Consider the following 576,716-nt stretch of genomic DNA (forward strand, 5'->3'; position numbering starts at 1 on the left):
GCCCCGACACACACAGGCACCTCATTAACTGAAAACTTTTAACACTAATTACACAACAACTACAAGACGGATTTCTTCACCCCAGGAACAACACCAACCTGACAATGCCTGTAGTTTACTTAGGAAAATCCTGCTGACAGGTTCGCTTTAAACTCATCATGTCTTCAATCCACACTAAAACCATTGATTGCCATAATGAAGACCAATTTTTTGGATTGTAGTTCCCACTTTTTCACTTTCTCCTATGATACATTAAAAGTAATACATTTTCCATCTAAGCCCCACAAATCTACAGTGAGGGCTTTTAAAGGAGTCAAAATGCGTAAATGGGTACTTTTATACACAATTAGGCCAACCCCTCTTGAGTAATTAGAATGAAATGGATGTAAGGTTTACCCCATCCAGGACCTGTGTATCTGATTGTTAGATGGGTCTCCTGTAGCCCTGTTACTGCTGGGTTTGCATCTACTAATATAGTCAAGGATTGTGAATCTTTTGGAATTGATGCTCAACCAACAAATATTCCAAGAAATAAAATCAATCATAATCATCTTTAAGAACACTCACAAAAGAAGATAAACTCACAAGGACTATCGTTCTCCAGGCTGTGATAATACCAATTTTTGCAAAGGCATTCCACCCCCCCCCCACCAACTGTGAATGTATAACCCTACCCCCCTTTATGTTGTAAACCTGCCCATACCAGCAAGGGATGGGGCTCAAGCAAAACTTTCACCTTTAGGTGCATGGATCTGAGAATGAACACACAATACACCATTCTGTTAGTGTCTTGGCGGAGGACACGTCGCACTAATGTAGAAGTTAATGTCGCATAGTAGCATTAAGTGAGGCCTCAGTCCTGCAATAGCAAGACCTGCTGGAGATAAGAGGTAGTGAGAAGAACGATCTATCAGCGTCAGGACTGTCTCGGGCCCTTCTGGCTCCACCTGCACTTGTTGCTCACGACTGCCCAGCCATCTAAGTGCAGCGTCTTTTGAGGACTCAAAATGTGTTAGTGCCAAGGGCAACCACCCTGAGCTTGGCTGGGTAAGTATTGCAGATGCAGCACCCTCATCCTTTTTATGTCCACAAACTGAGACCTTTTGCACTGGACCTCCACTGAGAAGTTTGGGAAAAAGGAGATTTTCTGTCCTCCGAGCTGAATGTCCTGCTTCTCTCTTGCTTTAATTAATATGACTTCTCGATCCTTGTAGTGCAGGATTTTGATCCAAATAGCTGCTTAACCACATCTCTCTGCTTCCACCTGCCGGAAGTGCGGGCGCCATCTTGGATTTTGGCTGGCTCCGCATTTTCGTCTCTCCCCTGCTTCTTTGCGAGTGTCATGACACGCCACAGCCTGGAGATCAGCTCCCCATCATCCAGGGACTTTAAGAAAGTGGATGAGTCTGTTGACTCAAAACAATCTGTTCAGGATGAGTGCCGCGGGAGCTCAGGGCAGGCACGTCTCACCGCTCGGCCACACCCCAGTAAAGAGAAAATATGTAAAACAAAACGACACAACCAAGAACAATAAAGTTGTCTTAATTTATTGACATGCTCCAACAATATTTCAAAAAGTTATTCCAACATAAAGGGGAACATTGAGAAACAGTTGTATACAAAATCTGCATTTTATGGTCTATGTAGTGTATTGCTGGCTCAATTATCATTTTCAGGGGTTCCATTGTTTGGGGGCTATTTTTGTGTAAATATCGGTTAAAAAAGACATAAATTGTATGTTAACATTCAGGCCAATTACATGATGTGCAGCTCTACGGTGGAAGACTACTGATTATTTCCATATAGATCATCCATGCTGCAGGATTGGGAGTTTGTCTAGTGTCATGGACCAGCGCTGAGGGGGTGCATGTAAGAAATGCATTGTTCAGCAATGACCCCTGATATTAGGGGTCTGAGATGTATTAGCCAATACCAGGGCTGTAACTTGGCATTTACAAAAAGAGGCCCCAAAGTACAGAACCTCTATAAACCAAGACCAAAAGCGATAGACATGTCGTTAATATGTGTATTATACAGAGAGATGGTGGTTTTCCAGTATCTATGGCCTACAGCTGAGATTCATTACTTTGCGTTTTTTATATAATCTCAGCATTGCATAATACACTTCATTTGAATGAGTATTTCATTAGGCAAGTGGATGACAAAGAAAATATAGAGAATATATACAAATGCTGGTGCTAGAACACTCCTAGTAATAAAGCAAATATTACGAGGCGGGACGATCAAGACTACTATGTTAGCCTTAACAATAAATTAAGATCCCTACTTTATAAAATGAGTCAATGTTCAGTTCATTTCTTCTGATGAGTGTAAATCCCAGCTGTCCCAGACATGGTCATCAATACTACTGCAGACACAATACAGATTGGGTTCACACACAGACAGCGCTCTATACAGAGAACTACATCGGGCTTCCTCCACAATCCCCGAGAAGCTGTATTCCAACGAGGACACCGCAGCGCTAATCACTTGAGGAGTTGCTGTAGACACTGTTTTTTTAAGGCATGTGCACAAAAATGTGATTCCGATGGAAAGAAAACCCCCAAAATATGCGTAAAACACTGTATAACCGTGGACCTGGATTTTCAGACTTTGGCCACTCTAATAGCCACACAATTTTATAGGTAATATTTTTGATTACCTGCAAAATCATACTGTGATCGTCCACGACAGGCGCCTTGTGCAGTGCCTATGGTCTGTGCCGCCGTCATCTACATTCCCACCATTGCCTAAGAGGAAGTTCTCATTGTCTGTCATGTTACAGATCGTGCATCTGCAGCCCAGTCACGGTCACCCCGTCTACAACCCTGCTTGCCCACATCACATTTACCACTTTCTTTCATTAGTACACCCCTCCTCTAATTATAAGGAGCAATTTTTAACACTGCATTGTGCTTTAAAACTATTGGAGGAAGCCATTACTTTGGATGGATCAGACCACTGACCAAAAACTAAATTCATCCAGAATACAGACCTAAAAGCAAAAAAACAAACAAATAAAACATCGATTATATCTTATTTTACACTTTTCTTAACTATTGAAGAATTATTTCAGCAGCATCCTTAATGGCGATTACAATCCTAAAACTTGTGAGCACATTTCTGCCCAGTGACCCGTAAAGGGTTTGTAGACCTGTTGCTGTTCACACTTATTTATCCAAAGACCTTAAATAACATAAAACTTTACAAAAAGTCTTGTAAAAATAAATTCTACTATTTTGTGAATGTGTCTCTCTCTCTAATTAGATACTACAAACTTATGTGTGTTAATCTCTGGCCTCCTCTCGCTAACATGCAAGGCTAGTGGCAGGGAGAAATGACAGGGGACAGGTCCATAACACAAGATTACTCCCCATAGAGCAGATCCACTATACAGTCTGTTGGCACGCTGTTAAAGGCTTGTTCACACGGGCCAATGCATTTCGCCCCCATTGCGGGATGTGCTGCTGACAATAAGTATTCTTTATAGGGACAGAACGATCATACACGGGTCAGTGATCAGGACCGAGTGTTTACGCTCTTTTGCTGGTACACGGAAACATTATGTTTATTCAGAAAACTATTTTGCAATGTTGCTTTATTTTTCCCATTTTAGAAACTATGAAATGGCAGCATTTGTGAACATACCCTTTAATTTTTTTTTAAATTGGACATTTTAACACATTTTATTTATTTAAAAGTATATGGAAATCTACAAGACAGTGCAAATGTAGGTCTAGATATCTAAGAAAAGGCACTTCAGTGATTTGTGTATGTACATTGTATGTTAACAGGCGTTTGGAGAGCCCGATGTGCCTAAGCAGTGGAACCCCCCCAATTCTAACTCCAACCCTAACCCCAACACACCCCTAACCCTAATCCCAACCATATCCACACCCCTAACCCTTTACCCAACCCTAACCACAAACCTATCCCTAACCCCAACCCTAACTCCAATCTTAACCCTAACTTTAGCCCCTACTCTAACCCTAATTTTAGCCCCAACCCTAACCCCAGCCGTAATGGGAAAATGGAAATAAATACATTTTTTTATTTTATAATTTTTCCCTAACTAATGGGGTGATAAAGGGGGGTTAGATTTACTATTTATAGCGGATTTTTATGATTGGCAGCTGTCTTTTATTGCTAAAAATAGTTTTTGCATTACCACATTTTGAGAGCTATAATTTTTCCATATTTTGGCCCACAGAGTGATGTGAGTTCTTGTTTTTTGCGGGACGAGTTGACGTTTTTATTGGTACCATTTTCGTGCACATGACATTTTTTGATTGCTTTTTATTCCGATTATTGAAAAGCGGAATGAACAAAAACCAGCAATTCATTAATTTCTTTGTTTTTTTTTTTAGACCTTTCCGCGTGTGGTAAGACTGATAAAGCAGTTTGATTCTTCGGGTCAGTACGATTACAGCGATACCTCATTTATATCATTTTTTATATACAATAAAAACTATTTTATATAAAAAATAATTATTTTTGCAGCCCTTTATGCTAAGAGCTATAACTCTTATTTTTCTGGTGATGGAGCTGTATGGCAGCTTTTTTTTTGCGGGACAAGATGATGTTTTCAGCGGTACCACGTTTATTTATATCCATCTTTTTGATCACATGTTATTCCACTTTTTGTTTGGTGGTATGATGATAAAGCACTAAAGGGGTTAACTAGTGGGACAGTTTTATAGGTCGGGTGGTTACGGACGCGGCAATACCAAATATGTGTACTTTTCTTGTTTAGATTTTTTTTTCAAATATTTATTGATGGAATAAATAATGATTTTTTCATTCTTATTTTTTAATATATTTTTACAATTATTTAATTTTTATTTTTACACTTTGTCCCACTATGTTGTGCAGGCTGATCACTTCTATAGTTTGCAGATCTGTATGCTATAGAAGCTGTCAGCGCTGCACTCTGTGCACACTTACCTCAGAGACTTCCTGACATGCACTGCGCATGACAGGAAGTCTCTCAGCTCTGGAGACCCGGAGGTCATCATGACGACATCGGGTCTCCATGACATTGATTGGGACCCTGCGGCGTGTCCGATCCACGCAGTGCTCCGGGGTTTACAGTGCGGGGAGCGGTCCGTGACCGCTCCTGGCACTTAGTGCCGGGTGTCAGCTGATTCTCACATCATCCCCCGTGAGCGCGGCTGATCGCCTGTGACGTACTATCCCGTCCATGGGCATACGGGCCTAGGGCATATGGACGGGATAGTACGTCTGATGTCAGAAAGGGGTTAAGGTATCTAAGGTTTAACATATACTCTTATTGCTTCACATGTGTTATTCTCACTCATTGCTTCCAAGTATGTCCCTTCGTGGTTTTGCTGCTTTCAGTCTAAATCTACAATGTGAACAACAAAGAAATTAAACCACACTTATGTATAAAAGTAGAAAAAATATAAAAAAATAAAATAAATAAATAGAATAATATAATAATAATTTTTATAGAGTGTGGCTTACAAGACAGTGGAGACCACTAAAAAAGCACATAAGAGCACCAACCCAGAGAACGGAAATCAAGGAGAAAGAGAACCAAAGCCAAGGACTTCATGCAAATATATCTTTATTAAGACAATAACAGAACATTATATCAAAGAAAAAAATTTTTTATTTAACAAAAATATTAAAAAATATATATTTCATTACATCAATTCATAAAAGAATGTGCAACGTGAGATAAAAAGGTGCAGGTAATCAATAGGGAAAAATTGATAATAAATAATATCTATATCTCATGACCGGAATAAAAATAAATAACAAACTGATCTCAGGTCATAAAAAATGAAAAAAATATTTTATGTATAGAATTATGTATATATATATATAAAATAAATGAAGAGGCACAGTATATATATATATAAAAAAGAAGGAATGAAAAACAGAGTGAAACACTAAAAGCAGAAAAATATCAGCTGCAAGGGATAAAGTGCATAAGTGCCATGGCAACAATTAAAAGGTGGGGAATTTATGTAAATACACAAATGTCCCAAAAGTGCATCAAATACGCAAACGCACTGTGAATATTATCACACAATAAGCAACACGTGACACAATGAACAATATAATAAAAAAAGAGAAAAAGATTTGTGCCAAAGAAGGGGAAGCCTTTATGATATAACGTGATTAAAAAACTGCAGAAATGCAGCTGAACCGGAGATCAAGCAATGGAAAAATAAGTTATATAGATCCGGACATAGTAAGTACCTTGTACCTTAACTCTCAACGTGCACACGCGCCCCGACGCGCGTTTCGGTATTATTTCCTTCGTCAGGAAGGAAATAATACCGAAACGCGCGTCGGGGCGCGTGTGCACGTTGAGAGTTAAGGTACAAGGTACTTACTATGTCCGGATCTATATAACTTATTTTTCCATTGCTTGATCTCCGGTTCAGCTGCATTTCTGCAGTTTTTTAATCACGTTATATCATAAAGGCTTCCCCTTCTTTGGCACAAATCTTTTTCTCTTTTTTTATTATATTGTTCATTGTGTCACGTGTTGCTTATTGTGTGATAATATTCACAGTGCGTTTGCGTATTTGATGCACTTTTGGGACATTTGTGTATTTACATAAATTCCCCACCTTTTAATTGTTGCCATGGCACTTATGCACTTTATCCCTTGCAGCTGATATTTTTCTGCTTTTAGTGTTTCACTCTGTTTTTCATTCCTTCTTTTTTATATATATATATACTGTGCCTCTTCATTTATTTTATATATATATATATATATACATAATTCTATATATAAAATATTTTTTTCATTTTTTATGACCTGAGATCAGTTTGTTATTTATTTTTATTCCGGTCATGAGATATAGATATTATTTATTATCAATTTTTCCCTATTGATTACCTGCACCTTTTTATCTCACGTTGCACATTCTTTTATGAATTGATGTAATGAAATATATATTTTTTAATATTTTTGTTAAATAAAAATTTTTTTTCTTTGATATAATGTTCTGTTATTGTCTTAATAAAGATATATTTGCATGAAGTCCTTGGCTTTGGTTCTCTTTCTCCTTGATTTCCGTTCTCTGGGTTGGTGCTCTTATAAATCTACAATGTGCACATCCTAATATGAATAAGGGAAACCATTGTATGAACAGCAGTGGCCAAACTTTTCACTGGTACTTTACATTACAATAAATTGGCCTGAACTTGCCGATATCTAATGTTTATGGAGACATCCTGTAGTTGGGTAATCGGGGGGAAAATAAACTGTTGCCAATGATTCTGGTAACAACACTTTCATAGAGAACACAGGAGCGCCCAGCCAAGTCGGAAGAGCTATCGGTCAGCTGAACGATCATTTAGCCCACAGCTATTCTAATGTGTTTGGGCTTTAATACCATTGGGTGTTCTGTTTTGCGCCAATGCAGATGTGAACAGAGCCTAAATAAAAAAAAGTGGAAATCTGAACAGAGCTGATTAGCTTCTACATCTAACATCTATACGATACACAATGCCAACTGTTCTTAGGGCAGTAATGTTACCAGTGAAATAACTAAAATATTTACTATTTAGGCCATGTTCACACTTTGCGGGTTTTACCGCGGGTCCGCAGCAGTTTCCATTGCGTTTACATTTACATGTAAACCCTATGGAAACCGCAATCCGCTGTGCACATGCTGCGGGAAAAACCGCGCAGAAACACAGCGGTTTACATTCCGCAGCATGTCACTTCTGTGTGCAGAATCGCTGCGATTCTGCACACATAGGAATGCATTGATCCGCTAACTTCCCGCATGGGGCTGTGCCCACGATGCGGGAAGTAAGCGGATCATGTGCAGATGGTACCCGGGGCGGAGGAGAGGAGACTCTCCTCCAGGCACTTGGAACCATATTTGTGTAAAAAAAAAGAAATAAAATAAAAAAATAATGATATACTCACCTCTCAGCGCTGCACGCGGCCGTCCGGTCGCAGGGTTGCTGTGCGAGCAGGACCTGCGGTGACGTCGCGGTCACATGACCGTGACGTCGTGGTCACATGACCGTGACGTCACGAAGGTCCTTCTCACACAGCATCTTTGGAACCAGACCGCCGCGTGCAGCGCTGAGGAGATCGGGACGTCAGAGGGTGAGTATAAACCATTTTTTTAAAATTATTTTTAACATTACTATTGACGCTGCATATTGCTGCATATGCAGCATCAATAGTATAGGAGTAATCCCGCAGCGGAAACCGCAAAATAAACCGCGATAAATCTGCAGGGATAACCGCAGCGGTTTTGCCCTGCAGATTTATCAAATCCGCTGCGGGAGAACCCGCAGAGGACCCCGCAAAGTGTGCACATAGCCTTACTATTATTATTCACAAGACAGGATAACTTACTATTTATAGGATAGGGGAATAGTTACTGATCACTGGGGGTCCGACAGCCGGGACACCAGTGATCCCGAGAACAAGGCTCCAGAATTCAGGAACCGGTCTCTGCAGAGTCCAGTCTTGTAGGGGGCACAGGTACACATGTTCCATCTCTGCTCCATTCATGGTCTATGGGACTACCAGGAATAGCCAAACGCTGTACTTGGCTTTCTCTGGCAGTCCCACAGAAAATGAATGGAGCGGAGAAGGAACATGCGTACCTGTGCTCCATACAAGACTGGACTCCGCAGAATCAGGTGTCTGACTTCCGGTGCTTGATTCTCAACATTTCCGGGGTCTCAGTGGTTGGGCCCCAACTAATTATCTAGAGAATAACCTTTTATGAAAAAGTGCATTCAGTGTTACCCACAACCTTGTGTACTCGTTAGCCCCCCACGTGGGCAATGTATTCTGCCTCATGTGGTTGTCAAACCATTGGACCCTACACTCCAAAAAAAAAAGCAATAAACTTAAGTGCCACCATAGTAACATCACACAGAGTAATGAAGAATGTTTTGGCTTCTCCAAGTTTGTCTATTCCAAATGGTGAAAAATGATTAAAAGAAAAGAGCTCACATCACATCAAGGTTATTATAGAAGAAATTCTGTAGTCTCCAACCATAACATACAAACCCTGTTGCAGATGCTGGTGTAGGATCAATATGTTTTTTCCCTGCATTGCACAGCTAGAGGCTGCCATTATAGATATAGGGGGGACACACAACAATCAGACCCCTGCTGGTTAGACATTGGTGGGGATTCCTAGCAATTTGTCATCAATTTCTTAAATTAAACAACATGGTTAAATGAATGCAAAGTCAGCTACACAAACAGTAAATTATCATTAAGGTAAAGTGCTTTAAAAACTAGTAAGAATAGAATTCTTCTGAAGAAAGTGAAGAACAAATACCAACATATCAGATCTTTTCTAGGTAAGAAAGATATTCCACAAGAACAAGCCCTTCTTCTTCTAAGGTTAAATCCAGGTAATCTTCTTCATGTTCAGGAATGTCTTCCAAAATTTCTTTAACAGGATCAACATCGGGCTCTTTATAAGATGTCTTACTTGTCCCTAAAAAAAAAAAAACAGGAATAAGAGGAACATTAAGAGAAAAACATTCAAAGTGATTGTACTATTCATCGTGGATGAGACAGAATAACTTGTGGCTGCATTTTCTAAATGGAAGACGACTAAAGCAAAAGATGAACTATTAAAAGAAAGTTACTACCATATACCCACAGTGGCCCAGACTGTATACACTGGGGTGATGCAGAATTAGTAGTACATTTATATTGCTAAATCAAAATGTGTGATTGTTAGGGTGGTCACAAAATCCTCAATACTTTATCTACCTTTTCCATTACGTTTGGGAAAATATATAGAAAAATATGGAGATATTGTAAGTCAGTTCAATCCCCTAAGATGCAAAAGTCTGGGGAAAGGAAGATGTGTTTTTGCTTTATTCCAGGTGCGCAAAGTTATGACACGTTTCGGATCTGGTGTACAGTCGTGGCCAAAAGTTGTGAAGCTGATACAAATTTTGTTTTTCACATTTTCTTTCATATTTTGCATGCAATTGTCTGTTAGTCAGATGTTTCTACTGTTACTAAAGTCAATTATCAGCATTTAATAAGTTTAAACTTTTATTGACAAATATATCAAGTTCATACAAAAACTCAATATTTACAGGGTTGACCCTTATTTTTCATCTGAGTGGCTTGGTGAACAAAACATTGAAATTTTGGGTCCTTAGACAGGAAACTCCCCAGATGTCAATCCCACTGAGAACCTGGAATCATTCCTCAAAAAGAAGGTGGACAAACAGAAACACAGAAACAGTCATATACTCCAAGCACTGATTAGAAAATAATGGGTTGTCTTCCGTCAGGATGTGGCCCAGAGGATGACATCCAGCTGCCAGGGTGAAGGCCAGAAAGCTTGAAAATTAAGCGTCATGCCTGTAAGGATATGTGCACACGTTCAGGTTTTTTTGCGATAAAAACGCTATAAAAACGCATTAAAAACGCATACATATGCATCCTATCATTTAGAATGCATTCTGCAATTTTTGTGCACATGATTTTTCCGCAGCGGATTTGATAAATCTGCAAGGCAAAAACGCTGCGTTTTTGCTGCAGATTTATTGCGGATTTACCGCGGTTTTTCTGCAGATTTCACTGCGGTTTTACAACTGCGGTTTTCTATTGGAGCAGCTGTAAAACCGCTGCGGAATCCGTAGAAAGAAGTGACATACTGCAGAATGTAAACCGCTGCGTTTCCGCGCATTTTTTCCCGCAGCATGTGCACAGCGTTTTTTGTTTCCCATAGGTTTACATTGTAATGTAAACTCATGGGAAACTGCTGCGGACCCGCAGCGTTTTCCGCATCGTGTGCACATACCCCAAAGCTAGAGTCTTTGCAGAAAATTGATGTATTTGTCAATAAACGTGAAAAACTTATGAAATTCTTATACATAATTGTACTTCAATGACCAGAGAAAAATCTGACTAAAATATCTAAAAACACTGAAGCAGCAAACTTTGTGAAAGTTTGTGTAAGACTTAAAACTACAATGACTATACAGCTCTGACAAACATTAAGAGACCACTGCAAAATGTTCAGTTTGTCTGATTTTTCTCTTTATTGGTATATTTTTGAGTAAAATGTAAATTGTTCTTTTATTCTATAAACTTCTGACATGTCTCTGAATTTCCAAGCAATACATTTTGTATTTTTTTTCTGACAAAGAAAAAAGGTCAAAATAAAAAAAAACAGAGCTTTCAGACCTCAAATAATGCAAAGAAAACAAGTTCATAATCATTTAGAAACAACAATACCAATGTTTTAACTCAGAAACGGTTCAGAAATCAATATTTTGTGGAATAACCATGATTTTTAATCACAGCTTTCATGCGTCTTGGCATGCTTTCCACCAGTCTTTCACACTGCTTATGGCACAAAAATGTAAGCAGTTCTTCTTTGTTTGATGGCTTGTGACTCTCCATCATCCTCTTGATTACATTCCAGAGGATTTCAATGGGGTTCAGGTCTGGAGATTGGGCTGCCCATGACAGGGGTTTGATGTGGTGGTCTCTTAATTTTTGCCAGAGCTGTATGTTATTTAGTGATGGAGAAGGTCCAACTCCAAAACATGGAACTCTGAGCCCCTGGAATACAGCAAGAAAATGCTGAGGCCGGGTGCCCACGATCCAGGACTAGCAGCGCTTTGGATACAGTGCATGCTTGGTGCACCCAAAGTGCTGCAGTCTATTGAACAAGGGTGAATCCGCATGTGTTCCCTGAACCGTGAGGATTCACGGCATCCAATACATTCTAAGGGCGATACTTCTCTTGCAGAGACTAGTGTCTCTGCAAGAGAACTTGACATGCTGCGGTCTGGAAAGACGCGACGCATGTCCGTCTCCGCAGGTGAAATAATGGTAATCAGTGAAGACAATTCAGTGTGAAAACCAATTGAATTTACGTGGGAATGTAGGAACACACGAGGCTGGTATCCAGGTCACGAGGACTAGGCTCCAGCATCAATGAAAAAATATGTTAAAACATAAAACTTTTACGGTGCAATTAAAAATATAGGTAGAGAAAACAAAAACGATTTAAGTATCTATTAGCCTATGCGTTTCGGGTTAGCAACCCTTATTCATAGCTGTGAATTGCACATTTTCCATTGGTGCTGGAGCCCAGTCCTCATGCTCTATGAAGCACCTTTTCCCCTTACATCTACATTACTATGTATTCTAGACTGTAAAAATTTCCCTCTATTAAATCTGGGAATCTGCCAGACCAGATAGATTTCTGCACCTCTGGATGCCGAGCTAAGAGATTATTATTTCATAACTTAATTATTGTTAATATATATCATAGCTAGCCTCGGGAAGAGTGTTGTACGTTTTGTGTGCAATTACCCTTCCATTATTCCCTCACTTCTAGGTCAGTGGGCCACAATCCCAAGTTCTCTACCAGACTTCCTTCTCCCTAATATGTGGTGTATTTTCTAGGGATTTTTTGCAATTATCTAAAACAACCCAATCCAGATAAATGGAAGCAATTTCCAGTAGCAGAAATTTCTGCAATATAAAGAGAAGAATAGAAATTTCCCTTAATTATCACAAGGCAATAACCTCACAATTTCATTTCTATTGGGGGTAAATATAGAAAGCAGCAGGACACGAATCACAGGTCACTCCACGCATCTTCTGTACGATCGATGTCTCCATAAAGCCTTATTTACAATTACCTGCAGATTCTGAGGACGATGCATGGGACTCCTTTGACTTTTCCAGGTCTTGGAGGACGTGTGGAGGGAGGATTCCTTGGTGGTGAGCCAGAATCTGAGACGCTAACTCAACATTACCCATGAAAAGCTGGAGAGCTGCCTTCGCGGCCTCAGGAGTAAACCCAATATACACCAGCTAGGAAACAAGGAGATTTAGAATTTTACTATGGTTTTTTTTTATAACTGTACAGAAAAAGCAAACATTTCTTCCATCAGATAAAGGTAGAAATGATCAGGTTTAAAGAGAATTTCTTAAAGTGTAACATAAATGTACGCAGATAAAACTGTATATTGAAATAAGGATCCTGGGACATTATTTTCTTCTATTAAAAGGGAAGGTTGAACATGAAGACATGTCAGAAAATGTCGTCGGAATGGTCTTTGGCCCCCCACTGATCGCTGGATTTCTGATGCTGGCACATGTCATGCCTCTACATCCTACTCCAGTGGATCAAGACTGGCATGCAAAATACCAGTGTTGATGAATTGGCTCCATTGTATGTTGATAGCATTCCCCTTAAATGAATAAGGGATGTACTGGTGATAGTAATGTAAACTGTAAGAGAAAGGGGGAAAAAAGGAGATTTTTGTGTACTCACCGTAAAATCTCTTTCTCTTAGCCTCTAATTGGGGGACACAGGACCATGGGTGTTATGCTGCTGTCCACTAGGAGGCGACACTATGCATAATCTGAAAAAGATTAACTGTGGCTCCTCCTGTGCAGTATACACCCCTGGACGGCATCAGCCTTCTCCAGTTTTGTGCAAAAGCAGTAGGAGGAACGTAACATGAATAACATAATTATGCCTGTAAGAAGGCAAGTATGTACGAGCTCAAGAAACAATATGAGAACTCAACAGTTACAACAGCCCGGAAAGGGCAACAGGGTGGGAGCTGTGTCCCCCAATTAGAGGCTAAGAGAAAGAGATTTTACGGTGAGTACACAAAAATCTCCTTTACTCTGTCGCCTCATTGGGGGACACAGGACCATGGGACGTCCTAAAGCAGTCCCTGGGTGGGAAGCAATGGACGAATATTGTGCAGACAGGCCCGTACACTTAGGGCACCGCCGCCTGCAGGACACGTCTACCCAGGCTCGCGTCCGCTGAGGACTGGGTATGAACCCTGTAGTGTTTAGTAAACGTGTGTAAGCTAGTCCAAGTGGCCGCCTTACACACTTGTTGTGCCGAAGCCTGGTGCCGAATGGCCCAGGAGGCCCCTACCGCCCATGTAGAGTGTGCCGTAATACCGGCTGGAAGAGGAGAATTCTTAAGGCAGTACGCCTCTTGTATGGTGGATTTGATCCACCTGGCAAGAGTAGCTTTGGAAGCTGGCATACCCTTGTGGCCGCCTTCCGGAAGGAGGAAAAGGGAATCAGACCTCCAGAAGGACGCAGTCCTAGACACGTATATACGCAAAGCCCTGACAAGGTCAAGCGTATGCAGAGCCTTCTCCACTCTATGAACCGGAACCGGACAAAGAGATGGTAGTGAAATTTCCTCATTGAGGTGGAAGTCGGACACAACCTTCGGGAGGAAGGATGGGACCGTACGAAGAACTACCTTGTCCTGGTGAAATGCCAGGAAAGGCCGTCTGCAGGAGAGTGCTGTCAGTTCAGACACCCTGCATAGCGAGGTGATTGCCACCAGGAAAACCACCTTCTGGGAAAGAAGGCGGAGCAGGACCTCCTTAAGGGGTTCGAAGGGTGGTTCCTGCAATGCTGTCAGGACCAGGTTGAGGTCCCACGTTTCTAGTGGTCGTCTGTAGGGGGGAACCAATCGGGAAACCCCCTGAAGGAAAGTCCTTACTTGCGGCTTGGTAGCAATGCGCTTTTGGAAAAGCACTGAGAGGGCTGACACCTGGCTCTTAAGCGAGCCCAATGACAGCCTGGCCTCCAGACCCGATTGGAGAAAACCAAGTACTTTGGGTATGGAATAAGGGAGTGGGATCTGGCCACGAGATTCGCACCAGGTAAAGAAAGCTTTCCAGGTACGGTAATAAATCTTGGCAGAGGCTGGTTTCCGTGCTCTGATCATGGTTCCAATGACATCTGCCGAGAGCCCTGCCTGGGTCAGAACCCAGGTCTCAAGGGCCACGCCGTCAAATTGAGAGCCCCTGAGTTCTGGTGGTAGAACGGCCCTTGTGATAGAAGATCGTGGCGGTCGGGGAGACGCCAGGGGGCGTCTGCTGTGAGTTGTACGATGTCGGCGTACCATGTGCGTCTGGGCCAGTCCGGTGCAATGAGGATGGTTGGAACTCCCTCTTGTTTGATCTTCCTCACCACTCTGGATATCAGGGGGAGAGGTGGAAAAATATACAGAAGCTGGACCTGGGTCCAGTCCTGAACCAGAGCGTCTGCTCCGAGCGACCGCGGATCGTGTGTTCTGGCAATGAAGTTGGAGACCTTGGCATTGAAATGGGATGCCATTAGGTCCACATCCGGGGTCCACCAGCGGAGACAGATCTGTTGAAAAATTTCGGGATGTAGAGACCACTCTCCCGAGTCTATTCCTTGTCGGCTGAGGAAGTCTGCTTCCCAGTTGTCCACACCCGGAATGTGGACCGCCGAAAGGACCGACCCCGTGTCCTCCGCCCAGCGGAGGATATGTGACACTTCCCGCATCGCCTGGGTACTGCGGGTCCCCCCTTGATGATTCACATATGCCACAGCCGTGGCATTGTCCGACTGTATCCTGATGTGAGAGGCTGCCAGTAAGTGATGGAAGGCCCTCAATGCCAGAAGGATGGCACGAATTTCCAGGATGTTGATGGGCATGGTCGCTTCCGCTGGGGACCACCTGCCCTGTGCCCTGTGGTGTAGGTGCACCGCACCCCAACCCGTCAGACTCGCGTCGGTGGTCAGAACCTTCCATTGACCTGAGAGAAAGGATTTCCCCTTTGCTAGCGAGGTTGGCTTGAGCCACCAGTGCAGGGACCTCCTGGTTGACGACGTTAGCTGGAACTCCCTGTCGAGAGAGAAGGGATTCCGGTCCCAGGACTTGAGAATGGCTAGTTGGAGAGGTCTGAGGTGAAACTGGGCAAATGGGACGGCTTCTATTGCTGCTGCCATCTTGCCGAGGACTCTCATGGCAAACCGGAGAGATCGAGGGGGTTTGCGGAGGAGAGTGCAAACTGCTAGTCGGAGGGCCAGTGCCTTGTCCTTGGGAAGGAGCACTAGACCCCTGGAGGTGTTGAATAACATTCCCAGGAAGGTCAGGGACTGACTCGGGGTTGGTGATGACTTTTGTAGGTTGATTAACCAGCCCATGCGACTGAGAGTATCGGTTGTGATTGAGACGCTGAGCTCGCAGTCCTTGAAGGTGGGAGCCTTGATGAGTAGATCGTCCAGGTATGGAACGACTACTATGCCTCTGGAATGCAGGACGTCCATGGTTGCTGCCATGACCTTGGTGAACACTCTTGGAGCCGTGGCGAGTCCAAAGGGGAGAGCCACGAATTGGTAGTGGTCCTGGCCTATTGCGAACCTGAGAAACCTCTGATGGGCAGGTGCAATGGGTATATGCAGGTATGCGTCTTGTATGTCTATGGAGGCGAGTTATTCTCCCTTCTCCATGGACGCAATGATGGACCGAAGGGACTCCATGCGGAAGTGACGGACCCGTACATATTTGTTGAGCTGTTTTAGGTCTAGTATGGGCCGTACGCTGCCTCCTTTCTTGGGAACTACGAACAGATTGGAGTAGAACCCTCGGAAGCGGTCGGTCGTGGGTACCGGTACTATGACTCCTGATTGATAAAGCGAGGAGACCGCTTGGTGGTAGGCTCGAGCCTTGGCTGGCGGTTTTGGGGGGACAGAGAGGAAGAACCGGTCCGGTGGGTTGGAGGTGAAGTCTATTTTGTATCCGGAAGACACTAGTTCCATGACCCACCTGTCTTCTGTAATAGGCAGCCAGACTTGATGAAAGAGCAAAAGTCGGCCGCCTACTGGTGTGGTGTCTTCCGGAGTCCGTGAGTCAAGAGGAAGAGAAAGTCTGAGATTTTCCTCCTCTGGGCTTAGACTGGCCTGCTTTTGACTGCCAGGTCTTGTCCGACCTTTGCGTCGATCGTGAGTTGTCCCTGCGTGGGGAACGGTTACGATTTTGTACTGGTCGTGAGACAGACCAGCCGGAGGAATTCCGAAAGGATCGGAACCGAGTTTGGATACGCTTCTTGTAAGTGCGTTTAGGTTTCAGTTGGGGAAGAGAAGTACTCTTACCCCCTGTGGCGTTGGATATCATAGTGTCCAACTGTTCACCGAAAAGTCTCCCACTGAGGTAGGAGAGGTGCGTGAGGGACTTCTTTGAGGCTGCGTCCGCTTTCCATTCCCGCAGCCAGAGGATACGCCGAATCGTGATGGCGTTTGATGCTATCCCCGCGACTCCCCTTGCTGAATCCAGAGCTGTATGGAGCATGTAGTCTGCTACAACAGCAATTTGAACCGCTTGGTCCGACAGTTCAGGAGCGGATGCTTGGAAGGCTTGTAAATTCTTTGCCCAGGCCAGGATGGCCTTGGCAGCCCAAACTGAGGCGAACGCGGGAGCCAGGGATGCCCCTGCTGCCTCAAAAATTGAACGAGCCATGCGTTCTACCTGCCGGTCTGCTGCGTCCCTTAGGGTTGAGCTATCTGGCAGTGAAAGAAGGGTCTGTGCTGCTAGCCTGGAGACTGGGGGATCCACTTCAGGTGGATCTGTCCATTCCTTGGTGTCCTTCTGTGGGAAGGGGTACCTCGCCTCCAGATATTTGCGATTAGCAAATTTTTTCTCAGGCTGTGAGAGCTGTTTTTTAAGGATCGCCTTAAACTCTGGGTGGTTAGAGAAAACCTTAGGCGGCTTCAGAGGTCCTTCAAAGGAAATCTGATGTTCTGGGGCCTCTGGTGGCGGATCAGAAATGTCCAACACCCGATGGATGGACGATATTATGTCCTCAACTAGCGCTGTATTGCTAGGAGGGATTGGGATCAGGGACCCCTCCGTTTCCCTGTCTGAGTCAGAGTCGCAGATGCCTTCCGAATCCTGTGTATCACTGAGGCGTCCCCTGCTGGGTGAGCTGGGGAGGAGGCCTTCTCTGGTTGGGGATTGCGGAGATCTGCAGTGTCTGTCCCTGGAATGGGACGGTCTAGATGACCTGGAGCAACGGTGTCTCTCCCTAGAGGGGGATGACCGTGTGCTATGGGATGACGCAGATGGACTTGATCTATGGATCCGCTTGCGTCCTGACCTAGACGTGGATGTGCCAGGGTCATCTTGTTCCTGAGTCAAGCTCTCCCTTTGCTGGGTAACGGTCATAGCCGGGGCATGACCCTGCAGAGCCTGAAGCAATGTGGAAGTTAGGTTATCTATAGACTGCGTCATAGATTGCGATATCTGAGTAGCCCATTCCGGCGTGGCATTAGACACCGAGGCATTGGCAGGGGCTTCTTGAGGCTGTGACAGTAGTTTGTATACAGTTCTGACAATGCGGGTACGTGCTACTACTGGGGAGAGCGGTCCCGCAGGCTGTGCAGAATGCATAATAGCAGTTCTGCCTGGTTCTCTTAGACCTTGAGCCCGGCATAGTGCACAGAGTGCAGAAGTGCTGCCAGCAGATGGACCTTACAGGGGTAGAGAACCTACAGGGGAGCCTTATAGGTAATATGGATTCACAGCTGAGTAAAAATAACCCAGCTGTGATCTTACCCCACCAGTGTACCCCTAGGTCCAGCGCCGAAAATCCACAGTCCTGTGCCCCCCGGAGACTGGCTGCCTGGTCCTGGTCCAGCAGACCGGGAGATGCAGGGTTAATCTGCAGCCGAAAATGGCTGCAGAGACAAAGAAGAGAGGAGGAGAAGGGGGCGGAGAGCTGTAAAAAGGCGGCAAGGCTGTGTAAAAACGCGCCCTTTCTGTCTCGATCCGCCCCTTGTATGACACGGTAGAGTGACATATTTGTCATCCGGGGGGCGGGCCGGGGGGTGGAGAGGAGGCTGTGGCTTCAGCTAGGCCGAAGCCGGGGCCTAAAGTAGATGCCTGAGGCCCAGAAGGGCTCCAGGCCGGCGCGAAAGTCCGGGAGGGGGTCGGATCTGAACCGGACCCCTCCGGATTTAAAGGCAGGATGGCGGTGGGGCTATAAGCGGAAGGGGGAACCCGGCTGGGGTCCCCCTGAGGCAGAATAGAGCTGGTGCTGCCGCAGAGACAGGGACGCAGGGAGCCCTGTGTCTGTATGTGCCATGCCTGCCTGCACTCCCCCCGGCCCCAACAGGAGCCCGCAGCTGGGCTGGGGTCCCTGGATGCAGGCGCAGTGTGCTGGCCCATTGCTGGGAGCTGTAGGATGCTGCCTGTACAGGCCCTACCTGAGGTGTCTCAACCTAATACCCCCAGAGGGGGATAGGGAGGGTGCTGTTGTCACACCTTCAGGGGCCTTTATCCTCGCCTCGACCTCAACCCAGAAACCAAAAGGAATTGGGGAAGGAGGGGGGTCTCGACTTCGAACCAACACCCGAGGGGCTGGGGAAGGAGCAGCATGGGGAATAGCCATCTCAACTTCAACTGGGCACCCCATAATAGGGGGCCGAGGAAGGAGCCATGCCGGGAGTCTCACAGGAGACCCTCTTTTCTTCATCTGTAATCCCGTCGGAAAACGGAGTAAAAATCTTTAGGTGTGCCTCCTTTGCGACACTAAGCAAAAACTGGAGAAGGCTGATGCCGTCCAGGGGTGTATACTGCACAGGAGGAGCCACAGTTAATCTTTTTCAGATTATGCATAGTGTCGCCTCGTAGTGGACAGCAGCATAACACCCATGGTCCTGTGTCCCCCAATGAGGCGACAGAGTAAAAAGACTATCATCCAAACAATCGTATGGAAAACCTTGCAAATTCTGCGTATAAGTAAGAGCTGATCAACGCTCATTATGGGATTTAAACGAGCTTGTAGAAGATAATCACTCTGTAAAGTAAACTAGGAAACAAATCAACAAGAACAAGAAAAAGAATAAAAAACGATGGGGCCCTGGCACAGAGAAAAGATGGACCAAGGATAATAAATCCTTGGCTAATCTGCTTTGATTTTTCCTTATTCTGCAAGTAATAGCCGAACAGTCTTTATTCCCTCCATATGTGTATTTACCACGCCATATTTATCAGCACTTTCTCTAGCACTCTGCTGCATCAGCATTTCTGCAGACGAGACCCACTGTCCTGATGTGCTGAGACGTACGGCTCAGGAAGAATGATGGTCTGGATTGTAACATCCAGGTGTTGTGTGCAACCTAAAACCGCGTTACATGATAGCTTGGAAGCGGAGAGAATACACGAGCTCGCTGCCAAATACTATGGGAGACCATTGTACTGGAAATGTGTGCCTAGATAAGGCTTTCTTTAATGGTGCTTTGGAAAAAGAAATACACCAATCTTTTTTTACTCAATATAAAGGAGATCTAATGAATATGTTTTGGCTTAGTGGGCAGTCATAGATGAGGATGTAAAATGCTTGGTTTGGAAAGAAGTAGAAAGACAGTGAAAAATCTACTGGCAAGGAACTTGTGCACGCGGCAGTATTAGGGTATGTACACCCGTCTTTTAAACTTGGGTGTATCCATCTAGTTTTTCAAGCGCAAGACACTTTAGGAAAAGACCAGCGATGTTTTCCGTGAAGCATCTTTTTGGGCATCTTTTGTGTCTTCTTTTTATTCTCATACATAATGTATACACTAGTGAGTGGCTTGCAAGCAGAAGCTGCCTAAAAAATGGTAGGGTCACTTTTTTTTTAGCCACCTTCTTTTGAAGCTTGGAGCCTGAACATGTGCACTGTAATGCCAAAACTACTTTCTATGCTTACTTATGTTCAGTATTTTCAATAATTTTTAGGCTGGTTTCAGAGCAGACCCACATGAAAAAGACACTGTGTGCAACAGAAAAAGTCTGGAGAGTTCTTCTTTGGGGGGTTTAGACACCGTAGGGTATATTCACAAGAGTTAGATATGCGGCGGATTTTCTGGCAATTCCAGATCAAAGATGATTTTATGCTACAAACTTACACTATATTTCACCTTTATAAAGCTGTAAACGTAATCTGTCAGTAGGATCATCCCTCTAGAGATGTCTATATGGGCCTGCAGGTCATAGGAAGCTGAATACAAGGACACCTTGATGTGTGTGATCCAATGTTTTATTTCAGAGAAATCCACATTTTTCTTAATATGTAAGTGAGGTGTTAAGATCTATGAGCCGGACATAGATCTCCCCGAGAATCTGCCTCCAGAGCTTATTGTAAAATGAAAGATGTCGATACCATTGTGACATGTAATGACTGACGGTCTGCTCTCGTGATCTACAGGTCTCAAACTGGTAATGCCACCTTTCATATAAAATATGCCCTCAAGGTAGATTCTCAGGGAGATCTATGACTGGCCCATAGATCTTAACAGCTCATTTACATATTAAGAAAAACACTGATTTTTCTGGAATAAAACATTGGATCACAGATATCGGTATCATTTTATTCAGCTTCCTATGACCTGCGTGCCCATATAGATGGCTTAGAAGCGTTAATCCTACTGGCAGATTCTTTTTAACTCCACAGCAAAAAATAAATAAAAACGCAGCATAAATTGACAAATCTGTACAACCAGTCAATTTCTACAATAGGTTTACGCTTCAAGGTGATGATGAGATTTTGTAAAATGCTGGTGTTATAATTCCAATGTATATCTGACCCGTGTGGACGCCATCCATAGTGTCTTCTAGTTATTTAGCAAGAATATGGAATTTGATAGAAGCAAATAAATAAAAATTACATTCTCACCTGATCAATACTCTCTTGGGACACATTGTATGAGCTAACGTCAGCTGGATTATCACAGGGGATCAGCAGCTCCGGGTTATCAAGGAGAATCTATCATGGTAACAAGAAAAACTTTTAATTTCCAAGAAATGTTTATTTTATATAAAAAAAAGTTTATGAAAAAAAACCTTCACAACTTCCTCTAATCAGAACTTAGAGAAATGCTCTCATTTCACTTCTTTCCATTTTATTAGTTTATTACACTTGCACTTACAATTGTTGGAGACTTTGGAACAGAACAGAATAGATGACAGGAAAAACGACCACTTGCCGCACTGTATGGGAAGTCACACAACGGCCTCCATTATTCAGAGAACAAGCCACTGCAGGCACGAATGCCCGGAAATGAAGTGAAGAAGAAGACATGGAGCTCAGGCCAAATACCGTATATACTCGAGTAAAAGCAGAGTTTTTCAGCACATTTTTTTGTGTGCAGGAAACAACCCCCTCATCTTATACACGAGTCACTGTACAGAAAGCCAGCGGGGGGGTTTGGGGGGTGCAGCAGGGCAGCGGGTGCCAGGAGCCGGCGCACACATCATACTCCCCTACCTGTGCACCCTGGGTGCTGGCACTGTATCTTGTTCCTGCCACCGACGCCTGCCTGCAGCTCTTCCTGTGCTCAGCGGTCACGTGATACCGCTCATTAAGGTGATGAACATGGACGCGTCTCCACTCCCACAGGGGTGGAGCACATATTCATCACCTTAATGAGTGGTACCACCTGACCGCTGAGCACAGGAAGAGCTGCAGGCAGGCGCCGGCGGCAGGAACGAGATACTCCCCTACCTGGGTGCTGGCACTGTATGATGTGTTTTTTTTTTCAATAGGAAACATGCACACAGGGATAGGGAATAAGGAGGCATGCACATGGACGGAACGGGGGAGGCATGCACATGGACGGAACGGGGGAGGAATGCATACCAGGACAGGGAAGGGGGAGGCATGCATACAGGGACAGAACGGGGGAGGCATTCATACCAGGATAGGGAAGGGGAAGCATGCATACAATGACAGGGACAGGGGAGGCATGCAGACAGGGATGGGGAGGTATTCATACCAGGACAGGAAAGGGGGAGGCATGCATACAGGGACGGAATGGAGGAGGCATTCATACCAAGACAGGGAAGGGGAAGCATGCATACAATGACAGGGGAGGCATGTAGACAGGGATGGGGAGGCATTCATACCAGGACAGGGAAGGGGGAGGCATGCATAAAGGGACGGAACAGGGGAGGCATGCATACAGGGACTGAAAGGGGGAGGCATACACAGGGACGGAACGGGAAAGGCATGCATACAGGGACGGAACAGGGGAGGCATGCATACCAGGACAGGGAAGGGGAGGCATGCATAAAGGGACGGAATGGGGGAGGCATGCATACAGGGAGTGAATGGGGGACGGAATGGGGGAGGCATGCATACAGGGAGTGAATGGGGGAGGCATGCATACAGGGACTGAACGGGGGAGGCATTCATACCAGGACAGGGAAGGGGGAGACATGCATAAAGGGACGGAATGGGGGAGGCATGCATACAGGGACTGAACGGGGGAGGCATGCATACAGGGACGGGACGGAACGGGGGAGGCATTCATACCAGGACAGGGAAAGGGGAGACATGCATAAAGGGACGGAATGGGGGAGGCATTCATACCAGGGCAGGGACAGGGAAGGCATGCAGACAGGGGCAGGGAGGATTTCATACCAGGACAGGGAAGGGGGAGCCGTGCATAGCAGGACAGGAATGAGGGGACAACGCATACCCGGCTTATACTCGAGTCAATAAGCTTACTCGGTTTTCCGTGGCAAAAGTAGGTGCCCGGCTTATACTCGAGTATATACGGTAGGTTTTACTAGAAAGCAAAAACTGGGGTATGTATGTCAGAATAAAAAGTAACTTTCAGAAGGGCAGGGAGGGCAGGAGTTTCTCTTCAGTATCCTAGCTCCCAAACACCAAATTTACACAGTGTTTGGAGTGTATATTTGGTATTTGGTCTGGAATTTTTTCCTGATGTATATCCCAAGACTAAGACTAAAGGCCAGAAATGCGTCAGTCTGCCAAGTAATTTTTCAGTGTGTTTTTATATAGATTATTTAAAGTATTTGTAATTTTTTAACTCCAGATATGCCGTGTATTTTTGGATTACACATATACCATTGGTATCACTAGGGTATATGTGATGTATAGCACAAGTATGTGGGAGAGTAGCGAATAGATAGAAGACTCTTAGGTTATCTGCGATTTATATAGGGTCTGTCGCAAAGTCACAAGTGGTCAGTTTTTGCATTTATTTTATTCCTGCTGCTCACGAGTATTCTGTTTGTTTTTTTTAAATCCACCATAAAATTGATTCCAGGGATATGAACCTTTTTATTTGTTGCTACTTTTTACGGTCGCTACTAAGGGGATGGTGATGGTGAAAACCTACTAAAAGTATTAGAAGGGTTCTTTTTATGCCCTTTGTGCTGGACTCTTTTCGGAAACCCATCCCACTTTGGATGTAAGCATACATACTGATGAGGCGATAGCGCATCAGTGATGACATAGTGGCAGGCGCTGTGCCCACGCCATCTGTAATGTATACCTATGCTGCATGTGCTGGGACTGCAGCTGGCTCCGATCCCAGCACTTAAACACTCACATGCTGCCTTCAATAGTGACAGCAGCATGTGAGGAGTATGACAGAGGGAGGGAGCTCCCTCTGTCAGCCCATGGGTATCCCCACAAGGCGATTGTGGGGTGCTGATGGATTGCCATGACCTAACAATGGCCTCCATATTTATCATGTAATATAGCCTATGAGATTGGAAACCGGGTCTAAACACTTGCATGATAATGTAAGACATATTACTTATGCAATCAAAGGATTGCACGCTCAAGTGCACTCAGGAGACAAAAAAATGTTAAGAAAAAAGAAAAATGGTTTGACGTGTTTAAATAAAATCCAACCATTAAAAAGCACCAAAATCTCAGTTTTCTCATTAAAAAAGTGCTTTAGTTCAGAAAAAACCCCCGCTACAAAAGGCACATATTTATTATTGCCTCGCTGGTAACAACTGAGATTATAAAGGATATCATTATTTTATGTTACAAGATGAATGTCACACATAAAAAAAAAAAACATTGTAAGGCTGTGTTCACACGTCTTTTTTTTTGCTGCGTTTCTGATGCAAATTTTAAGCTGCGTATTACAGTACCAGCAAAAGCTATGAGATTTCAGAAATCTCATGCACACAGTTATTTTTGCCCAAGTGAAATGGAAAACTGCAGCATGTCACTTCTTTCAGCATTTTTGCAGTGTTTTTCACCCACAGAAAGCAATGAGTAAGTGCAAAAATGCAGCAAAAACATGTACCAGATTTTGCTGCATTTTTAGTTAAAAAAAGCAGGTACAGCAGTATGTGAAACACATTTATTTTTGTGATTTTCCAAAGTTTAAACCAAAATGTCTTAGTCTCCTCACATTAGCATGGAAGCTAGGATTAGTACAGTTTAGTTAAATTAGTGATGTGCGTAAAATAAACATTGGCTGACCAAGATGTGAAATTGAACAATATCTGACCAACTCAAGGGCTGATCAAGGTGTGAAAGTAAACAGTGTCCTACAACCTCAATGTTCTGCCAATGTTTAGGCCTCCTTCACAGGTCTTAGTGATTCCTGTACAGGAAAAAACAGTAGTGGTGAGATCCATCTGTGTGCCCTCCATATGTACGCAGGTGATATCTGTGTGTCCGTGAGTCTGTGTTTCACATCCGTGTGCCGTCCGTATTCATATGTACTGGCGCCTGGGAAAAGCAGCACAGTTTGTGCTGATCTCAGGCATCAGCTGATGAAGGCAGCTCTCATCATTGTCTCCTTGTCGTGCTGAGATCACAGCGACCATAGACAATGATGGGAGTTGTACTCAGCAGCAGCTATGTAACTACTGTGTAAAATAAAGAATTAAAAAAAGTGGAATGGGCTCCCAAACAATTTTCATAACCAGCAGAGGGAAAGCCCACAGCTGAGGGGTGATGTTAAACCTCATAAGGATCCCAGGCTATTAAGAGCTCACAGCTGTTTTCTTAGCCTTTCCCGGTGAACTTACGGGGGACCCCAGAAAAAAAAAATGAACAGGGGATATGGGCATCGGAGGATTATAGCCACGTTGGGGGCAGGTGAGGGATTTGGTTATTACTTTTGATTATTATTATTTTTATTTTTTTTTACAGGTGACAAGGGCTTCATTTTGAAATTAAAAAAATAAAATAAAATTGTAAAACAGGGTGTTTTGTATTATTTTATATAAAGGATTTTATTCTTGCTGTGTGTTTATTTACAAGCTTACTATGAAGTTAATACTGGGGGCGTCTTCTAGACGCCTTTCCATTAACTAACCCCTGGGCTAGATGTCACCTGTCAATACAAAGGTGACATCAATTCCAACCCTATTACCCCACTTGCCTTGTGTCATGAAGACAAGCCTTTCCATCAGCTCTATTTGGTCTCCCTGACATAACAGCAAGTGGAAATCCCTCTCTTTAGTAGGCAAGAACTGATGGAGGTTTTGTACGAGTGGCAGCCAGTTTGGCACACCAGATCCATCCTAGTATTACATGGGTGCCCATTCATCAGAATGACTGCCAGGTAATAAGACTCTTTCTCTGCCTGGCTGGCTGCGACTTCCCCCATCCAATTGAGGTAGGTGCAAGTATTGCTGGAAGCAGAACCCCGGATCTTGCTTTAGAAAGGGCTGCAGGTATAGATATGAGCTCTATAACTGTTTATCCTTTACACCTCTGTTCATGTGATTTCATAGTGGAATAGTGGTGACCGTGTTCTAGGTAACTTAAAGTGCGGCGTTTCTTAATTTGGTACGACAGCTCCACTTAAGGGATGTTTCTGCTCCATCAGCATTCCGATATCATGACTAAAAGCAAACTCTTGTATTTTTTTTTATCATTACATCATATGCAGGCCTGGATCGCTATGAAAATCTATAGCGCACATATTCCAGTTGGAATTGACAGATATCAAGTACCATGATTTCTATTCCAGACTGAAATGCAATGATGGTAGAAGGTTACAGGTCAGTCCAGCACTTGCAGGCATCGCCATCTTCTGACTTTTCCATTGAATAATTTATGTTTTCACAAGATATTATCCTGAAAGTAAAGTGATGGGGAGCAGAGGCAAAGTACTTAAGATTTTATCTATAGTTTTTCTAATCACTTGATACTCATAATACGGATGCATTCAGTAACCCAAGTACTTCATATTTACACCCACAAGGTGGTTACACGAAGGTCATCTCTATGGCGGCATATACTGTGAAAATGCAGCTGCAGATATATTAACCCCTTCATGACCCAGCCTATTTTGGCCTTAATGACCTTGCCGTTTTTTGCAATTCTGACCAGTGTCCCTTTATGAGGTAATAACTCCGGAACGCTTCAACGGATCCTAGCGATTCTGAGATTGTTTTTTCGTTACATATTGGGCTTCATGTTAGTGGTAAATTTAGGTAGATAATTTCTGCGTTTATTTGTGAAAAAAAAAAACGGAAATTTGGTGAAAATTTGGAAAATTTCGCAATGTTCACATTTTGAATTTTTATTCTGTTAAACCAGAGAGTTATGTGACACAAAATAGTTAATAAATAACATTTCCCACATGTCTACTTTACATCAGCACAATTTTGGAAACAAATTTTTTTTTTTGCTAGGAAGTTATAAGGGTTAAAATTTGACCAGTGATTTCTCATTTTTACAACAAAATTTACAAAACCATTTTTTTTAGGGAGCACCTCACATTTGAAGTCAGTTTGAGGGTTCTAAATACCCCCAAAGTGACACCATTCTAAAAACTGCACCCCTCAAGGTGCTCAATACCACATTCAAGAAGTTTATTAACCCTTCAGGTGTTTCACAGCAGCAGAAGCAACATGGAAGGAAAAAATGAACATTTAACTTTTTAGTCACAAAAATGATCTTTTAGCAACAATTTTTTTATTTTCCCAAGGGTAAAAGGAGAAACTGGACCACGAAAGTTGTTGTCCAATTTGTCCCGAGTACGCTGATACCTCATATGTGGGGGTAAACCACTGTTTGGGCGCACGGCAGGGCTCGGAAGGGAAGGCACGCCATTTGGCTTTTTGAATGGAAAATTAGCTCCAATCATTAGCTGACACCATGTCGCGTTTGGAGAGCCCCTGTGTGCCTAAACATTGGAGCTCCCTCACAAGTGACCCCATTTTGGAAACTAGACCCCCCAAGGAACTTATCTAGAAGCATAGTGAGCACTTTAAACCCTCAGGTGCTTCACAGAAGTTTATAACGGAGAGCCATGAAAATAAAAAATAATTTTTCTTTTCTCAAAAATGATTTTTTAGCCCGCAATTTTTTATTTTCCCAAGGGTAACAGGAGAAATTTGACCCCAAAAGTTGTTGTCCAGTTTCTCCTGAGTACGCTGATACCCCATATGTGGGGGTAAACCACTGTTTGGGCACATGCCGGGGCTCGGAAGTGAAGTAGTGACGTTTTGAAATGCAGACTTTGATGGAATGCTCTGCGGGCGTCACATTGCGTTTGCAGAGCCCCTGATGTGCCTAAACAGTAGAAACCCCCCACAAGTGACCCCATTTTGGAAACTAGACCCTCAAAGGAACTTATCTAGATGTGTGGTGAGCACTTTGAACCCCCAAGTGCTTCACAGAAGTTTATAACGCAGAGCCGTGAAAATAATAAATACGTTTTCTTTCCTCCAAAATAATTTTTTAGCCCAGAATTTTTTATTTTCCCAAGGGTAACAGGAGAAATTTGACCCCAAGAGTTGTTGTCCAGTTTCTCAAGAGTACGCTGATACCCCATATGTGGGGGGTAAACCACTGTTTGGGCACACGTCGGGGCTCGGAAGGGAGAGAGCACCATTTGACTTTTTCAACGCAAGATTGGCTGGAATCAATCGTGGCGCCATGTCGCGTTTGGAGACCCCCTGATGTGCCTAAACAGTGGAAACCCCTCAATTCTAACTCCAACACTAACCCCAACACGCCCCTAACCCTAATCCCAACCCTAACCACAACCCTAACCCCAACACACCCCTAACCCTAGTCTTAACCCTAATTCCAACCCTAAGGCTATGTGCCCACGTTGTGGATTTGTGTGCGGATTTTTCAGCACCGTTTTTTAAAAATCTGCAGGTAAAACGCACTGCGCTTTACCTGCGGATTTACCGCGGATTTCCAGTGTTTTTTGTGTGGATTTCACCTGCGGATTCCTATTATGGAGCAGGTGTAAAACGCTGCGGAATCCGCACAAAGAATTGACATGCTGCGGAAATACAACGCAGCGTTTCCGCGCTGTATTTTCCGCACCATGGGCACAGCGGATTTGGTTTTCCATAGGTTTACGTGGTACTGTAAACGTGATGGAAAACTGCTACGAATCCGCAGCGACCAATCCGCTGCGGATCCGCAGCCAAATCCGCACCGTGTGCACATAGCCTAATTCTAACCCTAATTCCAACCATAGCCCTAATTCTAACCCTAATTGTAACCCTAACCCTAATTGCAACCCTAATTCTAACCCTAACCCTAGCCCTAAGTGCAACCCTAGCCCTAAGTGCAACCCTAGCCCTAAGTACAACCCTAACCCTAAGTGAAACCCTAACCCTAAGTGCAACCCTAGCCCTAAGTGCAACCCTAAGTGCAACCCTAGCCCTAAGTGCAACCCTATCCCTAAGTGCAACCCTATCCCTAAGTGCAACCCTAAGTGCAACCCTATCCCTAAGTGCAACCCTTAGTGCAACCCTATCCCTAAGTGCAACCCTAACCCTAAGTGAAACCCTAACCCTAAGTGAAACCCTAACCCTAAGTGCAACCCTAACCCTACCCCTAACCCTACCCCTAATGGAAAAACAAAAATAAATATATTTTCTGTATTTTATTATTGTCCCTACCTATGGGGGTGATAAAGGGGGGGGGGGGTTATTTACTATTTTTTTTTATTTTGATCGCTGTGATAGAACCTATCACAGCGATCAAAATGTACAGGGAACGAATCTGCCGGCGGCAGAGGGGAGGAGCGAAGGGGAGAGGAAGGCGCTTAGGACAGGACGGAGGGGTACGGAACACTGACGGCGGCTGCAGATCGCCGCTATCAGTCGGTGGGGGGGCCAGATTGGGGTCTCCAGCCATGGCCGATGCTATTGCAGCATCGGCCATGGCTGGATTGTAATATTTCACCAATTTTCATAGGTGAAATATTACAGATTGCTCTGATTGGCTGTTTCACTTTCAACAGCCAATCAGAGCGATAGTAGCCACGGAGGGGCGAAGCCACCCCCCCTGGGCTGTAGTACCACTCCCCCTGTCCCTGCATGTCGGGTGAAATTGGAGTTAACCCTTTCACCCGGCCTGCAGGGATGCTATCCGACCATGACGCATACGCTGCGTCAAAGGTCGGGAAGGGGTTAAATGGAAGTTTATACCTATAGTGGGTACTGACAACAGGATTTATTATTTTCACTTTAAAAAGACCTACTAATTAGGTGCATCACGTATTCATTATGTACAAGACACATTGCAATATGAATGCTCATCATGGCTCAAGGGCACTTTGGCAGGAAACGCAGTAAAGAGCATGTCAGACGAGCTCGGTGGCTCAGTGGTTAGCACTGCAGCCTTGCAGAGCTGGGGTCCTGGGTCATATCCCAGCAAGGACAGTTTGTATGTTCTCCCCGTGTTTATGTGGGTTTCCCCCTGGTTCTCCAGTTTCCTCCCGCACTCCAAAGACATAGTGATAGGGATTCTAGATTGTGAGCCCCAATGGGGACAGCAATGATGAAATATGTAAAGTTCTGCAAAATATAATGGCGCTATATAAGCAAAGCATAATAATAATAATAATAAGCTCTTCTGACATGATACCATTGAACTGGAGGAGTTTTTTTTTTTCTTACAAGTGAGAAGATCCCAATCAGTTTGCTTATCAGTATATAAAGCCATTCACAGATACAGTAGTTTACATTACACCGAGCAAAACAGGTAAAGGCAAACAGGTAGCAAAGAGAAACATGGGAGCCAGGATCTTCTCCATTAGCTGTATCAGATTCTAAAAAAGGGTTGTCCACCTGAGACAGCAGCTCTGTTTTAGGTAGATGAGAAATAACTAGTGATGAGCAATTATACTCATTACTCAAGATTTCTCGAGCACGCTCGGGGTCCTCCGAGTATTTTTTAGTGCTCGGAGATTTAGTTTTTCTTGCCGCAGCTGAATGATTTACATCTGTTAGCCAGCATAAGTACATGTGGGGGTTGCCTGGTTGCTAGGGAATCCACATATGTAATCAAGCTGGCTAATTTCAGCTTGAAGTAACTAAGCCGAGTCACAACTGTTGGAAAAATTCAGTTTTTTTACTCTATTAATGGCTCATACACACACCTGTGATTTTCCCCACATGAGAAAATAAATCCGAATTTGATCAGTGTTTTTGATCAGCGCTTCATCAGTTTTTATCTTAGGAAAAAAAATACAAAGTTTCTGCTCCTTCTCCAATATACTAGTTTGTGAAAAAGCGCATGGCATCCAAGCGCTGTCTGATTTTTTCACGGACCCATAGACTTTCATTCCTGAGTTTGCATGCAGCGATTCTGCATGAATTGCTCAGTTGGCAAAAAATCAGAGATGTGAACAATTCCATCGACTATCACAGGTATGAGTGAAAACCACGGATAGCACTGATACGTGAAAAACTGACGTGTTAACGATCCATAACTCCCAGACACCGGCCCGGATCACAAGGATACATGAAAGGCTGCGATCTGGCATCTAGACCAGCACTTCTGCCGGTCCAGTACAACAACTGATGGGCCAGACAGGTGGGAAAGATCCCACTGCAAACAATAGGAACAGTTCCTCCAGGAAATGTCCGATGGAAACAACACACTAACAGCAAACACATAAACCCAGTCTTAACTGTATCCTTCATTTCTATATTTTACCCTATGGCTAATGGCAATATTCCGACCTCAGCATACATACACATTACACAGAAAATAGGAGCTCATTCTCCCCTCGCCCTCTGTAGCTCACCCTCAAAATCAGCAGCATGGAGTACATGGGATGAGATGAAACACTTACTAGTAAGGGCCTGGTCTGTGTGACTAAGCTCCTCTACCTCCCCAGCTGCTCCCGTCTTCCCATCTCCCTGTGTAACACTGTGGGTGAGTTGGAGGGTTGGTCGCTCACCTGAACAGGCGCGTGGCACTACTATGTGAAGAATGATGTATAATTGAACTGTAGCTGCTGCTACGGCCGCTGTAGAGGACATACCAAGGAGTGCGATGGATCCCGTACCTGAGGAAGGAGGGGGTTCTACTCCGGAACGCGTTGCAATAATTTGGAGGTTTTTCATACTTACCACCTGGATTAACCTTTGTCAGCGGCAGTGCCCGGGATCCACCGCACTCCTTTATGAAGACTTTATTGGGCAGAAACTGTAACTTAACTGATCAGTGAAGCTAATATAATTCTTCTCAACACTTTATCTCTCAAGACAAACATTGCTAGTAAGTTTGAGAGTGAGCGAGGCACAGGCGAGGAGAGTCTGATAAGCGGGAAAAAAAGGCATTTATATTAATTTACAGCATCTCCGTTAAAACTTCAGAGGTTTCAAAATCTTTAATTTATTCATTCATCCGGCCCTGCTGACAACACTGTAATTCTCCACAGTACCGTAAAAATAAAAATAAGCAAATCTCTGTGGTTGACTTATAAGACATGGCGGCCCTTACAATAATGTGTCACATTAAAAGCAGATGGAGGCTTGTCTGTACACGATCAATAAATACAACCCAGGCGGGAAGCAGATCACCATTCTGAATGATATCACCCCATAGAAGAAAGGAGAGCTGTATTCTGAGGCCTTGGGAATAAATGCGTGTGCTCCTCTGCATCAGATCTCAGAAGAAGGTCAGATTGTCATTTAATGTCATCTATTCAGCAAGTGCATAATGCTATAAATCCTATGTACAGCTCTGGAGAAGGGAACGTACGGCCCGATGGGGTCTGAGGGGAGGAGAACGCCCCGACACTGCCCTGTCCCATCCCAGCAGAGGGCTGCGTACAGATTGTGCACCGGGGCTCAGAGGCTACTGGCCTGCACTACACAGGCTCCACAATGTACTTTGCTCTCTTTAGTTCTCACAATCAGTGTATATTCTGTATTATACACAGTTGGTCAGTGTTTCTTGGAAATAGCGATTTTACAGCAAAGGCTTAAATAACATGAATAATAAACACTACCCCTGTGGCGGAATCTCCTATAGCATCCCACTAAACCCATCCTTTTATCTGTAAACCATCAGTCTAGGGCAGTGTTCCCCAAGAGCCACCAACAGGTCATGTTTTCAGGATTTCCTTAGTATCGCACAGGTGATAATTGCATCACCTGCACAGGCAATAATTCCATCACCTGGGCAATACTAAAGGTACCTTCACACTAAACGACTTTGCAGCGATATCGCTAGCGATCCGTGACGTTGCAGCGTCCTGGATAGCGATATCGTTGTGTTTGACACGCAGCAGCGATCAGGATCCTGCTGTGATATCGCTGGCCGTTGCTGAAAGTTCAGAACTTTATTTGGTCGTCAGATCGCCGTGTATCGTCGTGTTTGACAGCAAAAGGAACGATGCCAGCGATGTTTTACAATGGTAACCAGGGTAAATATCGGGTTACTAAGCGCAGGGCCGCACTTAGTAACCCGATATTTACCCTGGTTACCATTGTAAAAGTAAAAAAAAAAACAGTACATGCTCACCCTCTGATGTCTGTCACGTCCCCCGGCGTCCGCGCTGCTGCTCAGAGCTTCCTGCACTGACTGTGTCAGTGCCGGCCGGAAAGCAAAGCACAGCGGTGACGTCAAAGCTGTGCCGTGCTACTGCCGGCGCTTACACAGTGCAGGGAAGCGGACGCCGGGGGACGCGAATGTAAGTATGTAGTGTTTGTTTTTTTACATTTAACACTGGTAACCAGGGTAAACATCGGGTTACTAAGCGCGGCCCTGCGCTTAGTAACCCGATGTTTACCCTGGTTACCCGGGGACTTCGGCATCGTTGGTCGCTGGAGAGCGGTCTGTGTGACAGCTCTCCAGCGACCAAACAGCGACGCTGCAGCGATCGGCATCGTTGTCGATATCGCTGCAGCGTCGCTTAGTGTGAAGGTACCTTAAGGAAATCCTGAAAACATGACCTGTTGGTGGCTCTTCAGGACCGGAGTTGGGGAACACTGGTCTATGGCATCAAACTTTTATTAAGTACAGGTCACATATACTACAGTTTATCCTAGAAATAGCTCAGCATTTGCAAATTTAATTTCCCTTAAAATACTGTGCCATCAGTATATGGAGCGGGCTCAGGAGATGAGCCCACTGCCATTTAACTATGTAAGTGCTCCTGTCAATTGCACGGTGCTGACAGGCGGCCAAAGCAGCCAGTGGCCATCTGAAGACCCACCTTGCTGCCATAGTTATACACCTATGAAGCCGAGCCATTGTTCATTTCACTATATACTGCAATACTGAAGTGCTGCAGTGTATAGTAAAGCCAATCAAGTAATCGCAGGTTCAAGTTCCCAAGGGAAAGTTTATATAATTTTAATTTTTGTTTTTTAAATATATATATATATATATATATATATATATATATATATATATATATACATACATACATACACAGTTATATGAAAAAGTTTGGGCACCCCTATTAATCTTAAGCTTAATGTTTTATAAAAATTGTTTTTTTTGCAACAGCTATTTCAGTTTCATATATCTAATAACTGTTGGACACAGTAATTTTCTGCCTTGAAATGAGGTTTATTGTACTAACAGAAAATGTGCAATCTGCATTCAAACAAAATTTGACAGGTGCATAAGTATGGGCACCCTTATCATTTTCTTGTTTTAAATACTCCTACCTACTTTTTACTGACTTACTAAAGCACTTTTTTTGGTTTTGTAACCTCATTGAGCTTTGAACTTCATAGCCAGGTGTATGCAATCATGAGAAAAAGCTACTTAGGCTATGTGCACACGTAGGAAATGTGGTGCAGAATTTTCTGCACTAAATCTGCATCTGCAGATTTGATGCAGTTTCTGTGCAGTTTCTATGCAGTTTTTATGCAGTTTCTATGCAGTTTCTGTGCAGATTCTATGCAGATTCTATGCAGATTCTATGCAGTTTCTGCGCAGATTCTATGCAGATTCTATGCAGTTTCTGTGCAGTTTCTGTGCAGTACAATGTAAGGCTACGTTCACATTTGCGTTGTGCGCCGCAGCGTCGGCGCCGCAGCGCACAACGCAAACAAAAACGCAGCAAAACGCATGCACAACGCTGCGTTTTGCGCCGCATGCGTCGTTTTTTTCATTGAATTTGGACGCAGCAAAAATGCAACTTGCTGCGTCCTCTGCGACCCGACGCGGGCGCCGCAGCGACGCATGCGGCGCAAAACGCAAGTGCGCCGCATGTCCATGCGCCCCCATGTTAAATATAGGGGCGCATGACGCATGCGGCGCCGCTGCGGCGCCCGACGCTGCGGCGCTGGCCGCAAATGTGAACGTAGCCTAAATCAATGGGAAAAAAAAAAGCTGTGCACATGGTGCAGAAAAATCTGCAGCAGAAACGCTGCAGAACTGCACAAAAGAAGCGATGTGCACTTCTTTGAAATCTGCAGCGTTTCTGAGCAGATTTTTCTGCACCATGTGCACAGCTTTTTTTTTTTCCCATTGATTTACATTGTACTGTAAATCACAGTGCAGTTCTGCAGCGTTTCTGCAGCAGAAAAATCTGCTGCAGTTCTGCACCAATTCTGCACTAAATCTGCATCGTGTGCACATACCCTTAAAGTGGCCACTTGCAAGTTGTTCTCTTGTTTGAATCTCCTCTGAAGAGTGGCATCATGGGCTCCTCAAAACAACTGTCAAATGATCTGAAAACAAAGATTATTCAACATAGTTGTTCAGGGGAAGGATACAAAAAGCTGTCTCAGAGATTTAACCTGTCAATTTCCACTGTGAGGAACATAGTAAGGAAATGGAAGAACACAGGTACAGTTCTTGTTAAGGCCAGAAGTGGCAGGCCAAGAAAAAGAATGGTGAGATCAGTCAAGGACAATCCTCAGACCACCTCCAGAGAGAAGCATCAACTTGCTGCAGATGGTGTCACTGTGCATCGGTCAACTATACAACGCACTTTGCACAAGGAGAAGCTGTATGGGAGAGTGATGCGAAAGAAGCCATTTCTGCAAGCACGCCACAAACAGAGTCGGCTGAGGTATGCAAAAGAAGCCAATTTCTTTTTGGAAGAAGGTCCTGTGGACTGATGAAACCAAGATTGAGTTGTTTGGTCATACAAAAAGGCGTTATGCATGGCGGCAAAAAAACATTCCAAGAAAAACACTTGCTACCCACAGTAAAATTTGGTGGAGGTTCCATCATGCTTTGGGGCTGTGTGGCCAATGCCGGCACCGGGAATCTTGTTAAAGTTGAGGGACGCATGGATTCCTCTCAGTATCAGCAGATTCTTGACAATAATGTTCATGAATCAGTGACAAAGTTGAAGTTACGCAGGGGATGGATCTTTCAGCAAAACAATGATCCAAAACACCGCTCCAAATCTACTCAGGCATTCATGCAGAGGAACAATTACACTGTTCTGGAATGGCCATCCCAGTCCCCAGACCTGAATATCATTGAACACCTGTGGGATAATTTGAAGAGGGCTGTCCATGCTCGGTGACCATCAAACTTAACTGAACTAGAATTGTTTTGTAAAGAGGAATGGTCAAAAATACCTTCATCCAGGATCCAGGAACTCATTAAAAGCTACAGGAAGCGACTAGAGGCTGTTATTTTAGCAAAAGGAGGATCTACTAAATATTAATGTCACTTTTCTGGTGAGGTGCCCATACTTATGCATCTGTCAAATTTTGTTTAAATGCAGATTGCACATTTTCTGTTAGTACAATAAACCTCATTTCAAGGCAGAAACATTACTGTGTCCAACAGTTATTAGCTATATGAAACTGAAATAGCTGTTAAAAAAAAAAACAATTTTTATAAAACATTAAGCTTAAGATTAATAGGGGTGCCCAAACTTTTTCATATAACTGTATATATATATATATATATATATATATATATATATATATATATATATATATATATATATATATATATATTAAACAAAAACAATTGAACCAAGCCCCCCTTTTTTTTCTTCAATACAAAAAGTACATTTTTGTCCACATCTAAAAATGTCCAATCTATGAAAATATAGAATTACTAAACTCATAAAGCCCTGGTAAATGCCGTAAAACAAGAAAATAAAAAAACCAAAACCTCCTCCCAAAATGCAGTAAAAAGCTTTCAAAACATTTTATGTATCCCAAAATGGTTTCAATAAAACCTGTAACTCGCAGTGCAAAAAACAAGTCCTGGCACAGCTCCACTGATGAAAAAAAATAAAGTACACAGAACGCTGTAAAAACAAAATCCTGAAAATAAAAAGAATCACATTGCGGTTTTCGTACCATACTTGTAATTGTTCTGCACATTATATGGTAAAAAAAACATCAACTTAATAAACAAAAAAAATTAGCAGATGCAGAAAGCAGTTATTGTATGGAAGCATGGAGATCCATAGCATAGTCTGCTGCCACCTGGAGGCCGACACTATTTTTTTTATGGTACATTGTAAATGAAAATTGGCTCCTCTTCATCAGACCGTACCTCGCCTGCCAGCCTGGGGCTCCCTCAGTTTAGTGAGAAAGCAGTAGAAGCAAAACAACCCAATAATGCATTTTAAAAAATAATTCAATTACACCCCAAAGGAGGAAAACAACACAAATGCACTCCTAACCAGGCAACCTAGGGTGGGTGCTGTGTCCCCCAATGAAGACTACCACGAAAAACAGATCTTAAGGTGAGCACCAAAAATCTTAAAATTTCGAAATTGCTTCATTGGGGGACACAGAACCATGGAACGTCCTAAAGCTATCCCTGGGATGGGAAAATAAATAATATACTGTTAGCACCAAATTCTCCACTATTGCTCAGTCCGAAGTCTGAGCAACTACCGCGTGCAAAATCTTCCTGCCAAGATTGCATCCGAAGAAATAAAGGTGTAACCCTGTAAAACTTGGAGACGGTATGCACCGATGATGAAGTAGCTGCTTTACAGAGTTGCAGGACCGATGTCTGGTGGCGACCTGCCCAGGAAGCTCCCACCGCCCACATATAGCGCGCCTTAACTCTAAAAGGATTTTTGGAAAAAATATGTATGTGGTCAATTTAAGGAGCGCTATGGCTATAGAGCACACTGCAATAGATTAGTGGTAAACAAACCTCTTATTAAACCACTACGTGTTTCGGCAGCGGACTGCTACCTTCCTCAGGTGGATTTACTTCCTCCAGGCAACAGGACCTGAAGTAAAGTCACATCCTGTGAAGTGGCATCACGTGACTGGATCTTGGGCCCACATGGCCAGACCAGGAAGCACAGCACAGGAGTGGTCCCGGAGCAACAGAGCAGGGGTGCACGGAGACGTCCGCTACCGGAGTTGTGCAGGGGTGCACAACCCTTCCAGGTGAGAGGCTAATCCCCCCACCTTTCACTGAAACATCATAATTAAACCACCTGGAGCTTCTCATGCTGCGCTCTTCCATGTTTATTGTCTTAACTCTAAAAGGAGGCGCACTGGCCTGCGCCTTACAGGCCTAAATGATGGCCGTTCTAATCCAACAATCAATTGTTGCCTTGGAGGCGGCCAGGCCCCTGCAAGGGCCATTTGGTATGACAACCAAGGAATCAAACCTTCTAAATGGGGTGATGGCTGATAAATAACACCGTACAGCGCTGACAACATCGAATCTATGCAGAGCCTTCTCGATCGGATGAGAAAGTGCAGGGCAAAAGCAAGGTAAGACAATGTCTTCGTTAAGGTGAAAAGCCAAAATCTCCTTGGGGAGGAAGGACGGAACAGGTCTCAATACCACCTTATCCTATCACATTTACAATGTAATAATGGTGACAGACTCCAGGTGGTGCAGACAGCTTCTCTGTGTCCCCAATAAGGCGTCCGAAAACTATATTCTACATAACTCATGGATGGCTATTCTAGCTTCTAGCTCCTGAGACCCCTCCGCATATGTGCACCTGTCATGTGACGTACACACAAGTGGTGAAAAGGGTAAAAACTGTTAATAAAGGTTTTTTTTTTCCTTCCTAGTAATCTTATAATGAGTGTGTTTTAAAATATTTGTTTTCACTGTAATGAAAACATTATAGCAAATAATTGCAAAGAAACTAAAGTGATGCACATTTCTGGCTTATCTAAACTCTTGGCTCACTTAGTTCTGCCAAAATCCATTCTGGAAACCACTTAATGTACTTGGCTCCTTGGAGTTGATTTAATCACATATGAACACAGGGTATTTAGTAGATTTGGAAAGGGTAACACATCAGTGTTAGGTAAGGTTTATGTTCTCAAAGGGTTATTCCAACAATGGCTATATATATATATATATATATATATATATATATATATATATATATAATTTTTTTTAAAGCACTGTATCTGAATGACTACTAATAATTTACACTACTAGCCCAAGATAAGATTTCATGCTTGCACCCTTGTGTCTTTTTTTTCATGTCATTCTGTCCCTTTGTGCATCCAGCTTCACACAGATATAAATGGGCGGTCATTATCTGGGAAAACTACATTTCCCAGCAGCTCATTGCTTCCCCTCAGTGCTTCAGGCCCCTCTCCTCTCCTGTGTGCTTCCTGATACATGGAGCTCAACATTGGCCATTTTTATTTACATTGGTGGTTTGTGGGGTTCCTGAGAGCATCCCTAAAGTTTGCAATTAAATTCAAAGCCCCATAACAAAAGAAAAATACCAAAGTACCCAATAACCCCTTTAACCAGTGGATGATTTACCTGAACTGCTCGGTCAATATTTCCTTGAGCTCGACTTAGTGCTTCTGCTGCGGCTGCCTCAGAGTACCCCATCCCCCTGAGAGTATTAATCTTATCCAGCCTCTTCTTCCTCTTGTCCCGCTCTTCTTTTCGTATCTTTGCTTTCTCCTAGAAGACGTTACAGTATGATAAAAATTCTCATAGAATGATATTCAGTACATGTTTATTGTACAGACTCATTAGCTTGTTAGTCTAGAGTTATACAAAAGAGAAGAGCAATGCAAGACATTTAAAATTATTATGCAAGTCTTTATGAATACATGTAGACAAAACAGTCTAAAAGACATGTAAAAGAATGAAAAAACGGGGGACACCAGCCAGAGAGATTAAACCATAATAGGTACCCTTGCTGAATAATAAGTAATAAATAAAAGAGGAAATATATTTAAATATGGTTAACCATGACAGCAAGCTTATAATAGTGTGCCTAAGTAGGCCTCCTATTTAACATACCAATCATTTATTAAGTACAGTAAGAAGAGTAAAGTAATCAGTAGTACTATGCCTAAGTAGGCCTACTATATAACATATCAGACACTTATTAAAGACAAATAGCAGGTAACATAATAGATATCCAAAAGATTCGAATGTGGTGGAAATGCTGTAGCAAGGTAGTGGCAGAGTCCCACAGCACCCGACGCGCGTTTCCCAAGATGAAGCATTTCCTGCGAAACGCGCGTCAGGTGCGGTGGGACTCTGCCATCACATTCTGACCGTACCTCTTGTTTATATGCAATATGATTTGCGGCATGTTCCACATTCCCATCACAGGCTCTCAGTGCCAGGCGAGCCTCCTGTGCCGAGCATCCAAGCTGTACAAGAGTCTCCACTTTTGTTGGGTCTATGGAAAGTTCATTATACAGTCTATTTGCCTGGAAGCATAAAATCAGAATAATTTATGCATTTCAGTATAACGCTCATCCTACTCATTAATGTAGTTAAAAGGGGATATTCCCATCTCCAAGATCCTATCCCAATATGTAGTAGGTGCAATAATATTAGCAAATACCTAAAATTAGAAATGTAGTATAGTTCTTCTGATTCACTATTGTCAGTTACCCCTTGTGCGATGCATTGAATCTGTTTATGTATCGATGGTTATGACCACTAACAACTAACTGTCACTATGAGTGGTCATAACCATGGATACCTAATCTACTGCAAAGCCCTGCACATGGGGTAAGTGACATAGTGAATCAGAAAAACTATACTACATTTCTAAGTGGAGGTATTTGCTAATATTATTACAGCTACTACACATTCTGATAGGATCTTGGATACGGGAATACCCATTTAAATTCCATATTTGAACCACAGATCTACATCACCAAACTCGCTAAGCCACATGCATTGAGCATCAATTGCAACTAGTTTGTTCATCAAGGAGAATGGAGTTTAGATAGTCAAAGTGAAACTACCCAGCAAAATGTGGCGGTTCTGTTCACATGACATTATAAACTTAGTCTTTGTATATATGTCAAAAAAGATCCTGCCCAAACTTACCTATAGCTCCATTCACCCCACTGAGGCCACAACTCTGTACTGTTAGCCTTCATCAAGATTGTAGTGGCATAACCTTTCTGTTGTGTTATGGACTAGCACCGTACACTATTACTTACAGAGCTACTCAGTATTTCATCCATATATATATATTTTTAAGGGTTAATTTTTCATTTATTAACAAAACAGAAAAGTAACAATAGAATCCATTAGATTCTTACCGATGATGTATTAAGCATCATTAATGACCACAGAAGCCCTTCAATACCATGCTGCTCTCAGATGAAGTACCAAAAACCTGCTGACAGATTCCCTTTAACCTCTTCCTGATATTGCCAATTTCCGTCCACATAGATATACAAGGGCTATTTTTCAGCGGGACTAGTTGTACTTTTGAATAACACCATTAATTTTTACCAAATAATGCACTGGAAAACGGGAGAATAATTCCAAGTGTGGTATTTTATCTTAGAATAGGTCATCTATATTAGCTTAGTGGGTTGCAGCAGCTGCTGGATGAGGTCAGTTGAGGAGCAGAAGAGCACAGCTCAGTACACTGTAACAGTGGCTGTAGCCTGTACATCCGCCCCTGTTTGAATGAATAGGAGAGGATCCCAGTACCACGCTGTGGCCAGGAAAAGTGTGTTTTTTTAATATTTCAAATAAAAGACTTTATACTTGCTGTGTGTTTATGTACAATATAACTCTAGGTTTAGTAATGGATAGTCATCTTATAGACGCCTCTCCATTACTAAGCCGTAGGCTTGATGTCACCGGACAATGCAAAGGTGACATCAACCCCACAAATATGAACCTCACTTGCCACCGCCACAGGGTAAGTGGGAAGAGCCGGGCAAATCACCAAAATGCATCTGATAAATGCGCCTTTTCTGGGCGGCAATATAAAATTATTTATTTAAATAATAATTAAAAAAAAAAACAGAGTGGCTACCCCTCTATTCTTGATAACCAGCCTTGCTAACGCTGACAGCTGAAGGTTTGCAGCCCACAGCAGTCAGTTTTGCCTGGCTGGTTATCACAAATATAGAGGAACCCACGCAGTTTTTTTTTTTTAAACTATGTAATTAGAGCGCAGGCGAATGAATACTTTTTTCAGCCACCGCCTGCACCCGCTGTTATTAGCTGCAGCAGGCGTAGGCAGATGAGAGCAGTAGTCCTATCAGCCGACGCCAGTAGATGCGGGCTCACGCTGTGACTGTATGACTGGCGGTAATGATTTTACCTCCGATCAGAGGCAGCGATTGCCGTGCTGTAATGCACATGACAGCGTGAGAAACACACGGTGTTCAAACAGTAACACTTCTTGGTGAAATCAGTGTTCAAGGTCCGTGCCCAAACAGTAGGTGTTCGGTACAGACGCTGAACTTTACTGTTCGGGTTCGCCATCTCTACTCATAATAATAACAGAAGAAAGTTTATACTTATTAGACAATACACAGATGAACACAAGTGATCATCACCCACCAGAACTGTGGTTATATAATTGTTCATGTATGAAGCACGATATCGCATGCTGCACATGATCCGCAGTATCTCACCTCCGACAGCTTCTCCATCGCCTCTCTGGCCTTACCGTTGTGGTAACCGACTATCCCCTGCAGCAGGTAAAGCCTCAGGAACAGCACCTTCTCTCTCCCGTAACTCCCCTGCACCAACATGACAAAAAGTCAATGCCAGAAATGAATAAGTTATCAAGAACGTAATAAACTCAAGGTGTAACATTTCACCTTTATATTTGTGGTTTTTATTTGCTAAAAGTTATCCGCTATCACAAGCCATCTGCAGAAACAAGAAGTGTCCGGCCTCGTCCCACCAATGTTTATGTGGACCCATGTCCTCAGATATCATAATAGACCATTTACTAATAAAAGTCTGGCCCGGCAGTGTAGGAACCCCAAAATAAGTGAGTGAGACTTGCATTAATGTCACATCTATACTAGAGCACATTAGAAACAGCCCCCTGAATTATTTTTTTGATTTGCCAAACTTTTCTTAAAATGCATATTGTTATACGCTCCAAACTAAACACTTAGAAGAATCCTTTCCTTCCCAGAAAACCACTCCTACTGCAGATTAAGTCACTTCTGATAAATAAGAATGGGAAATAGTATTGTGGACATTATAATACACTGTAGATGTAAAGCTTAGCTGATTTAAAGAGTCACATAGCTTTGTCAAGAGACAATAATTCCAGGACACCCAAGGGTGCTATCACATTGCGCTTAGTAATGCTCGGTGGCCCCGTCGTGGCATATGTCCGAACTCCACTGCAAAACAAGATTTGGATGCATGCGCTGATGGGGCGATAGACTATAATGGAGTAGGCAGAGCGCACGTCGTGCATCATCTTCGCACGTGTCCGCCTACTACGTCTTAGTGTCCGCCTCCAGTAGGTGTATACAATCGAACATGATGCATGGCAGAGCGCACCGGCACCATTACAGTCTATGGCTCCCTCGGCACATACAACCAAATCTGGTTTTGCAGTGGGGTTCGGACATATGCCTTGACAGAGCCACCGAGCGTGTACTAAATGCAATGTGAACGTACCCTAACACACAATGTCCCAGCGCACTCAACAGCATATACAAGAGGAGGATACGAAAAAGAGACAATTATCTGATCTCTAAAATATGATTATGGCTAAAAAGGAGCTTCCCTGATTAGGCTACTACAGTGAATTCAGGAGATGCCAGAAATGTCTAGAGTGACGCACGTCACTCACCTTATTATATATAATCTGTAAAATGGTGTGCAAAAGGCAGACATATACTTTAAATGGAATCTCTCAGTAGGATCCTCCTTCCTAAGCAGATGACATGGGCAAGCAGGTCATAGAAAAGTTGGATAAAATGATACATTGATATCTGCAATTTGATGTTTTATTCTTGAGAAATTCCCATTTTTCCTATACATAAATGAGCTGTTAAAATCTATGGGCCGGACAGTGATCTCCCTGAAAAATTGCCTCCTGAGCTTATTGTAAATAAACGGGGGTGTTACCAGTGTGAGACATGTATTTACTGACAGTCTGTTCCCCGAATCACATACAGGTGAGATCAGAAACAACACAGTACAGCAGAAGTGAACTTTGCTCACATTTGCAACAGCACGTGTCCTATCATAGTGCGGTCAGCTCTGCTGCAGAGCTGTGCCAGATTAGAACTAACACAGCACAGCAGAGTTGAACATTGTCTCATTACAAGAACAGCTAGCACATTTGCAATAGTCTCGCTCCAGAGTTGTGTGTGATTATGACAGCTCTTATGATCCTTAGTGGCTGAGGATCACGAATAGACCAGCAAGTGAATAAACTAAGGACAAGCTCTAGGGAGATGGTAACTGGACTGATCGCAAATCTGAACCTATCCAACACAACTAGAGGTAGCCAGCGAACGTGCCTAAAAAATTCCTAGACGTCTCGAGCCAGCCTGAGGAACTAGCTACCCCTAAAGAGAATGAAAGACCTCGCTTGCCTCCAGAGAAATAATCCCCAAAGATATAGAAGCCCCCAACAAATATTAACGGTGAAGTAAGAAGAAGGCACATACGTAGGGATGAAATCAGATTCAGCAAAAGAGGCCCACTAGTACTAGAAAGCAGAAAATAGAGCAGGGGTCTATGCGATCAATAAAAAACCCTTACAAAATATCCATCCTGAGATTTCAAGAACCCACGCACCAACTAATGGTGTGTGGGGAGAAACTCAGTCCACTAGAGCATCCAGCAAGCGAGGGAATCACATTTTAGCAAGCTGGACAAGAAAACATGATAACCACTGCTGATCAAAAAATGAGCAAACAAAACTTAGCTTGTCCTGGATGGACTGGGAGCGAGGTAGTCAGAAGGAATCTGAGTAGCACTGATTACATCGACAGCCGGCAACAAGTGGTAGTAAAACAGAGCTATATAGGAACCTCCCAGAGGATAACGAACCAGCTGATAGCCAGAGACCAGCAGGATAACAAACAAAGCCACCAGGGGGAGCCCAAAGCAAAAGTCACACCATACCACCAGTGACCACAAGAGGGAGCCTGAAAACAGAGTTCACAACAGTACCCCCCTTAAGGAGGGGTCACCGAACCCTCATGAAAACCCCCAGGGCGATCAGGATGAGCCACATGGAAGGCACGAACCAAATCGGCCGCATGAACATCAGAGGCGACAACCCAAGAATTATCCTCCTGACCATAGCCCTTCCACTTGACCAAATACTGGAGCCTCCGTCTAGAAACACGAGAATCCAAGATCTTCTCCACCACGTACTCCAATTCTCCCTCAACCAGCACCGGGGCAGGAGGCTCAACCGGAGGAACCACAGGTACCACATACCTCCGCAACAACGAGCGATGGAACACGTTATGAATAGCAAATGATGCCGGGAGGTCCAGACGGAATGACACAGGGCCAAGGACTTCCAGAATCTTATAAGGACCGATAAACCGAGGCTTGAACTTAGGAGAGGAGACCTTCATAGGAACGAAGCGAGAAGACAACCACACCAAGTCCCCAACGCAAAGTCGGGGACCCACACAGCGACGGCGGTTGGCAAAGAGCTGAGCCTTCTCTTGTGACAACTTCAAATTGTCCACCACATGATTCCAAATCTGATGCAACCTATCCACCACAACATCCACTCCAGGACAGTCAGAAGGCTCCACCTGACCCGAGGAAAAACGAGGATGAAACCCCGAATTACAAAAAAAAGGAGAAACCAAAGTAGCAGAACTAGCCCGATTATTAAGGGCAAACTCGGCCAACGGCAAAAAAGTAACCCAGTCATCCTGGTCAGCAGAAACAAAACATCTTAAATAAGTCTCCAAGGTCTGATTAGTTCGCTCGGTTTGGCCATTCGTCTGAGGATGGAAGGCCGACGAAAAAGACAATTCAATGCCCAACTTAGCACAAAAGGTCCGCCAAAATCTAGACACAAACTGGGATCCTCTGTCAGAAACAATGTTCTCAGGAATCCCGTGCAAACGAACCACATTTTGAAAAAACAGTGGAACCAACTCGGAGGAGGAAGGCAACTTAGGCAAGGGCACCAAATGGACCATCTTAGAAAAACGATCACACACCACCCAGATGACAGACATTCTCTGAGAGACAGGGAGATCTGAAATAAAATCCATGGAAATGTGCGTCCAAGGCCTCTTCGGGACAGGCAAAGGTAACAGCAAACCACTGGCACGAGAACAGCAAGGCTTAGCCCGAGCACAAATTCCACAAGACTGCACAAAGGAACGCACATCCCGCGACAAGGAAGGCCACCAAAAAGACCTGGCCACCAAGTCTCTGGTACCAAATATTCCAGGATGGCCCGCCAACACCGAAGAATGAACCTCGGAGATGACTCTGTTGGTCCATCTATCCGGGACAAACAGTCTCTCCGGTGGACAGCGGTCAGGTCTATCCGCCTGAAACTCTTGCAGCACACGTCGCAAATCTGGGGAGATGGCAGACAAAATCACCCCTTCTCTAAGGATACCAGCCGGCTCTGAATTTCCAGAAGAGTCAGGCACAAAACTCCTAGAAAGAGCATCAGCCTTCACATTCTTCGAACCCGGCAGGTACGAGACCATGAAATCAAAACGAGAGAAAAACAACGACCAACGAGCCTGTCTGGGATTCAGCCGCTTGGCCGACTCGAGATAAATCAAATTCTTGTGATCAGTCAAGACCACCACACGATGTTTAGCTCCCTCGAGCCAATGTCGCCACTCCTCAAATGCCCACTTCATAGCCAACAGCTCCCGATTACCGACATCATAATTCCGCTCGGCAGGCGAAAACTTTCTTGAAAAGAAAGCACATGGCTTCATCACAGCGCCATCGGGGCTTCTCTGCGACAAAACAGCCCCCGCTCCAATCTCGGAAGCATCAACCTCCACCTGGAAGGGAAGTGAGACATCTGGCTGACATAAGACCGGAGCCGAAGAAAACCGACGCTTCAGCTCCCGAAAGGCCTCCACAGCCGCAGAAGACCAATTAGTCACATCAGAACCCTTCTTGGTCAAATCCGTCAAAGGCTTAACAACGCCAGAAAAATTAGCTATGAAGCGACGGTAAAAATTAGCAAAACCCAAGAACTTCTGAAGACTCTTAACAGATGTAGGCTGCGTCCAGTCATGAATAGCCTGAACCTTGACTGGGTCCATCTCAATAGTAGAAGGAGAAAAAATGAAACCCAAAAAAGAAATCTTCTGGACTCCAAAAAGACATTTTGAGCCCTTCACAAATAAAGCATTGTCACCCAGGACCTGAAAGACCATCCTGACCTGCTTAACATGAGACTCCCAATCATCCGAAAAAAACAGAATATCATCCAGATACACAATCATAAACTTATCCAGATATTCACGGAAGATGTCATGCATAAAGGACTGAAAGACTGAAGGAGCATTAGAAAGTCCAAAAGGCATCACCAAGTACTCAAAATGGCCTTCAGGCGTATTAAATGCAGTTTTCCATTCATCACCCTGTTTTATACGCACAAGGTTATACGCACCACGAAGATCTATCTTGGTGAACCAACTAGACCCCCTAATGCGAGCAAACAAATCAGTAAACAATGGCAAAGGATACTGAAATTTGACCGTGATTTTATTCAAAAGGCGATAATCAATACAGGGTCTCAGTGAACCATCCTTTTTAGCCACAAAAAAGAATCCTGCACCAAGACGGGATGAGGACGGGCGAATATGTCCCTTCTCTAAAGACTCCTTTATATAACTCCGCATGGCAGCATGCTCCGGCACAGATAAATTGAAAAGTCGTCCCTTAGGAAACTTACTACCAGGAATCAAATCTATAGCACAATCACAGTCCCTATGAGGAGGTAGAGAATTGAGTTTGGGCTCCTCAAATACATCCTGGTAGTCTGACAAAAACGTAGGGACTTCAGAAGGAGTGGACGAAGCAATTGACACCACAGGAGCGTCACCATGAATTCCCTGACAACCCCAACTTGACACCGACATAGATTTCCAATCCAAGACTGGATTATGAGTCTGCAACCATGGTAGACCCAACACGACGACATCATGCAAATTATGCATTACAAGAAAGCGAATCACCTCATGATGAACAGGAGTCATGCACATGGTCACTTGTGTCCAGTACTGAGGTCTATTCGTAGCCAATGGTGTAGAATCAATTCCCCTTAGTGGAATAGGGAATTTTAAAGGCTCCAAATCAAAACCACAGCGCCTGGCAAATGATCAATCCATCAGACTCAGGGCGGCACCTGAATCTACAAAAGCATTAACCGGGTAAGATGACAGGGAACAAATCAGGGTAACAGACAAAATGAACTTAGGCTGTAAAGTACCGATGGTGACAGATTTATCAATCTTTTTTGTGCGCTTAGAGCATGCTGAGATAACATGAGCTGAGTCACCACAGTAAAAGCACAACCCATTTTGCCGTCTATAATTTTGCCGTTCACTTCTGGTCAGAATTCTGTCACATTGCATAGATTCAGGTGTCTGTTCAGAAGACACCGCCAAATGGTGCACAGGTTTGCGCTCCCGCAAACGCCGATCAATCTGAATGGCCAGAGTCATTGACTCATTCAGACCTGCAGGCGTAGGGAACCCCACCATGACATTCTTAATGGCTTCAGAAAGACCTTCTCTGAAATTTGTAGCCAGGGCACACTCATTCCACTGAGTAAGCACCGACCATTTCCGAAATTTCTGGCAGTACACCTCTGCTTCATCTTGCCCCTGCGAGAGGGCCAATAACGTTTTTTCAGCCTGGTTCTCAAGATTAGGTTCCTCATAGAGCAATCCAAGGGCTAGAAAAAACGCATCTACACTAAGCAATGCAGGATCCCCTGGCGCCAATGCGAAGGCCCAATCTTGAGGGTCACCACGCAAAAAGGAAATTATAATCTTAACTTGCTGAAAGGCATCACCAGAGGAACGAGGTTTCAAAGAAAGAAACAACTTACAATTGTTCCTAAAATTCAGGAACCTAGATCTATCTCCAGAAAACAACTCCGGAATAGGTATTCTAGGCTCTGACATAGGACTGTGAACAACAAAATCCTGAATACTTTGAACCCTAGCAGCAAGATGATCCAGACTGGAAGCCAAGCTCTGGACATCCATGTCAGCAGCTGAACTCAGAGCCACACCAAGATTAAGAGGAGGAGAGAAGCTAGCCACAGCAGCTAGACACACGGCAACAACAACAAAAAAAAAAAAAAAATTCTCAAGGCTTCTTTTCTCCTGCTTCTGCCATGCAATTAACACTTTACTGGCCGGCTGTACTGTTATGATCCTTAGTGGCTGAGGATCATGAATAGACCAGCAAGTGAATAAACTAAGGACAAGCTCTAGGGAGATGGTAACTGGACTGATCGCAAATCTGAACCTATCCAACACAACTAGAGGTAGCCAGCGAACGTGCCTAAAAAATTCCTAGACGTCTCGAGCCAGCCTGAGGAACTAGCTACCCCTAAAGAGAACGAAAGACCTCGCTTGCCTCCAGAGAAATAATCCCCAAAGATATAGAAGCCCCCAACAAATATTAACGGTGAAGTAAGAAGAAGGCACATACGTAGGGATGAAATCAGATTCAGCAAAAGAGGCCCACTAGTACTAGAAAGCAGAAAATAGAGCAGGGGTCTATGCGATCAATAAAAAACCCTTACAAAATATCCATCCTGAGATTTCAAGAACCCACGCACCAACTAATGGTGTGTGGGGAGAAACTCAGTCCACTAGAGCATCCAGCAAGCGAGGGAATCACATTTTAGCAAGCTGGACAAGAAAACATGATAAACACTGCTGATCAAAAAATGAGCAAACAAAACTTAGCTTGTCCTGGATGGACTGGGAGCGAGGTAGTCAGAAGGAATCTGAGTAGCACTGATTACATCGACAGCCGGCAACAAGTGAAAGTAAAACAGAGCTATATAGGAACCTCCCAGAGGATAACGAACCAGCTGATAGCCAGAGACCAGCAGGATAACAAACAAAGCCACCACGGGGAGCCCAAAGCAAAAGTTACACCATACCACCAGTGACCACAAGAGGGAGCCTGAAAACAGAGTTCACAACAGAGAGCAAAGTGTCAGCCTATATATATCACACTGATAACTTCCCCCTTCACTTAAAATAACCTCTGAAGGCACATTCTCAGGGAGATCTATGGCCGGCCCATAGCCCTGAACAGATCATTTGCATATAAGAAACATGTGGATTTCTCAGGAACAAGACCACGGATCAGATATCAAAGTATTATTTTTTTCAGCTTCCTATGACCTGCATTTGTCACAATACAAGCTGTATTACGCATTATTAAAAAGATCTCTCAGACATAAGGCTGGTATATTTACTTGAAAAGTTGGAACAAAATGGTTTCTACAATCTTGAAATAAAAATGAGCTGAATTAAAAAAAAACCCTGACTCTTTGAAGAAGGATTTTACAGCCCTTCTGATATGAATGTTCAAACTAAGTACACCAGCCTCATCAGGAGTAGTAGACACATTTAATAATGTGTGGAATTGGTGAAGCAGATCTGTCACCTGATTTCACAATACTAATTGGAGTATCCAACATACTTTAATGTTGACCAGTCTTTCGTGATTTTCTCCATAGCATTTGTTGAAGCACCTCTGGGAGATATTGAGCTTTGAATCGGCATCATCCAGGCAGTCTAATTGCTCCAAGCGGAAGTAGCACCACACAATATCAAGTTGCAGGACAGCATAATTATCCACTGAACTTAGTAGATCTGTTCCGCAATCACTGGAAGACACAAAATAAGAGAGATAGCATTTCAGCAAGAGGAAGCAAGAAAGCAGCTTATTAGAGAGTAAGGGTTAGTGCACACGGTGCGTTTCCACAGCGTTTTTCTGAGCGGAAATGGGTTAAAAACACTATGGAATCCTTATGCCAGCTAACTAAATCACAATCCTGAAGTGTTGTGCACATTATCAGTAAATTTCCATCAGTATCCGCAGTGCGTTTTTTTCTGCAGCTCGTCAATTCTTTGTCCATTTCTGCAGCGTTTTTCACCCATTGACTTCAACTGAGTCAGTCAAAACCGCAGCAAAAACGCAGGTATAAAAAGTTTGCGGATTTGCTGAGTTTTTGTTTGTATTTTTACCGTCTTCCTATGGTGTTTCCCACGATGTCATCTGTGTGACAGGGTAGGAAACACCGGCGCGGCGGTTCTTATCAGCGGTAACGCTACCATCGTTAAAGACCATTGGTCAGAGCACTGCGGGGTAATGCTGTCAGATGTAAGTGTGACCCCGCAGCTGTAACTGCGACCCACAGTAACGCTACCGCCGATAGTTGCGGGTTCATGCTGACGTCTGACAGCGTTATGACCCGCAGCAACACTACCGCTGGTAAGACCGTCGGTCAGAGTGCTGTGGGGTAATGCAGTCAGATGTCAGGATGACTCCACAGCTGTGACTGTGACCCGCAGCAACACTACCGCTGGTAAGACCGTCGGTCAGAGTGCTGTGGGGTAATGCAGTCAGATGTCAGGATGACTCCACAGCTGTGACCGTGACCCGCAGTAACACTACCGCTGGTAAGACCGTCGGTCAGAGTGCTGTGGGGTAATGCAGTCAGATGTCAGGATGACTCCACAGCTGTGACTGTGACCCGCAGTAACACTACCGCTGGTAAGACCGTCGGTCAGAGTGCTGTGGGGTAATGCAGTCAGATGTCAGGATGACTCCACAGCTGTGACTGTGACCCGCAGTAACACTACCGCTGGTAAGACCGTCGGTCAGAGTGCTGTGGAGTAATGCAGTCAGATGTCAGGGTGACCCCACAGCTGTGACTGTGACCCGCAGTAACGCTACCGCCAGTAAGACCTTCGGTCAGAGCAGTGCGGGTAATGCAGTCAGATGTCAGGGTGACCCCACAGCTGTGACCGCAGTGGTATTTTAATGTTTCTTGTACTAGTCCTAAAGAACAAAGTTGAACCTCATATTGGTTTTCTATTTAGATAATAGGGTAGGTGTCTAGAATAGTAAGACTTTTTATTGGATAAAAAGCCCACCTTAGTCCTGAAGAGCTACTATCCAGAAGTAGACCCTTACATAGGACCTGTTTTTGCTGTTTTCATCTCGCTACACCAGAGTATTACAATGTTTTTCTAATTTTAAATTGGCTCCAGAGCTACGGCCCTTTGACTTATTGGGCCCAATAAGCTAATTTTTATGGCCATCACAAAGGGGGTGTTGCACACAGGATGATCTGGGTGATATGCTCAGCATCATTACACCATTAACAACATGGGCTGACAGAGGGAGCGATCTCCCTCTGTCAAAATTCTCACATGCAGCTGTCACTATTGACAGCAGCATACAAGTGGTTAAAATGATAGATCTAGCGAGCTGCAGTCTGTGCCCCTGCCATCCCTGAGAGGTAAGTTTATCTACTAACGCGGTAACTTACATATCAGGAGGACACCCAATAGCGGGACAGGATTCTAAAGAAGAGCCCCTCTAATACATTATTAGATTTTCACCATCATAATTAGTTTATGAACTAATGCCTATCACTTTGTTTCAGAGTTCCTTCATCTCAGAGGGAATTAAAATCTTACAGAAAAAAATAGCAGAAAGCTTGTAACATTGTAAACAGATAAGAATGAATCAGCTTTTACCAGAAATGTTTGTCTGCGTCCAGTAAGAAAGGCAGCGCTGAGGCATACTCTGTTCTCTTCAGGAATGCTCGTCCCCTTTCATGATATCCCATAGCCAGCATCAGAGCCTGGGGAGAAGTTTTGCAACAGAGCGGTCAGAAATATTCATTTTTACACTGGTGATAAATGGCAAAAAATAAATAAAAAAAAAATTGTGAAAAATAAAAGAAAATACAAGGACAAACAGAATGGACCCTGGAAGGGAAATTCTAACTATTACTCAAAGTTTAAAAGGTAAAAGTTTGCCAACTCCGAGTACTGATATATTGTAATTATATGGTCACTCTTTCCAGGCTCGGAAAGTCTGCCAGGTGCTTCATTGTATCACATTTCCATAAGTGCTATAACAAATGAACAGTGCAGAAATGGTAAAATATTAGATCCTGCATAAATGTGGCGAGCAGGGGATGGTTTACACATAGTAGCGTCATACACACATCGGCTCTGTGCGATCGGCTTGTGAATGGGCTCAGACTACGGATGTGCCAGCCCTCCTCACTATTCCTGCATAGACCTGTGTACAGAGGCTGGAATCAAGGTATGACGAGATCTCGGGGATGGACAGAATGCAGTGACAATAAATCTGAAATATTACGCTACGGTTGCTAATATTAGAAGACAATAAAGTTATTTGAACTATAGCACAATTATTCCCCAGGATGGAATTATATTATTGTTCCAGTGTATTTAGTTTGCTGCAGGGAGAGCTGTGTCTACAGCTGCATACACAGGACTGGGGCGAGATCTGCTGAATGGAGCCATGACAATAACTGTCAATATCCAGAGCCAGGAACTCAGGGAGATTTTGAGGTGACATTACAGGAAGTCAGGGGATTCTCAACCAGAGATCATGTGAGGAGGAGAGCAGGCAGATCACAGAAGGATTTTGGAAAGCACAGAATTTAGTGAAGTGCTTATCTACAGCACTTATGAAGTACTGGCCGACCCCTTTAAATTCACCTGCTCCGTCCGGTGCCCTTTTACTTTAGGAGGTTGACCCTACCTTTTTTGCAGCTATAGGCATATTGATGGAATGACCAGTTTGGTTTGCAATTTCCAGGTACGGCATAGTATCGGGATCGGCGCTTTCCCCTGTTGAAGAACATCATATGATTAACCTTGTAAATACCTCCATTAACAACTCCAGCTATTGGTAATGTGACAAACACACTGTCTCACACACTGGACACCAAGCTCCGTGATGGACGTTACCATCTCCTACATGGCTAAACACTCCCTGGTGTAAAAGCTATGGTCGAGAATGAGTATCAGTAGAAAGGGACCATTGAGTTTGTATGGCTGTGAATGCAGCTCTGGGCTATATATCTGGGCTGGGTTCACATTTCTGCAATTCATTCCACTGGAGGTACACACTTGGACTGCAAAAAAACAAAACAAAAAAAAACACACCTCAAGACGTACATGGCAGAGTACCATAGACTAAAATGGGAACAACTTGGTAAATATATATATTTATATTATACATACACACAGTACAGATCAAAAGTTTGGACACACCTTCTCATTTAAAGATTTTTCTGTATTTTCATGACTATGAAAATTGTACATTCACACTGAAGGCATCAAAACTATGAATTAACACATGTGGAATTATATGCTTAACAAAAAAGTGTGAAACAACTGAAAATATGTCTTATGTTCTAGGTTCTTCAAAGTAGCCACCTTTTGCTTTGATGACTGCTTTGCACTCTCTTGGCATTCTCTTGATGAGTTTCATGAGGTAGTCACCGGGAATGGTTTTCACTTCACAGGTGTGCCCTGTCAAGTTTAATAAGTGGGATTTCTTGCTTTATAAATGGGGTTGAGACCATCAGTTGTGTTGTGCAGAAGTCTGGTGGATACACAGCTGATAGTCCTACTGAATAGACTGTTAGAATTTGTATTATGGCAAGAAAAAAGCAGCTAAGTAAAGAAAAATGAGTGGCCATCATTATTTTAAGAAATGAAGGTCAGTCAGTCCGAAAAATTGGGAAAACTTTGAAAGTGTCCCCAAGTGCAGTGGCAAAAACCATCAAGCGCTACAAAAAAACTGTCTCAGAGGACCGCCCCAGGAAAGGAAGACCAAGAGTCACCTCTGCTTCTGAGGATAAGTTTATCCGAGTCACCAGCCTCAGAAATCGCAGGTTAACAGCAGCTTAGATTAGAGACCAGGTTAATGCCACACAGAGTTCTAGCAGCAGACACATCTCTACAACAACTGTTAAGTGGAGACTTTGTGCAGCAGGCCTTCATGGTAAAATAGCTGCTAGGAAACCACTGCTAAGGACAGGTAACAAGCAGAAGAGACTTGTTTGGGATAAAGAACACAAGGAATGGACATTAGACCAGTGGAAATCTGTGCTTTGGTCTGATGAGTCTAAATTTTAGATCTTTGGTTCCAACCACCGTGTCTTTGTGCGACGCAAAAAAGGTGAACGGATGGACTCTACATGCCTGGTTCCCACCGTGAAGCATGAGCAGGAGGTGTGATGGTGTGGGGGTGCTTTGCTGGCTGGCTACCACAGCATCTTGCAGCGGCATGCTATTCCATCCGGTTTGCATTTAGTTGGACTATAATTTATTTTTCAACAGGACAATGACCCCAAACACACCTCCAGGCTGTGTAAGGGCTATTTGACCAAGAAGGAGCGTGATGGGATGCTATGCCAGATGACCTGGCCTCCACAGTCACCAGACCTGAACCCAATCGAGATGGTTTGGGGTGAGCTGGACCGCAGAGTGAAGGCAAAAGGGCCAACAAGTGCTAAGCATCTCTGGGAACTGCTTCAAGATTGTTGGAAGACCATTTCCTGTGACTACCTCTTGAAGCTCATCAAGAGAATGCCAAGAGTGTGCAAAGCAGTCATCAAAGCAAAAGGTGGCTACTTTGAAGAACCTAGAATATAAGACATAATTTCAGTTGTTTCACACTTTTGTGTTAAAGGGAAGGTGCCACCAGTTTTCTTGTAGTTTTTTTTTTTTTTAAATTAAGCTTAAAATAGTAAATAAAATGTATTAATGCAATGTTTGCACTGTTTGCAAACATTTCTATATGAAAAATATTATATATTTTCTTTCAAATATATATATTGACCACTAGGGGGAGCATTTTCCGTTTTAGACCTCAAGCAGCTATAGTAAGACTTACCAGCTTTACTGTTAGCTGGAAAATCTGGGCAGTAACTGCTGACATCAGCATTTCCCTCCCCTTTTGGGTGGTCTAATATCCCTGGGGCAGAATGAAGAGCAGCATCACAGGGCAGAGCCATTTTGTGTGTGACTGCTCTGTGATCTGCCATCACCAGCAGTTACTGCATCAGAAGCACAGTTAGTTTATGTGGTATTTATGTATGGAGCAGCATTGTCTGTGCAGAGCTGTCTGTGACTCATCCCTCAGTAATAAGAAGGAGCTCCAGGTCTGCAGTGAATGGCCAGGCATTGTGGAGGGAGGGGAGAGATACATTGTATGGCAGACAGGTGTCAGGTGTCACCTCTCTCTGCAGGCTGGGAATGCAGCTTAATGGAGTGAATGGAGCTCCTGTGATAGAGAGTAAGTGGAGCTGGGCAGAGAGCACTGGGCTATAATAAAATGGCTGCTAGTCACACCTACAGCAGTGAGTTGTGCAGCCCACAGAGGCGTGCCCAGCTCACTGCTAACACCTCTCCAATGCTATAGATAGGGTCCTCGCCGGTCTATTAGCTCCTATGTCCATGGGGTGCTGTAAAATGACACGGTTAGTGCCCTGCTACTGCTGCAAAACCAAGATGTCAGCCCCCAGTTCCTTCTTTAAACACATATAACACACGAAATCTGTTTCACATGCATTTAAAACTTGGTTATAGCAGCATGTTATGCTACATTACAGTGATTTATTAATGATCTACAAACGCGGTACCTTACCTTTAAGTATATAATTCCACATGTATATATATATACACTAGATGGTGGCCCGATTCTAACGCATCGGGTATTCTAGAATATGTATGCGTAGTGTATAGCACAGCCCATGTAGTATATTGCGCAGCCCACGTAGTATATCGCGCAGCCCGCGCAGTACATTGCGCAGCCCACGCAGTACATTGCGCAGCCCACGCAGTACCTTGCGCAGCCCACGCAGTACCTTGCGCAGCCCACGTAGTACATTGCGCAGCCCACTTAGTACATTGCGCAGCCCACATAGTACATTGCGCAGCCCACGTTGCATATTGCGCAGCCCACGTTGCATATTGCGCAGCCCACGTAGTATATTGCGCAGCCCACGTAGTATATTGCGCAGCCCACGTAGTATATTGCGCAGCCCACGTTGTACATTGCGCAGCCCACGTTGTATATTGCGCAGCCCACGTAGTATATTGCGCAGCCCACGTTGTACATTGCGCAGCCCACGTTGTATATTGCGCAGCCCACGTTGTATATTGCGCAGCCCACGTTGTATATTGCGCAGCCACGTAGTATATAGCACAGCCCATGTAGTATATTGCCCAGCCACGTAGTATACAGCACAGCCCATGTAGTATATTGCCCAGCCACGTAGTATATAGCAATGTGGGCATCATATCCCTGTTAAAAAAAAGAAATAAAATAAAAAATAGTTATATAATCACCTTCCGGAGCCCCCGGATCCAAGCGTACTGGTTCGCTCCGGTCTCAAGAGTGCATTGCGGTCTCGCGAGATGATGACGTAGCGGTCTCGTGAGACCGCTACGTCATCATCTCGCGAGATCGCAGCATGGACCGGTTACTGGAGCGTCGCGAGCGGGAAAGGCCTGTTGTTGATCCGGGGGGCCGACGGACGGTGAGTATATAACGATTTTTTATTTTTTTTATTATTTTTAACATTAGATCGTTTTACTATTCATGTTGCATAGGCAGCATTAATAGTAAAAAGTTGGTCACACAGGGTTAATAGCGGTAACGGAGTGCATTACACCGCGGCATAACGCGGTCCGTTACCGCTGCCATTAACCCTGTGTGAGGGCAGACTGGAGGGGAGTACGGAGCGGGCACTGACTGCGGGGAGGAAGGAGCGGCCATTTTTCCGCCAGACTGTGGCCGTCGCTGATTGGTCGTGGCAAAACAGCCACGACCAATCAGCGACTTGGGTTCCATGACAGACAGAGGCCGCGCCCAATGAATATCCGTGACAGAAAGAAAGACAGACAGAAGGACAGACGGAAGTGACCCTTAGACAATTATATAGTAGATATATATATTGTGGTGCAGTGACCAATGTTATAGCCAGGGGGCGCTGTGTGTGCACTTCAAGATGCACTTGGAGGCATAGTTGTGATGAAACAGTGACTGGCAGTGTTGTGAATGGCCGATATGTGTCGCAGAGGGAGTCTGCGTGGTAAGTCTGATGTAACGTGGTTGTTCTGGGACCTGTAGTCCCTCAAGAGTTTGTGTAGTGTTGTATAATAGTCAAGGGAGACTTACTAGGCTAGTTGTGTGAGATGGGCGGGACAAACTAGCCACACATCTACACTCCCATCCAAGGGAGTGGTTAAGGGTATATAATGTGACCAGGGTGTGGGTCACATGGTTCCTGTGTTTGGATCTGAATGGTCCAAGTGCAAGGCCCTGGAAGCCTGTGTTGGAATTCCTGAATAGCACATGGTTGGGCTTTGGCACTGAGTGGCCTGTGTGCTGTAGGTCCTGGAAGCACCTAGAGACCGTAGACTGGACGGTCTGTGTTGAGGACCTGGGACTGACGTGAAGTCAGCGTGAGGAGTGGAACTCCTGAAAGGTAACCCCGGACAAGGGGATTATAATATACGGCAGAGAAGCCTATATGCTACATGAACTGACTGATGTCCTATAATGTTTCGTGGCTGTAATGAAACGGACTGTACCCTACCTGGTTTATGCGGAGTTTAAATAAACCATATGGGCTGATTTGTGCGAGGTACCGTGCCTGAGTGCTTGAATCCTATGCCAAGCCAGTGTCCCCCAAGACACGTAGTGGGTGAAACGCTACAATATATATATATATATATATATATATATATATATATATATATATATATATATATATATATATATATATATCTCTTTGCCTATGCTTTGTCGAGTTCATGTTGCTTTTTTTGGGGGGGATGTGAAAAAATAGCATAGTTGACAATGTTTTTTGGGTTCCCAAAGAAAGTATGAATGATGTACTGTATAGGTTTTCTTATCCTTTATTCTTAATGGAAGATGTGTTGAACAGTATATCAATACGTTTCAATATGGCAAAAACGTATGTTTTCCTGTCTGTACCATTTAACGCAGGTTGGGAAAGCAGTAATAAAACATGGATGTCTTTTATAAAAAACAAAAAAACAAACGTGTATAGAGATATACAAAACAAGAGACTACAGCAGCCCCTGTAAGCGCTAAGATGTGTGCAGACATTGAGTATATGAGATTTGACGTGCATTACTGCTATATGGATATGCTTATAAAAATGAAGGTACTTGGCCAATTCATGAAAGCCCATCAACCATGACAAGGTGGTCTTTTTAGATGGGACCCTAACAGTGATGAGCGAACGTGCTCAGATAAGGTCTCATCTGAGCATGCTCATGTGCTTACTGAGGGTCTTTGGCGTGCTCATAAAATATGTTCGAGTCCCCGCACCTGTAATGTCTTGTAGCTGTTCGAGAGCCGTAACACATGCATGGATTTCCTGTTTGTTAGGCGATCCCTGCATGTATTGCGGCTTTTGAACTATTGCGAGGCATGCAGACTCGGGGACTCACACATATTTTACGAGCACACTGAAGACACTCGGCACATGAGCATGCTCAGATGAGACCTTATCTGAGCACGTTCGCTTATCACTAGACCCTAAATCTAGTATTTATCAGATATGCCTCTCTCGGGCTATAAGCCTACAAATTTAAAGGGCAGGTAGCATCAGCCATTAATTACTCAGGATTACTCAGTCAGAAAGGAGATGGTCACAACCTACAATAGTAAACTACAAAAAGAAAAAAAAAAATGACCAGCAGAATAAAGCGAGTGTGCAAGCTGACATGACTGCATGATTTACAAACAGGAGAATTTCTTGGTTTTCATATGGACGAAGAGGACGTAGAAGGTGAAATTCAGACAGACGTAGTTTGATGTAGGGCAGACACTTTCTATGCACATGTCTTGTCTGCAGGCGTACAAATGTGAATGAAGCCTAAAAAAACGCCAACTAGAAGTTATGCAGGCAGTGCTGGTTTCTATGTTTTATGAGGAATTGTGGGCGTTTTCCGGTTTCAAAAAGACACTGGTGACAAATGGAGAGCCACATGGGTGCAAAGTTGGGTCTACCCCATGGTGGCACGTCATATTTCTATGAAGACTGCCTCAGACCACCACAGTGCACACATTGTGTGATAAAGGCAGGAAATAGGCTGAGACTTTGACAATTTCTGCAAAATAAAATGCTAAGCTTAGCAATATTTTCTTTACTGTGCCGGATAATTTTTCATATTCAATTACCGTAATACATTTCAGAGAAAATGGATGTAAACCTTGCTTTGCTTATCACCATGGGAAAGACCAAAACCAACTTAAAGAATACTGTAGTTTTTACATTCAGACGGAGAAGGTCACAGCAGAAATTTAATAGTCACATTACACACAAATGAGCCACATTAGCAACAGATCATCAAATATGACCATTTTTTTTACATTTGGTCATTTGTTAAATGTATGTTTTGGAAATGTTTTATTTAACATAAGGAGTGGTATGAAGAAAAAAAGTTTTGCAGATTTTAGCCAAGCCACAAAGTCTAATATTAGACTCCTACTCCCTGTGCCTAACATGGACAGGAGCAACAACAGACTGACTCAAACCCTATTTATTTTAGTTGCAGCATTCTCTGAGCATGCTGTAGTCTAGTCATTGTGCAGGGAGGGGATAGAGGCGAGTTGTGACATTCACCCATTAACTAGTGTATATGAAGAGATTACATGTTATTGTAATTCTGTTTGTGATAACAATGGAACTGCTGAAAAATCATTTGTTCAGAACGAGTTTAGCATTAGCACTAGTAGCCAGTCTCAAAATGTCAAGACTTCTTATTAAAATAAAAATTTAATAATAATAATAATAATAATGTGACACTTTTTTCCTACATGCATTTTAAAGAGATGTAAAATGTTTTTTAGTTCAGATATTCAAATAATTTTTTCATCAGGCTGTATAGTAGAGCGGACTGTGTTTTCTATGACCCAGCAGCACCTGCCGCATCCCCACACCCAGGATCTCATGACCGGAGAGGCAGTGCCGATAGCGCATTTGCTTTCTGAGAACACAGCGCTTGTTCAGCACTGTGTATACAGCGGTAGGGAAGGCAGAAACGGTAATAAACCATCTCTGCCTTCACTATGGGAAGTCAGGCTGAGCCCGACAGCTGGCTCCCTGCTTCTGCACGATCACATGCAGCTGCTCTGCTATGCAGTGACGTTTTAGAAAATCACTGCAGAGTAGAACGTGGAATGCCTGGACAGGGAATTGAATGCCCCATCACACTACTGTGCTAAGCCAGAATATGACAAGAATCACTCAAATGAGCGAATAGAAATGACAGTCCATCATTACTTTAAGACATTAAGGTCAGTCAATCTGGAAATATTCTAGAACCTTGAAGTTACGAAAGCTTTCAATTGCTACATTAAAACTGACTCTCATGAGAACAATCAGTAAAGAAAAACTTAGCAATACCTAGATTTACCTCTGCGGCAGAGGATAAGTTCATCAGAGTTATCATCCTCAGAAAACACAAACTGACAGCACGACCTCAAAAAGGATGCACAGACAACAAGTAGCAGATACATCTCAACATCAACTGTGTGGTCGAACTGCTGCAAAGAAGCCACTACTGAGGACTGCAAACAGTAAGAGATTTGTATGAGGCTAGCAACACAAAGTCTGGGCATTAGATCAGTGGAAATCTGTACTGTCTTAGGAGTCAAAATGTCAGATTTTTTTCTACCAATCGCTAGATATTTGTGATATGCAGAAAAAGTGAGAGGATGATTTCTATATGTGTGGTGACCACCATGAAGCGGGGAGGTGTGATGGTGTGTGGGTGCTTTGCTGATGACACTGTTGATCCAAATTCAAGGCACATTTACCCAGCATGGCTACCACAGTATTTGCTATCAGGTTTACACACTTATTAATAACATCATATTTGTTGTAACAAGGCAATAACCCAGATCACACCTCCAGACATGTAAAGGCTATGTGACCAAGGAGAGGGCTGTGTCAGATGACATGGCCACCACAATCACCGGACTTCTACCCAATTGAAATGGATTGCGAAAAGTTGGACACCAGGGTGAAGTTAAAGCAGCCAACAAGTACCCAGGATCTTAGGGAAAGCCTTCAAAGCTACTGAAAAGCATTCCAGGTGAGAGAAGGTTGTGTAAAATAAAAGGAGATACTTTGAGGAATCTAAGCATTAACACATATTATGGTTTGCCTAACATGTTTTCCTGCACATATGCCATTGTGGTTTCGCTGCCATCAGTCTCAATTCACAATGTGCACATTTCAATAAGAACAAACAATTGCACTGCATGAACAGGTGTGTCTAAACTTTTGACAGGCCCTACTCCATTGTATGGAATACATGTTACAAGCTGAGAAATCTCTGCAACAAATCTGCTACATGCAAAAGTACAGCAACAGTCATAGAAAGAAAGAAAGAAAGAAAGAAAGAAAGAAAGAAAGAAAGAAAGAAAGAAAGAAACCGTCGCGACGGGATCCAGCACCGTAGGGTTCCATTATAGCAAACGACGGATGGCGATAAATCCGTTGCGGTCAGTTTTTTCGACGGACACAAAAAACTTACTATGTCCATTTTCTCTGGCCACCAGAAAAACAATTTTTGACGGATCCGGCGAAAAATAGATGAAACGTGAGGTCATCCGTCGCAATCTGTCACTAATACAAGTCTATGAGAAAAAAACGGATCAGGCGGCAACTTTTGCCGGATCCGTTTTTTTTTCAAAATTTGCCGGATTGTGCCTGACGGCAAAAAGCTGATGTGTGAAAGTAGCTTAATAAAGGTATCTGCAGCCCTGCCACTTCAGAAACTGGATGGGACAATTTTCAATAAGTCAGGGGTATGGGTGTCCGTTTTTGTCCCCATTTGGTAATACTCTCACCCACGAGGACAAGTAACCAATCCCCAGAGTATTCATGGTAAATCGCTCTATTTATAAATAAATGAAGACTCTACCTCTCTCTGCGAGGATCTCCAATCCTCTCTTTGTGCGCATCATCTTTTTCTTCACACTCTCATCCTTTTGTGCCACCTCTTCTCTCTGCTTTTCTTCATTGTGCACACGTTTCCTGGCTTCTTCCTCAGTGTAGCTGAGTTCTAGGACTAAAATCTTGAAATTGTGGCAAACACCTTGTTCTTGAAGAGTTTTATCTGAATGATTAAAAAAGTTGAATATAATTAATTCAATTGTCTAAATAAAAATTAAACTCATCTTTGCAAATATTAACCATATTACTTGGTTAAATTACACTGAACATCACTAAGTTTTTACAATTCTTAATGTGGTGTGCATTAAAAAAAAAGAAAGAATATACGGTACGTTTTCCTAGGATTCACTGGTATAGTAGAGTCTAAATTTGAAAGAAAAACAAAAAAGACCTGTAAGAAAAACAAATACCATGAACTGGTGATAGACTGACGCACATAGGGTACACCGACAGTTTGCTGTTTTCATTACATAGAAGAAACCAAGACTGCTGTATAAACATCACACAGGAGACACTGAGACTGCTGCTTATACATCACATAGGTGACACAGACAGCTGTATACAACACACCGGAAACACGGAGACTGAAGTATGTCACATCGTAGACTGAAGTATGTCACAACGGAGACACTGAGACTGCTGTATACAACACACAGGATACACAGAGACTGAAGTATATGTCACATCAGAGACACTGAGACCACTTTATATACATCACATAGGAGTACTGAGACTGCTGTAAATATATCACATAGGAAACAGGAGACAGAGTGCAGTACATAATTCACATAGGTGATATTGAGACCGCTGTGTATACATCACAGAGGAGTGACACACTGCTATATACATTACACACGATACAGAGATCGCTGTATATACATCACATAGAAGACATTGAGACTGTTGCATATACATCACATAGAAGACACTGATAGTCTGCTGAATACATCACATATAATACACCCAGACTACTGTATATATCACACAGGATACACTGAGGCTGCTGTATACTTCACACAGGATACACAGATGTCGACAGATCTTAGTCCAACTGTGGTAGCCATATTCCTGTTATGCTTTCAATAGCTGCCAGCAGCTATAACCAACCACAGTATTCCAGGCTATGGAAATCTAATCAACTTTCTCCATAACTTTGTGGCCATCCACAACTTGCCAGAGGACAACTGGTTCCTAGTAGTTCCCCTGCTGGACATGTACCAATTAGCAGATCTTGGCAGTTCTTCATTGGCTTATTTAAAATCATGCCTCCAATCAGCCGATGAAACAGGAAAACATTTGTTTGTTGGCTGATTGGGTAGTTCACGTGTTCTCTAAAATCATCATTGCTACATGCAAACTATAGAGACTGAACGTTCGCTCCCGACAAAGCTTGCAGAAGACCATGTAAAAAAAAAAGGTCTTTACATGAGAATAATTGTGCCAAGCCCACATTGTGTGAAAAAAAAGCAAATAAAGTCAACGGAAAAAAAGGCGCAAATTATAAAGTGAATTAGACACAGACATAGAAGACACCATTACAAGCATTTACTTTCAGAAAAAAAGCCTAAAAGACTGACGAGTCGCGGCCTCCATCATCTTTAGCCATTACCACAACCTCGGCTGCCAATGGCTTCTACTTCCCAGAACAAAATTCAACCGATTCCCACCAATAAAATAGAAATGAATTATACAGACTTCATACCACGTGCATTTAAGCCGTACTGACCATGATTATGGAAAATACTATTTATCTTCCTGAAAATTAGTAACAGATCTTGTTTGCCCAACCAGTGACCTACACGTCTGTTTTTAATAGTAAACATTTAAAGAATGCTAAGTGCTTAATGATCTGCTTGTCTCCGTCACTACATCAGCCTCCCCTGGCCCTAAACGCTAATTAGAGAACATGCCAGAGAAGCTTACACTTATCAGATGACAACTTTCGATTACTTTGCTAAGTAAATTAATAGACACATTAGCTAAATATTTATTTACACAAATTGTTTGAATCCAGCAGATGTACAAACCACACATTAAAGGAATTATCTAGTTCCCACCCAACCCCCAAAAATAAACACTGCCAAAAAAAAGCTGTCAATGCTATAAAGCAGGAAAATAAATAACCCCACAGTACGCATATTGTTGCTTTGCTGTTAATGTCCAAAAGCTCAGGAGGTCCTTGTGATCTTTGTGTAGAAGAAGTGAGCACGTGACGGCTTCCATCGCTGAATGGTGATGCCAATAAAACACGACACGTGACTGCAACGGCGGCTTACAGGAAGCAGATGACACCTTATTCATGTTAACAAAGACCTGGAGGACCAATAGAGCATGTGTGCTGCACCAGAGGGGAAAAGAAGAGGACTAAACGTCAAAAAGAACCCTCAGCGATTACATCTCTACTGCAGTAAGTGTGTAATTACCAATAATTCCATACTAAATACACACAGCCCTTCCTACATTAATGGGCAACAACAATTGCTTCTCCAACATCATTAATGTCTTTGACTCCAAGGAAGACCAGGACAATGCAAAAATGTCTGTTTTTATAGCGGTAGTCAGACTTGCTGATGTATATAATTACTGTACTTCCTTGGATGTTTCATTTGAAGAGTCTCAAATGTGACACCACATGAAGCTGGTGCTGCACTCACTTTCGTGCCGCGTCCATTACGCTTCCTGAAACAGGACATTATAGGAGGCAAAGATGCAGTTATCTTGCAATGCCGCCCTCTGAAGATGTCCTGGATCCTTGGCCAAATGAATCATCATCAGGAGGTGGCGCTGGTGTCACTCACTGCTTCTATTTCCGACCCCTGGCAACATCTTGTTTCACAGAAGCATCAGCGGAGATGTGGGGGCGCTGCACTCGCATCTCCCATAGCTTCTATCACCATGGATCTAGTACACTGTCAGAAAGCGATGAGGCAAAAAGCTTTAGCAAGTAACTGCAGCGCTGCACCCTGATGAAGTCCTGTTCCAGGAGGAGCGATGGACGCTGTAAAGAAGTGAGTGCAGCACCAGCCTCCTGTGACATCCTGTTTGCTATTCCTCTCAAACGAAATGTCACATCAAGGGCAGTATAAAAAAAACCCACACACAATAGAAAAAAAAAGGGGTAAGGGTGTAAAGATATTTAGAAAGGACATTTTAGGTAGTGGACCAACTCTTTAATTTCTATAGAAGCAGTAAAGGTGTACTTAATTTTTCACACACTGCTTCTGCATTCTTGCCAAGTTTTTGTTAAATACATAATGACACAATGTTGTTTGGTAATTGTGATGTGTTCGTCTGAGGTTGTACTGACTTCTTCATTTTAAGACCTTCTAAAACTCAGTTGTTGTTTTTTTTCCATTATGGTCTAATAAGCAAAACCATAGAATTCAAGGAGAAAAAAAAGGGACGGAAAGAGAAAGGGAAAGAAAGGGAGGGAAAGAGAAAGAAGGGAGGGAAGGAGAAAGGAAAAAAAAGGTAGGGAAATTGAAAGGTAAATAAAGGCAGGGAAAGTGAAAGAGAATGAAAGGGAGGGAAAGAGAAAGGAAAGTGAAAGGGAGAGAATGAAAGAGAAAAAGCTTGTACATGAAACCCCCTCCCCCATGTAAGAAGTTTCCATACTCTTTAAATTTGGAATTTGTAAACCATAAAACTCATTAGAGTTCATAAAAATGGATAAAAAAAAAATATTCAAACAGGAAGCAAAACACCACAAAAATGGCTCTACATGTACTGTGTCCAGTAGTATCTGTCCAGGCAGCATGAATGTGTAATGCCATGCTCAAACTGTTTTCTTGATTGGTTGGTACCTAAAAGCAGCAGAATAACAAGCCATTGTCATTTGCACTCCTATGTTGATAAAATGTGACGTGATCTGTTCCTGGAGCTGCTGTAGGATTTTTACTATTTGATAATACATTTGTAATACATAGATGGACCATGTCTCTGCTTAAAGGGAAGGTACAGCGTTTGTAGATCATTAATAAATCAATGTAACGTAGCATAACATGCTGTTATAACCAAGATTTGACTGCATTTGAAACATTTTTTGTGTTATTGGAGCTTAAAGAAGACACTGGGGGCTGACATCTTGCTTTCACAGTAGCAGCAGGACACTATCAGTGTCATAATATGGCACCCCATGGTCATAGGCGATAACAGACTGCTGCTGACCCCATCTATTGTAATGGAGCAGTCACTGCTGTGAACTGGGCATGCCACTGTGGGCTGCACAATTCACAGTAGTGGGAGTGTTCTGCTGCCATTTTCATGGAGCCCTGGGCTGTCGATTTGTCTCCTGTCATTAGGATATGCTAACAGAAGCATTACTGCTTCAGAACAGATCCTAGATTGAGAGGAGTAAAATGTGGGCAGAGTATCAGAGACTGCAAAGACATCAAGGAGGAACAGTGTAAGATCAGCAATATCCCAGCAGGAGCTGTAGAGAGAGAGACAGTAACTGCTGGTGATAGCAGATCACAGGGTAGTCACCCACAAAATGGCGCTGCCCTGTGATGCTACTCTTAATTCTGCCCCAGGGATACTAGACCACCCAAAGGGGGAGGGAAATGGTGATGTTAGCAGTTACTGCCCCAATTTCCAGCTAACAGTAAAGCTGGTAAGTCTCACTATAGCTGCTTGAGGTCTAAAACGGAAAATGCTCCCCCTAGTGGTAATTATATGTATATTTGTAAGAAAATATATGCAAATTGTCTCTTCAGAGAGGAAGAGGACTAGAACTCTAGTGCCACCTATAGGTAGTAGCAATCCTAACAGTCAATGTCGACCCTTTAACGAGCCATGTCACATGACTTAGGATAATAGCCAAACCAGAATCTCAATTTGCAGACATTGTGTTTCGGGGTACTGCCCCTCGTCAGTGCAAAGTGGAGATCTGGTTTATCCTAAGTCATGTGACAAGGCTCGTTAAAGGGTCGACATTGACTGTTAGGATTGCTACCTTCCAATAGGTGGCACTAGAGTTCTAGTCCTCTTCCTCTCTGAAGAGACAATTTGCATATTTCCCAGAGGAGCATTGCGGCTTTAAGTCTCCTCACCTCGACATGCTTATCATGTCACTCTCTGCAAGGAGAAACGATACTTCTTGGATCCTAAGAAAATATATAACATTTTTCATATAGAAATGTTTGCAAACATTGCATTAATACATTTTAATTACTATTTTAAGCTTAATTTCACAAAAAAGCAAATTACAAGAAAACTGGCGGCACCTTCCCTTTAATAGAGAGGCCCAAGAGGTTCACCTCCCTTGATTACAAGAACAAGTAAAACCTAAAGGTGCTGAGAGGAACACCCCTTTCACTCAAGTATCATGGCTCAGACATCAGCGCTGGCAATGGGAATGTCACCCATTTGACAAAACTAATGTAAATGCGAGTATGAGATTCATCATGAGATGCGAAGCAGGAACACATTGTAAAGTGTTACAGGCTGATGGCAATATGCCACGGAGAACAATGCCGAATTAAGTCACGTGCAATACACAGCGGGGGCCTGGAAGGCTCTTATTAAGAACAAGAATGAATATATTATTCTGAACACTGCTGTCAAGTAACAAAACACAGACACAAGATGGGAAAAATGGGCACAAAAAAGTAATTACTGTTCAATGCAAGTGTTTTTCTGCTAGCAACAATGCCAGAAAGACCACCTATCCGAGGATAGAAAGATACAAAGGTTCATGCCCCTCCAAACCTCAGTGATATGCAGGAAACAGACCAAATAGAGTAAAAAAAAAAGTTAAGAAAGAGACAAGACATCACGGTCCACGAAGACGGGCTGATCCCGGCCCAGTAATGTCAAGCCCCCATCAGCTATATACAAGCTGGTTACTGACCTGCTTACACAGCGCAACGAAACCCAATGGGACCAGACGGATCCTTATTACAATGGTTCTGTCCTCGTACAGCAACATATTGTCCGCAGCACATCTCATTTACACCGGGCAATGCGCTGATGAGGATGATTTTTATGATGGCATTAACAATTTGATTGCCAGCATGTTTACTTGCAGGACCGGCATCATACCGTGTATAGGAAGCTGTGAGGCCATCGTGCAGTATACAGGGAGCAGTGGGGGACATCATTCAGAGTATAGGGAGCTGTGGAGACATCATACAGTATATATAGGAGGCTGTGGGGGCGTTATACTGTGCATGTGGGGCCACCATGCTATGTATGGGGAGCTGTGGTGGCCATCATATTGTGTAACGGTGGCTTTGGGAATATCATACTAAATACAACGTGGTGTGCGGGCACCATAATGAATATAGGGATCTATGGAGTCCATCATACTATGTGTGAGAGACTGTGGGAGACAAAATACTGTATATAGTAAGCATCCTACTGTGAACAGGTGGCTATGTGGCCATCGATCTATGTATAAGGGACTGTGAGTGCCATCATACTGTGTATGTGGGGCTGTGGTGGCATCATAATGTATATAAAAAGGAGGGGAATGGGCTGTGGTGACAGTATGATGTACAGTATATATAATGGAGTGCGTGCATCATGCTATGTAAAGGGAGCTATGGTAGACATCATACTTTATATGAGGGGCTGTGGAGACACCATACTGCTATTCCTAAGGGGTAAAATGTGAGCACTAATTCTTTCTAGGATACTTGGCATTAATAATTTCTAGGGGGCAATGTTACCATCTAGATGGCATTTTACAATGGGTACAGTACTGGGCATTATCAGGCACTAAGAGGAGCAGCTCAGCATTGGGGTGACAGTAGGATGAGGAGTTTGTGCAGGCTAGAATTAGATGGGGACTGTGCTGGAAATGTGAAAAATCAAATATGTCTGTCTTAAAAACTTTACAGATGCGTTTGTAGGCAATAAAAAAAATTGCCAGAGTGATACTGAAAAGGGGTCTAGATCAGCATCACTGCTGTATCCAGAGATTGTCAGCAGCGGTAATGTGACATATCAACAAAGGACAGAGGCAGCAGCAGGTTCGCAAAGTTAGAGCGGCAGTGAGTAACAGTTGTATTTGTTATTTTATGGACAAGAAGCTAAAATAATAATAAAAAAATTTAAACTGGATGATAATACTAATGTTTTAACAAAATGTAAAAACAAAAGGTGAATTTCTGATGCCATCTTGTGGCCAAACAAGAGATAGCAGCAGTGCATAATTAGGGTATGTGCACATGTCAGGATTTCTTGCAGAAATTTCCTGAAGAAAACCAGAAATTTTCTGCAAGAAATCCGTATTTTTTTTTTTTGCGTTTTTCCCCCGTTTTTTTCGCGTTTTTTTTTTTTTTTTTTAGCATTTTGCAAGCGTAATTAGTTTGCAGAATGCTAAAGTTTTCCAAGCGATCTGCTTGTAACATCGCTTGGAAAACTGATTGACAGGTTGGTCACACTTGTCAAACATAGTGTTTGACAAGTGTGACCAACTTTTTACTATAGATGCGGTCTATGCAGCATCAATAGTAAAAGATAGAATGTTTAAAAATAATAAAGATATATAAAAAAAAATGGTTATACTCACCTGCAGACAGCCGATCTCCTCAGCGGCTTCCGTTCCTATAGATGGTGTGTGTGTGCAGGACCTTCGATGACGTCGCGGTCACGTGACCGCGACGTCATGGCGGTCATGTGACCGCGATGTCATCGCAGGTCCTTCACACACACCATCTATAGGAACGGAAGCCTGCGGGGGCCATCGAAGGTGAGTATATGACTATTTTTTATTTTAATTCTTTTTTTTTTTTTTTACCAATTATAAGAGTCTCCTCTCCTCCACCCTGGGTACCAACCGCACATGATCTGCTTACTTCCCGCATGGTGGGCATAGCCACATGCGGAAAGTAAGCAGATCAATGCATTCCTAGGTTTGCGGAATCCCCGCAATTCTGCAAATTTAATGAACATGTTGCTTTTTTTTCGCGGAAAAAAATGCAACATTTGCACAAGAAATGCAGAAAACACTGAAAATGGGAGGCATATGTAAGCGGTTTTTTTGAATTTTTTTTGCGTTTTTATAGCGAAAAAACGCGAAAAAAATGCGAAAAATACTGAACGTATGCACATGGCCTCAGTGTCACTGCTCCAGAAGTGCAAAGGGACTCCGTCACCTCTGAAATCTGTAGTAGGCCGGGATCACACATAGCGAGATATGGCCGAGTCTCGCAGGTGAAAACCCTCCTCCGGCGCCGGCACTTGGGAGCGGAGCGTGCAGCTCCATGTATTGCTATGCGGCTGCACGCTCCGCTCCGGAGTGCCGGCGCTAGAAGAGGGTTTTCACCTGCGAGACTCGGCCGTATCTCGCGTATGTGTGATCCCGGCCGTAAAGTGAGCACAGCTTCTTTTCTTGTGGGTAACCTTGTAATAACAGATTTTTCACCAGTAAAACTAGGAGGAATGGTGTATGATTTGGGCAGAGCTATCCAGTCCTATGAGCATCATTTGCATATTACAGTAAAAAATAATTTTCTCAAAAACAGTTCAGTGGATTTTTAAAAGGCAGAAATGGGATTAAACTGGTTCTCATTGGTTCTAGCGTTCTGATCTGGTTCCTTGCTATCTGGATTCCCATGTCATTAAGATGTGAATATAATAGAAGATATCTGTGTGCCACAGGGTAGGAGGGTACTCAGCTCCTGGCCCTGACGTGCAGTAGTGTTAAGTCACGTGAGCCCTGGGACACCCGATGCCGGCACTGGAGACGCGTACAACCCGTTTTAGTTTTACATGTGGAATATAGTAATTGAGCAGGGGTTGTCTGAGCAGTGGACAATCCCTTTAATGAGCTCCAAGTATCTACTAAAACTAGAGATTAGCACAGTCCCATGTGAATGGAGTCAATGGGCAAAGCTGGTGGCATTAGCATCTGGGCGCAGCCAGCCGGATCCATTCTGAGGCAGTGTTATCTCAGGAGGACACCCATAATGTGCAGCCAGCAGATTACACAGGTGCTATAATAATATATAATAGAGTGGTGAAGACACATTTATAGAAATTAATCCAGTACAGAAAAAATAAAAGCTGAAACTTACCAGTCTCAAGCTGCTTCCGGTTAGCAATTATCTTTAGGTGACTTTCTTCTAGTCCGAATTGTTCTGCAATTCTAAAGCAAAGTCAAAATAAGGAGAGTTGGGTGAAATCCTCAGTAAATGCCTGTGCCGACAATACAGCTGAACGTTAGCACTGGAGGATGCATCTCACTTAGTTCAGTACTGCAGCAAGTATGGAAAGTGAATCCCCAGCTTTCTCAACCTGAGGTATATTAATAAGAGGGTTTAAATAGGTTGTCCACTACTTTTACACTTATGACCCATCCATATGACCAGGATATAGGATTGTTGGGGGTCCGACTCGCCCATAACGCGGCTGGATGTAAGCAGTATACAGAGCGGCACAGATCCATTCACTGTATAGTGGCTGCTCTCAGCTTAATGCTGCCCAGCGACAGCCACGAAACCACAAAGATCTGTATGGAGGAAGGGGCCAAAATCCCTGCTGCAGTGTCTGCAAACTGCAAGACATAGTCCATGAGCCGGGCCAGATATCGGTACCACCCGGAGTGACTAATTTTCTTTGGTATTTTTAGGTAGATGCATGTCTGTAGTTTATTTTTTGATATGATAGCCCTTACATATACGTAGCTTATTAACCCCTTCAGCCCTAGGCCTATTTGTACCCAAGTGCCTAAGCCAATCTGACCTGTGCCACTTCATGGGCTAATAACTTTGGAACGCTTTCACCTATCCAAGCCATTCTGAGATTGTTTTCTCGTGACATATTGTACTTCACGTCAGTGCTAAATGGGAGTCAATATATTTTACCTTTCTATATAAAAAAATGCTAAATATTCGGAAATTTTGGAAAAATCGGCAATTTTTTAACTTTGAAATTCTCTGCTTTTTACAAAAATACTGATACCCCCCATAATAGTTATTAATTTACACTCCCCACATGTTTACTTCATATTGGCATCATTTTGAAAATGAAACCTTATTGTTTTACGACGTAATAGGGCTTATAGTTTTATGCGCAATTTTTCACATTTACAGCAAAACCCACTTTTCAAAGGACCAAGTCACTTCTGAAGTCACTTTAAGGGGCTTACATAACAGAAACCACCCATAAATTACCCCATTTTGCAAACTACACCCCTCAAGCTGTTCAAAACTCATTTTTAAAAACTGTTAACCCTTTAGGTGTTCCACAGGAATTTTAGCAGAATGAAGGCGAAATTTCAAAATTTCATTTTTTTTCCAGATATTACATTGTAATCCAATTTTACCTGCAACCTAGCAAGGGTTAACGGCAAACCCAAACTTGGTTACCCTAATTCTGCAGTTTATAGAAACACCCCACATGTACTCGTAAACTAAAGTATGGGCACACAGCACAGCTCAACACGGAAGGAGCGCTATGTGGTTTTTGGGTGGCGGATTCACTGGAAGAAATCTAGGGGGCCATGTCACATTTGAAGGCTGCCTGAGGTACCCCCACAGTGGAAACCCCAAAAAGTGACCCTATTTTGGAAACTACACCCCCAAGGAATCTTTTAGGGGGTATAGTGACCACTTTGACCCAACCAGTGTTTCACAGTAGTTGGAAACACTTGGTTGAGAAAATGGAAAAAGTGCATTTTTTACATGAAGGTGTCATTTTAGGCTCATTTTTTTATTTTTAAGAGGTGTACCAGCAAAAAATGCACCCCACTATTTGTTCACCAATCTCTCCCGAACACAACAACACCCGATATGTTGTCGTACACTGCAGTATTGGGGAACGGCAGGCCTCGGAAGGGAAGGAGCGCCAAATGACTTTTGGAGTGCAAATTTTACTGGAAGAAATCTAGGGGGCTATGTCACATTTGAAGACACCCTGAGGTGCCCCAACACACGCACACACACTGACACATACACGTTCTGTGCTGAACAGGACTCTCCGGTCTTCTCTGCAGAGCTCCTATCTCCCTCTGTAGAGGCTGACACCTATTTCAGGATGCAGGCCTTAGAGATCTGTGTGTTGAATCCGGTGTAATCGCTGAAGGATCAGTGTCTGGAGTGATGGACGGCCGGAGGTACAACAGAGCAGTGAGACTACACAAGCTGGTCTATGAAGCACTTATGAGGCTTGCATGGAAAAACTTCCTTCCATGGCTAGAAGAAAACCATGCAAGGGACCTTCACCATCTGGATGAAACACTGAAGAACATCACAAACTTTCGCATCAGTGTGTCGCAGGGATCCTTCGAAAAGCTCTTGGATAATGAATCTTGCACACTTACCCTGAAGCTCTTTCAAGTTTATCTTGAGACTCTCAGAAATGAACAACTCTCAGCATTCTGGATGTCATACTTGGACATGGTCGAGACCATGCTGGCCCTGGTTCGAGCTTCAAGAGAAGGCAACTGGATGCTTCACCTAGGAGCAATCCGACAGATGATACCATGGTGTTTTGCCTATGACAAGGTCAACTATGCCCGATACCTAACCTATTACTATGCCACAATGTCTCGGCTGCCCATAGAACACCCAGAGGTCCATGAATACTTCATGCAAGGTGGCTTTTCGGTCCAGATCGGTAGCAAGAATCCTTTTGGACGAATTCCTGTGGACCAGACCATTGAAGAGACAATCAACAAAGACACCCAGACACCAGGGGGCACAAAAGGCTTCAGCCTCAAAGTTGGAGCTGTTTCCAGGTTCTACCTGACATCAGAGTACCGCAGTATGTACTTGAGGCAGCTGAGGGCCCTGGTAGGCCAACAATATACTGACTTCAGCCATTCAGACCTACAGGTGTCTAGGATTAGAAGAGATGAAGCCGATGTCCAATCTTTCGTTCAACTGCTGGAGACAGGTTGGGTGAACCCCTTCAACAAAGAGCATAATGGTGAACTTATCAGTTTGTCAACAGCGACTGTAGCACCACCAGATGTAGCCAAAGACCTTCAAGGGGCATACAGTATAGGAGAGGATGCATATCAAACATTCAAGGATGAGCGTTTGGGTACCGATAAGCCAACTACATTGTTTCATGACAAGATGACGAAGAACAAACTTAAAACGTTCTCTAACATCCAAATGAAGACACGCAGACAAGGTCTTGGCAAGGAGGTAATTTTGAAGGCTGACAGAAACCTATTTGGCCAGATGATACTTGTAGCTGAGAACAGAAAGCTACAAATGAGTGATGTCTTGACTCATCCCCTGGGTCCATTGCCATGGGCACTTGCCAATGGTGATGGGTCTATCCGCAAGACCAACAAGGCTGCCCTCGCAAGGGAGTTGGAGAGGAATGCTCGTCCTGCAGAAGTGATCCCCGAGCCCTCTGCAACCATCATTGATGGGATGAGCCTGGTTCAGAAACTGAAGGGAAACAATGCAACATTTGGCCAGCTAGCAGGCACAGCAATGAGTCGCGCTATCCATGAGGGTGCTAAGAGCAAGCGCATTGATATTGTCTTTGACGTCTACAAGGAGACATCCATCAAAGATACAGAAAGAGTCAACAGATATGAAGGCACAGGGATCCATTTCAAGAACATTCAACATGGGCACAACATCCAGCAGTGGAAAAAGCTTCTAAGTAGTTCCTCCAACAAGGCAAGTCTCATAAAGTTTCTGGTAGAAGAATGGAAGGCGAAACACCACAGGGAGAAGCTTGAGGAGAAGGAGCTGTATGTCACATGTGAGCAGCTCTGCTTTAAGATCACCAAAGAACAGTGGGAAGAGGCTGCTGACCTTAAGTCAAATCAAGAAGAAGCAGACACACGCCTCCTTCTCCATGCTCTTCATGCAGCAGAATCTGGTTACAAGTCGGTCATCATCACTTCGGAGGATACTGATGTCATGGTCCTGTGTCTGGGCATGTGCCACAAAATCCCATCCCACCTGTTCCAGAAATGCGGTACACAGAACCGGACAAGATTCCTGGATATCACCACTCTGAGCCGAACATTGGGAGGCAGCGTATGTGATTCATTGATTGGTATGCATGCATTTACAGGCTGTGACACCGTCAGTGCATTCGCTGGCCGTGGGAAGATGACGACACTCAAGCAGTTGAAGATGAACAAGACATACCAGGATGCCTTTCAGGAAGTTGGTCGTTCATGGGAAGTGTCTACCGAACTTTTTGAGAAGTTACAGGAAATCACCTGCCACATGTACCTGCCAACTACCCAAACAACTGAGGTAAACAGGCTCCGTTATCAGCTGTTCTGTGCCAGACGTGGAGTGGTAGAGTCAAGTCAACTCCCTCCTTGCCAGGACTGCCTTTTCATGCATGCACTGCGTGCAAACTACCAGGCTGCGATCTGGAGGAGAAGTCTGCAGAGCCAGCCATGGGTTGCAAACCCAACAGACTGCGGTTGGATGATAGATAACGACGGAAAGCTTGTTGTCAAGTGGATGCAAGGGGCACCAGCACCAGAAGCTATTATACAGCTACTGTCCTGCAAGTGTGTGCGGTCATGTGAACTTCCTCAGTGTACTTGCCTCAGCAATGGCCTGAAGTGCACAGACATGTGCAGATTACAGACATGCCAGAACAAGGGTACTGAAGACGAGCCAGTAGAACAACAGTCAGATTCAGAGTCCGATGTTGAAGATATTATGGAGTAACATATATATATATATATATATATATATATATATATATATATATATATATATATATATATATATATATATATATATATATATATGCACATGACATGTTCAGTGTGTATTTACATAACTTGGATTAAATTTTGTTACAAATACTACATCTAGTCACTCCGGGTGGTACCGATATCGTCATATTTGGTTCTTGGCTCATGCTAAAATTCCTGTGGAACACCTAAAGGGTTAACAGTTTTTAAAAATGAGTTTTGAACAGCTTGAGGGGTGTAGTTTGCAAAATGGGGTAATTTATGGGTGGTTTCTGTTATGTAAGCCCCTTAAAGTGACTTCAGAAGTGACTTGGTCCTTTGAAAAGTGGGTTTTGCTGTAAATGTGAAAAATTGCGCATAAAACTATAAGCCCTATTACGTCGTAAAACAATAAGGTTTCATTTTCAAAATGATGCCAATATGAAGTAAACATGTGGGGAGTGTAAATTAATAACTATTATGGGGGGTATCAGTATTTTTGTAAAAAGCAGAGAATTTCAAAGTTAAAAAATTGCCGATTTTTCCAAAATTTCCGAATATTTAGCATTTTTTTATATAGAAAGGTAAAATATATTGACTCCCATTTAGCACTGACGTGAAGTACAATATGTCACGAGAAAACAATCTCAGAATGGCTTGGATAGGTGAAAGCGTTCCAAAGTTATTAGCCCATGAAGTGGCACAGGTCAGATTGGCTTAGGCACTTGGGTACAAATAGGCCTAGGGCTGAAGGGGTTAATAAGCTACGTATATGTAAGGGCTATCATATCAAAAAATAAACTACAGACATGCATCTACCTAAAAATACCAAAGAGAATTAGTCACTCCGCTTGGTACCGATATCGTCAAATTTGGTTCTTGGCTCATGGACTAACAAGACCTACAGGAAACATCTGACCACTGTAATTGCAAACAAAGGTTTCTGTACCAAATATGAACTTCTGTTTTTCTATTGTATCAAATACTTATTTCATGCAATAAAATGCAAATTATATAAAAATCATACAATGCGATTTTATGGATTTTTGTTTTAGATTGTGTCTCTCACAGTTGAAGTGCACCTACTGTATGATAACAATTACAGACCTCTCCATTGTTTGTAGGTGGGAAAACGTGCAAAATCAGCAGTGTATGAAATACTTATATTCCCCACTGTACAAGTCAATTATGCTCGAATAAAATGCACCCACATAAATATCCACGTGTGACAAGGCCTGCCGTGCCGGAGAGGAGCCTCGGCATCTTCAGGCAGGAGACCCCTGAATTCCATAATCTCCAGAGTTGCAGTCAGAATATCTCTGTGTATATGGACATTTTGTGTCTGAGGTGTAAGGTTACTGAAGTGCTATATAATTATGATAAAAGCTGCACTTACTGGTATCTCAACTCCTTCCCTGTGATATTAAGGGACGTTTCCATGAAGTTTCTGGATCCCTTAAAAACACAACACAGAGCAGTTTAGGGGATTTTCCTACCTCAAATGATAAAGAATAGTGGAAGAGAAGCGAAACACAGAAGAGAAAGCGTTTAGCTGGGGAACTTTCCTCTAGTCTACATTATTGGAAGAAAACGTGATGAGGATAGGATTAGTATGGTTAGCTAGAAAGCATGAAAATAAGAAAGTTTGCAATTGAGTTGCTTTTGCTAACAGCGGTTGTTCTCCTGCAATGAGAGCTTTTATCTTATATAGTGTACAGCTTGTCGTCAAGGAGCCCAATCACTAGAGCCTGGCTCTGTGTGTACAGTAGTAACATTCAAGGAGGGTGTCCCAAGAGAGGAGTTAACTCCTCAGATACCAGCCTCCTCTCTGCAGACTATTGATTTCTACATAGCAGTTAGCAGCTCACCTCCCTCCCAATTCCTTATGCAGAGTTGCTGTTATCAATTCTGCAAAATCAAAAAGGTCTAGGTCCCACCAACAGCAATTCTCCTATTCACTGCTCATTTGAGCCCACCTGTTCATAGGTCCTATTATCTCTATATGGAATGCTGTAGATAAGCCCCCCGATGTAACCTGAAAGATGAGAAAAAGAGGTTAGATTATACTCACCTGGGCGGGCGGTCCGATCCGATGGGTGTCTTGGTCCGGTCCGGGGCCTCCCATCTTCTTACGATGACGTCCTCTTCTTGTCTTCACGCTGCGGCTCCGCCGCAGGCGTACTTTGTCTGCCCTGTGGAGGGCAGAGCAAAGTACTGCAGTGCACAGGCGCTGGGCCTCTGACCTTTCCCGGAGCCTGCGTACTGCAGTACTTTGCTCTGCCCTTAACAGGGACGATATAGTATGCCTGCGCCGGAGCGTGAAGACAAGAAGAGGACGCCATCGTAAGAAGATGGGAGGCCCCGGACCGCAGCGCGATACCCATCGGACCGGACCGCAGCGGGACCGCCCCTGGGTGAGTATAATCTAACCTCTTTTTCTCATCTTTCAGGATACATCGGGGGCTTATCTACAGCATTACAGAATGCTGTAGATAAACCCCTGATGACGCTGGGCTTACAGTAGCTCACCTTCGATTTTGGGGGTGACAGGTTCCCTTTAAAAGGGATTGACCACTACTGGAGAAGCCGAGCTCAAGCAATTCAGGATCCTAAACAAAATAAAGACAATAACTACTGACCTCCTGCAGTGGAACAGACATTGCTGCAAAGGCACCACTGCAGGGAGTGAACATTCATTTTTCCGGAGGTGAAGTGACATTGCTGTGTGACGTTGAGGCTGCAGCTAATGAGCATCTGATCATCAAATGCAGCCTTGACTATTTGATCACAGCAGACATTCACCCTGACAGAATACTGACGAGATGAAGCCAAAAAGTGGCCACTCATTAGCTGAAACTGGCACGTGACTCTCCAGGGACAACAGTGCTGGAACGACACTGCGGGAGGGGAGTATCCACTGATTTTACTTTAATTAGGATCCTGAATTCCATAAGCTGGGGATGTCCAGTAATGGACAATCCCTTTAATATGTCACAGTATCAGGACGAAGCTCAATGTGGTAGGACAAAGCTACTGAACCAGAACTGACACTGAAGGAGGACAGCCCGACCCAGCAACGAGAAAGTGGAAGACTGTGCAGCAGTGGAATGATCAACACTCATGGCGAGAATAACCCTGTAACTTAATTCAATTTGTTAATTAATCTAATTACTTTCTGTGCGATTTCTGCAGAATCCATTTAGTGAGAAGCCTGATGTCATAACGTACATATAGGTCCCACACTTTAGCCCTGCTGTTGGCCACCATGTCATCTAATACCGAGCAGGGAACGAGGTATATTACTTCTGCTGGATAATACTTTCCTACTCCATTATGCAGTTAACAGACAACCAACTGATTTGTGTAATACTTTTTATCACCTGTGGTGGCGCTAGTTTTTATTTGTGAGGATGTGCTTTAGGCCGTGGTCATCTGAGAGAATCGATCAGAGTATCAGCATAATCGGAGCACACTATGAGGAGAAGACATAGGAAAAAATGTCTCCATCTTTTGCGCTGTGTGAGTATCAGACAGCATTCAGAGGTCATCCTTGTGCAGTCCAATGTTTTCCATGCACCCATAGACATGAATGGGCAAGTGTCATCCGATTTTGGAGTGAAATTGCGGCATGTTGCAAATTTTTTCCAATGATCGATTCTGTCAGTGTAAAGAAAACAGTCATCAGCACTGCCCCATTGAACAATACTGGTCTGAGTGCAATCCGATAAAAAAAAATGGTATTGCACTCGTGCAATGAATATGGCGGTGTGAGCGAGCCCTTATCCAAATTATTTATTTGTTCATTTCTTATTTATAGAAAACTTAATTTACTTTAGTTTGACTTTTTTGGAGCTTTGCAACCAATTACTATTTTATGACAGTCACATTAAAGGGTTATTTCTTGGCTAGTTAGCACCTATTTGCTGGATGGTTGATACCCTGCTGACCGCTCAAGGTTCAGGTGAAGGAACCAAGAACACAGCCCTAACACATCCCCAGAAAATGGAGTGAGGTTTGGCATGCAAGCTCAGTACTCGGCCATCTCCGGCAGTCCCACAGACAATGAATGAAGTCCTGTTCTCCTGAATGTCACAGTCCCAGCAGATACACAAGTTATCATCTACCTTGAGAATAGGTGATAATCTGCTAATGTAAGAGAAATCCAACATCTGCATGTGAATATAATACTTCATGCAGCACAATCTCCATTTTCTTACATTATTTGACGTCTTACATATATCTCTATTTTGACCATTTGATTTGTCTTTATTCTCACTACTGCTATTAAATATCAGAGCCTTTGCTCTAATTCACCTGAAACGATTTATCACAGCATCACGCAAGTAGAAATGTCGCTGAGGAATGAAAACCTACTGACCATATCCAAAAATACATAAAATACCGTATATACTCGAGTATAAGCAGAGATTTTCAGCCCATTTTTTTGGGTTGAAAGTCCCCCTCTCGGCTTATACTCGAGTCATACCCAGGGGTCGGCAGGGGAGGGGGAGCGGGGGCTGTGTAATTATACTCACCTACTCCTGGCGCGGTCCCTGCTTCCCCGGCGCCGCAGCTTCTTCATGTACTGAGTGGTCACATGGTATCGCTCATTACAGTAATGAATATGCGGCTCCACCTCCCATAGGGGTGGAGCCGCATATTCATTACTGTAATGAGCGGTAACGGTGACCGCTCAGTACAGGAAGAAGCTGCGGCGCCGGGGAACCAAGGACTGCACCACGCCAGGAGCAGGTGAGTATAACGGGGAGGGGAGCGCTGCGTGATATTCACCTGCTCCTCGTTCCGGCGCCGCTCCATCTTCAGCGTCTTCTGCAGTGACGCTCAGGTCAGAGGGCGCAATGACGTGGTTAGTGCGTGCCCTCTGCCTGAACGTCAGTGCAGAAGACGCTGAAGATGGAGCGGTGTCGGAACGAAGTCAGGTGAATATTGAAAGTGCCGGGGGCCTGAGAGGTGAGTATGTGATTTTTTTTTATCGCAGCAACAGCAAATGGGGCAACTGTCTGTATGGAGCATCTTATGGGGCCAAAATCAACGTTTGTGCAGTACTATATGGCGCAAATATCTTTATGGAGCATCTTATGGGGCCATAATCAACATTTGTGCAGCATTATATTGGGCAAATGTGTCTATGGAGCATCTTATGGGGCCATTATTAACCTTTATGCAGGATTATATGGGGCATATTTTAATATGGAGCATCTTATGGGGCCATCATAAACTGTATGGAGCATTATATGGGGCTCCTGATTCAATATGGATATTCAAAAACCTACTGATGTCTCAATTAATTTTACTTTTATTGGTATCTATTTTTACTTTTGACATTTACCGGTAGCTGCTGCATTTTCCACCCTAGGCTTATACTCGAGTCATTAAGTTTTCCCAGTTTTTTTGTGGCAAAATTAGGGGGGGGGGGGTCGGCTTATACTCGAGTATATACGGTACATAATAAGGAAGGTTCTCAGTACTAACGAGAAATCACGTTTTTTGGAGAAAAATTATATAGTTAATCATTAAACAAGTGTATAATGTAGAATGTGCACTCTGATTGGTTCATATTGTATGCACTATGATTGGCTTATATAAGATGTCTTGTTAAAATCTTTTTGGTTACTTCCTAATACCTACCCTACTGGTACTATAATAAAGGGGTCCCCAGAGAGAGACTAACATACACCCTGCGTATCTATTTTGGCTGGTTACTGCCTAACACCAGTGGGAGGTAACTTCACAATGTGACACAATGCTCGGACTGGCCATCGACAGTTTGTATTTCTGTACAGCCCTCTCGGTTGTGTCAGGAGACCCGCTGGCCAGTCCAGGATTTGTGTCATGATCCTCGCCTGAGTTATACGGCCGTCTGACTGCGCCCTTATAGTTCGGAATCCACAGACCACAGGCTGTAGGGGGCTTCATAAAAATACAATTTCTGGAGCCCACTGTATGTCTGCAGTAACCACATGGGCATTATAATACTGAGACTTGAGGGAGCACTGCACTTAGGGATTTCTCTATAATCCCTTACTGTATGCGCACACATTAGTAACACATCTACAGATATAATTCTGACTGAGCCCAAAAATTACCCTGAAATATGGTCGATCCCTCTCAGTAATTAAATGATTTCTTACTTTGTTAAGTTTGCGAGGTAAGAAAACCTGTAATGACGCCAGCCCCTTTGTTTTAAATGCTTCATTTCCAATGCCGCGTTGTATGGCGGAGCAGCGGATTTCTTCCAATGCACTGGATATATCTTCCACGCTATAGTTCAGTTTTTCACAATATTTCCGAGATAGTTCCTGAAATTAACATAGAACGTCAAGCTGTAAGGATAGGTGATAAATATTAGATGCTCAGACAACCCCTTTAAATGCTTTGGTGCACCGTCCTATACAGTGCAGCCTCAATGACCGGACATGGAGCCCAGCAACAATTTCATCCAGCGGGTTTGGCTTAGGCTACTTTCACACTTCCGTCTTATGGCGTACGTCGCAATGCGTCGTTTTAGAGAAAAAATGCATCCTGCAAAGTTGCCCGCAGGATACGTTTTTTTCTCCAAAGACTTGCATTAGCGACGTATGGCCACACGTCGCATCCGTCGTGCGACGGATGCATCATGTTTTGCCGGCCGCGACGCACAAAATAAGTTCAATGTAACGTTTTTTTTGTCCGTCGGTTCCGCTTTTTCCGACCGCGCATGCGCGGCCGGAACTCCGCCCCCTCCTCCACGCTCATCACACTGGGCAGCGGATGCGTTGTAAAACTGCATCCGCTGCCCACGTCGGTACGTAGGGCCGACGGTTTGCGACGGCCCTATACCGACGGATGTGTGAAAGAAGTCTTACACGCCATGCCGTTACTCCAGTCACTTCTAGCAATGACAGAGTCCAGCAGCCGTAAGATCGGACATTTTAATCAATAGATTTACAAAATTATCGGTCGGCCATAGACAATCTTACTGTATAAAACTTATTGGTACAAATAAAGCTCCTGCAGGAAGAAGAGATGACGGTACATAAAATGTTAACACAAAATAGACATGATTGATGGCTGGATTTTATTATGATCACTGCGCGCCCTATTTAAAGGGATCCTGTCACCAGTTTTTGAGCCAATGAATAAATGGCACCACCATTGTTGATGGGATGATGTGGGATATTAGGGGTAGTAGTCCAGTGGCTCTGACGGGATGATGTGGGACATTAGGGGTAGTAGTCCGGTGGCTCTGGCTGATGGGATGATTGGGATATTAGGGGTAGTAGTCCGGTGGCTCTGGCTGACGGGATGAAGTGGGATATTAGGGGTAGTAGTCCGGTGGCTCTGGCTGACGCGATGATGTGGAATATTACGGGTAGTAGTCAGGTGGCTGTGGCTGATGTGGGATATTAGGGGTAGTAGTCCGGTGGCTCTGGCTGACGGGATGATGCGGGATATTAGGGATAGTAGTCTGGTGGCTCTGGCTGATTGGGATATTAGGGGTAGTAGTCCGGTGGCTCTGGCTGACGGGATGATGTGAGACATTAGGGGTAGTAGTCCGGTGGCTCTGGCTGATGGGATGATGTGGGATATTAGGGGTAGTAGTCCAGTGGCTCTGGCTGACGCGATGATGTGCAATATTACGGGTAGTAGTCAGGTGGCTGTGGCTGATGTGGGATATTAGGGGTAGTAGTCCGGTGGCTCTGGCTGACGGGATGATGCGGGATATTAGGGATAGTAGTCTGGTGGCTCTGGCTGATTGGGATATTAGGGGTAGTAGTCCGGTGGCTCTGGCTGACGGGATGATGTGGGACATTAGGGGTAGTAGTCCGGTAGCTCTGGCTGATGGGATGATTGAGATATTAGGGGTAGTAGTCCAGTGGCTCTGGCTGACGGGATGATGTGGGAAACCTGTTCATCTTTGCACTGGAAGGAACAAACAAAAATGTTGTTTACCAAAAGGCTCTTGAATTAGTTGATAATACTGTCAATATTTGGGTAATCATTTAGTTAATTTGTGTTGCAAATCTGTAGTGTTAAATATATGATGTGAAATGTTTTTATGTGCAATATAATCATTATAATTTGTTATAACTAACCACAGTTTGTTACTATGCCTGGGAAACACCGGGCTCTTCAGCTAGTTCTTTGATTATTTCCATTAGTCAAAATAATTCCACTGACAGCTCAGTATTAACCTATATGTCTAAAATAACAAACTTAATACCGTAAAGTAATAAAAAAAAATGCAACAAAATCAAATGAACTAGTTAACTTGCAAATAAGCCAAGTAATATTTTTTGGATGGCGACCAGTCTGGTGCCCGCCTGCATTAAGTCAAGGCTGCAGCTGCAGGGCGGACTGTGCATGGTATCACCAGGTTACAATGCTCGGAGCAACGCTCTCATAGGACGCAGATATTACTGGGTTTTGTGTTATGCCTGACTTCTTATATGCAAAATGCGTATAACTGGCACAGTTACACCAGTATCTACAACACTCAGCACCCACTTTAAGCTCAGGTCCAGCTTCTTGCTTCTCTGTTGTATACGGGGATTTCCAGAGTTGAACACGATCCTCCCTTAGGAAATTTGTCAGCTGGGAAACCAGGAATTTTTTTTCCGCCATCCTAAAAGAATAAAATAGGAAATAATGCATCAATGCTGTTCTTAAAACTGAGGTTTCCTAAAACCCCATTAAAGGAATACACCTGATAAATCGCCCTATAAAACGAACATAATGCACAGCAATGTCAAAACGATATTGCGGTGTCCTGTCTTATGTCACTTCTTTTAACCGCTTCAAAGGTAGTAAACACTGAAGAGGTTAAATAAAGCGACATGTTCATTCTTCTATAATAAGAGTATAGAATGAAGCAGCCGCCACAAGAACGACGGCGAAGCAGCTGCGGGAAAACTAGATGGCTGCGCAAGCATCTAAATGACGCCATGTACACATACACAGCATTACCAGTCACACACACATCATGGGTTTTCTTCTCTAGACTTGCAGATTGCAGATTCATCCCTGTACAATTGGAGTTAGCTGTGAATTCTGACTCCAGGCTGCAGTCAGTGAGAACATTTGCAACTGATCTGCAGAAAGAACTGACGCGCTGCAGATTTAAGATTCCACCATGAATGTCAATTTATCATTTAGCTCCATGTGGCGGTGTCATTCACCAAATCAGGCGCTGTACACTTTTGTAAATTTTAAAAGATTTCTATCAATTTGCACCATAATAAATTTGTAATCGATCAATAACACTTTCTATTGTCCAAAGCTTGATACTGCCACATCAGTGAAAAATTAAAAAAAGTCAAGGCTGCTGAAATGCAGAAAGGCAAAAACAAACAGAGGCGCTGATCAGAGATGCACCTCCCTTCCCTCGTACTGTATATACAGGAACTCGCCTTCCCCCGTACTGTATATACAGGAGCTCGCCTCCCCCAATACTGTATATATCAGTGCTCGGCCCATGCACTGTATAGAAAGGAGCTCGCCTTCCTCCCTGTACTGTATATACTGGGGCTCTCCACCTCCGTACTGTGAATACGTCTATATACCGGAGCTCCTCACCTCCGTACTGTATATACCGTCTATATACCAGAGCTCCCCACCTCCGTACGGTATATACCGTCTATATACCGGAGCTCCCCACCTCTGTACTGTATATACCGTCTATACACCGGAGCTCCCCACCTCCGTACTGTATATACCGTCTATATACCGGAGCTCCCCACCTCCGTACTGTATATACCGGAGCTCCCCACCTCCGTATGGTGTATACCGTCTATATACCGGAGCTCTCCACCTCCGTACTGTATATACCGGAGCTCCCCACCTCCGTACTGTATATACCGGAGCTCCTCACCTCCGTACGGTGTATACTGTCTATATACCGGAGCTCCCCACCTCCGTACTGTATATACCGTCTATATACCGGAGCTCTCCACCTCCATACTGTATATACCGTGTATATACCGGAGCTCTCCACCTCCGTACTGTATATACCGTCTATATACCGGAGCTCCTCACCTCCGTACCGTATATACCATCTATATACCGGAGCTCTCCACCTCCGTACTGTATATACCGGAGCTCCCCACCTCCGTACTGTATATACCGGAGCTCCTCACCTCCGTACGGTGTATACCGTCTATATACCGGAGCTCCCCACCTCCGTACTGTATATACCGTCTATATACCGGAGCTCTCCACCTCCATACTGTATATACCGTCTATATACCGGAGCTCCTCACCTCCGTACTGTATATACAGTCTATATACCGGAGCTCTCCACCTCCGTACTGTATATACCGTCTATATACCGGAGCTCCTCACCTCCGTACCGTATATACCGTCTATATACCGGAGCTCTCCACCTCCGTACTGTATATACCGGAGCTCCTCACCTCCATACCGTATATACCGTCTATATACCGAAGCTCTCCACCTCCGTACTGTATATACCGGAGCTCCCCACCTCCGTACTGTATATACCGGAGCTCCTCACCTCCGTACGGTGTATACCGTCTATATAACGGAGCTCTCCACCTCCATACTGTATATACCTTCTATATACCGGAGCTCCTCACCTCCGTACTGTATATACAGGCTATATACCGGAGCTCCTCACCTCCGTACCGTATATACCGTCTATATACCGGAGCTCTCCACCTCCGTACTGTATATACCATCTATATACCGGAGCTCTCCACCTCCGTACTGTATATACAGGCTATATACCGGAGCTCCTCACCTCCGTACTATATATACCGTCTATATACCGGAGCTCTCCACCTCCGTACTGTATATACCGTCTATATACCGGAGCTCCCCACCTCCATACTGTATATACCGTCTATATACCGGAGCTCTCCACCTCCATACTGTATATACCTTCTATATACCGGAGCTCCTCACCTCCGTACTGTATATACAGGCTATATACCGGAGCTCCTCACCTCCGTACCGTATATACCGTCTATATACCGGAGCTCTCCACCTCCGTACTGTATATACCATCTATATACCGGAGCTCTCCACCTCCATACTGTATATACCTTCTATATACCGGAGCTCCTCACCTCCGTACTGTATATACAGGCTATATACCGGAGCTCCTCACCTCCGTACCGTATATACCGTCTATATACCGGAGCTCTCCACCTCCGTACTGTATATACCATCTATATACCGGAGCTCTCCACCTCCGTACTGTATATACAGGCTATATACCGGAGCTCCTCACCTCCGTACTATATATACCGTCTATATACCGGAGCTCTCCACCTCCGTACTGTATATACCGTCTATATACCGGAGCTCCCCACCTCCATACTGTATATACCGTCTATATACCGGAGCTCTCCACCTCCATACTGTATATACCGTCTATATACCGGAGCTCCCCACCTCCGTACTGTATATACCATCTATATACCAGAGCTCCCCACCTCCGTACCGTATATACCGTCTATATACCGGAGCTCCCCACCTCCATACTGTATATACCGTCTATATACCGGAGCTCTCCACCTCCATACTGTATATACCGTCTATATACCGGAGCTCCCCACCTCCATACTGTATATACCATCTATATACCGGAGCTCTCCACCTCAATACTGTATATACCGTCTATATACCGGAGCTCCTCACCTCCGTACTGTATATACAGGCTATATACCGGAGCTCCTCACCTCCGTACCGTATATACCGTCTATATACCGGAGCTCTCCACCTCCGTACTGTATATACCATCTATATACCGGAGCTCTCCACCTCCGTACTGTATATACAGGCTATATACCGGAGCTCCTCACCTCCGTACTATATATACCGTCTATATACCGGAGCTCTCCACCTCCGTACTGTATATACCGTCTATATACCGGAGCTCCCCACCTCCATACTGTATATACCGTCTATATACCGGAGCTCTCCACCTCCATACTGTATATACCGGAGCTCCCCACCTCCATACTGTATATACCATCCATATACCGGAGCTCTCCACCTCCGTACTGTAAATACCGTCTATATACCGGAGCTCCCCACCTCCATACTGTATATACAGTCTATATACCGGAGCTCCTCACCTCCGTACCGTATATACCGTCTATATACCGGAGCTCTCCACCTCCGTACTGTATATACCATCTATATACCGGAGCTCTCCACCTCCGTACTGTATATACAGGCTATATACCGGAGCTCCTCACCTCCGTACTATATATACCGTCTATATACCGGAGCTCTCCACCTCCGTACTGTATATACCGTCTATATACCGGAGCTCCCCACCTCCATACTGTATATACCGTCTATATACCGGAGCTCTCCACCTCCATACTGTATATACCGTCTATATACCGGAGCTCCCCACCTCCATACTGTATATACCATCAATATACCGGAGCTCTCCACCTCCATACTGTATATACCGGAGCTCCTCACCTCCGTACTGTATATACAGGCTATATACCGGAGCTCCTCACCTCCGTACCGTATATACCGTCTATATACCGGAGCTCTCCACCTCCGTACTGTATATACCATCTATATACCGGAGCTCTCCACCTCCGTACTGTATATACAGGCTATATACCGGAGCTCCTCACCTCCGTACTATATATACCGTTTATATACCGGAGCTCTCCACCTCCGTACTGTATATACCGTCTATATACCGGAGCTCCCCACCTCCATACTGTATATACCGTCTATATACCGGAGCTCTCCACCTCCATACTGTATATACCGTCTATATACCGGAGCTCCCCACCTCCATACTGTATATACCATCTATATACCGGAGCTCTCCACCTCCATACTGTATATACCGTCTATATACCGGAGCTCCCCACCTCCGTACTGTAAATACCGTCTATATACCGGAGCTCCCCACCTCCATACTGTATATACCGTCTATATACCGGAGCTCTCCACCTCCATACTGTATATACCGTCTATATACCGGAGCTCCCCACCTCCATACCGTATATACAGTCTATATACCGGAGCTCTCCATCTCCATACCGTATATACCGTCTATATACCGGAGCTCCCCACCTCCGTACTGTATATACCGTCTATATACCGGAGCTCTCCACCTCCATACCGTATATACCGTCTATATACCGGAGCTCCCCACCTCCATACTGTATATACCATCTATATACCGGAGCTCTCCACCTCCATACTGTATATACCGTCTATATACCGGAGCTCCCCACCTCCGTACTGTAAATACCGTCTATATACCGGAGGTCCCCACCTCAATACTGTATATACCGTCTATATACCGGAGCTCCCCACCTCCATACTGTATATACCGTCTATATACCGGAGCTCCCCACCTCCATACTGTATATACAGTCTATATACCGGAGCTCTCCACCTCCATACTGTATATACCGTCTAAATACCGGAGCTCCCCACTGTATATACCGTCTATATACCGGAGCTCCCCACCTCCGTACTGTATATACCGTCTATATACCGGAGCTCTCCACCTCCATACCGTATATATACCGGAGCTCCCCACCTCCGTACTGTATATACCGTCTATATACCGGAGCTCCCCACCTCCATACCGTATATACCGTCTATATACCGGAGCTCCCCACCTCCGTACTGTATATACCGTCTATATACCGGAGCTCTCCACCTCCGTACCGTATATACCGTCTATATACCGGAGCTCCTCACCTCCGTACCGTATATACCGTCTATATACCGGAGCTCCTCACCTCCGTACTGTATATACCGTCTATATACCGGAGCTCTCCACCTCCATACTGTATATACAGGCTATATACCGGAGCTCCTCACCTCCGTACTGTATATACCGTCTATATACCGGAGCTCCCCACCTCCGTACCGTATATACCGTCTATATACCGGAGCTCCCCACCTCCGTACTGTATATACCGTCTATATACCGGAGCTCCCCACCTCCGTACTGTATATACCGTCTATATACCGGAGCTCCCCACCTCCGTACCGTATATACCGTCTATATACCGGAGCTCCCCACCTCCGTACTGTATATACCGTCTATATACCGGAGCTCCCCACCTCCGTACTGTATATACCGTCTATATACCGGAGCTCCCCACCTCCGTACTGTATATACCGTCTATATACCGGAGCTCCTCACCTCCGTACCGTATATACCGTCTATATACCGGAGCTCCCCACCTCCGTACCGTATATACCGTCTATATACCGGAGCTCCCCACCTCCGTACTGTATATACCGTCTATATACCGGAGCTCCTCACCACCGTACTGTATATACCGTCTATATACCGGAGCTCCCCACCACCGTACTGTATATACCGGAGCTCCTCACCTCCGTACCGTATATACCGTCTATATACCGGAGCTCCCCACCACCGTACTGTATATACCGTCTATATACCGGAGCTCCCCACCTCCGTACTGTATATACCGTCTATATACCGGAGCTCCCCACCACCGTACTGTATATACCGGAGCTCCTCACCTCCGTAACGTATATACCGGCGCTCACCTTCTAGCGTTCTCTCCGTTGCAGTCTGTCTGTGTCTGTGATAGTTTTGTACTGTATATATCGAAAGAAAACACAGTCACGCTTCCATGTCCACCCACCTTCTCCAGGCCAGCCAATCACTGAACAGCTCTGGTGAGCTGCAGATAATACAAGGGTAATGATTGGTTATAATGGAGACTTAGTGACGCTAGGGTAGGTTGTGGTCAGTTCCCTTCATACATACAGTGTGTGGATGAGGAAGTTTGCCTGCACATCACCGCTAAAAAAGAAAGCGGAAGCGGCTAAGGACAGGCAGCGGCCTAATGTGCCCGCAGGGGGCGCCACAGTCAGTGAAGCTATGGAGCTCGCACCCTTCCAGACCTCAGCGAGCTTGGACTAGAAGCGGCAGTGCTCTGAGGTACGCTGCGTGATGACTTACAAGCATATGTCAGGCTGGGTTCACATCCTGCGATTTTGTGACTGGTTTTCCTGACAATTTTCCTCCTTTTTTTTCTTCTTCATAAAGGATTGCAGCTGTTGGCCTGAGTCAGGAGTGCATGCAGCTACACTGTGGACTTGTCTGTTTGCTCAGTGTGCTTGTGTTACATGTTGTGGAGGATTTATAATAATTTATCACTTTTGGAACAAGTTTTACTATCATGTGAACATACCTATAAAGGGGTTTAAGGAAGCCTTGTTCCCTGGCTGCAATTTGTATTTTACTCTTCTTCCCCAGTGTTGAGCCTCTGCTGCTGCTCCTGGCGTCTGTGATTTTCGACAGCGCTGCAGCCGATCAGTGAGCTTAGCAGCTATGTCTACAGAGTGACATCAGCGCTGCAGCCGGTCAGTGAGCTTAGCAGCTCTGTCTGAGGTGTGACATCAGCGCTGCAGACGATCAGTGAGCTTAGCAGCTATGTCTACAGAGTGACATCAGCGCTGCAGCCGGTCAGTGAGCTTAGCAGCTCTGTCTGAGGTGTGACATCAGCGCTGCAGCCGGTCAGTGAGCTTAGCAGCTTTGTCTGAGGTGTGACATCAGCGCTGCAGCCGGTCAGTGAGCTTAGCAGCTATGTCTACAGAGTGACATCAGCGCTGCAGCCGGTCAGTGAACTTAGCAGCTCTGTCTGAGGTGTGACATCAGCGCTGCAGCCGGTCAGTGAGCTTAGCAGCTTTGTCTGAGGTGTGACATCAGCGCTGCAGACGATCAGTGAGCTTATCAGCTGTGTCTACAGAGTGACATCAGCGCTGCAGCCGATCAGTGAGCTTAGCAGCTTTGTCTGAGGTGTGACATCAGCACTGCAGACGATCAGTGAGCTTAGCAGCTATGTCTACAGAGTGACATCAGCGCTGCAGCCGGTCAGTGAGCTTAGCAGCTTTGTCTGAGGTGTGACATCAGCGCTGCAGACGATCAGTGAGCTTAGCAGCTATGTCTACAGAGTGACATCAGCGTGCAGCCGATCATTGAGCTCACCGGAATGTGAGTATGTACTGTTTGTTTTTTTTACTTTTACGATGGTAACCAGGGTAAACATCGGGTTACTAAGCGCGGCCCTGCGCTTAGTAACCCGATGTTTACCCTGGTTACAAGCGAACGCATCGTTGGATCGGTGTCACACACACCGATCCAACGATGACAGCGGGAGATCCAGCGACGAAAGAAAGTTCCAAACGATCTGCTACGACGTACGATTCTCAGCAGGGTCCCTGATCGCTGCTGCGTGTCAGACTCAGCGATATCGTATGGATATCGCTGGAACATCACGGATCGTACCGTCGTAGCGACAAAAATGCCACTGTGAGACAGTACCCTTAGTCTTCACCTTGGTGATGTCTCCAAAAAGCCTTTCTGCTCTATGTAGAAACAGGAAGTCTCTATTCCCTGCATTTATCATTCCCCTTCTCAACCTCTGACCCAGCTGCTCCCTCCTCCCCCTGCCGGGGACTTTTTCAGTGATGACTGGTGACTCATACAGGGAAAATTGACCTCCTGTTTCTACACAGAGCTTAGAAGGATTCAGCTACTCTGTTTTTAACCCCTTTACCACCTATGACATAGGATGTAAGTCCGCAAGGACAGGGTCTCTCCCCTCTGTACCAGTCTGTCATTGTAAATTTGTTTACTGTAAACGATATCTATAACTCTGTACGTAACCCCTTTCTCATGTGCAGCACCATGGAATTAATGGTGCTATATAAATTAATAATAATAATAATAATAGGTCTTTTCCCCTTGTTTGATACTGGCTGCTAGGAGTCCGCAATTTTTCCGGCACGAGTTTAACAGCTGCGGGTGGAATCGTGACACACCTGCAGCTGTTAACATGTTAAATGCCGCTGTCAATCTCTGAAGTCCTGCTATGTGTAGCACAAGGGATCGGATGATCACAGCTTCTAGTCTCCCATGGAGATTATTGAAACAAGTGAAAAGTAAAAAAAAAATAAAAGTTTAAATTACGCCTCCTGTTGCGCCATTAAAAAAAAAAAAACATATTTGGTATTGCCGAGATTAGAATCGCCCGACCGATCTATCAATATATATAAAATAATTATCAACCACCAAAACATGGAGCATAACCACCACCTAAAAAAATCAAAGGAAATTTTCTTGATTAAAATAAAATTGTATAATTTTATTGCAAAAATTGAGTAAAAACAGAAGTCATTAAGTTATAAATATGTATAAACAGAGCTATTCGAATATGGCCACAGATGCCAAGATGTTCAATTGCTACAGACAAGACATACTCATGGGCAGAAGTAATACATAATCATCAGCAATATCCCCAATCAAAATATCAATCCAAGCTAAAGTGCCAGTGTACATATTCCAGAGATGTAGAGATGGCCAAGTCCCAAGTGTCCTGGAGGTAAGTATATAGTAGTAACATAGAGATTTCTCATTGTTCTTCGGTCAGTGACCTGACATAGAAAACTCACGACCTAAAACACTAAAGGGCCATACATATTGTAAGTGGTCTCACCCATATCGATGTCCATCTGCAGCCACGAGCCCCAACGCGCGTTTCGCAATGGCTTCCTTTGGGGGGGGGGAGGGGCAGGATGGTGCATACAGTCTCCACTGTCATCCTCAAATAGTTCATGGTCTCTTGTTATTGGTGGCTCATGTGGCAGGTCAAACGGGAGCCGCATGTAACATCAAGCGCGGCGTCAAAATGGCGATGCGGCTCACAGGGAAGTCCCTGATGACGACACTGAGCCACATGCGTCATGTAAAGACGCCGGAAGTGATATCACTGCCAAACCCGTGCCAGAGACATGTGCACCAGCCACAAGAGCGGATCACTAAATACCTGACACCATGTTTTTAATGGGCAACCAGGTTCCCAATAGGAATATCAATACAAAGTTACCCCCTCCTTTAAGGTAAATATATACGACACTATATAAGTGAAAAACGCTAATAAAGTGCAAGTGCATTGTCACAGATCCCTTACTCCGTGGTGTAACTAATTTGCCACGTGCCTGCTCTCAGCACGTGACTTGGGTTGTGCCTGCAAGGGTTAATCTATCTCCCCACTCTCAGTCCAGCATTCACCCTCTGTCCTATGCTGTAATGGGAGCATCACACACCGACCCAGGCCACACACCCGTTCATACACGCTGCCACTACTCACCGAATACACGGGCGATGAGTCCTGGAAATATTAGTACTAATAATGTCTACCACTCATAAGGCTCACACACCTTAAGCTATGGATTCTTTTAGAACATTCAAGGTTCAACTTGTTAAAGTTTTATACTTTAATACAAAAAGGTTCAGTGCTTAGAGTAAGAAAAGGTATAAAAATGATAATAAAAAGACATACAACTTATGCAAAACAGTATAAAATAACAGGAGAAAACTTACAGAAATCATCTAACTTGGTAGTCTACTTTCTGCTCCCTGAGGGTAGGATGAATGTAGATTTGCACATAGACTCGCCTCGGCACCTAGCATCCACATGGTATGTTCATTCATCCAGCTCTCCTGCTGTCTGTCTATGAAGTGCACATAGTACAGCACCCAGCTTTGCACATGGACTCGCCTCTGCACCTAGCATCCACATGGTATGCCTTTCAGCTAACCCCAGCTTTACCCCATCCGTGTTATTTATGACATTGTTTACTCTGGCTTGATTTTATGCATCTGGTCCACTCTTAATTCTCTGACCAAGATGAGCAGAGACCACTCCTCTCTGCTTCTCACCTGACTGCACTGAGTTGTACTTATATTGCATAGCTCAAGTCTGCATAGACTTCAGTCTGCAGTGTGATTCCTATAAGCGGAAAAAAAATGGCCGATAGGCTCTCCGTACTGCATGTGACGTCACTAATAGGAGGTGTCTATCGGCCTTTTTTTTTCCGCTTCACGTGGTATCCAGGGAAAGCTACCTGCCGGAGCTTCCCTGGCTTCGCACCGCATCCTACTACCTGATACATACAGCACTGCAGCCTCGGCCCCCTATACCAGGCAGGTGAACAGCCATTCAGCACTGCTCCGTATACAGCAGCGCCCAAGATACAATAGAGGTAAGCCGATAGTTACAGCTATATTGGCATGATTATAATCACAACATGTGGGCATTATAGGTGCTTTGGTTGTTTGCAGCTGGTTATGGAAACATTGTAACCATTTGGAACATAATAGGGGCTGGCTTCAGGCTATCTGTTCTTGTGGTATCTCATAGTTCTTCTTTCGTTCATCCTCAAGCACGGTATCGATTTGTTTTAAATGCACATAAAGATGTTTCAGTGGGGAACTATCTCCAGAACATGATTCCACCATGGACCATAAAGACTCCTTTCCAATGAAGAGTATAGATGGTTGATTTTCAATGTTTATATAACTAGACAAAAGAGACAAAATAATTAAAAACAAATAATAAAAACCAGTGATCAGCAGTCAAGAGACGAGGCCCTGAACTACAGGAAGGACGAAAAACTGAGCTGCTCATTAAAGGGAACCTGTCACCCCGTTTTTTCAAGATGAGATAAAAATAGCGTTAAATAGGGGCAGAGCTGTGCTTTACATTAGTGTATTTTTTGTGCCTTTATTCCCCACCTATGCTGCCGAAATACCTTTGTAAAGTCGCCGTTTTGGGCTGTCACTCACGCTGGTCTGGTCATATGGGCGTGGTGACTTCGCTGTTTCTCCCCCAGATCCTGCTCATCTTTCCGTTGGTGGCGTAGTGGTGTGCGCATGCCCAACAGGCGAATCCACTGCGCAGTTGAAGGAAAAGAGCGCGATCTGCGCTATTCAGCGGTTTATCGGTGGGCGTGGCCATCTTCCTGAGGCCGCGCGTGCGCAGATGGTAGTGCTCGGCTTCCCGGGGCTTCAAGAAAATGGCCACGGGATGCCGCGCGTGCGCAGATGGAGATCGCGGCGGCCATTTTCCTGAAGCAGAGATGCAAACTCGGCTTCAGGAAAATGAAGCCCCGGGAAGCCGAGCACTACCATCTGCGCACACGCGGCCTCAGGAAGATGGCCGCGCCTACCGATAAACCGCTGAATAGCGCAGATCGCGCTCTTTTCCTTCAGCTGCGCAGTGGATTCACCTGTTGGGCATGCGCACACCACTACGCCACCAACGGAAAGATGAGCAAGATCTGGGGGAGAAACAGCGATGTCACCACGCCCATATGACCAGACCAGCGTGAGTGACAGAGTAAAACGGCGACTTTACAAAGGTATTTCGGCAGCATAGGTGGGGAATAAAGGCACAAAAAATACACTAATGTAGAGCACAGCTCTGCCCCTATTTAACGCTATTTTTATCTCATCTTGAAAAAATGGGGTGACAGGTTCCCTTTAAGTCCTGCTGGGACTAATGTATCCAAAATTGTGATCCAGCGGCTTTCTTTTTGTGTGAGCATGTGTGCACTATCACCACTTCTTATCCACATATGGACACAATCAATACCCTTAATTTTTAAGTCTCCAGGGTTACATTTATGTTTAAGCTTAAAGTGCCTTGGAATTGTCTTTAAAGACTCCACGTCATCCACATCACGGGCAGCCTCTATGTCCCTAATGTGTTCACGGGTTCTAACCCGTAATTCTCGGTTTGTCAATCCAACGTAGATTAGATTCCTGCTGCACATATCATAGTACACTACATGTGTAGTGATGCAGGTAATATATTCCCTAATCTCGAATGTTTTGAGGCCGTCCGATGATGTGAAGGACGTGGATCTAATATGGTTTTTACATCCAAGGCATCTACCACATGGGTAAAATCCCTTCCTTTTCCCCTTGCTATTAAACAAGAATTGAGGTTTTGAGACATAATGGCTTGAAACCAGCATGTCCTTAAGATTTCTCCCCCTTCGTGCCATCATCAATGGTGAGCAGGACAGATGCTTACAAAGAGTAGGGTCCATCATCAAAATCCGCCAGTGTCTTTTGAGAATCATTCTTATTGTCTCCCATTGTTGACTGTATGTGGATATAAAACGTGTTCCCACGTTTTTATTCAAGTTTTCACTTTGAGGCCAACAGATCAGTTCTTTTCGTATTTTTTGCTCTCAGGTATCCTCTTTTAATGCACCTGTTACTGTAACCCCATCCTTAGGGTACCATTACACAAAACAATTTACCAACGATCACGACCAGCGATACGACCTGGCCGTGATCGTTGGAAAGTCGTTGTGTGGTCGCTGGGGAGCTGTCACACAGACAGCTCTCCAGCGACCAACGATGCCGAAGTCCCCGGGTAACCAGGGTAAACATCGGGTTACTAAGCGCAGGGCCGCGCTTAGTAACCCGATGTTTACCCTGGTTACCATCGTAAATGTAAAAAAAAAAAAAACGTACATACTCACATTCCGGTGTCCGTCAGGTCCCCTGCCGTCCGCTACCCGCACTGACTGAGTGCCGGCCGTAAAGTGAAAGCAGAGCACAGCGGTGACGTCACCGCTGTGCTCTGCTTTTACTTTCCGGCCGGCAGTCAGTCAGTGCGGGAAGCAGATGGCTAGGGACCTGACTGACACCGGAATGTGAGTATGTACGTTTTTTTTTTTTTTTTTACATTTACGATGGTAACCAGGGTAAACATCGGGTTACTAAGTGCGGCCCTGCGCTTAGTAACCCGATGTTTACCCTGGTTACAAGCGAACGCATCGCTGTGTCACACACACCGATCCAGCGATGACAGCGGGAGATCCAGCGACGAAATAAAGTTCCAAACGATCTGCTACGACGTACGATTCTCAGCAGGGTCCCTGATCGCTGCTGCGTGTCAGACACAGCGATATCGTATGGATATCGCTGGAACGTCACGAATCGTACCGTCGTAGCGACAAAAGTGCCACTGTGAGACGGTACCCTTAAATCTCTGCCCAAGGTCTCTGGCCTGTAGGGATGACACTGATAGTGGAGCCCAGATGTACAGATGAAACATGAAGAAGTGAGTTAACAGATGTTTTTTTGCGATACATATCCGTATATATCATACCATCATCTTGCACCCTGAGCTCCACATCAAGAAAAGAGATCAGCTTACGGTCATAGGTATATGTCAGTTTGATATTGCACCCGTTGCGGTTCAGACTCACCATGAAGTTGTCGAGATCAGTGGCAGATCCCTGCCAAATGAATAAAATATCGTCAATAAAGCGATACCATCCAAGGATCTGTGGAGCGGCAAGTGCGCCACCCATCAGCAAACCCCTCTCCCAGTAACCAAGAAAAAGGTTAGCATAGGAAGGCGCACAAGGCGCTCCCATTGCGGTCCCGCGCCTTTGTAGAAAAAAAATTGATCCCTGAATGTGAAAAAAATTGTGTGTGAGAATGAAGCACAACAGGTCCAGTACCAATTCCGTGATGTCAGCATCCAAATTGCTAGTTTCCAAATAAAACCCTACCGCCTCAAGACCATCCTTATGATAAATACTTGTATATAAGGACTCATCGTCCGCTACTACCAGGAATGTGTCAGAGTCAAGGGACAGGCCATCTAGTCGACGTAAGACGGCCATAGTGTCCCTGACATAAGAGGGCAACGTCTCTACCTGTGGTCGCAGATAATGATAGATTAATGTACAAATAGGATCACAGAGCCTGCCTATGCCAGAGATAATCGGACGCCCAGGTGGACAGGTGGAATCTTATGGACCTTGGGCAGAAGATAAAACGTTGGAATAACAGGGCACTTTACAACCAAACCATCAAGGACTTTCTTGGAAATAATACTCCTCTCATATGCTATCTCTAAAAGAGATACCAACTAATTCTTGAAGGGGGTCAAGGGATTACCAGTTAATTGAGTATATGTTTCCTTATCTTTCAACTGTCTAAATGCTTCCCTCTCGTACATCTCCACCGGCCAGGTAACCACATTCCCTCCTTATCAGCGGGCTTGATGACAATGTCATCAATCTGTTTAAAGGGAACCTATCACCCCGTTTTTTAAAGATTAGATAAAAATAGTGTGAAATAGGGGCAGAGCTGGGCTTTACATTAGTGCCTTTTTGGTGCCTTTACACCCCCGTTAGGCTGCCGAAATACCTTTGTGAAGTGGCCGTTTTGTCCTGTCACTCAAGTTGGTCAGGTCGGATGGGCGTGGTCACAGCGCTGTTTCTCCCCCAGAATCCTGCTCATCACTACGTTGGTGGCGTAGTGGTGTGCGCATGTCCAAAGAGAAGATCCACTGCCCAGGAGATTCAAAACAGCGCGGTCTTCGCTATTCGCCGTTTACCGGTGGGCGCGGCCATCTTTCCTGTGGCTGCGCGTGCGCAGATGGAGCGCTCTGCTGCCCGGGGCTTCAGGAAAATGGCCACCGCGATCTCCATCTGCGCACGCGCGGAATCCCGCAGCCATTTTCCTGAAGCCCCGGGCAGCAGAGCGCTCCATCTGCGCACGCACAGCCACAGGAAAGATGGCCGCGCCCACCGGTAAACGGCGAATAGCGAAGACCGCGCTGTTTTGAATCTCCTGGGCAGTGGATCTTCTCTTTGGACATGCGCACACCACTACGCCACCAACGTAATGATGAGCAGGATTCTGGGGGAGAAACAGCGCTGTGACCACGCCCATCCGACCTGACCAACTTGAGTGACAGGACAAAACGGCCACTTCACAAAGGTATTTCGGCAGCCTAACGGGGGTGTAAAGGCACCAAAAAGGCACTAATGTAAAGCCCAGCTCTGCCCCTATTTCACACTATTTTTATCTAATCTTTAAAAAACGGGGTGATAGGTTCCCTTTAAAGGCCCCGTCTCACTTAGCGACGCTAAAGCGATCCCGACAACGATACGACCTGTCAGGGATCGTTGCTGCGTCGCTATGTGGTCGCTAGTGAGATGTCAAACAGTGAGATCTTCCCAGCGATCACTGCTGTGATCTCACTGTTTGACATCTCACCAGCGACCTGTAGCGACCTGTACAACGATGTCACATGGGAGCTATTATGACGATTCAGTGTCTGAGTCGTCAACGAGGTCGTTGGTAAGGTGTCAAACACAGCGATGTGTGCTACCCAGCGGGAGCTCAACGATCAAAAAAAGGTCCAGGCCATTCCGACACGACCAGCGATCTCACAGCAGGGGCCGGGTCGCTGGTACGTGTCACACATAGCGAGATCGCTACTGAGGTCGCTGTTGCGTCGCAAAACTTGTGACTCAGCAGCGATCTCGCCTAGTGAGACGGGGGCTTTAGTTCTTTTAATGCCATATGCTGTGATGTCGTAAGATTATCCCTATGTCTTCTATTCTTAACGGTCTTAAGATCTTCTGTCACCAGTCTAGTAAAAATATCTACCTGTGAACATAATGATAGGAGGGGAAAGTGGTTGATCTAGAAAAAATGGGCGGTGCAGTCGTACCTTGAATTTTCAGGTTAGATTCTTGTACCAATTCCTCCAATGCCTCTATTGCTTCCTGTTCTGTAACACCACCAGGGTCCTGTGCAGAAGAATATTTTGAATGAAGTTTATGCAGGACCAATTTCTGAGAAAATAGGTGAAGGTCCTTTAGCGCTACAAAGTAATTAAAGTTATTAGAAGGGGTGAATGATAATCCTAAACTCAATAGTTCTTTCTGAGAATCAGCTAGAGAGTGAGAAGATAAATGAATCACCCCTAAGGTATTAGTTTTAGCCCTTTTATCAGCGGGTGAAGAAGTAGGTATCTTGCATTTTTGATATTTCTTCCCCCCTTTCGATTTATTCATTCCCAGATGTTCCCTTCTCTCCCATAGTGTTTTATAATTCACAGATCCCTGATTTCTTTCTTCTACTGATGACATAGATGAGACAGAGGTGGAGCATGCCCGTGCAAATGATCTATGGCCTATTTTATTCCTCTTCCATCTATAGACCTGATCATTCTAGAGGTCCAGTTGGTCCCGTTGTTTTTTTTTTTGTCTTTTTTTTCATCTATTTCTTTTTAATTTTTTAATTGTTCCATATCAATATCATTTTTGAGCTTATTCACTTTTTCAGCGGTATGCTGTCTATTGACATTCTCTTCAATAAATTTGAGCTCATTATTAATTTCGCTTAAAGAACTCGCATTAGATCTAATTAACAGCTCCAAGAAGATCAATGAGTTTATAAGCTCTGTCTGAGGTGTGACATCAGCGCTGCAGCCGATCAGTGAGTTTAGCAGCTCTGTCTGTGGAGTGACTTGAGCGGTGCAGACAATAACAGACGCTGGGAGATCAAACTGGACCTGGGAGGGTGAGTAAGGCGCAGTTTGGTTGGTTGTATGTGTTTTAAAACAAACTGCAGCTGGGGTAAAGGTTTTTCTGACATTGGAAAACCCCTTCCTTCACCTTGGTGATGTCTCCAAAAAGCCTTTCTGCTCTATGTAGAAACAGGAAGTCTCTATTCCCTGCATTTATCATTCCCCTTCTCAACCTCTGACCCAGCTGCTCCCTCCTCCCCCTGCCAGGGACTTTTGCAGTGATGACTGATGACTCATACAGGGAAGATTGACCTCCTGTTTCTACACAGAGCTTAGAAGGATTCAGCTACTCAGTTTTTAACCCCTTTACCACCTATGACATATAGGTACGTCATAGGTCTTTTCCCCTTGTTTGATGCGGACTGCTAGGAGCCCACAATTTTTCCGGCACGAGTTTAACAGCTGTGGCTGGAATCGCGAAACACCCTCGGCTGTTAACATGTTAAATGCCGCTGTCAATCTCTGAAGTCCTGCTATGTGTAGCACAAGGGATCGGATGATCACATTTTCTAGTCTCCCATGGAGATTATTGAAACAAGTGAAAAGTAAAAAAAATATAAAAGTTTAAATCACCCCTCCTGTTGCGCCATTAAAAAAAACCCCAAAACCACATATTTGGTATTGCCGAGTTTAGAATACCCCGACTGATCTATCAATATATAAAAAATAATTAATCTGATCAATAAACAGCGTAACGAGAGGAAAAAAATCAAAACGTCAGATTTACATTTTTTTGGGTCTCCGCAATATTGCATCAAAATGTAATAGCACGCGATTAAAACATCATATCTACCCAAAAATGGTATCAATAAAAACCTCAGCTCACCAGATAAACAATAAGCCCTCACCCGGCCCCAGATCCTTAACCCCTTAATCCCGTATGACGTACTATACCGTCGAGGTGGGGTGGGCCTTAATTCCCGGTGACGGTATAGTACGTCATACGCGATCGGCCGCGCTCACGGGGGGAGCGCGGCCGATCGCGGCCGGGTGTCGGCTGCATATCGCAGCTGACATCCGGCACTATGTGCCAGGAGCGGTCACGGACCGCCCCCGGCACATTAACCCCCGGCACACCGCGATCAAACATGATCGCGGTGTACCGGCGGTACAGGGAAGCATCGCGCAGGGAGGGGGCTCCCTGCGGGCTTCCCTGAGACGATCGGTACAAGGTGATGTACTCACCTCGTACCGAACGTCTTCTCCCTGCAGGCCCCGGATCCAAAATGGCCGAGGGGCTGTATCCGGGTCCTGCAGGGAGCACTTCCGGGTCGGAGCAGGCTGCAGATGAAAGCTGCAGCCTGCACGGCTGTAAGTGAGATCGGAGATCTCACAGAGTGCTGTGCACACTGTGAGATCAGCGATCTGTAATGTCCCCCCCTGGGACAAAGTAAAAAAGTAAAAAAAAAAATTTCCACATGTGTAAAAAAAAAAAAAAAAAATTCCTAAATAAATAATAATAAAAAAAAAAAATATTATTCCCATAAATACATTTCTTTATCTAAAAAAAACAAACAAAAACAATAAAAGTACACATATTTAGTATCGCCGCGTCCGTAACGACCCAACCTATAAAACTGGCCCACTAGTTAACCCCTTCAGTAAACACCGTAAGAAAAAAAAAAAAAAACGAGGCAAAAAACAACGCTTTATTACCATACCGCCGAACAAAAAGTGGAATAACACGCGATCAAAAAGACGGATATAAATAACCATGTTACCGCTGAAAACGTCATCTTGTCCCGCAAAAAACGAGCCGCCATACAGCATCATCAGCAAAAAAATAAAAAAGTTATAGTCCTGAGAATAAAGCGATACCAAAATAATTATTTTTTCTATAAAATAGTTTTTATCGTATAAAAGCGTCAAAACATAAAAAAATGATATAAATGAGGTATCGCTGTAATCGTACTGACCCGACGAATAAAACTGCTTTATCAATTTTACCAAGCGCAGAACGGTATAAACGCCTCTCCCAAAAGAAATTCATGAATAGCTGGTTTTTGGTTATTCTGCCTCACAAAAATCGGAATAAAAAGTGATAAAAAATGGTCACGTGTCCGAAAATGTTACCAATAAAAACGTCAACTCGTCCCGCAAAAAACAAGACCTCACATGACTCTGTGGACCAAAATGTGGAAAAATTATAGGTCTCAAAATGTGGAGACGCAAAAACTTTTTTGCTATAAAAAGCGTCTTTTAGTCTGGTTTCACACTTGCGTTTTTATCTGCATGCGTTTTTTAAAAAAACCGCATGTGTGAAAAAATGCATGTAAACGCGGTAAAACGCATGCGTTTTTATAGAAAAACACAAGAAAACAAGAAAAAAACAAAAAACCCTAACCCTACCCCTAACCTGAAATACGTGGCACTGAAATATACGTTTATATACGTATATACGTATATAAGTGCCACGATATTTCAGTGGCCACGTATATAAGTGCCACGTATATAAGTGCCACGTATATAAGTGCCACGTATTTAAGTGCCACGTATTTAAGTGCCACGTATTTAAGTGCCACGTATTTAAGTGCCACGTATTTAAGTGCCACGTATTTAAGTGCCACGTATTTAAGTGCCACGTATTTAAGTGCCACGTATTTAAGTGCCACGTATTTAAGTGCCACGTATTTAAGTGCCACGTATTTACGTGCCACGTATTTACGTGCCACGTATTTTTCAGTGCCTGAAATACGTGGCACTGAAATACGTGGCACTGAAATACGTGGCACTGAAATATCGTGGCACTTAAATACGTGGCACTTAAATACGTGGCACTTAAATACGTGGCACTTAAATACGTGGCACTTAAATACGTGGCACTTAAATACGTGGCACTTAAATACGTGGCACTTAAATACGTGGCACTTAAATACGTGGCACTTAAATACGTGGCACTTAAATACGTGGCACTTATATACGTGGCACTTATATACGTGGCACTTATATACGTGGCACTTATATACGTGGCACTTATATACGTGGCACTCACATACGTGGCACTTACATACGTGGCACTTACATACGTGGCACTTATATACGTGGCACTTATATACGTGGCACTTATGACTGTCAGAAAATGTTCAGTAAACGGTTAGGGGTGAGGTTAGGGGTAGGGTTTCAGGCAGAATTGGGGAGTTTCCACTGTTCAGGCACATCAGGGGCTCTCCAAACGCGACATGGCATCCAATCTCAATTCCAGCCAATTCTGCGTTGAAAAAGTAAAACAGTGCTCCTTCCCTTCCGAGCTCTCCCGTGCGTCCAAAAAGGGGTTTACCCCAACATATGGGGTATCAGCGTACTAGGGACAAATTGAACAACAACTTCTGGGGTCCAAGTTCTCTTGTTATCCTTGGGAAAATAAAAATTTGGGGGGCTAAAAATCATTTTTGTGGGAAAAAAAATATGTTTTATTTTCACGGCTCTGCGTTGTAAACTGTAGTGAAACACTTGGGGGTTCAAAGTTCTCACAACACATCTAGATAAGTTCCTTGGGAGGTCTAGTTTCCAATATGGGGTCACTTGTGGGGGGTTTGTACTATTTGGGTACATCAGGGGCTCTGCAAATGCAACGTGACGCCTGCAGACCAATCCATTTAAGTCTGCATGCCAAATGGCGCTCCTTCCCTTCCGAGCTCTGTCATGCGCCCAAACAGTGGTTCCCCCCCACATAGGGGGTATCAGCGTACTCAGGACAAATTGGACAACAACTTTTAGGGTCCAATTTATCCTGATACCCTTGTGAAAATACAAAACTGGGGGCTAAAAAATCATTTTTGTGAAAAAAAAAATAATTTTTATTTTCACGGCTCTGCGTTATAAACTGTAATGAAACACTTGGGGGTTCAAAGTTCTCACAACACATCTAGATAAGTTCCTTGGGGGGTCTAGTTTCCAATATGGGGTCACTTGTGGGGGGTTTGTACTGTTTGGGTACATCAGGGGCTCTGCAAATGCAACGTGACGCCTGCAGACCAATCCATTTAAGTCTGCATTCCAAATGGCGCTCCTTCCCTTCTGAGCTCTGTCATGCGCCCAAACAGTGGTTCCCCCCCACATAGGGGGTATCAGCGTACTCAGGACAAATTGGACAACAACTTTTAGGGTCCAATTTATCCTGATACCCTTGTGAAAATACAAAACTGGGGGCTAAATTTCATTTTTGTGAAAAAAAAAAAAAAAAATTATTTTCACGGCTCTGCGTTATAAACTGTAGTGAAACACTTGGGGGTTCAAAGCTCTCAAAACACATCTAGATAAGTTCCTTAGGGGGTCTACTTTCCAAAATGGTGTCACTTGTGGGGGGGTTTAATGTTTAGGCACATCAGGGGCTCTCCAAACGCAACATGGCATCCCATCTTAATTCCAGTCAATTTTGCATTGAAAAGTAAAATAGCGCTTCTTCCCTTCTGAGCTCTGCTATGCGCCCAAACAATGGTTTACACCCACATATGGGGTATCGTCGTACTCAGGACAAATTGCACAACAACTTTTGTGGTCTAATTTCTTCTCTTACCCTTGGGGAAATAAAAAAATGGGGGTGAAAAGATCATTTTTGTGAAAAAATATGATTTTTTATTTTTACGGCTCTGCATTATAAACTTCTGTGAAGCACTTGTTGGGTCAAAGTGCTCACCACACATCTAGATAAGTTCCTTAGGGGGTCTACTTTCCAAAATGGTGTCACTTGTTAGGGGTTTCAATGTTTAGGCACATCAAGGGCTCTCTAAATGCAACATGGCGTCCCATCTCAATTCCAGTCAATTTTGCATTGAAAAGTCAAATGGCGCTCCTTCCCTTCCGAGCTCTGCCCTGCGCCCAAACAATGGTTTACACCCACATATGGGGTATCAGCGTACTCAGGACAAATTGCACAACAATTTTTGGGGTCCAATTTCTTCTCTCACCCTTGGGAAAATAAAAAATTGGGGGTGAAAAGATCATTTTTGTGAAAAAATATGATTTTTTATTTTTACGGCTCTGCATTATAAACTTCTGTAAAGCACTTGTTGGGTCAAAGTGCTCACCACACATCTAGATAAGTTCCTTAGGGGGTCTACTTTCCAAAATGGTGTCACTTGTTAGGGGTTTCAATGTTTAGGCACATCAGGGGCTCTCCAAATGCAACATGGCGTCCCATCTCAATTCCAGTCAATTTTGCATTGAAAAGTCAAATGGCGCTCCTTTGCTTCCAAGCTCTGCCATGCGCCCAAACTGTGGTTTACCCCCACATATGGGGTATCAGCGTACTCAGGACAAATTGTACAACAACTTTTGGGGTCTATTTTCTCCTGTTACCCTTGGTAAAATAAAACAAATTGGAGCTGAAATAAATTTTGTGTGAAAAAAAGTTAAATGTTCATTTTTATTTAAACATTCCAAAAATTCCTGTGAAACACCTGAAGGGTTAATAAACTTCTTGAAAGTGGTTTTGAGTACCTTGAGGGGTGCAGTTTTTAGAATGGTGTCACACTTGGGTATTTTCTATCATATAGACCCGTCAAAATGACTTCAAATGAGATGTGGTCCCTAAAAAAAAATGGTGTTGTAAAAATGAGAAATTGCTGGTCAACTTTTAACCCTTATAACTCCGTCACAAAAAAAAATTTTGGTTCCAAAATTGTGCTGATGTAAAGTAGACATGTGGGAAATGTTATTTATTAAGTATTTTGTGTGACATATGTCTGTGATTTAAGGGCATAAAAATTCAAAGTTGGAAAATTGCGAAATTTTCAAAATTTTCGCCAAATATTCGTTTTTTTCACAAATAAACGCAAGTTATATCGAAGAAATTTTACCACTAACATGAAGTACAATATGTCACGAGAAAACAATGTCAGAATCGCCAAGATCCGTTGAAGCGTTCCAGAGTTATAACCTCATAAAGGGACAGTGGTCAGAATTGTAAAAATTGGCCTGGTCATTAACGTGCAAACCACCCTCGGGGCTTAAGGGGTTAAAAATGTAGCTGTTACAGGTCTTGGAAAATTATGCCTTTTTTTTTTCTATTTATTTATTTACAAACTTGGGATTTTTTATTCACCACTTAACCCCTTAGTGACAGAGCCAATTTGGTACTTAATGACCGAGCCAATTTTTACAATTCTGACCACTGTCACTTTAAGGGTATGTGTCCACGGTCAGTAAACGCTGCTTGTTTGACGCTGCGCAGAGCTGCAGCGTCAAGCACGCAGCGTCCAGATGTTCCAGCATAGTGGAGGGGATTTTATGAAATCCCGTGTCCACTATGTGTGGAAACACGCATCCGACTTCCCTGCGACTCCGGACATGCTGTGTGTCTTTTCAGATCGCAGCATGTCCGTGCTACCTGCGGCGACGCTGTGTCGCCGCAAGTAATATCACAGGGCGCTATGTGAGGGTGCGATGATCCCGGATGTGTACAGTTAACACATCCGGCATCATCGCGTCCCAGAAAGGGGGCGGGGCTTAGCTCCGAGCTGCTTCGCCGCTCTGGCGATACCGCCGGCCATCCTGACCGTGGACACGTACCCTAAGAGGTTATAACTCTGGAACGCTTTATCGGATCCCGCTGATTCTGAGATTGTTTTTTCGTGACATATTGTACTTCAAGTTAGTGGTAACATTTCTTCGATATTACTTGCGATTATTTATGAAAAAAACGGAAATATGGCGAAAATTTTTAAAATTTAGCAATTTTCAAACCTTGTATTTTTATGCCCTTAAATCAGAGAGATATGTCACGAAAAATAGTTAATAAATAACATTTCCCACATGTCTACTTTACATCAGCACAATTTTGGAAACAAATTTTTTTTTTGTTAGGCCTCTTTCACACTTCAGTTTTTTGGCGTCAGTCTAAAACCGCCAGTTTTCTCAAATAACGGATCCGTAATTTTTTTTTGGCGGATCCGTTATTTTCCCATAGACTTGCATTGGCAACGGATTGTGACGGATGGTCGTCAGTTCCATCCGTCATGCGATGGATCCGTCGAAATTTGGCGGACGTTGTCTAGATATAGACGGACATTGAAACGTTTTTTGTCAACGCCGAAATGACGGTTCGCAGCGGATCCGTCGCGTCCGTCATTCCATAGAATGGCCGCCTATGGGCGACGGATCTGTCGCGACCGTCATTTCGGCGGATCCGTCGCCCCAATCCGTTTTTTTCAATTGCGCATGCTCCAAAAAGTAGATACTTTTCCCAGACAACCCCCAAGTAACGGATCCGTCAAAAAACCGGATCCGTTGGAACCGTTTTCTCAACAATTGTGACGGATCCGTCGATCCGTCACTATGTCGGAAGTGACTGACGCCAAACAACTGAAGTGTGAAAGAAGCCTTAGGGAGTTATAAGGGTTAAAAGTTGACCAGCAATTTCTCATTTTTACAACACCATGTTTTTTTTAGGGACCACATCACCTTTGAAGTCATTTTGAGGGGTCTATATGATAGAAAATAACCAAGTGTGACACCATTCTAAAAACTGCACCCCTCAAGCTGCTCAAAACCACATTCAAGAAGTTTATTAACCCTTTACGTGCTTCACAGGAACTGAAACAATGTGGAAGAAAAAAATGAACATTTAACTTTTTTTTGCAAACATTTTACTTCAGAACCATTTTTTTTAATTTTCACAAGTGTAAAAACAGAAATTTAACCACAAATTTTGTTGTGCAATTTCTCCTGAGTACGCCGATACCCCATATGTGGAGGTAAACCACTGTTTGGGTGCACCGCAGAGCTTGGAAGTGAAGGAGCACCGTTTGGCTATTTCAATGCAGAATTGGCTGGAATTGAGATCGGACGCCATGTCGCGTTTGGAGAGCCCCTGATGTGCCTAAACAGTGGAAACCCCCCACAAGTGACACCATTTTGGAAACTAGACCCCTTAAGGAACTTATCTAGATGTGTGGTGAGCACTTTGAACCCCCAAGTGCTTCACAGAAGTTTATAACGTAGAGCCGTGAAAATAAAAAAATCGCATTTGTTTTCACAAAAATGATTTTTTCGCCCACAAATTCTTATTTTCACAAGGGTAACAGGAGAAATTAGACCACAAAACTTGTTGTGCAATTTCTCCTGAGTACGTTGATACCCCATATGTGGGGGTAAACCAATGTTTGGGCGCACCGCAGAGCTTGGAAGAGAAGGAGTGTCGTTTTACTTTTTCAATGTAGAATTGGCTGGAATTGAGATCAGACGCCATGTCACGTTTGGAGAGCCCCTGATGTGCCTAAACAGTGGAAACCCCCCACAAGTGACACCATTTTGGAAACTAGACCCCTTAAGAAACTTATCTAGATGTGTGGTGAGCACTTTAAGCCCCCAGGTGCTTCACAGAAGTTTATAACGTAGAGCCAGGAAAATAAAAAAATCGCATTTTTTCTACAAAAATGATCTGCCTCCACATTTTTATTTTACCAAGGGTAACAGGAGAAAATGGACCCCAGAAGTTGTTGTACAATTTGTCCTGAGTACGCCGACACCCCATATGTGGGGGTAAACCACTGTTTGGGCGCATGGCTGAGCTCAGAAGCAGAGGAGCGCCATTTGACTTTTCAATGCAAAATTGACTGGAATTGAGATCGGACGCCATGTCACGTTTGGAGAGCCCCTGATGTGCCTAAACAGTAGAAACCCCCCACAAGTGACCAAATTTTGGAAACTAGACCCCCCTAAGGAACTTATCTAGATATGTGGTGAGAACTTTGAATGCTCAAGTGCTTCACAGAAGTTTATAATGCAGAGTAGTGAAAATAAAAAATATTTTTTCTTCCACAAAAAAGATTTTTAGCCCCCAAGTTTTTATTTTCACAAGGGTAACAGGAGAAATTGGACCCCAAAAGTTGTTGTCCAATTTACCCTGAGTACGCTGATGCCCCATATGTGGGGGTAAACCACTGTTTGGGCGCACGGCAGAGCTCAGAAGGGAGGGAGCACCATTTGACATTTTTAGCCCAAAATTGGCTGTCGTGTTTGGAGACCCCCTGATGTACCTAAACAGTGGAAACCCCCCCAATTCTAACTCCAACCCTAACCCCAACACACCCCTAACCCTAATCTCAACCAGATCCATAATCCTAATCACAACCCTAACGATAATCACAACCCTAACCCCAAAACAGCCCTAATCTCAACCCTAACCATAACCCTAATCAAAACCCTAAATCCAACACACCCCTAATCCTAATCTCAACCCTAACCTCAAACCTAACCCTAATCCCAATACACCCCTAACCCTAATCCCAACCCTAACCTTAACCCTAATCCCAACCCTAATCCCAAACGTAACCCTAATCCCAACCCTAATCCCAAAGGTAACCCTAATACCAACCCTAATCCCAACTCTAACCCTAACTTTAGCCCCAACCCTAACCCTAACTTTAGCCCCAACCCTAACCCTAATTTTAGCCCCAACCCTAGCCCTAACCCTAACTTTAGCCCTAACCCTAACCCTAAATTTAGCCCCAACCCTAAATTTAACCCTAACCCTAGCCCTAACTTTAGCCCCAACCCTAACCCTAAGGCTACTTTCACACTTGCGTCGTGTGGCATCCGTTGCAATCCGTCGTTTTGGACAAAAAACGGATCCTGCAAATGTGCCCACAGGATGCCTTTTTTGCCCATAGATTTGTTTTGCCGACGGATGGCCACACGTCGCGTCCATCGTGCACTGGATCCGTTGTGTTTTGGCGGACCGTCGTCACAAAAAAAGTTCAATGTAACCTTTTTTTTGTACGTCGCGTCCGCCATTTCCGCGCATGCGTGGCCGTAACTCTGCCCCCTCCTCCCCAGGACATAGACTGGGCAGCGGATGCGTTGAAAAACTGCATCCGTTGCCCACGTTGTGCACAATTTTCACAACGTGCGTCGGTACGTCGGGCCGACGCATTGCGACCGCCCCGTACCGACGCAATTGTGAAAGAAGCCTAAGGCTACTTTCACACTAGCGTCGTACTCGGCCCGTCGCAGTGTGTCGGGCCGACGTACCGACGCTAGCGTTGTAAGAGCCGCACAACGGGTGCAGCGGATGCTGTTTTTCAACGCATCCGCTGCCCCATTGTGAGGTGCGGGGAGGCGGAGGCGGAGTTCCGGCCGCGCATGCGCGGTCGGAAATGGCGGACACGTCGCACAAAAAAAGTTACATGTAGCGTTTTTTTTGTGCCGACGGTCCGCCAAAGCACGACGCATCCGTCGCACAACGGATGCGACGTGTGGCAATCCATCGCAATGCATTGCTAATGCAAGTCAATGGAGAAAAAACGCATCCTGCAAGCACTTTTGCAGGATGCGTTTTTTCTCCAAAACGACGCATTGCGACGGAAGCCAAAAAATGCTAGTGTGAAAGTAGCCTAACCCTAACCCTAGCCCTAACCCTAAATTTAGCCCCAACCCTAACCCTAGCCCTAACCCTAACCCTAATTTTAGCCCCAACTCGTCTCTCCTGCCGGCCGGCAGATGGCAGCAGATGGCGGGCGCACTGCGCATGCGCTCGCCATTTTCTTTCCCGAGGAAGAAGCCGGCCGGCAGGAGGAGACGCAGGAGGACCCAGGGACACCGGTAAGTATGATAGGGTCCCCGAATCCCCCTATTTCTCTGTCCCCTGATGTGCGATCACATTAGAGGACAGAGAATTACAGATCGCTTTTTTTTTTTTTTTTTTTTTTGCGGTCGCCGGTAATCAGTTAATTACCGGCGATCGCAAAACAGGGGTCGGTAAAAACCGACCCCGATCATGTTCTTTGGGGTCTCGGCTACCCCCGGCAGCCGAGACCTCAAAGTTCTTCCGGGTGCCGAGCGGCGGGCGCACTGTGCATGCGCCCGCCTTTTTTTCCCCGGAAAAAGATGGCGGCGCCCATCGGGAGCCACGAGGAGCACCGGGGGAGATAGGTGAGTATTGGGGGGCTATCGGGGGCGATCGGGGACCCTATTTCTCTGTCCTCCGATGTGCGATCACATCGGAGGACAGAGAAATTAAATGACAAATCGCGTTTTTTTTTTTTTTTTTGCGACCGCCGGTAAACGGTTAATTACCGGCGATCGCAACTCGGGGGTCGGTAAAAACCCCCCGAATCATGTTCTCTGGGGTCTCGGCTACCCTCGGCAACCGAGACCCCAGAGAAAATCCGACTCTGGGGGGCGCTATTCACTTTTTCTACAGCGCCGTTAATTAACGGCGCTGTGGTTTAAGTACCCTTAGCGGCCGCCGTTAAAAGGCGCATCGGCGGTCGTTAAGGGGTTAAATAAAAAAAGGACCTAGACAATACATCACGTGAGCCCGTGGTTTCACCTGCAGACTGACTGAGCTTAGAAGTGATGCCATTTTACTAGGATATAGAGTACCTTTCTGGGAATCCCAGCAGTTAGATCTGTATCATGTAGTGAAGACTTAGGGCCTGGGGCGAGCCCCACTGCAACCATGTCATGGGGATTGGTGCGGGGCAGGTACGGACTGGGGCCCGGTATTTGAAATCACACAGGCCCATGCTGTCCCTGTCCCCATGGGATATATTACTAATATTACCCTGGATGGAGGAAAGCAAGATTTGCCACCACAAGACCAATATTTCTAATGATACCTGTGGCCTGCTGGGGTAAGTGACGGAGTCAGCAACTTTGTGCTCCATCACAGCTCTTAACAGTATGGGTGTCCTGAGAACACGGATTCTGTTAACAATGTATCAGACAAGGCAGCCCACGACCAGACAGGCCCTTCTGGCATTTGCCAGTATTGCCAGATGGCCAGCCCGGCCCTGGTGCGGGGAGTAGTCTCATCGGACTAGTGAGCGGAGACACATGGTCCCATAAGACTACGTTCCCACAATGAACTTTTGGTGTATTTTTTAATTCAACAAAAGCTCATCATGGGAACGTAGCCTTAAAGGGAGGGTGCCGTGATTTTAGTTTTTGTATTAATAATTATTGATTATATAATCAATTATTTTTAATACAAAAGTAAATGTACCTCTTTCATACTTTTTTATTTATTCGCTTTTACTTCTACCACTGGAGGCCGCCATTTTCATTAGTGTGGGTGTAAGTGTCTGGGCACGACACTTGCACACCTCACTTACGGCAGCCATGTACATAGGAGCCAACGGTCGGGCTCCGACCGCATCTCCTGCCTCTCAGCTGTGACTTGGCCACGCCCACTGAGCTGCCACGTCACAGCTGTGAGAGGAGATCGCGGCCATTTTGTTTATTTCCCTCTGCCATCGCACACACAGCTCAGTGCGTGCGATGGCAGAAGCTGCCAGGGAGAAGCTGCTGCCGAGGGTCCGAGGTAAGTATCTGCAGCGAGGAGCTGTGATTGCAGCCTGTACTTAGTATTACATTACAGGCTGCAATCACTGCCGACCTGTTCAGAGCAGAGCAGGGAGATCGTCACACTGCTCTGCCCTGAACATGACTCAGCACTTCCTGGGAGAGGAAAGAAGGTAAGTACAGCGTTTTTATTTTCTTATGCATCTACCACTGCTGCCTGCCCCTATATACCACCTACCACTTCTACCAGCCCCTATATACCACTGCTACCTGCCCCTATATACCACTGCTACCTGCCTCTATATACCACCTACCACTGCTACCAGCCCCTATATACCACCTACCACTGCTACCAGCCCCTATATACCACCTACCACTGCTACCTGCCCCTATATACCACTGCTAGCTGCCTCTATATACCACTGCTACCTGCCTCTATATACCACCTACCACTGCTACCAGTCCCTATATACCACCTACCACTGCTACCTGCCCCTATATACCACTGCTAGCTGCCTCTATATACCACTGCTAGCTGCCCCTATATACCACTGCTAGCTGCCTCTATATACCACTGCTAGCTGCCTCTATATACCACTGCTAGCTGCCTCTATATACCACTGCTAGCTGCCTCTATATACCACTGCTAGCTGCCTCTATATACCCCTGCTACATGCCTCTATATACCCCTGCTACATGCCTCTATATACCCCTGCTACATGCCTCTATATACCACTGCTAGCTGCCTCTATATACCACTGCTAGCTGTCTCTATATACCACTGCTAGCTGCCTCTATATACCACTGCTAGCTGCCTCTGTATACCCCTGCCTGCCTGCCTCTGTATACCACTGCTGCCTGCCTCTGTATACCACTGCTGCCTGCCTCTGTATACCACTGCTGCCTGCCTCTGTATACCACTGCTGCCTGCCTCTGTATACCACTGCTGCCTGCCTCTGTATACCACTGCTGCCTGCCTCTGTATACCACTGCTGCCTGCCTCTGTATACCACTATCTGCCTGCCTCTGTATACCACTATCTGCCTCTATATACACCTACCACTGCTACCTCTGTCCTGTGTAGCTAATCTAGTCCTGGGTAGCTAATCCTGTCCCGTGTACTGTGTCCTCAGCAGTCAGTATCACACAGGACAGGATTAGATACACGGCTCAGCAGTCGGTATCACACAGGATAGGATTAGATACACGGCTCAGCAGTCAGTATCACACAGGACAGGATTAGATACATGGCTCAGCAGTTGGTATCACACGACATGATTAGATACACGGCTCAGCAGTTGGTATCACACAGGACAGGATTAGATACACGGCTCAGCAGTCGGTATCACACAGGACAGGATTAGATACACGGCTCAGCAGTCGGTAACACACAGGACAGGATTAGATACACGGCTCAGCAGTTGGTATCACACGACAGGATTAGATACACGGCTCAGCAGTTGGTATCACACAGGACAGGATTAGATACACGGCTCAGCAGTCGGTATCACACAGGACAGGATTAGATACACAGCTCAGCAGTCGGTATCACACAGGACAGGATTAGATACACGGCTCAGCAGTTGGTATCACACAGGACAGGATTAGATACACGGATCAGCTGTCAGTATCACACAGGCCAGGATTAGATACACGGCTCAGCAGTCAGTATTTAATCCTCTCCTATGCACTCCTCTCCCCCTGCGTGTCTTTCCCCAATGTGGTTTATTATTTTTGTTGAGGGAGTTGAGGATTATGCGTTCGGTATGGTAAAAGATCAATAAAGGACTTTATTCTGGCCGAGTCTTTATTTACAATACAACTATAGGATTAGTAATGGATGGGTGCCTTATAGACGCCTCTCCATTACTAAGCCGTGGGCTTGATGTCACCGGACAATATGAAGGTGACATGAACCCCACTTGCTACCGCTACAGGGCAAGTGGAAATTGCCAGGCAAAGCGCCAGAAGAGGCGCATGTAAAAGGCGGCTGAGAGCTGATGTTTTTAGCCTGGGGGGGACAATATCCATGGCCCCTTCCTAGGCTATTAATATCAGCCCGCAGCTGTCTGCATAGTATTTGATGGTTATTAATTATAGGGGGCCCCACGTCTTTTTTTGGGGGGTGTCCCGCATTTTAATAGCCAGTAAAGGCTAAGTATACAGTTGCGAGCGTGTGAGTGTGAGCACACCCTCCCACCCATAGACCAGTACACTGCTCTCCTGAAATACTCTGTGCTCCTGTCACCCTGCTCCTTCCACCATACGTCTCTGTGACCTCCCTAGAGCAGCACAATACCATATGGATCACGTATAATGCCGATATATATATATATCACATAATACTCCTGTAAAGACCACACATTATGCCGAGATATTATAATATATATAATATCACACATTATGCCGCCAAGTATTGTGTGATCTATGTGACAGTATTATATGTGATCTATATGGCGGTATTATGTTTGATCAGTGTTGTGGAATGATGTAAAAACTATATGACGGTGGTATATGAGAACTATATTGTGGGATTGTGTGATCTATGTGGCAGTACTAGGTGAGAATTATATGGCGGTATTATGTGTGATCTATATGGTGGTATGTGAGAACTGTATGACAGTATTGTGTGATCTATTTGATAGTATTGTGATCTATATGACAGTATTGTGTGATCTATTTGATAGTATTGTGTGTGATGTATATGGCGGTATTATGTGTGATCTATATAGCGGTATTATGTGAGAACACTATGGCAGTATTATCTTCAGAAAGCGGACCCATTCTATGGTGGTTCTGGCTGAGCACCTGTACGTGGGTCTGGGGTAATAGAGGGGGCAGCATGACCTTCAGTTAGGTGCAGTCAGGGCTAGTGAGGCAGCTGAAGAGAGGGGTCTCATTTTTATCATTACTATATGGCTACGTTTCCTTCCCAGCGTCACCCCGTACTTCGCCTGACGTCTCACTTTCACACATCGCCAGGACAGGATGGAGAAGACAGGGTCTGAGGAGGGGAATGGGGTCTTTGCATGCAATGTCTGGATCAGAACAGGTCATCAATCCGCAGAAATGTTTCCTGGATTTCTGTGGAGCAGATGGTCCATCCATGTGTATAAAAGACAGCGCTCTATGTACAATCCCTGGCTGCTCCGCGCACTGAACAGGGTGCCCCCCATAGACCAGCACACTGCTCTCCTGAAATACTCTGTGCTGCTGTCACCCTGCTCCCTCCACCACATATCTCCCAGAATCCTTGCTGCCTGCCATCCTCGGTGACTGTCTACTTGTCAGTATAAGGCTGCCGTCACACATTCAGGATTTGGTCAGTATTTTACCTCAGTATTTGTAAGCCAAAACCAGGAGTGGGTGATAACTGCAGAAGTGGTGCATATGTTTCTATTATACTTTTCCTCTGATTGTTCCACTCCTGGTTTTGGCTTACAAATACTGAGGTAAAATACTGACCAAATACTGATAGTGTGACGGCAGCCTTAAGGTACCTTCACACGAAGCGACGCTGCAGCGATAGCGACAACGATGCCGATCGCTGCAGCGTCGCTGTTTGATCGCTGGGGAGCTGTCACACAGACCGCTCTCCAGCGACCAACGATGCCGAGGTCCCCGGGTAACCAGGGTAAACATCGGGTTGCTAAGCGCAGGGCCGCGCTTAGTAACCCGATGTTTACCCTGGTTACCAGCGTAAAAGTAAAAAAAAAAAAAGCACATACTTACATGCGTCACCCAGCGTCTGCTTCCTGACACTGAGCTCCGGCCCTAACAGCACAGCGGTGACGTCACCGCTGTGCTTTCACTTTCACTTTAGGGCCGGCGCTCAGTAAGTGTCAGGAAGCGGACGCTGGGGGACGCGCATGTAAGTATGTACTGTTTGTTTTTTTTACTTTTACGCTGGTAACCAGGGTAAACATCGGGTTACTAAGCGCGGCCCTGCGCTTGGTAACCCGATGTTTACCCTGGTTACCAGTGTAAAACATCGCTGGTATCGTTGCTTTTGCTTTCAAACACAACGATACACAGCGATCGGACGACCAAATAAAGTTCTGGACTTTATTCAGCGACCAGCGACATCACAGCAGGATCCTGATCGCTGCTGCGTGTCAAACGAAACGATATCACTAGCCAGGACGCTGCAACGTCACGGATCGCTAGCGATGTCGTTTCGTGTGAAGGTACCTTAACTCTGCAGTCACCAACAAAATGGCTGCTCACTGGGTTCCTGAATCTCATCCTCTCTTATCCCTTAGCAAACACATAGAAGGGGAGGAGAGGAGACATCACACACGTCAGCAGACTCCGCCCATAATTACTGCAGTGCAGTAATGTGAGCTAGTTGTACACTAGGTTTTTCTGAAATTTCAGCAGCTGCTCCCCCTAGTGTTTAAAAGTGGAAATTCCCAAACTTTTCAAATTATTTTTCATATTTTACTAAATTATAAACAAATGATAATATTTTTTAAGAAAATTTAAACATTAATTCTTTACATTTTTACAATTGCTGTAAAAAAAATTTTTTTGATGGCACCTTCCCTTTAAGGTACCGTCACACTAAACGATATCGCTAGCGATCCGTGACGTTGCAGCGTCCTGGATAGCGATATCGTTGTGTTTGACATGCAGCAGCGATCAGGATCCTGCTGTGATATCGCTGGTCGTTGATTAAAGTTCAGAACTTTATTTGGTCGTCAGATCGCCGTGTATCGTTGTGTTTGACAGCAAAAGCAACGATACCAGCGATGTTTTACAATGGTAACCAGGGTAAATATCGGGTTACTAAGCGCAGGGCCGCGCTTAGTAACCCGATGTTTGCCCTGGTTACCAGTGTAAAATGTAAAAAAACAAACAGTACATACTCACCTTCGCGTCCCCCGGCGTCCGCTTCCTGCACTGACTGAGCGCTGGCCGTAAAGTGAAAGCACAGCACAGCGGTGACGTCACCGCTCTGCTGTTAGGGCCGGCGCTCAGTCAGTGCAGGAAGCGGACGCCGGGGGACGCGAAGGTGAGTATGTACTGTTTGTTTTTTAACATTTTACACTGGTAACCAGGGTAAACATCGGGTTACTAAGCGCGGCCCTGCGCTTAGCAACCTGATGTTTACCCTGGTTACCCAGGGACCTCGGCATCGTTGGTCACTGGAGAGCGGTCTGTGTGACAGCTCTCCAGCGACGCTGCAGCGATCGGCATCGTTGTCTGTATCGCTGCAGCGTCGCTTAGTGTGACGGCACCTTAGGCAGTGGGAGCTGGCTGTCAATCAGCATGACGCCCACAGACACATCCTGTGTAAAGAGCAGCCCGGAAGAGAAGCAGCTGCTCTGTGACAGGACGTCAGTGGAAGACTTGGAGTCGCTGGCAGGGGCGGTCTGTGACCCCTCTGAGCCAGTATAAACCGACGGCGGCGGGCAGAACAGGCAGGTAGTCAGCAATTACCTGCTTGTTAATTTTTAGACCCATAGTAAATAAAATAAAATAGTTACGGATAATTTTCTATAAATATGGTGTATGCCTAGACTGGACTCATCAATATGCCGACCACACTGACATGTCCCGCATTGGAGATATCCAGGCTCAGCCCAAAGAGCAGAACCACGAGGTTGAAAATAAAATGTCACATTCCTGCTTCACCGATCCAAATCCTTTAATGCAATCCATAGAGACCGAGCTTCCTGGCAGCCTCTGACCTCGGATGATTTTGCTTCTGAGGAAGTAGATGCTTGTTCAGATTCTTTGTAGAAGTTGACTTAGAAGAACTTGGGCTTTTTTCTAAATTTTTCCTGTTGGAATTGTAATCAGAGTTGTAATCATTCGTTTTCTATTACAATGCTCTCAGGACTCCTGCAAACTTCTGGCTTATATTACTGTTATTTATTTATTTTTAGGCATGTCTTGTTTTAAAATAATAAATAAAATGGCATACTGGCTTCCCATCACCCTCCACTGATGCAGTGCAGGGCACTCGGAGAGTTGACTATGTTGTCCGTCTTAGGACCTCGGAGGCCTCTGATTGTCTGTCTGCAGTGGTCAGGTAACCAGAACATCATATTGTTATGTTTCCTTGATGATGCGCTGTTTCAGTCACCTGACCGCTGCAGCCAAACACGTCAGCGCTCCTAAGACAACTGGCAGCACAGTCTTTCCTTCCGGAATTGGTCGCCTGCGCTGGATCCATAGGGATGACAGGAGGTGAGTGTGCTTTTATGGTGCACCGGATTTCTACCACTGAATCTGAGAGAAGCATAATGTAAGGATGGAGACCCTTGATTACTGGGTTGCTTGCTGCAGTTTTGATAAAATCACTGTTTCATAAAATCATAGAATGGTAGAGTTGGAAGGGACCCCTGCTCAAAGCAGGATTCACTAAATCATCCCAGACAGATGTCTGTCCAGCCTCTGTTTGAAGACTTCCATTGAAGGAGAACTCACCACCTCTCATGGCAGCCTGTTCCACTCATTGATCACCCCCACTGTCAAAAAGTTTTTTCTAATATCTAATCTGTGTCTCCTCCCATTCAGTTTCATCCCATTGCTTCTAGTCTTTCCTTGTGCAAATGAGAATAAAGATGATCCTTCTACAATGTGACATCCATGGAGATATTTGTAGACAGCTAAGTCTCCTCTCAGTCTTCTTTTTTGCAAGCTAAACATTCCCAAACCCTGTAAACATTCCTCATAGGACAGGGTTTGCAGCCCGGTCACCATTCTGGTTGCTCTTCTCTGAACTTGCTCCAGTTTGTTGATGTCTTATTTAAAATGTGCCCTGGATTCACCAGGAGGAGATTACGACTAGAGGACTAGTAAACCTGCAGCCATGCAATCCTACATATTCATGCATGAGCTTAGTATAACCCCACCCCCACCACTGATTGGCAGCTTTCTATGTATACTGTGCATAGCCAGAAAGCTGCCAATCCGTAGTGTAGGCGGAGTTATACAAAACTCCACATTCAGAGGACTAGTAGACCTGCAGCAGATAAAGTAGGGATTTTATCAGAACTGTAGCAATCAGCTAAAGTAAGTGACACATCACTGGAATCAGAGTCTCTGCCCCTACATTATGCTGCTTTCAAATGGTGCAGCAAAGAACTGGTGACAGGTTCCATTTAAAAGAGAAAGAAGTGTGTACAATGCTGTAATGAAATAAGATAACAATATGCAGTTAGCTCAACCTAGTGGAGGCTGCAAACAGTCCATGGGTTTATCTGTTACAAATCCCCTGCAATAGTGATTACATGTCTGTATCAGAAAACCAAATCTCCGACCACTAGAACGGTAACGTAAGATATTACTCGGCACAGAATTTGAACCTGAAAATGATTCACTAAAAGGGCAATGCCATTCGCCCAGATTTATCAGTTTCACAGATCTATAGTGACCCATAAAGGCCCCTAATGTGATTGAGCATATTGTAAAATCTTTTTTTGCCTGCAGGGGTACTTATTTGTTCATTATGCTTTGCTTATATAGCGCCGTCATACACCACATCTCTTTACAGACATAATCATCGCTGTACCCATTGGGGCTCACAATCTACGTTCCCTATCAGTATGTCTTTGGAGTGTGGAAGGAAACCAGAGAACCCAGAGGAAACCCACGCAAGCACGGGGAGAACATACAAACTCCTTACAATAAATATGGGCAGTGTGAGCTCATATTGGGCGGTGGGCGCCATACTACAGATCCAGACCACAGTAGGGCCGTGTACATGAGGGCTGCATTATATCTAATTGCCTGGCTGTGATGGCTCTTGGTGGTCAAATTCACTTGTCATTTTCTTTTCTGGAACTATTGTAGTATGATTGCCGGCTCTGGACTAAAGGTACCTTCACACGAAACGACATCGCTAGCGATCCGTGACGTTGCAGCGTCCTCGCTAGCGATATCGTTTCGTTTGACACGCAGCAGCGATCAGGATCCTGCTGTGATGTCGCTGGTCGCTGAATAAAGTCCAGAACTTTATTTGGTCGTCCGATCGCTGTGTATCGTTGTGTTTGACAGCAAAAGCAACGATACCAGCGATGTTTTACACTGGTAACCAGGGTAAACATCGGGTTACCAAGCGCAGGGCCGCGCTTAGTAACCCGATGTTTACCCTGCTTACCAGCGTAAAAGTAAAAAAAACAAACAGTACATGCTCACCTGCGCGTCCCCTGCCGTCTGCTTCCTGACATTACTGAGCACCGGCCCTAAAGTGAAAGTGAAAGCACAGCGGTGACGTCACCGCTCTGCTGTTAGGGCCGGAGCTCAGTCAGTGTCAGGAAGCAGACGCTGGGGGACGCGCAGGTGAGTATGTACTGTTTGTTTTTTTTACTTTTACGCTGGTAACCAGGGTAAACATCGGGTTACTAAGCGCGGCCCTGCGCTTAGCAACCCGATGTTTACCCTGGTTACCTGGGGACCTCGGCATCGTTGGTCGCTGGAGAGCGGTCTGTGTGACAGCTCTCCAGCGATCAAACAGCGACGCTGCAGCGATCGGCATCGTTGTCGCTATCGCTGCAGCGTTGCTTAAAGGGAACCTATCACCCCGTTTTTTTCGGTATGAGATAAAAATACTGTTAAATATGGCCTGAGCTGTGCATTACAATAGTGTAGTTTGTGGACCCCGATTCCCCACCTATGCTGCCGAAATACGTTACCAAAGTAGTCATTTTCGCCTGTCAATCAGGCTGGTCAGGTCGGATGGGCGTGGCTTCTTCCCCCAGATATTGCGTAGTTTTCCGTTGGTGGCGTAGTGGTGTGCGCATGTCCAACGTCCCCAATCCTGCACGGGGGGGTGAAAATAGCAGCGATGTCCGTTATTCCATTGGTGGTCGGTGGGCGCGGCCATCTTCCTTTGGCCGCGCGTGCGCAGAAGCGGCGCTCTGCTGGCCGCGGCTTCAGGAAAATGGCCGCCGCGATCTCCATCTGCGCACGCGCGGCATCCCGCGGCCATTTTCCTGAAGCCGCGGCCAGCAGAGCGCCGCTTCTGCGCACGCGCGGCCAAAGCAAGATGGCCGCGCCCACCGACCACCAATGGAATAACGGACATCGCTGCTATTTTCACCCCCCCGTGCAGGATTGGGGACGTTGGACATGCGCACACCACTACGCCACCAACGGAAAACTACGCAATATCTGGGGGAAGAAGCCACGCCCATCCGACCTGACCAGCCTGATTGACAGGCGAAAATGACTACTTTGGTAACGTATTTCGGCAGCATAGGTGGGGAATCGGGGTCCACAAACTACACTATTGTAATGCACAGCTCAGGCCCTATTTAACAGTATTTTTATCTCATACCGAAAAAAACGGGGTGATAGGTTCCCTTTAATGTGAAGGTACCTTTAGGTGGGCTCTTGGTCAAGAAAAGTTGGCCCCCTGTAATCCCACCATTGGCTTTGCTAGTGTTGGGCGTGTTAACCCAAATCTTCATATGTTCCTGGAGCCCAATGCTGACATTAACGCTATATACTGATATATTGGGACATGTTATATTGTTAGATACTATTATATTATTAGTGTCATATTTTATGTTGTTATAAAATTATTATATTATGTATACATTTTACATTGTTCTTTACAGACATGAGACAAAATGGTTTGTACCCTTCTGTTAAAGTAAGAAAAACCCACAATTGTCACAGACATAACTTGCAACTGAGGAAAGTAATTTTCAATGTAAATTTACTGAATATTAACTAATAAAAATCAGACATTGCTTTTGAATTGTGACGCAACAGAAAAAATATAATAATTTAAATGGCCTGGATAAAAATGATGATACCCGTGAAAATAATTTTACCATATTGACATGATCAACAAACCTACCAAGAAATGTGAATAAAAGCCAAAATATTTTTCAATAAAAGCATTTTTTAATCATACCATGAGAATAAAACTGACAAGATAAAAAACTTATAGAGGGGATAGAATCCTGTATAGGGGATTCACACAGAAAGAGTATATTAAGTTAGTAAGTGGATATAATAAACAGATGGTATTCTCCTGCCATCATATGACAAATTCGGTATTATAGGTGAAGTCCATATACAAGTGTGGGTTCAATAGTAAGTCCAAGTGGATAGATAAATAGCTAATCATATATAGACATCACCATAGAAATATCACTATATGCGTGTACATCTATATCAAAGGAAGTATGTTACCAGATATGAAAACCCAGGGACTCCAACCTACGTTTCGCCGGGTAGCTTTCTCAAGGAGCGTGAGAGGAAAGAGTAAGAGAGGGTGTTATATACATCACCCCAGCCAATAGAAAACATCCATGGAAAAAAGTAGATTTAGGATTTAAATAAGCATCTCATAGGCCGACAGGAATGTACCTAAGGGACAAATATACTACTCCAGCTGATGTTTAAATAAGTAAAATATGTGTAAAATGTTTTTTTTATCCTGTCTGTCACAGACAGTTTTTATTCTCATGGTAATATAAAAATATGCTTTTATTGAAAAACCTTTTGGTGTTTATTCACATTTCTTGGTAGGTTTATTTAGCTTGTTCGTTAAATATTCACACACTATATGTGTAATAAATAAGTTATTTTTCGGTCGTTGTTGACATGTTAAGCTAAGGTGTGTCCTGCAGTCAGCATCACGGGTGTTTACAAACTTGTAATCAGTCAGTCTGGGTATTTGAAGGGAGAAAAGTAGTCACTGTGCTGTTTGGTATCATGGTATGGACCAAAGAAAGCTAAGGAGAAAGTTGTCTCAGGTGAATAGAAAGAAAATTATAGACAAACATGTTAAAGAAAAAGGGTATAATACAATTTCAAAGAGCTTGATGTTCCTGGTTTTGGCTTAAAAATGCTGCCCAAATACTGAACGTCTGAACTTGGCCTTACAGTGACTCTTGTGGGATTTTCTTACTTTATTAAATGGGCACCAACAATTTTGACCACGTCTGTACTATATTATTATTTCAATATTTTATACTCTTTTATTCTATCATAATTTTTGCCATATCTTATACTGTTATATATTATTAATGAATACTTGTGTTCTGTGGTCCCTGCTTTAGAAGTGCAGTGATGATCCAGCAGCATCATACGGTGAATGTCCAGGTGAGCATGCCACACGCCATCCCGGCTCAGAAGATAGTCCTTATGCTGCCAGTCCAGGGCTACTTCCTTTATGTGGGTCTGATTGCTGAATGCTGCCTGTCTGATAACTCCCTTAGAGACTTGGACAGTGTTAACATTTGGTGAAGTATATAGACAGTATTTTTCTCCTGTAAATTAAAGAAAATTACATAGAATTATGAACTTAGGAGCCGAGTCATCAAACAGTTTGAAAAATGTGAGAATTTTATCATTTTCACACAATCTCTGACAATTTTTTTGAAAAACAGCAGTGGACATGACAGTCTGGTAGTTTTGTCAAAATTTACGCCACAATTGTTGCCTCTTGATGAATTTGGCGCATCTTACTACGACTCACTGTAGATCAAGAATGGCGCAGAAAAAGTCAGTCTTGATGAATTTCACTTTATGCCTCTATTTTTGTACAGCCGATATTTCATTGCTGCAAGTAGCTAAGATGAAGACAGATACTGATATAACTCATGTAAGGCATTTTTTTGCATGATGAGTTGTAAATTTGAGTGACAGTCTCCCATTTTACCATACCATATGCTGAAAACAAGAAAAAAATCTAAGGCTGGTTTCACATTTGCGATTGTGTCCACAGTGATTCTGACGCATACAGCCGAATGTGTCTTGATTTCCTATCGTTAAGGCCGGCCTCACACTCAGCGTATGTAAATACGGTCCGTTTTTTACGGCCGTAATACGCAGAAAAGTCCCCAAAATAGTGATGTATGTCATCCGTAGGCAGGGTGTGTCAGCGTATTTTGCGCATGGCATCCTCCGTATGTAATCCGTATGGCATCCGTACTGCGAGATTTTCTCGCAGGCTTGCAAAACCGACATCTAATGGATTTATGTGCTCAAATGTTCGGTAAAACATATATATATATATATATATACGGTATATATATGTATGTCATTGAGACACATATATACAGTGGGGCAAAAAAGTATTTAGTCAGTCAGCAATAGTGCAAGTTCCACCACTTAAAAAGATTAGAGGCGTCTGTAATTTACATCACAGGTAGACCTCAACTATGGGAGACAAACTGAGAAAAAAAAATCCAGAAAATCACATTGTCTGTTTTTTTAGCATAGTAGTTTAGTAGAGTCCAGAAAGGACTTAGAAATATTGATTGTCCCGGCTGTAGAAGATTTGGGCAGAAAGCCGGCATTGGGGTCTTCATCGTTTATGGGTAAAATATGCAGTTCTTGTAATTCTTCAATAGTAAATTCTATAATGCTCTTAAACACTTTTACAATTACCAATATGCAGTGTTCACCTACTTAGAGCGCCACATACCTGGTTCGAAAATTATAGTCTGCATTTTCAGTCCCTTTATTAAGGAATAATATTGTCTTTCCAGACAGCGGATATTCTTTTTGATGTTATTGGGGTCCTTTTCTGTACGGGTGACAGAGAAGAACTGCTTCAAATTGATGTTCACAGACATACCTGTTATAATAAAACAAACTATAGATAAAATAACTCGCAATTACTGTTCTAGTGATGACTCTAAAATAATAAAAACTAAGCAAACTTTGCAGAGAGAGGAATACTATGTCTCCATGTCGGTAGACTACAAACACACCCTGAGTGCAGTCTGATCTCTTGCTTATTTTATTCTTCCTAAAATATTTTTATTAGATCATCAAAATGATCCTGCCGAATCACCAGAAAGAAGGGACCAACTTATGACCGCAGGATCACTTTCCATAAGTTTTGTATGCAGTCCTTCTTAACAGAGTAGGTTAATCGAAGCTGCTCTATACTCAAAACTTTCAATGAATATTTGCAAACTTGCTTCGTTTTTGGTATAAATGCTTTGTAGAAATAAAACTTGTCCTGGACATACATACCCACACCGAATGTTATACTTCTGTATTATTTTTTTATGATTTTCAAAACGGAATCACCTGTTTCCCACAATATTAGGGTGGAATTTGGTCAGGCAACAAAGACTATGATGTCATAATCCACCTATGTGCAAACTTTCAAAACATTCTAGCTCACCGAAGACAAAAACATTGAAAACTGAAAAAGTGTCAAATGAAAAAACAAAACAAAGCAAAACCGTTTTTATGATACTTTTTGGATTATGAAGTTTTAATATTACAATAATTTTGAATGTTTTTGCCTTCCTTGGGCTGGAATATATTGAAATTTTGCCCTTTTCTGGACACCTTGTTAGGGTGGATTCTATGCACAGCGTTGCTTTATTGGATGTGCTCTGGTTGTCCCATATTCTAAATCAACCTTTCAAAAGCTGTAAAACTTTTAGAATAAAAAAAAAAAAAATCTATGAACTCCTATTAATGTGTTTTTTCTTTTCTCTGTAATTGCTTACCGTACTTCCCTATATATTAATTGTTGCAGTAGGGTCTCCAATCTCCTATTGAATGACGCATCCTGTCCAGACTACAGTTATTACAGGTGATCTGTATCTGGTAGAGAGATGATTGCGGAATAGAATCATGTTATAGAGATATTTATTTGGTTTATTTTAATATCCGACAACATTATAATCCCAAATCATAGGACATGTGATTATTTTTTTGTTTAGCCATAACTAGAGTTGAGCGACTTTCATTTTTTTAAGATCGAGTCGGGTTTTGTGAAACCCGATTTTGTCCAGAGTCGAGTCGAGTGCAGTCGGCCGATTATCGCTAAAAGTCGGGGATCGACCGAAACACGAAACCCAATGCAAGTCAATGGGGAAGCATAGTCGGCAGTGAGTGGAGGCCAGGAAAACACCTACAGTGCCCATTTTAATGCCAAAAACATCCATTCTTGTTTCTGAAGCTTGTCAATCTTAATTAACTTTATAATAATAGTTGGGCATAGGGAATTGGGGGTCATTTGGCAAAAGTTGTGGGGGGAGTAGGGCTGGCTCAAGTTTTTTGTGGGCCCAGGAAATGCGGACTACGTCACGGCGGTGTTGCAGGGAAAGGTAAGTATTTCAACGTTGCAAGTGCTGTGATCCTGAGCAAGCAGGGGGGGCCCACTCGTTCGCATTGGCACTGGCACAGGGCCCCTCAAAGTACGGCGGTGTGTTTGCATGGCGGGGGCGCCTCCCACCAGTAGCGACACTTTTGCGTACTCTGAGGGGCCCTGTGCCAGTGACGTCGCCAACGAGTATGCCCCCCCACCTGATGAAGGAACCTGCACTTTCATCTGCACCTTCCTCTCTGTCCCTGTGTAAGGTGGTATAACATGCGGGAAGGGGAACCTTTCAGCAGGGTCAGATTCTGGCTGTGTAGAGTATAAGGGGAATGTAGTGGTCTAGGTCAATGTACCAGCAGACTCATCTAGCAGTGGCTGGGCAATGGGCAGGATGAGGAGGAAACAGATATAGGGCCAAAGAATAAAGTAGGCTAAATGCAGTTCAAAATTGGTAACAGGACTAAACAGGCGGCATTGCTTTGTTCAGTGGAGTAGCAAACCCAAGAGCAGCAGACACTGTTTCAAGGGCCTAACCACACTAGTAGGCCAAATGCAGTTTAATATCTGATAGTATAGGGCGAAAGCCAGAATGTGGAAGCTCAGCTTTGTTCAGTTGAGGACAACACCAGGCAGGGGCAGACCCCTTTAGTAGGCCGGAACAGCCAATTGCATTTTTAAAAATGGTAATTTGGAACAGAAGGTTGAAGCACAGCTTTATTCAGTTGCAGCTTCTTGGCAATAATATAAAGAAGACGAGACAGGACAACACTCGTTGGATGCCATATCTGTGTTTTCACTGGAAAAAAAACTGTCAGTTAACTACTTGTAGGAGAAAGTTTTTGTAGCTGGAGGCCACTTTTTGTATTGTACCAGTTTTTTGTTGTATGTTTGGAACTGAAGGTTGAAGCACAGCTTTATTCAGTTGAGGACAACACCAGGCAGGGGCAGACAGACACCTTTAGTAGGCCGGAACAGCCAATTGCATTTTTAAAAATGGTAATTTGGAACAGAAGGTTGAAGCACAGCTTTATTCAGTTGCAGCTTCTTGGCAATAATATAAAGAAGACGAGACAGGACAACACTCGTTGGATGCCATATCTGTGTTTTCACTGGAAAAAAAACTGTCAGTTAACTACTTGTAGGAGAAAGTTTTTGTAGCTGGAGGCCACTTTTTGTATTGTACCAGTTTTTTGTTGTATGTTTGGAACTGAAGGTTGAAGCTCAGCTTTATTCAGTTGAGGACAACACCAGGCAGGGGCAGACCCCTTTAGTAGGCCGGAACAGCCAATTGCATTTTTAAAAATGGTAATTTGGAACTGAAGGTTGAAGCTCAGCTTTATTCAGTTGAGAACAACACCAGGCAGGGGCAGACAGACACCTTTAGTAGGCCGGAACAGCCAATTGCATTTTTAAAAATGGTAATTTGGAACTGAAGGTTGAAGCTCAGCTTTATTCAGTTGAGGACAACACCAGGCAGGGGCAGACAGACACCTTTAGTAGGCCGGAACAGCCAATTGCATTTTTAAAAATGGTAATTTGGAACAGAAGGTTGAAGCACAGCTTTATTCAGTTGCAGCTTCTTGGCAATAATATAAAGAAGACGAGACAGGACAACACTCGTTGGATGCCATATCTGTGTTTTCACTGGAAAAAAAACTGTCAGTTAACTACTTGTAGGAGAAAGTTTTTGTAGCTGGAGGCCACTTTTTGTATTGTACCAGTTTTTTGTTGTATGTTTGGAACTGAAGGTTGAAGCTCAGCTTTATTCAGTTGAGGACAACACCAGGCAGGGGCAGACCCCTTTAGTAGGCCGGAACAGCCAATTGCATTTTTTTTTTTTTCCAAACTGTTTTTATTAAACATTTTCAATTAAACATTTTCAACATTAGCATATCAACATGCAAACATAGGTACACGGAATTACCTCCCTCTTTCCGGTATTACAGAAGCCCATTATTAAAGACGGTAACTGTTTTAGCGTTCCAGTTTGCAAATTAAAGGCAAAGTACCTCTCAGTCAAGGTAAACATAAGGCTAAAAACATAGAATTCAACATGGAAATACAATACGAGTGGACTACCACTCTGTAACTAGATAACCCCAAATGGTGAGAGAGGAGAAGTTATAGCTAAAGAAAAAAAAAAAAGAACAAAAAAGAGGGGGGAGGGGTCAACAAACAGACTAGGGAAAGTCGAGGGAAGGGGGGGGGACACACGACCTCGCCAATTGCATTTTTAAAAATGGTAATTTGGAACTGAAGGTTGAAGCTCAGCTTTATTCAGTTGAGGACAACACCAGGCAGGGGCAGACAGACACCTTTAGTAGGCCGGAACAGCCAATTGCATTTTTAAAAATGGTAATTTGGAACTGAAGGTTGAAGCTCAGCTTTATTCAGTTGAGGACAACACCAGGCAGGGGCAGACAGACACCTTTAGTAGGCCGGAACAGCCAATTGCATTTTTAAAAATGGTAATTTGGAACTGAAGGTTGAAGCTCAGCTTTATTCAGTTGAGGACAACACCAGGCAGGGGCAGACAGACACCTTTAGTAGGCCGGAACAGCCAATTGCATTTTTAAAAATGGTAATTTGGAACAGAAGGTTGAAGCACAGCTTTATTCAGTTGCAGCTTCTTGGCAATAATTGTTGTGAATTTGCGTTTTGCTCCCTCTAGTGGTCATTAGTGAATTGACTCTGGAGCTTCTGTCTTCTCCTATATGCTCACCTGGGCCGTTAGTTCAGGGGCGTTGCTATATAAGCTCCCTGGACCTTCAGTTCAATGCCTGGCATCGTTGAAATCAGAGCTAATCTGTTGTGCTCTAGACTACTGATCCTGGTTCCTGCTTGTTAAAGCTAAGTCCGCTTCCTTGCTTTTTGCTTTTGTTTTGTTTTGTATTTTTGTCCAGCTTGTTCCAATCTGTATCCTGACCTTTGCTGGAAGCTCTAGGGGGCTGGTGTTCTCCCCCCGGACCGTTAGACGGTTCGGGGGTTCTTGAATCTCCAGCGTGGATTTTTATAGGGTTTTTGTTGACCAGATAAGTTATCTTGCTATATTCTGCTATTAGTAAGCTGGCCTCTCTTTGCTGAACCTGGTTCATTTCTGTGTTTGTCATTTCCTCTTACCTCACCGTTATTATTTGTGGGGGGCTTGTATCTTGCTTTGGGGTCCCTTTCTCTGGAGGCAAGAGAGGTCTTTGTTTTCTTCTCCTAGGGGTAGTTAGATTCTCCGGCTGGCGCGAGTCATCTAGCGATCACCGTAGGCATGATCCCCGGCTACTTCTAGTGTTGGCGTTAGGAGTAGCTATTTGGTCAACCCAGTTACCACAGCCCTATGAGCTGGATTTTTGTATCTCGCAGACTTACACGTTCCTCTGAGACCCTGTCCACTGGGGTCATAACAGTATGCCAGGCCAGTATTAAATGTTTAATGCATTGCAGAAGTGGGATTATAAGAAAGAAAATTTTGAGTTTTTTTTTCCCTCTCTCATTTTTTTTTTTTTTTTTTTCTTTTCCCCTTTACCTCAGAGTGGCTTAAGCTTGCTGCAGACATGAATGTCCAGACCTTGATTACAAGTGTGGACCAGCTTGCTGCTCGTGTGCAGGGTATACAAGATTATGTTATCAGAAATCCTAGGTCTGAACCCAAGATACCGATTCCTGAACCGTTTTCAGGAGACCGATTTAAGTTTAGGAATTTCAGGAATAATTGTAAATTGTTTTTGTCCCTGAGACCCTGTTCGTCTGGAGACTCTGCTCAACAAGTAAAAATTGTTATTTCATTCTTACGGGGTGACCCTCAAGATTGGGCTTTTTCGTTGGCGCCAGGAGATCCGGCATTGGCTGATATTGATGCGTTTTTTCTGGCGCTCGGTTTACTTTATGAGGAACCCAATCTTGAGATTCAGGCAGAAAAAGCCTTGCTGGCTATGTCTCAGGGCCAGGACGAGGCTGAAGTGTATTGCCAAAAATTTCGGAAATGGTCCGTGCTGACACATTGGAACGAGTGTGCACTGGCTGCTAATTTTAGAAATGGCCTTTCTGAAGCCATTAAGAATGTTATGGTGGGTTTTCCCATTCCCACAGGTCTGAATGATACCATGTCCCTGGCTATTCAAATTGATCGGCGGTTGCGGGAGCGCAAAACCGCAAATTCCCTCATGGTGTTGTCTGAACGGACACCTGATTTGATGCAATGTGATAGAATCCTGACTAGAAATGAGAGGAAAATTCATAGACGCCAGAATGGCTTGTGCTACTACTGTGGTGATTCTACACATGTTATCTCAGCATGCTCTAAGCGTCTTTCTAAGGTTGTTAGTCCTGTCACCGTTGGTAATTTGCATCCTAAGTTTATTCTGTCTGTAACTTTGATTTGCTCACTGTCATCTTATCCTGTCATGGCGTTTGTAGATTCAGGTGCTGCCCTGAGTCTTATGGATCTCTCATTTGCTAAGCGCTGTGGTTTCATTCTTGAACCATTAGAAAATCCTATACCTCTTAGGGGTATTGATGCTACGCCATTAGCAGAAAATAAACCGCAGTATTGGACACAGGTTACCATGTGCATGACTCCTGAACACCGCGAGGTGATACGTTTTCTTGTTTTGCATAAAATGCATGATGTGGTTGTTTTAGGGCTGCCATGGTTACAGACCCATAATCCAGTCCTGGACTGGAAGGCTATGTCAGTGTCTAGTTGGGGCTGTCGTGGTATTCATGAGGATTCCCTGCCTGTGTCTATTGCTTCTTCTACGCCTTCGGAAGTTCCGGAGTATTTGTCTGATTATCAGGATGTCTTTAGCGAGTCCAGGTCCAGTGCATTGCCTCCTCATAGGGAATGTGACTGTGCAATAGATTTGATTCCTGGCAGTAAGTTTCCTAAGGGAAGACTGTTTAATCTGTCGGTACCTGAACATACCGCTATGCGTTCATATATCAAGGAGTCTCTGGAGAAGGACACATCCGTCCGTCTTCTTCCCCTCTTGGTGCGGGATTCTTTTTTGTGGCTAAAAAGGACGGATCTTTGAGGCCTTGTATTGACTATCGGCTTTTAAATAAGATCACTGTCAAATTTCAGTATCCTTTGCCGCTGTTGTCTGACTTGTTTGCCCGGATTAAAGGTGCCAAGTGGTTCACCAAGATAGACCTTCGTGGTGCGTACAACCTTGTGCGCATTAAGCAAGGTGATGAATGGAAAACCGCATTCAATACGCCCGAAGGTCATTTTGAGTACTTGGTGATGCCTTTTGGGCTCTCTAATGCCCCTTCAGTTTTTCAGTCCTTTATGCATGACATTTTCCGGAACTATCTGGATAAATTTTTGATCGTTTATCTGGATGATATTCTGGTTTTTTCTGATAATTGGGACTCGCATGTGGAGCAGGTCAGGATGGTCTTTAAAATTTTGCGTGAAAATTCTTTGTTTGTCAAGGGCTCAAAGTGTCTTTTTGGTGTACAGAAGGTTCCCTTTTTGGGGTTCATTTTTTCCCCTTCTGCTGTGGAGATGGACCCAGTCAAGGTCCGAGCTATTCTTGATTGGACTCAGCCCTCGTCAGTTAAGAGTCTTCAGAAGTTCTTAGGTTTCGCTAACTTCTACCGTCGTTTTATCGCTAATTTTTCTAGCATTGTGAAACCTTTGACGGATATGACCAAGAAGGGCTCCGATGTGGCTAATTGGGCTCCTGCTGCCGTGGAGGCTTTCCAGGAGTTGAAACGTCGGTTTACTTCGGCGCCTGTTTTGTGCCAGCCTGATGTCTCGCTTCCTTTTCAGGTTGAGGTGGATGCTTCAGAGATTGGAGCAGGGGCCGTTTTGTCGCAGAGAGGCCCTGGTTGCTCTGTTATGAGACCTTGCGCCTTTTTCTCTAGGAAGTTTTCGCCTGCTGAGCGAAATTATGATGTGGGCAATCGGGAGTTGTTGGCCATGAAATGGGCATTTGAGGAGTGGCGTCATTGGCTCGAGGGTGCTAAGCATCGTGTGGTGGTCTTGACTGATCACAAAAATCTGATGTATCTCGAGTCTGCTAAACGCCTGAATCCTAGACAGGCCCGCTGGTCATTGTTTTTCTCCCGTTTTGACTTCGTTGTCTCGTATTTACCAGGTTCAAAGAATGTGAAGGCCGATGCTCTTTCCAGGAGCTTTGTGCCTGATGCTCCTGGAGTCGCTGAGCCTGTTGGTATTCTTAAGGATGGAGTTATCTTGTCAGCTATTTCTCCAGATCTGTGACGTGTGTTGCAGAGATTTCAGGCTGATAGGCCTGATTCTTGTCCACCTGACCGACTGTTTGTGCCTGATAAGTGGACCAGCAGAGTCATTTCCGAGGTTCATTCCTCGGTGTTGGCAGGTCACCCAGGAATTTTTGGCACCAGAGATCTGGTGGCCAGATCCTTTTGGTGGCCTTCCTTGTCTAGGGATGTGCGGTCATTTGTACAGTCCTGTGGGACTTGTGCTCGAGCTAAGCCTTGCTGTTCTCGTGCCAGCGGGTTGCTCTTGCCCTTGCCTGTCCCTAAGAGACCTTGGACACATATCTCCATGGATTTCATTTCTGATCTTCCGGTGTCTCAAGGCATGTCTGTTATCTGGGTGATATGTGATCGCTTCTCTAAGATGGTCCATTTGGTTCCTTTGCCTAAGCTGCCTTCCTCTTCCGATCTGGTTCCTGTGTTTTTCCAGAACGTGGTTCGTTTGCACGGCATCCCTGAGAATATTGTGTCAGACAGAGGATCCCAGTTCGTTTCCAGATTCTGGCGATCCTTTTGTAGTAGGATGGGCATTGATTTGTCGTTTTCGTCTGCTTTCCATCCTCAGACTAATGGACAGACGGAGCGAACTAATCAGACTTTGGAGGCTTATTTGAGGTGTTTTGTCTCTGCTGATCAGGACGATTGGGTGACCTTCTTGCCGTTGGCTGAGTTTGCCCTTAATAATCGGGCTAGTTCCGCCACTTTGGTTTCGCCGTTTTTCTGCAACTCTGGTTTCCACCCTCGTTTTTCTTCGGGTCATGTGGAACCTTCTGACTGTCCTGGGGTGGATTCTGTGGTGGATAGGTTGCAGCGGATCTGGAATCTTGTGGTGGACAACTTGAAGTTGTCACAGGAGAGGGCTCAGCGCTTTGCCAACCGCCGCCGCGGTGTGGGTCCCCGACTACGTGTTGGGGATTTGGTGTGGCTTTCTTCCCGCTTTGTTCCTATGAAGGTTTCCTCTCCCAAATTTAAACCTCGTTTTATTGGTCCTTACAAGATATTGGAAATCCTTAATCCTGTATCCTTTCGTCTGGATCTTCCTGTGTCGTTTGCTATCCACAACGTGTTTCATAGGTCCTTGTTGCGGCGGTACGTTGTGCCTGTAGTTCCTTCTGCTGAGCCTCCTGCTCCGGTGTTGGTTGAGGGCGAGTTGGAGTACGTGGTGGAGAAGATCTTGGATTCTCGTCTCTCCAGGCGGAGGCTTCAGTACCTGGTCAAGTGGAAGGGCTATGGTCAGGAAGATAATTCCTGGGTGGTCGCCTCTGATGTTCATGCGGCCGATTTAGTTCGTGCCTTTCACGCCGCTCATCCTGATCGCCCTGGTGGTCGTGGTGAGGGTTCGGTGACCCCTCACTAAGGGGGGGGTACTGTTGTGAATTTGCGTTTTGCTCCCTCTAGTGGTCATTAGTGAATTGACTCTGGAGCTTCTGTCTTCTCCTATATGCTCACCTGGGCCGTTAGTTCAGGGGCGTTGCTATATAAGCTCCCTGGACCTTCAGTTCAATGCCTGGCATCGTTGAAATCAGAGCTAATCTGTTGTGCTCTAGACTACTGATCCTGTTTCCTGCTTGTTAAAGCTAAGTCCGCTTCCTTGCTTTTTGCTTTTGTTTTGTTTTGTATTTTTGTCCAGCTTGTTCCAATCTGTATCCTGACCTTTGCTGGAAGCTCTAGGGGGCTGGTGTTCTCCCCCCGGACCGTTAGACGGTTCGGGGGTTCTTGAATCTCCAGCGTGGATTTTTATAGGGTTTTTGTTGACCAGATAAGTTATCTTGCTATATTCTGCTATTAGTAAGCTGGCCTCTCTTTGCTGAACCTGGTTCATTTCTGTGTTTATCATTTCCTCTTACCTCACCGTTATTATTTGTGGGGGGCTTGTATCTTGCTTTGGGGTCCCTTTCTCTGGAGGCAAGAGAGGTCTTTGTTTTCTTCTCCTAGGGGTAGTTAGATTCTCCGGCTGGCGCGAGTCATCTAGCGATCACCGTAGGCATGATCCCCGGCTACTTCTAGTGTTGGCGTTAGGAGTAGCTATTTGGTCAACCCAGTTACCACAGCCCTATGAGCTGGATTTTTGTATCTCGCAGACTTACACGTTCCTCTGAGACCCTGTCCACTGGGGTCATAACAAATAATATAAAGAAGACGAGACAGGACAACACTCGTTAGATGCCATATCTGTGTTTTCACTGGAAAAAAAACTGTCAGTTAACTACTTGTAGGAGAAAGTTTTTGTAGCTGGAGGCCACTTTTTGTATTGTACCAGTTTTTTGTTGTATGTTTGGAACTGAAGGTTGAAGCTCAGCTTTATTCAGTTGAGGACAACACCAGGCAGGGGCAGACCCCTTTAGTAGGCCGGAACAGCCAATTGCATTTTTAAAAATGGTAATTTGGAACAGAAGGTTGAAGCACAGCTTTATTCAGTTGAGGACAACACCAGGCAGGGGCAGACAGACACCTTTAGTAGGCCGGAACAGCCAATTGCATTTTTAAAAATGGTAATTTGGAACAGAAGGTTGAAGCACAGCTTTATTCAGTTGCAGCTTCTTGGCAATAATATAAAGAAGACGAGACAGGACAACACTCGTTGGATGCCATATCTGTGTTTTCACTGGAAAAAAAACTGTCAGTTAACTACTTGTAGGAGAAAGTTTTTGTAGCTGGAGGCCACTTTTTGTATTGTACCAGTTTTTTGTTGTATGTTTGGAACTGAAGGTTGAAGCACAGCTTTATTCAGTTGAGGACAACACCAGGCAGGGGCAGACAGACACCTTTAGTAGGCCGGAACAGCCAATTGCATTTTTAAAAATGGTAATTTGGAACTGAAGGTTGAAGCTCAGCTTTATTCAGTTGAGGACAACACCAGGCAGGGGCAGACAGACACCTTTAGTAGGCCGGAACAGCCAATTGCATTTTTAAAAATGGTAATTTGGAACAGAAGGTTGAAGCACAGCTTTATTCAGTTGCAGCTTCTTGGCAATAATATAAAGAAGACGAGACAGGACAACACTCGTTGGATGCCATATCTGTGTTTTCACTGGAAAAAAAACTGTCAGTTAACTACTTGTAGGAGAAAGTTTTTGTAGCTGGAGGCCACTTTTTGTATTGTACCAGTTTTTTGTTGTATGTTTGGAACTGAAGGTTGAAGCACAGCTTTATTCAGTTGAGGACAACACCAGGCAGGGGCAGACAGACACCTGTAGTAGGCCGGAACAGCCAATTGCATTTTTAAAAATGGTAATTTGGAACTGAAGGTTGAAGCTCAGCTTTATTCAGTTGAGGACAACACCAGGCAGGGGCAGACAGACACCTTTAGTAGGCCGGAACAGCCAATTGCATTTTTAAAAATGGTAATTTGGAACAGAAGGTTGAAGCACAGCTTTATTCAGTTGCAGCTTCTTGGCAATAATATAAAGAAGACGAGACAGGACAACACTCGTTGGATGCCATATCTGTGTTTTCACTGGAAAAAAAACTGTCAGTTAACTACTTGTAGGAGAAAGTTTTTGTAGCTGGAGGCCACTTTTTGTATTGTACCAGTTTTTTGTTGTATGTTTGGAACTGAAGGTTGAAGCTCAGCTTTATTCAGTTGAGGACAACACCAGGCAGGGGCAGACAGACATCTTTAGTAGGCCGGAACAGCCAATTGCATTTTTAAAAATGGTAATTTGGAACTGAAGGTTGAAGCTCAGCTTTATTCAGTTGAGGACAACACCAGGTAGGGGCAGACAGACACCTTTAGTAGGCCGGAACAGCCAATTGCATTTTTAAAAATGGTAATTTGGAACAGAAGGTTGAAGCACAGCTTTATTCAGTTGCAGCTTCTTGGCAATAATATAAAGAAGACGAGACAGGACAACACTCGTTGGATGCCATATCTGTGTTTTCACTGGAAAAAAAACTGTCAGTTAACTACTTGTAGGAGAAAGTTTTTGTAGCTGGAGGCCACTTTTTGTATTGTACCAGTTTTTTGTTGTATGTTTGGAACTGAAGGTTGAAGCACAGCTTTATTCAGTTGAGGACAACACCAGGCAGGGGCAGACAGACACCTTTAGTAGGCCGGAACAGCCAATTGCATTTTTAAAAATGGTAATTTGGAACTGAAGGTTGAAGCTCAGCTTTATTCAGTTGAGGACAACACCAGGCAGGGGCAGACAGACACATTTAGTAGGCCGGAACAGCCAATTGCATTTTTAAAAATGGTAATTTGGAACAGAAGGTTGAAGCACAGCTTTATTCAGTTGCAGCTTCTTGGCAATAATATAAAGAAGACGAGACAGGACAACACTCGTTGGATGCCATATCTGTGTTTTCACTGGAAAAAAAACTGTCAGTTAACTACTTGTAGGAGAAAGTTTTTGTAGCTGGAGGCCACTTTTTGTATTGTACCAGTTTTTTGTTGTATGTTTGGAACTGAAGGTTGAAGCACAGCTTTATTCAGTTGAGGACAACACCAGGCAGGGGCAGACAGACACCTTTAGTAGGCCGGAACAGCCAATTGCATTTTTAAAAATGGTAATTTGGAACTGAAGGTTGAAGCTCAGCTTTATTCAGTTGAGGACAACACCAGGCAGGGGCAGACAGACACCTTTAGTAGGCCGGAACAGCCAATTGCATTTTTAAAAATGGTAATTTGGAACAGAAGGTTGAAGCACAGCTTTATTCAGTTGCAGCTTCTTGGCAATAATATAAAGAAGACGAGACAGGACAACACTCGTTGGATGCCATATCTGTGTTTTCACTGGAAAAAAAACTGTCAGTTAACTACTTGTAGGAGAAAGTTTTTGTAGCTGGAGGCCACTTTTTGTATTGTACCAGTTTTTTGTTGTATGTTTGGAACTGAAGGTTGAAGCTCAGCTTTATTCAGTTGAGGACAACACCAGGCAGGGGCAGACAGACATCTTTAGTAGGCCGGAACAGCCAATTGCATTTTTAAAAATGGTAATTTGGAACTGAAGGTTGAAGCTCAGCTTTATTCAGTTGAGGACAACACCAGGCAGGGGCAGACCCCTTTAGTAGGCCGGAACAGCCAATTGCATTTTTAAAAATGGTAATTTGGAACAGAAGGTTGAAGCACAGCTTTATTCAGTTGAGGACAACACCAGGCAGGGGCAGACATACACCTTTAGTAGGCCGGAACAGCCAATTGCATTTTTAAAAATGGTAATTTGGAACAGAAGGTTGAAGCACAGCTTTATTCAGTTGCAGCTTCTTGGCAATAATATAAAGAAGACGAGACAGGACAACACTCGTTGGATGCCATATCTGTGTTTTCACTGGAAAAAAAACTGTCAGTTAACTACTTGTAGGAGAAAGTTTTTGTAGCTGGAGGCCACTTTTTGTATTGTACCAGTTTTTTGTTGTATGTTTGGAACTGAAGGTTGAAGCTCAGCTTTATTCAGTTGAGGACAACACCAGGCAGGGGCAGACACCTTTAGAAGGACGGAAAAGCCAATTTTTTTAAAAACAGCAGTTAATCAGAGCCAGAAGGTAGAAGCTCAGCTTTATTCAGTTGAGGCCAACTTGAATTAGGGACTGCAGACAGACTTTGCAGGCTGTCCCCTGTGTGGACCATGCATCCAATACATTAACCCATTGAGCCACAAAGGACACGTAACCTTCCGTGGCCAGGCCTACAGGTCCATGTGTCTGTTGTCAGGTATACCTTTGGACTGACAAATTGACAGAATGCAAGGACAATGCGGTCTTTAACATGTAGGTGGAGGGGTGGGATGGCTTTTCTCGCAAAAGAATTGTCAACTGGGTAGCTCATAGCGTGGTATATCGTAGTTCATCCTGGCTTTATTAATATTAAATTAAATTAAAAAATAGGCTCTATGCACTTTATAATTGGTTCCAGGGGTACACGGGCAGCAGTGGTCTGGTCAGTGGAGGCCTAGTGGAAGGAGGGAGCGCAGAAAGGCTTCGAAGGCCTAACATAATTAAATTGGGCTGGCTGTAGGCACTTTATTATTAGTTACAGGGGTACACGGGCAGCAGTGGTCTGGTCAGTGGAGGCCTAGTGGAAGGAGGGAGCGCAGAAAGGCTTCGAAGGCCTAACATAATTAAATTGGGCTGGCTGTAGGCACTTTATTATTAGTTACAGGGGTACACGGGCAGCAGTGGTCTGGTCAGTGGAGGCCTAGTGGAAGGAGGGACCGCAGACAGGCTTCAAAGGCCTAACATAATTAAATTGGGCTGGCTGTAGGCACTTTATTATTAGTTACAGGGGTACACGGGCAGCAGTGGTCTGGTCAGTGGAGGCCTAGTGGAAGGAGGGACCGCAGACAGGCTTCGAAGGCCTAATATAATTAAATTGGGCTGGCTGTAGGCACTTTATTATTAGTTACAGGGGTACACGGGCAGCAGTGGTCTGGTCAGTGGAGGCCTAGTGGAAGGAGGGACCGCAGACAGGCTTCGAAGGCCTAACATAATTAAATTGGGCTGGCTGTAGGAACTTTATTATTAGTTACAGGGGTACATGGGCAGCAGTGGTCTGGTCAGTGGAGGCCTAGTGGAAGGAGGGACCGCAGACAGGCTTCGAAGGCCTAACATAATTAAATTGGGCTGGCTGTAGGCACTTTATTATTAGTTACAGGGGTACACGGGCAGCAGTGGTCTGGTCAGTGGAGGCCTAGTGGAAGGAGGGAGCGCAGAAAGGCTTCGAAGGCCTAACATAATTAAATTGGGCTGGCTGTAGGCACTTTATTATTAGTTACAGGGGTACACGGGCAGCAGTGGTCTGGTCAGTGGAGGCCTAGTGGAAGGAGGGACCGCAGACAGGCTTCAAAGGCCTAACATAATTAAATTGGGCTGGCTGTAGGCACTTTATTATTAGTTACAGGGGTACACGGGCAGCAGTGGTCTGGTCAACGGAGGCCGATTGTAATGAGTGTCTGCCAGTTAGTAGTCCAAAACAACAACTAAATGTGAATGTCTCGCATTAAAACAAAACAAAAACACTAAAGGGTGCAATCATTAGGTTCAGGGGTGGGATCCTCTGCGTTGTTTCAGACCTACTAATTTTGCGCAAAGTATTTACTGTGGTAAATAGAGGACACTGCCCCTGACTATGTTAAGTACCATCATACATGTCAACACAATGGTATTGTCAGTGGCAGGTATGGAAGGATGTCAGCGCATAGACTTAACATTGGTGGAAGTGTGAGAGATAACTGTGGAAGTGGTAGAGCAATGTTTGACCTGGGGGTGGGTGAAGTCTCTTGTGGCCGGCGTTACAGGCCCAAGGCCCCTCATGTTACAACAGTGTGTCTGACGTTGGGTGCGCACCACCACCGCCAGAGACACTTTATTGTACTATGAGGAACCCAGTAGCAATGCCGTCGACCAAAAGCGAGTACACCCACCTCTTCAGACAAACAGCAGTCTCACGGGTGCTTGCGCCAAGTCGCGATACCACGGCCCCGTGTGGGGAGTTTTGCCATTTAGGGAGGTGTAAACATGTCGTATGCTGTACAATCAGCTGCAGCAAATTAGACATTAGAAAAGTAATTCACAGGCAAGAGCTTTTCATAGGAAAGCTAGGTGTCGGCCGGGCAAGGTGGGGCAAAAGATTTCGAAATCCAGTTGTGGTTCATTTTAATGAATGTTAGATCGTCAACATTTTGGGTAGCCAGACGAGTCCTTTTTTCGGTTAATATTGAACCTGCAGCACTGAATACTCTTTCTGATAGGACACTTGCTGCCGGGCAAGCAAGCTCCTGCAATGCATATTCTGCCAGTTCTGGCCAGGTGTCTAATTTTGATGCCCAGTAATCAAATGGGAATGACGGTTGAGGGAGAACATCGATAAGGGATGAAAAATAGTTAGTAACCATACTGGACACATGTTGTCTCCTGTCACTTTCAATTGATGCAGCAGTACCTGTCCTGTCTGCGGTCATAGCAAAATCACTCCACAACCTGGTCAGAAAACCCCTCTGTCCAACGCCACTTCTGATGTGTGCACCCCTAACACTCCTAGTCTGTTGCCCCCTTGAGCTCGTGTGAGAACGATCACGTGCGCTGTGTGCTGGGAATGCCTGAAGCAAACGGTCAACAAGAGTTGATTGTTTGGTTGCTAATATTAGTTCCAAGTTCTCATGTGGCATAATATTTTGCAATTTGCCTTTATAGCGTGGATCAAGGAGGCAGGCCAACCAGTAATCGTCATCGTTCATCATTTTCGTAATGCGTGTGTCCCTTTTTAGGATACGTAAGGCATAATCCGCCATGTGGGCCAAAGTTCCAGTTGTCAAATCTCCGGTTGTGATTGGGTGAGGGGCAGTTGCAGGCAAATCTACGTCACTTGTGTCCCTCAAAAAACCAGAACCCGGCCTTGACACGCAACCAATTTCCAGTGCCCCCGGGAAAGGTTCCGCATTAAAAATATACTCATCCCCATCATCCTCCTCGTCCTCCACCTCCTCTTCGCCCGCTACCTCGTCCTGTACACTGCCCTGACCAGACAATGGCTGACTGTCATCAAGGCTTTCCTCTTCCTCTGGTGCAGACGCCTGCTCCTTTATGTGCGTCAAACTTTGCATCAGCAGACGCATTAGGGGGATGCTCATGCTTATTACGGCGTTGTCTGCACTAACCAGCCGTGTGCATTCCTCAAAACACTGAAGGACTTGACACATGTCTTGTATCTTGGACCACTGCACACCTGACAACTCCATGTCTGCCATCCTACTGCCTGCCCGTGTATGTGTATCCTCCCACAAAAACATAACAGCCCGCCTCTGTTGGCACAGTCTCTGAAGCATGTGCAGTGTTGAGTTCCACCTTGTTGCAACGTCTATGATTAGGCGATGCTGGGGAAGGTTCAAAGACCGCTGATAGGTCTGCATACGGCTGGCGTGTACAGGCGAACGTCGGATATGTGAGCAAAGTCCACGCACTTTGAGGAGCAGGTCGGAGAACCCAGGATAAGTTTTCAATAAGCACTGCACCACCAGGTTTAAGGTGTGAGCCAGGCAAGGAATGTGTTTCAGTTGGGAAAGGGAGATGGCAGCCATGAAATTCCTTCCGTTATCACTAACTACCTTGCCTGCCTCAAGATCTACTGTGCCCAGCCACGACTGCGTTTCTTGTTGCAAGAACTCGGACAGAACTTCCGCGGTGTGTCTGTTGTCGCCCAAACACTTCATAGCCAATACAGCCTGCTGACGCTTGCCAGTAGCTGGCCCATAATGGGACAACTGGTGTGCAACAGTGTCATCTGCCGATGGAGTGGTTGGCCGACTGCGGTCTGTGGAAGAGCTGTAGCTTCTGCAGGAGGACGAGGAGGAGGAGGTGCGAACGCCTACAGCCAACTGTTTCCTAGACCGTGGGCTAGGCACAACTGTCCCTAAATTGATGTCCCCTGTGGACCCTGCATCCACCACATTCACCCAGTGTGCCGTGATGGACACATAACGTCCCTGGCCATGCCTACTGGTCCATGCATCTGTAGTCAGGTGCACCTTTGTACTCACAGATTGCCTGAGTGCATGGACGATGCGCTGTTTAACATGCTGGTGCAGGGCTGGGATGGCTTTTCTGGAAAAAAAGTGTCGACTGGGTAGCTCGTATCGTGGTTCAGCGTACTCCATCAGGGCTTTGAAAGCTTCGCTTTCAACTAACCGGTAGGGCATCATCTCTAACGAGATTAGTCTAGCTATGTGGGCGTTAAAACCCTGTGTACGCGGATGCGAGGATAAGTACTTCCTTTTTCTAACCAGAGTCTCATGTAGTGTGAGCTGAACTGGAGAGATGGAGATCGTGGAACTTGCGGGTGTGCCGGTGGACATGGCAGACTGAGAGACGGTTGGAGATGGTATTGTTTCCGCCGGTGCCCTAGATGCAATATTTTGCCTACAAAACTGGTGATTCCCTGACCCTGACTGCTTTTGGCTGGCAAAGAAACCTGCACAGATACTGCCGGTGGTGCGGAAAATGGTGGCCTTACAGTGACGGAAGGGATGTTGCGTTGATGACTAGCTTCATTGGCCGAGGGTGCTACAACCTTAAGGGACGTTTGGTAGTTAGTCCAGGCTTGAAAATGCATGGTGGTTAAGTGTCTATGCATGCAACTAGTATTGAGACTTTTCAGATTCTGACCTCTGCTTAAGCTAGTAGAACATTTTTGACAGATGACTTTGCGCTGATCAATTGGATGTTGTTTAAAAAAATGCCAGACTGCACTCTTCCTAGCATCGGATCCCTTTTCAGGGATTGCAGACTGAGCTTTAACCGGATGGCAACGCTGTGCTCCAACAGGTTTTGGCTTTGACACGCGTTTTGGTCCAGATAGGGGCCCGGCAGATGGAACCTGTTGCGATGTTGATGCCTGCTGCGGCCCCTCCTCCACCTCCGCTTCTGAACTACTGCTGCCTGCACCCTGTTCCCCCAATGGCTGCCAATCGGGGTCAACAACCGGGTCATCTATTACCTCCTCTTCGAGCTCGTGTGCAACTTCGTCTGTGTCACTGTGTCGGTCTGTGGTATAGCGTTCGTGGCGGGGCAACATAGTCTCATCAGGGTCTGATTGTGGATCTGTACCCTGAGAGGGCAATGTGGTGGTCTGAGTCAAAGGAGCAGCATAGTGCTGTGGCTGTGCATCAGTGCACTCCATGTCAGAATCTACTTGTAATGGGCATGGCCTGTTAAGTGTTTCACTTTCTAAGCCAGGGACGGTATGTGTAAAGAGCTCCATGGAGTGACCCGTTGTGTCGCCTGCTGCATCCTTCTCTCTTGTTGTAGTTTTTGCTGAGGAGGACAAGGAAGCGACTTGTCCCTGACCGTGAACATCCACAAGCGACGCGCTGCTTTTACATTTACCAGTTTCAGAAGAGGAGGCAAAAGAGCTAGAGGCTGAGTCTGCAATGTAAGCCAAAACTTGCTGTTGCTGCTCCGGCTTTAAAAGCGTTTTTCCTACTCTCAGAAAAGAGAGCGTTCGAGGCCTTGTGTAGCCAGACGACGAAACTGGCTCCACAGCTCCAGACTTAGGTGGAATATTTTTATCCCCACGACCACCTGATGCTCCACTACCACTACCATCATTACCAGCTGACAATGAACGCCCACGACGACCTCTTGCACCAGACTTCCTCATTGTTTTAAAAAATTAACCAAAGTAACTTTATTTGTTGCTGTCAAACAACTTACACGGTGAGCTATAACTTCAGTATGATTTCTATATCCCTTAACAGGTTGGTGAGACCACAAGGAAAATCAGGCACAATGTTACACACTCTGTTTTCTGTGGCACAAAATCACAGAGATGACACACACGCAGGACTGTCACTCAAGCACTAATGTCAATATTATTCTCCCACCTAATTTATTTATTTATTTATTTTTTCTCAGGGAGACTTTAGAAACCAAATAAGATAAAATGTTTTTTTCAGGGACAATTTAGAAACCAAATACTAATAAAAAAAAAAATAAAAAAAAATAGCCTTTCTATGGCCCACAATTAGAGAGAGAGAGGTGGCACACCCAGGAGTCAAGACTGGCACACAAGCTGAAAGGGCAATATTACTCTCCCACTGTTTTTTTTATGTATTTTTTTTTTTTTTCACGGAGACTTTAGAAACCCAATAATATTAAAAAAAACAAAAAAATAAATAGGCTTTCTATGGCCCACAATTAGAGAGAGAGGTGGCACACCCAGGAGTCAAGACTGGCACACAAGCTGAAAGGGCAATATTACTCTCCCACTGTTTTTTTATGTATTTTTTTTTTTCAGGGAGACTTTAGAAACCCAATAATATTAAAAAAAGCAAAAAAATAAATAGGCTTTCTATGGCCCACAATTAGAGAGAGAGAGGTGGCACACCCAGGAGTCAAGACTGGCACACAAGCTGAAAGGGCAATATTACTCTCCCACTGTTTTTTTATGTATTTTTTTTTTTTCAGGGAGACTGTAGAAACCCAATAATATAAAAAAAAACAAAAAAATAAATAGGCTTTGTATGGCCCACTGAATGAGAGATGGCACACACAGGAGTGGCACACAAGCCCTGACTGAGGCCAATATTTTTCTCCCACTAATTGATGTAGTGTTTTTGTGTTGAGGTAGATTTTAGAACACAAATCTAGGAAAAAAATAAATAGGCTTTCTATGGCCCACAATTAGAGAGAGAGAGGTGGCACACCCAGGAGTCAAGACTGGCACACAAGCTGAAAGGGCAATATTACTCTCCCACTGTTTTTTATGTATTTTTTTTTTTCAGGGAGACTTTAGAAACCAAATAATATTAAAAAAAGCAAAAAAATAAATAGGCTTTCTATGGCCCACAATTAGAGAGAGAGAGGTGGCACACCCAGGAGTCAAGACTGGCACACAAGCTGAAAGGGCAATATTACTCTCCCACTGTTTTTTTATGTATTTTTTTTTTTCAGGGAGACTGTAGAAACCCAATAATATTAAAAAAAACAAAAAAATAAATAGGCTTTGTATGGCCCACTGAATGAGAGATGGCACACACAGGAGTGGCACACAAGCCCTGACTGAGGCCAATATTTTTCTCCCACTGATTGATGTAGTGTTTTTGTGTTGAGGTAGATTTTAGAACACAAATCAAGGAAAAAAATAAATAGGCTTTCTATGGCCCACTCAGTGAGAGATGGCACACACAGGGATGGCACTGTAGCAGAAATGCCAATCTTAATCTTCCACAAAAAAAAAACAAAAAAAAAAAACAGGGACTGTCCTACAATTACTATCTCCCTGCAGTAATGTAAGCCAGGTATGGCAGGCAGCAATAGGAGTGGACTGATGCACAAATTAAATAAAAAGTGTGGACAAACAAAAAAGATAGCTGTGCAGAAAGGAAGGAACAAGAGGATATGTGCTTTGAAAAAAGCAGTTGGTTTCCACAGTGGCGTACACACAGCAATACAGCTATCACGGAGCCTTCTAGGGCAGCCCAATGAGCTACAGCGCTGAGGGGAAAAAAAAAAAAAATAGCTTCCACAGTCCCTGCACACCGAAGGTGGTGTTGGACAGTGGAAATCGCTGCAGCACAAGCGGTTTGGTGGTTAGTGGACCCTGCCTAACGCTCTCCCTGCTTCTGACGAAGCGGCAGCAACCTCTCCCTAAGCTCAGATCAGCAGCAGTAAGATGGCGGTCGGCGGGAACGCCCCTTTATAGCCCCTGTGACGCCGCAGACAGCAAGCCAATCACTGCAATGCCCTTCTCTAAGATGGTGGGGACCAGGACCTATGTCATCACGCTGCCCACACTCTGCGTTCACCTTCATTGGCTGAGAAATGGCGCTTTTCGCGTCATTGAAACGCGACTTTGGCGCGAAAGTCGCGTACCGCATGGCCGACAAGCACAGGGGTCGGATCGGGTTTCATGAGACGCCGACTTAGCCAAAAGTCGGCGACTTTTGAAAATGAACGACCCGTTTCGCTCAACCCTAGCCATAACACCATATCTGATTATTATGTAACTTATTCCGTGCATTTCTCAGCTGTTTTGCCCTTGTGCAGCCATCATATGTAAAGGCCACATATACATTGGACTGACAATCTTATGTGTACGGGGCCCCGACTCTTCCCCGATATAATATCAGGGGAGATAATGATCCAGTATGTCTGATTTTGGACCTCCAGTTCTTTTGTTCTCCAAGAGATAAGCCGCCAGAGGAGTCTGCTAGCAGATCACTCACGGGAGTGAGAAGTAGGGCGACAAAGATGACTGTCGAATAGTGATGAGCGAACGTGATCTGGTAAGATGTTATCTGCTTGGGTGCTAACCGAGTGACTTGGGCATGCTTCGAGTTTCTGCGCCTGCCCGTTTGTTAGGCAATCCCCGCAGCTACGAGACATGCAGGCGCGGGGACTCAACATAGTACTCGAGTTCACATTATCTGAGCACATTCACTCATCACTACTGTCAAACCATTGTCCACCTGTCAGCCAACTAAAGTGTGTGATGGGGGCTTTATTATCAGTTTTCTCAGAGATGGTGGAGACTTCCATCATGTGTGCGGAGCTCCAGAGTTAAGTTGTGACCTCTTGATAGTATTCTCCTGAGGTAGAGGAGGCCTTGTCAGTAGTATACAGCAACACGTCCCCCGGGTTGAATGTTCCAGATGCCATGTCTCCATCGAGCAGAAAGTTCTACACCACCTTTTAAAGGGAAGGTTTTGCATGCTTTTCATAGTAACTTGTATTAAATGGATTTTCTGGGACAATTCAGCTGGATTGGTAGGAGGCTGATATCTGTAGTTTATGCACTGTCAAAATAGACAATTTGGTTATATTCGTTTGATTAGGTCTTTTACTAGTGGGAATACTGTTAATATAGTAATATTTATCGTCACTTGTCACATTTAAGTGCAAATAGTTTTTGTATATATATTGTTGTTGGTCGGCTCACTCGGCTGCGCACTGAGGTAGACGCGGGTACACCGTCTCTTTGAATCGTCCGTTGGTTTCTATATATATAATTGTCTAAGGGGTACTTCCGTCTTTCTGTCCTCAACTTCCGTCACGGAAATCCCGCGTTGCTGATTGGTCTCGGCAGCTGCCTGTCATGGCTGCCGCGACCAATCAGCAACGGGCACAGTCCGATTAGTCCCTCCCTACTCCCCTGCAGTCAGTGCCCGGCGCCCGCTCCATAATCCCCACCAGTCACCGCTCACACACGGATAATGGCAGCGGTAACGGGCCGCGGTGTAACGCACTCCGTTACCGCTGCTATTAACCCTGTGTGTCCCCAACTATTTACTATTGATGCTGCCTATGCAGCATCAATAGTAAAAATATGTCATGTTAAAAATAATAAAAAATACCCAAAAAACCTGCTATACTCACCATCCGCCGCATTTCCTGCTCCTTGCGACGCTCCGGTGACTGCTCCATGCAAGCGGCAGGTTCCGGTGGCAAGGATGGTATGCGAGAAGGACCTGCCATGATGTCACGGTCATGTGACCGCAATGCCATCACAGGTCCTGCGCTCATACCAACCCTTGGACCGGAAGCTGCCGCGTGCACCACACACAGGGCCAGGACTTCAAGGGGCCTTTGGAAGGTGAGTATATGTTTATTTTTTATTTTAAGTCTGTATACTTCGTGGCTCTGTGCTGTATACTCCGTCGCTGTGCAATATACTACGTGGCTGGGCAATATACTACTTGGCTGGGCAATATACTACCTGGCTGGGCAATATACTATCTGGCTGGGCAATATACTACGTGACTAGGCAATATACTACGTGACTAGGCAATATACTACGTGACTGGACAATATACTACCTGGCTGGGCAATCTACTGTGTGACTGGGAAATATACTACGTGACTAGGCAATATACTACATGACTGGACAATATACTACGTGGCTGGGCAATATACTACGTGACTAGGCAATATACTACGTGACTGGGCAATATACTATGTGGCTGTGCAATATACTACGTGGCTGGGCAATATACTACGTGGCTGGGCTATATACTACGTGACTGGGCAATATACTACGTGGCTGGGCAATATACTACGTGGCTGGGCAATATACTACGTGGCGGGGCAATATACTACGTGGCGGGGCAATATACTACGTGGCTGGGCTATATACTACGTGGCTGGGCAATATACTACGTGGCTGGGCAATATACTACGTGGCTGGGCAATATACTACGTGGCTGGGCAATATACTACGTGGCTGGGCTATATACTATGTGGCTGGGCAATATACTATGTGGCAGTGCTATATACTACGTGGCTGGGCAATATACTACGTGGCTGGGCAATATACTACGTGGCTGGGCAATATACTACGTGGCTGGGCAATATACTACGTGGCTGGGCTATATACTACGTGGCTGGGCAATATACTATGTGGCTGTGCTATATACTACGTGACTGGGCAATATACTACGTGGCTGTGCTATATACTACGTGGACATGCATATTCTAGAATACCCGATACGTTAGAATCGGGTCACCATCTAGTATTGTATATGCAGCATAAACCATCATGAACCAAAAATAAACACAGCCCTTCTGGCAAAACCTCCTGGTTCACTTTAGCTCTCAGATAAGGGCTTTGCTGGAGATCTTCTCTCCTCACATGCTGAACAATGACTGCCTCTGGGGGCCAGCTACTTAAGCCCCAGACCACACCCTGGGGTGGAGAAAAGGTGGACAACCTCCCACCACCCATTAAACAAATTAGCTGTTAACCCCTAGCAGCACTTAGTGTGCTGGAGGAAAATCTCAGGAAGATCTCTGGATTTTACATCACTGACGCCATTAAGTGCAGTGAAACACATCTCCCCTCCAGCGCTTTACCAGTGACTTTTTGTCACAATATATGTATGTATGTGTGTGTGTGTGTGTGTGTGTGTGTGTGTGTGTGTGTGTGTGTGTGTGTGTGTGTGTGTGTGTGTGTGTGTCCTATTCAGTTTAATGGATGGTGGTATTCCTGATGATCCCTCCCCTTGATCCTCAGACTACACTATCATTATCTGAGCATTAGAGACATTTAAAGGTAAAGGCAACATGATCTGTTTTTTTGTCAACATGATAATACAAACAAATTAATTTCATGAAGTTTTGGCACATTTTTATATTGCACTTATTTTATATTTCACTTTCTAAGTCATTATTTTGAAACCGTGATCACCTTCCACAAGCGCTGGGATCCCAGTTTTCACAGGTGGTTTTCAATGCTGTGACTTTCTTTATTGTAAAAAAAACAGCAAAACTGCTGAACATCTGGGATAAAATTGAATACACTACACTAACAAAAAGAAATCAGAACACATATTTTTCATCTTCCTAATGTGAATGGACAAAACTGCACACATACTATTAATGCACATACACTTAGGCTGTGTTCACACATTGTGTTTTTGCTGCTTTGTTTCAGTGCAGATCTGTCACAAAACCTGAATTTCGCTGATGCCAGCAAAGAGAATGAGAACCCTGAAGTCTCAGGCACACGTTGCTTATTTATGACTTGCAGATTTGGTGCAGAGTTAAATCTGCCGCATGTTAATTCTTTCACCTTTTTTGCTGCAGATTTCACTCATACTAATGAGTGGGAGAAAAATCTGGTGCAAAAATACACATTTTTTGCTGCTGCGTTTTTCCTGCCAGGAGATGCAGACATTTCTGCGCCAAATACTTCATGTGTTCACATACCTAAAGTTACAGGTTTTCAGCACTACAAGATCAAAACAAATCCTGAGTTTGCATATTTTAGTGCTGCCATCTAGAGGCAAATGTAAACACTACATAGATATTTTACGATGCGTCTGATCGCTATTGAGTAAATATAAGAAATAAGTTCAGCTAACTATAAGCCTACTTATAGGAAATAATCATTGGTACAGCTTGGAGAGTGAGCTAAAGAGGCAACACGCTTAAGGCCCAATTCATTATTGCATTTGTGCCTTTTTTTGCCTACATTTTGATGTTTTTTGTCAATTTCTCATTTATGCCTTATTCGTGCTTTCTGTAGAGAATATTTTATGTGTTTTCTCGCATAAAGAGCATTTTTGATTGTGTGTAAATTTCATGTACTGTGTGCACTATGTTGAAGAACTTGGTGCAAAAAAACTCATTAATGAATATTATAAGACCGAAAAACAAAAGTGACTTAAAAAACTGCAAATGATGAATTGGCTCCTAGGTCTTCTTCTGTGATGGTGGTGGTGGTGGTGGTAGTGTGAGAGATACCGGCAATATAAATGACCTGGGTACAGGTTGTGTACGGAGACCACACTCTGGGGCATGGAGTTATATAAAATCACAGATGTAAGTGTCATGAAATTGCAGACTACAGTATTCACTTGCACCCACTTGTATTATTTCTCAGTTTTGTGCTGTAATAGGCCCCCAGTAGGTGCAGGCATCTCTATCTGCTTCCATCCTCATGTTGTATTCTGTGGTTGGTATATAAAGCCACAAGAGGGGAAAGAAGAATGGGCAAACAAGAATTTAAAGGAAATCTGGCAGTAAGATCAATTGCCCCCCACCCCACCAAAAAAGTGTATATGGACATGCAGGTTTTTGACATTTAAATCCATTAACACCTTTACATCTTCTATCTGCTGCTGCATTCCTGACAAATAAGCATTTTTTATTTAAATGCAAATCAATCAGACAGACAGTAAGCTATTAAAATGCATAAAAATGAAGATGCTAATTTCCCCAGAATGCAGCAACAAAGAAAACATCTAAAAGTATGAATGGATTTACATTTCAAGGACTTACATGCCCATATAGGCGGTTTGGGGGGTGGGTGTTGATTTTACTGACAGATTGCCTTTACATTTTCTATAGAATGTGTCTTTAAAACTTGGTGATGAGTCAATAGGAGCAGAGGATTTGGAGCTATGTATCAGAAAATAAAGTTGTTGCCTCTATAAAAATTATCAAATTAATCAGCACATAACATTGGACCAGCTACAAAACTCCAGTGTTATTTACTCTGTCCTGCACCAGTTCCCTTTTAAACATCCCAATCTTGAAGAGAGTTTTTTATTTTCAGAAACCCCCCATCTCCAGATGCAGATGGCTTAAAAAAACAAACAAACTGTCCTTTACTCACTCTTCCCGGGTCCAGCACTGTGTCTCTGCTGCTACTTCTGGTGTCTGTGTCTGCAGTGAAAACAATTTTGACAGCGCTGCAGCCAATCGGTGCACTCAGTGGCTTGTGCCGTCAGTATGTGTTGTCCATGTGATGTCAGCGAGGCAGAGCGCAACAGACACTGAGCGCTGGACCCAAGGAAGGTGAGTAAATTACTGTTTTGTTTTTGTTTGTTTTTTCTCTCAAAACAAACTGTACCTTTTGATAGGCAGGGGTTTTCTGAAAAGGGAAAAGGTTTTCCAGGAAAAAGGGTTTCCAGATATGTCTTTTCTTAATCTAAAAGGTGCTGAATCTCTCCTGATTGCCCCATGCAGAGGTCACACTTTGTATCTTACAGTAGAGTAGCAATACTCCTCATCCCTTTTTTGAGAAGTAGTTTTAGTCAAGGAGGAGTCCACGATTTGTCATTTGTAATACACTGACCTACAAAATGTTAAGAGCTTGGTAAGGTGTTATCCCAGCGTGCTCGTGTGCTAACTGAGTGTCTTCGGCGTGCCCAAAACTAGGTTCAAGTCCCCACGGCTGCATACTGCGACACATGCAAGGATTGCCTGTTTATTAGGTAATCCCTGCATGTGTTGTGACTGTTGATCAGCCTCGAGACATGCAGCCACGGGGACTCGAACATAGTTTTCTAGCACGCGGAAGACACTGGGTTAGCACCCGAGCATGCTCAGATAACACCTTATCCGAGCACGTTCGCTCATCACTAATTACTATATAATGGTGGTAAAGCAATCACTTGCGTATTCTGCCCTATGAAAACTGAACTTTTCCCTTAAGTCCCTTATGACGAGTGTCCTGAATAATACAATACAGTTCATTGCTAATGTCAAAATTCAATTGGCTACCACACCTAGGTCAGCCTAGCTAAGGCCACATTTGCCAGCCACATGGCACCCGCTAGGGCTACCCCACACCACAATAACACCAGACCGGCCAATCCAACCCCTGGAGGACCGTGGCCTTACCAGCGCCACATTAACCATAGCCAGGACTACAGCACCGACCCTACCGACACCAGTCAGGGCAATAAAACCTACCTGTACACCAGCACCCACCAAGGCCACCAAACCAACCCACTGATCACAAATAAATAGTGCGACCAATGAATGTGTAGTTTCCATGCACCTAAATGGATGAACCACACAGCAATGCGATTGGTCATAGTTAACTGTGTACACGGCCATACAACAGCTTGGAATCCATGAGGGTTAGGCCGGCGTCACACTAGCGAGTTTTACGGACGTATGAGAGGTGCAGAAAATACGGATTGCATACGGTACAATGATTCTCTATGGCCCAGCTCCTATCTGCCGTATTTTACGGATGCGTATTATACGGTCTTGTACGGCCGTAGAAAATCGCAGCATGCTGCGTTTGTCACCGTATTGCGCAAAAAAATTGTCAATGTACGTCTATGGGGGCGAGAAAAATACGGATTACACACGGACCAGCAGTGTGACGTGCGAGAAATACGCAGCGGTGTTAGTGAAAAGCCGGTAATTCAATTCCTGGCTTTTCCTATCTCCTTCACAAACCTGACATGATATGAGACATGGTTTACATACAGTAAACCATCTCATATCCCTTTTTTTTTTTTTTTGCATATTCCTCACTACTAATGTTAGTAGTGTGTATGTGTAAAATATGGGCGCTCTAGCTTGTAAAATAAAGGGTTAAATCTCGGAAAAAATTGGCGTGGGCTCCCGTGCAATTTTCTCCGCCAGAGTGGTAAAGCCAGTGACTGAGGGCAGATATTAACCCCTTCACAACCCCCGGAGCTTTTTCTGTTTTTCCGTTTTCGTTTTTCGCTCCCCTTTTTCCCAGAGCCATAACTTTTTTATTTTTCCATCAATATGGCCATGTCAGGGCTTATTTTTTGCGGGATGAGATGTACTTTTGAACGATACCATTGGTTTTACCATGCCGTGTAACAGAAAACAGGAAAAAAATTCCAAGTGTGATGAAATTGCAAAAAAAGTGCAATCTCACACTTGTTTTTTGTTTGTCTTTTTTGCTAGGTTCACCAAATGCTAAAACTAACCTGCTATTATGATTCTCCAGGTCATTACGAGTTCATAGACACCTAACATGCCTAGGTTATTTTTTATCTAAGTGGTGAAAAAAATTTCCAAAATTTGCTAAAAAAAAATAAATAAAAAAAAAATTGCGCCATTTTCCGATAACTGTAGCGTCTCCAATTTTCATGATCTGTTGTCAGGTATCGGCTTATTTTTTGCGTGACAAGCTGGCATTTTTAATTATACCATTTTGGTGTAGATACGTTCTTTTGATTGCCCGTTATTGCATTTTAATGCAATGTCGCGGCGACCAAAAAAACGTAATTTTGTCGTTTTGATTTTTTTTCCCTACGCCATTTAGCGGTCAGGTTAATCCTTTGTTTTTATTGATAGATCGGGCGATTCTGAACGCGGCGATACCAAATATGTGTATGTTTGATTTCTTTTTATTTTATTTTGATTGGGGCGAAAGGGGGGTGATTTGAACTTTTATATATTTTTTATTTTTTTTATATTTTTAAACACTTTTTTTTAAAAATTTTGGCATGCTTCAATAGCCTCCATAGGAGGCTAGAAGCATGCACTGCACGATCGGCTCTGCTACATAGAGGTAAAGTACAGATCACCTCTATGTAGCAGAAATGCAGGTGTACTTTGAACGCCGACCACAGGGTGGCGCTCAAAGCAATCGGCCATCAACAACCATAGAGGTCTCAAGGAGACCTCTGGTTGTTATGGCAATGCACCGATGACCCCCGATCATGTGACGGGGGTCAGCGGTGCGAGCACTTCCGGCAGCGCGGCCGGGAGCGCTAGTTAAATGCCGCTGCCAGCGCTTGACAGCGGCATTTAACTAGATAATGGGCGCGGGCGGATCTCGATTCCGCTCGCGCTCATTGCGCGCACATGTCAGTTGTACAAAACAGCTGACATGTCGCGGCTTTGAGGTGGGCTCACCGCCGGAGCCCACCTCAAAGCAGGGGATCTGCCAGCTGACGCACTATTCCGCACTATTCCTTTGCTATTTGCAAAGGTAATAAACGCATAACAAACACACTAATGTAATGCCCACCTCTGCCCCTATTTAACGCTATTTTTATCCCATCTTCCAAAAACGTGGTGACAGGTTCCCTTTAATAATGGATAGGTGTCTTATTGACACCTCTCCATTATTAACCTGGCTTAAAGGGAACCTGTCACCTGAATTTTGCGGGACCGGTTTTGGGTCATATGGGCGGGGTGTTCGGGTGTTTGATTCACCCTTTCCTTACCCGCTGGCTGCATGCTGGCCGCAATATTGGATTGAAGTTCATTCTCTGTCCTCCGGAGTACACGCCAGCGCAAGGCAATATTGGGTACTGGCAAACAGTGCTGCACCACTCTGCAGAATATGTTGGCCCTGTGTAAAAACAAATGTATTATTTATCACTGTTGTTATCACCTCTACTATTACCAAATGATAGCTGATAATACACTTACAATTTCAGGTTGTTATATTTTCTCTAATAATGACTTTTTAACCCTTTTTACCATGTACATCTAGGTCTCTGAGATTTGTGAGACACTAACAAAATATAATAGACGCTATATATGCTGTGATGTTAATCATTATTATTTCTGTCGTGAGGAATATGAAAGTGAGCGCCCGTGTCTATCACATAACTCACAGCACCGTACACATACATACGTGTGAGGGACGTTATGATCTCAGATGTGCACCATGGTGCACTTTTGGCACATACACCAGGGCAATCTCCCAGTAAATATGCTGAATGTATTTACAGTTACACCCTTTTGGCACCCGTCCGGCCATTTGGTGTGAACATAGCCTCACAGCCTTCTTTGTTTATGAAACTTCCTCTGCTGCAGCATGTGAACATAACCTTAGGCACTTGGCTGTATCATGGCTCTGCTAAACTCCGCTGTTGCGGCTCTATTCACTGAAGTTTCCTTCTCTTCTTCACTTTCTATTATATAGAGGTATACGGGTCTTATTTATGCCTGTTTAGTGAAGAACATATCCAAAATATAAGCTCATAGAGAGGAACTGCACTTTGCGTGCCTACAGTTACTTATCACAGAGCCATAGGGACTCCATGTCCCGCCGTACAACATCTTCACTCTTCGACGTGCATAAGGACTTTGGTTACAGTAACTTTTAATTTTCTTCCATCATGCAGAAATGTTATTTCTCATAATTTGTCAATTTAGAAATAATTAACCTTCACTTATGGATTCGCACCTTGTGTCTTTCCGTTGGGCATAGTGCTGTAGTCAGCTCTCACTAGCTAATATGGGCAGGTTTAGATTTGCTGAAGTGCAATTTCATAACCTTTATAATAATCGAGCAATACATTATAATTAATTACTTCTCCTTGCAACGTATAAGTATCCGGGACAGGATTTGGCTCAATTATCCTAATTATTATTCCACTATGTAATGCGTTTCATTGCGTCAGTGCACCATATAATTGCTAGATTTAAAGAAAACTCGAATGTTTAAGGACATAGAATGTTATGGAGCTTGGAAATACCTTATTTTACCCATCGAGTACTAAATTCAGTTGCAGCCTCTTGATGCAGGGCACTATGGGGGCTCAGATGGTAGTTATACAGTAAGGGCAGGGGTAGAAGACCGTAGTTTTGGTCCGAGTGCAATCCTACAAAACATCGGATCGCAGTGTTATTTTATGGGTCCGTGCACATGTTCCATTTCTTTTTTTCTTCTGCTAAAGACAGTAAAAAAACGCTGCATGCTCGATTTGCATCTGATATTCGGATTGCAGTCAGCCATGCAAGTCTATGAGTCCGTGGAAAAATGCTGAATGCACTCCGAAGACGGACTGACAGAATGGAGAACATGGAGAATTTTTTTTTGCCATCTTCTCCTCATCCGAGAAAATGTAATCAAACTCTGATCACAGTGTGATTTGCATTATGGTCCTGATTCTCTCGGTTTAGCGAATATATGGTTGTCTTTACCTACCCTTAGGCACGGTTCAATCGGAGGACTTAAACTTGTTTTTCAAGTCAAAACCTGGAGGATCCTAAAAAGTAGAAGTGAATCGAGCAGAATCACATATTTTTGTGACCAGTGATTGTCTTACCGCTGTCTCTAACATCATGTCCTCCCTCTATCTGAAACTGAACCTGTCAAAAACTGAACTCCTCGTGTTCTCTCCCTCTACAAACCTACCTTTGCCCGACATTGCCATCTCTGTGTGCGGTTCCACCATTACTCCAAAGCAACATGCCCGCTGCCTTGGAGTCATCCTTGATTCCGAGCTTTCATTCACCCCCCACATCCGATCACTGGCTCGCTCTTCTTATCTGCATCTCAAAAACATTTCCAGAATTCGCCCTTTTCTTACTTTCGACTCTGCAAAAACTCTTACTGTCTCACTTATTCATTCTCGTCTGGACTATTGTAACTCTCTACTAATTGGCCTACCTTTTACCAGACTCTCCCCGCTCCAATCTGTCCTGAATGCTGCTGCCAGGATCATATTCCTCGCCAACCGTTACACCGATGCCTCTACCTTGTGCCAGTCATTACACTGGCTACCCATCCAATCCAGAATCCAGTACAAAACTACTACCCTCATCCACAAAGCACTCCATGGCTCAGCACCACCCTACATCTCCTCTCTGGTCTCAGTCTACCAACCTACCCGTGCCCTCCGCTCTGCTAATGACCTCAGGTTAGCATCCTCAATAATCAGAACCTCCCACTCCCGTCTCCAAGACTTTACACGTGCGGCGCCGATTCTTTGGAATGCACTACCTAGGTTAATACAATTAATCCCCAATCCCCACAGTTTTAAGCGTGCCCTAAAAACTCATTTGTTCAGATTGGCCTACCGCCTCAACGCATTAACCTAATTATCCCTGTGTGGCCTATTAATAAAAAAACAACAACATAATCACGTTCCTCCATCATGTTCTCATACACTTTATGCAGTTAATAGCCTCTGTGTCTGTACTGTTACATACTTAGGCAGTTAACTGGTTCATGCAGCTTTACATGAACACCCGAGCCTTACACTATGGCTGGTCCAAATAACTAAAGCAATTGTTACCATCCACCTCTCGTGTCTCCCCTTTTCCTCATAGATTGTAAGCTTGCGAGCAGGGCCCTCATTCCTACTGGTATCTGTTTTGAACTGTGATTTCTGTTATGCTGTAATGTCTATTGTCTGTATAAGTCCCCTCTATAAGTTTTAAAGCGCTGCGGAATATGTTGGCGCTATATAAATAAAATTATTATTATTATTATTATTATTAGATCTTTGTTTCAAAATCGACCCTCTAAAATCTGTAACAAAATACAGTATGCTAGACGCCTCATTGACATACAGAGTAAAAAACTGCACCAGATTGTAGGCATGATGCAGATTTGAAATTTTTCGCAGAGTTTTGCTACAGATTTCACCCATCCTCATACAACAGACTGATTTTGTTGCAGATTTCCAGGCTGTTTCCTTTGTCCAGCTGGGACTCAGCATGAAGTCCAGTATTCTGAAAGCCTCAAGGAGAAAGCTGGCGCCTAGCTCAGCAGGGGGTCAATCCTCCAAAGGTTGTGAGTGAGGCTAGTTTCACATTTGCGTCTCTGTGCGCAGCGTATCATCCGCAACAGCAAATGCATGATGGCTAAAAACCCGCTGCGTGTGTATGCGTTTTTTGCCTGCGTTTGCGTTTTTTCTGAGCATGCGTTTGATATTTCCAGGAGGGCGTGTCTCAATCAGTTCCTGGACATGCGCAGTCCAAAGTACGCAAGCGCATAGAATGCATGCGTGCGCAAGGACATGCGTATGCATGCGTTCCCATAGACAGTAATGCAGTTTTTTAACGCACTCATCCGCATGTGCATGCCTGCGCATATTTGATGGATTTTTGACGCCTTAAAAAATGCAACATGTTGCGTTCGCCGCGCCCAGCCGCACATCGCGAAAAATCGCATGCGTACGCAAAAGCATGCGAACGCGTGTCCATGCGTACATCATGTTAAATATATGTACGCATGACGCATGCGGATGTATGCGGATCAAACGCTGCGCACACAGATGCAAATGTGAAAGCAGCCTGACAGATCTCACACCTTGAGTCAGCCAGCTCAGAGCAGGACAAAGGCTTCCTTGCAATATAGAGTCATGCTGAAGCTGCCAAAGAACATTCTAGAAACCTAATTCCATAAGGAGTTATGGAGATACTATATGTCCTAGCCATACATCATGTCCATTTTTGAGATCTCCAGAACGGACTGAACACCTCCCAGCGACTCAATGCATCTAACACCCCAGGGAGGGGACATATGTAGAATGGCCAGCAGGAGCCAGATAGCAAAGATATGTTTAGTCTCAACGTGTAGCAGGGGCCAGGCTGGATCTGATGGCACCAAATCCAACTCCCTAGGACCATCCATTAAAGAGTTATAACTGAACTTGGCTTTTGGAGTTTTTAGCTGCTAGAGGCAAGAGGAGGGGTTTTGGGTTCAGCCCAGAGGGCAGGAGGGTAGTGACCCAAAGGGGATAATGGCTAGTGTAAGGCCATGTGGTTTCCCTCTCTCTGTTAGGCTACGTTCACACATCTGTTTTTTTCCGTAATGCAGCATCTGGTGAATTTTTGAAAAAACGGATCCGTTGCAAATTGTGAAAAACTGATGCGACGGATCGGACTAGCATATCCAGATAATTGGATTAAAAAAAATTTGGAGCATGTTCAGTTTAATATAACGGAATCCGGCGCCGGAATCCGTCATTTTCCGGATCCAGCACCTTCTGGCTCTCATAGGCTTCCATTCTAGCAAAAAAACGGATCCAGCGCTTCCGGCTTTTTCGCCAGAGACAAAAACCGTTACTGTGTATGTTTTTTCCAGACGCCGGAAACGAAATTTTTGCTGGATCCGGCGAAAACCGGACGAAACGTAAGGTCATCCGACGCTAATACAAGTCTATGGGAAAAAAACGGTTCCGGCGGCATCTTTCGCCGGATCCAGTTTTTTCAAAATTTGCTGGATTGAGCCTGACGGCGAAAGACCGATGTGTGAAAGTAGCCTTATGCATGTAGTCCACTTCAAAAGGGTTGTCACGTCAAGTAATGTGCTGTGAAGGACCTAGGAGCCAGTGGGAAGCCCATTCCCCCTGTGGCCCAGCGCACACATGGTCGGACATCAACCTGGTAATTGACATGATCCATCTGCTTATATCTTTTGTCCTACTACTATTGTATTTGCATATCTGACCATTGTATATGTATAACCATTGTGTGTATATATAGTGTATTCTCTAGTGTGCCCTTAAGGCGATTTAAATATATAATTTAACCTTGGGCTGCTCTTTTATCTCAATCCACGAATCCACATGTTTGTTTCTATTTTTAACTTTCCATGCTACCAGGGTTAGTTTCTGACCCGATATAATTCTGTTAACGGACTGGGTGGCAATCTAACGAGAAACTGGTGGCAGTCCTTCTGGGCTGGCAATGCTCTGTTTCACTGGTGCTAGTGAAAGGGGCCTGTCAGGGTTGTGAGCAAGTGTGGTGCCACGTCAGTGATTGTGTGAGCCACATCCTCTCACTCCCCAGGCCTCCCTGAACCCGTGTGGACAGGGGGCGTTTGAGTAAAACATTCCCATGTAATAGCACAAAGTACATTATATTCCCATTTAGTACTCCATTGTACATGGCCTTATCATCTCCCATCTAATAACAGCTCACCAATTAACCTCCAGCCCCCAGCAGTTGTCATTGTACCCACATGCTACTAATATGACCCTCACCCCATCTTCTCTTCTGCTCCTCTAGTTTCCTCTCATTATGGTCCTGGTTGAAGTGGATGTAGTAGTCCATGGGGACTCTGCTATTCTCTGGCCGGCTGGGTGGATCCAGTGTGGGCCGAGGGGTGTTCATTGCTGACTTCTGGCTCCTTCCTCTGAATGTTTCATTTGTGAGAGGTAGAGCTGAATCTTTCTGCACCAGGACAGTATGTGGCACAACGAAGCAGCAGGACTGTCATGGCGACACCTTTGCTAGTTACAAGGAAATAACGTTTAAACTAATGCCTCATTCAGACATCCATTTTTTTTTTCTCATGAAAATTGATGGCCTCATTCCCTGCAGTGTGCTGTATCAGACTTTCATCTTTTTGGTCAGGGTGTCAGTTTTTACCATCACCATTTCATCAGTTTTTCTCATGTAAAGAGAACTGATGGAGTTTCTCAAGCTTTTCTCTTAGGGAACAGTCAGTGAAAAACAGATGCGGCTTGGATGCCATCAGCGTGCGGGCCGAGATGTTCATGGACTGTAAGGCTGTGTGCACACTTAGCAGATTTTTCGCAGTTTTTCGCTATAAACACGCTATAAAACCGCGAAAAAAACGCTCACACTAAGCATCCTATTTAGTAGAATGCAATCCGCATTTTTTGTGCACATGATGCGTTGTTTTCCTGAGCAGAATCGCATTCCAGAAAAAAACGCAGCATGTTCATTAAATTTGCGGAATCGCGGGGATTCCGCACACCTAGGAATGCATTGATCTGCTTAATTCCCGCATGGGGCTATGCCCACCATGCGGGAAGTAAGCAGATCATGTGCGGTTGGTACCCAGGGTGGAGGAGAGGAGACTCTCCTCCACGGACTGGGCACCATATAATTATTAAAAAAAAGAATTAAAATAAAAAATAGTGATATACTCACCTTCTTATGGCCCCGGAATCTTCCCGCCTATGTGGTGACTTCTGTTCCCATGGATGCTTTGTGTGAAGGACCTGCGATAACGTCGCGGTCACGTGACCGCGACGTCATTGCAGGTCCTGCAGACAAAGCATCTATAGGAACGGAAGCCGCTGAGGAGATCGGCTGCCTTTGGAAGGTGAGGATAACCATTTTTTTTATTTTTTTTATTATTTTAACATTATATCTTTTACTACAGTATTGATGCTGCATAGACTGCATCAATACTAAAAAGTTGGTCACCCTTGTCAAACACTATGTTTGACAAGTGTGACCAACCTGTCAATCAGTTTTCCAAGCGATGCTACAGATCGCTTTGAAAGCGCTAGCTTTCTGCAAGCTAATTATGCTTGCAAAAGGCTAGTTTTTAGCAGGAATATGCATGCCAATTCCGCATGCGATATACCCGCTGCAGGAGTTGCAGAAATTTCCGCGGCAATTCTGCGACGTGTGCACTTAGCCTTAGACTTGCATGGGCGAGCTCCAACTGTAAATCGATCTGCAAGAAACATGTACATGTGAACAGACTCATATTCTATAATGGGCACGTGTTCTGTCAATGGAAAACCTGGGCATTATATGAACGTGACAAATGGACGTCTGAATGAGGCCTTGGATTACACTCAACAAATGTGTTTTCAGTTTATGCTCTTGTCTGTGTAGACCATGGACAACACACGGACCAATGCTACTCAGTGTGTTAGTTCATATCAACGTATTTCCACAAGGGCCAACGTTCTGTGTGGGAAAATAAAATCGCAATATGTATTGATCTCAAACATTTTTTAGGTCAGACTTGCTTACACATTTAAATAGGTGCACAAAAAAAGACATGCAATATGTCCGTATTTGCATCCACTTCTAATGGATCCATGGCAAAGATTTAATAGAAAAATTAATTGTGCCTATAATAAAATTTTTTTGTTATAATGTAAAAAAAATAGATGACATACAGACCACCATAGAGCTTAAAAAAGGAAATTTTTTTCATGATGAAAAATGGACGACTTTTCATAAACCTGTGTGAACTTCACTGCGCTGGGCAGTAAGCGGGATGGGACTGGGACTGAGGTGAGTCCGTTGAAAAGCTTTGCATCATTCTACGTAGGATGTAATATCAGATTATATTATGAGCTTTAGCATCTCACTGAAAGAGGATAGCAAGCTTGGAAATAAAATTATTATTCCCGGGGATCAGGTTATAAAGAGTTGTAATATAAAAGCATAGCCATGATTAGAGAGGCTCTATCACCAGGCCAAAAGTGGTCCGTTTTTGCTCTTGTGTTATTTCCACTGTTACACTGGGTTTTATTTTTGTTTGGTTTAATAATTAATCTGCCATACAGTGTCAGAGATATGGACTTTTTAGCTAGTACTGATTTTCCTGGTCTTTACAAGGGGACTTGTCTTAATTTTTACTGTATTATTACCCTGCCCTCCTTTGTAAAAAAAAAAAAAAAAAAAAAAAAAATTAGCAGTATAATAAAAGTCTCATATCACTAAGTGGCAGATTTGTAAAAAAAAAAAAAAAAAAACACCAAAAACAGGTCGCGTTTGACCTGGTAAAAGGTCCTCCTTAGTCAATGGATATGCTCAGATTTCTAAGACCATCTTCAATATTCTTCTTAGATTTAGAAATATACATAGAGAAGTGTCCACTAAACATACCAGAGAACAGTAAATAAAATAATTACTTCATATGAAAAAGGATGACTCTCACCGTTGTAATGATGGAAATTTGGTACGTTTTGACTAATTATTTAGGCATTTAGATATACATCTGTATATTTTATTGAAGTAAAACATCAGTACATACTGTATTATAACTTGATTTTTTTTCTAGACTTTCAATTACCATAATTGACTTATTATACAATTAAAGGGATGTCCGATGAGCAAAGTACATTTTAATCCATAGATCTTGGAATAAAATTAATTTCTACAATTCAATCTTTTTAAAAATAATGTTCCTGTGCTGAGATAATCTTATACATGTGCCCCTGCTGTGTACTGTGTAATGGCTGTGTCTGACTCTGCAGAGCTGCTTTAGTTCACAGCTTATGATAAATGAGTATACTGATAAAACAGGGGTTCACAACTGCTGGTTTCTGAGGTAACATGATTCCCTGCCTGTTTTATCATAGGAGTGGGTGTCTCTGCTGCGTCACCGATCCTGTGAGCTTATCATAAATCATGTCAGTGACATAAAAGCTCAGCGGGCCACTCAAGCTCTTACATCACTGACTTGATTTATGATGAGTTCAAAGGGTTGGAGACACAGCAGAAAACATTCACGCCTGTGATAAAACAAGCAGGGAAATGTGTCACCTCAGAAAGTAGCAACTGTGAGCCCTGCTGTTGTCTGTATACTTTCTTATCGTAAGTGGCTTATGTTTCCCCTCTCGCCAGAAGGTGTGTTGTGTGCCGACCCATGAACTGGAGCGGCTGCACATGGTTGCAAATAAAAGTACATAGCAGGGGCACCATTATAAGATCATCTCCGCGCAGGAACTTTTTTTTGTAAACATTCACTTATGGAACTTATTATTCTAAGATCTATTCATTAAAATGTACTTTGTTCGTGGGACATCCCATTTAACACTCTAAACTATCAAATTGTAAAACGACTTCATTTCTATTAATACTTACACTACACACAAACGGCTATTCGTTAGAGTCAAATGAACGGAGGCCCCCCAGAAGCAAAGACATTTCAACATTGTCTCTTGATTAATTCTGATATCTTTTAGATTGCACAAATCAACAATTCACGAGTCAAATTCTTCAAAAGTGTCAGCATTTTTTACACCAGAAATGTTACTCTAGTCTCAGACTGGAGTAACATTTCTGTCGAAGCGCATGAAGGCGCACACCACTGATAAGATGCTCCTAAGTCATTAAGGGGCGATGGTCTCTAAATGAATTTGGCGCATTTTATTCCTGCACGCTCCTCATTATGACTGGCATACAAACCGGGGTTGTCCTCTACTTTTATATCTAAGATTTATATCTGATACCAGTGGAGGCCCAACATCCGGCACCACCACCGATCAGCTCTTACCACTTCCAGCAATGTCTGGATGTAAACTGTGTTCGGCGTGGAGCTCCCCGACTCTGTACACTGTTTAGTGGTCTCTGCCGGGTACTGCGCCTCGGCTCCCATGGTCAATAGTAGCTGATCTGTAGTACCTGACAGCAGCCACTAAACAGTGGCCATAGCTGTTTACATCCAGCCAAGGGGAGTTTTGACAGCTGACCGGTGGGGGCTCTGGGTGTTGGACCTCCACCGATGTGATATTGATGACCTATCAACGTCATTAATTAAAAGTAGTGGATGAACCCTGTAAGGCGCAGTTAAGTAGAAGAAAGTGCCCCTGCTACGTGTATTGGGATATCAGGTAGGTACTATAATGTTATGTACTCGCCCTAGTAACAGATGCTCTATAAACCTAGTAACAGACATTTTATTTATCAGTCCAAAATCAACTATTCACTCCAGAAAGTGCAAGCAGATATGAAACTAGTTCGTACGAAGGTCACATTGCTGTTTCACGGATTTCCAAACATTGACTTTAATGTGTTACGTATAAACCCAGCTTCCTGGCAGCTTCTGAAATGCGGGGATTCTTCTTCTGAGGGAACGGATAGTAGACCAGTTTCTCTGTAGGAGAGCTCGGCCTGGAGGTCGGCAGTGAGCACTGACTCCATGATGCAGGAATCGGGTTCTTTAGGGAAGATTTCCTGCGGACACAGCTAACCGAGTGCTGGTCTCCATTCAGTTCTTTCGTTGCCAGTGTCTTGGCACTGGGCGCTGGGACATTTATCGGCTCACGTTCTGAGCACAGGAGTCGATCAAACAGTACAGTTTTGTCTGGTGTGCTTGTCTCGAGAGCCGGCCGACTACTCAGCTGCACCATTCGATGAATATTCAGATGTGCGTGCCAAGTGCCATTTTTGTCCTTCAGATAGTTCTTGTCGGACAACTCTAGAGTGACCTTTTTAACAGGGATCTGGTCCTTAAAGGCCTTATGTTTTCTGACTCTCTCGTTGACTTGGACAGTGTTCACATCTGGTTCTCGTAAAATCAGTTCATTGTCACCTGCAAAAGAATTGTGAATTAAAAATAATTATTTTGTAATTGGATTTTTTTTATTTTTCAAGATTTTTACTGTAAAGGTTAACCAGCAAGGAACCAAACATTGGGAAATTATACCAAAATATTAGTGGTTATCCTGTCTTCCTGCTCCCTAAGTCTTAAAGGTAACCAGTCAGCACATTTTTACATATGGAAGTAGTGGTATGGCTGTATAGGCACTTCTCCTTAAGGAAACATAATACCCTTTTTGTACAGATCCTATATGCCTGTCTTGAGGAATCAGGTGTAGAAACTAATGCAAATCAGGCTGGAAGTGCTCTGGGGTGTGTCGTTGCACTTGGAGTACTTCTTTCAAGTGCGTTGACAGCCCCAGTGCACATCCAGCCTGATTTTCACATGACTTCCAGAATAGATTTCTCATGAATGGCACATCACATTGCTACAAAAATAACCTATAATGTGTATTAGCAGACAAGCATTTATAGAACCCTGCCAATGTGCCTACAGAGGGTCCCACTTGGCTCAGTGGTTAGCCTTCAGCTCGGGGGTCCTCAAATCACATTTGCAGAGGTTTATCTGCATGGAGTTTGTGCTTCCAGAATTTGCTTTGGTCTCTTTTCATTACAAAAAAAACCCCATACTAATTGGTTACTGTAATTTGTAACTTTGTGAGGACACGGACTGATGTGAAGGATGACATTCTCTACAGTGCCGTGGAATATGTCGGTGCCAATTAAATGATTACAGTAGTAAATGATATTTAATGTGTGTTAAAGCAATTAGTGCTCCTTTTCTTTTGTCCAGGTTTCTCTTTGTAGCATGGGGGTTAATTGAACACTGTTTACAAAGCCGCCTTGGCACATACAGGTTTATATGCTGTAATTTTGTACACGTGGCAGTGGGCTTTGTGTTTTGGAGGAAATCCAGTTTCTAGATTAAACAAGTCAAAGCTGATGTGTCTCTAGGTGCCGTACAGTGCACTGCTGTTCTCAATGCCAACGCAAAACTAAAAGTATCCAGGACCATTCTATAAACCAGGACTTGCTGGACTATACATACACACACACACACACACACACACACACACACACACACACACACACACACACACACACACACACACACACACACATATATATATAATCTGCATATAAACCTGTATGTGACAAGGCGGCTTTTTAGACGGTTGATCGAGTCAGAACAGTTCTGTCGCACGCCCTATTATAACTAGTAGCGATTAAATCCGTAAATATTCTCAATGTAATAAAAATGAGCTGGGTGTGATTAATGTTGGCGCAGGAGTTTCTCCTCCGTGCAGGGTGTGCTGAATTCACCAATAAGACACATAATCTCTTGCTAAATCTGCCTTATGTCACATCTCCATCAGGACCTGCGCCTGTGACATCTTCCAGGGGCCGCCACATTCATTCTGCATGCAGCGCCGGTGATCCAAGAGACATTGGAACCAGTAGCTCTGGACGGAGCAGGCTCTGTCCAGTCATTTAGATCAGGGTGGCTGGGATCTGCAGTACCATCCTGTCTGACAGTAGGGGTGTGTGCTGTTCAGCTCCCTGCTCAGGCCAATTGAGCAGCACCGCACCCTACTTAAGCTTCCAGCTTACTGCTGAAAGCTGCCAGATATGGTCTTTCACTCCTCTGGTTTAGTCCTGCCTGATCCGCTCCTAGAAGTATTATTCCTTGTTTTCAGCTAGTCTTCTTAGGCCCAGGGTGGTCTGTTTAAGGCCAGTGTCACACTTGCAAGTGTCTCACATCAATACCAGCACTGCCGCCGGCGGTTCGGACCGGAGCGTTCAGCTGCATAGAAATACATGCAGCCGCACAGTCCGGTCCCGAGTGCCGGCCATTGATGCGAGAGACTTACACGAGTTTCTGGCATTGCAGAAGCAAGTGTGACCCCGGCCTAAGTCCAGATCTCTGTACAGGGGTTACATTGTGAAGGGCAAGGCAACCCCTGGGATCTGGTAATCGGAGTGGCTTGCGTTAAGCCTGTCCATGCTAGCCATTGTAGAATTGCCGCGTGACCACTGACAGAATCCTGTTACACTTGAACTACAAATAACAGAAAAGTGAAGGAAAAGGTGATTATATGGTCTCACTGTGCTTACAACTTGTGCTAAATAGGCAATCTACAAAATTTATTTAAAAATTAAAAAATACTTGCCCTATAGTGCCAACAACCAGACAGTTCTCTTCTGTCTAATCTGTTATCTACTGTCTGTTGTCAGTGTAATACGTCTTGTGACAGTCACTGGTAAAGTGCTGGAGGGGAGATATGTGTCACTGCGCTTAATGGTGTCAGTGATATAAAACCCAGAGATTGTCCTCCAGCACACTAAGGGCGGTGCGGTTTTACAGCTCATTTGTATAATGGGTTGAGTTTTATGTGGACATCCATAGAGCTGGCGGGAGGATGTCCATCATATCTCCTCCCCAGGGTGTGGCCTGGGGCTTAAATAGCTGGCCTCTAGAGGAAGTAGTTATTCGGTGTCTGGAGAAGAACACTCCAGTGACGTGTATTTGGTTTGCTGATACCTGAACCGTGGGTCTTGCTAACCCAGAGTGGGCTGATTCTCGCTAATACAAGGACTGTGCCTAGTGCTACCATTTTGTTTTGTTTTGCCCAGAGGACCATGTTTACTTTGTGCTTCATTTTGGTTTTTGCCGCATCTAATAAACCAAGGACATTCTTAAAGCTACAGTGTTCCTGTGTCTACCTCCAAGTACAGCTGAGTGAGCCGATCTACCACATTCTCTAGTAGTAGAGATACTGGGACAGATTACAGCAAGAGGGAATGGGTCTGTTTGTCTTTGTTCCTGCTCTGCTGTCTGTTAAATTGCTTACAAGCATACTAGTGAGTTAGAGCAGGCAAGCAAGTGGGCAATAGCACATGCACTGCATGCTGGAAAGTGAAGAAAAGAAAGTTCCAACATCTATAGTGCTGGAGGAATGTTGCTAGAAAGAGAACCACCCAATAAATAAGAGTGAATGGCAAGTTACAGAGCATGAAACATGTACAGTAGGGTTGAGCGAAACGGATCGTTCATTTTCATAAGTCGCCGACTTTTGGTAAAGTCGGCGTCTCATGAAACCCGACCCGATCCCTGTGTGGGGTCGGCCATGCGGTACGCGATCTTGGCGCCAAAGTCGCGTTTCGTATGACGCGTTTAGCGCCATTTTTTCAGCCAATGAAGGAGCGTGGGCAGAGTGATGACATAGGGGTTAGGGCGTGCACGCCCATCATCATTTTATCGTTTGTGCGCAGTAGCGATTTGGAATGTGTAAAATGAAATTTTCTGTGCTGGGACGGAGGGGAGAGAGAGAGAGAGAGAGAGAGAGAGAGAGAGAGAAAAAAAAATAAAAAAATAAAATAAAAAAAAAATAATCCCCATTTGACGTGCATAGGGTTTTGTGTTCCGGCCGATCCTCGACTTTGCGCAGTAATCGGCCGATTTCGCCCGACTCGACTTTTCCAACAGTCGGGTTTCGCGAAACATGACTCGACCCTAAAAAAGTCAAGGTCGCTCAACCCTAATGTACAGTTCTTGGACATACTAGCATGAGATGTATAACAAAAGCAGTTGCACAATATGTGCTACAATTTGCGCTTGTAAGACTACTGCATTGTAAAGAAATGGTGAGCAGGTTCAGATGGATCCTGGCAGACGCAATAGCAGATCTCTGCACCATTGAGTTCTGACAAGATGAGCTTCTGGACTTGGCCAAGTTCACTTTTCCATTTAAACTTTCTGGTGTTTGGCCTGTTGGAGGAACAGACAAGACGGAGTTAATGTGAGAAATGGATCTGTCCATAACTGAAGCAAACGTAAGCTGAGGGGCCCCACTGATTATCATGGGACTCATCTGAGTTATGTCATGCATCAGGTTTTACAACAGAATAGTTCTGTTCTAAAAACTGACACAAAACTGAACCCAAATGAACTCCACAATAATTCATGGGGACTTTCTGCTTTTCTTGTATCCATTATGCAACAGATCGGTTTTGCAAGAGTTCCTTTTATCTGTTGCTCTAAACAGACCACACAAATGCAATGTGCAAAATGGTTAATGTGAACCTAGCCATATTAGTTGGTTGAAATTTTTTGCCTTAAAGGGAATCTGTTGGCAGGTTTTCACTATGTAATCTGACAACTGCCTGATATAGAGGCAGAGACCCTGATTCCAGCGATGCATCACTTGGTTTACTGGGTGCAGCAGTTATGATAGAGTCACAGTTTTCTTGGCTGCAGATCTAGCAGAGCTCAGTTGTTGAGCCCTGTATAACCTCGCCTACACCACAGCTCTCTGAGTACATTGTACAGTGACAGCGGCCAATCAGTGCTGGAGGCAGGGTTGGACTAGGATGCACAAGACCAGTTGTCCTGTAGCGATAATCTCTTGCTAATAAAATATTGATTGTATTGAAACAGCAAAACACAGTCCTGTAAGTGACACATCACTGTAATCAGACTCTCTACTTGCTGACAGATTCAGTTTACCGTAATTTAGTCTTTGGTAAATGTAAAGTTTATTGGCCAGTGTAAGTGCAACCCAAGTTTGTACTGTCTAAGGCTGCCGTCACACTAGCAGTATTTGATCAGTATTTTACATCAGTATTTGTAAGCCAAAACCAGGAGTGGAACAAATAGAGGAAAAGTATAATAGAAACATATGCACCACTTCTGCATGTATCACCCACTCCTGGTTTTGGCTTACAGTTACTGAGGTAAAATACTGACCAAATACTGCTAGTGTGACGGCAGCCTCAAAGTTAGATAGGATTAGTAAATCAGCCCCAGAGACCTTGGTAGGGATCCAACCCAGGAACCCGGTGCTGCAATTAACAATGCTGACCATAGAGCCAAATACAAATTCTGCCAATATGGCATTGCAGATCCTACACAGAAGGGTACCACACTTATACTAGAGTAAAACATATTTATTACTTTCGTTTAAAACATATACCGTATTCTATCATGTGAAAAAACATACATATTGTATACCGAGGAAATGGCACACACATGAGCGGACACCTAGGGGTAGGGGTGTAATAGGAAACGGGATCATGTGGTCAGTAAATAATGAATCCATGATTCTCCGCAAGGGACACAATAATATTGAACATAATCAAATGAATATAGATGCTTTCATTAAAGTGCATATCATCCGTAAATATCTAAGCACGGTTATATATACGCTTACACATGATCCGTAATGTAATAAATAGTTACCCCAACCAACACTAAAGATGCCCGCTCCCCAATGTGCGTTTCGCACACTACTTTCTCTTCTTTTTTTGTCAGCTCAGGTATGTGATATTTCCGGACTATACATATACGTATGTTTTTTTTTTCAACATGATGGAATATATGTTTTAAACAAATGTAATATATTAGATATTATACTCTTGTATAAATGTGCTGCCTTTCTGTGCAGGATCTAGGACTTATTGGTACACACCTGTTTATCTTTTTTTTGTGAATCTGTTTTCCAATATTATGACATTGCTGACTACAATGTGTTAGTTTATATTTCTGGCTGGGGTTATTTATGTAAGATAAGAAGAGACACACCCAGCAGATACAGGGCTGTGTACAACACTCCCGTCTTCAGACAGACTAAACAGAGGTGTCTGATAGGGGAAAGTAAACTCAGGTGGAGGGAACATTTTGCCAAAACAAACTTCCAAGTTCCTGAGTGCTGCCTACTCCTCAGGTATAGCGATAAATGAAATAATGGAGCATTGTGTAGAAAATAAACCAAAGGCAGCATTGCAGGGTTGTGGGTCATACAGATGGTTCACAGACCGGTATGGCACCATGTCAACTCCCCAGAAGTTATAGTCCGAGATAAAAGCCCCATTGCATCATTATCGGCTCCTTGAGAAGCTCACTTATTAAGGCCGGGTTCACACTTTGCGGTGTGCTCTGCGGGTTTATCCCGCAGCGGAATTGATAAATCTGCAGGGCAAAACCACTGCGGTTATCCCTGCAGATTTATCGCGGTTTGTTCCGCGGTTTCCGCTGTGGGATTACTCCTGTACTATTGATGCTGCATATGCAGCAATATGCAGCATCAATAGTAATGATAAAAATAATAAAAATTGGCTATACTCACCCTCTCTGACGTCCGGATCTCCTCGGCGCTGCACGCGGCGCTCCGATTCCAAAGATGCTGTGCCGAGAAGGACCTTCGTGACGTCACGGTCATGTGACCGCGGCGTCACCACAGGTCCTGCTCGGCACAGCAACTCTGACCGGACGGCCGCGGGCAGCGCTGAGAGGTGAGTATAACATGATTTTTTTATTTTTATTCTTTTTTTTTTTAGACTATTTATGGTTCCCAGGGCCTGGGCCTCCTCCCCGGGTACCACCCGCACATTAACCGCTTACTTCCCGCAACGTGGGCACAGCCCCATGCGGGAAGTAAGCGGTTCAATGCATTTCTATGGGTGCAGAATCGCTGCGATTCTGCACAAAGAAGTGACATGCTGCGGGTTTTAAACCGCTGCGTTTCTGCGCGGTTTTTCCCGCAGCATGTGCACAGCGGTTTGCGGTTTCCATAGGGTTTACATGTTAATGTAAACGCTATGGAAACTGCTGCGGACCCGCAGCATCAAAATCGCCGCGGATCCGCGGTAAAAACCGCTATGTGTGAACATGGCCTAAGCGTTCTTTCGCTTTACTTTTTTTTTCTGTACTTTGCAAAAGGTATACCCTAATAATTATGCTAACTGTATTTGTCGCATATACAGTATATGTTCCCACATTATATCCACACTAGATGGTGGCCCGATTCTAACGTATCGGGTATTCTAGAATATGTAGGTAGTATATAGCACAGGCTACGTACTATATTGCACAGTGACGTATATAACACAACTGACGTAGTATATAACATAGCTACAAAGTATATAACAGAGCTACGTAGTATGTAACACAGCGTACGTAGTATATAGCAGAGCTACGTAGTATATAACACAGCCACGTAGTATATAACATAGCCACGTAGTGTATTGCACAGGTATGTAGTATATTGGTCAGCCACGTAGTATATAGCAGAGCCACGTAGTATATAACATAGCCACGTAGTATATTGTAGAGCCACGTAGTATATTGCACAGGCACGTAGTGTATTGCACCGACACGACACAGTCATATAGTGTATTGCACAGCTACGTAGTATATTGGTTATCGACGTTGTATATAGCAGAGCCACGTAGTATATAACATAGCCGTGTAGTATATTGTAGAGGCACGTAGTATATAACAGAGCCACCTAGTATATTGTAGAGGCACGTAGTATATAACAGAGCCACATAGTATATTGCACAGTCGACGTAGTATATGTGAGAACCGAGACAGCCACATAGTATATTGCACAGCTATGTAGTATATAACACAGAGCACGTAGTATATTGCACAGCCACGTAGTATATTGCACAGCCACGTAGTATATTGGACAGTCACGTAGTATATTGGACAGTCACGTTGTATATTGCACAGTCATGTTGTATATTGCCCAGCTACATAGTATATAGCACAGAGATGTAGTATATAACAGAGCCCACACAGTATGTAACACAGCCCACGTAGTATATAGCAATGTGGGCACTATATGCGTGGTTAAAAAAAGAGATAAAATAAAAAATAAACATATACTCACCTTCCGAAGGCCCCTTGAAGTCCTGGCGCCTGTGTACGGTGCACGCGGCAGCTTCCGGTCCCAGGGTTGGTTTGAGCGCAGGACCTGTGATGACGTCGTGGTCACATGACCGTGACGTCATGGCAGGTCCTTCTCGCATAGCATCCTTGGCACCGGAACCTGCCGCTTGCACTGCCGAGGACAGCCGCGACGTCGGAAGGTGAGAATAACCTTTTTTTTTTTTTTTTATTATTATTATTATTTGTAACATTAGATCTTTTTACTATTGACGCTGCATACGCAGCATCAATAGTAAAAAGTTGGTCACACAGGGTTAATAGCTGGGTTAACGGAGTGCGTTACACCGCGGCATAACACGGTCCGTTAACGCTGCCATTAACCCTGTGTGAGGGCTGACTGGAGGGGATTATGGAGCGGACACTGACTGCGGGGAGGAAGGAGCGGCCATTTTGCCGCCGGACTGTGCCCATCGCTGATTGGTCGTGGCAATGGTCGTGGGCGTTTTGCTACGACCAATCAGCGACTTGGATTTCCATGACAGACAGAGGCCGCGACCAATTAATATCCGTGACAGACAGACAGAAAGAAAGACAGGAGGACAGACAGAAAGATGGAAGTGACCCTTAGGGCTTGTTCACACGTTGCTGATTTTGCTGCGGATTTTTCCGCAGCGGATTTTGAAAAACCGCAGTGCAAAACCACGGTGGTTTTCCCTGAGGTTTTTTGTGTGGTTTCTACTGCGGATTCCACTGCGGGTTTCCAACTGCACTTTCCTATTGGTGCAGGTGGAAAACCGCTGCAGAATCCGCAGAAAGAATTGACATGCTACTTCTTTTTTTCCGCAGAAAATCCGCGCGGATTTTCAAGCAGAAAAAAGCAAAGTGGGCACAGCGGTTTTTGTTTTCCATAGGGTAACATTGTACTGTACCCTGCATGGAAAACGGCTGCGGATCCGCCACTGCAAATCCGCTGCGGATCCGCAGCAAAAACCGCACAGTGTGAACATAGCCTTAGACAATTATATAGTAGATGCTTTTTTTGTGGGAGTCAGTGGACAATGTATGAATATCAATTTGTCATCCTATTGTATAAGTTGGACTACAAACAGCAGTGACAAAGTTTTATTTTTGCCAATTGTGAGCTCTTTAATATTGTTCTTTACTTTCGAGTAGCTTTCAATAGTGATGATCGAATTGAATTTGAGACGAATGTTATGAAATTTGCAGGTTCTTGTAAATTCAAACAATATGCGATTTTATTCTCGCAAAATCACAAAAACATGCCTGCCACTCATTTTACATGATGCGAAAGTTTGTCTCAGAAGGCTGACCTGACCTCAGGCACAATGGAACGGGCCACCCTATAATGCCTTGCAGCTACCAGATCACATGGTTTTGCGCAGCCAATCAAGGAAAGGTAGTAGCCTTTAAAAAAGCCAAGGCAGGCAATGCAGCAGCTTTTTTAGGGTGATTTAGAATACTGAACATGGCAATAGAGATAGGGAGAAAAAGTCCTAAAATATTGAACAAATACTCTAGACGGTAATATGTTCTATAAGTGCAGCATTGAGGATGACGAGTGTAGTAGTCTCCGAATATAACACAAATTCAATTAATATGGAAAGAGCAAAATAGAGGAAGTGCCAGCAGCAATGACAGCTTTAGTGTCCTTGATCAGTGATACGATGTAGTGGATGTAATGCTAATGCTGGTGCCCCTGTATGGTTCCCCTTCCTCCTCCATGCAGGGACGCCAACATACTCATTGCCGCAGCCACGTGGTCACCCCACTGTCTCTCGATAAGTCTCCCAGCCTCCTGCTCTCTGTACACACTGCACAGACTTCCCTGTGGCACGGCTAGTGTTTACGTGCATCCCTACTCTTAAAGGGGCAGCACACATAGTTTGAAAATACCTCTATCTAATAGCTGGAAGACATTTTGTATAATAGGCATCCTCCCCAATAGGGAGGAGCCTGAGCAACCCCTATAGTACCCAAAGCTGAACCTGTCGGTCCTTGAACCCTGAAGCTGCACCTGTCGGTCACTGAACCCTAAAGCTGCACCTGTCTGTACCTAAACCCTTAGAAGCAGCACTTACAGTACCTGAACCCTGTAACTGTTCTGTCAGTACTTGTACCTGCACCTGTGTCAGTCCTGTTTAGTGTTCCGAAGTCCGTATTGTCGGAGCCTGTTCCATTATCCAAAATCAGCCCCATCTGTGACTCCGTGTCAGTGTCCATTCTATCAGTTCACTCAGAACCTGAGTAATCTGAAAGACCAAATCCTGTCTGTCAGTGACTCCGAGTCCTTATCTGTGTTTGCGAGCCTGAGCAGCCGGAGTACCGGGGACTGCCTAGGAGTGGTACCTGCCAGTTAACTGTAGCTCAAGCCTGACTCCACCATCAGGCACTCCAGTGAAAACCAGGTAGCTGCTTAGCCACGCCCCTCCTAGGTAAGCCCGGCCCTGCAGCATAGTGGGTCCACGAACCACGTGCTCCACCTGCGGGCATCATAGTGGCATATGTTCTGCTGCATTTGACTTACAAACAAAAAAGATATTTTTCATTTTTAATGCACTAGAAAGCAAAAGCAAGAGAGCACAATATTTTTTCCCAGGAAAAAAAATTCTTAAATCCTCGTCAGTCAGAGATGTTGTTATTGCTTGTCACAGGGGACTACGGAGTTTTCACATTCTTGTGTCTAATCATTTGTGACGAGTAAGATTAATTGTTTTCTAAAGATGCAAAGCAAAGTTCCCTAAAATCCATAAACGTAGCTACGGCTGTCTACAAAACAAAGTGTACATGTCGCAAACCATTTTTCTCATCTATTCGTACATGCCTGCTACACCAATACAGCACTCTGTTGCACCTGGTGGCTTTTTAGTTGTGTACCTTTGTACTTTACTTTGTCATTTTTGGGAAGGGGGTTGAAAAAAAAAAAAATAGAAAAAAATGTAGACATACTGTATGTTTGTTCATGTCTGTTTTGCGCATCGGTTTTCCTAGTCCAATTTGACAACTGTACACTCCAAACCTATACTGCAACCTGCTGCCACATTTTGCTTTCTGTACATGTATCTATCAACCTAGCATATGTTATTACATCTTTTTCGGAAAGGGTTGAATAATTGGTGTTGAAAATATCGTCAAAGTTTAATTGTCGTATTGTACACAATGTATGGTAAAATAAAAAGTGGCAATGGACAATTCATACATCACATGCATTGAATAACCTTATCTAGCAGCGATGTTCGCAACGGTGTTTACAGCCGCTCGTGTCATTGCAAAGAAGTAGGGAAGTCGCACATTTCACCCTTCACTTTGCAAAGGGTGAAATTCACACCTACAGCTGATATCAATTTACTCTTCAAATATATTTCACAGGATGTTTGTTAGAACCATGCACTGCAGGTGCAGGCACTGTAAAACGCTGTGGATTTTTAACTGTGTATTTGCTCTCTGGGAACTTGGCAATATGCATAAGCTGCACATAAGTATGTTTGGAAATATATACTGGCTACTTCCTTAGGTTGATGTAATAAATATCTAGATTTCCTGAAGAATGTATTCATGTTTAAATCTTAAACTGCATTTCTTGTGCTAAGTGTAAAATGTCAGTATGCTAGCCAAAGCCGGTTACTTTGTGCCCTGAGTAGGAGCAGATCATAGATGCTTTGCTTACCTTACAATTAACTTTCAAGAGTCATTATAAGCTTTTACTGAATCTACTTATGACTGTTAACCCTTTTGGCTTCAATTTAGCTTTATCCAGAACTTTGTGAAACATAAACATTGCCATTTATTTTGCTGCTGTAAGGCTGCATTAACACCGGCTGATCGTGGCTGTTTATCAACATGTAAGGTGTTTGGTGGTCGTTTAATGGCTTTCTTAGACAGGTTAACTTCAGTTCCATGTGCACAGATTGACTGTTAATACAATTGTTATGTACACAGTGTCTGTCAGTGTTCTTGGCAGCATATGATATGTTTACACAGGATAATGTGCTGCCGAGAAAGACAATTTTTAAGCAGTCGTAAAAATCATTTCACCTGACGATCAAGCATTTTGATTGTTCATCAGGTGACTGTTTAGACAGTGTTCCTGGGAATGCTCATTTCCTATCTCCCTGTGTAAAAGCAGTCAAAGTAACTTGATTTAAGAAAATATAAATAAGCCTAAATGGGATTTGCAGGACTTTGTCAATTTTTCCATATGGACCTAAGAACTTACAGGCAGGTACTTGCTAACTACCTGCCTGTTATGCCCAGGGCTGATCTCTGCCAGCTCAGAACGGTCACCAATCACTGCTGATGGCGATTCTACGATTTCCCATGACGTTATACTGATAAAGCAGCTTCTTCTAATGCTCTGTTGATGGGGCACCTCTGCCGATGTCATGCTGATTGACAGATGGCTCCCTGCTGCCAATCGGCATGATGTCAGTAATGCCCCATCGAAAGAGCAAACCTGAAGAGGAAGATCTCCTCTGTTGTTGTTTTATGGTCAAATGAAGCCGGGCAAACTCTGAGCCGGTAGAGATTGAGACTGGACAAAACAAGTAGGTCGTTGGCAACTACCTGCCTGTAAGTTTTCAGGCCCATAAAGAAAGATAAGCAAAGTCACGAATAGCCCCTTTAAAGTTATTTTTTGCTTTTTTTTCCTGTAAATAAGTGATATTCATATAGAAAAAGATTGTAAAATATCACCTTATGGGACAACCATTGGACCAATTCACAGATTTATCAGAGGGTTATACGAGATTTAAAAAAACAAAACAGTTACCTTCTTCCCCCATGTGGGGCAGTATAAGGCAGGAGAGCTGTAAATACTCCATCTACTGCCCAATGATTGAGGATATATTCTTAACACGCAAACGTGTAGGCACTTACCGTAAGTGGACTCCTTGGGTTATTTATGGACTGTATAGAACCTAACACCGGTTACCTTACTGGCCACCCAATGAGCCGCGAGGTGATAATGCTTTATTTGGCCTCAGGAATGACTGAATCTTGGCTGCCCACTGCAGGGGCAAGTATAGCAAGTGGAATAAGCCCAGTTTGATTTGTGTGGTTACTCCAATGCCAAGCACCACCGTGTTTTCCCAAGGGATTGGTGGGTGCAGCAGTCATGAGAAGGTAGAAGAAAAGGTTTGACATCAATAGTGGAGAGATTGTCAGTATGTCTGTCTGGTTTCTATTGGAGCTGCAGTTGCCCTTTAAGTTAGGGTGCATTTACCCTGGCCGATTATCATGATCCAGCATTCCTAGGAGTACTCGTTTCCAATAATCACCTAGTGCAAATAGGCTGCCAATCACCTGACAAATGAGCTAAATGTTCGTTCTTTAGGTGAAATGATTTTTAGCCTTCTTTAAAAATCCCCATTCTCGGCAGCATATTGTCTTGTGTAAACAGCACATGTGCTGCCGAGAACAATCTCTGACTATGCACATAAAACTATTGTATTACCAATCGTTCTGTGTGTATGGAAAGTGCAGTCAGCCTGTCTAAACAGGCTGTTAAACAAATGCCGACTGGTACAAGGTAATTTTATTCTGTGAGTTGGCTAGTGATAAAATACAGCCTTAAAACAATCCAAAAACCAAGGCACCATATGTCTTCTTTCAAATCACTTTATTACTATTGTTGTACACAGAAATTTCATATGCGACGTTTCGGCCATGCAGGGCCTTTATCAAGCCATAAATGTAAGAGGTGTGGATTGATAAAGGCCCTGCCTGGCTGAAATGTCGCATGTGAAATTTTTGTGAACAAAAATTCTAACTGATTCTAAAGAGAACATCTGGTGCCTTGGTTCCGTGATTTTTCTATATTGCTGCAGCCATTGTGTAGAGTTGCACCAAGACTGCACGTATTACTGAGTGGTGCATGGGATACACCAACTACAAGTGTAAATACAGCCTGAAACCTATTCCACCTGGAGGAGTGGAGGCCCATGCATTCTTGGATACCTGAATCCATAGTGGATTGGAAACCAGGAGAAGTTTGCCTTCTAAGGATTGTCGCTGGCTGGACAGTGGGAGACATAACTTGGACCATGTGGAAATCGTAGCAGCTGTGTACATTTTCATTATCCACCTCCAATCCTCTGCTCTAGTTTTGAGCATTCTCATCACCCCAGTTTTTCTTCCCTACATACTGACTTGTGTTCAATAGTGGAGTCATATCAGGCAGTTGCAAAGTTATCAACAATGGACAGAAAAGGGGTGTTAAGTTCTGCCCAGAAATGGACCAAATCTGCCACGAATCACTTACAAATGACCACCCGCTTGGGACATTGTCCACCCCTTTTTGACTGGTGACAGCCATGAATTTGCTGGGATCGCATCTGCAAAATTGAGACAGCCTCGACAAATTCAGGACTGTTGACAATATGTGATTGTGGCCACCAACCGCTGGCTGAAGTGGTCTTATTCCTTCAGTAAGACCATCACCGTTATAACCAGAGCATAATCGGTGAGGTAAGTAGCTGGAATACGCAAACTGTTTTACAGGACTTTAGAAGATGCACCACACAAGGCACTCCTCAGAGGCCAGGATTTCAGTGGTCCTAAGGTCCATCAAGAAGTGCAAACTGTCTAAAAAGAAACCTCATTTAATTTTTGCATCAATCAGATCTCTTAAAATATCCAGGTTAAGGGGTGCTTTTGACCCCTATAGCCAGAAACGTCTACTGGATCAAACCCATATAGTGGGACAAATGCAGTTTGTCATGTGAAATAAAGGAAAGTAGCTGTTGTGGCCCAGGTGAGACATTCCCCTATGTGTGGGCTAATATACAATTTATAATGATACCGTCATTGTGTAGCTTCATAAGACTAAAGAAGGAACTTTTATATTCACCTAAAAGAGTTGGTTCGTCGCAGCCCCTTTCCATATGCTAATATCATAAGAGGTCCCCAGCTTTGGATTCCCCGTTTTATGAGTCTCTAGCAAAGTGTCCCTGTACATAGGAATGACCCGAATTTAATATTTTCCTTAAAGGGGCTCCCAGTTCATCACTTGGAGTTTCTGGAGCTGCAGCGATCATCTGATCGCCTGGCCGGTCTTACCCATACGGAGACAACACCTTTTAACTCCTTCAGTGATTATGATGTACAGAATAAATAATTCACCTCTTCTACATCTGGAAGTAAAAAGGATAGCCTATATCTGTGCCTGTTCTACCATAATCTGGGCTTTGGGACCACGTTATGCTAGATACAGTGCACGGCGCAGCTAACTTTTCTACAGGGGCTATGGACCATCGTTAGGGAATATGGGAAGTTACGTATTTATTTCAATATGGTGCAATATGTGACGACTAGCCAACATTTATTCCACAAACGACTTTCGTGATGACTGTAGAAGTTGTGAGATGCACAATCCCTGCATTGTATCAGTACTCTCCTCTTACAGATCTCACGTCCCCAGCCTCACAGTTCAGAACTTACAGCCCCACGTACCTGGTTTGAAGACAATGATGTGTGTCCGCAGCTTCTGCTTCTCCTTGATGCCATTGTACTGCTCCTCGAGACGATGAATGTCCATTTTGCTGAGCTTCCTGGTTCCGTCAGCAGGTTCCTTGTCAGCGTGAGTCACTAGTAATATCTGGCTCATATATTTATACGCCTTTAACATCTGTTCCCACAGTGAGAGCTGCTCCCAGCAGCCGCAGCACACCGCCATCTCTCCCTCGCCCATCGAATGAAGTTCAATACCAGCCGGCAATTAACTTTACAAACTTGAACGGATGGAGGCTGCGTCCTGGACGACTAGGACTTCTCTACTGGAGGATCATAATTTGCTACACGTATTTCAGGTTGTCCTGGATGTCTTGGTTCACAGTAAATGATAAGTACTGCACACACAGATTATTGACTTAAGGTAGTACTGAAAGCGAAGCCAAGGGATCCTAATGGGACATAATGCAGCCAGCAGAGAAAACACACAGAGTATAAAAGGAGCCTTAAGGGGAGTGTGACATCAGGAAATGGCACAAAAAGGAGAAAGATGGCAACCAGCTGACCGCCAGTTATACAGTGCTTGCTCCTCGGCGCACAGAACCCACAGCAGCCAGGTGTCCTCACACATCGTTTTCTATTCCAGCTCATGGGAAATATATAGCATCCAAGATTGTTTGATTCATTTAAAATTCCATCATCTAAGCATAAGGATACATGTAAAGAAGCAACATAACTTGGTCATGGCTGCAAAATGACATTGATTTGTTTTGGTTTGTTTTTGTGTCACGGTAGATGTATTTTTAGCCCCTTGAAGGGAAGGTATAATCAGAAAATTACCTACTGATTAAATAAGGTTTTTGTGTTTTTAAAGGTATTTTTTTTTATTTTTCCATGATCTGTATAATAAATAAAAAATAGATATGATGCAATTTTCACACTGACCGCTGGGGCTTATTTTAGACTCCTATTTCCTTTTGTTTCAGTAAATAATACACGCACATTAGCCACAATGCTTGGATCCCAACCCTATCATTTGTGCTGAAGTGTCTAATGAGCATGTGCAAAGGTCATTGAGAAGGGAGGGGGGAGCAGGGGAGTTATGACATCACCTATATTGCGATTGGTGGATCTGATTTATCGCTTCCCTTTTTATAGACTCAGTCAATTTTCATTTTTACATTATTCAATTGTTCCTACCCTTTTTTCATATAGCTTGAACTATTTTTATTTTTCTTTTAACATAAATGTATGAAGGCTAGTTTATTTGCAGGACAATTTGTCTTTTTGAATGACTCCATTCTTTTTACCATATACTGTATCCAAAATGGCAAAAAAATTCCAACTGCTGTGAAATGGTGAAAAACAAATTCAATTCCGCCATTTGGCTTTTTACAGTTTTAGTAAAAATGTCCTGACAATTTTGGTTTGTGTCGCCATTTTCTGAGATCGATAATATTTTAATTTTTACTTTGATGGAGCTGCATGAGGACTAGTGAGATTGTGTTTTTATTGATACCATTTTGGGGTAGATACAACATTTTGATCACTTGTTGAATATTTTTACTGTGTTGCGTCTGCCAAAAAGCTAACATTTTTTACTATTTGGTTGAACTTTTATGGACACTGCAATAACCTTTTTTTAATGTGTGCATGATCTGGGTAAAAAGGGGAAGTGATTCAAATTTTTATATTTGTTTTTTTTTTAAAGTTTTTAAAAACTTTTTTTTTTTTTTAAAGGGAACCTGTCACCCCCCTCAGGCGTTTGTAACTAAAAGAGCCATCTTGTGCAGCACTAATGCTGCATTCTGACAAGGTGGCTCTTTTAGTTATGCTCCCTGCACACGCTGAAATAAACGCTTATAAAATGTGCCCCCTCATACCGTGAAATCGTCCCAGGGGCGGGTCTTTCCCCCCTAATCAGTCGCAGCACAGCAGTCACTTCGGGCCTGTGTGCGCCGCCTCCTCTTGCTTCATTAGCGTCCCTGGCTCCTGCGCTGTATGTTCAAAGGGCAGCATAACTGCGCATGCCCGGAAAAAAATACTTACAGCGCAGGCGCCAGGGACGCAATGCATGAGACCAGTCATCAGACAAATAAAAGATAAAGTCCCATAGAGGGACTAAGTAAAAAAATTAAGAAGATTGAAAAAAATTAAATGTGAAAAAAAAACACACAAAGTAAAGAACTATAAAAAAAATTACACGAATAAATATATATTTACCTAACAACAACAAAAGTGTACTTATTTGATTTTACCACTTTCAGAAGGACCAGATCCATAAAACTGTCACACTAGTTAACCCCTACTATAAACACAGTAAAAATAAAAAACATGGCAAAAAGCAATGGTTCATCATACTGTTGGAAAAAGTGGACTACAAAGTGATCAAAAAGAAAAATGTAAATAAAAATGATATAGCTGAAAACGTCATCTTGTCCCTCAAAAAAGCATGCTGCCATACCGCTCCATCAGCTGATAGGTAAAAAAGCTGTAGCTCTCAAAATACAGCAAAAAAAAATTTGTTTTCTATAAAATAGTTTTTATGGTGTAGAAACGATAAAAAAACAAAAAAAATATAGAAATGTAACGCTGTAATCTTACTGACCCAAAGAATGTTGTCTTATCACTTTAACCACACAGTGAATGGCATAACCCCCCCCCCTTCCAAAGTAAAACATCCTCTGAGTTTCTGTTTTTAGCCCCTTCTACCTTCCACAGATCGGAATAGAAAACGGTTAAAAAAATATTGTGCCCAAAAATGGTACCAACTCTAACTCATCTGGTATCTCTGTAATCACACTGACCCAAAGAATGAAGTCGTCTTATCATTTATACCGCATCGGGAACGGTGTAAAACACAAATAAAACCAATTCTTCACCTGCTGTTGATTTGTTCATTCTGCCTCAGAAAGATCGCAGTAAGGCTTGGCTCACATTTATCCTGCGCTGAGCGCTTACACCGGGGTATCTGTGTAAATCTCTGAAATACGTGATTCACATGGAACCTCTGGTGGAAGATTCCCTATAATGAGGCAGATGGAGACGCTGTCTGACCTGTGATTCGGCAGTACCCATCTTTTTAGGAGTCCATGAAAGCACAGTTGGCCACGGTTTTGTGCACTTTCTCATTAGTGAATGAATCCCTCGGGGGTTTCATCCCAATCATGTATTTTGTAGATTTAGATGTAAACCCTGATGTCAGTGCTCAGTGTAGAGCACATGATAAATGTGAACTGATCTAAAATGCTCTGTGTCCCAAAATACCACCAATAAAAGCTTTTATTTAGCTCACAAAAAACAAGTTCCCATTCAGGTCCGCCAAATGTTAACAGAAATATAGGGGCTTCCACATTACTGGCAGCATAAAGAGAAGAGTGATGTGGCTCCCACCAAAAGAAATCCACAAAATTTGCGACCCCAAATTCAAATGTCCCCTCCTCCTTAACCCCACAGTGCGCCTAAACTGCAGTTGGCATCTACATGTTTGGCATTAATGCAGTGAGGAGAACCCACTTAATTTACGGGGTGTGTGTCTTCAGAAGCATGAGCTTGGCACAATGTAAGTGCACTACAGTGCCATATTTTTACGTTTCACTCCATTGCTGCTTATTTCTGAAAAGCACCCATGGAGTCAAAATCATTACTACACCCATTGATGAATTCCCAGAGAGGTGTAATTTCTAAATCGGGGTCAATCGTGGAAGGTTTCTGCTGTTCTGGCACTTATAGAGGCTCTGTATATGGAAACCGAAAGGGTGTTCTCCAAGTCAAATAGCACTCCTTCCATTCTGAGTTCCGCTGTGTTGGGTCAAATAGTACTGTTCAGCCACATATGGGGTATTGCCTTATTCACGAGAAATTGTGGTATACTGTGGCTTGTGAAAGTTTTCACTTCTCTTGGCTTTTTACCTATTTTGTTACATTACAACCTGTGTTTACAGAAATATTTAATCTGATTCGTGTGTGATGCATCAGCACAAAATAGACTAAGTTAGTGAACTGAAGTGAGAAAAATATTGCCATAAATTATATTTATGGGATCAAATAACTAAAAAATAGCATGTGAATATGTATTCACCCCTTTTGCTGTGAAGCCCCAAAAAATGTCTGGTGCAAGCAATTACCTTCATAAGTCACATGCTTAGTGAAAGGAAGTTTGTGAAATTTGTGTACAATCTAAGTGTCACATGGTCTGTCAGTATATACACCAAGAATCGCCATGTAGACCAAGGAGATCTCCAAACAAGTCCGGGACAAGTCAGGGTTGGGTTAAAAAAAATCCCAATCTCTGATGATCTCCCCGATCACCATCAAATCTATTATCATCAAATGATGCCATGAGAGGGCCGCCCACCAAAACTCTCAGCCCGGGCAAGGAGGGCATTAACAAGAGAGGCAGCACAGAGACAAAGGGTAACCGTGAAGGAGCTGCAGAGTTCCCAAGCAGAGACTGGAGAATCTGTTTAGTAGACTCCATAGAGGTGGCCTCTATGGAATAGTGGGCAGAGAAAAGCCTTTAAATACATACAAAAATTATAAAGCTTATTTTGAGTTTGCCAAAAGACATGTAGGAGACTTCCCAAATATAGGAAGGAAGGTGCTGTGATTAGAGGAAACCAAAATTGATCTTTTTGGTCCCCAAACGCCATGTTTGACGCCAAACCAACACAGCTCATCACCCCAAGAACACCATACCCACAGTGAAACATGGTGGTGACAGCATCATGTTGTGGGAATGTTTTTTGGCAGCAGGGACAGGTAAAATACTCAGTCGAGGTGAAGATGGATGGTGCAAAATACAGGAATATTCTTGAGCAAAACCTGTTTGTCAGTGATTTGATACTGAGACGGAGGTTCATCTTCCAACAACACAATAACCCAAAGCATCCTGTTAAACCAACACTCGAGTGGTTTAAAGGGAAACATGTAAATGTTTTGGAATGGCCTAATCAAAGCCCAGACATTAATCCAATTTGTGGTCAGACTTGAAGATTGCTGTTCATCAGAGGAAACCATCTAACTTGAAGGAGCTGGAGCAGTTTTGCCTTGAGGAATTGGCAAAAAATCCCAGTGGCAAGATGTGGAAAGCTCAGAGACTTAGGGTACTGTCACACAGTGCAATTTTGATCGCTACGACGGTACGATTCGTGACGTTCCAGCGATATCCATACGATATCGCTGTGTCTGACACGCAGCAGCGATCAGGGACCCTGCTGAGAATCGTACGTCGTAGCAGATCGTTTGGAACTTTCTTTCGTCGCTGGATCACCCGCTGACATCGCTGGATCGTTGTGTGTGACACCGATCCAGCGATGTGTTCGCTTGTAACCAGGGTAAACATCGGGTAACTAAGCGCAGGGCCACGCTTAGTAACCCGATGTTTACCCTGGTTACCAGCGTAAACGTAAAAAAAACAAACAGTACATACTTACATTCCGGTGTCCGTCCTCCGGCGTCTCAGCTTCTCTGCACTGTGAGCGCCTGCCGGCCGGAAAGCGAGCACAGCGGTGACGTCTGACGTCACCGCTGTGCTTTCCGGCTATGGTGCTTACACAGTGGAGAGAAGCAGAACGCCGGGGGACAGACACCGGAATGTAAGTATGTACTGTTTGTTTTTTTTACGTTTACGCTGGTAACCACGGTAAACATCGGGTTACTAAGCACGGCCCTGCGCTTAGTAACCCGATGGTTACCCGGGGACTTCGGCATCGCTCCAGCGCCGTGATTGCAAAGTGTGACCGCAGTCTACGACGCTGGAGCGACGATCATACGACGCTGCGACGTCACGGATCGTGCCGTCGTAGCGATCAAAATTGCACTGTGTGACAGTACCCTTATCCAAAGTGAATTGCAGCTGTAGTTGCTGTACAAAGTACTGAGTTTAGGGGGGTGAATAGTTGAACACTGAAGTTTTCAGTTATTTTGCCCTATTATTTGCTTCACAATAAAAAGAAAACCAAATGTTCATATCTGTAGGCATGTTCTTCACATGAACTGATGCAAACCCTCAAAAAACCTGTGAAATTCCAGGCTGTGAGTTTGCAGAACAGGAAAAATGCCAAGGGTGTGAATACTTTTGCAAGCCACTGTAAATTATGCAGTCATTTTACCTACTTCCCCTTGTGAAAATGTAACATCTGGGGCTAAAACAACATTTTTTTCTTCACTGCTCAATGGTATAAAATTTTGTGAAACACATGTGGTGCCAATAGGTTCACTGCCCCGCTGGATGATTTGGGGGTTTTTGGGGGTCCTGCTGTCCTCACCCCTCAGAGGCTCTGTCAATGTGACATGACACTGAAAAACCCTTCCAGGCAAATCTACACTCCGATATGGCATTCATTCCCTCCTGAGCTTTGCACTGTGCCTAAAAAGTAGGGGTATTGCCGTACTCAGTAGACATTGTGTAACAAATTTTGTGGTCCATTTTCTTCTATTAGCTCTTTTGGAAATTAAAAACTTGGGGCTAATGTAGGGATGAGAGCCAAGCTAACGGTCTCTCTTGCGTGTCTGGGCTGTCACCGTTGGTTCAGGGGAAGAGATTTCTGACAGGAGCAGTTCAGGACACCTCACTAATGGGGGCAGGTCCGACATAAATAGCAGTCTGAGCGGGAATACAGGACACTTGGCGGGGAACGAGATTGTGAGCAGTGAGACGGTTGACTCCCTCTAGGCTTACCCACGCCAGCTAACTGTGCCTGTACTCTCAGCTAGCAAGACTGCTGACACCGTGCTACACTCAGCCCAGAGAGACATCCGTTCCCGGTAGTGACCATGAGAGAGTGCATACCTTGGCTCCGCTCACCACCACGGAGGTACCGCTAAGTCTCTTTCTGCTTCTTCCACTGTGCCGCTGACCTTCACCTCTACCCCACCGTGTGCCCGGATCAGGAGATCACGTGCCGAAGGACCCGGAGGATTCATTATCGCAAGGAGACAGTGCATCGCTCATCTGCGGGACCAGAACATAGACATCTTGCGCCGCCGAGGGATAATCCAGCCACCTTCCTCCAGCGCACAGAGACTGATAAGTTAACCTGTTATTTCCTTCTGCATTTGACTTCCCCCATCCTCAAGTTTACATCCTTTACCCCCTGCTTGTATCATCACAGTTTTTTTTATATATAAAGAACCTGTTAACCCTTGTTCTGCCTCCTGTGTGTCACTGCATCCTACGCACCTGCTAGCATTCTACACTACACTGTGTGCAGAATTATTAGGCAAGTTGTATTTTGATCACATGATACTTTTTATACATGTTGTCCTACTCCAAGCTGTTGAGACTTGAGAGCCAACTACAAATTAAGTAAATCAGGTGATGTGCATCTCTGTAATGAGGAGGGGTGTTGTCTAACGACATCAAAACCCTATATAAGGTGTGCTTAATTATTAGGCAACTTCCTTTCCTTTGGCAAAATGGGTCAGAAGAGAGATTTGACAGGCTCTTAAAAGTCCAAAATTGTGAGATGTATTGCAGAGGGGATGCAGCAGTCTTGAAATTGCCAAACCTTTGAAGCGTGATCACCGAACAATCAAGCGTTTCATGGCAAATAGCCAACAGGGTCGCAAGAAGCGTGTTGGGCAAAAAAGGTGTAAAATAACTGCCCATGAATTGAGGAAAATCAAGCGTGAAGCTGCCAAGATGCCATTTGCCACCAGTTTTGCCATATTTCAGAGCTGCAACGTTACTGGAGTGACAAAATGCACAAGGTGTGCGATACTCAGGGACATGGCCAAGGTAAGGAAGGCTGAAAAACGACCACCTTTGAACAAGAAACATAAGATAAAACGTCAAGACTGGGCCGAGAAATATCTTAAGACTGACTTTTCAAAGGTTTTATGGACTGATGAAATGAGAGTGACTCTTGATGGGCCAGATGGATGGGCCAGAGGCTGGATCAGTAAAGGGCAGAGAGTTCCACTCCGATTCAGATGCCAGCGAGGTGGAGGTGGGGGACTGGTATGGGCTGGTATCATCAAAGATGAACTTGTGGGACCTTTTCGGGTTGAGGATGGAATGAAGCTCAACTCCCAGACCTACTGCCAGTTTCTGGAAGACAACTTCTTCAAGCAGTGGTACAGGAAGAAGTCGGTATTGTTCAATAAAAACATGATTTTCATGCAGGACAATGCTCCATCACATGCCTCCAACTACTCCACAGCGTGGCTGGCCAGTAAAGGTCTCAAAGAAGAAAAAATAATGACATGGCCCCCTTGTTCACCTGATCTGAACCCCATAGAGAACCTGTGGTCCCTCATAAAATGTGAGATCTACAGGGAGGGAAAACAGTCCACCTCTCGGAACAGTGTCTGGGAGGCTGTGGTGGCTGCTGCACGTAATGTTGGTCGTAAACAGATCAAGCAACTGACAGAATCTATGGATGGAAGGCTGCTGAGTGTCATCATAAAGAAAGATGGCTATATTGGTCACTAATTTTTTGGGGTTTTGTTTTTGCATGTTAGAAATGTTTATTTCTAAATTTTGTGCAGTTATATTGGTTTACCTGGTGAAAATAAACAAGTGAGATGGGAATATATTTGGTTTTTATTAAGTTGCCTAATAATTCTGCACAGTAATAGTTACCTGCACAAACCGATATCCTCCTAAGATAGCCAAATCTAAAAATAACCCACTCCAACTTCCAAAAATATTAAGCTTTGTTATTTACGAGTCTTTTGGGTTGATTGAGAACATAGTTGTTGATCAATAATAAAAATAATCCTCTAAAATACAACTTGCCTAATAATTATGCACACAGTGTAAAACAATATGTTAATGGAAAAAAAAAACTTTTCATTTTCATAGCCCAATGTTATACAATTCTATGAAATACTTGTGCATTTAAAATGTTCACTACTCCCGGAGAGGAAATTGTTGAGTGGTGTAGGTTCCAAAATTGGGTCACTTGTTGGGGTTTCTGTTGTTTTGCAACCTTGACGGCTCTCCAAATGCAACATGGCATCCACAATCTATTCCAGATAATATTTCACTCCAAATATCCACTAGTTCTCCTTCCCTTCCAAACCCTGCTGTGTTGTCAAACAAGAGTTTGACCACATATCAGGTATGTATCCCTCTTCTCAGGAGAAATTGCACAACAAATTATGTTCCCCATTTTCTCTTGTTACCCCTATGAAAATGAAAAATTTGGGCTAAAACAACATTTTTGTGGAAGAAACCTTCCTTGAGGGATGTAGTTTTCAAAATGTGGTCAATTGTGGGGGTTTCCACGTTTTAGACACATCAAAGGCTCTGCAAACGTGACTTGGCAGCTGCAATCTATTCCAGACAATTGTTCATTCCAAAAGTCAAATGGTGCACCTTCCCTTCCGAGCATTGCCATGCGCTAAAACAGTAGTTTTGCACCACATATGGGGTATTGGCGTACTCAGGAGAATTAGGAGAACAAATTTTATGAGCGATTTGCTCCTGTTGCTTTTGTGAAAATGAAAAATTGGGGGCTAAGGCAACAGTTACGGGAAAAAATTTAAATTTTCATTTTTACTTCCACATTGTCTTAATTCCTGTGTTGTGCTTAAATGGTTACTATACTTCTTGAATGTATAATAAAAATCACACTGGCGCTATATGTTCTAAAGGGAACAAAGAAAAGCTGATGGTATTTAGGCAGGGACTGTGCCAACCTCTGCCAGATATATAGTGAATAAGGCTACTTTCACACTAGCGTTTTTTTGCATACGTCGCAATGCGTCGTTTTGGCGAAAAAACGCATCCTGCAAAGTTGTCTGCAGGATGCGTTTTTTCCCCATAGATTTACATTGGCGACGCATTTAGGTCCTGTGTGGGCGCATGTTACTGTCCTCCGAACCAGGAGACGTTGTGCTGCAAATGTGTAGCTGGACGGAGGAACAGTTACTGTATATAGCAGAAGCATCCAGCCTACCGAATTAGGAAATTCCAACTTAAATGTTTTTTGGCTGTGGCTTTGATACTTCAAAGTGATTATGTCAGAATTCTGTCATAAATTGCTTTGAAAAGTTGTAAAATGTTTGTGCTATAAGGATTTTACCAACAATTTTACAGCTTTTGGCATTTTCATACCAGCTTCACCAAAATAGGCAGAACGGAGGCCAGAATGTGGTGTGGTTGCAGTAAAACACTATATATCTCAGCAAATTCATGATGAACTGAAGAGTTTCTTACGCTAGAAATCTTACTCCAATCCCTGACTGGAGTAAGATTTGTGGTGAGGTACATGGAGATGTACACCACTCATCAGATGTTCCTGGTTCATTAAGAGGCATGCGCCTCTAAAAGCACCATTCTGCTAGATTTGTTTTATTTATTATTATTATATTATTATTATTATTTCAGTGCTGGAGTGGTGTCATTAAAGTAAGTTCCGTGCCTGTAGTAGCCTTTTTACAAGCTGCTATCGTGTACTGGTCTCGTTGTCGCTGTGGTTGCCTTCATCTGGTTGCGACCAGCCTGTATGCTCCAGTGTTTGCTGGAGGATCAGTCTTTGAGAGCCAGAACGAGGGTCTCATAGACACACTGAGAGCTTGTGACTGTTGCCTCTGACTGCTGGTCGTTCAGAAGTCGCAGTCACATGATGGTGGCGCGGGACCGGAGCAGGATCGGGAAGAGCTGAAGCTGAAGACTCCAGCTAATTAGTATATTACTAGGGGCAGGGAAAAGACTTTAGTGATACCACTCTGGTGGTGAAATAAAAGCGCTGTAGTGATGTTTTAATGAATCGGGAGTTTCTGACTCCCAACATGCCCCCTCATCAAGACCGGCATGAAAATGATCTCGAGGGCCATTATTGTATTTTATTCTTAAAATTGTGGTATTGTGTTTTATTCTGCTAAAACTCACAAGTATTTTATTTCTCCTCCTTTTCGTTTTTATCATTTGTATGGATTTCGGAAGGTTACAGACCTGTGTTCCTTATTATGGTGCATTTAACTAAAGGTCACATGAAGCAAATAAACAGGTATTAGCAGTTACTGTGTCCATGCCAGATTGGCTGCTCTCCGATACTGAAGCTACTGTTCATATTGTTTTAATTGCCATGAAATGCTTCCTTAAGGCATGTGACAAAAACAACCATGTGCGTCCCCGCAGACCCGGCACCATGCCATTACTAAATGCCATAAAATCTGATGCTGTAGAGCAGGCTACGGATTTCCACCATGAGGTCCTCCCTGTTCTATGGCTACACCCTTTATGTACGGGGAGGTTATTGTTACAGATTGTATAAAGGAATTTGCAGCAATATGGCATCATACTTAGGAACACGTCAGAAAACTACTTCTAAGTACTGTAGCAGTTAGTTCTTGGGTAGCCTTTACTACGTACTACAATAACTCAAAAATAAAAAAATGTAATTCCTAAGGCTTCTTATTACGACTACATGAGCCGCATACATGGCACTGTGTTATATACTACATGGGCTGTGTTACATACTGCGTGGCCTGTGCTATATACTACATGGGCTGTGCTATATACTACGTGGGCTGTGTTATATACTGCGTGGGCTGTGTTATATACTAAGTAAGCTGTGCTATATACTGCGTGGGCTGTGTTATATACTATGTAAGCTGTGCTATATACTGCGTGGGCTGTGCTATATACTACGTGGATGTGCAATATACTACATGGCTGTGCAATATACTACGTGGCTGTGCTATATACTACGTGGCTGTGCTATATACTACGTGGCTGTGCAATATACTATGTGGGCTGTGTTATATTCTACGTGGCTGTGCTATATACTACGTAGCTGTGCAATGTACTGCATGGGCTGTGCTATGTACTATGTGGCTATGTTATATACTACGTACCTGTGCTATATACTACGTGGCTGTACTATATACTACATGGCTGTGCTATATACTACATGGGCTGTGTTATATGCTACGTGGGCTGTGAGACTCTTTCGCTCGGGGCCCTCAAGAACCTGGAGCCCGCCCTGGCTTCACAGATTGGTCGCGCCCGGCCGGCCGCGGACAATCAGGGACAGACGCAGTCCGGCCGCGAATTGGCACGGGATTTGAACCACGCTTCGCTGATTGGTCGCACCTGACCATCCAAATCCTGTGTATTCATTGCATTATTCTGAAATCTTCATAAATAAACTACATACATATTCTAGAATGATTAATCACGCAATCATGAAGCACTGAGGTACACTGTAGATGAGAGCGCAAGAACTCAGCTCTCCCAGGACACCCCCAGGGTGTCCAGAAACTAAAATCACTAGGACAACTCCAAACAGAGATACAACCAAAAAAATAGAGCAAAAAAGTCCACAAATACATAATTATGTATAAAAATTATAGACAATATTTTATTAATACAATAAGTCAAACATATAAAACAACACCATAAATCAGAAAAGAGTGCAGGAGTGTACTGTAAACACTCCGCAAAACAGGAGAGATCAATAAGGAGAAAACATGACGGAAAAAATGATGAATGGGGGAGGCACTAGTATTAGTTTCTTATCTCATATGGGTGCGCCAGGCAAACAACCATTATTAAGCAAAGGGTCCCAAAGGTATCCCATACATATAACCAGTATAAGTTAGGTAAAACATCAAATAGGCTTACCCATATCGGTAGTCACAGAGAGTGCCCCCTCCTTCACACCGCCCCCGAACGCACGTTTCGCCAAATGGCTTTTTCAACAGGGTTCGATTTACAGCCTGTCCCATGATGTTTAAGTAGTGGCTAAGCCGGAAGTACCGCCGGACAAACGGCGCATACGCGGTGGTGCCCGGTGCGCGTCATTGCCGAACCTGCCGCAGCTGGGCGTGTGTGTAGGTGGAATAACACCAAATGACGTCAGGTGACACACACGCCCAGCCTCTAGCGGCAGGAGCGGTCAAAACGAGCGATCCGGATCACAGCGGGCATTGCCACTGCCGGCGGCCATATTTATGGAGACCACGGTGGCGGCCATCTCTAAGGAGCTCAATTAAAGAGCTGTTAGATTCCCACAGTGTATTAGTGCTAAAAAGGTGCACCCATACAGGTTATAAATTATATACATATATAATAAATGTATACATATATAAATTATACATCATTGTATTATACAAATATAGTAGAAAACAAGGGGGGGATTTTTACACAACCCGCCTATATTAAAGTGACGAGCTAATATCACAAAGGATATATATAGTGACTAAAGTGACAAGTGCAATATGCATATTAATACAATATGATAGCCAAGACGAATACTAAAAACACACAACCAAATAAATAACAAGGGTGATGGCTTCATATTCCTCTGTGTAGCTGTGATATGAGGGAATCCACTGACATCCAGAACCGTGGTCATATTAGGAAAACTAAAAATGAAAATCAAGAAAACACACAAGACAATTAATAACAACATATAATTAAAAAGATTCTAGAATACCCGATGCGTGAGAATCGGGCCACCATCTAGTCATTTATAATTGTTGCGCTATGTTTCATAAATGTGAAGCTCATGTGTGAGAGGTTACAGGTGGTTTATAAATTCTGTCTGTTTTATTGCAGTTTGTCACAATATATTAAAACAGTTTTTCTGCCTTTGCAGTTCTTTATCACTCTTCACTGACCGTATGCCAGTGAGTAAACAGATACGTCAGCGGAGCCACACGAGGTCAGGGGGTCAGCGCCAAGAAATTATAGGTAAGGATTTTAAATTCAATTATCCGGGTCAGGGACCGATTCTCTTCTTGCTTATTCCACAAGGAGAAAGCCGCCTACGCCGATAATCCATAGTGCCAAACAGCCAATACGTGCATGAAACGAAGCAGGGCGCATGTGTTCTGTGTAATCTGACAGCAGAATGATTCCATCGATATGTCATTTAGTTTACTGGGTGCAGAAGTTGTGATAGCATCATAGTTTTCTCTACTGCACATCTAGCCCTCTGTAACTCCCTGTCCACATGACTGGCAGTTTTCTGTGTACTCTGTGTGGCTTGACCAGGAAGCAAGTTGGCAGCTTGTCCTGTAGTGATAATCTCCTGCTGATAAAACACTGATTTAATTGAAACAAAAGCAAATCCCAGTAAGTGACACATTGCTGGAATCAGGCTCTCTGTCCCTACGTCATGCTGCTGTCAGAATAAATAGCAAAAACCTACCGACAGATTCCTTTTAACGCTTTTGAGTTCAGGGCTCTCACATCACAGGTAGGAACCCTTAGATCTTTGCAGTTTGCTGTCCGGGAAGGACATACCTGCACAATACATAGAGGGGAGGAGAACATGCTAGATCTGACACTACATATGGAGGATAAATGCTCAGTGATGGACTCCACATGGAAGTCAGGTAGAGAGTGACAGGCACCACACTACCAGTAGAGGACAGGTACTGAGTGACAGATCCCGCAGTACACATGGAAGTCAGGTAAAAAGTGATGGACTCCACACAACACACGGAGGTAAGGTAAAGAGTGATGGACTCCACACAACACACGGAGGTAAGGTAAAGAGTGATGGACTCCACACAACACACGGAGGTCAGGTAAAGAGTGACAGACTCCACACAACACACGGAGGTCAGGTAAAGAGTGATGGACTCCACACAACATACAGAGGTCAGGTAAAGAGTGATGGACTCCACACAACACACGGAGGTCAGGTAAAGAGTGATGGACTCCACACAACACACGGAGGTAAGGTAAAGAGTGATGGACTCCACACAACACACGGAGGTCAGGTAAAGAGTGACGGACTCCACACAACACACGGAGGTCAGGTAAAGAGTGATGGACTCCACACAACACACGGAGGTCAGGTAAAGAGTGACGGACTCCACACAACACACGGAGGTCAGGTAAAGAGTGACGGACTCCACACAACACACGGAGGTCAGGTAAAGAGTGACGGACTCCACACAACACACGGAGGTCAGGTAAAGAGTGACGGACTCCACACAACACACGGAGGTCATGTAAAGAGTGACGGACTCCACACAACACACGGAGGTCAGGTAAAGAGTGACGGACTCCACACAACACACGGAGGTCAGGTAAAGAGTGACGGACTCCACACAACACACGGAGGTTAGGTAAAGAGTGACGGACTCCACACAACACACGGAGGTCAGGTAAAGAGTGATGGACTCCACAAGACGCGGAGGTCAGGTAAAGAGTGACGGACTCCACACAACACACGGAGGTCAGGTAAAGAGTGACGGACTCCACACAACACACGGAGGTCAGGTAAAGAGTGATGGACTCCACACAACACATAATGCAATTTGTATACTTGCAGTCACATGCAGAATAGACTTAGTCTGCTTCTTTCAGTAGAAGAAAACTGAGAGAAGCCTGCTGAGTCTAGTCAGCATGTGACTGCAAGAATGCAAATTGTATAATGCATACAGTTTTTGAAGGAGCTCGGCAGAGATTGTTTCAAACATCTTGGTCAACTAACCACAGAACTTCTGTAGCTGTCACTTGTGCAAATCCTTCTGTTACTTCATGTATTCCCACACAGACTGCTGTAGAATAAATATGGAGCTAATTAGACATCTCCCTGATGGTATTGCATGATGGATAAGTGTCTGGATTTCTCAGTATTGAGGACAACAAGAAATCGGCAACGTTGAGGACTGTAGAAGCAGTGGTCGGCCAAGGAAATTTAGCACAGCAGATGAAAAAAAAACCACGTATATTCTTCTTCAAAATCAGATGTCCAGCAGTGGCATCAGCTCAGAACTGGCAGCAATCAGTGGGATCAAGCTCCACCAATCTACTGTTTGTTGAAGTCTGGCTGGAAGTGTTCTTCATGGGGGAAATGTAACCAAAATGTGTTACCTTCACCATGTAAATAAGACCAAGTGATTCAACTCTGCAGAAAACCGTAGGAACTGGGGGGCAGAAAACTGGCAGAAGGTGCTCTGGGCTGATAAGCCAAGTCTGAAATATTTTAATAGGAGGCAGTTTCTTCCCCAAAGGGTTGGAGAACGGTACAATAATGAGTGTCAGCAAATGGAGTTGGGGATTTGGTCAGGAATAATGGCGTTCTCGATGCTGAGAAATACAGACAGATACATATTCATTGTGTAAGGAAGTAGTCAGATTCGTCTCCAAATTTATTCTTCAGTACGACAACAACCCCAAACATTCAGTCCTTTTCTTAAAGAGAACCGGTTGTGTCCCCAAATGCTATTAACCTGCAGATATGCGATATAACTGCTGTGCTGAAAGCATGGCTGCTGGGAGGACATAATAGAGGTGATAGAGGTGGGCTGGCGCGGCTCCAGTCTCCTTCCAGTCTATTAGGGGTAGTGGTAAGCAGACCTGGCATATTGACTGATAGCTGCCTCTGCAGGGCATCAATGCAAAGATGGCTGTCAGTTAGTGCCGGGGCATGCTTATTATGTAACTAGATGGTGGCCCGATTCTAACGCATCGGGTATTCTAGAATATGTATATAGTTTATTTATGAAGTTTTCAGAATAATGCAATTTATACACAGGATTCAGCCGGCCGGGTGCGACCAATTAGCGAAGCGTGGTTCAAATTCCGCACCAATTCGTGGACGGACTGCGCCTGTTGCTGATTGTTCGCGGCCGGCTGGGCGTTACCAATCAGTGAAGCCAGGGCCGGCTCCAGGTTTTTGAGGGCCCCAGGCGAAAGAGTCTCAGTGGGACCCCTCTTTAACACATACCACGATTCATGATGCACAGATACAGCAGAGAAATATAGCACAGCCACGTAGTATATAACACAGCCCACGTAGTATATAACACAGCCCACATAGCATATAGTACAGCCACGTAGCATATAACTCAGGCCACGTAGTATATAACACAGCCCACATAGCATATAGCACAGCCCACGTAGCATATAGCACAACCCACGTAGCACATAGCACAACCCACGTAGCATATAGCACAGCCCACGTAGCATATAGCACAGCCTACGTAGCATATAGCACAGCCATGTAGCATGTAACACAGCCACGTAGTATATAACAGCCCACGTAGCATATAACACAGCCAACGTAGTATATAGCACAGCCACGTAGTATATAGCACATCCACGTAGTTTATAGCACAGCCCACGTAGTATATAGCACAGCCCACGTAGTATATAGCACAGAGACATAGTATATAACACAGCCCACGCAGTATATAACACAACCCATGCAGTATATAACACAGCCCACGTAGTATATAGCAATGTGGGCACCATATCCCTGTTAAAAAAAAATAATTAAAATAAAAAATAGTTATATACTCACCTTCCAGCGGCCCCCGGATCCAGGCCAGGTGTTTAGCGATGCACCTCACGACGCTCCTGTCCCAAGAATGCATTGTGGTCTCGTGAGATGATGACGTAGCGGTCTCGTGAGACCACTACGCCATCATCTCGCGAGACCGCAATGCATTCTTGGGACCGGAGCGTCGCGAGGAGTGGGAAAGGTGCCGGAAGGTGAGTATATAATGATTTTTTTTTTTATTATTTTTAACATTAGATCTTTTTACTATTGATGCTGCATAGGCAGTATCAATAGTAAAAAGTTGGTCATACAGGGTTAATAGCAGCGTTAACGGACTGCGTTACACCGCGGCATAACGCGGTGTAACGCAGCCATTAACCCTGTGTGAGCGGTGACTGGAGGGGGCACTGACGGAGTATAGGAAGGTGCGAATTTGTGGCCAGACTGTGCCCGTCGCTGATTGGTCGCGACCTGCCCCTATGTATGGGGTGCGGTGATTCCGGATGTGTTCACAGAACACATCCGTAATCACCGCGCGTTCCAAAAGGGGCGGGGCTTTGGGGGGAGCGGGGTTTCCGCTCCGTCCAAAGTGCAGTCATTACGGAACATGGACACGGGGCCTTAGATCAGGCGGGCTGCCCAGTGCTATCCAAAATGCATCTTAGGGTACTGTCACACATTGAAATTTCCATCGCTACGACGTTACGATTCGTGACGTTCTAGCGATATCGTTACGATATCGCTGTGTCTGACACGCTACTGCGATCAGACACCCTGCTGAGAATCGTACGTCGTAGCAGATCGTTTGGAACTTTCTTTCGTCGCTTGATCACCCGCTGACATCGCTGGATCGTTGTGTGTGACAGCGATCCAGCGATGTCTTCGCTTGTAACCAGGGTAAACATCGGGTAACTAAGCGCAGGGCCGCGCTTAGTAACCCGATGTTTACCCTGGTTACAAGCGTAAACGTAAAAAAACAAACCGTACATGCTCACCCGTCGGTGTCCTTCAGGTCCCTTGCCGTCTGCTTCCTGCTCTGAGTGCCGGCCGGAAAGTGAGAGCAGATCACAGCGGTGCTGCGCTCTGCTCTCACTGTACGGCTGCACTCAGAGCAGGAAGCAGACGGCAAGGGACCTGAAGGACACCGACGGGTGAGTATGTACTGTTTGTTTTTTTACATTTACGCTGGTAACCAGGGTAAACATCGGGTTACTAAGCGCGGCCCTGCGCTTAGTTACCCGATGTTTACCCTGGTTACCCGGGGACTTCGGCATCGCTCCAGCGCCGTGATTGCAACGTGTGACCGCAGTCTACGACGCTGGAGCGATGATTATACGACGCTGCGGCGTCACGAATCGTGCCGTCGCAGCGATGAAAATTTCAATGTGTGACGGTACCCTTATGTGAACAGACACCACAGTTTACAGAGCCAAAAAACACATACAAAAATATGTGAGGTATTAGTTGATATTATGGCCAAAATATGCAAGCTCGCAACCCGCATCAAGGGTCCCCACACTTGCGAGTCCTATCACTAATTCTATCACCAAGCAGCAAAGAGAGGACTTGAAAGCCTGAGGAATAAAGTTCATTTTCTCCCGGTAGCCGCGCTTTCAGTACGGTGGCCGCACAGCCTTGGAGCGCTTTTAATCTGTAGAGTAGCCCTTTATCTGTGGGTTACTAATGTTTCTGTGTTAGGAAGAACTGGGAGTATTGGAAGTGATGATATGGCCCCCACAGAGCCTGGATCTCAACATCATCCAGTCTGTCTGGGATTACATGAAACACAGAGGAATTTACCAACTTACACCTCTTCTTCACCTTGTTTCCCTTCCTCAGGAGCAATCAGGCCATTAGTATAGTTATGATGAGCCCCGAGTGTCCTCAGGGAGCTGGTGCTATCCTCCATTATCACATTACACTGACATGTGGGAAGGAGGAAGGAAGCTCTGCACAGGAAAGGAGGGCACATGGCTGCGGGGAGACCCTGCTTTAACACAATTAAGCATTTAGCTAGGCGCCCTGGTTCATGTCTTTAACTTAAACTGGAGCACAACTGGTTAATGATTTACTATATTGTAGTGACCCCACAGTGCCGGACATGGGGAACGCACAGAGGAATCTGCCTACCCTGCCGTAAGGATCCTGTCCCATGGACTCTGCTGCATATTACCTGGGGTTTGACTTCAGCACTCAGCAGGTAATAGGCATCGTCAGTGTTATATCTTGTGAGCCAGACTGACGTAGCCAAGCGATATCTAGCCTTGGCCCCATGGTTTGGGGCTGCACATACACATACCTCCCAACTTTTGAAGATGGGAAAGAGGGACAAAGTTTGCGGCGCGCTTTGCGCGCCGCGGCAAATTTTAGGCCACGCCTCTGACCACACCCATTCATAATTAGTCACACCCATATCCACATCCCAACCACACCCATTTAGCACTGCCGATCACACTGTTTCATATACAATAATTATAAACAAAAAAATATGGCCACACAGTGCCCCATACTGTATAATGGCCACACATGATGCTCCATACTGTACGATGACCACACATGACGCTCCATAATATATAATGACCACACATGACGCTCCATACTGTATAATGAACACACATGATGCTCCATACTGTATGACCGCACATGATGCTCCATAGTGTATAATGACCGCACATGATGCTCCATACTGTATGACCGCACATGATGCTCCATACTGTATAATGAACACACATGATGCTCCATACTGTATAATGACCGCACATGATGCTCCATACTGTATAATGACCGCACATGATGCTCCATACTGTATAATGGCCGCACATGATGCTCCATACTGTATAATGACCGCACATGATGCTCCATACTGTATAATGGCCGCACATGATGCTCCATACTGTATAATGGCCACACATGATGCTCCATACTGTATAATGACCGCACATGATGCTCCATACTGTATAATGGCCGCACATGATGCTCCATACTGTATAATGACCGCACATGATGCTCCATACTGTATAATGACCGCACATGATGCTCCATACTGTATGACCGCAAATGATGCTCCATACTGTATAATGACCGCACATGATGCTCCAGACTGTATAATGACCGCACATGATGCTCCAGACTGTATAATGACCGCACATGATGCTCCAAACTGTATAATGACCGCACATGATGCTCCAGACTGTATAATGACCGCACATGATGCTCCAGACTGTATAATGACCGCACATGATGCTCCAGACTGTATAATGACCGCACATGATGCTCCATACTGTATAATGGCCGCACATGATGCTCCATACTGTATAATGGCCACACATGATGCTCCATACTGTATAATGGCCGCACATGATGCTCCATACTGTATAATGGCCACACATGATGCTCCATACTGTATAATGACCGCACATGATGCTCCATACTGTATAATGACCGCACATGATGCTCCATACTGTATAATGACCGCACATGATGCTCCATATTGTATAATGACCGCACATGATGCTCCATACTGTATAATGACCGCACATGATGCTCCATACTGTATAATGGCCGCACATGATGCTCCATACTGTATAATGGCCGCACATGATGCTCCATACTGTATAATGGCCACACATGATGCTCCATACTGTATAATGACCGCACATGATGCTCCATACTATATAATGACCGCACATGATGCTCCATATTGTATAATGACCACACATGATGCTCCATACTGTATAATGACATACAGGCACGCAGCTCACACACAGGCACGCAGCTCACACGCACGCAGCTCACAAACACATGCAGCTTTGACACAAATGCATCACACACGCAGCCATCACACACACACACACGCAGCCATCACACACACACACGCAGCCATCACACACACACACGCAGCCATCACACACACACACGCAGCCATCACACACACACATACACGCAGCCATCACACACACATGCAGCCATCACACACACACGCAGACATCACACACACACGCAGCCATCACACACACGCAGCCATCACACACACGCAGCCATCACACACACGCAGCCATCACACACACGCAGCCATCACACACACACAGCCATCACACACACACAGCCATCACACACACACAGCCATCACACACACACAGCCATCACACACACGCAGCCATCACACACACACACAGCCATCACACACACACACACAGCCATCACACACACACACGCAGCCATCACACACACGCAGCCATCACACACACGCAGCCATCACACACACGCAGCCATCACACACACACAGCCATCACACACACACGCAGCCATCACACACACACGCAGCCATCACACACACACACGCAGCCATCACACACACACACACGCGCAGCCATCACACATGCAGCCATCACACACACACAGCCATCACACACACACGCAGCCATCACACACACACACGCAGCCATCACACACACACACGCAGCCATCACACACACACACACAGCCATCACACACACACAGCCATCACACACACACACCCAGCCATCACACACACACACGCAGCCATCACACACACACACACGCAGCCATCACACACACACGCAGCCATCACACACACACGCAGCCATCACACACACACGCAGCCATCACACACACACGCAGCCATCACACACACACACACGCAGCCATCACACACACACGCAGCCATCACACACACACACACGCAGCCATCACACACACACACACGCAGCCATCACACACACACACGCAGCCATCACACACACACACGCAGCCATCACACACACACACGCAGCCATCACACACACACACGCAGCCATCACACACACACACGCAGCCATCACACACATCACACACACACAATCTCCTCTGTGATGCAGGGGCGGCTGATGTCCATGTGCAGCTCTCTGCTGAAGTCTTCAGTCTCCTGCTCACAGCTCTGCACTATCCCGGCACCTCCCCCGTCTCTCCTTCTCTGCCGGGATAGCAGCTAAGAGCAGAAGCCGGAGCTCCGTGCACACACAGCCAGAGGTAGTGAATCGCTGACCTTTCTTCTTGATTGCTGCAGGCTCTCTCCTTCAGCGTGGCAGCGCCGCACAGGGGGCGGGAGGGGGGGGGGGTGTTGCGCGGGCGGTCAGGAGGCAGCTTTTATAAAAAAAAAAAAAAAAACAGGCTGGCTCTCTCTACGTCCCGGAAGTGGGCGGGGCTTCACCGGCGGCCGCAAATTCGGGATTTTAAATGCCCGAAGCGGGACAGCGGGACCCCGGTGCCAAAGCGGGACTGTCCCGCTGAAATCGGGACGGTTGGGAGGTATGCATACATTTTCTGAGTTGTCTCAGTGCACAGACAGCTATACACATTCAACTCTGCTGCATCTGCTCTCTGCATACCCCGCATAACAACATGATAATTCCGTCTTTGTAGAAAGTGCAGGATTTGGGAAAACTGCAGCTCCAGAGTTTTTTCAGTACTTTTTACACCTACTACAATTTCAGTGTGAATATGGCCTCATTCATACTTGTAAAACTTTGATCCAGAATGTGCGACCTAATACACAACCATTCTGAGCTCTGCAGCAGAGTCACACCGCTGCCCGCACATAAGAGAAAAGTTGGCAGAAATGGCTCATTTTGATTATTTGACCAACTATCGTTTAGAAGCTGTAAGCAAATAATGGCATAAATCCTGATGTGATCTATCAGGTTGGATTTATTGTGGCTATTGTCATCCAAAAATACAACTATATGTTGTGATCTGCTGAAATTTGACTGATCAGTTATCACTTTGCACAAGTCAGCTTTTATTTTTTTTTTCTCTCCTCCAATCTGCCAATTTAATCTGGTCGGATCGTTCTTACCATTGATCGGACAGAAGATTGGTCAACAGCATCATGGCGGAACACAGTGTATTGTGTATGGCCCGCTTTACGCTCTGTAAGCATTCAGATGTATCCCATCGGAAAAAGTGCTAAAAAATACCATAAAGAATGACCATAAAGTACAGCAATGTCAAAATGACTTGTGCGCATTCTCCATCTTTCTTCGCTTCTTTTTACAGCTTCAGTCTTCGAAAGCTTGGTAGTGGCTAAAAGTGTGACCTGTCCATTCTTCAGACAGCTTTCGCTTGGAAGCCACCAAGTAAAAACACTGGCATCCGAGCAGTACAAAAAGACGTCCGAAAAGACATTTCAGGAAAAAACACAGCGGACGTTTCCCTGAAACGTCTTTTTTTGTTTAAAAATGATCCAAGTACGCAGGTGTCTAAAAGACATACTGTACACATACCCTAAGGATGCTTTCTGCCAGAAGTGGTCAAAACACAGCTTTTATGATGAAGCAAGGACTGCGGTGTGTTGCGAACACTTGTATAAAATGACATTGACTCCGTATTTTGCACTTGCTCCACACAGGCCTAACATGGATACAAAAAATTCTAATTAACAGAAAATTGGACAGTTGCTTGTTTTCACAAGCACAATCCAATTCTGCTCAATGAAGATGGAACTAGCCCTTTAAGAGGCAGCTGTTGCGGGTTTTCAGCTGGCCTGGGGTCTGCGGCACAGCCTAAGGGCTTGCTCACACTGGCATATGTTCTTTCATGCGCGAGAATCTGGTCGATTATGCTGCTAACACTCGGCTCATACACTGTGAACGTTTGATACCAGTGTCACCTTAGTCTGATCCGATTCTCTCGCATAAGAGAATCGTATCGCTGGTGCGGAGAAGATGGAGTAATATAAATAAGCTCATCTGATGGTGGCCTAAGCATGTTGGGTTGGGGTATAAGGGTTAAATTCATTGCTCCCTTTACAACTGCTATTTACTGAATAATTAGTATAAAATCAGAGTCCATCCACTTTCCTGGAACTTCCAGAGGAACTGCCAAAATGGGTTTAGAATGAATCAGCCGACCATGACAACTCTCCCTGTACCGATGAAGTAGACGCTGCCCTTCTTCTGTTCCTCCAACCGTATGCTACACCCGGCTGCCATATGCAGCAAGCCAAGGGAGCAAACCTGTTTACTAGGTCTGATTTTCTACCCTACAGTCTAAGGTGTCATAATTTATGTATAATTGATGCACATTTTATGGTGTCAATATTTATTCACTTTATACCAAAGGCACTTACAGTTTCTTTGAAGTGCGGGTGTAGCGGAGTGCGTGCTCGACACATTCGTACCCATGATATCACCCCTTGTCAAAAATTTGTTGTACACCCCATGCCAATGTACGACTGATCTGCCCTGGAAAAGGCTGACATATGGTACTACTCGTATCAAACAGTTTATAAATTAGACTTCATCTCCAACCTAATAACATTTGGATATGAGCCCCCAAAAAATAATATGCAAAAAAGAAATGCAAATGTAAGCCAACACTGTAGCCATTTTGATGGATGAATATGGCAAATGTATTGTTTTCTCTATGCACTATGTTATTTGTGTGTTCCCTTTTTTTTTGCTATTACTGTTACTTTCCTATTGTTGTTCCAACATAGTTCAATGGGATTTTACTTGCTGACAAAAAATGTGTTTGCAATCAATCGTTGTATGTCTCGGCTGAGAACAGTTTAACATGTCAAATAATAAGGGACAAATAGAAATGTAACCAAATCTGAATTGTTAAATGTTAATTATTCAACAGCATGTCATAAAGAACAATAGATTTGTGGCCTTTAATACGCTTTTGTTTTTTCTTTTATTGCTTTTTTTATCCTCCAGTTAAAGGTCATCGCAGTCAATGAACAACTGCTCGTCGTCTATGAGGACAATGTTCACTTTGATAAAGATCTTCCTCAGTTTGGGTGAGAAAAGCTTCTTATTTGAAGATCAAGAAAAGAAAGTATAAAAGGATATCTTTGGATAAATAGTTCACAGATTAGTTAAAGAGGTTGTGCTGGAATGTAACATTGATGGCCTCTCCTTTGGCTAGGTCATCACTGTCTGGTTGGCCGTGGCACTCCCAGATCTGCTATTCCCGGCGTTGGCAGTGTCCAGAAAGGCTCACTTATGGAGCTGCACAGCTCCGTCAACAGAATAGTGGCTGTGGCCAGGTACTGCCTATCTGCCCCCTATTAATTTGAATAGGGGGCGGATGTACAGTATCCGGTCAAGGCCACTATACAGTCAATGGAGCAGCTCCATAACTGAGCAGATCCCGACCATGCCGACACCTGGAGCAGCAGATCAGACATTGATGACCCTTTCTAAGGATAGGTCGTGAATGCTGAAATCTGGGACAACCCCTTTAAGGAAATCTTGATATTGCACTGCCAAGGAAATATCAACGCACATGAATGCATTAACAAAGTAAATCTCAAGGCAAATAATGTCATGAGACGCTAAGCTCCTCATAGTGGTGGGTGTCATGTTCCCAATGGCAGGGAATTAAACACATAACACGGGCAAAAACAGGACGAGCTCTAGGGTGATGGAACCTGAGCTGACCGCGTTCCTGAACCTCAACACTCAACTAACAGCAGCCGGGGAACGTTCCTGGGGGGACTCTAGACGTCTCGCGCCAGCCGGAGATCTAGCTACCCCTATCAGAAGAATCACAGACCTATCTTGCCTCCAGAGAAATAAACCCACAGAAATAGCAGCCCCCCACATATAATGACGGTGAAATGAGAGGAAGGCACAAACGTAGTTATGAAAACAGATTCAGCAAAATGAGGCCCGGTTTATCTAGATAGCAGAGGATACAAAAGGTGAACTGCGCGGTCAGCTTAAAACCCTTCAAAATACCATCCTGAAATTACTTGAACTCATGTGCCAACTCATGGTACATGAGTGGTAATTTCAGCCCACTAGAGCAACCAGCAGCAGAGAATTACATATCTGCAAGCTGGACTAAAAACATGAAAGCAAACATGAAACAGGGAAATCCAGACTTAGCTTGTCTTGAAGGCCTAGGAGCAGGTAGCAAAGGTAACAGAGACACACTGATACATTGATAGCCGGCAAGGGAATGACAGGAAAGCCAGGTTAAATAGGAAACACCCAGCCTCTGATGGACAGGTGGAAACCAGAGACCGCAACCCACCAAAGTCACCCAGTACCAGCTGTAACCACCAGAGGGAGCCCAAAAACAGAATCCACAACAGTACCCCCCCCTTGAGGAGGGGTCACCGAACCCTCACGAGAACCCCCAGGGCGATCAGGATGAGCTCTATGTAAGGCGCGGACCAAATCAGTCGCATGAACATCAGAGGCGACCACCCAGGAATTATCCTCCTGACCATAACCCTTCCACTTAACCAAATACTGGAGTTTACGTCTGGAAACACGAGAATCCAAGATCTTCTCAACAACATACTCCAATTCTCCCTCCACCAGCACCGGAGCAGGAGGCTCAACCGAAGGAACAACGGGCACCTCATACCTCCGCAATAACGACCGATGGAACACATTATGAATAGCAAACGATGCTGGGAGATCCAAACGAAAAGATACAGGGTTAAGAATCTCCAAGATCTTATAAGGACCGATGAACCGAGGCTTGAACTTAGGAGAAGAGACCTTCATAGGGACAAAACGAGAAGACAACCACACCAAGTCCCCAACAAGAAGTCGGGGACCCACGCGGCGACGGCGATTAGCAAACTGCTGAGTCTTCTCCTGAGACAACTTCAAATTGTCCACCACCTGATTCCAAATCTGATGTAGCCTGTCCACCACCACGTCCACTCCAGGACAATCCGAAAGCTCCACCTGACCAGAGGAAAAACGAGGATGAAACCCCGAATTACAAAAGAAAGGAGAAACCAAAGTAGCAGAACTAGCCCGATTATTAAGGGCAAATTCGGCCAGTGGCAAAAAGGCAACCCAGTCATCTTGATCAGCAGAAACAAAATACCTTAAATAAGTTTCCAAGGTCTGATTAGTTCGCTCCGTCTGGCCATTCGTCTGAGGATGGAATGCAGACGAGAAAGACAAATCAATGCCCATCTTAGCACAAAACATCCGCCAAAATCTAGACACAAACTGGGATCCCCTGTCAGAAACGATATTCTCCGGAATCCCATGCAAACGAACCACGTTCTGAAAAAATAAAGGGACCAACTCAGAGGAGGAAGGCAACTTAGGCAAGGGTACCAAATGAACCATCTTAGAAAAGCGGTCACACACAACCCAGATAACGGACATTTTCTGTGAGACAGGGAGATCTGAAATAAAATCCATGGAAATGTGCGTCCAAGGCCTCTTCGGGATAGGCAAGGATAACAACAACCCACTGGCCCGAGAACAGCAAGGCTTAGCCCGAGCACACACTTCACAAGACTGCACAAAGGTGCGCACATCCCTTGACAAGGAAGGCCACCAAAAAGACCTGGCCACCAAGTCTCTAGTACCAAATATTCCAGGATGACCAGCCAACACAGAAGAATGGACCTCGGAGATGACTCTACTGGTCCAATCATCCGGAACAAACAGTCTTTCTGGTGGACAACGATCAGGTTTATCCGCCTGAAACTCCTGCAATGCACGTCGCAAGTCTGGGGAGACGGCGGACAATATTACCCCATCCCTAAGGATACCAGTAGGCCCAGAGTCTCCAGGAGAGTCAGGCACAAAACTCCTGGAAAGAGCATCTGCCTTCACATTCTTTGAACCTGGCAGGTATGAAACCACAAAATTGAAACGAGAAAAAAACAACGACCAACGAGCCTGTCTAGGATTCAGACGCCTGGCAGACTCAAGGTAAATCAGATTTTTGTGATCAGTCAAGACCACCACACGATGTCTAGCACCCTCAAGCCAATGACGCCACTCCTCAAATGCCCACTTCATGGCCAAAAGCTCCCGATTACCCACATCATAATTGCGCTCGGCGGGCGAGAATTTTCTAGAAAAGAACGCACATGGCTTCATCACCGAGCCATCGGAACTTCTCTGTGACAAAACCGCCCCCGCTCCAATCTCGGAAGCATCAACCTCAACCTGAAAAGGAAGTGAAACATCTGGTTGACATAACACAGGAGCAGAAGAAAACCGGCGCTTAAGTTCCTGAAAGGCCTCCACAGCCGTAGGAGACCAATTAGCAACATCAGCACCCTTTTTAGTCAAATCAGTCAAAGGTTTAACAACACTGGAAAAATTAGTAATGAACCGACGATAAAAATTAGCAAAACCCAAGAACTTCTGAAGACTCTTAACAGATGTAGGTTGTGTCCAGTCACAAATCGACTGAACCTTGATGGGATCCATCTCAATAGTAGAAGGAGAAAAAATGTACCCCAAAAAAGAAATCTTCTGGACTCCGAAGAGACATTTTGAGCCCTTCACAAACAGAGAATTGACCCGCAGGACTTGAAACACCTTCCTGACCTGTAGAACATGAGACTCCCAGTCATCAGAAAACACCAAAATATCATCCAAATACACAATCATAAACTTATCCAGATATTCACGGAAAATATTGTGCATAAAGGACTGAAAGACTGAAGGAGCATTAGAAAGTCCAAAAGGCATTACCAAATACTCAAAATGGCCCTCAGGCGTATTAAATGCGGTTTTCCACTCATCACCCTGCTTTATCCGCACAAGATTATACGCACCGCGAAGATCTATCTTAGTGAACCACCTAGCCCCCTTAATGCGAGCAAACAAATCAGTCAATAATAGCAATGTATACTGATATTTGACTGTAATCTTATTCAGAAGGCGATAATCTATACAAGGCCTCAGGGAACCATCTTTTTTTGCCATGAAAAAAAAACCTGCTCCCAGAGGGGACGAAGATGGACGAATATGTCCCTTTTCCAAGGACTCCTTAGTATAATTCCGCATAGCAGTATGCTCTGGCACTGACAGATTAAATAAACGACCCTTAGGGAACTTACTGCCAGGAATTAATTCTATAGCACAGTCACAATCCCTATGAGGAGGGAGCGAATTGAGCTTAGGCTCCTCAAAAACATCCCGATAGTCAGACAAAAACGCAGGGACCTCAGAAGGAGTAGATGAAGCGATTGAAATCAGCGGTGCATCATCATGAACCCCCTGACATCCCCAGCTTAACACAGACATTGTTTTCCAATCCAGGACTGGATTATGAGTTTGTAACCATGGCAGCCCCAGCACTAGTACATCATGTAAATTATACAGTACAAGGAAGCGAATCACCTCCTGATGAACGGGAGTCATGCGCATGGTCACTTGTGTCCAGTACTGCGGTTTATTCATAGCCAATGGTGTAGAGTCAATTCCCTTCAAAGGAATAGGAACTTCCAGAGGCTCCAGACTAAAACCGCAGCGTTTGGCAAATGACCAATCCATAAGACTCAGGGCAGCGCCCGAATCCACATAGGCATCGACGGAAATGGATGACAGTGAACAAATCAGAGTTACAGACAAAATGAACTTAGACTGCAGAGTACTAATGGCAAAAGATTTATCAACCTTTTTTGTGCGTTTAGAGCATGCTGATATAACATGAGCTGAATCACCACAATAAAAACACAATCCATTTTTCCGCCTATAATTTTGCCGTTCACTTCTGGACTGAATTCTATCACATTGCATAGTCTCAGGTGCCTGTTCAGAAGACACCGCCAACTGGTGCACAGGTTTGCGCTCCCGTAAACGCCGATCAATCTGAATGGCCATAGCCATAGACTCATTCAGACCTGTAGGCGCAGGGAACCCCACCATAATATCCTTAATGGCCTCAGAAAGACCATCTCTGAAATTTGCAGCCAGGGCGCACTCATTCCACTGAGTAAGCACCGACCACTTCCGAAATTTTTGACAATATACTTCCGCTTCATCATGCCCCTGAGAGAGGGCTAATAAAGCCTTTTCAGCCTGAATCTCCAGGTTAGGTTCCTCATAGAGCAATCCCAGTGCCAGAAAAAACGCATCCACACTGAGCAATGCAGGATCCCCTGGTGCCAATACTGTCATGTTCCCAATGGCAGGGAATTAAACACATAACACGGGCAAAAACAGGACGAGCTCTAGGGTGATGGAACCTGAGCTGACCGCGATCCTGAACCTCAACACTCAACTAACAGCAGCCGGGGAACGTTCCTGGGGGGACTCTAGACGTCTCGCGCCAGCCGGAGATCTAGCTACCCCTATCAGAAGAATCACAGACCTATCTTGCCTCCAGAGAAATAAACCCACAGAAATAGCAGCCCCCCACATATAATGACGGTGAAATGAGAGGAAGGCACAAACGTAGTTATGGAAACAGATTCAGCAATGTGAGGCCCGCTTAAGCTAGATAGCAGAGGATACAAAAGGTGAACTGCGCGGTCAGCTTAAAACCCTTCAAAATACCATCCTGAAATTACTTGAACTCATGTGCCAACTCATGGTACATGAGTGGTAATTTCAGCCCACTAGAGCAACCAGCAGCAGAGAATTACATATCTGCAAGCTGGACTAAAAACATGAAAGCAAACATGAAACAGGGAAATCCAGACTTAGCTTGTCTTGAAGGCCTAGGAGCAGGTAGCAAAGGTAACAGAGACACACTGATACATTGATAGCCGGCAAGGGAATGACAGGAAAGCCAGGTTAAATAGGAAACACCCAGCCTCTGATGGACAGGTGGAAACCAGAGACCGCAACCCACCAAAGTCACCCAGTACCAGCTGTAACCACCAGAGGGAGCCCAAAAACAGAATCCACAACAGTACCCCCCCCTTGAGGAGGGGTCACCGAACCCTCACGAGAACCCCCAGGGCGATCAGGATGAGCTCTATGTAAGGCGAGGACCAAATCAGTCGCATGAACATCAGAGGCGACCACCCAGGAATTATCCTCCTGACCATAACCCTTCCACTTAACCAAATACTGGAGTTTACGTCTGGAAACACGAGAATCCAAGATCTTCTCAACAACATACTCCAATTCTCCCTCCACCAGCACCGGAGCAGGAGGCTCAACCGAAGGAACAACGGGCACCTCATACCTCCGCAATAACGACCGATGGAACACATTATGAATAGCAAACGATGCTGGGAGATCCAAACGAAAAGATACAGGGTTAAGAATCTCCAAGATCTTATAAGGACCGATGAACCGAGGCTTGAACTTAGGAGAAGAGACCTTCATAGGGACAAAACGAGAAGACAACCACACCGAGTCCCCAACAAGAAGTCGGGGACCCACGCGGCGACGGCGATTAGCAAACTGCTGAGTCTTCTCCTGAGACAACTTCAAATTGTCCACCACCTGATTCCAAATCTGATGTAGCCTGTCCACCACCACGTCCACTCCAGGACAATCCGAAAGCTCCACCTGACCAGAGGAAAAACGAGGATGAAACCCCGAATTACAAAAGAAAGGAGAAACCAAAGTAGCAGAACTAGCCCGATTATTAAGGGCAAATTCGGCCAGTGGCAAAAAGGCAACCCAGTCATCTTGATCAGCAGAAACAAAATACCTTAAATAAGTTTCCAAGGTCTGATTAGTTCGCTCCGTCTGGCCATTCGTCTGAGGATGGAATGCAGACGAGAAAGACAAATCAATGCCCATCTTAGCACAAAACATCCGCCAAAATCTAGACACAAACTGGGATCCCCTGTCAGAAACGATATTCTCCGGAATCCCATGCAAACGAACCACGTTCTGAAAAAATAAAGGGACCAACTCAGAGGAGGAAGGCAACTTAGGCAAGGGTACCAAATGAACCATCTTAGAAAAGCGGTCACACACAACCCAGATAACGGACATTTTCTGTGAGACAGGGAGATCTGAAATAAAATCCATGGAAATGTGCGTCCAAGGCCTCTTCGGGATAGGCAAGGATAACAACAACCCACTGGCCCGAGAACAGCAAGGCTTAGCCCGAGCACACACTTCACAAGACTGCACAAAGGTGCGCACATCCCTTGACAAGGAAGGCCACCAAAAAGACCTGGCCACCAAGTCTCTAGTACCAAATATTCCAGGATGACCAGCCAACACAGAAGAATGGACCTCGGAGATGACTCTACTGGTCCAATCATCCGGAACAAACAGTCTTTCTGGTGGACAACGATCAGGTTTATCCGCCTGAAACTCCTGCAATGCACGTCGCAAGTCTGGGGAGACGGCGGACAATATTACCCCATCCCTAAGGATACCAGTAGGCCCAGAGTCTCCAGGAGAGTCAGGCACAAAACTCCTGGAAAGAGCATCTGCCTTCACATTCTTTGAACCTGGCAGGTATGAAACCACAAAATTGAAACGAGAAAAAAACAACGACCAACGAGCCTGTCTAGGATTCAGACGCCTGGCAGACTCAAGGTAAATCAGATTTTTGTGATCAGTCAAGACCACCACACGATGTCTAGCACCCTCAAGCCAATGACGCCACTCCTCAAATGCCCACTTCATGGCCAAAAGCTCCCGATTACCCACATCATAATTGCGCTCGGCGGGCGAGAATTTTCTAGAAAAGAACGCACATGGCTTCATCACCGAGCCATCGGAACTTCTCTGTGACAAAACCGCCCCCGCTCCAATCTCGGAAGCATCAACCTCAACCTGAAAAGGAAGTGAAACATCTGGTTGACATAACACAGGAGCAGAAGAAAACCGGCGCTTAAGTTCCTGAAAGGCCTCCACAGCCGTAGGAGACCAATTAGCAACATCAGCACCCTTTTTAGTCAAATCAGTCAAAGGTTTAACAACACTGGAAAAATTAGTAATGAACCGACGATAAAAATTAGCAAAACCCAAGAACTTCTGAAGACTCTTAACAGATGTAGGTTGTGTCCAGTCACAAATCGACTGAACCTTGACGGGATCCATCTCAATAGTAGAAGGAGAAAAAATGTACCCCAAAAAAGAAATCTTCTGGACTCCGAAGAGACATTTTGAGCCCTTCACAAACAGAGAATTGACCCGCAGGACTTGAAACACCTTCCTGACCTGTAGAACATGAGACTCCCAGTCATCAGAAAACACCAAAATATCATCCAAATACACAATCATAAACTTATCCAGATATTCACGGAAAATATTGTGCATAAAGGACTGAAAGACTGAAGGAGCATTAGAAAGTCCAAAAGGCATCACCAAATACTCAAAATGGCCCTCAGGCGTATTAAATGCGGTTTTCCACTCATCACCCTGCTTTATCCGCACAAGATTATACGCACCGCGAAGATCTATCTTAGTGAACCACCTAGCCCCCTTAATGCGAGCAAACAAATCAGTCAATAATAGCAATGTATACTGATATTTGACTGTAATCTTATTCAGAAGGCGATAATCTATACAAGGCCTCAGGGAACCATCTTTTTTTGCCATGAAAAAAAACCTGCTCCCAGAGGGGACGAAGATGGACGAATATGTCCCTTTTCCAAGGACTCCTTAGTATAATTCCGCATAGCAGTATGCTCTGGCACTGACAGATTAAATAAACGACCCTTAGGGAACTTACTGCCAGGAATTAATTCTATAGCACAGTCACAATCCCTATGAGGAGGGAGCGAATTGAGCTTAGGCTCCTCAAAAACATCCCGATAGTCAGACAAAAACGCAGGGACCTCAGAAGGAGTAGATGAAGCGATTGAAATCAGCGGTGCATCATCATGAACCCCCTGACATCCCCAGCTTAACACAGACATTGTTTTCCAATCCAGGACTGGATTATGAGTTTGTAACCATGGCAGCCCCAGCACTAGTACATCATGTAAATTATACAGTACAAGGAAGCGAATCACCTCCTGATGAACGGGAGTCATGCGCATGGTCACTTGTGTCCAGTACTGCGGTTTATTCATATCCAATGGTGTAGAGTCAATTCCCTTCAAAGGAATAGGAACTTCCAGAGGCTCCAGACTAAAACCGCAGCGTTTGGCAAATGACCAATCCATAAGACTCAGGGCAGCGCCCGAATCCACATAGGCATCGACGGAAATGGATGACAGTGAACAAATCAGAGTTACAGACAAAATGAACTTAGACTGCAGAGTACTAATGGCAAAAGATTTATCAACCTTTTTTGTGCGTTTAGAGCATGCTGATATAACATGAGCTGAATCACCACAATAAAAACACAATCCATTTTTCCGCCTATAATTTTGCCGTTCACTTCTGGACTGAATTCTATCACATTGCATAGTCTCAGGTGCCTGTTCAGAAGACACCGCCAACTGGTGCACAGGTTTGCGCTCCCGTAAACGCCGATCAATCTGAATGGCCATAGCCATAGACTCATTCAGACCTGTAGGCGCAGGGAACCCCACCATAATATCCTTAATGGCCTCAGAAAGACCATCTCTGAAATTTGCAGCCAGGGCGCACTCATTCCACTGAGTAAGCACCGACCACTTCCGAAATTTTTGACAATATACTTCCGCTTCATCATGCCCCTGAGAGAGGGCTAATAAAGCCTTTTCAGCCTGAATCTCCAGGTTAGGTTCCTCATAGAGCAATCCCAGTGCCAGAAAAAACGCATCCACACTGAGCAATGCAGGATCCCCTGGTGCCAATACTGTCATGTTCCCAATGGCAGGGAATTAAACACATAACACGGGCAAAAACAGGACGAGCTCTAGGGTGATGGAACCTGAGCTGACCGCGATCCTGAACCTCAACACTCAACTAACAGCAGCCGGGGAACGTTCCTGGGGGGACTCTAGACGTCTCGCGCCAGCCGGAGATCTAGCTACCCCTATCAGAAGAATCACAGACCTATCTTGCCTCCAGAGAAATAAACCCACAGAAATAGCAGCCCCCCACATATAATGACGGTGAAATGAGAGGAAGGCACAAACGTAGTTATGAAAACAGATTCAGCAAAATGAGGCCCGCTTAAGCTAGATAGCAGAGGATACAAAAGGTGAACTGCGCGGTCAGCTTAAAACCCTTCAAAATACCATCCTGAAATTACTTGAACTCATGTGCCAACTCATGGTACATGAGTGGTAATTTCAGCCCACTAGAGCAACCAGCAGCAGAGAATTACATATCTGCAAGCTGGACTAAAAACATGAAAGCAAACATGAAACAGGGAAATCCAGACTTAGCTTGTCTTGAAGGCCTAGGAGCAGGTAGCAAAGGTAACAGAGACACACTGATACATTGATAGCCGGCAAGGGAATGACAGGAAAGCCAGGTTAAATAGGAAACACCCAGCCTCTGATGGACAGGTGGAAACCAGAGACCGCAACCCACCAAAGTCACCCAGTACCAGCTGTAACCACCAGAGGGAGCCCAAAAACAGAATCCACAACAGGTGGGTGCGGGCAGCCCGAGATTTATTACAATGTAAAGGAAAGCAGGGAATGTGCACTTTAGTAACATGAATGCTATCAGGTTTACTGGTGCCCTTTCTGTGATGACCATAGGCCAAAATGTGTTTAGAGAAGTCTAATTTGTTGCTGCAAAGTCTTTGGCATCAGTGGACTTTTCTATTCTATAACCAGGTCTGTGCCGTCATAGTTTATACTTAAAAAAAACAAACAAAAAAAAAACAGTTTAGTTACCTTGTTTATTTATTTGATTAGTGATCAGTCTTTTCAAAATCATGAACCTTTGTAATTTTCTGTATCAACTTGTCTTGCTTCCTTTTCTCTCTGACTCCCTGCTGATGGGCTGTTTCATCTGCCTTGTTCTTGCATTTAGAGTAGCTGTTTTGAACTGCAGATCTAGCAAATATCTCTCCTCCAGATTGTGAGCATCTCTGCTGCCCTCCTCCATGCCCAGACACAATGTACACACCGAGGTAGGGGGATATTTCATAAATCTGCAGTTCAAACCATCTATTCTTACTGCATGAACAAGGCAGTGGAAACGGCCCATTTGAGCAGTGAGTCTGAGGGAAAGGGACCCAAGATAAGGTACAGAAGCTAATTGCAAAGCAATACCTGATTACTAATTGAAAGAAAGAAAAAAAATGGTTTTCTTACTCTTTAAAGCATACCTAACAGCAGGATTTTGCAAAGTAATCTACAGCCATTGTCAGGATGACGTTGTTACACTGACTAAAATGATACCTGGGGTGAAGAAATCTATCTTGTGGTTCTTGTGTAATCAGTGTTAGAGGTTTTCAGTTAATGATATGCCCGTGCTCCGGGGCGGGACTGTAGGCAGAGTCTGATCTTACTGCTCGAAGCCACAGAAACCAAGGAAATACCTGCCCACAGTCCGCCCGAAGCACAAATCTGTTCCTCATCATAGAGCGAGAGAGACAGACTGTTTGTGCCTTGGGGTGACCTGTGGGCAGGTATTTCCTTGGTTTCTGTGGCTTCGAGCAGGAAGATCAGACTCTGCCTGCAGTCCGGACCCAGAGCACTGATTACACAAGAACCACAAGATGGATTTCTTCAATCCAGGTATTAATCAGTATAACAGCGCCCACATGACAATGTCTGTAGTTTACTTAGCAGCATCCTGCTGACAGGTTAGCTTTAACTGCTTCCAGCCTTTAGCCATGCATGTACACTGAAAGTAGGACTAATGCTCCATTGTGAATGCTTGGAGACTGTCTAATTGGCTGTGAAAACGGACTATGAACACTGGTCAGGGTCATCGAATAAGTGATAGCAATTGTCAGACATAATAATGGCATTCAATTACTCAGATTTCCAAGGCTTTCCTTTGCTAGTACCTACCAAGGCCCCCTTCACGATTGGATAAACCTTTTAAATTTGGTGGGAGTATCTTCACTATGAAAGGTATATTCAAATGCTTAAAAAAGTAGTGAAAATTTCAGCAAGATGTATATAGACACATGAACATCAGAACCAGGATATAGCCTGGATTGGTCACTCCTTCACATGCTAGACACAGGTTTATATGAGACAACTAGTGATGAGCGAATATACTCGTTACTTGAGATTTCTCGAGCACGCTCGGGGGTCCTCCGAGTATTTTTTAGTGCTCAGAGTTTTCGTTTTTCTTGCCGCAGCTGAATGATTTACATCTGTTAGCCAGCATAAGTTCATGTGTAGCAACCAGGCAACCCCCACATGTACTTATGCTGGCTAACAGATGTAAATCATTCAGCTGCGGCAAGAAAAACTAAATCTCCGAGCACTAAAAAATACTCGGAGGACGCCCGAGCATGCTCGACAAATCTCGAGTAACGAGTATATTCGCTCATCACTAGAGACAACCCATCGAATGTCATTAACGAGTGTACGTCCCTTATCTCAGATACTGGTCAACAAAAAAATCATCAGACGATGCAGTGATGTATCCAAGATCCTAGGCATAAGGCTATGTGCACACGTAGGAAAAGAGATGCAGAATTTTCTGCACAAAATCCGCATCTCCTGGCAGAATCTGCAGCCGCGGATTTTATGCAGATTTTGTGCGGAATTGTTGCGGATTTTGTGCGAATTTTCTACGGATTTTGCCACTGCGGATTTTTATCATAGAGGGGTGCAGAAACGCTGCAGATGCGCACAAAAGAAGTGACATGCACTTCTTTGAAATCCTCAGCATTTCCGCACTGATTTTTCTGCACCATCTGCACAGCTTTTTTTTGGCCCATTGATTTACATTGTACTGTACATCACAGTGCGGATCTGCAGCGTTTCTGCATGGAAAAATCCGCTGCGGATCCGCACTAAATCCGCATCGTGTGCACATAGCCTTAGTCAACAGAGAAAATGCAGCTACTGTATATACACTGGTTTAAATAATCAGATAGTGTACCATAATCAGAGGCACCAAATCATCACACTCATCAATCTGAAGTTTAAGAAAAGCATGATACATATCAGATACTTAGCATTTGCATGTACCGTAGTGACTGCCTGTTAGGGCGTCCCACCTTAGAGGAAATCAGTATAAAGGGTAGATATTTTTTCGAACATCTGTTACGCATGTTTTTTTAATCATATACCGAGACTGTTGAGTAACATCTTATATATAACATTATATCATTACATGGCCCTATATGTCTATAAGAGGAGCCTTGTTAAAGACTAGACATACTTTGGAGCAGCTCATTGATTCTTAAATGAGACCCTCTTGTTTCCCTACTATGAGTTTATGTACGGGTTTTTGGATACTGTGTGTGTGTTTTTCACTGTAGCTTATGTATTAGTATTATATAGGGGTGCATTAGGGTTTTCAGGGCTACTGACATGGAGCAGGGGCACCATTTCACCGACAATTAGGGTGTCAACCTGACTATTCGGGCTTTCTAGGGATAGATTAGCCGCCTTTACGATAATCTATTTTTTATATGGACCATGGTTCAACATTTTTGAGCATACCCTGATTGGTTGTGCAACACCATTTTTAGAAGTTTATTGTGAGTAATATACTTTTGCCAATTAATAAAAATTAATTTTTAGGGATCTATTTTTTTGATTGTGTTTCCTATGATATTGAGGCCCTGCTGGTCTATTTTTCGGTGTTTTTTTCACACTTATTTTTAAAGTCCCGGATATCCCTTTTAGTATTGACGTGTATGGAGGAGTAATGAACAATAATCCTCGTTCTGGAGACACTGATGACCGTATAACATTATCTGAGTATGGTCCGCAACTTCAGGACTGACCGCGAATCTCCTGACCCAAACTCAGTGTCCTCATAGGCATATATAAGGAGACCCGCAGTAAGTCCTGAAGTTACGGACCATACTTGGACTCTGATCTATGAACGTCTGAATTTGGCCTTCGATTCAGTCCTTCGTCATCAGATGTTTATGGCATCTGACGTTGCATGGCAGATCGCTGCTCATATGACTGTTTCATGTTACTATTTTTTTACTTTTACATATTCCTGAACACACTGGCTTGTAGTTCCTATTCAGGTGTGGAATACAATGTCAAGCGTGGGAATCGCTGACTTCATTTACTGCTGTAATCACTAAGGCCGTGTGTAAAGATATTGCAGACAAGCCATCATTCATATTTGTCATGTAACTAATGAAAGCCAAAGTTTGTAAGCAAATATACGTGCAGAAAATGGTGTTAGCGGCAAATGGCACAGAGATGTGTACCAGAAGAGAAAGTTCCCAGAGATTTCATGTACAGCATTTTCAGTTACACCTGACAGACAAGCTGAATACCTTGTTATTAAGCCACATACAATATATCTCAAATAGGTTCTTGGAGTTTTTAAGAGGTTTTATGTGACACATTAAAGGGAATCTGTCAGCAGAATTTTGCTATATAATCTGAGGTCAGCATGAAGCAGGGGTTAAAATACAGATTATAACGATGTGTCACTTGTCAGGCTGTGTGCTGTGCTTTACTTACAATGAAGGTTTTATCATTAAGACATTATTATCATTGCCAGGATTAGCTGCCTTCTGCCAAGTCATCCGACCACGCCCACTTCTGTGATAAGCAGCTCACTGTGAATATACAATGTGCACAGAAAGCTGTGGTGGGGCGGAAGCAGCTTTACCAGATCTGTTGCATTCTACATCTTAGAACTCTGATTGTGTCACAGCTGCGTCACCAAGTAATCTAAGTAGCACATAACTGAAATCAGGGTCTCTTTTCCTATATTATGCTTCTCTCAGATAAGGTAGAAAAAACCTGCTGACAGATTCCCTTTAAGACTTGCATCTGAAACCAACTCTTGTTAAATTAAAATGCACGAAATGTATCAGTGGCCAGTATTTTTTAATCAATTTTGTGCTATTCTCGGGGGATCCTTTTGAAATCTGCACTTTTAGCACAGATTTGCCCAAATACCGCATGTGCCATTCTCTGTTCACTGAAGACACTCGCAGGTAAGATGCGGATCATGACCCCTCCAAATTAACAGCACCCACTTTTTAAAGTGTTGATGAGTGCAGAGTGAACATTGATATTTCGGTGAGATTTTGCACTAGTTTTTGGTAGTTATCTGTAAAAACTAATTCCAATAGCATCATAACTCTCCCCCTGATAAGACCTATAACCTAAGACATTGGGATGAATACACCATTCCTTCCTGCAGACTTATCCTATGTGCAGGAGTGGTATCACTGTCACTGCTCTCCTCAGTCCGATGGTGGTCTTTGTGCACAGTATGGCGGGGTTCAGTGGGAACAGTATAGTCATCCATCTTTAGCAGTTGTCGGACTGATTGGCCTCTTTATTTGCAGAACTCAAGGTGGTGTTCATGTCCATAGTGACAAGCTGACAGTAACGTCTCCGGTCTTAATGTGGCTTCTGGTAAGTTTTTAGTCTTGTAGTTTTATTTTCTGGTGAGATGAACAATAAACTTTAAGGCTGAGGACACACTTGCTTTTGGAGTCCCGTTTTTCTGTTCCATTTTAGGAACAAATGGCACCAGATGGACCCAATTGACTAAAATTGGGCCTGTTTCCTTTTTCGAGGCTGTGCCTTTACAAGAAAAAAAAAGCCAAGTATGTTTAACCAAGAGGTTTGGACAAAAATGTGTGACTCTAGCCTAAAATGTAAAAAGAAATGACATAAATAAAGGCAGGGAGGCCGCAGTCTGAGCTCCAGAAGATGGTTGCCAGCAGCTGGAACATTGATCCACTGTCCCTTACATTAGAGAAATGAAGTTGCAGAAACTCCTAAATATCTAGTGAATAAATGTAAAAGTCTCTGCGACATTCGGTACAACATTTAGCTGTAAATGGGCTCTTTTCAAGCAAAAAAGGGCCAGAATGTAGTACATGGACACGGTACTGAATATCGGTCACTACTGGCCGTGACATCTGGTGGGGTTGATGCAGTAGTGTTGTGTCGCTGTGGCTTCATGTTGCCCCTGATATATAGCGCAGCGGCGATCACTGGGCTCAGCAGCACAATCGGGCTCAGCAGCACAATCGGGCACAGAAGAATTACGTTTGAGATGATATCTGAGTTGTGAGTTCAGTTTTCCTGTTCCCTCCTACAGATACCTTGAAATGCTAAATGTGAACAGTACGACTTTTCTTGCAAAAAAAAAAATGCATAAATGCAAAAATAGAAGTTATTAGTTCCAGCCTAGGAGCGTCCTGCTGCAATTTATAATCATTCCACGGTAGTCGTGCTTTAATGTATTGTACCTGTAAATCCACCTTGTCCTCTCTGATTACATGGTCGTTCTGTCGCTCTCCACAGGCTCTAGATTGTATCCTGGATAGAATGAAATCTTCTGGGTTCAACTTTTCCAAAGTTAAGGCTTTATCAGGAACTGGTCAGGTAAGGGTCATCAGTGACCATCAGTACCACAGGGACATTACTTGTATATAAAACTTGCCTCTGTCAATGACAGATTGTCTATTTGTAGCACAGGGAACATCTAGTGCTGTGTTGTATAAGCTTTTCTATAAAAATCCTTATTAAAGGGAACCTGTCTGGGGATCCATCCTGCCCAAATCACAGGCAGTATGAATCACAGCCTGGCTGCAACCATGCTCTGGCATTTCAGAGAAAGTATACTTTGAAGATCCGTTCCGGGACCGTAGCAGGAGACCAGACTTGTTCGGCTCTTCAGTGCCGCAGGAGGTGATTGACAGGTCAAAACTGCTCCAGCTCCTTCAAGTTAGATGGTTTCCTCTGATGAACAGCAATCTTTGTCTGACCACAGATTCTCAATTGGATTATGGTCTGAGCTTTGGCTAAGCCACTCCAAGACATTTACATGTTTCCCCTTAAACCACTTGAATGTTGCTTTAGCAGTATGCTTTGGGTCATTGTCTTGTTGGAAGGTGAACCTCCTTCCCAGTCTCAAATCACTGATAGACTGAAACAAGTTTTGCTCAAGAATATCCCTATATTTCACACCATTCATATTCCCTTCAACCATTTTTCCTGTCCCTGCTGCTGAAAACATCCCCACAGCATGATGCTGCCACCAGCATGTTTCACTGTGTGGATGGTGTTCTTGGGGTGATGAGCTGTGTTTGTTTGCCACCAGACATAGCGTTTACCTTGGTGGATAAAAATTTAAATTCCATCCATACATTTAGGGAGTCTTCCACATGTCTTTTGGCAAACTCAAAATGAGCTTTACAATTTTTGTGTGTAAGGAAAGGCTTTTTTTTCTGCCCACTCTTCCATAAAGGCCACCTCTATGGAGTGTACGGCTTATTGGACAGATACTCCAGATTCTGCTTGGGAACTCTGCAGCTACGTCAGGGTTACCCTTGGTCTCTGTGCTGCCTCTCTGGTTAATGACTACCCTTTTGGTGGGCAGCCCTCTCTTGGCAGGTTTTTGTGGTACCATGTTCTTTCCATTTGATGATAATGGATTTGATCGTGCTCCTGGGGATCATCAGAGATTGGGATATTTTTTAATAACCCAACCCTGACTTGTACTTCTGAGCAACTTTGTCCCTGACTTGTTTGGGGATCTCCATGGCTTTCATGATGTTGTTTGGTTAGCGGTGCCTCTTATGCAATGGTGTTGTTGGTCTGTGACCTTTCAGAAAACGTGTATGTACTGACAGACCATGTGACATTTAGATTACACACAGGAGGACTTCCTTTCACTAAGCATGTGACTTATGAGGGTGATTGTATGTGCCAGAATTTTTTAGGGGCTTCATAGCAAAAGGGTTGAATATATATGCACATCCAATTTATAGTTATTTGATCCCATAAATTTAATTTATGTCTATATATTTTTCTCAATTCACTTCGACACCTTAGACTATTTAGTGCTGATGCGTCACACACAAATCTGATTACAGGAATATTTAAACACCGGTTGTAATGTAACAAAAGAAGTAAAAAGCCAAAGATGGTGACTACTTTTGCAAGCCCCACTGTACATGTCTGCAGCTGTGAAGCCAGGCTGCGACTCGTGCTACTAGCGATTTGGGCATCATGAATCACCTGGCAGGTTCCCATTAAAGGGATTGGCAATGCTTTCTTTATTTTAGCAAATATGTTGGGGAAATAATTCTGTGGCGCTTACTAATATGCAAGTATTATAGATTCTCCTTCTGTGCTGTGTCAGGCTCCATTAAAGGAACAGTAGACATAAATACAGCTCATTTCTATCACTTACTGACCTAAGGGGCAATCGCACCAGCAAAACTCCTTAGACCCGTGCCTCCAGGGGACACAGTCAATCTAATGAGTCCAGACAAAAATCAAAAGGACCAAGGAATGTTTAGTTAAAATTGGTGACTTGTGTTTGTTTTTTTTAATACTTGAGATATAAAAAATAGTTTTATAGCAATAAGGCGAGTACAACATTTCACAGCATCATGAGACCTATAGGGGGTCACCCAATGCCCAATGTCTTTGTATGACTACGGTATATGCTGTAAAAAGTTTTTTCCTCGGCTTTATTCTGAACTCTTATTGCATTCGGTATATTAGCTGATTCCATGTCTGTATGTAACATTACATGTCACAGTATGGAAATTGTATGTCATGGTCCGATTGATCCTAGCTGCGCTTGTCGGACGGATTTTTACATTATCCGCTCATCGGGCAGGGACTGAGCAACAAGTTCATTTCCGACACATTGCAGAGTTTACGGCAGTTCGATGCCGCGGATGTATTTTATATGACGGTAAATTAATGGAGGGCGGAGCATTATAAAACAATTAATCATCTGCGCACCTAGAATACACATCAGGTCATTCTATTGTGGCCGATTATTCATCAGTCCTTCACACCTCCTTTATTTATTCAGTTCTGGGAACATGGCTTTCGGAGGGGTTTCATCTCTTCCTTTCTTGTTGCAGCAACATGGCAGCGTGTATTGGAAAACCGGTTCCAGAGAGACATTAAATCATTTGCCCGCTGAGCACCCTTTGCACATTGCACTGCAGGTAGGTCCCTGTACGGCACAGTGTAATTAATCATTGATTTTGGCTTAATTGGTTTAAAATAAAAAAAATAAAAAAACTTTTTTTCTTTTCTAGACTTGTTTCTGTATCCAAGACTGTCCTATCTGGATGGACTCCAGTACAAGTGCTGAGTGCCGCCATCTAGAAAAATCTATTGGAGGGGCACAAGCGCTGGCTGATATTACTGGGTCTCGAGCGTATGAGGTTGGTGCTAAAAAGTGAATGGGGATGTGATGGGGGCAACTGACTGTCAGACATTTGAGCAGTTACAAGGGGTCTGGGAGACCCATGGACCCCATAAGCGTTTTTTTTTTAGAGTAACCCCATCTGAAATGGTCAGTGGAGCTGATGACTTTCCAAAGCACTAGAAATTTTTTCACATTCAGCCGGTCCAAGATGCCGCTCCTCTCGATTGAGACTATATGAGCGCTGATCTGAAAATCGCCTGGATTAGGAAACCGCAGAATCACAACAGTGAGTTCATTGCATAGTAGGGTTATGCAGAATACAATCTATCATTAGTTTATTGCATATCTAAAAAAACCTTTCATTGTAAAAAAAAAACAACAAAATTTGTAAAGATACAAATTCCAATGTTCCCAATAAAAATGGGTTCACTTAGAGAAAAAAAACTAATGCCCTTAAAAACCAGCAAATATTTGGCATTTCCTTTACCATAATGATCCGCACTGTAAAACTATTTCATTTTCATTATTTATACTGCGCAATGAAAATGGTGCCAAAATATGAAAAATTTAGGCCAGAATTGCTTTTTTTGTTCATCCCACCTCAATAAAAAGTGATCAAAGGAACTTATCCTAAATCGTCGGCTTGTTATGCAAAAAACAAGTGCTCGCGTAGCTCTGTAAACACAATGGTGAGAGTCCTAGCTCTCCTAATATGATAACAAAAAAAAATTGACAAAGGAATTTTCTTGTGCACATATAGGAGGACTGAATAAAAATCTGTATAAATTGGCTATGATCATAATCCTATTAACTTGAAGAATAAAGGTAACGTTAATTACATTGGAAGTTGGAGACTGCAAAAATTAGAAATAAAAAAATAGCAATTCTTGGATTTATTGTCTTTTGTTAATTGATCCTACCAAAAAGTGGAATAAAAACTGATAAAGTTCTGTAATTTGTACCCAGTCACTGAACCATTGAAACTGAATTACACATAAAACACACAATTCTGTTCATGGAAAAATAAAAAAGTGACCAAAAACTGAATGACTGTGTGTTTTTTTATTTTTTTATTTATTTATGTGCATTACTATATGATACCAATGAAGTCTACAGCTTGTTCTGAAAAAAATAAGCCCTCATACTAAAAAATAATGAAATACAATTCGAATATCAACATTTTCATTGCATTTTTTTGTTACAAAAATAAACATAAAAAATCTGCTATTGACAGACATTTTTGATATCCCTGTAATTGTGAGGACCCGTACAATGCAGTGAACAGATTTTTTTTTACAATGATTGGTAAATAGCATAAAAAAGGCAGATTTTTTTTTTTCTTCATTAAACCCATAAAAATTTAGCATTTGAGATTGCTGCTTTTTATCTGCATATTTTTTGCAGGTATCTGCACCAAATTATGCAATAATGATCTTCTCCGATTATTGTGTTTTCACTGTGTTTTTTTCAGGAATTTTTTAATTCCTTGCTCTCCATACAAGCCAGTGGAGAAAAAATGCATGCAAACCGCAGACTTCTAAGGGTATGTTTCCACGTTCAGTAAACGCTGCGTGTTTGACGCTGTGCAGAGCTGCAGCATCAAACACGCAGCGTCCAGATGTTACAGCATAGTGGAGGGGATTTTATGAAATCCCGTCTCCACTATGCGTGGTAACACGCACCCGGCGGCCCTGCGATTCCAGACATGCGGCGCGTCTTTTTAAATCGCAGCATGTCCGTTTACCTTGCGGCGCCGCTGCGCCGCCGTAAGGTATATCACAGGGCCCTATGTGTGTGGTGCGATGATGCCGGATGTGTGCAATGAACACATCCGGCATCATCGCGTCTACAGAAGGGGGCAGAGCTTAGGGCGGAGTGGGTTTGCCGCTCCGCCCAAACCGCCGGCCATCCTGAACGTGGACACATACCCTTAGACAAAACAGTGAGTATGAGTTTTCCACATCCACTTTATTTGGACAGCTAGGCCACTTCCACACATAGTGAAAATGCGGCAACATTTTTTTTTTTTACCTGTTCAAGCAAAGTGGACGCGATTTCATGAAAACTCCTGCCCATTGTGCAGCTCAAGACACTGTTGAAATGCTCCATTTTGTGTTTATTTTCTATAGGCCCGAAAAAAACCCCACATTTTAAAAACTCTTGTAATAAATGGCATGTAAAAAAGTTGTAAGAAAAAATTCAGTTGCTTTTTAAGTGCAGAATCAAATTTTTTCTGTATTATAAAAACACAAAACACTTCTTCAAAAATGCATCAAATAATGATAAATAAAAGCATTAAAAAATGCAGAAAAATTGCAATAACCAGAGAAGGTTATTCTTGTGCAGTTTGGTGCCGACACCTGCAGATAAAAAGCAACAGAAAAAATTACAGCTCGTATAATAAAGAAGTAAAACCGCATATATTAAAGCTTATATATTATTGAAAAGTTCTGGCTGCTACAGCTATGAATGAAGGAAGAATAAATCCATAGGTCCCAGCCATCCTGGGTAAACAGCCCCAGATTTAGGTTTTGGTCCTGCTGTCGTGGGTGGTCTGCTGAATGTCCCTCACTGCCACCATGCCAGTCCTGACATCTCCTACCACCGTGATAGAAAGAAATGGTAAATGGCTGTGCTTAGGGGCGTGGAAGAAATATAAAATATGCCAAGCGGCACATAAAAAACCATATAGTCTGTCCATCTCTCTTCTGTAAAAGTTGGAAGTTATGCCATGGGCCAGATCATCTCCCCACCACAGGAGAAAGTCAGGGGGTCTCCATGCACAATAGACTGTCAGCCGATATCAGCGGGTTCCAACCAACTTCAGTCTAATGTGAATGGAGACCTGAACAATCACATATAGCCGTCAGTAAGAATGATTTTATTGCATAAATGAAATTATTCTAAAGAGACTGAACAGGTAAAATACATTTGGAGAAGTGTTACTGCCAGGAATGGATAATGGATTTTATAGCGTTTTTTTTCATATGGATTTTATCTGTGTTCCTAGCATGATACAGGCGGGATTTATGTATTCCTTGTATATGTACAGAATGCCACCTAGTGGTCATACTAAGGTAGTTACATGGTCATTTGTGCTGATTTGGATGGTAGGGCAAATCTTTATTTTTATATAGCGCTAACATATTCTGCAGCGCTTTACAGTTTGCAGACATTATCATCGCTGTCCCCGATGGGGCTCACAATCTAAATTCACAATCAGTATGTCTTTAGAATCTATCACACTTAACATTGTTCCTATCTGAGCAGAGGAAGATGAGCAGGTATCTACCTATCTATGTATCTATGTATCTCATATCTATCTATCTATCTATCTATCTATCTGTCTGTCTGTCTGTCTGTCTGTTTATCTATCTATCTATCTATCTATCTATCTATCTATGTATCTCATATCTATCTATCTATCTATCTATCTAAAGTTAGGTCCATATATATTTGGACAGAGAAAGCATTTTTCTAATTTTGGCTATAGACATTACCAAAATTAATTTTAAACAAAACAATTCAGATGCAGTTGAAGTTCAGAATTTCAGCTTTCATTTGAGGGTATCCACAATAAAATTGGATGAAGGGTTTAGGAGTTTCAGCTCCTTAACATGTGCCACCCCGTTTTTAAAGGGACCAAAAGTAATTGGACAATTGACTCCAAGGCTATTTCATGGACAGGTGTGGGCAATCCCTTTGTTACGTCATTCTCAATTAAGCAGATAAAAGGCCTGGAGTTGATTTGAGATGTGGTGCTTGCATTTGGAAGGTTTTGCTGTTAAGTAAACATGCGGTCAAAGGAGCTCTCCATGCAGGTGAAACAAGCCATCCTTAACCCCTTCCTGACATCAGACGTACTATCCCGTCGAGGTGGGGTGGGCCCGTATGACCACCGACGGGATAGTACGTCATACGCGATCGGCCGCGCTCACGGGGGGAGCGCGGCCGATCGCGGCCGGGTGTCAGCTGCATATCGCAGCTGACATCCGGCACTATGTGCCAGGAGCGGTCATGGACCGCCCCCGGCACATTAACCCCCGGCACACCGCGATCAAACATGATCGCAGTGTACCGGCGGTATAGGGAAGCATCGCGCAGGGAGGGGGCTCCCTGCGGGCTTCCCTGAGACCCCCGGAGCAACGCGATGTGATCGCGTTGCTGCGAGGGTCTCCTACCTCCATCCTGGCTGCAGGTCCCGGATCCAAGATGGCCGCGGCATCCGGGTCCTGCAGGGAAGGAGGTGGCTTACCGAGTGTCTGCTCAGAGCAGACGCTTGGTAAGCCTGCAGCCCTGCACAGCAGATCGTCGATCTGGCAGAGTGCTGTGCACACTGCCAGATCAATGATCTGTGATGTCCCCCCCTGGGACAAAGTAAAAAAGTAAAAAAAATTTTTTTCCACATGTGTAAAAAAAAAAAAAAAAAAAAAAATTCCTAAATAAATAATAATAAAAAAATATATATTATTCCCATAAATACATTTCTTTATCTAAATAAAAAAACAAAACAATAAAAGTACACATATTTAGTATCGCCGCGTCCGTAACGACCCAACCTATAAAACTGCCCCACTAGTTAACCCCTTCAGTAAACACCGTAAGAAAAAAAAAAAAAAAACGAGGCAAAAAACAACGCTTTATTACCATACCGCCGAACAAAAAGTGGAATAACACGCGATCAAAAAGACTGATATAAATATCCATGGTACCGCTGAAAACGTCATCTTGTCCCGCAAAAAACAAGCCGCCATACAGCATCATCAGCAAAAAAATAAAAAAGTTATAGTCCTGAGAATAAAGCGATACCAAAATAATTATTTTTTCTATATTTTAGTTTTTATCGTATAAAAGCGCCAAAACATAAAAAAATGATATAAATGAGATATCGCTGTAATCGTACTGACCCGACGAATAAAACTGCTTTATCAATTTTACCAAACGCGGAACGGTATAAACGCCTCTCCCAAAAGAAATTCATGAATAGCAGGTTTTTGGTCATTCTGCCTCACAAAAATCGGAATAAAAAGCGATCAAAAACGGTCACGTGTCCGAAAATGTTACCAATAAAAACGTCAACTCGTCCCGCAAAAAACAAGACCTCACATGACTCTGTGGAGCAAAATGTGGAAAAATTATAGGTCTCAAAATGTGGAGACGCAAAAACTTTTTTGCTATAAAAAGCGTCGCTGGTTTCACACTTTCGTTTTTGTCTGCAGCGTTTTTTGCACAAAAAAACGCATGCGTTTTTTCCCTATATTTAACATTGAAAACGCATGCGGCTTTTTTGTACGCGTTTGGTCGCGTTTTCAAACGCATGCGGTTTTTTTCTGCATGCGTTCATTTTCAGAAATACAACCTGCAGTATTTTCTTGCGTTTTTAAGCACATGCGTTTGTTTGCGTTAAAAACGCATGCATTTTTATCGAAAAAAAACAGAAAACACACTGAAAAGCCACCCACCACCATCAAGGTGATAAAGGGATCCAAACCCTAACCCTAACTCTACCCCTAACCTCACCCCTAACCGTTTAATGAACATTTTCTGAGTCATAGTGCCACGTATTTCAGTGCCACGTATTTCAGTGCCACGTATTTCAGTGCCACGTATTTCAGTGCCATGTATTTCAGTGCCACGTATCACGTATTTCAGTGCCACGTGTTTCAGTGCCACGTATTTCAGTGCCACGTATCACGTATTTCAGTGCCACGTATCACGTATTTCAGTGCCACATATTTTAGTACCACGTATTTCAGTTGCACGTATTTCAGTGCCACGTATTTCAGTGCCACGTATCACGTATTTCAGTGCCACGTATTTCAGTGCCACGTATTTCAGTGCCACGTATTTCAGTGCCACGTATTTCAGTGCCACGTATCACGTATTTCAGTGCCACGTATTTCAGTGCCACGTATTTCAGTGCCACGTATTTCAGTGCCACGTATTTCAGTGCCACGTATTTCAGTGCCACGTATTTCAGTGCCACGTATTTAAGTGCCACGTATCACATATTTCAGTGCCACGTATTTAAGTGCCACGTATTTCAGTGCCACGTATTTCAGTGCCACGTATTTCAGTGCCACGTATTTCAGTGCCACGTATCACGTATTTCAGTGCCACGTGTTTCAGTGCCACGTATTTAAGTGCCACGTATCACGTATTTCAGTGCCACGTATTTCAGTGCCACGTATTTCAGTGCCACGTATTTCAGTGCCACGTATTTCAGTGCCACGTATTTCAGTGCCACGTATTTCAGTCACGTTTAGGGTTAGGGTTAGGGTTAGGGCTAGGGTTGGAGGTAAAGTTAGGGTTGGGGCTAAAGTTAGGGTTGGGGCTAAAGTTAGGGTTTGGATTTCATTTACGTTTGGATTAGGGTTGGGATTAGAATTATGGGTGTGTCAGGGCTAGGGGTGTGGTTAGGGTTACCGTTGGGATTAGGGTTAGGGGTGTGTTTGGGTTAGGGTTTCAGGTAGAATTGAGGAGTTTCCACTGTCCAGGCACATCAGGGGCTCCCAAGCGCGACATGGCGTCCAATCTCAATTCCAGCCAATTCTGCGTTGAAAAAGTAAAACAGTGCTCCTTCCCTTCCGAGCTCTCCCGTGCGCCCAAAAAGGGGTTTACCCCAACATATGTGTTATCAGCGTACTCGGGACAAATTGAACAACAACTTCTGGGGGTCCAAGTTCTCTTGTTATCCTTAGGAAAATAAAAATTTGGGGGGCTAAAAATCATTTTTGTGGGAAAAAAAAGATGTTTTATTTTCACGGCTCTGCGTTATAAACTGTAGTGAAACACTTGGGGGTTCAAAGTTCTCACAACACATCTAGATAAGTTCCTTGGGAGGTCTAGTTTCCAATATGGGGTCACTTGTGGGGGGTTTGTACTGTTTGGGTACATCAGGGGCTCTGCAAATGCAACGTGACGCCTGCAGACCAATCCATTTAAGGCTGCATTCCAAATGGCGCTCCTTCCCTTCCGAGCTCTGTCATGCACCCAAACAGTGGTTCCCCCCACATATGGGGTATCAGCGTACTCAGGACAAATTGGACAACAACTTTTGGGGTCTAATTTATCCTGTTACCCTTGTGAAAATGCAAAACTGGGGGCTAAAAAATCATTTTTGTGAAAAAAAAAAAAAGAATTTTTATTTTCACGGCTTTGCGCTATATACTTTAGTGAAACACTTGGGGGTTCAAAGTTCTCAAAACACATCTAGATAAGTTCCTTGGGAGGTCTAGTTTCCAATATGGGGTCACTTGTGGGGGGTTTGTACTGTTTGGGTACATCAGGGGCTCTGCAAATGCAACGTGACGGCTGCTGACCAATCCATTTAAGTCTGCATTCCAAATGGCGCTCCTTCCCTTCCGAGCTCTGTCATGCGCCCAAACAGTGGTTCCCCCCCACATATGGGGTATCATCGTACTCAGGACAAATTGCACAACATTTTTTGGGGTCCAATTTCTTCTCTTACCCTTGGGAAAATAAAAAATTGGGGGCAAAAAGATCATTTTTGTGAAAAAATATGATTTTTTATTTTTACGGCTCTGCATTATAAACTTCTGTGAAGCACTTGGTGGGTCAAAGTGCTCACCACACATCTAGATAAGTTCCTTAGGGGGTCTACTTTCCAAAATGGTGTCACTTGTAGGGAGTTTCAATGTTTAGGCACATCAGGGGCTCTCCAAACGCAACATGGCGTCCCATCTCAATTCCAGTCAATTTTGCATTGAAAAGTCAAATGGCGCTCCTTCCCTTCCAAGCTCTGCCATGCGCCCAAACAATGGTTTACACCCACATATGGGGTATCATCGTACTCAGGACAAATTGCACAACATTTTTTGGGGTCCAATTTCTTCTCTTACCCTTGGGAAAATAAAAAATTGGGGGCAAAAAGATCATTTTTGTGAAAAAATATGATTTTTTATTTTTACGGCTCTGCATTATAAACTTCTGTGAAGCACTTGGTGGGTCAAAGTGCTCACCACACATCTAGATAAGTTCCTTAGGGGGTCTACTTTCCAAAATGGTGTCTATTGTAGGGGGTTTCAGTGTTTAGGCACATCAGGGGCTCTCCAAACGCAACATGGCGTCCCATCTCAATTCCAGTCAATTTTGCATTGAAAAGTCAAATGGCGCTCCTTTCCTTCCGAGCTCTGCCATACGCCCAAACAGTGGTTTACCCCCACATATGGGGTATCAGCGTACTCAGGACAAATTGTACAACAACTTTGGGGGTCCATTTTCTCCTGTTACCCTTGGTAAAATAAAACAAATTGGAGCTGAAATAAATTTTGTGTGAAAAAAAGTTAAATGTTCATTTTTATTTAAACATTCCAAAAATTCCTGTGAAACACCTGAAGGGTTAATAAACTTCTTGAATGTGGTTTTGAGCACCTTGAGGGGTGCAGTTTTTAGAATGGTGTCACACTTGAGTATTTTCTATCATATAGACCCCTCAAAATGACTTCAAATGAGATGTGGTCCCTAAAAAAAAATGGTGTTGTAAAAATGAGAAATTGCTGGTCAACTTTTAACCCTTATAACTCCGTCACAAAAAAAAATTTTGGTTCCAAAATTGTACTGATGTAAAGTAGACATGTGGGAAATGTTACTTATTAAGTATTTTGCGTGACATATGTCTGTGTTTAAGGGCATAAAAATTCAAAGTTGGAAAATTGCAAAATTTTCAAAATTTTCGCCAAATTTCCATTTTTTTCAGAAATAAACGCAAGTTATATCGAATAAATTTTACCACTAACATGAAGTACAATATGTCACGAGAAAACAATGTCAGAATCGCCAAGATCCGTCAAAGCGTTCCAGAGTTATAGCCTCATAAAATGACAGTGGTCAGAATTGTAAAAATTGGCCCGGTCATTAACGTGCAAACCACCCTTGGGGGTGAAGGGGTTAAGCTGCGAAAACAGAAAAAACCCATCCGAGAAATTGCTACAATATTAGGAGTGGCAAAATGTACAGTTTGGTACATCCTGAGAAAGAAAGAAAGAAAGCACTGGTGAACTCATCAATGCAAAAAGACCTGGGCGCCCACGGAAGACAACAGTGGTGGGTGATCGCAGAATAATCTCCATGGTGAAGAGAAACCCCTTCACAACAGCCAACCAAGTGACCAACACTCTCCAGGAGGTCGGCGTATCAATATCCAAATCTACCATAAAGAGAAGACTGCATGAAAGTAAATACAGAGGGTTCACTGCACGGTGCAAGCCACTCATAAGCATCAAGAATAAAAAGGCTAGACTGGACTTTGCTAAAAAACATCTAAAAAAGCCAGCACAGTTCTGGAAGAACATTTTTTGGACGGATGAAACCAAGATCAACCTCTACCAGAATGATGGAAAGAGAAAAGCATGGCGAAGGCGTGGTACAGCTATGATCCAAAGCATACCACATCATCTGTAAAACACGGTGGAGGCAGTGTGATGGCTTGGGCATGCATGGCTGCCAGTGGCACTGGGTCACTAGTGTTTATTGATGATGTGACACAGGACAGAAGCAGCCGAATGAATTCTGAAGTATTCAGAGCCATACTGTGTGCTCAGATCCAGCCAAATGCAGCCAAACTGATTGGTCATAGTTTCATACTACAGATGGACAATGACCCAAAACATAAAGCCAAAGCAACCCAGGAGTTTATTAAAGCAAAGAAGTGGAATATTCTTGAATGGCCAAGTCAGTCACCTGATCTCAACCCAATTGAGCAGCATTTCACTTGTTAAAGACTAAACTTCAGACATAAAGGTCCACAAACAAACAGCAACTGAAAACCACCGCAGTGAAGGCCTGGCAGAGCATCAAAAAGGAGGAAACAGCGTCTGGTGATGTCCATGAGTTCAAGGCTTCAGGCAGTCATTGCCAACAAAGGGTTTTCAACCAAGTACTAAAAATGAACATTTTATTTAAAATTATTGAATCTGTCCAATTACTTTTGGTCCCGTTAAAAACAGGGTGGCACATGTTAAGGAGCTGAAACTCCTAAACCCTTCATCCAATTTTAATGTGGATACCCTCAAATGAAAGCTAAAAAGTGTGAACTTCAACTGCATCTGAATTGTTTTGTTTAAAATTCATTGTGGTAATGTCTATAACCAAAATTAGAAAAATGTTGTCTCTGTCCAAGTATATATGGACCTAACTCTATCTATCTATCTATCTATCTATCTATCTATCTATCTATGTATCTCATATCTATCTATCTATCTATCTATTATCTGTCTATCTATCTATCTATCTATCTATCTATCTATCTATCGAAGTTTTGTGGAACAGAAGTCCATGTAACTTGGTCCAGGTATGAGCCACAATTTACGGACTGTCCGCAGGTTTCCCAACCTGAACTCAACATCTTCATGTGTATCAATAGTTCCAAAACATTTCCTTTTTGGTGTTATAATTTCAGTGTTGCGTGTGTGTATACAGTTATATGAAAAGGTTTGGGCACCTCTATTAATCTTAAGCTTAATGTTTTATAAAAAATTGTTTTTTTTGCAACAGCTATTTCAGTTTCATATATCTAATAACTGTTGGACACAGTAATGTTTCTGCCTTGAAATGAGGTTTATTGTACTAACAGAAAATGTGCAATCTGCATTCAAACAAAATTTGACAGGTGCATAAGTATGGGCACCCTTATCATTTTCTTGTTTTAAATACTTCTACCTACTTTTTTCTGACTTAGTAAAGCACTTTTTTTGGTTTTGTAACCTCATTGAGCTTTGAACTTCATAGCCAGGTGTATGCAATCATGAGAAAAGCTACATAAAGTGGCCACTTGCAAGTTGTTCTCCTGTTTGAATCTCCTCTGTAGAGTGGCATCATGGGCTCCTAAAAACAACTGTCAAATGATCTGAAAACAAAGATTATTCAACATAGTTGTTCAGGGGAAGGATACAAAAAGCTGTCTCAGAGATTTAACCTGTCAATTTCCACTGTGAGGAACATAGTAAGGAAATGGAAGAACACAGGTACAGTTCTTGTTAAGGCCAGAAGTGGCAGGCCAAGAAAAACATCAGAAAGGCAGAGAAGAAGAATGGTGTGATCAGTCAAGGACAATACTCAGACCACCTCCAGAGAGCTGCAGCATCAACTTGCTGCAGATGGTGTCACTGTGCATCGGTCAACTATACAACGCACTTTGCACAAGGAGAAGCTGTATGGGCGAGTGATGCGAAAGAAGCCGTTTCTGCAAGCACGCCACAAACAGAGTCGGCTGAGGTATGCAAAAGCACATTTGGAGAAGCCAATTTCTTTTTGGAAGAAGGTCCTGTGGACTGATGAAACCAAGATTGAGTTGTTTGGTCATACAAAAAGGCGTTATGCGTGGCGGCCAAAAAACACAGCATTCCAAGAAAAACACTTGCTACCCACAGTAAAATTTGGTGGAGGTTCCATCATGCTTTGCGGCAGTGTGGCCAATGCCGGCACCGGGAATCTTGTTAAAGTTGAGGGACGCATGGATTCCTCTCAGTATCAGCAGATTCTTGACAATAATGTTCATGAATCAGTGACAAAGTTGAAGTTACGCAGGGGATGGATCTTTCAGCAAGACAATGATCCAAAACACCACTCCAAATCTACTGAGGCATTCATGCAGAGGAGCAATTACACTGTTCTGGAATGGCCATCCCAGTCCCCAGACCTGAATATCATTGAACATCTGTGGGATCATTTGAAGAGGGCTGTCCATGCTCAGCGACCATCAAACTTAACTGAACTGGAATTGTTTTGTAAAGAGGAATGGTCAAAAATACCTTCATCCAGGATCCAGGAACTCATTAAAAGCTACAGGAAGCGACTAGAGGCTGTTATTTTTGCAAAAGGAGGATCTACTAAATATTAATGTCACTTTTCTGGTGAGGTGCCCATACTTATGCACCTGTCAAATTTTGTTTGAATGCAGATTGCACATTTTCTGTTAGTACAATAAACCTCATTTCAAGGCAGAAACATTACTGTGTCCAACAGTTATTAGATATATGAAACTGAAATAGCTGTTGCAAAAAAAAACAATTTTTATAAAACATTAAGCTTAAGATTAATAGGGGTGCCCATACTTTTTCATATAACTGTATATATATATATATATATAAATATATATATAGATATATATATTAAGACTTTTTTTATTTATTTGTCAGCGTTTTACCGGAAATCAAATTGCAAAGATTTATAAAGAGAAACCAGAAGAATATTCTCGGTGTGAGGTTAGTGAACTGTACGTTTGCCCAAATGTTCGCTGAAAGACCGAATAACATTTTCACATTGTGTTACATATACACTGTGTGCAAATTTAGTTTGTATTTTGACCATATCATTATTTTTATGACGATTTTCCACCTACAAGCTGTATAACCTTGAATGCTTATTGGATGAAGCAGATCAGGTGAGGTTTATTTGTGTAATGAGGAAGGGTGCAGTCCAAGGATAGAGATTTTACGGACTCTGAAAAGTCACAAATTGTTACAAGTCTTACACAGGGATGTGGCACTGTTGAAGATATTGGGACGCGATCACAGAAACATAAAACGTTTTGTTGCAAATACTCAGCAGGGTTGTAAAAAAATAGGTTGAGAAAAAAAATACACATTACATGCCAAATATTTGAGAAGAATCAAACATAAAGTGACCAGGAAGCCATTATGCTTCAGTGCTGTCATATTCTAGAACTGCAACCTCCCTGTAGTGCCCCGAAGTACAAGGTGATTAGTGCTCAAAGACAAGGCCGAGGTGAGGAGGCTGACACCCGACCACCACAAAATTTATTTTGCACGGTTACAGCTGCGCTCACTGTATACTGAGCAGTGACTGAAGCCATGCCGGCCAACCACTATGACTGAAAGCCAAACTGTCGCAACTCTATAGTCGGGTGTCCCACGACCAGGGGCTCCCTCCCTGTCTTTAACGCTAGGGGCTCCCTAGTTCACACTGTTCCCTAGATTATTTGTGATGGTGAAGATGTCGGGGCCACGTACCTTGCCTTAGCTCCTGAATCTGCCCTCAGTCTGTACCCTTTCCCACCACCCAGTGAAGAGGGGAGTACTAGTGTATCATAATACACAAACAAGACTAACAAGGTAATACGACCAGGGATAATGAAAATTACCAAAACATACAAATGTACTCACAAACAGGCTTTACACCAGGGAGTGGAGGATGGGGTTAAATCAAAGTATTGGAAGAAAGGAGATTATCACAAACTCAAAACCTAGCAACAGTCACAGATAAATCTGCCAAATGACCTTCTCCAATAACAACCACCAACCACTTCCAGCCATGCAGCATAAGCTATCCTCTGGCAATGAGTGCTAACCAGGGCCCAGATTATATAGAAGATGGGAGTGCCTAACAGTGAACAGCTGAGAGCCTTAATGCAGGAAACCTTACAGGAGCTCTCAACTAAGCAGATTAACCCGTGTACTGCTAAAAGAAATTGACACAGTTAAATATGAAGGTGAAGTGCTTCTAATCAGTGCAGGAGTAGAAGAAATTAGAAGAAACCCGTGACACAAACACTGCCGGGAGGAATAAAGATCATTTCTTCCCGGCAACAGGGCTCTCTGTGCAGACAGGTTCACAACGCCATTATCCTGGAGATTAAAGCCACATCTACTGGTTAATACCCTTTCTCACCATATTGAGAACTTGTGGACCCTTCTTAAACGGGAGATTTATGATGGAGGAAAAACATACACCTATCTGAACAATGTTTAAGAGGTGGTCCAAAAAGTTAATTGTCAACAGATTAAGAAACTGCCACACTCATGGAAGGAAAGGATAATGACTGTTATTGAAAAGAAGGCTGGCTATATTGGTCACCAATATTTTTTTTTAAATGTCAGAAATGTATTTTGTACATTTTGAGTTGTTTGGTTATTATTCTCACTGTAACAGATGTCAATAATTGAGATTAGAAAATGTAAGCTTTTCCTTTTCGTTGCCCAATGTTTCTGCACACAGATATTCTCCTAAGGAAGACAAAACCACACTTTTACTTTCTTAAATATTAAGGCTTATTAACATTTTGGATTGACCAACAACATTCTCTACTTGTTCAATAATATTAATAATCAAAAATACAAATTGCCTAATAATTGTGCACTTAGTGTAATTTGCTCTTAAAGTAACCAAACATATTTTGACATATTTCGATTACCGGTATATATCAAAATAATTAAATACTCTGTACTTCCTCTATAGGATAAATTAACTCAAAACCAAGATATGAGGTTGGAGACAAAAAATAAATAAGTGAACCTGCTTCATGGAGATATTTTACAAACAGAACATGAAGTATATGGTCACCATAGGGATATAGGAATATATACACGTATATTAGGCTAGATCAGTCTATTCGAAGACAGCAAATGTATAACCATGGGTGCAAATGCAAACAATCGACAGCGTCCTATAAGTAAATGTGAAGTCATGTTGTTTGCCCTCCCAGAATGAGACATTAATCTGCCGGCATAAACTTTTGATTGGGTTAAAAGTGTAAAATAATCCTGGAGAAAACATGACATTTCGTAACTATAATGTCTGGCCGGGAGTTAGATAGAGTTCAGTAAAGTTTATGCTTACAGGGGCACTCTTGATTAGTTGTACGGCTTTATATAATTGTTTAGATGGGTTATTCTAGGTTCCGTTTTACTAAAATTCCTATTCCCTGGTCAGTGTGTGACAGCTCCCTGATGATCATTCTCTCTCCAGTTGTTGAGTAATCTGTACCAACTTTCCAGTAAACCTGTGATAGATGTATGTTGTACGCTGCAGACAATAAGAGGATCTACAGCTGTAGGTGGAGGGTGTAATGTTTGTCGGGCTGTAGGCTCAGAAAGGCTATCTCGGACAGACTTAGCGCTAGCCACTCTGGCAGATCCTAGAAGAACCCTGGCCTTCCTTCTTTAACTTTTGTACAGGGCTCTGGTCTTCCAAATGGGTCCACTACATTGCTTCCATGGAAAGGATGCTGGTTGGAGGAGAGAACCAGAGGCGAGAGAAATCAAGGTAGCAGAGTCAGAACAAAAAGGGCAGGAAAGGTACAAAATCAGAAGACTAAAGAATGGTCAGGAAACGGGAGTTCAACAAGCAAAACAGGAGCAGATACCACAGGGACAGAACAAGGGAAGAGCCTTAACTGGTAGTGAGAGTCAGAGGTTTAAAGGTTTAAATAGATGACTGCCCTGCCAGGGCTCAGAGAAAGGAGCTATGGATTAACCCCATACTCTCTGACTGAACCGCAGTAAAGGACCAAGGAATTAAGTAAAACTACCCTGTTGCTGCTCTGCGTTTCCCAGAACAAAGGCGCACCACAGAGAGATGACACAGTGCAGCAAATGTAACCAGAGGGGATAGGTACTGGCCCGAATATTACAGTGGGACAAAGCAGCCTCCTGAACCAATGATATGGCATGGGGCGTGTCTCAGACTACGGCAAACGCCTTCTGGACACTTTAGCTCAGCTCTAGTCCTAGATCACAGCTCTGTTACAATGGAGTTCAGCTAAACAACAGCCAAGGATTAGAATCTGAAGAAATCAAATGACAGGGAAACCTTACCGATAGGTGCTGACTTTTTAGTTGAATTTCAGAGCTTTATTTTTAAAATCCAAGATGAATGCCCAGTACAGTCTTTGGTAAATCTGCACCATATGCAGGTTTTCTTGCAGAATTGCTGCAGATTTGTCGTGAACTTGCAGTGAGAAACGTGTGTGTGTGTGTGTGTGTGTGTGTGTGCAGGCCTCTCTACTGAAGTTTGGGATAAATAATAGTGATGAGCATTGTTGCTCGGGTGATCTCCGAGTATTTGGATGTGCTCGGAGATTTCGTTTTCATCGCCTCAGCTGCATGATTTACGGCTTCTGGACAGCCTGAAACATGTGGGAATTCCCTAACAAACAGGCATTCCTCGCATGTATTCAGCCTGTCTAGTAGCCGTAAATCATGCAGCTGAGGCGAGGAAAACTAATTCTCTGAGCACATCCAAATACCAGGAGATCACCCGAGTATGCTCGGGGAGACCCGAGTAACGAGTATACTCACTCATCACTAATAAATAACTCATTAATGCTGCAGAGCCACAATTAATTTAGTCAGGGAAGGAAAATCCCATGAGAGCGTTGGCTCTGCGATGTCAGGAGCCGGCACAACAGATCCTTGTTCTTTATAGTAAGCATAGCAGCATGGACGGAGCATGATATTGGGGTGAATAGCAGAGTTATTTGGAATTTTTTACACACATGAAATTTACTACATGTTCATTAATTTGCTTATTTTTAATTTCCATTCTCCATATACCATGATATATGTTATGATAATTCTTTTTTTTCCAGAGAATTTCCTTGGTCAGCAGTTTTGCGGCGTCCCTCTTTATAGGGGATTATGCTCCTATAGATTACAGTGATGGTAGGTAGTTCTCTCTATATTTATTCCATACTGTGTGGTTTTCTGAATGTAATAAGTTGCTTAGCTGGAAGCTCACAGCTTGCAGATGGCACCTTATCCGCCATTGGCCCTGGTATCTGAGGAAGTCTAAGCATGTGTCTTCAAACAAAACCCATCAGCTCAAAGAACCCCATGCAATAATCCTTATACAGATTTTCCTTTGTCTCTGCTAGCAAGTAGCAATGTGACTTTCTAATTACCTGCAAGTAATTGTAGACTGCTTGAAGACCACGTGGAGAGAATACTTCTTTGTACATGACATCTGATTGGGAATGCAACTTTTACTTGTGTATACATCTGAGAGGTAAAAACTGTGCCTACAGTGGGAGCCCTATAGCGACACCATATAAAATGGAGCCAAGAGGCTTGATAATATATGATCCCTAGATTTGGGATTGCATAGCACTAATGGCACTGGTACAAGTCAAGTAATAGCAGTAAAACAAGTAGGCATAAAGTAAAGGTAGTTGTAGTAACAGTTTCATAGGTTGATGGTGGATCTAAGTCCATCAAGATCAACCTATTGCCTAACATTTACCCAAGAAAAATGAACTGGAGTATGCATGCAAAATAGGAATATGTTCACACTGGTGTTAAACAGACAAAACCTAAGACAGAAACAAAATGAACACATACCCTGCTGTAAGTAACTAAGTAAAGGCAGTATTGGTTATGAATAACATAGGGTACTTAGTAAACACCATTTTTACTCCAAAACAGCGTAAAACCCATCCCACCAGCATCAATGTGTACCATAGTCAGGATGGTCCTAACCTCTAGTGTGTCAATGTGAGTAAGGGCCGAGCAGGACCGGGTCCTGAATATAGATATCCAGTAAATGTGAAGCTATATAAATGTAATGTTCAGCTCAAAGAAAGCGAGGCCACACTCACTATCGCCGAACATGTTGAAAAATTTGTTCCCGACTCCACAAACGGTAATCAGTCTAGTTTCTTGGATCAACGTCACATCACAGAATCTAATACCCATAACCTGCAATATTATATTTTTTCAAGAAATGCATCCAGGCTTTCCTTGAATTTTATTAGCAAATCAACCATTACGACATCATGTGGCCGAGAGATCCATATTCTCATTGCTCTTGCAGTAAAGAATCTGCGTCTGCAATTATGATTGATAATAAAAACTTTTTTAGGATCTGGAATGAATTTATTGGATATACGTGAAAAGAGCTGGGATGAGACATGTCTTAATGCGTGTGCTCCTGACCTTAAAGAGAAGCTGGGCTCTGTTGTCCCATCGTCTTCAGTATTGGTGAGTCTGTCACTGTGATAGATAGAGCAAAAAAAGAAAGGATTTGTACACAAATATATACTGATATATAATATTTCTGACTGTAAATGTTTTTTGTTATATCTATGTATGAAGTAGAAATATATACAGTGCTTCTCACTCTGTTAGAATATCATCAAAAAAGTTAATTTATTTCAGCTCTTCAATACAAAAAGTGAAGCTCATATTACATGAAGTCATTAAAACAGGGATCTACTTCAAGTGTTTTTTTCTGTTAATGTTGATGATCATGGCTTACAGCCAATGAAAACCCAAAAGTCATTATGTCAGTAAATTAGAATACTGGACATATGCATTGCACTGTAAGCATCTACAGTGACATATGTTGGAGGCTGCCATTAGAAGTAAAAGTTTGGGTATGGTCCTGATATATCTCTATAAAAAAAAAGCATGTCAACATAACCTAAGTAAGTTTAGTATGAGAAAACCTTGCAATATCTTGCCAGGATTGCTTGGAGAGAGATGGTGCGCCTCTATTCCCCAGATCAGTGGGAGACCCAGCAGACAGAATCTACTGGCATATCAAATCAGTGTTATATAAAATGAGAACTGACACCAATTATAAAAAATAAAAATCCACTGCATAAAAAAGGCTTCTAATATTCCAACAGCGTATGCAGCTATTCTTAGAGATCCTTAGAACTGAAGATAAATTAGTTGTTATTGATTCATATACAGGTGCTTCTCACTAAATTAGAATATCATCAAAAAGTTAATTTATTTCAGTTCTTCAATACAACAAAATTAAACTCATATATTATATAGAATCATTACAAACAGAGTGATCTATTTCAAGTGTTTATTTCTGTTAATGTTGATGATTATGGCTTACACCCAATGAAAACCCAAAATCATTATCCCAGTAAATTAGAATACTATATAACACCAGGTTCAAAAATGATTTTAACATCCGAAATGTTTGCCTACTGAATTGTATGTTCAGTAAATGCACTCAATACTTGGTCGGCTCCTTTTGCATCAATTACTGCATCAATGTGGCGTGACATAGAGGCGATCAGCCTGTGGCACTGCTGAGGGGTTATGGAAGCCCAGGATGTGTATGGGGGGTGATTACTATCCTCTTGATCTGTTGTCTTTGGAAATCTGGTACCTAAAGTAGATTTGTGTGCTCCAGATTAACTGTAAGAAAACTTTCACACTTTCAGTGTTTGGTCAGTGTTTTCCATCAGCATTTGTAAACCAAACCAGGAGTGGGTGATAAATACAGAAATGGTGATGTGTTTCTATTATACTTTTCCTCTGATTGTTCCACTCCTAGTTAAATACTGATGCAAAATACTGACCAAATACTCAATGTGTGAATGTGGCCTTATTGATCTACTCATGGGCTCTGAATGCATAAGCATACGAGCGTGATAGACAATCGCCTGTGTAATTACACATTAGAATCTACAATTGTCAGAAAAATGAAAGACAATAATGAAAGGCAAATGGCAATTCAACTGCAGACATCAGTGGAAAGGCGGCAAACAATAAGTCAATCTGTAGGAGAAAGCAAGATATTCTTTAAAGGTTGTGTCCATCATTGCAACCATTTCTTTTCATTCTCTAATGCAGCTCATATGCGGACCTACAGTTTTCAGCATAAAGTACACACCATTAAAAAAAAAAAAAATTAAAAAATAAGACTTTAATCAATATATCACTGAATGCAAGAACATTTTCCAAAATGTTGACAAGACTGGATTTCAAAGAACATTTTTTATCTCATAACATGAAAGTAACATTATTATAACTTTCATTACAAAATCTTCAGTTTGCATCAAATTAATTGGTGCAAAAATGAATACAACCCACATCAATACTACAACCTCTAGTATTTTGCACAACCTCCATGATTTTTAAGGACAGCACCCTGTCTTCTACGCATGGAATGAACAAGTTAACAACATATTATAACATCTCTCTTTTTACATTGTTTAAGAACAACCTCTTTTTAGAGCCTGGATGCTGAGTGGAGAATGATGACAATTTGTCTTTTAAGAATTCCCCATAGGTAGTCGATTGTTTTCAGATCAGGAGACACTTGACCACTGAGTCACTTTCATCCTTGTCACGAGTGTGTCACGTCCTCCTGGGAGATCTGGGGTTAGAAAGTCATTACATATTGTGAATCGCAGGTCATCCATTTATCCTGTGTGTTTGTGTCAGATATTAAATGGATTTTGTGTCCCTTCGTGCTGAAGAGATTATTGACTCTTTCCATGCTAATTTGAAACGTACAACAACATCTCTCAGCTGCTACAGATTTGGTCATTCCCTCTCTCTATAAAAGCTGGCCAGACTTTGTCTTCCTCGCCAGTGAAAGTTCTACTACCTGGTTCCCTGGAGTTGCTGAGTTGGAGATTGTTTGTTGCTGCTGGAGATTGTTGTATGCTGTTTTTGGGGGTATGCGTATTCCTTCCCTAAATACCTCTCTGACTTTGGTGAGTGTTTTTGTATCTTGGTGGCTTTTCTGTTATCCTTGTTTTTCTTGTGTTGATACACTAGCATTTCTGTCCTGTGCCTCTTGGGGTAGATGGAAGGGACAGTTTAGGATATAACAGGAGAACAGTGAGGCACGAGGCCCAAACCTCCTCTTCTTCAGAGGTATCTTTGGGATAGTTAGGGCCCCAGCCCGAAGGACAGTGAAGGGCCCATTTCCCTATCTCACGTGCAGTCATAGCAAGACAATCCTTTATATTGTATCTTCAGAGATACAATATTGGCTGTAGATGTGTGTTTCTGTTTTGGATCATTGTCATGTTGATAAATTAAGAAAAGAAGTTCCAGCTTCATAAAATTATGAATTTTATTAAAAAAAATTTGATTTAAAAATATTTCTCAGTCCATGATGTTACAGAAGGAGCAACACGTTTCGAATGTACACATAAAATGACTGCAATACATTTATTTGGCCAGGCGCTAATGAATACACGAGAAACAATCACATGACAAAAGCTAAAATCAAAAATTGGCAAACGTGAAAAAAACAACAAAATTACATGCCAGAATATATATATATATATATATATATATATATATATATATATATATATATATATATATATATATATATATATATATACAGTTAGGTCCATATATATTTGGACAGAGACAACATTTTTCTTATTTTGGTTATGGACATTACCACAATTAATTTTAAACAAAACAATTCAGATGCAGTTGAAGTTCAGACTTTCGGCTTTTATTTGAGGGTATCCACATTAAAATTGGATGAAGGGTTTAGGAGTTTCAGCTCCTTAACATGTGCCACCCTGTTTTTAAAGGGACCAAAAGTAATTGGACAGATTCAATAATTTTAAATAAAATGTTCATTTCTAGTACTTGGTTGAAACCCCTTTGTTGGCAATGACTGCCTGAAGTCTTGAACTCATGGACATTACCAGGCGCTGTGTTTCCTCCTTTTTGAGGCTCTGCCAGGCCTTCACTGCGGTGTTTTTCAGTTGCTGTTTGTTTGTGGGCCTTTCTGTCTGAAGTTTAGTCTTTAACAAGTGAAATGCATGCTCAATTGGGTTGAGATCAGGTGACTGACTTGGCCATTCAAGAATATTCCACTTCTTTGCTTTAATAGACTCCTGGGTTGCTTTGGCTTCATGTTTTGGGTCATTGTCCATCTGTAGTATGAAACGACGACCAATCAGTTTTGCTGCATTTGGCTGGATCTGAGCACACAGTATGGCTCTGAATACCTCAGAATTCATTTGGCTGCTTCTGTCCTGTGTCACATCATCAATAAACACTAGTGACCCAGTGCCACTGGCAGCCGTGCATGCCCAAGCCATCACACTGCCTCCGCCATGTTTTACAGATGATGTAGTATGCTTTGGATCATGAGCTGTACCAAGCCTTCGCCATACTTTTCTCTTTCCATCATTCTGGTAGAGGTTGATCTTGGTTTCATCTGTCCAAAGAATGTTCTTCCTGAACTGTGCTGGCTTTTTTAGATGTTTTTTAGCAAAGTCCAGTCTAGCCTTTTTATTCTTGATGCTTATGAGTGGCTTGCACCGTGCAGTGAACCCTCTGTATTTACTTCCATGCAGTCTTCTCTTTATGGTAGATTTGGATATTGATACGCCGACCTCCGGGAGAGTGTTGGTCACTTGGTTGGCTGTTGTGAAGGGGTTTCTCTTCACCATGGAGATTATTCTGCGATCATCCACCACTGTTGTCTTCCGTGGGCACCCAGGTCTTTTTGCATTGATGAGTTCACCAGTGCTTTCTTTCCTTCTCAGGATGTACCAAACTGTACATTTTGCCACTCCTAATATTGTAGCAATTTCTCGGATGGGTTTTTTCTCTGTTTTCACAGCTTAAGAATGGCTTGTTTCACCTTCATGGAGAGCACTTTTGACCGCATGTTTACTTCATAGGAAAACCTTCCAAATGCAAGCACCACACCTCAAATCAACTCCAGGCCTTTTATCTGCTTAGTTGAGAATGACATAATGAAGGGATTGCCCACACCTGTCCATGAAATAGCCTTGGAGTCAATTGTCCAATTACTTTTGGTCCCTTTATAAAACAGGGTGGCACATGTTAAGGAGCTGAAACTCCTAAACTCTTCATCCAATTTTAATGTGGATACCCTCAAATGAAAGCTGAAAGTCTGAACTTCAACTGCATCTGAATTGTTTTGTTTAAAATTAAATTGTGGTAATGTCTATAACCAAAATGAGAAAAATGTTGTCTCTGTCCAAATATATATGGACCTAACTGTATATATATATATATATAAATATATATATGTATATATATGTATATACAAAAGCCACAAGAATTAAACCATTTTAGTAATGAAGCATCAATGCTCTACGCATGTTCAATCCATTCGGAATACATGTGCCCCCATTATATATCCATTATGCTTCTCAATCAAGCGATTCCTAATGTCTCCGCCCCTTGAAGTTGCTGGCACCCTTTTTATGCCAAATACATGCAGAGAGGAAGTCTCATGATTATGCTGTTGGATGAAATGCCTGGATGCATGAGAAATCGCACGGTTAGTGTCAAAAGTATTATAAATATCAGACAAGTGCTCAGAGATGTGATAGGTTTGCTACTTCTTGGTGTGTAATGTGCTAAGTTTCAGTGTAATATTTGCTGCATATGTTGCATTGTCACAAGGCACAAACAGGACAACAGAAGATGAGGAATCTGGGCCCCTGAACAGGACAACAGAAGATGAGGAATCTGGGCCCCTGAACAGGACAAGAGAAGATGAGGAATCTGGGTCCTGAACTGCCCCTCAGGCTAGGGGAAGCCCTGTCTTTTCTTAACTTGGGGGTACCCTTGAAGGTAGGGAGGCCCAAGTCACCGACCTGTCCCTGTCTCCTAATAAACCCTGAACTAAACCCCCACCCCAGGAGGTGAACAGTGTAAACAGCACCACAAAGCAATAAACAGGAATAAACAATATGAAAGTGAGGGGAACACAATACAAAAAGGTGAATGCACAAACTACAAAGTAACAAAACTCAGAACTTAGCTTGTGCATGCCGCTGCCGACTCCACAACACAGAAAGTACAGCAACTGAGCTCCAAACACCAGACTTGGCTGACACCAGGGAGCTGCTACTGCGAGGTTGATCTCCAGAAGGACCTGTATAACCAACAGTCAGCTGATGCACCAGGTGACCTTATAAAGGATGAGGGGAGTGGTTACAAACATCAGCTGACCCAGCAGTAATGCAATGCAGTAACACCAGTGGCCACCGGGGGGAGAACTGCATTAACCCCCGATGACCAGAAAGGAAAAAAGGTTTAAATCAGATCTGCCACAGATCCAAACATGGATCGTGACATGCATGTTGATTATAGTCGTAAGAAGAAAACATCTTTTCATTTTTCCCTTTCATTCTGCAGGGAAATGTGTCTTTGTATTACGTCCAACGCTATGGATTTAGTCCTCTCTGTAGGGTTATTGCGTTCACTGGCGATAATCCAGGTATGTACATTCTTATATCACTTTAATGCCATGTTCACATTTTGTGTTGTGTCATCAGAGCTGTCAATAGGAATTCCAGGGCCCCATACTGGCAACATTTTCGGGCCCTCTTGAGACTGCACCCAGGCACCACCCCAGCTCCGCCTCCTTCCCTCAAACTTTCCACAGTCCCACTGCGCTCTTTTGGGAAAATCTTAACTTTGCACCACGTCCTCACCAATTGCACATTAACAGTTCCTGTTGAACACCATTCAAATAAATAGCCGTCAGCTTTTGTTTTGGCCAAAAGATTTTTTTAAGCTCCCACCACGACTAGGTAGACTCTTTTAGCAGGGCCATACTGTACTCTAACCTATTACAAATTTGTTAAAATATCCAATACTCTTTTTAGGTATATTTTTATTTATTTTCCTTTATGTGAATGCATCACATACATTTTTTTTTAAATGACCAATAATACCACATACAAGGAACATATAACGCCACACCATGACCAGACCACATATTACCACCACATAGTTACCAAATAATACCACATACAAGGTACAAATACCACCACACCATGGCCAGACCACATCTTACCACCACATACTGACCGAATACTACAATACTTATCGTTAATAAAAAATCAAAATACTAATATTACTGTTTATAGTGTCAGTGTACAGGTAATATATGGATCACCGGTGACATTATACACAGGAGCTCTGTATATGTATGTGTCGGTGTGAATATTTTGTATAGTGTCAGTGTGCAGGTAACACACTGACTCACCAGTGATGTCCCTAGTAGAAGTCCTTCATCTTTGCTTTTCTTCTTCATCCAGCGCTGACTTTCATCACTTCTTCCAGCCAGGATTTGTCTCTCCAGAAAATAACACACAGTTATCTAGAGCACTACTTCCAGAGCATATGCCCCACTTTTTCCCCAACTTCTACACTACGCCAGATGGAGAAAAAAGCGACGTAGTGCCGCCCTGCATGATAACAGGACACCACACATTGAAAACCATATCCTCAAAAATAAAATAATGTATAGTAAGGTAATAATTTCCCACATCCCGGCCCCCCTTGTGTCTCATTCCTGGCCCCCATGCCATATGTCTCATTCTTGGCCCCCACGCCATGTATCTCGTTCTTGGCCTTCACGTGTCTTATTTCTGGCCTCGACTTATCTTTTTCCCATATTGCGACTTTTCAGTGCAAGCAAACTATAAAAAAAAAAATTCTTCTTATCTGACCTCAGTTGAGCAGAGTCTTCTTCCTTCTTCATATGCAGCACGAATGCGACAATACATGGAAATGACATCATACACCGGTGTCGTGCATGCCGATGTGAGCTGCCGGCCTCCGAGGACGCACGTTCAGTTGAATACTTACCCACCTCTTCCCCTGGGGCCCGGTGAGCAGAAGCAAAAGAGGCGGCCCCCTTTTTATTTATGCTCACAGGGCCCCATACACCAGTAAGGTTAGAAATGCCCTGATTACAGCCCAGTGTGGCACCATTACAGTATTAGGCTGGGGCCACTCGATTACTTTTTCTGTGACCCAGGTTGACTGACCAAAGATTGCTCTGTGCCGCTGCTACATTGCAGTCAGCAAAATACTGCAAATGAAACAAGCATTTCACAAACTGGTTGTGACTTTTTGTGACGTGCATGTCATGATCTTGGTACTTTGCAGGTCTTAATGTGACCCTATTCACCTGCATTATGCTGTGATGTAGCAGCGACATGCAGCAGTCTTTGGCGGAACGTCCTGTGTAGCAGCCAAAGTTGCCAATTAGCCCCAGCCTGAATACGGTATCTCTATTGCTGTGACCTTGTACTGTCAAACTATCAGTTCATAGCAGCAGATTTCAGACATTTTAAAGTACTGAAGATCGCTGGCAGATGAATCTTCACAAGTGCCACCCGTGGCCAGGATGGAGATGGTGCAAACTTTAAAAAAGAAGGCAGATACAGACACTAGAGGCAGGCTTAAAGGCCAGGGTAGAGCCGAGAATCCTACCCCAATAAGTTAACATTTTCTTTAGGAAGAAGATGTTCCCTTATTGGGGTAGATCCATAAAGCCATGTTTTTATGAATATGAAAGTTGCAGTTATTAATGACTGAATTAATGTATCTACAGTGGTGGTCGCACTATTGTACTGACACAATGTGTTCTTCACAGCATCTCTGGCCGGAATGAGACTAGAGGAAGGGGACATTGCAGTAAGTGTATTCGCAGCTATTATTGTGTGCACACGTTTCCACTTTTCATACGTTTTGGTTGTTGTAGAGCAATAAGCTGAAAACTTCAAAATAAATGGAGAGCAATTGTAGAACTGGTCCTGGCTGAAAGTTATTTCTCTCATAAACAATAAAAAACCACCACCAGAATACCTCTGGCTATGACATATTTCCTGTTGGAACAAAGTAGGACACATGTTAAAGGGGTACTCCAGGAGTAGAAAAAAAATAACTAAAGGAAACTAATATTTATAAAGAAATTACTAAATACCCTTTATTAGCAATCATGCTTGCTTTATCTAGGAAGATATACCTGGCCAGCTTTTTCATAGTTTGTGTGGTTAGTATAGCACTTATAGGCTGCGGTCACACTATCAGTATTTGGTCAGTATTTTACATCAGTATTTGTAAGCCAAAACCAGGAGTGGCTGATTAATGCAGAAGTGGTGCATATGTTTCTATTATACTTTTCCTCTATTTGTTCCACTCCTGGTTTTGGCTTACAAATACTGATGTAAAATACTGACCAAATACTGATAGTGTGACGGCAGCCTGACTGTATGTGAAAAAGAAATTATTTATTTAATGGCAAAATCTAGTAAAAAGTTTTCTCTTAATATCATAGATAAATGTGAGAAGGTCTGTGGCCTCAGATCACCAATGATTTTGAGAATAAAAGGACTTTATAGAGTAGGGGTGGGGAACCTTTTTCCGGCCGGGGGCTATTTGGAAATTTCTAGCATCATTCGGGGGCCACATAAAAATGATCACCTTAAAAATTACCCCAGTATGTTTAGTCAAACAATTAATTCCAATAACTGAGCCTTAATGTGATGGCTGGAGCTGCTTCTCTTTGGTGCAGCTGTGATGTTACGTGATGCTGATCATGTTGTTTCTCACAGTTGCTTTTCCAGGGGTGGCACGAAGATCACAGGGGGGGGGGGGGGGGGGGCAAAAATCAAAGGAGGGCACATAGCTGGGAGGCACAGAGATCACGGGGGGGCACATAGCTGGGGGGCACAGAGATCACGGGACACAGATCACAGGGGGCACAGATTACATGGGAGCACAAATGTTCCAGGAGGTACATAGCAGGGGGGCACAGGGATCACAGGAGGGCACATAGATCACAGGGGGCACAAAGCTGGGAGCCACAGAGATCACAGGGATGCACATAGCTGGGGGACACAGAGATCACAGGGGGCATATAGCTGGAGGGCACAGAAATCACGGGGCACAGAGATCACAGGGGGCATATAACTGGAGGGGCAGAGAGATCACAGGGGGCATATAGCTGGAGGGCACAGAAATCACAGGGGGCTTATAGCTGCGGGGGGCAGCAAGATCACAGGGGTAGCAGAGATCACAGGAGGGTAAAGAAATCACAGGGGGCAAATAGCTGGGGGGCACAGGGATCACAGGAGGGGCACCGAGATGACATGGGGGCACATAGCTGGGAGGCACAGAGATCACAGAGGGCTTATAGTTGGGGGACCAAAGAGATCACATTGGGGCACATAGCGGGGGGCACAGAGATCACAGTGGGCACATTGCTGAGGGACACAGATCACCTGCAGACACAGAGCTGCCAGCACAGAGATCGCTCTGGACTCTCTGGCAGCAGCTCCTCTTCTGGGACAGGAGGATGGGAAAGCATTCGGCGCTAACCCTGCCCACCCCGATGACATCATTCATGTGCAGGGCAGGCAGCGTTCTGTGATTTTTTTTTTGCTTTGCTTTCATTTAATTTCTTTGTAAAATTTTCCCTAAGTATGGACATGTCATTTTGTTCCACATGTTAGAATGAAGCACGTGTCAAGTAGTTGTTGTGAAGAGGTTTTTAGAATGGATTTTGGCACAACTAATGTGCAAATAAAACCTTTCAAGGTGTTTTGTTGAAAACTTCCATGAGAGATACAACAATAGGTGCCCTAGTTGCTCATGTGTCCTGGTGGACCTACGTCTAGCTGTGTCATGCTTCTGGGTTTGAACCCTGTGTTCTGTGGTCGGCTTTTCTGTCCGCCGAACCACAGCAGACACACCTTTTCTCGGGTATTCAGGTTCTGTTATCTTGGCTGCAGCTTTCTTAGCATAACACAGGTATTTTCATTTGTCTGCCCTATCAACTTTCAGGTGTGGCTTTATATTCTTTCCCCTGCTGGCCTTTCCTGCTGTAAATAGTTTCTTGTGGGTGTTCAGCCATTCTGCTGTAGCATAAAGCCAGTCTGTGAAATTCCATCTAGGTTATGTCTCTTTGCTGTTTCTGCACTTTACTCTGCACCTACCTTCTGTTTCATTTTAGGAAGTAGGCAGCATATAATCTAATAGTACGTATTTTATTCTGTATTTCGTGGTTTACTTTACTCACTCTGGGATCTTTCCTTTTTTTCAGCAATTTCTCTTTTGTAAGTAATTTACACTCAGCTGTGCCCTCTGGTTCTTTAGGAGGATCGTGAAGCGCTCGATGGCCATTCAGGGAGCGTAGGTCCAAGCTGCCATTTACTAGTCTGTGATAAGGGATATCTCTTCTCAGTCAGGAACCGTTAGGGACTGCCTGCGGCTCAGGATCTCTAGTCTGTACAGGAACCAGCAGGGTCAGTTACAATTTTTTAGTTTACCTACTATTCAAATGAGTCGCCTCTCTACTATAACAAGCTGCTTAATATTGAGGAAGGGTCCTTGTTGCGGGTTCTACATCAGGGCTAAAGTTTCGCCATCAAGTGTGACCTTTTTATAGTAATGTACATTCTTTCTCCAGTCCTCAATAATTCTCAACAGGCCATGTTTGTAGGATTTTTTAAATATTGCACATCTTATACAATTACTGATCAGGCATCAAGAAGATCATATGTATTCTCTCTATGGGGTATCCCCAAACCCTGACCTATTGGGGAAACTTGGGACTGAAGTTTAGAAATATTGCTCTAACATAAGGAGGCAGCTTATATAGTATTTAGATGAGTGATGTTAAGAATAGTGATGAGCGAATATACTCGTTACTCGAGATTTCTCGAGCACGCTCGGGGGTCCTCCGAGTATTTTTTAGTGCTCGGAGATTTAGTTTTTCTTGCCGCAGCTGAATGATTTATATCTGTTAGCCAGCATAAGTACATGTGGGGGTTGCCTGGTTGCTAGGGAATCCCCACATGTAATCAAGCTGGCTAATAGATGTAAATCATTCAGCTGAGGCAAGAAAAACGAAATCTCCGAGCACTAAAAAATACTTGGAGGACCCCCGAGCATGCTCGAGAAATCTCGAGTAACGAGTATATTCGCTCATCACTAGTAAAGAACAGTTCATCACAAAAAAACCTTTTAATCAGCAAATGCATAAAAAGTATTTGGCAGTAAAGATCCTATTTATTTTAGGAGTTAAAAATGAAGGACCCAACAATTATACAAACAATAATATTCAACTTTTTAGATAAGAGATGATTCAACTTTTGACTTATAACTTCCAAGAATTTATTAATTTCATAGTTTTTTTTTTCTTAGAATAGACAATTGGAAGCAAAGGATGTAATTCTGATGTAATAATAATCCAGTAGAGTCCATTAAAACATGTTTCCCGCCCTATAACGAAGCCAGTATTTCATAGCCATGGACATAATAGCCATGGACCTCAACACTTGAGCCCTCACAATATGCCACCAGCCTCCACACATATTTTTCTTCTCCATTTTGCACAGATGATTCTTTCTCTTATTTCTTTGCCGCCGTGCACATTTTATAGCCTGATGGAAATGTCATTATGGCCAGAGGTTATACATATTGACTTTTTAATGAGATTCAATATTATGAATGCAGGAATATTTGAAAGAATAGAAAAATATAATGATGCATTATCTGACTCCTCAGTCTGTATATGCAGGTTTTAGAGGTTAACTGTTTCTCCCCCAGAGTTTGAGGTTCAGGTCATCATGTCATAGACGTCTTTTATAAACCTTCAAAGATATTTATTTTAAATCCAAATCACATGATATAATTATGGATATTTCTACCTGATTAAAGGAAGTGGCATGAACAAGACCCTCAGGTCTTTTGACACTGCACATTTTAGTAAATAATTTCATTTTCCATAAAATAATAATTGCCTACTGTATTATCTTGAACTTTGCATTGTGCAATTCCTCTGTTATTCCTCCTGGAAATATCAGTATTATAATAATTATTCTTATGTTAAAAAATAGCCATGCCCATTCACAAAATATTTGCTCTCTACATGATCTGAGAGACTGGACCTAACCAATATTTATTAATTTATTGTCTATTTCCTTTAGCGCACAGAGCACGGGCCTCACCAATTCTCCATAGCTTTGCCCTGCTATACACCTTCTTATCTGTTCTTTTCTATAACATCTATATTTATGGGATCTTTTTCCACTCTTCTGGTTATGCATATACCGTCTATACTTTTTGATTTTACAGGTCAGCCTAGGCACCAGTGACACTCTATTCCTCTGGATAAAAGAGCCTACTCCGGCTTTGGAGGGGCACATATTCATCAATCCAGTGCACTCTCAGGACTATATGGCTTTACTTTGGTGAGACAATTGACTGTTATTGCATGTGGAACTCCCTTGAATTTACAGTTTTGCATATGAACAAAGTATTTAAAGCAGATCTGTCAGCAGGTTTATGTTATGCAATCTGAGAGCATCATGATATCGGGGCTGAGGCCCTCATTCCATGGAATTGTCACTTACTGGGCACTTGCTGTCATTTTCATACAATCACGGTTTTCTCTGATGCAGATCAGGCAGTACTCAGAATGCCAAGATCTGTATAACTGCGCCCACACCACAGTTTTCTGTGTACACTGTGCAGTCACAGTAAGCTGCTAATCAGTGGTGGGGGCGGGGTTACACAGAGCAGTGGACTAGGAGGTACGAGACATCTAGTCCTGTAGTGATAAACTCCTGCTGATAAAACACTGATTTTATTGAAATACCAAAACATAGCCTGGTAAGTGACACATCACTGTAATCAGGCTTTTAGCCCCTGTATAATGCTGCTCTGAGAATGCATAGCATAAAACATCTGACAGATTAAAGAATAACCTTCATTTTAATGTTGTTTTTTTCCAGAAAGCAATAGTACACACAGAAATAGGAAACTTTGTAATATCAGATAAATGTGCTTTTTTCTTCTACAGGACTGATCATTCATTCTCAAAATTCTCAATCCATGGCTAAAAGCAGTCTTCATTGACTACAGGCTTTCCCATACTGAAATAGGAGATAACAGTTGGTGCTCATACAGTACCATGAGGAACAGTAACTGTGGGGTCAGGAGAACTTGCAGCTGAATGTCTGTGTCAACCTTTAGCTCCTTCCCTCTCAATAGAATGTTAAAAGCACCAACTGCTATCTCCTATCTCAGTATGGGGACATCAGTCTACATTGAATACAGATAACCCATGAATTGAGAATGAGTGATCATTAAAGGAGAAGAAAGATGTTCTTTAATGCAGAGGACATCTGGAGGAAGTCAGAGAGCAGCAGCAGCTCTCATCAGCTGTCAGTTTTGTCCAAAGGAGCAGTAATAAATATAGTTTGTACACTATGTTCCAAATTATTATGCAAATTACATTTTTCTCAGATTTTCCTTAAAGGTCGGGGCAAATGACAGTCAATCTAATAAAAGTCATCACCCGTTAGATTATACATTGAATTTTATTGAGAAACCTCCCAATGATAACAGTATAATCTCCAAAATGAATAAAAACTCAAAATGCACTGTTCCAAATTATTAGGCACAGAAAAATTTCTAGACATTTGATATGTTTTAAAGAACTGAAAATGCTCATTTGTGGAATTTGCAGCATTAGGAGGTCACATTCACTGAACAAAAAAGCTATTTACCTTCAAAACATCCTAACAGACCAAGTTACATGTTAACATAGGAACCCTTCTTTGATATCACCTTCACAATTCTTGGATCCATTAAACTTGTGAATTTTTGGAGAGTTTCTGCTTGTATTTCTTTGCATGAAGTCAGAATTGCCTCCCAGAGCTGCTGTTTTGGTGTGAACTGCCTCCCACCCTCATAGATCTTTTGCTTGATGATACTCCAAAGGTTCTCTATAGGGTTGAGGTCAGGGGAAGATGGTGGCCACACCATGAGTTTATCTCCTTTTATGCCCATAGCAGCCAATGACTCAGAGGTATTCTTTGCAGCTTCAGATGGTGCGTTGTCATGCATGAAGAAGATTTTGCTCCTGAAGGCACGTTTCTCCTTTTTATACCATGGAAGAAAGTTGTCAGTCAGAAACTTTATGTACTTTGCAGAGGTCAATTTCACACCTTTAGGAACCTTAAAGGGCCCTACCAACTGTTTCCCCATGATTCCGGCCCAAAACATGACTCCTCCACCTCCTTGCTGACGTCGCAGCCTTGTTGGGACATGGTGGCCATCCAACAACCATCCACTACTCCATCCATCTGGACCATCCACAGTTGCTCGACACTCATCAGTAAACAAGACTGTTGGAAAATTAGTCTTCATGTATGTCTGGGCCCACTACAACCGTTTCTGCTTGTGAAAACTGTTTATCGGTGGGCGAATAGTTGGTTTTTGCACCACAGCAAGCCTTTGAAGGATCCTACACCTTGAAGTTCGAGGGACTCCAGAGGCACCAGTAGCTTCAAATATCTGTTTGCTGGTTTGTAATGGCTTTTTAACAGCTGCTCTCTTAATCCGATCAACTTGACTGGCAAAAACCTTCCTCATTCTGCCTTTATCAGCACGAACACGTCTGTGCTCAGATTCAGCCACAAATCTCTTCACAGTATGATGATCACGCTTAAGTTTTCGGGAAATATCTATTGTTTTCATCCCTTGACCAAGGCATTGCAATATTTGATGCTTTTCAGGACGAGAGAGATCCTTTTTATTTCCGATATTGCTTGAAACCTGTGACCTGCTTAATAATGTGGAACATCATTTTTAAGTAGTTTTCCTTTAATTAGAATCACCTGGAAAACTAATTATCACATGTGTTTCAGATTGATTTCAGTGATCCATTGAGCCCTGAGACACAATACCATCCACGAGTTTATTTGAAAAACAAAACAATTAAATCTTTACGACACTGAAATCCAATTTGCATAATAATTTGGAACACAGTGTATATACAGCTCACCCCATCCAATATACAGTGCCTTGCGAAAGTATTCGGCCCCCTAGAACTTTTCAACCTTTTCCCACATATCATGCTTCAAACATAAAGATACCAAATGTAAATTTTTGGTGAAGAATCAACAAGTGGAACACAATTGTGAAGTTGAACAAAGTTTATTGGTTATTTTAAATTTTTGTGGAAATTCAAAAACTGAAAAGTGGGGCATGCAATATTATTCGGCCCCTTTAACTTAATTGTCATGATCTCTGCAGGCAGAGATCATAGCAAGCCTATAGAGGGACAAGCTCTCGGAAGATGGAACTATACTGACCATGAACTAAGCCTGCCGCGCAACTAGAAATAGCCAGGTAGCATTTCCTATTTATCGCTAGATGCCCAGCTCTGGCCTAAGACCTAAATAGCTAGCAGAGGGAAATATAAGACCTGGCTCACCTCTAGAGAAATATTCCAAAGAAGACAGTAGCCCCCCACATATAATGACGGTGAGTTCAGATGAAACAACAAACGCAGCAGGAAAATAGTCTTAGCAAATTTGAGGTCCGCTTACTAGATAGCAGAAGACAGATAGTATACTTTCATGGTCAGCAGAAAAACACTAACAAAACACCATCCAGAGATTACCTTAAACTCTGGCATTAACTCATAACGCCAGAGTAGCAATCCCTGATCAACGAGAGCTTTCCAGACACAGTAACAAAACTTCAGCTGTGAACTGGAACAAATAGGCAAAACAAAACATGGACAAAAGTCCAACTTATCTAGTAGTAGTCTAGAAGCAGGAACAAGCACTGAGAGGCATCAGATAACATTGTTGACCGGCAAGAAACCACCAGAGAAATGAGCTTAAATAGCGACACCCACTACTGATGGAACCAGGTGAAACAGGAAAGAGGATGACAAGTCCAATTCCACAAGCGGCCACCGGGGGAGCCCAGAATCCAAATTCACAACAGTACCCCCCCCTCAAGGAGGGGGCACCGAACCCTCACCAGATCCACCAGGGCGACCAGGATGAGCCCTATGGAAGGCACGAACAAGATCAGAAGCATGAACATCAGATGCATTGACCCAAGAATTATCCTCCTGGCCGTAACCCTTCCAGTTGACCAGATACTGGAGTCTCCGTCTGGAAACACGAGAGTCCAAAATTTTCTCCACAACGTACTCCAACTCACCCTCAACCAACACCGGAGCAGGAGGCTCAACTGAAGGTACCACAGGTACCTCATACCTGCGCAATAACGACCGATGAAAAACGTTATGAATGGAAAAGGACGCAGGGAGGTCCAAACGGAAAGAAACAGGATTAAGAATCTCCAATATTCTATAAGGGCCGATGAACCGAGGTTTAAACTTAGGAGAAGAGACCCTCATAGGGACAAAACGAGAAGACAACCACACCAAATCTCCAACACAAAGCCGAGAACCAACACGACGATGACGGTTGGCAAAACGCTGAGTCTTCTCCTGGGACAACTTCAAATTGTCCATAACCTGCCCCCAGATGTGATGCAATCTCTCCACCACCGCATCCACTCCAGGACAATCCGAGGATTCCACCTGACCGGAGGAAAATCGAGGGTGAAACCCCGAATTACAGAAAAACGGGGACACCAAGGTGGAAGAGCTGGCCCGATTATTGAGGGCGAACTCTGCCAATGGCAAAAAAGCAACCCAATCATCCTGGTCAGCAGAGACAAAACACCTCAGATATGTCTCCAGGGTCTGATTAGTCCGCTCGGTCTGGCCATTAGTCTGAGGGTGAAAAGCAGATGAAAAAGACAAATCTATGCCCATCCTAGCACAGAATGCCCGCCAAAATCTAGACACAAATTGGGTACCTCTGTCAGAAACAATATTCTCAGGAATACCGTGCAATCGGACAACATTCTGAAAAAACAGAGGAACCAACTCAGAAGAAGAAGGCAACTTGGGCAGAGGAACCAAATGGACCATTTTAGAGAAACGGTCACAGACCACCCAGATGACAGACATCTTCTGGGAAACAGGCAGATCTGAAATAAAATCCATCGAGATGTGTGTCCAAGGCCTCTTAGGAATAGGCAAGGGCAACAGCAGTCCGCTAGCCCGAGAACTACAAGACTTGGCCCGAGCACAAACGTCACATGACTGCACAAAGACTCGCACATCTCGTGACAGGGAAGGCCACCAGAAGGATCTTGCCACCAAATCCCTGGTACCAAAAATTCCGGGATGACCTGCCAATGCAGAAGAATGTACCTCAGAGATGACTCTGCTGGTCCAATCATCCGGAACAAACAGTCTATCAGGCGGACAACGATCCGGTCTATCCGCCTGAAACTCTTGCAAGGACCGCCGCAGATCAGGAGAAACGGCCGACAAAATTACTCCCTCCCTAAGGATACCTGTGGGTTCAGAATTACCAGGAGAGTCCGGGTCAAAACTCCTAGAAAGGGCATCTGCCTTAACATTCTTAGAACCCGGTAGGTATGACACCACAAAATTAAAGCGAGAAAAAAATAAAGACCAGCGCGCCTGTCTAGGATTCAGGCGTCTGGCAGTCTCAAGATAAATCAAATTTTTGTGGTCAGTCAATACCACCACCTGATGCCTAGCCCCCTCGAGCCAATGGCGCCACTCCTCAAACGCCCACTTCATGGCCAAAAGCTCCCGATTCCCAACATCATAATTCCGCTCTGCGGGCGAAAATTTGCGAGAAAAGAAGGCACAAGGCCTAATGACGGAGCAGTCGGAACCTTTCTGCGACAACACTGCCCCAGCTCCGATCTCCGAAGCGTCAACCTCAACCTGAAAAGGCAGATTCACATCAGGCTGACGCAACACAGGGGCAGAGGCAAAACGGCGCTTAAGCTCCTGAAAGGCCTCTACAGCATGAGGGGACCAATTAGCAACATCAGCGCCTTGTCTGGTCAAATCAGTCAGTGGTTTAACGACATCCGAAAAACCAGCAATAAATCGGCGGTAAAAGTTGGCAAAGCCCAAAAATCTCTGAAGACCCTTAAGAGAGGAGGGCTGAGTCCAGTCACAAATAGCTTGCACCTTGACGGGATCCATCTCAATGGAAGAGGGAGAAAAAATATACCCCAAAAAGGAAATTCTCTGGACCCCAAAAACGCACTTAGACCCCTTCACACATAAAGAATTAGACCGCAGAACCTGAAAAACTCTCCTGACCTGCTGGACATGAGAGTCCCAGTCATCAGAAAAAATCAGAATATCATCCAGATATATTATCATAAATTTATCCAGAAAATCGCGGAAAATATCATGCATAAAAGACTGGAAAACTGAAGGGGCATTAGAAAGACCAAAAGGCATGACCAAATACTCAAAGTGGCCCTCGGGCGTATTAAATGCGGTCTTCCACTCATCCCCCTGCCTGATCCGCACCAAATTATACGCCCCACGAAGATCAATTTTAGAGAACCACTTAGCACCCTCTATACGAGCAAACAAATCAGTAAGCAATGGCAATGGGTATTGATACTTAACAGTGATCTTATTCAGAAGCCGATAATCAATACATGGTCTCAAAGAGCCGTCTTTTTTTGAGACAAAGAAAAACCCAGCTCCCAAGGGAGAAGAAGATGGACGAATATGTCCCTTTTCCAAAGACTCCTTTATATATTCCCGCATAGCAGCATGTTCCGGCACAGACAGATTAAACAAACGACCCTTTGGATATTTACAACCCGGTATCAAATCTATGGCACAATCGCACTCACGGTGCGGAGGTAACGACCCAAGCTTGGGTTCGTCAAAGACGTCTTGATAATCAGAGAGGAACTCAGGGACTTCAGAGGGAATGGACGACGAAATAGAAACCAAAGGTAAGTCCCCATGAATACCCTTACATCCCCAGCTCAACACAGACATTGCTCTCCAGTCCAAGACTGGGTTGTGAGACTGCAACCATGGCAATCCCAGTACCAAATCGTCATGTAAGTTATACAGCACCAGGAAACGAATAATCTCCTGGTGATCCGGATTGATACGCATGGTTACTTGTGTCCAGTATTGTGGTTTATTATTAGCCAATGGGGTGGAGTCAATCCCCTTCAGAGGAATAAGAGTCTCCAAAGGCTCTAAATCAAAACCACAACGATTGGCAAAGGACCAATCCATAAGACTCAGAGCAGCGCCAGAGTCAACATAGGCGTCCGTGGCAATGGATGACAAAGAGCAAATCAGGGTTACAGACAAAATAAACTTAGACTGAATGGTGCCAATGGAAACAGACTTATCAAGCTTCTTTGTACGCCTAGAGCATGCTGATATAACATGAGTAGAATCCCCACAATAGAAACACAATCCATTCTTGTCAGGTGCACACAGAGCCATACAGAGATTAGGAGGAGAGAGAGAAAAAAGACTGCAGCAAGGCAGACTGGAGGAAAAAAAAAAAAAAAAATTCCAGCAGACTTCTTATAACTCTCCTTTCTCAACCTGGGTCTTTAACACTTTATAGGGCCGGTCAAACTGTCATGATCTCTGCAGGCAGAGATCATAGCAAGCCTATAGAGGGACAAGCTCTCGGAAGATGGAACTATACTGACCATGAACTAAGCCTGCCGCGCAACTAGAAATAGCCAGGTAGCATTTCCTATTTATCGCTAGATGCCCAGCTCTGGCCTAAGACCTAAATAGCTAGCAGAGGGAAATATAAGACCTGGCTCACCTCTAGAGAAATATTCCAAAGAAGACAGTAGCCCCCCACATATAATGACGGTGAGTTCAGATGAAACAACAAACGCAGCAGGAAAATAGTCTTAGCAAATTTGAGGTCCGCTTACTAGATAGCAGAAGACAGATAGTATACTTTCATGGTCAGCAGAAAAACACTAACAAAACACCATCCAGAGATTACCTTAAACTCTGGCATTAACTCATAACGCCAGAGTAGCAATCCCTGATCAACGAGAGCTTTCCAGACACAGTAACAAAACTTCAGCTGTGAACTGGAACAAATAGGCAAAACAAAACATGGACAAAAGTCCAACTTATCTAGTAGTAGTCTAGAAGCAGGAACAAGCACTGAGAGGCATCAGATAACATTGTTGACCGGCAAGAAACCACCAGAGAAATGAGCTTAAATAGCGACACCCACTACTGATGGAACCAGGTGAAACAGGAAAGAGGATGACAAGTCCAATTCCACAAGCGGCCACCGGGGGAGCCCAGAATCCAAATTCACAACACTTAATACTTTGTTGCGCCACCTTTTGCTGCGATTACAGCTGCAAGTCGCTTGGGGTATGTCTCTATCAGTTTTGTACATCGAGAGACTGAAATTCTTGCCCATTCTTCCTTGGCAAACAGCTCGAGCTCAGTGAGGTTTGATGGAGATCGTTTGTGAACAGCAGTTTTCAGCTCTTTCCACAGATTCTCGATTGGATTGAGGTCTGGACTTTGACTTGGCCATTCTAACACCTGGATACGTTTATTTGTGAACAATTCCATTGTATATTTTGCTTTATGTTTGGGATCATTGTCTTGTTGGAAGACAAATCTCCGTCCCAGTCTCAGGTTTTTTGCAGATTCCAACAGATTTTCTTCAAGAATGGTCGTGTATTTGGCTCCATCCATCTTCACATCAATTTTAACCATCTTCCCTGTCCCTGCTGAAGAAAAGCAGGCCCAAAACATGATGCTGCCACCACCATGTTTGACAGTGGGGATGGTGTGTTCAGGGTGATGAGCTGTGTTGCCTTTACGCCAAACATATCGTTTTGGCATTGTTGCCAAAAAGTTTGATTTTGGTTTCATCTGACCAGAGAACCTTCTTCCACATGTTTAGTGTGTCTCGCAGGTGGCTTGTTGCAAACTTTAAACAACACTTTTTATGGATATCTTTGAGAAATGGCTTTCTTCTTGCCACTCTTCCATAAAGGCCAGATTTGTGCAGTGTACGACTGATTGTTGTCCTATGGACAGACTGACCCACCTCAGCTGTAGATCTCTGCAGTTCATCCAGAGTGATTATGGGTCTCTTGTCTGCATCTCTGATCAGTCTTCTCCTTGTTTGAGATGAAAGTTTAGAGGGACGGCCAGGTCTGGGTAGATTTGCAGTGGTATGATACTCCTTTCATTTCAGTATGATCGCTTGCACAGTGCTCATTGGGATGTTTAAAGTTTTGGAAATCATTTTGTATCCAAATCCGGCTTTAAACTTCTCCACCACAGTATCACGGACCTGCCTGTTGTGTTCCTTGGTCTTCATGATGCTCTCTGTGCTTCAAACAGAACCCTGAGACTATCACAGAACAGGTACATTTATACGGAGACATGACTACACACAGGTGGATTATATTTATCATCTTTAGGCATTTAGGACAACATTGGATCATTCAGAGATCCACAATGAACTTCTGGAGTGAGTTTGCTGCACTGAAAGTAAAGGGGCCGAATAATATTGCACGCCCCACTTTTCAGTTTTTGAATTTCCACAAAAATGTAAAATAACCACTAAATTTCGATCAACTTCACACTTGTGTCCCACTTGTTGTTGATTCTTCACCAAAAATTTACATTTGGTAACTTTATGTTTGAAGCATGATATGTGGGAAAAGGTTGAAAAGTTCCAGGGGGCCGAATACTTTCGCAAGGCACTGTATGTATGTTTTTCAGCTGGGTTTCCTGGGCAGTCCACAACACTATGCACTGATAAAACTTGTGACGTATCAAGCCGCTTTGTTCAAAGTTGTAAAAAAAGCAAAGCGAATTAAAAGCAAAAATATTTCATTATGACTTCATTAAAATAGTTGAATGGGCATAAAATATTTATCTGACACGTTTTGCGTCTAGCTGACTCTTGATAAAACCACCAGCTAAACGTTGTATGGTTCTGAAATAACATCAAACCTGCTCTGTCCTAAAAAAAATAAACCGAGGCCTCCATCGGTCAATACGGCCAAAGTCGTGCATGAAGTTCAGCAGCAGATTTTGAGCAGCCCCCAAAAATCAGCTTGAAGACTGAATTGAGCAAGTTGTTAATCGCAAACCTCGTTCCAGTGAGGGCTGAAACTCTACCGAATAACGTGTGTGTTGGACCTGGAAGAAACCAACAAAATTAAACACATAAATGATTGTACGTGGTGGCTGTCTAGGATTGCTAATGGGTATTTGGACCCATTGCTCTACTTCATGATGGATGAAGCCTGGGTCCATTTATCAGATGACGTAAATTCCCAGAATACAAGGTACTGGTCCACTGAAGGTCTCCATGTGACTCATGAAACACCACTTCACTACCAAAAAGTTGGCATTTGGTTCGCTGAGTCTGGAATATCAATAGTGGGCCCAATTTTCTTCAAATTAACTGTTAATACTGCAGTTTACCTGGATATATTTGGACAGTTTTGGAACCAACTAACAGAAGAAAAATGGCCTGCTTTTTCCAACAAGATGGGACAACTTGCGAACTGTGAGCAAGGAGTTATGGCCACCACCTTCACCGGACTTGTCCACATGTGATTTTTATCTGTGGGGACATTTTAAATAGAAAGCGTACACCAACAATCCACATAGCCTGGATGAACGCAAGGAAAACATCACAAACACTGCAAGCAGTATCTGCCAACATGCTCCGACGTGACCAACGGTGCATAGACGTGAACTGGGACCACTTTCAGCATCTGTCGTGACTTAAGAGTAAGTCATTGAAAACAGTCCACTTGCTCGTTCATCCTTTCATCGCTGGAGGCAGGCTACCCAATGCAATAATGTGTACAGTGGATTATAAGGAATTTTTAATCTGGTTTATTGAGAAGACGAACAGTGTATTCAGATACATGAAAGTCCACATGGCATTAAAACCACTAAAACAGCCCAACTGAAGTTTCGCCTGGATGGGCTTCTTCCAGGGCAAGAATATTGAAAATCATTTAAAAAAAAATGTGAAGCATTTTTCCAACCAGTAATGATTGACACTCACTTCTTAAAGTAAATCTGTTTCCAGGTTTTTGCTAGCCCATGTGAGACCCTGGAATCGGGGTCTCTGCCCCTACATCATGCTGGCAAAAACCTGGTGACCAATTCCCTTTAAGCAGGTGAGAGAATAGGACTTATTTTAAACTCTTTCTCACTGGAGGCACCAATAGAGTGCATTAAATCTGCCATTGATGAAAAAAAAATAGACTTTTCTATACTTCTGCTGCTCCTGGCAGTTATCGAAATCTCTCATGGGTGGATTACATTGTATTTATTTATAGAAGATCAACTATTGCCTGCTTCCAATATAAGTGATATCTCAATACTGATATCCTTAGGACATGCCATCATTGTTTGCAGCACAATAATATTAGGTTATAATATTAGGTTTGGCGGTCGAGCACTGTGGACCCTTTATTTGCCATTTTTTGGTCGTTTTTGGTCTTGTTTTGGGAAATACATAAATAGGTCTCGACCTATAAATACGATTCACAATGACAATTAACCAAGCCTATAAATTCCCTCAAATGTAATCTCTGATTCTTTTCTAATCATCGCTTTCCAATGGATCATCTTTCACGATCTAATCATATTTTCACCATCACAATCTCTGGTTTCTTGGTCTCGAGAGACAAATGCAATTTTGCAACTTCTTTTGTTTTTGAAGCCAAACCGAGGTCACCACTTCACTACATAGTCAGGCGATTGTATAAAACTACTTTATGTTCTCTCATTGCTTCCCAGTTTTAAAAATGGCTCGCTGATGAGAGAGAAAATCCGAGACAACTGTTCCTCTGCCTCCTGGGAAGAGTTTTCCAACATTTTGAGATCGACCCCACCTGGAAACAATGGACATATAGGTACTAGCAGAAATATACTGCACAATGCCCATATACTGCAGCTTGATTTGGGGACCGTCTCAGATATCTATGTTTTACTCTATTTTATTTTGTGGAACTGCCCCACATAGTTGTAAGGAAGGCTAAAATTCACATATGTACTGTATATAAAGCTTTGATTTTGTAAAATGTTAATAATTGAAGTGAATTTGTGTTATCTTCATATGCCATTCTATAACGTTTCTGATATTATAGCGCCATTTCACACGTTTTTATAGTGTGCAGAACCACTCTCAGCCACCAGGTGGCAATGTAGAGCTGCAGTACGGAACACTTACGGAAAATCCAGATTTATGTAATATCTTCAGCAAACTGTCAGTTACTTCTTATGTTATTTATGATACTAATATTTTCTTTTTGCTTCTTAGGCTTTTACTTTGATGTTATGGAAATCACACCACAAGCTGTTGGTGTTCACAGGTTTGATGCTGAAAACCAAAAGGCAAGTTAAAATGAGCAAGATGCTTATAGGCTACTTTCACGCTGGGGGAAACAACACATGGGGGTTTGTTTACAAGTGGCAGATTCTGTGAAGAAGTTTTCCGTGACTTAGAATATCTATTCCAGACATGTGAAAGGAGTTCTTTTTTTCTGCAGTATTTACATATATTTCTGCAGGTCCATTCAGAGCAATTGATTTTTGCAACAAATATGCTGTGTGACCAGGCTGGAAACAATGGCCGTGTATTTGTCCTTCACAGCCTCGCTTACAAGGTTCCCTACCTCCTCAGATATTATAGCCCTGAAATATTAGGTTGATATAAGTGTTTATTCTGGATGTAAGTGGTTACTTTTGGGGTATGTACAGACAATGTCTTTTTCAGGCGGATTTAGGTTTGAAAACTTCCTGAAAAAGCGCTAGCGAAACACTACCATTTCTATATCTTTTCAGTCTTTAGAGTGTATTTTACCGGCTTGACTTTTTCAAAGAGCAATAAAAGAAGTGAGCGGACAGTTCTACAGGCGGTTTCCACCCTGAAGATGCTCTGTGCTTTACAGTACAAGTCAACTCGAAGGCTCAAAAGACGCCTGGAAGATGCACAAAAATCTTTTTAAGCACTATTAAAAACAGTTTCTTCATTTCATTGTTGGAGTAAAAAAAAAATGACAATGAAAAAGATGCAACAAAAAGGCTAAAAAAGAAAAAAAAATCAACCAAAATATAACTAAAAAAGATGCTTATTGAACAAAAAGGCTAGCGTTTCCTGAAGCATCTTCCTCTTGAAAAACTTGGGTTTCACTTGCTGGAAAGAGACCTCATCTGTAGGTGACCTTAGAGCCTAATCAGACTGCCCGGTCTCAGTCGTTAAACAACCGCCATTTGGCTATGTAGAAGATGATTGGCTTTCATTCACTGGTCAGTGTAGACCGGCCGGCCGGAATTCTATGCACACAGAACAATTATTAATATGATCATTCTGTGTGCATAGAATATCATGTTCGGCAGCACACATATTGTTTCCACAGGACAATGTGCTGCTGATAATGGCCATTTTTAGCATAGCTTAAATATTTTCGCACCCGATGAACAAGCGTTCTGCCCGTGCGTTGGGTGTTTACCAGCCTGTTTTAAATGGGATTATTATTTATTTTATTTTGTTTCTTCTTCATCTAACAGCTGATAGCGCCCTGGTGTGGTTTAACTAACCATCACTATGTTATCTACCTAACAAAGACTGTAACTGGAGAATGAGATCCCAATCAGACAAAACATCATGGCAACTTTATACCTGTCCTGACATAAGCGCACTGTGACATCCCTCACAGCTTTATGTTGTCTTTTCCAACCATGGACGCTAAAGTGATAAACGTTTTATGACTCTTCCATCTTATATTATCTGATAGGTGTCAGAATTCTCAAAAGATATTGAAATCCGAGCGCTAATTGAGGGGCAGTTTATGGCCAAGAGGATCTATGCAGAAAGACTTGGGTATAAGATATGTAAGTACACCTTCTTGTCTTTCATCTGTCACATTGCACACCCAGTCCTATCTGTGGGCTGCATCGTATAGAACAAAGAGCAGAGCAGATACCTATAGTTTTGTAGGAAGAGATTCAGTGCAACTTACATTTTATGCATTTAACTGGGTTATCTGGCTCCGCTCACTTCCACATTGGGACGGTCCCATCCACACATACTTGCCTCTTGGCGACACAAGCTGACAGATTACCCCTTTAAATCCATGATAAGCATACCAGGGACTCCTGAGCATAAGACCTCCCACTGGACTCCTGAGCATAAGACCTCCCACTGGACTTCTGAGCATAAGGCCTCCCACTAGACTCCTGAGCATAAGGCCTCCCACTGGAATCCTGAGCATAGAATGAGCAGGGATATCCATGAATAAACTACAAGTAATTATAGTTCTTTTCCCATCAAACTTTATATCAATCTACTCAGCTCCTCCTGCCCATGTCATATTAAACTTGGGCAAAAATATTAAAGGTGTTTTATACAGTGGTGGGGCTCCTGACAAGAAGCTGATCCTAGACTTTCTTGCTGGAATATGGCAGCAAGTGTTGAGTTCCCCATCAGTGTCATCACACAGAAAATGAAGCATTATGACCTTCTTATTAAAGCGAATGGGGTTGTTCATGTAATACACAGACATATGATAATAACACGCTCTTACATCTTTTACTATGAATTTAAATATGTAGTTAGGGTGTTACATGTTAAAGCAGTATTTTATTTCTTTATATATTGTGATAGAAAGTTTAATATTCCTCTGCTTTTCATACAGTTTCTATCCTTGAAATATAACCTTAATTTCAAATACGGTAACTTTTTTTTATGTATAATAGGGGTTGTATATTGCTGCAGATGGGTGACGGTCCAGACCCTGAGCCCTCCTAGAATGGTCACACCACCTCTCTGCACGTGCTGAACGTATGGAGTGGTGTTCCGGGCTCCATAACAAGTCTATGCGGTTAGACACCACCCTCACAGATTAGACATATGCTATCACTACTCATCCAAAAGACAGACTGTTTTTTCCTTCCACTCATCCAAGTAGTGTTGGTCCTCATTAGTCTATTGAAATGACTGATAGGTTTGGCCAGCATTAAGTTTGTTTCTGAAGCTGTCTGTCATTTTTATTGAAATAATTCTAATTGCTTGTCATTCACTTTATGCATTATGATCAGAGAGCCCTGGAAATATCTCCCCCTTTTAGGGCTCCTAGACCAGATAGAAACTCGGTTATAATAAAAAAATCACGCTTCATTATACAGACTCACTGTCCTTGGTCGTTGGACTTGGTTGACATGCGTCTACAGCTGCCCGTAGATCCCTAACAGGTAAATGGTAGCCGGAGATATAAAGCCTTGTCTTTACTAATTAAAGAACAAATTGTTTTAATCACACTTTTTTTTCGATAAATCAACAGTACAAGCGATGATGACAAAAAACTTGATAATATATCTTATTGGAATAATATCAGTCTTTTTTCACTTATTAGTCATTTCTCTTCACTAATCATTCACTTTCAAAAACTGCTCAAATCTGTGTACAGATCTGTCTTCAGCGAGAGGTAAAATTATACTGGAGCAGAGAGAGAGAAAGTGTCACAAGTGTGTCACGTGCTCCTGGGAGATCTGGGGTTAGGTGATCTTTACGTACTGTGAATCACAGATCTTGCATTTAGCCTGTGTGTTTTGTTCCTCATATTAAATGGACGAGGAGGTTATTGACTCTTTGTATGCTGGTTAGAGACTTGCAGCTCCATCTCAGAGCTGTTCCTGACTTGCTCCTTTTCTTTCTCTGTAAAACCTGGCCAAACATTCTCATCCATGTCTATATTTGCCCCGTTCACATGTAAAGCGCCATGGAATAAATGGCGCTATAAAAATGAATAATAATAATAATAATAATAATAATAAAATCCATGCCTGGTAAAGTTTTGCTTCCTGACTTGCTGGAGTTGGTGTGCTGAAGTTGGAGTTTGTAGTTGCTGCTGGAGATTGTTGTCTGCTGGTTTTGGAGTATGCTTGCTCCATTATCTTATTCCTATTTGGTTTGTACCTTCCTATCCTTCACTTTATTCCTCCCTACCCTTGGTGAGTGTTTTTGTATGCAAGTTGCTTTTTGTCATCCCTGCTTGTCTTACGAGAATTTACAGTAACATATCTGTCCCAGACCTCTTGGAGGAGAGGGAGAGGACAGCTTAGGACATTAACAGGAGCATAGTAAGATCGGAGACTCGAGCCTCTCTACCTTGAGGCCATGTGCACACGTTCAGTATTTTTCGCGTTTTTTTCGCGTTTTTTCGCTATAAAAACGTGATAAAAACGCGAAAAAAACGCTAACATATGCCTCCCATTATTTTCAGTGTATTCCGCATTTTTTGTGCAAATGTAGCCTTTTTTTCCGCAAAAAAATCGCATCGCGGAAAAAAAAGCAACATGTTCATTAAAATGCGGAATTGCAGGGGATTCCGCACACCTAGGAGTGCATTGATCTGCTTACTTCCCGCACGGGGCTGTGCACACCATGCGGGAAGTAAGCAGATTATGTGCGGTTGGTACCCAGGGTGGAGGAGAGGAGACTCTCCTCCACGGACTGGGCACCATATAATTGGTCCAAAAAAAAGAATTAAAATAAAAAATAGTCCTATACTCACCTTCGATGTCTTCCCGCCTCTCCGCTGCACGCTGCCGCTTCGGTTTCTATAGCTGGTGTGCGGTGAAGGACCTGCGATGACGTCACGGTCTTGTGATTGGTCGAGACCGGTCATGTGACCGCAACGTCATGGAAGGTCCTGAACCACACCGGCATCTATAGGAACGGACGCCTGCAGGTGAGTATAACCATTTTTTTATTTTTTTTATTATTTTTAAACATTCTATCTTTTACTATAGATGCTGCATAAGCAGCATCTATAGTAAAAAGATGGTCACACTTGTCAAACGCTATGTTTGACAAGTGTGACCAACCTGTCAGTCAGTTTTCCAAGCGATGCTACAGATCGCTTGGAAAACTTTAGCATTCTGCAAGCTAATTACGCTTGCAGAATGCTAAAAAAACGCGAAAAAAACTGAAAAAAAAAGCAAAAAAAAGATGCGGATTTCTTGCAGAAAATTTCCGGTTTTCTTCAGGAAATTTCTGCAAGAAATCCGGACGTGTGCACATACCCTAAGAGTATCCCCTGGACACGGATAGTTAGGGTCCCAGTTCTAGCGACACTTTGAGGCCCCCCTTCCTTACCAAATACTGTTATAGTCTGACATAAAGTGAAACTGCTAAGGCTTCCAGTGCATAAGGAAAAACTGCTAAAAAATGTGTAATAGAAGTCTACTTTCCCTTTCCTCTGTGTTTTCCCGATTACTATATAGGTATGTCATCAGGCTTAGTTAGGAGAAAAAGTCATCAAATGATCTCGTTCCACTGGTTGCATTCCACATACTTATAACTTCAATGGATTGAGGTCTATTATTTCTCCAACCAATCACGATCAGTAGGATAAGCTAATTTTCATTTTTGGCTGCGTTTGTGCAGTGTTTGTGAAGCACCTTCTGTTTAGAAGCACCTTCTGTGGATGGAAGTCTGCGTCAGACTTGGCTATACATGTATAGCTAACAATTTGCCCAAATATGCTAAAGGCATGTCGTTTGTGAGCCAGATTATTTTTGTGTAAAAGTATTGAAAGCCCTCTTTTCAATTCGGGGGGATCCTGCAATAGAAGGCAAAGAAAGATGAATAAATCTGACATTCAGCTTATATAACATCACGGCTATTTGTGTGAACTGAGAGAATTAAAAGTAGAGATGAGCAGAGTTTTAAAATTCAGATTTGTATGCTTCGGTGAATTTTTCCCAAAGATTCGATTTACGGTAAATAAATTCATATGAATCTCAATACTGGAAAGCTTGTAATTGCTCGGAAAATACATGTGGATAAGGGGAGAGAGACAGAACCATGCTAACCATAGGAGCTTACACTCTGCAGGGGGAGAGAAAAGAGGACCGCGCTGACCATAAGAGCTTACATTTCACAAGAGAGAGAACCAAACTGGCGATAAGAGCTTACGCTCTACAGAAGAGAGAGAGAACCCCACTGGCCCTAAGAGCTTACACCTTACAGGACAGAGAGACTTAGGCCTCTTTCACACTTCCATCTTTCTTTTTCCGTCATAATGCGCCGTTTTGTGAAAAAAACGGATCCAGCAAATGTTTGTGCTGGATCCGTTTTTTTCTCATAGACTTGTATTAGCGACGGATTGTGACGGATGGCCTTCCGTTTCATCCGTCGTGCACTGGATCCGTCGTAAAATCGCTGTCTGTCGGGCGGAGACAACGCATAGAGGAACGTTTTGACAGATTGTAAAAAAAATGGAAGCGTAAAAGAGGACTTAATCATTGACTCTGGAGATAGAAAATGACTCTGCCGTACAAACTGTGCTCCACTGGGAACTGCTGATCTGTGATGGCCCAGGTCTTGACCACCACTGTACAAGGTGTGAGAATCCGCTAAATGACAGAGCTGTAGGGTATTATGGGAAGTTGCACAGCCACACGTAAACACATTAGCCCACTCTCTTATGCTTCAGCCGTGTTGGAGATGGTGCATTTTGCAAATTGTGAAAGGAATCAGTGTTCGAATTTGCATCAAACTGCTGATTTCAGGAAATTCAACTTGAACTGGATCCTCAACTGATTAATCTGCTCTTCGCTAATTAAAAGTTAATGAAAAAATGTACAAGCTCTGTATTTAGCTTGTTTTAGACACATTTCTGATGTCCACCTAAGCAATAATTCAGGTAATTGTTCAGTAACATTCTTTGGAAAGATGGGAAATCAATCTTCATCTTTTATGAGAACCGTACTCCGCACAGAGGCTGCTCCTTGCCTGTGTCTGATACATTGCTGTAGGGATTATAAGTACATTGTTTCTTCATAAGGCAGAAAGTTTGCAGCAGTTTTAAAGTTTGAGATTTCTATTTCCTTGTGGACTCAATAAAACAAAATTGGACAGGGAGCTCTGGATAGACAAGATCTGCAGCACAAATAGAAAATACACAAAGAGTATTTGTTAGAAGAGCGGTAAAATGCATCTGTCTTTTGTACTGGATTAGGCTAAGTTCATATTACATTTTAGCTCCACGTCAGTGGCGCCGTCGTGCATGAATCCCTGACAAACAAGATTCGCCAATAGGTCCATGGATTGTACTGAAGCAAACAAAGTCTCTTTGTTCTGTCAGACATAATTTTTGGTAGTGTCTGCCTATTTGAAGTGGGCACTAGAGATGTGTGGATCAGTTTGTGGGACTCCAGTCCTTCGTCCATATTAGTGGTACCTGGCGGCTAGACGAGTGTCACGAATTTACCATGCCAGAGAGGAGCCGGAAGATCGAAGCGTCTGATTTCTCCTACTCCTGCACTGGTTAGAAGCACTTCACCTTCATATTAAACAGTGTAAATGTCTTTGGGCAGTGCAGGGGTTAATCTGCTTAGTTGAGAGCTCCTGGAGCTAAGGCTCTCAGCTGAGCACTGTTAGCCACTCCCATATAATCTGGGTCCTGGCTAACACTCATTGTCAGAGATAGCTTATGCTGCATGGCTTGGAGGTCGCTGTTGGTGGTTATTTGAGTAGGCAGTTGGTGAATTTATTTGTGACTGTTGCTAGGTTTTGAGTATGTCATAATTCCCTTCTCCTACTTTGGTTTAACCCATCCTCCACTCCCCAGTGTTTACCTCTGTTACATGTTATAGTATATTTGTATGTTTGGTATTTTCCGTTATCCCTGTTCGTATTATCTTGTTAGTCTGGTTGGTGTTTTACACTACTACTCCCCTCTTCCCTGGGTGTGGGAAGGGTACAGATTGAAGGCAAATTCAGGAGCTAGGGCAATATACGTGGCCCTGGCGTTTTCACCATCTGAAGTAATCCGGGAAACAGGGCACCCCCTAGTGTTAGGGACAGGGAAGGAGCCCTTGGTCCCGGGACACCCGACAGAGTCATGACAACAGGAGCCTTTGCGAATCTCTTCTGGTGTAGCATTTTATTAGCTGTCATGTCGCACAGATGATGTTGCGTCAGCCTTATCACGTGTTGTACCGGGAACACTGGAAGGTATGAGATGGGTAGGACTCCTGTCTAGTGCCAGGTCTTCATGGCTGCCCAGTTTTGCAGAAACAGGTATACCATAAACAATTTTCTAATGATGTGCCAGTAAGACACAGTGGCATATTCGAGGCAGTTTTTCACACACACACCTTGGTTGCTTGTTACATGCATGCCCAGCCCTCTGTATAACGCCAACCTAATGGAACATGACGATCTGGCTTGTGGCGTCCTATGATTTTGTACTCCAGCTTACAATGAGTTTGGCTGAAAAGGAGGCATGTTCATGTACTCTTGGCCATGTAGTATGTTTTTTTAGTAGGAAGTAAAGATCATGGAGACAATTTCCTGGAGTTTCTGCAGTCTAATGGAAGAACACTTCATTCTATCCTTAACAGCTTAACGACCGCTGATACACCTTTTAACTGTGGTAGTAACGGGTACTTTAATCACAGCGCTGTTAATTAACGCCACTGTGGAAAAAGTGTATAGCTCCCCCAGAGTCGGATTTTCTCCGGAGTCTCGGCTGCCCGGGGTAGCCAAGACCCCAGAGAACATGATTCGGGTCAGTTTTTACCGACCCCCGGGTTGTGATTGCCGTTATTAGCGTTAAAGTGCGATTTGCCATTTAAAGCCATTGATCGCACATCAGAGGACAGAGAAATAGGGTCTCCGCTGGTGTCTTCTGGTAAGAAAATGGCGGGCACATGCGCAGTGCGCCTGCCGAGATCTGCCGGCCGGCACCCGGCAACAATAGGAAGATTTTTCCTATTGGTTCATTTTGGTCACTGTGATAGACCCTATCACAGTGATCAAAATAAAAAAAATAGTAAATAACCCCCCTCGTTTCACCCCCTTAGTTAGGGAAAAATAATAAAATAAAGAAAATGCAATTATGTCCATTTTCCCATTAGGGTTACAGTTGGACTAAAGTGCGTTAGACTAAAGCTAGGGTTAGAGTTGGGGCTAAAATTAGGGTTAGGGTTGGGTCTAAAGTTAGGGTTTGAGTTGGGATTAGGGTTGGGGCTAGGATTGGGATTAGGGTTGAGATTAGGGTTCGGGTTGGGATTAGTGGGATTAGAGTTAAGGTTGGGATTAGGGTTAGGTTTGTGGTTAGGGTTATGGTTAGGATTGGGATTAGGGTTAATGTTGGGATTAGAGTTAGGGGTATGTTGGGGTTAGGGTTGTGATTAGGGTTATGGTTGGGGTTAGGGGTGTGTTGGGGTTAGGGTTGGGATTAGGATTAGGGGTGTGTTGGGGTTAGGTTATGGTTAGGGTTTGGATTAGGGTTAGGGGTGTGTTGGGGTTATGGTTGGAGTTAGAATTGGGGGGTTTCCACTGTTTAGGTACATCAGGGGTCTCCAAATGCGACATGGCGCCACCAAAATTCCAGCCAATTTTGCGTTCAAAAAGTCAAATGGTGATCCCTCCCTTCTGAGCTCTGCTGTGCGCCCAAACAGTGACTTACCCCCACATATGGGGCATCAGCATACTAAGGAAAAATTGGACAACAACTTTTGGGGTCCAATTTCTCCTCATCCTTGGGGAAATGAAAAATAGTGGGCTAAAATATCATTTTTGTGGAAAAAAAATAATTTTTATTTTCACGGCTCTACGTTATAAACTTCTGTGAAGCACTTGGGGGTTCATAGTGCTCACCACACATCTGGATAAGCTCCTTGGGGGGTCAAGTTTGCAAAATGGGGTCACGTGTGAGGGGTTTCTACTGTTTAGGCACATCAGGGGTTCTGCAAACGCAACATGATGCCCGCAAACCATTCTATCAAAGTCTGCATTCCAAAACGGCGCTCCTTCCCTTCCGAGCTCTGCCGTGCGCCCAAGCAGTAGTTTACTCCCACATATGGGGTATCGACGTACTCAGGACAAATTGCAAAGCAACTTTAGTCATCTAATTTCTCCTGTTACCCTTGTGAAAATAAAAATTTGGGGGCGAAAAGATCATTTTTGTGGAAAAAATATGATTTTTTATTTTCACGGTTCTACGTTATAAACTTCTGTGAAGCACTTGGGGGTTAAACGTGCTCACCACACATCTAGATAAGTTCCTTAAGGGGTCTAGTTTCCAAAATGATGTCACTTGTAGGGGCTTTCCACTGTTTAGGCACATCAGGGGCTCTCCAAATGCAACATGGCTTCCGGTCTCAATTCTATCCAATTCTGCATTGAAAAAGTCAAACAGCGCTCCTTCCCTTCCGAGCTCTGCCATGCACCCAAACAGTGATTTACCCCCACATATGATGTATCGGCGTACTTAGGACAAATTGCACAACAACTTTGGGGGTCTAATTTCTCCTGTTCCCCTTGTGAAAAAAAAATTTTGGGGGGGAAATATCATTTTTGTTGAAAAAATAAAAAGTGTTATTTTTATGGCTCTACGTTATAAACTTCTGTGAAGCACTTGTGGGTTCAAAGTGCTCACCACACATCTAGATAAGTTCCTTAAGGGGTCTAGTTTCCAAAATGGTGTCACTTGTGGGGGTTTCCACTGTTTAGACACATTAGGGGCTCTTCAAATGCGACATGGCGTCTGATCTCAATTCCAGCCAATTCTGCAAAAGTCAAACGGCGCTCCTTCTCTTCCAAACTCTAACGTGCGCCCAAACAGCGGTTTACCCCCACATATGGGGTATCGGCATATTCAGGATAAATTGCAAAACAAATTTTGTGGTTCAATTTCTCTTTTTACACTTGTGAAAATAAAAAATATTGGTTCTGAAGTAAAATGTTTGTAAAAAAAAAAAAAAGAAAAGTAAAATGGTAATTTTTTCCTTCCACATTGCTTCAGTTCTTGTGAAGCACGTAAAAGAGTTAATAAACTTCTTGAATGTGGTTTTGAGCACCTTGAGGGGTGCAGTTTTTAGAATGGTGTCACCTTTGGGTATTTTCTGTCATGTACACCCCTCAAAGTGACTTTAAATGTGAGATGGTCCCTTAAAAAAAATGGTTTTGTGAAGTTTTCTGTGAAAATGAGAAATCGCTGGTCAACTTTTAACCCTTATAACTTTCTAACAAAAATATTTTTGTTTCCAAAATTGTGCTGATGTAAAGTAGACATGTGGGAAATGTTATTTATTAAATATGTTGTGTGACATATCTCTCTGATTTAAGGGCATAAAACTTCAAAATTTGAAAATTGCAAAATTTTAAGAATTTTCGCCATATTTCTTTTTTTTTTTCATAAATAAATGCAATATTGAAGAAATTTTACCACTAACATGAAGTACAATATGTCACAAAAAAGCATTCTCAGAATCAGTGGAATCTGTTAAAGCGTTCCAGCGTTATAACCTCATAAAGTGGCAGTGGTCAAAATTGTAAACATTGGCCTGGTCATTAAGCTGCAAATTGATTCCGTCACTAAGGGTACCGTCACACAGTGGCATTTTCATTGCTACGACGGCACGATTCGTGACGTTCCAGCGATATCCATACGATATCGCTGTGTCTGACACGCAGCAGCGATCAGGGATCCTGCTGAGAATCGTACGTCGTAGCAGATCGTTTGGAACTTTCTTTCGTCGCTGGATCTCCCGCTGTCATCGCTGGATCATTGTGTGTGACAGCGATCCAGCGATGCGTTCGCTTGTAACCAGGGTAAACATCGGGTTACTAAGCGCAGGGCCGCGCTTAGTAACCCGATGTTTACCGTGGTTACCAGCGTAAAAGTAAAAAAAAACAAACAGTACATACTTACATTCCGGTGTCTGTCCCCCGGCGTTCTGCTTCTCTGCATTGTGAGTGCCGGCCGGCCGGAAAGCGAGCACAGCGGTGACGTCACCGCTGTGCTTTCCGTGGCGCAGACACAGTGCAGAGAAGCAGAACGCCGGGGGACAGACACCGGAATGTAAGTATGTACTGTTTGTTTTTTTTTTACTTTTACGCTGGTAACCACGGTAAACATCGGGTTACTAAGCGCGGCCCTGCGCTTAGTAACCCGATGTTTACCCTGGTTACCCGGGACCTCGGCATCGTTGGTCGCTGGAGAGCTGACGGTGTGACAGCTCCCCAGCGACCACACAACCACTTACCAACGATCACGGCCAGGTCGTATCGCTGGTCTTGATCGTTGGTAAATCGTTATGTGAGACGTTACCCTAAGGGGTTAATATGCAATGATTGTTTATAGACATTTGATTGTAATCAACAGCACAGTGAAATTCAATGAGATCCCCTATTGTTTCTCGATAAGACTTCCATTGTTCTGCTGTTCACTTCTATACAAGGCCACTTCTACACATATGGCAGTAGAGGGCGATATACTCTCAGAAATATTTTCTAGTGTCACAAGCATTCACATTTTGGAATAGCAAACTACCGTATGCTTTAAATTTTTACTCCTCCAACACCTAATGATCATTTTTTTTTACATGAGGCCAAATGTTTGGCAATTGCAGCCTTGACATATATATATTGGTGACGTTATGGAGATATTTATCATCAATGAAGCACTGTAAGATTAAAAATGGCATCAGCACATACTGCACAGCAAATTAATGGTGATAAACTGTGGACATGTTGCAAGTTAAGCATTTTGAAAACGGCACGTTTGCAGGTTAAATTATTTGTGTAGATGCTAGGAAGTAGTCTTTAAACATTTAGAGAGAGTCAGCATACATGAGTAGCTCAGTCCCTACTGTCTGCATTTCTACAATTATGGTCTAACTGTTAAACAAAAAAATGACATCTTTAGTTTATCATTAAACACCAGAAATCTCAAATCAGGTAGAAAGTAATAATAAACTCCAAAATTACATACCACACAATCACCCCTATTAGTGTCAAAAGACAAAAGAGGTCAAGAGTTTTTTAGCAAAATCAAATATTTTATTATAACAACCAAAATCAATTTAGTAGTATGGAGTACCGTAAACCAGGCAGGACTAAAGGGGAAATAGAACTAGGTATGAGAACAGCAGTCTATAAATACATCGTATCAATAAGTAAAAAGATTTCAAGTAATCATAAATTCACATTGTTTTATAGACTGTTGTTAGAATCTGTTTTGTTTTTGACCATCCGCCATCTTGTTGTGGTTTTCTGACTGCTGGTCTTTTTCCCCTGGTGCTGGGTTGCCTTAGGTCAGGTAATTGTATCACCCTTTATTATCCAGGACCTGCCTCCCATTCCTTGCTGGACAACAGTGTTAATTCACTAGAGTTCTGGCTTTGATAGCTCTCTGTGTTTGATATTGTGCAGTTCTGGGATCTCTGGTTCTGCTATCTTCAGTTTCTGTTTTCAGTTTTTCTGCAGCCTTCTCTGTATTTTCTATTAGGAGGTGACCTGTTTTTATACGCAGTCCTTAGACTTTTCAGGGACCTCCTTCCCCCTATCTATAGGTCTTCGCTGAGATTAACCTAGGATCGTCGGTAGGTCTCTTCGCAAGGAATGGGTCACCCACTCCATCTTAGGGTATCAGCCTAGTCTCAGTGCAGGGTCAGTTTTCCCCCTTCTGTCCTAGTTCTATGTTGCAGTTCCATAACAACTGTCATATTTAACCCCTTCCCGACCTTTGACGCCACATAGGCGTCATGAAAGTCGGTGCCAATCCGACCTGTGACGCCTATGTGGCGTCATGGAGGGATCGCGTCCCTGCAGAGTGGGTGAAAGGGTTAACTCCAATTTCACCCGATCTGCAGGGACAGGAGGAGTGGTGCTTCAGCCCAGGGGGGGTGGCTTCACCCCCCCGTGGCTACGATCGCTCTGATTGGCTGTTGAAAGTGAAACAGCCAATCAGGGCAATCTGTAATATTTCACCTATGAAAATTGGTGAAATATTACAATCCAATAGCAATAGCATCTGCCATGGCTGGAGACCCCGATCTGCCGCCCCACCGCCACCGATCTCCTCCTCTCCGCCCTGTCATGTCCCCTGCTCCCCTCCGTCCTCCTGTCCGCTCCCCCTGTCCTCCTGTCCGCTCCCCCATGCTCTGATTCCCCCCCCCGTGCTCCGATCCCACCCCCCCATCCTTACCAAGCTCCGATGTCCCTCCCGGTGTTCATCCGTCTTCTCCATGGGCGCCGCCATCTTCCAAAATGGCGGGCGCATGCGCAGTGCGCCTGCCGAATCAGCCGGCAGATTCTTTCCAGGTACATTTTGATCGCTGTGATAGGTTCTATCACAGCGATCAAAATTAAAAAATAGTAAATAAACCCCCCCTTTATCACCCCCATTGGTAGGGAACATAAAAAAATAAAGAAAATATATTTATTTTTATTTTCCCACTAGGGTTAGGGTTAGGGCTAGGGTTGCACTTAGGGTTAGGGTTGCACTTAAGGTTAGGGTTGCACTTAGGGTTGCACTTAGGGTTAGGGTTGCACTTAGGGTTAGGGTTGCATTTAGGGTTAGGGTTGCACTTAGGGTTAGAATTAGGGTTAGGGTTGCAAATAGGGTTAGGGTTGCAATTAGGGTTGGGGCTTCAATTAGGGTTAGAATTAGGGTTAGGTTTGCACTTAGGGTTAGGGTTGCAATTAGGGTTAGGGTTACAATTAGGGTTAGGGTTACAATTAGGGTTATGGTTAGAATTAGGCTATGTGTACATGGTGCGGATTTGGCTGGGGATCCGCAGCAGATTGGTCGCTGTGAATTCGTAGCAGTTTTCAATCACGTTTACAGTACCACGTAAACCTATGGAAAACCAAATCCGCAGTTTCCATGGTGCGGAAAATACCGCGCGGAAACACTGCGTTGTGTTTTCCGCAGCATGTCAATTCTTTGTGCGGATTCCGCAGCGTTTTACACCTGCTCCATAATAGGAATCCGCAGGTGAAATACGCACAAAAACCACTGGAAATCCGCGGTAAAGTGCATTTTACCTGCTTATTTTTCAAAATCGGTGCGGAAAAATCCACACACAAATCCGCAACGTGGGCACATAGGGTTAGGGTTGGAATTAGAGTTAGGGTTGGAATTAGGTTTAAGATTAGGGTTAGGGGTGTGTTGGGGTTAGGGTTAGGCATGTGGTTAGGGTTATGGTTAGGGTTGGGATTAGGGTTAGGGGTGTGTTGTGGTTAGGGTTGGGATTAGGGTTAAGGGTGTGTTGGGGATAGGGTTGGAATTAGGGTTAAGATTAGGGTTAGGCTTGTGGTTAGGGTTATGGTTAGGGCTGGGATTAGGGTTAGGGGTGTGTTGGGGGTAGGGTTGTGATTAGGGTCATTGTTGTGAATTTGGATTCTGGGCTCCCCCGGTGGCTACTGGTGGAATTGAACTGGTGTCTTCATCTTCTCTGTTCACCTGTTCCCATCAAGATGTGGGAGTCGCTATATAACCTTGCTGTTCTGTTAGTTGCTTGCCGGTCAACAATGTTATCAGAAGCCTCTCTGTGCTTGTTCCTGCTCCTAGACAACTACTAGATAAGTTGGACTCTTGTCCATGTTTGTTTTTGCATTTTTGTTCCAGTTCACAGCTGTAGTTTCGTTACTGTGTCTGGAAAGCTCTTGTGAACAGGAATTGCCACTCTGGTGTTATGAGTTAATGCCAGAGTTTAAAGTAATTTCTGGATGGTGTTTTGATAGGGTTTTCAGCTGACCATGAAAGTGTCCTTTCTGTCTTCTGCTATGTAGTAAGTGGACCTCAAATTTGCTAAACCTATTTTCATACTACGTTTGTTATTTCATCTTAACTCACCGCCAATACATGTGGGGGGCCTCTGTCTCCTTTCGGGGTATTTCTCTAGAGGTGAGCTAGGACTAATATTTTCCTCTGCTAGCTTTATTTAGTCCTCCGGCTGGTGCTGGGCATCTAGAATCAACGTAGGCATGCTACCCGGCCACTGCTAGTTGTGCGTTAGGTTTAGTTCATGGTCAGCTCAGTTTCCATCTTCCAAGAGCTAGTTCCTATATATGCTGATGCTATGTTCTCTTGCCATTGAGATCATGACAGTTCATGGTTAGAGTTTGGATTAGGGTTAGGGGTGTGTTGGGGTTAGTGTTGGAGTTAGAATTGAGGGGTTTCCACTGTTTAGGCACATCAGGGGGTCTCCAAACGCGACATGGCGCCTCCATTGATTCCAGCCAATCTTGCGTTGAAAAAGTCAAATGGTGCTCTCTCCCTTCCGAGCCCCGACAAGTGCCCAACCAGTGGTTTACCCCCACATATGGGGTACCAGCATACTCAGGACAAACTGGACAACAACTTGGGGTCAAATTTCTCCTGTTACCCTTGGAAAAATAAAAAATTCTGGGCTAAAAAATTATTTTTGAGGAGCGAAAAATGTTTTTTTATTTTCACGGCTCTGCGTTATAAACTTCTGTGAAGCGCTTGGGGGTTCAAAGTGCTCAACACACATCTAGATTAGTTCCTTGGGAGGTCTAGTTTCCAAAATGGGGTCACTTGTGGGGGGGTTTCTACTGTTTAGGCACATCAGGGGCTCTGCAAACGCAACGTGACGCCCGCAGATCATTCCATCAAAGTCTGCATTTCAAAACGTCACTACTTCCCTTCCGAGCCTCGACGTGTGCCCAAACAGTGGTTTATCCCCACATATGGGGTATCATTGTACTCAGGACAAACTGGACAACAACTTTTGGGGTCCAATTTCTCCTGTAACCCTTGTGAAAATAAAAAATTGCGGGCTAAAAATCATTTTTGAGAAAAAAAAATATTTTTTATTTTCACGGCTCTGCGTTATAAACTTCTGTGAAGCACTTGGGGGTTCAAAGTGCTCATCACACATCTAGATTAGTTCTTTGGGAGGTCTAGTTTCCAAAACGGGGTCACTTGTGGGGGAGCTCCAATGTTTAGGCACACGGGCTCTCCAAACGCTACATGGTGTCCGCTAACGATTGGAGCTAATTTTTCATAAAAAAGCCAAATGGCGTGCCTTCCCTTCCGAGCCCTGCCATGCACCCAAACAGTGGTTTTCCCCCACATATGTGGTATCAGCGTACTCAGGAGAAATTGCCCAACAAATTTTATGATCCATTTTATCCTGTTGCCCATGTAAAAATGAAAAAAATTGAGGCTGAAAGAATTTTTTTGTGAAAAAAAGTACTTTTTCATTTTTACAGATCAATTTGTGAAGCACATGAGGGTTTAAAGTGCTCACTATGCATCTAGATAAGTTCCTTGGGGGGTCTAGTTTCCAAAATGGGGTCACTTGTGGGGGAGCTCTAATGTTTAGGCACACGGGCTCTCCAAACGCGACATGGTGTCCGCTAACGATTGGAGCTAATTTTTCAATCAAAAAGTCAAATGGCGCTCCTTCCCTTCCGAGCCTTACCGTGTGCCCAAACAGTGGTTTACCCCCACATGTGAGGTATCGGTGTACTCAGGAGAAATTGCCCAACAAATTTTAGGATCCATTTTATCCTGTTGCCCATGTGAAAATGAAAAAATTGAGGCTGAAATAAATTTTTTGTGAAAATAAAAGTACTTTTTCATTTTTACAGATCAATTTGTGAAGCACACGAGGGTTTAAAGTGCTCACTATGCATCTAGATAAGTTCCTTGGGGGGTCTAGTTTCCAAAATGGGGTCACTTGTGGGGGAGCGCCAATGTTTAGTCACACAGTGGCTCTCCAAACGCTACATGGTGTCCGCTAACGATTGGAGCTAATTTTTCATTCAAAAAGTCAAATGGCGCTCCTTCCCTTCTCAGCCTTACCGTGTGCCCAAACAGTGGTTTACCCCCACATGTGAGGTATCGGTGTACTCAGGAGAAATTGCCCAACAAATTTTAGCATCCATTTTATCCTGTTGCCCATGTGAAAATGAAAAAATTGAGGCTGAAAGAAATTTTTTGTGAAAAAAGTACTTTTTCATTATTACAGATCAATTTGTGAAGCACATGAGGGTTTAAAGTGCTCACTATGCATCTAGATAAGTTCCTTGGGGGTTCTAGTTTCCAAAATGGGGTCACTTGTGGGGGAGCTCCAATGTTTAGGCACACAGTGGCTCTCCAAACGCGACATGGTGTCCGCTAAAGATTGGAGCTAATTTTTCAATCAAAAAGTCAAATAGCGCTCCTTCCCTTCTGAGCCCTGTCGTGCGCCCAATCAGTGGTTCCCCCCACATATGGGGTATCAGCGTACTCAGGACAAATTGGACAACAACTTTCGGGACCTGTTTCTCCTTTTACCCTTGGGAAAATAAAAAAATTGTTGCTAAAAGTTCATTTTTGTGACTAAAAATTTAAATGTTCATTTTTACCTTCCATGTTGCTTCTGCTGCTGTGAAACACTTGAAGGGTTAATAAACTTCTTGAATGTGGTTTTGAGCACCTTGAGGGGTGCAGTTTTTAGTATGGTGTCACTTTTGGGTATTTTCAGCCATATAGACACCTCAAACTGACTTCAAATGTGAGGTGGTCCCTAAAAACAAATGGTTTTGTAAATTTTGTTGTAAAAATGAGAAATCACTGGTCAAATTCTAACCCTTATAACTTCCTGGAAAAAAAATTTTGTTTACAAAATTGTGCTGATGTAAAGTAGACATGTGGGAAATGTTATTTATTAACTATTTTGTGTCACATAACTCTCTGGTTTAAGAGAATAAAAATTAAAAATTTTAAAATTGCAAAATTTTCAAAATTTTCGCCAAATTTCCATTTTTTTCACAAATAAACGCACAAATTATAGACCAAAATTTACTACCATCATGAAGCCCAATATGTCACGAAAAAATATTCTCAGAATCGCTAGGATCCGTTGAAGCGTTCCTGAGTTATTACCTCATAAAGGGACACTGGTCAGAATTGCAAAAAATGGCTAGGTCATTAAGGTCAAAATAGGCTGGGTCATGAAGGGGTTAAATACAAATGGATATAAAGTGCAATGGTGCTGTATAGCTAATCATGTCTAATTAATCATACATAACTAGAAAAAACATGTAAGAAAGATGGCACACAAGCCATAATATATATAAAGACAGTTAACCTGAACTCAAAGTGTGCCCGGCAGAACGTAATCTGCAAATGCAGGAGAGTTCAGGTACAAAGAATCACTATAAAGTGCAACCAGTGTCAATAGTGTAGATCAGCAAGGATAATCCTCATATACTACATGTGGGGCGGCAGGCTGGGGTCCAGGTTCTCACTTCTCATGTAAGTTTTAGCACGGCACATGTGGAGGAGTTTGAGTTCAGGTTAACTGTCTTTATATGTATTATGGCTTGTGTGCCATCTTTCTTACATGTTTTTTCTTTTTATTGATGAATAATTAGACATGATTAGCTATACAGCACCATTGCACTTTATATCCATTTGTATTTACATATGACAGTCTATAAAACAATGTAAATTTATGATTACTTGAAATCTTTTTGTTCTCATACCTGGTTCTATTTCCCCTTTAGTCCTGACTGGTTTGCAGTACTCCATACTACTATATTGATTTTGGTTGTTATAATTAATAAAATATTTGATTTTGCTAAAAAAACTCTTGACCTCTTTTGTCTTTAGACACTAATAGGGGTGGTTGTGTGGTATCTTAGTTTATCACCATAACAGTTGTGACCCTTAACTCAGGCAACTAAGAGACCTCTTTATGTAAAATCCTTATACAATAAATGTTTAAAAGTATTGGTCACTCTATCTTTAGTTTAGAAAATGTGTTGAGGACATGATTTTGTGGCCCTTTCTATACTACATAACCATTACAGGTCTTCCTCCTGCACTTGTTATTATAGCCTTCCGCAGTTACTGCACTGCTCTCGTGTCTAGACAATGACTTCTGATAGATGGATATCAGACCAGATCTGTCCATCAGTCTCCTCCATGTTAGAGCCTGTGTAGACAACTGTAAAAGTCAGACGAGTGCTATCTGTCATTTTGATGGATAGCACTCATCCCCAGGTTATTTGATGGGGCTGTGTACATGTTCATTTTTTTTTCTTGGTTCGAGGAAAAAATTGTAGCACAATTTCCTTCCAATAATCAGATGGCAGTCACCCATTCATGTCTATGGGTCCATGGAAAAATAGAAAAGAACTTGGCACTCAAATGGTATTGTAGCTTGAAAAGACAAATTATTTATTGTGCATCCATAAAGCAAAAAGGTTGAACGTTTTCGGTCCACATCCGGACTTTCATCAGAACAATTTTACTGGTATAGTCGTAATTTATCAATGACCTGCCTTTTGCAGATCCAATGGTTTTTAGGTTGCCTGGATGCTCAGGAATGTCCTGTGTGTGCTAGCGCAGAACGGTATGCGACCGGGGTCACTGGAGGAAAGCGCTGTCCTATGGGTCCATGGAAAACATTGGACCGTACTCAAATGGCATCCAAGTGCAATCTGATTTTCACAGATACACTGAATGAAGAAGATGGAGAAACTTTTTTTTTTTTAATTCTCCACATCCAGAAAATCTGATCACACTCTACTTGGATAAGAATACAGTAATTAACCAGAGCCACCATGGTTTTGTAGCAAACAAGTCATTCCAGACTAAACTATGATGGACTCACTGACTAGGTGGATGAGGGAAATGCGGTAGATATAGTATATCTCGACTTCAGCAAAACATTTGATAAAGTATCTCATACTATCCTTATTGAAAAAATCACCAAGTTTGTGATTGACAAGGCCACGGTTAGGTGGATTCATTACTGGCTCAATGATCGTACTCAAAGAGTGATAATAAATGGTTGCACATTCAATTGGAAGATTGTTTCAAGTGGGGAGCCACAAGGCTCTGTCCTGGCCCCAGTGTTGTTCAACATTATTATAAATGATCTACATAAGCTAACTGAAGGTAAACTAATCAAATTTGCAGACAATGCAAAGCTAGGAGGGATAACTAAGGGTACCGTCACACAGTGAAATTTCCATCGCTACGACGGTACGATTCGTGACGTTCTAGCGATATCGTTACGATATCGCAGTGTCTGACACGCAGCAGCGATCAGGGACCCTGCTGAGAATCGTACGTCGTAGCACATCGTTTGGAACTTTCTTTCGTCGCTTGATCACCCGCTGACATCGCTGGATCGTTGTGTGTGACAGCGATCCAGCGATGTGTTCGCTTGTAACCAGGGTAAACATCGGGTAACTAAGCGCAGGGCCGCGCTTAGTAACCCGATGTTTACCCTGGTTACAAGCGTAAACGTAAAAAAAACAAACAGTACATACTTACATTCCGGTGTCTGTCCCCGGCGTCTCAGCTTCTCTCCACTGTGTGAGCGCCTGCCGGCCGGAAAGCGAGCACAGCGGTGACGCGGTGACGTCACCGCTCTGCTTTCCGGCTATGGCGCTTACACAGTGGAGAGAAGCAGAACGCCGGGGACAGACACCGGAATGTAAGTATGTACTGTTTGTTTTTTTTATGTTAACGCTGGTAACCAGGGTAAACATTGGGTTACTAAGCGCGGCCCTGCGCTTAGTAACCCGATGTTTACCCTGGTTACCCGGGGACTTCGGCATCGCTCCAGCGCCGTGATTGCAAAGTGTGACCGCAGTCTACGACGCTGGAGCGATATTCATACGACACTGCGACGTCACGAATCGTGCCGTCGCAGCGATGGAAATTTCACTGTGTGACGGTACCCTAACACTAGAGAAGACAGAACAAATTCAGAAGGTTCTATATAAACTTAAACAATGGGCAGCGACTAATAAAATGATATTTAACAGGGCAAAATGCAAGATCCTACATCTGGGCAAGAAAAACGAAAATTAAATCTATAGAATGGGAGGAATAGAATTAAGCAACAGCACATGTGAAAAAGATTTGTATATACTAATAGATCACAGACTGCACATGAGTCAACAGTGTGATGCAGCAGCAAAATAGACAAACACAGTTCTGGAATGTATTAAGATAAGCGTAAAGTCTGGATCACTTGAAGTAATTGTTACCCTGTACTCCTAACTGGTCAGACCTCATTTGGAATACTGTGTTCAGTGATGGGCACCATATTTTAAAAAAACTGGAACAAGTTCAGAGAGGAGCTACCAGGATGGTAAGCAGACTGCAAACTATGTCCTATGAGGAACAGTTAATGGATCTGGGAATGTTTAGCTTTCGAAAAAGGCTAAGAGGAGACTTGATAGCGGTCTACAAATATCTGAAGGGATGTTATAATGTAGAGGGATCATCCTTATTTTTACATGAAAAAACGAGAAGCAATGGAGTGAAACTGAAAGGGATAAGCTATAGATTAGATTTTAGAAAAAACTTTTTGACAGTGAGGGTGGTCATTGAGTGGAACAGGCTGCCACGAGGGGTGGTGAGTTCTTTAATGAAAGTCTTCAAACAGAGGCTGGACAGACATCTGTCTGAGATGATTTAGTAAATCCTGCATTGAGCAGGGGGTTGGACATGATGACCTTGGAGGTCCTTTCCAGCTCTAACATTATATGATTCTATTAGTCTAATCATACTCTAATCAAAGTCAGATCAGAGTGTAATTAGCATAATCGGGACAATTTTTTAGGATGAGAGAAAAATTATCTTTTTACCCTAGCCTTAGGCTCACTGGTAATGTGGATAAATAGTCCCAGGGCATTGGTTTAGTAGGTTGAAAGGTACATGGAACAGCAAGGACATGGACACATAGGAATCCACAGAAGCAGGAGGGCATACAAAGAGCGAAATGGTAAGCTTAAAGCAGCACACAGAGGATGGTAGATGAGCCACAGTTCTGCAAGGATGAATGCACAATATGAACAGAGTCTAATAACAGTTTGTAACACTTACTGCAACTAATGGTTAACCAGGAGGTAGCAAAGAGATAGTTAACCAGCAGATCTGAGAGTATTCAGTGATCACAGGAGTTTAGCAAAGATGAATGCCAAATGTGAACGGATGGTGGAGCACTCCAATTAACAATGAAACAATGCTAAGACACGGATGTGTGTTTAAGAGTGCCTGACAGCCTATTTTAAAACATGATGTTGAGCACAGGTAAGGGCGATGAACATATGGAAAGGAAGTGGAGTCCTGTCCAGCAGGGATAGGTATGTAGCACAACTGAACAACACAGCATACGTGAAATGTTATGAACTGGTGGCCTAGGAGCAGCATGGACGAGCTCTGGAGTAGGTGGCCTCTATACTGACCGCAGACCCTGAACTTAACACCGCAACTAGAAGTAGCCGTGGGATGTTCCTGTCACTCCCTAGACACCTCGTCACAGCCGGAGGACTAATTACCCCTAAAGAAAGAAACAGGAAAACTATCTTGCCTCAGAGAAAATTCCAAAAGGAAAGACAGCCCCCCACAAATATTGACTGTGAGAGGAGAGGGAAATTACAAACGCAGACTGAAAACAGAATTTAGCAAAGGAGGCACGCTACCTAGAAAGAAAAGAGAGATTATGGATCTCAAGGACCCAGAAAGAACGACCATATGCCCAAACAACGATGTATAAAGGGTTTAAATTTTATTTGTAAATATACATCACATTAATACGACACAGGTGACGTTAGGTGCTCCCCCTGAGGAAGGTGAACTACCGAAACGTGTGTCGGGGAGGGCGCACGGACCCCGGACACATCTCACCCACTCTTGCTACTAGAAAGGTAATGGGCATTTGTCGACTGTTTTTTTCAATACCCGGACCTTTGGGTTGCTGTTTATAGAGGCAAGATGAAACTACCTTAAGTTTCAGCAGGGTGTCTGTATGTATTATAACTTGAGGCATTTTTACCCCCTGCTTATCATTTCTATATGGATGGGTTTGTGTTTCCTGGCTCCGTGCGCCCTTGGTATGCTCCTTGTGGTGTTCATGCACATCTTGCAGCACCTAACGTCACCTGTGTCGTATTAATGTGATGTATATTTACAAATAATAAAATTTAAACCCTTTATACATCGTTGTTTGGGCATATGGTCGTTCTTTCTGGGTCCTTGAGATCCATAATCTCTCTTTGTTATATTAATTAGCGACTAGTCCCTTTATGTGGTCATTTGTGGCATAGATAGTTCGGATTTTTAACAACTTTATTTTCTGCCATGCTGTTTATTGTTGTGGTTTTGGTCTTTTACTAGAAAGAAAAGACAGGGCAGAGTACTGTGCGGTCAGTATTAAAATACCACAAAAATCCACCACAGAGAATACAAAAATCTCCACACCTAACTAAAGGCATGGAGGGTAACTCTGCAACTCCAGAGCTTCCAGCTAGGCTGAATAAATCCTTACACAGACAAAGCTGGACAAGAAAAAACATAGCAATTCACTGAACTATAAAGTCCACCGCATGTGGACTGAAAAAACAAAGCCAGGACTTATCTTTGATGATATGGACGATCCAGCAGGAGAAACCAAGCAGAGATGTGAATTCTCCTGAAAACAATGGACAACTGGCACTCACCAAAGGGTGAGGTCAGACTAAATAGCCCCGTCCAAAGTGGTCGCACCTGATGACTGCTGTGAAGGACAAACAGCAGCACTACCACTTATAACCACAGGAGGGAGCCCAAGAGCAGAACCCACAACAGAGTTCACAACAGTGAAAGCTGTTTTTCAATAGGTGGAAGCTGATGGACAATTCTGGTGATATGCATTAGCAGTGAATTTGTTGACAAGAAGCTGTCATACTTGTATATTACTCTAAGTTTCACAGTATTCTGTCCTCAACATATTTCTTCAAATAAAGAAACATTGGCCCACTCAGACAATTTTGTGAAGAGTAAGCACACTTAGTCGACAATTTTCAGAAGTCATGTATAAGTGAATGGAGAGAGACCTGCTTAGGCACCATTTCTCCATTCCTGATTGCTCAGTGGGAAAAACAAAATAATCTTGTAGTTATTATACCTTTTAATGACTAGCACAAATAAAATAAAATTATGTTACAAAGCAAGATTTCGAGACTTTTTATAGGTCTCAGACATTCCTCAGACATTGCATAACAATGTTTCTGAAGAAACACAAATATATGCACAACAAAAACAAAAGAACAGAGGCATGGCAAGGGGTAATCCTTGACACTGATCTCTCCTTCAAACCGCATATCCAATATCCAAGCCCTTTCCACTTCCTGCCGCCTTCAACTCAAAAATATTTCACGGATCCGTACATTCCTAAGCCGAGAATCTGCAAAAACCCTAGTCCATGCCCTCATCATCTCCCGCCTCGACTACTGTAACCTCCTGCTCTGTGGCCTCCCCTCTAACACTCTCGCACCCCTCCAATCTATTCTAAACTCAGCTGCCCGACTAATCCACCTGTCCCCCTGCTATTCCCTGGCCTCTCCCCTCTGTCAATCCCTTCACTGGCTCCCCATTACCCAGAGACTCCAGTACAAAAGCCTAACCATGACATACAAAGCCATCCACAACCTGTCTCCTCCATACATCTGTGACCTCGTCTCCCGGTACTTACCTACACGCAACCTCCGATCCTCACAAGATCTCCTTCTCTACTCCCCTCTTATCTCCTCTTCCCACAATCGTATACAAGATTTCTCTCGCGCATCACCCATACTCTGGAACTCTCTACCACAACATATCAGACTTTCACCTACCATCGAAACCTTCAAAAAGAACCTGAAGACCTACCTCTTCCAGGAAGCCTACAACCTGCAGTAACCACCGATCGACCAAACCACTGCACGACAGCTCTATCCTCACCTACTGTATCCTTACCCATCCCTTGTAGATTGTGAGCCCTCGCGGGCAGGGTCCTCTCTCCTCCTGTACCAGCTGTGACTTGTATTGTTCAAGATTATTGTACTTGTTTTTTATTTTATATACCCCTCCTCACATGTAAAGCGCCATGGAATAAATGGCGCTATAATAAATAATAATAATAATAATATTAAATGGACATTTAAATAAACTGAGCTCAGAGAATGAATCCTTAATTGAAATAGATTAGTGGTGTGAACGTTTTATAGTCCCATTATCCAAGTAAGATCAGAGACCTGGTCCCTTGGTGTCTCTGGATCAGATTCCCCAGATTCTGTAGCGAGTCATAAATCCTCCTGACAGATTTGGTCCTGTGTGGAGGGAAACAAAAACTGGAATAAGTTTGCATTCCCAAACTCTTCAATGTTTTTTAAAGTTGCATTTTAACCCCTTAATGACGGCCAATACGTCTTTTAACTGACCTGAGATGTAAGAGAATAGCCTCCCCATACAGGTGACAATTCAGACGCTGTCAGCTGTGCACTATAGCTGACAACTTGCTGTATCAGCCACGATCAGTGTTTGCACCGTCCAAATCTGTTTAACCCCTTAGATGCTGCTGTCAATAGTAACTACATCATTATAAATGGATAACAGAGTGTGGGGGCTTCCTCTTTATCCAAACTGGTGCCCTCAGATCATGATTTTGTGGTCCTGATGTTTGCTATGGCAATTCATGACCAAATAGCGGCTTTAGAGTCTGATGGCTGTAGTAATCTGTTCAGAAGTTAGCGGCATTTAGGTGGTAAAAATACACATTTTCACTTCTGTCATACCACTTTGCATTAATTCCTGTAAAGCACCTGAAGGGTTAATAAACTACCTTACAGCATTTTTCAATATGTCAGAGGGTGCTGTTTTTAATATGGAATCACGTTTGGGGGTTTCCCAATATATGAGCCCCCTAAAATCACTTCAAACATGGATAAGTCCCTAAAAAAATACATTTTGTAAATTTCCTTGAAAAAATGAAAAATTGCTGCTACATTTTAAACCTCCTAAAATGCTAACAAAATAAAATAACATTTTACAAATGGTGCCGTTGTAAAGCCGACATGTGGGAAATGTTACCTATTAATGGTTTGCTTTGGTATGACTATCTGGATTAAAAGGATAATCATTAAAATTTTGAAAATTGCTAATTTTTTAACATTTTTCTCAAATTTTTTATATTTTTTCTAAATAAACACAAAACATATTGACCTAAATTTACCATTATCATAAAGTATAATGTGTCACGAAAAAACAGTCTCGAAATCACTGGGATTTGTTGAAGCGTTGCAGAGTTATTGCCACATAAAGTGACACTGGTCAGATTTAAAAAAAATGGCTTTGTCCCTAATGATAACTTTCTTATTGTTTATGTTGTGTCCTAAACCACAGAAATTTTTGGTCACCTGTAAATGTTTTTTTTATTTTTAATCGTGTGCTGATGAGACCTCATCCTTGCTCTCAGTTTTTTGTCCTGTTTCTCCTACATAGAGACCCACAATAGGACATATAGAGCATAGAATTAAGTGTACCACATTGGAAGAGGAACATGTTAATGTCCCGGGTATCTCATAGTCTTGCTGTGTCTCTTGGTCTCTACATGAGTGCTGATTTTGCAGCTCTTCACATTGTAAGGATAAGTTCCTCTTAGTGTATCCAACAGCATTGAACTTCGGATCATTATATTTCTTAAATTTGGAAGTTGCCTGTACCAAAACAAGGGAGGGTCTTGGAATATTGCCTTTAGCCGGTCATCTTTGTGTAGGATGTTAAGTTTTTTAGCAGTTTTTCTCAGTACCTCAAGCTGTGGGTTGTAGGTTACCACAAGAAGTACACGAGCATTTTCCTCTTTTTCTTGATATTGAAGTAATTGACTTCTAGGGATCCTTGTGGCTCTAATGATCTTGATCATCAATGGAGGTAGGGTGGTAGCCTTGGTTTAAAAATGCCTTTTTAACATGGGTTAAGTGTTCATCCCTGTCCGTCGGGCTGGAACAGATATGATTATATCTAAGGGCCTTGCTGTAGACGATTGACTTTTTAATGTGTATCGAGTGGAAGCTGTCCCATCTGACGTATGTAGGACAGTTAATTGATTTCCAATACACCGATGCGTGGATTGAACTATTATGAATTTTTATGGTGGTATTTAGAAAGCTGATTTCCATTTTTGGGTGGTCCAATGTTAAATTTATGGTTGGATGAAATGTATTGAATTTCTTATGTAATTTTAGAAGTTCTTGTTCCAACTCAGTCCAGATTATTAAGATGTCATTGATGCAATGGAAATAGGCCAAGGGTTTGATGGAGCAGGATTCTAAAAAGTCATTTTCCAGTTTAGACATGAAAAGGTTGGCATACTGGGGTGCCATTTTGTCCTAGATATGAATAACTCTTTAAAGAAAGAATAAATGAATATTGCTAAACAACGCTTTAAAGAAAGAATAAATGAACATTGCAAAACCATCAAAGGTTATTCTGAATAGGATTCTACATGGTATATATGAATCCAGTACAGCTGTCCATGGCCCTTCTGTTTAAATGTATGCTTTCACAAGCTGAATACATGTGTCTTGTGTGTCAGTTTTATGTCTGCTACATGACTTCTACAGTGATGCTTGAAAATTTGTGAATAGTGATGGGCAAACCCCTGAATGTTCGGGTCCAGTGGGTTCGGCCGAACAGTTTACAAAAGGTTTGGCTCGGGTACCAGAACAGTACCCAAACCCGAACCCTGACCTCATTCACTTGCATGGGGGACCCGGACATCCACTGTTTGCCACGCTGTCATGTGCATGACAGCACAGCAAACACTGCCTCTGATCGCCAGTAAAATCATTTCCACCAGTCAGAGACCTGCTGTTCCCACGCTGTCAAATGACAATGTGAGCCCGCCGCTGTGTCCGATGGTAAAAAGTTTCCTACAAACACAGGCGTTGGCTTATGGGATTACTACTCCCATCAGTCTATGTCTGCTGCCACTAATAACAGTGAGAGAAGAAGGCGGCTGATGGGAGTATTAATCAGCTGGCACTTGCGCTCTAAATAAATAACAAAAGAAGCGTGGGTTCCCTTGTATTTTTGTTAACCAGCCATGCAAAACTGACAGCTACGGGCTGCAGCCTTCAGTTATCAACTTTAGCAAGTTTGGTTATTAAGAATAAAGGGGTCCCCGTGCCATTGTTTTAAAATTATGTCAATAAATAATTTAAAACACGACGTGGAATCCCCCAATTTTTCACAACCAGTCTTGCTAAAGCATACAGCTGGGGGCTGGTATCCTCAAGCTGGTAAGGGGCCATGGATTTTGCCCCCCCAAGCTCAAAAATAGCAGGCTGCAGCCACTCATAAAAGGCGCATCTATTAGATGCGTCCGTTCTGGCACTTTGCCTGACTCTTCCCACTTGCCCTATGGTGGTGGCAAGTCAGGTTCATATTTATGGGGTTGATGTCACCTTTGCATTGTCCGGTGACATCAAGCCCATGTCTTAGTAATGGAGAGGCGTCTATAAGACATCTGTCCATTACTAATCCTATAGTTATAATTTTAAATAAACACACAGCCAGAATAAATTCCTTTACTTGAAATTAAAAAAAAAACACAGCCAGAATAAATTCCTTTATTTGAAATAAAAAAAACACACTTCTACGTTTTTATTTAAAAATGATAAACACAGTTATACTCACCTAATGCCCATTGAAGCCATGGTCTCCTGTAAAAAAAAACAAAAAACGTTTTCAATCTGGACGGTGCCAAGATGCGACTGTCCATGCTGAAAACCGCTGAGGAATGAGTTGCTGCAAGCTCAGCACCAGTGACTACCAGGTCACTGAGGTTGCTTTCCCAGCCGTGCCCCTCAAGTGCAGCGACCTTGGTGAGATCACCGCTAGCACAGTGAGAAATTTCTCACCGTGAACTACGATGGACCCATCGCTGCACTGTGAGCTTTTTTCCTCATGGTGCTAGCGGTGATCTCACCGAGATGACCGTTCAAGAAACCCCCAGTGTTTGGGGTGTCGAGCCCAAACAGTTAAAGTGAAGTTTGTGTTCTGGATCCATGCCCGAACAGTAGGTGGTCAGTACTGACCCCGGACTTTACTGATCGGGTTTACCCATCTCTATTTGTAGACCTTTCAAAATTTTACATATTTCTGCATACATTTGACCTAAAACTACAGCAAATTTCTCCAGAAACTTGACAGAGAACCAAATGAAAAAAAGTCAAAGATTGGACTTTTTAATTTTTTAAATGATTTTTTTAACATGATCCAATACCACGCCTGTGAGTGGCAAAAGTATGCGAACCTTTACTTTCTATATCTTGCTTTACCCCCTTGTGCAGCAATAACAGCATCTTAACATTTTCAGTTATTGTTGATTAGTCCTGCATATCAGATTGGAGGAATTTTTAGCCCATTCCTCCCTACAAAACAGCTTCAACTCAATTATATTGATGAGTTTTCTCCCATGAACAGCTCATTTCAGGTCCTTTCATAACATTTCTGTAGTATTGAGGTCAGGAGTTTGACTTGGCCATTCCAAAACTCCAAAACTTGAACTATATTCTCTTTATCCATTCTTTTGTAGAATGACTTGAGTGCTTCTGGTCATTTTCTTACTGTATCACCCACATTCTCTTGAGATTCTTCTCATAAATAGATGCACTGTTGTTTTCTTTCTTTCTTTCTTAGAATTTGGTGGTATTTTTCAAAATTCATTTTTCCATAAATGATGGCAAACAGTCCTTGCCCTGGTGCACTAAAACAGGCCCATCCCTATATATAACCCCATCTTAATGGTACATGATGATATGGCTTGTGGCATTCTATGATTCTACACAGCGTTTTAACAAGATGAGACATGTTCACATACTCTTGGCTGTGTAGTACCATGATACTACCACCACCATGTTTCACAGATAGTATGAGGTTTTTATACAGTAATACAGCGTTTTCCTTTCACTAAACATATCTCTTCCCATTTAAGCTGAAAAGTTCTATTTTAGTCTCATCCACCCAAAAAAAACATTGGCCCCAGAGCCTTCTAGCTTGTCAAGCTGAACTTTAGCAAATTGCATAGGGGCAGCAAAGTTCTTTTTGGTGAGCAATTGCTCTCTCCTGCTATCCTGCTACACACATCATTGTTCTTCAGTGTCAATAAACATAAGGATGAATGACCTCGGGGAGATCAAAACATCCAACATCGCGGAGACACCATCACATGTTTCTCAACGCAGTGATCCAGAACACTGCCCCCATCCCTAAAGGGAAATATGCAAATGCATGTAGAAAAACCGCGGAGACACCATCACGTGTTTCTCAACGCAAGCAATGAATAGCCAGGTCATTCACCGGGAAGGTGTCTCCGCGGCTTTTCTACATGCATTTGCATATTTCCCTTTAGGGATGGGGGCAGTGTTCTGGATCACTGCGTTGAGAAACACGTGATGTTGTCTCCGCGGTGTTGGATGTTTTGATCTCCCCGAGGTCATTCATCCTTATGTTTATAGTCTTTTTACTAGGCACTGCTCCTAATAGCCAGTTTCCTACTCCACACTGATGAGGGGCAAATACCCCGAAACAGCTGTCTGTGGATGGATACCATGTTTTGGCATAGGTGGTTTTCCTTTATTGGATGCTGCCCTTCCCGTGGTTGTTCCTTCCCTGTGAAAGACCTGGCTATTCATTGCTTGCATTGAGAAACACGTGATGGTGTCTCCGCAGCTTTTCTACATGCATTTGCATATTTCCCTTTAGGGATGGGGGGCATTGTTCTGGATCACTGCGTTGAGAAACACATGATAGTGTCTCCGTGGTGTTGGATGTTTTGATCTCCCCGAGGTCATTCATCCTTATGTTTATAGTCTTTTCACTAGGCACTGCTCCTAATAGCCAGTTTCCTACTCCACACTGATGAGGGGCAAATACCCCGAAACAGCTGTCTGTGGATGGATACCATGTTTTGGCATAGGTGGTTTTCTTTTATTGGATGCTGCCCTTGCCGTGGTTGTTCCTTCCCTGTGAAAGACCTGGCTATTCATTGCTTGTGTTGAGAAACACGTGATGGTGTCTCCACGGCTTTTCTACATGCATGTTCTTCAGTATCGTCCTGATGGTGGATTCATGGTCAGCAACATTAGCTATGTGATAGACGCCTATAGTTGCTTAGAGGTTACCCAGTGTTCCTTTGTCCTGTTGTGAAGATCAGACTTTGATTCTTCTCTGTTCTTAAGTTTCAGTGCATTGTGTGAAAAATCGGATTTTAGTTTTAGGTCAGATTGATGCAGAAATATGGAAAATTCTGAAGGGTTCACAAAGTTTAAAGCACCAATATATGTGTATAGTGTGTGACTGGTGAGTAAGATAAGTACTCTGCTGTAAATTTTCACCCAAAAATGTAAAATCAAAATGTCAGCACTGCAAAATAGCAACAATATTCAGGTATTGTCAATCTAGTATGCACCTAGTTTTAAATCTTTCTGTCCATCATGACAGTTTAAACTAAGCACATAGGCACAGATTCAACAAAAATGCAAAATTTTGGTGAAACTTTAGGTTGTGCTAAAATTTTACAACTTTTGACGTTCTGATGCCATTTTTGATCAGCTCTGACAAAGTGGGTGAAGCTGTGATGGGGGCTTGGCTACTGCTGATCATCAAATTCGCTGCACCACACATCGTAAAATTTGTGGTGAGCCGTACACACAGAAGCGCTTGCTACTTCACTCCTCTCCTCTTTTAATTAAGAAGCGTGTGCCTCTAATGAATCACGAGCCTTGCACTCCAGACTAGAGTTGATCGAATATGTTCGGGTTCCCTCTTCTTCGGCAATCTATGGCACTTACCGAGTAAGCTGCAAAGGGAACCTGGCTTCCTGGATCGCACCGACTGATCAGCTGATCGGCGCCGCAGCTGCATGTGTCATGGCTGTGTCACTGTCACAGCACATGCATGGAGAGCCTGTTTGTTGGGCTCTCCATGCATGTGGTGTGACAGTAACACAGCCGCGACACATGCAGCTGTGGCGCCGATCAGCCGGCGCGATCCAGGAAGCCGGGTTTCCTCTGCAGCTTATTCGGTAAGCACTATAGCTTGCCGAATAAGAGGGAACCCGAACATATTCGATCACCTCTATTACAGACCACATCCTAATCAAGTGTGGCATGAATAACGCCGGTCTTGAGGAACCGGGGCTATAATCTTGCAGGGAATTTAGCCTCTATAAAAATTAGCACCTTTAGTGTTTAGTTTATACATAATAGAAGAAGCAATTAGAAGTTTAATGAAACATACTAAGTAGGATGCTCAGTGCTCCATTCTTTTCTGGCCACTGACTTTTCTTGCGCCACTTCCCTCATTGGTGATTGACAGTGTTGGCTTGTCTATGTGATCACTACAGACAGTGATCACTCCAGGAAAACCAGTGCTGTCAATCATCATGGAGGGAGATGCGGGCTTGTAACACCAATGGGTGAAACTCTGCACGGAGCCTCTTGGCAACATCAAGAGTGCACCGAGCACCCTAATTAGCATGTTTAATTAAATTTCAGTTTCTGCAGAATGGAGACAGCCATGAGAGTACTAAAGATGCAATTTTCTAGGAGTTATATGTCCTACAGGACTATGTATTTAATTTATATAGTCAGTTTGGGCTGACAGACTCCATTTAATGCTTGATATGTGCTGGATTGATGTATGTTAGAACTGTACTCCTAGTTTTCATGTGCACACAGAGCCTTTTAAAAATTATGTTAATACATTGCGGTAAAAAGTGAGCTTATGGCGGCTCATACTATGTAATTTGTTTTTTCACCCTTTGATTCTACTACATCTCGCATCATTGCTATAATACAAAGAAGCAATATGGAAAAGCTTGTGTAATGATACAGCCTCATGTGTCAGCCAGGCCCCTTAATCATTGATGGGTTTGAGAATCACAATATTCGCTTTTCTTTCCTGACATGTTGAGAAAATGGTGTCACAGCCAATTGCCTTGAGTGTTTAGTCAGCAAACGATCAAATATTTAAACAGTGTTAATTCCCAGTAAGGTGTGGAAAGATGTTCTCGGCTCTCGTCAGCCGCATCTGCCCGGAAATGTTACGATTTTCAGTCACAACTGTCTTACATGTTCTGCAGAATGCAGTGATGGTGGAGACAGGACCTGGATTCCTCCTCCTCGCTGTTATCTTAGAGGAAGGAATAAGCTATCGGTTTCCATTCTCCGGAGCAGAAAATACTTAACTCAAACTAATATCGAACTCTCTGTAAGTTTGAACTTTTCCAATAAAGGTGGAATACAGAAGCGCTGCAGAATACGGGCAGAACAAATTAGTATGTACACAAGAGAAGCGGCAGAAATTGATGTAATGAATATAGCATGACTCCATCAATATGTAGACCAGATGCAATGGAAACCGTAACATTAGGATGACACAACGGGAAAACACACAAAGGAAAGATTGCAAGGTGGGAAGAGAGTAAGGGGATGGGTTGGGGGAGACATAGATCTTATTGAAGACCTACTGCAGGGAAAAGAAAACGAAAAGAATCATTATAAAACCTGAGGTGCAGTAAATTCAAGTATAGCACTACACAATTATATATAGTAGAGGCACAAAATAATATTAGTAAGGTTAGGGTCACACAACAGTATTATCGCTCATCTGAGAGAGGCCGATTATGTTAATCACACTCTGTGATCAGACTGTGATTATAGTGTGATCTGATTTTCTCGGATTTAGAGAAGATGGAGAAAAAAAAATTGTCTGTCCGTAAAAATCAGATAGCACTCAGATATCTTCTGAGTGCGGTCCGATGTTTTCCACAGACCCATAGACTTGAATGTCCCAGTACGATCCAAATACCGGATGCAAATTGTGCATGCAGCGAGGTTTTTTTTACTCTGTCCATGGAAAAAAATCAACCCCATAGAATAACATTGGTCCAAGAGTGAGCCAATGTTTTGGCTGATCGCACTCAGACTGCATGAGCCCTAAGAGCAAGCAATGACACGTGCTTTACCAAACCCCATAACAACATGGAAAAATGGATAATATATACCTTACTCAGTATAAAAAAGAACCAGGAGTGTGTTAGGGTAAGACCTCATTTAGGCGTCTGTTGTGAACTCTGTTAGTGGGCTCCCTCTTGTGGTCACAACTGGTACTGTGTGAGTGTGGTCTTTGGGCTCCCTCTGGTGGTTCTGTTTATCTTCCTGCGGGTTTGAGGCAGGATCAGCTGTCTCGTTATCCACCAGTGAGGTTTTCTATTTAGCTCAGCTGCAACTTCACTTGTTGCCTGCTGTCAATGTGTTCAGACCTATTCTGATTTCATCTGACTACGTTTGGTCTCAGTCTTTCCAAGACAAGCTAAGTTTTGCTTTTCAGTTTTGTTTTCTCATCAGTTATCAATATGTGCTCTGTGTATGATGAGTTTAATCCAGCTTGCTAACATGTGATTTCCTGCTTGCTGGTAGCTCTGGGGTTCAGACTTGCTCCCCTCATACCGTTAGCTGGTGTGAGGGGCTCGCGCATTCTCTGAGTGGATTTTTAGAGGGTTTTTTACTGACCGCATAGATTCCTTTCTATTTTCTGCTATCTAGTATTAGCGGGCCTCCTTTGCTAAATCTGATTCATCTCTGTGTTTGTACTTTCCCCTTAAGTCACCGTTATTATCTGTGGGGGGCTTTTCTATATCTTTGGGGTCATTTACCTGAGGCAAGGGAGGTCTTGCTTTCTCTCTAGGAGTAGTCAGTTTCTCAGGCCGTGACGAGACGTCTAGGATTTTAGGCACGTTCCACGGCTACTTATAGTTGTGTGTGGTTAGGATCAGGTATGCGGTCAGTCCAGTTACCACCCCCCAGAGCTGGTCTATTGTTTAGTACTTAGCAGGTCAGGTTTTCGGATCCTCAGCCACTGGGATCATAACAGTACAGCAGGCCAAGTGTTAATGCATTGCAGAAGCGGGATAAAGAGAAGCTTGGAGTTTTGGTTTTTTTTGTTTGTTTGTTTTTTTTCTCCTCCTCTGCTGCAGTGTGTCTAGCTTGTCTAGCCTCTCTCCTCCCCTTAATCTATGTGTGGCTTTGAGTTCAGCTGCAGACATGGATATTTAAAGTTTGACTTCTAGTGTTGATCATCTTGCTGCAAGGGTTCAAAGTATTCAGGATTTTGTTGTTCACAGTCCTATGTCAGAGCCGAAAATACCTATTCCTGAGTTATTTTCTGGAGATAGATCTAAGTTTCTGAATTTTAAGAACAATTGTAAGTTGTTTCTCTCTTTGAAACCTCGTTCCTCTGGTGATTCCGCTCAACAGGTTAAAATTGTTATTACCTTCTTGCGTGGCGACCCTCAGGATTGGGCCTTCGCACTGGCGCCAGGAGATCCTGCATTGCTTACTGTGGATGCGTTTTTCCTGGCGCTTGGAATGCTCTATGAGGAACCTAATCTTGAGAACCAGGCAGAAAAGGCTTTGTTGGCTCTCTCTCAGGGTCAAGATGAAGTAGAGGTGTATTGTCATAAATTTCGTAAGTGGTCGGTGCTTACTCAATGGAATGAGTGTGCTCTGGCTGCAAATTTCAGAAAAGGTCTTTCTGAAGCCATTAAAGATGTCATGGTGGGGTTCCCCACGCCTGTTAGTCTGAATGATTCCATGTCTTTGGCCGTTCAGATTGATCGGCGTTTGCGGGAGCGCAAACCAGCGCACCATTTGGCGGTGTTTTCTGAGCAGAGACCTGAGTCTATGCAATGTGATAGAATTCTGACCAGAAATAAACGGCAAAATTATAGACGTCGGAATGGGTTGTTTTTACTGTGGTGACTCTACTCATGTTATCTCAGCATGCTCTAAACGCACAAAAAAGATCGATAAATCTGTCACCATCGGTACTTTACAGTCTAAGTTCATTTTGTCTGTTACCTTGATTTGTTCCCTGTCTTCCTACCCGGTTTTGGCTTTTGTGGACTCAGGTGCTGCCCTGAGTCTAATGGATTTGTCATTTGCCAAGCACTGTGGTTTTGTCTTGGAGCCATTAAAATTCCCTATTCCACTGAGGGGAATTGATGCTACACCATTGGCCAAGAATAAACCTCAGTACTGGACTCAGGTGACCATGTGCATGACTCCTGTGCATCAGGAGGTGATTCGCTTTCTTGTGTTGCATAATCTGCATGATGTTGTAGTTTTGGGTCTGCCTTGGTTATAGACTCATAATCCAGTACTGGATTGGAAAGCAATGTCTGAGTTAAGTTGGGGTTGCCAGGGTATTCATGATGATGCTCCTTTGGTGTCAATTGCTTCTTCCACTCCTTCTGAAGTCCCTGCGTTTTTGTCAGACTACCAGGATGTATTTGATGAGCCCAAACTCCGTTCCCTACCTCCTCATAGGGATTGTAATTGTGCTATAAATTTGATTCCTGGTAGTAAGTTCCCTAAGGGACGACTTTTTAATTTGTCTGTGCCAGAACATGCTGCTATGCGGAGTTATATAAAGGAGTCTCTTGAGAAGGGACTTATTCACCCGTCCTCTTCTCCTCTTGGTGCGGGGTTCTTTTTTGTGGCTAAGAAGGATGGTTCGCTGAGACCTTGTATTGATTATCGCCTTCTAAATAAAATCACGGTCAAATTTCAGTATCCTTTGCCTTTGTTATCTGATTTGTTTGCCCGGATTAGGGGTTCTAGTTGGTTCACCAAGATAGATCTTCGTGGTGCGTATAACCTTGTGCGTATCAAGCAGGGCGATGAATGGAAAACAGCATTTAATACGCCTGAAGGCCATTTTGAGTACTTGGTGATGCCTTTTGGACTCTCTAATGCTCCTTCTGTGTTTCAGTCATTCATGCATGACATCTTCCGTGAATATCTGGATAAGTTCATGATTGTGTATCTGGATGATATTTTGGTCTTTTCTGATGATTGGGAGTCCCATGTGAAGCATGTCAGGATGGTATTTCAGGTCCTGCGGGCTAATGCCTTATTTGTGAAGGGCTCAAAATGTCTTTTTGGAGTCCAGAAGGTTTCTTTTTTGGGTTTCATTTTTTTCTCCTTCTGCCATTGAGATGGACCCAGATAAGGTCAAGGCTATTCATGATTGGACTCGGTCTACATCTCTTAAGAGTCTTCAGAAGTTCTTGGGTTTTGCTAATTTTTACCGTCGCTTCATCGCCAATTTTTCTGGTGTTGTTAAGCCTTTGACGGATTTGACCAAAAAGGGTTCTGATGTGACTAATTGGTCTCCTGCGGCTGTGGAGGCTTTTCGGGAGCTGAAGCGCCGGTTTTCTTCTGCTCCAGTCTTGTGTCAGCCAGATGTCTCTCTTCCTTTCCAGGTCGAGGTGGATGCTTCGGAGATTGGAGCAGGAGCTGTTTTGTCGCAGAGAAGCTCTGATGGCTCTGTGATGAGGCCATGTGCTTTCTTTTCAAGAAAGTTTTCGCCTGCCGAGCGGAATTATGATGTTGGTAATCGGGAGTTGTTGGCAATGAAGTGGGCATTTGAGGAATGGAGACATTGGCTCGAGTGAGCTAAGCATCGTGTGCTGGTCTTGACTGATCACAAGAATCTGATTTATCTTGAGTCTGCCAAGCGCCTGAATCCTAGACAGGCTCGCTGGTCGTTGTTTTTCTCTCGCTTCAATTTTGTGGTCTCGTACCTGCCTGGTTCGAAGAATGTGAAGGCTGATGCTGTTTCTAGGAGTTTTGTGCCTGACTCCCCTGGAGATTCTGAGCCGGCTGGTATTCTCAGAGAAGGGGTGATTGTGTCTGCTATTTCCCCAGATTTACGACGTGTGCTGCAGAAATTTCAGGCAGACAGACCTGACCGGTGCCCACCAGGGAGACTGTTTGTCCCAGATAGATGGACCGGCAGAGTTATCTCCGAGGTTCATTCCTCAGTCTTGGCAGGTCATCCTGGAATTTTTGGTACCAGAGAGTTGGTGGCTAGGTCCTTTTGGTGGCCTTCTTTGTCGCGGGATGTGCGTTCCTTTGTGCAGTCCTGTGGGGTTTGTGCTCGGGCTAAGCCTTGCTGTTCTCGTGCCAGTGGGTTGCTTTTGCCCTTGCCTGTTCCGAAGAGGCCTTGGACGCACATTTCCATGGATTTTATTTCGGACCTTCCTGTCTCTCAGAGAATGACTGTCATCTGGGTTGTTTGTGATCGTTTCTCTAAAATGGTCCATTTGGTGCCCTTGTCTATGTTGCCTTCATCTTCTGATTTGGTTCCGCTGTTTTTTCAGAATGTGGTTCGTTTGCACGGGATTCCTGAAAACATTGTGTCTGACAGAGGATCCCAGTTTGTGTCCAGGTTTTGGCGGACCTTTTGTGCTAAGATGGGCATTGATTTGTCTTTTTCGTCAGCATTCCATCCTCAGACGAATGGCCAAACTGAGCGAACTAATCAGACCTTGGAGACCTATTTGAGATGTTTTGTTTCTGCTGATCAGGATGATTGGGTGACCTTTTTGCCATTGGCCGAGTTTGCCCTTAACAATCGGGCTAGTTCTGCTACTTTGGTTTCGCCTTTTTTTTGTAATTCTGGTTTTCATCCTCGTTTTTCCTCGGGTCAGGTGGAGTCTTCTGACTGCCCTGGGGTGGATTCTGTGGTGGACAGGTTGCAGCGGATTTGGAACCATGTGGTGGACAACTTGAAGTTGTCACAAGAGAAGGCTCAGCGCTTTGCCAACCGCCGTCGCTGTGTGGGTCCCCGACTTTGTGTTGGGGATTTGGTGTGGTTGTCTTCTCGTTTTGTCCCGATGAAGGTTTCTTCTCCTAAGTTCAAGCCTCGGTTCATCGGTCCTTATAAGATTTTGGAAGTTATTAACCCTGTGTCATTTCGTTTGGACCTCCCAGTATCGTTTGCCATTCATAATGTGTTCCATAGGTCATTGTTGCGGAGGTATGTGGTGCCTGTGGTTCCTTCGGTTGAGCCTCCTGCCCCGGTGCTGGTTGAGGGAGAATTGGAATACGTGGTGGAGAAGATCTTGGATTCTCGTATTTCAAGACGGAGGCTTCAGTATTTGGTTAAGTGGAAGGGCTATGGTCAGGAAGATAATTCCTGGGTTGTCGCCTCTGATGTTCATGCGGCCGATCTGGTTCGTGCCTTCCATGCAGCTCATCCTGATCGCCCTGGGGGTTTTGATGAGGGTTCGGTGACCCCTCCTCAAGGGGGGGGTACTGTTGTGAACTCTGTTAGTGGGCTCCCTCTTGTGGTCACAACTGGTACTGTGTGAGTGTGGTCTTTGGGCTCCCTCTGGTGGTTCTGTTTATCTTCCTGCGGGTTTGAGGCAGGATCAGCTGTCTCGTTATCCACCAGTGAGGTTTTCTATTTAGCTCAGCTACAACTTTACTTGTTGCCTGCTGTCAATGTGTTCAGACCTATTCTGATTTCATCTGACTACGTTTGGTCTCAGTCTTTCCAAGACAAGCTAAGTTTTGCTTTTCAGTTTTGTTTTCTCATCAGTTATCAATATGTGCTCTGTGTATGATGAGTTTAATCCAGCTTGCTAACATGTGATTTCCTGCTTGCTGGTAGCTCTGGGGTTCAGACTTGCTCCCCTCACACCGTTAGCTGGTGTGAGGGGCTCGCGCATTCTCTGAGTGGATTTTTAGAGGGTTTTTTACTGACCGCATAGATTCCTTTCTATTTTCTGCTATCTAGTATTAGCGGGCCTCCTTTGCTAAATCTGATTCATCTCTGTGTTTGTACTTTCCCCTTAACTCACCGTTATTATCTGTGGGGGGCTTTTCTATATCTTTGGGGTCATTTCCCTGAGGCAAGGGAGGTCTTGCTTTCTCTCTAGGAGTAGTCAGTTTCTCAGGCCGTGACGAGACGTCTAGGATTTTAGGCACGTTCCACGGCTACTTATAGTTGTGTGTGGTTAGGATCAGGTATGCGGTCAGTCCAGTTACCACCCCCCAGAGCTGGTCTATTGTTTAGTACTTAGCAGGTCAGGTTTTCGGATCCTCAGCCACTGGGATCATAACAGGCGTCCATATTTTAGCCATATTTTTTCACAGTAGAGCACATACCCATTATAATCTATGGGCATTTTCGCATTTCTTTTTTTTCTGGATTGATGGATAGCACTCAGATGCCAGAAAAATAAAACAGCACAGAAATGGGCAACATTTTTATATGATGCTCAAGTGGTTTAGTTTTATTAGGTTTTGGCACTAACAAAGTATACCTGGCCAACGTTTCAACTTATATGGGGTTCTTTCTCAGGGACATCTGTATTGTGAAAGCCGGGCTGGAGATAATCGATGAAGTGCTGGGCAGTTATGTGGTGGGTGTTAGTGCCCCCTTTAAGATGTTGTCATATTTGTACCTTATGGTTCCATAGTATTGAAATTCTGTTCCTGACTGTCACGCTCACACCCTGACTGATGCGCGTGAGCTCGGGGGGTTTGTGGCCCCACTGAGCCACAAACCAGACTACCCTGGAAGGGGCGTGACTATGACAGCTGCCTGGGTTTTCACTGGAGCCTCTGATGGTGAGGTCAGGCTTGTGCAGCAGGCAGCTGCCAGGTGCTACTCCAGGGTGGTGTCTGGCTGTGGCTGCTGATCCCACTTGAGAGACAGGGACACCAGGATTGGTGCGGGCATCAGGCAGGACTGGCAGAAGAGCACGGCAGAAACTCAGACGAGTAGGCTGGCACGGCTGAGACACAGGGCTGGCAGAGACACGGCAGAGGACACAGGGCTGGCAGAGACACGGCAAAGAACACAGGGCTGGCAGAGACACGGCAGAGAACACAGGGCTGGAAGAGACACGGCAGAGAACACTGGGCTGGCAGAGACACGGCAGAGAACACAGGGCTGGCAGGAACACAGGACTGGCAGGGACGGCAGGAAACAGGACTGGCTAGGACGGCAGGAACACAGGACTGGAAGGCACGGCAGGAACAGCTGGACTGGCAGGAACACTGGATTGGAAGGCACGGCGTAGAACACTGGACTGGTTGATGTGGTTTATGGAGGAACAGGTAGGGACCTGTTCACACTAGAGGTGCAGGTACGGATATGTAGTTTGGAGGAACAGGTAGGGACCTGTTCACACAGGTGGTGCGGGAACGGATATGAAATATGAAGGAACAGGTAGGGACCTGTTCACACAGGAGGTGCAGGAAAGGAATGCGGTATGAAGGAACAGGTTGGGACCTGTTCACACAGGAGATGTAGGTACGGAAACAAGCCAGAAGGAAGGGAGAATGAAGGAACAGGTTGGGACCTGTTCACACAGGAAGAGAACCGCAAGGCTGCGGATAGGAATGGTAGAGTAGCATGAGAAAGTTTAGCAACAAAAGCTAAGCAGAGCAGAACCGCAAGGAATACGGAGAGGAGCTGCAGCGAGAGGTTTCTGCAGCAAAGCAGAGCGGAGCCACAAGGAATGTGGAGAGGAGCTGCAGCAAGGGATTACGGCAGCTACAGAAGCTAAGCAGAGTAGAAAGGAGCAGAACCGCAGGAGTGCGGAGCAGAGGTAAAGCCACAAAGGTACAGATCAGGCAGAGCCGCAAGAGCGCGGAGTGTAAGCAGACTGAGAACACGAGGAAAGACACAGCAGGGAAGGAAGCCACAGACAAGGAGACCGAGATAAGACTAAGTTCAGACAAGGAAATGGAACAAGACAAGAAACAAGGACAAAGACACAGGGACCAGGATATTCTGCCTCCTGGAGAGCGGACAACAAGATCAAGGCAATAGCACAGAGGAAAGCCTCCAGAGAGGAACTCAGAGCAAGGCCTGGCAAACTCAGCAGCTAAACACAAACTGAGCTAACACATTGCACAGCCCAGAACACTGAGTGGAGCTGCACTATATACTGGAGGCCTCTTGGTAATTGGTCAGGAACAGATTAGACAGGTGCACCTGATTCCTATAAGAACCAGAGAGTTCAGGCGCTGCCCCCCTATACACACAGCCATGAGGCATGCAGAGAGCAGAGACACAGAACATGGAGCTGGCATGAAACAAACCACATCATGACCTGGAGCAGTGGGTAAGATAGTGTGAGAGATGCGAGGCCATGCCGTGATGCCAGCAGAGTTGTTACACTGACTGACCATTGCTTTCTTAGCTTTAATAGTCACTATAGATTATCTTTCCTAAAATTGTGGAAAACTTCATAATGCTTTGGTTCCCCACATGAAGATTGAGTTGTATAAATTGCATTTAAGGTATGTGTTCACAACATATTTTTTAGGTGCAAAAAGATATTTCAAGAAAAAACTATTATTTTTTTCTCCTGTAGTATATTTTTAGTGGTTTCTGGTCATTTCCTCTGCACTTTTTATTAATTTTGTTTTGGGGTTTTTTTTAGTGTTTTTCCAGCTTTTTGTGTTTTTTTTTTTACTGGTGTTTTCCGTTGTGTTTTTTTGTTTTTTTTCTCCATTCAAGAATAAGGAAACTGCTAGCGGTTCGTCAAGTAAAATATTGGCTAAATACTTATGAAGACACTTGGGTCTCTTTTGAGTGTTCCCATAGACTTTATAGTAAAATTATAGTGCGTCTTCAGAGCATAAAATACCTGAAGAATAGAAAATAGAATAATAACAATAGAAAATTCCTTAGGCTTCGATTCTTAATCAAGCCACAACAGCTATGACTGATCCGTTATCCAACAGATCACTGGATCTTTTAATCTCTTTGGCTTACAAATAGGTCCCAAAAGTGTCACATGGGGAGCTGGCACTTTTGACGTAAAGAATTGCAATTGAAATATGATGAAAAAGGGTAAAACACCAGAACAGAATATGAATAGGACCCTCTGACCTTGAACACTCTTCAGAAGTGTGAATGTGTCCATGTGTAATAATGATTTTAAGTATTACATAGTTAGTAAGGCCGAAAAAAGACATTTGTCCATCCAGTTCAGCCTATATTCCATCATAATAAATCCCCAGATCTACGTCCTTCTACAGAACCTAATAATTGTATAATACAATATTGTTCTGCTCCAGGAAGACATCCAGGCCTCTCTTGAACCCCTCAACTGAGTTCGCCATCACCACCTCCTCAGGCAAGCAATTCCAGATTCTCACTGCCCTAACAGTAAAGAATCCTCTTCTATTTTGGTGGAAAAACCTTCTCTCCTCCAGACGCAAAGAATGCCCCCTTGTGCCCGTCACCTTCCTTGGTATAAACAGATCCTCAGCGAGATATTTGTATTGTCCCCTTATATACTTATACATGGTTATTAGATCGCCCCTCAGTCGTCTTTTTTCTAGACTAAATAATCCTAATTTCGCTAATCTATCTGGGTATTGTAGTTCTCCCATCCCCTTTATTAATTTTGTTGCCCTCCTTTGTACTCTCTCTAGTTCCATTATATCCTTCTTGAGCACCGGTGCCCAAAACTGGACACAGTACTCCATGTGCGGTCTAACTAGGGATTTGTACAGAGGCAGTATAATGCTCTCATCATGTGTATCCAGACCTCTTTTAATGCACCCCATGATCCTGTTTGCCTTGGCAGCTGCTGCCTGGCACTGGCTGCTCCAGGTAAGTTTATCATTAACTAGGATCCCCAAGTCCTTCTCCATGTCAGATTTACCCAGTGGTTTCCCATTCAGTGTGTAATGGTGACATTGATTCCTTCTTCCCATGTGTATAACCTTACATTTATCATTGTTAAACCTCATCTGCCACCTTTCAGCCCAAGCTTCCAACTTATCCAGATCCATCTGTAGCAGAATACTATCTTCTCTTGTATTAACTGCTTTACATAGTTTTGTATCATCTGCAAATATCAATATTTTACTGTGTAAACCTTCTACCAGATCATTAATGAATATGTTGAAGAGAACAGGTCCCAATACCGACTCCTGCGGTACCCCACTGGTCACAGCGACCCAGTTAGAGACTATACCATTTATAACCACCCTCTGCTTTCTATCACTAAGCCAGTTACTAACCCATTTACACACATTTTCCCCCAGACCAAGCATTCTCATTTTGTGTACCAACCTCTTGTGCGGCACGGTATCAAATGCTTTGGAAAAATCGAGATATACCACGTCCAATGACTCACCGTGGTCCAGCCTATAGCTTACCTCTTCATAAAAACTGATTAGATTGGTTTGACAGGAGCGATTTCTCATAAACCCATGCTGATATGGAGTTAAACAGTTATTCTCATTGAGATAATCCAGAATAACATCCTTCAGAAACCCTTCAAATATTTTACCAACAGTAGAGGTTAGACTTACTGGCCTATAATTTCCAGGTTCACTTTTAGAGCCCTTTTTGAATATTGGCACCACATTTGCTATGCGCCAGTCCTGCGGAACAGACCCCGTCGCTATAGAGTCCCTAAAAATAAGAAATAATGGTTTATCTATTACATTACTTAGTTCTCTTAGTACTCGTGGGTGTATGCCATCCGGACCCGGAGATTTATCTATTTTAATCTTATTTAGCCGGTTTCGCACCTCTTCTTGGGTTAGATTGGTGACCCTTAATATAGGGTTTTCATTGTTTCTTGGGATTTCACCTAGCATTTCATTTTCCACCGTGAATACCGTGGAGAAGAAGGTGTTTAATATGTTAGCTTTTTCCTCATCATCTACAACCATTCTTTCCTCGCTATTTTTTAAGGGGCCTACATTTTCAGTTTTTATTCTTTTACTATTGATATAGTTGAAGAACAGTTTGGGATTAGTTTTACTCTCCTTAGCAATGTGCTTCTCTGTTTCCTTTTTGGCAGCTTTAGTTAGTTTTTTAGATAAAGTATTTTTCTCCCTATAGTTTTTTAGAGCTTCAATGGTGCCATCCTGCTTTAGTAGTGCAAATGCTTTCTTTTTATTGTTAATTGCCTGTCTTACTTCTTTGTTTAGCCACATTGGGTTTTTCCTATTTCTAGTCCTTTTATTCCCACAAGGTATAAACCGCTTACAGTGCCTATTTAGGATGTTCTTAAACATTTTCCATTTATTATCTGTATTCTTATTTCTGAGGATATTGTCCCAGTCTACCAGATTAAGGGCATCTCTAAGCTGGTCAAACTTTGCCTTCCTAAAGTTCAGTGTTTTTGTGACTCCCTGACAAGTCCCCCTAGTGAAAGACAGGTGAAACTGTACAATATTCTGGTCGCTATTTCCTAGATGCCAGACCACCTGCAGATTTGTTATTCTGTCAGGTCTATTAGATAGTATTAGGTCTAAAAGTGCTGCTCCTCTGGTTGGATTCTGCACCAATTGTGAAAGATAATTTTTCTTGGTTATTGGCAGAAACCTGTTGCCTTTATGGGTTTCACAGGTTTCTGTTTCCCAGTTAATATCCGGGTAGTTAAAGTCCCCCATAACCAGGACCTCATTATGGGTTGCAGCTTCATCTATCTGCTTTAGAAGTAGACTTTCCATGATTTCTGTTATATTTGGGGGTTTGTAAAGTATTGTTTAATTACTTGGAGATATCACTCACTTTTTTAACATAGCAAGTTCAGAGAAGAGCTACCAAGACGGAGAGCAGACTGCAAACTATGTCCTTCGAAGAACGGTTAAAGGATCTGGGAATGTTTAGCTGACAAAAAGAAGGCTAAGATGAGACTTAATAACTGTCCACAAATATCTGAAGGGATGTCACAGTGTAGAGGGATCATCCTTATTCTCATTTGCACATGGAAAAAACGAGAAGCATTGGAATGAAACTGAAAGGGAGAAGATACAGATTATATATTAGAAAAAAGTTTTTGACAGTCAAGGTGATCAATGAATGGAACAGGCTGCCACGAGAGATGGTGAGTTCTCCTTCAATGAAAGTCTTCAAACAGAGTCTGGAGAGACATCTGTCTGAGATGGTTTAGTGAATCCTGCATTGAGCAGGAGGTTGGACACAATGACCCTGTAGATCCCTTCCAACTCCAACATTCTATGATTCATATTTGTCTTATATCGAATAGGACAGGCAGCAGAGCTATCCATAAACTCACCATGCAGCCGATTTTTCTATTTTTGTTGCTGTATTTCTATATGAATTTATCCATCAGTATATCATTCTTGCGTACAGTTAGTTGACGATACTGACAGTAACTGAAAATCAGCAATGAAGATAGTGACAGCCATTCACAAGTTGGTTATTTAACTGCATGCGTCAGTGATAGTTGTTCCCAATGACAACCTCTGGTTACAGAACAGAGAACAGGAAACATAGCATCAGGTTCCTGCCTGTTTGATTATATGACAGCTGACCTCTACTGAAAACTGTGTTCCATAGTAAGACAGATAGAAATTACTCAAGTCTGGGTTGGAATCCTTTGAGATTTTACTTCATCAAACCAGTAACTGGCTCCACTAGCAAGGCAAGACCTACGTGTAATCTTAATATACATCACTGCACGTACAGGAAAACCCCACAGAACATCATTTATAAACTGTCTTGGCTGAGGGTCTGCAATATTTCATGCACATAAATGGCAATGGTGAACTGTTTTTTCTTATTGTATAGGTTTATGATGCTCAAACCTTCTGAAAAACAAAAACATAAAATCGTACATTTCTGCTCAGTTATTTATGACTACATGCAAGTGTGTCTACATATGTAGAAGAAACTTTGTAGCTCTCTTTTGTTGCACTTAAAGAGATTCTCCGAGAATAGAAAACAATAATAAGGAAAGTAAATATCATCATTAGAGTTGGTGAGAATCGATTCGCAGGATCCAGTCCATAGGCCACTTCAGTAAGGCTAGGTTCCCATTGCGTTAATGGAATAGCGCTAACGGACAGCGTTGCACGGCGAAATTAACGCCATGCACCGCGTCCGTTAGCGCTCCCATTGCCGGCAATGTTAGAGCGCATTGCTAGCGCGTGTCATTTTCGGCACGCGCTAGCGATGTGCCGGTCTTTTGTAGCGCGCCTCGGACGCTGCTTGCAACCCCTGAACGCGGCCCCGAAAAAGACATTGCGTTAGCGCTCGCGCTAAACGGATTGCACTAACGCAATCTGAACCTAGCCTAAATACTGGACAGTAGCCCAAAGAACCTCCTACCTGATAGTATCCACGGCTTTTTTTTAAATTTTTTTATTAGCTGGCCTAGAGCAATGGCACATGTGCATCCCACTGCTACGATGATGTTGTGCTAATGAAAAGAAGAGCCGCAGATGCTAGGAGGTAAGAGATAGTAATCAAGGCTCCTGTCTAGCAGCCACAGATTACTGATGTGGCCGAAACTGGATCCTGGGAATCAATTCCCACCAAGTCTAGTCAGCAAAAATTCTTGAATACCTTTTAATTAGCAAATCAGATTTGTTTTTTCCTTAAGAGGACTAGAGATGGGTGAACCCCAACAGTAAAGATCGGCGTCTGTACCGAACACCTACTGTTCGGGCACGGACACTGAACACAGACTTCACCAGGAAGACAATGTTACTGTTCGGATTTTGCCTCCCAAACACCGGGTGTTTGTCGCGCTGTCAAACATTTCTTCTAATCGGCGATAAAATCATTACCGCTAGTCAGACAGCCGCGGTTCCCACTCTGTCAAAAGACAGCGTGAGCCTGCAGCTGTGATCAGAGGTAAAAAGTTTACCTTGTGTCACTGGCGTCGGCTGATGGGACTACTGCTCTCATCAGCCTACGCCTGCTGTCGCTAATAGCAGTGAGAGCAGGTTGTGGCTGTTGGGAGTATTCATCAACTGGCGCCTGAACTCTAACTAAATAATAAAGAAAAAAAGGGTTTCTCTGTATTTTTGATAACCAGCCAGCAAAACTGACAGCTGGGGGCTCCAACCCTCAGCTGTTGGCGTTAGCAGCTTATTCATTGGTGGTTCTCTCATTGGCGATTACGCTTAAGTGTTCATCTCATCAATGTGGGGGGAGAGGCAGTACAGCAGGGCTGATTGTGATTACAAACATGTCTGCAGCTGGAGCTCTTTTCAAAATGTTGTCAGATCAACTTTCAACTTTATTCACTACCCTCCACACTGACTGGTGTGAGATGAGAGCTGAAGGTGTAATCACACTTATCTGTGCTAGATCACCCTTCCCCCACATTGTTTGTTCGCCTTGAGATGAAAGCTGGAAATTGTAATCACACTCAGCTCTGCTTTATACCACCTCAGCTGCAGAGATCAGAGCTGGGAACAGTGCTTTCCACCACTACATCTCACAGGTTCTTCTAATCTTCTGGAGACATGTTCTTCTTTCTCTTCATGAGGCTTCCTGCCTATGATTGGCCAATATCATGCAGGGTAAAAGTGCATGCCCTGTGGAAGGTCGGCTAACTTAGCTGCTTCTCGAGGTAGACACAGGAACACTTTTAGGTTAAAGTCGCTAGGTGGTTTATTACTTCATAAACCATAAAACCCCAAATAGTAAAACAAACAGCCTTTCTGGCACAAATAAAAACGCACATGGCAGCTTTCTATGGAGCTTCAGCCTGGAGTCTTCCTTCCTCCAAGACAGCACAGACAGAAAAAAACACTGGCTGGACATTTAACTCCATCCAACCACACCCTTGAGATGGAGATATGGTGAGTAGGCATCCTGCCCATCTCTGACCTACTCACTGAATCCCAGACCCTGGAAATGACTGGTTTACTCTCGGCACATATGATACTAGAGGGAAACTTATGAGTTTCACATGATGCAGAATAACAACCTTTGCGACACATATCTTCCCTCGCATACAGCGCCAATGACCCTGTCACAGCCCCCAGAGAGGAATCTTTGCTATTGTCCCGGCAGACTTATGTCTTATTTCCACAACGCAGAGGAGAAATTAGAGACAAAAAATACATTTTACTCCTCCCTGAAGCTGATGTTCCTTGATGTGGCTGTTTAATATGCTCAAACTGGTGAAAGATCGTCTTTAAGGAGATAATCACTATATAATTAAAATGATCGCCTCTTGCTAAACTGACAGAAACTTGTCAAATGGTAATAGTACAGGTATAGTACATCCTGTGAGCATGTGCAGTAGGAAGCTCTTCTGCTGTGACCTGGAGATAGCTTGACAGGTATCTGCTATGAGTTATCTCCAGATCACAGCTACTGCACAACGCTCACAGTCACCTGACCCAACTGTCTAGATTTCTGTCAATATCAGCAGTCAATTTAATGTATTATTATGATTGTTTACCTAGACAAAATTATTGTGATTTTGCTAATTATCGGAATTTATTCGTAATGTCACTTATTTATTTTATTCCCATAAAACCTTTTTAAAATGTACACTAAACTTACCTTGCAGTTGAAAGAAATGCATTTTAGCCTGTAAGCTGACATTTCAGGATGGCCATTTTTCTTTAATTAGACTATTGACAGAAGTTAAAAAAAAATTACAGGTGCGTCTCACAAAATTAGAATATTATCAAAAAGATAATTTATTCCAGTTCTTCAATACAAAAAGTGAAACTCATATATTATATAGAGTCATTACAAACAGGGTGATCTATTTCAAGTGTTTATTTATGTTAATGTTAATAATTATGGCTTACAGCCAATGAAAACCCAAAAGTCATCAACATTAACAGAAATATACACTTGAAATAGATCACTCTGTTGTTAATGATGCTATATAATATGAGTTTCACTTTTTGTATTGAAAAACTAAAATAAATTAACTTTTTGATGATATTCTAATTTAGTGAGAAGCACCTGTATATGAATCAATAACAACTAATTTATCTTCAGTTCTAAGGATCTCTAAGAATAGCTGCATACGCTGTTGGAATATTAGAAGCCTTTTTTATGCAGAGGATTTTTATTTTTTATAATTGGTGTCAGTTCTCATTTTATATAACACTGATTTGATATGCCAGTAGATTCTGTCTGCTGGGTCTCCCACTGATCTGGGGAATAGAGGTGCACCATCTCTCTCCAAACAATCCTGGCAAGATATTGCAAGGTTTTCTCATACTAAACTTACTTAGGTTATGTTGACATGCTTTTTTTTACAGAAATATATTTCAGGAGCATTCCCCAACTTTTACTTCTAAAGGCAGCCTCCAACATATGTCACTGTAGATGCTTAGAATGCAATGCATATGTCCAGTACATGCACCAGGAGCTTTCCCAGTGCATTTGTCAAACGTGTTGAAAAATAAGATGTGAACTGAGCCTTAGAAACAAATGTATTTATTTGGCCTCTATTGAAAACTTTTAAAGCTCAATACGAAATTAATTAAGACTGACTTGAATTTACGGCAGATTTTGGCAGTATTTGGTCCAAGTTCTCCCCATTAAAGTATACAGAGACTGTACGGATATTTTTGTTCTCTTCTACATCTGCCACTCATCTCCGTTAACCAGCTTTGCTACACTAGCATATGCTGTTATGGATCAGCCATCGCTGTACTAGCTCATCAAATATGTTGTTCTGTTTTCTAAAGTTTCTGTAGTTCCAACTCTGGAATTACTCTTTATCACTGTAATTCCAACTTGTCCATCTCTTTGCACCATCGACATGTCTTGTTGCAAAAGAACTGTCCATCCAGAGATTTGAGGATCCATCTCACCAGATGAGAACTAACACCTTCTCTCAGTGTTGCAGATAGTAGCAGAGTGTGGTTGTTGTTCACAGATCCCAATAATGTGGAGAGGGGACAAAGCATGTAACAATTTTATGGATGGTAAAGTCAACAGGCAAAGGAGGACAGCACATGAAAAGGAAATAAGTGCAGGATAATATATATGTGCACTAATGAAGATAAGCAGTACCCACATACACACAGACCTTACATCCAGCCTATATTAGTGGGAGATAACACTCTCACGAAAGAACAATCTCAAACTTGGATCAAGCTACAAACTGCATAACAAGATGTCTGAAAATATATAAAGGAATGAAGATTGCAGACTGTAACTTAGTGCAATGTTAGTAACTAAAGATAACCAACAATTAGAAATGGATGTATTTATGAGTGTATTTGAATTCTATTAGAACTTTATAAAAATGCACATTCTGGACAATAAATACATACAGTATTTTTATAATTCGCTCTTTGCTAATTCAGCAAAACGGTGGCAAGCTGTGGCCACCATCTTGCTGAACAATGGAGGGCCAGCAAAAAGGTTTAAAAGAAAAAAATCATACTCGTCTCGCTATCCCCTCAATGGCCAGTCCTGCTTCTCCGTGACTCCCTGTCTTGTCCTCCTTGCCTTCTCCAGTCCAGTTTTCCCTCTAGGATGGGGCTTCTGGCCTTGAACAGACCTTGGAGTTCACTGCGCATGCTTGTAACCAAAAGCCCCGGCCTAAAGTCAACATTGGGTCAGAGATGTTAAGAGATGGAGGTGTGGATAACTGAACTGTGGGCAGAGACGTCCGGAAAAGTGAGGGAAATATTTTTTTTCTTTGTAAGCCTTTACCTGTCCCTTAGCTCTCTCACAGAAAGTTTTCTGTGTCATTTACATGCCTGTCCTGTAAGTCATGGACTATTGACAGACTCAACATCACCGAACTAATCTGTTTCTGTCTTTTGTATAAAGATACAACTGACTTGTAGGGAGAGATTTAATATCTGTCCCTTCCTTCATTACTTATTAAAATCTTAATTAGACCTTCTTAAATGAAGCTGGAGAAAGCATTGTTTTCGAACAGGAGAAGGTCAAACAAGCGAAGGATGGGTAGCAAATCATGGCATTTCCAGTTCCACTTTCGTAGGGGGCTTCCTTTAAATGAGGTGTAAATAACTATGTCGGCACATAATGCATAAATCATTTATACATGGGCCTGCCTGTCATGTCACATGCAGAGTGATGCCTTAATTGGCTTATAAATGTTTATGCTAATTATAATATTTGTGGTGCCACATAGACATGCTTGTAACAGCCAAACCAAAGCATCCATATATTACAGTTTAGATATTTAATATTTCTGGTTGGAGTGAAATTAGCCTTCTCGTTAAAGAGATGCAAATTGTGTGAACTGAACCCGTGGTGTGGATTTTTCTCCTGTCACTTACAAAGACTAGTGGGGCAGAACAAATTGCAATTATATATCATCTGCTTTGATTCATGACTTGAGATATAAAACATTGCATTCGATCTGTGTGTAATCCACAGTGCCGGAGATAAACAGAACAGCCTTGTCTATCCATTTTTAATCGCTTCTTTGTAAATGATACTTGAACTGACTCTTTGCATGTAGAAAGCTTGATTGAAGCAGCACACAGAGGACAATATGAAGGACATTGGGTAACCAGCAATTACAAGAGCGGCAATATGCGCCATATGAAAGAAGATGACAATGTGCAGAGGTAATAACATCTTGAAATTGTATAATGCCCTTTGAATCAGAGTAATTCCAGGTGTTATCTTCGAAGTGACGCTTCCATCAATGGATCATTTTGATCACTAAATACTTAATTGTGGCAAATGTCGTTCTTTTTTCATTGGTCCTCCTGCACATTAAGTAGTTGGCAGACGGGTAATACATATTCAGGGTTACTGGGTGCTAGCCTGGATCTTTATTTTTATGGACACCAAACATTTGTGAGAAATCGAAACACTGGATTAAATTTTATGGGCCTGATGTTTTTGATTTTCATTAAATTTTTCTTTACGTTTGTACCTTTATTTGAAGCCTATTTTATGTGGTCATCTGTTTTTGTTGTTTTTTTACTGTTCTTTTTTATTTAAAAAGGTGCAAAACAAGTTAAAGGGAACTTGATGCTAGATTCCTGCTGCCCAGACCACCTACAGCGTAAATCACAACCTGGCTGCACAACTGTAGACAGATATGTTTTTCTCTGAAACATCCCGGCCGGCTATTCCCTGTAATGCTCTAGCTGAGTGACAGGTCTCTCACTAAGTATACACAAGAGACTTGTCAATCAACTAGAGCAATGCAGGGAGAAGCCGGCTGTTCCTTAAAATTTTGTTTCCTATGAAATTCCCATGGTTTGGGCAGCATGAATGGACTGATAGATTCCCTTTAAAGACAAAAATAATGAGTATTTTTTATTTGACACAAAATTCATGACCCATTTGGGCTATTCTGAAGAATTTTGACAAATATGACAAGGCAAAAATGAAAAGTGATTTTAAAAATGCAGACGATGAATTAGGCCTTATGGCCAAATTCATAATTTTCTTAGAACCATTTTGTTCAAAAGAAAAGGTGCAAAAGACAGGTGCTGACAAGTGTAGATTCTATAATCAGAAGGCGGTCGAATATGCAAGTAACTCTAATTAAACTCTGTTGCAAAAGAAGGAGAACTTATTTATAGTCCGTGGATCAACAACTAGTGGATAACGTTTCGGTCCACATGGACCTTCATCAGATAAATGCTGTGTTATTGAAGTGGAAGATGTGTACTCAATACTGTGATTTGGAAACAGTCACCACACTTTTCTAGTAAAATTCTCATGGATTTAGTATAATATAAAGAATGCATTAAAGAGGACCTGTCACAAAGTCAAAAGTGGCCAGTTTTTGCTCTTATGTTATTCAAGCTGCTTCACCGAGTATTCAGTTTTTTATTTCTTTTTGTCTAATCCACCTTATTATTCCAGAGATATGGCCCTGTTAATATAGTGCACCCAATATGCTAATTTTTATGGTCTTTACCAATGGGGCATGACTAACATAATTCTCTCTGGCCGTGTCATTAGGTGGCTCTGCATTATTAAACTGTGAGCAACACCCCATTGATAAGGACCATAAAAGATACTAATTTGGGAGTGCTGAAAAAGAAGGTCCTTATCTCTTGAACAATATGGCAGCTAAAAAAACCCTGAATACCCACGGAATCAGATATAACAAAATAAGAGCAAAAAAAATGGCCACTTTTGATCAGGTAACAGGTCTTCTTTAACCCCTTCACGACATTCAGCGATGCCATACGTGAATTTGACTTGCAACTATTTAGCATATGATTAGTTATGCAGATTCTTGTCCTGTCACTGCATTGTTACTGTTTTGTTCCTAAAAATGTAAATTTCAATTTGTATTATTTTGTTAGTATTTTGTAAATCCACTTTTGTCTTTCTACACTGTCTGAATCCTTTTGGGCATGCACTCGATCAGATTCCAGTATGTCTCAACCGAAATCTTATCCCAGGTGTCTTCTACACGTTTCCAAAGTTGGTGCATACTGGTTGACTCACTTGGGTATATATACAGCTTTTTCTTCAACTCTACCCACAAATGTTTGGGTTGAGGTTTGGGGACAATGGGGCCAATTCAGCACCTCTATATCATTGTCTGGTATTGTTGTAATTGCACTTACCCTAAAAATAAAGTCGCCTTATCACTTTTATTACACGGTGAATGGGGTAAAATAATAAATGAAAGCAATTATCGACCTGCTGATTTGTTCATTCTGCTTTTCGAAAGATTGTGGTAAGGCTCTGAGCACATTTATCCTGTGCTCTACACTGAGCGCTTACAGTACAGACCAAAAGTTTGGACACACCTTCTCATTTAAAGATTTTTCTGTATTTTCATGATTATGAAAATTGTACATTCACACTGAAGGCACCAAAACTATGAATTAACACATGTGGAATTATATACTTAACAAAAAAGTGTGAAACAACTGAAATTATGTCTTATATTCTAGGTTCTTCAAAGTACCCAAATGAAAAGAAAAAACATTATATTTCAGCTCACCCGCATAACAGAATTTTCCATAGTCCAAGTGTAATCCACCACACATGGGGTACCCACATGCTCAGGAGAAATTGCTCAACAAATTGTATTGTCCATTTTCTCTAGTTTTCTCCATTTTTTTCCTTCCACATTGCTTTAAGTCTTGTGAAGCACCTAAAGGGATAATAAACTTCTTGAATGTTTGAGTGGGGCAGATTTTAAAATGGTATCACTTTTCCATATTTTTTCTATCACATAGGCCCATCAAAGTCACTTCAAATGTGATGTGGTCCCTAAAAATATGATTTAGTAAATTTTGATGGAAAAATTTGACATTGCTGATTTAAAGTTATAACCCCTTTAACTTCCTAACAAATACAATTATGTTTCAATAATGATGCAGTTGTAAAGTAAACATGTGGCCAATATTATTTAACTATTTTGTGTGATATAACTTTCTGGTTTAAGCATTTCAGAGAACGCATACTTTGAAAGGTCGGCCTATTGCTCTTGGATGACTAGTCCAAGATGCAGGTCCCCGATTGCTTCCTCTTACTCCACTATTCAAGACAGGTCTCTAGCCATACATCAGAGTTGTCAAACTGCATTCCTCGAGGGCCGCCAACAGGTCATGTTTTCAGGATTTCCTTCTATTGCACAGGTGATAATTTAATCACCTGCACAGAATGATTCCAGCACCTTGTGGAATGCTAAGGAAATCCTGAAAACATGACCTGTTGGCGGCCCTCGAGGAATGCAGTTTGACACCTCTGCTCTGAGCACATTTATCCTGTGCTCTACACTGAGCGCTTACAGTACAGACCAAAAGTTTGGACACACCTTCTCATTTAAAGATTTTTCTGTATTTTCATGATTATGAAAATTGTACATTCACACTGAAGGCATCAAAACTATGAATTAACACATGTGGAATTATATACTTAACAAAAAAGTGTGAAACAACTTAAATTATGTCTTATATTCTAGGTTCTTCAAAGTACCCGAATGAAAAGAATAAACATTATATTTCAGCTCACCCGCATAACAGAATTTTCCATAGTCCAAGTGTAATCCGAGCAGGGAAAGCGTCTCTGTCCAACGCTGCAGTTAATGAGCAAAAGAAAAGAAAAAAATCCAGCTCCAGGAGTAAAATCATCAGAAATTTTATTCAAACATCTTTAAAAATTGAAAAGCTACTTACAAAAAATATGGATCACAAAATAAGGATGGAAACAACCATCAAATCGCTGGACGCGTTTCGAGCGCTAAAAGCACTCTTAGACTTCAGACTAGCGCTCGAAACGCGTCCAGCGATTTGATGGTAGATTCCATCCTTATTTTGTGATCCATATTTTTTGTAAGTAGCTTTCCAATTTTTAAAGATGTTTGAATAAAATTTCTGATGATTTTACTCCTGGAGCTGGATTTTTTTCTTTTCTTCCCTTCAAAGTACCCACCTTTTGCTTTGATGACTGCTTTGATAATTTAATCACCTGCACAGAATGATTCCAGCACCTTGTGGAATGCTAAGGAAATCCTGAAAACATGACCTGTTGGCGGCCCTCGAGGAATGCAGTTTGACACCTCTGCCATACATACACATAGGGAGAGACCTGTTACTCTAGGGGAGCAGGGAGGTCAGAAACCTATTAAGTATTTGAGATGCATTAGTCCCCGGAGGGCTTTTCAGAGTATAACAAACTACTGTAATAATGCCGCTGGTGTCTGATTACTGCTGCCCAAGGTTTCCTAATTTCCCAGAATATAAGTAAAACAAAAGGCTTCTCTTTGATTTTACACATTACTGTAGACACTATTACCGACCATGTATAAAGTAATTATAACTATCATGGTTATGACATAGGTGAAACCATTTCTCAGGTTGACATTTGAGAATATGTCAGTATTGATGACGAGCTCTAATTGAATGGCAGTCTGTTCTGTATGCTGCTAAGACTATATAACTTGTCATTGGATGTCAAGGAGCTGTAGAAACGACTTAAGTCGATATAAATGTCTCACACGTTATAGAGTTTATGTCAATTAAATGAAACTGGAAAAAAAATCAACTTCGCTTAGCGTTAAAATATACATTTGTTCTTAACTTTGAAAGTAATTTATATGTATATGTGGCTATATTTTATATGTATCAATGCCTTATATTACATACACTGGGATACTGGAATATAAAAAATTATCATCTACTTAATACATGTTTTTCCCCTAAGAAAAAATAAATAAAATACGTATGTACATTTTATATTCCTCAATTATGTAAAACACTACTTGGATGCAACAGTTTCCACTCTACTGGGAAGGCTCTCTTCAGGAGTATTTCTGCAGATTTTTTTGTCCATTCAGCCAGAAAACCATTGGTGAGGTCTAAAGCTAATGTTGGACAATGTCTATTTTTATTTATAGATATTAAATGAGATCTAGATTAGGGCTTTGTGTGGCTAGTCATGTTCATCTATATCAAACTCACCCAACAATGACTTTATGTACCTTGTTTCAGCAACAGGGCACAAAAAAATCACAAAAAAAGCTGTATTTACCAACACCAGGTCACAATACTAAATACCAAATCTGGCCAGCAGGGTGAATATATTTGACCCGTGACGCTGGGTGGGTTCCCGCGACCTAGTCTCTCCTTTAATTTTTGCCAGAGCTATATATCGGCATTCTAGATGCCAAAATACTTGAAAGCAATGATGTAGAAAGGAGTGTCGCTCCCTTTCCCATTATTCCCCATCTAAATCTGACGTCTCAGCACAGCGGGCACAATGTCATTACAACACGCCTGTTGTATTGAGATGTGCTGAGGATCTGAAGAAACCATTAAGAGACCGGAGCAGTGCGGAAATAGGCAGAGGGGAGGTCATTATACTGTATGGAGCACTATATGGGGCCTTTTATACTGTATAGAGCACTATGTGGGGTCCTTTATACTGTATGAAGCACTATGTGAGGCCATTATAGTGTATGGAGCACTATGTGAGGCCATTATACTGTATGGAGCACTATGTGAGGCCATTATACTGTATGGAGCACTATGTGCAATCTCTGCTCTAAAAGATGCCGCATGCCCCCATGACAGGGCCGGCTCCAGGTTTTTGAGGGCCCTGGGTGAAAGAGTCTCAGTGGGCCCCCATAGCATATAACAGCCCATAAAGTATATAGCACAGTCACATATTAGATAACACAGCCCACGTAGTATATAACACGGCCCACGTAGTATATAGAATAGCCATGTAGTATATAGCACAGCCCACGTAGCATATAACAGCCCATATAGTATATAGCACAGCCACATAGTATATAACACGGCCCACGTAGTATATAGAACAGCCATGTAGTATACAGCACAGCCCACGTAGCATATAACAGCCCATATAGTATATAGCACAGCCATATAGTTTATAACACGGCCCATGTAGTATATAGCACAGACATGTAGTAAACAGCACAGCCCACGTAGCATATAACAGCCCATATAGTATGTAGCACAGCCCACGTAGTATATAACACAGCCCATGTAGTATATAGCGCAGACATGTAGTATACAGCACAGCCCCCTCCCCCCAAGAATGGCCCCATAGTCCAGTACTCACTTATAGTTACAAAAAAAAAACACTCCTCACCTCTCAACGTGCCCACGCTGCTCCCTACTCCGGTCTCGGCGGCTGCCGCTGCACTGCCTGACACACAGCGAGTGCGCGATGACGTCATCGCGCACCCGCAGCGGCAGTGTCAGAGGCAGAGTGGGGAATGATGGGAGAGGGAGCGTCAGGTGACGCTCTCTCCTACATCATTTGCTTTGAACTTTACCGGCAGATGCCGGTATAGTTCAATACGGCGGCGGGGAAGTTGGCGCTGGCGACAGGCGGGCCCCCCTGCCTCACAGAGGCCCCATAGCGGCTGCTGATGTGCCGCTAGCTGAGGGCCCCTGGGGGAGCGGGGGCCCTAGGCAGCTGCCTGCCCCTAACGCTGACCCTGAATGGGTCCCCCTGTCTCGCTAGGGCCCCGGCACTTGGACGGGTATGCCGGATGCTGACGCCAGTCCTGCCCCATGATAAGGGTAGAGGCATCGGCGTACAATTGGGCTGGAACAGGAAAGAGTTTTCCCGAAACCATTCTCACAATGTTGGAAACAGTATGCTGAAACATGCAGCTGATCTGTTATGGATGCCCATTTGATGAAGCTTCTGGTGCTGATGTTAATGCTAAAAGGGGTTTGAAACTGTGTAGTTATTGGGCTCAGCAGAGTTGGCAACCTTTATACATTATGCACCATCAACCTCTCTATGTAATTTTTCATTTTCTACCACTTTGCTGTGGTTCCTCAACACTTCTGCTTTTCAGTGATACTTTTCAAAGTTGATCTTGTAATATTTTGGAGGGGAGAAAATTCACAAACTGACTTATTGCAATGGTATAATGGTATAATAGGGCATAATAAACATAAGATATAGAAAAAAAATCCAAGGACAACTCATTTCACCATTCACCTCCACATATGCGCCAAAAGGTCACTGCACGCAATGCCGCGATCTTACAATACCCATGTGCAGAGATGCCCTAGGCCTAGTTGCTCACTCTAGGTTGGAACTTCTGGTTGCAACTAGGCTCAGGACATGTCCGAGCATGCGCTTTGCAAGATTGTGGCATCATGATGTGCGACCCTATGACCCACACTCTAGGGAGGGACATCCAGCCTTCACCAAGCCCGGGACAACACGGTGCAACCAGAAGTCCTGGTGGTAAGAAGATCCACCGAATACCATAAGGGGAGAGAAAGCGGTAGAGGTGGCTGGATGTTGTGAACTCTATTTTTGGGCTCCCTCTAGTGGTCACAAGCGGTACTGTGTAGTGTTGTCTTTCTGCAGGTTGGCAGTATCAGCTGGTTCGTTATCCTTGGTTGGTTTCCTATTTAGCTCACCTGGATACTCAGTTCCTTGCCTGCTATCAATGTTATCAGTGCTCTTCAGATTCCTTGTGACTACCTTGCTCCCAGTCTCTCCAAGACAAGCTAAGTTTTTGTTTGTTTATTTTTTGATCATCAGCATTCATCATGTTTCTTGTCCAGCTTGCTAAAATGTGATCTCCTCGCTTGCTGGTTGCTCTAGGGGACTGAGTTTCTCCCCCCACACCGTTAGTTGGTGTGGGGGTTCTTGAAATCTCAGTGTGGATATTTTGTAAGGGTTTTTTACTGACCGCACAGACCCCTTACTATTTTCTGCTATCTAGTATTAGTGGGCCTCATTTGCTTAATCTGCTTTCACCCCTGTTTATGTGCCTTCCTCTTACCTCACCGTTATTATTTGTTGGGGACTTCTATATCTTTGGGGATTATTTCTCTGGAGGCAAGAGAGGTCTTTCTTTCTCTCTAGGGGTAGTTAGTTCCTCAGGCTGGCTCGAGACGTCTAGGATTTTTAGGCACATTCACCGGCTACTTCTAGTGTGTTTGGATAGGTTCAGATCTGCGGTCAGTCCAGTTCTCCACCTCCCTAGAGCTTGTCCTATGTTTGTTACTTAGCTGGAGTAATTTGTGATCCTCAACCATTAAGGATCATAACAGTATAGCAGGCCTAAAAGTGTTTAATGCATCGCAGAAGTGGGATAAAAAGAAGACCTGAGTACATTTTTTTTTTTTCTTTTTCCCCCTCCCGTTTTTCCTTTGCTGCAGTCTGTTTAGCTTCTTTCATCCCCTTGAACTCTGGGTGGTTTTGAGCTCAGCTGCAGACATGAATGTTCAGACTCTGACTGCTAGTGTGGATCATCTTGCTGCACGGGTGCAAAGTATTCAGGATTTTGTTATTCATAGCCCTATGTCAGAACCAAAGATACCCATTCCCGAGTTGTTTTCTGGAGATAGATCTAGGTTTCTAAATTTTAAGAATAATTGTAAGTTATTTCTATCTCTGAGACCTCGTTCCTCTGGTGATTCCGCTCAGCAAGTTAAAATTGTTATCTCCTTGTTGCGTGGCGACCCTCAAGATTGGGCTTTCTCTCTGGCGCCAGGAGATCCTGCATTGCTTAATGTAGATGCATTTTTTCTGGCTCTTGAACTGCTTTATGAGGAGCCTAGTCTTGAGAATCAGGCAGAAAAAGTGTTGCTGGCTATCTCTCAAGGTCAGGATAAAGCAGAGGTGTATTGTCAAAAATTTCGGAAATGGTCGGTGCTTACTCAATGGAATGGGTGTGCCCTGGCTGCAAATTTCAGAGAAGTTCTTTCTGAGGCCGTTAAGAATGTTATGGTGGGGTTTCCCACTCCTACAAGTCTGAGTGATTCTATGGCTTTAGCCATTCAGGTTGATCGGCGTTTGCGGGAGCGCAAATCTGCTCATCCTTTGGCGGTATTTTCTGAACAGAGACCTGAGTCTATGCAATGTGTCCGAACTCTGACCAGAATTGAGCGACAAAGTCATAGACGTCAAAATGGGTTGTGCTTTTACTGTGGTGATTCTACTCATGTTATCTCAGCATGCTCTAAACGCTTAAAAAAAATCGCTAAACCTGTCACCATTGGTACTATACAGCCTAAATTTATTTTGTCTGTTACTTTGATTTGTTCTTTGTCGTCCTACCCGGTTATGGCTTTTGTGGATTCAGGTGCTGCCCTGAATCTGATGGATTTGTCGTTTGCCAGGCGCTGTGGTTTTGTCCTGGAGCCTTTGGAATTTCCTATTCCTCTGAGGGGAATTGATGCTATGCCATTGGCTGAGAATAAGCCTCAGTATTGGACGCAAATGATCATGTGCATGACTCCCGTACATCAGAAGGTGATTCGCTTCCTTGTTCTGCATAATTTGCATGATGTTGTTGTTTTGGGTCTGCCATGGCTGCAGGCTCATAATCCAGTTTTAGATTGGAAAGCTATGTCTGTGTCAAGTTGGGGTTGTCAGGGAATTCATGGCGATGCTCCGTTGGTGTCTATTGCTTCTTCCACTCCTTCTGAGGTCCCTGAGTTGTTGTCTGACTACCAGGATGTATTTGATGAGCCCAGGTCCAGTGCCCTGCCCCCTCATAGGGATTGTGACTGTGCTATAAATTTAATTCCTGGTAGTAAATTCCCTAAGGGACGACTTTTTAATTTGTCTATACCAGAGCATGCCGTGATGCGGAGTTATATAAAGGAGTCTTTGGAGAAGGGACATATTCGCCCATCCTCTTCCCCTCTTAGTGCAGGATTTTTTTTTGTGGCCAAGAAGGACGGTTCTTTGAGACCTTGTATAGATTATCGTCTTCTGAATAAAATCACAGTCAAATTTCAGTATCCTTTACCTCTATTGTCTGATTTGTTTGCTCGGATTAAGGGTGCCAGTTGGTTCACCAAGATAGATCTCCGTGGTGCGTATAACCTTGTGCGCATTAAGCAGGGAGATGAATGGAAAACAGCATTTAATACACCCGAAGGCCATTTTGAGTACTTGGTGATGCCTTTTGGACTCTCTAATGCTCCTTCTGTGTTTCAATCCTTCATGCATGACATCTTCCGAGAATATCTGGATAAATTTATGATTGTTTATCTGGATGACATTTTGGTCTTTTCTGATGATTGGGAGTCCCATGTGAAGCAGGTCAGGATGGTGTTTCAGGTCCTGCGTGCTAATGCTTTATTTGTGAAGGGCTCAAAATGCCTCTTCGGAGTACAGAAGGTCTCCTTTTTGGGTTTTATTTTTTCTCCTTCTACTGTGGAGATGGACCCAGTCAAGGTCCAGGCTATTCATGACTGGACTCTGCCCACGTCTGTTAAGAGTCTTCAGAAGTTCTTGGGTTTTGCTAATTTTTACCGTCGTTTCATCGCTAATTTTTCTAGCGTGGTTAAACCTTTGACGGATTTGACCAAGAAGGGTTCTGATGTGACTAATTGGTCTCCTGCGGCCGTGGAGGCCTTTCGGGAGCTGAAGCACCGATTTTCTTCAGCTCCAGTCTTATGTCAGCCAGATGTCTCTCTCCCCTTCCAGGTCGAGGTTGATGCTTCTGAGATTGGAGCAGGGGCTGTTTTGTCGCAGAGAAGCTCTGATGGCTCTGTGATGAAGCCATGTGCTTTCTTTTCAAGAAAGTTTTCGCCTGCCGAGCGGAATTATGATGTTGGTAATCGCGAGTTGTTGGCTATTATGTGGGCATTTGAGGAGTGGCGACATTGGCTCGAAGGAGCTAAACATCGTGTGGTGGTCTTGACGGATCACAAAAATCTGATTTACCTTGAATCTGCCAAGCGCCTGAATCCTAGACAGGCTCGTTGGTCGTTGTTTTTCTCCCGTTTCAACTTCGTGGTCTCATACCTGCCTGGTTCGAAGAATGTGAAAGCTGATGCACTTTCTAGGAGTTTTGTGCCTGACTCTCCGGGAGTTTCTGAGCCGGCTGGTATTCTCAGAGAGGGAGTGATTTTGTCTGCCATTTCCCCAGATTTGCGACGGGTGCTGCAGAAATTTCAGGCAGATAGACCTGACCGTTGTCCACCAGAGAGACTGTTTGTCCCGGATAGATGGACCAGCAGAGTTATTTCCGAGGTTCATTCTTCGGTGTTGGCGGGTCATCCTTGGATTTTTGGTACCAGAGATTTGGTGGCTAGGTCCTTCTGGTGGCCTTCCTTGTCACGGGATGTGCGTTCCTTTGTGCAGTCTTGTGGGATTTGTGCTCGGGCTAAGCCTTGCTGTTCTCGTGCCAGCGGTTTGCTTTTGCCTTTGCCTATTCCGAAAAGGCCTTGGACGCACATTTCCATGGATTTTATTTCGGATCTTCCAGTATCTCAGAAAATGTCTGTCATCTGGGTGGTGTGTGATCGTTTTTCCAAGATGGTCCATTTGGTGCCCTTGCCTAAGTTGCCTTCTTCCTCCGATTTGGTTCCTCTATTTTTTCAGAATGTGGTTCGCTTGCATGGCATTCCTGAAAATATTGTGTCTGATAGAGGATCCCAGTTTGTGTCCAGGTTTTGGCGGACTTTTTGTGCTAAGATGGGCATTGATTTGTCTTTTTCGTCGGCCTTCCATCCTCAGACTAATGGCCAAACCGAGCAAACTAATCAGATGTTGGAAACTTATTTGAGATGTTTTGTTTCTGCTGATCAGGATGATTGGGTGACTTTTTTGCCATTGGCCGAGTTTGCCCTTAATAATCGGGCTAGTTCTGCTACTTTGGTTTCGCCTTTTTTCTGCAATTCTGGTTTCCATCCTCGTTTTTCCTCGGGTCAGGTTGAGCCTTCTGACTGTCCTGGGGTGGATTCTGTGGTGGATAGGTTGCAGCAGATTTGGAACCATGTGGTGGACAATTTTAGGTTGTCACAGGAGAAGGCTCAGCGCTTTGCCAACCGCCGCCGCGGTGTGGGTCCCCGACTTCTTGTTGGGGATTTGGTGTGGCTGTCTTCTCGGTATGTTCCTATGAAGGTCTCTCCTAAATTCAAGCCTCGCTTCATCGGTCCTTATAAGATCTTGGAAATCCTTAACCCGGTGTCTATTCGTTTGGATCTCCCAGCATCGTTTGCCATTCATAATGTGTTCCATAGGTCTTTGTTGCGGAGGTATGTGGTACCTGTGGATCCTTCTGTTGAGCCTCCTGCTCCGGTGCTGGTCGAGGGCGAATTAGAGTACGTGGTGGAGAAGATTTTGGATTCTCGTATCTCTAGACGGAGGCTTCAGTATTTGGTTAAGTGGAAGGGCTATGGTCAGGAGGATAATTCCTGGGTTGTCGCCTCTGATGTTCATGCGGCCGATTTGGTTCGTGCCTTCCACGTGGCTCATCCTGATCGCCCTGGGGGTCTTGATGAGGGTTCGGTGACCCCTCCTCAAGGGGGGGTACTGTTGTGAACTCTATTTTTGGGCTCCCTCTAGTGGTCACAAGCGGTACTGTGTAGTGTTGTCTTTCTGCAGGTTGGCAGTATCAGCTGGTTCGTTATCCTTGGTTGGTTTCCTATTTAGCTCACCTGGGTACTCAGTTCCTTGCCTGCTATCAATGTTATCAGTGCTCTTCAGATTCCTTGTGACTACCTTGCTCCCAGTCTCTCCAAGACAAGCTAAGTTTTTGTTTGTTTATTTTTTGATCATCAGCATTCATCATGTTTCTTGTCCAGCTTGCTAAAATGTGATCTCCTCGCTTGCTGGTTGCTCTAGGGGACTGAGTTTCTCCCCCCACACCGTTAGTTGGTGTGGGAGTTCTTGAAATCTCAGTGTAGATATTTTGTAAGGGTTTTTTACTGACCGCACAGACCCCTTACTATTTTCTGCTATCTAGTATTAGTGGGCCTCATTTGCTTAATCTGCTTTCACCCCTGTGTATGTGCCTTCCTCTTACCTCACCGTTATTATTTGTTGGGGGCTTCTATATCTTTGGGGATTATTTCTCTGGAGGCAAGAGAGGTCTTTCTTTCTCTCTAGGGGTAGTTAGTTCCTCAGGCTGGCTCGAGACGTCTAGGATTTTTAGGCACGTTCACCGGCTACTTCTAGTGTGTTTGGATAGGTTCAGATCTGCGGTCAGTCCAGTTTTCCACCTCCCTAGAGCTTGTCCTATGTTTGTTACTTAGCTGGAGTAATTTGTGATCCTCAACCATTAAGGATCATAACAGCTGGAGAGGTGAGCAGTGTGGTATCAGTTTCCTTTTTTAACCTTTTGCTGGCCCTCTATGGTACAGCTGGCTGCCATTTTGCTTAATTGGCACCGAGCAAATTATCAAAAATACGCATTCTAGTTGTGTAAGATTCCAGTAGACTATAATTCCACTCGATTATTCACCTAACTCTAATTCCAGGTACAGCTGAATTAGTAGTATAACACTGGTCATGAGATTAGGCAGAAGATGAGGACTAAATAATGGCATAACTCATACAGTATGTGCGGTAACTGGGAGTCACTGACGTGTAACTAGTCAAGACTATATTTTCAATTTCAGATCAGCAAATGTCCCAGTCCCTCTGCCGAAGAGTGTAATATATCTTTAATGTAACGGCTGCCAATTAAGCTGCCGGTATTTCCATATGAAGTTTGACGTGCACACATACTTAGAGCTAATTACATTAGAAGGATCTCCCGCATTTTACAGATTCATTTACATCACCTTGAACGTTTCGCTGAAGAATTGTAAGAAAGAAAGAGGGGAATGTTCTGACCTTGTCTTTCAAACAAATGTGTCGCAGGGCGGCTTTTTTCCCTGCTGGATTTCAGGTTGCACTGGGTGTAGCTGACATGTTTCATTACTTTTGACAAATGGAGAATGCTTTTATCTTCTAGTTTAACTGTAGTGTGCCCTTTGTCTGAGCGCAGTACAGGCGTACAACACACATGAGGATTTCAACAATCTGACAGCTTTTAAATCGCACACAATGCTGGAACCAGTTAGCTATATAATAGATGGGATGACGAGATTTAATGAGACCAAATCTGGAACGATAGACGCCCCACAAGTTTAGAAGTCAGTATGCTATCCATTGATGGATTTTATATGGCTTTAAAAAATGTAGAAATGAATGTATTTTATTGATGTAGCAGATATGGATTGGGCAATTGTACTCAATAAAGACCTATAACCTCAATCACTTGTGACACAGATAGGGCAGACTTTAGTTGCCTGCTTGCCTTCGGGTGACAGAGTCACAGTAGACCACTTTCTACTGAATTATGGCTTGACAAATGTAAAGCCGATTTACAGGAAGTCTGTCAGTGCAAAATGACTGTTTGAACCAAGCACAGGCGCTCGGTGCACCCTTGGTGTGGCCAAACAGTTACGGTAAGTGCCCTCCCCATCTACTTGTTTTCCGTCCATCCTCAAACCCAATAAATAAGCTTATACAAAGCACAATAATACAAATTCTAGCTACAGTATAAAGGGGTTGTCCAACCCCAAATTATTTTTATATAAACAAAATTCTAAAAAAAAAAAATAATTAAATACTCTCGTTATGCCATGCTCCCAGAAGCAAAAATGTTGCCTTTTTCATCTTTTTTTTTTTCTGCAAGTGTCCACACCAGAATACACAACAGCAATCTGGTGTGATTATTTTGTTTTTGCTGCATATTTTTTTAATTTGCTTTACCTTTTTTTGTGCATCTTGATGCAGATTTGAAATGGTATTTTTTAATATGTTTTTAGTGCTGGGAATATGCTTCTAAAAATACAACTGAATTTTTTTACATGGAAATTTTTTTACAGGCTCCTCTTCACTGTCTATAGGGAAGACTATGCACAAATAAACCCACAGTGGGCATGAGTTTTCTTCAAATTACTTACACTTGAACGCAACAGATTTTCCACAAAAAAAAATCTTAGTTGAAATAAACACAGCATTTATGTTACTTGGGAACCTGACCTTACTGTCCCCCTCTACTCCTTTCCCTGTACTGCCTGGTGCCTCCTCTATCTCTGTACTTTCCTTTTTCTGGACACGTAAGTGACCACTGCAGCCAATCACTGACTGCTTCATCACTTCATTCCCATGTGTCTAAAGTGAGGAGAGACTACAGAACTTTTCTCTCCACTTTTTGTTTCATCCAAATTAACCTATTAACACTTCAACCTGATTGGCTGCGGTCAGTGATTGGCTGCAGTAGTCACATGCCTATCCAAACTGAACAGGAAGCACAGAGTCTGATGGGACACCTAGGCAGTGTTGGAGCGGCAAGGGATCAGTAAAGTGACCATTATTTATTATTTTATAGCAATCCAAGTGCTGAAGAACTCCTTTAAAGTAGCATAGCTTTCATAATAATATTTTGGTGTATCATGCAGTCAAATTATTCACCTCTGCGTGCGTTTTTCTATCATAAAAAAGAATACGTTGGTCTGCAATCAGAATTTTAACAAAAACACACCTATATCCCAAGATTTAAAACCTTGTTCCCCTTTTGCCATGAAATCTCGATTTATATAAATGCCTTCACAGGATAATCCCCCAAAGAAGGGACGGTTGGCAGATATGCAATGCGTACTGTTATTCCAAAAATGTGAATTTACCGTAAATTGTGTTCCGGGCAAAGTATCTGTGCAGTATAAATTGACGGATGATCTGATCAGTAGATGTGCCATACCTAAGCTGATTTCTCTGCAACATTTTTCCTCCTGCCAAATATGTTATCCAAAGGATATTTCAGGTTGACTAAACAATGAAGGGAGGGGAGAAGAATACAAGAACGCAAGTCTTAGTTATTTGCGGTTTCTTTACATTTATTTTATTTTATTGGTAATTCTATGGCAGTATTCCCAGGTTTACTGTTACAGCTGTACATATCATAAGGCAATATACGGTGTACGTAATATGATGTTCTATACCTAAGGCATAAATCTTACCGGATGACAATAAACACTTTGCGGTAGCTCAGCTGTCGTCAGACACCATTATTCTGACTGATTTACCTCTCTCGTATTATTAATGTGCGGAGGAAATAGGCCGCCAGATACGTACAACTATAGATTAACCCTGCGGCCGTTTGAAACACTTAGCAGTATAGAAACAATATTTACAGTTGCCGAGGAATAGGTGCAAGTTATGAATTACAGGGAGCATTTATTGCACGTCTTGACTAACAATCGTAGTGTCGCATTAAAGTGAGTGTAACATGGTTTTAAAGCCAATACCGTCATTTTATTGCATATAAAGGCAGAATTTATATTTCTGTAAAACCAGTGAACGTTCAGTATTTGTCAAGATCGCTGGCACATTTTAAGGCTCTGCCAGCGCTGTAACACAGCTTAAGGTATCCCTGCTGTCACCATGATTTCCCCCAAAATGTTTTCCCATGAGGTTAATAGAACAAGCACCTCTCATCAGGCAGGAATAATTCTAGCACTGTACAATTTCTCTGCTTTAAAGTGAGACAAAAGCGCCTATTAAAATATCAAAAGGCTGATATACGGTAAAGTAAAATACAGAACACCGTCCAATGGAACCATTTAATCGCGAAATGCACCATTCTGTTAACTACTAGTTGGAGGAGAGAAAAATTGGGTCTCCACTCAATAACTCACAGCAGTATTTTTGTGGAGGTTAAAGCTGCAGGAAAAAAGTATGTCACAAGACTGTTCTCCGGGCGGTGTAAATAGATTATAGGGCTGATAGTATGAAGAGGAATATGTACTGCGTGATTCTTGAAAAAATTAATTGCTGCCATGTAACATGTCTTTAAATTGATCACAGCTTTAAGTAATGTTATTACAGGGGTTGCCTAGGATTTCCTGAAAGTTTCAAGAGCTTGAAAAATAAATAAAAATATTGAACTCATCAGTATTTTCACCGATTCATCATAGATCAATTACAATGAATATACCGTTTCACAGACCTTTTTATATAAAAGTTGTCCAGAAAAAAATAGAAAAATGGTGACATTTTTTAGTCTGATCCTTGTTGATCAGACTCGTAAATGCAAGCTAATGACCCAGTGGAAAAAAAGGGTAGAATTATACTGACTGTATTTTACTATTCAGTGGGTAGGAGAAGCTAAAAAAAATATTTTCTTCTTACGAGACAAACAAATGAAGCAATGATTCTAAAAACAGACACACAAACCAAAATTGGGTCCATCACGCTGAAAAAATCACAGAGTTTTGCATGTACGAGGGAAAAAATGGACTTGTGAAACTGGTGTTATTCTTCAGATAAGACCAGAGTCACACTTGCGTGTGCAGTGCAAGAAACTCACGCGAGCCTCTCGCATCAATACCTGGCACTGCCGCCTGCACTCGGGACCGGAGCTTGCGGCTGCATAGAAATACATACAGCCGCACACTCCGGTCCCGAGTGCCGGCGGCAGTGCCGGAGATTGATGCAAGAGACTCGCGTGACTTTCTCGCATTGCACTCGCAAGTGTGACCCCGGCCTAAATCTGCTGCTATTCCAGCTTCTGTGGTCACAGCTTTTATGATAAATCTTATAAGCCAGAATTCATCACTGATGGATTCACACGGGCCATAATTTTTCTGCTACCGACAAATCCTGCACAAAATCCATGTCATTCATGCTTATTTTTTCTAGGGTTTGGATGCAGAAATACTGAGGCTTTGCTTAAGCAATTCTTCAACATTTGTGGGACAAATCTGCAAGTAAATTTGTATGACTGTTTAGCGACTTAGTGGAAATGATGAAATCTGCACCAATTGTATGTCAAATCAGCATTAAATCTGCTTGTGAGATGCTTCGATTTTATGGTGAAAGTGGTCCTGGAATTTAAAGTCTGTATGAATCCATCTAAAAGGGTAGAAGACCCCTTCTCTAAAAATATCCAATCCAATGTGTTGAAAAGCTGATCTCAGAAAGTCTGGATTCTGAAAGCCCTGACTGGACATATATTTATTCTGTAGGGACAGATTAGTAGTATTACAAGGGTTCGAAAAAAGTGGGGTTCCAGTCTGGCAACACTTTCTTTTACTTCCATAGGTCATATATAGATCATTTTACTAAAGAATATTAATAATGTAAAGAATATACAAGGTTATTGTGCTTGCTGCTTTTCTTCATTTTCACCTATATAATTTGCTCCTTTTTATAGTAGATAGAATTACTTTGAACATATTGCGTCACGTCAAAGTTCAAAACTTTTCCATTGATATTGGTGAATGTCATGTTTAATATTACCTTGCCTTTCAATGTAATTATATCTTAAGTATACATAAGTGTGTAACCAGTCATATAGTATCATACGCTTCAATTTTTGACGGTGTTTGAATAAAGTTTTCATAATCACAGGAATGTCTGTCACATGCGGGTAATGAAAGTATACAATAGACCCCGAGCATTTCGTACAGAGTTGTTGTTCGATATAATGTGTGGTTGAAATTAACATGCTGGGCGAGAGCGGCCCGCTTTCCACTTGTGAACCTGTTTATTATATATGTGAAATTCAATTTACACTTCATATAAAAGAACATTATGTTCTTAAGTGGGCAGAAATACAGCTTGAAGTCAATGCTAAATGTTAGGATCCTAATGAAAGAATATAAATGGGTCTGGGGACAGATAATCTGAAGGATACTGAATAGGAAGTATAAATACTTACATACAAAAAAGTCTCTGCATGGCGAAATAATGTTCCAACCTTATCAATAATGCAATCAAATGTATCACATTGAAAGTTTAAAAAATAGAAAGTTTTACTTGATATAAAAAACCTTAAATGTGTATCTCATGAAATAACATAAGTAACTATTAAGGATAAATAAATATCTGAACCGTGAGCCCACTTCAGTTTGCTTGGAAGAATACATTTAGGGGCCGTTTCATAAAACACTTTCCAAAAATAGTTTTGAAAAAAATGTTGGGACTATGGATAATGGACTTCTGAAATTAGTGTTTTTGCTTTGTGTACCATATTCATGAAGGGATATTTGATTTCTGATACCTTACTAGATGGTGGGAACGTTTGACACCACACCTGGGGTTATATATGCTTTATTCTGATACCATATTGGATGGTGGAAATGTCTGATACCATATGGGATGGTGGAAATGTCTGATACCATATGGGATGGTGGAAATGTCTGATACCGTATGGGATGGTGGAAATGTCTGATACCATATGGGATGGTGGAAATGTCTGATACCGTATGGGATGGTGGAAATGTCTGATACCGTATGGGATGGTGGAAATGTCTGATACCGTATGGGATGGTGGAAATGTCTGATACCGTATGGGATGGTGGAAATGTCTGATACCATATGGGATGGTGGAAATGTCTGATACCGTATGGGATGGTGGAAATGTCTGATACCGTATGTGATGGTGGAAATGTCTGATACCATATGGGATGGTGGAAATGTCTGATACCGTATGGGATGGTGGAAATGTGTGATACCGTATGGGATGGTGGAAATGTCTGATACCGTATGGGATGGTGGAAATGTCTGATACCGTATGGGATGGTGGAAATGTCTGATACCGTATGGGATGGTGGAAATGTCTGATACCTTATGGGATGGTGGAAATGTCTGATACCGTATGGGATGGTGGAAATGTCTGATACCGTATGGGATGGTGGAAATGTCTGATACCGTATGTGATGGTGGAAATGTCTGATACCATATGGGATGGTGGAAATGTCTGATACCGTATGGGATGGTGGAAATGTCTGATACCGTATGGGATAGTGGAAATGTCTGATACCGTATGGGATGGTGGAAATGTCTGATACCATATTGCATGGTGGAAATGTCTGATACCATATGAGATGGTGGAAATGTCTGATACCGTATGGGATAGTGGAAATGTCTGATACCGTATGGGATGGTGGAAATGTCTGATACCGTATGGGATGGTGGAAATGTCTGATACCGTATGGGATGGTGGAAATGTCTGATACCGTATGGGATGGTGGAAATGTCTGATACCATATGGGATGGTGGAAATGTCTGATACCGTATGGGATGGTGGAAATGTCTGATACCGTATGTGATGGTGGAAATGTCTGATACCATATGGGATGGTGGAAATGTCTGATACCGTATGGGATGGTGGAAATGTGTGATACCGTATGGGATGGTGGAAATGTCTGATACCGTATGGGATGGTGGAAATGTCTGATACCGTATGGGATGGTGGAAATGTCTGATACCGTATGGGATGGTGGAAATGTCTGATACCTTATGGGATGGTGGAAATGTCTGATACCGTATGGGATGGTGGAAATGTCTGATACCGTATGGGATGGTGGAAATGTCTGATACCATATGGGATGGTGGAAATGTCTGATACCGTATGGGATGGTGGAAATGTCTGATACCGTATGGGATAGTGGAAATGTCTGATACCGTATGGGATGGTGGAAATGTCTGATACCATATTGCATGGTGGAAATGTCTGATACCATATGAGATGGTGGAAATGTCTGATACCGTATGGGATAGTGGAAATGTCTGATACCGTATGGGATGGTGGAAATGTCTGATACCGTATGGGATGGTGGAAATGTCTGATACCGTATGGGATGGTGGAAATGTCTGATACCGTATGGGATAGTGGAAATGTCTGATGCCATATGGGATGGTGGAAATGTCTGATACCATATTGCATGGTGGAAATGTCTGATACCATATGAGATGGTGGAAATGTCTGATACCGTATGGGATGGTGGAAATGTCTGATACCGTATTGGATGTTGGAAATGTCTGATACCGTATGTGATGGTGGAAATGTCTGATGCCATATGGGATGGTGGAAATGTCTGATACCGTATGGGATGGTGGAAATGTCTGATACCGTATGGGATGGTGGAAATGTCTGATACCATATGGGATGGTGGAAATGTCTGATACCATATGGGATTCCCGGTGGAAATGTCTGATACCATATGGGATGGTGGAAGTGTCTGATACCATATGGGATGGTGGAAATGTCCGATACCATATGGGATGGTGGAAATGTCTGATACCATATTGGATGGTGGAAATGTCTGATACCATATTGGATGGCGGAAATGTCTGATACCATATTGGATGGTGGAAATGTCTGATACCATATGGGATGATGGAAATGTCTGATACCATATTGGATGGTGGAAATGTCTGATACCAGATTGGATGGCGGAAATGTCTGATACCATATGGGATGACGGAAATGTCTGATACCATATTGGATGGCGGAAATGTCTGATACCATATGGGATGACGGAAATGTCTGATACCATATTGGATGGCGGAAATGTCTGATACCATATGGGATGACGGAAATGTCTGATACCATATGGGATGGCGGAAATGTCTGATACCATATTGGATGGTGGAAATGTCTGATACCATATTGGATGGTGGAAATGTCTGATACCATATTGGATGGTGGAAATATCTGATACCATATGGGATGGTGGAAATGTCTGATACCATATGGGATGGTGGAAATGTCTGATACCATATTGGATGGCGGAAATGTCTGATACCATATTGGATGGCGGAAATGTCTGATACCATATTGGATGGCGGAAATGTCAGATACCATATGGGATGGTGGAAATGTCTGATACCATATTGGATGGTGGAAATGTCTGATACCATATTGGATGGCGGAGATATCGGATACCATATGGGATGGTGGAAATGTCTGATACCATATGGGATGGTGGAAATGTCTGATATCCTATTGGATGGCGGAAATGTTTGATACCATATTGGATGGCGGAAATATCTGATACCATATTGGATGGCAGAAATGTCTGATACCATATGGGATGACGGAAATGTCTGATACCATATGGGATGACGGAAATGTCTGATACCATATTGGATGGTGGAAATGTCTTGATACCATGTGGGATGACGGAAATGTCTGATACCACATTGGATGGCGGAAATGTCTGATACCATATTGGATGGTGGAAATGTCTGATACCATATGGGATGACGGAAATGTCTGATACCATATTGGATGGTGGAAATGTCTGATACCATGTGGGATGGCGGAAATGTCTGATACCATATTGGATGGTGGAAATGTCTGATACCATATGGGATGACGGAAATGTCGATACCATATTGGATGGTGGAAATGTCTGATACCATATTGGATGGCGGAAATGTCTGATACCATATGGGATGACGGAAATGTCTGATACCATATTGGATGGCGGAAATGTCTGATACCATATGGGATGGCGGAAATGTCTGATACCATATTGGATGGCGGAAATGTCAGATACCATATGGGATGGTGGAAATGTCTGATACCATATTGGATGGCGGAAATGTCTGATACCATATGGGATGGTGGAAATGTCTGATACCATATGGGATGGTGGAAATGTCTGATACCATATTGGATGGCGGAAATGTCTGATACCATATTGGATGGCGGAAATATCTGATGCCATATGGGATGGTGGAAATGTCTGATACCATATTGGATGGCGGAAATGTCTGATACCATATTGGATGGCGGAAATATCTGATACCATATTGGATGGTGGAAATGTCTGATACCACATTGGATGGTGGAACTCTGAAATAAGAATCACAATTGAATTTAATACTTTAATGACATCATATTGTTGTTGCTTTTCTGATACCATACTGTTGGTTGCTCTACATAGGGGTGGTACCCCACGGCATTCATTTTACAGGGACATTGATGTGATGTTTATACCTTCATGCCCTTGCTATGCTTTGATATCAAGAGCACACTAATGGTGGTGTATAATATGGGAACAAATATTTAGATGTATTCCATGTTTAGTACCCTCAATAACAGGGAAAATATACATCGGTGACCCTCTGGAACTCCACTATTGGGGATCTACGTACGATATATATGTTCATATCCTGGAGTTTCCTTTGGAACCTGGTTGTCTTCACAAGGATACCCAACAGACCTAGTTTTGGATCTTGATGCACTTTATAATATTTCTTTCGCACTTTCTATCTGTTGTGCCTTCACTTTGGGCTAGGGTGCAATAGGGTGAGTAAGGACACCGACGTTGAGCGGGGGCGCCATGGAGTACAAATTAGGGTGCCAACCTCTGCTGTCAGGAAGGGAGATAATTTAGGGAGAGGTAGGGACCCATTAGACGTACATATCTACCTCCTGTAATTATTTGGGCGATCCCAGACACTGCCCAATACACCCTAGCGTTGTTTGTCCTTATATGTGCTGTTGGTTGCTAGCCTTTTATGCTTTTAGATAAAGGAATAAAAGTTAATTTGTAGGGGTCAATTCCCTTCCAGGGCCTGTCGTGTGCCCAAATAGAGGTTTTCCCCCACATATTGGGTATTGGCATGCTCAAGGGAAATTGCACAACAAATTATATGGTGCAAATTGTAAGGGGCTCTCCAAACGCAACATGGCATCCACTAATTATTCCAGCAAATTTTGCATTCAAAAAGTAAAATGGCGCTCCTTTCAAGCCATGTTGTGCGCCCAAGCAGATGTTTTTTCCCTCATATGGGGTATCAGCATGCTCAGGACAAATTGCAAAACAATTTGTATGGTGCAATTTCTACAGTTAACCTTATGAAAATTTTAAAGAAATGAGTCTAAAAGAAAACGTTTGTGAAAATGTTTTATATGTTTATTTTTTTCCTTCCATATTTCATAAATTCATGTGAACCACCTGAAAGGTTAATAAACTTCTTGAATATGGTTTTGAGTACCTTGAGGCGTGCAATTTTTAGAATAGTGTCACTTTTGGGTATTTTCTGTAATATAGGCCACCCAAAGTCACTTCAAATGTGATGTGGTGTCTAAAGAAATTATTTTGTAAATTTTGTTGTAAAAATAAGAAATTGCTGGTCAACTTTTAACCCGTATAGCTTCCAGAAAAAAAATATGTTTCAAACATTGTGCTGATGTAAATTAGACATGTGGGATATGTTGTTTATTAACTATTTTGTGTGACATCTCTCTGATTTAAGGGCAATTTTCAAAATTTTTGCCAAATTTCTGATTTTTCCCCCCAAAAACGCTAGTCATATTAAAGAAATGTTATCACTTTTATGAAGTACAATATTTCTCAAACTACAGTCTCAGCATCAGTGGAATCCATTGAAGCGTTCCAGAGTTATGACCTCAGAAAGTGACAGTGGTCAGAATTGAAAAGTACTAAAAGGTCCGCACCAAATTGTCAGGTTTTTCTTTTTAATTCCTCAATATTTTACTGTATGTAGTGTTTTGCATTAGCTTCATGAACAGTTCTGTGTCCAGATTTAGAAAGATACAGCCTTTCCATCCTTTCTCCCACCTGGAAGTCCTACCAGCATTTCAAGGACTAGTTAGCAATTGAATTATGTTCAGCTGGTTAGTTGCATGTGTTCAATTGATTTATATATATATATATATATATATATATATATATATATATATATATATATATATATATATATATATATAATCTCAATCAGTGGTACAAGTTACAAATAAAGGAAAAAAAACTGAGGGATCAGATTACCGTTGTTGCTTGTAGAAGTCTATGGAGAGGGAAAGGGGAGGAGTAAGAAGCTAGAGACCAAAGCAGAGAAGCTTTAGGTTTGCACCCTTATGTGTGATTATTCTGCGGAAAGCCGTGTGCGTTTTGTTGGATCTGCACAGCGCAATGCGTGAAGTAAACTGCTTTTACCATCATACTACTGTTTGTGTTTTTCTTCTGGCTTGTTTAATTCTAAAAGCATTTTATAGCACTTTGTTCAATGAAGTATAGAAAATTGCATATTATGATTGCTTTGTCTTATCTATTTCCCGTGGCTTGAAACATGTACCAATCAGAAGTCATTTTGCATTCATCTTAGTTTGGAATAATTAGTTGGCTATTTTACATGAAAAGGGACATTAACAACAAAAGATGTGTCCTTGCATGACTTTTCCTGGTAATATTGTTTCAATAAATTAAAGCAATTACTGAAGGTCAATTACATTTTGCTTGTAGCCTGGTGTCAATGGAGCATTACCATACCTCCTACTGATATAAGAAACCTGTATTCCATTTTCTATGAGACGATTCTAAAACAATATATAGATTTTTTTTTTTTAATTACAGTATTTTAAACCAACCATACAAAAAGACAACAGGACCTGCCAACAACCTGATGTGCATCAGTTCTATAGCTGGGACTTAAGCAGATTAGATGTTAAGATGTGTTCATACTTCCTAGACTTGGTGGAAAAGTCAGGAAGTAATGACTTTTACAGTGCTGTGAAAAATTGTAGTATTTTTTTTCTACTTTTTTTTGCTAATTTTTCATATTCAAATTTCTCATATCATCCAACTAATTTTAGTATAAATTAAAGACAACACAGGTGACACAAAATGCCTCTCTAGATTTATTCATATGACCGATATCGTTTATGTAAAAAAAGAATTACCCCTAAATTCAGTAACTTCTTGTGCCACCCTTACAGCTAACGACTGTAATTAATTGTTTGTGGTAACTTGTGATGACTCACATCGTTTTGGAGATATTTTGGACCAGTCTTTTTTGCAGGAGAATTTTCATATTGTCTATTGGAGGAGTTTTGAACTACTTGTTTATGGTCTTGCCAGGTCAGCCATTCAAAGTGTGCTTCAGATCATTCTATTGATGCATCACCCAACTATGCTTGTGGTCTGGGTCATGAAATGATTGGGGCGGACATTATCCTTCAGGATTTTTTGATAGGGCAGCAGAGTAGCTCAGTTGTTTTTCAATGCTAGGGTCTTTGGGTCAACTCCCACCAAGGGCAACATCTGCAAAGAGTTTATATATTCTCTCCATGGGTGGGTGGGTTTTCTCTCGTTTGCTCAGATCATTCAAAGAAATGTTGATAGGAAATTTAGATTGTGAGCCCCAGTGGGGACAGTGATAAATCTCTGTGAAAATTAATTGTGCTATATAAGCAGGACCGTATTTAGAGTTTCTGCTGCCCTAGGCACTTTTAGTGCTGCCTCCCCCTTTGGTGAGTATGGTTCATTTAGCAAGAATCGCTGATGTGAAAGTCGCCTTTTGCAGCAGATCTGGCAGTTTTTTATGCATGTGCCGCGTAACGGATCACTTATGGCAACACTGCGTTCGGCCTCATTCATTCCGTATGGTATTTGCGGCACTTGCCATGATCTGGCAAATGTGGTACCATACCTCCCAACTTTTGAAGAAGGGAAGGAGGGATAAAGTGTCTGACCACACCCATTTCACAACTAGTCACACCCATATCCACGTCCCAACCACAGCCATTTAGCACTGCTGATCACACTGTTTTATATACAATAATTATAAACGAAAAAATATGGCCACACAGTGCTCCATACTGTATAATGGCCATACATGATGCTCCATACTGTATAATGGCCACACATGATGCTCCATATTGTAGAATAGCCATTGGCCACACATGATGCTCCATACTGTATAACGGCCACACATGATGCTCCATACTGTATAACGGCCACACATGATGCTCAATACTGTATAACGGCCACACATGATGCTCAATACTGTATAATGGCCACACACAGTGTGACCCCCCCTCCTGTATGCATGGCTCATATTCCCCCCCTGTATGCATGGCTCACACTCCCCCCTGTATGTATGGCTCATATTCACCCCCCCTGTATGCATGGCTCATATTCACCCCCCCATGTATGCATGGCTCATATTCACCCCCCCTGTATGCATGGCTCATATTCACCCCTCCCTGTATGCATGGCTCATATACACCCCCCCTGTATGCATGGCTCATATACACCCACCCTGTATGCATGGCTCATATTCACCCCCCCCTGTATGCATGGCTCATATTCACCCCCCCTGTATGCATGGCTCATATTCACCCCCCCTGTATGCATGGCTCATCTCTCCACCCCTCCCCCTGTATGCATGGCTCACATTCCCCCCCCTGTATGCATGGCTCACACTCCCCCCCTGTATGCATGACTCACACTCCCCCCCCTGTATGCATGGCTCATATTCACCCCCCCGTATGCACGGCTCATATTCACCCCCCCTGTATGCATGGCTCATATTCACCCCCCCTGTATGCATGGCTCATATTCACCCCCCCTGTATGCATGGCTCATATTCACCCCCCCTGTATGCATGGCTCATATTCACCCCCCCTGTATGCATGGCTCATATACACCCCCCCTGTATGCATGGCTCATATACACCCCCCCTGTATGCATGGCCCATATTCACCCCCCCCTGTATGCATGGCTCATATTCACCCCCCATATGCATGGCTCATATTCACCCCTGTTATGATCTGGTGGCCTAAGAGTAGCATGAGACGTACTCTGGAGAAGGTGGTACCTGTACTGACTGCAGACCCTGAACTTAACACAACAACTAGAAGTAGCCGTGGAATGTACCTAGCGCTCCCTGGACATCTCGATACAGCCGGAGGACTAATTACCCCTAGAGATAGAAAAGGGAAAACTATCTTGCCTCAGAGAAAATCCCCAAAGGATAGACAGCCCCCCACAAATATTGACTGTGAGAGGAGAGGGAAAAAACATACACAGACTGAAATGAGAATTTAGCAAAGGAGGCCACTTCTAGCTAAATAGAAAGGATAGGACAGAGTACTATGCGGTCAGTATTAAAACACTAGAAAATATCCACCACAGAAAATACAAAATCTCCACAGCTAACTAAAGATATGGAGGGTATATCTGCATCTCCAGAGATACCAGCTTGGCTAAACAAATCCTTATACAGACCAAGCTGGACAAGACAAAAACATGGAAAAGAACTGAATAATAAGGCCACAGCATGTGGACAGGAAAAATCAAGGCCAGAACTTATCTTTGTTGAAATGAACTGCAAAGCAGAAGAGACCAGGCAGGGATGTGAATCCTCCAGGAACAATGGACAACTGGCACTGACTAAAGGGTGAAGCAAGACTAAATAGCCCAGTCAAAATTGCAAAAAGTGAACACACCTGATAAATGCTGCGATTCAGAGACAGCAGCGCTACCACTTACAACCACCGGAGGGAGCCCAAGAGCAGAATTCACAACACCCCCCCCTGTATGCATGGCTCATATACACCCCCCCTGTATGCATGGCTCATGTTTCCACCCCTCCCCCTGTATGCATGGCTCATATTCCACCCCCCTGTATGCATGGCTCATATTCCACCCCCCCTGTATGCATGGCTGATGGCCCATCAGCCATGCATACAGGGGGGGTGGAATATGAGCCATGCATATGGCTCATATATTCCCACGTAGGACCAGGTATATACCGTGCCCTGGCATACACAGGGGTGGCAGAGCAGGACTTGGATGGCGTGCGGGGAGTTTGCCAGTAACCCGCTCGGCTCTGCTATATCTGCGCAGCACTCATCTTCAGGTGCCCGTTCAGGTCGTGCGGGTCCCGGTCCGGCTGACTGTCGTACGATTTCTCCGTCAGCATCGGGGCAGAGGAGTGGTTGAACTCTTCCTCGTCCATGAAGATGCGAGCATCGGCTTTCTCCTTCTCTAGCCCCATGCTTCCTCCTTAGGGGGAGACCCCGCGACTGCTCCGAGCTGCGGTGCGAGAAGACACTTCCTGGATGGTGCAGCTGCTCTCCGCGCCCCCCTCCTACACGGTGTGAGTTGTGAGTATTGTCTTCAAGGAGGGCGGGTGGGACTCGGAGGCGTGAGGCGGGGGGCGGGGCGGTCGGTCGCTTGTGACCTGGGACTTAAAGAAAAACAAAAAACCCTTGCTCAGGTGCCGCCCCCCGCAATGTCGCCGCCCTAGGCTTGTGCCCTCGAGTGCCTAGTGGCAAATACGGCCCTGTATGTAAGTGAAATAATAGCAAAATTCATGGTTTCATCCATAATAATGACATGTTGTTTAGGTCCTGTTGAAGCAAGTAGCCTCACAGTATCTCAATACTACCCCCATGTTACTGTTATAATGTACTTATGATGGAATTCGGTGATAATGTTAGACCATTCTTAACCCCTCTCTGATGTTGGGCGTAATAGTACATCCACATTGAAATCCCTCCCTTTGATGTGGGTTTTGGCGCTGAACCTACATCTTTCCTGGCACCTCTAACAGCCATGGGTGGAATCGCGATCCACCCACGGCTCTTAACCTGTTAAATGCCGCTGTCAATGTCTGACAGCAGCATTTAACTCGCTCTTACCGCAAGCGTGCCGGAAATCCCGCCCATCGGTGACCCGGTCACATGATTGCGAATTACCGATGGGTTGGCATGAAAACCAGCGGTTTCCAGCAGATCTCTATTGTTGTCATAACCGGATAACTATGAGCGCTGACCACCGTGCAAGTGAGCATTTCTGCTACACACTGGCGATCTGATCATCGCCTGTGTGTATCAGAGATGATCAGACAACTGCAGTTTCTAGTCTCTTATGGAGACTATTGAAGCATGCAAATAGTAAAAAAAAAGTTTTAAAAATATTAAAAAAAATTAAAAATAAAAGTTCAAATCACCCCATTTTGCCCCATTCAAAATTAAACAATAAAAAAATCAAATATACGCATATTTGGTACCGCCACATTTAGAATCGCACGATCTAGCAATATAAAAAAAATTAACCCTATATCTAACTGGCGTAATGAGAAAAAAATTCTAAATATCAGAATTACGTTTTTTTGGTCACCGCTACATTGCAATAAAATGCAATAACGGGTGATCAAAAGAACATATCTGCACCAAAATGATATCAATAAAAATGTCAGCTCGGCACGCACAAAATAAGCCTCACCCAGCCCCAGATCACGAAAAATGGAGATGCTACAGGTCTCGGAAAATGGCCTTTTTTTTTTTACCAAAGTTTGGACTTTTCTTCACCACTTATATAAAAAAGAACCTAGACATGTTTGGTGTCTGTGAACTCGTAATGCATGTAGAAAAGCCACGGAGACACCATCACGTGTTTCTCAACGCAAGCAATGAATAGCCAGGTCTTTCACCGGGAAGGAACAACCACGGGAAGGGGAGCATCCAGTAAAGGAAAACCACCTGTTACGGCTAGCGGAACGCACCGAGTAAGTATAGCTGTTTATTATAAATGGTGCGTTCGCAGCCCGGGGTCCACTGTGCAGGATGAACCTGCTGCTAGTGAATGGTGGCACTGTTTGGTGGTATAGACTAGCTCTGTTACTTCACAGAGTAGCCGTGAGAGGAAAGCACTGCGCCCTGTTAGCCTCACAGGAGCACAAGCTTGCTGCCGAACTGATAGCAGTCAGTGGTTATGCACACACACAATCTCCTCACCGGAGGTGCCGGAATTCTAGGGTCTTATTTCAGCCGGGTCCCTGAATACGTTCATACAATCTCCTCACCGGAGGTGCCGGTATTCTAGGGGCTTATTTCAGCCGGGTCCCTGAATCCATTCATACATAACCACACTGGCGCAAAGCACATATTTGAATTGATACTAGCGCATGGCCGTGCGGCCATGCAAGCCTTTTATAGCTGCAGCAAGAACAAGACCTTCCTAGAAGGACCAATGAGAGGCTGCCACAGAGAATCAGGACCTTCCTGGAGAACCAATGGACTTTGCTGCAGTATCCAAGCATGTGACCCTCGATCTCCAATGAGAGATCTTACCCTGGGCATGCTCAGAAGGAGAAAAGCAGGACTTAGTCCAAAAGCGTCTGCTCGCCGCTGCCCAGCACTGGCTTCAATGGCAGAAGCTGGAAAAGCAGCAGTAACCCTTTGTACAGAGTCAGACTGAGCGAGACGCTGTGACCGACGTCTCCGCTGAGCTGACTCCACTGCGGCAGGAGACGAATGGGAGACTGCAGGGGAGATGGCCCGAGATTCCCCCTTTGCAGAGGCGGGAACTCGACCCCTAACATTACCCCCCCTCCTAGGGCCCCCCTCCTTGGACCTCGCTACACTCGAAGGCAGCAATGAGCTGCGGAGCCTGAATGTGCTCAGCAGGCTTCAAGGACCTGTCCTCAGGACCATAACCCTTCCAGTCCACCAAATACAATTTTTTTCCACGTACCACCTTGCACCCCAAAATAGCGTTCCCTCTTAATCGTCCGTAGACAAACCCGATGTCCCGGCAGATGACTCGGAAAACCAGCACATGTAAACGGGCTTCAAGAGGGACACATGAAAGGTGTCGGTGATATCCAGGCATGGCGGAAGGGCTAAACGATAGACCACAGGGTTAACCTGTTTGAGGACCTTGAAAGGGCCCAAGTAGCGAGGTGCAAACTTAGTGGACTCAACTCGCAGCCTGATGTTACGGGCGGAGAGCCACACCTAGTCGCCAGGAGCAAAGGTCGGAGCGGGGCGCCGATGTGCATCGGCGGATGACCTTATTCTCTCCTTGGAGGCCTGAATGGCATCCTGAGTGCGTCCCAAATATCCTGTGCCTCCACAGCCCAGTCTGCCACCCTGGAGTCAGCGGAAGACGCGGGCATGGGCACAGGTACCCACGGATGCTGAGCATAGTTAAGGAGGAATGGGGTTTGTCCAGTGGAATCAGCTACGGTGTTGTTCAGCGCAAACTCCGCCCACGGTAGCAAGGATGCCCAATTATCCTGCCTGCCTGAGACAAAATGTCGCAGATATGTGACCAAGGTCTGGTTGGCCCTCTCTACCAACCCATTCGTCTCGGGATGATATGCGGAAGAGAGATTCTACTCAATGCTGAGAAGACAACAAAGCTCTCTCCAGAACCGAGACGCAAACTGGGGACCCCGGTCACTGACAATTTTGTCTGGCATACCATGTAGGCGGAAAATGTGTTTTATAAACAACGCTGCCAAGGCCCGTGCAGAAGGTAGCCGTGGAAGCGGGACCAAGTGCTCCATATTAGAAAAATGATCGGTGATAAGCCAAATGATGGTACAGCAACGAGACTTGGGCAAACCCACCACAAAGTCCATCCCGACCATCTCCCAGGGCCTGTCTGCAACCGGCAAGGGATAGAGTAACCCCACTGGCCGTTGTCGAGGAGACTTATTTTTGGCGCAGGAGACACACGCCTGAATATAATCTCTGACGTCATGGACCGTATGTGGCCACCAGTACGTCCTCGCCAGCTGTTCAGATATCCTCTTTGTCCCAAAGTGTCCACCCACCCTGGACGAAGGAGCCCAAGAGAGAACCTCCGGTCGCAAATTAATGGGTAAAAAAGTCTTGCCCGGAGGCACAGACTCTAACGAAACCGGAGCTATGGTTCTCAGGCTCTCAGAAGGGACAATAAGGCGAGGCTCCCCTTCCTCCTCCTCAGATGACACAGCGAGAGAGGGTGTCAGCATGAATGTTCTTCACCCCAGCGAGATAATGGAGAGTGAAGTGGAACCGGGAGAAGAACATGGACCATCTGGCCTGATGAGAATTTAGCCGCTGGGCTGTTTGCAAATATACCAGATTTTTGTGGTCCGTGAAGACTTGAAAGGGAAAGTGAGCCCCCTCCAAAAGATGTCTCCACTCCGAGAAAGCCAACTTCATTGCTAACAACTCCCTGTCCCCGATGGAATAATTCCTCTCCGCTGGTGTGAAGGTCTTGGAGAAGAAGAAGCAAGGATGCTTCCGACCTTGAGCATCCTTTTGGAAGAGGACTGCTCCTGCACCAACGGATGAGGCATCCACCTCCAATATAAACAGCTTATCAACATCGGGACGATGTAGGATGGGAGCGCTAGCAAAATGAGACTTAATGGAAGAGAAGGCCCTGGAGACCTCTTCAGACCACAATTTGGGATTTGCTCCCTTCTTGGTGAGGGCTACCAAGGGAGCTACCAAAGTTGAGAAGTGGAGAATGAACTGGCGATAGTAATTAATGAACCCCATAAAGCGCTGCACCGCTTTTAGAGAATGGGGTTCTTGCCAGTCCATCACAGCCTGTAGTTTGGCAGGATCCATAGCCAATCCCTGGGCAGAGATGATATAGCCCAGGAAAGGTAAAGACTCCTGCTCAAACATACACTTCTCCAACTTTGCATACAGGGAATTTGCCCGTAAGAGGTCGAAGACTCTGCCAACATCTCTCTGGTGGGAGTCAATATCTGGAGAGAAGATGAGAATATCATCCAGATAGACTACGACCGAGGTGGAGAGCATATCCCAGAAGATATCATTGACAAAGTCTTGGAAAACGGCTGGGGCATTACAGAGCCGGAAGGGCATCACTAGATACTCATAGTGCCCATCCCTGGTATTAAACGCCTTCTTCCATTCGTCCCCCTCACGGATGCGAATCAGGTTATAAGCACCCCGCAGATCTAATTTGGTAAATACCCTTGCTCCCCGTAGCCTATCAAAGAGCTCTGAAATCAGGGGCAACGGGTACTTATTCTTAACAGTGATGGCGTTAAGACCCCTGTAATCTATGCAAGGACGTAACTCTCCGTTCTTCTTCTGCACGAAGAAGAACCCCGCCCCTGCAGGTGACACTGACTTCCTAATGAACCCTCTTGCCAAATTCTCCTGGATGTATTGGGACATAGCCTCCATCTCCGGGAGAGAGAGGGGATAGATACGTCCCCGAGGAGGTTCTGCTCTAGGCAAGAGATCAATAGGACAGTAATAGGGACGGTGAGGTGGAATGGTCTCCGCAGCCTTTTTGGAGAAGACGTCTGCATAGGACCAATAGCATTTGGGAAGAGAATAAAGATCTGCGGGTGTCTCAGTGGTGGAAACCTGAACGCACTCTCTCATACATCTGCCCTTACATGATTCACTCCAACCCAATATCCTTCCAGAGGTCCACTCAATATGTGGGGAGTGGAAACGGAGTCAGGGTATTCCCAGCAGAATCTCGTCCATTCCCTTGGGAAGGACAAGAAGGGAAATAATCTCCTGGTGGGAAGGGGACATGGATAACGTGAAAGGGACAGTCTGGTGTGTGATTTGTGTGGGAAGTGTCGACCCATTCACTACTCTAACAGTCACCGGTTTGGCGAGCATCACCCTGACGAAGCGGGAGCGAAACGCGCGTAGGAGTGGTGTGTGCGGGGGACAGCTTGAATCTCAGACTGGTTGGTACAAAGTTACTTTCATTACAAACGGCAGCAGTAAAACTCTTACTCACGTTGGTGCACCTCAGATGGTTAATTTTATTTCAGATTTATATTTGTGTGCACTATTTTAGCAGTGTTATTAATTGGTTATCTGTTTGCAAATATATTTTGAAGATTTATGTATGATTAATTGCACATTTAGCACATTATTTATGTTTTGGGATTTGTTTTGGCACCAATATTAGCAACTTGCTCATTATTGCAATTATATATTTTTGTAGCAGTTTTTTTCACTTCTTGTAAGCACTAGCTTTTTCACTTATTGCTAACTATGCACACTTACTTAGGTGTGTATATGGGTGTATATATACACATATGTGTATGCATTTGAAATATTTATATTCAGATATAGCATTACTTTTCTGCCGGTGCATGTGCACATCCTGATAACAGGATTTTTGTATATACATTCTAGTGCCTTTCAGTCTGTTATTCTCTGTCCCCTGCCACATTTGGATTTTATTTGATTTTATTTATATATTAAATGTAAAAATAGGTTTTCTTGTCCATTAATTTTATATATATTTTTCATATTCTCTGATAAATAATATATGTGTGTAACTGTGGTCTGGTTTCATTATTTTAAATAAAATCTACATTTTATGAAGTTTTGGCTTTGAATATATTTTTTTGGGGCAATATATGAATAATATGTATTCTTAGTCTTTTTTATTCTATATTATTGTGGTATTTCTTTTCTATATAGGTATTATTTTTGGAGAAGACGTCTGCATAGGACCAATAGCATTTGGGAAGAGAATAAAGATCTGCGGGTGTCTCAGTGGTGGAAACCTGAACGCACTCTCTCACACATCTGCCCTTACATGATTCACTCCAACCCAATATCCTTCCAGAGGTCCACTCAATATGTGGGGAGTGGAAACGGAGTCAGGGTATTCCCAGCAGAATCTCGTCCATTCCCTTGGGAAGGACAAGAAGGGAAATAATCTCCTGGTGGGAAGGGGACATGGATAACGTGAAAGGGACAGTCTGGTGTGTGATTTGTGTGGGAAGTGTCGACCCATTCACTACTCTAACAGTCACCGGTTTGGCGAGCATCACCTGAGGTATTGCATGGCGCAGAGCAAAAGCAGAGGACATGAAATTCCCCTCTGCTCCAGAGTCCACACAAAGCTCGACTGTTAGACAAGATGAGCCTAACATGATTGTCCCTTTAAAGGACAACTTGGAGGAAAATGCCGCTGTGTCTAGTGAACCTCCTCCAATGGTTACTAGACGCGATCGTTCTCACGACCGCCGTGGACATTTATTGGCATAATGTCCTAGTTGTTGGCAATTTTTACAAACCACGGGTACCCGAGCGAGCCGGGAGTTAGGCCCCGCTTGAGAAACCTCCATGGCCTCATGGGAGTCGGATGCCTGAACGGAAGATTCTAGAGGTCTGGCGAAGGTGGGAGCCAGCCAAAACCTCTGCCTACACTGGGTCCGCTCTAACCTCCACTCGTTAAAACGGAGGTCGATGAGTTTAGATATAGTAATGAGCTCCTCCAGTGTGGCGGGAATCTCCCTGGTGGCCAAGGCATCCTTCACATGGTCTGCAAGTCCTTTCCAGAACACCGGAATAAGGACTTTATCCGGCCACTCCAGCTCTGAGACCAGAGTCCGGAATTGGACGGCCAACTGACTGACAATGGACGAACCCTGTTTTATTGCCAACAATTGGAGCGCGGTATCGTGGGTGACACGAGGTCCCAAAAAGACCTGTTTCAGAGCGTCCAGGAAAAGAGAAGCACTCTGCACCACACGATCATTACGCTCCCATAGCGGCATTTCCCACTCCAACGCCCTGCCCGACAAAAACAAGAAAATAAATCCCACTTTCGCCCGTTCCGTAGGAAAACGTGCAGCCTGGAGCTCAAGATGTATGGAGCACTGACTCACGAATCCCCGACATAGCTTACTGTCACCAGCACACTTGTCTGGAAGCGGGAGACGGGATAAGTCGGAGCAGGGGTGGCAGAGGACAAACTGCAGCTACACTTGCAGCCTGAACAGCGACTGCGGTAACATCCACAGCTGAGGTTGAGCCGCCAACCTACCCTCCAGCTGCTGGATGTACCGCTGTAAACGCTGACCATCCGCCATTTACTATCTAGACCCTGGCGCTAGTATTCTGTTATGGCTAGCGGAATGCACCGAGTAAATATAGCTGTTTATTATAAATGGTGCGTTCGCAGCCCGGGGTCCACTGTGCAGGAGGAACCTGCTGCTAGTGAATGGTGGCACTGTTTGGTGGTATAGACTAGCTCTGTTACTTCACAGAGTAGCCGTGGGAGGAAAGCACTGTGCCCTGTTAGTCTCACAGGAGCACAAGCTTGCTGCCGAACTGATAGCAGTCAGTGGTTATGCACACACGCAGTCTCCTCACCGGAGGTGCCGGAATTCTAGGGTCTTATTTCAGCCGGGTCCCTGAATACGTTCATACAATCTCCTCACCGGAGGTGCCGGTATTCTAGGGGCTTATTTCAGCTGGGTCCCTGAATCCATTCATACATAACCACACTGGCGCAAAGCACATATTTGAATTGATACTAGCGCATGTCCGTGCGGCCATGCAAGCCTTTTATAGCTGCAGCAAGTACAAGACCTTCCTAGAAGGACCAATGAGAGGCTGCCACAGAGCCTGAGCACCTTCAGGACCTTCCTGGAGAACCAATGGACTTTGCTGCAGTATCCAAGCATGTGACCCTCGATCTCCAATGAGAGATCTTACCCTGGGCATGCTCAGAAGGAGAAAAGCAGGACTTAGTCCTAAAAGCGTCTGCTCGCCGCTGCCCAGCACTGGCTTCAATGGCAGAAGCTGGAAAAGTAGCTGTAACCCTTTGTACAGAGTCAGACTGAGCGAGACGCTGGGACAGACGTCTCCGCTGAGCAGACTCCACTGCGGCAGGAGACGAATGGGAGACCGCAGGAGAGATGGCCCGAGATTCCCCCTGTGCAGAGGCGGGAACTCGACCCCTAACACCACCTATGCCAAAACATGGTATCCATCCACAGACAGCTGTTTTGGGGTATTTGCCCCTCATCAGTGTGGAGTAGGAAACTGGCTATTAGCAGTGCCTAGTGAAAAGGCTATAAACATGAGGATGAATGACCTCTGGGAGATCAAAACATCCAACACCGCGGAGACACCATCACGTGTTTAGCAATGCAGTGATCCAGAACACTGCCCCCATCCCTTATGGGAAATATGCAAATGCATGTAGAAAAGCCGCTGAGACACCATCACGTGTTTCTCAATGCAAGTAATGAATAGCCAGGTCTTTCACCGGGAAGGAACAACCACGGGAAGGGCAGCATCCAGTAAAGGAAAACCACCTATGCCAAAACATGGTATCCATCCACAGACAGCTGTTTCGGGGTATTTGCCCCTCATCATTGTGGAGTAGGAAACTGGCTATTAGGAGCAGTGCCTTGTGAAAAGGCTATAAACATAAGGATGAATGACCTCGGGGAGATCAACACTGCGGAGACACCATCACGTGTTTCTCAACGCAGTGATCCAGAACACTGCCCTCATCCCTTATGGGAAATATGCAAATGCATGTAGAAAAGCCGCGGAGACACCATCACGTGTTTCTCAATGCAAGCAATGAATAGCTACGTGGCGTTCACAGGTCGGGAAGGGGTTAAAGGGGTTGTCCACTATTGGGACAAATCCTGCTTAAACTGAATGTTCAGCCCTGATAAAATAATAAATCCTATACTCGCCTCCCGTGCCAGCACCGTTACCGCAGAGTCGGCATTCGCTCTCCCCGGTGCTGTGATGTGATGTTGTGACACGTGACGCCGGCATCCAATCAACGCTCGTATCATTGTCTCCTCCTTTGTATGAACTGAACATGCAATTCATCCCGTACTTGCTCTTCATGTTCAGTTTGTCCGAATGCGGAGACAGTGACGCCATCGCTAATTGGGCTCCAGGCATCACAGCCCTGGGACCGCATGTGCCGACACTGCAGGAACAGAGCCGGCACAGGAGTTGAGTATAGGCTTTTTTATTTTATCATTTAGCTTAAGAATGGGTTATCATAACCGATGCAAGTGAGCGCTGCAGTAGATGGTTATCTGGATTCTTTAAAATTAAACAAACCAGAAGTAAAGCACAAAAAGTAGACTGATGGTAAAAATTTACTGAACATACATATCAGTAGGCCAACATTTTGGATTTTAAAATAACTTTTTTTCAAGCTGGTGTAATAAAGTATTCTAATTTACTGAGATAATGACTTTTGGGGTTTCATTGGCTGTAAGCCATAATCTTCAGCATTAACAGAAATAAACATTTGAAATAGATCACTCTGTTTGTAATATATATATGAGTTTCACTTTTTGTATTGAAGAACTGAAATAAATTAACTTTTTGATGATGTTAGGACTAGCGGAACGCACCTAATGAATATATAGATTTTATTATGACAGATGAGTTCGCAGCCCAGGGTCCACCGTGCAGGAGAACCTGCTATCAAATAGCGGAACTAAATGGTGGTGTTGGCTAACTCTGTTACTTCACAGAGCAGCCGTGAACTCAAAGCACTGTGCCCTGTTAGACTCCACAGAGGCACAGGCTAACTGCCTAAACAAGAGCAGGCTTATTTCAGCCGGGTCCCTGAACACACTCATACAAGACCACACTGGCGCAAAGTACATAAATAAAGAGCAATACTAGCTCATGGCCGTGCGGCCATGCGAGCCTTAAATAGTTGCAGCACGTACAGGACCTTCCAGAAAGGACCAATGAGAGGCTGCCACAGAGCGTGAGCACCTACAGGACCTTAGCTGCAGTGTCTGATCATGTGACCCTCGATCTCCACTGAGATATCTTACTCTGGGCATGCTCAGAACGGGAAAAGCAGGACTTAGTCCCAGAAGTGTCTGCTCGCCGCTGCTCCGCACTGACTTCAATGGCAGAAGCAGGAAAAGCAGCAGCAACTCTCTGTACAGAGTCAGACTGAGCGAAACGCTGGGGCCGACGTCTCCGCTGAGCAGACTCCACTGCGGCAGGAGAAGAATGGGAGACCGCAGCGGAGATGGCCCGAGATTCCCCCTGTGCAGAGACGGGAACTCGACCCCTAACAGATAATATTATAATTTTGTGAGATGCACCTGTATTTGCTATCTGACTCTGTACTGATCACATCAGAATGTGTCTATAGAGACGGATCCTTGTTTTAAATTTAATTAATAAAACGTATATTTTAGCTGGATTTTTTTTCTTTTTGGTTTACTGCGAAGTAAACCAAAAGTAAAGTCACAATGTGGGCAAATGCGGTATAGAGCCAAGCAGATCTCCTACCAAACATGCAGAATTTAAGTGAAGACAGCAACGACCGAGAAAAGGAGCATATATGTAATAAGTCCACCTACATGTCTCAAAATAAGAAATATGCAAATGCAAAAGTGCCTACTTGTGCGTACACCATATTCTGCAGACAAACAGGCATAGATTATCAAGACTAATGAAGATCGTCTCAAGACACGCAATAGTATCAAGAAACAAACATCAAAAACCTTTGGCTACCATGGTGAGGTCCCAATTCAACTGATGGTTGGAGGAGAGTAGCAGGGCAAGGTGCCTAACATGTGTCGCCCCAAGACATGTGGCTTCATCAGGGTTCTGTCAGTTGGGACCTCACCATGATATCCAAAGGTTTTTGATCTTTGTTCCTTGGGGGTCAGAGGGGTCCTTCTTTTCTTTCTCTCCTGTAGAGTGTAAACTCTTATGGTCAGCAAGCTTCTGTCTCCCCCACATGTATTTTCCGAGCGATTACAAGCTTTCCATCATTGAGATTCGTGTGAATTTATTCTCCGCAAATCTAATTATTTGAGAAAATTCGGCTAAGGCGGCTAATTCAAATTTCAATAGATCCACTCATCTCAAATTGCAATATTTACCACAAAATTCCATGCTTCCTTTACCTTGTCATCTCCCCTTCCCCAGTTGAACTTGGACTTTTTTTTTAACCCTACTAATTATATCACTATTTTAAAATAACACAGACCATTGCCAAAAAGAGTCTATTGCTAACTGAGATCTTTTTACTCAAGATATTCTTTATTATTATTTTATTTTCAAGAAAGGGGAAACGTATCTGTAAAGAATAACAGTTTTATTAAATAAGCTGCACAATTCAACAATGTAACTTTGATTACTATTTTTCAGAGCTATTCTTCCTTCATTAAACACGTTAACCTTTCCTTAATTATAACAAGGACAGCTTACTTAGGTTATGCATTGATTTAAAATATGTTCCAATTTACAAGCTCCTGAAAGCCTAACTGAAGTCTCTGGCCATTATTGGCAATATATTGTCTGAAGCTTTATGGAAACAAAGCAAAAACATAGCACAATGTAAATCTTGTAAAGAGAGAACAGATAAGAGGTGATGGTAACACTGCAAGGAAATGAAAGAGGTTTCTTTGCTGTAGACTAATTAAGTGTACTAGAGTGGAACACACCGGAAAAGGGCAAAGGGATTATAAGAAAGAAACAGACAAATGCATAGCGTGTCTAAAGTACTGATATAGAGGTGGGATTCACTATGCAGTGCTAGTAGATTAGGTGGTTTTATCATTGTTATAACCCATTGATTTTGCAAGAGAGCTAAACAGTAGAGCTTTAAGGGGCATTTAAAAGCTTATAGTGACACCTGCTCCTAGAATGCTGGTAAGAGGTGACTAATTTGTAACAGAGTTTTTTTTTAATTTTTCCAATACTTTGCAATCTAGTTTTTTATATTTTTGTAATATATTTGAAAACATGTTTTGCTTTGCAAAAAGTACAGTACAGACCAAAAGTTTGAACACACCTTCTCATTTAAAGATTTTTCTGTATTTTCATGACTATGAAAATTGTAAATTCAGACTGAAGGCATCAAAACTATGAATTAACACATGTGGAATTATATACTTAACAAAAAAGTGTGAAACAACTGAAAATATATCTTATATTCTAGGTTCTTCAAAGTAGCCACCTTTTGCTTTGATGACTGCTTTGCACACTCTTGGCATTCTCTTGATGAGCTTCAAGAGGTAGTCACCAGAAATGGTCTTCCAACAATCTTGAAGGAGTTCCCAGAGATGCTTAGCACTTGTTGGCCCTTTTGTCTTCACTCTGCGGTCCAGCTCACCCCAAACCATTGGGTTCAGGTCCAGTGACTGTGGAGGCCAGGTCATCTGGCGTAGCACCCCATCACTCTTTGGGGTCATTGTCCTGTTGAAAAATAAATGATTGTCCAACTAAACGCAAACTGGATGGAATAGCATGCCGCTGCAAGATGCTGTGGTAGCCATGCTGGTTCAGTATGTCTTCAATTTTGAATAAATCCCCAACAGTGCCACCAGCAAAGCATCTCCACACCATCACACCTCCTCCTCCATGCTTCACGGTGGGAACCAGGCATGTAGAGTCCATCCGTTTATCTTTTCTGCGTCACACAAAGACACAGTGGTTGGAACCAAAGATCTCAAATTTGGACTCATCAGACCAAAGCACAAATTTCCACTGGTCTAATGTCCATTCCTTGTGTTCTTTAGCCCAAACAAGTCTCTTCTGCTTGTTTCCTGTCCTTATCAGTGGTTTCCTAGCAGCTATTTTGCCATGAAGGCCTGCTGCACAAAGTCTCCTCTTAACAGTTGTAGAGATGTGTCTGCTGCTAGAACTCTGTGTGACATTGAACTGGTCTCTAATCTGAGGTGCTGTTAACCTGCGACTTCTGAGGCAGGTGACTCGGATAAACTTATCCTCAGAAGCAGAGGTGACTCTTGGTCTTCCTTTCCTGGGGCGGTCCTCATGTGAGCCAGTTTCTTTGTAGCGCTTGATGGTTTTTGCAACTTGGGGACACTTTCAAAGTTTTCTCAATTTTTCGGACTGACTGACCTTCATTTCTTAAAGTAATGATGGCCACTCGTTTTTCTTTACTTAGCTGCTTTTTCTTGCCATAATACAAATTCTAACAGTCTATCCAGTAGGACTGTCAGCTGTGTATCCACCAGACTTCTGCACAGCACAACTGATGGTCCCAACCTCATTTATAAGGCAAGAAATCCCACTTATTAAACCTGACAGGGCACACCTGTGAAATGAAAACCATTTCCTGTTGAAGCTCATCAAGAGATTGCCATGAGTGTGCAAAGCAGTCATCAAAGCAAAAGGTGGCTACTTTGAAGAACCTAGAATATAAGACATATTTTCAGTTGTTTCACACTTTTTTGTTAAGTATATAATTCCACATGTGTTAATTCATAGTTTTGATGCCTTCAGTGTGAATGTACAATTTTCATAATCATGAAAATACAGAAAAATCTTTAAATGAGAAGGTGTGTCCAAACTTTTGGTCTGTACTGTAAGCGCTCAGTGTAGAGCACAGGATAAATGTGCTCAGAGTCTTACCACAATCTTTCGAAAAGCAGAATGAACAAATCAGCAGGTCGATAATTGCTTTCATTTATTATTTTACCCCATTCACCGTGTAATAAAAGTGATAAGGCGACTTTATTTTTAGGGTAAGTGCAATTACAGCAAAATGTGTTAATTCATAGTTTTGATGCCTTCAGTGTGAATTTACAATTTTTATGGTCATGAAAAGGTGTTTCCAAACCTTTGGTCTGTACTGTATAAAAAACAGTAATTTTTTCCAAATAATAGCACACGGTAGGTAGAACTTGAAAACTAAACTGTGAGTATTTTATGTTTTAAACGTCCCATACAAGTCCTATTGATATAGTATGGTCACCTGATCTCTAATCACATTGATATCATTTTTGAAGAATACTACTTTGAGGAGGTGAAGTCGCTCGCTACATTAATTAATACACCTAGAAGTGCCGCGAGCGGCGTCAGGGAACAGGAAGCAGAATTCGCCCAGCCACTGCATGTACAGACGCTGGCAGGAGTCAGACAGTGCTTGTTTTGGGAACCATGCACTGACAATCTGAAGCAAAGGAAGGGCCCAATATGCAAATGAGGAGGAATAATGGTGCACCAAACTCTTGGCCACACCAAGGGTGCACTAACATTACATAGTAACACAGCTTATGGGCAAGAGTGGTGTATTTCCTGGAGAGAGATTTTTTTCCCTTAATCTCCGCCAACCATTAGCAGGTTTCCCTTTTCCTATAATACTACTTGCATTTTTATTATTAAAAAATTACGATACTTCAACAGCTGTAAATTGGCAAGTGAGGTCCCCAGACTAGTTATTTCCTATAAGTGAGGGACCCACAGCTATCGTGAGTTTATGGCTATAAATAATTGAACGATACAGGTGCTTGAAAGTTTTTGAACCTTTCCGAATTTTTCATATTTCTGTATAATTTTAACATAAAACTACATCAGATTTCATACAAATCCTAAAAGTTGATATAGAGAAACAGACGATTTGATAAAACTATTGCACGTTATCATGATCCCGTATCTTATGTTAGTCAGTGGCAAAAGTATGTGAACTGTTGTGAATTCTGCTCTTGGGCTCCCTCCGGTGGTTGTTAGTGGTAGTGCAGTTGTCTTGGGGTTGTAATCCAGGGCAGGTGTTTCTGCTGATTGCAGCTCTGCTAGGTATGTAGGTGTGCAGGATCCATTACTCCTGGCCAGTTGTCCTTTGTTCTTGGAGGGATTGCATCTCTCTCTGGTTCCTCATGCCCTGCTGCCAATTCAGCTAAGATAAGTGTCTGTTTTTTTTGTCTCTGTGCACACATGCAGTGTGCTTTGCAATTCAGTGCAATTCATTGTGTTTTTGTCCAGCTTAGACTTTGTTTGGATTTTTCAGTCATGCTGGATTCTCAGGAGATGCAGATATACTTTCTATGTCTTTAGTTAGATGTAGAATATTTGTATTTTCTGCTGTGGATATTTTTAGGATTTTAATACTGACCGCTTAGAATTCTGTCCTATCCTTTTCTATTTAGCTAGAAGTGCCTCTTTTGCTAAATTCTGTTTTTCTGCCTGCGTGTGTCTTTCCTCTTATACTCACAGTCAATATTTGTGGGGGGCTGCCTATCCTTTGGGGTTCTGCTCTGAGGCAAGATAGAATTCCCATTTCCATCTATAGGGGTATTTAGTCCTCCTGCTGTGTCGAGGTGTCTAGGACGTGTTAGGTACACCCCACGGCTACTTCTAGTTGCGGTGTCAGTTTAGGGTTTGCGGTCAGTACAGGTACCACCTACTCCTGAGAAAGTTTCTCATGCGGCTCCAAGGTCACCGGATCATAACAGTGAACCTTTGCTTTTAGTGTCAGGTGTGAGTCCCCTAAGAAGCAGTAATTTTACCTACATGTTTCTGGTAAATGTTGATTAGTCTTGCACATCGGCTTGGAAGACTTTTAGCTCTTTTCTCCATATAAAACCAATTCAACTCTGCTTTGTTGATGTTTTTTCCCCCATTTATTGGCTTTCTTCCGGTCCTTTGACAACATTTCTGTATGATTAAAGTCAGGATTTTGACTTGGCCATTCCAAAAAACGTTAACTTTTTCTACTTTAATCATTATTTTGTATACTTTGGGTAATTATATTGCTGTATGACCTACGTTCTCTTGTGATTCAGCTCACGAGCAGATGCCATGACATTTTCCTTTAGCATTTGCTGGTATTATGTAGAATTCATTGTTCAATAAATTATGGCAAGCCATCCTGACCCAGATGCAGAAAAAGTGGCCTAAACCATGATACTACCACCACCATGTTTCACAGATGGTATTAGATTTTTATGCTCTAATGCAGTGTTTTTCTTTCAACAAACATCTTCTCATTTAAACTAAAAGGCTTTATTGTGGTCTCTTCTGTCCACAAACTATTGTTCCAATATCCTTCTTGCTTGTCCAGTTGAGCTTTATTAAATTGCAGATTGGCAGCAATGTTATTTTTGGAGAGCGGTGACTTTCTCCTTGCAGGCTTGTCATGCATATCATTGTTTTTCAGTTTTCTCCTTATGGTGGGACTCATGAACATTAGCTAATGTGAAATAGGCCTTTAGTTTTTTAGAAGTTACCTTAGGTTCGTTTGTGATCTCGTAGACTATTTTATGTCTTGCTTTTGAAGCGACCTTTGTTAGTCAACCACTCCTGAAAGGGGTACTAGTGATCTTGAGTGAAGTCACTTTCTGGCCCACTTTGTGTTCTATGCGTGAACCCAATGTCTCTTTTACAATGTAAGTAAATGGGTCGTCGTTCTTATGCTCCATAGGTTTACATTGTAAAAGTTACTTCCAGGTCACGCAGAGCACAGTGTGATCCGAAGAGTCAGTGAGTCTGAATAGCAGTGGCTTCACTTAGAATAGGAAAGGAGTGGCCCTGGATACCAGAGAATTGAGTATATTAACATACTGACAGTACACTTTTAGCTAAAAATACTTGCGTTTAAGTAAATGAGAAGGTTTACAAAAGCGACTGATAAACATGTATATTGATAAAGTGGTTTATTATAAAAAAAAAAGGCATTTCAGTTGAGAAGTTGAATTAACTTTTGGGCTATGTCACTCTAAAAGAAACTTTTTAGCTGGTTACAGTATATCTACCAAAAATATAAAATCTATCTCTTGAATCTTTTGTGTTGAAAAGAAGTTAAAACTCTGTGGATGCAGATCAGATTTATTAGACTCCAGCGTGAATCACCAGTGCTGGGTAAAACATTTGCTCAATTTCATGGTCATTAATTTTGGTATGGTCTTGTATGTCTTCATTTCATTTCTGTTATAATTTATTTAGAAACCATAATATTGAATTTTTATGGCCAATACTTATCCCTTCCCCCACATTTTTCATCATCCTATAATTCACAGAGAACATTAATAGTTTTATTATTATTTTCCTGTGTGATTTTTGTCTTGGTCCTGTTGTTCTGTCTTTCCTAAAACAAATAAAAGTCCCAATAATAATAGCCTTCTTATAACCTTGACTTTATTCATTTACAGCATAAGTAAAGCCTATGGATGAAATATCCAGCATAATTTAAAAATATAGATATTTCTATGCGTTAATCTCATACTTTCTATCACTCTTGGTGCGTTCGGGAGACTCGGGGTAAGCACAGGTTCACAGTACAAAAAATCATTCAGAGTTTCATCCAGAAAAGTGACACGGTGACATCAGTTCATCACGGCTGACTGCACTGGAGGACAAGGAGGCTCTGACATGTCACTGATCCCTCAACGACCTGACCCCTATTTTACATACTGGATATAATATGTTTTGGGAAAAAAAAATCACATTCAGCAGCCAGGCGGCGCCTGCGCTGTAGCATGATCCCATCTATAATGTCCATGTAATTATTTTATTTCGTAATATACATGTATTCAGAAAAAAAATTCTCTCTCAAAATGGCGCCAGCCGTGCCTGCACAGTATCATCTATCAGCGATCCGATACATGCTACTGCGCAGGCACCATCTTGGAGGAGACAATTTTTTTCTTCCTCTAGCAAAATGGTGCCAGCGGCGCCTGCGCGGTAGCAGCTATCGGATCGCTTATAGATGCTTCTGCGCTGGCACGGCCCACGCCATTTTGAAAGAAATTTTTTTTTCTGAATACATGTATGTTACCAAATAAAATAATTACGTGGATATTATACATGCGATCATTCTACAGCGCTGGCGCCTGCCTGCTGGATGTGACTATTTTTTTTTCAAAACAAATTATATTCAGTATATAAAATAGGGGGCAGGTCAGTGAGGGATCAGTGACCTGTCATAAACCTATACAGATGAATATATAAGTAGAGCATTACATGAAGACCCCCCACAGGCCGCCTCGGAGCACGAGAATCTCATTACCTGAAAACTACAAATAAAGATTAAACAAAAACTACAAAACGGATTTCATTAACCAAGGTATCGTTTTAATTAGTGTAATGGCGCCAATCTGACACTGACTGTAGGTTACTCAGCACAATCCTTCTGACAGGTTCCCTTTAAGTTAATCTTCAAAATCAGATGCAATCTATGGATAAGTGTGGCACTGTTTTTAGAAAAACAGACTTTTTTTCTAATCCTCTGCAACCAAAATAACTAATGTTAAAAAGTTATAAAAGCTAAATGTTTTGTTATTTAGTTTTGTTAAATGGATACAAATGCTAAAAAAAAATTCAATCTTTATTTCTAGTGCCGCAAACAAAGATATTGGCAACAGGAGGAGCTTCGTGTAATCAAGATATTTTGCAGGTATATTATTTCTACCTTACGAGATGCCTGTGTTTTACATTGGGTTTAGAGATGACTATTTTGAGGACTCTACATAGTTACAGTCAGTGAAGTGATAAACCATTCATGATGATATTAATCTTTAAAAATAAGTGTATACACTGGATTTATTCTGTCTGTTAATTTATTTATGGAAAAGTAACTAAGAAATATGGTATGATCAGTGAAGATATTTGTTTTGCAAAGTTTACAAAAAAATATAACATCTGTGTAAATCTCAAGTGTGTTAACACATCTCTAATGATTTCTGGTTTTTAAATCATTGCTGTCAAATTTCCATCATGTATACATTATATATACACTCCTCAACATTGGAATTGTAACACTAAGAAGAAAAAGAATTCTAAAAATCACAGGATGGATGGACCTGTTAATAATATTCACATTATGAAAAGAGAAACTACATGTTCAAAACAGTTTTATTCAGTATCAAAAGTGTGACACACAGAAATCCCCGCACTCACGCTTGGCTGCGATCAGTGAGGTTATTATTGGTTGTCTGAGCAATGTTCTGTCACACTGAATGCACCTAATCAGTCAAGCTATCAAGATCTGCTCCTGGCAGCTTGATTTGCAATTTCCAACCAATGATGTCGTGGATGTGCTTGATAGAAGACAAGTTCAGAGATGCTGCAGTCCATGGTTGCACGCTTATGCCACACAGGCTGCTCACAGTAGCACAAGCAGCATATGGTCTGCCATTATTATTTTGAAAAATGGCTCCTGAGACACTTAGGAGAACAAAATTAAGTGTCAAACAGTGTCTACACAAACCATGAGAAGGTGTTTGCACATCTGGCTACAAGTGTTCCATTGACTGCTCTCAAATACTATGATGGTGCAGAGCAAAATGGTAATATAGGCCGGAACGAATGTCTGTCCTCTTCATTGATGAGTTCTGCTTTTGTCATAGATGCAGTGTTAACTAGAGATTTGTCTGGAGACCATGTGGTCAACGCCATGAAGAGGCCCTCATGAGGGAACGTCACAACAATCTTACTCCTGGGTTATGGTGCGCAGTGGTATAGTGTACTGTGGCCAAACTCCTCTATTTACAAATCCGGTTATACTAATATCTCAGAATTACATTTAGTGGAAAGACAATTTATTTATAGTGTCCTTGGAGTTGTTGTCTCTTGACTTGTCTTCCATCGCGCATATTTGGGATTTAATTGGTTAACAATTGTAATAGGAGTTGCCAACAGGGAATCTTGTTTACTTGCATACCCAAGTGCATTCAGCAGTGGTAGGACATTCCTGAGACAGCCATTAATAACCTTATTGTTAACAGGCAAAGGTGTGTAAGGGCATGTATTTTTGGGTGGGGCTCATACTTGATAATGAATAAATCAAGATTGTTTGAAAATGTTGTTTCCATTTTTTCATCATTTACATCATTAACGTGTCTATCGATCCTGTGATTTCCATAATTCCACAACTTTTCTTTCTTGTTGTTGCAATTTCAGTGTTGAGTGTATAAATAAGGTGTGAGCAAATAGGAGTGCTTGGCCCTAAATTCCATAGTAACACCATAGCCCTAATTCCCCAGACTAAATGCTACTATTCTTGTATTAGTATATTGAAGATGACAGTGAAACTTTAGGCAAAATCTTAAAGTTCTTTTTTGCCTAGAGTCAAACTTGTCTCCGAGCCTGACCCTGAATTTTTAGTTATCCAAGTTACTGCAGTTATATTCTGCTCTTGCCTACTAAGTGGCATCATCGTGAGCCACCTGGACATCTGCTAAAAATTAATGCTTGTGCTGAGTCCCATGCTAACCAACGGTGGAAATAGTTTGAAGATGCCTGGAGGGCTCTTCATCATGCTGCATGGATTACGCTCCTTGGCCAGCATAAATGTGATGCTACATATGGCCATTCTTTGACTGTATAGCTTGGCCAGTAAGTCGGATGATGTCAAATTCTATTTTCATTCAGCAAGAAGAGGAAAGCTTTATTTTTTCTCCCTTCTTGTTGTAACAATACATGATATGCTTTGATACACTCTTCATGTTTTTGCACTTTTTGTTTACTTAATTGCCAATTTTTGTAATTTATTATGCTATTTTATGGAGAAAAAAAACAATGCAAAAAGGGTTTTCTTTAGATCTTATTTTTTCTGGACCATAGATGCTTTAGAAAAAAGATATCAGGAGCAGATATTGAGGCTCATGTACACAGATGAAATGTATTTATTTTTTTAAGAAGTTGGCTCTTGTATTCTCCATCTAAATGTTATATCGTGTTGGGGTTTTTTATTTCAGCATTTGCTAGCCATTACTAAAATATGTTCAGTGTGTGCACTAAAATACTTACCGGTCTTCTGTCTTCTGCTGTTTCCAGATCCATTCCAGTCCTCTCTTACATCATGTGGCCACAGTTGTGCCTAGCCTACTTTCTACTTCTTAGCCTAAGCCTTTTGTGTGGACCAGAAGTCACTTGCTCAATGTAAGTCTATGAGACTCAGAATAAGTCTCTCATTCACTTACATTTGTCTGCCATGTGATCCAACAAGAAAGAGCTGCTGTCACATGATGCAGGAGAGGGACCGCAGCAGTGTTAGAAACTAGAGAATACATTGACCTATGAGTATTTAATGCACACACTGAACATACAGTATATTACTGATAGCTGAAATGCTAAAATGAAAAACATTTGGAATGTAACTTTTATTTGTACTAAATGCAGAGATTCAAGATCCAATATCCGATTTATTCACATGAACATATTGGAATCTGTGCAATGTTATTTATCACAAAAGCAGGATTTCATGCCGTTTGTTTATTTAGAAAAGCTTCAAACAAAAAAATGAACTTTGAGGATTCGTGGCATATGCTTTGTTATATGCTTGTGTGAAAAATCTCTTCTCAAATTTTTAAGAGTTTTCTATGAAAGCTATTGCAGTTATAGAACAAGGTGCAAACAATGTGCAAATTGGTATGAATGTTCTTTTTTTATTTTGGTTCAAGTAGTTAGCATATATATATATATATACTGTTATTGTAAACAGTTAAGCAAGTTGAAAAAGAAATGATCTCTAAAAGGCCTAAAGTTAAAGAAGACACCTTTCTTTTGTATTTTAGGCAAATAAAATAATATTGTATTTTTTCACATTTTAGAAGCTATAAAAAGCACACTGGACTGATGCAAAAGTTGGGGCACCATTGGAGATTTGTGTGCTCAGATAACTTTGACCAAGGTTTCAGACCTTAATTAGCCTGTTAGGGTTATGGCCTTTTAACTATAATCATTAGGAAAGGCCAGGTAATGCAAATTTCCCAGCTTTATAACAACCCAGCCTCCTTTAACCTTGTACCAAAAATCAGAATCTATGGGTTCTTCTAAGCATCTGCCTAGCACTCTGAAAATAAAAATAGTTGAGGCCCACAAAACAGGAGAAGGTTATAAGAAGATAGCAAAGCATTATCAAGTTGCCATTTCTACAGTTCGAAATTTAATTAAGACATGGGAGTTAACAGGAACAGTGGATGTCAATATAAGGTATGGGAGACCAATCAAAATTTCAGTGAGATCTGCTCTTAGACACCTACACAAATATGGCTTTCATGGAAGAGTCATTAGAAGAAAACCTCTCCTGCGTCCTCACCATAAAATTCAGTGTCATAAGTATGCAAAAGAACATGTAAACAAACGTGAAGCATTTTGGAAACAAGTCCTGTGAACTGATGAAGTTAAAATAGAACTCTTTGGCCACATTGATCAAAGGTATGTGTGGAGAAAAAAAGGGCACAGAATTTCAGGAAAAGAACATCTCTTCAACCATTAAGCACGGGGGAGGATCAATCATGCTTTGGGCTTGTGTTGCAGCTAATGGCAGGGGGAACATTTCACAGGTAGAGGGAAGAATGAATTAAGTGACATTTCAACAAATTCTTGATGCCACATAACACCATCTGTAAAACAGGTAAAGCTGAAAAGAGGATGGCTTTTACAGATGGATAATGATCCTAAGCACTTGTCAAAATCCACAATAGACGACCTCAAAAGGCACAAGCTGAAGGTTTTACAATGGCCCTCACAGTCCCCTGATCTAAACATCATTGAAAATCTGTGTCTATACCTCAAAATAGCATGCAATACGACCCTGGAATCTCACAGAACTGGAAGAATTTTCCAAGTAAAAATAGATAAAAATCCCTCAAACATTAGTTGAAAGACTGTTGTTGGGCTACAAAAAGGCATTTACAAGCTGTGATACTTTCAAAAGGGGGTGCCACTAGGTGCTAACCATGCAGGGTGCCCAAACTTTTGAATTGCCTTTTTGTAATTTTTAAATGTAAAAAATGACAGTATATATTTTTTGGCCTAAAATGCATGTAATCTTTAACCCCTTAATCCCATATGACGTACTATCCCGTCAAGGTGACCTGGGACTTAATTCCCAGTGACGAGATAGTACGTCATATGCGATCGGCTGCGCTCACGGGGGGAGTGCGGCCGATCGCGGCCGGGTGTCAGCTGCCTATCGCAGCTGACATCCGACACTATGTGCCAGGAGTGGTCACGAACCGCCCCCGGCACATTAACCCCCGGCACACCGCGATCAAACATGATCGCGGTGTGCCGGCGGTACAGGGAAGCATCGCGCAGGGAGGGGGCTCCCTGCGGGCTTCCCTGAGACCCCCGGAGCAACGCGATGTGATCGCGTTGCTGCGAGGGTCTCTTACCTCTCCTCCCTGCAGCAGGTCCGGATCCAAAATGGCCGCGGCATCCGGGTCCTGCAGGGTGAGAGGTGGCTTACCGAGTGCCTGCTCAGAGCAAGCGCTTGGTAAGCCTGCAGCACTGTAAGTCAGATCGTCGATCTGACAGAGTGCTGTGCAAACTGTCAGATCAGCGATCTGTGATGTCCCCCCCCGGGACAAAGTAAAAATGTAAAAAAAAAAATTTCCACATGTGTAAAAAAAAAAAAAAAAAAATTCCTAAATAAAGAAAAAAAAATATATTATTCCCATAAATACATTTCTTTATCTAAATAATAAAAAAAACAATAAAAGTACACATATTTAGTATCGCCGCGTCCGTAACGACCCAACCTATGAAACTGTCCCACTAGTTAACCCCTTCAGTGAACACCGTAGGAAAAAATAAACGAGCCGCCATACAGCGTCATCAAAGAAAAAATAAAAAAGTTATAGTCCTCAGAATAAAGCGATGCCAAAATAATTATTTATTCTATAAAATAGTTTTTATCGTATAAAAGTACCAAAACATAAAAAAATGATATAAATGAGGTATCGCTGTAATCGTACTGACCCGAAGAATAAAAATGCTTTATCAATTTTACCAAACGTAGAACGGTATAAACGCCCCCCCAAAAGAAATTCATGAATAGCTGGTTTTTTGTCATTCTGCCTCACAAAAATCGGAATAAAAAGCGATCAAAAAATGTCTTATGCCCGGAAATGTTAATAATAAAAACGTCAACTCGTCCCACAAAAAACAAGATCTCACATGACTCTGTGCACCAAAATATGGAAAAATTATAGGTCTCAAAATGTGGAGACGCAAACATTTTTTGCTATAAAAAGCGTCTTTTAGTGTGTGACGGCTGCCAATCATAAAAATCCGCTATAAAAAATGCTATAAAAGTAAATCAAACCCCCCTTCATCACCCCCTTAGTTAGGGAAAAATAATAAAATTAAAAAAAATGTATTTATTTCCATTTTCCCATTAGGGTTAGGGTTAGGGCTAGGGTTAGGGCTAGGGTTAGGGCTAGGGTTAGGGCTAGGGTTAGGGTCGGGGCTAGGGTTGGAACTAAAGTTAGGGTTAGAGTTGGGGCTAAAGTTAGGGTTAGGGTTGGGGCTAAAGTTAAGGTTAGGGTTTGGATTACATTTACGGTTGGGATTAGAGTTAGGGGTGCGTCAGGGTTAGGGGTGTGGTTAGGGTTACCATTGGGACTAGGGTCAGGGGTGTGTTTGGATTAGGGTTTCAGTTAGAATTGGGGAGTTTCCACTGTTTAGGCACATCAGGGGCTCTCCAAACGCGACATGGCGTCCGATCTCAATTCCAGCCAATTCTGCATTGAAAAAGTAAAACAGTGCTCCTTCCCTTCCGAGCTTTCCCGTGCGCCCAAATAGGGGTTTACGCCAACCTATGGGGCATCAGCGTACTCGGAACAAATTGGACAACAACTTTTGGGGTCCAAGTTCTCTTGTTACCCTTGGGAAAATATAAATTTGGGGGGCTAAAAATCATTTTTGTGGGAAAAAAAAGGATTTTTTATTTTCATGGCTCTGCATTGTAAACTGTAGTGAATCACTTGGGGGTTCAAAGCTCTCACAACACATCTAGATAAGTTCCTTGGGAGGTCTAGTTTCCAATATGGGGTCACTTTTTGGGGGTTTCTACTGTTTGGGTACATCAGGGGCTCTGCAAATGCAACGTGACGCCTGCAGACCAATCCATCCATCTAAGTCTGCATTCCAAATGGCGCTCCTTCCCTTCCGAGCTCTGCCATGCGCCCAAACAGTGGTTCCCTCCCACATATCGGGTATCAGCATACTCAGGTCAAATTAGACAACAACTTTTGGGGTCCAATTTCTCCTGTTACCCTTGGGAAAATGCAAAACTGGGGGCTAAAAAATAATTTTTGTGGAAAAAAAAATATTTTTTATTTTCACGGCTCTGCGTTATAAACTGTAGTGAAACACTTGGGGGTTCAAAGCTCTCAAAACACATCTAGATAAGTTCCTTGGGAGGTCTAATTTACAATATGGGGTCACTTGTGGGGGGTTTCTACTGTTTGGGTACATCAGAGGCTCTGCAAATGCAACGTGATGCCTGCAGACCAATCCATCTAAGTCTGCATTCCAAATGGCGCTCCTTCCCTTCCGAGCTCTGCCATGCGCCCAAACAGTGGTTCCCTCCCACATATCGGGTATCAGCATACTCAGGTCAAATTAGACAACAACTTTTGGGGTCCAATTTATCCTGTTACCCTGGTGAAAATACAAAACTGGGGGCTAAAAAAATCATTTTTGTGAAAATAAAAAGAAATTTTATTTTCTCGGCTCTGCGTTATAAACTGTAGTGAAACACTTGGGGGTTCAAAGCTCTCAAAACACATCTAGATAAGTTCCTTAAGGGGTCTACTTTGGGGGTATCGGCGTACTCAGGACAAATTGCACAACAACTTTTGTGGTCTAATTTCTTCTCTTAACCTTGGGAAAATAAAAAATTGGGGGCGAAAAGATCATTTTTGTGAAAAAATATGATTTTTTATTTTTACGGCTCTGCATTATAAACTTCTGTGAAGCACTTGTTGGGTCAAAGTGCTCACCACACATCTAGATAAGTTCCTTAAGGGGTCTACTTTCCAAAATAGTGTCACTTGTGGGGGGTTTCAATGTTTAGGCACATCAGGGGCTCTTCAAACCCAACATGGCGTCCCATCTTAATTCCAGTCAATTTTACATTGAAAAGTCAAATGACGCTCCTTCCCTTCCGAGCTCTGCCCTGCGCCCAAACAGTGGTTTACCCCCACATATGTGGTATCAGCGTACTCAGCACAAATTGTACAACAACTTTTGGGGTCCATTTTCTCCTGTTGTCCTTGGTAAAATAAAACAAATTTTAGCTGAAATACATTTTGTGTAAAAAAAAAAAGTTAAATGTTAATTTTTATTTAAACATTCCAAAAATTCCTGTGAAACACCTGAAGGGTTAATAAACTTCTTGAATGTGGTTTTGAGCACGTTGAGGGGTGCAGTTTTTAGATTGGTGTCACACTTGGGTATTTTCTATCATATAGACCCCTCAAAATGACTTCAAATGAGATGTGGTCCCTAAAAAAAAATGGTGTTGTAAAAATGAGAAATTGCTGGTCAACTTTTAACCTTTATAACTCCCTAACAAAAAAAAATGATGGTTCCAAAATTTTGCTGATGTAAAGTAGACATGTGGGAAATGTTACCTATTAAGTATTTTGTGTGACATATCTCTGTGATTTAAGGGCATAAAAATTCAAAGTTATATCAAAGAAATTTTACCACTATCATAAAATACAATATGTCTTGAGAAAACAGTGTCAGAATCGCCAAGATCCGTTGAAGCGTTCCAGAGTTATAACCTCATAAATGGACTGTGGTCAGAATTGTAAAAATTAGCCCGGTCATTAACGTGCAAACCACCTTCGGGGCTTAAGGAGTTAACTTTAGCCCTTTTAGTGCTCATTTTATCTTCAACTTGCTTAACTGTTCAGAATAACAGTAATTTTGACTAGGGGTGCCCAAACTTTTACATGCCTCTGTAGAATGTAGAATTTAAGAGAAACTTTACATTTTTCACATTCTTGAAATGTATGAAACGCCAGTCTTAAAAATTTCCCACCGGCCGTATGTTTTCAGTTACTTTATGATACAGAATGCAGAGTCTTAGAGAACCACTTTGAGATAATTCATCGTTTTCTAATCTCTAGATTGTACAGTCATGATAAAGTTTTGAGACTGACACATATTTGGTTTTCACAAAGTTTGGAGCTTCAATTTTTAAAGTTGCAATTTGCAATAGCTCAAAATTGTTATGAAGCATGATCGGATTAATTGTAATAAGAAATTGATAGAATAATATTTAGAATTGAGAGTCCTCAGTGGTTGATACCTTTTAATGGCTAACTGAAAAAATGGTAACAAATTGAATTCAATTTGTTACCATCTTTTCAGTTAACCATTTAAAGGTATCAACCACTAAGGACTCTCCATTCTAAATATTTTTCTATCTACTAGCTAACACGGTACCAAGATATATACATTCCTAGAAGAAATGGATAGTCATTTCTTGCTGTAAAAATTAACTTAACGAAACCCTCCTATGAACTTTTCTCCCCCCATAGACCTAAGTGTATGTGTATGTAGTGTAGCGTCATTGCATTAATATACTCACATATCGCCGTCTTCTCCGGTATCCAGCACTGGAGGCAATCTTGGTAATGTCCTTGCCTATAAAGCCCTTTTAATGCAGAGCAGTGATGACTGCACGAGTTTCCTTGAAGGTAATTACCATGGTTAACAGAAGACAATAATTTGAAGCAGCAGCCCCAAGCTAATGAGATCACTGAAATTATTTAGACCCTAATCACAGGACAATAAAACATTCCTTATCTAAGAATTGGCCCAATATTAATGGACGTAACTGTTTATCACCCATGGTAATTCTGCTTCATGTCACCTGGCTTATCCATGGTTTTTTTCCCCTCACCCTTTTTTTTTTTTTTTTTTCCTATACTATGTTGTGCATAAATATGTGATTCTTCAGAATTTGTTTTAGTCTTTGCCTGATGAAGAGACGTATGTAGTCTCGAAAGCTTGCAATTTGTTACCATCTTTTCAGTTAGCCATTAAAAGGTATCAACCACTGAGGACTCTCAATTCTAAATATTTTTCTATCTACTGGTTAACACGGTACCAAGATATATTTCTTTCCTGTATGAAATTATTTAATCAGGTAATTTTGTGGCATGTCTGAAAATCAGTGGAAATGTGATTTGTGTAATTAAAGAAGCCCTCTCATTAACTTTTTTTCTCTCAAAATCTGTGTATGTAGTGTAGTGTCAGTGTGCTAATATACTCACCTACCATAACTCTCTCCAGAATCCAACGCCGTTCTGCAGCGTTATCCTTGACCCTGAAGCAATTTTTACAATGTTACTCTGTGGAGTGTCCGGACAAGACCCCATAGACTTACATTGTAAAAAAGAAGTCTGACTCATGCATACAGATCATATAAACTTTAGATGATCTGTATGCATGAGTCAGACTTCTTTTTAAAGAGTGGTGACGTCACTGAGAAGAGGAGCAGAATGGCAATGGATACTGAAAAGAGTGAGCAGCGGTAGGTGAGTATATTAACACACTGACGCTACAGTACATTCACATATACATAGATTTAGAAAACAAAGTTAATTGGAGTGCTTCTTTAATTACGAAAATTATGTTTCCACTGAAATTCAGCCCTGCCACAAAATATCAGGGTAAACCTTGTAAATATCGAGTCTTTGCATGATCTTCATAAACTTGTCAATAAAAGTTTAAAAACTTATAAACTGTTTATAATTGTTATTCAGTAACCACAGAAACATCTGACTACGGCATCTGAAAACACTTAACGCAGCAAACTTCGTGAAAACCAAACTTTGTGCTGGTAATCCAATTTAATGTCACTGCATTTATTAAACAGTGCTGGATCAGATAATAGTAGCCACAGATTCCCTTTAACTGGCAATATTTGCGCTAAATTTTGCATGACTGTGTCAATGAAATGATCATTCATTAGCTGATACTAGAAAGCCTCAGAGGAAAAATACTACCTCTTAAAAACACGATTCAGCAGATATGCAATAAAAAGACCCACTTAACAGAAAGAATAAAAGCTAAAATTATTTAAAAAAATCACAGAGAGTCAGTCACCTGTTTTTGGGGAGTCTATCAATATGACATGAGCCATGATCATAGTGCCAGGGTCTATATGTCACGTTCCCTCCTGCAACCAGTTTTCAATGTGTCGGAAATAAAGGATTTAATTTTATTGAATGGTGCGTGCCACTCTTTTTCTCATTTCTGCAAAGACTAAATGCTCCGATAAGTGGACTTCAACTGAATCCTATATGGATCCCTCAATTGGTGGACATTGTCATCATTCATTATCTACTTAACTATCAAGCAACTTTAATGGACTTTTCCACAAAGAAAGTACATTTTAATTAATAAGTCTTAGAATAAAAATAAGTTACATAATTGGATGTGTTTAAAAAAAAAGTGTTCCTGTGCTGAGATAATCTTATAAATGTGTCCCTGCTGTGTAATGGCTGTGTCTGACTGTGCAGGAACATGGTCTGATCAGACCACAGCTCCTGGACAGGGGAGGAAGCAAAAGAGAGTATACAGTCGGGACAGCATTGGTCTGTGGCCAATTCTTTTTGTGAGGAAAAACATTTCACTGCCTGTTTTTAAGCAATGTTTTACCTGAAAGAAAGAATCAGCAGGGATCTATCTGTATACTGTGACAAGGGTCACTGGCACAGTGTACGAGGGGAGATATGTGTCACTGAGCATGTTGGCATCAGTGGTATGAAGCCAGGATATTTTTCTTCCAGCACACCAAGTGTTGGGATGGTTAAAGTCAGCTGTGTACATGGGCTGGTTTTATGTGAGCACTCAGAGTGGAGGGAGAGTGCTCATTATATCTCTTCCTGCAGCGGATATTGGCATGTGTACTAGCAAAAAATGCAGTGATGTCACAATCATATGATCATCGCATGGTCCTGGTTAAATACTTGGACGTGTGAGACAGTCTGGTTGGTCTATTGGGAGAGGAGGTACTCCCACGGAGCTCCAAGGAGGAGCGGAGGACATTGCAGGTTGAAACCTGCAGAGAAAAGGACTCTTACACTTTATTTGTTTTGTTTTCTGTTAAGCCAGAAAGGCTCTGTTTTTGTTTTCGGAACCCTGCCTTGGCCGACTTCAATAAACCAGCAGGTGCTTCACCACCAAAGTGTTCCTTTGTCTACCCGAGGAAGCAGCTAAGTGTGGCAACCCCTCACAATACTCTATTGCTTCCTCGCCTTCCCAGGAGCTGTGGTATGATCACACCATGTCCCTGTACAGTCAAACACATTCATTACACATGTATAAGATTATCTCAGCACAGGAACATTTTTTTAAACACCTCCAATTGTGGAACCTATTATTATTCAAAGATCTATTAATTAAAATGTTGATTAAAATTAACTTTTTTTCCTTGGGAAAACCCATTTAAATCTAATCCCACTGAGATTACATGCACGCTTCGCCGAGTTGAACATGTATCGGGAAATTGGGACAAATCAATATTTGGCAAACTGGTTTCTAATATGCATTGCTTTATATCATAGAAATAAAGTCATCTTTATTTTTAATGATGTATCACACAGATCGTTATTGTTTTATACATCCGTATTAAGATGGAGATAAATATGCAGCAATGTAATCAATCTTCGAAAAGCCAATTTACTATACAACACGTTACCTTTATAGGACATTTATTGTTTTCACTGAAAGTTCTTTGACCTGCTGGAACCAAGAGTGATACTGGACAAGTGTATTAAAAGAAAATATTAGAGAAGGGGACCAAGAGGTCGATACCATCTAAAATAGCTCAACAAATACTTTATATAATAATAAAAAAAGATCACTTTAGTCAGTCTCTTTTTGTTATTTTTTTTAAACGTTTCTTTGTTATATTCTGTGAGAGTTTGGTGGGAGGCTTTCACACAGATTTTTCTGAATAGCACTTAGTTCCATACCTTCCATTAATGCATGATGGCATATTTGCCATTATTAGGTAGCTGGGAAATGCAGCCCATATTGAATGCTAAGAGTTTTGCAAAAATACAGATATTGTCAAGAGATTTCAAAAGAGAACAACAAATGTATTTTTTGATGATTTTTTTTTGTTATTATGATACAGGCAATTCACCTTAATTTTACCATATAATGTATAAAGCTTTATCATATTGATATTATATTGAGGATGTAATGTAAAATAACTACGAAAATTCTACAAATTCACAAGAACCATATAGAGTCATGTGGCAATGACGATAAGAAAAAAAAATCTGTTCTATATAATTGCAATTAATCGCAGAGAGAATGTTGTGATCCAAACTAATGTTATTTCCCATTTCTGATACATGTCTAGGTTTTGTCAGATATTTTCAATGCTCCGGTGCACACAATTGCCACAGCTAACTCTGCCTGTCTGGGATGTGCGTATCGAGCAGCTCATGGTAAGGAGGCTCATTAAAAATTACTGACTCTCTTATTGCTACCTAATCCTTCTGCAGTACACAGCCCTCTTGTTACGCTTGTCACACCAGCAGATTTCAGTCAGTCTTTTCTGCCATATTTGTTTTCCTAGTCTAAATATGTCTGGAAATGACAAAAAGAGCAAAATGAGCAGCATTGTTAGTTTATACGTTTTCTTCAGAACTATGCGGAGAGAATGGCAATTAACTGATGTTTACTGAGAAATTAACATTGTAATGCATGGTTATTGTTGGAATAAATTGCTGTTTTATTAAATACAGGGTTGAGATAAAAGAAGGAGCTTGATTATAAGAATGATACATAGAGATGAGCTGATCTTTTGAAATTTGAATTTGCCATTATTTTTCAAAGAAATTTGATTTGTGGCGAATACATTTGTGGGAATCTCAATAGTGCAAAATGTTTGCTTGCTCAAAAAATACGCATAGAGGAGAGAAGAGAGAGAAAGGACCTCACAGACCATAAGAGCTTACACTACTCTACAGAGCGAGAGAACCCCGCTTACCATAACAGCTTACACTTTACAGGAGAGAGAGGAGCCCACTGACCATAAGAGCTTACTCTCTACAGAAGAGAGGAACCCGCAGAGCATAAGAGCTTACACTCTACAGGAGACAGAGGAACCCACTAGGCATAAGAGCTTACACTCTACATGAGAGAGAGGAACCCGCTAGGCATAAGCTCTTACACTCTACAGGAGAGAGAGGACCCCACTGACCATAAGAGCTTACACTCTACAGAAGAGAGAGGAACCCGCAGAGCATAAGAGCTTACACTCTACAGGAGACAGGAACCCGTTAGGCATAAGAGCTTACACTCTACAGGAGACAGAGGAACCCGCTAGGCATAAGCGCTTACACTCTACAGGAGACAGAGGAACCTGCTAGGCCTAAGAGCTTACACTCTACAGGAGACACAGGAACCCGCTAGGCATAAGCGCTTACACTCTACAGGAGAGAGATGACCCCACTGACCATAAGAGATTACACTCTAGAGGAGAGAGAGAGGAACCCGCTAGGCATAAGAGCTTACACTCTACAGGAGAGAGAGGACCCCACTGAGCATAAGAGATTACACTCTAGAGGAGAGAGAGAGGAACCCACTAGGCATAAGAGCTTGCACTCTACAGGAGACAAAGGAACCCGCTGAGCATAAGCGCTTACACTCTACAGGAGAGCAAGGAACCCACTGATCTTAAGAGCTTACACTCTACAGGAGAGAGAGGAACCCGCTGAGCACAAGAGCTTACACTCTACAGGAGAGAGAGGAACCCGCTGAGCTTAAGCGCTAACACTCTACAGGAGAGAGAGCATAAGGACCCTGCTGACTATAGGAGTTTACACTCTACAGGAGAGAGATAAAAAAGGACCCTGCTGACCATAAGAGCGTATACTCCACTTGAGAGAGAGAGAAAGAGGACCTTGCTGTCCATAACATCTTACACTCTACAGAAGAGAAATACTTACCCAATGACTCTGGAGATGGAAACAACTCTGCTGTACAAACTGTGCTCCACCGGCAACTGCTGATCTATCATAACGCAGTTACTGACCACCACTGTACAAGGTATGAAAATCTGCTAGATGTGTTAGGTGCAGGGCATTATGGGGAGGCCTGCACAGCAATTCAAACTAACGCTGGCCTACTCTCTGATGCTTCAGCAGTGTGGGAAATGGTGCCAGGCAAGTTTGTTTTTTTTAACCGCAAATTGCGAATCAAATCTCAAAGTGTTCAAATTGATGGGAAGCCCCAAATTTCAGGAAATTCAACTAAAACTCTGTCCTCCAGATTGATCTGCTCATCTGTTATGCTACAGTTTGTCGAAACCACATGGTAAGATCCTATTCACTACTTCAAGGATATTTCAAGTGTAAAAATAATACAATTCGATAATTGATTAATGATGAGCGAATATACTCGTTACGTGTGGGGATTCCCTAGCAACCAGGCAACCCCCACATGTACTTATGCTGGCTAACAGATGTAAATCATTCAGTCGGCAAGAAAAACTAAATTTCTGAACACTAAAAAATACTCGGAGGACACCCGAGCGTGCTCGGGAAATCTCGAGTAACGAGTATATTCGCTCATCACTGTTATTGATCTATGTATCATTCAATCTAATTTTTAATGTAGGTTATTGCAACCCTGGAAAGTTCTCATATAAACTGTGGTGCTATTTATCATAAATCTTTGGACTTAGCGTTATACACCTGCTCCTTTATATGACGTCATGTGCCATGCCCAGTGATGTCACCCATATAGGTCAGCAGCGCAGTTACAACCTTTTAACATTTTGAGGGATTTAAGCACATCTTTTATTAAATGAACCCTTGTTCATATGGTGTATTGGGAAATATAGATGTATTTGAAAGGGGTCTATATTAGTTTTTGCCAAAGCAGAGTTGCTATGTAAAAGCATTGTCCAGTTTTATAAATTCAACCTGTCAATTTAAAGCACCACTCTGCTGAAGTAGTGCTTCAAATCCAAATCTCCTTCCCCAATATTATATTCCCATTACGGCATCTTAATCTGTTATCACCGCCGCTCCTGTCGATCTGCGGCAGTTTCTGACTTGCAGGCAGCTCCAGTATTTCATGAAGCGCGCCGGAGATCGCTCTTAAATGCAAGTCTATTAGAGCCTTTTTCTGGCTGTCATAGACTTGCCTTGAGAGCTTGTGACATAGCTTCTGACTTTCCAGGACTGTGCAGGACCTGGGCGACACCGAAAAGGGTGAGTATAAGACAGGGGGTAGGGTGCTTAGGTTAAAGGCCCCACTCCAGCTCTGAAAAAAAAAAAAACTCTGGAATGGTGCTTTAACAGTTTATTCAAATACCGGGCATGTAATTCTACTTTTACCCCGCAGCATCTGCTGTATGGCCAGCCATTGCTTTATTAGACAATCCCAATAACCAGCCATTAACATGTATCTGATCAGTAGAATAAGGCACCCCAGTCCCTTATTTCCCTGTACATGGAACATTTGTTGTTGTATAGAATGGCATATTAGAGAAACAGCTCAGGGCTCTTTAAGGAAAAGAACATTAGGCTGATACATATTTCCTAATTCTACTCTGTTATATCGATCCAGAGACCTAGTCTCAGGGTCACTGGGTGTCCCAATGTTCGGCTCCTAGTGATCAGAAAGTTATCACCTGTACTACTGACAGGGGATAACTTTCAATTTTGCTTGCAAATGTTTTTCTTCCATTGTAGAAACTGACATAAAACAGATGGACCCCATAATAATAAGAAGGGATGACCTTTTGCTTCCATTTGCATTAGTAATGCAACAGATCCATTTTGCACTTGATATCTGTTTTGTCCATTTCTCTAAATAGAACAAACAGAATGTGAAAATGGAAATCTTAACTTAGCCTAATGTATCTTATTTAATTAAAAAAAAGCCTCTTTGGCTACATATCATTCACTTCTTCGCCCACCCTGTATTCTGCACTGATCATTTACTCTCAAAAACTTCTCAAATGTCTACAAATCTGTCTTCATTAGCGGATGACATTACAACAGTTGCCTATAGAAGTTTATGGCGTGAACAGTTGCTATATGGAGACAGAGGTATACTGAAAAACTGCTAAAAATGTAGAATACAAGCCATATAATTTCCAAAAAGAGCGTTATACCTCGTGTACACACAAATGTCAGCTTATTCTGAAAAGTCGCCTGAAATGTAAGGGATACATTAAACAATCTGAGAACATGACACATGAATTAAATATGTTTATAGATTTAAAAAGCTCTAGTAATGTTCTCTACTTATAATTGTGATGACGGTGTAGTTAATTAAGAGAAATGTGAACATTGTATAAACCTATGTGACTCAAACACAAAGATCGGTATTGATGCAATAAGTTATAATTGAGCATTCATTGCATATGTCTCATTGTTTAATGTCATTCTGCCCCTTTCTAGATGGAATGGTTGGCATGATTTATATATTCATTGTGTTCTATACTTGCTACTTTTTAATTGTTGTTTTAGAAGTGGGGATTTTCATCACGTTCATTTCCTGTCGTTTTCCTGCCCTGTTTGCTTTGACTTTTGAATTGAAGATTTAATAACGGGCTTTGTGAAATACTAATAGAATGCTACTGTGCATACAAGATCAGGATGTGCGGAACAATGTGTGTATTACTCCTGCTTCCAATAACTTTGTGATTTATTGCCCTTGGAGAAATAAGGTGACCTTGACTTTGTGTTGTCAATATTTACTTCTCCTCGTTAATCAATCTTCACTTCTAGAATATTTAAAAATGGATCAAGTACAATTAACTGTTTCACAGTGATCTACCATTCAGAAACAAGGTTAAACTAAATCAGATTAACGCATAATTATTTTGGTTGACTGAACGTGGCATTATGGGAAATTGGCGTCAAATGTAACCTTTTCACAATCAACAACCATTGGAAGATGAACTGTGACTATTAGAACATCCAGAAATATCAGAAGTCTAAAATAACAATAGTCTTAAAAGGGTTATCCTCGTGTAACAATCTCTTGCTGTGCAAGAAAATAAGCTAATCTTATGTTGTCTAGTTGCTTAGACCCCTGCAATCTGCTATAGTCTGTGAGGAACCCTGGAAGCAAATTTCCATTCAACCCCATCTCACCCACAAGCTCAACCATTAAGCAAATTGATTTTTCCAAGGTGCACATTGAAATGCATTGCTGGGTGCATCATAATGAGAGATGCTCATCATAGCTACTATTCCCCTGGCTAATAGATGAGGGCCTGAATTAGGTACTACTCTCTATTAAAGAGCTTGTCTCCTCTTCATTAGCGGGAAAAATTGCAAAGTGCATGTAAAAATAAGCAACGTTGCAATTTACTTATTAAAAATCTTTACTGCTCCTAAGAACAGAAGAATTTTTAATTCCATAGTTTTAAGCTTGTTGCCTAGGTTATCGCCCACCTTGCTGACTCAAAATGGCCGGTTACCTAGACAAAGGATGTGAACACCTTGCAGACTCTATGCTGTAAAACCTGCAAACACTGCTCTGTAGCTGGCTGAATCCGTTCACTTTCAGTGCCCCTGTACTTCTCCCATGCTGCAAAGTCAAAGCCTCTACTAGCAGCCTTAGAGAGCTCTCAGTTCAGACGAACAGTGTGACCAATGGCGGACACAGACCGAAAAGGGCCCCTGTGCAAGAAAAGTGTATGGGCCCTTTTGCAGTTCAATAGCTCATCACAATACACAATTCCACCTGATTTTGATGTGTAAATGGGCCCCCTTGCCTCTTCGGCCCCTGTGCATCTGCACAGGTTGGTCCAATGATCTGTCTGCCCCTTAGTGCGACCATGGCGCTTCTCCAAACTATCAATTTTTAGGAAACTGCCCCACTCTCAGCTTCTAGAAAGAAGTGCAATCCTGATGAAAGAAGATGAGACAAACCCTCAGAATATCAAAAGTAGTGTACCGTATTACTGCCATGTCACCATTTAGAAATATGTATTTAATGTATCAGTTTTCCAGGATTTTGGAAATACAAAGATGTGTGAAGCCTGAATAAATTTCATAAATGGCAAATTTGTTTTATTTTTCTACTAAAAGTATAGTGTAAGATGTGAATTAAAATGAGTGTGTGGTATATTGTGCAAAATGATTACTGTACTTATTGTGACTTGGATATATGCATCCTGTCTGTAAAACTTATATCAATGCATGGACAGGTGTAAATTTAGGGAAATAGCTTTGGAGTTACTCTGGGAGGAGTAAGCACATCAGTGACCATAACTAAAGAAGTAGTAGTCTTTTGTGTAGTATGAATGAGGAATTGCCTGAAAAAGGCCACGTTATCTTTCTTCTTAAACAGCATCCTAATTTCCAAGTAACCTTGCTTGCTATTCCCTCATTAATGGTGTCCTTCTCGCAGCAGTTCCTTTAATCATTCCAATTCCTAGTGTTCGTTTTGACAGTCAGCAGCAGAATAGGTCAATATGGTCAAAGAATAATCATTTATCAGAAGTATCCAAATAACAAGGAAATAAAGCTCAACGAGGTACATCTACATAGGATTTCACATGTCTTTTCTTGCAGATTGTTGCGACAAATATATTTATAATGACCCTGTGAGCTACCGCTGCCAGTTGTCAATTTACGTATTAGAATCGTATTATGATGGCCATTTCCTGTGTCCAATTATATAATCTGACTTGTCGTATCCTGACTGCTTTCCTGATATTGGCCCTTGGTTCTCTTGCACTTTATTGTATCTGCGCCACGACAGCCAATCACTTGGTTTCTTCCCACAGTAAGTTTCATATCTCACAAGGGTTAAAGGATTATTCTAAAGAAAAAATGAGTAGCCCCAAAATACATGCAGAGGACCGCATATAGATCAACAAACAAAAAAGCAAAAGGAGTCCTCCAATATCAAATAATTTTAAATATAGAAATTTTATTCAAATATGAGATTATTTTTAAAAAACGTTTTAAAAATAGGAGAAACAACTGAAATTATGTCTTATATTCTAGATTCTTCAAAGTAGCCACCTTTTGCTTTGATGACTGCTTTGCACACTCTTGGCATTCTCTTGATGAGCTTCAAGAGGTAGTCTGTTGTGAATTAGACATTTTGGCTCCCTCTTGTGGTCACTAGTGATATGACTCTGGGATTGTCTTTCTTCACTTTGGCACTCACCTGGGCCGTTAGTCCAGGGGTGTTGCTATATTAACTTCCTGGATCCTTAGTCCAGTGCCTGGCATCGTTGTAATCAGATCCTTCTGTTTGCTCCTGTCCGCTGGTCCTGGTTTTTGCAAAATTAAGCTAAGTCTTGCTTTTTGGTTATTTGGGTTATTTGCTTTGCTTCTATTTTTGTCCAGCTTGTACTAAATGTGATTTCTGACCTTGCTGGAAGCTCTAGGGGTGCTGGTGGTCTCCCCCCGGCCGTTAGACGGTTCGGGGGTTCTTGAATATCCAGCGTGGATTTTTTAATAGGGTTTTTTGCTGACCATATAAGTCATCTTACTATATTCTGCTATTAGCTAGTGGGCCTCTCTTTGCTAAATACCTAGTTCATTCTTATGTTTGTCTTTTCCTCTTACCTCACCGTTATTATTTGTTGGGGGCTTGTATCCAACTTTTTGGGGTCTTATCTCTGGAGGCAAGAAAGGTCTTTCTTTTCCCTTCTAGGGTTAGTTAGTTCTCCGGCTGGCGCGAGACGTCTAGAACCAACGTAGGCACGTTCCCCGGCTACTTCTATTTGTGGTGCTAGGATTAGATATATGGTCAGCCCAGTTACCACTGCCCTATGAGCTGGTTTTTTGTGTTTGCAAACTTGGTTATTATTTCTGAGACCCTCTGCCATTGGGGTCATAACAGGAGTCACCGGGAATGGTTTTCACTTCACAGGTATGCTCTGTCAGGTTTAATAAGTGGGATTTCTTGCCTTATAAATGGGGTTGGGACCATCAGTTGTGTTGTGCAGAAGTCTGGTGGATACACAGCTGATAGTCCTACTGAATAGAATGTTAGAATTTGTATTAAGGCAAGAAAAAAGCAGCTAAGTAAAGAAAATGAATGAATGGCCATCATTACTTTAAGAAATGAAGGTCAGTCAGTCCAAAAAATTGGGAAGACTTGTGTCCCCAAGTGCAATGGCAAAAACCATCAAGCGCTACAAAGAAACTGGCTCACATGAGGACCGCCCCAGGAAAGGAAGACCAAGAGTCACCTCTGCTTCTGAGGATAAGTTTATCCGAGTCACCAGCCTCACAAATTGCAGGTTAACAGCAGCTCAATGTCAGGACTCTGAACATTTTTTACCTTTTGTGCATTACTGCCCTTTTCCAACATGGCGTCTTTGGTCTCATGTGCACTTGTCTTCCTGCTATAAAACTCCACCCCAGCCTTCAGTCTGTGCTAGATTATTCTGCTTTGCATCCAGCTCCTGATTACTCCCTGGCCTTGCACCTGCACCTGCTCCTGTGAACCTGTGTTGGAGATCCTGCCACTCTGCTCTGAGTTCCTGCTGCATACACCAGTGATCAGTAACCCTCCTTCATCTGCTGCTCGTGTTACTTCCATCTGCATTTGCTGGATATGTAAGCTGTTTCTGCTCTACAAAACCTGAGAGTATTAACCAGGCCTCCCTGGTTGAGCTAAGATATGATTTGAACTGCCTAATAGCATATCTATCTGTGTCTGGGCTAAGTCAAGGATCTATTCGTGTCAAGTTTCCTCAAGTATAACTGTGCTTCATAGACTTTCTGTTTGTTTGCATCTACCTCTGAAGTTTCCTATTGTCTGCTAAGCTGCGTTTATTATTTGCACCAAGTGTTGTGGACTTGAGTTTCTCTCTGCACCAGCTTGAATCACCGTGTGATATAATATAAACTTTACCAGTTATAAAACTGTGTCCTGTTGTCTTGTTCCACGAAAGAGTCTCCTGAATTATCCCCTATAATTATTACACTCAGATTAGAGACCAGGTCGATGCCACACAGAGCTCTAGCAGCAGACACATCTCTACAACAACTGTTAAGAGGAGACTTTGTGCAGCAGGCCTTCATGGTAAAATAGCTGCTAGGAAACCACTGCTAAGGACAAGCAACAAGCAGAAGAGAATTGTTTGGGCTAAAGAACATAAGAAATGGACATTACTCCAGTGGAAATCTGTGCTTTGGTCTGATGAGTCCAAATTTGAGATCTTTGGTTCCAACCACCGTGTCTTTGTGCGATTCAGAAAAGGTGAACGGATGGACTCTACATGCCTGGTTCCCACCATGAATCATGGAGGAGAAGGTGTGATGGTGTGGAGATGCTTTGCTGGTGACACTGTTGGGGAATTATTCAAAATTAAAGGCATACTGAACCAGCATGGCTACCACAGCATGCTATTCCATCCGGTTTGCGTTTAGTTGGACCATTATTTATTTTTCAACAGGACAATGACCCAAACACACCTCCAGGCTGTGTAAGGGCTATTTGACCAAGAAGGAGAGTGATGGGGTGCTAAGCCAGATGACCTGGCCTCCACAGTCACCATATGTGAACCCAATCGAGATGGTTTGGGGTAAGCTGGACCGCAGAGTGAAAGCAAAAGGGCCAACAAGTGCTAAGCATCTCTGGGAACTGCTTCAAGATTGTTGGAAGACCATTCCTGGTGACTACCTCTTGAAGCTCATCAAGAGAATGCCAAAAGTGTGCAAAGCAGTCATCAAAGCAAAAGGTGGCTACTTTGAAGAACCTAGAATATAAGACATAATTTCAGTTGTTTCACACTTACTTCACATGTATATAATTCCACATGTGTTAATTCATAGTTTTGATGCCTTCAGTTTGAATGTACAGTTTTCAATGTCATGAAAATAAAGAAATATATTTAAATGAGAAGGTATGTCCAAACTTTTGGTCTGTACTGTGTATATATATATATATAGCTAAAGGGGTACGCTGGACCTGTACCTACATAGGACAATTATAACATCTTTGGGTATTTGATTCGATATTCTTTTTGTACAAATGGCTACTTTACTGTTATGGTGTGCACATTGTCATTGGCTATTTAGCCTGTTATCACATTAACAATGTAATCTACTCAGCTTTACTGCGCATTACCCTATATTTCTAAATACTGTATAGCTATATAAGCTATTTTTGCACTATGCACTTTATATTTTTTATTTAGTTTTATTATTACCTTTATTTAGGTTGGCTGTGTAGTTGTTTCAGGATGTGGCATACCCTGTATGTGTGTGTGTGTATGTGTATATATATATATATATATATATATATATATATATATATATATATATATATATATATATATATATATAATTCCCTATGTGTAGGCATAATTTAATTTACTTCATGTCCAGTGTTTGCTGTTTTGCCATTACCTGTATGATGTACTAGCATCTCCTATTTTTAAAATGTTAAAAAAAAAAATCTCAGATTTGAATAAAATTTCTATATTTAAAATTATTTGATATTGGAGGACTCCTTTTGCTTTTTTGCTTGTGAATTATTCTAAAGGTTTGCACCTATTTGGATAGGTGAACTTGATGATTTGTGCGGGTTCAACCTCTGGAACTTCATCCTGAGAATAAGACTTTGAAATTCCCCATTTGAATAGCGCAATGGCCATGCATGCAGAATAACTTGCTAAGTTAGGAATAATCCTTTAAACATAAGTTCTCTAGCAAAAGTGCCCTACCTTGGGCTATGCCAAACATAGCACCAACACCTGTGCTCCATTCTGAGCCAGAGAACAAATGAACCTCTACACTTAATACTATCAAAACCATGTTCTTGATGACTCAATCCATTAGCTAGGTGACAAATTGTGGATCGGTTGGGTTTTGACCAATGGGATCTCCACTAAGTTGAGATGTTTATGAATTTAGTCGTCAATGGAACTGCCAGAGATTACAGAATTTATCACTCTGTATTTTTTCCAGCAGTCCAATAGAGAATAGATGGAGCAATGGCTTACATGCACATCCACTTCTCCATTCCAATGGGGCATTTTGGAGCCATGTTCTCATGAATAGTGGAGGTCTCAGCAGTTGGATCAATGGAAAATTATGGGCCAGCTCACCAAGTTAACTTGATATACTCTGGAATTCATAAAATCTCAACTGCCTTTGGTTGCCATTTTGCTACTCCTATTAGGCCTTGACTAAGTCATGTTCCAATAGAATGCTAATAGGCAAAATACACTGCAATACATAAGTAGGGCCACATAAGTTAGGGCCACATAATTTCATACTATGCATCCTATTTAATCAGAGAAATAGTGGTCATCATTTATGGTTAACCACGATACCTAGACAATTTTTTTTTTATCTATTTCAGAACTAGCATCACTTTCCTCATCCTCAAATTTTACAGAAGTTCTACAAGCTCCTCAGCATAAATTAGTAGTCACTCCAAGACCTCAGGCTGACAAGGTACCTGAAATAATTTATACATATTAGAAATTGTTTTATATAACCAATCTAAAGAGATGAATTGGAATATAAGTTGGTATACATACAATCCACAGTATGTGGAAGAATAATATTGAATGAAAATAATATAAGGTACTTAGTTAACATAATTTTGATCATAAAAACATAACCATTCCATCACGTCAAGGTGACCCTATTTGAGACGGTCTTAACCTCTAGAATGGAAGACCAAGCAAACTTTCAGTGAGAGCTGCTTGTAAGATTGCTAGAGAGGCAAATCAGAACCCCTGCTTGACTGCAAAAGACCTCCAGTAAGATTTAGCAGACTCTGGAGTTGTGGTATATTGTTCTACTGTTCAGAAAGACCTGTACAAATATGGCCTTCATGGAAGAGTCATCTGAAGAAAACCTCTCCTGCATCCTCACCATACAATTCAACATCAGAAGTATGCAAAAAAAACATCTAAACAAGCCTGATGCATTTTGGAAACAAGTCCTGTGGACTGATGAGATTAAAATAGAAAGTCACAGAATTTCTGCTAAAGAACATCACATCTGACTAACCATTAAGCATGGGGGTGGATCAATCATGCTTTGGGGTTGTGTTGCAGCCAATGGCACGAGGAACATTTTCATAGGTAAAAAAAAAAGCTGAAGTTGAAAAGAGGATGCCTTCTATAATTGGATAATGATACTAAATAAATTTAAAAATCCACAATAGACAACCTCAAAAGGCGCTGAAGGTTTTACAGGGCCCTCACAGTCCTCTGATCTGAATAGGTTAGAAGGAGTATGTAGTCTCCGCGCTGCCGACAGGATTTAAGACATATATCCCAGTGTAGTACAATGATTGGTTTATTTTGATGCGTTTCGAAGTACAAGGATACTTCTACAGGAAAACCACATGTGGATGAGGATTTAGTGCAGTAAAACAATCTGACAGTAATTCTTGATGGAACAGATCTTATTTTCATACATATGGGTGATGTCCAGCAGTCAAAGTGAAGTTGGTGCATATTTTAGGGATCACTCAGACACCAGTTTTTCTGGTACAAGTTCGATCTTTGGTTTTAATTGTTCACTTGTCTGTGTATTTTTACTGACCAGGGAAACTAAGATTTGTACTGCTGACTTTTTAAACTGCCCTCCTTGGAAGGAGTCTCTGGCTTGGTGGATATTAGATAGTCATCTAAGCTAATTTGTAAACTGCTCTCTACAAGTTGATATTTTTAAGATTCATTCTAAAATATATCCAAAAATTTATTTTTCGACCCTCAATTGAGGGTAATCTGAAACCAGGTTTTGACATTTAATCTGACAGCAGCATAATGTAAAGACAGGGTTCCTGATTCCTGTGATGTGTCACTTGCTGGTCTGTTTGCTGTAGTTTTGATAAAATCCCTGTTTTATCAGACTAGTAAACCTGCTACCATGTAGTTCTCCATATTCATGAGCTCTGTATAACCCCACCCCCACCACTGATTGGCAGCTTTCTGCCTATGCACAGTGTAAACAGCTGCCAATCAGGGGAGTAGGCTGGGTTTTTCAGAGCTCAGCATTCAGAGAACTGCTAGATCTGCAGCACAGAAAACAGGTTTTAATCAAAACTGCAGCAAGTAGCCCAGTAAGGCAAGATACATCGCTGGAATTGGATCTCTGCCCCTTCATTATGCTGTATTCAGATGGGGAGCAAAAACCTGGTTACTGATTTCCTTTAAACTATTGTGTCTCGGAGACTGATTCTTTCTTCTAGCCTTATGTGCAGGAAATTAAATGGGTAACAATATGATTATGGTAAATAAAACTTTAGTTGGCTCTTCATTTTTCCTTGTGTGGCAGTATTATGGAACTGTTTAGTTGTATAATATAGATAAAATATTTTGTTGTACACAATATTATGAAAATATCCCAGTTAAGTTCTGAGACTGGACTCCCATGACCGTATGGAATATGGATATACACAAGAATAATGTGCTGATTTATATGTAAACAGACTGACAAGCACCGCTTAGTTTGTGAATGCAGAATTGCCTGTCATTGCCACATCTAAATGATAAGGAGAAAGATTTCTCTAACTGGGAACTGTCACAAGTCTCAGGATGGGGTACGAATTTATTAGCACTTACTGGGACAGATCAAGGTGATGTGAGAGATGACAGAGAAAGATTCACACTGATACTCCAGATTACTGCGGGGAACATTTACATGTGTGACATTTCCACTAGTGGATGAATCTGTAATTGAATTCATATTGGAAATATAATATTAATTGTGTTTTACCTAATTTTTCCAATATGTAAAATGTTCTAGCAACTAAAATATAAAAAAATCACATAATAAAAAATGTAAAATTTTTATTGAAAACTTTCATGACATGAAAGAGATCTAGCAATGATATTAATTTCTGGTCTGCTATAAAAAATATATCAAACTCGAAATCTCACATATTTGTACATATTATCTACCATATTATTTATAAAAAATCAGTTACTGTATTTTTCGGACCATAAGGCGCACTTTTTTCCCCCTCCAAATTTGGGAGGAAAGTGGGTGCGTCTTATGGTCCAAATGTAACATGTGGGGAGGGGGGGCAGCGGTGCAGTGGGATCGCACTGGGATCCCACTCGCAGGAGGCAGGAAAATGTCCCCACTGCAGGAATCTGGCGCTGGGGAAACCACGTGGTCCCGATGCTTAAAGTGAAGGAATATTCATTAGCCGCTTCCCCGCTCACCTGTCAGCACCGAGCAGTGTGCGGGGAGCAGCAAATGAATATTCCTTCACTTAAACAGCGGACACACATGGTTTGCCCAGTGCCGGATTCCTTCAGCACCTGGGGAGATCGTGTGTCCGGTGGAGAAGGAGGCGGCAGGTGCAGGGTGCCAGAGGTAAGATCACCACATACCTTCTCTGTTGAATGCTCTGGCATAGGATCTGTGTGAGGTCATGAAGAGGGCGGGCTGGAGCATCACATGACAGCACAGAGCCCTCCCTCTTCATGATGTCATCAGGTCCTGCAGACACCTTACAGAAAACAATGCAGCTTACTGGTTGTGATGCTTCAGCGTGGCCTGCACTGCCAATACAAGTTAGTATTAAATAAAAGTTTATTAATTACAACACATAAAAATGCACTCTGCCACTACTGTGGTGAACTATAACTCCCAGCATGTCATATGATCTGCAGGACATGCTTGAAGTTATAGTTCTCTCATGGGATCTTAAAGCAACACTCCAGTGTTATTTTTCAGTGCTGGAGTGGTGCTTTAAATATAAGCCCTGTGCCCCCATTCTTATACTCACCCTCCAGCGTCTTCATATAGTACTGTACAGACACCACACTGGTCCCGCAGCTTCCAACATAATAACATACTATTATATATAATAACACCACATATAATAGTATTTTATTTATGTTACTAAATATTTTACCACATTTTTTGCTTTAAATATTTTTTTCGCTAATTTCCTCCTCTATAACCTGGGTGCGTCTTATAATCCGGTGCGTCTTATAGTCCGGTGCGCCTTATACTCTGAAAAATATGGCACTTTTTTTTCTATCATTGGACAAACTTGAATGTAGGTAGGGTACATTACATAACCCTGTATGACACAGACCCATCACATGTGCCTACAAATGCATACAGAACTAGACATCTGGAAGCTCTCCATGTAGCCCCATTTGGTGCCTCCATACTGCTCTGGACATCCCTTAGGAGTATTGTCTGTAGTTACAAATACCCTAAAATTCAAATTCTGCAAAGTATCAATCCCAACCACCTCGGGATTAGCAATTCTAGCAATTCCAATATACCACTGCTTGCGCATATTGAAATTAGCAGCACGCACTTTATGAAAACACCCCCATAAATTATATATATGATACTATAAAGACGTGAACTAACTTTTATTTATTTTACCCACTTACCGTATATAACGCCATTAATTCCGCAGTGTTTTACAGACATAATCAGCACTGTCCCCATTGGGGCTCACAATCTAGATTCTCTATCAGTATGTCTTTGCAGTATGAGAGGAAACTGAAAAACTTGGAGCAAACCCACACAAATACGGGGAGAACATACAAACACCTTGCAGATGTTGTCCATGGTGGGATTTTAGCCCAGTACCACAGCGCTGCAAGGCTGCTGTGCTAACCACTGAGCAACCGTGCTGCCCACAATAACATATATAATAAGTGTGCACACTCTAATATGAAAGGAGTCCGAAACACACGTCGGGGCGTGGGTCCAGGTGATAGCGGCACTCCACATCTGTGTTACCCAAGGTAATTGTACCATAGTATTGACTTCATGCTCAGTATGGTCTGGGTTGGTGGGTATACCGCTGAATGGTAATGGAGTGATGCTGGCAAATGGTGGTGACATACAGGACTAATTAATATGCTAAATATATAACTATGACTTTGGTAGACCTGTGTGACAGCTTGTAAAGGTATTTATTTATTTATTCTTGTTATTATGACAATAAGCATTAGCTTCCCACCAGTACTCAACATGTAAGGCATCTAGATGTCTGCCACCTGGAGTTGTGCGTCGACAATGGGTGATTGTGTGAAATAGGTCTGTTATTCTACTTCCCTAATTCTGCCAGTATGGTTTTAAATGTTATAGTGTTTTAATAAAATTATGGTTTTGATATATTAAAGGTTGCCTTATGATCATCTTTCCTTGTGTAGTTCTATGTAGTAATCGATGATATGCTGTGGTAATCCAGTTGATTACATGGTAATAATTGTTGAATAAATTAATAGTATACCATGGTTGACTGTCATATCTGTCTGTATACTCTAATATGAAGGCCTGCGTACCTATCTTTAACATTCGGTACGCAGGTTGTGCGGATGTATGCGCATGCCTCCACATGCGTCATTTTGACGATGCGGCGACCCGCGTCGAACACAGCTGGTTGGATTTACTTTTTTTCTCTGCATCGTCAAAACGACGCATGTGGAGGCATCTGCATACATCCGCATGACCTGCGTACCTAATGTTAAAGATAGGTACGCAGGGAGCATGTGAATGTAGGAGGAGCTGAGCGGCGGAGGTGTGGCCTTGGGCGGGACTTCACAAAGGAAGTCCGCAGCCCTCTGCAGCTCAGCAAAACGCTAGTGTGAAACTAGCCTTAGAAGTTGCAAATCTTAGATCAATTGTCCACTTTCAGAAAAGTGGGCTCAAAACTCTTTAAAATACTTAAAATAGCTCCCCACCACTGCTACTGTTCTGACGTTTAGGCTGTAGTGGTAACGTCACGTCAACAGCACTTGTAGCCAGTCATTGAGCTCAGTGGCACATCTTCTCAACCTCGACACAGCTGCAGAGCTCACTGATTAGCTAGAGCTGTCATGTATTCTGTTGTCTTGTCGCCGCTGTTGCCAACACACCAAAACTGGTGCAGCAGTGGGCCCCCAGGAGATTGGACCTGGACCTGCTGAGTATGTTATGTTAGGTATTTTCAAAATTTTGGGGGCAAATTACTTGAAAATTGACAATCCTTTAAATAATCAAAACAAGGAGAAAACTGAGTCCAAAATATGCCAAAAAAATAGAAACGTTTATTAATATACATGAATTAATAACAATTCAAAAATATTGCAAAGAAATATACATGGGTTTTGTCTGTATAGAGTGTGATTAAATCCGTGGGTGTAAATAAAGGCCGAGTAAAGGTCAGGATCAAATTTTAAAGTGCAAGCAAAAAGAAAGGTTTTATCCCATTGTAGAGCCTCATAAGAAACATGTTAAATGCCTATTTATAGTTAACATCTCAAGTACGTTAGTAGTAAACAAGTGATCAATTATAGAAGCAAATAATTACACTTTCAGTATGGCATGTCTCTCTGGGTTCTTTTGTTACGTACTATGCATGTTACAAATAGTATTCGTAATATAGGGAGTATTTACCTATTTCAGTAGTCCAGCGTTTCGCATTAAATGTCGCTTCCTCAGGGGGCGTGACTCAACAGACAAAACTCATGTATATTTCTTTGCAATTTTTTTTAGTTGCTTTTTCATGTATATTAATTAAACTTTTTTACATTTTTGGCATATTTTGGACTCAATTTTCACTTTGTTTTGTATATTATGGAAGAGTCGCCAATTAAATGGGTATATGGAAACACATTACTGGTATTGTATGTATAAATCTAATCCTTTAAATAATATTAATTCATAGTCATCCAAAAAAATGCAGCACGCCTGTCAAATTGCAGGTGATTATGGTGAATTTATTGCATGCCTATGTGAGCAGTAGCAGCAACATTTCAGTTTCAATATGGAACTTGTTTCAAGCCCAATGTAAGAACTGAAATGCTGGTGCTTATAAAAAAACGTGAACTGATTTCACAATTTTTTTCCTGCCGTTGAATGGATGTGCTGCTTATATTGCTTGATTCAGTGGCCAAGGCATCGTGAGCCCTCCACCCAATGCATTGGACTATATGTTGCTTTGCCTTTTTCTCTTTATATTAATTCTTACCTATATGTCTCCCTCTAGATTTACCAGCCTCTACTGAAGCGATATGCTGAGTGCGAGATTGCAGTCCTTCAAGCAGCCAAGATCATGTGAAAAGTCATGTAATGTAAAACAGAAATTGCATAGAATAAAATTAAATCAAAGATTAGTGTGTGGAATCTTAATGGTGAGGAATACATGAGCAAAACATTTTATTCTGAGATTTCTATTCAGATTCTGTATTCATGCAGGTAGAATACAGCTTTGTGCTCATTGCTGAAGAAAATCTAAAGGTTAAAGCAGTAGCTTTGTGTAGATAACGGAACAGAGCTGCATGCAAAGTTTTGTTACTTTGGATTTAACCTCTTAAAGGGATTTTCTCACAAATATAGTACATTTTAATCAATAGGTCTTGGAATAATAAATTCCACAATTGGATGTGTTAAAAAATGTCCCTGTGCTGAGATAATCTTATAAATGTGCCTGTGCTGTGTACTGTGTAATGGCTGTGTCTGACCGTGCAGGAACATGGTCTGATCATATCACATCTCCTGGGCAGGGGAGGAAGCAAAAAAGTATACAGACATTACAGCACAGGATTGCAAATAATTATTTCTTTGAGGCAAATCATTTTTTATAAAACAGGCAGGGAATTGTCTTACTCCAGAAAAAGAATCAGCTGTGATCCCATGCTGTCCTGTCTGTATACTCTTTTGCGTTCTCCCCTGCCCATGCGCTGTTATGTGATCAGACTATGTTCCTGCGTGGTGATTCTATTGTGATTTTGACGTGTGTTTAGGATCACTATCCATTTGTAGAAGCCATCCTCTTTTCAACTTCAGCCTTTTTAAAGATGGTTTAGTGTTTGCATCAAGAATTTATTGAAATTTCATTGAATCCATTCTTCTATATACCCGTGATATGTTCCCAGTGCCATTGTCTGCAATACAACCCCAAAGCATGATTGATCCACCCTCATGCTTAATGGTTGACGAGATGTTCTTTTACTGAAATTGTGTGAAATTTTTTCTCCATACATACCTTTGATCATTATGGACAGTTTTATTTCAACCTTATCAGTCTACAGGACTTGTTCTAAAATGCATCAGGCTTGTTTTGATGTTCTTTTGCTTACTTCTAATGCTGAATTTTATGGTGGGGATGCAGGAGAGGTTTTATTCTGATGACACTTCCATGGAGGCCATATTTGTGCAGGTGTCTCTGAACAGTTGAACAATGTACCACAATTCCAAAGTCTGCTAAATCTTCCTAAAGGTCTTTTGCAGTCAAGCGGAGGTTTTGATTTGCCTCTCTAGCAATCCTACGAGCAGCACTCAATGAAATTTTGCTTGGCCTTCCAGGCCTTATCCTGACCTCAACTGTTCCTGTTAGCTGCCATTTCTTAATTACATTTCGAACTGTGGAAAGGACAACTTGAAAACGTTCTGCTATCTTCTAATAGCCGTCTCCTGCTTTCTGAGCCTCCACCACTTTCATTTTCAGAGTACTAGGCAGCTGCTTAGAAGAACCCATGGCTACTGTTTTTTGGTACAAGATTAGAGGAGGCTGAGTTTTTATAAAGGTTGGAAATTTGCATCACCTGGCCTTTCCTAACGATGATAGTGAAAAAGCCATGACCCTAACAGGATAATTTTGCTCTCAAACCTTGGTCAACGTTATCTGAGAACACAAATCTCCAAGGGTGCCCAAACTTGTGTATCAGCCCATTTTCCTTTTTGTAATGTTTAAAATTTAAAAGATGACATATATATATATATATATATATATATATATATAATGCCTAAAATACAAAAAAAGTATCATCTTTAACCTTAGGCCTTTTACAGATAATTTCATCTTCAACTTGCTTTACCGTTCACAGTAACAGTAATTTTGACCAGGGGTGCCCAAACTTTTATTTGCCAATATACCGTATATACTCCTGTATAAGGTGAGTTTTTCAGCACATTTTTTGTGCTGAAAATGCCCCCTCAGATTATACACTAGTCAGTTGTCGCAGAAAGGGGGAGCGGCGGAGCAGCAGGTCACATAGGCAGGAGCGGGTGGGGGAGGGGGAGCTGGAGCGGCGGAGCAGCGAGTCAGAGGCAGGATCCGGCTGCTGTGGCTAAAGCCTGTGCCGCTGCTAAAGAGAAATTAATGTTAGTTTCTCTGTAATAGTGCACAGTGACAGCCACAGCCTCCGTCTTCCATCATACATCCTACTTACCTTCCCTGCGCACCATCGCTGCATCTCGTTCCTTCTGGCACCAGCAGCTCTTCCGGCCAAGTGACCACGTGGCCCTGCTCATTAAAGTAATGAATATTCACGCCTCTCCACTCCCATAGGATTGGAGTGAATATTCATTACCTTAATGAGCCGAGCCAGGTGATCGCTCGGCAGAAAGAACTGCTGGCGCCGGAACGAGATGCAGCGAGGGCGCGCAGGCAAGGTAAGTAGGATGAGACAGGGATGAGGAGCCATGCATACCAGGATAGGGATGAGGGGACAATGCATATCCTGCTTATACACGAGTCAATAAGTTTACGCAGTTTTTGGTGGCAAAATTAGGTGCCTCGGCTTATACTCGGGTCGACTTTTATGCATTTTAAGAAATTTGTTAGTAAAGGTGTTTATTAAAGGAAATCAAACACTGTTGTACCTTATTTTTCACATTGTACTTTATCTTTTGATTATGATACCTTCCACTTGCTGTGCTCCACCATTAAAAACCCCTAACCACTAAGCATTTTGCCACGAACACCTTCACCACCTTAGACCACAAGGAATAAAATGTAAATTATTAAGCACCAAGGAAAACCAATTAAAGATTCTTATCCCTTGGCCATAGAAGCCAGCATTAGCCCATAACCTATCCTTTTCCACCATGAAGAATATTTAATTCTTACCCTTTATTAAACATCTTCAACCAAGTGGAATACAAGGAGAAAAACAGCTGAAGTTTAACGGGGTTGTCCAGTTCTCGATTTTTTCCTTCCCTGTATCATTGAAAGAGAAATATTATAAATGAGAAAAAGCTGTATAAGAAAAGTTTACCGACAACAATAAATTGTTTAATAACAAATACAGAATTTCACAGTTGAAACTTACATTAAGGCTGGGAAAATCTTGAATATTTTCCAGGAAGTAAACTGTTTGGGGAGGCAATGTAGCTAATAACATCTGATTTCCAATAAGTTTGTGCTAGCCTTAGGGTGCAGATTCCTTATGATGTTATCAGCATAGCAATCAATCAGACAAAAGGCCAGGTCAGTCCGAATGACAGAGCTGGGTGACATGCACAGAGGTTGTTTATGAGCAGTTCATCCTGCTAATAAGAAACTGAAAAAAAAACCTTAACAACAGGAAAAGACTGTGCAGAGTACATGCATCCAAGATGCAACCATATGCTTGCCAAATTGTTTTTTCTGTATGAGTATATGTACACGTGTGTGTATATACACTAGAAGGACAGAGGTATTGGGACATACATCTTCAGATTTAAATTTAGTTCCATTACCAAAATTGTATGAAATAAATCAATTATCCATGACGTCTGCCTGTGGTAACATTAGGGAAAAATGGGTCATTCTAAAAAACTCACTGATATCGGTGCAGTTCTGTAATAGGATGTCACCAATATAACAAGTCAGTTCATGAAATGTCTTCTTTTCCAAATATATAATATTCCACCATCAACTATAAGTGGTATTATTGAAAAGTAGAAGAATTTAGGAATCACAGGATCTTAGTCATGAAGTGGAGATCACAGAAAGTCATAGAGTGGAGTCACCGAGTGCTGGTGAACATAGTGCATAACAGTCACCAATGCTCAAAGGATTTTCAAACCTCCCCTATATTAACATCAGCGCAAATTGTGGGCCCTGAGCTTCATGACATTGGTTTCCATCGCTGAGCAGCTGTATGCAAGCCTTACAGCACTGCAGTATGAGAGATGAGTCTGGGTTTGGGGATTTCCTGGAGAATATTACGGTCACGATTCTTCCTCTCAGTGTGTCTTCGAAGCGTTGACTGACAGCTCAGTCATTCAATCTGGTGAAGGGGCGTGTTGAACTGTTGGTGTTTTGATGGACAGCTCAGCTGTCCAATCTGAGTCTGGGAAGTGATGAGCTTCTTTCAGGTGATGTTCCCTGTCCCAGGTGATTACCCAGCTGAATTAGCTGAGCTGTCAGTCCCAGATTTAGCATCTGCTCAGTGTTTTGCCTTGTATTTCTGTGCTCAGTTTGTTGATCTATTGCTACCTGACTTTGGACCTCTTTCTGACCATCCGTTTGACTAGCCCCTTTGCTTGGATCTGCGATCTTCCTTATATTCTGACCTTGAGCCGTGGCCTAACTTCGCATTTGTCTTTTCTCTTTATTTTAGGCCTCCTTCACACATCCTGGTGATTGCTGTACTGGAAAAATCAGTACTAGTGCCATCTGTATATACGTATGTGACATCTGTGTTTCCATTTTATGCCCTTGTCCGTGTGTCCCATCCATGTACATTGTGTGTAAAATTGAGAATTAAATAAAAAAATGGTTTATGGCGTGGAACAAATGGATTATCTTCTCGTCGGACAGGTGAGGAATATGGCTTTTTATTATTTTTATTTTTACAGTAATGGGAAAAAGAGGATCTGGGAGTATTTCAAATAAAGGATTTTATTATTGCTGTGTGTTTATTTCAAAACTTAGTATAAAGTAGATGCACACTGGCGCTACACTAATTATGAAAAAGAAAAGGGGGAACAATCTAAAAACCTGAGCTGCTGGTGAAGGAACAGGGTCTGTGTAAAGCCCTGCTGGTAATAAAATGCAAAGATATAAAGTATATAAAAGCTATCACCTGCTCTGTAAAAGTGAAAGTGAAACTAAACACATGACAAATTGCTGCTGGCACTAAGGGGAAAAGAACAAAGGTATGCAAATACAAAAGTCTGAGAACAATACAGCAGTGCCTGTCACAGTGGGGACCTTCACTATGTCTCAAACAGAGAGATACATAGCACACACACACTTACTGAGTAGGTCTGTAGTGATGATTCAGCGTGGCTATACTTGCTCCCAAGGAGTGTTCAGTAGTCGGTCCAGCAAAGACGTGCCTCTGGGAGGTAGTGTGAGGGCTTTCACCCGCTGCGATCCTCCTCACTGACCACGGGAAGTAGGACTGAACTGCCTGCCTCAGGCGTGCCCCGGCCGGAAGCAACACCGAAGCTGTGGCAGAGTATGGGCTTACTATGGGGTTAGTAATGTGACCGTCTTATAGATGCCTCTCCATTACTAACTCCTGGGCTTGATGTCAGCTGATAAAACAAAGCAGACGTCAACCCCAACCCTATCACCCACTTGCCACAGCACGAGGGCAAGTGGGAAGAGCGAGGCTAAGCACCATATTTGATGCATCTTATTAATTCACCATTACTGGGGCAGCTGAGCGCTGATGCTGATAGCTTGGGAGTGGGGGCAGTATCACTGGTCCCTTCCCAGGCTATTAATATCATCCCACAGCTGTCTGTTTAGTATTTGCTTGATAGAATTTATAGGGGGATCCTACATCATTTTTTTTCTGGGGTCTAACCAGTAAAGGCTAAGCAAATAACACTGAGCTGTTATTAATATCAGTCCCAAGCTATTGGCTTTCCCTCGGCTAGTTATCAAAATTCTTGGGAGCCCACAGGTTTTGTTTTTTTAAATTAATTCTTTATTTTACACACAATGTACACAGCGGGTTCTGAATACATCTCCTCTCATTGTTGCCTGGTCGCGCTGATCAGAGACATACCAGGCGACAATGATCAAAGCTGTCTTCAGCAGCCAGAGCCTGGGAGCAACCCAAACTGCTTTTGCCCAGGAGCCGGTACGTGTCACGCGGATGTCATTTGTGTGTCATCAAGGAGATGGAGCACACTCAGCAAATTAGGTGGTGCAGGCTGTGCTTTGGGAAAAACCCAAAAGGTCCAATAAGCGAGAAAACAGCCGCACTCTCTCAGGATATAACTTGCAAAAATGGTGTATTTATTTACATGTGTTTGACATTTAAGTATATATACACAAACACAGCAGGATAATGGATAAAGTAACGTTTCGACCCTACTCCGGGTCTTTCTCAAACTGCAAGTAAACACAAATTACAATTAGTGTTTATATACATAAAACAAGATGCGTGAAGTTAATATTTACAAACATATATACAACTATATTCACTAGCAAAAATTATATACATGGGTCCCCTTTTAAATGAAAAAATATTTCTAAGGTACAATGAAGGCACTGCAAGTCCTTTCTCTGGTTTCCAGTGGATATAACTGATTGTATACAACGAAATTAGGGCCAGAGACATACTAGTAGGGAAAATTTGAGTGGTCAAGATGAATATAAAGTATTGTCTAGTGGTAAATTAGATGCGTGGTCATGGAAAATGGATGAACACCTAGAGTACTGACCTGAGTTACTGAGTGAAAATTAGAGATTTTTGGTCCCAAAGAGGGCTGCGGATGGAGAAAAGAAGGAAGAGGAATCCTTTGTGAGGAGATGTGTAATCCGTATGGTATAGGTGATAATATGGGGTATAGGTGAGTTACCAACCTCCTCTTGGCGTGGCGCTGGGGTATCCTGCTTCCTGGAAGTGTGTGTGCTCATAATGGCGATGTGGTTCCATTTATAATGCCTGCCGGCAGTAAAGTGAGGCCATACCAGGGCAAGGTGTGGAGCGCGGTGTACGCACTGCCTAGATGGCGTCTGCGCAGTGTTGTTACGAAATGGAGGCTTGGAGTTACTGAGAGGGCTGCGCAAAACTGCGCGTGCGCAAGGCGTAGTATCGGGCTACCATTATGACTCTCGGCCGCTGCGTAGTGAGGACTAGTGGTGGCAGTAGTTGAGCTGAACCCGCGCATGCGCCGTGCGCCCTTGTGGGACGTCTGAGATCTGGGGATCCTAATCATTCCCTATGTATGAATACCTGGAATAATCCGATGGCAGGGTTGCCTGTAAGGTGCTATTAGTTCTCCTAAGAGAGTCAGTAAATCATGTGAAACCCCATTATGTATGGTAGATAGTCACGGATTGCTTCCAAGGATATGTATAGAACAAAAGTAATAGAGAGAGATAGGAAATAATAGAAATGGAATATAGGGTAGTTAATGATGAAAATGGAAAATAAAGATGAAGAATAAAAATAAAACATACAAAATAAAATTAAAAAATAGAAAAAATTAGAAAAAATAGAAAATTAAAATTCAAGTAGAGACCAAAGGGATATGGGAAAAAAATTTTGGTAATAGAAATGAAAAAATTGAAAACCTGAAGAACCTCAGTATAATGGACATTGGTATTAAGGTATAACAGGTATAGAATTGTATCCATGGTGGGGTATCGGAACGTATATACTGAAGAAGGGGAACAGTGAACTAATTGGCTAGGAAATTGATAATTAATGAATAATGAACCAAACGAAAAAAATGAAAAAAAAATTTTATTGTGAAAAGCGAAGAAAATAAAGAAAAGGGAAAAAAAGGAATAAAAAAAGGAAATAAAAATAAAAATAAAGAATAAAAAATAATAAACATGAAAAAAAAAATTAAAATAAAAAAAATAAAATAAAAAATAAAATAAAAATAAAGAAATATAGATGAGAAAGATGGAACTTTCTGTGACTTACCCAAAACGGGTGTATAGGTTATTTAGTCAGGTCAGTGTGTCTGTAAGAATAAGTAAGAGGTTAGAACCAAAGACATAACTATAGAATATTATGACCACATTAACCATTGAATACATAAATACATTTTAGACGTATACATTTCCACATAAAAGAACAATTCATTTTCCAAAATCTCGAGTCACATTTCAGAGTATAACGGACACAGCAGTTCACCCCTGTGTATTAGATTGATAAATCCAACTCCCTGTTGAGTCCCTTTGGTGTGAGGGTTTGCAATGTGTGTATCCAATAGGATTCCCTTTCCTTAAGTAATTTGTTGTGGTTGCCGCCTCTCCTTGGTCTCTCAACCTGTTCCACAACTTGGAATCTCAGCTGTGAAACTGAATGTTTAGCTGTTATAAAATGTTCTGGAATGGGTAACCATGTTTTTTTGCACCTGATTGTGGATTTATGGCTTGATATACGGTCGCGGATATGTTGTGTTGTTTGGCCTACATAAATAAGGCCGCAAGGGCATTTGACCACATAAACAACAAAATTGGATTCGCACGTAAAAAAACCTTTTGCCTTGTACCTCTTACCGGAATGGGGGTGAACAACATCCTCTCCCCTGATGACGTTTGAACAACATGCACAACTTAGACATGGGTAGGTCCCTACCCGTTTTGAGCCAATGAAACTCTGTTTGGGTTTTTTTATTAGGCTACCTATGTCAGCCCTCACCCACTGGTCCCTAAGATTTGGCGTTTTTCTTTTACACATAAGTGCTGGACTTTTGAAGGCTTCAATGTCAGGATATGACCTATGGAGAAGTGGCCAGTGTTTATTGATGATGTTGTAAAGTTTAGGTATTATCGGGTGGTGAGTATGTACAAAAGGAATGCGTTCGGGTTTGACTAACGCATTGCGGGGAGGTGTAGTTTCCAGGCCTCTCACTTTTTCCCTGTTCAGGAGTTGTTCTGGGTACTTCCTTTCTCTGAATTTGTCGGACATTTCATTAAGGCGAGTTTCTAGTAGATTCTTATCGGATACAATTCTTTTGACCCTTTGAAATTGGGAACGGGGTAAGCTATTTTTTGTGGACTAGACCACTAGACAATACTTTATATTCATCTTGACCACTCAAATTTTTCCTACTAGTATGTCTCTGGCCCTAATTTCGTTGTATACAATCAGTTATATCCACTGGAAACCAGAGAAAGGACTTGCAGTGCCTTCATTGTACCTTAGAAATATTTTTTCATTTAAAAGGGGACCCATGTATTTAATTTTTGCTAGTGAATATAGTTGTATATATGTTTGTAAATATTAACTTCACGCATCTTATTTTATGTATATAAACACTAATTGTAATTTGTGTTTACTTGCAGTTTGAGAAAGACCCGGAGTAGGGTCGAAACGTTACTTTATCCATTATCCTGCTGTGTTTGTGTATATATACTTAAATGTCAAACACATGTAAATAAATACACCATTTTTGCAAGTTATATCCTGAGAGAGTGCGGCTGTTTTCTCGCTTATTTGTGTGTCATCAGCGTGCACGTGTGTGGCACATATATTGTCTGTGGTGCGCATAAAAAACTGACATGTTTGTGGCTTTTTCACACGGACACGCGGTTCGTGTGAAAAACATGTGTGCACCACAATTGAATACAATGGGGTGTGTGTGTCTGTATTTTTGGTCCTTAAAAAATGGACCTCGAACAGACACAAGAAATGGACATGTGAAAGAGGCCTACTACATGTTCTCTTGGTATCTGAACCTGTAACTTTTGACTACCCAGCCTCACGGCCTGTCCTAGCGTCACAATTACCTGGCCAGGTGTTGACTTATGTTTAAACAACGAGAAATCTTAAAGCTTCACTGTACCAAGAAGACATTTTGGCAATTTTGTGTTTACACCTTTGTGAGAACAGTTTGGGGAAGGCCCTCCCTTTTCTGTTCCAGCATGACTGTGCTGCAGTGTACAAAGTAAGATGTCTAAAGGTATGGTTGGGTGATTTTTGCTTGGAAGAACTTGACTGGCTGCACAGAGCCATGACCTCAATCCCCTTCAAGCACCTTTGGGATGAACTAGAATATTCTCTCCTCCAACATCAGTGTTTGAACTCACAAATGCTCTTCTGGATGAATGTTCAAACATTCCCTTGGGCATGCTCATTAACTAGTAGAAGGCCTTCCCAAAAGAGTGGATGCTACAAAGGGAGAACCAACTTCTTATTGATGTCTATGGATTCAATTTGGATGTTATAAAAGCCCCTGAAGGTACCAGTTATAACCTAGAGCAGTGATGGTGAAACTATTGCATGCATGCCAGATGTGGCACTCAGAGCTCTTTCTGTTAGCACGCTTGCCATTGCCCCCAGCACTATGACCTTTTCTGGTTGGCAGTTCTAAGTCAGCTGTCATGATGATAGCTGGCTCACAGAAGGTGCAGCACGTCGGTTCCCAGCAATTTCAGATGCGAGTACAACTAAAACCCTGACCGCCCGGGTCCGGGCGACGTCCGCAGCGTGCTCAGGTCATGTGATCACGCTGCTAACGTCACTCACCATGTCATGTAGTCTTCTGGGAGCGCTGCTTTATGAGGCATCGTGGGAGTAGGAGCTATAAATGCAAAGAGGCTGCAGTGAGTAATTTGCCTGTCCTTCTGGAGCTTTCCCGTAGTGCTGCTGTGTTCTTTTACCTGAGCCTGTGCTCACAACTTACATACTATTTTATGTGCCACATCACTGACCTTCCCTAGCTGCGAACTTACACAATTCAGCTGCCTTGTATCTATAATGCGCGGCTCACATTATAAGGAATAACACATTTAAATGAATGGGATTCTGGTATCTGACTGCAATTTAGTCCATAATCAGCGGGATGCTCAGCCTAAAGGAAAACTCGCTCACATTGTCCATAGCAGCTAATCACAGTACAGCTTTCATATTACCAGCGCAGTTTGAAAAATGAAAGCTGTGATTGGTTGCTTTAGACTACAAAAGCAATGAGGCACATTTACTAATTTTGTCTATGTTTGGTTCCAGATATCGACTTTCAAGGTCTGAGTACAGATTGTGATGTCCAGATTGGCCTCAGGTCTCCTGACCCAAACTCAACCACCTTGTACGCATGCATAAGGGTTTTAAATCAGGCCGGGAGATCCGCAGCTGGTCCAGACATCACAGATAGATGTCTGAAATCAACCTAAAGCCACATTCACACGTTCCGTATTTAGTTAGTATTTTACACCAGTATTTGTAAGCCAAAATCAGGAGTGGAACAATCAGAGGAAAAGTATAATAGAAACACATGCATTACTTTTACATTTCTCACTCACTCCTGGTTTTGGCTTACAAATGCTGAGATAAAATACTGAATATGTGAACATGGCCTAAGGGTATTGGCACACAAGGTCTTTTTCAGGTGGATTGCACTGCAAAATTTGGGGAAGGAAAGGGTGGAGAAATTTGAGGACACCATTTGGGGAACGAGGAAGGGTTGGGTGCAGACACGGTATATGTAGCGGGGGTGGGAGGTATGTATGGGGAAACAGTAAGGGGGTGGATGCTGACACAGTATGGGGAGCAAAGGGAGGGCATGGGTGCTGATAGGAGTGAGGGGGGGAAAGTATGCTGACACAGTATTGAGGGGAATGTATGGGGAAATGTATGCGGACACAGTATGGAGGAGAATGTATGCAGACACAGTATGGGGAGGGGGATGGGGCAGACATAGTATAAGGAACGGGGGATGGGTAAGGATACAGCATGCAGAGCGAGGGAGTAAATATGTGAGGATACAGTATGGTTAGCAGGGGGGATGTGAGTGGAAATAGTATGAAGGAGGAGGAAATGTGTGAGGAGACAGTACCATGAGAGGGACAGTGTGTGGGTCATATCTTGTGTAGTGAATATAGTGAGGGGCAATTATTTATTCAGGGACTTTTCATAGGTCAGATATTTTTATTCAAGAGCATTATAATGACACTGCTATTTTTAAGGGCATCATATCAAGATGTGCTACAGAAGACCGGAGAAGATGGAAGTGTGCAGAGACAAGCTGTGGCTGTGAAAAGTCATCATGGCGTCTGGACAAGATGAAGAAAAGAAAGAGAACAACTGCAATAAGAGACAATGTCATTTATAAGGTACCTGGATGTAAATGTTTGTGTGATCCTGAACATAGAAAAATTCTGAAAAACATACTATAAGGAAAAAGCCTAAACAAGACCAATCAGATGACAAATGCACTAACAGGATGCAGCCGGCCTCCATTATATAAGCTGGGGGCATCAAAGGTGCAAACTACTGATAAAAGCAGCCACTTGCAAACCTACCAAAATTATGGAGGGGGTGGCTGCCTAGAGGAAAAAATGCAGACTAATAGTTCTCGAGTAGGACACCATTCACATAGGTATGTGTGATGCAAGGTGTCTGGTTCACAGCCAATTAATGACGCCCGAAATATCATAAAAGGCGGATTGCCCAGCACCAAAAACATGCACCCCTCTAGGATTGACACCTCAGTATACCCAGCCATCAAAGTCATATTAGTGTCTAAAGCACAAACTGCTTTAATGGTTTCTATTAGGACAGGAAGTAATGACAACCATTCTTTGGTCACCTAACTACTAAAACCTCAGGTGTCTGGAACAAAATATCAGATGTGCTTCTGCTGATTCCATGTTTCAGGCCTCAGTAGTCAAGTGGCCAAAGAATGAGACATTATTACTCCATGTCTAGCCGGAAACCGCCGCAGCGACTTGGGCTAGAATCAGAGTCAGTATACAGTGCCCTCTGAAGAGTATCTATAACACCGTGCCTTCCTGAGAGTACCCACAACACAGTGCTTTCCAAAGAGTACCTATGATGACTTTTCAAGGAAGCATGCCAAATGCAAACTTTTACTTTTCAAGAAAAAGTTGTTTGTATCACTGAAAGTTCTGTTATTGTGTTTTTCATTTAAGACACAAAAAAAGTTGTTAATGTTTGAGCTGTTTTTCTAAACTAAAACCTCAGTATTCAGGTTAAATTGCTGTATTGGCACTTTGAGGTAAATAAGTGGGTGTTGGATTGCAGTTTGCACATTAGGTCTCTAAAAGGTTCGCCATCACTGACCTAAAGTCTGTGTCTTTATAAACTAGATGCTGCAATCATTCTCCATTTTTCTATATTAGCTGTTTATACACAGTTCACAAACTGTCCCTATATAACTTGCCAGAGTGCTGCTCTTATAGAGGATATGTAATGAGAATTTGCCGTACTATTTACAACATTGTGACAAATGATACAAAATTGCTGGCTGAAAGTCAGTAAAAAAGAATATAACAGTTATGACTTTGCTGTATACGTAATTCTGTGACCACCTGATCATCTCCCATCTTTTCCCCAATGATTGATGATGTGGCTGAATGCTTTCTGTATATGCAGGTACATGGATCAACAATATTCTTTCTTAAAGAGAATGTGTCATCACATTTGACTTATCTAAACTATTAACCCCTTCATGACCTTGGGATTTTCCATTTTTCCGTGTTCGTTTTTCGCTCCCCTCCTTCCCAGAGCCGTAACTTTTTTATTTTTCCATCCATTTTTCCATATGGCTATGTGAGGGCTTATTTTTTGCGGGACGAGTTGTACTTTTGAACGACATCATTGGTTTTAGCATGTCGTGTACTAGAAAACGGGAAAAAAATTCCAAGTGCGGTGAAATTGCAAAAAAGTGCAATCCCACACTATGTTTTTTGCTTGGTTTTTTGCTAGGTTCACTAAATGCTAAAACTGACCTGCCATTATGATTCTTCAGGCCAGTACGAGTTCATAGACACCTAACATGACTAGGTTATTTTTTATCTAAGTGGTGAAAAAAAATTCCAAACTTTGCTAAAAAAAAAAGAATTGTGCCATTTTCCGATACTCGTAGCATCTCCATTATTCATGATCTGGGGTCGGTTGAGGGCTTTGGTGCAGATACGTTCTTTTGATCACCCGTTATTGCATTTTAATGCAATGTAATTCTGGTGTTTTGAATTTTTTTATCGCTACGCCGTTTAGCGATCAGGTTAATGCTTTTTTTTTATTGATAGATCGGGCGATTCTGAACGCTGAGATACCAAATATGTAGGTTTGATTTTTTTTTTTTATTGATTTATTTTGATTGGGGCGAAAGGGGGGGTGATTTAAACTTTTATATATTTTTTTATTTTTTTCACATTTTTTTTTACTTTTTTTTTTACTTTTGCCATGCTTCAATAGCCTCCATAGGAGGCTAGAAGCAGGCACAACGCGATCGGCTCTGCTACATAGCAGCGATCTGATGTTCGCTGCTATGTAGCAGAAATGCAGGTGTGCTGTGAGCGCCGACCACAGGGTGGCGCTCACAGCTACCGGGGATCAGTAACCATAGAGGTCTCAAGGACCTCTATGGTTACTATTCTGAAGCATCACCGACCTCCGATCATGTGACAGGGGTAGGTGATGCCATCATTTCCGGCCGCCCGGCCGGATGTGGTAGTTAAATGCCGCTGTCTGCGTTTGACAGCAGCATTTAACTAGTTAATAGGTGCGGGCAGATCGCGATTCTGCCCGTGCCTATTACGGGCACATGTCAGCTGTTCAAAACAGCTGACATGTCCCGGCTTTGATGTGGGCTCACCGCCGGAGCCCGCATCAAAGCAGGGCTTCTAACCTCAAACGCACTATCCCGTCCGAGGTCAGAAAGGGGATAATATGGGCAAACAGGTTATAGACTTCTGAGAAGAGTGACACTTGTATGCCTCATATCACATGCCTTGTTGAGAAATAGTCTTTAATCAGTCCATACATATCACCTCTTCCAGGCTCTGGGGAGGATGATGCCTTGAGGATAACTCTGCCTCCAGAGCTTATTCTAAATAATAGGGAGGAGTTACCAGTGAGATGTGTAATGGGCGCGCTTTGCTATCCTGTGCTCACTGTGGAGCTATGTGTGATTATAGTTGACACATCTACAGATTCATCTCAGCTTCAGTTTCCATCTCACAGGCAGACAGGGCTGGAATATTGTTGCAATACCGCAGAGCTGAGAAGCAAGAAATGTGTTTGCAAGAAGGCAAAGTTAATTTCTCCTTTTCTGTGTTAGTTACTTGTCTCACACCGGTAACTCCCCTTCATGTGAAATAATCTCTGGAGGCAGTTATCTTCCAGGCACCATCTGGCCTGGAGCCTGGAAGAGGTAATTTACATACAGTGATAAAAGATGATTTCTCAACAACAAGGCATCTGATATAAGACATATAGGTAGGAGGTTTTTCAGTATTCTATAGCCTGTATGCCCATAGTAATAGCTTAGATAGGTCACATGTGGTGACAGATTCTCTTTAATGTCTTTTACCAATATTTTTGTGTTCAGTTTGCAGCCATTGTCAGTTTGTTTTTGCGCTTTTGATTTTTTGTCTCCTTATTCCAAGTGGCATAACCTTTTTAATATTTCCGTCAATATACCCATATAAGGACTTGTTTTTTTACAGGACAAGTTATATAATAATGACACTATTCATTCTACCATGAGCTAGACTATGGGATGAAACTGAAGTGTGGTGAAATGGTGAAAACAATTATACGGTTATCTGTTGGGTTTTGTCTTTATGGCTTTTGTGTAATAAACATGATCTGGTAACAGGATTGTTCATTATACAGTTAAAAAAAATGTTTTGTGTTGTCATTTTTTGAGATCCATAACTTTTTTTTTTTCCTGTATGGCGGATGCAGGGAAGGCGGAAATAGCCAACCTCACATGTCGTCATAATATGCTGCTCTTAAGATTACACATCTCCACAATATCCTGTGCTGTATCGGCTGTCAGTTTATTTTTAGATGTACATCTTCTATAATACACAATTTATATTGCTATAATAAACTTAACTCCATCTAGCCAATCAAAGGACCGGACGTTTTCTATAAGTACACTAACCTAAGTGTCAGTTTTAAGTATGCTTTTCCTATCTTGATTGTTGTTTCTTTGCTTATACTACCTGACCTTGTTCCTGTTCCTGGCCATAATATGTACAGTACAGACCAAAGGTTTGGACACACCTTCTCATTTAAAGATTTTTCTGTATTTTCATGACTATGAAAATTGTAAATTCACACTGAAGGCATCAAAACTATGAATTAAGACATGTGGAATTATATACTTAACAAAAAAGTGTGAAACAACTGAAAATATGTCTTATATTCTAGGTTCTTCAAAGTAGCCACCTTTTGCTTTAATGAATGCTTTGCATACTCTTGGCATTCTCTTGATGAGCTTCAAGAGGTAGTCACCGGAAATGATCTTCCAGCTATCTTGAAGGAGTTCCCAGAGATGCTTAGCACTTGTTGGCCCTTTTGCTTTCACTCTGCGGTCCAGCTCACCCCAAACCATCTCGATTGGGTTCAGGTCTGGTGACTGTGGAGGCCAGGTCATCTGGCGTAGCACCCCATCACTCTCTTTCTTAGTCAAATAGCCCTTACACAGCCTGGAGGTGTGTTTGAGGTCCTTGTCCTGTTGAAAAATAAATGATGGTCCAACTAAACGCAAACCGGATGGAATAGCATGCCGCTGCAAGATGCTCTGGTAGCCATGCTGGTTCAGTATGCCTTCAATTTTGAATAAATCCCCAACAGTGTCACCAGCAAAGCACCCCCATACCATCACACCTCCTCCTCCATGCTTCACGGTGGGAACCAGGCATGTAGAGTCCATCCATTCACCTTTTCTGCGTCGCACAAAGACACGGTGGTTGGAACCAAAGATCTCAAATTTGGACTCATCAGACCAAAGCACAGGTTTCCACTGGTCTAATGTCCATTCCTTGTGTTCTTTAGCCCAAACAAGTCTCTTCTGCTTGTTGCCTGTCCTTAGCAGTGGTTTCCTAGCAGCTATTTTACCATGAAGGCCTGCTGCACAAAATCTCCTCTTAACAGTTGTTGTAGACATGTGTCTGCTGCTAGAACTCTGTGTGGCATTGACCTGGTCTCTAATCTGAGCAGCTGTTAACTTGCGATTTCTGAGGCTGGTGACTCAGATAAACTTATCCTCAGAAGCAGAGGTGACTCTTGGTCTTCCTTTCCTGGGGCGGTCCTCTTTTGAGCCAGTTTCTTTGTAGTGCTTGATGGTTTTTGCAACTGCACTTGGGGACACTTTCAAAGTTTTCCCTATTTTTCGTACTGACTGACCTTCATTTCTTAAAGTAATGATGGCCACTCGTTTTCTTTACTTAGCTGCATTTTTCTTGCCATAATAAAAATTCTAAATGACTTTTTTTCATCAGTATTTACAAAAGAAAATCCCATGGCAGCCAATATGACTAGTGATAAAAATTCCCAATTAAAGGTTACCTGCTTAACCCAGCAGGAAGTACGGCGGCGTCTAAAAATCACTAAAATTGACAAATCTCCGGGCCCGGATGGGATACACCCCCTGAGTACTGCAGGAATTAAGTACAGTCATTGATAGACCATTATTTTTAATCTTTAAAGAGTCCATAATAACAGGGTCTGTACCACAGGACTGGCGTATAGCAAATGTGGTGCCAATATTCAAAAAGGGGACAAAAACTGAACTCGGAAATTATAGGCCAGTAAGTTTAACCTCTACTGTGGGTAAAATCCTGCAGGGCATTCTAAGGGATGCTATACTGGAGTATCTGAAGAGGAATAACCTCATGACCCAGTATCAGCACGGGTTTACTAGGGACCGTTCATGTCAGACTAATTTGATCAGCTTCTATGAAGAGGTAAGTTCCGGACTGGACCAAGGGAGCGCAGTGGATGTAGTGTATATGGACTTTTCAAAAGCTTTTGATACGGTGCCACACAAAAGGTTGATACATAAAATGAGAATAATGGGGATAGGGGAAAATATGTGTAAATGGATTGAGAGCTGGCTCAGGGATAGGAAACAAAGGGTGGTTATTAATGGAGCACACTCGGACTGGGTCGCGGTTAGCAGTGGGGTACCACAGGGGTCAGTATCGGGCCCTCTTCTTTTTAACATATTTATTAATGACCTTGTAGGGGGCATTCAGAGTAGAATTTCAATATTTGCAGATGACACTAAACTCTGCAGGGTAATCAATACAGAAGAGGACAATTTTATATTACAGGATGATTTATGTAAACTAGAAGTTTGGGCTGATAAATGGCAAATGAGCTTTAATGGGGATAAATGTAAGGTCATGCACTTGGGTAGAAGTAATAAGATGTATAACTATGTGCTTAATTCTAAAACTCTGGGCAAAACCGTCAATGAAAAAGACCTGGGTGTATGGGTGGATGACAAACTCATATTCAGTGGCCAGTGTCAGGCAGCTGCTACAAAGGCAAATAAAATAATGGGATGCATTAAAAGAGGAATAGATGCTCATGAGGAGAACATAGTTTTACCTCTATACAAGTCACTAGTTCGACCACACTTAGAATACTGTGCACAGTTCTGGTCTCCGGTGTATAAGAAAGACGTAGCTGAACTGGAGCGGGTGCAGAGAAGAGCGACCAAGGTTATTAGAGGACTGGGGGGTCTGCAATACCAAGATAGGTTATTACACTTGGGGCTATTTAGTTTGGAAAAACGAAGGCTAAGGGGTGATCTTATGTTAATGTATAAATATATGAGGGGACAGTACAAAGACCTTTCTGATGATCTTTTTAATCATAGACCGGTGACAGGGACAAGGGGGCATCCTCTGCGTCTGGAGGAAAAAAGGTTTAAGCATAATAACAGACATGGATTCTTTACTGTAAGAGCAGTGAGACTATGGAACTCTCTGCCGTATGATGTTGTAATGAGTGAGTCATTACTTATATTTAAGAGGGGACTGGATGCCTTTCTGGAAAAGTATAATATTACAGGGTATATATATTAGATTCCTTGATAAGGCGTTGATCCAGGGAACTAGTCTGATTGCCGTATGTGGGGTCGGGAAGGAATTTTTTTCCCCATGGTGGAGCTTACTCTTACCACATGGGTTTTTTTTTGCCTTCCCCTGGATCAACATGTTAGGGCATGTTAGGCTATGGGTTGAACTAGATGGACTTAAAGTCTTCCTTCAACCTTAATAACTATGTAACTATGTAAAATTCTAACAGTCTATTCAGTAGGACTATCAGCTGTGTATCCACCAGACATCTGCTCAACACAACTGATGGTCCCAACCCCATTTATAAGGCAAGAAATCCCACTTACTAAACCTGACAGGGCACACCTGTGAAGTGAAAACCATTTCCTGCGACTACCTCTCGAAACTCATCAAGAGAATGCCAATTGTGTGCAAAGCAGTCATTAAAGCAAAAGGTGGCTACTTTGAAGAACCTAGAATATAAGACATATTTTCAGTTGTTTCACACTTTTTTGTTAAGTATATAATTCCACATGTCTTAATTCATAGTTTTGATGCCTTCAAAGTGATTTTACAATTTTCATAGTGATGAAAATACAGAAAAATCTTTAAATGAGAGGGTGTGTCCAAACTTTTGGTCTGTACTGTATATTTTAGACCCCGGCGTACCTGTCGAGTTTTTAAATTATAAGACCCATCATGAAAACATAGGCAGGGTTTTCACTGACGAATTTTGTTTAGCATCTTAAAGGTATTTTTTGTGGCTTTTTTACTTGTAGTGAATGTATGAGATAGTGAGTGACCTCCAAGCAGAAGCCGTCTGAGCGATGGTCAGGTCACTTCTTTTAATCGCTTTATGTCTTTATCAATATGAAGTGGTTAACAGATGCTCAAAAGATAATATATGCACTACAAGCCACTTTTACATTACAATACATATATTCATTATAATAATAATATTAATAAAAAAAAAACCCTCACCATTCGCCTCTCTGGCCACCTCCGCTGCTCACTCTTCCCCGTATGGTATTAGGGCTTCTTCTTATTGCCGCATTGTGCTGAAAAAACCCTTGGGCATCTTTATGGCTTGGCCAAGATTTCCAGCCACATTAGGCCAGGGATATCCGAGGCCTAGTCGCGGCTTGAAATCCAGGCCAAGAGTGCACGTCGTAGGGTTGCGCTGCATGTCATGATGTTATGATGCGTGCTGTAACCTTGGGACAAGCATTCTAGGCCAAGATTTTCTGGCCATGACTAGGCCAGGGAAGATTCATGGGGTTTCAGAGTAGTGATAAGATGAGGTGGCAATGACCATACAAAGAACAGTGACCATCAGAGGTGAGTGGCAATGTCAGTATTAATTGTTTTTTTCTTTATATATTGAGTTTATTATGCCCAGGTCCCCAAAGTATGATAAGGGGCATTCAATTCACAGAATATAAATTTGCTGCAAATTGAATTTTCCAGTAAAATTAGTTCAATTCAGTGAATTAGAATCTCGTCAGATCCACTCATCTGTACTAAATATTTCTTAAATACAATTTATCAGCCTGCTCAAGTGAGATAGAACTTAAGGCTCAAAGTACAAAATTTTGAAGAAAAACTAAACTGGAGTCAATGCAATGCAAAAAAAGATCAATCAACAATAAAACAGCTATCATACATGATCTATTCGAATGCCATGATTTAACCTTTATTGCCGAAATGTGGCTCAAAGGAAATGCAGGTGTAATAATTATAGGGGATAACTCAGGAGACTCTTTGCGTGGAACAAGACAACTACAGGACACAGTTTTATAAGTGGTAAAGTCTATATTATCAAACGGGGATTCAAACAGGTGCAGAGAGAAACTCAAGTCCACAACACTTGGTGCAAATAATAAACGCAGCTTAGCAGTCTATAGGAAACTTCAGAGGAAAATGCAATCAAGCAGAAAGTCTATGAAGCACAATTATTCTTGAGGATACTTGACACGAATAAATCCTTGTCTTAGTCCAGGCACAGATAGATATGCTTATTAGGCAGTTCAAATCATATCTTAGCTCAACCAGGGAGGCCTGGTTAATAGTCTCAGGTTATTGCAAAGCAGAAACAGCTTACATGTCCAGCAAATGCAGATGGAAGTAAACCCGAACAGCAGATGAAGGAGGATTACTGGAAACTTGTGTCTGCAGCAGGAACTCAGAGCTGAGTAGCAGGATCACCACACAGGTTCACAGGAGCAGGTGTATAGCCAGGGAGTAATCAGAGGTCAGGAGCTGGATGCAAGGCAGAATACTCTAGCACAGACTGAAGGCTGGGGTGGAGTTTTATAGCAGGAAGACACAGTGCACATGAGACCAAAGACGCCATCTTGGAAAAGGGCAGTAATGCACAAAAGGTAAAAATTGTTCAGAGTCCTGACAGCAGGCCATATACTGGCAGCTAGTATACCCAATACTTATCATTACTTTGCCACAAGAGACAAGGGATGGAAGGAAGGTGGGGTGGCTATCTGTTTCTAGTCCACTTTAAAGGTAAACATCCTATTCCTTGATGTAACTAACTCCGTTGAATGTATTGGTGCTCAAGTTTGTACAGAAAAAAAATCAACTTCAAAAACTGACTTTTCAATTGCTGCCATATGGTTCCTACCTCATGACATATGCCATTTAGCCGAAAAATGTAATGCTATTTGCTTCATCTGTCACTGATTTCAATGTTATTGCTGATTGGTGTAAGTAAGGCTCCTTTAACATTGTGTTTTTGCCCAAGATCAGTGGTCCTGTTGGGATTGCGTCCGGACCCCAGGCAAAATGGGATTCAGGCGTTTGCGTTCATGGGGCAATACACTATAATGTTGCTGACACAGTTAACGTGTGCTCTGCCGTGCATCATCTTTGGGCATATATGCCTGCTGTAGGCGGACACTCAGATGCAGTCTACTACATCTGAGTGTCCGTCTCCAGTTAGTGTATATGCCCCAAAATGATGCATGACATATCACACGCTGACTCTGTCAGCACCATTATAGTCTAAGGCACATACACTTGAATCCCGTTTTGTGGGGTGGTTGAGATACAAGCCCAGATGGGACCACTGGTAGTGGGCAAAAACGCAATATGAAAGGAGCCTAACAATATACTTGATGTTTTATTTCATCTCTAAATTATCACACCATAGAGTTAAACTTGCCATTTAAAAATAAATATAGTTTTATTTTTTAGAAATTGGAAATGACTGACATTTAATACATCTTTTAAATTGTGGATACTTGGTTTTTACACAGGATTACTTATTGATTGTGGCAGTGGAATTCCAGCTGTACTATCATCTTCATGAACTTTCTAAGATTTTTCTAACATTATTTTTTTCTTCTCAAAGTGACGGAGTCTTTTGGGATTGTTATAAATGATCAATGTCTGCTCTCGGGCCCTGACATATCACATCGGCTATATCTTTGTTCTATTTCAAGAATTTTGCTTAAAAAAAGAGCCGGAGATAATTCTGAGGAAGATAATTTATAGAAAGCAAAGAACATGTTGACAGAATAGCTGAAGAGTTCACCCAAGATGACTTACAGAAATATTTAAACGTCTTTTTTCAAGGTACACTTGGAATCCAAATCAACTTGACATCCTACGATTTCCTTTGAAATTCTAAAATGAATTCAGTTTTGTTAAGAAAAATAAGAATTAAAAATGACACATTCACCAATGAAAGCAGTGGAGATTGGTTAAGATCTAGGTTGAGATGCAGTTGATAACATCCTTGGTAATAAAGTTTGATAGCAATAGACTGTTCACCACTCATATCCAAGTGGATTTTCTCTGAATCTCACTAACAGCCACATAAAGTATATACTGTATATATAATTGAACATAATAAAGCTGACCAAAACCAGGGCAATTCTTTTGGATAAGATTTGATAAAGATGTTCAAACAGCAAAACTAAAAGAAGAAAAATATATATTTGTAGCACCCTGAAAAATTAGTTATTTCACACGTGATCAAAATAAATGACGAGTCACCAGAAATTGAAAAACTAAATAATTTAATCATCAATATGCAATTACAGTATGTATTTTGCATTTTTTGATCAATCCTTTTGAAAGTATTGCATTTTTAGAAATACACATCATAAATATAGATATGTTTTATTTGTGTGAATGTGTAGAACCATCAGAAGATTACCTGTTATTTAAATTAGGTTCCCGGTATAAACATATTTTGAAATGTTTCTGTGATGATTTTGTTAATATATTGTATATTTGTGGCAGACCATGTAAAATATATTTACAGAGTCTAGTAGATAAAACACAATATGCTTGTGTTTCCTGCTTTCTAACATGACAGCTTTGCAGTGTAGACTGGAAAAAGAATCAACAAAGTAATTTAATTAGTTTTAAAGTTTTGTGACAGAACACAGGCTTATTGTACTGCTGAACTGGAGGTCTATAGAATGATATTTAGTCAGTACAGTACTTGTTTCTAGTTGCCTTTAGCATATTATAACTATTGGATTTTGTTCTTTTAAGGATAACCTATGTTTTCCATTTTCCATGTCATTGAAGGTATTTACATGATACCACACAATAGTGGTTTCTGTTAACTACCCACAACCCTAAACGGCTGATGTATCTTTAGAACACTAGTAGCGTAGTTGTAGACTAAACCAGCAAAGATCTCAATTGTCCAATTAAACATTCTCATAAATCATTTCTTTCTTTGTTTGGGACAAATTAATTACAACTTTCTTGAAATAAATATTGTTCAGTGCAGATAATTCTTTTCAACCTTACTTGCACTTGAAATTTGATTGTGAAACCATCTGTTCTGTGTGCAATGTTTTTATCTCATTAAATAGTATATCTGAATACCAAGCTAATATTATAATTGCAAAATGTTTTGAACAGATTTATTATATAATGTGTAGTCATATGGCTTTAAGCATTTCAAAACGTTATATATTAACTGAAAATAAATTAAAATTCATTATGTACAAGCAGAACATTAGGTAACTTAAATGATATCCCCGATTCTAACATAACATCATATTTTCATTGTACTAACACAGCTTTATTTGGCAATTCCAGAAATACTGGCAGTCTTTGAGAAACAAGTCAAAGACATCTTAGACAATACTGAGCTCCACAAAAATGTTCTAACAGAAAGCCCAAAAATGCATTAGTTTGACCAAATGTTAAGAGTTGCATCTCAAAATCTGTTTGCCACTTTTAGAATTTTAAGACTAGGGTTTGGGCATAGTGGAGCCATTTTCCAAGATGATGACCCAAAACACACATCAAAGTTCACACCTTTGAATCTAATGAAAAACCAGTAGTGCTTATTGAAAAGGATAGTCCAGATGTGAATAATGGGTGGATGGGTAGTGGTTTGACATGTTGTTCGGCAGATGTTGAAGATTCGGCTTGCTGTAGAAAAACCACAAGACAATTACTATCTGACAGCTATGTGTTATACTGCCATGTCTACTCATAATTTGTGAGCTACATAGTTAAATATAGTTAACACAATTTCCAGGATCATTATTGCGACACCCATTTGTCACAAAATACTATTATTATCTCCCTTAACTGTGCCATATCACATCAAGAGGACCAAAGGAAGCTTTGTTTCATTATAAAATAAATAGACTTTTATTTGTAACAAAAACACACAATAAAAGCGTTATTAAAAAATGCAAGCACATGACATATTACTGACAGTGCATATAACACAAAAGTGCAAGAAAAGACACCAGGACTAATGGGATGCCCTGCATAGACCATTAATTGTATATCTCCATAATTACAATGTCAATACGGTGCAGACAGGCTTTAAACCCCATGTGCTCCTCCAACAGGGGAAGTTTCCCTATATATCTACTGCCCCATATATGGCGTTAGGTATATGAGCATCTATCACAGGAAAATCATCAGCATTCAGCATTCAATATGGTCACTAATACCAGTAAACTTTCAGGCCGTAAAAGTGCTGAATCCGAGGATCCTGTGAGAGGGACCTGGGGGAAGCATGTCTCACCTGATGCAGGGACACTCCAGAGCGCACGGCTGAGGTGGATCAATATCCATGGCTCCTTACCATCCTGAGAATACCAGCCTCCAGCTCCCTGCTTTAGCTGGGCAGGTTGTCAAAAATAGCGGGGACCCCACTCCGTTTTTTTTAAATGATTTATTTGAATAATTAAAAAAAAAACACCTTGCTAAAGCTGACAGCTGAGGGTTGCAGCCGCAGCTGTTGTTTTGTCTGGCTGGTTATCAAAAATACAGAGGAACCCAAGACTTTTTTTTAAAATCATTTATTTAGAGCACACACGCCGGATGATGAACACTCCCATCAGCCGTCGTCTGCTCTAGCTGTTATCAGCGGCAGCAGGCGTAGGCTGATGGGAGTAATAGCCCAATCGGCCGATGCCAGTGACTGAGGTAAACTTTTTACTTCCAGTCACAGCTGCAAGCTCACACTGTCCTCTGACAGCGTGAGAACTGCAGCGCTCTGAATGGTAGTATTAATCTTACGGCTGATCAGAGTCACCTATGTTTCTCGTGCTGTCATCTGCATGACAGTGCGACAAACACCCAATGTTCGGAGTGTCAATCCCGAACAGTAACATGGACTTCGTGGTGAAGTCCATGTTTGGGGTCTGTGCCCAAACAGTAGGTGTTCGGTACAGACCCTGAACTTTACTGTTTATGTTCACTGTTATGGACCTGGTGGTTAGGAGCACCCGAAATGACCTGATGGTTAAAACAGAAAACCTGGGACAAGCTCTGAGGAGGTGGTAACTCTACTGACCGCAATTCCTAATCCTATCACACACACTAGAAGTAGCCGTGGAGCGTGCCTAACTCTCCCTAGACGCCTCTTCACAGCCTAAGAGCTAACTACCCCTAAAGATAGAAATAGCAGCCTACCTTGCCTCAGAGAAATTCCCCAAAGTAAAGGTAGCCCCCCACAAATATTGACTGTGAGTTAAGAGGGAAGTAACAAACACAGGAATGAAACAGATTTTAGCAAAGGAGGCTGAATCTTCTCTAGATAGACAGAGGATAGGAAAGGGAACTGTGCGGTCAGTATTAAAAACTACAAAAACCACGCAGAGTGTGCAAAAAGACCTCCACACCGACTCACACCGACTCCACACCGAGCTTCCAGCTAGCAAGGGAATATCATAATAGCAAGCTGGACTAGAAACATAGCATGTACTGAGAAATATATTCAAAAACCAATGAACAGCAAATGAACTAGCAGGGACTTAGCTTCTGCTGAAGTAGACAGGTCATCTGAGAAATCCAAGAGAGATCTGAACCAGTACTGAGACATTGACAGCTGGCATGAACTAACGACCTGGGCAGAGTTAAATAGGAAAGCCAGCAGAAGCAATAAGCGAGGGCAGCTGAGAAAGCCAACCTCAAAGATCAGCAGTTCCACTCAAAGCCACCAGAGGGTGTCCAAGGACAGAACTCACCAAAGTACCATTCATGACCACAGGAGGGAGCCCGAGAGCGGAATTCACAACAGTTCACCCATCTCTTTTGATGATAATGCATAGTTCTGTGCCTCGGTTTTTTTTAACTGTGTTCACTGAGACAGCTTTATAGGTCAGGTCATTCCGGACATGGCGATACCAAATATGTGTTGTTTTTTTTATTTTTACATAAATTAATGAATTTATTGGAGTAATATCTTTTATTTGTTTTTTATTTTGTGATTTTTTAAAAAAATATTTTCATAATTTTTAATAACTTTTTTTACATTGTCCCAGGATGGGACATCAATTTTTCACTGACTGATTGCTGATCTAATACTCTGCGATACTTCTGCAATTGCAGGACATTAGCTCGACCTCTCTCACACAGGGAGGAGGCATGTCATGCTCTGAGTATGAACTGATAGGCCAACGTCCCTGGGTGACTTTGTGATCATCTTTCGGCCAGGGATCACTATGGAAAATATCAGCACAATGCGATTGCAATTGCGTTGTCGATGGGCGCAGAAAAGGAGCTCCATCCCTTCGATACCCCTCGGTGTCACTGTCACTATTGGCAGCGGCATCAGAGGGGTTAAACACCAGCAATGGGTGCTAACACCTAATGTGGGTGTTGCTGCAAGGTATCAGCTCTCATATAGAGCTGACACCGGCATTTGATCAATGGCTGCTCTTATTGTGAGCCTGCGCGATCATCATGCAGTATATATGGCGCATGTCGGGAAATTGATAAAGTGAATCTGTCCCAGATTTTCTACATCTGATCTCAGAGAAGTATAAAGTAGGTACAGAGACCCTGATGTATCACTTACTGAGTAGCTTAGTGTAGTTTTTACAACATCACAGTTTTATCAGCAGGAGATTATCACAAGAGGACTATTTGGCTGCTTCTAGTTAGTTCATCCATGCCCACACCACTGATTGGCAGCTTTCTGCCTATGCACAGTGTATACATGCCAATCAGTGGTGTGGGTGGGGTTATACAGAGCTCAGCAATCAGAAAACTGCTAGATCTGCAGCAGATAAGAGTTTCAATTTTATCAAAGCTACACTGAGAAGACCAGTAAGTGACAAATCACTGGAATCAATGTCCCTGCACCTACACCATCCTGCTCTCAGGGTAGCATAAACCTGGTGACATTCCTTTAAATAAAGCATTTATTACTATGTGATTATACAATATATAAAAGTGTGAGGTTTTGTTAATATATTTGCACACAATATTTTTACTATATTTCATTTACGCCTCTAAAACATGATAGAAATAAAGCAATTCATTTATTGCATTGTTTTGTTCTTTTTAGATAAAGCAGTTGAATGTTGATAACCAGCAGACATCAGCCGCTGCCATTTTTTGATTCTGAATTAGGTAAATAATATTGAATTCAAATATTTGTATCCCCCTGATTAAAAGGCAAATGTATATATTTCAGTTTGTCGTCTATTATTTTATCCTGCTTAACCCCTTCAAGTCGCGGCCCTTTTTCGTTTTTGCGTTTTCGTTTTTCGCTCCTCTCCTTCCCAGAGCCATAACTTTTTTATTTTTCCGTCAATATGGCCATGTGAGGGCTTATTTTTTGCGGGACAAGTTGTACTTTTGAACGACATCATTGGTTTTACCATGTCGCGTACTAGAAAACGGGAAAAAAATTCCAAGTGCGGTGAAATTGCAAAAAAAGTGCAATCCCACACTTGTTTTTTGCTAGGTTCACTAAATGCTAAAACTAACCTGCCATTATGATTCTCTAGGATATTACGAGTTCATAGACACCTAACATGTCTAGGTTATTTTTTATCCAAGTGGTGAAAAAAATTCCAAACTTTGCTTAAAAAAAAAAAAAAAAGTGCCATTTTCCGATACCCGTAGCGTCTCCAATTTTCGTGATCTGGGGTCGGGTGAGGGCTTATTTTTTGCGTGCCGAGCTGGCGTTTTTAATGATACCATTTCGGCACAGATACGTTCTTTTGATCGCCCGTTATTGCATTTTAACGCAATGTCGCGGCGACCTAAAAAAACGTAATTCTGGCGTTTCGGATTTTTTTCTCGCTACGCTGTTTAGCGATCAGGTTAATGTTTTTTTAAATTGATAGATCGGGTGATTCTGAACGCGGCGATACCAAATATGTGTAGGTTTGATTTTTTTTTTATTGTTTTATTTAGGATGGGGCGAAAGGAGGGTGATTTAAACTTTTATATTTTTAATATTTTTTTCACATTTTTAAAAACTTTTTTTTTTCATTTTTGCCATGCTTCAATAGCCTCCATGGGAGGCTAGAAGCAGGCACAGCCCGATCGGCTCTGCTACATAACAGCGATCATCAGATCGCTGTTATGTAGCTGAAATGCAGGTGTGCTGTGAGCGCCGACCACAGGGGGGCGCTCACAGCAGGCCGGCATCAGTAACCATAGAGGTCTCAAGGACCTCTATGGTTACCATCCTGATGCATCGCCGACCCCCGATCATGTGACGGGGGTCGGCGATGACGTCATTTCCGGCCACCCGGCCGGATGCGGTAGTTAAATGCCGCTGTCTGCGTTTGACAGTGGCATTTAACAGGTTAATAGCGGCGGGTGAATAGCGATTTCACCCGCCGCTATTGCGCGCACATGTCAGCTGTACAAAACAGCTGACATGTCGCGACTTTGATGTGGGCTCAGCGCCGGAGCCCGCATCAAAGGGGGAGACACGACATGCGCAGTACTAGTACGGCGCATGTCGTGAAGGGGTTAAAGCGGCATTTCAGGAAATTGAACTCTGAGGCATATTTGCCACCTGTGAACTACTCTGCTGTGACAGAAAAAAATATATCGATGACATTTTAGAACAGGTTATCAATTCTGAGTTTAATAGAATAATTTGAACTTTTAAGATCTGACATTTTTTGGAAATGAAGCTAATCATTTTTTCTAGCATTTTTAAGATGGAGCCGGTGATGGAAAGCAAATTCTGTTCTACAGTTCCTGAAAAAAAAAACAAAAGAGGACATTAAAGGGAATCTTTCAGGAGATTTTTGCTATGTAATTTGACAGCAGAAATCCTGATTCCAGTGATGTATATTGTAGTTTACTTGGGACAGCTGTTATTAGAGAATCACAGTTTTTTCTGCTGCAGAACTAATAGTTCTAGGATGCTGAGCCCTGTATTACCCTCTCACCTCCTGCCCACACCACTGATTGACAGTTTTCTGTGTACATTGTATATTGACAGGAAGCTGCTAAGCAGTGATAGGAGTTGGACTAGGAGGCATGAGACACCTAGTCCTCTAGTGGTAATCTCCTGTTGATAAAACACTGATTGTATTCAAACAGCCAAACACAGCCCAATAACTTATACATCTCTATAATCAGGGTCTCTGCCCCTACATCATTCTGTTTTAATATTACATAGCAAAAACCTGCTGACAGATTCTCTTTAAGATCGTCGCAACATGCTGGAAGAGTTAATACATAATTGAATTATTACTAATTTTTTTCCTACTATGTCTTTACAGTATGAAAATATACTAAACAGAAGAAAATCAATTTTCAAGAGAATATTCTAACCATAGCACAGCAAAAGTCAATGATGGAAATAGTATTGTGTCTATCACTGCAACTAATAACTGTCAAACATCTGCTCTTAGAACCTCAAATCAATCTTTTAAGTTGTATATTGACTTTCACGACATTACATTTGTTAAATTATATGCAATGCAATATTTATCTTTTGATTGTATATACTGTACCTTACAAAGTTTACATTGACTTTTTGTTTCAGGCGAAAACGACAAAAAAAATGAGCAACGTTTCTGTAACTGTACATAGATCGGCAGCAGCGGGTCAAGAAATCATCAATCCTTTAGTATTTAGATACTGCTCCGGCAAAGTGGACCTGTAATGGTTGCACCTTTACCACTTATTTGTAAAGTAGAGCAGAGACCACATTAGTGTATACAGGCGCCCCTAAATGCACAACATGTCTGCAATTACCCCAATTCTTCAGGCATTAACCGAAAAATATAAAGGACCTTTAAGAGAGAACTGTAAGACATTGTTATCTGTTTTACCTCTGCAAAACAAATCTGTCAAATTTACTCCATTAACGGCGATTTGTTAAGTAAACATATGTGATGTCGGTCAAGTCATTTCTGCGAAGCCACACTTCAGAAGTCCAAGCAATATACAAATTTGTCAAATTCACATGTCAAATGCACCTCCACGGCTGGCTTCACACTTGCGTTGGGCAGAGCTCCGTAATTCCTCCATTAAGCCCCGCCCACTGCCGCGCCTCTTCCATTCAGCTCCGCCTACGTGTGCATGCGTCCTGCGTACCTATCTTTAACATTGGGTACGTAGGCCATGCGAATATATGCGGATGCCTCTGCATGCGTTGTTTTGACGCTGCGCCGAACTGCATCGAACACAACATGTTACATTTCGTTGCAGTCGGAGCAGCATCAAAAGATTCATGTGGAGGCATCCGCATACATTCGCATGGCCTGTGTACCCAATGTTAAAGATAAGTATGCAGGATGCATGCCGATGTAGGCGGAGCTGAATGGAAGAGGTGCGGCAGTGGGCGGGGCTTAGCGGAGGAACTACGCAGCTCTGCCCAACGCAAGTGTGAAACCAGCCTAGCAGAAACGCCATACACTATTACCAGTATAAGAGTCTATGCACACATTAAGTATTTGCCGCAGACAGTTATGTACCAAAAATATGTCTCTTAGGCTACGTTCACATTTGCGTTGTGCGGCACAGCATCGGCGACACAACGCACAACACATGTAAAACGCATGCACAACGCAGCGTTTTGTGACGCATGCGTTCATTTTTTGCATGATTTTTGGCGCAGAAAAAACTGCATCATGCAGCGTCCTCTGCGCCCTGACAGTTGCACCAAAATGACGTATGCGTCACAAAACGCAAGACAACGCATGTCCATGCGCCCCCCCATGTTAAATATAGGGGCACAACGCTACTGTGAACGAAGCCTTAGCAGGAAAAATGCTGCATAAAAATGTGCACTTTGCCACATTTTTGCTGGCGTTTCTGGTCCATTTTTTCTACTTATCAGAATGGGTGAAAAAAACTGTAAACTTACTGAAAGAATTGACATTCTGCAGCCTTGAAACTGCTTCAATATGTGCATGAGATTTCAGAAATCTCATTAACTTTGCTGGGGCAGTAAAATATCGTGTTTTTCATTACAAAAAAGTGGGAAAAATACGGCAAAAATTCTATTGTGTGACCGTACCCTAAATCAGTTAAAAAGACATATATAGAAGGGAAAAGATGTATTTGATACACTCCCGATTTTGCAAGTTTTCCCACCTACAAAGAATGGAGAGGTCTGTAAATTTTATCATAGGGACCCTTCAACTGTGAGAGACCGAATCTAAAAATTAAATACAGAAAATCTCATTGTATGATTTTTACATAATTAGTTTGCATTTTATGGCATGAAATAAGTATTTGATACAATAGAAAACATAACTTAGTATTTGGTACAGAAACCTTTCTTTGCAATTACAGAGGTCAGACATTTCCTGTAGTTCTTGGCCAGGTTTGCACACACAGCTGCAGGGATTTTGGCCCACTCCTCCATACAGATCTTCTTTAGATCTTTCAGGTTTTGAGGCTATTGCTGGGCAACATTGAGTTTCAGCTCCCACCAAAGATTTTCTATTGGGTTCAGCTCTTCAGACCTGACTGGCTAGGCCAAACCAGGACCATGAAATGCTTCTTATGGAGCCACTCCTTAGTAGCCCTGGCTGTTTGTTTCAGGTCATTGTCATGCTGGAAAACCCAGCCATGACCCATCCTTAACGCTCTTACTGAGGAAAGGAGGTTGTTGGCCAAAATCTCGCAATACATGACCCCATCCATCCTCCCTTCAATACGGTGCAGTCGTCCTGTCCCCTTTGCAGAAAAGCACCACCAAAGTATGATGTTTCCCCCACCATGCTTCATGGTGTTCTTGGGGTTGTATTCATCCTTCTTTCTCCAAACACGGCAAGTGGAGATGATACCAAACAGTTGTATTTTGGTCTGACCACATGACTGTCTCCCATGCCTCCTCGGGATCATCCAGATGGTCATTAGTGAACTTCAAACAGGCCTGGCATGTGCTGGCATGACCAGGGGGACCTTGCATGCCCTGCAGGATTTTAGGCCATGACGGTGTAGTGTGTTACTAACGGTAATGTTTGAGACTGTGGTCCCAGCTATCTTCAGGTCATTGACCGGATTCTCACATGTAGTTCTGGGTTGGTTCCTGACTTTCTCAGAATCATCCTTACCTCATGAGGTGAAATTTTGCATAGAGCGCCAGACTGAGGAAGTTTGACAGTCATTTGTGTTTCTTCCATTTTCTAATAATTGTTCCAAAAGTGGTTGTCTTCTCACCAAGATGCTTGCCTATTGTCCTGTAGCCCATCCCAGCCTAGTGCAGGTCTAAAATGTCATCTCTGGTGTCCTTAGACAGCTCTTTGGTCTTGGCCATGGTGGAGAGGTTGGAGTGCGAGTGTCTTTTATACAGGTAACGAGTTCAAAGAGATACAATTTATACAGGTAATCAGTGCAGAGTAGGAGGGCTTCTTAAAGAACAACAAACATGTCCGTGAGAGCCAACATTCTTGCTGTTGGTAGGTAATCAAATGCTTATTTCATGCAATATATAGTGCAATTTCATTATTTAAAATGCTACAATGTGATTTTCTTTTTTTTATTTTTAGATTCAGTCTCTCACAGTTGAAGTGTACCTACGATAATAATTACAGACCTCTCCATTCTTTGTAGGTGGGAAAACTTTCACAATTGGCAATGTATCAAATACTTATTTTCCCCACTGTAGCTTCTTAAAATACTCTGCCAAAACAGCACATCCATAACCTCTTTCCCAGAGGAGGTCACAGACATATTACATAGAATGGGGACTAAATTAGTAAACTTTCTGAATGCTCACAATCATTCAACTCTTTGCTTGATAGTTATTCTGAATTATCATCAAATAAGCCAGACCCCAACAAAACTGCAAAGTTATATGTTTTAGCCAATTTGTTTAATTCTGTAATCACTCCAGTAGAAGTTGTACCAAATCCTCTAGAGACTCCTCTATGTCTAAGAATGGTTGAATTAAATAAATTGAACAAAACTCCATCCTTCACTTTAATCTAGAGCTAAGGGGGTAAAGCGAGGTGTAAAAATGTTGGTGAGCGCTAAACAGTCATTAGCAGCTAGAAAAAGCAGAGAGGGTCGACATGACATAGAAAATGTGACCGGCGCACAGCATCCTGTGCAATCTCTACAATTTCAAGATAGACCACTAGAAAGTAACAATGTTACGTTACAAAGTTCACAAAGTACAACACAGTATGAAGGAGATGGAGGCATGTAAATTTGACTATTATTGATGACCTCATGGAGAGCGCTGGTGAAAACTGTGAAAAAGAGGAAGCGCTTGCCAAGTACATTCATCACAAAAATCCTAACAATTTCTACCTAGTAAAAAGCATAATTTGCCAGGGTAAGAATATTAGAACAATAAATTTAAACACCCAATACACGGTCCTTTTTAACAAGCCCTGTGATAAATTACAAGTTGTAATGTTTTCGAGACAAATGTATCCTGGAAGATCACACTTCTTCTAAGAAGCTTTTGAAGATGCCACACAAGAATATTATGGGTATTTGCTATTATATTTAAGAGTCAATATTCCAAAGCATCATTGTTTAAAGGGAATCTGTCGTGTCCATAAATCTTAGTAATTTACTGATATAGGGATAATCTGCAGGTTTATAGCGCTACAATGGTGTCTGGCTGTATTGCTGAAACCACAGCTAGCAGGGAAATTTAACTTAATTCGTCCCAGGAACCACCAGCTTTCAGTCATAGAGGCATGCCCGAGCCCCTACAGTCATCGCTCAGTGCAGAGTGGGATGCGGATATAAGAACGCCCCTGCCCATTGATTGAAAGCCTGTTCTGCATCACATCTGTGAAGAGCAAGCTGTCAAAATGCCGGCGCATACATACAGCTGCCTCTCACTGTGTGCCGCTCTGGGCATGCCTTTGTGACTGAAAACCGGTGGTTCCTGGAAGGTGAATAGTTCATTTTCTCCCGGTAGCTGTGGCTTGAGTAATGCAGCCTGACTGCATTGTAACACCATTTGCCTGCAGATTAACCCTATGTATACAATTTAATAGCATTTGGGCACAAAGCCTTTAAGGAAACGGTTGCTTCCACCATGTCTAACAATTGTGTATATTCAAAAGAAAAAACACTTAAAAAGTAAATATTACAACATAGCACACAGTATATAGTGCTGTCAAAATGTCCGACAGATTATAGCGCAACTGTACTCTATTAAAAAGCCAAAGGTAACGCCTTTTGTCAGAAAGTCTATTTTACATAATGCGATCAACGATTTAGTTTCGGCCACAAGTGAAATTGTTTTAAATATCTTAAAAGGCTGAATACCTTTAAAAGAGGGCAATAGTAAAAACATACTAAAGAAATGGCATGCAATATATTAACACTGAGGGATAAAAAACAGTCCATAAAGAAAAAACAATTAGTGAATTAGGTCGGTGGGTTTATAGAACCTCTTTTACAATCCCAATAATAACAAGCCTGTTTGCTAACAAAAAAATGACGTATATTGAGAAAATGGATCAAGATCCCAAACACGAGATAAACAAGCTAAGGCAGCAAGTTACAAGTAACAATACAATTGTTACAAGTACAATTGGTAATATTTTACATCACAATGACTTACTAGGTGATATGAAAATTAAAATACACTTAAGTATTACAGAAGTATGTGGTTCTTGCTTAACAGGATAAAAAGGAGCTTGTATCTTGAAAGGGAACCTGACAGCTGATCTTGCTCCCCTAAACCTAGCTGAATTACACTTTTTCATTCATACCATATAAGACAAGTATAAAGTCAACCTTCTAGGGTATATCGGTCTGCAGAAGTGAAATGAAGACACATTTAGAAACTTCTTCATAAGGACTAGAAAATGGTGGCAGAAGTTTAGAAGATGGAAGCCTAATGACATTTTCCTTTAAGCATATTCTATTATGATCATCAAACATCTTACGACGTGCTGCCCACGGAAAAGCCATTATCTTGGTGATAAGTTTCCTTTAAAAAATGTAATTATTTCCATTTCTAATTATATCTAATTGCAACATTCAATTGATCCACCCAAAAGAGCAATCATAAACTAAATATTTTTCTGCAAAGATATGATTTCAACCTTGTTCGCCCTTGAGATTTGTGTTGAATGGCCATCTGTTCAATGCAACGTATGCACGGTAATCACAACCGAGCTTCTGTTACAAAAAGGAATCAAGGTATCTCAGAAATAGCATATAAATTGCTCAGTGAACGCTAGTCAGAGCTGTCACTTATTTCCTTTGCAGAACGGATGGCTTTTTATTACATTACTCTGCAGTTCATTGAAGGACTTTCTGAATCGATACATACCGCAGACCTGTATAGTTTCATATTTTTCACTCAGACACGACAATTTAAGTGGAGTAACACTTTCATGCTGTTTAGTTAAATACAGGAAGATGGCAAATGGTTCATGGCTCATCTGAACAACCAATAATGGAGCCGGGTAGTAGAGCAGCACATTGTACTGTCATATAGAGAGAATGGAGGTCAGGGTTTATGCCACCACTGGAAAATATTCTTCTGCTTGTACTAAATGGCTAAAAAAAATCTCAGTTCTATCAATATCATATAAAGATTATCATGCCCGCACGACTAGGGGCAAGGTTCATGCACTGGTCGCACAAGGACCAGGGATTCAGGATCAGGATACAGGATAAGGATACCACTGAAGCGGCGACAGTAATAACGTGCACACTATATGATACTAATGGAACGACACAGGAAAAAGGCAATAACTATAACTGATTAAGGACAGGGGACCTGGCAACATACAGTTGCACACACCAACGCCATTAAAAAATTAAATTTGAGGGTTGCTCAGGCACCTTCCTATTGGGGTGGGTGCCTTATATTCAAGTTGCCTCCCAGCTATTGACTGGGAGCTATTCTGCTAGTGTACTCTTTTACTAAAATGCCTACCAGCTGTTGGCTGGGGGCTTTATACTATGTTCGCGAGATGCCCCTTTAAGAGCAGGGAAGCATGCTCTTGCACTAGGCATGCTGCTGGGAGACAGTGCAGCATACACAGAGAGTGAAGGAGGAGCGTGTGGACGCTGCTGCAGCTGTGGCAGTGAGTATGCCGGTATCCCTGTATGGAGTAGGAGAACCACGCAGGGGCATCGGTCATAGACGTTACCTTACCTCTCTTTTACGCCCCCTCTTCTTCAAGACCATGAGGACTCCCTGCAGAGAAGTTGGAGCCAGATTCTTCCTCCCGAACTCCGACAACCTCTCATCAGAAACATGTTCTCTCCAAGTCACTGGAAGAAAGGTTACATCTTCCACCTTCTTGGTTAGGATGCTTCTCACATACTGGAAATCCTCAGAAAAGATGGGAGCGGGTTTGGAAACAGGAACCTTAATTTGCGAAGTCTCCCTTAAGTCTGGCAAGAGTAGCTATCCCCTTGGAAGAAATGAAGATGGACTGAGATTCCTCCTCCTGGTCAGTAGACAGTAGAGACTCAGAAGATGCCTCCATCTTGATGTTGTAATCTAGAAGATGCCTTCTTTGGGGTTGATCTTCAAATTGATCTCACCCAGGATACGTCCTTGAGGTGGAAGTTTTCAGGAAACAGGTCATTGGAACAATTGCCTGGTGGGGAAGATGGCAATACTGGTGGCCCAGCTGGAAGTACAGAAACCAGACACTCCTCATGATATGACTGCCTCATCAACGCATCTCGGTGGACCTCCAATCTAGCATAAAAAAATCAGCCTGCAGATAGAAATTCATTTTCTCCAAATGGAGTTTTCCTATCTGGAGTTCTACAGGTTCAGTGATGACTTGAAAGACTTTGGGTAGGTCCTTCCCTTCGACGGATGATACTCTCAGCAGATTCTGGAGTCATACAACAGGAATTTGATACCTATCCACCAAGGCCTGCTGTAAGAATTTTCTCACCAAATTGGAATCAAGATAGGCTGTTTCGTTGAACCATATATTCCCACAGAACAAGAATACATTCGAAATCAGTTGTGAAGAATTTCCTCTCTCACCTAGGGAAGCTTCACCAACAGGCTATAAGTTTAGATCCTTTTAGACCTCTCAGGACAGCCACAAATTAAGTGCTTTGCACTACCGGAGCCGAAGCACTCTCCCTTGGTGCAACCACTTTCTTGCTGCCACTCTACCAGCCTAAGACGATCCACCTGCATGGGTTCCGCAAGTACGGCTGTCTCAGGAAGCTGAGGAACAAGCAGTCTTTGGAAAGACAGAGCCATGCGCGACTGTTTCCTTTCACAGGTCATCTTTTTGGTCCACTCTTGAAACCTGAGGTCAATTCAGGTTGCCAGGGAGATTAATTCATCTAGAGTGGCAGGGATGTCTTGTCTAACTAACTCATCCTTGATCCTTCTGGATAATCATTCCCAGAAGACAGTTGCCAATGCTTCATCATTCCATCCAAGTTTGGAAGACACGGTGTGGTACCAGACGACATACTGGCTGATGGACAATTCTCTATTAACTCTGCTCAGCTTATTCACGTCACCGCGAGACACTGATGCTGAGATATGACGTGCAGCTCGGTGTCTCTGCTGGATGGCAGGCTGAATGCTTGCATCATGCCAAGATTCAGCATGCCATCTATATGTAGCAGAGCTAGATTTGTTGCGGCCAACTGGATTATCTTCTCATCGGACAGCTGAAGAATATGGTTTTTTATTATTTTTGTTTTTCTACAGGGGACATGGACATCGGAGGATTATCTTCACATCAGACAAGTTAGGGATATGGTTGTTTATTATTTTTGGTCTTTTACAGGGGACATGGACATCAATGGATTAGACGTGAAGGTGAGTATTACTTTGCTTTTTTACTTTTATTTCAATTAAAGAAGTCAGTGTCTTTATTTCAAATAAAAGATTTTATTCTTGTTTTCTTGTAGAACCACACTATGACCCAATTACTTCGCCAGTATGTTTTTTTTAAAATGTGAAAAGTAATCAGAGAAAACCTCCACAATCACTATGAGAACATACAAGCTCCATGCAGTTGTTGTTGGTAGGGGTGAAACTCATGACCCCAGTGTTGCTAATCACCATTATCCTCATGCTGTCCATTATTTTCCTAACAAATAGCATATTGTGCAGTTCATATAACTTCTATTAAAGTTTTCTGGAATTTTCAAACCACTAAGGATGTATCCGGCCTTCTATTAACATGTTGCACCTTTGTTGAAGATTTATCACTGAATCCATGTTATTTGGTTTCTCACTGTGAAATAAAATAGACTACAAGGCAATGCAGAGCATTAATGGGCTGCACAGCACCAAAGGAATTAAAATTTCAAAAGCCTTCTTATAGATCTAATAATATATATTATTGTTCTGGATTTTATGCCAGTTTTATGATTTATGATTATTGAACATATGAAGTACATTTAGTTGAAATATCTGTAAAAATAATATTTGATGCACTGAAAATATGTCCTCAATGCCAAATCTTTCCAAATGCACCAAAAAGCTTTAATATTTGGTAATTAACGGCATTGGCAATAAAGCGCAATTCCAACGCTGTTAACAGTACTTATTACTACTCAGTACAATTCAGCAGGATAATGTATCTGTCAATGGATTCTGTGATATATTATTAACAAAAGAAAAACACTGCAGTCTATAGGACTACGAGAAAAGATTTCTAGAAACTTTTGCTTAAATATAGTAAAAATACAGGACATGTATTAATTAATGGTAAATATAGATTTATATCCTTAATAATTAAGTTTTTAAATTATTCTTTGGACTTTCTTAAAGGATGTTCCAGGTATATACATTACAAGCCTATCTTTAAAGGCATACCTCCCAACTTTGAAAGAAAGGAGAGACATACGAGGGGCGTTCATTAAAGATTTGCCCTTACCCACTTCTATTTATCACAGGATGCTGAAACTGCACATGTGTAATGATGTAAGTCTCTATAGGCTATGTGCCAATTTGCAACTTAGAACTGATAACGGTCTTGATTTTACAGGTGCTGAAGTGGTGTAAGGTTTGATAAAGAACCCAGTGGAATACAGAGCAGTCCAAAGGCCGCACACTAAAGGAGATGTTCGATAAGATAAAAGAGGTTTATGGTGATGACTCCCCATATGATGTACATACCTACATATGATGTAGTCGAATCTGGCATCATCAGTTCAAATGTGGTCAGACTTTGGTGCAAATAGCTTCAATTCCAGGGCAACCCCACTCTGCTATTGAAGAAAACACCATCCAGCATGTAGAGGTTGCCATTTTGGAAAATTGCTACGTAACCATTTGCCACCTAGCCCAAAATGTCAAGATTAGTGTGGGGTTTGTGGAAAAAATCATCCAACACCATCTTTACATGCATAAGGTACCCACTCGCTGGGTTCCCCAGCTGCTCACACCTTTCCAAAAGCAGGAACGAGTCGAATGCTCTCAGGCTATATTGACGATGTGCCATGGAAACCAGGAGGACTTTTTCAACAGACTGATCACACAGAATGAAAGCTGGGTCATCACTACAGTGCCTTGTGAAAGTATTCGGCCTCCTGGAACTTTTCAACCTTTTCCCACATATCATGCTTCAAACATAAAGATACCAAATGTAAATTTTTTGTGAAGAATCAACAAAAAGTGGAACACAATTGTGAAGTTGAACGAAATTTATTGGGTATTTAAAATTTTGTGGAAATTCAATATGCAAATTGCCTCTTCTGAGAAAAAGAGGACTTATCTCTATAGCGCCACCTGTTGGAAGTAGCGATCCTACAAGTCACAATCAACCCTTTAACGAGTCGTGCAATATGACTTAGGATAAAAGCCAAATCAGTATCTCAATTCGCAGACACGGTGTTTCGGGCTGTTGGCCCTCGTCAGTGCCAGGCATGAGAACTGATTTGGCTAGGTGAGAGGCTCTGGACTGGGGTCTAAGGGGTAACGTTTCTCCTTATGGAGAGTGACATACCAGCTGGTTTGTCAAGGTAAAGAGGCTTATTCGCCGTGCAATGCTCTGGGAAATTGTGTGGAAATTCAGAAACAAAAGTGAGGCATGCAATATTATTCGGCCCCTTTACTTTCAGTGCAGCAAACTAACTCCAGAAGTTCATTGTGGATCTCTGAATGATGAAATGTTGTCCTATATGCCTAATGATGATAAATATAATCCAACTGTGTGTAATCAAGTCTCTGTATAAATGCACCAGCTCTGTGATAGTCTCAGGGTTCTGTTTGAAGCACATAGAGCATCATGAAGACCAAGGAACACAACAGGCAGGTCCGTGATACTGTTGTGGAGAACTTTAAAGCCAGATTTGGATACAAAATGATTTCCAAAACTTTAAACATCCCAAGGAGCATTGTGCAAGCGATTATATTGAAATGGAAGGAGTATCATACCACTGCAAATCTACCAAGACCCGGCCGTCCCTCTAAACTTTCATTTCAAACAAGGAGGAGACTGATCAGAGATGCAGCCAAGAGGCCTATGATCACTCTGGATGAACTGCAGAGATCTACAGCTGAGTTGGGACAGTCTGTCCATAGGACAACAATCAGTCGTACACTGCACACATCTGGCCTTTATGGAAGAATGGCAAGAAGAAAGCCATTTCTCAAAGATACCCATAAAAAGTGTTGTTTAAAGTTTGCAACAAGCCACCTGGTAGACACACCAAACATGTGGAAGAAGGTGCTCACAGCTCATCACCCTGAACACACCATCCCCACTGTCAAACATGGTGGTGGCAGCATCATGGTTTGGGCCTTCTTTTCTTCATCAGGGACAGGGAAGATAGTTAAAATTGATGGGAAGATGGATGGAGCCAAATACAGGACCATTCTTGAAGAAAATCTGTTGGAGTCTGCAAAAGACCTGAGACTGGGACGGAGATTTATCTTCCAACAAGACAATAATCCCAAACATAAAGCAAAATCTACAATGGAATGGTTCACAAATAAACGTATCCAGGTGTTAGAATGACCAAGTCAAAGTCCAGACCTCAATCCAATCGAGAATCTGTGGAAAGAGCTAAAAACTGCTGTTCACAAACGATCTCTATCAAACCTCACTGAGCTCGAGCTGTTTGCCAAGGAAGAATGGGCAAGAATTTCAGTCACTCGATGTACAAAACTGATAGAGACATACCCCAAGTGACTTACAGCTGTAAGAATAAGATTGCACCCCCACTTTTCAGTTTCTGAATTTCCACAAAAATTTTAAATAACCAATAAATTTCGTTCAACTTCACAATTGTGTACCACTTGTTGATTCTTCACCAAAAATTTACATTTGGTATCTTTATGGTTGAAGCATGATATGTGGGGAAAGGTTGAAAAGTTCCAGGGGGCCGAATACTTTCGCAAGGCACTGTATGATCCTGAGACTAAAGTCCAGTCGATGCAATGGAAGGATCATGACTCGCCGCCTCCAAAGAAGGCATGTGCCCAACCCTTGCAGGCAAGGTAATGCTCAGTATTGATGGATTTCCTAGCAAGGGGTACCATGATCATTGCTGCATCCTATGCTTCACTGCTGCGGAAATTGAGGGAGGCCATCAAAACCAAGAGACGTGGCATGCTCACCAAAGGTGTCTGCCTTCTGCAAGACAGTGCACCAGCTCACAACTCACATGTTGCCCTAATGGAAGCATGCTCCTGTGGCTCTGAAATTCTACTGCATCCCCTCTTATTCACCCAACCTCGCACCAGCGGGCTTCCACCTCTTTCCAACAATGAAGCTATTTTTGAAGGGCAAGCATTTTCCAGATGATGAGATTCTGATTTCCAAAGTCACAACATGGCTTTTGGAGCAACCTGTCGACTTCTACAAGCAAGGTGTTTACCGTTGCTTAAAGAGATGGGAGAAGTGTGTATACCTAGGAGGCACCTATGTAGAGAAGGACTAATAACTGTGCCAAGTTTCACTGCTCTCAGTCCACAGGAAGTGGGTCAGGGGAAATCTTTAATGTACTCCCCTCATACTGTGGCATAAAATTGTATTTTACACTAAGCCACTTCCCAAACTTCACCCAGTCCTTTATATATGACTGCACTGAAATATTGTTCCTATTGAAGCCCATTAGTGTTCCCTCACAGAATGGCACTGCTTTCCTCTACAGCACATTCCCTCACACACGGTATGATATTCCTTCACACAGTATAGGGTCCTCTCACAGTCCTCCAACACAGCATGTTGCCTCCATAGCACCCATCATACAGTATGATGCCCCCACAGCCACAGTGCCCTCTAACCAGAATGATGCTTGATTCACATACAGTGTGATGCCCTCACTTTATATTCACTCACACAGTATGATTTGCCCATAGCCCCCTCACACAGTATGATGGATTTTACATAGTCACTCCCGCACACAATATGGATGCCCACCATAGTCACCCCCCCACACAATATGATGACCCCAAATTTCACTCACACATAGTATGATGCACCCATATTCCTCCAGCATGTTGGCTGCACACAGTACGATGCTGCTAAAGTCCCTAGTCATACATTATGATGCTCCTCCACATATATATACACAAAGACACTTATCTGTCACATACATATAACACATACATACACCTTGCCTATCATATACCTGCTCACTGCTCCTGGGTTACTCAGTATCCTGCCTTTCGGTCATATGACTGACATTCTCGAGGATCTTGCACGGTGGCTCAGTGGTTAGCACTGATGTTTTGTAGCACTGGGGTCCTGGGTTCAAATCTCACCAAGGACAACATCTGCAAGGAGTTTGTATGTTCTCCCCATGCTTGCATGGATTTCCTCCAGGTACTCCGGTTTCCTCCCACACTCCAAAGACATACTGATAGGGAATTTAGATTGTGAGCCCCAATGGGGACTCTGATGACAATGTATTTAAAGCGCTGCGGAATATGATAGCGCTGTATAAGAAAAGCATAATAATATGATAGCACTATATAAGAAAAGCATAAGGACCCGTGGGCTCCTTTCTGCAGCATTGTATTGGACTGTATATGTTTAGGGAGACCACAGATGAAGGACGTACCTTCCAGGAGAGTGGAGTGGAACAGATCTCAAAATTTGGGACGATCCCCCTGAATCTGCGACTGTTGGAAGGTATGTTTAAAGGGTTTGTGTCAATTCCAGAATTCAAATGAATAAACTATAAATATTAAATTATATATTCATATAGGGACACACCCCCCTGAATATACTGACACTGCAGTAGACATGAGTTCACAGTGTCGCTTTATGAGAACTCTCATCTTTCTCTCCTGTCTGCAAAAGCTGCTCTCTGCACAGAGGACCAAATGGCAATGGGCGACCAAAGCTGATGAGAGAGTAGGATGAGAGCATGCCCACTCTGACTCTGTGTGCTTGCCTCGCTCCTCTTGTGTCAGCGACGGGACTAAAAATCAGTTCAGGCAGAGCTCCAAAGTCAGCATATCAATAAAAATGGACGTTCAGAGAATGCTAATTGAGGGAACTGAACGATATACTGAGCCATTGGCCACACCAAGGTGGCGCCGATGACCACTCATTTACTCATTTATTTTAAAGTGAACCTGTCACTTGCATCGTACTGCCCAAACCATGGGTAGCAGAAATCAGAGCCTGCCTTGCAGTTGCTGCCAGGTATATATACTTTAAAGATCTGTCTAGGGACTACAGCCGGAGATGAGCCTGGTCTGGGACTGCCCCCTGGCTGCTAGAGGTGACTGACCGGTCTCTCAATATGGGAAAGTCCTGTAAATCGCTTGAAGTAGTGCTGGAAAGCGCCTGTCGGGTACAGTGCAGGACTAGTCTGTTCCTAGACCGGATCTTTAAAGTATATTTTCTTTGAAATACTGGAGAGTTTCAGAGAAAAATATAGTTGGCTGCAATCGTGCAGCCAGACCCTGATTCATACTTTGAGCAGTATGAATCAGATGACAGGTTCCCTTTAATTTGATAGATAAATGTAAAAGTGGGTTAGTGGCGCTAGTATATACACATTAATCAGCTGCAAATAAGGCCTTATACCACATAGGGCAAATGGAAATACCACAAATAATGTAATAGTAATTATTACTTGCACTGAGATTAAAATGTGTTAGGAAGGTAGGACAAAATAATTCGGATAGCTAAGCCAGGATAATACTCAGGTTTCAATTCTAATAAGCATGAGTTTTCTGTGCATCACTCAATAAAATCAGGTGGAGAGTACCTGGTATGGATGTGAAGAGGTCAACGTCTCCTTTAGGTTCTTCATAATGTCCTAGGTAATCTTTCTTTACCAGAAGGGGTTTCGCGGTTCGTCAGTGTAGCAGTCAGGCAGCAGATGCTGAAATCAATAGAAACGTGATAGAGTTGGAGCTCTGTCACGGCCGGTAACAGACGCTCGTATGCTGGGTCCGGCGTGTGCAGTGTATGATACCTGCAGGATCAGCGGGACTTGTTGAGTCACGTGACACTCGAGGTCATGTGATGATGACGCGATAAAGTACGGTGGACACTTAGATTTCCGAAAAGTGTAGGAATTTGGTCCTAACGGTTTCCTTCCTCAGGGATGATTGCAGCATCTGCTGCCTGACTGCTACACTGACTAACCAGGAAACTGCATTATTTTTTCCTACCTTTCTAACACATTTTAATATTAGCGCACCTTTCGTGTCTCCCCTATTTCCTCATAGATTGTAAGTTTGCGAGCTGGGCCCTCATTCCACGTGGTGTCTGTTTTCATCTATGTGTTCATTGTTTATGCTGTAATGTCTGTTGTCTGAACAAGTCCCCTCTAAAATGTAATATGTTGGCGCTATAGAAATAAAATTATTATTATAATTACTATTATATTACTTGTCCCTTTAATTTGAGTTTTAGGGTTGACACACTTTCTGTAAGTGTGATCAGTGGCCATGATTCTTCAGCCATGCAAAACATTGATAGATTGAGATATTGCTGATTTGTTAAGCTATCAGCGTATTTATATTTCTGGAAACTTACTGTTAGCTATGAAAGGTACTGTCTTTCCTTGCAGATATAAAACTAATTTGGAATTTAGAAAAAGAGAGAAAAAAATTAGCTGTTTGGTACCAGGGCAGCATTTAAAGAAATAAGAAATAATATATACTTACCTTGTAATGTCTTCACATCCTGTTCTGTCCAGATGTGTCCATATCCCAGAATTCCAAGCGGCGGAACTTCACCGACTGCCATATTGGTATACCCAAGTGATGGGTGTCTCAATATGGAAACTGCTGGTGGTACCAGCCTCTTGCGCGGTACCACCAGCGGAACACCATCGCACCACACACACACACACACACACTGTATACGCCGTACACACCACACACACACTATACGCCGTACGCAGCCTCTTGCGCGGTACTACCAGCGGAACACTGTCGCGAACATGCTGCCACCGGGATCAGCTGAATGATTCACTGACAACCTCCATCTTTGTACAGGAGGAGCGCATGCGCAGTTTTAATGTGATCGACACTGTCTGTCTGCACAAAGATGGCGGTCTAATTTATGAATTCCACGCAGGCGCAGTGAATCATTCGGCTGATCCCGGTGGCAGATGTGCGATGTGTCTACAGGCAGAGGAAACCGGTCACATTAAAGAGGTTTTCCCACAAACGAAAGTTCATTTTAAAAATTGTCTGTGATCGTGTACGGAGCATACCACATCTCTTGGGCAGGGGAGGAAGCAAAAGACAATACTGACATTACAGCAGGGGATCACAGAGGATTTATTTTGTCAGGTAAAATATTTCAATGACTGTTTTTAAACAATATTTTACCTCACATAATGTATCCTCTGCGATCTCCTGCTGTAATGTCAGTATTGTCTTTTGCTTCCTCCTCTGCCCAGGAGATGTGATATGTTCTGTTTACAGTCAGACACAGACAATTTTTAAAATGAACTTTCGTTCGTGGGAAAACAGCACATGAGGGGAGAACACAGCACAGGAAGGAGAAAGACAGCGGACAAGGGGGATAGCACATGGAGTAAACAGGTCAAAGAGAAGAGCACAGACAGGAGAAGTCAGCACATGGGGAAAGAGCGGATAGGTGGGTGAGCACATGGGGAGATTCTCAACGCTGCAAAGCCTGCTCCAATTGTGACATTACCACCCTCCTGATACGATAGCCTCGGGCCTCCATCTAGTATATATATATATATATGTATATATATATATATATATATATATATATATATAATATATATGTACATATTGTGAGACAGTGAGGGGAATCATATACAAAGGCCATTATGCATCCCCCCAGAATGTGCTTAGGAGCATACCGAACTGCTGGAGTGCATTATAATCAAAACCACAGCTGTGATTACTATGCAAGATAGAAGTACCATATTTTTTGGACTATAAGATGCACTTTTTTCCCAAAAATTTTTTGAGGAAAATGGGTGTGTGTCTTATAGTCGGAATATACTTACAAATACTCTGGCAGCAGTCTTAGTCTGATGATGCAGCCTCCCTTCCCAGGCTGGTGCGGCTCTCTGCTGCAGCAGTGGCCTGTTGAGCGGCGATGGTGGTGCTCTGTGGGATGGTGGCAGTGCTCTATGGGACGGGGTGGCGGTGGAGGTGGTCTGTGGGGTGGCGGGGCTCCACCAGCATTTTGGGAATGCCCGGAGGTCCACGCAGATCCATTCTTGCAATGCGGTGTCCTCCAGGAAAATGGCCGCCGGGGGCGGTGCATGCTCAGATTCAGATCTCAGCAACGAGATCTCATCCCGAGATCTCGGGAGACGAGATCTCATCCCAAGATCTCAGCAGATGAGATCTTGTTGCTGAGATCTGAATCTCAGCATGCGCCGCCCCCAGTGGCCATTTTCCTGGAGGCCACCGCATCACAGGAATGGATCTGCATGGACCTCCAGGCATTCTCGAAATGCTGGCGGAGCCCCGCCACCACACAGACCACTGCCGCCCCATCCCACAGAGCACCACCACTCCACAGGCCACAGCTGCCCCCACCACAGCCCCACAGGCCTCCCCAGCCCAACAGAGCACCTGTCTCAAAATGCCAGTGGAGCCACACCACAGAACAGCACCACAGAGCAGCACCACTGGACTAGCCTGGACCACCAAACAACCCCTGTGACCACTGCTCCACCTGTACCGAAACCCCTCCCCAGTAAGTTGAATTTGGACTGTAAGACGGATCCCCTTTTGACACATTTTTTTCCCTATTTTCCTTCTGAAAATTAGGGGGGCGTCTTATGGTCTGGTGCATCTTATAGTCCGAAAAATACAGTGAGTGTGGACTGGGTCAAGTTATTTGACCAAGTCAGTTTAAGAAAACCTGTCTTGGGCTATTTTTTTTTTTGGAGAGATCTGTAGGATGGCAGTGGGATGGACCTCTACCTCCAGTCCAGGTATTATAAGTGGTCCGTGGTCCACAGCCATGGTTTTCATTTAAAACCGCAGTAATGATTTCGGTGTGTCAGTCTTGTGTTTGGTTTTCACATGCAGCAGAGCTGAAGGTGCTGTGGTTGTATTCCTGTGTGAAGCTAACACAGACCAGAGCCAGCAACAGGGACAAACAGGGTAGCGCCCGAGAACCCTACAGGGGTGCAAGTGCCAGCAGCACTGGCTGCTATCTGGAGGTGAGCGATTGCATGTGTGCAGTATCTGGACAATATTAGACGTTTCCTTAACTTGCCAGTGTCACTGTCTCACTAAATTCACTGAAACATGGAAACACCGCTGCCTTACTTATGGTGGAATATGCGGGCATTGTGAATTGAGATATACCCCGAAGAAAATGACAAGTCTGTGATTAAGCCTGCAAAATTACTAGTCAGGCCCATGAGCAATATGGAGGAGCTACTAAAGCAGTTGATCCTAATCCAACAGCAGCAGCTGCACTTTCAGTGGCAACACCAGGAGCAGCACCAACAGCAGACTACAACCTGATTCTGCAACAGATTGCGGCCCTGCAAGAGACACTGCCATTGCCGACTTTGGTTCATCCTGAAGCACAGGGCAAAGTCAGATCAGCGCTGAGGAGGATGAGTCCGGAGGACAACATGAAAGCTTTCCTCACCGCATCAGTACGCACAGAGGATCAAACGTGCTTGCCAAATTCCCAGTGGGCTGAAGTAATGGCCACGTTTCTGATGGGAGAAGCCCAGAAGGCTTACTTTGACATCAGCCAGGAGGATGCCCAGATCTACAGGAAACACAAAGGTGAGATCCGTGCCTGACTGGGAGTTAATACTTATGTACAGGCTCAACAAGTGTACCAGTGGGCTTTTGTGGAAACCCGACCTGCTAGGTCTCAGGAGTATGGTTTGTAGCAGTTTGTAAAAAAAATTGCTCCAGCCTGAGACCTTGAGCCCATCTCAAATGATAGAAAAGGTAGTAATTGACCAGTAGGTGCAAACTCATCCAGCATAGTGAGAGCATCTAAGCGGGCAGTTACAGTCCTCAAATATGAAAAGAAATGTTCTTGCTGGTCACGCTGACGGGAGATTTCTTGTTACAGGTCCAATGCCTTGGGGATCTTTGGATCCGCGGAATACATGGCCTGAGCAAACTGTCACGCCCGCTGGTGACACATGTTCGTGGAACAACTGTGCCACAGGGCCGCTTCTGCCTAGGAAGGGGCATAGCTAAGTGGCTACCTGGTATTTGTTGGAGCTCCTGAAGGTGGGGACAGACTGAGCTGCAGGTAGCTACCAGATACCACTCCTAGACAGGCCAAGGTACTGCAGCGATGGGTTCGCTGATGCGGGGAGACGTGACCAAGATCACTTGACTAGCTGGAACTAGAGACTGACAGTCTGCATGGACAATGTAGGAGATAGGTTCTTGTTCAGACCCTTAGATATCAGGAACAGTTCTGGAGCAGGCTGCACTAGGACCAGGAACAAGGGACAAAGGACTGGCCGCATGGGGATCAGGGTTCGGGTATAGATACAGCAGATGCAGTTTCAGGAAAAGGATGCCGCTGAAGAGGTGACAGGACCACGGGCAATCTATGCTGGACTGATGGGAACATGGGATACAGTAATACTGTAACTGTATAATACACTATGGGAACATGACATACAGAAAAAGTACTAACAGACTAGGAACAGGGGAACTGGCACCTTTCAGTTGAACACACCAAACCAACTAACAATAACTATTGGGGTTGCTCAGACCCCTCCCGATTACCATTACATCTTACCATGTGTGCGTTGCCCTTTTAAGAACAGGGGAGCGAGCACAATAGGCACGCTGCCGGAACACTGTTGTTTGCACAGGGAAGGAGGGAGCACCCGAAGGCCACTCTGGGGCTTTGAGTAAGCTGGTGTCTCCACATGGTGGGAGGAGGGGAAGCATGTGGAGGTGCCGACAGAAGCTACACCATATATGAAGGTGATAATTTAGGATATCATATTGGATTGGTTGGAAGGATCGTCTATTTTTACAGCTAATTTTTCTATGAATATTTACAAAACTAACAAATAAAAAAACAAATAAAAATGTGGTATAGTATCTGAGAGAAGAGACATTTTCTTAAATTGTTATAGTGTATACATGTTATTTTTAAAAATCTTTTGCATGCTTCAAATACTTGACTTTGCAGTAAGAAATAAAAATGCCTTAAAACATTCTCTCTCATTATTCTGGCATTTGGCAAATATTAATAATTATGGTAATCCTAATTGACCTGAAATGGGAAAGGTATATTCTGATTTCATGTCAGATATTGAGAAAAACATGCATATATGTCTTTTTATATAGTGTATGGAAACTTCTTGTTTCAACTGTACATATAACAATTGTATAACTTTTGTAAGTGCTTTAAGGCTCCTTGCAGCAACACAGTGATTAACAAAGTTGCCAGGGACTGCAGAGGACAATACAAGATTTTATAATTAACTGGAGGGGTGGGGGTGAGAGAAGACAGTACATAGTCATGGCAGGATTGCTTTCTGAGTACTGGAAGATTTCAGCTGGTGTCATGCCTTTCCATGGCTCTTTGCAGCTTTCTCTTCATTTGTTCAATAAGTTTTTACCTGATTAAGTTTTCTTTTGGTCGACATTTGAACAGTTTTCCTTTTCTTCAGTGCCCTTCCATTTCAAGCTTTGCCTCTGATAATAAATATGCAAATTTCCTCTCCAACCAACTATGCGTATAGCATAGAATTTCTTTGTGGGCGTAGCCGTGTTTTGATTGGTGAGTGTCAGAGGAGATGCCAATGTCCGTGTCCAATGTTGTTAAAGATCATCTTTAAATTAAAAATAATGTAACTCATTTTTATTAGAAGAAAGTTTAATTAAAACTTTTCTTCAACCTACTTAACATCCTCACTTGACATCATTTTATCAGTTTTGGAACACTATATTACTGTGCTGGATCATGTTCTTGTGAACATCCGAACTTCTGAGGTTAATGAATTGGAAAGAACTCTCGCCTACTTCCTTCTAAAGAATAATATTATGTAGATTCTGCTAGAATTACTTCTTTCTCTAGTGATTGCACACAGACCCTACTAGTTATTGATGATTAGCCAGTAGATACATAACAAATATCAGAACGATTAGCAATCATCTTTATAGAGGACCTGTCATTAGGATTATGCACCTTAAACTAAAGGTATGAGCTTAATGGCACTGTTATACTGATTTAATAAATACCTTCACTTTAGAAATCTTCTACCTGGTTTTTGTTAAATAATTAGAAGTTTTGGATTACTAAACTCTTTGTGTATTGGGTGATTGTGGGTAGGGTCTTCGGCTCAGCCACGTCCCCTCCGCTGCCTCTAGTGTCAATATTTTCTTCCTCATTTAAATTTTGTGCTGGCGCCATGCTAGCTGTGGTATCAACCTTTGCTGGTCTTCAGTAAAATGGCGCTGTGACAGAATGATATTGAGCTGGGATCTAAGTCTACACATGCGCCACCACGACACCATTTTCCTGAAGCCCACTACCAGATAAACGTGTGCAAGCACCACCTGCAGCTAGGACGTTGTCAAACACAGCAGGTCTGTACCTGTAGAAGGGGAATAACACATTGCACATGAGCACCTACTAGGTGGGAGGAAAGAGTCGGTGAGGCTGTTGGAATGAAGGAGTATATGTTAGAAATAATCCATTGAAAAGGTAGCAACTTTAAGAGAAAATACACATTTAATTATAAAAAGGACCTTCTATAATTAAAGATAAAACAAAACCAACCTTGAGATCAATGCCAAAAACTAAACCAATGGAGCTGATGAAGTCACAAGAGCTACTCAAAGATGAACCCAAAATATATTTTTACTATGGAGGTCAATGGGAGATGGATGCAAAATTTATGAAAACTGATTACATAAGTGTTAACTAAGACTAAAACTGCAAAATAGAAAAAAAATAGGAAGAATTGTAAATCCTGGCAGAAGAAACTGAATCTGAAAGCTTGGACAAACTCACAATTCACCTTGTGAAATAAAATCACGGTATAGATCATTAATGCAGCCAGGAGATTTACTTAACACAGGATTGTCAGATATTGGAGAAGTCAGAAGAGCAAAAGACATTATTGCCGGAGATATTAAAACCAAAGAAGAAAGTGAACACATGCTTCTTTGAGTGCAGCAAAGCTTTCAACTTGTGGACCATGTAAAATGATGCTGTGTCCTCAGGAAGTTATCAACAAGTCAAGACAAAAAGTGGATAAGAATTTTCTGATTCTTATTCAACTTGAGAGAATTAGGAATGGAGGTAAATTATCAAGAATCCAAAATTAATGGAAGAATCATCAGTGACATTTTATAGGTTTAAACAAACATAATAAACAGTGAAAACCCTTAAACTTACATTTAAATGGGTTGACTAAAATTAGAAAAAAGGGATTGTCTTTTTATTAGAAAAAGCTCTAGTCTCATCCATTGGTTATGCCAAGATTTGCAGCTCTTCCCAAAATAGGGCAAAGCTTCAATATCAAACCAGGCTCATGTTCATGTGTGGAGCTCTTTATATAAAAAAAAGATGGTGCCATTCACTCTAGTGCACATGCTGGGTAGGCGCGATCTCTCGGAGCATTGCCGATGGCCTATCTGCTTCCCGGTGTAGTCTGGTCAATTATGTCATGGGGGATTTCCCCTGACCACGCCAGGCTGAGGCTGGATGTGATGCAACCACCGGGATGCAGCACACCACGCATGCGCCAACATAATAACAGCTGATTGGGATCTCTATTTAAGACAAAGATCGACACAGTTACAGCCCCCGAGGAAGCCCATGCGAAACACGCGTTGGGGCTGCAAGCACAGTTTCCTAATGTGGAGACTATGGGTAAGAGTGGATTTTAGCATGTTACATGCTACCTTTTGTTCCCTTAAAGTGACATACACTACAGACCAAAAGTTTGGACACGTCTTTTCATTTAAAGATTTTTCGCTATTTTCATGACTATGAAAATTGTACATTCACACTGAAGGTATCAAAACTATGAATTAACACATGTGGAATTATATACTTAACAAAAAAGTGTGAAACAACTGAAATTATGTCTTATATTCTAGGTTCTTCAAAGTAGTTCTTTAGTTTTTCTACCTATGGTATACATTTCTCTTATGTGAACTCTTCACTCTCTGTTCCTATAGTGTTGTGAACTATACTTTTTGGCTCCCTCTTGTGGTCACTAGTGATTTGGCACTTGGATTGTCTTTTACCAGGTTTGTGCTCACCTGCTTCGTTAGGCCTGGGGTGTTGCTATTTAAACTTCCTGGATTCTCAGTCCAGTGCCTGGCTTCGTTGTAATCAGTTCACTTCTGTTTGCTCCTGTCTTCAGGTCCTGCTTCTTTGCAAGATAAGATAAGTCCTGCTTTCGTACTCTTGATCATTTGCATTGTTCATATTTTTTGTCCAGCTTGTACAATATGTGATTCCTGTTATTGCTGGAAGCTCTAGGGGGGCTGATATTCTCCCCCCACACCGTCAGTCGGTTTGGGGGTTCTTGGATATTCAGCGTGGATATTTTGCAGGGTTTTTTGCTGACCATATAAGTCTTCTTACTATATTCTGCTATTAGTCAGTGGGCCTCTCTTTGCTAAATCTAGTTCATTCTTACGTTTGTCTTTTCTTCTTACCTCACCGTTATTATTTGTTGGGGGCTTGTATTACTTTGGGGTCTTTTCTCTGGAGGCAAGAGATGTCTTATTTTCCCTGATAGGGGTAGTTAGTTCTCCGGCTGGCGCGAGACGTCTAGAATCAACGTAGGCACGTTCCCCGGCTGCTGTTAGTGTTTGCGCTAGGATCAGGTATATGATCAGCCTAGTTACCACTTCCCTATGAGCTGGTATTTATGTTTTGCAGACTTTGCTGTAATCTTTGAGGTCCCTTGCCATTGGGATCATAACAGTAAGCCAGGCCTATAAATAGTTAATGCATTGCTGAAGTGGGATTAAAAGAAAAGAAGTTCTGAGTTTTTTTTTTTTTTCTTCCTCCCCTTTATCTCTGAGTGGCTTGAAGCTTTGCTGCAGACATGAATGTTCAGACCTTGATTACTAGTGTGGGTCAGCTTGCTGCACGTGTGCAGGGCATTCAGGATTTTGTTGTTAGCAGTCCTATGTCAGAGCCTAAGATACCTATTCCTGAGCTGTTCTCTGGAGATCGATTTAAATTTAGGAATTTTAGGAATAATTGTAAATTGTTTCTATCTTTGAAACCTTGTTCGTCTGGAGATTCAGCTCAGCAAGTTAAAATTATTATCTCCTTCTTGCGTGGCGACCCTCAGGATTGGGCTTTCTCGTTAGCGCCAGGAGATCCTGCATTGGCGGATGTTGATGCGTTTTTTCTGGTGCTCGGATTGCTTTATGAGGAGCCTAATCTTGAAATTCAGGCAGAAAAAGCTCTACTGGCCATCTCTCAGGGCCAGGATGAAGCTGAGGTGTACTGCCAAAAATTTCAGAAATGGTCCGTGCTTACTCGATGGAATGAATGTGCTCTGGCCGCAAATTTCAGAAATGGCCTTTCTGAAGCCATTAAGAATGTGATGGTGGGTTTTACAATTTCTACAAGTCTGAATGATTCTATGGCGCTGGCTATTCAGATTGATCGGCGTTTGCGGGAGCGCAAATCCGCTAAACCTCTGGCGGTGTTGTCTGAACAGACACCTGTCTCAATGCAATGCGATAGAATCCTGACTAGAACCGAAAGACAAAATCATAGACGTCAGAATGGGCTGTGTTTTTACTGTGGTGATTCTACACATGTTATATCAGCATGCTCTAAACGCCTAACCAAGGTTGTCAGTCCTGTCACCATTGGTAATTTGCAGCCTAAATTTATTTTGTCTGTGACTTTAATTTGTTCATTGTCTTCCTACCCTGTTATGGCATTTGTGGATTCAGGTGCTGCCCTGAGTCTTATGGACTTGTTGTTTGCCAAGCGCTGCGGTTTTGTCCTGGAGCCTTTAAAGGTTCCGATTCCTCTCAGAGGAATTGATGCTACGCCACTGGCAGAAAATAAACCGCAGTATTGGACACAAGTGACCATGTGCATGACTCCTGAACATCGGGAGGTGATTCGTTTTCTTGTTCTGCATAAAATGAATGATTTGGTTGTTTTAGGTCTGCCATGGTTACAGACCCATAATCCTGTTTTGGATTGGAAGGCTATGTCTGTCTCAAGTTGGGGTTGTCAGGGAATTCATTGCGATTCTTCGCCGGTGTCTATTGCTACTTCTACTCCTTCAGAAGTTCCTGAGTATTTGTGTGACTATCAGGATGTATTCAGTGAGTCCAGGTCCAGTGCTCTTCCTCCTCACAGGGACTGTGACTGCGCTATAGATTTGATTCCTGGCAGTAAATTTCCTAAGGGACGATTATTTAATTTGTCTGTACCTGAGCATGCCGCGATGCGTTCTTATGTCAAGGAGTCTTTGGAGAAGGGGCATATTCGTCCATCCTCTTCCCCTCTCGGTGCGGGATTCTTTTTTGTGGCCAAGAAAGACGGGTCTTTGAGACCTTGTATAGACTATCGGCTTCTGAATAAAATCACTGTTAAGTTTCAGTATCCGTTGCCGCTATTGTCAGACTTGTTTGCTCGGATTAAGGGCGCCAAGTGGTTCACCAAGATAGATCTTCGTGGTGCGTACAACCTTGTGCGCATTAGGCAGGGAGATGAATGGAAAACTGCATTCAATACGCCCGAAGGTCATTTTGAATACTTGGTGATGCCCTTTGGGCTCTCTAATGCCCCTTCAGTGTTTCAGTCCTTTATGCATGATATCTTCCGGAAGTATCTGGATAAATTTTTGATTGTGTATCTTGATGATATTCTAGTTTTCTCGGATGATTGGGATTCTCATGTAAAGCAGGTCAGGATGGTGTTTCAGGTTTTGCGTGATAACGCTTTGTTTGTGAAGGGCTCAAAGTGTCTCTTTGGAGTGCAGAAGGTTTCCTTTTTGGGTTTTATTTTCTCCCCTTCTGCCGTGGAGATGGACCCAGTCAAGGTCCGAGCTATTCATGATTGGACTCAGCCCACGTCTGTTAAGAGTCTTCAGAAGTTCTTGGGGTTCGCTAATTTCTACCGTCGCTTTATCGCTAATTTTTCTAGCGTTGTTAAACCTTTGACGGATATGACCAAGAAAGGTTCTGATGTGGCTAATTGGGCTCCTGCAGCCGTGGAGGCCTTCCAGGAGCTGAAGCGCCGGTTTACTTCAGCGCCTGTTTTGTGCCAGCCTGATGTTTCACTTCCCTTTCAGGTTGAAGTGGATGCTTCTGAGATCGGTGCTGGGGCTGTTTTGTCGCAGAGAGGCTCTGGTTGTTCTGTGATGAGACCATGTGCCTTTTTCTCTAGGAAGTTTTCGCCTGCTGAGCGGAACTATGATGTTGGCAATCGGGAGTTGTTGGCCATGAAGTGGGCATTTGAGGAGTGGCGTCATTGGCTCGAGGGTGCTAAGCATCGTGTGGTGGTCTTGACTGATCACAAAAATCTGATGTATCTCGAGTCTGCTAAGCGCCTGAATCCTAGACAGGCTCGTTGGTCATTGTTTTTCTCTCGTTTTGACTTTGTGGTCTCATACCTGCCTGGTTCGAAGAATGTTAAGGCTGATGCTCTCTCTAGGAGCTTTGTGCCTGACTCTCCTGGAGTCTCGGAGCCAGCTGGTATTCTTAAAGAGGGAGTGATCGTGTCGGCCATATCTCCGGATTTGCGACGTGTGTTGCAGAGATTTCAGGCTGGTAGACCTGACTCGTGTCCACCCGACAGACTGTTTGTTCCTGATAAATGGACCAGCAGAGTCATTTCCGAGGTTCATTCCTCGGTGTTGGCAGGGCATCCGGGAATTTTTGGTACCCGAGATTTGGTGGCTAGGTCCTTTTGGTGGCCTTCCTTGTCACGGGATGTGCGGTCATTTGTGCAGTCCTGTGGGACTTGTGCTCGGGCTAAGCCTTGTTGTTCTCGTGCTAGCGGGCTGCTTTTGCCCTTGCCCGTCCCGAAGAGGCCTTGGACGCACATTTCCATGGATTTCATTTCTGATCTTCCGGTGTCTCGGGGAATGTCTGTCATCTGGGTGGTGTGTGATCGTTTTTCCAAGATGGTCCATTTGGTACCCTTGCCTAAGTTGCCTTCCTCTTCCGATCTGGTTCCTTTGTTTTTTCAGAATGTGGTTCGTTTGCACGGCATTCCGGAGAATATCGTGTCCGACAGAGGATCCCAGTTTGTGTCCAGATTCTGGCGATCTTTTTGTGCTAAGATGGGCATTGATTTGTCGTTTTCATCTGCCTTCCATCCTCAGACTAATGGTCAAACGGAGCGAACTAATCAGACACTGGAGGCTTATTTGAGATGTTTTGTTTCTGCGGACCAGGATGATTGGGTGACCTTCTTGCCATTGGCGGAGTTTGCCCTTAATAATCGGGCTAGTTCCGCTACTTTGGTTTCGCCATTCTTCTGCAACTCTGGTTTTCATCCTCGTTTCTCCTCGGGTCATGTTGAGTCTTCTGACTGTCCTGGGGTGGATTCCGTGGTGGATAGGTTGCAGCGGATTTGGAATCATGTGGTGGACAACTTGAAGTTGTCACAGGAGGAGGCTCAGCGTTTTGCCAACCGCCGCCGCGGTGTGGGCCCCCGACTTCGTGTTGGGGATTTGGTTTGGTTGTCTTCTCGGTATGTCCCTCTGAAGGTTTCCTCTCCTAAGTTTAAGCCTCGCTTTATTGGTCCTTATAAAATTTTGGAAGTTCTTAACCCGGTTTCTTTTCGTTTGGATCTTCCGGTGTCGTTTGCCATTCACAACGTGTTCCATAGGTCTTTGTTACGGCGGTACGTTGTGCCTGTGGTTCCTGCTGTTGAGCCTCCTGCTCCGGTGTTGGTTGAGGGTGAGTTGGAGTACATGGTGGAGAAGATCTTGGATTCTCGTCTCTCTAGACGGAGGCTCCAGTATTTGGTCAAATGGAAGGGCTATGGTCAGGAGGATAATTCCTGGGTGGCCGCCTCTGATGTTCATGCGGCCGATTTGGTTCGTGCCTTCCACGCTGCTCATCCTGGTCGCCCTGGTGGTCTTGGTGAGGGTTCGGTGACCCCTCCTTAAAGGGGGGGTACTGTTGTGAACTATACTTTTTGGCTCCCTCTTGTGGTCACTAGTGATTTGGCACTTGGATTGTCTTTTACCAGGTTTGTGCTCACCTGCTTCGTTAGGCCTGGGGTGTTGCTATTTAAACTTCCTGGATTCTCAGTCCAGTGCCTGGCTTCGTTGTAATCAGTTCACTTCTGTTTGCTCCTGTCTTCAGGTCCTGCTTCTTTGCAAGATAAGATAAGTCCTGCTTTCGTACTCTTGATCATTTGCATTGTTCATATTTTTTGTCCAGCTTGTACAATATGTGATTCCTGTTATTGCTGGAAGCTCTAGGGGGGCTGATATTCTCCCCCCACACCGTCAGTCGGTTTGGGGGTTCTTGGATATTCAGCGTGGATATTTTGCAGGGTTTTTTGCTGACCATATAAGTCTTCTTACTATATTCTGCTATTAGTCAGTGGGCCTCTCTTTGCTAAATCTAGTTCATTCTTACGTTTGTCTTTTCTTCTTACCTCACCGTTATTATTTGTTGGGGGCTTGTATTACTTTGGGGTCTTTTCTCTGGAGGCAAAAGAGGTCTTATTTTCCCTGATAGGGGTAGTTAGTTCTCCGGCTGGCGCGAGACGTCTAGAATCAACGTAGGCACGTTCCCCGGCTGCTGTTAGTATTTGCGCTAGGATCAGGTATATGATCAGCCTAGTTACCACTTCCCTATGAGCTGGTATTTATGTTTTGCAGACTTTGCTGTAATCTTTGAGGTCCCTTGCCATTGGGATCATAACATATAGTTTACTATTATTTATTATTATATTTGCACTACTTTATTATTTAATTGTATTTTGAGACGGTGAGTGTCGTTTTCCTCATGGAGTCATGTACTCGCATTGACCCTATAAGCACTGGCACTTTAGGTAATTTGCTGCTATACTCTGTTCTTTCCATTCACTAAAATATAGGTGGAGTTTGTGTGTTACACCTGTGTATTCAACTATCCACTTTGTCTAAAAATGTGATTATTGCTACTTTTTATCTTCTATGTCTAATATGTTTTTGAATAAACTTTGATATATTTTTATTTGGGACTTTTTGTGCTCAAATTTTTTCTTGTGTTTTCTTGTATCTAATATTGTAGCTCAGCTCCATTGAAGGAAATTAGGCTGAGCTGCAATACAACTCGGGGACAGAATAAAAAAGCCACATTTTCTAATTATGTACAGCTCATTTAATAATAGAGCAGAATGTACGAGATATGTATATTGATTTATTGCAATGTAGTGGAAAGCCTAGTATATAAAGGGTGCGTACTAATGACTAGTATTGTGCCAAGGCTGCAAATGCATCTGACCATTATAAGCTCTCAGGCAGTGTTTGGCTGATGACTCAAGCAAAGAAAAAGGACCAAATGCTTTATATATGTGTCTAATCTGTGGGCATTATACATTTCATGTGAACCTGTTTATGCAATATATTATCTTCTAGGAATAATTCTAACAAAAAGCAAATGTTAACAGGAATCTGTCACCAGATTTTTGCTACCTCATCAAAGAGCAGGGTAATGTTGGAAAAGAAACCCTGTTTCCAGTGATTTATTTATGTTACTCACTTATATAGCACCATTAATTCCACAGCGCTTTACAAACATTATTGGCAGTGTCTCCATTGGGGCTCACAATCTAGATTCCCTATAAGTATGTCTTTGGAAAATGGGAGGAAACCGGAGAAAACCGACGCAAACACGGGGAGAACATACAAACTCTTTGCAGATGTTGTCCATGGTGGGATTTGAACCCAGGACCCCAGCGCTGCAAGGCTGCAGTGCTATCCACTGAGCCACCGTGCTGTCTAGTGATGTATCACTTACTTTACTGGGTGCAACAGTCATGACACAATCAGAGTTTTTAGGGCTCCTCTCCCCTGCCCTTTCCTATCCTGTTATTTACTCCTTGCCTTGTCATTTATTGTTTATAGCTATGATTATGCTATGATTGCTGTTACCTCTGTTGCTCAAGCTCACTTGCTCTTTATATATTTTGATCTACTCGTGTCTATTTTCAGGTATACAGGGTCTCTGTGCCTTTGCATTTGCGTAGACACGGATAGATTTATTGATTCATTTTCTTTTCGATTGTACATGACTAAGGGGTAATTATATGTCACTTTTTTAGGCAGGGGATTCTTTCTGTGCCTCATTCTCTCTATTAAGCATTTTATTGTTCTTGTATAATTAATAATGCTGTTGTTTTTTTTTGCTATTTGGGCTTCCTTACTTTCTCTTTTTTTAAGTTTGCTTTACTATTGGAAATGCCCTTACCCCATGTTTTTATATGTAGAGTGCAGCAGAGCTCAGAAGGCTGACCCCACCCAGACCACTGATTAGCATCATTCTGTGTACATTGCATACTGACAGTAAGCTGCCAATCAGTGCTGGGGGCGTGGTCGGACTAGCAGACACGGGAGCTCTAGTCCTGTATTGCTAACCTCCAGCTTATAAAACACTAATTGTATTGAAACAACAACACATGGCCTAATAAGTGACACCTCACTGAAATGAGTGTCTCGGCTCCAACCCCATGACGCCATCAGATGAAATAGCAAAATCCTGCTGACAGATTCCCTTTAAGGGTTCTCTACAATATCATTAACAACAATATAATATAAGATTACTACTCAACACTAAATAACAAATGCCCACATTCTCAAATAACAATATGTGCTGATGATAGAGACAAAAAAAAATGTTAATCATTATATTGAACAATTGAGTAAATGATTAAAAAGATTTTATTTCCATAGTTTACCACTAGAGGGCAGAAGCTTTCTATAGTCCTTGGAAATTGAAACAAAGTAACAAAAATAGAAAAACAACAAAATTGGAATTTTAGGGCGTTAAATAAAAGCCGCTTCATTTAAACTGGATGTGACTTTCTTCAAAATTATTTCACATCAGGACTAATTTGATGTTGCATACCTTCTGGCTTGGTTTTAATAACTTTACTGTAGAGATATCAGATATGAGCTTAGGAAGGAATCATTGGTATGCTGGTCACAATGTGTCGTAAATTAAGACTTTGTATTAATTCTGTTAAATGCATTGCAGAAAGTTCCCCATGAAGCCGGCTACCTTTCTCTCTTTATTCTTTCGTGCTTTTGTAATTTACCAATTAAGTAGCACAAAGGATTATATTCCCCATAATGAGCGCAATAGCAGCTTCTTGTGGTCTGAGAGATGTTCATTAAACCACTTGAACTTCCCTCACACATAAATGATCTCAGCCACTAGACAGAGTTGCTTCCTTGTTACAGATGGAGCTCACTTCTTTGTTCCCAATTAACTAATATGCTAATTTTATTACTTTTCAACTTTTGCAGACTGGGGAAATGGAATATCCTGCTACAAATATCATCTTCTCCTTTAATTTAGATCATTACATCATTTATTTTTTCACAATCCAGGAATGAGATTAAAAAGCAGCGAGCAGTGCAGTAAATTTAATCAATAAAACTTGAAAAATAATAAAGACGCGCAGTAACAAATAAAAAATGGCTCTAAAGAGACAACAAGCACCAAGCAATATCAGAGAACAATCAAAATGTAGAAGACTGTCGTAAGGCCTCTTTAGGAGCATTTCATATTTTATGACTGATGAGGATTATTGCACTTGTTTCACCAAAGAGTCGCCTAGAAGAAAGTGGAGACGGATGTAATACTTTCTAAACTGTCTAGATCTCAATCACTTTATTTAGCATAAGTTCTTTATTTTGGCAAGTACTTCACCTTATTAGAAATCTTAATTTTTTCCCTGGTCACTTCTATGCATAGAATAGTCTGAACAGGTACATCTACAGGTGTGTGAAAAAGTGGCCCCTTCCTGATTTATTATTCTTTTCCATGTTTGTCACACTTAAATGTTTCAGATCACCAAACAACTTTAAATATTAGACAAAGATAACACAAGTAAACATAAAATGCTGTTCTTAAATGAAGGTCTTTATGATTAAGGGACAAAGAAATCCAAACCTGCAGGGCCCTGTTTGAAAGATTGATTGCCCCCCCCCCCCCTTTAAAACATAAAAGAACTGTCATTTTGGGAAACTGAGTTCAAATTCTAGCCACACCCAGGCCCGATTACTGCCACACCTGTTCTCAATCAAGAAATCACTTAAATAGGACCTGCCTGACAAAGTGAAGTAGACCAAAAGATCCTTACAAGCTAGACATCATGCCACTATCCAAAGACATTTTGGAACAAATGAGAAACAAAGTAATTGAGATCTAATAGTCTGGAAAAGGTTATAAATCCATTTATAAAACTTTGGAACTCCAGCAAACTGTGTAAGAGCCATTTCCCAGAAAAGGCAAAAACATGGAATAGTAGTGAACCTTTCCCGGATTGACCTGGTTTGTGACCTCAAGTTGAAGCGCACTTGGCTTATGCAGCAGGTCAATGATCCAAAACACACTAGCAAGTCCACCTCTGAATGGTTTAAGAAAAAAAAAATTAAGACTTTGGAGTTGCCTAGTCAAAGTCCTCACCTTAATCTGATTGAGATGCATGACCTTAAAAAGGCGGATCATGCTCAGAAACCCTCCAATGTGGCTGAATTACAACAATGCAATTGGGTGAAATCCACAATTTTTCTTTCTTCACATTTCACCTTATTGCACTATGACACTTTACTCATTTACTCCTAGCATCACTAATCAGATATATTAGTTAGAATTCTTACGAAAGGATGGGAATGCTTTTCTGTGGTTTGTAGTATCCTGATAGTAGGTGCTAGGTATGGATTTGGGCTCTTGCTGCTCTGCTGAATTTTTTAAGCTATGATTTAAATAAAAGTGGCAAGGAAGGCGGCCCATCGGCTGAGCAACACAGAATGAAGGAAGGCGGCCAATCTGGAGGGAAATGCTAAGTGAAAAAGGCGTGTCCAGAGGCGGAGTCTCGGGGAGTGATGGAAGATGTGGCGGTCACGTCACTAGTACGGCCTCTAGATGGGTGGAGAAAATTGGGTGGCAAATGTGCAGTGAGTGACTGGCCAGCACGATTTTGTTCACAGCAGACATCCCAGACAATACCACAGCAATGAGCCAAATGTACACCAAAAGCTACATTGCGGAGGTGATGGAGATATATATCCTCTGATGAGGCGATGATTCACCTCACAAGCACCAAGGCCACGGCAAAAGAAGAGAAACTGGAAGGTGCGATCAAAGGACTGTTAATGGCACTTCTAGTGTCCTTCATGTGACAGACAACCCCCCAGCCCAAGGTGGGGCTTTAACAACATGATGTCTAGATACAGTATTGGAGCAAGATGATTGCTGAAGACCAGATGCAAGCCCTCAAAGAGATCGCCACATGAGGTCAGTCTGTCCCTGCTGGGTCGTCCTTATCCAAAGTGGTTGTTGACATGCTGTTCCTAGGGAAATGTGAGGGCTCTGGGGAAGAATGGGAGGAGGACGATAGGGAAGCCTTGAATCTTGCACCAGTACCTTAAAGTGGGCCAAAGGTTCAAATGGAAGTGGGGGAGGTGGGGTCCCCCAACCCCTGTAAATGAGACATCTCAGGGAATCCTATGGCCACGGGAAGAGGCCAATGTCATTGATGGCTGACTAGTATGGGGAAACAAACACCCCATCGACCAAAGACCTAATTAGCATAGGAAAAGCAGAGAATATACATACTTTTTAAAATTTGGATGTAAGTGAATACCATTATAAAGGGCTGGTTAGCCTGCAAAAAAATTGAAATTCACATCTTGAAACATGTAAAACGAGATGGAACTGCACATATACAAACATTTTATACGTATAATCATTCATGTTTATAAGTTTATTTTTGCACTCTGGTTCTTCTCATTTATTTGTACTTTGTAGGGTCCTGACCTGCTATGACAACCGGCAGCATGTAGCCTGCGGAGACGTACCGTATCTTAATGATAACAGCACAGACACCCGACAAGGAGACCCCTTATTCTGTAGTGTGCAAAGACACAAAAAACAACCCTCGGCAAGGGTATCCCCCAGCATTACACAATGTCACCAGCAAAGCACCCACAAACCATCACACCTCTTCATCCATGCATCTTGTTGGGCACCACACATGTAAAAACCATTTGCTAACCTTTTCTGCATTTCACAAAGACATTGGAAGTTGGTGCAAAAATTTTATTTTTCTTTAAAAACATGGATTTAATGAATAACATTATAAAGGGCTGGCTAGACAGAAAACTTAGTGATACATATGTGAATGCTGTTGGGTTGGATTGTATGGGGGGCCTGACAGGTTCCCTTTAAATATTTGAGAATGTTTCTATATATTCTAGATATCTATTTGCCAATAGCTCAGTCTGCCTGTAAAATCAGCAACATGGTGTCATGCTGTGGGACAAAATTTGGGGATTAATACATTGTATTTTTGTAGATATCATAGTCTTAACTACATCGTAATCATTCAGATCTTATGCCTTAATATGGTGGAACCATTTATGTATGGATAATGTATGTCATTACTGCCCAATTACATCTCCAGCAAAATGCTGCCTATTTCTGTAAATATCATTTTAGTAATATAAATATTTGTTATGGATTTTTTTTTTCATCCATTAAATTGCACTGTAATTCTTTGGAATTTCAATTGCTCCTTAACCCTTTGTTACCCTGGCCAATTTTTGCACTTGCACTTGATTTTTCCTACTTCTCTTCTAAGAGTTATAACTTCTTTTTTTTTTTTTACTTTTGTACTTAAATAGTCTTACAAGGGCTTACTTATTGTAGGACTAGTTATAGTTTTGAATTACACCGTACATTTCAACATATAATAGACTTAAAAATAAGTGCAAAAAAATTGTGAAGAAAAAAAACAACACAATTTTTCCACTATTTCGGGGTATCAATTTTATGGCTTTCATTGGGTAATAAAAATGACATGGCAGCATCATTTTTTCAGGTCAGCATGATTACCACAATATCAAACATATATATGTTTTTTATATTTTATTGCTAAAAGCTATTGACATTTTTTATATAAAAAAGTATTTTTGTGTGTCAGTAACTTTCCATCGATGGAGCTGTCGGAGGGCTTGTTTTTTCTCACAATAAGATGTAATTTTTTTTCACACATTTACCATACAGGCTAAATATTTTTATATTTTCAAGGATTGGCATTTTGCAGATATAGCAATACTATAAATGTTTATTTTTTATGTATACATTTCTTAAAAAAAAAAAAAAAGCAACTTATGTTTTTACTAGTTTTTGAAAAACTTTTTTATTTTTTATGTTTTTTTTCTCCTTAGGGTACTTGATTGCATGTACTGCGTACTGTAATACTTTAGTATTGCAGTATACAGTAAAAATCACATCCCCAGGCCGCGCTTTATAGGAGCACAAACATGACAGCAACGGGAACTCTCTGTAGGCTCCTTGTTACCATGACAACTCATTGACACCCCATGAACACATTGTACGGAGGAATAAGGCCCATAACAGATACTTCTCTGTTTTCTCACAACTTTCACAACTTAAATGCTGCTGTCTTCTTCCCACCACTGCTTCTCTTTTATTTCAGTGGATTGAAGGAGTAAATCATGTTTACTAAGGGCACAGTCAGTTGGCCAAATAAATCAGCACAAGATGCAGTGCATCACCATCACATTGAACATATGAGATTAATTATAACTGGTGAACTGAGAAAGGGCAGAGAATTCAACCTCCATTGAAGTAGAACCTCCTACCGTGAACAGTTAATTACAGCAGTGGATCTTCTGAGAACCAGCCACCAAGCTTAGGATTCGTATACTCAGAGGTGGAGAAGTACAGGGGTTTCCTCTGTTCAAAAGAATTACCTCAAGACAATCTGGAGCCAGTTTTCAGTGATGAATATTGGGGTTTGCTTTGATTCGATATTTATGGGAGATGTATATTCAGCGTTGTAGTGAAGGAACGAACATAATACATTCACTCACATCACCATAAGGCCGGCCGAACACCTCCAACTTAATATCGTTAAATGGATGATGCTATCCCTGTCTCGTTTCTTCTCTATAGAAAGGTAAAATCATGATAGGAAGCATGATAACAATATAAGCATTTGCAAGAAGATAAATTTAATTTCCCCCGTTTTGTGTTAATTACTTGTCTCACACTGGTCGCGCCTCCTTTTATTTATAATAAGCTCTGGAGGCAGAGTTATCTTCCAGACAGTGTCCTCCCCAGAGCCTGGAGGAGGTCATTTATATATAAGAGAAGCGAGGATTTCTCTGGAATAAGACCTCAGATCACTGATATCAAGGTATCATTGTATTCAGCTTCCTATGGCCTACTTGCCCGTATAGGCTACTTACGAGGGTTGATCCCTCTAACTATGTCAACAGCAACGGACTGACCGTCCTAATCCATTGCTTTAATTCTTCAAATTTATGTCAGTTCCTTAAATCATCAGGTACTTTGCAGCATAATAAATAGAATCTGTTTTAGTCAAACAGTACAGTGAGGTGCACATGGTAGCAAGATTTCTTGTGTTTCAAGAATACATGTGGGCATGTTATTTGTGCACATTGAAACTGTAACTTAATGGGGTCATCAGAGCCTATTTTTCTGATGGGGCTAAGCACTTATCTCCAGGTAGTCGTTAACTGCCTGCCTATTTGGACCTGCAACAATGTCTCCCGGCTGAGAGCAGCCATTCCTGCCAGCGATACTTTTGCTTCCTGTGACATTACATTAGCAAAGCAATTCCTTCTCTTCCGCTCTGCTCTGTCGATGGGACGTCACTGCCAACATCATGTTGTTTGACAGCCAGCTACCCGCTGCCTAACTGCGGGTAGCCAACTGTCAATTGACTTAATGTTGGTAGCGACATCCTGTCGACAAAGCCATCAACAATGAAAGCACTTATTGGTGATGTCATTTGCAAGCCCTATATCTGCAGGTATATAGCATTTTTGCACGACAGGTTCCCTTTAATATAATACATTTTGCAATGCGTTGGGCACAGTGATAGCATCTAGATTTCATAGAGGATAAGTAGCAGAAAAATATGATAGTATTTTACTAAAATAAAGAACATAGATCAGCAAAACTAGATTCTGAGCTTGCATAATGCCTCCAGGGAAAGATTTACAATAATTCACTGCTGTTTTTCTTTAGCTCTTAGGTTCTCTCCCCCCACACGTTTCAAAAAAGCAAGTGAAAAAAGATAAACTGATATCTAAAAAGCTTGAATTCAGTTGTTCTTATTACTAGAGTCTACAGTTCTGTAACTGGTACCTGGATTTTCCTTTTCTGCATCTTGTCCAATAATACAGGACTCAAGAGGGGCTGACGGCAAACAAAATGGTTTTTGTATATTTAGAGGGACAGCTGAATAAAAAAACAAGTTAAATGTTAGTTATGTAACTGAGGCCTCATTCCGACCTCCATGCGCTATCCATGTTTTTCACAAATAGACCATGAACCCATTATAGACAATGGGGCTGTTTACACTATTTTTTTCAGGCCGTGTGTTCCAGAAAAAAAAAAGACATGTCTGTTCTTCATCCAAGTTTTGGATCAAACTCACTAATGCAAGTCTATGGATCCATGAAAAAAATGGAAATCACACAGATGTCATTCATTCATGCCAGTGTCCTATCCCCTGATGATGCCACACATGCAGTGAAACATATTGCAGGGACGCAAGCCTTAACCCCTTTGAGACGAAGCCCTTTTTCATTTTTGCGTTTCTGTTTTTCGCTCCCCTTCTTCCCAGAGCCATAACTTTTATTTTTCTGTCAATATGGTCGTGTGAGGGCCTGCTTTTTGTGGGACAACATATCCTGGGCATTGATGCTGCAGCAGGAAGACAAGTATGCAGTCAGCCCCTTGCTCCGACCAAGGCTACAGCTATGCCACTGGTCCCAAAAAGTCAATCACAAGGGGCGTAACGCCCACATCAGGAATTAATATTCTACACATATTGTTTACTAAAATAATCGTAATATTACAATTTATTAAGAGCATTGAAGGTACTCTTGATAAAGATAGAGATGTAGAGGAAGAAGGGCCCGACCCATCAGACCCTAGTTTTAATGGTGATGTTCAGGGTAAATGTAAGCTCCAACGTCTTCTACTTTGAGGTGCTAAATATTATTTGGAAGTTGGAAGAGGAGGATTCTTGACCCTTTTGCTACACATGAATCTGATCAGGACATCCATCCAAATGATAAGTTTGGAAAATTTGTTAAAGAGAACCTGTCCCCATGAAAATGTCATCCGGTCTGCAGGCACCATGTTATAGAGCAGGGAGAGCAAAGTAGGTTGACGTATAGTTTTGTAAGACAATATTCAATAAAACTTGTGTTTTAACCATTTAAATCTCTGTTCTTTCTGGGACTTTGGGTCCAGTGGGTGGTGCTAGCAGTGACTGACAGCTATCTCTGTATGCACACTTACGCAAATAAAGCTGTCAGTCACTAGCAGGACCACATACTGGATCTTACTTAGGACGAGAAAGATTATGTATGTAAAAATGCTGAATTTACTATAATGTGTGTTTGTTTTTTGTTTTGCTTGTCATAGGGGACACATTTTTACATTTTGTCTGTACTAGCAGTAGGATAGGTGGGCACGTGTGAGAGACCACTATGCAGCACATATGCGGTGCACATAATTCATTACTGTTGCTGACTATGCAGAGCGCAGCAGTTAAGATGATAATGCTCACCAATGCATACCAGACAGGCATTCACTTGACATGGTTGATACTACAAAAATCAGCTGCTCAGTCAGTGTAGTCCAGGATCATTAGACAGTGGCGATGGGGTGAAATTCTGTGCTCCAAGAGAATTTTGCATCTGCCCCTTTCCCCTCACACACATACGTGTATGCCACTATACAAACATCAACAAAATATTAGTGCGGATATTAATTAAGGGAATAAGTCAAGGAATATCAGGTTTGTGTAACTAACTGATCTGGATAACAAGGTGACAGGTTTCCTTTGTTCAGTGAGATTCATCGTACAGCCTTAGTAATTTTTTTATGGCATCGTTTTCAATTGCTTTTCTAGTGCATAATAACAGTACTAAAAAAAAATGTGCTATGTTGAATTTGCTCACACATGCATTCATGGAAAACACAGCATCTGTCAAACAGGACAGCGTTCACATTGTGCCGTAAACATCCTTTGTGAAGAATAATGACTTTAATTGCAATAATAAAGAGAATCTATGTATCACCTCAGCTGCACTTTGTGTGACTCATATAATTTACCTCACAGCTTTACATGCTGCCACATACTTCTCAAAAGACGCCAAAAATACCTGCTGAACAGAGAACTGTTCCCATCAAATGAGGACAACTTCACAGGTTACTGGAGTTATATTGTTGTGTTCAGTGACAGGTGTGCTGTGCAGAATTGTCCTGAATTAGAGGATTTTTATGATTGTGCATTTCCTTTACATGATCTGCTAATTCTCTAGCACTGTGAACCGTATATTAATATGTACATAGTCAGTGCTGGTTTTATAGAAAATGGAGTCTCGACCAACAAACAAAGTAGGAGCCACCCACTCACCTGTTATAGTCAGATTTTTCTTGTCATTTTTAAAGTTTCTAGAAAAAATGACCATAGTTTCCTCATGATATTGACATATTGATCACATGGTACTGCTATTCACTGTATAAAACTGACCAAAAGCTATCCAAATCACATACAATATACAGTATACAAAATGATTGCACATACAACCCACACAATGCCGCTAAATAGACAAGTGCAGAGCAGAAGACCCTGAAAACTGATTTAATAACAGTTCCGATGTTGGGTATAATGCTCCGTGTATATGGGTGCTCTGTAGGCTTCGCTTCACTCTAAGGTTACTCTGAGGAGTTCTGTCCTTTGGGTCCCATATACGGTGGCATGTAAACCTTTTGGGCACCCTTGGTCAAAGTGACTGCTATTTTGAACAGTTAAGCAAGTTAATGATGAAATTATCTCTAAAAGGCTTAAGGTTAAAGATGACACATTTCCTTTGTATTTTAGGCAAAAAAAAAATCTTTCTTTTTCATTTTAAAAATTACAAAAAGGAAAACGGCTAAATTTTGGGCACCCTTGGAGATTTGAGTGTAAGCTGACAACTTCAGCACATAACTACAGAATTATGTTCCAATCCCCTATAGGTCACAAGTCAGTTTGGTGCCTCCAACCATGTTTCACCAACTAAATGAGAGCCCTGTACAAACAAGCAGTGCCAGAGTTCTGGCAATACGTTAGTGTCGGTATTCCACCTTCTAAGAGGGACCTCTGGAACCTCAGGGCCGGGTCTATCAGGGTTTGCTGTGTGAAAGAAATGGATCAACCTGACCACATTGACATCAGATGCTGGTACTCACATTCTCTATATAGGACGTAACCCTTCCACTGTTTCAGATACTGAAGAGATAGCTGAATATAGCGAGAATCAATGATATTAGCAATCTGAAATTCCAAATTTCCATCAATAATGACCAAGGATGGAGGTGGTGGTGATGGTTCAGAGGACACATATTTTTTAAGTAGAGACCAGTGAAACAGATTATGAATCCTAGAAGTAGGTGCCAATTCAAGGCGAAGTGCTAGAGAATTAACTACACAATCTTATAAGGAACAATAAACCTGGAACCCAATTTCCAAGAAGGCACCTTCACATTAATTTTCCTCAAGGACAACCACACCAAATCACCAACATACAGGTCTGGACCCACCAAACATCTCCAATCAGCCACCCTCTTGTATTTGGACCCCATCTTCTTCAAATTCTTAATAACTCTTTGCCACACAGAAGTAATAGATGATAAAAAATGTTCTTCTACAGATATTCCTGAAGAAATTCCTATAGAGATTCCTATTAAAAGAGCTGAACTTGGATGAAACGCGTAGGCCCCCCAAAATGGAGACTTACCAGTAGACTCATGACAACAGTTATTCACTGCCTAGAGATAAGTAAGTAAACCAATCCTCCTACTTCTCAGACACAAAACACCTAAGATAAGTCTTAAGATTATGGTTAACACGTTCAGTTTGTTCATTAGAATGTGGATGAAAGGCTAAGGAAAATGACAATTGGATCCTCAAAGGAGAGTAGAACGCTTTCCAAAATTTGGAAATAAATTGCATCCCCAACCTCCTTGTGGAATGTGTCAATGACTGCCTTGTGGACATCTGTCAAGTCAGCAGTCTTCCCCATGATAGTTGAAGCAACTGAAACAGACTAAGGGACTCTTAAATGCTTAGGAAGCCTTTGCATGTGTTTTTTTGTTAATTGTTCTAATTTACTGAGATAATGACTTATGTGTTTTCATTGGCTGTAAGCCATAATCATCAACATTAACAGAAATAAACACTTGAAATAGATCACTGTTTGTAATGACTATATAATATATGAGTTTCACTTTTTGTATAGAAGAACTGAAATAAATGAACTTTTTGATGACATTCTAATTTTGTGAGAAGCACCTGTATTATTAAAGTCTCCATACCATCAACTACTAAGGAATAAGCAGCAAATCCCCACAAAGCATACACACTCATACACACACACACACACACACACACACACACACACACACACACACACACACACACACACACACACACGGGTACCACAACAGGGTGATTAGGGAATGTGAAGAAAACCTCCTTACACTTCCTTGTCAGTGCACTTTCTGGGGCTAATAAATAAAGTTTGCATGTGATGGCTTTTTACTTATTGTGAACACATGTTACGGTATATAAAGTTATAACTAAAAACTTTTTTTTTTGATGAGTGAGATGAGATATACTTCATGGACACACGTGTCAGTCATTGAATGCAGGCTTTTCATTCAGTCTCATTACCAAAGATGCCATGCATTGCCACCAAGCCGTGCAGTATGCGTTACAAAAAGATTTGTAAAATAAAAGGTCATTTTAAAGAGCTCACTGAATTCAAATGTGGTCTTATTATAGGATTAACATCATTTTAAAGAGTCAGTTTGTGGAATAACAACCTCCTCAGTAGTGTTCTTTTAAAATGGTACTAAACTATTGTGTGCAATTTTGCCCATCTTTAGGCATTTAGCAATTGGGGCAACGTGATGTTACAGAGCAGGGGCAAAAATTTCTAAGACACTTAGCACATAAAAGTCGCCAATGCCCTGCTGCATCATTACCTACAGAGCTCCAAACCTCCTCTGGCATTAGCATTAGCAGAAAAACTTTATGCTGGGAGATTCATGGCTGAGCCGCTGCCTCCAAGCCTTACATTAACGAGTACAATGCTGAACATCAGATAGAGTGATGCCAGCATTCCAGCACTTGGTTCTTGAGCAGCAGAAACGTGTTCCTTGGAGTGAAGAATCATAATTATCTGGCATCTGATGGACAGACTTTGGGTTGCTTTTTGGTGGTTGACCTACAGTCCTAGGTCCTTTAGTGTCAGTGAAGTGAAATCTTTAGGCTGTGTGCACACGTTGCAGATTTGGGTGCAGAATTTTCTGCACAAAATCTGCATCTCCTGGCAGAAAACGTAGCTGCGGTTTTGCAAACTAGTCCTGCGGATTTTATGTGGTTTTTATGCGGTTTTGGTGCGGTTTTTATGCATTTTTGGTGCGGAATTTTCAGTGCGGTTTTTGTGCGGTTTTTAATGCAGATTTTGTGCTGTTTTTATGCGTTTTTTTCATGCGAATTTGTTAGCGTTTTTGACTAGCTAAATAGAGACAAGCTTAAAAAAAAAAATGTACGTGATGCCATTTCCTAGTCCAACCTCTTCTCAATCTCCATTTTGGAAAGCCATAGCACACTTTCTGACAGTCATCACCATGAGTGCTCGTACTAATGAACAATGCAGCGAAGAATGTAGCCCACCACATGCCGAAGAGCGTGTGGAAGGTAATCTACGGATACGCAGGCCACAACACCTCCAGATGCTAGGGGTTTTGCTGGAGTATCTGAATCAGCAAAGATTGCAGGTAAGCTACACTATGGGTAAAATAATATTACAGGTCTCTTTTTTTGACTGTGTTGTGCAGTAACCCATATTTTTTTCTACAGTTGCAGACCAGAAGAACCCGAAAAATGTGGGTACACCCAATAGTTGCACAACGGACTGTTAAGGGACATTTTCGTGTTCTATATCAAGATTTGAGGAGGTAAGTTTTTCTTATGTGAAATGACTTCCTGTCAACTTATCCATGTCTGACCGAATCTTTATTCTTTTTTTCCAGAATGCGAGAGGCCCTGGGAGAATCTTAAGACCGCCGACGTTCCTTTGCAGCCTATCAAGCAGCCTGTAAACCTCCAGGAGGAGTGGATGACCTTTAAGTGGACCCGCGCTACCACCAACCTGATCGGGTTCCCCGGAGAGGCCCAGTCGGAGGGAGAGAGCATTGAGGTCATCCGCCAACGAGACTATCGCCAGCAAGTACGCCAGCAGGAGGAGGAGTGGGCCCGAAAGAAGGAACTCCGACATCAGGCTGAACGGGAAAAAGACCTCCAGGCTAAGGCCCGGGTCAGACAGACGGCTGAGGAGGACTGGGGCCCACAGCGATTATGGAGTCATCAGTACCTTCCGCTTACAGGGAGGTTGGGGCTTCATCAAAGAGCCCGGTCTCGCCTTGGAGGTATTCGTGAATCGGCGGGATGTGGAGGCGCATCTCATCGAGGGACACCCAGGCCGGGATCTTTACCCAGGTGACCGCGTTCGGTACACCCGTCACTGGGGAGACAAAGGATGGTATGCTCTTCACGTTCACAAATATAAACTGGAAGTGACCGTGCCGCCATCTTACGACTCTCCGCCGGGACCAGCGGCCCTTGCTCCGATCTCCCTGTGCCTTCGGACCATCACTCCAAGGAGAACTTTGAGTACACAGACCCCTATCCAGAGTGCAGATGCACTCTATGTGGTAGCAGGTGGTGGTCAGCACCCAAAGGGGCCACCTCCTGTACCACCAGAATAAACCTTGGAAATCTGAAAATGTAAATAGTTAACTGTTTGTTTTTCCCGTTTTCTGCTGCTAAAACCCATCTAGGGTTATTCTTCTTAAAGAGATCCCTTAGTTTACCCGGGATCCCTATTGTTTCAAGTTAAATTTTTCTACTTTTTCAAAAAGACTGCCGAATCATGGATGGTGAATGGTTCACAAACTGATTGTTCATAGTTTGCACCTTCTTAAAGGTGCTCTCTACTGGTTTTACAATGAAGAGCTTTTTGAAGAGACTGTTCCTGATTACAGCATGAAAGTTCTTGCTTTAAAGTTGTTACCTGACTTGTTGATTGTTTGCACTACCTCAGAAGAGACTTGAGATTTCCTCTTAAAGGGAATGTTTAGAAGTAATAATGTTGCTTTAAGTAGTTAGATAGCAATAATGTTTACATAGTGATAGTATGTAGCTAAAAGGTTAGATAAGTGATAATGTTGAGAATACAATGATAGTGATGTACTTTAAATAAAGCTGAGTTTTTAGGAAGAGAAATGCAGTAGGCCCGTAGGGTTAGACATATAGACCTGCATACGTGAAAGTGAAAGACGTTTTATAATACACCCTCAGAGGGTCCTTGCACTTAGTAGATAGAATACCTGTATGGGTAGTTGGTTCTATAGATAGATAATAATTGTTTTCAATTTGCTTTTGTACAATGTAAATATGTTCTTGTTTGTAACGTTCAAGTGTTCTCACTTCCCATAAAGGGAAGCATTGTTATATTTACTTGTTTACAGCATTCCAAAAATTTTGCATGTCTTTTAATAACCTGTAATTGTTGTTTTCTTTTCCCAGTCCTGGAGTACTGGATTTAACGGGGGGGGGGGGGGAGTGCAGCGCCCCAGAGTCCTGGTCATTGCACTAATGTCCCTCTTCCACCAGGGTGAGTGATATTACGTCTGATGGTACTAAAGGAGTTCACCTTGCCAGGTATCACAGTCACACACTACACTTCACACTCCAGTCCACCAGGGGGAGCAAAGATTCTATCTACTAGGCCACTCCTCACACACAGGTAAAACTGGTGGGTTGGATAGGAAGTGGGAGAGAAGCTGCCTGGGTTTGACCCAGAGAGGACCTGTCAGGCAGACAGGGGGAGAAGGAGGAACATCTGAGCTGCAGACAGAGGGTCCCTGTTAGGGGTGGGATCCTGACAGAGGCCAAGCACGAGATAGAACATTACGAAGCTGCGCCTATACCCATTGCGGCAGCATCCTAAGAAAGGACACAAAGCGAAGAATATTGTGGAGAGTGAGAAACGAGGTCACAGCACAAGGAGATAATACCAGGAGGAGTTCTGCCCCAAGATCGGAAGCCTCCTTCTGAGGCGTGTTGCCAGTGGCCGGAACACCGAGGGAGGCTCTACGCATTACTTCAGAGATCAGCAGGACAGTCAATTCCAAGTTGGTTGCCCGACCTTAACACCTATGAAGACACAGAGGCAATTTGTGGGCGAGGGGCTTCCCTAGGGTCCCTATAAAATAGCTCCAACCCATCATACGGGTTGTCCTATCCATACCATCTGGGGGACAGAGAGAGAGAACATCAGAAACATCCACAAAAGTTGTGAGGACTATCCCGTGGTGCTCAGCAGGGAGGTACTACAACACACAGGCGCTAGTAGGAAGGCTACTGATTTCCACCTGCACAAGGGAGCTCTGGATCTGCCTTCGGACCGGCCAGACTCTGCCTGCCCTGTGATCTGTGCTCTGGACTGTGGGCGCTGAAGTCTTCAGTAAAAGGTAAAGAGACTGCAACCTTGTGTCCTCGTTATTCATTGCGCCTTACATCGTCCACTATCACCACCTACACATCTGGGAAGCCCTGGGGCTACACTTCACCTGTGGGAAGGTATACCATCCAGCTGCCACAACATCACCCCAGTGGACCCCTAAGCAGCGTCGGTCACCCTGACCGAATACCACAGGTGGCGTCACGAACACCGTACAAACTTCACCTTTAATTTGGATGCCCCTCAAAGGGCCACGGACCGGGTCGGGCCACCGTGACATCCCCGGCGCTGAGAGAGAGGGACCCGGTACCGAGTACCCCATTGCCCTTACGTGGGGGCCCTCCACTAGTATTGTGACATGTGAAACAAACCTGTCAGCCTTTTTGGCCGCTATAGAACATGCTAAAAACTGACGTATCTACTGCATTGTTAAATTGATTGTGTAGCCACCCAGCTCAAACAACAAAGCTATTTACCTGTGGGGCCATATGCTCACATGGGTGATGCAGGTGTGGCTCATGCACCTCCTATGTTTTTGCGATGCAACCCTCCTGCATGCTTCATTGTTGTAATGTGCCAGTGTACTTTTCTGCCATGCTGAGGATAGAGCAAACTACTGAGGTGCGCATGTGCTGGGACTCCAATGTTTTCCCGTGCCTGCGCCATGCTGGAATTTGCTCTGCCCTTCGCAATGAAGAGAAGTACGGCTGCGCAGTAGAACCATGAACATAGCAGGATGGCGTCTGTGAGGCGCTGGACAATTACCTGCTAAACCCATGTGACTGTGCACTTTCCCTAAGGTAAATCAGCTCTACATTTCATTTTTGGCCTTATAATGTTTGACTGGGGAGTTATTGACAGCATTCGAAGATGTTCTTGAAAAACAACAGAAAGGCGATGGCATAGTGGCCCTAACTGTTGACAGGTTTCCTTTAACTTGAGGGTGACATTACTAATAATCTTTTCTTTTCCTTTCAGATTTCTGGCCACAGGAGTGAGCTATACATCCCTACACCTCCAATTTAGAGTTGGTAAATCTACCATCTCTCTAATTGTGAGGTGCACATGTACCGTCATCTGGCAAGAAGTTGCAGCCCACCGTGATGCCTTCCCCAAATGAGCAGACTTGGCTGCAGGTTGCAGCAGCCTTTCAGTCTGTGGCCAATTTCCCAAACTGCATAGGTGCAGTTGATGGTAAACATGTAAGGGTTCAGCAGCCACCACGATCAGGATCACGCTTCTTTAATTATAAGAAGTATTTTTCTGGGGTCCTGATGGCGGTGGCTTATGCCCATTACAAATTTGTTGCCATTGACGTTGGTGCCTATGGTAGTACTGGGGATTCTCGCGTGTTGGGAAGTTCACAAATTGGGATGCAAATTCTTTAAGATGGCGGAACGCTCCCAGCCCCAAGACCTTTGCCGGGTTCCACACATCCAGTGCCCTTTGTGATGGTATCGGATGGGGCCTTTGCTTTAACGACCAACCTGCTGTGCCCATACCCACGAAGGGGACTGGATGCCCAACGAAAGATATTTATTTATCGGCTGAGTCGTGCACGAAGATATGTGGAATGCACCTTTGGGATCATGAGTAGTCAGTGGAGGATATTCACACACCCATCCAGCTGGATACTGACACCATTGACACTGTGATTAAGGCTTGCTGTGTGCTCCACAACTATGCTCGTGACTACAGCACTGACATAGATGTGGAGCACCAGCAGCCAGTATTTAATCCACTGGTCAACGTGGGTCTGGGAAGACCATCCAGCTTCGGTGCGTGTGTGAGAGAAGCCTTTGCTGACTACTTTATGAGTCCAGAAGGTGACGTGCACTGGCAATACTCCTGTGTCGGTGATGTGCAGCCGGACCAGCAGAGGATGGACGAAAACTAAACCGAAGACTGAGAACTACACTGAAGACCAAGAAAAATTATTACACTTTTTTGGCCTAACATTTGTATTATCTTTTCGCTCATTAAAAAATATTACTAATCTTACTATTTTTTGCTTTATTTCAAATTATACTGTTATTTTTTCTTTTTAGTATAATTATGTGTGATGGGAAAAAGAGACCGTCACATTGTTCTCTGTTCTCCATCACTGTTTGTGTGATCATGTTATATAATGCTGAGGGCCAATTGTTGTGTGTGTGCGGTGCCGTGAACGGAGGGTAACCATAGTGGCTTCATCAGGGCCCAGTCATGAGTTGTAGGCCTAGGAAGATATTTTTTTCCTCGTATATTCTATAGGTCCCACAATCATTTTTTTTTTTTCAAAATCTGGCAAATTTTATGGAGTTGATTAATTGATAACAAATTTTTGGGTTAATAAAAGCCATGTCATATACCCCCTATGTTATTGTAGAATAAATACGCCATGGAATGGTGAAAATATAAATTTATTTATAAATCATTGAAACACGGTATGAAAAAAGTTGTCATTGCTTAGTTAAACTTCAATTTTTTTTAAATAAATTTTAATTGTAACTAAATCTCAATTATAGCAAATGAGTTGATTTTTACATTGATTGAAAAACCAAGTCGGGTGTGGGTGTACAAAAACAGTGTGACAGACTGTATGAAATGGACCTGCATTATGACTGTCACCCTTTTAACTAATTTAAACTAGTATAGTCTGGGCCAAAACCAAAGTTTTCGGAGTTGCTATCTGAGTAATTATAATGGCTGGTAGGCCGGTGATAGCGTTGCTCATGCTGCAGTGGCTGTGGCGGTGGCGGCGGCGGTGGTTGTGGTTTTGGCCTCACACTCTGTGTGATACCCATTACAATGTCCGCTAGGGGGGCAATTGGGGCAGGTTCCTCAAACGCATCCAAAAGACCATGCACAGAGCTCATAAATTTGCTCTGTCTATCCGGTGCCAATAACCGAATAACTGTGACTTGCTCGCTATACTTGAGCCAAATAGATCCATGTAATCCTCTTTTGCTGATTTGTTAAGAAGATCTATTGTATCATTGACCCTTTTTGTTGTTTGATCTTCTTTTTGTTTGGTTTTGGTTTTTTTGGGGGGGAAGCCCAGTTATTGGCACCAAATTGACAGAGGTTTGTTGATTTTGTGTGGCATCATTTTGGTCCGCCGAAGCCATCCCAGAAGATGTGGAACTGGAACATAATGCAGCAGAAGTTCCTGCTACAACAGGGATTGAGCCTAGTGTGCCAAAAGAAGATACATCATCTGCTGACTCCGATGTTCCAGATGTATCTGGGGTTGAGTCCTCTCCGGGCTCAGGAGCCGAAATGTTCCTTTCAGTGCTGTGAAAACAAAGACAAGGAATTTTTTAGTTTGATACAAAAAATTATATTCATCACTACTGCATTCACTTTAGTTTTAATAAATCACCTCCTCAAAGTCCTGCTGGTGAGCAAGAAAGTTAGGTCTTCATACAGACTGAAGTTCCCTTTGGCAGGGGAAGACCCGCTTTTCGAAAGGTGGCTCTGCATTTTTTTAAACCAATCTCGCACCGACATCCACCATTGTTTGACATCTTTATCTAAAAGAATAAAATAATATGATCATTACATTCCCTTGAAAAATTATTGTTAGGAAAGGCCGTAAAAAAATAATTACTAATTTTCAGCTGCAGGGCACAGTTGTAGCCATCATAATCCGGATAAAGGTCACGGAAAATCCTGGTCCAGCAGTTATCCTGTGCATATTTATCTTTGTATGCCTCATCGGCCGGGTCCCAGATGGCGGTCATGTCCCTTATCTATAATGGATACCAAAATGTAATTAAAAACATACTCATGTGTAATAGTTACATTCACAAAATGTATTAATTCTAAAAAAATATAGAAAATGTAGACACACGATATGTTTTATATATAGATATATAACATATATATTATAAATACATATGTATACCCATAGAGAGAGCATAGGGCAGATATTAACCCAAACATGTAGCATGGTTTAGGAAAACCCCCGGACTCAAAACAAAAAAAGATTTGCAAGATCCTGTTTTTTGTCATAGACTTGTATTAGCGATGGATTGTGATGGATGGCCATCCGTTTCATCCGTCTTGTGCAGGATCCGGCGTTAAATCAATGTCCGTCAGGCGGAGGCAATGCAGATAGAAACGATAGAAAGAAGCCTAACATGGCCCTTGGCCGGGATGACACATGCGAGAAACATGGCCAAGTCATGCATGTTTATACCTGGCCTTGGCTAATACACTTCAGAGCGTAGTTTGCAGCTCCATGTATTGCTCTGCGGCCGCAGGTTACAATCATGAGTAACAGCGGCAATGGTGGTTATTAACAAGCGAGAATTGGCTGTGTTTTACACATGTGTGATCCCGGCCTTGTCCCTCTCTTCCCACTGCCTGGTAGTGTTGTGAAATGTTTTAATAACTATTGCCATTGTAAGCTGAACTTAACCCCGATTAATAATGGAGAGGCGTCAATAAGACGCCTATCCATTATTAATCCCAAATTACTGAAACTCAAAAAAAGAAGACACAGAATAAAGTATTTTAATATACTAAATTTTACTATACTTACAAATCCTTCAATGATCTGTAGTCTTTTCCGACGTAGTCCATTAATATCGAGTGTCCCACGACGATCTGCCATGGAGAATAGCCACATCAGGAGATGTGACTGCTCTCCATGGCTTCCCAAACACACAGACAGGAGCAAAAGCTCCTGCAGTGTGACTGCGCATGCTCGAGAGTTTACCAGAGTTCAATGAACTCCGGGACTCTCACTTTACGACACTGCTGCATGAGAAAATTTCACAGCAGGTCAAGTGTCGTAAAGTGAACTCCCGGAGTTCATTTAACTCCGGGAAGCGAACGGGCAGCTCCGATACACAGCAGGAGCGATTAACTCCTGCAGTGTATCACCGGATGACGCGTTGGGACAACCTATATTATGGATTACGACAGAAATTTTTTTTATTTTTTTTTGAACGGGATCATCGTGGATGGTGGCCTTCGGGGACGTATGTGGTGAGTATGAACTACATGTTCTATGTTGTATGTTATGTATGTTTTATGTGTGTTTGTGTTTTTAACCCATTGTAGTCAGTCGCCTGACGATGGAACAACTCCCCCATCATCAGATTTCGATGAGAGATGTAGTCCCATCCGACGAATGACTACAATGAGTCACTACTGACAGACTGACACAGACAGACAGACACACAGACAGACACACAGACAGACACGCAGACACTACATACCATTTTCACCATACGCCTCACGTCGATCCCTATGCGATGGTACGACTCCATTTTCGCTACACTCCGCCCACACACTTCCTCCCTACTCATGACATCACTTCCTTCTGCAGCTTTTTTGACACCAAATCCGTAGCTAATCCGCATATGGTTTTTACATCTGCGGTTTAACTGCGGATTTGACCTACACAATGGAAGTCAATGGGTGCAGAAACGCTGCAGTTCCGCACAAAAGAAGTGACATGCTGTGGAAAATATACTGCAGCATTTCAGTGCGGATTTTTCCGCAGCATGTGCACATCTAGTGTGCGGTTCACATTGACTAACATTACTTTAGCACTAAATTGCGGACTTAATGCAATTCCACACAGAAAAATCCACTGTGGATCCACAATTAAATCGTGTGCACACAGCCTAATGCTTCAGTGCACAAAGACATTTTGGACAATTGAAGCTTCCACATTAGTAGGAAGGAATAATTTGGGGCCTTTTATCTTTTCCAGCATGACTGTGCCCCAGTGCACACAGCAAGGTCAATTAAGGCATGTTTGGATGCGTTTGGTGCAGAAGAACATGACTGGCTGCATAGCCTGGCTGCACAGACCATTGATCTCAACTCCATCCAATATATTTGGGATGAATAAGAACAGAGATTTTGAGCCTAACCTCTTTATCCAGTGTCAGTATCTGCTCTCATAAATATATTCCAGATACTGTAAATGTGCAAAACTTCACACCGACTCCCTCCAAAGTCTTGTAGAAAACCTTCCCAGAAGAGTGAATGCTACTTTATCTGCAGAATGGGTGACCAGTTCTTTATTAATGTCTATTGATTGAGAAATGGAATACATAAAAGCTTCTATACATGTAATGTGTAGGTGCCCTATACTTTTGTCCATAAACGTTATATTGATGGGATCTCACTGTCAATCTACTATAATTAACAATTATACTCAGCACTTATACAGAACTGTTGTGGTACAAAGGAGATTTCCAAGGTTATGCTGTTTAGACATAAGCGAAGGAACATGGCTTATGCTTTGCACACATTCTATGCTCTATGTCCATTCAGTGAACTTTGAAAGATAAAAATAAACTATATAGCAAAGTACTTAATTTATCCATCTAGAAAGTTCTAAAATGAATGAGAGAAAAGGGAAACAAAGAAAACATTTACAAATATTAAAGAGGCCATGGATGAATCATAAAGCACTTCTTGGAAAGACCAGAAATACTTTTATAGACCTATGTCTCTATATTATAAAAATTACAGGAAATGTCCACTTAATTTATCTGGCTTTAAAAATGTATAGAAGAGATTCTTATATTAATCAGTGAAGGCCACCATGAAGTCAATGTATTACTAGCCGTCTCCTGTTGTGAATTTGCTTTTTGCTCCCTCTAGTGGTTACTAGTTTTTTGACTCTGGTTTTTCTGTCATTCCTTTTATCCGCACCTGGGTCGTTAGTTAGGGGTGTTGCTATATAAGCTCCCTGGACCTTCAGTTCAATGCCTGGCAACGTAGTTATCAGAGCTAGTCTGCTGTGCTCTTGTCTACTGATCCTGGTTCCAGTTATATCAGCTAAGTCTGCCTTTTGCTTTTTGCTATTTGTTTTGGTTTTGTATTTTTGTCCAGCTTGTTCCAAATCTATATCCTGACCTTCGCTGGAAGCTCTAGGGGGCTGGTGTTCTCCCCCCGGACCGTTAGACGGTTCGGGGGTTCTTGAATTTCCAGTGTGGATTTTGATAGGGTTTTTGTTGACCATATAAGTTACCTTTCTTTATTCTGCTATCAGTAAGCGGGCCTCTCTGTGCTAAACCTGGTTCATTTCTGTGTTTGTCATTTCCTCTTACCTCACCGTCATTATTTGTGGGGGGCTTCTATCCAGCTTTGGGGTCCCCTTCTCTGGAGGCAAGAAAGGTCTTTGTTTTCCTCTACTAGGGGTAGCTAGATTCTCCGGCTGGCGCGTGTCATCTAGAATCAACGTAGGAATGATCCCCGGCTACTTCTAGTGTTGGCGTTAGGAGTAGATATATGGTCAACCCAGTTACCACTGCCCTATGAGCTGGATTTTTGTATTCTGCAGACTTCCACGTTCCTCTGAGACCCTCGCCATTGGGGTCATAACAGTTTGCCAGGCCAGTATTAAATGTTTAATGCATTGCAGAAGAGGGATTATAAGAAAGAAGATTCTGAGTTTTTTTTTTTCTCCTTCCCCTTTACCTCAGAGTGGCTATGCTTGCTGCAGACATGAATGTCCAGACCTTGATTACAAGTGTGGACCAGCTGGCTACTCGTGTGCAGGGCATACAAGACTATGTTATCAGAAATCCTAGGTCAGAACCTAAAATACCGATTCCTGAACTGTTTTCCGGAGACAGGTTTAAGTTTAGGAATTTCGTGAATAATTGTAAATTGTTTTTGTCCCTGAGACCCTGTTCATCAGGAGATTCTGCTCAGCAAGTAAAAATTGTTATTTCGTTCTTACGGGGCGACCCTCAGGATTGGGCTTTTTCGCTGGCGCCAGGAGATCCGGCATTGGCTGATCTTGATGCGTTTTTTCTGGCGCTCGGTTTACTTTATGAGGAACCCAATCTTGAGATTCAGGCAGAAAAGGCCTTGCTGTCTATGTCTCAGAGGCAGGACGAGGCTGAAGTGTATTGCCAAAAATTTCGGAAATGGTCCGTGCTGACACATTGGAACGAGTGTGCACTGGCCGCTAATTTTAGAAATGGCCTTTCTGAAGCCATTAAGAATGTTATGGTGGTTTTTCCCATTCCCACAGGTCTGAATGATACTATAGCACTGGCTATTCAAATTGACCGGCGGTTGCGGGAGCGCAAAACCGCAAATTCCCTCATGGTGTTGTCTGAACAGACACCTAATTCGGTGCAATGTGATAGAAAAACCGCAAATTCCCTCATGGTGTTGTCTGAACAGACACCTGATTTAATGCAATGTGATAGAATCCTGACTAGAAATGAGCGGAAAATTCATAGACGCCGGAATGGCTTGTGCTACTACTGTGGTGATTCTACACATGTTATCTCAGCATGCTCTAAACGTATAGCTAAGGTTGTTAGTCCTGTCACCGTTGGTAATTTGCAACCTAAATTTATTCTGTCTGTAACTTTGATTTGCTCACTGTCATCTTATCCTGTCATGGCGTTTGTAGATTCAGGTGCTGCCCTGAGTCTCATGGATCTCTCATTTGCTAAGCGCTGTGGATTTACTCTTGAACCATTAGAAAATCCTATTCCTCTTAGGGGTATTGATGCTACACCATTGGCAGCAAATAAACCGCAGTATTGGACTCAGGTTACCATGTGCATGACTCCTGAACACCGCGAGGTGATACGTTTCCTGGTTTTACATAAAATGCATGATTTGGTCGTTTTAGGGCTGCCATGGTTACAGACCCATAATCCAGTCCTGGACTGGGTGGAGATGGACCCAGTCAAGGTCCGAGCTATTCTTGATTGGACTCAGCCCTCGTCAGTTAAGAGTCTTCAGAAGTTCTTGGGCTTCGCTAACTTCTACCGTCGTTTTATCGCTAATTTTTCTAGCATTGTGAAACCTTTGACGGATATGACCAAGAAGGGCTCCGATGTAGCTAACTGGGCTCCTGCTGCCGTGGAGGCTTTCCAGGAGTTGAAACGCCGGTTTACTTCGGCGCCTGTTTTGTGCCAGCCTGACGTCTCACTTCCCTTTCAGGTTGAGGTGGATGCTTCGGAGATTGGGGCAGGGGCCGTTTTGTCGCAGAGAGGCCCTGGTTGCTCTGTTATGAAGCCTTGTGCCTTTTTCTCTAGGAAATTTTCGCCTGCCGAGCGAAATTATGATGTGGGCAATCGGGAGTTGTTGGCCATGAAATGGGCATTTGAGGAGTGGCGTCATTGGCTCGAGGGTGCTAAGCATCGTGTGGTGGTCTTGACTGATCACAAAAATCTGATGTATCTCGAGTCTGCTAAACGCCTTAATCCGAGACAGGCCCGCTGGTCATTGTTTTTCTCCCGCTTTGATTTTGTTGTCTCGTATTTACCAGGTTCAAAGAATGTGAAGGCCGATGCTCTTTCTAGGAGCTTTGTGCCTGATGCTCCTGGAGTCGCTGATCCTGTTGGTATTCTTAAAGATGGAGTTATCTTGTCAGCTATTTCTCCGGATCTGCGACGTGTGTTGCAGAGATTTCAGGCTGATAGGCCTGAGTCTTGTCCACCTGACAGACTGTTTGTCCCGGATAAGTGGACCAGCAGAGTCATTTCCGAGGTTCATTCCTCGGTGTTGGCAGGTCACCCGGGAATTTTTGGCACCAGAGATCTGGTGGCCAGGTCCTTTTGGTGACCTTCCTTGTCAAGGGATGTGCGGTCATTTGTGCAGTCCTGTGGGACTTGTGCTCGAGCTAAGCCTTGCTGTTCTCGTGCCAGCGGTTTGCTCTTGCCCTTGCCTGTCCCGAAGAGACCTTGGACACATATCTCCATGGATTTCATTTCTGATCTTCCGCTATCTCAGGGCATGTCCGTTATCTGGGTGATATGTGATCGCTTCTCCAAGATGGTCCATTTGGTTCCTTTGCCTAAGCTGCCTTCCTCTTCCGATCTGGTTCCTGTGTTTTTCCAGAACGTGGTTCGTTTGCACGGCATCCCTGAGAATATTGTGTCAGACAGAGGATCCCAGTTCGTTTCCAGGTTCTGGCGATCCTTTTGTAGTAGGATGGGCATTGATTTGTCGTTTTCGTCTGCTTTCCATCCTCAGACTAATGGACAGACGGAGCGAACCAATCAGACTTTGGAGGCTTATTTGAGGTGTTTTGTCTCTGCTGATCAGGACGATTGGGTGACATTCTTGCCGTTGGCTGAGTTTGCCCTTAATAATCGGGCTAGTTCCGCCACCTTGGTTTCGCCTTTTTTCTGCAACTCTGGTTTCCATCCTCGCTTTTCTTCGGGTCATGTGGAGCCTTCTGACTGTCCTGGGGTGGATTCTGTGGTGGATAGGTTGCAGCAGATCTGGAATCATGTGGTGGACAACTTGAAGTTGTCACAGGAGAAGGCTCAGCGCTTTGCCAACCGCCGCCGCGGTGTGGGTCCCCGACTACGCGTTGGGGATTTGGTGTGGCTTTCTTCCCGCTTTGTTCCTATGAAGGTCTCCTCTCCCAAATTTAAACCTCGTTTTATTGGGCCTTACAAGATATTGGAAATCCTTAATCCTGTATCTTTTCGTCTGGATCTTCCTGTGTCGTTTGCTATTCACAATGTATTTCATAGGTCCTTGTTGCGGCGGTACATTGTGCCTGTAGTTCCTTCTGCTGAGCCTCCTGCTCCGGTGTTGGTTGAGGGCGAGTTGGAGTACGTGGTGGAGAAGATCTTGGATTCTCGCCTCTCCAGGCGGAGGCTTCAGTACCTGGTCAAGTGGAAGGGCTATGGTCAGGAGGATAATTCCTGGGTGGTCGCCTCTGATGTTCATGCGGCCGATTTAGTTCGTGCCTTTCATGCCGCTCATCCTGATCGCCCTGGTGGTCGTGGTGAGGGTTCGGTGACCCCTCACTAAGGGGGGGGTACTGTTGTGAATTTGCTTTTTGCTCCCTCTAGTGGTTACTAGTTTTTTGACTCTGGTTTTTCTGTCATTCCTTTTATCCGCACCTGGGTCGTTAGTTAGGGGTGTTGCTATATAAGCTCCCTGGACCTTCAGTTCAATGCCTGGCAACGTAGTTATCAGAGCTAGTCTGCTGTGCTCTTGTCTACTGATCCTGGTTCCAGTTATATCAGCTAAGTCTGCCTTTTGCTTTTTGCTATTTGTTTTGGTTTTGTATTTTTGTCCAGCTTGTTCCAAATCTATATCCTGACCTTCGCTGGAAGCTCTAGGGGGCTGGTGTTCTCCCCCCGGACCGTTAGACGGTTCGGGGGTTCTTGAATTTCCAGTGTGGATTTTGATAGGGTTTTTGTTGACCATATAAGTTACCTTTCTTTATTCTGCTATCAGTAAGCGGGCCTCTCTGTGCTAAACCTGGTTCATTTCTGTGTTTGTCATTTCCTCTTACCTCACCGTCATTATTTGTGGGGGGCTTCTATCCAGCTTTGGGGTCCCCTTCTCTGGAGGCAAGAAAGGTCTTTGTTTTCCTCTACTAGGGGTAGCTAGATTCTCCGGCTGGCGCGTGTCATCTAGAATCAACGTAGGAATGATCCCCGGCTACTTCTAGTGTTGGCGTTAGGAGTAGATATATGGTCAACCCAGTTACCACTGCCCTATGAGCTGGATTTTTGTATTCTGCAGACTTCCACGTTCCTCTGAGACCCTCGCCATTGGGGTCATAACAGTCTCCCTCTAATAGTGAATCTACATTTACATTACATTATCATGGGCTTTTAACTCTGCTTATTTTTCTTTTATATATTTACTTTCCAGATATCTTCATGTAAAATATGAAAAATGAATTACAGGCATTGCAAGAAGTTATCCCATATACAGCATTTATCAATACTCCACAGGCAGGAGACAAATTTACGATTGCTGAGGGATCAAACTTCCCTTTGTGAATGAAGCATGTGTGTATCCAGCTCCATTACCTGTGCACATGCTCTCTATCAATCCATTCATCAGGGGACTTTGGACTCCTAGGTATCAGAGTTTGGTGAAGATATCTGTCATGCAGTGACTGTACATGATTAGGAAAAGGGGCCCTGAACCGTCCCTAGGACTGGGGCCCTAACTATCACTGCTACCAATGGTACCTCTAAAGGTGAGGAGGTTTGGGCCACCAGCTTTACTGTTCTATTATTTCATAAGCTGGCCCCTCACCCAGGAGTACTGGGGCAGAAATGCTAGTGTATTAACACATAAAACAGACAGAAATAACATAAGGCAACAAACATACAAAAACACTCACCAAAGGTAGAGAGGTATATAGGGAGGAATAGGAATGTACAATCAAGAAAGCATACACCCAAAAACAGCACGCAACAATCTCCAGTAGCAACAATGATCTCCAATTCAGCACAGAATCTCCAAGGAGCTAGGAAGCAAAGCAATCACTGGCAAGGCAGAGAAGGTCTTACCAGATTCTATAGGGAGAGGAAATAACCAGGTCAGGAACAGCTGTGAGATGGAGCTGCAAGTTTCTAGCCAGCATAAAAAGGATCGTTAACCTCTTCAGTACCAAGGGAAACTACATCTATTTAATATGAAACACAGACACATTGGCTAAATGGTAGATCTGCAATTCACAATACATTGTGACTTTCTAACACCAAATCTCCCAGAAGGATGTGACCCACTTGTGACAGTATAAGAAACCAGACCCTCAGCAGTTATACATTTAAAATTTATCATGAACTCACAAGAAAAAATGATATTTCTGGGGGGGTGAGAGCAGGATTTATTTCTTTATCTTGACTCCATTTTGGTTATTCTCCATTTTGTTGCCTCTGGAGTGGGATGGTAGTGGTAACCTGGGTGACCTGTTATGACCCCAGTGGACAGGGTCTCAGAGGAACGTGTAAGTCTGCAAGCTACAAAAATCCAGCTCATAGGGCTGTGGTAACTGGGTTGACCAAATAGCTACTCCTAACGCCAACACTAGAAGTAGCCGGGGATCATGCCTACGGTGATCGCTAGATGACTCGCGCCAGCCGGAGAATCTAACTACCCCTAGGAGAAGAAAACAAAGACCTCTCTTGCCTCCAGAGAAAGGGACCCCAAAGCAAGATACAAGCCCCCCACAAATAATAACGGTGAGGTAAGAGGAAATGACAAACACAGAAATGAACCAGGTTCAGCAAAGAGAGGCCAGCTTACTAATAGCAGAATATAGCAACATAACTTATCTGGTCAACAAAAACTGTTGTGAAATTGGATTCTGGGCTCCCCCGGTGGCCACTTGTGGAATTGTACTTGTGTGCATCATCCCCTCTGTTCACCTGCTCCTATCAGGATGTGGGAGTCGCTATATAACCTTGCTCCTCTGTCAGTTTCATGCCGGTCAACAATGTAATCAGAAGCCTTTCTGTGCATGTTCCTGCTACTAGACTACTCCCAGCTAAGTTGGACTTTTGTCCTTGTGTGTTTTTGCATTTTGTTCCTGTTCACAGCTGCTGTTTCGTTACTGTGTCTGGAAGGCTCTTGTGAGCGGAAATTGCCACTCTGGTGTTATGAGTTAATGCTAGAGTCTTAAAGTAATTTCTGGATGGTGTTTTGATAGGGTTTTCTGCTGACCATGAAAGTGCCCTTTCTGTCTTCTTGCTATCTAGTAAGCGGACCTCGATTTTTGCTAAACCTATTTTCATACTACGTTTGTCATTTCATCTAAAATCACCGCCAATATATGTGGGGGCCTCTGTCTGCCTTTTGGGAAAATTTCTCTAGAGGTGAGCCAGGACTGTCTTTTCCTCTGCTAGGATTAGGTAGTTCTCCGGCTGGCGCTGGGCATCTAGGGATAAAAAAACGTAGGCATGCTACCCGGCCACTTCTAGTTGTGCGGCAGGTTTAGTTCATGGTCAGTATAGTTTCCATCTTCCAAGAGCTAGTTCTCATATATGCTGGGCTATGTTCTCTCGCCATTGAGAATCATGACAGTTTGACCGGCCCAAAAAAAAAGGGTTAAATTACTGGCTGAGAAAGGAGAGAAAAAAGAAGTCTGCTACAATTTTTTTTTTTTTTTTTTTCCTCTAGTTCTGAGTGTGCTCTTAATTGAATCACTTGCTAGTCTGCCTATACTGCAGCCTTCCTCTCTTTCTCTCCTTCTAATCCTTGAATGGCTCTGTGTTCACCTGTTTCAAATGGATCTTCAGAGTGTAGCTACAGGTTTGAATAATCTCGCCACAAAGGTACAAAATTTGCAAGATTTTGTTGTTCATGCACCTATGTCTGAGCCTAGAATTCCTTTGCCTGAATTCTTCTCGGGGAATAGATCTCACTTTCAAAATTTTAAAAATAATTGCAAATTGTTTTTGTCCCTGAAGTCTCGCTCTGCCGGAGACCCTGCACAGCAGGTCAGGATTGTAATTTCCTTGCTCCGGGGCGACCCTCAAGACTGGGCTTTTGCATTGGCACCAGGGGATCCTGCGTTGCTCAATGTGGATGCGTTTTTTCTGGCCTTGGGGTTGCTTTATGAGGAACCTCATTTAGAGCTTCAGGCGGAAAAGGCCTTGATGTCCTTGTCTCAGGGGCAAGATGAAGCTGAAATATACTGCCAAAAATTCCGCAAATGGTCTGTGCTTACTCAGTGGAATGAGTGCGCCCTGGTGGCGATTTTCAGAGAAGGTCTCTCTGATGCCATTAAGGATGTTATGGTGGGGTTCCCTGTGCCTGCGAGTCTGAATGAGTCCATGACGATGGCTATTCAGATCGATAGGCGTCTGCGGGAGCGCAAACCTGTGCACCATTTGGCGGTGTCTACTGAGAAGACGCCAGAGAATATGCAATGTGATAGAATTCTGTCCAGAAGCGAGCGGCAGAATTTTAGACGAAAAAATGGGTTGTGCTTCTATTGTGGTGATTCAACTCATGTTATATCAGCATGCTTTAAGCGTACTAAGAAGCCTGACAAGTCTGTTTCAATTAGCACTTTACAGTCTAAGTTTATTCTATCTGTGACCCTGATTTGTTCTTTGTCATCTATTACCGCGGACGCCTATGTCGACTCTGGCGCTGCTTTGAGTCTTATGGATTGGTCCTTTGCCAAACGCTGTGGGTATGATTTGGAGCCATTGGGGGCTCCGATGCCTCTGAAGGGGATTGACTCCACCCCATTGGCTAGTAATAAACCACAATACTGGACACAAGTGACTATGCGTGTTAATCCGGATCACCAGGAGGTTATTCGCTTTCTGGTGCTGTATAATCTACATGATGTTTTGGTGCTGGGATTGCCATGGCTGCAATCTCATAACCCAGTCCTCGACTGGAGAGCTATGTCTGTGTTAAGCTGGGGATGTAAAGGAACTCATGGGGACGTACCTTTGGTTTCCATTTCATCATCTATTCCCTCTGAGATTCCTGAATTCTTGTCTGACTTTCGTGACGTTTTTGAAGAACCCAAGGTTGGTTCACTACCTCCGCACCGGGAGTGCGATTGTGCCATAGACTTGATTCCGGGTAGTAAATACCCTAAGGGTCGTTTATTTAATCTGTCTGTGCCTGAACACGCGGCTATGCGAGAATATATAAAGGAGTCCTTGGAAAAGGGACATATTCGTCCTTCGTCATCTCCCTTAGGAGCCGGTTTTTTCTTTGTGTCTAAAAAAGACGGCTCTTTGAGGCCGTGTATTGATTATCGACTTTTGAATAAAATCACGGTTAAATATCAATATCCGTTACCACTGCTTACTGATTTGTTTGCTCGTATAAAGGGGGCCAAGTGGTTCTCTAAGATTGATCTCCGTGGGGCGTATAATTTGGTGCGAATCAAGCAGGGGGATGAGTGGAAAACCGCATTTAATACGCCCGAGGGCCATTTTGAGTATTTGGTGATGCCTTTTGGTCTTTCAAATGCCCCTTCAGTCTTCCAGTCCTTTATGCATGACATTTTCCGCGATTATTTGGATAAATTTATGATTGTGTATCTGGATGATATTCTGATTTTTTCGGATGACTGGGACTCTCATGTCCAGCAGGTCAGGAGGGTTTTTCAGGTTTTGCGGTCTAATTCCTTGTGTGTGAAGGGTTCTAAGTGTGTTTTTGGGGTTCAAAAGATTTCCTTCTTGGGATACATTTTTTCCCCCTCTTCCATCGAGATGGATCCTGTCAAGGTTCAGGCTATTGGTGATTGGACGCAACCCTCTTCTCTTAAGAGTCTTCAGAAATTTTTGGGCTTTGCTAACTTTTATCGTCGATTTATTGCTGGTTTTTCTGATGTTGTAAAACCATTGACTGATTTGACTAAGAAGGGTGCTGATGTTGCTGATTGGTCCCCTGATGCTGTGGAGGCCTTTCGGGAGCTCAAGCGCCGCTTTTCTTCCGCCCCAGTGTTGCGTCAGCCTGATGTTGCTCTTCCTTTTCAGGTTGAGGTCGACGCTTCTGAAATCGGAGCTGGGGCGGTGTTGTCGCAGAGAAGTTCCGACTGCTCCGTGATGAGACCTTGTGCTTTTTTTTCCCGTAAATTTTCGCCCGCCGAGCGGAATTATGATATTGGGAATCGGGAGCTTTTGGCCATGAAGTGGGCTTTTGAGGAGTGGCGTCACTGGCTTGAGGGGGCCAGACATCAGGTGGTGGTATTGACTGACCACAAAAATTTAATTTACCTTGAGTCTGCCAGGCGCCTGAATCCTAGACAGGCGCGCTGGTCGTTGTTTTTCTCTTGGTTTAATTTTGTGGTGTCTTACCTACCGGGTTCTAAGAATGTTAAGGCTGATGCCCTTTCTAGGAGTTTTGAGCCTGACTCCCCTGGTAATTCTGAGCCCACAGGTATCCTTAAAGATGGAGTGATATTGTCTGCCGTTTCTCCAGACCTGCGGCGGGCCTTGCAGGAGTTTCAGGCGGATAGACCTGATCGTTGCCCACCTGGTAGACTGTTTGTTCCTGATGATTGGACCAGTAGAGTCATCTCTGAGGTTCATTCTTCTGCGTTGGCAGGTCATCCTGGAATCTTTGGTACCAGGGATTTGGTGGCAAGGTCCTTCTGGTGGCCTTCCCTGTCACGAGATGTGCGAGGCTTTGTGCAGTCTTGTGACGTTTGTGCTCGGGCCAAGCCTTGTTGTTCTCGGGCTAGTGGATTGTTGTTACCCTTGCCTATCCCGAAGAGGCCTTGGACGCACATCTCGATGGATTTTATTTCGGATCTGCCTGTTTCTCATAAGATGTCTGTCATCTGGGTGGTGTGTGACCGTTTCTCTAAGATGGTCCATCTGGTTCCCTTGCCTAAGTTGCCTTCTTCTTCCGAGTTGGTTCCTCTGTTTTTTCAAAATGTTGTTCGTTTGCATGGTATTCCGGAGAATATCGTTTCTGACAGAGGGACCCAATTCGTGTCTAGATTTTGGCGGGCATTCTGTGCTAGGATGGGCATAGATTTGTCTTTTTCGTCTGCTTTCCATCCTCAGACTAATGGCCAGACCGAGCGGACTAATCAGACCTTGGAGACATATTTGAGGTGTTTTGTGTCTGCGGATCAGGATGATTGGGTTGCTTTTTTGCCTTTGGCGGAGTTCGCCCTCAATAATCGGGCCAGCTCTGCCACCTTGGTGTCCCCGTTTTTCTGTAATTCGGGGTTTCATCCTCGATTTTCCTCCGGTCAAGTGGAATCTTCGGATTGTCCTGGAGTGGATGCTGTGGTGGAGAGGTTGCATCAGATTTGGGGGCAGGTGGTGGACAATTTGAAGTTGTCCCAGGAGAAGACTCAGCTTTTTGCCAACCGCCGTCGTCGTGTTGGTCCTCGGCTTTGTGTTGGGGACTTGGTGTGGTTGTCTTCTCGTTTTGTCCCTATGAGGGTTTCTTATCCTAAGTTTAAGGCTCGGTTCATCGGCCCGTACAAGATATTGGAGATTCTTAACCCTGTGTCCTTCCGTTTGGACCTCCCTGCATCCTTTTCGATTCATAATGTTTTTCATCGGTCATTGTTGCGCAGGTATGAGGTACCGGCTGTGCCTTCCGTTGAGCCTCCTGCTCCGGTGTTGGTTGAGGGTGAGTTGGAGTACGTTGTGGAAAAGATCTTGGACTCTCGTGTTTCCAGACGGAAACTCCAGTATCTGGTCAAATGGAAGGGATACGGTCAGGAGGATAATTCTTGGGTCACTGCCTCTGATGTTCATGCCTCCGATCTTGTCCGTGCCTTTCATAGGGCTCATCCTGATCGCCCTGGTGGTTCTGGTGAGGGTTCGGTGCCCCCTCCTTGAGGGGGGGGTACTGTTGTGAAATTGGATTCTGGGCTCCCCCGGTGGCCACTTGTGGAATTGTACTTGTGTGCATCATCCCCTCTGTTCACCTGCTCCTATCAGGATGTGGGAGTCGCTATATAACCTTGCTCCTCTGTCAGTTTCATGCCGGTCAACAATGTAATCAGAAGCCTTTCTGTGCATGTTCCTGCTACTAGACTACTCCCAGCTAAGTTGGACTTTTGTCCTTGTGTGTTTTTGCATTTTGTTCCTGTTCACAGCTGCTGTTTCGTTACTGTGTCTGGAAGGCTCTTGTGAGCGGAAATTGCCACTCTGGTGTTATGAGTTAATGCTAGAGTCTTAAAGTAATTTCTGGATGGTGTTTTGATAGGGTTTTCTGCTGACCATGAAAGTGCCCTTTCTGTCTTCTTGCTATCTAGTAAGCGGACCTCGATTTTTGCTAAACCTATTTTCATACTACGTTTGTCATTTCATCTAAAATCACCGCCAATATATGTGGGGGCCTCTGTCTGCCTTTTGGGAAAATTTCTCTAGAGGTGAGCCAGGACTGTCTTTTCCTCTGCTAGGATTAGGTAGTTCTTCGGCTGGCGCTGGGCATCTAGGGATAAAAAAACGTAGGCATGCTACCCGGCCACTTCTAGTTGTGCGGCAGGTTTAGTTCATGGTCAGTATAGTTTCCATCTTCCAAGAGCTAGTTCTCATATATGCTGGGCTATGTTCTCTCGCCATTGAGAATCATGACAAAAAACCCTATAAAAATCCACGCTGGAGATTCAAGAACCCCCGAACCGTCTAACGGTCCGGGGGGAGAACACCAGCCCCCTAGAGCTTCCAGCAAAGGTCAGGATACAGATAGGAACAAGCTGGACAAAAATACCAAACAAAACAAAAGCAAAAAGCAAAGAAGCAGACTTAGCTTGAAAAACAGGAACCAGGATCAGAGGACAAGAGCACAACAGATTAGCTCTGATTTCAACGATGCCAGGCATTGAACTGAAGGTCCAGGGAGCTTATATAGCAACGCCCCTGAACTAACGGCCCAGGTGAGGATATAGGAAAAGACAGACGCTCCAGAGTCAAATCACTAATGACCACTAGAGGGAGCAAAAAGCAAAATCACAACAGTACCCCCCCCTTAGTGAGGGGTCACCGAACCCTCACCACGACCACCAGGGCGATCAGGATGAGCGGCATGAAAGGCACGAACTAAATCGGCCGCATGAACATCAGAGGCGACCACCCAGGAATTATCTTCCTGACCATAGCCCTTCCACTTGACCAGGTACTGAAGCCTCCGCCTGGAGAGACGAGAATCCAAGATCTTCTCCACCACGTACTCCAACTCGCCCTCAACCAACACCGGAGCAGGAGGCTCAGCAGAAGGAACCACAGGCACAACGTACCGCCGCAACAAGGACCTATGAAACACGTTGTGGATAGCAAACGACACAGGTAGATCCAGGCGAAAGGATACAGGATTAAGAATTTCCAATATCTTGTAAGGACCAATAAAACGAGGTTTAAATTTGGGAGAGGAAACCTTCATAGGAACAAAGCGGGAAGAAAGCCACACCAAATCCCCAACACGTAGTCGGGGACCCACACCGCGGCGGCGGTTGGCAAAGCGCTGAGCCCTCTCCTGTGACAACTTCAAGTTGTCCACCACAAGATTCCAGATCCGCTGCAACCTATCCACCACAGAATCCACCCCAGGGCAGTCAGAAGGTTCCACATGACCCGAAGAAAAACGAGGGTGGAAACCAGAGTTGCAGAAAAACGGCGAAACCAAGGTGGCGGAACTAGCCCGATTATTAAGGGCAAACTCAGCTAACGGCAAGAAGGTCACCCAATCGTCCTGATCAGCAGAGACAAAACACCTCAAATAAGCCTCCAAAGTCTGATTAGTTCGCTCCGTCTGTCCATTAGTCTGAGGATGGAAAGCAGACGAAAACGACAAGTCAATGCCCATCCTACTACAAAAGGATCGCCAGAATCTGGAAACGAACTGGGATCCTCTGTCTGACACAATATTCTCAGGGATGCCGTGCAAACGAACCACGTTCTGGAAAAACACAGGAACCAGATCGGAAGAGGAAGGCAGTTTAGGCAAAGGAACCAAATGGACCATCTTGGAGAAGCGATCACATATCACCCAGATAACAGACATGCCCTGAGACACCGGAAGATCAGAAATGAAATCCATGGAGATATGTGTCCAAGGTCTCTTAGGGACAGGCAAGGGCAAGAGCAACCCGCTGGCACGAGAACAGCAAGGCTTAGCTCGAGCACAAGTCCCACAGGACTGTACAAATGACCGCACATCCCTAGACAAGGAAGGCCACCAAAAGGATCTGGCCACCAGATCTCTGGTGCCAAAAATTCCTGGGTGACCTGCCAACACCGAGGAATGAACCTCGGAAATGACTCTGCTGGTCCACTTCTCAGGCACAAACAGTCTGTCAGGTGGACAAGAATCAGGCCTATCAGCCTGAAATCTCTGCAACACACGTCGCAGATCAGGAGAAATAGCTGACAAGATAATACCATCCTTAAGAATACCAACAGGTTCAGCGACTCCAGGAGCATCAGGCACAAAGCTCCTGGAAAGAGCATCGGCCTTCACATTCTTTGAACCTGGTAAATACGAGACAACAAAGTCAAAACGGGAGAAAAACAATGACCAGCGGGCCTGTCTAGGATTCAGGCGTTTAGCAGACTCGAGATACATCAGATTTTTGTGATCAGTCAAGACCACCACACGATGCTTAGCACCCTCGAGCCAATGACGCCACTCCTCAAATGCCCATTTCATGGCCAACAACTCCCGATTGCCCACATCATAATTTCGCTCCGCAGGCGAAAACTTCCTAGAGAAAAAGGCGCAAGGTCTCATAACAGAGCAACCAGGGCCTCTCTGCGACAAAACGGCCCCTGCTCCAATCTCTGAAGCATCCACCTCAACTTGAAAGGGAAGCGAGACATCAGGCTGGCACAAAACAGGCGCCGAAGTAAACCGACGTTTCAACTCCTGGAAAGCCTCCACGGCAGCAGGAGCTCAATTAACCACATCGGAGCCCTTCTTGGTCATATCCGTCAAAGGTTTCACAATGCTAGAAAAGTTAGCGATAAAACGACGGTAGAAGTTAGCGAAACCCAAGAACTTCTGAAGACTCTTAACTGACGAGGGCTGAGTCCAATCAAGAATAGCTCGGACCTTGACTGGGTCCATCTCCACAGCAGAAGGGGAAAAAATGAACCCCAAAAAGGGAACCTTCTGTACACCAAAAAGACACTTTGAGCCCTTGACAAACAAAGAATTTTCACGCAAAATTTTAAAGACCATCCTTACCTGCTCCACATGCGAGTCCCAATTATCAGAAAAAAACAGAATATCATCCAGATAAACGATCAGAAATTTATCCAGATAGTTCCGGAAAATGTCATGCATAAAGGACTGAAAAACTGAAGGGGCATTAGAGAGCCCAAAAGGCATCACCAAGTACTCAAAATGACCTTTGGGCGTATTGAATGCGGTTTTCCATTCATCCCCTTGCTTAATGAGCACAAGGTTGTACGTACCACGAAGGTCTATCTTGGTAAACCACTTGGCACCTTTAATCCGGGCAAACAAGTCAGACAACAGCGGCAAAGGATACTGAAATTTGACAGTGATCTTATTTAAAAGCCGATAGTCAATACAAGGCCTCAAAGATCCGTCCTTTTTAGCCACAAAAAAGAATCCCGCACCAAGAGGGGAAGAAGACGGACGGATGTGTCCTTTCTCCAGAGACTCCTTGATATATGAACGCATAGCGGTATGTTCAGGTATCGACAGATTAACCAGTCTTCCCTTAGGAAATTTACTGCCTGGAATCAAATCTATTGCACAGTCACATTCCCTATGAGGAGGCAATGCACTGGACCTGGACTCGCTAAAGACATCCTGATAATCAGACAAGTACTCCGGAACTTCCGAAGGCGTAGAAGAAGCAATAGACACAGGCAGGGAATCCTCATGAATACCACGACAGCCCCAACTAGACACTGACATAGCCTTCCAGTCAAGGACTGGATTATGGGTCTGTAACCATGGCAGCCCCAAAACAACCAAATCATGCATTTTATGTAGAACGAGAAAACGTATCACCTCGCGGTGTTCAGGAGTCATGCACATGGTAACCTGTGTCCAATACTGCGGCTTATTTTCTGCCAATGGCGTAGCATCAATACCCCTAAGAGGGATAGGATTTTCTAATGGTTCAAGAATAAAACCACAGCGCTTAGCAAATGAGAGATCCATAAGACTCAGGGCAGCACCTGAATCTACAAACGCCATGACAGGATAAGATGACAGTGAGCAAATCAAAGTTACAGACAGAATAAACTTAGGATGCAAATTACCAACGGTGACAGGACTAACAACCTTAGATATACGTTTAGAGCATGCTGAGATAACATGTGTAGAATCACCACAGTAGTAGCACAAGCCATTCCGGCGTCTATGAATTTTCCTCTCATTTCTAGTCAGGATTCTATCACATTGCATCAAATCAGGTGTCCGTTCAGACAACACCATGAGGGAATTTGCGGTTTTTCTATCACATTACATCACATCAGGTGTCTGTTCAGACAACAACATGAGGGAATTTGCGGTTTTGCGCTCCCGCAACCGCCGGTCAATTTGAATAGCCAGGGACATGGTATCATTCAGACCTGTGGGAATGGGAAAACCCACCATAACATTCTTAATGGCCTCAGAAAGGCCATTTCTAAAATTAGCGGCCAGTGCACACTCGTTCCAATGTGTCAGCACGGACCATTTCCGAAATTTTTGGCAATACACCTCAGCCTCGTCCTGGCCCTGAGACATAGCCAGCAAGGCTTTCTCTGCCTGAATCTCAAGATTGGGTTCCTCATAAAGTAAACCGAGCGCCAGAAAAAACGCATCAATATCAGCCAATGCCGGATCTCCTGGCGCCAACGAAAAAGCCCAATCCTGAGGGTCACCCCGTAAGAATGAAATAACAATTTTTACTTGTTGAGCAGAGTCTCCAGACGAACAAGGTTTCAGGGACAAAAATAATTTACAATTATTCCTGAAATTCCTAAACTTAAATCGGTCTCCTGAAAACAGTTCAGGAATCGGAATCTTGGGTTCAGACCTAGGATTTCTGGTAACATAATCTTGTATACCCTGCACACGAGCGGCAAGCTGGTCCACACTTGTAATCAAGGTCTGGACATTCATGTCTGCAGCAAGCTTAAGCCACTCTGAGGTAAAGGGGAAAAGAAAAAAAAAAATGAGAGAGGGAAAAAAAAAAACTCAAAATTTTCTTTCTTATAATCCCACTTCTGCAATGCATTAAACATTTAATACTGGCCTGGCATACTGTTATAACCCCAGTGGACAGGGTCTCAGAGGAACGTGTAAGTCTGCAAGATACAAAAATCCAGCTCATAGGGCTGTGGTAACTGGGTTGACCAAATAGCTACTCCTAACGCCAACACTAGAAGTAGCCGGGGATCATGCCTACGGTGATCGCTAGATGACTCGCGCCAGCCGGAGAATCTAACTACCCCTAGGAGAAGAAAACAAAGACCTCTCTTGCCTCCAGAGAAAGGGACCCCAAAGCAAGATACAAGCCCCCCACAAATAATAACGGTGAGGTAAGAGGAAATGACAAACACAGAAATGAACCAGGTTCAGCAAAGAGAGGCCAGCTTACTAATAGCAGAATATAGCAAGATAACTTATCTGGTCAACAAAAACCCTATAAAAATCCACGCTGGAGATTCAAGAACCCCCGAACCGTCTAACGGTCCGGGGGGAGAACACCAGCCCCCTAGAGCTTCCAGCAAAGGTCAGGATACAGATAGGAACAAGCTGGACAAAAATACCAAACAAAACAAAAGCAAAAAGCAAAGAAGCAGACTTAGCTTGAAAAACAGGAACCAGGATCAGAGGACAAGAGCACAACAGATTAGCTCTGATTTCAACGATGCCAGGCATTGAACTGAAGGTCCAGGGAGCTTATATAGCAACGCCCCTGAACTAACGGCCCAGGTGAGGATATAGGAAAAGACAGACGCTCCAGAGTCAAATCACTAATGACCACTAGAGGGAGCAAAAAGCAAAATCACAACAGTGACCTGTTAGTTGAGCCAGAAAAGGAACTTGATTGTGTACAACTAATGGGAGTTTCAGTCATGTTACTGATGTCCTACTAGATAACCCAGACCATGAGCTTTTTGTGGATGGATCGTGGTATGGTGTGGATGCCCGATTCTACAATGGGTATTCTGTTGTTTCTCTCCTTGAAGCCATAAAATCAGAACCGCTGCCCCGACACATGTCCACCCAGGAAGCTGAACTCCGTGCCCTGGGAGAAGCCTACAGACAAGCTAAAGACCAAACTGCCACCATTTACACAGACAGATGTAATGCTTTTGGCATAGCTCATGATTATGGACCTATATGGAGAGCTCAATCTTTCCTCACAGTGTCAGGCAAGCCTATCAAGAATAATATATCCGTCCAATGCCTGATGGATGCCCTACTTTTACCTGATAACATTACTATAGTGAAAGTCAAAGGCCATGCAAAGGACGACTGAACCACAGCTAAAAGCAACCACCTGGCTGACCAGGCTGCAAAATCTGCAGCTTATCTACCAAGAGGCAACCCTGCTTGGGTGGCGGCTGCACAGGTGGTCTCCGTCATGGACGCTCGTGTGAGCTATAACCTTCTCTAGAAGTTACAACAGGCTGGTGTTGAAGACTTTGCCAGATGGCAAGAAAATGGAGCTGTGCAGTCACCAAAATTACTGTGGCACATGGGGGACGAAGTTTGTCAAGCTACTCATGGCAATACCCAGCAATCTAAGACTCCCTTGACAAACCTCCTCCACCGCCCCTGCCCCTGGGTTCAGTGTCACTGCAGCCAAACACATTAAAGCCTGTTTGAATTGTGTGTTTAACAAAATGGGATGCACCATTAAGACACCTATAACACACACACACCAAGACCCCTGTACCCATTCCAGCATCTTTCAATAAAGTACATTCAACTTCCCAAGGAGCAAACCTATGAGTATGTACTTGTGCGTGTTGACCTCTTCTCAGGATGGCCGTGTGTCCAAGGCTACAGCAAAGAAACTAATCTTAGAAGTTGTCTGCAGATACGGGGTGCCTGAGACTATAGAGAGTGATAGAGACATCCACTGTACTGGAGAAGTGATGCAGGAAATTATGACCACCCTGGGAGTGGAACAGGCCTTTTATATTACGTACCATTCACAAAGTAGCTGTAGAGTACAGAGATTGAATGGGACCCTGAAACTGAAAATCCAGAAAGCCATAGCTGAAACAGGCAGACCATGGACAGAATGCTTGTCTTTTTCACTCTTCTCAATCAGGTATACCCCCCCAAAAAAACAGGCCTCAGCCCATATAAGGTGTTATTTGGGTCAGCCCCTTGGCTAGGGTTGTATCTTTAACAGCAGCTCAAGATGCAACATGGTAGGCTGTCTTCTTATATTATTGCACTCACAAAACAATTGTCTGACATATATTCTTGAGTTTACTCTTCTCTTTCAGATCCAGATTCTGTGGAAGGGAGCTATAGGCCCCGTCTCACTAAGCGATTTACCAACGATCACGACCAGCGATATGACCTGGCCGTGATCGTTGGTAAGTCGCTGTGTGGTCGCTGGGGATGTCACACAGACAGCTCTCTCCAGCGACCAACGATCAGGGGAACGACTTCGGCATCGTTGAAACTGTCTTCAACGATGCCGAAGTCCCCCTGCAGCACCCGGGTAACCAGGGTAAACATCGGGTTACTAAGCGCAGGGCCGCGCTTAGTAACCCGATGTTTACCCTGGTTACCAGCGTAAATGTAAAAAAAAACAAACAGTACATACTCACCATCTGATGTCCGTCAGGTCCCTCGCCGTCTGCTTCCTGCTCTGACTGAGCCGCCGTACAGTGAGAGCAGAGCGCAGCGGTGACGTCACTGCTGTGCTCTCACTGTACGGCGGCTCAGTCAGTGAGAGCAGGAAGCAGACGGCGAGGGACCTGACGGACATCAGAAGGCGAGTATGTACTGTTTTTTTTTTTTTACATTTACGCTGGTAACCAGGGTAAACATCGGGTTACTAAGCGCGGCCCTGCGCTTAGTAACCCGATGTTTACCCTGGTTACCAGTGAAGACATCGCTGGATCGGTGTCACACACACCGATTCAGCGATGTCAGCGGGACCTCAACGACCGAAAAAAGGTCCAGGCCATTCCGACACGACCAGCGATCTCACAGCAGGGGCCTGATCGCTGGTACGTGTCACACATAGCGAGATCGCTATGGAGGTCGCTGTTGCGTCACAAAACTTGTGACTCAGCAGCGAGATCGCTAGCGATCTCGCTATGTGAGACGGGGCCTTATCCCCTGCAACCTGGAGACTGGGTGGTGGTGAAAAGACACATTAGAAGAGCCATTGAGCCTCAATTTGATGGGCCCTTTCAAGTTCTGCTGAGAGCTGACCGGCTGTAAAGCTCAAGGGAAATCTCCACTGGATCCATGCCTCACACTGCAAGAGGAAAGCTGAGCACAAGAAAGCCACCAAGTGATGTGGATGTACACCATGTGACTTATCCTTTTTGCCTTGATAAATGGGGGCTAATCAAGGGCTATGTCCCAAGAGAGAAAGTTACCACTTTCCGGTTTAATACCTCAGACCCAGTAGTCAGTTATAAATTTGTCCTGTGTAACATAGTCTCCTTCCCTAGGGTGGAATGGTTGCATGGTGACAACTATACACTCACCCAAAAGTTTATATGTGTCACCACCCCAACACTGACTATGGGTCTGTTTGTGAGTCCTGGAGTATGAAGGGGTGGAGCACTGGGGAAGACTGGGCATACAAAACTTCCGTAGAGCAAGAGAAGACAGAAAGGAAAAGGTAGGAGCCTCCTTACTAGAATTACTCCACAACAACCAGAATACATGTTCAAAAGGCAGGATCTCATGTATACATAAGGCCTACATTAGCATTTCTGTCCTGCATCTGGTGGGGCAATGTGTTTCTTTGTTCCTCTCTGCAGGGGGCATCCTTAATTCACAACCCTGCAGACAGGCTGGAGACTGGATTTCTGGAACATTCTTTAGAAAATGTTTAAGGGGGAGGGTGTGAACACTTCTGCCTGTCCAGGAGCCTGATTCCAGGAGAAGGAGGACAATAAGCCACATGTTTAGTGAGTGAGTTGGTGCAGTGATGTCGAGGCGCGAGGATCTGTTACTGAGGTCCTGGTTCCCATGTATGGAAGGCCTATGGACAATAGAGATTGGTTGCCGACTGGGGCAGAATACACATACTACAGTTGTGGGATCTGTTGTCTGTATTTGAAAAACTATCCTAAGGATTGTTATTGCCAGCTGGATAAATGGGGTACGGTCGTGGGATCTGTTGTCTGGAGGAGTATGGACTTGACTACAGACTATACTGGCAGGAGATACAAAAGCTGTGGGCCAACCAAAAGTTGGGAGACAGTGGGTATAACCTGGAATGGGGGCAGTGGAACTTCCAGCCCGGTGTTGGGACCTTTTGGACTGGGGGGCAATGTATTGTGGCCATTTTCCCAGAAATTCTGTGAGACAATGGATGTAAGAAATATAAAAATAGTTGCATCGTTAACCTGCCAAAGTGATTATTTCAACCCACAACCTCAGATCATCACACACTGCTCCTGTAACACTCTGCAGAAATTACTAGTTCCACAGCTAATCAATGTAACACAGAGCTAATTTTGTACCTGGAATGAAGAGCAGAGGGGTTCAGTTGCTGTACTTTATGCTGCCCAACCTCTTAATCCTTGTAGTAGGACAGGTGTAATGTTCTCTTTTGAGGGCCTCTTCATGGAATTGCCCACATGTACTCCAGACCATTCTTTGGCTACCACTGCGTCCAGGACAAAAGTGGGACTCATCCCTGAAGAGGATTTCCCCTCATTCTAACTTCCATTGCCGTCTTGCTCTGCACCATGATATCCTTTGAGAGCAGAAAAAATGGAAACAAATTTTAAAAACATCTTGATTTAATCAGTATTGAGTATGAGCTCCACGCGAAGAAATGCACGGACTTACCGTATATACTCAAGTATAAGCTGAGATTTTCAGCCCATTTTTTTAGGCTGAAAATGCCCCTCTCGGCTTATACTCGAGTCATGGTCCCAGGGGATCAGGGGTGAGAAGGGGCAGCAGGAGTGGCGGCTGTCACATCATACTCGCCCCCACCTGACGCATCTCTGCACGTCCCTGCTTCTCCGATGGTCTCTGGCGCCTGCAGCTCTTCCTGTGTTCAGTGGTCACGTGGTACCGCTCATTAAAGTAATGAATATGGATGCGCATCCACTCCCATAGGCGTGGAGTGCATCTTTATTACTTTAATGAGCGTAACATGTGACCACTGGACACAGGAACAAGCTTCCGGCACACGCCGGAGACCATCGAAGAAGCAGGGGCTTGCAGAGAACGAGCCAGGAAGGGGTGAGTATGACGGGGAAGGATGAGCCATGCGATATTTACCTGTCCCCGTTCCACTGCCGCATTGTGTCTTCCGCGTCCTCTAGCTGTGAAATTCAGGTCAGAGAGCGCGATGATGTGTTTAGTGCGCTCCCTCTGCCTGAACAGTCACTGCAGAGAGCCAGAAGACACAGTGGCGCACGGCGGGGGAAAGAGGACAGGTGAATATCGCAAGTGTTGGGGGCCTGAGCCAGCGGCGACTCCGGCACCTGGCCCCCATAGCTCGCTGGTGTCCCCGCCTGCTCAGGACACCGGCACTCAGCGCCAAGAGGTAAGTATGTCTTTTTTTTTTAAATCGCAGCATATGGGGAATCTTATGGGGCCATCAACCTTTATGGAGCAGCATATGGGGCATATTATGCTATGGAGCATCTTATGAGGCCATCAACCTTTTTGGACCATTAAATGGGGCATATTATTCTATGGAGCATCTTATGGGGCCATAATTAACCTTTGTGCAGCATTATATGGGGCATATTTTTGCATGGAGCATCTTATGGGGCCCATCATGAACTGTATGGAGCATTATATGGGGCTCCTGATTCAATACGGATATTCAAAAACATTTAACCTACTGATGTCTCAATCAATTTTACTTTTATTGGTGACTTTATTAATGGTTGAGTGTGAGGTGAATGGAACACCTGTAGCTTGACTTACGGCTCATAGCCCAATGTACTGCAATGTCTTCTGTAGATGGTGTTTGATGATGTTTGGGATTGGCATGTGACATCCAATTTCACTTGCAATAAAGAAAAGATTGCTGCACACCATTATCCTAATCTAACAATCTGTCTGTTTGCTTCTGCACCTCTTGCTGTCATTCCAGTACATCGTTGTAGCCCACCACTGAGACAAGCAGCGTTGAATATTGCTGACATCTCAGCCCACACATGTAGAGATCTGCCGGAATGATTAAACAAGGTCTTGCAAATCAAGTTTTCTGTTCCTTTCAGTTACTAACAAATGGCAGTAACTGGAAAATCAAAGAATAGGAGTCAATGCACAATCTTACCAGAAGAATTTTTGAGGTTTTAAATGTCTAAACAAATTTGCCTTCAATTTTAAATCCCTAGCTCCAATCTGCCACAGATTGGAGCTAGGGATTGAAAATGTGATCATTTGCAGATTTTAGGGATACCTCCTCATGGCTTGTACTTTTTGGTCTTACAATTTCATTGTTGAGGAATTTCTATATCTACATATATATTTTCTACATATTGAAGACAAAACTAACCATTCCACCATTAAAGGTTCATTTTAAATTGTTCTCCATATGTTTTCTTTGTCTACTTCAAATCTTCATATTTTTTTATTTTCTCTATTACTTGAATCTAGAAGATTTTTTACATTTTCTCCAAGTTGAAAAGATGCATTTTCTGAGCAAGGCACAGTTAGGAACAGAACAAATATGTCAGCTGTGAAGTCATTCAATGTTCTGCCAGAGGCATCAACCTCTGCAGAAAGCTTAATTCACTGTTGCATTAAACTATCATTAAACCACCTGGTACCCAAGATTTGTCCTTAGATCACCCATCTGGATATCATGAGAACACATACAAAACTCTTCTTCAGATTTCATATGAAAAACAGGACCGTTTTCTAATGTGAATCCTTTAATATGTCCCGATAGCTAAATGTCAAGCCAAAAGGATACTTTATTTTTTTTTTATTTTACCTTTTATATTTTAGACATTATATTGCTGTTTTGAAGTAGAATCTACATTTTATAAAAAATAGTTAGTTCTTTTTTACAAAAAAATCTAACTGCACCGCTGAAATTTCAGAATGGAAACATAAGTAACGTACCATACATTTGCAGGTTCCGGCCCCGATTCATCAATGCCTTTGTGCCTTTGTTTGATCTAGTTTTGTACTTTTTTTTAGTTTGCATTCAGTTTGTTATTTTATTGGCGACTTTTTTGGGCCTGTTTTTCTTTTTTACTTTGTGGACAGAGTATAGCAATTCCAGATGTTTTAGTATGACACATTAATTGAAACTTTTTAAAAAGTCACAAAATTCCGGATTGCCAGAAGCGCTTGTTAAATACCGCTTTCAGAGTTTAATAGCGAACAACCAAAAGAAACGTACTATCCTTAAAACGATACTTTATTAAATAGTCTAAATTGAATATTAAAAATCAAATGCTAACAGCATCAGCCAACTGGGTTGGGTAAGTTAGAAAAATAGGGAAAAATAGCAAGATATACCTGACACAGTCCCTGTTAGGTGGCCCTATAGTCGCTGATACCTACCTAACAGCGGAGGTTGGCACCCTAGATTTCGATATGGCGCCCCCGCTCCACGTCGACTGTCCCTTCTCACCCTAGTAGGTCCTACTAGCTACCCACACCCAGGTACCCACAAACATACATACCAAATGACCACAGGGTCACACTAAGCAAAAAACGTGATAAAGTGAAAAAGAAAAAGTGAAAAACAAGTGTAAAAAAGAAAAAAATTCTAAAAACACTGCAGAAGTTACTGCATAAAATGCACTGGATAGCATGCACCCCACAGCTATATCAAGCAATTGTTCATAGATAAATATTGAAATGTACAGAAAATAGTACAAAGCTATGGGGTACAACGGGGCACAGTTGAAGTGTGCTCAAATCAATGCTCAGAGGTCATAAATAGTGGAACCTCTAGTATATGTAGCAATGTATCACTATCTTTGTTAGTGATTAATAACCTGAATATCATCCAGGCAGACCAAAAAAGAGCCCATATATACAAAATGAATCCCTACACAAGATGGCAAAAATCCAAAAAAATAGCAGATATATTGATATACTTAATAGATGTACATGTATTTTGGGTGATGTATATTACACCCTAGATTGTCCAAAAATAAACAGAACAAAATATTCAACAAAAAAAAAAGAAAATAAAATTAAAATAAATAATGTCAGAAGAAAGAAAGAAACACAACTGAAAAAGTTATAGTCAGTATCACATATAGTGTTTCTCATTTAAATTGGACCAGTGTGAAATCCACTCATGTAGCCATTGTTGCCAGACTTCTGAAGCCATTGTTGCGATACCCGAATTTATCCCCTGATGAGCCCCGAAACTGGGAAGGGGCGAAACGCGTAGGGATGGCGAGGGGGGACTGAATATGTCACCTACTCAGATAAGTTTTTCTCTTTTTTGTCTATTTGTCATGGCAGACCAAGCATAGTATTTGCCTACAAGAAAATAATGAGGGACTGGCCTCAGATGCCTTGGGCTTGTAGACACACTGGTCCAATTTAAATGAGAAACACTATATGTGATACTGACTATAACTTTTTCAGTTGTGTTTCTTTCTTTCTTCTGACATTATTTAATATTTTGCTAATTTTTTATCTTTGGCATAAGATGCGGAACTCGTATGGCATCTAGAGTGCAGATTTATATGTTACCCATAGTAACAAAATTTATCATTATATCTATTGATGTGAGGGTAATGAGGGATTGGCCTCAGACGTTTGTTGTATTCTTATGTGCATTAGCCCAAAAATTAAATGAGAAACACCTATGTGATACCCTTTATAGCAGATAATATTTTTTCATTTGTGTTTATTTTGTTTTTCTTTTTTTTTGTTGAATATTTTGTTCTGTTTATTTTTGGACAATCTAGGGTGTAATATACATCACCCAAAATACATGTACATCTATTAATTATATCAATATATCTGCTATTTGTTTGGATTTTTGCCATCTTGTGTAGGGATTCATTTTGTATATATGGGCTCTTTTTTGGTCTGCCTGGATGATATTCAGGTTATTAATCACTAACAAAGATAGTGATACATTGCTACATATACTAGAGGTTCCACTATTTATGACCTCTGAGCATTGATTTGAGCACACTTCAACTGTGCCCCGTTGTACCCCATAGCTTTGTACTATTTTCTGTACATTTCAATATTTATCTATGAACAATTGCTTGATATAGCTGTGGGGTGCATGCTATCCAGTGCATTTTATGCAGTAACTTCTGCAGTGTTTTTAGAATTTTTTTCTTTTTTACACTTGTTTTTCACTTTTTCTTTTTCACTTTATCACGTTTTTTGGTTAGTGTGACCCTGTGGTCATTTGGTATGTATGTTTGTGGGTACCTGGGTGTGGGTAGCTAGTAGGACCTACTAGGGTGAGAAGGGACAGTCGACGTGGAGCGGGGGCGCCATATCGAAATCTAGGGTGCCAACCTCCGCTGTTAGGTAGGTATCAGCGACTATAGGGCCACCTAACAGGGACTGTGTCAGGTATATCTTGCTATTTTTCCCTATTTTTCTAACTTACCCAACCCAGTTGGCTGATGCTGTTAGCATTTGATTTTTAATATTCAATTTAGACTATTTAATAAAGTATCGTTTTAAGGATAGTACGTTTCTTTTGGTTGTTCAAATTAATATATCCTTCAATATTTCAGTTGGTTTTCTATAGAGTTTAATAGCGGCATTTAACTAGCAATCCGCCCGCGCCTATGGCTGGCACATGTCAGCTGTTCAAAACAGCTGACATGTCCCGGCTTTGATGCCGGAGCCCGCATCAAAGCGGGGGTTCTACAGAAAGGGGTTAAAGGGGTTGTCCACTACTTGTATAATCCATTTTCATTTCTCATGTCTGGCCCCATTAACCCCTTAACGACCTGATGTATTTTTGGTTTTGCATTTTCATTTTTTGCTCCCCATCTTCAGATAGCCATAACTTTTTTATTTTTTGGTCAAAATGGCCATGTGAGGGCTTGTTGTTTGCGGAACGAGTTGTACTTTTGAACGACACCATTGGTTTTAACATATCATGTACTGAAAAACAGGAAAAAAATCCAAGTGCTGTGAAATTGCAAAAAAAGTGCAACCCTACAGTTGTTGTTTTTTTTTTTATCCGTGTTCACCAAGTGCTAAAACTGACCTACTATTATGATTCTACAGGTTATTACGAGTTAGCAGACAACAAATATTTCTAGGTTCTCTTTTATTTAAGTAATAAAAAAAATTCCAAAGTTTCTTAAAAAAAAAAAAAAATTGCTCCATTTTCCAGTACCCGTAGCATCTCCATTTTTCATGATCTCAGGTTGGGCGAGAGCTTATTTTTTGCATGCTAAACCGATGTTTTTATTGATACCATTTTGGTGCAGATACAATCTTTTGATCACCCGTTATTGCATTTGAATGCAATGTTGCAGCGACCAAAAAAACGTAATTCTGGCTTTTTGACTTTTTTTTCACATTACTCCGTTTTGCAATTGGGTTAATTCTTTTTTATACTCATAGATCGGGCGATTCTGAATGTGGCGATACAAAATATGTGTATATGTGACTTTTTTATTGTTTTATTTTGAATGGGGCAAAAGTGGGTGATTTGAACATTTATATATATTTTTTAAATATTTGGAAAAACTTTTTTTTTCTTTTGGCATGCTTCAATACTCTCCATGGGAGACTAGAAGCTGCCATAATCGGCTCTGCTACATACAGGCGATGATCAGATTGCCTGTATGTAGCAGAATTGCTCACCTGCTATGAGAGCCGACCACTGGGTGGCACTCATAGCAATTGAGCAGTAATAACCATAGTGGTCTGCTGGAGACCTCTGATTGTCGTGCCAACCAATCGGTGACCCACGATCACGTGATGGGTCACCGATGGGCGGGATGGGCGCTTGAAGCACTCGTTAAATGATGCTGTCAGAGATTGACTGTTCAAAACAGCTGACATGTGCCGGAAAAGATGTGGGCTTAGTGCCGGAGTCCACATAAAAGGGAGAGAGTCTGACATTGGCGTACTATTACGATCAATGTCATAAAGGGGTTAAAATAAAAACACCTATACTCACCTCCGTGGCCGATGCCATTCCAGCACTCTAGTTCCAGAGGTTTGTGAACAGTTAAGCAAGTTGAAGATGAAATGATAGCTAAAAGTTAAAGATATCACATTTCCCTTGAAGTTTTGGCAACAAGAAATATAGATTTTCATCGTTTCGTTTACATTTTAAAAATTCTAAAAAAGAAAATGAGCCAATGCAAAAGTTTGGGTACCCTTCATGGTTAATACCTAGTAGCACTCCCTTTTGAAAGTATAAAAGCTTTTAAACGTTGTTTGTAGCCAGTCAAGAGTCTTTCAATTCTTATTTGAGGGATTTCCATCCATTCTTCTTTGGGAAATTCAAGTTCTGTGAGATTTTTGGGTCATTGCTCTTTTGAGGTCTAGCCACAGATTTTGAATGATGTTCAGATCAGGGGATTGTGAGGGCCATTGTAAAACTTTCAGCTTGCGCCTTTGGAGGTAGCCTATTGCAGATTTTGATATGTGTTTAGGATCATTATCCATTTGTTGAAGCCATTCACTTTGCAACCAAGTATTACCGCAGTGTGTTACCTTCACCCTGAGTTGTCTGAGTAGTTATCTGCCCACAAGGAAGGAGTATGGAGTACATGGGGTCTTCCTAAAGACAACACCCACTGACCCTCGTGTCTCCATAGGTGTTTTTATTTTAATGGGGCCAAACATGAGGAATGAGAAGTGGTTGTTCTAGTAATTCACAACCCATTTGAGGTATGTCCCCACTCGACATAATTCTTCTGCAGATTTTGGTGAATATACTTATTAAAATCCACCACAAATTTGTGGCAAATTTCATAATTAGTTGCATAAAGATTTTCTGAAAATTTCACTGCAGGACTGCGAAATTTGCAGCATGCTTGGAATTTTGATACTGGCCCTCGAGGAAAGTGAAACGCGCGTAGGTGGGGGTGTCTTCATCTATGGACACTGAGATGGGTAAAGGTACCGTCACACTAAGCAACGTCGCAGCGATATAGCCAGCGATCTGTGACGTTGCAGCGTCCTAGGTAGCGATATCGCTGTATTTGACACGCAGCAGCGATCTGGATCCCGCTGTGAAATTGCTGGTCGCTGCTAGAAGGTCTGAACTTTATTTGGTCGCTAGGTCGCCGTGTATCGCCGTGTTTGACAGCAAAAGCAATGATACCAGCGATATTTTACACTGGTAACCAGGGTAAACATCGGGTTACTAAGCGCTTAGTAACCCGATGTTTACCCTGGTTACCAGCGTAAAATGTAAAAAAAACAAACAGTACATACTTACATGCGTCCCCCGGCGTCCGCTTCCCACACTGACTGAGCGCAGTAAAGTGAAAGTGAAAGCACACGTCACCGCTGTGCCCTGCTACTGCCGGCGCTCAGTCATTCCAGGAAGCGGACGCCGGGGGACGCATGTAAGTATGTACTGTTTGTTTTTTTTTACATTTTACGCTGGTAACCAGGGTAAACATCGGGTTACTAAGCGCGGCCCTGCGCTTAGCAACCCGATGTTTACCCTGGTTACCCGGGGACCTCGGCATCGTTGGTCGCTGGAGAGCGGTCTGTGTGACAGCTCTCCAGCGACCAAACAGCGACGCTGCAGCGATCGGCATCGCTGTCGCTATCGCTGCAGCGTTGCTTAGTGTGACGGTACCTTAAGAGTAAATAGAAACATTTGCTCTTCTACTGCATGGGTTTTACTATTTGGTCACTGACCTGTTTAAAGTCTAGGATATTTACATTGCTTGAAAAAGGTCCTCGGACCGAAACGTTGCCGCAGAAGGCAGAATAAAGTATATTGCTGTCTATCACTTCCTGATGTGGCGCTGTCCTCTCTCAACTTGTATTGTGGACCTCTTCTACTGGGATGGACCCCCTGGTGTGGACGTGCGCCCGGATGTCCGTGGAGACAATGTCAGTATTGGGTGCGGCTTGACTGAACTTTATTGAATACTAGGATATTTACATTATCATACCTTTGTGGTAGTAATGATGTTTACCCCCTTTAACATTAGCACTGTCATTTTACTTGTATACATACTTTTATATAGAGTTTCTATAAAGGGGTTCTTTTTGACTTTCTTGAATATCCTTTCCCATATTTATTGTCCATGATGTTACACTTTCTACTGGTGCACCTGCACCCTGTATTCAAATAGCTCTGTTTTGATACGTATGCTCTAATATGTGCAATTGATTGTATGTTATTATTCATTTTTTGCTATTAAAGTATAATCCTTTTACTTATTTTATAATCTTTTGTCATTATTATGCTCCATTTTGTGATTTTGAATGCTTGGAATTTTGCTTCGGAGGCCAATTTCTATAAAAATTGTTTTGCACGGGGTATGTTTTTGGTTGAATTTTTTAGTTCAGGTTGACTAGCAGCTAATTATCTTCATTCAGTTTCTAGATGGCTGCCATTTCAATTATTTCAATTACTGTGTGTTCTACATGAACTAAAGTAGGTAGAAGACATTTCTTTTTTATACAATGTCTCATCTGTTTGTGCTACCCTGACACATATTAGGTCCCTTTCTTTTACTGTATGTAATAGAATAAAATGAGACTAATAAACAAGAAGAAAAAACACAAAAATTGAGCTTCACTTGAGTTGGTACACATGCAGCTCATAAGCGCATGTTCACATTGGCCATAAAACATCTAGAACCTTCAAGAGAAAAAATGAGCAAAAGCTGTGCTGTAACTAAGTAAATAAGAAGCAAAAAGTGCATTTAAATAACACAGAGTTTTTAGTAATACTGTTTTTGATCAAAAATAGCATAAAAGCCGTCCCACCAATGACAAGGTAACACTGATCGGGACGGTACTACACTGTGTAATATTAAAACCTATTATATTACTAAAGACTCTGTGTTATTTAAATGCACTTTTTGCATTTTATTTACTTAGTAGTTACAGCAGAGTTTTTGCTCGTTTTTTCTCTTGCAGATTCTATATGTTTTATGGCCAATGTGAAAATGCGTTTTTGTGCTGCATGTGTACTAACTCAAGTGAAGCTCAATTTTTGTGTTTTTTCTTTGTATTGTTGCATTCTGTGCAAGCTGGGGTGTGGCCTCCCTGTTTCTGAGCTAGAGATTATATAAAAGGCTTCCCCAGACTGGTGTTTCACTGGTTGGGCCCAGTTCTTTTGTCTGCCCTTATTCACAATGAGGTCAACATTGACACATGGTAAGGTTTTAATATTAGACAGTGTAGGCCCTTCCCGATCAGAGTTACCTTGTCGTTGGTGGGATGGCTTTTATGCTATTTTTGATCAAAAACAGTGTTACTAAAAGCTCTGTGTTATTTACATGCACTTTTTGGTTTTTATTTACTTAGTCACAGTAGGGTTTTTGCTCATTTTTTCTCTTGTAGGTTCTAATAAACAAGAAGTCATGAAGCTTAAAGGGTAACTGTGCTGTCAAGTAACTTTTCAGAATAAGCTGTCCCATGTGTGTGTATATGAGGAATAACACTATTTTTTTGGCCATTATATGACTTGTATCGTACAATTTCCCTCTGCATGCTCTATTTCTAATTTGCAATAATTTTGAGCTGGGATGAAGAGACTAGCTGCTGTGTTCCCTACTATACACAGCTCACAGAGATGGATTACTGCTCTTCAATCCTTTTTTAGAACTCAAAGACATGTGGAAGCATAGGAGAGATTGCAAAGTAGTAGTGGAGTGCCCCATGGGGCGGTGGGGTACTCAGTACTGGGTCCGACATGGCAGTTCATAAAGGGGAAGGTCACAGCAGCAGTGACCTGGTCCGTGGCCCAGGGCGCCCAATAATAAAGCAATATTTTTGTGGTAAATGGAAAATGGGAATTAAGTTTATGGGGAGAAGGAGAAATGTTCTTGATGCCACCTGTGGTGTTCGGCAATGAGGTGGTGGCCGACGCTGCAGTTCAGATCATCTGGGTCAGATGGTGATATAGCAGAGTTGGTGCAACAGTAGAGCTAACCCCAGGGCAGATGTAGTGTAGAAATATAAGATGGCAGTGGAGGCTATGCCGGGGAGGTGTGATTGGAATAACACAAAGGACACAGCAAGGTGCAGTTTCCAGACTTTTACTTACAGTTCTTTATGGCACCCAGCTGGGTGTGCTGTGTACTCCAGGTCTGTGGCCCAGCAAACTCCTAGGTAGATTGGGATGCACCTTTCCAGGACTCCTTTCATATGCCTTTCTCTAGCCGTCTCTCTACGCTGGCTTCCACTTCTCCTGCCCAGCGCCTTACCCACAGTGTCCCAAGCCAGCAGTCATGAACCTGGTCAGGCGACGTCCCCTGGATTCTCTCCGGCTGCCTTTTTGGCGCAGTATGGGTTGACGTGGCTGTGACTCTTGCAGAAGCTACAGCCTCTGGTTTCTTAGCTAGACTTGCAGTTTCTCACTAATAATGCCAGTGAAGACAAAGGCATGAAAATGGGAGCTAAATAAAAAAAAAGTATAAAAATTGTCACTTTTAAATAAATAACCAATAAAATAAAGCTACCATAGACATAGGACAGTGTGAAACAAGTCACGGACAATCGGGAATTGCCAAACAAGATAAAAAAAGAGAAAAACTGACCAACAAGTCCAAGAAATATTTTTATTACTTACATAAAGTTAAATCAGAGAAAACAATGGGACAAAATGCAAAAGTACAATACCAGATTACATAAATAGTATAAAAAATAATATAAAAAATTGCATGGATGCACATCCGCATGCAAAATGTACATAAAAAGCCCAAATAGCAAATGCTATAAACTAGTGAACCAAAGAAAAAAAGTTTCTCACTAAGTTGGGGCCGGTCTCCTTACTGTGACTTGGGTGGCTTCTGCACTTCCCGTGCCCCTGGGACCCCCTCTGTCCTTCTGGGAGCTTCTTTCTGTCGCTATTTCACTCTTCTTCTGTTCTGTCTGTCAGGAGCTGCAGACCTGCACGTCTGTTCAGCTCCACTTCCTCCTTCCTTCTCCTCACTTTCCCTCCTAATTAGCTCCTCCCCTACCCTACTTACCCCACCCAATCCTAACACCCATTTCTATCCAGCCTGTGATGAGGCCCTTCTCCCTAAGGGTACGCCCAGGTGCCCCAACTGAACTGGTGGGTGTTGGATGTGAGTTTTAGAGTCCTGGATAGTGCTCCCTCCTTACCTGAGAGTGGGATACCACACCTCTTGATGAGGTGCGTGCAGTATCTCTGTGGCAACTGGACCCCTGGGGTGCCACAGTAGTGATCAGTGAGAATACAGTTATATGAAAAATTGGTTTTTTTGCAACAGCTATTTCAGTTTCACATATCTAATAACTGTTGGACACAGTAATGTTTCGGCCTTGAAATGAGGTTTATTGTACTAACAGAAAATGTGCAATCTGCATTCAAACAAAATTTGACAGGTGCATAAGTTTGGGCACCTCACCAGAAAAGTGATATTAATATTTAGTAGATCCTCCTTTTGCAAAAATAACAGCCTCTAGTCGCTTCCTGTAGCTTTTAATGAGTTCCTGGATCCTGGATGAAGGTATTTTTGACCATTCCTCTTTACAAAACAATTCCACTTCAGTTAAGTTTGATGGTCGCCGAGCATGGACAGCCCTCTTCAAATTATCCCATAGATGTTCAATGATATTCAGGTCTGGGGACTGGGATGGCCATTCCAGAACAGTGTAATTGTTCCTCTGCATGAATGCCTGAGTAGATTTTGAGCAGTGTTTTGGATCATTGTCTTGCTGAAAGATCCATCCCCTGTGCAACTTCAACTTTGTCACTGATTCATGAACATTATTGTCAAGAATCTGCTGATACTGAGAGGAATCCATGCGTCCCTCAACTTTAACAGGATTCCCAGTGCCGGCATTGGCCACACAGCCCCAAAGCATGATGGAACCTCCACCAAATTTTACTGTGGGTAGCAAGTGTTTTTCTTGGAATGCTGTGTTTTTTTGCCGCCATGCATAACGTCTTTTTGTATGACCAAACAACTCAATCTTGGTTTCATCAGTCCACAGGACCGTCTTCCAAAAAGAAATTGGCATCTCCAATGTGCTTTTGCATACCTCAGCCGACTCTGTTTGTGGCGTGCTTGCAGAAACGGCTTCTTTCTCATCACTCTCCCATACAGCTTCTCCTTGTGCAAAGTGCGTTGTATAGTTGACCGATGCACAGTGACACCATCTGCAGCAAGTTGATGCTGCAGCTCTCTGGAGGTGGTCTGAGGATTGTCCTTGACTGATCTCACCATTCTTCTTCTCTGCCTTTCTGATGTTTTTCTTGGCCTGCCACTTCTGGCCTTAACAAGAACTGTACCTGTGTTCTTCCATTTCCTTACTATGTTCCTCACAGTGGAAATTGACAGGTTAAATCTCTGAGACAGCTTTTTGTATCCTTCCCCTGAACAACTATGTTGAATTATCTTTGTTTTCAGATCATTTGACAGTTGTTTTGAGGAGCCCATGATGCCACTCTTCAGAGGAGATTCAAACAGGAGAACAACTTGCAAGTGGCCACTTTAAGTAGCTTTTCTCATGATTACATACACCTGGCTATGAAGTTCAAAGCTCAATGAGGTTACAAAACGGAAAAAAGTGCTTTAGTAAGTCAGTAAAAAGTAGGTAGTATTTAAAACAAGAAAATGATAAGGGTGCCCATACTTATGCACCTGTCAAATTTTGTTTGAATGCAGATTGCACATTTTCTGTTAGTACAATAAACCTAATTTCAAGGCAGAAACATTACTGTGTCCAACAGTTATTAGATATATCAAACTGAAATAGCTGTTGCAAAAAAAAACAATTTTTATAAAACATTAAGCTTAAGATTAATAGGGGTGCCCAAACTTTTTCATATAACTGTATGAATACAGCACTGGAGTGAGGTAAAAGAAAGCTCTGCATAAACTTTTTTTGTTTCACTTAGCTTGTTTCCTCACGCTGCTCCTCCCCTCTCTTCCCCTTCCCATAAGGTATAATGCAAAGGTCCCCAACCTTTCTGACCTTGAGAGCAAAATTCAGCTATGAAAATGGGTTGTGAGCCACATTCAGCTCCTGCCCCACTCACAGCAGTGACACCAAGAGCCCCTTACCTTACACCCAATTCAGATGTGCTCTTCTGTGTAGGGCACCACACAAAAGTCACCATCTAGAGATCTACTCTTAATAGCCGTTTGCTACACTTAGTGCTAATGCACAAAGCTGACAGACAGCTGCAAGCCACACATCATGGGCCCATGAGCCACATTATGCAAGAGGTTGGGGACCCCTGGTATAATGGGCTCTGGCATTTGACTGTACTGTGAGCTTGCTAGTCTAAGCAAGATGGAGTTTACGTTTTATTTTTTCAAAGAGGAAAACAAAGTTTGGAAGGTCATGACAGCTTTACACACTCTTGGAATTGTCTAACGCTGCTTCATCATGTAGTCACCTGCAATGGCTTTCCAACAGTCTTAAAGGATTTCCCATAGGTGCTGAGTATTATTTGGCTGCTGTACCTTCCAAATCATTCCAAACATTCTCAATTGGGTTTATGTTGTATGATTATGGAGGCCATGTCACTTGACACATGACAGCTCTGCAGTTAAGTAAACAATGACTGACAGTAAGAACTGTAATGCCAGTGTTCAAACAGCAGGGTGATTTCACAAGTGATTATACCTTCATTTATTATTTTGTCACATTCCACCCCTGTCATTCCACTTAGTAAGGTTTAAGGTGTACTGTACACCATTAAACCCCCATATAGGAATCTAGCTTTTGCATGGAGAACCCGACACACAGGCTCTCCATGTGACAGTGACACAGCCGCGACACATGCAGCTGCGGCGCCGATCAGCTGGCGCGCTCCATGTGTCCGGGTTCCCTCTGCAGCTTATTCGATAAGCTCTATAGTTTGTCGAATAAGCGGGGACCAGAAGAAATTCACTCAACTCTAGCTGTAAGCCATAATCATCAACATTAACAGAAATTAACACTTGAAATAGATCACTGTGTTTGTAATGACTCTATATAATACAGCTCTGGCAAAAATTAAGAGACCACTGCAAAATGTTCAGTTTGTCTGATTTTTCTATTTATAGGTATATTTTTGAGTAAAATGTAAATTGTTCTTTTATTCTATAAACTTCTGACAACATGTCTCCCAATTTCCAAGCAATACATTTTGTATTTTTTTCTGAAAAGGAGAAATGGTCAAAATTAAAAAAAACCCAGTGCTTTCAGATCTCAAATAATGCAAAGAAAACAAGATCATAATCATTTAGAAACAACAATACTAATGTTTTAACTCAGGAAGAGTTCAGAAATCAATATTTTGTGGAATAACCATGATTTTTACTCACAGCTTTCATGCGTCTTGGCATGCTTTCCACCAGTCTTTCACACTGCTCCTGGCGCAAAAATGTAAGCAGTTCTTTGTTTGATGGCTTGTGACTATCCATCATCCTCTTGATTACATTCCAGAGGTTTTCAATGGGGTTCAGGTCTGGAGATTGGGCTGCCCATGACAGGGGTTTAATATGGTGGTCTCATAATTTTTGCCAGAGCTGTATGAGTTTTACTTTTTGTATTGAAGAACTGAAATTAATTAACCTTTTGATGATATTCTAATTTTGTGAGAAGCACCTGTATATATTAAAGGTAAAATAAAAGTAATTCTTTTTCCTAAAAAAAATACTAAAAATCAATGAAAAACAATTAAAATAATCATACTTTTGATGCACTTTTAAAATCGGATTGTTCCAAATCAGTAAATAATATGGACATATTTGGTATCAGTTCAATTTGTAACAACCCATACAATGCAGTGAACAGATTATTTATGATTATTAGTTGTTGGCATAAAAAGTCACCATTGTTTCTTTTTTCAAAAGACCCATTTAAAAGTTAACACGTGCATATTTTATATATGTGTGCCTACTGTGAATATTCAAATAAATGTGCATGTGTATAGTCAGGTGCGGCCTGAGTTGAGGGGGATGAATAGACACAAGTCTTGCACAGGGATACTTCCTAGTCTGATCCCACCCCTGGAGAATGGTATTCATTATTCAAAAGACCCAATACCGCATTGTGCTAAATGGCACAGATGTGAATTCAGCCTAAATTGCACAATTTACTTTTAACAGCTGTTTTCCTTCCAAAAAACAAGACATAAATGTTTTGCAGGATACATCATATCTTATCCCAATACACATGGGTATTCAACGAATACATTATTTTTAGAATGGTTAGAGTACATAATTTTCATTTCTATAGATAGCATGTGCAGTGTTTACCCAGCTTACCTTCCTCACAGTTTGAATAATGTGTTCAGCATTTGCATTGGCTTTTGACCTTAAAGAGAACATTTTAGAATTCCTTACACAAAGATAATTACCTAATGTTTTACAGTCCTGGCTAGTAACAGCAGACTTCACCACCTAAAACTTTCAGCAGAATACAAAAATGGAAGGAGGAAACATATTACTTGTTTACTAATACTTTTTCCAAATTTATATTTGATGTCTATATGTCAGAAACAAACCTTCATGTTTAATACACTTATTACATTCATTGTTGTACTAGGAAGACAGAGGCATTAAAATATTGTCATAGTTGTCAAGTGTAGTAAAAATTAATTTACTAATAATTATTGGAGATCATTGAATATTTTGGAAATCAAAATTACCTGCTTTGCTCAAATTTCCCAGGAAATTCAGTTACTGGAGAATCAATTTGCCATAAATCGAAAGGGCTGCAGAGCATGTGCAGAGATCTTTGGGGCCTGCTTTCGCCAGAAGCCCCGGCCTAGAGTAAGCACCGGGCCTGAGATGCGAGGCAATGGAGGTGCTGAGGACCAGACAGCTGGCAGGGAGCCGTGGGAATGGCCAGAATGGGAAGTGATGAGTTGAATTTCTTTTTTGTTTCCTTTTAACTTTTTGCCTGTCATTTAATTCACTGGCTGCCATTGCTGCTCCCTGCCCACTGTTCGGTACACTGCACATCTTTCACACCACATCTACGAACCGGTGATCACTCTAGGCTGGGACTTCTGTCTGTGAGCAAGCTCTGGAGTTCACTGGAAATTCTATTTGAGGCCAAAATCCTCAGCATACAGTGAATACTGGGCCAGAGATGTGATTCAAAAAGAGGGGCGGAAGACTGGATAGAATTCAGCAAGCGGGGTGTGGCCAAGCATGTGAGTGGAGAGGTGAGTATAAGGATTTTTTTAGATCTTACATTTATTACGCTTTTGGGTCTGGAAGGACTCCAGAGCATAATAAGGGACATTCAATTCGAGGAGAATAATGTCTCAGGGAATTGAATTTACTGGTAAAATCAGCACTACAGGCAAATTCAAATTTTGCCTGATTCACTCATCTCTACCATCTTTTAAAAATGGAAGAGCTTTGTTTTTCTCAATTAAACAGGTATGTAATAATCCGTACTTAGTGTCAAAACAATTGTCAATTAATCATATAGAATATCCTTTTTGAAGAAAACATTTTTTGAGAATTCCACCTTGTGCCGCATAATCTGCACTTTCAGTGCATTTTTTTTAAATTCGCTAAAACTGGCTAAACAAAACATTTCTATTCCATTTTTTTAATGTACTGATCTATAATTTAAGAAACTGTTAGAATATCTACACGCACGCATTTCCAAAAAACTAAATTATATTAATTTTAAAAATTAATCATTAAATTAATCAAATATCTCCTCTCAGACATTGAAAAAAATGAGAGATTAATTAGTAACTTATTACCTTAGGAGAATGCACATAAATTTCTGAAATATTTTTATCGATTTGTAATCTTGGATGGTATTGGATCACTTTCTTCCGCCCTTCTATTTCCGGGTATTTCACATCTGATATAGGTTTATACCAGATGTATTTTTATGCATGAGGAAAATTCCTGAATTTGGAATCAAAACGCGTTGCAGTTTTGTCCTAAGAAAGCATTAAGTTCTATATACTTCCTTTGCTTATGCCTGTTTGATCCTCTGGCCAAACAGCACACTTGGATGCCCATTGCAGCCGGTGTTGGCTGTACCTGCACCATATCTGTTCTTTTCCCTAACCTCCTGTGTCAGACTGGGATACCTTCTGTTGGAGTGATGACTGGATGAGGAGATACATACTTGTGACACATCTGCAATGGTGTTGTACTCATAGTGCAACTCCACCAGTTGAGATGACATTATCTGTATTTATTTTGTGTTTATTACTCACAATAATACACTAAGGAATGCCCTTCTCTAATTTTTTACCAGGGAGAGAGCACAATTTGAACCAGTGACATTTTCATGCTGTTTGCCTGAAGTGTTAATCTTCAGGAGAACACCACCATCAGCAAAGCAGGAAGTCAGTGGCTGGGAGCTGTGGCCGGGAGCTGTACGCTTCTGAAGATACATCTGATAACACCTTTAGATTGAAAGAAGGTGTACCATGTTTTGAGCTGCTACATTCATCCTTTCATTATTGTTCAGACCCGCTGATACACAGTTTACAACCTGTTGTCAATTTGGATTTTTTCTCTGTGTGAATGTGTAGACCGTGTACTGCTGGTCTCTCCCAGAATACAGTGGGGCGAGGACAAAGAACATGACCAGACAATTTGCTAAGGAACTACTTTTTACTAACAATGGAAACTGAGCTGCCCTGGCAACGCAAGATAGGAACACAGTTAAATTTCACACACATCTAGCCTGGGTTGGCTAAGACAACTGCGCTGCACAACCGATAGGCCCATAATATTCTAACGGTTACACTATAGTTTGCCTAACTGTGGTTTTACCTAATGCCGAGAGTTACCCAGCAGCAAGGGTGCAATTAGATGGATGCAAGAGGCGGCCCCTGCAGCGGTGCAGAGCAGAGATTCACAAACTTAATTCTCTAAGACTACAATTCTGTTAGGCTATCTGTACATAAGCTCCCACCAATGAGGTGATTATCTAGCTGTGGTTCACACAGTCGTACTAGCAAACAATAACTGAGAATCTATGTTTGGAGCCAAACTTTCTCAATAGTCTGCGTGCTCGCTCCCACCGGGACCACTGTGGTGGGGCCTGAGCTCAGGACACAGTCAATGATGAGGCTGGTTGATCATCCGTTCAGCTGTTTAGCTGTAAGGCCGAGAAGTGGTTACTGGACTTGTCACCTGGAGAGTAGTTTTAGCTTCATAGGCTAACAGGAGGCCTTCCACGTCATAGCAGATGCCTTAGGGTTAATCCAATTCTGTATCCAACTGTAGTCGTCCCCCCCAACGTAATTCTTCCTCTATAACAGGAGTCACAGGAACAGTTACTCTTTTCTTCAGTACTCTGATCAGTTTTTAGCACAGACCACACATAGAGCTCCAGGATATCAATGGAGTGTTCTACTCTCTTTCAGCTCTCTGCTCCAAATGAAAGACAACACAAGGTCTGCAATAGAGTTTATTTAAGAGGCAACAGTGAGCTTTTGTGTCCGGAGTCCAATACTGCAACAATGGCTATTAATTATCATCTCACAAATGTGCCTCCAAGTAATGCAACATTGATATAAGGTCTGTGTGTATAAGATGCTGCTACCTTAGCTAGCTTTCACTAGCTTTCATGTAGCAACACAGCTTTATCTGTTATTGTTTCAGCACATGTTTTGTGCTGTATCATCATTAAAACTTTGGTTGACTTTCCATTATATACGATGACCTGACATTTGCAACTTCCTTCCCTTTCCTGCTGCTGTCTGGAACACTGAAAGGAGGGGCAAACATCAGTTAGGCAAAGGCATACCCAGAGTCCACAACAACAAAGTTGATGTCTGATACATATGTAACTTGTTTTTCTTTCTGACTATACAGAACAAAGAAATCCTTAATGTAGACAACGAAAAAATAATTACAGTTGTGTATGGTGAAGGTTCAGAAATTGTCACAAAATGTACTTACAGGAAATTATGGTAAATTGCCACCAGGGGCAGAGTTTTTTGTAGATCTAGAAAACCTCATTTGCTTTTTTTTTTCTTAAGAAACCGTACTCCACCTGTACTAAGGTTGTGTACCATATTCAAAATGTGGTTGGCATTGGTCCTAATTTTTGGAAAAAATCAGCTACATTGTATAATTCTGTATAAGCCTCTCAAAGATGTTATACATACTGTATATGCGAGGAGCTGGCCACAGATTAAACATTAATGGACCCATGAACGTAGAACAGAGTCCATGGCTCTTCGGGATGCAGACTTTTTTCCAGGACGGAACACCGGTTACGTTGACCATATTGTTGTATTTCATTTGCTTGCTAGTCAGTTTAAGGTGCACAAATGTCTCCTGGAATGTGCTTAGGTCAGGAATCGATGTTTCCATTTAGTGACAATAAGCAAAGGAAGATGTGTGAGCTGGATTTTATGTATACACAATGCCAGATATGAGATTGGTAAAGGTAAAGCAATCATTCCATGACTCTCATCAGTATCCCAGGGGCCTCAAATAAGCCATTGTTCTCTCAGTCATTAGTCACACTGTATAGAAGGGGGTAATGGTTGTGAACTCTATTTCTGGGCTCCCTCTTGTGGTCACAAGTGGTACTGTGTGAGTGCTGTCTTTCTGCAGGTTTGTGACTGGCATCAGCTGTCTCGTTATCTGTGGGCTGGTTTTCTATTTAAGCTCACTTGGACTCTCAGTCTATGCCTGCTGTCAATGTATTCAGTGCTATTCTGATTCCTTCTGACTACCTTGCTCCCAGTCTCTTCAAGAGAAGCTAAGTTTCCGTTTTGTTCATTTTTTGATCATCAGTGTTCTATTTGTTTCTTGTCCAGCTTGCTAATATGGGATTTCCCAGCTTGCTGCTAGCTCTAGGGGGCTGAGTTTCTCCCCCCACACCGTTAGTTGGTGTGGGGGTTCTTGAATTCTCAGCGTGGATATTTTGGTAGGGTTTTTCGCTGACCGCACAGTTCACTATCTGTCTTCTGCTATCTAGTATTAGCGGGCCTCATTTGCTGAATCTGTTTTCATTCCTACGTGTGTCTTTTCTCCTTACCTCACCGTTATTATTTGTTGGGGGCTTCCTATATCTTTGGGGTTATTTCTCTTGAGGCAAGTGAGGTCTTGCTTTCTCTTTAGGGGTAGTCAGTTTCTCAGGCTGCGTCGAGACATCCAGGATTTTAGGCACGTTCACCGGCTACCTTTAGTGTGTTTGGATAGGATCAGGTTTTGCGGTCAGTCCAGTTACCATCTCCCTAGAGCTCGTGTCTATGTTTAGTTACTTAGCTAGTATTTCCTGTGATCCCCAGCCACTGGGATCATAACAGGTAGTAGACCCAGTGGTGCCGTCACTGCAGGGGGTTTCACATGCAATCCCAGGTGAGGGGCCTGGCAGCAGGAAAATACCTCTATCATGCACAGTTTAGTTTGGGGGGGTTCCTGAAGGCCAGGTTCAATTCCGGGGTGGAGGGGGCAGCTTGGGATATTTAGGACACTGACAAGAAAATGAAGGGGTTGTTGTTGGCTGGAGAAGGATACATGTGCTGTGGTCGTGGTATCAGTCATCTCGAGAAGATTGTGCTGTGACTGCAGACTATACCAGAGGGTGATAAAAAAAGTTGTGGACCAATGAAAAGTTGATAGACAGTGGATATTGCCTAGCACGGGGGCAGTGGAACTACCGGTCCTAGGTTAGGATCTTGTAGACTGGGGGTATTGCATTTTCACCATCTACCCAGAGTTGCTGTGATACTATGAATGTAAAGTATAAAAAAAATAGTTGTGTTTTTAAACTGCCTAGGTGATTATTACAACCCACAACCTCAGATCTTCACAATATATATTTTTATTTTTACCTTGTCTATGTCTCTCTCTGCATAACTGATAAACTCTGCTATTGTGGGTTAGCTATTGTGTAGTTTCACATGACCCATTTAACTGTTTTTTTTTGTCTGTTAATCCCAAAACCTTTTGATACATTTATAAAAGGCTCATATTTGGGTGTGTGGCTTAGGATCTTCAATATTGTTCCTGACATTGGCACAGTGACTCACACGGACACTGAAGATTTCAACTGGAACAAATCCTTCATTCACTATGAGGCAAGTAGCTTAGTAGTTACAGTCTTTTGGTTTTGGAAGTTAGTTGCAAACAGTATTGAAGTGAAAAACTTGACAGATAAAACCAGCAATAGGAAAAGTCCCTTAACACATTAAATGTTAACTCACACTGTCAAGAATTAAAAGGTTACGGTGGTGGTTGCAGGGCTTACAGACTGGCCAAGTCACAGTCTTAGATTATAATCTAGATCTCAGCAGGTAGTCTACCAATTAGATCAGGTTCACATCAGGTTTTAGTCATACATCAGAGCTTCTATTAGGGCATCAATCTGAAGCCGTGAAAAATTGGATTCAGGTGTATCCGCTGATGGAAATATTGATTTTAATACAGGCAGATCGAGTCACTTTTGTTCTGTGTCTAACCTCAGTTTCAGCAGTGTTCACCTTTTTAAAGAGTGCATAAAAAATGTGGTCGGCAGCATTTTTTTGCCTGCCTCAAAAAAGCGGACAATTCTAAAAATGAGGTCAGACGGAACACAAACAAACTCTGATTCGTGTAAGTCAATGACCCGCTGAAGACTCAGGGTTGTAGGCTGAAGCCTCCACAGAGTCACTGATATGTGGCTAAGACGGGATATGAACCAGGGCTTTTTGGCAGGATGTAGTCTGCAAACATTTACAGTATTCACATGTAATCCACAACAACTGGCCCAATTGTACTGACAGTTACAATAAGGTGAGAGTGGGATGGGTCAAAATCCACACTGAGGAATGAGGATGCAGTAGTGGGAGAAGTGACAGTTAATGTACATCCACCTGCATTCAGCCTGGCAGGCAAACCTGCAAATTTGTATGCAGTTTGAAGACCTGGCGGCGCCATATTATGTAAATAAATCTTTGGTTTTTAATGCATGTAAATTCCAAATATTTTTATGCTATATACAAGTAACACTATAGGTAGGACATTCCCTTTAGATGTGATCATCCAAGTATGATATAGTTCTTATGCAAAAAAACTTGAGATTCTTTTAATAAACGTCATCTTACAATTACTGAAGTCATGCTACAGCTGCTTCCATTGGATCTGGCGTTTGCCTTCCCACCATACAGTGTGGTCAGGAGCACTCAGCCCGGGGTTACAGCTGTTGTAATTGTCTTTTAAAGCAGAAGTCAGACAACAATAAAACTATAGTAGTCACATGGCTGTTTAAAATGCAAATGAAATTGTTTCACAGAGGAATCGTAAAAATTTCATGGCACATAAACTGTGAGTATTGCAATAAATCACCTTGCACTATTAAAGTCACTCCTCTTGTTCACAGTATAAATTCTTGACCTACCTATATAATTAATGTTGAACACACTTTGTTGTAATAAATATTCCTGCACACATTGACTTAGATTTGCCCTGTAAAAATCAGATAGAGAACCGAAACACATCGCTACGTAGTAGAATGGAAATTGTTGACTTATTATTGTTTATCTATAAAATTAATGACGGAACTTAGATGACAAATTCTATAGCTAATGTACATTTATTGACCATGTGGTTTTTCAAAGGAATACTCTAGTCCTTAAATAATTTTTCCCTATACATACATTTAGCCACAGTAGATGAATATGTAATATTTGGAGGTACTATCCTGGTCATTTTTCTCTACGGTTGTGGTTTGTTTACATAGTTTCTTTGGTTTTTTTATGTTTTTTCTTGGTACCAGCAAGACAACCAATTAGCACAGTTCTTTTTCAATTCACAATTTGTGGCCTGAAGCTACATGTAAGGCTCCCTTCGCATGTCAGTGTTTTTTTTACACGTACCGGAGACACTTACACATGCACACCCTGTTAGGGTTGGCGGAACGCACCGAATATATATATTTATTAGAAGAAGTTGGTGCGTTCGCAACCCGGGATCCACCATGCAGGAAAGCACCTGCAGCTAGATATGGAGGTACAATTTAGTAATATAAACAGACTCTGTTACTTCATAGAGTCTGTTAGCAAGGATAACGTTGTGCCCTGTTTGGCTCACAGAGGACCACAGCTACTTAGTAGAGCAGATGGTGGTCATGCAGTCAAATGCAAACATGCAGCTCCTCGCCGGAGGTGCCAGCATTCTAGGGGCTTATTTCAGCTGGGTCCCTGAATACACACACACCAAACTCCTCGCCGGAGGTGCCAGCATTCTAGGGGCTTATTTCAGCCGGGTCCCTGAATACACACACAAACATGACTACACTGGCTTTGAGCTCGTACATAAATTGACACTAGCGCATGGCCGTGCGGTCATGCGCACCTCTTATAGCTGCAGCAAGTACAGGACCTTCCTAGAAGGACCAATGGGAGACTGCCACAGACGTTGAACACCTTCAGGACCTTCCTAGAGGACCAATAGGATTTGCTGCAGTACCTGAGCATGTGACCCTTGATCTCCAATGGGAGATCTTACCCTGGGCATGCTCAGAAGAGGAAAAGTAGGACTTAGTCCCAAAGACGTCTGCTCGCTGCTGACCAGTACTGGCCACAATGGCAGAAGCTGGAAGGACAGCAGTAACCCTTTGCACAGTGTCAGACTGAGCATGACGCTGAGCAGGCTCCACTGCGGCAGGAGAAGAATGGGAGACCGCAGCAGAGATGGCTCGAGATTCCCCCTGTGCAGAGGCAGGAACTCGACCCCTAACATTACCCCCCCTCCTAGCCCCCCCCCTTGGACCTCACCACGCTCGAAGGCAGCAATGAGCTGCGGAGCCCGAATATTCTCAGCAGGCTCCCAGGACTTGTCCTCAGGACCATAACCCTTCCAGTCCACCAAATAAAAATTTTTGCCACGTACCACCTTGCACCCCAAAATAGCATTCACCTCATAATCATCCATAGACGAACCCGATGTCCCAGCAGATGACTCGGAAAACCGGGACATGCTTCAAGAGGGACACATGAAAGGTGTCGGTGATACCCAGACGTGGCGGAAGGGCCAGACGGTAGACCACTGGGTTAACCTGTTCGAGGACCTTGAAAGGACCCAGGTAGCGAGGAGCAAACTTAGTGGACTCAACTCGCAGCCTGATGTTACGGGCGGAGAGCCACACTAAGTCGCCAGGAGCAAAGGTTGGAGCGGGGCGCCGATGTGCATCGGCGGAGGACCTCATTCTCTCCTTGGAGGCCCGAATGGCATCCTGAGTGCGGTCCCAAATATCCCGCGCCTCCACAGCCCAGTCTGCCACCCTGGAGTCAGCGGAAGACACGGGCATAGGCACAGGTACCAGCGGATGCTGACCATAGTTTAGGAGGAATGGGGTCTGTCCGGTGGAGTGGGCTACGGCATTATTCAGTGCAAACTCCGCCCACGGTAGCAAGGATGCCCAGCCATCCTGCCTGGCTGAGACAAAATGTCGAAGATATGTAACCAACGTCTGGTTGGCCCTCTCTACCAACCCATTCATCTCGGGATGATAAGCTGAAGAGAGATTCAACTCAATGCTGAGTAGACGACAAAGCTCTCTCCAGAAATGAGATGCAAACTGGGGACCCCGGTCACTGACAATTTTGTCCGGCATACCATGTAGGTGAAATATGCGTTTGATAAACAACACCGCCAGAGCCCGTGCAGAAGGTAGCCGTGTAAGAGGCACCAAGTGCACCATTTTGGAAAAATGGTTGGTGATAACCCAAATAATGGTGCAGCTACGAGACTTAGGTAAGCCCACCACAAAATCCATCCCGACCATCTCCCAGGGTCTGTCTGCCACCGGCAGGGGATGAAGCAACCCAGCTGGCCGTTGACGAGGAGACTTGTTTCTGGCGCAGGAGACACATGCCCGAACATAGTCTGCAACATCACGGGCCATATGTGGCCACCAATATGTCCTCGCCAGGAGCTCAGATGTCCTTTTGGTCCCAAAATGTCCACCCACCCTAGACGAGTGAGCCCAAGAGAGAACCTCCGGACGCAAACTGGATGGTACAAAAGTCTTGCCCGGAGGCACAGACTCTAGCGAAATGGGGCCACAGTTCTCAGGCTCTCGGAAGGGACAATAAGCCGAGGCGCCTCTTCCTCCTCCTCAGATGATACAACAGAGCGAGAGAGAGCATCGGCACGAATGTTCTTCTCCCCGGGAAGAAAATGGAGGGTTAAATGGAACCGAGAGAAGAACAAGGACCATCTGGCCTGGCGAGAATTTAGCCGCTGGGCGGTCTGTAAATAAACCAAATTCTTGTGGTCTTTGAATACTTGGAAGGGAAAACGAGCCCCCTGCAGGAGATGTCTCCACTCTGAGAAGGCTAACTTCATTGCTAGCAACTCCCTGTCCCCGATGGAATAATTCCTCTCTGCTGGTGTGAAGGTTTTGGAAAAGAAGAAGCAAGGATGCTTCAGACCTTGAGCATCCTTTTGGAAGAGGACTGCTCCAGCACCAACGGAAGAGGCATCCACCTCCATTATAAATGGCTTATCTACATTGGGGCGATGTAGGATGGGAGCGCCAGCAAAATGAGATTTAATAGAAGTGAAAGCCTTGGAGACCTCCACAGACCACAATTTGGGATTTGCTCCCTTCTTGGTGAGGGCTACCAAGAGAGCTACCAAGGTTGAGAAATGAGGAATGAACTGGCGATAATAGTTAATGAACCCCATAAAGCGCTGCACCGCTTTAAGGGAATGGGGTTCTTGCCAGTCCATCACAGCCTGTAATTTGGCAGGATCCATAGCCAATCCTTGGGCGGAGATGACATAGCCCAGGAAAGGTAGGGACTCCTGCTCAAACACACATTTCTCCATCTTGCCGTAGAGGAAGTTAGTGCAGCGCCCCAGAGTCCTGGTCGTGCAGTGTTGTTGCTCTGCCGCTAAGGGGAGTGATGGTACGTCTGATGGCACTAAAGGAGTTCACCTGACCAGGTATCACAGTCACACATTACACTTCACACTCCGGCCACCAGGGGGAGCAAAAGGTTCTATTTACTAGGCCACTCCTCACACTCTGGTAAAACTGGGGGTTGGATAGAAAGTTAGAGAGAAAGCTGACTGGGTTTTGACCAGGCAACATCCAGTGAGAGAGGGTGTTGCGGGGAAAGATTCAGGGGGGTCCCTGTCAGGGGTGGGATCCTGACAGAGGCCTAGCAAGAGACAGATCGTTACGGAGCCGCGCCTGCACTTCATTGCGGCGGCATCTTAAGAAAGGACAAGAAGCGAAGTATATTGTGGAGAAGTGAGAAACGAGATCACAGCAACAAAGGAGATAATACCGGGAGGAGTCATGCCCTAAGATCGTGGCAACATCCTTCTGAGGCGCGTAGTCAGTGGCCGGAACACCGAGGGAGTACTGGCTCTACGCTTTACTTCAATCACGGCAGGGCAGTTGACTTTAGGTTGGCTGTCTCACCTTTTCACCTAAGCAGACAACGGAGGCAAATTGTGGGAGAGGGGCATCTCTAGGGTCCCTATAAAATAGCTCCAGGCCTACCCCCGTCATACGGGTGCGTCCTATCCAAACTGGGGGACGGAGAGAGAGAGAACATCAGAAACAGATACAAGAGTTGCGAGGACTATCTTGTGGTGCTCAGCAGGGAGGTACTACAACACACAGGCGCAAGTAGGAAGGCTACTGATTTCCACCTGCAAAGGGAACTCTGGATGTGCCTTCGGACCGGCCGGTCTCAGCAAGCCCTGTTAGCAGTGCTCTGGATTGTGGATGCCGAAGTCTACAGTAAAAGGTAAAGAGACTCGAACCTTGTGTCCTCGTTATTTACCACGACCTAAACCACCGCCACCTACACCTTTAATTGGAAGCCCCTTAGCAGGGCCACGGACCGGGTCGGGCCACCGTGACATCCCCAGAATCCTGACAGAGGGACCCGGTACAGAGTACCCCATTGCCCTGCGTCTGGGGGCGCTCCAAACTTGGCGTCACGAACAGGATGTACTTAAGCCTGAAAATCAGGTCATGTGTACCTTGGAACTGTGACTGAATTGTGCTTGAATCGTGATTTATTGCAAAGACTGTGTATTGCTATTTGCCGCCAAAAATTCCCGCCAAAACTGCCGCCATTACAGCGCCACGAGGGGCGCAGGAGAAGAAGGGCGTGCCATGGGAGGGAACCACCCAAGTGGCGCCGAAGGTGACACCCGCCCCCTCCGACTACTGTTGCGAGAAGACGACATGCCCCGAAGTACGGGAGAACCACCCCCTGATTTGCAACAGCGGGAACCAAGAGGGGAAGGAGCTCCACCCGCAGAAGATGGCGGAACCATGTGTGTGTGCAGCTGCCGATCGTGAAACAGCGAGGGTGACCAGCGAGTACCTGAACGACAACGAAGTGACCCCGGGTTCTCCCCACCGACTGGAGGCAGATCTGAACCCACCGCAGCTGAAGGATCTGGGCCTCTTGGAGCCGCAGGCGGAGGAGCCGAGTCAACCTATCCCGAACATGGAGCCAGCCGATGTGAAGCAATGGAAGTCGGGGCTGTCCCAGAGGGTCGCATCGGGGGAACCGTGGTCCGAGCCGCTGCCGACTCCAGTGTCTTCGTCAATGGAATAGACCGGCATCTATGGAACCACATCAGACGCAGGTATGGAAAGCGCCCCTGCCCCACTGACTGATCCTGCTCCTGCGACTGCTCCCCGTCTCGGCAATGACCGATTCCTCACCGCTGAGCTGGTAGTGAAAACCCCTGACACTATGGAGAAGCTGGTGCCTCCATTACCGACAACTATGGGGGAACCACTAGATGTGAGCTCCAAGGGGGTGATCTTCCAATGGGATACCCCAAGGATTGGACCGGACAGGGCCAGACAGGAGGGCCTCAGCATTGCTGTGCTCACCTGGGAACAATATAAACAATGCTTAATTCTACACTGGAAAAACCGAAAAGAGACAGAACAAAGTGACCCACCGAAAGTACAAGAACCAAAGACTCAACGCGGTAAGAAAAACTTAGTAAAACAGGGGACTGTACTAGCCTTTCACCCGAAACGGGGTTGGGGCTCTATACAGGAACCGGGACTGCCGACTGAAGTCTTCTTTACCAGTTACAACGTGAAGACCCCGTCCCGCAACAGATGTGACAACCAAATTCTATGTAAAGGGGACCAGGTGACCTACAGTCGCCATCGGAGTGCGCAAGGGTGGTGCACTCGGAACGTCCAACGATGCGAGCCTGCAGTGGCGCCACCTGCTGTCCTGACTACGGCTAACTCTGACTTGACAAATTCTACTACCATCACCACTGTGTGCATTATTGCTGCTACTGAACTTGCTACCAAAGCTGACATTCGAATTCAGACCCCTGGTGACCTGGCCGCACCGGAGAGACGAACCACTGATACTGACACCGCATCAGATGAGGACACGGAATCGAAGCTTTCCCGGTCAGGAAGCGTCCGCTACCAAATGATGCCTTGCAACCTACTATGAGAATAAACCTCGGAACCACGAGTATGTAAATAGTTAACTGTTTGTATTCCTGCTGTTTTGCTGCTAAAACCCGACCAGGGTTAGTTCTTAAAGGGATCCATTCGTTTACCCGGGATCCCTATTGTTTTATGTTTTTGCACAAGTTTTCCACATTGTTCTAAAGGACTGCCGAATTATGGACAGTGAATGATTCACAAACTGTTGCTGTATATAGTTTGCACCTTCTTAAAGGTGCCCCCTACTGGTTTTACAAAAAGAAGAGCTTTTTGAAGAGACTGTTCCTGAGTACAGCGCAGAAGTTCTTGCTTTTAAACGGACTTGCAAATGGAGAATTTGCACTACCTCAGAAGAGACTTGGTACCCTCTTAAAGGGAATGTCTAATTGTTGCACTTAGTTTAAACTATAATATTGCCTTAAGAGAGTTGAACAGTGATAATGTGTTGCATAGAAATAATATGTAGTTAGCTAGATAGTAATGAGAATTGTTTAATGATGAATCTTAGGAGTTGAGGACGAAGGAAGTTGAAAGCTAAATTTCAATAAAGTGAACCCGTAGGGGTTAGTGAGTCCTCCGGAGAGCCATAGAGAGATGGTTCATAGATTTTGCACTTGGAAGAAAGAGAAATAAAGAAAAGTTAATTAATACTGTAAAGTTTTATAATATGCCTTTAGTGGGTCCAGTATACGCCCTTAAAGGAGAAGTTAAATTATTGTTCCAGAAAAGTTTGCACTTAGTAGATAGTAGATATTAGATAGTATGCCCGGCTGGGTAATGATAGTTATTTATAGCTAGTTATTTAATAAGTGTTATTTAAAATCTTCAACACAATGTAAATATGTTCCTGTTTGTAACGCTCAAGTGTCCTCACCTCCCATAAAGGGAAGCACTGTTATATTTGTTTACAGCATTTAAAAATTTTGTATGTCTTTTGCTAACATGTATTGCTGTTCTTCTTTTCCCAGTCCGGGAGTACTGGATTCAACGGGGGGGGGGGGGGGGGGAGTGCAGCGACCCAGAGTCCTGGTCGTGCAGTATTGTCGCTCTGCCGCTAAGGGGAGTGATGGTACGTCTGATGGCACTAAAGGAGTTCACCTGACCAGGTATCACAGTCACACATTACACTTCACACTCCGGCCACCAGGGGGAGCAAAAGGTTCTATTTACTAGGCCACTCCTCACACTCTGGTAAAACTGGGGGTTGGATAGAAAGTTAGAGAGAAAGCTGACTGGGTTTTGACCAGGCAACATCCAGTGAGAGAGGGTGTTGCGGAGAAAGATTCAGGGGGGTCCCTGTCAGGGGTGGGATCCTGACAGAGGCCTAGCAAGAGACAGATCGTTACGGAGCCGCGCCTGCACTTCATTGCGGCGGCATCTTAAGAAAGGACAAGAAGCAAAGTATATTGTGGAGAAGTGAGAAACGAGATCACAGCAACAAAGGAGATAATACTGGGAGGAGTCGTGCCCTAAGATCGTGGCAACATCCTTCTGAGGCGCGTAGCCAGTGGCCGGAACACCGAGGGAGTACTGGCTCTACGCTTTACTTCAATCACGGCAGGGCAGTTGACTTTAGGTTGGTTGTCTCACCTTTTCACCTAAGCAGACAACGGAGGCAAATTGTGGGAGAGGGGCATCTCTAGGGTCCCTATAAAATAGCTCCAGGCCTACCCCCGTCATACGGGTGCGTCCTATCCAAACTGGGGGACGGAGAGAGAGAGAACATCAGAAACAGATACAAGAGTTGCGAGGACTATCTTGTGGTGCTCAGCAGGGAGGTACTACAACACACAGGCGCAAGTAGGAAGGCTACTGATTTCCACCTGCAAAGGGAACTCTGGATGTGCCTTCGGACCGGCCGGTCTCAGCAAGCCCTGTTAGCAGTGCTCTGGATTGTGGATGCCGAAGTCTACAGTAAAAGGTAAAGAGATGTGCAAAAGGAAAAAAAAAAAAAAAGAGCATGAACCGCACATCCCAAAATCATACGTTGATCTAAAGCCGCTTGGCAAAAATTTAAATACTGAACATGAGGTTTTCAGTTTAACATTCTGATCAGACTGTATGAAGCCCACTGCCCCTTCACGGCAAACCTCGTAGTGGGTCCTAACGCCCTAACGGAGCGGAGCCGTGCGGCGACCACCGCCGCAGCGGCCATGCACCAGCAGGGCGGACGGCCTGTTGCCCCACAGCACCCATGCTGCGAGACTGAGCCCCCAAGACTCCAGACCGCGCCGCCCCACCAGCACAAAGCCACAGCAACAATGGCCGCCACACAGCACCAGCACCAAAATGAAAAGGAGTATTTAAACTCACCTTCCTCCAGCTCTTCAGTGAGAGCCAAAATGGGCTAGACCCCTTACTTTGCAGTCTCCTGCTAATTAAAATCACCTGAGCCAAATGGGAGGAGTGCTGGTCCAAAAAAAGAGACAAGTACATGCTATGTGCAAAAGGAAAAAAAAAAGAGCATGAACCGCACATCCCAAAATCATACGTTGATCTAAAGCCGCTTGGCAAAAATTTAAATACTGAACATGAGGTTTTCAGTTTAACATTCTGATCAGACTGTATGAAGCCCACTGCCCCTTCACGGCAAACCTCGTAGTGGGTCCTAACGCCCTAACGGAGCGGAGCCGTGCGGCGACCACCGCCGCAGCGGCCATGCACCAGCAGGGCGGACGGCCTGTTGCCCCACAGCACCCATGCTGCGAGACTGAGCCCCCAAGACTCCAGACCGCGCCGCCCCACCAGCACAAAGCCACAGCAACAATGGCCGCCACACAGCACCAGCACCAAAATGAAAAGGAGTATTTAAACTCACCTTCCTCCAGCTCTTCAGTGAGAGCCAAAATGGGCTAGACCCCTTACTTTGCAGTCTCCTGCTAATTAAAATCACCTGAGCCAAATGGGAGGAGTGCTGGTCCAAAAAAAGAGACAAGTACATGCTATGTGCAAAAGGAAAAAAAAAAAAAGAGCATGAACCGCACATCCCAAAATCATACGTTGATCTAAAGCCGCTTGGCAAAAATTTAAATACTGAACATGAGGTTTTCAGTTTAACATTCTGATCAGACTGTATGAAGCCCACTGCCCCTTCACGGCAAACCTCGTAGTGGGTCCTAACGCCCTAACGGAGCGGAGCCGTGCGGCGACCACCGCCGCAGCGGCCATGCACCAGCAGGGCGGACGGCCTGTTGCCCCACAGCACCCATGCTGCGAGACTGAGCCCCCAAGACTCCAGACCGCGCCGCCCCACCAGCACAAAGCCACAGCAACAATGGCCGCCACACAGCACCAGCACCAAAATGAAAAGGAGTATTTAAACTCACCTTCCTCCAGCTCTTCAGTGAGAGCCAAAATGGGCTAGACCCCTTACTTTGCAGTCTCCTGCTAATTAAAATCACCTGAGCCAAATGGGAGGAGTGCTGGTCCAAAAAAAGAGACAAGTACATGCTATGTGCAAAAGGAAAAAAAAAAGAGCATGAACCGCACATCCCAAAATCATACGTTGATCTAAAGCCGCTTGGCAAAAATTTAAATACTGAACATGAGGTTTTCAGTTTAACATTCTGATCAGACTGTATGAAGCCCACTGCCCCTTCACGGCAAACCTCGTAGTGGGTCCTAACGCCCTAACGGAGCGGAGCCGTGCGGCGACCACCGCCGCAGCGGCCATGCACCAGCAGGGCGGACGGCCTGTTGCCCCACAGCACCCATGCTGCGAGACTGAGCCCCCAAGACTCCAGACCGCGCCGCCCCACCAGCACAAAGCCACAGCAACAATGGCCGCCACACAGCACCAGCACCAAAATGAAAAGGAGTATTTAAACTCACCTTCCTCCAGCTCTTCAGTGAGAGCCAAAATGGGCTAGACCCCTTACTTTGCAGTCTCCTGCTAATTAAAATCACCTGAGCCAAATGGGAGGAGTGCTGGTCCAAAAAAAGAGACAAGTACATGCTATGTGCAAAAGGAAAAAAAAAAAAGAGCATGAACCGCACATCCCAAAATCATACGTTGATCTAAAGCCGCTTGGCAAAAATTTAAATACTGAACATGAGGTTTTCAGTTTAACATTCTGATCAGACTGTATGAAGCCCACTGCCCCTTCACGGCAAACCTCGTAGTGGGTCCTAACGCCCTAACGGAGCGGAGCCGTGCGGCGACCACCGCCGCAGCGGCCATGCACCAGCAGGGCGGACGGCCTGTTGCCCCACAGCACCCATGCTGCGAGACTGAGCCCCCAAGACTCCAGACCGCGCCGCCCCACCAGCACAAAGCCACAGCAACAATGGCCGCCACACAGCACCAGCACCAAAATGAAAAGGAGTATTTAAACTCACCTTCCTCCAGCTCTTCAGTGAGAGCCAAAATGGGCTAGACCCCTTACTTTGCAGTCTCCTGCTAATTAAAATCACCTGAGCCAAATGGGAGGAGTGCTGGTCCAAAAAAAGAGACAAGTACATGCTATGTGCAAAAGGAAAAAAAAAAGAGCATGAACCGCACATCCCAAAATCATACGTTGATCTAAAGCCGCTTGGCAAAAATTTAAATACTGAACATGAGGTTTTCAGTTTAACATTCTGATCAGACTGTATGAAGCCCACTGCCCCTTCACGGCAAACCTCGTAGTGGGTCCTAACGCCCTAACGGAGCGGAGCCGTGCGGCGACCACCGCCGCAGCGGCCATGCACCAGCAGGGCGGACGGCCTGTTGCCCCACAGCACCCATGCTGCGAGACTGAGCCCCCAAGACTCCAGACCGCGCCGCCCCACCAGCACAAAGCCACAGCAACAATGGCCGCCACACAGCACCAGCACCAAAATGAAAAGGAGTATTTAAACTCACCTTCCTCCAGCTCTTCAGTGAGAGCCAAAATGGGCTAGACCCCTTACTTTGCAGTCTCCTGCTAATTAAAATCACCTGAGCCAAATGGGAGGAGTGCTGGTCCAAAAAAAGAGACAAGTACATGCTATGTGCAAAAGGAAAAAAAAAAAAGAGCATGAACCGCACATCCCAAAATCATACGTTGATCTAAAGCCGCTTGGCAAAAATTTAAATACTGAACATGAGGTTTTCAGTTTAACATTCTGATCAGACTGTATGAAGCCCACTGCCCCTTCACGGCAAACCTCGTAGTGGGTCCTAACGCCCTAACGGAGCGGAGCCGTGCGGCGACCACCGCCGCAGCGGCCATGCACCAGCAGGGCGGACGGCCTGTTGCCCCACAGCACCCATGCTGCGAGACTGAGCCCCCAAGACTCCAGACCGCGCCGCCCCACCAGCACAAAGCCACAGCAACAATGGCCGCCACACAGCACCAGCACCAAAATGAAAAGGAGTATTTAAACTCACCTTCCTCCAGCTCTTCAGTGAGAGCCAAAATGGGCTAGACCCCTTACTTTGCAGTCTCCTGCTAATTAAAATCACCTGAGCCAAATGGGAGGAGTGCTGGTCCAAAAAAAGAGACAAGTACATGCTATGTGCAAAAGGAAAAAAAAAAAGAGCATGAACCGCACATCCCAAAATCATACGTTGATCTAAAGCCGCTTGGCAAAAATTTAAATACTGAACATGAGGTTTTCAGTTTAACATTCTGATCAGACTGTATGAAGCCCACTGCCCCTTCACGGCAAACCTCGTAGTGGGTCCTAACGCCCTAACGGAGCGGAGCCGTGCGGCGACCACCGCCGCAGCGGCCATGCACCAGCAGGGCGGACGGCCTGTTGCCCCACAGCACCCATGCTGCGAGACTGAGCCCCCAAGACTCCAGACCGCGCCGCCCCACCAGCACAAAGCCACAGCAACAATGGCCGCCACACAGCACCAGCACCAAAATGAAAAGGAGTATTTAAACTCACCTTCCTCCAGCTCTTCAGTGAGAGCCAAAATGGGCTAGACCCCTTACTTTGCAGTCTCCTGCTAATTAAAATCACCTGAGCCAAATGGGAGGAGTGCTGGTCCAAAAAAAGAGACAAGTACATGCTATGTGCAAAAGGAAAAAAAAAAAAAGAGCATGAACCGCACATCCCAAAATCATACGTTGATCTAAAGCCGCTTGGCAAAAATTTAAATACTGAACATGAGGTTTTCAGTTTAACATTCTGATCAGACTGTATGAAGCCCACTGCCCCTTCACGGCAAACCTCGTAGTGGGTCCTAACGCCCTAACGGAGCGGAGCCGTGCGGCGACCACCGCCGCAGCGGCCATGCACCAGCAGGGCGGACGGCCTGTTGCCCCACAGCACCCATGCTGCGAGACTGAGCCCCCAAGACTCCAGACCGCGCCGCCCCACCAGCACAAAGCCACAGCAACAATGGCCGCCACACAGCACCAGCACCAAAATGAAAAGGAGTATTTAAACTCACCTTCCTCCAGCTCTTCAGTGAGAGCCAAAATGGGCTAGACCCCTTACTTTGCAGTCTCCTGCTAATTAAAATCACCTGAGCCAAATGGGAGGAGTGCTGGTCCAAAAAAAGAGACAAGTACATGCTATGTGCAAAAGGAAAAAAAAAAAAGAGCATGAACCGCACATCCCAAAATCATACGTTGATCTAAAGCCGCTTGGCAAAAATTTAAATACTGAACATGAGGTTTTCAGTTTAACATGCTGATCAGACTGTATGAAGCCCACTGCCCCTTCACGGCAAACCTCGTAGTGGGTCCTAACGCCCTAACGGAGCGGAGCCGTGCGGCGACCACCGCCGCAGCGGCCATGCACCAGCAGGGCGGACGGCCTGTTGCCCCACAGCACCCATGCTGCGAGACTGAGCCCCCAAGACTCCAGACCGCGCCGCCCCACCAGCACAAAGCCACAGCAACAATGGCCGCCACACAGCACCAGCACCAAAATGAAAAGGAGTATTTAAACTCACCTTCCTCCAGCTCTTCAGTGAGAGCCAAAATGGGCTAGACCCCTTACTTTGCAGTCTCCTGCTAATTAAAATCACCTGAGCCAAATGGGAGGAGTGCTGGTCCAAAAAAAGAGACAAGTACATGCTATGTGCAAAAGGAAAAAAAAAAGAGCATGAACCGCACATCCCAAAATCATACGTTGATCTAAAGCCGCTTGGCAAAAATTTAAATACTGAACATGAGGTTTTCAGTTTAACATTCTGATCAGACTGTATGAAGCCCACTGCCCCTTCACGGCAAACCTCGTAGTGGGTCCTAACGCCCTAACGGAGCGGAGCCGTGCGGCGACCACCGCCGCAGCGGCCATGCACCAGCAGGGCGGACGGCCTGTTGCCCCACAGCACCCATGCTGCGAGACTGAGCCCCCAAGACTCCAGACCGCGCCGCCCCACCAGCACAAAGCCACAGCAACAATGGCCGCCACACAGCACCAGCACCAAAATGAAAAGGAGTATTTAAACTCACCTTCCTCCAGCTCTTCAGTGAGAGCCAAAATGGGCTAGACCCCTTACTTTGCAGTCTCCTGCTAATTAAAATCACCTGAGCCAAATGGGAGGAGTGCTGGTCCAAAAAAAGAGACAAGTACATGCTATGTGCAAAAGGAAAAAAAAAAGAGCATGAACCGCACATCCCAAAATCATACGTTGATCTAAAGCCGCTTGGCAAAAATTTAAATACTGAACATGAGGTTTTCAGTTTAACATTCTGATCAGACTGTATGAAGCCCACTGCCCCTTCACGGCAAACCTCGTAGTGGGTCCTAACGCCCTAACGGAGCGGAGCCGTGCGGCGACCACCGCCGCAGCGGCCATGCACCAGCAGGGCGGACGGCCTGTTGCCCCACAGCACCCATGCTGCGAGACTGAGCCCCCAAGACTCCAGACCGCGCCGCCCCACCAGCACAAAGCCACAGCAACAATGGCCGCCACACAGCACCAGCACCAAAATGAAAAGGAGTATTTAAACTCACCTTCCTCCAGCTCTTCAGTGAGAGCCAAAATGGGCTAGACCCCTTACTTTGCAGTCTCCTGCTAATTAAAATCACCTGAGCCAAATGGGAGGAGTGCTGGTCCAAAAAAAGAGACAAGTACATGCTGTGTGCAAAAGGAAAAAAAAAAAGAGCATGAACCGCACATCCCAAAATCATACGTTGATCTAAAGCCGCTTGGCAAAAATTTAAATACTGAACATGAGGTTTTCAGTTTAACATTCTGATCAGACTGTATGAAGCCCACTGCCCCTTCACGGCAAACCTCGTAGTGGGTCCTAACGCCCTAACGGAGCGGAGCCGTGCGGCGACCACCGCCGCAGCGGCCATGCACCAGCAGGGCGGACGGCCTGTTGCCCCACAGCACCCATGCTGCGAGACTGAGCCCCCAAGACTCCAGACCGCGCCGCCCCACCAGCACAAAGCCACAGCAACAATGGCCGCCACACAGCACCAGCACCAAAATGAAAAGGAGTATTTAAACTCACCTTCCTCCAGCTCTTCAGTGAGAGCCAAAATGGGCTAGACCCCTTACTTTGCAGTCTCCTGCTAATTAAAATCACCTGAGCCAAATGGGAGGAGTGCTGGTCCAAAAAAAGAGACAAGTACATGCTATGTGCAAAAGGAAAAAAAAAAAAAGAGCATGAACCGCACATCCCAAAATCATACGTTGATCTAAAGCCGCTTGGCAAAAATTTAAATACTGAACATGAGGTTTTCAGTTTAACATTCTGATCAGACTGTATGAAGCCCACTGCCCCTTCACGGCAAACCTCGTAGTGGGTCCTAACGCCCTAACGGAGCGGAGCCGTGCGGCGACCACCGCCGCAGCGGCCATGCACCAGCAGGGCGGACGGCCTGTTGCCCCACAGCACCCATGCTGCGAGACTGAGCCCCCAAGACTCCAGACCGCGCCGCCCCACCAGCACAAAGCCACAGCAACAATGGCCGCCACACAGCACCAGCACCAAAATGAAAAGGAGTATTTAAACTCACCTTCCTCCAGCTCTTCAGTGAGAGCCAAAATGGGCTAGACCCCTTACTTTGCAGTCTCCTGCTAATTAAAATCACCTGAGCCAAATGGGAGGAGTGCTGGTCCAAAAAAAGAGACAAGTACATGCTATGTGCAAAAGGAAAAAAAAAAGAGCATGAACCGCACATCCCAAAATCATACGTTGATCTAAAGCCGCTTGGCAAAAATTTAAATACTGAACATGAGGTTTTCAGTTTAACATTCTGATCAGACTGTATGAAGCCCACTGCCCCTTCACGGCAAACCTCGTAGTGGGTCCTAACGCCCTAACGGAGCGGAGCCGTGCGGCGACCACCGCCGCAGCGGCCATGCACCAGCAGGGCGGACGGCCTGTTGCCCCACAGCACCCATGCTGCGAGACTGAGCCCCCAAGACTCCAGACCGCGCCGCCCCACCAGCACAAAGCCACAGCAACAATGGCCGCCACACAGCACCAGCACCAAAATGAAAAGGAGTATTTAAACTCACCTTCCTCCAGCTCTTCAGTGAGAGCCAAAATGGGCTAGACCCCTTACTTTGCAGTCTCCTGCTAATTAAAATCACCTGAGCCAAATGGGAGGAGTGCTGGTCCAAAAAAAGAGACAAGTACATGCTATGTGCAAAAGGAAAAAAAAAAAAGAGCATGAACCGCACATCCCAAAATCATACGTTGATCTAAAACCGCTTGGCAAAAATTTAAATACTGAACATGAGGTTTTCAGTTTAACATTCTGATCAGACTGTATGAAGCCCACTGCCCCTTCACGGCAAACCTCGTAGTGGGTCCTAACGCCCTAACGGAGCGGAGCCGTGCGGCGACCACCGCCGCAGCGGCCATGCACCAGCAGGGCGGACGGCCTGTTGCCCCACAGCACCCATGCTGCGAGACTGAGCCCCCAAGACTCCAGACCGCGCCGCCCCACCAGCACAAAGCCACAGCAACAATGGCCGCCACACAGCACCAGCACCAAAATGAAAAGGAGTATTTAAACTCACCTTCCTCCAGCTCTTCAGTGAGAGCCAAAATGGGCTAGACCCCTTACTTTGCAGTCTCCTGCTAATTAAAATCACCTGAGCCAAATGGGAGGAGTGCTGGTCCAAAAAAAGAGACAAGTACATGCTATGTGCAAAAGGAAAAAAAAAAGAGCATGAACCGCACATCCCAAAATCATACGTTGATCTAAAGCCGCTTGGCAAAAATTTAAATACTGAACATGAGGTTTTCAGTTTAACATTCTGATCAGACTGTATGAAGCCCACTGCCCCTTCACGGCAAACCTCGTAGTGGGTCCTAACGCCCTAACGGAGCGGAGCCGTGCGGCGACCACCGCCGCAGCGGCCATGCACCAGCAGGGCGGACGGCCTGTTGCCCCACAGCACCCATGCTGCGAGACTGAGCCCCCAAGACTCCAGACCGCGCCGCCCCACCAGCACAAAGCCACAGCAACAATGGCCGCCACACAGCACCAGCACCAAAATGAAAAGGAGTATTTAAACTCACCTTCCTCCAGCTCTTCAGTGAGAGCCAAAATGGGCTAGACCCCTTACTTTGCAGTCTCCTGCTAATTAAAATCACCTGAGCCAAATGGGAGGAGTGCTGGTCCAAAAAAAGAGACAAGTACATGCTATGTGCAAAAGGAAAAAAAAAAAAGAGCATGAACCGCACATCCCAAAATCATACGTTGATCTAAAGCCGCTTGGCAAAAATTTAAATACTGAACATGAGGTTTTCAGTTTAACATTCTGATCAGACTGTATGAAGCCCACTGCCCCTTCACGGCAAACCTCGTAGTGGGTCCTAACGCCCTAACGGAGCGGAGCCGTGCGGCGACCACCGCCGCAGCGGCCATGCACCAGCAGGGCGGACGGCCTGTTGCCCCACAGCACCCATGCTGCGAGACTGAGCCCCCAAGACTCCAGACCGCGCCGCCCCACCAGCACAAAGCCACAGCAACAATGGCCGCCACACAGCACCAGCACCAAAATGAAAAGGAGTATTTAAACTCACCTTCCTCCAGCTCTTCAGTGAGAGCCAAAATGGGCTAGACCCCTTACTTTGCAGTCTCCTGCTAATTAAAATCACCTGAGCCAAATGGGAGGAGTGCTGGTCCAAAAAAAGAGACAAGTACATGCTATGTGCAAAAGGAAAAAAAAAAAGAGCATGAACCGCACATCCCAAAATCATACGTTGATCTAAAGCCGCTTGGCAAAAATTTAAATACTGAACATGAGGTTTTCAGTTTAACATTCTGATCAGACTGTATGAAGCCCACTGCCCCTTCACGGCAAACCTCGTAGTGGGTCCTAACGCCCTAACGGAGCGGAGCCGTGCGGCGACCACCGCCGCAGCGGCCATGCACCAGCAGGGCGGACGGCCTGTTGCCCCACAGCACCCATGCTGCGAGACTGAGCCCCCAAGACTCCAGACCGCGCCGCCCCACCAGCACAAAGCCACAGCAACAATGGCCGCCACACAGCACCAGCACCAAAATGAAAAGGAGTATTTAAACTCACCTTCCTCCAGCTCTTCAGTGAGAGCCAAAATGGGCTAGACCCCTTACTTTGCAGTCTCCTGCTAATTAAAATCACCTGAGCCAAATGGGAGGAGTGCTGGTCCAAAAAAAGAGACAAGTACATGCTATGTGCAAAAGGAAAAAAAAAAAAAGAGCATGAACCGCACATCCCAAAATCATACGTTGATCTAAAGCCGCTTGGCAAAAATTTAAATACTGAACATGAGGTTTTCAGTTTAACATTCTGATCAGACTGTATGAAGCCCACTGCCCCTTCACGGCAAACCTCGTAGTGGGTCCTAACGCCCTAACGGAGCGGAGCCGTGCGGCGACCACCGCCGCAGCGGCCATGCACCAGCAGGGCGGACGGCCTGTTGCCCCACAGCACCCATGCTGCGAGACTGAGCCCCCAAGACTCCAGACCGCGCCGCCCCACCAGCACAAAGCCACAGCAACAATGGCCGCCACACAGCACCAGCACCAAAATGAAAAGGAGTATTTAAACTCACCTTCCTCCAGCTCTTCAGTGAGAGCCAAAATGGGCTAGACCCCTTACTTTGCAGTCTCCTGCTAATTAAAATCACCTGAGCCAAATGGGAGGAGTGCTGGTCCAAAAAAAGAGACAAGTACATGCTATGTGCAAAAGGAAAAAAAAAAAAGAGCATGAACCGCACATCCCAAAATCATACGTTGATCTAAAGCCGCTTGGCAAAAATTTAAATACTGAACATGAGGTTTTCAGTTTAACATGCTGATCAGACTGTATGAAGCCCACTGCCCCTTCACGGCAAACCTCGTAGTGGGTCCTAACGCCCTAACGGAGCGGAGCCGTGCGGCGACCACCGCCGCAGCGGCCATGCACCAGCAGGGCGGACGGCCTGTTGCCCCACAGCACCCATGCTGCGAGACTGAGCCCCCAAGACTCCAGACCGCGCCGCCCCACCAGCACAAAGCCACAGCAACAATGGCCGCCACACAGCACCAGCACCAAAATGAAAAGGAGTATTTAAACTCACCTTCCTCCAGCTCTTCAGTGAGAGCCAAAATGGGCTAGACCCCTTACTTTGCAGTCTCCTGCTAATTAAAATCACCTGAGCCAAATGGGAGGAGTGCTGGTCCAAAAAAAGAGACAAGTACATGCTATGTGCAAAAGGAAAAAAAAAAGAGCATGAACCGCACATCCCAAAATCATACGTTGATCTAAAGCCGCTTGGCAAAAATTTAAATACTGAACATGAGGTTTTCAGTTTAACATTCTGATCAGACTGTATGAAGCCCACTGCCCCTTCACGGCAAACCTCGTAGTGGGTCCTAACGCCCTAACGGAGCGGAGCCGTGCGGCGACCACCGCCGCAGCGGCCATGCACCAGCAGGGCGGACGGCCTGTTGCCCCACAGCACCCATGCTGCGAGACTGAGCCCCCAAGACTCCAGACCGCGCCGCCCCACCAGCACAAAGCCACAGCAACAATGGCCGCCACACAGCACCAGCACCAAAATGAAAAGGAGTATTTAAACTCACCTTCCTCCAGCTCTTCAGTGAGAGCCAAAATGGGCTAGACCCCTTACTTTGCAGTCTCCTGCTAATTAAAATCACCTGAGCCAAATGGGAGGAGTGCTGGTCCAAAAAAAGAGACAAGTACATGCTATGTGCAAAAGGAAAAAAAAAAGAGCATGAACCGCACATCCCAAAATCATACGTTGATCTAAAGCCGCTTGGCAAAAATTTAAATACTGAACATGAGGTTTTCAGTTTAACATTCTGATCAGACTGTATGAAGCCCACTGCCCCTTCACGGCAAACCTCGTAGTGGGTCCTAACGCCCTAACGGAGCGGAGCCGTGCGGCGACCACCGCCGCAGCGGCCATGCACCAGCAGGGCGGACGGCCTGTTGCCCCACAGCACCCATGCTGCGAGACTGAGCCCCCAAGACTCCAGACCGCGCCGCCCCACCAGCACAAAGCCACAGCAACAATGGCCGCCACACAGCACCAGCACCAAAATGAAAAGGAGTATTTAAACTCACCTTCCTCCAGCTCTTCAGTGAGAGCCAAAATGGGCTAGACCCCTTACTTTGCAGTCTCCTGCTAATTAAAATCACCTGAGCCAAATGGGAGGAGTGCTGGTCCAAAAAAAGAGACAAGTACATGCTGTGTGCAAAAGGAAAAAAAAAAAGAGCATGAACCGCACATCCCAAAATCATACGTTGATCTAAAGCCGCTTGGCAAAAATTTAAATACTGAACATGAGGTTTTCAGTTTAACATTCTGATCAGACTGTATGAAGCCCACTGCCCCTTCACGGCAAACCTCGTAGTGGGTCCTAACGCCCTAACGGAGCGGAGCCGTGCGGCGACCACCGCCGCAGCGGCCATGCACCAGCAGGGCGGACGGCCTGTTGCCCCACAGCACCCATGCTGCGAGACTGAGCCCCCAAGACTCCAGACCGCGCCGCCCCACCAGCACAAAGCCACAGCAACAATGGCCGCCACACAGCACCAGCACCAAAATGAAAAGGAGTATTTAAACTCACCTTCCTCCAGCTCTTCAGTGAGAGCCAAAATGGGCTAGACCCCTTACTTTGCAGTCTCCTGCTAATTAAAATCACCTGAGCCAAATGGGAGGAGTGCTGGTCCAAAAAAAGAGACAAGTACATGCTATGTGCAAAAGGAAAAAAAAAAGAGCATGAACCGCACATCCCAAAATCATACGTTGATCTAAAGCCGCTTGGCTTAGGGCGTTAGGACCCACTACGAGGTTTGCCGTGAAGGGGCAGTGGGCTTCATACAGTCTGATCAGAATGTTAAACTGAAAACCTCATATTCAGTATTTAAATTTTTGCCTAGCGGCTTTAGATCAACATATGATTTTGGGATGTGCGGTTCATGCTCTTTTTTTTTTTTCTTTTTGTACAAAGCATGTTCTTGTCTCTTTCTTGGACCAGCACTCCTCCCATTTGGCTCAGGTGATTTTAATTAGCAGGAGACTGCAAAGTAAGGGGTCTAGCCCATTTTGGCTCTCACTGAAGAGCTGGAGGAAGGTGAGTTTAAATGCTCCTTTTCATTTTGGTGCTGGTGCTGTGTGGCGGCCATTGTTGCTGTGGCTTTGTGCTGGTGGGGCGGCGCGGTCTGGAGTCATGGGGGCTCAGTCTCGCAGCATGGGTGCTGTGGGGCAACAGGCCGTCCGCCCTGCTGATGCATGGCCGCTGCGGCGGTGGTCGCCGCACGGCTCCGCTCCGTTAGGGCGTTAGGACCCACTACGAGGTTTGCCGTGAAGGGGCAGTGGGCTTCATACAGTCTGATCAGAATGTTAAACTGAAAACCTCATATTCAGTATTTAAATTTTTGCCTAGCGGCTTTAGATCAACATATGATTTTGGGATGTGCGGTTCATGCTCTTTTTTTTTTTTTTCTTTTTGTACAAAGCATGTTCTTGTCTCTTTCTTGGACCAGCACTCCTCCCATTTGGCTCAGGTGATTTTAATTAGCAGGAGACTGCAAAGTAAGGGGTCTAGCCCATTTTGGCTCTCACTGAAGAGCTGGAGGAAGGTGAGTTTAAATGCTCCTTTTCATTTTGGTGCTGGTGCTGTGTGGCGGCCATTGTTGCTGTGGCTTTGTGCTGGTGGGGCGGCGCGGTCTGGAGTCATGGGGGCTCAGTCTCGCAGCATGGGTGCTGTGGGGCAACAGGCCGTCCGCCCTGCTGATGCATGGCCGCTGCGGCGGTGGTCGCCGCACGGCTCCGCTCCGTTAGGGCGTTAGGACCCACTACGAGGTTTGCCGTGAAGGGGCAGTGGGCTTCATACAGTCTGATCAGAATGTTAAACTGAAAACCTCATATTCAGTATTTAAATTTTTGCCTAGCGGCTTTAGATCAACATATGATTTTGGGATGTGCGGTTCATGCTCTTTTTTTTTTTTTCTTTTTGTACAAAGCATGTTCTTGTCTCTTTCTTGGACCAGCACTCCTCCCATTTGGCTCAGGTGATTTTAATTAGCAGGAGACTGCAAAGTAAGGGGTCTAGCCCATTTTGGCTCTCACTGAAGAGCTGGAGGAAGGTGAGTTTAAATGCTCCTTTTCATTTTGGTGCTGGTGCTGTGTGGCGGCCATTGTTGCTGTGGCTTTGTGCTGGTGGGGCGGCGCGGTCTGGAGTCATGGGGGCTCAGTCTCGCAGCATGGGTGCTGTGGGGCAACAGGCCGTCCGCCCTGCTGATGCATGGCCGCTGCGGCGGTGGTCGCCGCACGGCTCCGCTCCGTTAGGGCGTTAGGACCCACTACGAGGTTTGCCGTGAAGGGGCAGTGGGCTTCATACAGTCTGATCAGAATGTTAAACTGAAAACCTCATATTCAGTATTTAAATTTTTGCCTAGCGGCTTTAGATCAACATATGATTTTGGGATGTGCGGTTCATGCTCTTTTTTTTTTTTTTCTTTTTGTACAAAGCATGTTCTTGTCTCTTTCTTGGACCAGCACTCCTCCCATTTGGCTCAGGTGATTTTAATTAGCAGGAGACTGCAAAGTAAGGGGTCTAGCCCATTTTGGCTCTCACTGAAGAGCTGGAGGAAGGTGAGTTTAAATGCTCCTTTTCATTTTGGTGCTGGTGCTGTGTGGCGGCCATTGTTGCTGTGGCTTTGTGCTGGTGGGGCGGCGCGGTCTGGAGTCATGGGGGCTCAGTCTCGCAGCATGGGTGCTGTGGGGCAACAGGCCGTCCGCCCTGCTGATGCATGGCCGCTGCGGCGGTGGTCGCCGCACGGCTCCGCTCCGTTAGGGCGTTAGGACCCACTACGAGGTTTGCCGTGAAGGGGCAGTGGGCTTCATACAGTCTGATCATAATGTTAAACTGAAAACCTCATATTCAGTATTTAAATTTTTGCCTAGCGGCTTTAGATCAACATATGATTTTGGGATGTGCGGTTCATGCTCTTTTTTTTTTTTTTTTCTTTTTGTACAAAGCATGTTCTTGTCTCTTTCTTGGACCAGCACTCCTCCCATTTGGCTCAGGTGATTTTAATTAGCAGGAGACTGCAAAGTAAGGGGTCTAGCCCATTTTGGCTCTCACTGAAGAGCTGGAGGAAGGTGAGTTTAAATGCTCCTTTTCATTTTGGTGCTGGTGCTGTGTGGCGGCCATTGTTGCTGTGGCTTTGTGCTGGTGGGGCGGCGCGGTCTGGAGTCATGGGGGCTCAGTCTCGCAGCATGGGTGCTGTGGGGCAACAGGCCGTCCGCCCTGCTGATGCATGGCCGCTGCGGCGGTGGTCGCCGCACGGCTCCGCTCCGTTAGGGCGTTAGGACCCACTACGAGGTTTGCCGTGAAGGGGCAGTGGGCTTCATACAGTCTGATCAGAATGTTAAACTGAAAACCTCATATTCAGTATTTAAATTTTTGCCTAGCGGCTTTAGATCAACATATGATTTTGGGATGTGCGGTTCATGCTCTTTTTTTTTTTTTCTTTTTGTACAAAGCATGTTCTTGTCTCTTTCTTGGACCAGCACTCCTCCCATTTGGCTCAGGTGATTTTAATTAGCAGGAGACTGCAAAGTAAGGGGTCTAGCCCATTTTGGCTCTCACTGAAGAGCTGGAGGAAGGTGAGTTTAAATGCTCCTTTTCATTTTGGTGCTGGTGCTGTGTGGCGGCCATTGTTGCTGTGGCTTTGTGCTGGTGGGGCGGCGCGGTCTGGAGTCATGGGGGCTCAGTCTCGCAGCATGGGTGCTGTGGGGCAACAGGCCGTCCGCCCTGCTGATGCATGGCCGCTGCGGCGGTGGTCGCCGCACGGCTCCGCTCCGTTAGGGCGTTAGGACCCACTACGAGGTTTGCCGTGAAGGGGCAGTGGGCTTCATACAGTCTGATCAGAATGTTAAACTGAAAACCTCATATTCAGTATTTAAATTTTTGCCTAGCGGCTTTAGATCAACATATGATTTTGGGATGTGCGGTTCATGCTCTTTTTTTTTTTTTCTTTTTGTACAAAGCATGTTCTTGTCTCTTTCTTGGACCAGCACTCCTCCCATTTGGCTCAGGTGATTTTAATTAGCAGGAGACTGCAAAGTAAGGGGTCTAGCCCATTTTGGCTCTCACTGAAGAGCTGGAGGAAGGTGAGTTTAAATGCTCCTTTTCATTTTGGTGCTGGTGCTGTGTGGCGGCCATTGTTGCTGTGGCTTTGTGCTGGTGGGGCGGCGCGGTCTGGAGTCATGGGGGCTCAGTCTCGCAGCATGGGTGCTGTGGGGCAACAGGCCGTCCGCCCTGCTGATGCATGGCCGCTGCGGCGGTGGTCGCCGCACGGCTCCGCTCCGTTAGGGCGTTAGGACCCACTACGAGGTTTGCCGTGAAGGGGCAGTGGGCTTCATACAGTCTGATCAGAATGTTAAACTGAAAACCTCATATTCAGTATTTAAATTTTTGCCTAGCGGCTTTAGATCAACATATGATTTTGGGATGTGCGGTTCATGCTCTTTTTTTTTTTTTTTCTTTTTGTACAAAGCATGTTCTTGTCTCTTTCTTGGACCAGCACTCCTCCCATTTGGCTCAGGTGATTTTAATTAGCAGGAGACTGCAAAGTAAGGGGTCTAGCCCATTTTGGCTCTCACTGAAGAGCTGGAGGAAGGTGAGTTTAAATGCTCCTTTTCATTTTGGTGCTGGTGCTGTGTGGCGGCCATTGTTGCTGTGGCTTTGTGCTGGTGGGGCGGCGCGGTCTGGAGTCATGGGGGCTCAGTCTCGCAGCATGGGTGCTGTGGGGCAACAGGCCGTCCGCCCTGCTGATGCATGGCCGCTGCGGCGGTGGTCGCCGCACGGCTCCGCTCCGTTAGGGCGTTAGGACCCACTACGAGGTTTGCCGTGAAGGGGCAGTGGGCTTCATACAGTCTGATCAGAATGTTAAACTGAAAACCTCATATTCAGTATTTAAATTTTTGCCTAGCGGCTTTAGATCAACATATGATTTTGGGATGTGCGGTTCATGCTCCTTTTTTTTTTTTTTTTCTTTTTGTACAAAGCATGTTCTTGTCTCTTTCTTGGACCAGCACTCCTCCCATTTGGCTCAGGTGATTTTAATTAGCAGGAGACTGCAAAGTAAGGGGTCTAGCCCATTTTGGCTCTCACTGAAGAGCTGGAGGAAGGTGAGTTTAAATGCTCCTTTTCATTTTGGTGCTGGTGCTGTGTGGCGGCCATTGTTGCTGTGGCTTTGTGCTGGTGGGGCGGCGCGGTCTGGAGTCATGGGGGCTCAGTCTCGCAGCATGGGTGCTGTGGGGCAACAGGCCGTCCGCCCTGCTGATGCATGGCCGCTGCGGCGGTGGTCGCCGCACGGCTCCGCTCCGTTAGGGCGTTAGGACCCACTACGAGGTTTGCCGTGAAGGGGCAGTGGGCTTCATACAGTCTGATCAGAATGTTAAACTGAAAACCTCATATTCAGTATTTAAATTTTTGCCTAGCGGCTTTAGATCAACATATGATTTTGGGATGTGCGGTTCATGCTCTTTTTTTTTTTTTTTTTTCTTTTTGTACAAAGCATGTTCTTGTCTCTTTCTTGGACCAGCACTCCTCCCATTTGGCTCAGGTGATTTTAATTAGCAGGAGACTGCAAAGTAAGGGGTCTAGCCCATTTTGGCTCTCACTGAAGAGCTGGAGGAAGGTGAGTTTAAATGCTCCTTTTCATTTTGGTGCTGGTGCTGTGTGGCGGCCATTGTTGCTGTGGCTTTGTGCTGGTGGGGCGGCGCGGTCTGGAGTCATGGGGGCTCAGTCTCGCAGCATGGGTGCTGTGGGGCAACAGGCCGTCCGCCCTGCTGATGCATGGCCGCTGCGGCGGTGGTCGCCGCACGGCTCCGCTCCGTTAGGGCGTTAGGACCCACTACGAGGTTTGCCGTGAAGGGGCAGTGGGCTTCATACAGTCTGATCAGAATGTTAAACTGAAAACCTCATATTCAGTATTTAAATTTTTGCCTAGCGGCTTTAGATCAACATATGATTTTGGGATGTGCGGTTCATGCTCTTTTTTTTTTTTTTTCTTTTTGTACAAAGCATGTTCTTGTCTCTTTCTTGGACCAGCACTCCTCCCATTTGGCTCAGGTGATTTTAATTAGCAGGAGACTGCAAAGTAAGGGGTCTAGCCCATTTTGGCTCTCACTGAAGAGCTGGAGGAAGGTGAGTTTAAATGCTCCTTTTCATTTTGGTGCTGGTGCTGTGTGGCGGCCATTGTTGCTGTGGCTTTGTGCTGGTGGGGCGGCGCGGTCTGGAGTCATGGGGGCTCAGTCTCGCAGCATGGGTGCTGTGGGGCAACAGGCCGTCCGCCCTGCTGATGCATGGCCGCTGCGGCGGTGGTCGCCGCACGGCTCCGCTCCGTTAGGGCGTTAGGACCCACTACGAGGTTTGCCGTGAAGGGGCAGTGGGCTTCATACAGTCTGATCAGAATGTTAAACTGAAAACCTCATATTCAGTATTTAAATTTTTGCCTAGCGGCTTTAGATCAACATATGATTTTGGGATGTGCGGTTCATGCTCTTTTCTTTTTTTTTTTTTTTTTTTTTTCTTTTTGTAAAAAGGTAAAGAGACTCGAACCTTGTGTCCTCGTTATTTACCGCGACCTAAACCACCGCCACCTACACCTTTAATTGGACGCCCCTTAGCAGGGCCACGGACCGGGTCGGGCCACCGTGACATCCCCAGAATCCTGACAGAGGGACCCAGTACTGAGTACCCCATTGCCCTGCATCTGGGGGCGCTCCATTAGTTCGTAAGAGGTCGAAGACTCTGCAAACATCTCTCCGATGGGAGTCAATATATGGAGAGTAGATGAGAATGTCATCCAGATAGACTACGACCGAGGTGGAGAGCATATCCCGGAAGACATCGTTTGCAAAGTCTTGGAAATCGGCTGGGGCATTACAGAGCCTAAAGGGCATCACTAGATATTCATAGTGCCCATCCCTGATGTTAAAAGCCGTCTTCCATTCGTCCCCCTCACGGATGTGAATCAGGTTGTAAGCACCCCGAAGATCTAGTTTAGTAAACACCCATGCTCCCCGAAGCCTATCAAAAAGCTCAGATATCAGGGGCAGAGGATATTTATTCTTAACGGTGATGGCGTTAAGACTCCTGTAGTCTATGCATGGACGCAGTTCTCCACTCTTCTTCTGCACGAAGAAGAACCCAGCCCCTGCGGGTGACACTGACTTTCTAATGAATCCTCTTGCCAGATTTTCCTGGATGTACTGAGACATTGCCTCCGTCTCCGGGAGAGATAACGGATAGACTCGACCCCGGGGAGGCTCAGCACCAGGCAAGAGGTCAATAGGACAGTCATAGGGGCGGTGAGGCGGAAGGGTCTCCGCAGCCCTTTTGGAGAACACGTCAGCATAGGACCAATACTGCTTGGGCAGAGAGGAAAGATCTGCGGGTACCTCTGTTGTAGCAACCTGAATGCTCTCACTCCGACATCTACCCCCACAAGATTCACCCCATCCCAAAATTCTGCCTGTGGACCACTCGATATGAGGAGAGTGGTACCGTAGCCAAGGCATCCCTAACAGGACCTCATCAATTCCTTCAGGAATGACGAGCAGAGAAATAATCTCCTGATGAGACGGCGACAAGGACAGAGTGAAAGGGATGGTCTGGTGTGTAATCTGTGAGGGCAGTGTCGACCCATTTACCACACGTACTGTTACTGGTTGAGATAACATCACCAGGGGAATTGCATGACGTTGGGCGAAGGCAGAAGACATAAAATTGCCCTCCTCCCCAGAATCCACGCAGAGCTCTACCGAGTGGGTAAATGAGCCTATAGTAATTGTCCCCTTAAAGGACAATTTGGAGGCAAACGTTGCCGTGTCTAGTGTACCTCCACCTACTACCACTAGACGCTGACGTTCCCTTGACCGCTGAGGACATCTGGTGGCAAGATGTCCTGACTGCTGGCAAACATGACAAGCCTGGAGTGCACGAGCGGTCCGGGACTTAGATTCCGCTCGTGACCCTACCATGGCCTCATGTGACTCAGGGACCAGGACCGGAGATTCCAGAGGATTGGCAAAGGTGGGAGCCAGCCGAAACCTCTGCCTACACTGGGCTCGCTCTAACCTCCGCTCGTGAAAACAGAGGTCAATACGAGTGGATACAGTTATTAATTCCTCCAGTGTGGCGGGAATCTCCCTAGTGGCCAGAGCGTCCTTCACGTGGTCAGCCAGCCCACTCCAAAATATCGGAATAAGGGCCTTATCTGCCCTCTCCAGCTCAGATGCTAGGGTGCGAAAGTGGACGTCAAAATGGCTGACCAAGGACGAGCCCTGAGTCAATGCCAACAGCTGGAGCGCAGTATCATGGGTGAAACGAGGTCCTAAAAATACCTGTTTCAGAGTGCTCAGGAACAACGGAGCACTCTGCACCACATGATCGCCACGCTCCCACAGCGGCGTAGCCCACTCCAACGCCCTGTCCGACAGGAGAGACACAATAAATCCCACATTAGCCCGCTCTGTGGGGAAACGTGCGGCCAGAAGCTCGAGATGTATAGAGCACTGGCTCACGAAACCCCTCCAACATTTACTATCACCAGAAAATTTTTCTGGCAGCGGGAGGCGAGATAGAGTTGGAACAGGGGTGGCAGTGGACATGGTTGCTGCAGCCACGCTAGCAGCCTGTACAGCAACTGCGGTTACGTCCACAGCTGAGGTTATGCGCTCGAGAGCCGCCAAAATACCCTCCAGCTGCTGGATGTACCGCATGGATTGCTGTGTGTCCGCCATAACTAGCCAGATCCTGGTGCTAATGTACTGTTAGGGTTGGCGGAATGCACCGAATATATATATTTATTAGAAGAAATTGGTGCGTTCGCAATCCGGGATCCACCGTGCAGGAAAGCACCTGCAGCTAGATATGGAGGTACAATTTAGTAATATAAACAGACTCTGTTACTTCACAGAGTCTGTTAGCAAGGATAACGCTGTGCCCTGTTTGGCTCACAGAGGACCACAGCTACTTAGTAGATGGTGGTCATGCAGTCAAATGCAAACACGCAGCTCCTCGCCGGAGGTGCCAGCATTCTAGGGGCTTATTTCAGCCGGGTCCCTGAATACACACACCAAACTCCTCGCTGGAGGTGCCAGCATTCTAGGGGCTTATTTCAGCCGGGTCCCTGAATACACACACAAACATGACCATACTGGCGCTGAGCTCATACAAGAATTGACACTAGCGCATGGCCGTGCGGTCATGCGCACCTCTTATAGCTGCAGCAAGTACAGGACCTTCCTAGAAGGACCAATGGGAGACTGCCACAGACGTTGAACACCTTCAGGACCTTCCTAGAGGACAAATAGGATTTGCTGCAGTACCTGAGCATGTGACCCTTGATCTCCAATGAGAGATCTTACCCTGGGCATGCTCAGAAGAGGAAAAGTAGGACTTAGTCCCAAAGACGTCTGCTCGCTGCTGACCAGTACTGGCCACTAGGGTTGAGCGAAACGGGTCGATCATTTTCAAAAGTCGCCGACTTTTGGCTAAGTCGGCGTCTCATGAAACCCGATCCGACCCCTGTGCTTGTCGGCCATGCGGTACGCGACTTTCGCGCCAAAGTCGCGTTTCAATGACGCGAAAAGCGCCATTTCTCAGCCAATGAAGGTGAACGCAGAGTGTGGGCAGCGTGATGACATAGATCCTGGTCCCCACCATCTTAGAGAAGGGCATTGCAGTGATTGGCTTGCTGTCTGCGGCGTCACAGGGGCTATAAAGGGGCGTTCCCGCCGACCGCCATCTTACTGCTGCTGATCTGAGCTTAGGGACAGGTTGCTGCCGCTTCGTCAGAAGCAGGGAGAGCGTTAGGCAGGGTCCACTAACCACCAAACCGCTTGTGCTGCAGCGATTTGCACTGTCCAACACCACCTTCGGTGTGCAGGGACTGTGGAAGCTATTTTATTTTTTTTTTCCCCTCAGCGCTGTAGCTCATTGGGCTGCCCTAGAAGGCTCCGTGATAGCTGTATTGCTGTGTGTACGCCACTGTGCAAACCAACTGCTTTTTTCAAAGCACATATCCTCTTGTTCCTTCCTTTCTGCACAGCTATCTTTTTTGTTTGTCCACACTTTTTATTTAATTTGTGCATCAGTCCACTCCTATTGCTGCCTGCCATACCTGGCTTAGATTACTGCAGGGAGATAGTAATTGTAGGACAGTCCCTGTTTTTTTTTTGTTTTTTTTGTGGGAGATTAAGATTGGCATTTCTGCTACAGTGCCATCCCTGTGTGTGCCATCTCTCACTGAGTGGGCCATAGAAAGCCTATTTATTTTTTCCGTGATTTGTGTTCTAAATTCTACCTCAACACAAAAACACTACATCAATCAGTGGGAGAAAAATATTGGCCTCAGTCAGGGCTTGTGTGTCACTGCTGTGTGTGCTATCTCTCATTCAGTGGGCTATAGCAAGCCTATTTATTTTATTTTTTTTTTTTAATATTATTTGGTTTCTAAAGTCTCCCTGAAAAAAAAAAAAACCTAAAAAAACAGTGGGAGAGTAATATTGCCCTTTCAGCTTGTGTGCCAGTCTTGACTCCTGGGTGTGCCACCTCTCTCTCTCATTCAGTGGGCCATAGAAAGGCTATTTTTTTTTTGGTTTTTTTTAATATTATTTGGTTTCTAAAGTCTCCCTGAAAAAAAAAAAAAAAACATAAAAAAACAGTGGGAGAGTAATATTGCCCTTTCAGCTTGTGTGCCAGTCTTGACTCCTGGGTGTGCCACCTCTCTCCCTCTCATTCAGTGGGCCATAGAAAGCCTATTTATTTTTTTAAAAAAATATTATTGGGTTTCTAAAGTCTCCCTTAAAAAACAAAAAATACATAAAAAAACAGTGGGAGAGTAATATTGCCCTTTCAGCTTGTGTGCCAGTCTTGACTCCTGGGTGTGCCACCTCTCTCCCTCTCATTCAGTGGGCCATAGAAAGCCTATTTATTTTTTTTTTAAATATTATTGGGTTTCTAAAGTCTCCCTTAAAAAACAAAAAATACATAAAAAAACAGTGGGAGAGTAATATTGCCCTTTCAGCTTGTGTGCCAGTCTTGACTCCTGGGTGTGCCACCTCTCTCTCTCATTCAGTGGGCCATAGAAAGGCTATTTTTTTTTTTGGTTTTTTTAATATTATTTGGTTTCTAAAGTCTCCCTGAAAAAAACAAAAAAAACATAAAAAAACAGTGGGAGAGTAATATTGCCCTTTCAGCTTGTGCGCCAGTCTTGACTCCTGGGTGTGCCACCTCTCTCTCTCTAATTGTGGGCCATAGAAAGCCTTTTTTTTTTTTTTTTTTTTAATATTATTTGGTTTCTAAAGTCTCCCTGAGAAAAAAAAAAAAATAAATTAGGTGGGAGATTAATATTGACATTAGTGCTTGAGTGACAGTCCTGCGTGTGTGTCATCTCTGTGATTTTGTGCCACAGAAAACAGAGTGTGTAACATTGTGCCTGATTTTCCTTGTGGTCTCACCAACCTGTTAAGGGATATTGAAATCATACTGAAGTTATAGCTCACCGTGTAAGTTGTTTGACAGCAACAAATAAAGTTACTTTGGTTAAGATTTTAAAACAATGAGGAAGTCTGGTGCAAGAGGTCGTCGTGGGCGTTCATTGTCAGCTGGTAATGATGGTAGTGGTAGTGGAGCATCAGGTGGTCGTGGGGATAAAAATATTCCACCTAAGTCTGGAGCTGTGGAGCCAGTTTCGTCGTCAGGCTACACAAGGCCTCGAACGCTCTCTTTTCTGGGAGTAGGAAAACCGCTTTTAAAGGCGGAGCAGCAACAGCAAGTTTTGGCTTACATTGCAGACTCAGCCTCTAGCTCTTTTGCCTCCTCTTCCGAAACTGGTAAATGTAAAAGCAGCGTGTCGCTTGTGGATGTTCACGGTCAGGGACAAGTTGCTTCCTTGTCCTCCTCAGCAAAAACTACAACAAGAGAGAAGGATGCAGCAGGCGACACAACGGGTCACTCCATGGAGCTCTTTACACATACCGTCCCTGGCTTAGAAAGTGAAACATTTAACAGGCCATGCCCATTACAAGTATATTCTGACATGGAGTGCACTGATGCACAGCCACAGCCAGAGTACTATGCTGCTCCTTTGACTCAGACCACCACATTGCCCTCTCAGGGTACAGATCCACAATCAGACCCTGATGAGACTATGTTGCCCCGCCACGAACGCTATACCACCGACCGACACAGTGACACAGACGAAGTTGCACACGAGCTCGAAGAGGAGGTAATAGATGACCCAGTTATTGACCCCGATTGGCAGCCATTGGGGGAACAGGGTGCAGGCGGCAGTAGTTCAGAAGCGGAGGTGGAGGAGGGGCCGCAGCAGGCATCAACATCGCAACAGGTTCCATCTGCCGGGCCCGTATCTGGCCCAAAACGCGTGTCAAAGCCAAAACCTGTTGGAGCACAGCGTTGCCATCCGGTTAAAGCTCAGTCTGCAATCCCTGAAAAGGGATCCGAGTCTAGGAAGAGTGCAGTCTGGCATTTTTTTAAACAACATCCAACAGATCAGCGCAAAGTCATTTGTCAAAAATGTTCAACTAGCTTAAGCAGAGGTCAGAATCTGAAAAGTCTAAATACTAGTTGCATGCATAGACACTTAACCACCATGCATTTTCAAGCCTGGACTAACTACCAAACGTCCCTCAAGGTTGTAGCACCCTCGGCCAATGAAGCTAGTCAGCAACGCAACATCCCTTCCGTCACTGTAAGGCCACCATTTTCTGCACCACCGGCAGTATCTGTGCAGGTTTCTTTGCCAGCCAAAAGCAGTCAGGGTCAGGGAACCACCAGTTTTGTAGGAGGAAATATTGCATCTAGGGCACCGGCGGAAACAATACCGTCTCCAACCGTCTCTCAGTCTGCCATGTACACCGGCACACCCGAAAGTTCCACGATCTCCAGCTCTCCAGTCCAGCTCACCCTACATGAGACTCTGGTTAGAAAAAGGAAGTACTTATCCTCGCATCCGCGTACACAGGGTTTTAACGCCCACATAGCTAGACTAATCTCGTTAGAGATGATGCCCTACCGGTTAGTTGAAAGCGAAGCTTTCAAAGCCCTGATGGAGTACGCTGAACCACGATACGAGCTACCCAGTCGACACTTTTTTTCCAGAAAAGCCATCCCAGCCCTGCACCAGCATGTTAAACAGCGCATCGTCCATGCACTCAGGCAATCTGTGAGTACAAAGGTGCACCTGACTACAGATGCATGGACCAGTAGGCATGGCCAGGGACGTTATGTGTCCATCACGGCACACTGGGTGAATGTGGTGGATGCAGGGTCCACAGGCGACATCAATTTAGGGACAGTTGTGCCTAGCCCACGGTCTAGGAAACAGTTGGCTGTAGGCGTTCGCACCCCCTCCTCCTCCTCCTCCTCGTCCTCCTGCAGAAGCTACAGCTCTTCCACAGAACGCAGTCTGCCAACCACTCCATCGGCAGATGACACTGTTGCACACCAGTTGTCCCATTATGGGCCAGCTACTGCCAAGCGTCAGCAGGCTGTATTGGCTATGAAGTGCTTGGGCGACAACAGACACACCGCGGAAGTTCTGTCCGAGTTCTTGCAACAAGAAACGCAGTCGTGGCTGGGCACAGTAGATCTTGAGGCAGGCAAAGTAGTGAGTGATAACGGAAGGAATTTCATGGCTGCCATCTCCCTTTCCCAACTGAAACACATTCCTTGCCTGGCTCACACCTTAAACCTGGTGGTGCAGTGCTTATTGAAAACTTATCCTGGGTTCTCCGACCTGCTCCTCAAAGTGCGTGCACTTTGCTCACATATCCGACGTTCGCCTGTACACGCCAGCCGTATGCAGACCTATCAGCGGTCTTTGAACCTTCCCCAGCATCGCCTAATCATAGACGTTGCAACAAGGTGGAACTCAACACTGCACATGCTTCAGAGACTGTGCGAACAGAGGCGTGCTGTTATTTATTTGTGGGAGGATACACGGGCAGGCAGTAGGATGGCAGACATGGAGTTGTCAGGTGTGCAGTGGTCTAAGATACAAGACATGTGTCAAGTCTTTCAGTGTTTTGAGGAATGCACACGGCTGGTTAGTGCAGACAACGCCGTAATAAGCATGAGCATCCCCCTAATGCGTCTGCTGATGCAAAGTTTGACGCACATAAAGGAGCAGGCGTCTGCACCAGAGGAAGAGGAAAGCCTTGATGACAGTCAGCCATTGTCTGGTCAGGGCAGTGTACAGGACGAGGTAGCGGGCGAAGAGGAGGTGGAGGACGAGGAGGATGATGGGGATGAGTATATTTTTAATGCCGAACCTTTCCCGGGGGCACAGGAAATTGGTTGCGTGTCACGGCCGGGTTCTGGTTTTTTGAGGGACACAAGTGACGTAGATTTGCCTGCAACTGCCCCTCAACCAATCACAACCGGAGATTTGACAACTGGAACTTTGGCCCACATGGCGGATTATGCCTTACGTATCCTAAAAAGGGACACACGCATTACGAAAATGATGAACGATGACGATTACTGGTTGGCCTGCCTCCTTGATCCACGCTATAAAGGCAAATTGCAAAATATTATGCCACATGAGAACTTGGAACTAATATTAGCAACCAAACAATCAACTCTTGTTGACCGTTTGCTTCAGGCATTCCCAGCACACAGCGCACGTGATCGTTCTCACACGAGCTCCAGGGGGCAGCAGACTAGGAGTGTTAGGGGTGCACACATCAGAAGTGGCGTTGGACAGAGGGGTTTTCTGACCAGGTTGTGGAGTGATTTTGCTATGACCGCAGACAGGACAGGTACTGCTGCATCAATTGAAAGTGACAGGAGACAACATTTGTCCAGTATGGTTACTAACTATTTTTCATCCCTTATCGATGTTCTCCCTCAACCGTCATTCCCATTTGATTACTGGGCCTCCAAATTAGACACCTGGCCAGAATTGGCAGAATATGCATTGCAGGAGCTTGCTTGCCCGGCAGCAAGTGTCCTATCAGAAAGAGTATTCAGTGCTGCAGGTTCAATATTAACCGAAAAAAGGACTCGTCTGGCTACCCAAAATGTTGACGATCTAACATTCATTAAAATGAACCACAACTGGATTTCGAAATCTTTTGCCCCACCTTGCCCGGCCGACACCTAGCTTTCCTATGAAAGGCTCTTGCCTGTGAATTACTTTTCTAATGTCTAATTTGCTGCAGCTGATTGTACAGCATACGACATGTTTACACCTCCCTAAATGGCCAAACTCCCCACACGGGGCCGTGGTATCGCGACTTGGCGCAAGCACCCGTGAGACTGCTGTTTGTCTGAAGAGGTGGGTGTGCTCGCTTTTGGTTGACGGCATTGCTACTGGGTCCCTCATAGTACAATGTAGTGTCTCTGGCGGTGGTGGTGCGCACCCAACGTCAGACACACCGTTGTAACATGAGGGGCCCTGGGGCGGTCCCACCGGCCTCTAGAGAGTTCCCCCCTACCCCAGCTCAAAATGTGCTCTACCACATGCAAAATTATGTCGCACAGCTCCACCAATCTTTAGTCTATTCGCTGACATCATTCAATGTCTGGCACTGACAATACACATTTGTAGACATCTATGATGCAACTTAAAGTAGTCTGTGTCTGTGTCCTATATTGGCACCATTAAATAGTTACTGCCAAATTACTATGTCAGAAACTCAGCAGATGAGCCCACCCCTGTACCTAAGTATGCCACCTTTTTTTTTGTTTTGGTTGTTTTGCGAGACATTAACATCTATTTATATTTTGGGAGTACTGGGACAGACACTCCTTGCACTACTCCTCCACTCACCACCAAGCTGCCCGTGTATCCATGTAACCGCTGTAAAACTGCCATGAGCCTATTGTTTGTTATTTTAGGCCTTTGAAGCCTGTCTGCGGTCCCTCCTTCCACTAGTCCTCCACTGACCAGACCACTGCTGCCCGTGTACCCCTGGAACCAATTATAAAGTGCCTACAGCCAGCCCATTTTTTTATGTTAGGCCTTTGAAGCCTGTCTGCGGTCCCTCCTTCCACTAGTCCTCCACTGACCAGACCACTGCTGCCCGTGTACCCCTGGAACCAATTATAAAGTGCCTACAGCCAGCCCATTTTTTTATGTTAGGCCTTTGAAGCCTGTCTGCGGTCCCTCCTTCCACTAGTCCTCCACTGACCAGACCACTGCTGCCCGTGTACCCCTGGAACCAATTATAAAGTGCCTACAGCCAGCCCATTTTTTTATGTTAGGCCTTTGAAGCCTGTCTGCGGTCCCTCCTTCCACTAGTCCTCCACTGACCAGACCACTGCTGCCCGTGTACCCCTGGAACCAATTATAAAGTGCCTACAGCCAGCCCATTTTTTTATGTTAGGCCTTTGAAGCCTGTCTGCGGTCCCTCCTTCCACTAGTCCTCCACTGACCAGACCACTGCTGCCCGTGTACCCCTGGAACCAATTATAAAGTGCCTACAGCCAGCCCATTTTTTTTATGTTAGGCCTTTGAAGCCTGTCTGCGGTCCCTCCTTCCACTAGTCCTCCACTGACCAGACCACTGCTGCCCGTGTACCCCTGGAACCAATTATAAAGTGCCTACAGCCAGCCCATTTTTTTATGTTAGGCCTTTGAAGCCTGTCTGCGGTCCCTCCTTCCACTAGTCCTCCACTGACCAGACCACTGCTGCCCGTGTACCCCTGGAACCAATTATAAAGTGCCTACAGCCAGCCCATTTTTTTATGTTAGGCCTTTGAAGCCTGTCTGCGGTCCCTCCTTCCACTAGTCCTCCACTGGCCAGACCACTGCTGCCCGTGTACCCCTGGAACCAATTATAAAGTGCCTACAGCCAGCCCATTTTCTTATGTTAGGCCTTTGAAGCCTGTCTGCGGTCCCTACTTTAAATACTCCTCCACTCACCACCAAGCTGCCTGCCCGTCTATCCATGTAACCGCTGTAAAACTGCAATGAGCCTATTGTTTGTTATTTTAGGCCTTTGATAGCCTGTCTGCGGCCCCTACTTGCAATACTCCTCCACTGACCACAATGCTGCCTGGAGTGCCTGCCTGTGTATCCATGTAACCGATGTAAAACTGCCATGACTGCCTACTGTTTGTTATTTTAGGCCTTTGATAGCCTGTCTGCGGCCCCTACTTGCAATACTCCTCCACTGACCACAATGCTGCCTGGATTGCCTGCCTGTGTATCCATGTAACCGATGTAAAACTGCCATGACTGCCTACTGTTTGTTATTTTAGGCCTTTGATAGCCTGTCTGCGGCCCCTACTTGCAATACTCCTCCACTGACCACAATGCTGCCTGGAGTGCCTGCCTGTGTATCCATGTAACCGATGTAAAACTGCCATGAGTGCCTACTGTTTGGTATTTTAGGCCTTTGATAGCCTGTCTGCAGCCCCTACTTGCAATACTCCTCCACTGACCACACCAATGCTGCCCGTGTACCCCTGGAACCTATTTAAAAGTTCATAGAGCCTAGTTATATATTTTATTTACTATTAATAAGGCCATGATGGACTACGCTGTACCACGCTACAAGCTAACCAGTCGACACTTCTTTTGCGAGAAAAGCCATCCCAACCCTCCACCAGCATGTAGAAGACCGCATTGTCCATGCACTCTGGCAATCTGTGAGTACAAAGGTGCACCTGACAACAGACGCATGGACCTGTAGGCATGGCCACGGAAGATTACGTGTCCATTACGGCGCAATGGGTTAATGTGTTGGATGCATGGTCCACAGGGGACAGCCTACTAAGTCTGTCTGCAGTCCCTAATTCAAATTGTCCTCCACTGTCTAAATCGGAGCTTCCACCTTCTGGCTTTCGGCCTATAGTATCAGAAATTAAACTGCATTTGGCCTTCAACTTTGGTTAGGGCCTACTAACGGCTTCTGCCCCTCCCTGGTGTTGCCCTCAACTAAATAAAACTGAGCTTCAACCTTCTGCTCCAAATTACCATTTTAAAAAATGCAATAGGCTTTTCCGGCCTACTAAAGGTGTCTGTCTGTGTGCCCCTGCCTGGTGTTGTCCTCAACTAAATAAAGCTGAGCTTCAACCTTCTGCTCCAAATTACCATTTTAAAAAATGCAATAGGCTTTTCCGGCCTACTAAAGGTGTCTGTCTGTGTGCCCCTGCCTGGTGTTGCCCTCAACTAAATAAAGCTGAGCTTCAACCTTCTGCTCCAAATTACCATTTTAAAAAATGCAATAGGCTTTTCCGGCCTACTAAAGGTGTCTGTCTGTGTGCCCCTGCCTGGTGTTGTCCTCAACTAAATAAAGCTGAGCTTCAACCTTCTGCTCCAAATTACCATTTTAAAAAATGCAATAGGCTTTTCCGGCCTACTAAAGGTGTCTGTCTGTGTGCCCCTGCCTGGTGTTGTCCTCAACTGAATAAAGCTGAGCTTCAACCTTCCGGCTCTCATTAAGTGGTTTTTAAAAAACAAAATGGTGGTTAGGGCCTACTAATGGCTTCTGCCCCTCCCTGGTGTTGCCCTCAACTAAATAAAGCTGAGCTTCAACCTTCTGCTCCAAATTACCATTTTAAAAAATGCAATAGGCTTTTCCGGCCTACTAAAGGTGTCTGTCTGTGTGCCCCTGCCTGGTGTTGTCCTCAACTGAATAAAGCTGAGCTTCAACCTTCCGGCTCTCATTAAGTGGTTTTTAAAAAACAAAATGGTGGTTAGGGCCTACTAACGGCTTCTGCCCCTCCCTGGTGTTGCCCTCAACTAAATAAAGCTGAGCTTCAACCTTCTGCTCCAAATTACCATTTTAAAAAATGCAATAGGCTTTTCCGGCCTACTAAAGGTGTCTGTCTGTGTGCCCCTGCCTGGTGTTGTCCTCAACTGAATAAAGCTGAGCTTCAACCTTCCGGCTCTCATTAAGTGGTTTTTAAAAAACAAAATGGTGGTTAGGGCCTACTAACGGCTTCTGCCCCTCCCTGGTGTTGCCCTCAACTAAATAAAGCTGAGCTTCAACCTTCTGCTCCAAATTACCATTTTAAAAAATGCAATAGGCTTTTCCGGCCTACTAAAGGTGTCTGTCTGTGTGCCCCTGCCTGGTGTTGTCCTCAACTGAATAAAGCTGAGCTTCAACCTTCCGGCTCTCATTAAGTGGTTTTTAAAAAACAAAATGGTGGTTAGGGCCTACTAACGGCTTCTGCCCCTCCCTGGTGTTGCCCTCAACTAAATAAAGCTGAGCTTCAACCTTCTGCTCCAAATTACCATTTTAAAAAATGCAATAGGCTTTTCCGGCCTACTAAAGGTGTCTGTCTGTGTGCCCCTGCCTGGTGTTGTCCTCAACTAAATAAAGCTGAGCTTCAACCTTCTGCTCCAAATTACCATTTTAAAAAATGCAATAGGCTTTTCCGGCCTACTAAAGGTGTCTGTCTGTGTGCCCCTGCCTGGTGTTGTCCTCAACTGAATAAAGCTGAGCTTCAACCTTCCGGCTCTCATTAAGTGGTTTTTAAAAAACAAAATGGTGGTTAGGGCCTACTAACGGCTTCTGCCCCTCCCTGGTGTTGCCCTCAACTAAATAAAGCTGAGCTGCAACCTTCTGCTCCAAATTACCATTTTAAAAAATGCAATAGGCTTTTCCGGCCTACTAAAGGTGTCTGTCTGTGTGCCCCTGCCTGGTGTTGTCCTCAACTAAATAAAGCTGAGCTTCAACCTTCTGCTCCAAATTACCATTTTAAAAAATGCAATAGGCTTTTCCGGCCTACTAAAGGTGTCTGCCCCTCCCTCGTGTTGTCCTCAACTGAACATAGCTGAGCTTCCACATTCTGGCTTTCGCCCTATACTATCAGATATTAAACTGCATTTGGCCTACTAGTGTGGTTAGGCCCTTGAAACAGTGTCTGCTGCTCTTGGGTTTGCTACTCCACTGAACAAAGCAATGCCGCCTGTTTAGTCCTGTTACCAATTTTGAACTGCATTTAGCCTACTTTATTCTTTGGCCCTATATCTGTTTCCTCCTCATCCTGCCCATTGCCCAGCCACTGCTAAATGAGTCTGCTGGTACATTGACCTAGACCACTACATTCCCCTTGTACTCTACACAGCCAGAATCTGACCCTGCTGAAAGTAAGGTTCCCCTTCCCGCATGTTATACCACCTTACACAGGGACAAAGAGGAAGGTGCAGATGAAAGTGCAGGTTCCTTCATCAGGTGGGGGGGCATACTCGTTGGCGACGTCACTGGCACAGGGCCCCTCAGAGTACGCAAAAGTGTCGCTGCTGGTGGGAGGCGCCCCCGCCATGCAAACACACCGCCGTACTTTGAGGGGCCCTGTGCCAGTGCCAATGCGAACGAGTGGGCCCCCCCCTGCTTGCTCAGGATCACAGCACTTGCAACGTTTAAATACTTACCTTTCCCTGCAACACCGCCGTGACGTAGTCCGCATTTCCTGGGCCCACGAAAAACTTGAGCCAGCCCTACTCCCCCCACAACTTTCCCCCAATTCCCTATGCCCAACTATTATTATACAGTTAATTAAGATTGGCAAGCTTCAGAAACAAGAATGGATGTTTTTGGCATTAAAATGGGCACTGTAGGTGTTTTCCTGGCCTCCACTCACTGCCGACTATGCTTCCCCATTGACTTGCATTGGGTTTCGTGTTTCGGTCGATCCCCGACTTTTAGCGATAATCGGCCGACTGCACTCGACTCGACTCTGGACAAAATCGGGTTTCCCAAAACCCTACTCGATCTTAAAAAAATGAAAGTCGCTCAACCCTACTGGCCACAATGGCAGAAGCTGGAAGGACAGCAGTAACCCTTCGCACAGTGTCAGACTGAGCATGATGCTGGGACTGATTCCTCCGCTGAGCAGGCTCCACTGTGGCAGGAGAAGAATGGCAGACTGCAGCGGAGATGGCTTGAGATTCCCCCTGTGCAGAGGCAGGAACTCGACCCCTAACACACCCAATATAATCTATGGGGCTGTGCACATGTCTGTGTGTCTCTGACCCACACATAGACATATCTGTTTTTTTATGGAACAGAATGTAGAATAAAAATGTCAGATGTTTGGGTGTTAAAAATGTTATAGATAGATAGATAGATAGATAGATAGATAGATGAAAAAATGCAGGCAGCACTCCATAGGTTAAGGTGAAAAAAATGTGGTTTTATTTCAAACCACCTGCTGTGGCAATGTTTCAGCTTAAATGAGCCTTTTTCAAGCAGTGAATAACACACATGGGTAAGCTTATATACAAAGTTCTTAACAATACTTATTAAGTCACATTTCATCAAATACGTTTTAAAATACATGTTCAAAGATAATAATATCCAAGTGCAATAGTTTCATTACAGAAATCTTTTCATATAAAGTGACTCGTGCAATACAGTGATTCCTATATCATATAAAGTGCGCGTATAGGAATATATATAGGAATCATATAGTGCGTGATATAGGAATCACTGTATTGCACGAATCACTTTATATGAAAAGATTTTTGCATTGAAACTATTGCACTTGGATATTATTATCTTTGAACATGTATGTTAACACGTATTTGATGAAATTTAAATTAACCCCTTAATCCCATTGGACGTACTATCCCGTCAAGGTGACCTGGGACTTAATTCCCAGTGACGGGATAGTACGTCCAGCGCGATCGGCAGCGCTCACGGGGGGAGCGCGGCCGATCGCGGCCGGGTGTCAGCTGACTATCACAGCTGACATCCGGCACTATGTGCCAGGAGCGGTCACGGACCGCCCCCGGCATATTAACCCCCGGCACACTGCGATCAAACATGATCGCAGTGAGTGTACCGGCTGTACAGGGAAGCATCGCGCAGGGAGGGGGCTCCCTGCGTGCTTCCCCGAGACCCCTGGAGCAACGCAATGTGATTGCGTTGCTCCGAGGGTCTCTTACCTCCTATCCCTGCAGGCCCCGGATCCAAAATGGCCGCGGGGCTGCATCCGGGTCCTGCAGGGATTACATCCGGGTGCAGACCAGGCTCTGGTAAGCTTGCAGCACTGTAAGTCAGATCGCCGATCTGACAGAGTGCTGTGCAAACTGTCAGATCAGCGATCTGTGATGTCCCCCCCTGGGACAAAGTAAAAAAGTAAAAAAAAAATTCCACATGTGTAAAAAAAAAATTAAAAAAAAAAAAATTTCTAAATAAAGAAAAAAAAAAATATTCCCATAAATACATTTCTTTATCTAAATAATAAAAAAACAATAAAAGTACACATATTTAGTATCGCTGCATCCGTAACGACCCAACCTATAAAACTGTCCCACTAGTTAACCCCTTCAGTGAACACCGTAAGAAAAAAAAAAAAAACGAGCCAAAAAACAACGCTTTATTATTATACTGCTGAACAAAAAGTGGAATAACACGCGATCAAAAAGACGGATATAAATGACCATGGTACCGCTGAAAACGTCATCTTGTCCCGCAAAAAAAGAGCCACCATACAGCATCATAAGCAAAAAAATAAAAAAGTTATAGTCCTCAGAATAAAGTGATGCCAAAATAATTATTTTTTCTATAAAATAGCTTTTATCGTATAAAAGCGCTAAAACATAAAAAATGATATAAATGAGATATCGCTGTAATTGTACTGACCCGACAAATAAAACTGCTTTATCAATTTTACCAAACGTGGAACGGTATAAACGCCTCCCCCAAAAGAAATTCATGAATAGCTGGTTTTTGGTCATTCTGCCTCACAAAAATCGGAATAAAAAGTGATCACAAACTGTCACGTGTCCGAAAATGTTACCAATAAAAATGTCAACTCGTCCTGCAAAAAACAAGACCTCACATGACTCTGTGGACTAAAATATGGAAAAATTATAGCTCTCAAAATGTGGAGACGCAAAAACTGCTATAAAAAAGCGTCTTTTAGTTTGTGACGGCTGCCAATCATAAAAATCTGATATAAAAAAATGCTATAAAAGTAAATCAAACCCCCCTTCATCACCCCCTTAGTTAGGGAAAAATAATAAAATTAAAAAAATTTATTTATTTCCATTTTCCCATTAGGATTAGGGCTAGGGTTAGGGTTAGGGCTAGTGTCATGGTTCCCAATGGCAAGGGAACGTAAGAAACATATAAGTAACGAATGAGCTCTCGGGTGATGGAAACTCGAGTTGACCGTGAGCTAAATCTACCACACAACTAACAGTAGCCAGGGAGCATACCTATGGCTTCCTATATGCCACGCGCCAGCCGGAGGACTAACTACGCCTGGTAGAGGAAGAAACAGACCTGGCTTACCTCTAGGGAAATACCCCAAAAGATGATAGCAGCCCCCCACATGTAATAACGGTGAATTAAGAGGAAAAGACATACACAGTATGAAAGTAGATTTAGCAAAGAGAGGTCCACTTACTAGATAGCAGAAGGATACAAAAGAGGACTTCACGGTCAACTGAAAACCCTTTCAAAAACCATCCTGAAATTACTTTAAGACTCCTGTGTCAACTTATGACACAGGAGTGGCAATTTCAGCCCGCAAGAGCTTCCAGCTACAGAGAATTACAAAAACTGCAAACTGGACAAAAGGTGCAAAACAAAGGACAAAGTCCACTTAGCTGATCAGCAGACTAGTAGCAGGAACATGCAACCGAAGGCTCTGGTTACAATGATGACCGGCAAGGAAATGACTGGAGAGCAAGGCTAAATAGGAAACTCCCAAACACTGATGGAAGCAGGTGAACAGAAGAAGCAAAGTGCAAACAAGTCACCAGTACCACCAGCAACCACCAGGGGAGCCCAAAAAGCGGATACACAACAGGCTAGGGTTAGGGCTACGGTTAGGGTTAGGGCTATGGTTAGGGCTAGGGTTAGGGCTAGGGTTAGGGCTAGGGTTAGGGCTAGGGTTAAGGCTAGGGTTAGGGCTAGGGTTAGGGTTAGGGTTGGGGCTAGGGTTGGAGCTAAAGTTAGGGTTAGGGTTGGGGCTAAAGTTAGGGTTAGGGTTGGGGCTAAAGTTAGGGTTAGGGTTTGGATTACATTTACGGTTGGGATTAGGGTTGGGATTAGAGTTAGGGGTGTGTCAGGTTTAAGGGTGTGGTTAGGGTTACCGTTGGGATTAGGATTAGGGGTGTGTTTGGATTAGGCTTTCAGGTAGAATTGGGGAGTTTCCACTGTTCAGGCACATCAGGGGCTCTCCAAACGCGACATGGCATCCGATCTCAATTCCAGCCAATTCTGCGTTGAAAAAGTAAAACAGTGCTCCTTCCCTTCCGAGCTCTCCCGTGCGCCCAAGCAGGGGTTTACCCCAACATATGGGGTATCAGCGTACTCGGGACAAATTGGACAACAACTTTTGCGGTCCAAGTTCTCTTGTTATGCTTGAGAAAAATAAATTTGGGGGGCTAAAAATCATTTTTGTGGGAAAAAAGATTTTGTATTTTCACGGCTCTGCGCTGTAAACTGTAGTGAAACACTTGGGGGTTCAAAGTTCTCACAACACATCTAGATAAGTTCCTTGGGAGGTCTAGTTTCCAATATGGGGTCACTTGTGTGGGGTTTCAACTGTTTGGGTACATCAGGGGCTTTACAAATGCAACGTGATGCCTGCAGACCAAGCCATCTAAGTCTGCATTCCAAATGGCGCTCCTTCCCTTCTGAGCTCTGCCATGCACCCAAACAGTGGTTCCCCCCCACATATGGGGTATCAGCATACTCAGGACAAATTGGACAACAACTTTTGGGGTCCGATTTATCCTGTTACCCTTGTGAAAATACAAAACTGGGGGCTAAAATATCATTTTTGTGAGAAAAAAAAGAATTTTTATTTTCAAGGCTCTGCGTTATAAACTGTAGTGAAACACTTGGGGGTTCAAAGTTCTCACAACACATCTAGATAAGTTCCTTGGGAGGTCTACTTTCCAATATAGGGTCACTTGTGGGGGGTTTGTACTGTTTTGGGTACATCAGGGGCTCTGCAAATGCAACGTGATGCCTGCAGACCAATCCATCTAAGTCTGCATTCCAAATGGCGCTCCTTCCCTTCCGAGCTCTGCCATGCGCCCAAACAGTGGTTCCCCCCACATATGGGGTATCAGCGTACTCAGGACAAATTGGACAACAACTATTGGGGTCCAATTTATCCTGTTACCCTTGTGAAAATACAAAACTGGGGGCTAAATATTTTTGTGAAAAAAAAATAAAATTTAATTTTCACGGCCCTGCGTTATAAACTGTAGTGAAACACTTGGGGGGTCAAAGCTCTCAAAACACATCTAGATAAGTTCCTTAGGGGGTCTACTTTCAAAAATGGTGTCACTTGTGGGGGGTTTTAATGTTTACGCACATCAGGGGCTCTCCAAACGCAACATGGCGTCCCATCTTAATTCCAGTAAATTTTGCATTGAAAAGTCAAATGGCGCTCCTTCCCTTCCGAGCTCTGCCATGCGCCCAAACAGTGGTTTACACCCACATATGGGGTATCAGCGTACTCAGGACAAATTGCAAAAAAATTTTTGGGGTCCAATTTCTTCTCTTATCCTTGGGAAAATAAAAAATTGGGGTCGAAAAGATCATTTTTGTGAAAAAATGTGATTTTTTTATTTTTACGGCTCTGCATTATAAACTTCTGTGAAGCACTTGGTGGGTCAAAGTGCTCACCACAACTCTAGATAAGTTCCTTATGGGGTCTACTTCCAAAATGGTGTCACTTGTGGGGGGTTTCAATGTTTAGGCACATCAGGGGCTCTCCAATTGCAACATGGCGTCCCATCTCAATTCCAGTCAATTTTGCATTGAAAAGTAAAATGGCGCTCCTTTCCTTCCGAGCTCTGCCATGCGCCCAAACAGTGGTTTACCCCTACATATGGGGTATCAGCGTACTCAGGACAAATTGTACAACAACTTTTGGGGTCCATTTTCTCCTGTTACCCTTGGTAAAATAAAGCAAATTGGAGCTGAAATAAATTTTGTGTGAAAAAAAGTTAAATGTTCATTTTTATTTAAACATTCCAAAAATTCCTGTGAAACACCTGAAGGGTTAATAAACTTCATGAATATGGTTTTGAGCACCTTGAGGGGTGCAATTTTTAGAATGGTGTCACACTTGGGTATTTTCTATCATATAGACTCCTCAAAATGACTTCAAATGAGATGTGGTCCCCCAAAAAAAATGGTGTTGTAAAAATGAGAAATTTCTGGTCAACTTTTAACCCTTGTAACTCCCTAACAAAAAAAAATTTTGGTTCCAAAATTGTGCTGATGTAAAGTAGACATGTGGGAAATGTTACTTATTAAGTATTTTGTGTGACACATCTCTGTGATTTAAGGGCATAAAAATTAAAAGTTTGAAAATTGCAAAATTTTCAACATTTTTGCCAAATTTCCATTTTTTTCACAAATAAACGCAAGTTATATCGAAGAAATTTTACCACTATAATGAAGTACAATATGTCTCGAGAAAACAGTGTCAGAATCGCTAAGATCTGTTGAAGCGTTCCAGAGTTATAACCTTATAAAAGGACAGTGGTCAGAATTGTAAAAATTGGCCCGGTCATTAACGTGCAAACCACCCTCGGGGCTTAAGGGGTTAATAAGTATTGTTGAGAACTTTGTATATAAGCTTACCCATGTGTGTTAATCACTGTTTGAAAAAGGCTCATTTGAGCCGAAACGTTGCCACAGCATGTGGGTTTGAAATAAAACCACTTTTTTTTTCACCTTAAGCTATGGAGTTTTGCCTGCATTTTTTCCTTTGTCTAGATTGAAGCAAGTCTCGGATGTTTTGTCTGGGAGGCGTGCACTCATCTATTGGTAAAGTGCTGTTCCAATTTTTGTATTTAGATAGATAGATATCTGTTGTTAGGGCTGGCGGAACGCACCAAATAATTATAAAGATGGAATAAGGTGCGTTCGCAGCTCGGGGTCAACCGTGCAGGGGTGATACCTGCTGCTAGGTAATGGCGGTCAGTAAAAGGTGGTATAATGAAAACACACACAGGTTAGCTACACCCGGTATGAACGAAGTGAACCCTGTTGCGTCACAGGACCGCAATACTGTAGAGGAAACGCAAGTATTGATTCACAGAACTCTGTCCCAAGACACGGGGTTAGAGTCCCTCTAGACCACTTGTGTTTGGCACTGGAACTGCGGTGTCAGGGAAAACATAAAATAGATTTAGCACACTGGGTGTGTGCAGCGCCGCTCTGGCGGACACCACTAACCACCAAAGTAGGGACAGTTAGGCACACTGGTTGCGCACAGTGCCGCACTGACTAACGCTTCAGATAGACGCTATAGATTGTGCCTGGTGCTGGATGGCACAAACTGGCGCTAGATAGCTCCAACATTCGCGAGCTGTCATCAACACTAGGGATGGGTATGATTCGGAGCTTTCACTAGAACACACATACATCCACACACACACACAATAACTGATTTATACTAGCGCATGGCCGTGCGGCCATTCAAACCTTTTATAGTGGAAGTTCTCCAGGACCTTCCTAGTGGTCCAATAGGAGCTGCTGCAGGGCCTGAGCATGTGACCCCCAACCTCCAATGAGAGGTCCTCCTTTGGGCATGCTCAGAAGAAGAAAAGCAGGGCTTTTCCCAGGATCGCCTGCTCACTGCTGATCAGTACTGGTTACAATGGCTGAGCCTGGAAGGACAACAGTAACCAGCCCCACAGTAACAGCTTGAGCCAGACGCTGGGACCAATGTCTCTGCTGAGCAGGCTCCACTGCGACTGGAGGTGAATGGGAGACCACAGCGGGCATGGTTTGAGATTCCTCCTGTGCAGCGGCAGGAACTCGACACCTAACATCCGTGAGCTACATAATTTGTGCCTTGCGTGTGTAGTTTACTGTACATGGATTAGTCTAATAAATAAATGAAAAAAAATTTATGTGGGATCCCCACATTTTTGGTAACCAGCAAAGTTAAAGCAGACAGCTGTGAGCATTCACTCACCAGCCTTAAAAATACCAGCCTGCAGCAGCCCCAGAAGTGGTGCATCACATTAGATTCTGACACCTCTCTCTTCCCGATTACCCTGATGCAGTGGCAATCGGGGTAATGGTAGTTTGGGTTGATGTCAACTGTGATTTGGCAAAAAGCATAGTTGACATCAACCCCTGGTGTTAGTAATGGAGAGGTGTCTATCAGACACCCCCATTACTAACCCAGTAATCCAAAAAAAACACACACACGCAAAAAAAAGTACTTTATTTGAATAAAGACTCCCCAATACTTTCCCTCGTTTACCAATTTAGTCCAGCCTTCCCCTAATCCAGTCCCGACAACTGTGAAAAGTAGTAACGATAACACTCATGAGAGTTACCGATTCTCACAGAGGGCAGCGTTACTCTGATGAGTGTGATCATTTCTGATGTACTATTCAGAGGATGGATTCTGGAAATATTTTTGAGCTGGAGGCGACAGGAGGTGGCGAGAGCTTGGATGTGCGGTTTGAAGGACAGGGCAGAGTCGAGGGTTACTCCGAGGCAGTGGATTACCGGGACAGGGGAAAGTGTGAATTCATTTATTGTGATAGATAGATCAGGTAGGGAAGGTATGCAAGATGGAGGAAAGATAATTAGTTCATTTGTCCAGATTGAGTTTGAGGAAGAGGAAGCGAGAGGAGAAGAAGGAGGATATGGCTAATAGACACTCTGGGATTCTGGAGAGCAGAGAGGTGACATCTGGGCCAGAGAGGTAGATCTGAGTGTCTTCGACATATAGATGTCACTGGAAGCCATAGGACTTTATGAGTTGTCCCAGGCCAAGGGTATAGATTGAGAAGAGAAGGGGTCCTAGGACAGAGCCTTGAGGGACACCAACAGAGAGGGGGCAAGGTGAAGAGGTAGTATGGGAGTAGGAAATGCTAGATGTGCAGTTACTAAGGTATGAGGAGATCCAGGATAGGGCAAGGTCTTTGACACCAAAGGAAGTGAGGATCTGTAGTAGGAGGCAGTGGTCAACTGTGTCCAAGGCAGAGGACAGGTCTAGAAGGAGGAGTATAGAGAACTGTCTGTCAGCTTTGGCTGTAAGTAAGTCGTTAGTAAGTTTGGACAGGGCAGTCTCAGTGGAATGGTGGGGACGGAAGTCAGATTGTAGGTTGTCGAAGAGCGAGTTAGATGCAAAGTGAGAGGAAAGTTCAGAGTAGGTGTGCTGCTCAAGGAGTTTGGAAGCAAATGGGAGCAAAGATATGGGGTGATAGCTGACATATCGCTTGGGTTAAGGGATGGCTTTTTGAGGATAGGTGTTATTGTGGCATGTTTGAAAGCAAAGGAGAAGGTTCCAGAAGTTAGTGATAGGTTGAAGAGATGGGTTAATTACAATCTAAATAATCTGACACGTCACTCCTTAGCAATTCAGGTGCTCAGAAGAGGGTTACCAACCCCTATATCCAAAATTAATGCAAAAAATCCGGCACTCAAAGGTCATGAAGAACTATTCATTTTTATTTTCATTATCCCATGTAATTAGTTATAACGTTTTGCTCCATCGCTGAATATCCCAACTCACTGCAAACTGGAACCTTCGTCCTTCACTCTCAGGCTGGCCGCTCACTTCCGCGTTCCATAACTGCATTCCATTGAGGTGAATTGACCTCGTATTTCCGGGTGAGCTGGCGTCTCCTGCGTTCCACCTAGCGTTCCAGGCACATTTTTGATGTCTCTTCCGGGTTAGGGGTTATTTAGAACAGACGCGAGATCAGGGAAACATGCAGGCATACCATGAGCTGCTCCATGCGGTCAGCATCTATAGCACCACCGGATACACTTGCGGTAAGCTTACTCTGCCCAGAGTCACATTTTATAATTATTAGGATGTACGAGCACTTTTTCTTATTGGCGCCTCTTTTCTCTTTATAGAACTCCTAAAGGAGTCGCTTATACACTTTTTGATCGGTTCTTTCTTTTACTGCATTCGTTGGTAAGCGTTGTTTTCCTTTTCTTTTTGTGGAACTATTTCTTCTTTGCTTTAGGGGATATGGACCCATGTTGCAAATTATGCTAATTTCATATATCACTGAATATAGATATTTATTATTTTTATTTTCCAAAAATTTTATCCAGTCTTTATAAACAATGATATACACAGTTTATTTTGATTATAAACATAATCCATGATATTACAAATGTGTCAGAGGGAATTTGTTATATTATGATATCTTTTGTTATGTATGAAATTTATTTAAGATATGGATTATAACTTTTTGCTGTATTTGTCTCTTTTTGTATCCCAGTCTGATGAAGGTCGTAAAGACCGAAACGTTATAACTAATTACGTGGGATAATGAAGATAAAAATATTCATGACTTTTGAGTGCTGGATTCTTTGCTTTAATTTTGAAGAGATGGGTTAGGGATGGGATTAGTGTAGTGGTGAGGTTTGGGAGGAGGTGGCATGGGATGGGGTCAAGCGCACAAGTGGTGAGGTGTGATTTGGAGAAAAGATGAGCAAGCTCTCCTTCAGTGATTTTGGATAGGGAAGTTATGGGGTTAAGGCATTGGTCTGGCATACAAAGGGGTTGTGGTGGTCAGACAACAAAGACTTGCCTTGTTTGGTCTTTCTCTCTATCTATCTATCTATCTATCTATCTATCTATCTATCTATCTATCTATTTACCTCATATCTAACTATCTATCTCTATCTTTGCACATCTTTAACACCTAAACGTTTGTCATTTCTATTCTGCATTCTATTTCCGTACGTACCAGTACCAGAAATATTAGGACATGTGAAAGAGGCCTAAAGGTGAGTTTTGAGAGTATCTCTCCAACTCCTTCCATGCACGTTATCTCTCCCACTCCCGTTATCTCTCCTACTCCCTCCATGCATGTTATCTCTCCCACTCCCTTCATGTACATGCCTAGTGTGCACGCATTCTGTATGAGGGAAGTAAGTCGTTACCATGCAGCTCTTCATTGCTTCATGTGTAATAAGCACTAACAGACCAGCACTCTAATCCCTCTATTCTTGGTTGTTTTACTCTTCCTAATATAGGGGATTGCGAGCAAGTCTTTTGTGTCCATGCATCCGATTATGAAACTTTTGCCTCCCCTTCTTCCAAAAGCTATTTTTTATTTTACTGTCAACGTAGCCATATGAGGGCTTGTTTTTGGCGGAGAGAGGTATATTTTTAAATGACACCGTTTACTTTACCATACAGTGTAGTGGAAAATATTTCAGGTGTGCTTAAATTAAAAAATAAAAAGCAATTGTATTGTGTTTTTGGGTTTTGTTTGTATGGCATTTATTGTAAAGTAGAAATGACTTGACTGATGATTTTCCAGGTCAGTTTGGTTACGGCAATACAAAACTTTTCTATAGAAAAAAGTAGAAAAGCCTCACTCTGCAATTTGACGTAAAGCCTCTTGTATCAGTGCATCCTTAAAGGGAAGGTGCCGCATTTTATTTTTTGTATTAAAAATGATTGTTTATATAAACAAATATTTTTAATACAAATTTACATTTTTTATCTTTAACATTTTTTTTATTATTAATTTTTTTTTCAGCCACTGGGCGCCGCCATTTTGCTTTGCAGGAGTGTAAGTGTAGCTGCATGACACTTACACTCTGCAAATACGGCAGCCCTGGGCATAGACATCTGCAGTCGGCATCCGACCATATAGTTTGCATTGTGCTGCTCCCTGCTGTGATCTGACCACGCCCCCCTGAGCCGTCCACATCACAGCAGAGGGAGGAGATCAGCGCCATCTTCCTGGAGCTCACAGTGCATCTGTGAGCTCCAGTTTCCCAGCATAATCGCAGGAGCCCTGCGGTTATAGGAGGAGGAGGAGACCAAGGACTGGAGGGAGAAAGGACTCAGCAGCAGAGCAGTGAAGTAAGTATCAGTGGGGAGGGGGAGAGGCAATCTAATCCTATCCTGTGTGATACTGACTGAGTTGTTTATCTAATCCTCTCCTGTGTGATACTGTCTGCTGAGCCATGTATCTAATCCTATCCTGTGTGATACTGACTGAGCTGTGTATCTAATCCTCTCCTGTGTGATACTGTCTGCTGAGCCATGTATCTACTCCTATCCTGTGTAATACTGTGCTGAGATGTGTATTTAATCCTGTCCTGTGTGATACTGTGTGCTGAGCCGTGTACCTAATCCTCTCCTGTGTGATACTTTGCTGAGCTGTGTATCTACTCCTCTCCTGTGTGATACTGTCTGCTGAGCCATGTATCTAATCCTCTCCTGTGTGATACTGTCTGCTGAGCCATGCATCTAATCCTATCCTGTGTGATACTAACTGAGCTGTGTATCTAATCCTCTCCTGTGTGATACTTTGCTGAGCTGTGTATCTACTCCTCTTCTGTGTGATACTGTCTGCTGAGCCATGTATCTAATCCTACCCTGTGTGATACTGTGCTGAGACGTGTATCTAATCCTACCCTGTGTGATACTGTGCTGAGATGTGTATCTAATCTTACCCTGTGTGATGCTGTCTGCTGAGCCATGTATCTAATCCTACCCTGTGTGATACTGTGCTGAGACGTGTATCTAATCCTACCCTGTGTGATGCTGTCTGCTGAGCCATGTATCTAATCCTATCCTGTGTGATACTGTGCTGAGACGGGTATCTAATCCTCTCCTGTGTGATGCTGTCTGCTGAGCCATGTATCTAATCCTATCCTGTGTGATACTGTGCTGAGCCTTGTATCTAATCCTACCCTGTGTGATACTGTGCTGAGATGTGTATCTAATCCTCTCCTGTGGGATACTGTGTGCTGAGCCATGTATCTAATCATATTCTGTGTGTTACTGTATGATGGGCCGTGTATCTAATCCTACCCTGTGCTATACTGTGCTGAGATGTGTATCTAATCCTCCCCTGTGTGATATTGACTGCTGAGCTGTGTATCTAATGCTATCCTTTGTGATACTGATGGCTGAGCCATGTATCTAATCCTATCCTGTATGATACTGACTGAGCTGTGTATCTAATACTGTCCTGTGTGATACTGACTGCTGAGCTGTGTATCTAATCCTCTTCTATGCACTCCTCTCCCCTGTTATGTGTGATCTATATGGCGGTATTATGTGTGATCTATATGGTGGTATTATGTGAGATCTATATGGCGTCGTTATGTGAGAAGTATATGGCGGTATTATGTGTGATCTATATGACGGTATTATGTGTGATGTATATGGCGGTATTATGTGTGATCTATATGGCGGTATTATGTGAGAACACTGGTGGTATTATGTGAGATCTATATGGCGGTATTATGTGTGAAGTATATGGCGGTATTATGTGTGAAGTATATGGTGTATTATGTGTGAAGTATATGGAAGTATTGTGTGCTCTATATGGTGGTATTATGTGTGCTGTGTATGGTGGTATTATGGGTGCTCTGTATGGCGGTATT

General features: G+C 43.3%; 4 protein-coding genes and 1 long non-coding RNA gene across 14 annotated transcripts; 2 read left to right on the forward strand and 3 right to left on the reverse strand.

Annotated features, from left to right (window-relative positions):
* Nucleotides 1-1,526: 1,526 nt before the first annotated feature.
* NUB1 (negative regulator of ubiquitin like proteins 1) lies at nt 1,527-100,961 on the reverse strand. Of its 4 annotated transcripts, none has more exons than XM_077268654.1 (16): nt 91,146-91,251; nt 85,116-85,233; nt 82,760-82,927; nt 78,004-78,062; nt 72,013-72,083; nt 62,958-63,152; nt 53,734-53,822; nt 52,692-52,798; nt 50,623-50,809; nt 42,588-42,695; nt 40,248-40,400; nt 39,490-39,636; nt 21,466-21,555; nt 12,652-12,826; nt 9,307-9,464; nt 1,527-2,995 (listed from the first exon to the last, which is right to left on the reverse strand). In XM_077268654.1, exons 2-15 carry the CDS (start codon nt 85,230-85,232, stop codon nt 9,310-9,312), a joined length of 1,821 nt encoding a protein of 606 aa, XP_077124769.1. In that variant the 5' UTR covers nt 85,233; nt 91,146-91,251; the 3' UTR covers nt 1,527-2,995; nt 9,307-9,309. The 4 variants fall into 4 exon arrangements, with proteins under 4 accessions (XP_077124769.1, XP_077124773.1, XP_077124771.1 ...); XM_077268658.1 differs by lacking the exon at nt 1,527-2,995 and adding an exon at nt 7,085-7,419; XM_077268656.1 differs by lacking the exons at nt 1,527-2,995; nt 91,146-91,251 and adding an exon at nt 100,943-100,961 and having other exon boundaries at nt 8,052-9,464.
* On the forward strand, nt 91,389-398,053 carry XYLB (xylulokinase). Of its 6 annotated transcripts, XM_077268659.1 has the most exons (22): nt 91,394-91,542; nt 125,077-125,119; nt 195,462-195,556; nt 201,189-201,306; nt 206,825-206,907; nt 222,108-222,177; nt 223,078-223,158; nt 225,660-225,746; nt 225,840-225,968; nt 238,111-238,176; nt 242,301-242,373; nt 243,569-243,687; nt 249,613-249,694; nt 251,867-251,907; nt 256,354-256,469; nt 267,746-267,861; nt 268,269-268,342; nt 269,746-269,842; nt 367,546-367,604; nt 380,337-380,424; nt 391,286-391,380; nt 397,895-398,053. In XM_077268659.1, the coding sequence occupies exons 4-22, from the start codon at nt 201,259-201,261 to the stop codon at nt 397,964-397,966; spliced, it is 1,596 nt and encodes a 531-aa protein (XP_077124774.1). In that variant the 5' UTR covers nt 91,394-91,542; nt 125,077-125,119; nt 195,462-195,556; nt 201,189-201,258; the 3' UTR covers nt 397,967-398,053. The 6 variants fall into 6 exon arrangements, with proteins under 6 accessions (XP_077124775.1, XP_077124778.1, XP_077124777.1 ...); XM_077268660.1 differs by lacking the exon at nt 125,077-125,119 and having other exon boundaries at nt 91,389-91,542; XM_077268662.1 differs by lacking the exon at nt 391,286-391,380 and having other exon boundaries at nt 91,393-91,542; nt 397,895-398,034.
* Nucleotides 119,682-127,123, reverse strand: LOC143781810 (uncharacterized). 2 transcript variants are annotated; one of them, XM_077268669.1, is made up of 4 exons: nt 127,004-127,123; nt 126,447-126,599; nt 125,052-125,286; nt 119,682-119,835 (listed from the first exon to the last, which is right to left on the reverse strand). In XM_077268669.1, exons 2-4 carry the CDS (start codon nt 126,595-126,597, stop codon nt 119,700-119,702), a joined length of 522 nt encoding a protein of 173 aa, XP_077124784.1. In that variant the 5' UTR covers nt 126,598-126,599; nt 127,004-127,123; the 3' UTR covers nt 119,682-119,699. The 2 variants fall into 2 exon arrangements, with proteins under 2 accessions (XP_077124784.1, XP_077124785.1); XM_077268670.1 differs by lacking the exon at nt 127,004-127,123 and adding an exon at nt 126,736-126,875.
* C6H9orf152 (chromosome 6 C9orf152 homolog) lies at nt 164,434-182,540 on the reverse strand. The gene is made up of 2 exons (XM_077268668.1): nt 181,909-182,540; nt 164,434-166,761 (listed from the first exon to the last, which is right to left on the reverse strand). Exons 1-2 carry the CDS (start codon nt 182,144-182,146, stop codon nt 166,235-166,237), a joined length of 765 nt encoding a protein of 254 aa, XP_077124783.1. The 5' UTR covers nt 182,147-182,540; the 3' UTR covers nt 164,434-166,234.
* A 21,854-nt stretch (nt 398,054-419,907) lies between the features above and the next one.
* On the forward strand, nt 419,908-427,697 carry LOC143783452 (uncharacterized). The gene is made up of 3 exons (XR_013217179.1): nt 419,908-419,947; nt 425,157-425,221; nt 427,611-427,697. It is a non-coding gene; the product is annotated as an uncharacterized LOC143783452 (long non-coding RNA).
* The last annotated feature ends 149,019 nt before the right edge of the window (nt 427,698-576,716 follow it).

The sequence above is a fragment of the Ranitomeya variabilis genome, chromosome 6 (genome assembly GCF_051348905.1).
Source record: "Ranitomeya variabilis isolate aRanVar5 chromosome 6, aRanVar5.hap1, whole genome shotgun sequence".
Classification (NCBI taxonomy): domain Eukaryota; kingdom Metazoa; phylum Chordata; class Amphibia; order Anura; family Dendrobatidae; genus Ranitomeya; species Ranitomeya variabilis.

Excerpts from the sequence above, each read along its gene's own strand:
- NUB1 (XM_077268654.1), bottom strand. The coding sequence starts at position 85,232 with ATGGCGGAAAAAAAATTCCTGGTTTCCCAGCTGACAAATTTCCTAAGG. Across the intron at positions 82,928-85,115 it reads AAGCTGGACCTGAGCTTAAA|GAACTATCTCGGAAATATTG; the intron begins GTGGGTGCTGAG and ends TGTTAATTTCAG. Across the intron at positions 63,153-72,012 it reads CCGGAAGCAGCTTGAGACTG|ATAAAACTCTTCAAGAACAA; the intron begins GTAAGTTTCAGC and ends TTAATCATTCAG.
- LOC143781810 (XM_077268669.1), bottom strand. The coding sequence starts at position 126,597 with ATGTCTGTGAACATCAATTTGAAGCAGTTCTTCTCTGTCACCCGTACA. Across the intron at positions 125,287-126,446 it reads GACTATAATTTTCGAACCAG|GAGAAAAATACTGTCTATAT; the intron begins GTATGTGGCGCT and ends TTTAATTTACAG. Across the intron at positions 119,836-125,051 it reads GCAGGGACCACAGAACACAA|GAAAAATTTAGAAAAAAGCC; the intron begins GTATTCATTAAT and ends CAATTCCAACAG.
- C6H9orf152 (XM_077268668.1), bottom strand. The coding sequence starts at position 182,146 with ATGGGCGAGGGAGAGATGGCGGTGTGCTGCGGCTGCTGGGAGCAGCTC. Across the intron at positions 166,762-181,908 it reads CATCATTGTCTTCAAACCAG|GTGACAATGAACTGATTTTA; the intron begins GTACGTGGGGCT and ends ATTCTTTTGCAG.
- XYLB (XM_077268660.1), top strand. The coding sequence starts at position 201,259 with ATGGACTCTGCTGCATATTACCTGGGGTTTGACTTCAGCACTCAGCAG. Across the intron at positions 201,307-206,824 it reads TTGACTTCAGCACTCAGCAG|TTAAAGGTCATCGCAGTCAA; the intron begins GTAATAGGCATC and ends TTTATCCTCCAG. Across the intron at positions 367,605-380,336 it reads GTAATCAAGATATTTTGCAG|GTTTTGTCAGATATTTTCAA; the intron begins GTATATTATTTC and ends ATACATGTCTAG.